At 38.3% G+C, this 576,716-nt stretch overlaps 8 protein-coding genes across 18 annotated transcripts; 7 read left to right on the top strand and 1 right to left on the bottom strand.

The window, feature by feature from the left end:
* Positions 1-7,322: 7,322 nt before the first annotated feature.
* ASB15 (ankyrin repeat and SOCS box containing 15) lies at positions 7,323-16,421 on the bottom strand. The gene is given in 10 exon segments (XM_030960833.1): positions 7,323-7,418; positions 7,420-7,483; positions 8,063-8,231; positions 8,234-8,272; positions 8,275-8,627; positions 8,996-9,169; positions 9,762-10,069; positions 10,503-10,612; positions 10,767-10,804; positions 16,252-16,421. Coding segments are annotated over 10 exon segments (1,521 nt in total).
* On the top strand, positions 16,348-20,672 carry NDUFA5 (NADH:ubiquinone oxidoreductase subunit A5). The gene is made up of 5 exons (XM_030960187.1): positions 16,348-16,440; positions 17,429-17,473; positions 18,971-19,087; positions 19,809-19,874; positions 20,449-20,672. Exons 1-5 carry the CDS (start codon positions 16,420-16,422, stop codon positions 20,548-20,550), a joined length of 351 nt encoding a protein of 116 aa, XP_030816047.1. The 5' UTR covers positions 16,348-16,419; the 3' UTR covers positions 20,551-20,672.
* A 4,382-nt stretch (positions 20,673-25,054) lies between these two features.
* Positions 25,055-44,521, top strand: IQUB (IQ motif and ubiquitin domain containing). The gene is made up of 12 exons (XM_030960514.1): positions 25,055-25,087; positions 25,682-25,944; positions 26,798-26,929; positions 27,036-27,211; positions 27,455-27,610; positions 29,965-30,175; positions 33,630-33,805; positions 38,126-38,296; positions 39,690-39,866; positions 41,236-41,484; positions 41,905-42,090; positions 44,306-44,521. The coding sequence occupies exons 2-12, from the start codon at positions 25,716-25,718 to the stop codon at positions 44,465-44,467; spliced, it is 2,025 nt and encodes a 674-aa protein (XP_030816374.1). The 5' UTR covers positions 25,055-25,087; positions 25,682-25,715; the 3' UTR covers positions 44,468-44,521.
* Positions 44,522-48,729: 4,208 nt separating this feature from the next.
* On the top strand, positions 48,730-98,845 carry ATP6AP1 (ATPase H+ transporting accessory protein 1). The gene is made up of 10 exons (XM_030960262.1): positions 48,730-48,917; positions 55,107-55,233; positions 55,337-55,405; positions 62,174-62,367; positions 63,411-63,454; positions 67,039-67,124; positions 86,426-86,667; positions 87,256-87,309; positions 93,079-93,319; positions 98,139-98,845. Exons 1-10 carry the CDS (start codon positions 48,805-48,807, stop codon positions 98,346-98,348), a joined length of 1,380 nt encoding a protein of 459 aa, XP_030816122.1. The 5' UTR covers positions 48,730-48,804; the 3' UTR covers positions 98,349-98,845.
* Positions 98,846-125,093: 26,248 nt separating this feature from the next.
* Positions 125,094-147,326, top strand: SLC13A1 (solute carrier family 13 member 1). Its single transcript, XM_030960201.1, has 15 exons — positions 125,094-125,198; positions 126,993-127,121; positions 127,867-128,003; positions 131,692-131,879; positions 132,471-132,528; positions 132,618-132,684; positions 133,206-133,369; positions 134,923-135,042; positions 136,240-136,338; positions 136,428-136,529; positions 142,187-142,290; positions 143,844-143,953; positions 144,576-144,737; positions 146,945-147,082; positions 147,183-147,326. The coding sequence occupies exons 1-15, from the start codon at positions 125,100-125,102 to the stop codon at positions 147,324-147,326; spliced, it is 1,821 nt and encodes a 606-aa protein (XP_030816061.1). The 5' UTR covers positions 125,094-125,099.
* Positions 147,327-225,276: 77,950 nt separating this feature from the next.
* Positions 225,277-506,193, top strand: CADPS2 (calcium dependent secretion activator 2). 8 transcript variants are annotated; one of them, XM_030960019.1, is made up of 32 exons: positions 225,277-225,700; positions 282,111-282,224; positions 318,109-318,441; positions 340,317-340,397; positions 341,920-342,156; positions 346,288-346,409; positions 363,140-363,251; positions 373,135-373,274; positions 400,015-400,081; positions 402,972-403,080; positions 404,221-404,424; positions 409,515-409,523; positions 412,006-412,142; positions 415,812-415,999; positions 426,993-427,094; positions 431,161-431,224; positions 433,296-433,419; positions 435,880-435,900; positions 446,675-446,778; positions 448,344-448,352; positions 450,376-450,532; positions 457,643-457,784; positions 457,914-458,033; positions 465,949-466,104; positions 467,802-467,949; positions 468,975-468,989; positions 471,525-471,599; positions 474,970-475,053; positions 475,168-475,200; positions 484,714-484,821; positions 501,373-501,477; positions 505,231-506,193. In XM_030960019.1, exons 1-32 carry the CDS (start codon positions 225,377-225,379, stop codon positions 505,399-505,401), a joined length of 3,915 nt encoding a protein of 1,304 aa, XP_030815879.1. In that variant the 5' UTR covers positions 225,277-225,376; the 3' UTR covers positions 505,402-506,193. The 8 variants fall into 8 exon arrangements, with proteins under 8 accessions (XP_030815879.1, XP_030815880.1, XP_030815874.1 ...); XM_030960020.1 differs by lacking the exon at positions 409,515-409,523; XM_030960014.1 differs by lacking the exon at positions 457,914-458,033.
* A 9,142-nt stretch (positions 506,194-515,335) lies between these two features.
* FEZF1 (FEZ family zinc finger 1) lies at positions 515,336-518,096 on the top strand. The gene is made up of 4 exons (XM_030960831.1): positions 515,336-516,460; positions 516,650-516,784; positions 517,065-517,197; positions 517,792-518,096. The coding sequence occupies exons 1-4, from the start codon at positions 515,663-515,665 to the stop codon at positions 518,094-518,096; spliced, it is 1,371 nt and encodes a 456-aa protein (XP_030816691.1). The 5' UTR covers positions 515,336-515,662.
* Positions 518,097-543,863: 25,767 nt separating this feature from the next.
* AASS (aminoadipate-semialdehyde synthase) lies at positions 543,864-571,853 on the top strand. 4 transcript variants are annotated; one of them, XM_030960350.1, is made up of 24 exons: positions 543,864-544,021; positions 546,061-546,281; positions 547,364-547,540; positions 548,175-548,259; positions 549,004-549,071; positions 549,183-549,329; positions 550,306-550,384; positions 550,466-550,593; positions 550,760-550,908; positions 552,078-552,200; positions 552,347-552,458; positions 552,985-553,044; positions 553,138-553,205; positions 556,811-556,932; positions 559,158-559,287; positions 560,145-560,255; positions 561,523-561,631; positions 561,998-562,138; positions 563,999-564,166; positions 566,277-566,372; positions 568,001-568,116; positions 568,296-568,384; positions 568,709-568,885; positions 569,331-571,853. In XM_030960350.1, exons 2-24 carry the CDS (start codon positions 546,069-546,071, stop codon positions 569,447-569,449), a joined length of 2,787 nt encoding a protein of 928 aa, XP_030816210.1. In that variant the 5' UTR covers positions 543,864-544,021; positions 546,061-546,068; the 3' UTR covers positions 569,450-571,853. The 4 variants fall into 4 exon arrangements, with proteins under 4 accessions (XP_030816210.1, XP_030816212.1, XP_030816213.1 ...); XM_030960352.1 differs by lacking the exon at positions 543,864-544,021 and adding an exon at positions 544,205-544,255; XM_030960353.1 differs by lacking the exon at positions 543,864-544,021 and adding an exon at positions 544,207-544,275.
* Positions 571,854-576,716: the final 4,863 nt, after the last annotated feature.

Genomic DNA, 576,716 nt, shown 5'->3' with positions numbered 1-576,716 from the left:
GGATTCAGTTCCTGTGGGCATCAGCCATGGCTAAGCTTCCCACCCTTACAACACTTTGGATCACAGGTTCCAACTTCCAAGAGGAACTCAGAACAAAGACAGGAGTAATTGTGTTCTCCTGTTATTAGCATTCTTACCTGAGACATTTTGTTCCTGTTTCACAGTCTCCTTTCTCGGGCACTATACATGTTCTGATTTCTAAAAAAACCAAGCAAAAGACCCAGAGGTCTGAGCAAACTATTTCCCCAGCTTTGTTCTCAATCACACCATTAGAAACAGTTTAGGAAGAGTCCATTGTGTGCTAGTGAGGTGGCACAGGGAATTTCATTCCATCACAGGAGGCAGTGAGTAGAACATGAGCCATTTGTAGGAGAGGAAGGCAGATTTATAGTGGCTACACTGGCTGGTGTTTAGGATGAATCCTCCAATTAGACATTAGGAAAAATCTCTTCATGAAAGGGGTTGTCAAAGGGGTTGCTATTGGAACAGGTGTCCATAGCTGAGTCACCATCCCTGCATGAATTGAAAATAAATGTAGATGTGGCACTTCTGAACACAGTTTAGTTGTGGTCTTAGCAGTGTTAGCCTAACATTTGAACTTGATGACCTAAAAGATCTTTGTGATGATTTGATGAAGTGCTTTGTCAACTCCTAACAGAAAACCCAAACTCACCTCCCTAATGCCCTCCTGAAATCCTGTATGCAGGGAATTAACCATTTCACCAATAGGTCATGAAAATTCATCTCTCATTCGACAGAATTATTGAAAGGTTTGTTCACTTCAGAACCTGAGCTGAGAGAAAAGGAGAACTGGAAGCACCCATTTTATAGGAGGATTATTCACTCTATCATTGTAGACCTTGGCACCCAGGGTTCCTGGCTTTCAGCAGCCAGATTTCAGACAAGACTTTCCATCTTCCCTAACCTGGTGGAAAGATCATTTATTGTCTTGGTTTTACAAGAGGAAACCCTTCCAAGTGTCCATTTTGCCTTTCCAAGAAATTATTTCAATCAGCAGCCAAGGGAACTCTGTTCTGCTTCTCACATTTCTACACTTGGGGCACATTGGCTCAATTGCTTAAAGGCCCAAGCAACATGTAGCAGGTGGTGCTCACCTGTCAGCAGGAAAAAGCCCACAGTTAAATGCATATTTCCACTCAGATGAGTGCAGGGAAAACTACAGGCAGGCAAAGAGAGGGCTGCACAACCTTGTCCTCAGGCGCAGGACAGTGGCTATTTCAGTCCCGGCTCGGGAGGACAGCCTGTCAGCCAGATGCGTTGGCTCATACTGAGCTCAGTCCCACACTGCAGGAACTGCTCCAGTTGCCATAGAGCACACTAAAAACAATGCATCACAGCACACTGGGCTTTCCCCAGGTCTCCTGCTGCCTGTCTGCAGTGCTGCTTGCTCCTGCCTCCCACCACCACTTTGGCAACCCTCAGTCCCGAACAAACTCCTTCCCTCGTGCTGTCCACTCAAGGCACCAGCCCCTGAGCTCTCTCTTCATGCCTTATTGCTGCTATGCTGCCTTCTCCATCCCTGGTCCTGCAAGCCCCCCGCTCCTGCTTTCCCTGCAAGTCCCTCACTGTTCTCAGCCACCTCCACAGCCTGTTTGCTGACCTCTCCTTCTCCTCCTTGCACGTCTCCTGTGTCCTGCCCTCGTGTTCCTAACTGCCTGCTCTCCCTCTCCCACTATAGCAATATATATATATATATACATATTTATCTCTATATATGTCTCAGGTTTTGTATGCTGCGTGTACAGGCCCAGGTTGAATGCAGAATTCAAACCATCCTGGAGAGACACAGGGTCAAGCAGCCTGGCAAGTACACAAGACCATGAGGCAGACTGATGGGACAAGCTGCAGCTCTTTCCCTCGGGAGACTCACATAACTTGTGAAAATTGTGTGCACGATACTGTGCCTGAAAAGGATGTGTCATCACCTACATTTAACAGTGGTGTCAGCAGAGCAAATGGGATGAAGCATGCACTGAAGGCATTTGAAGAAACAATTTTTCAGCTGCTTTTCTCAATGCCAGATGATTCTGTTGTTCACTCCATCTCTCCGGGTGATGGCTGTAAACAGGGAGTCACACAGAAGAAAAAGATGTTTTCTGTCATACATGCTGGGGGAACACAAAGTGGGGTAAGTGCAAACATGACCCTGATTCAAAACCAGTCTTTGCTTGGGAATCAGATTCAGCATTCTAGCTCAAAGACAGATTTTTCCCACAGATTCCCTGCAACACACCCCAGGCTACCAGGAGGGCAGATTCTAGGTCCAGGCTGTAGTTTAACAACTCAGACCATCACAAACAGTAATCAGCTTTCACTCAAAAACATGTGCATGTGGGCTGCCTTATTGCTCAGATCAGTTTTGAAAACAGCTTTCTCAACAGTTGCTGGGGACATAATTATGCACATATACCAACGAGGCACAGGGCAACCACTAATCTGATGTATTTCACCCCCACACGGTGGGGGTGTTTGTGTTGCCTTACTTATAGAAGACAGGAGAGTAAGAGGGAGTGAAGAAGTGAATGGGCTCTGATAATGCTGCTGATGGGAAGATAGTATGGATGCATCCTGGAAGGGGAGTCAAGGGGAGTCAGGTAAATCTGACTGCAGGGAAGGACTGGGGGCAAAAATACATCTGAGTGCAAATAAGAACATTTCTGAACTAACAAATTTCTCAACCTTTAATGAAAAGAAAGAATGCTCACCTTTGTGCATGGATCCTGGTGGTCTATTTTATTATACAGAGAAGATGCCACTGGGTGCCAAAGGTGCAGCAGATTTTGGATTTATTGCTCCTTCTGCCTACCTGAATCACACTAAAATAAGGAAGACATTGGGGGAAAATAAATCTTATTGAATAAATGTCATTCCAGTCCCAGTTTTCTTTTCTTCCTACACAGCCAATACTTTTTAATCATCTCGTGTCAGTACAGTGTCATGTTCTGTATTAACAGCATGAGAAGAACCTGCTTATCTTTGACAGCACAAACTACTCCTGCCAGGGTTTTGCCCAAAGCAAGTGCTTCTTCACATCTCAGCAGACTGGCCATTTCCTCATTTCTGCCACACCAAATAGATAAACTGCTTTGTACACAAGGACAGGCTTAATGCTCTTGCTTTCTCAGAGCTGCTCTTATTCCTCAGGAAGAATCTCAGTCTGCTTTACAAACATTGCCAACAGATTTACAAACTATATATAGAAATCGTTTCACTTGCTACTGATGTACAGACATAGGGTGACCACAGCAGCTGTTTGGAATTACATCGCAATATTGCTCAACAGGTTTGGAAAGGAAGTAGAGGCCACTGTATTGCAAAGAAAGTAACAGAGGAACTGCTGTATGCACAAAAATGTGGGGTTTGGAAGGATAATTTCAGTGGGATGCAGTTAGCCTACTACTTTTTTAAAAATGAAGCATAAGAAAATAGGTTAAAATTACCAATGTAAGAACTGTATTATTTATGGTGGTATTTGTAAATACACTGCAATATGCATGTCCATATCAGGTAGTTATTAAATTATAAGTGATTACGAAAACTGCATGGATTTCATCCTTTGTTAATACCTGACAGACAATTCTCCCATGTAACTTAGCCAAACCTACAGTTTGTCATTCTGTTTAAAAAATTACTCTATTTCTTTATGCACAAGAGAGCAAAAGGTAGTTACTATATTTAGCATTTCCTTTGTCACTTATTTTTAACAGTGTGTGTTTATGAAGATTTTTTTAAAAAGGTGATGCCAGCAACATAAACAAGTTATATACTTCATAGAGAATTAAATACAAGCAGCAGTACTAACCAGGTAAATTCTCTATTGTCTTTAATTATGTCGGGGGTTTGTTTTGTTTTTATTTTTTGTTAGTCCATATTAATGACAACAGAATTTCTGTGAATATCTACTATGCACAGCAAATGTGGACAAATGGCAATGGGTTTGCCCAATTAGATGTAGAGATTTCTACTGAAAATGTGAATTTTGAAAATTAAATTAAATGAAAATACATTGAACATGTCACCAGAGCTACACTGTTATAATTCTTATGACTACTAACCATTCACTAATATATTTTTGTATCTTTTCAGGAGAACCCCAGCTCTCTCAGCCATTCTTCATAAGACTTATATTCCAGACCCTGGAAGTGATGGAAAAACAAAAGAGATAAAACCTGTTCTACAGAGATAAGTCAAAACAAATTTATGTCCATGCAAGCCATAGCCAATCCATGGATATTTTAGTAGGGTTTTTTTTTTTTCTGCCCCAAGTAAGGGTCACAAAAAATCCCTTTACCTTACCCCAAGGTAGACACAAAAGAGCCTGTGACTTCGTGACTGTGTTTTTCCATGTGTGACTCGTGTACTGATGGCAATAGTCTGAGAAAAGGCAGCTCAGGCACTTGGAGCCCATGCCAGAACACAGACTGCTGCAGTAAAATTGCTGCTCACCTCCCACCTCAGCCTCACCCCGGCCTTGATACCCAGAACAAGCTCTGCCATGCCAGCTCCCAAAATTAGATGGTAGTCAGTGCACGGAGCTTTATGGATGACCCACACACAACATTATGGCTTCTACAGGGAACAGCTTGTCATACACAGGACTCGTGGCTATGGTTTTCTTCCTCCTGCACTGAGCTCTGAAAACACTCACAGCTACAAACTCCATCCCATGGGTGCTGAAAAGGCTAAAGGCTGATGTAACCAATGTTGAATGTCTGGCTCCTTGGAGAGTTCACAGCCTGGTGCAGCTGCTTGTGTCAGATTTTATGAGAAATAGAAACCAAATTATACCTCTGATTTCAAACATTGTCCCTAAATCGATAGGAGGCCCTATCCCACAGCATGCCTGATTCAGTGCCAGGGCACTTAATTACTTGTAGACAACATTGCCTGGGGGTGGGCATGCCATGGAATTGGGTTGCGGTGGAACAGCCTGTGGGACACACCCAAATAGCCAAGAAAATTAAATGCTAGTGTTGCAAGGGTTCAATCACAGTCCAAGTAGGGAAAATAAAAAGGTTTTTTTCCGACCAATTTATTCTTCCATCTGGGAATGAAGCCTTTGTGTCTTTTCACACAACCACCAGCTCTGGCCCAGTTACATTTCCTGGTTCTACCACCACATAGTCAAGTCCATAAAAAGTAGCATCAAATGGTCTGGCTGCAAAATATGGGAGTCAAAAGAGTTGTATTTAATTTCTAGCTGTGCCATAAACCTGACACGGGGAAATCAGCTCCACGACTATCTCACCTCATATTTCATTTAAAATAAAGTTTGGCTTTTCCCTCCATCCAGTTCACAGATGCCTTGAAAATACAAAAGACACTTTCTCATAATGCTGTACTTGCTTTAGAGTTGAGGAGGATGGGGGTGGGAAGGAAGGGAAGCAAGGGTGGGCAGAAGTCTCTAACAAATAAACAACTTCAATGGTGAAGGACAGAAAAGCTTTATATCAGTATCACTCCCCCTCCTATAACAGGCAACCAAACAAAAAGAGGGCCTGGCTGTACTGATTAAAAGATAAACACAATCAGTACCATGTCTTTTTAGCTTACCTAGTGAAATTCAAAGGACTACTTCATGATATTTTAAACACTTGGGGCAATGCTCAGTGCTACATCTGAATGCTTTGATGCTGCAGGCAATGTAACTACTGCCTGATGCTTGTATGAAGTCCTAAATATAAACCTTTGCCCGTGAACTAAAATTACTAATGGAATTTGGCTCTAGCCACAGAAAGGATTTAAAATCTCCTGTCTAAAGCCTTATTTGATCATGTTTCCTTTGCTGGTTGCAGTATACTGTATCAGATATGTGATTACCCAGATTCTTGTGTTGTGGTCACTGTATTAATTAAAATTACCACAATTTAAGATTTATCATGATTAGGCCCATATTTCTGATTAAGAATTCCCACAAAGAAGCATCAGTTTATAGGTTAGGAAGCATACATGTACTTATCCTGTTATGTCCAGGAGGTATTGGCCAGTGGAGCCTTGACTTGCAGTCAGCTGTGTTGGGTTCACTGGGCACTCTGTGCCCAGGCCATGCCTGCAGTCACCAGGGGCATCCTTCTGTCAGGGGCCTGGCTCAGATGCCAAATACCTAGAAATTTTTCAAAAGTGACTAAATCATTATTTTTTATCCTGGTCAATATTTCTGGCAAAAACCCCAGAAGTTATGTCTCAGAAATCTACATGAATAGTAGCCTTACTGAGAGCAGAAGGAGGAATTAAGCCTTCTGTTAAACCTTCTTCATGTCCCAGACCAGTAATTTTGACCTCTTCCATTTGCTCCAGTGAATCTGTCATGAAGAAGGACACACAAAGGACCAATCTAGCTACCGTGGGAATTGGAATTTACATCTCTGACTCAGAAGTTAGGTCTTACATGACAATGACATTCAGCAATTAAGGAGAAATTCTGAAGAACATGGAAAGTGAGTTTAGGGGGCAGGGCAGAAGCATACTGGAGCTGAGTTTTGGTTTCTGTGAATATGTGTGTGTGTGTGATAACCAGCATATCTCCCAAATAACAGGATGCCCAGAGTTGTGGCTGCCCCATCCCTGGCAATGTTCAAGGCCAAGTTGCAGATGGCTTTGAGAAACTTGCTCTAATGGAAAGCGTCCCTACCCATGGTAGGGGGGTTGGAACTAAATGATCTTTAAGGTCCTTTCCAACACACTCATTTGATAATTGTGGGTTTATCTAGATGGATTATGCCCTATGTAATCCCAACTGAAATATCTTCTTAGTTGGGAGGGTCTACATTTTTTTCTTTCCTCAAGATGGAAGAGATGGTAGAAAAACAAAGGGAGTAAATGCAAATAATTTTTAATTAAATATCTTTAAATTTATTCTGTCAGATTTTTTTTTCTCTAAATGTGCAGAAACTTACTGTGGAGTGCATGACAGCATGATTGAGGGTGAGTCTATTCAAGAACTGATCTGCCAAAACTCTGAAGGAATGAAAATTAAAGTTACAATATTTCTCAACCAAGGGGATATGCTGCTTGATTTCCTGGTTTGCCCATCAAAATCTACTCTTTGTTTAAAAGAGCCTACCTAAAGTCCCTTAAATTTTGCCAAGCCTTGAAACATGTACACACCAAAGCTGTACCTGGGACCAAACACTTTGCAAAAATACCTAAAAATAATCATTTAGATGTTTGAAGAATTTTACATGGGACCATGACCTTTAATGTACAAAGTATGCCACAACACTTTGGATGAATGTGACCTGACATAAGCAATTAAAATTTCCTATAATAAATCTTAACATTATTAACTGGAAGTTAGATATTTATCCAGTCTGTGGTATCTCTGCTAATTTTTTCTGTGTTTCTATGAAAAACTGAATTCTTGTACTTAGAGGCACATAATCTGTGTAATCTATAAAAAACACAAGCCACTTTTCCAACTAAATGTCTCAACTACAGAACTGCAATAAACTCACAGAACTGAAACAGAGAACACATCAAGCCATAATTTAAAAATCTGTGCAGAGAAACGCCAAAGAACACATTTTAAACTAATTACAGAAGATAATTTAAACAAACTCCTGGCAATGGCCTTCAACAGTCAAATTGATACCTAGGTAGGTTACTTTAAAATTCATTTTCTTCCATATTTAGCCTTTGTGAACCCTTAATTTATGCAAACAGGCTTGAAGGCAAAAAAAAAAATCCTGTAATCTGTGGCACTGTTTTGTTCAACAGAAATATTTCTTTGGAAACATATTGCTCCACTAGTTAGGAAAGGAACAGAAATTCCAGAATCCTTCCTCATGATTTCTTAAAATTTCCTTTCTAAATCTCTAATATATTAATGCAAATAAATAATAAAACCACATCACCACCATATGTACATCATTTTCTCTACCTCAGAGTGGAAAATGAGAAACAGCTATTTTATTTTTAGAGTGTTTTCAAAAATTATTTTGATGGTATGTTAACCTTAATTCAACACTATAAACCAGTGTTTCAATCTGGCTAATGAAAATAGCCAAGTGAAGAGAAGCAAGGAAGGTATGTATTTATTAGTTTATTATTTATTGAAGAAGTAGTCCAACTGTGAATAGGCTAGAGCTCTGGAGCTGGCCACACAAAAGAATTTCCAAAGATACCCTGACACATAAAGTCCAAACACATCTCCACATTATATCCGTGACTGAGCAACAGCCTCAGCATCATGTCACCATTCAAAGAATACCAAATGCACTGGGAAAATGCGTATCATTAAGCAACAAAATTAGCAGTTGACATCTGCTCCATAAGATAGGAGTAGCTTTACAATTCCATGGCTGTCAGCTCTCACTGCTCCGAGAACACAGTTTAAAGGATCCTTGTTTGGATTTGCTCCTGCTTTGAGCAATATATTGGTGCAAAGAATCTCATTATTAGAAACAGCACGACAAAGTGCAGTCTCTCTTCTGTCATCATAAGTATTTGAAGTTATGTGTTCAGACAAGAGAGTGTTGACATCCAAACCATTTTCAATGACAAGCTCTACACACTGGTTCTGGCTGTCTACAGCAGAATGAACAGTGCTTGACCCACTTTCCTGGATTAAAGTTTGGGATGTGACTGCAATGAGATACTTCCTGCCCCTAAAAAACAGTCAAAAAAACTAGGCAGGTGTAACTTCCTTACAGGAAGAAAATAACCCATATCCATCTTCTTAGTTACCACCTAGACATCTTACAAAGAATCAAAACATAGAAACACTCGTTTTGAGCACTGTCAAATAAGATGTGTTTAAGTTGTTTCAGTGGTTTTCACTTAATTCTAAGGAACATTTTGCATTTTGCTTTGTTTATGCTAAAAATAAAAGTTAATTAAATCTAATCGAAAAGAGGTACTTCTGAAATAGAAATGCACATAAATATACATTTGCAAGTTTACAACAAACGTCTTTGATGTAACCTTGTGCCACATTGTCTCTTAGTAAAAATCTAAAGTCCAAGCTCATACTCACAGGTGATGTTCCTCATAAGCCACTTTGTGTATGGGAAGCAGTCCTGCCCCACCAGGCACAGTGCCACTTCCTCCATCTTTCAAAAGCAGAGCTATGCAGCCTAGACTACATCCTCGAGCTGCTGGAAGCAATACTGCTACACGATCATCCGCTAAGGCCTTGACATGTCCACCTCAAAGGAGGATACAGAACTTATATTTATATCTAAAGTGATTTACAGAGCATCATAAAAACAAACCCAGAGTACTTCCCTCCTTATTTTCAGATATATTTAAGTTAAAACTTTACTAAAGCACGGAATATTTTTTGTGACAAATACAAAACCCAAAATCAAAATAAGAGGTCTACAGACACAAGTTCAAGTGCTCACCTGAGCGGGCTCTGCTTTGACTGTAAGCATTACAAATGAGGACTTTCAAACTGACATATTTCAAATATACTTCATTAATTAATACCAATATAATTCCATATGTGGAAGGAAAGGTAGGAGGGAGGGAGGGATGGAGTGGAATAAAGAGAAACACAGAAGGGCAAGAAAAGCAAATATAGCAATCTCTCCTTGACTGAAAGGGATTGCTTTCAACTCTGCTACTCCTCTCACACGCATTACAGAAACTTGTAAGCATCACTCCAGTCCAGCAGAAACACTCATGTATGCTTCCTTTCCTTCCAGCTAATTTCCTCTTTTTTTCCTGAAAGATCTCAGCACTCAGGCAAGATGTATGCCAGTGCAGAAGTGAATTTCTCTTTTCTTGAATACCTATCATTATGATTAAGATGCTCCAGCACATCACAGTGACCACATTCAGCAGTAACCCCTAATGGTGTTACTCAATATTTGTCCTTAATGTTCACATTTCCATCATTCTTCAGAATATCAACAATGTCTTTGCATCTCTTGTTTTGCAGCTTCTTGCATTGTTGACCAATAAGTTTCTCCTTGTAATTTATGGTACTGGGACAAACATCCTTTTCCAGGATCATTTGCACATTTTCCACAAAGCCAGTGTTGCTGCCAAAGTTAGTGCTGTTTTCCATTGCATGATTTTTATTGCCATGTTGATTCATAAGATGCTAGAGGTAAGAAAGTGAAAAAAGATAAAATAAAATAAAGCACAACGCTGTTAATACATACACATATATCAGAAATCCCTAAATGCTAAGTTTTTATTAAAAGTATTTGTAATTATGTTCACCCAACCAGTACTGCCAAACACACTGAATAGTGAATAGTAATTCCTGCTTTGTCTATAAGCTTCTGAACAAAATGTTAAAAATGGTCCAATTTATTTGCTGGTGTAAACTGATGCAAGTTCTTCAAAATCAGAAAATTTGTTGGAACATTTAAACAACATAAGCAAGATGCTTCATAGAGGACTTGGTCGTACTTCTTTTAGTTAACAGTTCTAGCCTGTTGGTGTCTTCATTATTCTATGTTTCTTTGTTGCTCCCCTTATCTTATGGGATATTTTTAACCTTTCCTGCCATCTAAAGTGCCTTCAAATACATGTAGAATTGGCTGAAGTGCAATCTCAAGCAGAGGAAACCACTCTCATTGATCAGTTTCCTTCAAAGCATATGTCAGGTTCACAAGTTCTTGAAGCCCAGATACTTGACCTTACAAACTTGAACAGATAAACGTGATGCAGTTGAAAAACAATGTCAAAAGCTCAGATTTGCAAAGGGACTAATAATTTAATTTTAGGGTGTCATTTTTGTTTTGTTGTTTGTTTGTTTGTTTTGTTCTGTTCTGTTTTTACCCCAAGGACACCTTGCTTCATGGATGTTACAATTTTCCTGTTGTTCTCACTAGGTGATACAATAAAATGGTCTCACCTCATGTCATTAATTATCTCTTCCAATAGTCCTTAATGTGTTAATGCCCCCCAAAACAAACTCCAAACACTCACAAATATTGTTTTATCTTTATACTGCCAAAGCACAGTCTATTAAAGAAGAAAAAGGTCTTTGGACTCCCCGCACTATTTCTGCAGTCGTGAAGTTTAATGGACATTCACATGAGTTTGGTACACAAGGTCAGGCCATGGCCAAGCCATGCCAGCTATTATTTTCAAGGTGTGAGAGTCACTGAAGTGCTCAGTGGATTAGTAACAGAGTATGTCAAACCTTTTAACTATAGTCATCAACTAAATTCAGCCTGTTCATATCACCAAGTGTAACTGTGGCTTATGTTCACTATGCTTTTTCCTCATGATATCACATCAACTAACCATATTACTAGTAAATTCTCATTATAACTGGAAGGTCAGGAATTTTGCTCTTTACAACATCATCCAGGTTTTTGAACTATAAAATGCAGTCTTTATATGTCATAAAACACACAGAAAGAAAAACATTTTAAGTTAAGTTATGCTGTACCTACCTAGGTTTTTCCAAATAAGTTTTGGGTTTTGATAGTTTCTCTGTTTGATTCAATCTCAGTGGCTTAACCCATTTGTCCTGTTGAATCTTTTTATTTATTTTTAAACTACTGCTTCCACAGTTTGTGCCATCATGTACTCTTTCTACTACACTGAACACTTATCATCCTCAAAATGTTGCACAAATATTACACAAGTATACTAAGTCCCTGTTGTATGTTTGTCACAGCTCATGGTTCTAGTCATCCTGCAAATAGAGAAGGAACATTGGAAATGCTATTTGGAAGAAATCTTCTGAAACTTATTTTCAAGGGGAAGTGTTAATCAACTTTCTCTTCAGACTAGTTTCTGCATTGCTCTTGTAAGCAGTAAGTCACTCAAAGTACCATAGCCAATATAATAATCCCATCCACAAATACCTTTCTAGTTAGTATATTATGATAAAGCCTGCAAACCAAAATTAAATTAATAAGGGCTTACATTTAGATTGACTCAGAAACTAACTGACTAAAGGTCTCTTTGATTCAGACTCCCACATAATACAATTTCTCACCTCTTTCAATGTGTACTGGAATCATGGCCTGGGTTTTCAACTGCAAGGAAACAAATTTGAAGGAAGATGTTAAAAATCTCTACGTCAATCCCATTTTCTCTGATGGAGAAAATATACAACTTGGGTCTTGAGTGCCATCTCTGAACACAAAAAAAAGAGGTCCAAGAATAATAAAAGAATATTTACGAACACATTTTCATTTGGGGCTTAGAAAAACAGACCTTCATGTTGTTCATAAAGGACAAGCTTTTCTGAAGGTTCTCTTCTCTGTCCCTTCCTATTGTGTCCATAGTCAAAGTTTCAGCATAACAGGCCAAAAGAAGATTTAACAGAGAAATTATTGTGACACACTGCTCATCACAGTGTGGACACACACACCACTCTCCCTCATCTCTTGTGGGCAATACACTCCATTGGCAGGCAGAAGAATTCTGAGGCAAGGTTCTTTTATGCATTCTTCCTCTCATTTTCATTAATATTTCTCAAATTCTGATGGCACCTTAAAGCTTCCATGACTTAACTCACAAATACACTCTTGTTATGAACACTCACAAACCTTCCAGAGAGCAAAGATAAAATCTCTCCTGGACTAGCAGTTTCAGAAATATGCATCAATGAACACACCTGCAACCTCAACCTGCCATCAGCTAAAAGGAAAGTACATTTTAGAGCACATGAATATCTCCTTGGCAGCTAACAGGTGCTCCTAATAAAACAGTTAATTTACATAAGATAATTTATTAAGGAAAAATATGTAACATTCATAAACTTATTTCCTCCATAACTGCTTTAAGAAAAAAGTTACCTTCCCCCTTTTCACACCTTTCATTTTGAAAACCCTCAATTTGAAGATTTCGTACCATTGATAAAACTTTTTTTTCATGAATCAAGATCACCCTATTGGATCCACATGGAGGGACCTTCATGCCCTGCTAGATTTATTGAAGGTGCTGTCCTTAGGAAAGTTGAGAATTACTATATTCCAGACCATTATAATATATTTACCCCAGAGCCTGAACCAAAAAGGCTCTTGAAGAATTACACAGGCCTTAGATCAGACCCTCACACTGCAAACTCTCTGAAAAAAAGTCAGTTTAGTGTATAAAAAAGACATTTTAGCAATGTTCACATATTGTCTACTCCTGCCAGATGATCAATACACTCCCAACATCAGTGTTTCCAGGAAGACTTAAGAACACTTAAGTGACGATAGTTTTTTTAGTAATAAAATCCTTTTATTTTCATTAGAATGTGTTTCCTTTCTATGACTCCTTTCTCTCCAAAAGATCAGAGGAATAAACCAGTTTAGAGGCCCCACAGAAAATTTTCTCTGGTTACGCAGTGTCCATAACCAAAAGTTTCTCCTGAGTCGCTATACTCCCCTGAGGGATTTCACCAGCGGCATCATAAAGCTCTTGAACACAAACTTAACCAGAAAGGTCTTAGATGAGCAGTGTTTCAGAATTGCTGTGTGTACTATTTTCAAATTATCTTATCCCACAAAAATCCATGTATTGTAAAATGAGAAAGTTGGCTAGTAGCAAGTAACTGTGACAGGGTAGAGTCAGTGTAAGGCAAAGAGCTCCCCAGAGCAGGACACGCTGCCAAGGGTCTACAGGCGCTCTGAGAGCCTGATTTGCTGCATCATTGCTGGTAATACGCTGTGCTGGGTGACAGGGGCTGACAAAAGCATGGATGTTCCAAAAGGATCACAGGGAACAGCATGGCTGATACACTGAGCAGCAACAGAAACATCGCTGCTCCATTACGTGATGTGGCAGTGAAAAGGCTAAAAAGCTCAGCAGGAAAATCTTCTTCCATTCACCCTTGGCAGTCTCTCAACTGCCAGACCCACACACTACATCACTGGAAACAATTGCAAACCCTTACTCTAAATGAGTTGTAGTTTTTTATATTACAAAGAAGATTTTCCTGAAACAACATTTTGAGTAGCCTGATATTTTTCTGATATTTTTTATATTCATACCTGAAACACCAGACATTACTCCTTGATGTTCTATTTAGAAAAATTGTTTTTCTCTCTAAATTACTGTTTTCTCATTAGAAAAAATATGAACTGCTTGCTAATCATGGAAGTTAGTGTATCAAGCATTTGGATGCTTGGAAAGAAGTGTATCAAGCATTTATTGCTTTTAAACACATAAAGTTACGTGAGAGTTAATGCTATTCTAATTTCTTATCCTTAAAATAAACTAGACAATCTTAGCTTTACTTTATAAATAGAAGGCCCTTAGGCATGCACAGAGGTTATTCATAGCAATAAAAGCATTACTTGCAATCTAAATTTGGACTCAGTCTCTGAAGTATTACGTTTTTAAACTATTTCTCTGTTAGTTTAATTGGCCAGCATAGCACAGTCTCACCATTTCAACCCATTATCTTGCCAGTACTACTCTGGGGCCTGAATTTTGAGCAGCCAGGAACAGCGCCCTGCAAGCTGAGGTGTCCTGTGATACTTCTAAAATTAAATACGCAGTTGCTAGATAAATTAAGGTCTGACCTTGTACAACTGTAACATAAGCAGACTCGACCCTCAGGAAAGTATTACACATGACTTCTCTAAAATCTCATCAAATGTAACACAAGGTCTGGGGATATAAGATTATCTGTGTCCCTATTGGTTAAACAACTCCCATTAAGAAAATTAAGTATTTGCCAATTATACTCAAGCACTACATTAACAACATATGGGAGCATATTTACATAAATGACAACAAATTTGAGAAGGTTTAGCTTTCAACTAGTTATAGATCCCACCATATTACATCACTGAACACTAATCTCTCTCTCTGAGGCTGACATGATGCAAAGCTTTATCAATTCAATGACAGACAATTATAGTACTTATTTAACTAGTTTAGTAACTTGAAGCTGGACAAAGAAGCAGGAAGCATGGCACCACAGACAGCAGTGATGGAAATACAGAATAACTCCAGAGTAAGATCAAGAACAGCAGTACCCAGCAAGCTAAACCCAGGAATGGGATGAGGAAGAAGCTGGAAATATCACTGATTCAAAACCTGTCTTGTTCTGGTTTTAACCAATTAGTTATCATTTTTACCATAATGAACAGACCAATAAGGGTACACAACAAACTGAAAAAGCCCCAAACTTCCATCGTGTCTTCAGTTGTTCTAATGAAATTAAATTTTACAATTAACTCCTCCGTGACATTTGACTCACTTGCATTTATAGAACCATAAAAGTGTAAGCTTAACTAAGGCACTACATGCATTTCAATCTTTGAACATGACATCAACAAAAACATTTAATGTTGATAAACAATATTCACTGCAACTTCTTTGGCCAATGCAACCTAACTAAAGGTGGCACACCCCTAAAAACCCAGTATAACAGAAGCAGACAGAAGCAATGCTGAGATCTTGTTCTGCTGCTGGCTATGAGAGGATATGAAGAGACATATATTCTTATCTAGTTAAAAAATTAAAAACACATATTTATAATAAAGAACAAAAATGTTGCAATTATTTACTTTGAGTTCTTTTAGATAACCAGGACATCATCAGAATTAGCACACATCCACATTACACACATGGAATTGTTTTGATTTTCAGATATTTTGAATAACATTATGCATTGTGCATGAAGTGCCTGATTCCACTCATACATAATTACTAGATATAAATCCATCGTTTTGTGCAGAATAAATAAGTTGTTGTTGTATATACACCACATCACTTGGCAATTTGAGATATCATGCAATAAACTCATTGGTGAGACAAACACGAGATGGAGAGCTATAGCAAGGCCTTCTTAGGTTACCTACATACTGAATATTAATACATAGGATACTCGTCCTAACAGAATCCCTAGTGTAAAACAAATAATAACTGTGAAATGCTATGCGGGAGGTTTGGGCTTTTTTGCTTGTTTGTCTTCAAAGTCAGTGTTGACTGTACACTGATAAAACTTTGTAGGTTTCAGCTTTGTTATATTTTAAAATAAATCATGTATTGAAATGGGATTTGACCAGTTTGGAGAATTTCCCACAGTACCACTTTGAGATGGATTTCCAGAATAAGATACAAACTAACAATGTGATTATTATAAAGTATTGCTGCGGAAAACTCACACTTTAAGTTAGCAACTAAGCATAAGACTTAATAGAGGGACAACTGGATCTTCAAATGAACATCATGTTCACCTCAACCAATAATTTAAACTGTCTTTTCATAGCTCTTTTGTCCCACTGTCTCTATCTCAAGGTCCTTAATTAAGTTCCCTGTTGTCTGTTTTCTGCCTAGTTCTGTTTTAGGGCGGTTTTTGCTTTTCTAAGCGACCCCATGACGGGACTCGCACCGCTCCGAGCAGAGCTGTCCCACCGCAGCCGGCCCCCACGGCGGCCCCGCGCACGCGCACTGCCACCGCCCCGCCGGCCGGGGCCGCTGCGGCGCGTGCGCAGCCCTGCGCCCTCCGCTGCGTCCTCTGCGGGCGCCGCGAGCGCGGCCATGGCGGGGGCGCTGAGGAAGGTGAGGCGCTGCCGAGGGCCGGGAGCCGCGTCCTGCTCCTGCGGCGGGCCGGCAGTTCTGGGGGAGGGCAAGGAATGCCGCAGCCGTGCGGTGACAGCGGGCGGCCGCCCTGTGAGGGAAAGGCCGAGGGCAGCGCAGGGCCTGGGTGACCTCCCTGGCAGCCGGGGGCGGCGGGCCCGCGGTGCGGGGCGGCTGGAGCCGGGGGAACCAGAGCTGTGCCGGCAGCTGCTCGGTGCGCATCAGGCACAGCATCGGCAGGATGGCAAGGAGGGGATTGGCCCGCTCTGCTCTGCACTGAGGCGGCCTCACCTTGAGTGTTTGATCGCCGCGGTCTGAGAAAGATACTAAGCTATTAGAGACCATCCAGAGGAGGGTAACGATGATGTTAAAGGGGTTGTAATGGAAGCCCTGTGAGGAGCGGCTGAGGTCATTGGTCTGCTCAGCCTGGAGAAGAGGAGGCTGAGGGGAGACCTTATTGCAGTTACAGTTTTCTCATGAGGGGAAGAAGAGGGGCAGACACTGATCTCTGTGGTGACCAGTGACAGAACCCGAGGGAATGGCCTGAAGTTGTGTCAGGGGAGGTTCAGGTTGGATATTAGAAAAAGGTTCTTCACCCAGGGGGTGTTTGGGCACTGAACAGGCTCCCCAGGGCAGTGGCCACAGCACCAGCCTGACAGAATTCAGGAAGTGTTTGGATGATGCTCTCAGCGTATGGTGTGACTCCTGGGAATGATGCTGTGCAGGGCAGGAGTTGGACTGGATGACCCTTATGGGTCCCTTCCAGCTCAGGATATTTTATGTTTCTGATTCTGATAAGGTGAGCTGCTCCCTCTTGGAGCACTGGACCTCTGGGATAATGGGCATATGGCAGGAGGTAAGGCCGGTGTCATGGGATGGTCCCTGTCCAGTGTATATTGAGTCAAAACAAAATAATTAGTGTGGAAATGGATGCTTAGGTGTGTTAAGTATGCTTATGCTCTCTCTGCAGACCACTGGTCTTGTAGGATTGGCTGTAGTTGAGAACCCTCATGAGGTATGTAACACATCTCGTTTTATAGTAATTGAAACTCTCAGTGAACTCTTAAGGTTTTTGTGATGGGTTTGCGTGTGTAGGTATGCAGTACATCTCAGTCTGGTGCCAGCTTAATGAAATAGTTGAAATTGTCCACTGTGATAAAGGTTTAAAGCATGTCATTATAAGTTATTTTACACATGTACTTTTTGTGGCATGCACTGATTTCAAAACTTCTCTAGTGTAAGTATCTTTATGAACCAATATTTGACTTCTTTCATCAGTAATGCCAAAACAAAGAACTCTTTAAATTCAGTTCTTCATAAATACAATTCCTGCTTCTCAGGCAAAAAGATTTTTGCTACTTTGCTGTGTATGCAGGTATTGAAATAACTTACACTAAAGGGCTGGCCTAGTCTTAGATGACAGAGACTAGCGCATGTGCAAAGCCACACCAAGGCCCTGGGATGGCAAGCAGTGCTGAGATTGGAACACTTCAGTGGTACTCAGAAACTGCATTAGGTGGTTCTCGTAGCAGTATGTGACTTTCTTTTTACCTCCTCAGGCTCAGTAGTGTAAGTATGTTTGTCACATCGTGCTTATTCAGGAGGCATTAGCTTTGAAAGAACTTCAGTAATTTTTTTTAAGTTCTTCACCTTGAAATTTATTATTATACAGCAATTCTATTTCAAAAATGCCTTTGACTCCAATACTTAAAAATGCTGTAAAAAGAACCCTTGAAAAAATCACTACTGTTTGGTTGAAATTATTCTAGCTCTAGAGCCTTGTCAGATGCCTTCTGGGTGAGCTTAGTACATTTTAGTAAAGTACTGGACAAGGGTTTAGTTGAAGTTCAGATTCTTTGCCAATCTTCTTTTTGTTTCCTGTTTTTTCTTCATTGTACTTCTTTTAGTATTCTGCTTCTATTTCTTATTGTTCCTATGGTGCATCCATTCCTTGTCAGGTAGATACAATTACCCAGTACAAAAGTGTGAATTTATTCACCACAATGTGTCCTTTATCCCTGCATTTAAATCCAGCAATAAAAGTTTCAGGTTTAATTTAAATCTGTTTGTTACCCAGAACTTTGCACCAGCATGAGGAAAAGTGACAAAAAACCCTCCATTATAATCTCTTTGTATCTACTCAGATAAATTTTCAGTATCTGATGGGTTAGATATGAATTTGCCTCTTTTTTCTTTTTTTTTTTAAGAGCACTTTATGGCCTTTACTGTTTTTTATTTTTCATTTAGCATCAAGTCTGTTCAGATTGAAACTTTGGTTTTTTTTATTTTTTTTTCCCTTTGAGGAATGTGACAGCAGGAATTTTTCAGTCCTGGTAAATCCCTGCTTTACCCAAGATGGAGTTCAGTGGCTCAGACTTAATTATTAGTTGATCTTACACTTCTGGATTGAATACCATGTTTTGTGTATAAATAGTAGCTTAGCCGGTTTGGTAGGACAAGAAGTTAAATAATTGCAGTTGTGTATTTTAACCATGTCTTGTGATCACTTCAGCGCCTGCGAATACTGTACACAAAAATCCTTGGTGTCCTGGAAAACATTCCCAAAGATGCAGCTTACAGGAAATACACTGAGCAGATTGTAAATGAGCGATTTGATTTGGTGAAAAAGGTAAGTACAGTGCTAATTCATTAATGCTGCACATTAAAAAGTTCCTAGGATGAGAAAAGTGATTTTTGGAGTGCCTGGCTGTTTCTTAGGTGCATGTGTAACTTTCAGGTATCAGTTCAGAAACAATTGAAGTATCAAGGTTTGTTTTTGTTACTGACTGGGATATTTGGATGGCATATGAAAAGGAATTGTTAATTTCCTGTTGATGTTTTGTGAAAATTAGAAGCAAACATTTTTTTTTGAAAGATAGAAAAGTGGTAATTTTCACATACTTTCACAAAAAAAAGTTTGTACTCTTGCCAGTGTGGTATCTTAGCACAATCCTTACCTTCAATATTTAAGACAACTTTTTGTTACATTAAACTCTGCAATACTATTATTGTATATTTAAGGTGGTAATTGAAAGCTTGCATATAATTCTATAAAAATCTAAGAACAAGACTTTTTTTAAAGATAAAAACTAAAGCCGTTATGTGCTAATACTTCTTTGGATTCAGTAAATAGCATTCATTCTTTGTATTTATCATTGAGGGTTTGATGTTTGCTTCTCAGTAACAAATGAGTGTGAGATTTCTTTAATAATGTAAAATCATATAAGCCAGCTGATTTGATAGTAGTTCTGAGAAAGATTGGAGTGTAATCTGTTTAAATTATTGTTTTCATACTTCTCATGGGCTTTCTACTCACTAAAACATTTTATTGTATGTGTTTGAACACACAGGAGTCTGATGTGCAAAAACTACAGGACAAACTGAACTGTGGTCAGATAGAAGAAGTCATTGTACAGGTAAAGAGGGGAAATTTGAGATGAAGTGCAAATGTAGCTGCGTTTTTTAATGCTCCTTGGGCCGAACTTTTGTTCAGAAAATTGGAAGTTTTGTTTATCTTCCTTTGCTGCAATACAGTCAAACAGAAGAAAAACCCCTGATAACAAATTGTCATGTAGTGATGGGATGGCCTCACTAAAACCTAAGAAATTAACAACTGTTTCTTGCATTATGCTTACTGATATGCATGTATACCTTCATTGCTTCTTACAGAGTCTAAATCAGTGAAAAGGGCAGGAGAGGATTGAATAATACTGGGGGTAGTCCAAACCAAGTGGAAAATATCATGAAGTTGTCATTGGGAATGTCTCTCTGAACAGAATGTCTCTTTGGGTATTTAGGGATGATGGGATTTTTTTTAAAAAACAATCCCCAAAGGCATACAGTTCCTTCGATATTTATAGGTCAAATTTGTGGTAGTCTGTGATCATAATAGATAGTGACATCACTGAGGTAATTAACTGACATAGAGGTAATTTAATATTTTGGCAATTGTATAATATTTAAGACTTTGTGTATGGTGTTTATTAACAGGCTGAAAATGAGCTGTCCCTGGCAAGAAGAATGATACAGTGGAAACCATGGGAGCCTCTAGTTGAAGAACCTCCTTCTAATCAGTGGAGATGGCCAATATAATTTTCAAAATGATGTAACCTCTTAAAAGTAAAAAGAAAAAATGAATTATTAACCTATTGTTACTGACAGTTGTCTTTAAATTAAAGATAATCACTTCATTAAAATATATTTTCTCCACTTAATTTAGCAATCTAAAGGCTGCTGCCAATTTCTTGGAAAAATGGTTTTAAGAAAATTCTTTCTGGCATTCCTACAACCTTTTGTTTATTTAATTTTTTGCATTTTATATTAACAGGGTACTTGTGTCTTATGCTGAGTTGATTTTATAATCTGTTTTTCTATGTTAAAAATACAGATATTATAGGCCACTTGAAATCAAAATCCAAATTGTAGAAAAGTATGATGATTTTGTCCACCTTTGGCTGTGTATTTTTGCTACCCCCTGACAAGGTCTTAATGGCCATGCAGATACTGCAGTGAGGGATCTAATGCTTCCCAAAAGGAACAGGATTTAGGTTTCAGCTGAATCCCTGTCCTGAACTGGCTGACCCTACTGCCCACATAACTAAACACTATTTCTGGCTTGCGGGAGGTACTGGGAAGATGGGAGAGGTGAGGGGGAGAAAGAAGACGGCTACTCAGATTGATGGCTGCAGCAGGTTTCTTGTTAACAGGTAGGTTACCATACTTGGCATAACACCTGTGGCACAAACCTTGGCATTGGCATCTTAAGGAGCTATTCTGTAGACTTGTATTGGTCTATTGTTGATTCACATCTTGAGTGTTACATGTTGCAGGAAATGGGGTGACATCAGGCTGGCTACCAGTCACCAGCTGGGTCCCACAGGGCTCCATCTGAGACCCCATACTCTTCAGTATGTTCATTAACAACTTAGATGCAGGACAGGAAGGGATTCTCAGTAAATTTGCTGATGACAGTACTTAGGGAGGAGCTGTTGGCTCCCTTGAAGGAAGAGAGGCCAGGTGGAGAGACCTCAACAGATTACAGAGATCTCAACAGATTACAGAGATGGGCCATCAGCATAGGAAGTTAAAGAGACAAGTGCTGGATTCTGCACCTGGGATGGGGCAACCCTGGAGGTAGCAAAAGACTGAGATACTGGAAAGCAACATTCCTGAGATACAGGAATGATATACTGGAAAGTAATGCCACAGAAAGAGACTTTGGGCCCTGGTCAATGGCCAGTTGAATGTGAGCCAGCAGTGCCCTGGCAACCCGGAGGGCCAGTCCTGTCCTGGGGTGCATCAGGCACAGCATCGCCAGCTGGGCAAGGGATGGGATTGTCCCACTCTGCTCTGCATTGCTCTGCTCTGCTCTGCTCTGCTCTGCTCTAGGGCAGCCTCAGCTCGAGTGCTGGGGCAGTTTTGGGCACCACAAGAAAGATAAAGAGCTTTTGGAGAGTGTCCAAAGGAGGGCAGGGAAGCTGGTGAAGGGCCTTGAGGGGCAGCCATATGAGGAGTGGCTGAGGTCAGTGGACAGGCTGTCACCTGTTCAGCCTGGAGCAGAGGAGACTGAGGGGAGACCTCACTGTGGTCTTCAGCATTCTCACAAGGGGAAGTGGAAGAGCAGGGACTCATCTCTGGTGACCAGTGACAGAACCCAAGGGAACAGCATGAAGCTGTATCACAAGGGGTCTAAGTTTGCTGTTAGGAAATGTTTTTCAGCCACAGGGTGGTTAAGCACTGAGATTAGCTCAGCACCAGGGTGTGGGTTCAGTCCCTGGATGGGCCATTCCTTTAAGAGTTGGACTTGATGGTCCCTTGCAGGTCCCTTCCAACTCAGAATATTCTGTGATCTGGGAACTCAAGATATTCTGTGATTCTTTTGAAAGCTTATGTTTAGAGATTTAATATTTTATTATTATTTTATTATTTAATATATTATTTAATAATTTATTTTTATAATTTATTATTTAATAATAATTATATTATTTAATAATAATTTTATTATTTAATCTATTATCCTGAATAAAATATCCAAACTAGATCTAAGGGTCCTGTGCAAGTTTGCCTTTACTGATGTTTTTTTCAAGACCACTAGCAACATTCCTGCAAGTTTAAAGACAGGAATGTAGCTATATCACAAAAATCTGCAGTTTAATGAGCATTTGTATATGCATTACTTACATTACACAGCATACTTGGTCGTAGCTGTTTTTTCATAGTTTTTAGGCTTGTAAGTTTATTTGTGACATGATTATTATAAATGGATTAATTACAAATTTATATTTTATACAATGGCATTTGGGGGTAGGTCAGTAGAAGAGAAAACCAGTATTCCCAAGGTATTCACTCCAGAAACTATTTTCACTGCATTCTTTAGCATTGGATTTCCCCCCCCTCAACTATTATTACTATAATTACATTAATATTTTAAATTTTGAAAAATTAAGAAGTGAAAAATACTTTTATTATTTGGTTTTGAAGGATTTTTTAGTCTTGACCAAGACAGAAGCTGGTCTTCCTAAGTAAAACCACTAGATGGCATTCCAGAAGAGCACTTTGCTAAAGTTAACAAACACAATTTTCACATGAGAAATAATAAGGGATTACAGACTTGAATGAGGGCCAATGCTGTCACATGAGTAATGAAAATTAATGAATTTCGGTAATAAGTATTGAGCTGACCTGAGAGGAATCAAAATAAATTAACAAAAATCCCCACAATAAACAAAGTCTAATATAAATGATAGAGACATGAAATACTAGAGGTGGGGGGGAGAAAGGAAAGTTTCCAGAATATGGTAGCAACTATTGGAATTCTTTCTACTCTTCTGTACCTGAGACATTTGCTGAACTCTCTTCTTGTTCAATTATTTTCTCTACTTCTAAAGATGTATTTGTCATGTGATTTAAAACAGCTCTCCTATAAGCTCATTAATTGTCCTCTGGGGAGAGGAAGTTTTTTTCATGGCCCACTGCTGCTGAAATTTGATATATAGCCTTTTAAAACTGAGTTTCACAAATAAAAACATACTCCCATCTCCCTTTCACAAATGCACATCTGTGTCCTTCTTACACATCCTAATTTATTCTGAGAGGACTATGCTAGCAAGGTATAATTTGAAGGCTAACTAATGATGTTGCTTGATTTTTCTCCTTTAATTGTTGGACATACATGATGATGCAAAGAATTTTGTAATCTGTCATTATCTAATTTTATAATCTGTAGTAAGGTAAATCGCTGCAAACTGCAGAGTTAACAAAGTCTAGATCTTTAAAACACTTTGAGATCATCTGATTGAAGTCATGTCAATAAAAAAGTGGTTTATCTGCAAGGATGGGACCTAGCAGAGACAGAGCCTTTTACACGAGAAAAACAATTTTCCCATCATGAGAGTAGAGCAAGTACTGAAGTTTTTGTAATTCCTAACCTGCCATCTGTGCTGCTTAACCTATCCCAAGTGGCTGTGTTCTGAACCTGAAACCAAAAGCAATAGGAGATGAGTGAAAGCTGCTTTTTATTATTTTAATATTCAAAGCTTATATGCTATTTCATTAGCAAAAAAATGAAAAATCATTGCAACTTGAAAATGAGTTTGAATGTTTAATCAACTATATAACACTGACAAAGTGACACAAATGACAGTATCTTTCTACAGGATTAATGGTGATCCTATTCTGGGAGTTCAAAGAAGGTTTTAGAAAAAACAGCATTAGTAGTAGCAATGGGAAATTTCTATCCTTTAGATGCAGTGCAGGCCCACGTTCAAGTGCCAAACAATGTCTGGGAAACATGGTAACAGTGATCATAGCATACAATTATTGAGTATCCGTTTAAATTCAACGCCTGCTGAAAGGCTTTTTTTCAGGATTCTCTTGGAATTGCAACACAGAACTGTGTATTTCACATCTGAAAGTTCTGTGATGTGACTGTCCATTCAGTTTTCTTCTAGCATGCTGAAAACATTTGCAGGAGTTTTGTCAGAAATGGCACCTCAAACACCAGGAAATGCAATTTCATATGGTTTTCATTCTGATTTGCAAGTTTTTAATTTCCAGCCTCAGTTAACAGCCTCAGTCCTCACGCCAGGGACCCTCCAGGGAGAGCAGCACGATTAGGCACAAGCCGTGTCACGGGTAGGCACTGCCGCACAGCTCGGAACGGACGGCGTGTGGCAACGAAGACTGCCAACACTCACACACAACACCCTTTCTCGATATCCAAGATTTCTGGGGGTTTAGTACAACTTCTACTATTATCCACAGCAGAAGGATATAAGGAAAAACAGTGTTTTCATACATTGCTGCCGCAGTGGGCTGGTACGAGCTCTCATCGCCCTGCTCAGGGTCATAGCGCGGGCACGGCCCCTGCGGGTGCGCCCGCACTGGGGCCGTTCCAGGCCAGCACGGGTTTGTGCAGGCTGGAGAGAACCAGAGCACTTGCCCGTCCTTTCGCACCGCTTCCCTTCCCTCTCTTCCTGACCCGTCTGGTCCCAGGGGTGTTCTCAGTCCCCCCGGCCCGGCCCCGCTCCCCAGTGCGCATGCTCCTGCTCCCTGGGGCCCGGCCCGGTTGCCGTGGCTACCGCGCTGCCGCCGGGCCGAGCAGCGCCTGCCCGGAGCGCCGGGCCGGGAGGTGCCGGGACAGGGGCAGGGGAGGGGCAGGGGCAGGGGCAGGGGCAGGAGGGTGGGTGGGTGCGGGGGTCCCAGCCGTGTGCCGGGCGGCGGCCGCACCCCCGGCCCCGGTGCGCACTGTGCCAGGGGCCCGCCCGCCCGAGCGGTTTGGCATCCCCGGGCTCCCGCCGGGAGCTGCTGCGTCCCGGATCCTGCGGGTTTGGTTGTGGTTCTATGTTGAGTAATATGGGCTTAGGACTCTTCCAGCCCGTATCATTTCGGTGGCAACTCGGAAAACCGTAAAGGTGCGCTCGGAAAACCGTGAAGATAGGCTGTCTCTGGGTAATGACCGTTTGGACCATCTTGTTCTGTAGGCAGAGAACGAGAGGTAAAAAGAACTACAAGGTGCCGGCTACCTGCCTTGGAGTGTTACATTCGGTAAACACCAGCCACAAGTGCTTTCTGTTTGGTGGAAGCAAAGATTTCGTGCTGTTCTCAATAGGCCTTTTGGAATTAGATACAGGAAAGCTTTTCAGGACAGTAAATTACCCATAATTCTGGTAGTAGAAATGTGCCAGTATACAATTTATAATAGATCCTGTGATTATTGTTGCAGGAAGGTTAAAAGCATGCAACTGATGCTTTAAGAAATGGAAGGTGCATCAGATGGCTTTGAAGTTGTTACATCAGAAGGATCAGGTGGAGAGCAATCACCTGCATCCTCACAAGGAAAAGCAGTCGGAGAGGCTGGGGACCCAGCAGAGAAGCCTCTGCTTCCAGAACCTGCAGGCACTGCACAGTCAGAGAGGGGCTGGAACCAGCAGTCTCCTTCTCAAAATTCAGTACTACCAGAGAGTACAGAAAAGGGGACAATGACAGGTAAAGAAGTAGCTAAAATGTTGGGTATTAATGGTTTAAAGAGATTTTTTCTTCAACTTGGTTATAGCTTCTTGCACTCCCACACACCCTCATTCTGTTTATGCTTGCCGAGATTTGGTCCTGCAGTAACTTTTTAAATTCTCATTTGAAACATACTCCAAAGGTAACGAATGTATTCTTTATCTCAAACTGTAGTAGTCATTTCTACATGGCATTTTATAGAATGATCCTTATTTCCAGAAATATGTATGCGTATGTATACATATTTTGTATATGCATTTAAATTACCAGTCTAGCCAACATTATAGAAATCACCTTACTATTTTACCTTTCTTAGATTCCCCTGTAACTTGCCTGCCACCTTTCTTTATCCATGTCTTTCTCCTGCAGTCTCCCAAATACTCCATCATTTCCTACACCTGTTCTTCAGTGTTCTGGATGTCTTCAGTCACTTCCTAGTACAGGACCCCATTTTCTTGGTTCTTCAGAGCAGAACACAGCATATCCTGTTCAGCAGCTGAGCACAGTGAATAACAATTCCTCGTATGGACTTGCTGACTACTTTCCTCTTGGCTAAATTGCATTCATCTGCTCTCATTCTGAGAAGCTGGCTAGGAATATCTTTATGTGGTGGCAGTATTACATTAGATACCACCTTTAAGATTGTATGATAATACTATTTCAGCTTTCAAATAGACTGTCTTTTAGCTGAAAAAACGATAGTTATGCTGTGTTGCAGTGTTACAATAAAATCATCCTGGGGTAAAGTGGAAAGAGTTATTTGTTTGTTTTGAGAAGCTTCTCAGGAAGCTTCTCAAAACAAAATTCTCAGGAATTTTGGTTTTATTTTTAGTAAGCATGATTAAGGATAATGGAACACCTAGGAAGACTTGGCCTAATTTTGAGAATCAGGAATATTTCCCTGGAGAAGTCATTCAACAGGATTACCACATGCCTGATGTCATAACTGTCAGAGTAGAAACAGGTAAATGCTGCTTTTGCACATTTGTTAATACATATATAAATATGGTCTAATCAGATGTGTTGCTGAAATAAGCAATATTTATATTTTGGAACTTCCATTTTAACAGGTTCAAATTCATTTCAAGAAGTAGTTGTAAAAGTTGAAAGACCTACCTATAATAAACCTTTTCTGGGTGGATTTAGGAACGTGTCAACAGGAGTGGAATTTCATAATGCAGGATCACAAACAAAACCCAAAAAACGACCTGACAAAGGAATTCAGTTATTTTCTAGGGGAACACAGGTAAAGGCTTTGTAATGTCCTTTTAGAATGTTGTTTTTGCCAAATTGAATAGAATGCTGGCACTATTTCTGATAAGAAAGAGGAAGTAAATCTGAGATAAATGTGCAAATGAAAGTTTTTGATAGATAAATATCATTATTCTTGTGATTTTTATTGCAAATAGCTAATTTTGCCACTTACTGTAATGAGGAAAAAAAGATCTCTGTGTATTTGCTTCTAATCTGACATGCATTTTTTCCCCAGACGGCCGTGGAAAAAAATACGCGACAACAAACAAGAAATACAACATCGACACAGATGACTAAAACTGGCCTTTATGTATCAAACATGACTGACAAACTAATAACTCCTGGAAAGTATTTTACAGCAGAGGAATACCATAAACGTAGAGTTGAAGCAGTAAGTCCTTACCTGTTTGAAACTATCTGTAAAATAATGAATAGTGAAGGTTATCTGAATATTTAATGAGTGTTCAGAGTGTTCAAAGACAGAATTTAAAAGTGAACTGTAAAATGTCTTCTTATGCTCATCTTTTGTAATCTTTCAGATACAGGGGAAGTGCATGTTTGCTCTGGGGTTTTAGTGACAGTTGATACCTTGCGATCTCTTAAATATTAAGAATTCTGAAATTATTGTTTTCTGTCTCGCAGTGACAGTTAAGTTTCCTTGTAGAGCATTAAGGATTAAAACAGGCTTGTTCTTACAACATTCTCATAATCTCTTTGGAGTAACCTAAGATACATGCTTAATATATGGCCTGAAATAAATGCAGTATTGGGTTAGGATTTAGGAGATCTGCATTTGAGTTTTGAGAACAATCTATTGTTTGAGAGCAATCTATTTTTCTTTGTCTGTTTGGTTGGGTTTTTTTTATCAGACTTAGTAGGTTACCTTGGGCAAGCTGATCCATTTTGGATTCTGTTCAAGCTCCCTGGTTTGACACTAAAGTTAAAATGGGCTGTTCAAACACAGGCAGTGGGTCTGTGGGGTTTTCTGGTGCACTGAGTTGCCTCATGAAGGCAAGTCACATTACAGATTCTGCATAGTCATTGTGCAGAGGATGCCATTTAGGCCTTCCAGTCTGCTTTTTGGAAACCATGTGTTCTGTGCACATCTAACTCAGGTCTGCCCTAAATTGTGTTAGATGAGGCCCTGCTTTGTAAACGCTCTAGTTATTAATTTGATTGCTGAAAATAGACAGTCTGAATCCAACTGAATGGAGAAACAGTTGATTCCCCAAATGTCTAAGTAGAATAATTGTATTGGTAATTGTATTGACATGGTCGGCAAGATCTTTGAAGTTTTCTGGGCAGAAGTTTTCTTGTAAATGTGGCTGTGTTCGCAGGGGTCCCAGGACGAGAGAAAAGAGAATCTTGACTCCATGTTTCAGAAGGCTGATTTATTATTTTATGATATATATTATATTAAAAGAAAATGATATATTAAAACTACACTAAAGAATAGAAGAAAATATTTAATCAGAAGGCTTGATAGGAATAGAAAGGAATGGATGATAATAAAATCTTGTGACTGACCAGAGAGTCTGAGACACCTGGACTGTGATTGGCCATTAATTAAAAACAACCACATGAGACCAATCAAAGAGGCATCTGTTGCATTCCACAGCAGCAGATAATTATTGTTTACATTTCGTTTCTGAGGCCTCTCAGCTTCTCAGGAGAAAGGATCCTAACGAAAGGATTTTTCATAAAATATGTCTGTGAGAGTAAGAACTTCTTAAATTGGTCAGCTTTAGCTGATGGCAATGTGCATCTTGTAGAAGTGGAACCCAAGTAGGGAGTAATTTCCTCAGGACTACCAATATGTTTTACTGTGATCTTTAGTGACCCTTATGGAAATCTGTAATGTGTCTGTAGGTAATTGATTATGCACAGTAGAGAGATGTCAGCTTGGTGTTGGTTCACCTTGATGGATTTGCCCGGTGCAGTATAGGTTCATATTGAAATACTGTTTGAAGACATATTCAAGAGAAGTTTTAGATTAAGATATTACCAGAGACAGTGTGACTGTATTAGTGTGATTTTGTGCTTGATAGCTTTTGATGCTGAACAATGCTTGGTACCTCATGGCATTGATCTGACTGAACTGTTTTGTGCAAGTGCTAACTCAGCCAGCTGAAGGTGAGGCTTGTGCAGTATCCTCCCTTACCTTCTCGTAGACATTTCCTGAGTCCTCAATAGCCACAGCTTGGGAAGGTCGATGATTTAATTTTCTTTTGTCATTTCTGTCATAACAGCATTAGTAATTTCACTTTCATTATTTTTCACAAATAAAATGCAGTTGATATTGGGTCTATGTGTTGATTTTTGTAACTAGAAATTTAAAAGAAATTTTGCAAATGTGTCCACATTTCCACTCTGTAAATTGGCAGTAAGATAAGGAAAAGAATAAAAACAGTGCGTGGCAAAATACACTTTTAAGGGGAGACTTGAAAAAGAAAAATGGATATTTAAATGTAGTTTATATTTTGATTTGATTATTTGAACCTATTTTATCCACTGTACTCACTGGTTAAATTCCTGCAGTTACCTAACTGAGTAATCATACTAGTGCTTAAACTAATAGTACATGACTGATTTTGTAACATTTAAGTTAGTTTCGGTACAAGAAAAATATTAGAAAATGTGGTTAGGGAGCTGGAGAAAAGAAGAGTTAAGAAATAATACTACATTTCAAAATACTATGTTGTTTTATTTTAAATTCACGATTCTTTGGTATTGTATCACATATAGGTAATAGTAATACAGAAGTATTTCCGTCGTTGGCATGCTGCATATTTAGTACAAAATATGAAGGAACAAAGGAGGTTAAGGCTGGCACGGGAGGCACAAGAAGAATTACAGAAAAAATGGGAGAAAGAAGAAAAATTGAGGAGGGAGTATAAGAAAAAACTGAACCCTAAAACAAGAGAAGACTTTGAGTTACTGTACCATGACTTGGAATGTAAGTTTTCTTAAAGGGATATCCTTAAAGCAACAAAACAGTACAGTTTGTTTAAAACAAACTTAGGGTTTTTACATGTTTTTATAGATTTTTTTTCTGCTTGACAGTGGAGTCTTTTTCATTGTAAAATAATTATTTTACTTTCATGTATTACTAGAAACAGGAAGAAGGCCTTGATGCTCTGTAAGCACTGCTCAGCAATAACTAACCATCCCTGTGTTATCAACATCCAGTGCCTTACAAGCTGCTGTGACTAAAAATTAACTCTACTGCTGCCAAAACCAATACACCTTTTTTTTAGAAATAACTGGCTTATGGAATAGTGCTCTTTGGCAGTTTTATTAACATTTTTTATTTATGTCTAAAGTTAAGGTCAGCTAGAAGAACAAAAGGGTGTTTTTTTTAGATCAGAGTTGCTTTTATCTTTCACTCTACATTTAAGATGCTGAAGAATTTTTGTACAGAATTTTACAACATATGACAGAAGTTGTTCCTTTTGTCTTAGTTGTCCTCTACTGATGCTTTTTCTCCTTCCCAGTTCATTCCATGTTTCATAAAACTGTGTTGTCAACATTTTAAAAATTTCCTGGGAGTTCTGCAGGATATTCTGAAAGTCATACATTTTCTGTTCTTGGAGTAGATGATGTTTAATACAGGCAAGCACCTCTAAACTTCTTCAGAAAAATAATGTGAATACTGCAGATAATTGACATAAAACCTTACAAGAATGTAATGGTGCAAATAGAACAAAAAACTTAAAGCATTTCCTTTGGGAAAACAAAAACAGTCAAAGCTGTGCACTTGCAGTTTCATTATATGCTGCTACAAGACAAATTTTGGTTTTTTACAATGTCTCTTTTAAAGCCAGAGATTTGTACTGTGACTTGTAACAATTCTTATGTTATGTCAGCTACAGTGCTTTATGGTCTAGCTCTTTGCCAGTTTGAGTATTGTCCCTGTAGCAGAGCTGACCTAAGAGATGACCTACTTCATTGCAAGGCCACCTGCCCTACCTTAAATCATCTCAGCTCTTTCTTCAGTGGTAAACTGAGCATAAATTTGTGGCATGTGTTATTCATAGAGCTTAGGATCACGATTCAAAAATTCCCAAGTTATACACTAATCTTTTAGTGCTGTCATACTTTGTGTGGCTTTGTCTGAAGTAATAAATGATTTATAAATATCACTGTTCGTGACAAATGTAAAAATTATTGTTTGTCTTGAGCTTTGCAGTTATTGGAATGGTATCTTCATGAGATTTGTGGCTTGTTTGAGGTTGTCTGCCCCTCCCCTTTTTCTGTATAAATGTTTTGCTTTTCACTTCCCGAGAATCAAGCCCTTTTCAAGTTGTATCTGACTAAGTAATCAAAAGCCAAGGTACTCAAATAGGACTTTTTTCCTTGCCACTTATGAGAAGTCTTACTATTTCACATCTGATTTTTTTTTAAGCGTGAAAAGTCTTACTTGCAGTAGAAGCAACTAAGTTCTGTTGAAGTTATGGAAGAGTGCTGATCTTCATGATATTTTTAGATTTGAAACTTATGGTTATGCAAGTGTCTCTTGCTTAATTGAATGACTTTGGATTCACAAATAATAAAAGTTTCAGCCAAGCATGTTCAGGAATTTCATATCTAGTCAACCTGAAAAAAACATGTGCAACTTCAGAACTGAACAAATTCCAGTATTTGAAATGGGTTTTTTTTACTATTTTATTAAAAATAATGGTCTGGTATCAATCTCACTGTTTAGTTTTTGTTAACTGGTATTGACTAGTGCTTCTCTACATGGAGGTTTGCAGTCATGCTCTTCATTTTAATAGAGCTTAATGATTTTAGGAACTTGGGGTTTTTTTCCTACCTGCATCTGCAACAATTTTGCATTCTGATAGTGCCAACAATTTACACAAGCTAAATCATTGTCACAGTAATAGAATGAGACTATTGTCCTCCAGGGATCTGTGAAGGTTATTGCTGCAATCACAGCAGGGTTACTATTACAGGGTCAGCCAGTACAAGCAATTCCTGGTGGTAGAAGAACTTGCCTGTTGACTATATAGTGCAAATGAGGTCTATCTATATATTCAGCATGTCTGCATAGGCATTTATTATTTATTTGAGAAGTATGAACTATTTTACTTTATAAACAGTGGAGTAAAAATTGCAATGAGTAAAATCTCTGCAGATAGATAATCTGCAGAACAGATAATCTAAGAGGAGTGTTTTAACTTGGTTGCAGGTAAATGGGGAATCAAGAGGTGAGTATCAATGGTGAGTGACAGCTTCTTCATTTCTGAAAGTATAAAATTGCATACTGTGTTTATTAGCTCCACCTTAGAAGTTGCTGCCCCCTTAAGGCATAATAAAACTTCATGTAAATAATTCTATATAATGCTGTTGTTTGGTGAATTGGCTGTATTTAAAATATTTATCTTTGGGTTCTCAGAACTTGGCAGACAGCTGTCATATTACAGCTTGGAGAGCCTTAAGGAAATGAATTGAAATATTTAAAAATGGAAAGCATAAGGTGTTGTAGATAACAAGCCACAGGCAGAAAATAAGCCTTCCTCCTTTCCCTCCTCCTGCCTCTAATCTTACCTGATCCAGGATGTTACAGGCTTTTTCAGTGCATCACATATTGAATGGTTTTCTTTTATGCTGGGTTTTGCTTTTGTGTAACTGTTCTGGGATGATAACACTTTGAGGTATTCTTCAGGAATGTTGAAGTTTTGGATCTTACAAAATTCCCTACAAAACTCTAGAGGTATTTGAACTAGATCAGACTCTTCAGAGAAGCCAGGAATTGTTATGGGATATGTACTGATCCATGAGCAGCTGTCATCACCATCCTGTGGCTTCTTCTGTGGCCACTTTCACCCACATTGGAGGGTTGTGTTATAGAAAAGGAAAGGGAGAGTAAAGCAATCGAGTTATTGATGTGTTCTCATCTGCCTTGGTGGCAAAAGGTGATGCCACTGCAATACCCAGTGTAAAACCTGAAGTGCTAAATGTGACTGTCAGTCAAGTTTTATCTCAGTTTTGGAGGACTTCAAGTTTCTTTAGATTTTACACATTTATGCAGGGAGAAGCAGTAATATTCTCAGCACTGAGTACTAGTGGTACCACAGTAAGATGCAGCCATTTCATCATACATTTCCACAGGAGCTAAATTCTTTTTCTCACATACAGATTCTTTTTCTCCTACTCATGTTTGAGTTTGGAGTGCACATTGGCAGTCTGGAATTGATGTACACACACATACTCTCACAGAACATCTGTATAATTTACATTCATTTCTAGGCCATCTTGCATGTATTGAAAATAGCTATAACATCAATTCCCTAAAATGCCAACTGGGTTTTAGTAAATATTGAAAGAAAAGTCAATTATGTTGTTTCTTAAATATGAAAGCAGAAGTTTTGCTGGAAAGCATCTTGTAAAAATATTTGTATCTGCAGTATGGATGCAGGAGGAGACTGAGCGAATTAACAGAACTCTTACTGGAGGTAAAAGAAAGGCAGCACTGTGTGCACTTCTGGAAGAGGAGACAGAGCTCATTGCTTGCATTGGGATGCACAAACTAAGTGCCAATCTGGAGAACCAACAAAAAGCAATTCTGCACTTTCTGGGTAAGGTCAGTAATTACTCTGATCATAAAGAATATCAAAGTACAGGAACAGAAAATACGCCTGCAAAGTACAAAAAGTACCTTTTGTAGTTTTTAACAGTTAATCATGTGAATGCAAATATTATAAATATCCAAATTATATGGTTGTTCATGACAATACAATTCAGTAAATTTCTTTTTTCCAAGCTGAGAATTTCATAGCTGCCAGACCAATTGAAGGCTGAACAGTGGATCATTAACCCTGTTAACTATAAAAATATAAACAATACATATAATTAATTATAATAATATAAATATTTGTCCTTCAGGAAGTAAATTTGTCATTAATTTCCCAAATGAGTATAGGCCTCTGGTCAACATATATCTGTCTTTAAAGAAAGCATTTATTCTGTTTCCCTGTAAAGAAGAGTTTGAATCTGATGTTGAATTCAGTTATTAAATCACTGACTTTAGTTCCATTACAACTTTACTTGAGATTTCATTCTTGTATAATCTTGGGGATGATATTTAAGGGAAGTGTTCTTCAATCTTTATTTTAAAAAAATTCTTTCATTCACAAAGATGATTTAAAATGGCATTAAATTCAGTGGTATCTTAATGTAAAATACAAAAAACCCTTGCCCTTTTAGGTAGATGTCCAGCCACTGGAAAAAAGTAATAGGTTATTTTCAAAGTATATAACATGATTATGAAAAGAAGTACTGCAACAGAAATTATTTTTAGCTATCTAATTTTTTTATTTTTATTATTTTAAAATTTTGATTATTGAGTGTTCAAAAGTAAAAATGGTGGGTTTGTCCAAAAGAGACGTTTTTTCATTCTTTTTATTACTGATCCTGGGGAACTGTACTCTAAATGTGATTTGATAAAATGTATTAAATTTCTCATTATGAACAAGTTGCTTATCTGACATGTTGGTGGAACTATTACCACATTAATGCTGTGGTATGACTGTTTTCTGTCTTACTGCTTTTTAAGAATGGAAAAAAAACAGAAAACCAAATAATTAGGATTATTTTCAGAGCCTCGAATCATTTCTATGTTTAATGTTTGCTTCTTCTACTTACAATCTGTTCTGTTACCTTCTTAGAAAAAGAAGCCTGGAACAGTCAAAGCAAATATATTTCTCTTTTAACTGACTCTGTTGTAACTTTTCCATAAGGACTGATTTCCAGTGTCCTACCTGTACAGATTGCTTCCAGCACATATTCTGACAAGCTGTACAGTTTTTTTACATCTAGAATCAGAAGCAAAACATTCTTCAGCACAAGAACTCTTAGTGACAGTTGATGTTTGGAGAATCAGGAGTCACATCAGAGACAACCGATATTTTGTCTTTCCAAACAGTGGAAAGACAAGTGGAAGGACTGCTTTTCCTGAAGCAGTTAAATAATTTATTTATTCCTACTTTAAATGTATAAATTATGTTTTTCATGAAAGGGACTGTAATCTTTATAGTTTTAAAATTTATTGAGCTTCTGAACTAGTGCAATGTTTCATGTTTTTTATCATGTCAGCTGTAGGATTTTGAGTGTTGCTCTAAACTGTTGTTAGCTAGTTCTAACTCAGAGGGAGAAAAAGTAACACTTTTTGCATTTTAAAAAAAGATAAACATAATTTTGTAAATCTCAAAATTAGATAGATGGTTTGCTATGACTGTAACAGTGCAATTTAAGCACTTTAAATTACAGTATGAAATTTATTTTTGAGTGCTTGATTAGGGATTATTTGTTTTTTTCTTGAACTTCGAGCTGGTAATGTTGATCTGGACACTTGCCAGTTAAAGCTGCAATAATGTCTTTCACATCTGAAGACTGCAAGCTGCAATAGCCAATGTGGCATGAAAGTTGCTTCTCCATGGAAACCTTTGTTCCCTTCTTTGCTACTTTAAGCATGTACCTCCACAGGCATGTGTGCCCTTATGAAGGTTGCTACTGGTTGTGTGTGCCCTATGTTCTAGGGGGTTCTTTATGCTGAACTCCTTCTTCTTCAGCATTTGTACTGTGGAGAAGAAGTATTTGATTAAGCTTTTGTACAGCAATCATATTGACTTAAAGAAATTTGTGTAGCTATTAACTGTCGCTCAGTTCATACCTTTCATGCTTTGTACTATTTCTGCACACATCCTATGGATTTTTTTTATTATACTTACCTTTTTCTCTCTCTCTGTGGTGGTGTGTTTCTCTCCTCAGGCGCTTCTTCTGCTTTCATACATTGGCAGCAGAGTGTAGTTGTAGTAATACAGGTAACAGGATTATTGTAAATTCCACGGCACTGCCAGCAGACTAAAAGGCAAGAGAAAGCTGGCAGAAGATCTCAAAGTTTTGGTTTTTCTCCTGTCAGTCTGGAGTACAGAAAAATAATCCTGAAACCAGAGAACTTGTGATTCTTTCTTTTTTCAGTAAAAGGCTGCATATTTTTTTTTACATTTAAATTTTTTTATGTAATACCCAGATATGATAAGGTAGTAAGAAAAAATAAAGAAGTTACAGATTTATTTTTGAAGAAATAATTGTAATAACAGAATTGGTCTGTATTAAGGGTCATTTGAAGAGTGGGTTACCAAGTCTACTTGCACATATTGGGTTTGCAAATTACCAGAAAAATCTAATTTTAGTGATTATTTCTTAGGGTCTACTCTGGCCATTGATTCTTTCTAGCATTAGCAAATGACCTTTCTCTGTTATTGTGATTTCCTTGAAGAGGATCAAATGTAGGTACTGAATTAACTACTATGTGGAAAAGAGTGATTTGTCCCAGTCTAACATACAAAGGATTGTCAGCATGATAGACCTTCTAAGCTGGTCTGAATTTCATTGTTTGCAAAGTGTGGAGTTTTGGTTTTGTTTTAGGGTTTTTTTAAGAATTTCTAGTATTGTACAAAGATAGTGAAACAAAATAAACATACAATAGAATGCTCCCTATATATGACAGAGAAAAAATTGCCTTGCTCTAGTTTTGCAGAAATTCAAAGATTTCACCAAGTAATTAAGAGTTGGTTGGTTGTTTCGGTTTTTTTTTAGCTAATGTCTGGTTTTGCTATTGCATTTCTTAGTTTGGCTGTGAAATGTGATCCCTGGTTAACAATATTTCCTTTGAATTAGATTTCTACCCCCACTGATAATGTAATTAGGTGTCATTAATTTGATGTTAAATCCTTTCTAAAATTATTTTTTCTTTCTTTTCCTTACCTAACTATTTATTTAAAAGTGAGGATAAGTTTTGATTGTGGTGATAGCTAATCATATCTCTTCTAGCTATCTAATATTCTTGATATTTTTATTACTTATCACCATATCAAGTCTATTTTATCAAAATAATGATTGTGTCAATGCTGGGGTCATGTCCAGAAAACTACTAGGCATGTGAATACTGCATAAAGTGTTCCTGTTGCTAGGTCACACTGAGACTGCAAGGTGAACTTTGTGAGTGTTAGTGAGTACTTAAGTTCCAAATATAGTGAAAGAGAATAATTGAAACAGAAAGAGGTTTCAAGTACCTCTCCCCATTAAGAAAAGGAAATGGAGTTAGTAATGATGGGAGAGGCTTTTGAAAACTCTTTTTCTATCAGAATTCTACACCTGTCTCTTTATGTAACAGTGTTATTTGTAACCAAAACTCATCTTCTGGAAAGAAGAAAATGAAGAAAATGGTTGTACTTTTCAGACCTTGTGGGGCAGGTGGCATCATGGAACTTCTTACTGTCTATAAAAGTTAAAGATGTGCAAAGAGATAATTGAAGCATAAGGCATATGGCATGTGGTTATGTTAGCAAACAAGAAGCTAGGTGAAATGTCTGGTAAACTGTAAACACATACCTTGCCCTAGCTCTAACAAACTGTATTCCTTCTATCCTTCTCTGCAACTAGTATAAATAGAACAGTTCCCTGGAGATATTTTTTACAGCAGTAGACTTTAAGGTCTTAAATTTTCAATCTTTACACAGTCAACAGACCCATTGATTTTTACTGATAGTTTGATGGGATTTATGACTGCAAAGTGAAATACAGAACAAATATATTCTAACACTACTGTCAGTAAATTCACTTTAAAGAAGTAGAGCATATCCCTGTAGGAGAATATTATTTGCTTTTAATATCCTGTAAGTTGAAATTGTCATGACCTGCTGCTTTAAATGAAGTGTGCAATTGAATGCTTGCTTTGGTGGAAGAGGTGCTGTATCAATATCAGCAATAGAATTAGCTTTTTACAATAGTTAAGCATTAAGTCCCTCTTTGCTCTGATAAAACTTGATGTAACAAAATGCGATTGTTCAGCTGGTGGTCAGATTTTAATAGCTCAGAGTTCTACAAATTGTTTCTGAAGTGTGCACAACCTAGGAGGTGGAAAGCATTTGATGGAAAAATCACTGAAATGGATACACAGAACTCGCTCCGTGGCAAAGAACTACTTGAAATCTACCGCAGCATTAGCACAAAGGACATCCCAAAAGATGAGAGAATATCTGTGCTGTTAACACTCAAATGGACGGTGAAGGTAAGGTTTAGTTTTCTGTTTATGTTTAGCTTGAAGCTGTACTTTCCAAAGGTGCTGTCACTTAATTATGTTGACACATTAGCAGTGCTGCTGCTGGCAGACAAGTGCCACGATGATGAGCTAGAGACCCTCATGTACTGCCTGGTGTGTGAGTGTAATTTAAATTCCAGATACACTCTAAATTCATATTTCACTTTATCATGTGCATATTTATCTTCAGGTTGTGTTAGAATTTTAACCCCATGGTTTTAGACTTCTTGTATATTAATACATAATACAATTTTAGTACAAAGTTTTGTTTCCTACTTATTATCAACCTTATGAGAACCGTGGCAGTGATATATGTGGCAACTACCATTTATTTTTTCTCAGTTCTTTGAAATATCTGTTTAGAACCTTATCTATCTATTGGTTTGGATTACCAATTTTATGGGTAGCAAATACCGATTTTTTTCTTCTTCTCTTTGCCCCCCACTCCCTGCTGCCACTGTTGCTGCTAGTGTTCCCAATGAATTAGAAGCTGATTGCATTTCTTTTTAGTCTTTCATATTGGTTTTATTTATTTATTCATGTACAAAAAGAATGAGTTTCAAGGTCCTTTCAGGATGATGCTGTTGACATCAGCCTAGAATAGAATGCTGCTTCCTGGTCTTATTAAAACAAACAAGCATCTTGCTGTTTGTTTTAGTAGTGCCAGTATTTGATTTAAAGTCACTATGGCATTGAGAACACTTCTGGTTTATGAACTCTTGCCCATCTTAACACAAGTCAATATTGCTGTGGTGAACAAGTGAATTTCTGTAAATTAGCACTCTCTTTTACCTGAGAAATCCCTGAACTCATTCACCTCTTATGTCTCTCTCTGGAGAATCTCCTGCCAAGCACTGGAAATATTGAAGTGACTAATTTTCAGGCAAAGTTCCCCATGCCTCTTGTGTGGTGGATTTTTTGGGTTTTCTTGTGGCATTTTTTTTAAACCCATCCATATTACACCTCCAATCTCACAGCTGAAGGAAGCTTCTTAGGGAAATATTTCTTTGGACTTTTGAAGACTTAAAATTTTGCACTTGTTGAGTACCTCTGCTAAGCATATTTTAGTGCTTCCAGGCTTACAGATCCTCAGAACTTTGGTATACATATACAGGCTCTTTAAAACAGAATCTGTAAGCGTTCTCACTTTTGTAGTTCTACAGTTGTTTCCCTGGAGATTTTTTTTCCCTGAGAGACTAACGAGTTCTTCTGTGAACATGTTCTTATGTGAACTTACAGAGGTATGAATGGTAATGTCCATAGATTCCATAGGTTGCTTTCATGTCTTGTTGAATGATTTTGTTTGTTTGCTTCTTTACTGTTGTGCAGTTTATTTTCCTTTTTCTCTCTTTTTTTTTCCCAGGAACATGAATGTAAATTAACCGAGGAAATAGTGGCATTAATTGACAGGGAAATTGATCTTATGTCAAGAGAGGTGAAAGAATGCAACTTGGAAGGACTGAGGAAAAGAATTTGTACATTATTTCTCCAGTATATCAAAACTCCAGAGTTTAACCCTCAAGTTGCTGGGTTAATTAAGGTATTATTCTTATTTTGCAGCCTCACATAGTGGCCATTGAACTAAAGACAAGGGGGATGGAAATTATTGAAAGCTTTTTTATTTTTTATTTTGCTGTAGAATTCGTGGGGGAGTTCCTCAGGAAGTAAAATGTAGCAAGTACATAGGTTTCACACAAATAAATTTATATTGTCCTATTAGGAAGCATGGAGCATAGACATGGTCATAAGCCCCTGATAAGTGGCTGGCAGCACTGAGAGCCCAGGAACTCTTGTGTCTGAAATAAAACATCTGAAAGCTGTAAATGGTAGATCTCATGGGATGGTATCAGCAAGATGTAATAGCAAAGCAGTATCAATAAGAGAGGAAGTTGTGTTTTTTCTACTGGTCAAGAGGCAGCATGCTGGGCATCCAGAAAGGAACAGCATAGCCCATGTCAATGTCTAGTGAGCTTGCACCTGAGCAAAAACTGTTCCAGGCTTCTGTTGCAGAATCAGTTGCTACTGTGTGTGAAGAAGATGTAGTTAGTTTTGTGTGAGTGTTTTCCTTTTCTGACTATATATTACAAATAAAAATATTATTCACTATCATATGTTGCTGCTCTAAGTAGCAATGTCTGTTTTGCATCTATCAGAAGAGCATTGCTCATACAGTGGTCAATGTTATCTCAGGAGTAGAGGATCTGTCAGATGTAGGTGCAGATGTTAGATTTAGAACCAACTAGCAGTTAATGTTACGCTAGGTTTATTAGAAGAGACTGAAGATTATCAGACTGCTCAAGCTATCCAGTTACTGACTCGGTCTGTCTGCACAGACCACATTGCATTCTTTCCAGAACCCATGAAGGAATGTGGGGATGAGGAGGTCACCATCAAGTTTAGTCTATTGTCTTCCCTTGTTTTTTTTCTGGACATGTGGGTCTGATGATTTTGTATTCTTATGCCAAAATATTAATATGCCCATAATCTCAGGGTTTTATCTTTACTATAAAGGGCAGATTCTACATGAAAAATCAAATGTGGAGAATTTAGTTTCTGTTTTCTCTGTGTTGTCATCTCTCCAGAATAATTGACAATCTGCATACATAAAAGCACCAGGAAGAGCACTGGAACATAAATTTTAGGATCTTCATATAGCTTAAAAATGAATTGACTGATTTATATAACTGGTTTTAGCAAATGCAGTAAGAAGATACAGTTACTCTTGGTATCCTATCCAAGAACAATCACAACACTTTATTGGGTATTTTTAAGTAAATACTTCTAGTTTTTACATATTAAAATACTTGCACGAAGATATGGAAGACTTATCCTGACGGTGTTTGAGTAACATACAAGTAATACAAAGATACCCTGTAGTAAATTAACTTTTTTGTTTTTTTAAATTTTAGGTTCCACAAGATCCCTTAACACTTTATAAAAACGTTTACTTCTGTCATAGCTGTGAAAAGTACTTACCACCTTCTGAGTTTCCCATTCCTGCAAGTTCCCACACCATTGGCAGATGTCGCTCGTGTTACCAGCTTGATAATGAGGCTCGGAAACGAGAAGCATATTTCAAGTACAGACTTATACTGGAAGATCTCAGGAAGTCTGAAGTTGATTATCAGGATGATAGTAAAATTGTTTTCTTAGTTCAGGTACTGTTGGAAAGAGCACTGCAACTCACAGTAAGCAGTGGCTTTGACTATATGTCCTCTATTTTGTGTATGTTGTGGACAGGTTGAGAAATGGCCTAAAAGCTGCAGCTTCTTCCTGTGATATGTGATGTTCCACACCATAAAGAAGCAGCCCTTAAGCTCTTGAAGCATAGGTGTGCTTTAAAAGGTGGTTTGCAAGCTATACACTAAAAGAAGTCTAGCTGACAGGTCAAAGAATCAGATGTTCCAACAACTGTGCAAAAAGTATTTATGTATATCAAGATGCTCTTTAACCAAGTGATCATATGAAATGTGCATAGAATTTTTTTAACCCAAAGATTTATTTGTATTTTTACATGGGTTCAATAATTGTAGGATGAAACGTGCTTCTTTCCTTTTTAACCCTCTTTTCTATTTCAGCTTCCAGATATGCAGTACCTAATTGAGAACATATGGAACTGCCGGTCAGCTCTCAGTGCCTGCAGTGACCTGTATGAGTTGGTTATGGTCAGGTGGGATAAACAACATGAGTGGTCTCCATGGAACACTATTCTCCTCACTAAAGAAGAGGCAGATGCACATCTTAAGCTGTGTAACCTTCAGAAGGTAAATTTCAATGGGCTTTATTTTTTACCATATTTATGTTATGTTTTAGTAGAATCCTGTGACTAATTATATTGGGCCAAATTTAGTCATTACACTTGTCCATGTTTAAATTGGCTCATTGTGACTATTTAAATGATTGCAGTACTATTAAGCAGAATGGACAGTAATCCAGAAGGCATCTGGCATGTACATCTCATTCCATGTACCTGAACTCTTGCCCCAATTCTCCCTCCTGAAAAGCAAGAAGCTGAGCGGCCTCACCCATGCTGCCTGCTGAGAACAGTGCCATGCATGCTCTCTTCCTTCAGATCAGATCAGACAAGAACCAGGCTGGATGAAAAGCATTCTAAAGACTAACCATAAATTCTGTGACCATTGTGTGCCTGTGCTCTTGCACATGCTCTGGCCTCATTAGTTTCTGGTCTTCTAAATTTCTCATCAAAAAGAAGAATGGTTCCATGTCTATAACTTGTCCATTTGTCATCATAAAATTTGTCACTACTTTCTTACATAAATATCAGCTAAGTATCCCTTACAATGTAACCTTATAGTTTGCATTTAAGCAATAGAGGCATAATTTCTCTTCTGAATTAAAACCACTTAGAACTGCATTAAACTCATAATCAAAACTGGATATTTACACAAATCCTCCCAAATTCTATATCTAAACATGGTAGTCTATGAAATACCTCTCCACTGAGGTATTTAGTTTTGTAAGGCACAGGAGAATCCTGTGAGTTGTGTTTGTCCTGCACTTAATAATGGTTTATTAAGCCTTTCAGTTCCAGGTTATTGATTTATATAAGTAGTGATCTGCAGTCATTGTTTCCTAGTGTTCTTTTGTTTTGGGTGTTCTTAATTTAATTTTTAACATAATATATGTGCATCAAAAATGCAGCTTCAGCTGTTATGTATTGCTCTTCTTTCTGGAAGTCTTAAGAGCAAACTAAACAGAGCAAATTAATTGCTCTCTTTAAAGTTTTGCTTTATTGATGAAATATACCAGGGAATTCTAAAGACAAAAGGAATTCTGCAATCCATTATATTGTGTGAGTGCCCAGTTTTTGTCTTCAAGCAGACACGTTTATGTGAGCTTTAGCTTTAGAAGATAAAATCAGTTTCAAGTTGGGAATCCCTTTATTGGCTCCTCTCATTCGCTGTGAGTCAAGAAGGCTATTCAGACAATCTGAATCTAGTGATGCTCCTCAGCACCCATAAATTTGTTGCTAGCATTATGGTGGGCAAAGATCCTGATTGAGCACTTCTCTGGTTTGATGCCATGAGTCTGGATGTCATAGTCAAAGAAATGCCATGAATTTGATCAGGTCTAGGGCTTCAGTGGGTGGGGGAGTTAGGTCAGAACAGGTAAGCTACACAAGCCTATGAAAAAACCTTGAGGTACTTTCATTAGCTCTTGCAACAAATGTGGATGTGAATCAGTTGTAGTGAGGACTCAACTTTCTTCTTCAAAAAAAAAAAAGAAATGAAGAGTGTAAAATAAGGAAAATGAAGCGAAGATAGAATGTTGTAAGTTGAATCATTGTTTTTCATTCACTGAAACAAAAAAAGCCTCCTAAGCCATTTGTTTAATAGCAGTTATTCATAGTGATTTTATTTAATAGCAATTATTCAAAGTGATGACTACAGCAATAGCAAAAGGTTTTTTCAATTAAATATTCTGGTTATTTATTCCGTCATCCAAACTACTAATAATAACTAGGAATTTGGGAAAATGTCACCACTGCATGCAAATGCTGACTGAAAAGCTGCAAAATACTTGCTGCCATGATTAGTTGAAAATAACGACTCTGATTCTTATCAAGGAATGCCCCTACAGTCTTCTCCTTGAAAATGTTGCTATCTAAGTGTTGCTTTATTTAATTTTCAAGTGTAAGTACAAATGTTCTCACATGAAATAAATAAATAAATAAATACGCTTTATCTTGAATGGATGAAAAAAGTTAGTCTGGTTTTAAAACACGACTAATATTTTGCAAGGAAAAATTTTCACTACTGGGCCATAAGATAATACTATAGAACTACAAAGTATTTCATTATGTATACATACAAATAAATGATTTGCCTTAGTTTATTAAAAGGTCACTATTTATAATGTCTAAAATATGTCAAAATGTTTATAATGTCTAAAATATGAAGCAACACATATATTTTTAGATATCTTAATTGTATTTATGGTATTTGAATTTTTTTTCAGACTTACGAAGCTCCATTTATTTACAGAATAGAACAAAAGCATATCCGGGCAAAAAACTACTTTGCTCGGATTCCTGCGATGGCATCATTTTTGCATAGAAGTAACAATCAGTCTAATGCAAATTCCTACCAAAAAAATAGTTCCTCGAATGTAAAGAAGTGAACTAAATTCCTAGATTTTAAAGATATATACTTTTTCATCAATACTCTAATTGTATTAAACAGATCAAAATAAACTTCTAAGGATAAAATAATTTGGTCCCAATCAGTTAATTTAACTGCGTTTTAAGTTTTGTAACTTCATTTTAAAAAAATAAAATGTTGTTAAAGAGCTTTGTAAATTCTCAGTTTTTAGAGCAATGATTATTTTTCTGTGTATTCCTGCATTGCTTGGAACATTCTGTCTGTAGCGTAATATTCCTGTTGGGCAAATTCTGTTAATTCTTTGTCACCCTTTAATTAGAAAATTTATACTATAGCACTGTATTAAATTTCTTTTTCTTCTCTTAAGCATATAAGGCAGAAACCCTCTCAAGCCCTGGATTCTTACAGAACAATAGAATATATGTACCTTTCCAGATATAGCCACTTTGCCCTGCAAACATTTGTGCAACAGAACAACTTTACATTTTGTCGCTCATATAGAAGGTCATAGAAGAACTGCCAGCATGTAATTGTGTCCAAGATGTTGAAATTATTGTAATTATTGTAATTTGAGTATTATAATTTAAATATCATAATTTGAAATACACATTTCGCACTGTTTGAAATATGTTTAGTTTTGAGGAGTTTGTATTTTTTGAAGAAGTAAATTCTCCCCATAATTAAAAATGTTTATGTTTGATCATAGTTACAGAGAAAAACATATGGTGTAAATCCAAAAATCCAACAGAAAGTTGCAAGGTTCTTCTTGAAACCTCTATAATAAGATGTGGATTTGACCCAGCCTTTTGTTCTAACAGATGAAACTACCTAGGAAAAAGCAGTAGCATTTACAAAGAGAAATAAGCACATATTTGGCAGCAAACAGCTGAAAACTGAATTGACTCCCTCAACAGGACATGAATTGTAGAACCAGTATCTGGCTGACAAGTACATTTTAACACCATTGGAACCTTTCCACTGGTATTAGCATTAAATTCAGAATTTTAGTTTGTTTAAGTTCTGGATTGTAGTTTGGTACTGAACTAATTGTAGAATTGCAGCACATGAGCATTCCAGCTGGCTTATGTGCTTTCTGACATCTGAGCCTTAAGATAAGAATGGCTGCTAAGTCTGAATTTCCCCCAGAGTGATAAAAGGAGTTTTGAAGTAAATTATGGGTTGAATGGCAATGAGTCACATATATAGGAATCTGCCTCTTTATGAATTTTTTTCCTTCCTTCTTAAGCATATTTTTAAAAAGGTAATTTACAACTCCAGAAGGATGCTTTCAAAAAAAAGTAAGGAAATAGTTCAAACAAATGTGAAAAGCCAGTAGTCCATTGATTTCAATGCAATGTGGTGTTGGAGGTTTCTGGAATCCTGGAATCATTTAGGTTGGAAGGACCTTTAAGATCGAGTCCAACCATTAACCTGACACTGCCAACTCCACCCTTAAACTGTGTCTCTAAGTTCTACACCTACATGGCTTTTAAATACCTCCAGGTGTGGTGACTCCACCACTCCCCTGGGCATCTTCTTCCAAAGCTTGACCACCCTTTCTGTGAAGAATTTTTTCCTATTATCCGACATGAATCTCTTCTGGTGCAAATTGAGGCCATCTTCTCTTGTCTCTCTCAACTCTTCACTAGCTTCACTGCCCTTCTCTGGACATGCTCCCCCACATCATTCTCTTTTGTCATCCTGAGGCAACAGATCCCCCCCTCCAGGTCATTGGTAAAGACATTAATCAGGATTGGCCCCAGTAGTGAGCCCTGGGGAACACCACTGGTGGCTGTGTGCCAGATCAGTGTGAACTCCATTCACCACCACCAGTAGCTCTTTCCTGGCAGTGCCATTTAGTCACGCTGTGAAAACTTTTGTGTAAATAGTTAAAAATTTGTGCTGGAAGTACAGTCAGTTGGATGCTTGACTAATATTTGGAACATGCTTTTCCACAAAATAAGCGTCTTGTAACTGTCATCCTTCAAATCAGTGTCCAAAAACCCACTATTTTTAGGAGTGAAGAAAAAGGAGAAAATATATGCAGATATATTTGTGAGCTAAATTTACTTAGTGAAGCAAATTAAAATCCCACTCAATAGGCTCTTCTTGTTCCTTTTTTTCAAAGCTTTTTTCACTTCAGTTGTTCCCAAACTGTGGTTCGTGCGGAAATATTAAAAAGGAAAAGTCAGTTTGTTTTCAGTTAAAAGTTTGTTCATAAGTGATATGGTAATCTGAGAGAAAACACTCTGGTTATGTTTCAAGAAGATTTAAGATTGTTTCTGTAAGGCAGAATACAGAGTATACCCCCCAGCTGTGCATCTCACTGGTGTGTGTTGAAAGCACACAGCACTGAAGAGATGGCAGAGCTCAGGATGTGACGGAACCCAGGCGGAGTCCTGTGGTTTGTGTTGCCGCAGCCGTGGGGAGGAACGGGAAGTGAGGGTAGAAACCATGTGGCTGTGTTCCATTTGATGCCCAGAAATGTTTTGTACAAACCAAGTATACCTCCTACCAGCAAATATTCCATACAATGCAGAGAGTGGAAGGTTTGACCACAGTCCCACCAACAGTGCTTTGCACAATAGTGGTTATTAAGGTATAAAATGTACCTTAATTTTGTACCTCAGTGAGGGATGAGAATTTGACATAAAATTTTAAGGGACAGATTGACAGGCTTGTCTTTCTCACTCTCCACAAAAAGGATGCCTTTTGGTAAGTCTTGGGTCATCAGTTATGCTGAGTATTGACACAGGAAATTAAACTTGTGATTGCAGTCATATTGTTAATGCAATGTATTCTGCAGCAGCTGCTTTTGTCACCAGCAATCCCAAAGAAGCTACATTCAATAAACCATGGATTTGTGAACCCAGCTGGCTCTTCTGAATGTGATCAGATCTGCAGACTATTTGTGCATCTGATGTAGGGCTTAGGGTGATGTTTTTGTAACAGTTTGTGATTTGGTTACTGTGTCAAATATTGTCCTGCAAAATTGAGTTTTGTTGGAAATCCTGCAATTCCTTTATTCTGTCTAGGTGCTTCTGTTTCTACCTCTGTCTTTGAGGTCTGGTTTGCTGTCTGTACAGGTAAGACAAACACACATACTGGCTTGTTAAAGGGAACAGATGGGATTTCTAATATATCTCTGAGGTTAAGAGGAAAAAGTACCGTTAAATTCTGCATTATGTAAAGGTAACATGGAGAAGAAAAGAAACATGACAATGTTTTATTGCTACCCTTAAAATGATTTTTTTTCTGTGAAATCAGATTTCAGATTGAGTTGATGAACAAATTGTCTTATATTAGGCAACCACACTATAACAATATACTGTGATTCAAGACAAGTAGATTTAACTGATCTGGCTATATGTGCTCAGATTTAGTCATGCATGTCTTCTGACCTCTCCGTCATCTTGTACAGTTTTCACTGTGCTTCCTTTTTTTTTCCCTTAACACAACTCATTTTAACATAGCTCATAACTTCTTTTATGTATGATCTCTAACATCCTGTTCTCATGGTGAGGAGGCATTTGTGCCCAGAGCCAAACATGTGCCCAGGCTGCTGCTGCCTAATGTAGTCACAAGGTGTAGAAACTGCTCAGTGTTTGGCAGCCACAAAAAAAGCGTCCCAGAGCAATTTGCTTCCGGGCATGAAGGAATTCTCTAAGACTATTTTGTTCTCACATGAGTTGTGAAATACTGAAGTCCTGTCACATTCTGGAGTGATTATAATTTGCCCCTGACTTAAAATATTTTTGATTTCTGGGGCAGCATTGCTCCGTGCAAGATAGCTTAACAATTCTGTGTTTCAGTGGCTCTGAACGTGCCATTTTCTCTCACTTCCTTCTTGCTGGAATCTGCAGTTTGTTGCAGATTTCAAACCTGTCAACACCCAAATGTGTGACGCCAGATCTCAATACATGTGAAAAAACTAAGCTGAGGGACATGATAATATGTAGCAGGGGAAGAAGATAGAAGTTCTGCAGAATATATTTTGTGCAGTACAGAAAACTTTTCTGTAAACTCCATTTTGAAGTTACATAAGTGTTATCAGCCTGCTTAGGACAGGAGTTTGGACTTCATGACTCTCCCTTGCACTTGAAGGTTAGAGGAAACTGACAATGCTTTCACTGCTTTTTACGAGCTGTTTCAATCACAAACCTGAAAGTATTAAAAACAGGAGTAACTCCCAAGTTCGGGCGAAGGAAGTCGGTGTTGTGAAGTCCCCCTGCTGTCGGGGAGCAGCGTCAGCCCTCGGCGCGGCTGGGTCCGGCTGCAGAGCCCGAGCGGGAAGTGCGGCTGTGCGCACGGCCGGGCTCTGCCTGTGCCCGGCTCTCCCTGGGCGCTCCCCGAGCCATGGCACGGCCGTGCCCCGCCGCTCCAGCCCTGCTCCTGGCCTCCCTTGCCCCGCTGCTCCACGCGTCCCTGGCCGGGCATCATGTGCCGATGCTGCTTTGGTCAACTCGGAGGTAAGAGATCGAATCGAAGTGTATCCCTGTTTTGCTTCTGCTCTGTGTGTCTGCACAGAATAGAGTGTGCCACCGAATGTGGTAAATCAGCTCTGGGCAGTAAATTAACCTATAAATAAGTTTGCACCTTGGCCATCAAACAAGCCAACAGATGATTTTACCCATTTTTATTTATAATTTTAGTGTTCTAAGCTGAGCAAGAAGAAAGTGAATTCTGTAAGCTAATCTGAAGTAGATGTGCTTTATTCACCCTAAAGCATCTTTGAACTCTACTGTTAGAGATGTTATGGCTTAAATCCACAACATAAGGCAGTGGCACAAAAACTGTGAGCTGACCAAAAGCTCTATTGTAGGTTTTTAAGCCTTAGATTTCCTAACTTCTGAACCCTGACTTTTCACTTTAATGTTCATTTAAATACAGGTTCTTAAGTACATTGCTGTATGTATATGCATCAGATGTTAGAAACAACTGCAGTCTTGACAGATCCAGAGACACATGAAATTCAGGGGTTTGCATATACTTATAAAATAGGACTCTCAAGCTTTTTTGAAAGAACCAGGAATAGTCCTCTTTCTTTCCAACCAGGAATTTTATTCATGATCACTTTAAAGATTTGTACCTTTACTTGGGATTTCCAGAAATATGGCAGCTTGGGCAATGCCGTAGTTTCAGGTGGATACTGAATATATAAAGTTGTCAGAAAAATTAATTACCACTTATTAACCACCTTTGCTATATGTTTACTCATCTTTTGTGGATTTCCAAAACCTGAAACTCTGCATATGGAAATCTGCATGTTTTGAAAAAGTTTGATTTTATAGCTTTCACTTTTTTTCTCCCCCTAAAAGAAAAAAAAAGTTTCAACATCAAGGCAATTTTATATTCAAAATACATAGTGATTCACCACTGTATAAGACAGGACTCATATGGGTGTATTACCCCTGTGTAATACCCCTGTATTTAAAAGCAAAGTAAATGTTGGAAGGCATTGTTCTTAGGTTAAAAGTGATTCTAAGCATCTAAGATCAGTGCTTCCTTTGTCCTACTTCCTGGTTTATATAAAAAACATACCTGCTGTATATATAAACAAGATCTTATCACTTAGTCCCATGTGGTCATAAAAGCAGACTTTCCATCAAGATGCAATTAGCAGCTTGTTCTACTGCAGATTTTTCTGGTTTATACAAATCCAGAGCAGAAAATCAGGATACTGGACTGGGTAAACAGTTTCATGTCTCCAGGAATACAACATTTTGTGGAGTAAGTATTCCTCCAACCATGATATTTGCATTCTGAAAGCTGAAGTTCTTGTGGGGCCAAAATTAGTTCTGGCGAAGGTCTATGAAGGAACTGAAAAGAAGTTTTTCGTTATTTTGTAAGACAAAGTAACACTAACAACAATTTCCTGTTGCTAACCCCTAAGTCTGTGCTTTACATTTGGTACTTCCCAGTGATGCGAGGTTTGCAGTGTGTCATCCACAGGCCTATGAAATTTGGAAATTACTATTAAGAGTCTTAGAAAAGTTAACTAGAGAATCACAGTTAATTATGGATATCTGTGGATATCTCTTCACTCTGTAGGAACATGTCCCACCAGTATAAAAGTTCAGCAATTCATTAATCAACAGAAGTTGTGATTCACTGATCTATTCCATCACTCTTTCCCAGGTTATCTGTTAGGATTTGATATTGAATAATTGAAGGATACTACATTTTGTTCTAATTTAGAACTAGCCAGTGTTTGCCAAGCCATGTCTCAGGACAGCTGTATTAGAGAATGTGACAGTCTCTTTTATGCATTATTACTATACTGTATTCATGCTATTAAAGATTATGTTAGATGCCAGACAGAGGTGAAACCCACAGCTGACAAACACATGCAGTGCACAAAGCAATGGGAAGTGTGATACCAGTTCTCACAGAGACATTAGTAAATCAAATACCTCTTTCCTCTAGAAAGTAAAATGCAGATCCCTACTTCGAGAAAAGTGTTTTTTTAAAAAACAACATTCTTTCTCAATTCAACTCTGGACTAACTCAGTATGTCACACTGTCCTGCTTTTCACAAAAGAATATGTCACTGGATGTTCTTCAAATAACTTTGGTGTGGAAAATTTGACCTTTATTTTAAATCAGCCTTTAAACTAATATTCCCTGGTTAGGTTTTTGAAGGAGGGAAGGTTGAAAGGCTCTTCTTGCATATGATACACAGAAAAAAATTGATTTATCCATTTTGAACTAATATTCAGAAGAATTTCCTTCCACAGATAAAGAGAAGGGGTTTGAGAAAATAAATTCATTAAAATTAGCTTTTGTAATTGCCCCTTCATGTGTTTGTTTTAGGAATGATTTTTGCCTACAGTCTTTTAAAATATATTACTTCCTTTTTTATGCTATGCTTATACAGGGAAGATAATACTTTTCTGGCATACCCAGGTTATAAGTGACTTTGAGAAAGTCTTAATGCCAGTTAGTACATTTGTACTGTTTCCTAAACTACAGGGACTTTACTGATAAATCTACTGAAAGAAGGTGTAACACAGAAAGGAATTTTTTTTTTTTTTGCTTGATTTTATTGGATGCCTATGGAGACACTGTGTGCCAGCATGAAAGCTATTTTGCTTCTCCTGAGCAGGGGAAAACATGATTTCTTACATGGTAATCACAAGGTGGCTGATAGAGACAACTGACAAGAGTAACTTGTAGGAAAGAGTTCTGAGGCCAGCTACAAAGCAAAAATGTAATCATGAGTTAGACCTCTAGAAGCCTTGTTGTCTTCCCATCTGCCCTTCTAGTGGGTCCAGATACAGGAAATCTTGAAATCTTTGCTTCCATCAACCCAATCGCTCAAATTCCAGAAAGAATACAGTTCAGGAAAGAGCATAATGTTGTCATGTCAGAACAGTGAGGTATAAGAAAGGAGCAAAATATCAAGCTAAACTTGCTTTCCTCACTTTCTTTAGGGCACTGTTTGACTGCTGGAGGAAAGAGAGAGCAGTTGAGTTTTAAGTTTCCTCAAATTTAAAGCTTCCTTAGGATTCCTTAAAGCTGTGTACTTCTGCACACATCCATTAGCAGAGATGCTTGTCATTTGGAGCCCCGCTGGTGCCGTGGCAGGGAGCCCACTTGGCCCATGGATGGCTGTAGGAGGCTGTGTGTCTCTGGGCACAAGAGTCTGTGTGAGCAGTCAACAAGAGCAATCAATATGTGTGTTGGCATGCTGCCGGTTCCACACCATTCATCCATCACTGAGGTGAGCAGTTCAGTGGGATGAGCTGCTTGGCTGCGTTCAGGGAAGCTCCTCCTCGCTGTATCCAGGAGCCCCTGGCACTCAAAGATCTCCCTTTCACCCTGCAGCTCCCAGTAAAGCACCCAGTGCTGACCAGGCAAGGAAGCTGGTTGGGGTTGGGGCACAAGCCTTGTGAGGAGTGGCTGAGGGACCTGGGGATGTTAAGCCTGGAGAAAAGGGGATGAGGGGAGACCTTATCACTCTCTACAACTCTCCAAAAGCAGGCTCTAGCCGGGTGGGGGTTGGTCTCTTCTCCCAACTAGCAAGTGATTGGATAAAAGGAAACCTCAAGTTGCACCAGGGGAAGTTTGGGTTGGATATTAGGAAAAAATTCTTCACTGCAAGTGTGGTCAGGCATTGGAACAGGGAAGTGGTTGAGTCAGCTGGAAATGTTCTAAAAACAGGTGGATGTTGCACTTAGGCACATGTTTTAGTGGTGGACATGGCAGTGCTGGATTGACAGTCGGACTTGATGATTTTAGAGGTCTCTTCCAGCCTAAATGTTTCTGTGGTTCTATTTCCTGTCTGAGCCAGGCTGAGAATGTTGTTGCACCAAGCAGACAGCAACAGCTCCCTCAGTGAAGGATGTAGCCTTCCCTACTGCCATGCATAGTGCTCAGCAAACTGTTAAAAAGCAGCAAAATAAATGTATGCATAATGTTGTGAATACAAGTATTAGACAAATGCTGCATTTTAATAGAATTACTAATCAACTGATGTAGATTTTTTTTTTGATGATGAAGTTACTAAAGTTGACTGCTTGAAAGTTAAGAAGTGTCACAAAAGGTGTTTTCAAGGTTAGATAGCTAACAAGGACTGCTTCAAGGAACAGGGAATTTCTTAGAAGCAAGTATGTTTTGAAAGAGGATCATTAAACTTCTGAGGTTTAGGGTTCACAGCAAAAGCCTTTATCATTGTGCTGCTGCAGATAATTTCGTTTTGTTTGATGTGCTTTTGTTACTTTTTAGTCTTAATTGCAAGTCCCCAAAGCTCTCAAAAGCTTCATTTTTCTAAGATTAGGTATGAAATAGATTTATTTAGGTTTCTTTTTTTAATAAATATACCAAGATATTCAGTGTCATTTTCTTTCACACAAGCCATTTTTTATCATCTTTTAATTTGTTCTATCTGCTTTTTCTTTAATATCATTAGTATTTTGATGTGGCCATGCAAGGCACAAAGTCAGTATCGCAGTCAGTTCCTGAAGAGTCGTTCAGAATCTTTGGGACTTCCTGTGTTTTCAAATATATTCATTTAAAAGATTATACTTAATTTTTTTAAATTGTGATGTTTGTCTTCTCTGAAAAGTTGAGGCATGCCTGTTGCAATTTCTCAGTTGTTTATGTTCATAAATATAAGTTAATGTGGATTTCCAAGCACAAATTAACAAAGCAAAGATGCTGAGTAAAACTAAAAAAAATCAGATAATTCCAACCAATAAAAAACCATTTCCTTCATCTCAGAAAGATTTATTTCTAAAGCTTGTAAAGTGGCAGGCAAAAGTTCTACTAGAATTTAATTTTCACATCTCCAGCACGTTGTCCTGAAGGAGTCTTCCATATACAGAGTTTGCTCTCATGCTTTTCCAAAGCCCGAAGTCCAAAGTGAGGTGGGGATCACCTGGTGCTGCTGGACTGTGCTGGTTTGACCTCTGCCATGAGTGCAATTTGACACCTTTGATTCACTTTCAGCAATCTTCATTGGAATTACAGGGAGGACTTGGAGTGCAATTTAGATTTTCTTTATCAAAAAAACCTCATTGAATCCCACGTATGTGTTCATTAACGCTGTTCTTCCTCCATTTTAAAGGACTGCAAAGGTTGTTCTCATTCATAAAAGCTTGCTGTGCAATGGTCATTTGCAAATTGCTTTGGGTTAGAAAATTTAGCTTTTATCTCAACTTGATCAAATTGCAATCAATAATAAATGATGTTAGAGCACACAACAATTGCCTACATTCAACTCATTGTAATTAGAAGCAGTTAGAGTGTCATCAATTGCTAAAACCTGTTTTCTCAGGTTTTAGCAATTGATGTGTACCTGGGCAAAGATGGAAGATTATGCATCAAGTTCAATTTGTTTTTCCAAAGACAATTTTTATTAGTCAAAACACTTAGGATAGAAATGTTCATAAAAAGTTTCATCCCTATAGACCCATGTTGCATACTGTTAAAATCCCAATGAGGTGTTGAAAGAATAATGCCACCTCTTGTTTTGCCTGTTTCCTGTAGCAGCAGGACTAAATAGATGAGTTATTTCTCTGTCCAGTCCTCATAGTGACAAGTTGGCAAAAGAGTTGTGGCAAGGTTGGCAAAAGGCTGGGTGCTTTGAGTCATTCCATTCAGGAGAGCTCCTGCTGCTGGAAAGGTGGCTTTTCTGAGTGGCTTCTGTAGAATGGTTCCTTCATCATGAAAACCTTAGGAGACAACCTGTGTACAATGGCACTGTAAGACACTTCTACTAACAAAAGTTCTATTAAAAAAAAGTTTAAGACAACTTGTGATCTAGTCTGAGTTCTACTCCTCCTGACCTCCATGTGTCAGCACTGCAAAGTGTTTTGGGAGTTGGGATGCCATCTGGGAATTCTCTCTGAATGTTTTCAACATATTCTTCTTCAATGCACTTAGTAAGTAACTTTTTATGGAAAGATGCAACTCTGCTGTTGTACACAAACAAGAAAATAGAGAGAGACATTAGTCTTATTCATTCTTACTGTAATACAGTCAATTTGATACAGGCATAAACAAGGAAAATCTTATTCTCTTGAGTAGAATGAAAGTAAACTGAACTGCAAAGTTGATCTTAAACATGATGATTTCATTAGCTGCTGCTGCATATTTAAAGAAAGGTGTCATCATTGGCAGAAAATTCTACAGAAAAAGGAATTATTCCTTTGTAGATCACAGTGGAATCCAGACACTGCAGTGCATGAAGGAAAAGTTGTCTCAGAACAGGAGCTGACAGCACTCTTGCAACCTCTTCTTACCCAGAACTCCAGAAATCTCGTCTTGTTCCTGCAAGATAGGGTATGTAAACCATTTTTTTTCCCTCACCAATACTGAGCACAAGTCTGTACCCAAATGAGATGCCATGGCTCCTTCTCACCAACCTACTCTCTTTGTTTTTCAGCTTAGCATAGATGACTTCACATACTTCAGTGAATCCTATGGCAACAAGAATCCGTTTCAAAATGTTCAGGCAAGCATTTATCTCATTTATTTCTTTATGTGCAGTATTTAGAAAGACAAAGAAAGATGTAAGAAAGACACATAGAGAAAATAACTGGGAAAAGGGCACTGAGTTGCAGAAGACTTCCCGTTTAAATTATTGAGATTATTCCAGTTTAAGCAGATGTGTTAAAGGAAATAAACTGAGTTTGCAGATACATGCTTTGTAGCTATTATGTTTTTAAAGACTGAGTTTTCACAATTCATCATAACTGATAAAATTGTTCTTAAATATGCTGCAATTTTCTATTGTAAAAAACAATATAAACTTCCAGGCCAACACCCCAAAATTCTGTTTTGAAGCCATAGGAAGAAAAGAACTTATGGGAACCAATAATTTTTTCTTATTTTCAGAATTTAATATCTATTTTGTTTTTACAGAAATTGAAGCTCATTCTGGGAGTTAACTGTTTTATATTTGTGTTAAGTTAAAATATTACTTAATATATAGATGCTATATTGCCCTAATCTTCATGAAAAATATAATGGTAGTTGATTAACTTGAAATAAACCCTAGGCACAGAATTTAAGATGGAATCATCCTGAGCCAACAGTTTCAAATTTTGTCCTCACTGAGAAGATTTATGGATTTTGTGCAGAGCATCTATGGTTGTACTTACATAACAGTTTATTGAAATGTAATTAGACAAAATGTTCACTTGTGGAAGTCATAAAGACATTCCTGGAGGCAGTGCAAGATGAACAGAGCTATTAGTAATGTAAATGGTATCAGAGCACACAAGGAAATGTAAATTCCCAAGCACCACACAGCAAGCACTATATGTAATTAAATACATAAATATTCACATAAGACCTGTCTCTACATCTAAGAACCTCACATCTTCCTTCTATAAGTGGAACTGGTGATATTAATCTCTTTGTCATATAAGAGCATTTTAACACTGATGCTGGAAGAGAAACAATTATTCAGAGTATCTACATGGGTTTTCTGAGGAATGAATGGGAGTGATAATCATCTGTACTGTGAGGATCAGTGGCTGTGCCTGCAGGCAGATGTGCTGGTTCTTCTCTGCTATGTCTTACCTCATCAGGGTTTAACATCTCTGCAAGGCTGTGTCAAGAGCAAATTTTTGTTGCTGTCTGACTACAAAAGTGGTTAAATTTCAGCTCTTTGACATGCATTGCAATGCATGACATTGCAAGTTCCTAATAATGTGGTGGTCTTATTGAAGTAGGCCCTCCATGTTTAAGAGGCATATCAAAGTACCTAAAACATTCTTCTTTGCCTTGTAATCGGGACTCCATCAGCACTGTAGATAGAGATTAAAGGCTTTAAACTCTAGAGATAAGGCCAGAGACTGATGGGTTTAGAAATCAGGTGGTGTACAAGAGGATTGGGACCTAGTGAGGCTGGGAAGGAGGTCCTCGGTTCTCAGCTAAACACAAGGTCATGTTTAAGTAAATCCTTTTCTGTCAAACACTTACACCCAAGTATTTAACAATCTGAATAAATGTCACCAACTAGGTTTTTTCTGCCTTTGTCTCTGTTCCCTCTCTGTCTTGGAGCTGAAAAATTTTTTCTGTACTATGGCCTCTTTAAAACTGGGAAGTTTCTGGGAAGTTTATTTTTACAAATTGCTCACCTTAACTCCAGCACTTCCTACATTTGTTCTGTTGGATTTGGCAATCTTAATGCTTTTCCAGTGTAGTTTGATGGAGGTGAGGTGAGTGAGTTTATAAATCTCATTTGCTTTCATGTGAGTGAAAGCAAATGAGATGTATAAACTGCATACTTCCTTTTCACCTGGGTGCCCACAGAGAGAGTTTTGTCAATATCTATTGCATAGGGTTTAGTTCTCAGGGCCAGAAAAGGAACTTTATAGTCATCCATGTTGGGCATAACAGAGTCTACAAAAATTTGCTGGGTTGCTATTGTATTATCTGAACTCCACTTGAGATACTTTGGGTAAGAAATCAATTCTTAATCATGCTATGAAAGATTGCAATAATACTCACACAACACAGGACAAAATGAAGGTCGGGTCTGAATTTTCTCACTGGGGAAATTAGAATCCTTGATGCTGCATAATCAGAAGTTTTTTACCTACACAGTCTATATTATACAAGTGATGAGTGAAGCTATAATAAATGTTCCATTGCTCTCAAGCATCCTCCTTTATGAACCTCAGAAATGCAAACTTATTCATAAACCTAAGCTGGAGATTTCATTTAGAATGTATAAGAGCATGGAACAGCGTGTGTTCTACAAGAAGAAAGTGTTATTTGAAAAAGAGTTATAGACTTGTAAACCCCAGAAACATTTGCAGATACTTGATTTGTTCAGCTGCATTAGCAGCTGTTCTGAGATTTTGGTATCAATGGGCTTGCATGCAATAAAATAATCTTATTCCAGTTCATACAAATGGAATCTTATAGGTAGATAATTTATCTTGAACTTTCAAACAACTTCTAAATTAAATAATAAAATACAGAGATTAGCATTTGGGGAACTTCTTTCTCAAGAAATCACCTACCCTACAGACTATTTTTATTTCATATTAGCTTTGGCTTTCCCTAGACAATGCTCAGCTCCTTAGAACTGCAGTGTATATTAACACACTCCAATTAGTGGCCAGCTGTGCATCTACATAATTATGACTGTAAGTCATTGCCACTTGTAGTGTGATAACTCCATCCTATCCTCACTCAGTGGTCATAGACTGAGCAGTACTATTTATTCACATGTGATACACAGGTTCTAACAAAATTTTAACTGTCTTTATTTTCTTTCTTCTAGTCTTATTATATTATATTATTTTTGACAAGGGAACCTCCACAGAACTGCATAATAATCAAGATAAAAGTTCATCATAGATTTATTCAGTGACATGATGATGTTTTGTTCTCTATCTTTTTCTAAAATACTATTAATATTTTATTTTTTACCATCCTGATCACTATCAGCCTCTGAATTACCATTTTCAAAGAGCTGCTGTAAGTCTCAAGATTTCATTACTGAAGGGTAACTCAGTTCTGAGTCTAATACCTATTATTGTGCATGTAAAATTAGGTTTGTTTTTCTGTCACCCTGTACTGTGCTAAAATCAATTTACATTGAATCTTACCAGTTACTCAGTTGACCAAGAGGCTGTGCCAGAAGCTGCTTTTGTAGTTCATCAGTCAGCCACTGCCTTTACTAACCTGGAAAAGTCATCATAATGAGCAAGTTTCATTAGCTCAATTTTTATCAGATAGTTTAGGTACATATGGAACAGAACAGACCCTAGTGCAGTAACAGATATTTTTTTATACCTCTTACTTGCTAAATCTTTATCTATTCTTTATCTACCTTCTTGTATAGACTGCCTCTCTCTCCAAAGCAGCTCAGTTTCTTTAGTTGTCCTTGCTTCAAGACTCTGCCAAATGCCTTGTGCGGGTCCAAGCAGACTGTACCATCTAGAACTTCCTAGATGCCCATTCACTCCTTCAGATATCCTCAGCAGAACTGTTAGGCAAAACTTTTTTGGGAAGGCCACATCAACCTTTTCCCTGGGACAGTCCTTTGTTATTGTTATAGTCTGTATTTTATTCTTTGGAATGCTTCCTCCCATTCTTGGACTTCAGGTTTTCTTCTTGACAGTCCCTTGGATCTGTCTATAACCCTCAGAAAAAAAAATTAAAATGGTGTCATGTTTCCCACTATGCATTACAGCATGGGGGTTTTTTCAACAATACTTCCTGTATTGTAGCTGCAACACACTTCATCACATAAAGTACATCAGATCAATTTTCATTAAAATTGTAACTTAGAGGTTTATGTATACATTTGAAGGGCATGGATACAGCGCAAAAATTTGTGGGATAGATAATAATTGGAAAGTTAAAATTAAACCTTCCCCTTTTCCTTCTTTTCCCCTTCCTCTCTCTCCTTGTCCCTCTCCTGTTCCTAGCTACTATGTGGTTTTCTTTAGCAGAATACAAAATCGGGTGTTTCTCAATATCCTCTTCATTCTCCACTCCCTTTTGGAGTTTTCATGTTTTGAACAAGCATGGCAGCTGAAATCCTAAAATGTGCAAAGCAACATATGGGTATTGTAAGGAAAAGTGCACGATTGCCAAATGGCAAGAAGGACAAAGAGGCATAGGATCAGATTGCCTACCTGAGGCTGCTGAGCTGATATCCAGCTGTGTCTCCCTTTCAGATGAAAAGCAGCTGAATACCAGTGGCTGGAAGCTGAGACAGATGGCAGTGCAGCGCTGGTTAGGAGCAGAGGCACAATTAAGATGGTAGTCAGTAATGATACATTTTGTATCTTATTCTACATTAAATGCGTAATCTGCTTAATATCCTTGGATGAAATGGCTGTTGCCATTCTGGCTCCTGATATGGGACAAGGGATTAAAATATTGAAAATAAAACAAAATCATTGACTTGCTCAGAATTTGAGGTCTAAATTCAAATCTGTAAACAAATCAAAATGAAATGTTTTATCTTTTTTTTCCAGGAGGTGCTAAAAGCACTACTCAAAGACCAAACACTGAAACACTCACAGACAGACTCAAACACGACACAAGATGAGTGCTTTCTGCTCTATTTTAATTTCTGCAGTTACTTTTCTCTTAGTCTAGTAAATCAGATAATCCTACCTTATGAGCATCTATAGAAATATGAAAGTACCTATAGCCTTTGCCTAGGAAGGAAAATGTGAGCAATTAGAAAGGATTACAGAGCAGGTCAGAAAAGCAGTCAAAGAACGGACAAAAAGGAACAAATGAATAGTAGGAGAAAAGTGTTAGGAGCACCACAACACTCGCATGGGAGGGAGAGAGAGAGTCTGTAACAGCTTGAAGATCTCAGTGTTGGATCAAGTGAAAGATTTAATCTGGACTTAAATGTAGAAAACACAAAAGCAAAGTTAACAAGGTGTAAACTAGGACTCGATGAAAAATTATCTTCTAGTATTCATATTTGTATTGGGTTTCTGTGGTAAGACTTTGGTAGTGGGTGGGCTGCAGGGGTGGCTTTTTTGAGAAGCTGCCAGAAGCTTCCCCCATGTCCAAAAGTGTCAGTGCTCCAAGAGGGACCCACCACTGGCCAGGGCCGAGCCCATCAGAGACAGCGGCAGCATATTTGAAAAGGTGAAGAAGTTACTGCACAGAAGCAGCTGTGTTTTGAGAAGAGAGTGAGAATTTATGAGAAACCAGTACCAAGGTCAGCACAGGAAGGGGTGGGAGGAGGTGCTCCAGGCAGCAGAGCAGGCAGAGATTCGCCTGCAGCCCGTGGTGCAGCCCGTGGTGTGACAGCTCTGCCTCTGTAGCCCAGGGAGGAACACAGGGGAGCAGAGATCCACCTGCAGCCCATGGAGCACCCAGTGCCAGGAGAGCTGGGGGCCTGAAGGAAGCTGTGACCCTGTGGGAAGGCTCCTGGCAGGACCTGTGGAGAGAGGAGCCCAGGCTGGAGCAGTCTGTTTCTGATGGACTGCACCCCATGGGAGGGACCCACAGTGGAACAGTTCATGAAGAACTGCAGCCTGTGGGAAGGGCTTTCCTTGGAGAAGTCCATGGAGGACTGATTCCCGTGGGAGGGACCCCATGTGGGAGCAAGGGAAGAGTATGAGGAGTCCTCCCCCCAAGGAGGAAGAGGCGTAGAGACAATGTGTGATGAACTGATCACAGACCCCATTCTCTGTCCCCTTCTCCACTGCAGGGCAGGAGGTAGACAGTCATGGGTAATGTTGTGCCTGGAAGAAGAGAGGAGTGGGTAGAAGGTGTTTTTTGTTTTATTTCTATTATCATACTCTGATTTGATTGTTAATAAGTTTAATTAATTTTCCCAAGTCAAGACTGTTTTTCTTGTGTAATTGGTTAGTGAATTCTCCCCGGCCCATGAGCCTTTTATTTTCTCTCCTTTGCATAGTTGAAGAGGGAAATGATAGAGCAGCTTTGGTTGGTACCTGCATCAGGCCAGGGTCAACCCACAACAACATTAAATATGGGGTACATTAATTTTGATAATTTTCAAATCTTCGTCTTGCATTTTGTTTCCCCAAATATTTCAGGTTGATTTTATTATCAAGAAAAAATCTAGGACAGATGTTTTTTGGCTATGCAGGTTCCAAATTTAAAGAATGAGAATGTTTTTCAATTAACTTTATTCAAGTATCCATATCAGGAACTCACCCATCAGATTTGTAAATAAAGTGAATGATACCCTGCTGCTTTATCTGAACCAATTCAGCCTGAGCTTTGTGATTTGTACTTTGAGTAAAAAGGTGGAAAGTATGACATGAATTTTGTTTGTATGTGTCTGGAGTCTGTGTAGATCCTGAAATCTGCAGCTTTTAAAAATTATTAATTACAAATTAGACATTTTTCTGTACCATGTGCTGTACCACCAGGATGTACACAAATGCAGGGTGTTTTTTATGCAAAGTATGACTCAACTGAATGGAGCCGCTGGAACCGGAGGTGTCTGACACTGATCTTTCTCACGTCCAAGGGCATTTAGTTAGAGTCGTCTGAGCTTTGCTTCTGGCAGTGCTCATAACAACTACACTCTTAGCTTGAGCACTTCTACATCATCCAGCTCTCCTCTTCCATACATGTGGAAAAGACAGAAAAAATTTGGTGTTACTGAGTGCTTTAACCTTGCTGCAAGAAAGCCACCGTCAGTCAAGCTTGAATGTTAAATTAAGGATACATTATAAAAAAGGTTGTGTTAATTGTTAAGCAACTGACTATTAAACAGGTAAATAAACGTCTCACTAATTTTTTACAGGAAATTCTTCAGTCTTCTCCTTCATCTTTAGTTTTGCCTGCTGTTGACTGCAAGGCTACCAAGCATCTCCTGAATGTTCTTCAAGAATCAGGAAATTGGAAGTTAACAAATGTAACCAATCTCAATGTCTCTCAGCTGGAAGTGAATGAATCTAACCCAAACTTACTGGTGGTTCAGCTACCACCACTTGCCAGGTAGGGGCTTATCACAAGCAGAGCTGACCCAAGTGTGCATGACTTTTAGAGCTTTTGAAAATGTCAGTTGTATTGAGGAAACTAAAAAAAAAACAACAGAGTGGAAGCTTGTAGGGCTATCAAAATTGTTTCTCTTACAAGGATAAATTCAGTGTTTCTCAAAGTCCCCTGATAAGCTTATTACCAGGTGTAATAGATGAATTATGTTGAGAAAGGCAGTCAGGCATTCCTATTTTGTCTGCCTCATTATATGAGAACAAAGGGGCAGCTAATAAAACTAAATGGCAACACACTTTTTAGCAGAAAGTCTCAATTATTTTACTTGACACATGATTTACCTGCAGAATTAATTGCTAGAGGCATTCCAGGGGTCAAAAATTCTGGCAGGATAAATAAGCAAGCAAATAAACATACAGACAAACCTGAAGCTAATAAACAGCCTCCTTTTCCATTGTTATGGAAGGAAGGGGAGGGTTATAATTCTTCATGTTTCCAGCTCCATGAGGGCTGTGATCTAACAGAGAAAGGGAGACTGTTCCTTCAGGTGAATGTATATTTAGAAAATATAAGGCATGGTTGCTGAGCTCCTTCTGCTTACTCTTCTTCCCAGCTTGTTACTTAGGCATTTGTACATGTTGGTGTAAGGTGCAGATATCAATGTGTCCTAAACAAATGCAATTCCAGCTGTCACATCACTACACAGAAAGAGGCATGATAACAATTTTAAAGAGCTCCTGAACAAATGTTAAACAAGGGACCAACACCAAATGAGAAAAAGCTTCTCAGAGGCTGACCAAAATACAGTCAGTAGTATGGCTTCTCTGCTGCCTAGGAAATCTGAGGGCTTTAAGAATCAGCTGAAGATGTGGTCCTACATTTTTAATGGCTTTGCAGAAGAAAAGGGTCATTAGGAGGAGATGAAAGAAAAACAGAGGGACTGACAGTAATCCTTTTATCAATCAGTATCTTCATACATTTCAGATTCATATCATTCTTGCCTAGGAAAGATTTTTAATTATTTCCTCTTCCCTCTTTTTCTCTAGTGATTTAAAAGAAATTTCCACCCTGGAAGCAATTGCGGAAAATGGTAAGTAATAGTACCTAGACATAACTAACATTTCACCATTTGTGGTTTCACCTGAGCAGGTAGTATTCTCTAGTTCCCAGGCTTTGCTTTGCTACTACCATTTAAAGGCTTTTATCCCACTCCCCTTCTACAGTATTTATAAGCTCTGGCTGTCTTAGTTTTAATCAGACTCTAAGTGTCTGTGACATGAAATGTGAGCTTGATAAATTCACATCTGCTTCAGGCATGGGCCTTTGCTCACTCTCTGAGCAAGCCCTGCATGTCTGTGCAGCTTGAGCTGCCTCCTTCGATCTCACCTTGCTCACTGGCAGCTGGAGGTGCCAGGCTCATCTGGCAATTCCAAGGCCTTGGTCTCAGCAAAGCGTGTCTGCATGAATAGGAAATGTTTTTCTAACCTTTATAAAACAGTACTGATAGCCTGCTTTGCCTTTGATATCAGTCTTTTATTGGTTTTGCAGTGTATTAAACACTACTTGTTAAAGATGAATGTCTCAATATAATACTATAAAAAAAGTTTCTTGCCTAGCATCTGGCTGATGCCTCTTGAAAAAGAGGTGCCATACATGAAAATGGCACTGAGAAGCATCTCATTGCAGAGCTTTCACTTACTGCTCTAAATTAGAAATCAAATTATAAAGTGTGCAAATCACTGAAGTGGTAGTTTTGGAGGTTTACAGTGTAGTGGGCTGATAATTAAACAGTGTTCTTAGTGGCTATGACTGTTTCTGCTCAGAACTGGGGCTGTAAAATCAGCAGCAGATTTGAAAAACAGGGGAAAATACCTTAGTTGTGCATCCTTTTCTGTTTGTTTTTGTTCTAGTCCAAAATGAGTGGGTTTTATACTAAAACAAGCAGTTGGGTTTTCATCTCTGAATTGCAGAGGAGTTATTTTGCTCTATTTTCTTGTCCCCAGAGCACACTGGGTAGCTGAGCCTTGGCTTAACATTGGTCTTGGCTAAATAGTGGCTTTATCTTTATGGGACATTTCTTTCATCAGCTGCATGGATTCAAGAATAAGCTTCCCCAGCCCTAGAATCATAGTATTATAGAATATGCTGAGTTGGAAGGGACCAACTGGGATCACTGAGTCCATCCTAGCCCTGCACAGGACACCCCAAAAATCACATCATGTGCCTGACACTGCTCTCCAAATGCTTCTTGAGCTCTGTCAGGTTTGGCTCTCTGCCACTTCTCTAGGGTGCTCTATTGCAGTGCTCTGGGTAGAAAACCTTTTCCTGATATCCAGCCTAAACCTCCACTGATGCAGTTTCATGCCCTTTCCTTGAGTCCTGTCACTGGTCACAAGGGGTGAGATCAGCAGTGTCTGCCCCTTCTCTTCCCCTCATGAGGAAGTTGTAGCTGCAATGAGGTTTTGCAATGATGTTTCCCCTCAGTCTCCTCTTCTCCAGGCTGAACACCCCAAGTGACCTCAGCCACTCCTCATAGGGCTCCCTTCCCCCTTTTGACCCTTCACCATCCCCGTTGCCCTCCTTTGAACACTCTCTTAGCTTTATATCCTTCTTATATCGTGGCACCCAGAACTGCCCCAGCACTGGAGGTGAGGCTGCCCCAGCCCCGAGCAGAGCAGGACAATCCCCTCCCTTGCCTGGCTGGTGATGCTGTGCCTGATGCCCCCCAGGACAAGGCTGGCCCTCCTGGCTGCCAGGGCACACAGCTGCTGTCCCAGGCCACTTTGTTTTGGGAAAACAGAGTTACGAGGTGATCTATGGGAGGATGGAAGAAAAGGCTACGCCAGCTCTTTGGTTGGTATCAACTAGATTTTAATCAGGAAGAAGGTGTGTGGATTAGGGAACGTGCCACTTTGCTGGGCAAACAGAATCTGCACTATTGTTCCCAAGCAGGCACCTCATTTAGGTGCTCTAAAACATGGTGGACAGTCAGAGCTCTATTCTTTGGAGAATTTTAAACTACTTCATAAGAAAGGTATAGTTCTGATCACAGGCAAGCAAGAGATCTGTATGAACCCTCTTGTCATAAGGATGTTCACAGAAGCTTCTCTGGATGAAGGAGTTACCTCTAGAATCTTCCTGAAGGCAGGAGTTATAGATGTTACTGGTAACTATAGTTACACGTATCTCCCTTCTGAAGGGAAATGCAAATAACATGTTATTTCAGAAAGCTATTGGTTGCTTTAATGAAAGAAAACCCAAAGTCAATCTCTGCATTTATGCACATATTACTTTTTTTTTGTTCTGCAAATTTTTGCTAAGGCTGAAGAGAAATTCCTATGAATCCAGATTACAAAATCTATGTTATATAATGCCTTGGATCTCCACAACCAGTGTAATAATGGCAGTAGTTTTTAGGCAGTTGTTTTTCTGAGTAAGTACATTTCTCATAGTAGATTCTCTTAGCAATAATTTTGAGAAGGAAAATTCACATAGCTATGATTCTTGACTGATATGAGGAAATCAGTCCAGCTGAAACCCTACAGAAAAAAGCAATACTTGAATTCTTACAAAAGCCAAATATTTTACTCAGCCAGGACACCATAATTACAGTAAATAGAAGTGGTTAAGGAGGATAATAATATAAACTCTTAATTTCAGCAATGCAAATAAAACACAATTCCTCTAAAGTACAACCTCAAAATCTAAGAAGTTTGTATGTCCAGGTTACAAAATCTTCATCCACCAGACTGGTACATGAAGGAGAAGTGGGAAGGCACTAAAACAGTAAATGTGAGCCTGCTTGCTTGCTTCTCAAGCAGTCCCAATAACAACACTAATAATGGCTCATGAGTCACAACTATTGTGCTCCTTATAAGCAGATGTTCATGTTTCTGCACAAATATTGAAAACATTTATCAGTTGAAAGCATTCATTGCAGCTGCCTGTGGTTTCAGAACTAGAAGAGGGTCTTTTGTAGAGGCATATTTGGACCTTTTTGAAAGGCCCTCTCTTCCTTATTTGCTTCTTCTTCCCTTTTCAGAAATACTCCACCATATTTCTCCTTTGACCCCCAATGTAATAGGGGAAATTTTTCTGTGTCCTGTTGGGGGTGCAGAAGCAGGCTTTAAATCCACAGAAGGGAAAAGAATTATTGCTACCAGTATTATACATATCATGCCCCACAGTAAACACCATGCTTTGAGTGTTGTTTCTCAGTGGTAGTTACGTGTATTTTGTAATTCACAGAACAATACTGATTACATTTTATTATTTATTTACTAACTGATCACTTGACTAACAGTATATGCATCCTGCATGTACTCTTTTAAAGAAAGAAAGGAAACCTCTGAAGTGATTTCTCCTGCTCATGCTTTTAATTGCCCAAAGTTCAAACTTTTGGGTATATTTTCCATGGTTTTACTTTTCAGTTTCAGAATCACCCCTTTTTCTGAGCAGTTGTATTTTCTTTTTAAATCATCTCACTGAAATTGTGCATTTTTCAAGACACTGAGAGTTTCTTGTCCCATTTGTACCTAAATAGAATGAGCACTTAAGTTGTTTAAACAAACTGAATAAGCTTAAAAATCTAGCTCATTACTTCTCCAACTGCTGTAGGATTTTAGCTTTTTCAACTTACTGAGTTTGTTGAATTATACATGTTTCTGTTTACAGACAAAATAATTGGAAGAGTGACCATGGATCTGCAGGAACGAGGGATTCATTTTTCAGTCATTTATACTGCAGTGAGACCTTCAAGGGTGAGTAATCGTCAGTGCCTACAACTGTCAGATTTTTATCATCCAGTAGCTTAATGTTTACATAAGAAGTCTGCAGATGATTTTCAAGATTATACAGACAAGCAATCTATATTATATGAGGTTTTGACCAGAAATTATTTGCATGAATTTTCATATATAATAGCAATATCACATAACTATTGAAGTTTTACTGTTCTAGGAGACTATAAATTTGCCTTTGTCCATAGAACTTAGTACTGTTTTTAAGAACGGTAAGTTAATTTTTTTTTTCAGTTTAACTCTAGTGGTTTTGTAGTGAGTTCTATGTGGAATGTTATCAAACTTCCTAGTGTGGCTGGTTAGTATAGACAGAGTGCTATTTATTAACTGAAGGCTACTAAAGTATCCATTTTAAAATTAATTGGTTTAATTTCTTTTAAGCAACCCTTGGTATTTACAGCTGCAAAGTTAAGTTTTCACCCTTGCTGATAGTCAGAATATAATTTGTAGATCACATCATATCACAGTAAGTAACAATGCAGGATAGTTATTTATGTAGAGTTATCTTTTTCTATGACATACAGGTTGCAATAAAAAATATTAAACGTTTAATTTTAATGTGAATAAATAGGAGAAAGTCTTGCCTTGAGGAAAAAAAAGAATTCCCATTAAGAACAGAAACATTTGAAGGATGGGCTGAATCCTAAAAACTGCAACTTTGAAAGAAACATGTCTATCTGTTTCAGAGGTAACACAATCTGAGCTCCTAATATGATAATGGTCTCATAGAATCATTAAGATTGGAAAAGACCTCCAAGATCATTGAATCCAACCTTTGACTGATCACCATCAGGTCAACTAAAGCAGAGCACTAAGTGCCACATCCAGTAATTTCTTGAGCACTGCCAGGGATGGTGACTCCACCACCTTCCTGGACAGTCTGTTTCAATGCTTGACAGCCCTTTCAGGGAAGAAATTAATCCTGATGTCCCACCTGAACCTCCTCCCCTGGTGCAGCTTGAGGCCATTTCCTCTTGTCCTCTTGCTGGCTGCTTGGAAGAAGAGGCTGACCCCACCTGGCCACAACCTCCTTTCAGGCACTTGGAAAATGATGATGAGGTCCTCTGAGCCTCCTCCTGTCCTGGCTGAACACCCCATCTCCCTCAGCCCCTCCTCATGTGCCTTGCTCCTTAGACCCTTCCCCAGCTCCTTTTCCCTCTCTGGACACACTCCAGCCCCTCAATGTCTGTCTTTTTGTTGTGAGGGGCCCAGAGCGGCACAGAGCCCTTGAGGTGTGACCTCACCAGTGCTGAGAACAGGAGAACAATCCCTGCCCTGGCCCTTCTTGGCCACCTGGGCACACCCTGGATCATGTTCAGCAGCTGTCAGCCAGCACAGCTGGGTCCTTTGTACTCACACAGGCTTGTGAGAGTCCGGGTGGCACAGTGGGTCACTAGTTGCTTCCTCTTGGATTGCAGGGCTCCTATTCTGCTCCCAGACCTTGTCTAACAGCTCAGCATGTTGCTCTGTGGATAACCAGCCTTGCTGCTAAAGACTGAGGCAAAGAAAGTACAAGTACCTCAGCCTTTTCCTGGTGCTTGGTTACAAAATTCCCCCTTTCCCCACATCCAAGGAGAGAATTTACTTAGCTCTCCTTCCTTTTGTTGTTAATTTATTTATAAAAACCCTTTTTATTATCTCTCACAGCAGTTGCCAGATTGAGTTCTAGCGGAGTTTTCAACTTTCTAACTCTCTACATGGCCTAACACCACCCTTCTGCTCTACCTGAGTTGCCTGCCCCTTCTTGGAAAGGTCACCAACTCTTTTTTTTTTTCCCTCTGATTTCCAGTGAGAGCTCCCTGTTCAGCCAGGCAGGTCTTCTTCCTTCATCAGCTTGTCTTCTGGCACATGAGGATGGCTTGCTTCTGTGCTTTTAAGATTTGTTTCTTAAAGCGTGTCTAGCTCTCCTGGACTCGTTTGTTATTAAGGACTGTCCAAGGTAGAGGTTTTGTTGACCCCCTTCCTCACAAGAACTGTGAACTCTCTCATTTTGGGGTCGCTATGCCCAAGGCAGCCTCTGAGCACCACATCTCCCACCAGCCCTTCTCTGTTCATAAACAGCAGGTCCAGCAGGGCACTGTCCCTGTAGGCTCACTCACCAGGTGTGTCAGGAATTTATCTGCCTCACGCTCCAGGAGCCTCCTAGACTGCCTCTTCACTGTGTTGAATTTCCAGCAGACATCTGGCAAGTTCAAGCGTCCCACAAGAACAAGGGCTAGCGATCATGAAACATCAGCCAGTTGCTTATAGAATATTTCACCTGCCTTTCCTTGGTTTAGGCAACATGAAAGACATTTGTGTGATTGTCTAGATCTAGCATGAGAAGTGCCAACAGGATCTTGAGAGGCTGGAACGTTTTCAGGAGGTACACAATGAAAAATGCTCTGCTATTCTTATTACAAGAATAAAACCTAGAAAACCTGTGTTCAGTGCAGAGGGAAGTCGCTTTTCTTATCCAAGAGAAGAGTAAGAGGCCACTTAAATGGACTTCATAAATGTTCTTTAAGTGGATGAGCCCCTCAAAGGTGTTCTGTGTTCTTCTGAAAATAGTATGGGGTTTTGCATGGAGGCAGGATCTTGAACCTCCGACTAATCCAACAAGGTGATCACAATACTCCAGGCCCTGAGGCAAAGGCAAATTCTACTGACAAAAAGAAAGGACTTTCTTCAAAAATTCACCCTGGAAAATTAACTTCCAGAGACTGGATTTTGGAGATCAAACTTAGAAAAAACCCAGTAGCATGAGGAAGCAAGCTCACATTGCTATTCTGTGTACTGTGTGTTTTTTGTGGCAAAGGAGAGAATATTGTGATCTGAACTTGTGATCTGCCTTTTCTTCTATTTCTTTTTTTAACAAAGACCCAAAATAGAAATAAAATTTATTTTGTTATTGTGGCTCTTTATGGTTTGAAATCAAAGGCACATGAGCATTCTTAGCTGAAAATTGCATTTAGAACAATTTGAATGAAAAATCGTTTTAATTAATGAAAAATTGGAATTAAAAGAAGGAATTTTTTGATAAAATTTAAAAATATTTTAAACGTATGCATATTTCAACAGGCTTTCCAAATTAAAGTAACTAAATTTGAGCAGCTGAAGCACTTTTAAATAATTAAAACTATGTATTTTAAGATGTTCTACATTTTTAAAACAAAAGCAATTTAAACTTTTCTTAGTTTTATAAATTTAATACTTCATAAAACCATTTTAAGCATTTTTGTCCCCTCACAATAACTTTAAGTTATTTCAGTGCGTGCAAGGTTATCAGCTTCTGCACAGAGCTAGAAAGCCAAAGCAGAATGTACTTTTGAGGATTCATCACTCTGTGTATTTGCATATAACCTCTCCTTGGTATGTGTTGCATATCTTTGGCTGCGCTTGAACTGCAGAAGGTATGAACTCTTTGGTAACTGTAAATTAAAATACTGACTCCCTTTGCTTAAACTATAAAGACTATAGTTCATGATGTAGAAGTTACAGGATCACTCCCCAGTGATAGCCAAGATCAATATAAGAAGTAAAAAATCAATATATATAAGAAGTTTAATAACAATGAGAGTGATTTTCAAAAGCACTATGTAAACTGTATAGCTGTCATTCACTATGGAAGATTTTGCATTCACTCGTGGCCTTATTTTCAGTGATGAAGGAAATTAGCTTTAGGTATTACACTTTTTTAAAAAAGTAATCTGCTTCTAGTTAGGTAAATTAATTTTTTACAATAAAGCTCCCAAAAAATGATGGTTTTGTGATGCTTCTCTTCTGAAAGCTCTACCTCCTTGCTCTTGGGCTGTTTATACCTTAATAACACTGCTATGTCATATTCGTTTGTTCTTCCACTGCCTCAAGCAGAAAAAAAATAGATGTGAGAAATTCATATATTAGAAAAGGTTCCAGATTGGTATTGGCTTCACAGAAAGTGAATTAATGAGCAGAACTCACCTATGGTTGAGCATCTTTTCTGATTTGATGAGCAAGAGCTATCTGGTTTAGCCGGTGCAGACACAGATGCCTTCAGGCTATTATAATTATCAGTTTGTTACCCCAGTGCAGGATGGAGATTTGCTCAGACTGGTTCTTGTTCTGTTCCAGTTTCAGCATGATTGGAGGGCTAGAGCACCTCTTCTACGAGGAAAGGCTAAGGGAATAAGGATTGCTCAGCCTGGGGAAGAGGGAGCTTCAAGGTGAACTAATTGCTGGCCTCCCAGTACCTGAAGGGAACCCACAGGAAAGCTGGAGAGAGGCTTTCTTACAAGAGGGTGTAGTTATAGGAAAAAGGGGAATGGTTTTAAACTGAAAGAGAGTAGGTTTAGATTTGATATTAGGAAGAAATTCTTTAATTGTGAGCGTGCTGAGGCCCTGAAACAGGCCAATGCCCCATCCCTGGAAGTGTTCAAGGCCAGGCTGGATGAGACCCTTAGCAACCTGCTCTAGAGGAAGGTGCCCCTGCAAGGGGCTTGGAACTAGATGATCTTTAATGTGCCTTTTAAGTCAAGGTGATGGTTCTGTGATTTGAAGCTCGAAGACAGAATTAAGACTCTGAAAGAGATATCACTATACATCACTTGGTGACCGATTTGAAATGGTTTCACTAACCAGCTGATGATTCCTCCCACCATCTCATAAAGGAGCTGCCTTCCTCCAACAAGGCAACTGCTGAGTCCTGTGTCTCTTGTTTTGAAATGCTTTGCCTTGTCAGTCTGGCTGAGTTGGGATGAGTTGGGATCTCTTTGGCTGAGTGATTTGTATCACCTAATTCTGGGCAAGTAAGTCTATATGTCTATATCTGAAGTCATCCACCAGGGTTCTCTTTACAATCCAGGATTTTTAGGTTATGGTCCTTCGGACTGTTTTGTAGAAGACAGCTGCAGGATGAGATAAAACTCACCCTTAAAGGCAGTCATCATGCTTATGTTAGATCTTGACATGTACATATAGTCAGACAACTCTCACTCAATATTTCTCATATTTTTTCCATTAAAAACCAGAAACTTATCTCAAGATATGAGGAGTGTCTGGCCAAGACTTTCCTTCTCTTTGAAAATCATTTGATATCTTATTTTTCTTCATGAGAACCAAACCCCTCTGCAGTCCTTGTTTTACTCTTTCATCAGGAGTTCTCATGCATATATGAATTTCTGTGTTCTTGAGGAGTTTGATCATGGTCCCCTCTCTTGCTTTCTTCTGGTTAGCTTTTTGGCTTATGGTTGTAATGCATAATTTTACTGTGCTGTTGTAATTGGAAAGGTTAAAAAGGATGCAATGATTTAAAGACAGATATGCTTCAAATCATAAATCTTATCAAGTTCCCCATCCTTCTGATACTCATAGTTGTCCCTGTAACATTTTACTAGATTTCTTCTGAAGCTGCAAGACAGTTTTATAGTTGTTATCTTTTCTCAGTGAGATTGAATGCTGAGGGACCACATACTGCTAAAAGGAGATTTATGGCTACATTCCAGCTGGTACTCATTTTGTTGACTCCACTTTTTACAGATGCATTGTGAAATGCTGTTTAAATTTTCTGTACTGCCTCCACATTTTCAGAGTGCTTGAGTTACCATCAGCTTTGGACTCCATTCTACAAGCTGTCTGCTCTAGTTGGTGTTTCTGTGTGTTGAGTCTTTGATACCACTCAGAGCTAACCAAGAGCTACAGAAACATTTTACAGTCAGAAGTAACATTGGAATCTGTCACACAAGTGGTTACTTTTGACATTTAAAAAGTGTCTCTTGGAGATATCTTCAGGTGCTATTGTTGTGCACTGCAGCTGAAAGGAATAAGAAAAGTTTTCATCTGCTTTGACAAGTGCGTGTGGTTATGTTTTCTTTGTTTCTGCCTTCCATCTAACACACGTTTTAAAATGCATCATATTTTGCTCTGCTGCATCTTCCACTTACATCCAGCTCCCGTTGTTTTGTTGACTATTCAGTTAACCACTCCAAGGAGACTAAATGCTGCAACAGCCACCCCACTGAGTTCACAGCTTCTGGCTAATGGAATGCTTTTGACCATTTAATATACTCAAAATTTACATAACATGAGCTTTCCCGTGAATAAACATTAGGAAAATGCTTATAATGCCATTTGAGGAGCTGGGGTGTAGATTAAATATCCTCACATATCCTTGAATACAGGAATTGCCTTATTCATTTAGTCTTCTATTTTTACAGTTGAAGGAGCAGCTGTAGTTTGGCACAGTACAATAAAGCATTGGTGTTTCCAGCCTAAAAAAAAAAACAAAACAAGGAATTCCTCATCCTTTGGTCCTCTCCTCTCCCCACTTAATGAATGCCATTATAATAAAACATAAACTTGTAGATGAAGAATGTACATTTGATTATTTTCTAGCAAACAGTTTTGAGAATTTTTTTCTGACAGAGGTAGAGTATTTTTTAATAACTACAAAAGAACTGCTTGAGGCAGGTTGAAGCCAGTTAGTTGTCACTCTAGAGGAACAAACATTTAGCCAAATTAGTTTCAAAATTGAGTGATGAAAATGTGAGAGATTCTTGTTAGCAATTCTGTATGATTCATTCAATGTGTTAGTGGGGAATTCAGAGAAGTAACTAGTGTTTTGCCTTTAACTCTAGACTTTGCACCAGAGCAAGTTGATTCACTTACTTTAAACATTTTTACAACTTTAGCTAACATTTTATATTTATATATATATATGTTTATGCATTTCACTGCTCAATGAAGGGTAGCATGGAGCTAAACTATTATTGTTATCTGATCAGAACAGCTTTGTTATTTTCAGGTGCTAAGTTTTTAAAGCATAGATGAACCCATAGATGTACAGATGTTCCATATGGATCAAATCAGAAAGTTGTATTTATTTTGCTTTTAAAACTAAGGACTAAGAAAACTGGGGTGGAGGAGGTATGGAGGGAGAAGGACACAGGTAAGAATGAATCATGTCTTAGGAATAAAATTTACCATAAATTGGTAAAATGCAGGCATAAAAGTTGCAATGAGTATTCTAAAAGGTACAGTCATATATAAGCAGAAGTCATAAAAGTAAATAATGCAGAATGAAATTAAGGTATAAGGGTAAAATAGGATAGATTAACTGGAATGTGTAACTGTAAACAAGCATATTTATATGACATGTTGCTAGGCATACTAAACACTTTCTGGAAGGAGAATGCCTAGGTAAAAAACGTATTGGAGTGACAGAATAGAGCTGTAAAGGACTGATGTTGTGTCTTAAAGTAATTTTGGATTCCAGGGGACAAAGATAAACATTCTGAGAATCCTGTATACCTATTCTAAGAACAGTCTTTGAAGACTAAGGTTGAATGCAATATCCAAGTGATATCTCTCAAACCTAAAGATTAAAAATAAACCCTCTATCTGTGATTTGATAAATTGCCCAATAATCTCCTCTGATTATGTTGATTGACACTGCTTATATCTGGAATACAAACTGCTTCAACACAACATACTAAAAGGTCAAATAATATGTCAACAAAGCATTTTTCCCCTAACTCCCCTCCCATGTAGGGACGTGGGTTAGGGGAAAAATGCTTTGTTGACATATTATTTGACCTTTTAATCTGTCATAATCAACAGAGTGAAAGAGGTGAGTCTATTAAAAGTAATAGTCACACTTCAAAAAGTATAGGCCTGTATGATACAGAAAATTAAAAAAAATTCCTGCAAATTTAGTGCAGCATCATATGGCAGACCTAAAGAGATTCAGAGGAATAATGTGCACAAGACCCAAAAACTACTCATAAAAACACATTAGATAGGAATTCTTTCAGAGAGTAACGGATCTAATAAAAAAGAGGAGTGCAGAAAAATGAGTAACAATGCAAAGCCAAATGGCCTTTGTGTTGATCATTGCTGTGGTAGAACATAAAGAAGTTCTCACTTCAAACACTCTTTCAATAGTCATTGAGCCTCAAAACCTTTTGCTGCTACTCCGTCAGCAATGGAAGAGATTTCAGAATAAATAAATAAAATTAATTGTGTCATATCAAGGTCATTTATTATTCACCTAACTTTAAACTAAAATAATAAAATGCCAAACTGTCACCATGATTTCTAATTTACAATTTTTGAATTACAATTTCTATAATGTATATGAAAACTAAAAAATAGTTTAGTCTTCACCGCAAGTGCGACATGGTGCTTGAAAAGAGGCTCCATATGTCTGGAGAAATACTTCCAGGAAACGTACCTTCCATACTGACAATAAATGGTTGAAACTGTGGTCATAAATATGTGGATCTATGAAGAAAATACAATGTGGTTTCAGTGTTCTCTAAGAGGCATAGGATGTGCAAGTAAAAGTGACTGTGTTGCTAAAGTAAAAAGGGTAAAAAAGTAAAGTCCTTAGAGATTAGCAGAAGTAAAATCTTTAAAGGTAGGAAACAAAGGATAAAAATTAAGGATTCATGTTCTCAGTGGGGAGTATTTGCCAGTGGAACTCTGTGGGATTGATGTTGCTGCGTGTGCTGTTCAGCAGAGTCATTAGTATGGAAAGGGGGCTGAAATCCAAAGTGCCAAAGTTTGCTCGTGTACTGACAGGTTGGAGAAACCACTCACAGCACTGCAGTACTGAGTGATGAAAAGACAGATACAATCCATCCTGAAGAAAAGTAACATGTAGGAAACCCTTAAATATGCATATTGCACTGTAGTGAGTGGCTGCTATTTCTCAGAAGAGGAATTGCAGTACGTGGGTAGATCTCTTGGAACATCCCAGCAGTCAGCAGTAGGATGAATAGCAAGCAGAGTGTTGGAAAGGAGGAGGGCAAAGCAGCATCTATTCACTAAGCCCTTACTGAGTACAAGTCTGCCAGGGGAATAGCGCATGTGGCTCTGGCCACCCCATCGCCAAAGGGTACACTAAAACCACAAGATTAAAATATTTCAGCTAGGAAAAGTGAGGGCAATTCAAGAGGGAAATAATAAATAAAACTGCCAATTGCATGGACAGGCTGAACAGGAAATATTACTTTCTTCTGAAAAGTATTCATGACAATCATCACTCAGATCATAACATGGAATTCAGGGGCATCCAAGCCCTTTAAAGAAAAAAAGTGAACTATTTTTGGATGACAAAAGCACACAGATTTCAGTGATTACATAAACTAACGGAAGAAAGGTAGGAAGGATGGGTGGAAAGAGGTCCTATTTACATGTGTTCGTTCAAATGCAATCCTCAGCCCTGAAGGTTTCTAACCCAAAGATTACAGAACTCAAAGAGGGCATCCTAGGACAAGTATTGTTTGTATTTACCCTTTCCTTATCTCAGCTGCCAGTTACTATTAGGAGCTCTGGCTGTGAGCTAGGTGGACCTTTGCCCTTACACAGTTTAGCTGGTCTCATGTCTTGGCAGTGGAAGCTTGGGGTATTGACATAGCACTTCTCTGGAACAGGAGTGTGAAAAGTAATATGTAACTTATTTAACTAAAGGCCAAGAGCCAGAAGAGGCAGCCAACAGAATAAGCAAAGCTCCACTATAAGAAGCTCACGGACTTTCCTCCTCATGCTCGCCTATTAGGTTGTTGTAGAACTGACACTTCTGGAAATGAAAATAATTGCCACATCATAAAAAAAAAAGCCTACTGCATGCACATCATTGTTCTGCTGTCAACCAGGAAACCCATAAGGAAAAGTGACTGTGCCAGATGAAAATCGGGTAGGTGGCAGCTCAAGCTTGGTGCAGTCTTCCCTACTTTCAGTACAGTGAAACAAGCTGGATTCTCAAGATCCTTGTGATTAAGCATCTGCAAATTGCCTCTGGGAGCTCTAAACCTTTTCCCTGTTGATTGCTACTGGTGAGCACAGAGACTTGTGTCTTCAGTGCATTCTCCTGCCACCAAAGCTCATTGGCATGATCTTTTTCACAGGGAGATACACGTTCCCATTTTAGGGAAGCACAGGGTTAGAAGTGGGAAACGATTACATCTACCCAGAGGATGATCGTGTGTGTGAATCCCCCCCGGGAGATACCTGGGGCTGAAAAGCCAGGAGCTGGGAGATGTGTGGCTGTATGGTTGGGTGGCTTCTCCGTGTGATCAGAGCAAGCCTTACCCTAAATATCTACCTGCAGTATTTCTTGTCTTCCTTCCCTCCATAGGAAATTAAACTAAAGCTTGTAAATAAAAAGCTGGTGCAATCACAGGGATGCCCCATGCACTGAAAAAAACATTTGTATCCTGTATAATTTGTTTTGTACTACAGCCTCTGTTGTCTATGCTAGAGAAATAGCTGTTAGAGGAACAAAGACACATTTTACTATCAAGGACATAAAAATTTGCTCTTAATCAGGAAAATGCAGATCATGTATTCTGGGAAATGTGAGATCTGATGGCAGAATAACAAAGCCCTAAGTTTTAATGCATCCAGTCTGTAATACAGTTAGAACTAGTTAGAAGAATCCTGGATTGTTTAATTTTAGTTTCAAGTGAAATTTCTTATTCTTTCTTTTCACTTTATAAAAATTTCTGAAAAAAAATATTTTCTATATGTAGTGCCACAGAAAGTTTTGATTTTGGAAGTCAGTGTTTTGTAGTAGGAAGACATTTTGCTGTGAAGTTATAGATCTGCTATATTTATGCATGTAGCAGCTGTGTTTTTCTCTAATTTTGAACTCTTACCCTGAATGTGATTCCCTGAAGTATTAGACTGTCCAAAGCCATCAACTAATGATTTTCTGCCATTTGGAAAGGTAAAGAGGGGCCATCATTATTCATACATAGTCACTGTGTATACAAAAAAATAGAATCATTAAGGTTGGAAAAGACCTCTAAGATCACTGAGTCCAACTGCCAAACTATGCAGCCATTTAAACTCCTAAGTGCAGCATGCCTGCCTCTAAAGTTAGGATAAAGAATGATAATATCTTAATGGAATTTTCAAACATACTTATGATTTTAGCAGAGGAATATATCTTTCCTTTAGGGATGGGTATTGAAATGTTCTCTCTAAAAGTTACTTTTATTAAAGTTTAAGTAACTTTAAAAAGTTACTTTCATTAAATAATGAAAGGCTTTTCCATAAAAATCTCAAACCTGGAATTGCATGCAAGTCTCTTTTCAAAGTTTGTACATTAGAGCACTAAGCATACAATGCTAAGGAATAGCCAGGGTGTTAATAAAAGGTTAACAGAATGTCAATGTAGTATTTTGGTATTGAAACACAGAGCTTACTTCTTTCTGAGGACTCTATTACCCATTCCTGCTAGATGACAACTTTAAATTGAAACCTATTTCAGTCTACTACTAATACATTATATATTTCTTTTTAGAAAGTTGTCTAACTAGAAAATAGACTGATCAAAGAAAGCTGTGGTACTAACATCATTTTAGGAAATAGTCCTGTATGGTCAGACCCCTGTACAGTCATCTGTGCTAGCAGCATTGACAGTACAGCAGAGCCAGAGGCAGTGTTGGGAGAGCCCTGGGACTTGCCAGTGTCCCCCTGGACTGTTTACTGGGGAAGGGAAGAGGCAAATTTGCCCTGCATGAGGTTGACAAGTCATTTTTTCTTTTGAGATCCCACCTAGTATGTTCTGACCCACGCAGGCCTGCAACTCCCTCCAGTCTCACACAGGAGAATCTGGTATTGAGTTGCTTCATTAGTGTCGCTGGTAGACCAGAAAAAAGGCAAGAAACTTATCCCTTTCCTGACAAAATGTCACAGACATATTTTTGAATTTGTTGAAGGAAGAATTACTTTGAAAGCTGTACATAAAGTGATGCCTGACATCAAATTTGATATTACATGGCATATTTTGTTCTTGTTCTGTCTTTTCTGTTTTATGAAAACCTCAATGTTTACAATTTTATTGAAACACTGCAACTATTATTCTGTGATTTGATTTTTTATTTAGACTAAGTGATTGATTTCCTAGATTGATATTTAATGAGTCAGAAGAAGCACATTCTACTTTTTAGTGCACTATAGTATGAAGGCTAAACCTCAGTTATTTTAACAGCTAGATTTCTCTTCTTCTGGGACTTTCAGCCAAATCACTTGGAATCAGCCAAATCACTTGGAAAATTCTGCAACAGAACAGAGTGTTTCTTGCCTTATGTTGAGCAGAACTATTGGAAGGTCAATGTCAGATTCTGCTGTGCTTTATTGCTGTTAAAAACTCCTTCCTTCTCCCCAGTTGGGGAATTTTTAGGTTCATTTCCTTATGAGCCTAAAAATATTCCTTGGTCCTGATCCTCAGTTCTCAGGATCTGAACTTTAAGCAAGAGTTACTGCTTAAAGTAAGTTACTGTGGTTGAACAAAATTCCCAGCCAGGCTTGCCATTACCTGGCATTGAATCCTGGATATGGTGTAAGAGCAGCAATAGGCATCAAGCTGCAAAAGCAATCCCACAAGAATGGTGGAAGGAAGTTGGTGTTTGTTTTCTAACAAGCCTCACCTTATAAATTTCCATTTTCCAAAGTTTCATATAAAAGCATCCTGACAAGGATCCATAACTAGCAGACACAGAGGTGGTAGTTCCACCTAACTGCTGGGAAAGATTGCATGCTTTGGTCTCATTTTGGTTTATTTGATGGGCTCAAGACTGGTGGGAGATAAAGGAAATTATGAAATTGTGGTTGATGACATTGGCTGGAATATTTAACTAGGTTTTGGTGGAAACACGTCTGTTTTGAGGAAACTTGGAAGAGGAAGAAAGGTTTGTCAAGAGAAAAGCATGGAAATCTTAAAAAAAAGCATGGATATTATTTCTAAGATCAGTTTTTTCTAGACTTTCTGATGTGGATTCCATTTATATATATACACCTTCTAGCTTCCATATCCTACTGTCAGAAGAATTATATGCATATTAAGTGCAAGAAAGCAGAGTAGAAATTAAAAACCTTTCAATAGATTTTCTGTGAAAAAAATGCTTGTTTTAATTTCCCTATCAAAAGATACAATTTGCTAGATTTATTGGCCAGTTTTGCAGATTAGTCCTCCAAAGTCGTGCAGGATCCAAATATTGAGTAGAGAAAGGGAAAATTTTAAGGGTCTTCAGATTTTTAATTTCCCTGTGACTAGCCTACATCTGGGACAAACAGTGCTGGCAAGTCTCCCAGCACTGTGAGTAACACACTTTGGCTCCTGTCTGCATTTTTCAATTAAGTGACCCATCAGACCCCTGTGTAACCTCTGTCCAACTCTCGCTGCATATCTGTTCCATTTTATTGTAGCAGACACTCCTCCATCCTTTTTCACATCTCCCATAGCAACTTGAATTTTGCATATGGACATAAGAAAGGGGGGGAAAGCAACCAGTTGGAAGTGGGTATTCCCCTAGCAGTCTAAAAATTATGCAAAATCTGTAGCTTCTTTTATCTCTGTGGCAGAATTGCCTGAAACAGGGCCCAAAATCTAATGCTCAGCCTGGGGACATTGGCATCAGCAAATAGCTCTTGAATGATACATCTGGTAGATTCCTTTCAGGAATAATTTTGTTTTACAAGGCAAGTTCTTAATATATTTTTTCTCTCTTTTGTATATTGCTTGCAAAATCTGATTTACTTAAAAGGGGTAAGTAAGTACTAACACTTTTGAAGATGACCAATACATTGTTTTCATTGAAGTAGTTGTGTTTGGGTTATTTGTCCTAACTGAGATTTAAGGTGGTGAATTAAGTGTAGTAACTCCTTCCAGCTGCTATTCCAGCTTATGTTCTGTTTTACTTTCTAAAATCAGGATATTTTTGTAGAAAAATACTGCTCTTTCTTAGGGTAGATGAAAAAGTTTGGTATAAAAATACATTGAAAATTGTAGCAAGAAAATAACAGGAAAGATACATTTCTTCAGAAGATGGGGACTGCATTTACAGATGTTCTAATGTATGTACCATACATTATCTGATTTTAAAGCCTTTCAAGTGGAATTGAATTGAAGTTTTCACAAGTGCTGCATCCCAGCACCTTGCTCTGCTCTGGGTTCTGTAGCTTGCATGGTCCCTGCTAACTCCTGTCTCTGCACAGTGTTGGTGGCACAGAGTAGCTCCATTCTCTGTAAATGACAGCCAAGAGATCTTTCATCCATCCCTGTGCTGCTACAGGACAGGCCTGTGAAGAAGCAGATCTAGACATGAATGTGTGAGCCGATCCTGCAGATCATGTTTATGCATGGATGGGTTTGGCCACTGAACTGAGCAGTGTAGTAAATACTGTGATTTTGTTGTCTCTTCTAGCAGAAGGTCTTGAAGTGCTTGCTCATGACTTGGTAATCTCCACAAGTACAGCAGTTCTATCAATTATAAAAGAGAACATTATGGTTTACAGTGAGATCATTATCTCTTGCTGTAAGACATTCATTTTGACTTTAACATTCATGTCCCAGCCTTGTTTTTGGGAAAAGCTCTGAGTGATGCAGAACACCAGGCACAAGCTGTGTCAGTTGCCAAGCCATTTGGCATGCTGCTAGAAGTGTGCATGGTTCAAGAGGGAAGCCATCAGATACTAATGTGAGACATTAAGGTTGGTTATATATGCAAGGCACTACGATGATCATAATCACTGTTAATAAATGAATGCACATTTCTGTGCATTCTTTTTTACCTGCTTCATCAGAGTAATAATAGAGATGCGAAATAGAGGTCAAGGATTCTTCTGGGAAAAATATTAATATGCTATTGAAATTTATTCTGGTGTCCTGTTTAGGCTTACAGTTGCAGTACAAATACATAAAATAGGGTTGGAAAGGATGCTAAAGATCATCCAGTTCCAATCTCCAAGCCATGAGCACAGGCACCTTCAAGTAGACCAGGTTGCTCTAAGCCCTGTTCAACCTGGCCTTAAACACTTCCAGGTCTGAGGCAACCACAAGTCAGCCTAGAGGGGAATTAAAAAACAAAATCTCAAAATGTTAGAAATAATAAAAATGTAGACAGTTAAAATTTTCAGAAATAGAGATAATTGGTAATGTGTGATTTTGTAAACTTGACACCATAAAGAACATTTTTTCAGTTATGCCAAATTCTAATGCTTGCCTTTGAAATTGCTGACCTTTAGCGGTGAGATTGCCTGCATCACAGATTCGTGATACACTATCCTTCAAGAAAATTATGTATTAGCAGAAGTGGTTGTGATGCTATCCATTGTGAGACCATGAGGCCATATCAAATAGAAAGTATGGAGGAAAACTGATCTGTTTGCGTGGGAAGGAATATTGAAATGATAATTTAAAAAAAGGATTTGAAATGTGCTGATACTTGGCTGGGATGTGAATGCTGAGCGGCTTCTGATATGCCACAGCCAAACCCCAGAAAGAAGCATGATCTACCATTTTGCAGTACCCCTCTACTGAGCACATGGCAGCTTCCTAAGGTCATTTTTTTAAAGGACATCTTGCAAAAAAAAAAAAAAATTTTTTTGGTCCCTGTTAAAGCAAATTAAGAAAATGCAAGCATACTATTCTTTCAGTATCTTGTGAAAAGAATTACAGTTGGTACATGATATGTAGGTGCAGTTTCATCTACCAAGCCCCAAATCCAGTTCAGATAAAAGGTATTTCTCTTTGTGGTGTTATTTTAGCAGTTGCAGCACCTGCCCTCCCTTCCTTGGACCTTGTGCTTCATGATTTAGGGCATCATACGAGATCCAAAAAGATTCTTTGTCCTTATTTTTACAGTGTATGTTGAACTTGTCTCTACATGCATTCCCTAAATATTTTCAGGTTCTTTTCTTCATTTGTGCTATGCTGTGCAATGCTAATAAGCAATATCTGGCTCTAATACTTCACTTTTTTTTTTTAGTAGAAGTTAGGATTCTTATGTAGTTTTGCAATACTAACAACTGGATTAATCAGGTTATGACTAAAATTGGAAAAATTGCCATTTATCATCCAAGTCAGGTATATACAGAAAACACATTGTAGCGCACAAAGTAGTATGGATGTATGGACTAAACTAAGATACAGCCTAACAAGAGAAAGGGAATGGACCCTTCTGCCTACTCACCTCCCTCCTTGAAAGTACAGAAATATCCTTTCAACAAGAGCAGCAATCCCACAGAGAGGATGTGCTCATAAATCTATGCTGTTAGAAATGAAAAGGAGCAGCAAGCACCACCAGGACAGTTTTCTTATTCTTGATGTGCACACTTTAATGCGGCAATAAGAAGTCAAAAAACAAAAGATTGAAACAGAAGACACGAGCATCTGTTGAACTGATATCCAAAAATCCCATGTTGTCACCTGTGTAAATTGTCTGTTTCTGTTGTTCATTACCATTCATCAGTTCAGCAAATGAAAATTTCATTTTCACAGTATTTTGTGTGGTTTTCATATGTGTTTACAACTGTTTGATTTATATTTGTTTTCAAGTGTAATTTCAAATGGATAAAATGGCCCCAAATCTTTTTTCTTGTCTCTAGCCACTCTGTGTTGGAAGAGCCAACAGAATTGTGGCAACAACAAAACAAGTAATTTTGGATGTAAGGTCTGTTTGCTTTGAAAAAGATTTGTATGTTGGTGTATCAAAATGTTCCCAGATCTGCTTCCTTTCTTGTTTTCAAGAGAAATGATTCTGTATTGGGAGGCTTGAAAAACAGATCAAAAGGAAGAAGTCTTTCAGGCTACCTCTACTGCAGGTTCAGTTAGTAAATACAATATTCCATTGTGGTCTAGGAAAATGTAAGTTCTTTGTTTTTCTTTTCTGCGCGTTATTTAATCAGGTCTGGCTGTTGTTCACTGCATGACTGAGATCAAAAATGCCATTGAGAAATTCAGAGAATAAGACCATGATTCACACATCCCTCAGTTCAGGTTAGCTGAGGGAGAAGAGCACACTGAACGACAGAATTAAATACGGTGTAATGACTGGCAACAATTGCACAATGTATTGTTCCTAAATAATCTAATTTGATTTACAGTAACTCGGTGTAAATATAATCCATTTGTCAAGGAAGTGTCTTGTAATTTATAGTTTAGCATGAAATATATGACATCTGAGAATGATTTTGATTTGTTAAGCTCATGTTTGTGCAGCAACAAAAGAAAATGTTCTCTAAACAGAGAAACAGGGACATAGTGGGGAAGCTCTCAGCTTCCCACTGCAGTTACCTGGAAGGACCAATTGCTGTCCTCAGGTCTCCAGTGGGCCCCAGGCTGGGCTGTTTCAGAGATCCTCCTTCCAGCCTGAAGACTAAATTTTAAAATATCTCTCTCTGATTTCAAGCATGCTTAATTCACAGAATCACAGAATATCTGAGTTGGAAGCAGGTTGAGGGATCCCGTTAATGCTCATTTCCCCAAGTTTTGGCACACCATCTCATTGCTCATCATTGGACAGCCTGGTTTTGTTCCTTTCCCCCTTCCAAGTTCATTTAAAGCTTTGTCATCAAGCCCCAGTGGCTCCTGGGCTAGAGCTCTTCTTCCCCTCTGAGACAGGTACATTCTGTCAGGTATCACTGGACCACATGTTGAGTAAATTATCCTATGGTCAACAAACGCAATATTTTTCCACTGACACCGACCTTGGAGCCATGCATTGACCTGATGGATCTGCCTATTCCTATCAAACTAGTGAATTTCTTTTCCTCTGAAAGCCCTTCTTTCCGGGTTTGCACTCTTTGGTTCATATGCTTTCTGAGAGAGACAAGGGAATCTGTATTTAAGAATCTCATGGCAAAGGACTGCTCAGAGAGCAATAGAAATAAAGCCGTAGTCTTATGATTATATTTTAATAGCTTTCCTTTTATTTTAAGATACTTCAACTTAATCCCCAAAGTGATCCCAGTCACAGTATCCAATGTAGCATTGTTTTCAGCTCTTAGCAGGTGGTTTTTAAAGACCTCTTTAGATGATACATGGGGCCCACATAGTAAAGTCAATAGTTAGACAGGATATAATTTAGACTTCAGCTTTTCCTCTCAGTTTGAAATAAAATGATTACATATCAGGAAAGTCTAAGGAAAGATTTAAAGTTTTATATCAAAAGTTGAATATTTTCTTTTGTTGTACCCTCTTCTTTTAAAGAACATGGTATTCATTTAAAATAATGCTTGTTCTTATGTATTTGAAAAGGCACTACACTGAATTAAAAAGAAATTCATAAAGTATGCATGTCTGGGAGGGGAAGACTATATTCTTCACCGGAGCATTTAGTCATAGGGTTTTAACGCAGCCCATTCTGCATAACTGATAGAATGAGGTACCTGCAAAGACAAGCTGTAAATAACAGATGGCCAATAGTGTTTACAGAGCAGCCGTTCAGGTGACAAAATCTTCTGGGGCTCCTCTCCACAGGCAGGTGATAAAGTGAAATTATAGTCTCTGTTTCAGACTGGAAAATGACTGACTGTCATTAAACCTGTAGTTTTACACTGGTTACAACATTGACTGACTTTAAACCCATGAAAAGGAGTTCCAGCAATAGCTCCACATAATTACAGTAATCCTTGTAATCTTTGTGATGCCTTTCATTTCTTGTACCCTAAAGTTATACAAGGGTAGAGGCCACTTGTAGCATACAAGGTTGTAAAGCTGACATGGGAATCAAAAATAGGCGGAATATTCTAGATATGAATAGAGTAAGAAGTGAGGAGTAAGATAAAAAGAGAATAAATTTGTTGTGTGGTAAAGTTGCTTTAACTGTTGATACCTGTGGGGCTGCTTTACCAAGGATGCCCTGGGCACATTTTTTAAAAGCATTACTTACTAAGTAGAATTCCTGGAAATATCCTAAATATTCATGCAAATATCCTAAATTCCTGGAAATATCCTAAAAGCAGATGTGTCTCTTGTAGGCTGATGTTCACTACATCACCCAAATGAGTGAAGGTATTCTTTTCCAGAAACCATCAGAAGAGTCTAAAAATAAGCTTGCTGTGGCTTAGTAGACTGCTCTCATGCTTGTTAAAATGAAGACTGCAAAAACAGTTACTGTTCCTTAAGGGGAGAGTGTCCCTGAACTAGCAAGTTGTACTTTTCTCATGATGTTATTGCAGAAAAAAAAAGCTGATTTCTTTCAGTATTTTCTTCTGGGAATAAAATTCTTCTATCTGTTAGCACAAATGAACACTACTATCTTAAGGCAACACTACCAACATTGTTTTATGTTCATTTGCCTAGTATCAGTGGTGCTTATTTTCACATGTTGACAGCTGGCCTTGGGAGCTTCATTAGCCTCCACACCACCAGTTAAATAGACAGACAGTAACAACTATTGAGGTCGATTGAGGATTTAAGAAGAACAGGTGCTCATGGTACAGAATGGTGAAGTCTGTTTTCAACTGAAATTACTCTTAGAAATGGATGAATTGTTAATGTGTTGTTATTCCAGATTTCTAGAAGAACTGATGTGGTGGCAGAATTAAGACGACAATTAATGGCTGCTGAGGAAGAAGAAAGTTCATCATATCCACCTCTGAATGTAACCATTGGAAATGATACATGCATCCTTTTTTATGCTAGTAATTTCAGCCTCAAAGCCAACAATTCAGTTCTAATAGATTTGACAAACGCAACATTTTTAGCACAGAATGTGGATATTTCTGCCTCTGAGTGCTCAGACAGCAACACAACGTGAGTAGCATAAGAAATTTAATATCATAATACATGTAAATCTGAAAAATTTCAAAAATATTATGTCAAATCAGTGCTATTTTAATTGTTTTCTTCTAAAGGATCCAAAACTTAAAAAAAATGTATTCTTAGAAGAAAGAAGTTAAATCAAGACCACAAAAACTGTTCACATGACGTCTGTTGTTTCCACAATTTTTTTCCTCTTATGTTCCCCACTTCCTTGTTTGTTTGTATTTGGTCCAAAGAGGTTTCCCTGTGCCTGATCTCACAATCACAAAAATCTCCACTGGCGTTAATGAGACTATAATTTCATCCCCTCAAAGGGGAGCATTGCCAGTTATGAGGTAGTAACTCAGCTAGAAGTACATTAATGAAACATGATCTCTGTTTTCTTTTACTTTGAAGCACCTGCTCTTGGGTAAATAAAACCCTAGAAATATTTAGTCATATTTTTCTATGTACTGAACCTTTGCTATATGACTTTTGTAATTGCCTACTGATTTACAATATATCCCTCAAATTGAAATGTCACAATGATCTAATTAAAGCTGACTACTCTAACATTAAAAATCTGTTTCTTATTCTTAGACTGTCATTAAAATACACAAGACCAGTGAATGGAATCAGCAGCCTAGAGATAAGGTAACTTAGGATTTATTTTAAATAGATCTTTTGTGGTTTACAATGCCTGTTAATGAACTAGGAACAAAAAAAGGGGAGAAGTTAAATGAAAATATTTTTTAATTAATTATTTGCTTTCTCTTCTGAGGAGTCACAATGCAGGAAAACAACAGTACAGTCTTTATACAGGAAATATATTATTACTCTCAGGTAAAGTTCTGAAAAAATATTGTAGGCAAACATCCACACTATAAGGTACTGGTATATGCAGCTTCCTGATTTACTAATAGGATTATTCCATAGTCCTCTCATGTAAATCTAACTGTGATTTGTAAAAACTTTGAGGGGTTGAAGTCTACCTGCATGGCCAGGGCTGTATTGAGTCCTAATGTGGGTTGCCAGTGCACTCTGTTAGTGCTAGCTTGTGGTTAATGAGAGGTGAAAAAAGTTTTAAAGTTTTTACACCATGGATGGCGACAAGACCATATTTCTCCTACCATGGCAAGAGAGACATCCTGTGTTAAGGTAAAAGGATTCCAAAAGAACTTGTCTTGAGGAGAGTCAGTGATGTGTTTGGAGTGGTGTTCAGAGCGCATAGAGACACTCATATTCAGTATTAGAGATCATGACAGGTGGCAAATAACCAGACATGTATCTCCCTTCTCCCTCAACCAGCTAGAGCTTTGTAGGAGAACATACTGTACAGATAAGATTGCTGTTAGTGCAGTATTTTTACTATTTTTAACTATTGAAGTTAGCTGTGTATAGGATCCCTGGGACTTGTCCTTGGTGATGGTGTCAAGCATGCCCTGGTCTGTCATGTAAATTATCAAAGAGACAAGTACTTCCCTAAACACCATGGGGAATTAAGAAAGTATTTTCCTTGGATCCCATTTAAAAGATACTGATCTCAAACCAAGACTCTACACAAGTTGTGTTTTTCCTTTTACTACAAGTCCCAAAATATCACTTTCTCTGGTGCTGCTCCAATGCTCTTCTGTCTGCTCTTTTGTGCTCCTCTCCCACTCTGATAGAGAGAGGCCCTCCAAAACACTGCTCTGATTCTCTGATTCTCTTCTTCATCTTTGCACATCCTAGCACAAGTCTTAGCTGGTCTGCTGTAATCTCTTTCTGTGTGAATGAGTGTGGTTGTTTCCTACATCTGTCCTGAATATGGCTAGCCTCAGCATATCATCTTTTCTAGTAAAATTACAGTTCCAAAAAAATAGTACAAATCACAAAGCATCCTATGGAGCATGACACTGTACTTCAAAACCAGTTCACAGCTAGATCTTAAAGGTGTTGTTTCCTTTAGTAGTCAACAGGCTTCACTTAACTGTACAATGGCAAATTGCAAACCTTGAGACAGTACTATAGAAACAAAATCCTTTGGCAGTTGAAACATTTCTCTTAGATTTTGTTTTCTGCAGCTGGCAGAAGATCAAATGTGATGTTAGTGCACACATGATTTGGTGAAGATTATTTAGAATTATGTTTAGTAATCTGTTTGTTAAAAACTTTTCATTTTAATTAATTATTGGATGAAAAATTTAATGCAGTCATGAATCTGAGTTGCATCTGGAGAGAAGAAGTTTGGAGCAGCTCTGCAGACAAACTGTAATTTAAACGAAAATGCCAGTACAAAAGGTGAATGGTTCATGTTTTCTTTCTTTTTCAGGAAAAAAAATTCTATCCTTTGAGCCTGTTACAGTAGAGGCAGAAATATTCACAAAGTCTTTCTTGACCTGTGCCTCTGCTTGAACACATTATAGCTAAATACCAAAATGCATAAACAGCCCTTGGAGCTGGAATAAGAAACTCAGGCTCTACAATAGGTGAGGACTTGAAAAGAGAGCTCAGGTAAGGCCCTGGATGTTTTCATGCCAAGTAAATAAGAGTAGCACAGGCTGGCTGCGTTTCGTAGGAGAATTTGATTTATTCCATTGGGCCATGTGTGATCCAGGGTTTTAATAGACCTTCAGAGCAAATACACACAAATATGTCTAAATTGATCAATTTTTATTTATGTCACAGGTGCTTAGAAATATAAAATGGAATAGTGGAAGAATGTAGGGAGTAGCTTCCAGGGTAACCTTTTCTTGGACCTTCACTATGCCTTGGCCTGTATGTGGGAGATAGAGACTGACTGTCTACTGCTTTCTTCCCCTCTCCCCTTAACTTATTAAGCTGTCTTCATCTTGACTCACAAGTTTCCTCATTTTGCTCTTTCTATTCTCCCTCCTGTCCTGTTGAACATGGGGAGTGAGCAAACAGCTGAATGTGTGCTTGGCTGCTGGCTGGTATCAACCCATAACACCTCAGAGCCTTTATAAATTAACAATAGTTCTAATGACTCACTTGTTTTTTTTTAGTTTTCTGTTGGATTGTCACTTGATAGGACAATGCTGTCATTTTAGGCCTCTGTTAGCTACCATAATATAGCAGTGCATGCTATATAATGCAAATAACAAGATACATGGAACAGAACCAGAACAAGCCATTGACTTTTTTCATGATTTGCTAACACTTTATTCACCTTGTTTATCTCAGCATGTCTCTTGTCAGAGCTTCTAAAATCCATACAGATATGTTGCAACCTGTTTTCCCCTCTGGTTCTTTTTTATTTGATTTCTTTTTCAAGATTACACCTTGCTAATATCATGGTCTGCCTTAACAAACAGGATACAAGCAGGGCAGAGAGGTGGAAGGAAAAGAGATGAGGGCCATGACTACATTTTTTGCCTCTGTAAAGGCCTTTTACTAAGTGTAGGATAGCATTTCTTGAAAGTGACTCCAGAGAGGACCATGTTCAAGTAACTCAGTTTATTCTTCAGTAAAGTAGGTTCTAACTTCAGCAGCATGAGCAGGATCCAGAGGCTGCCCCCCTTATCAACACCAGTCTATGCCCACATGCAGAGCAGCTGGTCACATCCCACCTCCACTGACAGCTGCACTGCTGCTTCATCCTGCGCACACACACACAGCTGGCACCTCCCTCTCGCTCTCTCTAGCAAGAGCCACAGTCTCACTCATCCTGGTGCACTTGCACTGGGAGATGGGCTGTAAGGGAGTGCCTGTAGAGTGTTGCTGTGATAGCGTCAGGAAAGTAAACTACTGCTGCAGCAGGAGTGGGAGCAGTGGGCAGTATTCCTTTGCTGGAAGAAGCAAGATCTCAGTTCTATCATAAACTGATCCAACTGTTCAAGCACTTGTCTGTCATTTTCTCTGGGAAAGTGTCAAAGTGAATGGGAGTGCACAACATTAGTATTCCAAACTTACATTGATACATACTTGACTGCTGTTGTTGCTCCATGTATAGAACACAACAGAGCTGACCCAAAAAACATGTTTTAAAGTCTTTTGCTTAACAGTTGTATTTCTCTTTGAATATTTGAAACAGTAATTCTAGCTACCTTCCTCTTCAGAAATACTTCTGCTTGTAATGATTAGCCACATGAGACACAATCAGTGGTGGTGGCATTCAGAGTTCATTCAGTGATCTGGCACAAAGGGAGCCTGGCCTATGACCAGGAATTTTTTTGTGCCATCATACATAAAGTACATAATGTCTCTAATGTACATAATTGTCTCTAATGTTTAACACGAATGTAACATTTCCTTAAGAAGCCAAGGTACTTTCAGTTCTGCAGATAAAACCTTTGTTCTCTCTCTGCTCTGTATGATTAATTTACTATAATGTACTCTATTTGCTATCTACTCATTTGAGAAAATGTTAAACTAAGTAATTCTATAGATTTTTGTTGTTTGAATGCCTTTTTATCTTGTAGTTTAATGAATTATATTTACATCCATTATCAAGTGTGTGCTTGTTGGAGGCTATTCACTGTTAGTTGTTTGGGAAAATGCTAAGGATAACAGCCTTCATTACCAAGTTAACTGTGATCAACTAGTTAACCAGTTAGAATGTTAATTCTCATAAGTCTTCAAGTAACACAACATTTTAGTCTTTGGTGTAATATGAAGAGACAGCATTCCCTTCAAAATCATTTTAGACTGTACTCACATACATTGCCTTATAAAACTTTTTGTTCATGAGGTCAGTTTAAAAGGAATTTCCTTCTTTACCACTTTTCTCATCCTATCAGCAAAAGTACAGACCACACCCAGCCTCTGTGGCTGTCATAAACATTTAAGTAATCTTCTCTGTGTTTATAACTGGCTTTCAGCTAGTTATAAACACAGTATAGTGCTAATATAGTGCCTATAGCATTGCTACTGGGGCACCATGGAAATTCTGTTCAGATTGTACTGTACATCAGGAAAAGGTTCCTTTCTTCTAGCAATAATTTAATTTTGTAACTGTATAAGAATAAAACATTTTCTATATATATCTGTAAATGTGGACTGGATGTAATTCTTTTATTTTTTTTCTTTTTCACTGATGCTTGCAGAATGCCATAAGACAAAACATCCTTTTCTTACTTCAATGATACTGTGTTCTGGAATTCCTTCTGAGGATTTTGAAACTCTTGACGTTTCTGAACTTACCTGAATCAAAAGCCACTGATTATTAATAAATATTTTTTAAAAGCATCATTTGTGGTTAGATTCTATGCTGTGTGTATGACACAATATTGAAAGTAACTAATTTGAACAAATAAACAATACTCTACAGAGACAATATTTTCTCTATATACATGTACCCTACAGAACATAAATAGTTTATATTGTGCCTCATTTAAGATGACTATACTTTTTTTCAAACCAATCATAATTGCATCTAAGTTATTACTTCAAATTTTAAAGTGAACATACAGTGTCACTCATTGTGGATAAACATATTAGAATATTTCATTTTGCAGCAAGTCTTATTTATTGATAAATAGATTTCTCTTCTAAATCTTTTGTGGTTACCAATAATCAAAAGAAATCATCAGCAAACTATGTAGAGATACACATGCATAGACCGAGAAGGGTTAAAGTATCAAACAATGTACAGTGAGGTTAAAGGCTTATAATTTCCTTGTGAAATAGCTTGAATGACTAAAAGTAACTGTGTAAAAACTGGTAAAGAGTAGCACATAGTCCTGATCTGTAAAGGATCAGAATGTACTTCTGGATGTCTGGATGCTCTCAGTTATGTCTGCTGGGAGCTGTTCAGACTGCATTGGTAGTAACATAAATTCCATGATTATAAACTGCTGCAATCCTACACATACACAGATGCTTTCAAAATTATAAAATTGTTTTTTGTGCCTAGCCTACTTCAAATGGTGGAACTAGAGCTGACAATCCCTCCTGACCCACCAGTGAAAGAAAACTCTGTCTTCTATGCCAAATTCAGACCTTTGCAAAGGAAATGGCCATTTAGGCATTTGAGCTAAGAAAGAATTGCAATGATAAATTAGAATGGCTATCATGCCTATACCTATCAGAAAAGCAATTTTCCAAAATTCCCATAAAATGTTTATTCAGAGCCACTGCAGTCCTACTGACACTTTCTCAGCTTCGCTTCCATTTATTATAAACTGTTGGTAACTGATGAAATCCAGCACTGGCAGAGGCCCTTGAAGAATGAAACTGCATTTGCTTCTTGCCTGTCACAGTTATAGAAAGCTGTGCTTGTGAGGTGAAACTGTAAGTAGTAAACACATTCACAGAACCTCTTCACTTGAAACAATCTTAGTGACATGGGAGCCCATGTCTTCATCAACTACGATGTTTTCAGCCAGCAATAGTGAGCCTTTATCTGTTACTTTATCAAAAGTATATTAATTTTTTCCTTCTAACCTGTTAACTTTCTCTTTTTGTCCTCTGTTGTATTCCTAGGTTTTTAATGACCAACAAGTTCTATGAAGTCTCAGCTAGAAGATGGTCCACTTTAGATTCAGTTGAGATTGTACAAGATGGAGACAAGTTAGCTAAATTTATTGTTTCTGGCATCTCTGCCCCTGCAGAGTATTCATTTCATTGTCAGCTGGTGGGAACAAGCAATCTCTATCCTGCAAGGCTGGATAGAGATCCATCCAACGAGGCCAAAAATTGGGATGTTTTCATTTCCAATTTGCAAGTGAGTATGCTTTGCCATTTCAGAGATAACTCCAAGCACTATTACTTGCTATTGTAGGTGGTGAATGACACACATTCATAATGCCCTTACTTTCATTCCAGCCAGAGGGAAAACATAAAAGAAAAGCTGTTCCCCTAGGTGAGCTATTCAGTAGAGGGGTAAACAAGACGCCAGTTGCTGAACAAGAAAAACATGAAAGTACAGCTTTGAAAAACAAAATTATGAAGTTGTCCACAGAAAGAAAACCCAATTAAACCAAATGCGCCTAATCAGGCAAAGAATGGCTAAGTCCTCATGCCTGTTTAATGAATTGGGCTGCTCTTGGAAACAGGGGCCTCTTAGGTGGGTGGCTTTATGCTGCTTACTTTGTTTTTATTTGATTTCTTGGTGCTTTGTTTACCTAGGAAAGTACAGCTTAGTGTGGCTCCTGTTTTTGGAGACATGGACTGTCTGTACTCCTGCAGAGAGAAACAAAGCCCAGTGCAAGTAGATTTAATGGGAGGTTTGCCATGGACTTCGATCAGGAATGGTACTAGTTCCTGCATGGCCCAGAAGGAAAGCAGATGGCTTTTTTTTTTACACATAGCTTTTCTCTTAGTAGTATTAATACTTAAGTACTACTATTAATTACTACTACTATTAATACTCAACTACTCAACTACTACTATTTAGTAGTAGTTAAGACTACATATGTGAGGTGTAGATGATTACATCTTTACTATGACTTTGAGCTTTGCTCTTGACTTAAGAGAAGCATAACAACATTTATATCTTAAAACAGTATTGCACTAAGGGATCTCTTTGATGAAAGATATAATGAAAATAATAGGAATAATTGCAAACTGTACTCCATTTGTCAAACAGGAGCTAACCCCACAATAACTGGATACAAATGCTGATATAATTGTATTTATAATTTTGATAAAAAACCAAATCTCAATAATCTGACTCCAGACTTGACACTTCTGCTTAAGCAATGGAAATCTCACAGAAAGAGCATTGGTGCTTACATTTATTTTCCACAAGTTCCAATATCATGTCTCACCATTTTTTGAGAAACAATATTGCATCAAATACCAATGTTGTGAAGGTTCTTTATGATGTTATTTTTTGTAAAGGTCTGTAAACACCATAGTTCATGCAACTGTACTTTTCCTAGTAAACTCTTTGGAGTTAGGCTTTCACATCACTAAGATATGAAAGGACATGACTTATGAAATTACAAAGCGTATGCTTACCACCTATCTTTCCTGTCAGTTTCTATATGCACTGATATTACTGCCTTCTTAAAGCTTAAATAGGCCTTGCTCCAACCTTAGTAGGCATCCTTTCATTGTGGTCTTAACCAAGAGTAGAAGTAGTGGTTTCCCACCTTCCTTATTGATTTGGAACAGCAGCTGCTTCCACTGTTCAGATAATAGAAACTCCAGTTCCTCTTGAGAAAGGGCTTTTTCTCTGATCAAATCCTAAACATAGAACACAACCCAAAAACTCCCAGTATGATATTCTTCTGTGATGTGAGAAAACAGAAGGTCACCATCCTGGGCTCATTTCCAGGTTCTCTCTGACCTAGATCATACTTTTCCAGGTATATTCCACTGATACATACTGAAAGGTGATGTTTTTATCAGTCTTATTGCATAAGGTTTAGAAACCCCCAAACTCTATTGCATGGTGAAAAAAGCATGTAGGATGTGCTCAGTAGTTGCAGCCAGCACAAAATCTTGTGCCTGAAACTGAGAAACATGATTTTCATGTCAATGTTATGCAATGAGTTAGAAACCAGGATCCAATGCCAACCAAACTGGCACAATTGCACTTTGCAATGCTGGGTCCTGGAAGCTGAATCACAGCAACAGAGGGACAACGACAGCTGCACAGGGAAGCCTTGCATAGCTTGTTCCTGGGCAAGGTTGAACAGGTGTAGCTTTTAACTTCAGTTCTGGAGCTGCCTCACTCACTACCATCTAAAAGAAGCTCTGTGGGATGCTGGTTAGGCATGGTCACAGCCCAGGGTGTCACCAGACCTCTGCAGAGCACCTAAACTGCTCTGGGTTTGGTGGGGGTTTGGTTGGTTGTTGCTGCTACAGGAATGGTTGTTCTACCATGATACCTTTTGTGTTTTTGAGGATCTCATATTTGTCAAGGAAGTTAAAGAGGACGCTGCCAGCAAAAGCACTGCTTTTCTTTAGTATGTGGGTTTCAGAAGTACTTTGAAACACATGAAAAACTGCCAAAAACTTCAAAGTCAAGAATATTTTGATTCTTTGTAGCTAAAATATCTCAAAGTTTAAAAATTAGACGTTTGCTGTGCACTTAAGAGCCATAAACCCAGCATATTTTACTTGAAGCTTTTGTCATAGGCCATAGGATGAGAAATCTACATTCAAAATATTTAAAAATTAACAGTAAATACAGACTTGTATAATCAAGACAAATGACTGGTCTAAACACCAAAATCAAAACTTCCACTGGAAAAAGACCTGTACACAAAAGACTTTTGTATTCATAAATATTGGAGAACTACATCTAAGTACTTTTAACTTTTCTATATATGCTGCTGAGATTTTCATTTTTTGCCTGGTATCTAACACCCCCACAGAAAGGATAAATCTTCAAAAAAACAATAAAATAACCCAGCATATTTTTTATCTCCTCCCTAAAAGTAGATATAGCATTTTAGGAATGTACAATTGAATCTTTCACCTACATGGTTCAATGGTTCAATAAGCATCATGCTGTTTCAAAAAATATATAAGACCACTAGAATTGAAATAATACATTTCAGTATTTCTGGCTCTAAATCAGGAGTGGCAAAGCCCTTCTGAACTGAATATACCTGTTAAATACTTAGGAGAGGCCTTATAAATGTGGTATGAAATATGTATTGTTTTCCAGAATTTCAATCCATTTTTTTGAACACAAATGACATAAATCATCACCCTCTGTCTGTTTTTATTATCAATAAGTCTTTCAGACTACATTTCACAACTCCTATTCACATTCTCACTTGTGGTCAAAGCAGTGGCTTAACAAGCAAAGGCTTTTGCAGTCATGTATTCTCCAAAGCTGCGCAAATAGTTGTCCAGCCCTGCAGCTTGCGTTCACTAATCCTGCTTTAATCAGAAGTCTGAGTACCTTTGGTGAAAGCAGAGAGTCTTTGTGAGTTAGCTACCATGATTTGACTTGGAAAGATTCTTCTAAAAGGTTAAATTGCTAAAATTGTTTTCACCTCCACATTATCTAAAGAGCCTTTAGTTCCTCACATGGTATCAGTTTTATTAATCACCATTCTGGAAGGTACAGACATTGCTCATAACACACATTTACATGAACATTAGGGACATGAGCCATGGCTGAATACAAACCCAGAGTGTTTACTGGTGTAAACACGGGTTTGTTGCCTGATAGATTTGTTTGGTTTGTACCAACACCTTTCCTAGGAAGTACAAACTCTTTTATTACCACACATAAACTCAGGCTTTCCATTTATTTTATTGTAAATCATAGAATAATCATGGTGTAAGAACACATAAAAGTAGAAATCCATGATCTTCTGCTTTCTTGCTTATTGCTGGGTGAGAGAAGTGATTTAAATAAAATAATCCTTTTAAAAATTATTTGATAATATTTTATGGAAGATAGTAATTTTTAACATGTTGTTTCTTTGCCAGTGGGTTTTTGACATTTGCTGCTTTCCTTACACACCCATTTCAAAGATTCTACAAATGTATAAGAATTCCATTCATAATTTTTCTTTATAAAATTATTTAAGAATGAATCAAAATTAATCAGATTAATTCTTTCCTTCCTCTTCTTCCATCAGTTTTGTTCCCTTCCTTCTAAAGGAATCAGTGCCTCTGCCATTATGTGCATGTTTGTAGGAGGGGGATTGTCTTCGCTTTCTTCATAGTTTTCTAATCCTTTGATTGGTTTGAACAAAATTTCTACGAAGTCATTGGTCTCAAAGGCATTCAGTTTTTTTGTATTTTTATACAATTGGGATCTAGACAGAGAATATATCTCCAAATTGGTTGATTTTCTGAGGAAAATAATGTGGTCGGAGGACAGTCAGTGGTAGACATTGTGAATTCAGCCAAATCAGAGATATTACAAACTTTATTAACTGCTGGAAAAGTTTATATAGGTTTTATAAGTTAATAGACAACACATATCCCATACCACAGTAAAGCAAGCCTTTTCTTCTGTTTTGAGCCTTTGAATTCCAAGGAGGGAGGAAGAAAAATTTTGCAACTTTTTCCTCCTTGAACTCTCACTAAAACTCAGCCAAAAAAAGTCATCTTTATTAGATGTGTTTTAAAGTAGGTTCTAGGAATTTTGTCTGTCAAGGAGCTATTAGCTAAAACTCTCAGACTATTTCAACAAATCTCGTGATCTGAGAAGCCTTAACTCTTATGCCTTTGAGTGCTTTGAGTTTCCTGGTTCTGAAGTGGTCATAGAGCTGATGATCAGTAAATACTGATAATACTGATTATGTGAATACAGAATACTGATCAGAATACAGTGAATGCAGAAAACTGACCACACATCCGCTCTGGGACTTCACTTCTATAAGTAATACAAATTTCTGAAGTAGAGAACCTACTGCTTACCAAAGAAATGGATTCTACATCTTTAATTGCCTGGGTGAAAAGGAGATATGGAAAATTGATTAGCAGAAAATTTTGTTCTCTTTTTTTAATGAGCAGAGAGTATGATTTATAGTTAAAAGCTGTGGGATTTTGTCATTACCAAATATATCCTGAAAGTAAGGACTATGCTTAATTGCACTCTTCTATCTGCCTTTTCTCTTTTTCAGATTCAAGGCTTCAACATTATAAACAACCAGTTTTCCTACGCAAGTGACTGTACTGGTTTCTTCACTCCTGGAATTTGGATGGGCTTGGTGACATCTATAATTTTACTGTGGATCCTGACCTATGGCATCCATATGATCATGCAGCTCACAACAAACAACAGATTTGATGATCCCAAAGGTCCAGCTCTATCAGTTCCTCAGACAGAATAGCCATGGGTTGACTTAATGCCACTGTGGCTTTTCCCAGCCTGGTGTTTATGATTTTTATAACCTTTTTACTTCAAAATATGTTTAACTTAAGAAGATAAATAGGAAAACCAGATAATGAAACTACATATAAAAATGGTCCTTGTGCTTAGCAATGATAAAAATTGTATCTGTTATAATAATCATTTGTTAACAGCTTTTTGTGTTAAGGTTCTGAAGTGAGACTGTAGATTACTCTCTCTGGCTATTAGAAAGACCATTAAAAACTTTCTTCAGACTAGCTTCTATTGGCAAAGAAAACATACCAAAACACAGATAATGGGGAAGGACAAAATATTTTGTGAGAAATTATATATTAAAAATACTGGTCTCTCTAAAGGCTCTTTAGCATCAGGATGATGCTACATCTTAAGAAATTTTAACTGTGTTTTGAAATTTTTTCTCTTGAGTAAAACATCCACAAATGTACAGAACTAATAAAGTATAAGTCACTATATAAATGGTCCTGAGGAGTCTTTTCAAAATATATCACTTTGTTCAGATGTGGTATCACAAAGGAAAGTGGGTAGATTAAGGTTTAGCTTCCATCTACTGCTACTTTACACTTATGAGAATTGTGTTGAGTAATGCTGACTTGTGTTTGCTTTAGCAATGGACAGCTGATGGGAGGTCATTCAGTGGCAGACAGGTCCTTGTCCAAACTGATCACAAAATTAGATTTGGTGTCATGGCAATGAATGCAAATTTTCAAGTTGAGAACCTATTATGATTCCACGTGCTGGTTCAGACAGCATCTTAACAGAGGTAAGGTAGTTTTCTTAGCCTCCTCCATTTTCCAGGCATCTTTGGAAATGTTTTGAAGTTCACAATAAAAAAAAGGAAAAGTAATATTATATAATATCATTAGAAGCACTGTGTCAATGTACTGTTTAAGTCTGAGCATTTTATGGTCATTTCAGTGATTCTAAAAGCCTGAAAACATTCACAGTGTTCTTTATTCTTCTGCAATTAATAGAAACACTGTATCTTCTAATTGGGTAATCTGATTATGGAGAGAATTACTGAATTTTATGTAGAACTAGGAAATAGTAAAAGAGCAATGGTAAAATGGTAAAAAATGGTAAAAATCAGAATTTTATTCTTTCCTCTGGAATATTTTTATGACTGTGCATGTTCAATTGGTAGCTAAAACCCTCAAAAATATCATTTTGACAAAATTACATTTGTGAAATGAGAAAAATTCTAACTTTTCTGATCTTGATCCTTGTCATACTACAAGGATACAGAGGAAAGATAGAATCTACTATTTAACTAGACAGACAGTAGTTTCTATCCATCATTTCTGGGTGTCACACTTTTATTATGCGGCCCAAAGTATAGATTAAATATTGTCTGAAGGTATTCCTTCTGAATCATTCAATCCTGACCTGTAAAACAAAAGGAAAGTGTCATATAACTAGTAGAGGTGTCTCCTGTGCTGTAATATTTTTCCTAAATGCTTTTCAGAACCTCAAAAAATGCATTTGATCTACACAGAACCTGTGTGTTAGAAAGGCATATTTCCTTTGCACAAATTAGTTGCCAGGAGACAACTGGACTTGGTCTATTAATTCTCCCTTTGAAGCAAGATGTATGAATCTGATGATGGAAAATTGACATAATTGTCATGTAACTATTGCTAGAAGAGGGAAAGGCTATGCAAAGGACTTGATTCATAGAAAACAGCTTTCTTAGGACTTTTATCTAGCTTCAGTAAAATTTGGAAAAGATTTTGTTGGAAAGCTCTCCTTTTGCTGAAGGAGGGCTTTACCAGGCCACCTAGCTTAGGATTCTATCTCCAGCAGTGGTATGAGTATGGAGAGCATCTCTTAGTGCTTCCTGCTGATGTTCTCCATTCCCTACCATTTAGCTCAGGCGCTTCCACAACCAGAAGTGTTGCCTTCATATTTAATCACTCTGGGTATAGCTATAGCGCATAAATTTGTCCAGCCTGCTCTGAAGCCTCTGGGCTCTCATACAGCTCACCGTGTCCTGATTATGGTATGGCATGGGAATGCTTATATCCTCTCTTGCTTTCCTAGGATGGACTGTGCAGAAGAGGGCAAGGAAATACTCTCATATTGACTGTACCATGAGGAAAAGATAAGTCTCTTTCAGAAGAGCTGTTTGATGTGTTCGGTATTACACATTCCTAGGTGAAGGTGAAAGCATTTTTAATGGGGAAATGCTTTTTCTTCCTACCTTCTCTCACAGCAAGGATACTGTGCTTTGGCAAGTAGGGCCTGTGGGGCGTATAGTCTGTTTGTACAGCCACTCGGGATGGCTTTATAATGGAAAGATGGAACCACAGGCTTATCCTTGTGATGTATGTGCTGGAAAACACATCAGGAAAAGAAAGGAGCTGTCTACAGCTCTAGCTGTCCTGTGGGCCAGGTGGACTGGGCTCTGGGGACAATGGCCTGTCTGTCATGGAAAGGAGCTGCTCTCTGCCCATGTGGAATGGGTTCACCTTGGCTGGTTGGCAAATGCCCACCCTGCTGCTCGGGCCTCTTCTCACGGGGGCCACCCCTGCTGACAACACCTGGACGCAGACATCCAGAGCCCCACCTCAGAGGACCATGCAGGCTGCTGCAGCTCCCATGCCCTCTGAAACCCCTGTAGCTGCTCATCACACTCCCTGTGGCTGGAGACAATGACAACTGGTCACTGTTCAGCGGGGCTAGCTTCCTTCTTTGTAAATAGGACTGTGCCTCAGGAAATTCTAGGAGGATTTTGCACCTGTCTGTGTTGTTTCCCTTTCTGAATAAAGCTGAAACTCTGTCAGGAGCCTTCCAGTTCTATGTACTTCTGATTTCACAATTCAGCTTAATCATAAATGTACTTGTTAAAACATGCCTGTTTTGGGAGCTGTTCCAGACAGAATATTAGCTCTGTCTGGAAAAGTGTGAGCCTTTAGGACTTCTACCAGACTTTGCTGAATTTATCAGAAGTACTGACTTCTCTGTGTGCTAGCTCATTTCTCTACCAATTTAAAAAATATACAGTAAAGATGAAGGGTATGATGGACAAGAGTATGAGTTAGAAAAGTAAAAGCTTTTTTTCTCATTTACATATATATAAATTATATTTTATGGAAAGAATCAGGAACTTTATAAAACTACGGCAAAACTAAAAAAAAAAATCAATTTAACTCTGAAGAATCAAGAGTTAAACCAGAGAAACCCCAAAACGAAACACAGAAGTCCTGAAGAACCAAGGTGTTTCATCACAAAATGCAACAATAATCATTAGTTGAAAGGGATAGCTGAGATGGAACTAGAATCTGAACCTCCTGATTTGTGTCCTGGTCTTTTGGTTTCTCTGCCTGTAAAATTACTCATTTCACAAATCCTACAGAAACCTATCAATGACTTATAATGACAAAGAATTATAAAAGAAATAGTCCAAGAATACTATTTTCATGGAGACAATAAAGGAAGACAGGTTATTCCATCTGCAGGGAAAACTCAATGAAGTAATTAGCTCCACCTTTCTTTCTGTGTGACTAATAAATTATACACAAATCTAAATCAGCTGAATTATTAGGCAGTGCCCAGGCATTAAAGAGTTCTGTAATTATTTCAGCATAAACTGAGGTCAAACAGGAGAAGCTATAGAGGCTGAAAACAAGGAATGACCTTGATAAGCTAATTCCTAAGATAATCAGAGACCCAAGAAGAAGTCTGAATGTTGGATGCTGGTCACTGCTGGCAAAAAACATAGGCACGAAAAAAGTGGTGGTGATGATTTTCAGGGCAGATAGTGACAATCTTATTGTTACACTGACCCAGAGGAAGAGACAACGCACACAAGGGGGGCAGGGGACTCCTTTTCCTGAAGGCTGTGTTTTAATCTTGCATTCTCTGATGGGTTAACCTTGCTTGGCTGCCAGATGCCCACTTGGCTACTCTCTCCCTCCTCAACAGGACAAAGGAAGAAAATAAGACAGAGAATCTTGAGGGGCAAGATAAAGATGGTGATACCATTTAGCAGTTACCACTATGGGCTGAAAAGATTTATGGAACATTAACTTATTGCCAATTAAAATAGATTGGGAAGTAAGAAACCAAAGCAACACTAAAGCAATGCCTTCAGTCTGCACAAACACCAAAAAATCCCATGGTGTCTAATACCTTCAGTAAAAACCCCTGATCTTCAGGTTGCTAATGAAGGTTCTGTTCTCAGGTTAGTTCATTACCTACTAAAAATAAAATAAAGGAGAAAAAAACAGTTTCTTCAGAACTCAGATTTCTAAAGGCTTAAAAATGTTTGAAGTACAGGGGGGTGGGGCCAGGGAAAAGAAAGAGATCTTACCAAGGGGTGGTTCCTTAAACAAGTAGTCTCTCCTCACCAGAATGCGGGCCAGTGTCTTTCTTAATCTTCTTGCTTGTGTAGGTGGAAAGGAGACTGACAGCAGTGACTGAGCCCAAGAGCAAATCAGCTGCTATTGATGTCCCACAAATGAAGTGCCTTCCTTCTCTCCACCACAACTTTTTGTTTACCTCCTGTGGAAACACAGGTTCCCTGCTCCAAATTATCTGGATTTCTGTACAACCCCTGGAGCTGGTATGTTCTTGAATTATTATAGTTGGGCTTCATTTTAGACTGTCTTTTATTTTATTTATTATTGCCATAATAGAAGATTGTTTACTGATGTATGCTTTCTGCTTTGCAGAGAGAAATATAAGTGTCCACTGGAAGAGTGAGAAACCCATTTTTAGTCTTCCTTAGTATTTCTTTAGCTAGTTGTGTAAAAGTAACATAAACAAATGAATGGTGTACGGTCAGCATGACATCATATGCAACTAACTTTTGTTAATGAAAACTGCAAAAATAATGTTTGTAATGTAAAAAAGAACCCTAACAAATGCTTTCATAAAAGTAATTTAGGAAGGTGGATAAGTTAAGGACTTTCTCATGTAATGTTTGAATTATAATTTTGTCTATCCTATTTACTTTGGGTAAATATGAATGCATATGGATAGCAGAGTGATCAATTTAGTTATTTAGAAGATATCTTTCACTGAAGTGTACTGGCATGATTAAAGATATTGCTGTCCCTACCTATCCTGCCTTTCACTCATGTGTATCTGTGCCTCAGCTGCCTGATAAGACCACACTGCTGTGCTCTCTTGTTGCACCGATGGTGTAATGTGTCAGATTGTACACTAGAGTAGCAGAGATGCAGGTCTGGGTCTGCTGTTCCTGCTGCTGAGTAATAAAATCCTGGCAGAGGAGCAAAGCAGATAGCTGCAAACACTGATGTGTAGCAATACTGAGGAAAGATCTTTACTATAGTTGTCAAAAGGGGAAATATAAAGGATGTCAATAGCCAAGTGCCTTGGCAGGACCAACATTACTGACAGCCTGAGAGGCAGGACCAGCTCCAGTTCAGGGAATGTGTTTTCTGTTTCCACATGCCTCAACACACTTCAGCTAATAACTGTGTCAGGGTAAGGTCTGGAGTGCTCTGTGTCCTGCTGTGGAGACCACTAAAGGCTGTCTATGGCAGAAGATAGTTAGAGAGCATCTAGATCCAGCTGTGGACAGCTTCTCTCATTCTGTATCTTCAGACTGCAACTGAACAGGGATGGCCCAGGCCCCCAACAAGTCTCAACTCTTCTCATTAGTGAAAAAGAAGAAAAACAAGTGTGGAAGGGGAAGGGCAGAAGAGATCTCTTCCTCCACAGTGAGAATCCTTGCCCTTCTGGGTGGTTTCCTGAGTCCTTGTCCCTGGAAAAGCAAGACTGAAAACAAAGGACCCAGCCACTTTCAGTAGAAGTATGCACACCTGTGTGATGCTGGGCTGTCTTGGAACGTTGTTCAAATCTTCTGCTTTCTCTCCCATAGCCACTCTTTAGAGCTGTCTGCAAACTAAGGCAGAAGTCACTGCTTTGGCTGCCCTCCAGAAATTCTGAGGTAGCTAAAAGGGAGTGTAAGAAGGGTACTGTGCAGCTATATCACATTTATCTTACCACCTGCATGAAACTTCAGCATTAGACCCCAGAGTGCTTGAAATAGAAAGCTGACTTCTGAGTAGAAAAATCTGAGGTTTCATCTATCTTTTTACAACTTATTAATATTACAATACCAAAATAGACAGTCTGCTTTTGCTTGTAGAGCTTTCTTGGATATGCACTTATATCGCAAGAATGGACTGGTTCCATCAGTTTTTATTGATTTAGATTTTCACAGGAGTTTTTGCCAGTGTACTCATTTGTTTTGACATCAGAATTTACACCTTAATTTCTTACTGCTACCAATTTCTGTGGTCTAACAGTGATTAATAGATACCTAAATGGAGATAAATTAGTATGGTGGGGTTTTCATCAGGGTTTTGTTTTGGTTTGGTTTTTTTTTATTTTTTTCCTTAAATTGCACAAAAAATTATTTACTGGATATATCAAGGAATTTATAGTCCACTCATGTTTTGACATAATTTGAACCCATTTCTTCTATAATTGCTTTTATAGCAATTATGAAGTTCAAGGGGGTAGAAAGAGTTTATTGGGCTAAGCATGCTTCTGGCAATGGGTAAAGGTTAATGATGAGCTAAAGGTTAATGATGACTTTTCTGAATGTAATATCTGAAACTCTATAAAACTAGTGTCTAAGAATTAAGAAAGATACAGATTTTTTCCTAATGAATTACTATCTTCTGTTTGTTATGAAACTTTTGGTTAACACTTGATCTGGTTACTTTTACCAGATTTATCAGAAAGGTGAAGGCCTCTTTCAGCAGAGTCACTGTTTTCATCTGGCTAGCTGGTGGTTTCACTTCAAAGGCTCAGAAAGGTGGCATGTTACTCATGAAGTAAATCTGCCCATTGCCTAATCAGGAGTGCATGACTCTTCTGCAAATCCAGGGTCGGATTCAGGCACTCTGCAATGGGACTCTCACTCCAGAAGCTCTTTATGTTGTATCAGGAAGTTGCATAGTGATCAAAATTATAGCTCTGACAGTGTAATAGATATAACCTCCTGCCTCAAAGAGTCAGCACAGTTTAACTGCAATAGAATCTGTGCTCTAGCATGTTGCACCCTGAAGGGCACTTGCAACAGGGGAGATAATGCCTGCCATTTGTGTTCTAAGTGAAATAATTTCATTATTGTCACTATACATTATTGTTTTACTGTATTTGGGAGGAGGATGATCTTTCCCCTTTAAACACTAAGGCCAATGTTAAACAATTTTATATTGGATACTTCTTTTAAGGAACCTTGGATCTTCACTCTACTGGTGGTGCAGTGGTGGTAGACATTTCATACCACATAATAATACAAGCTTCTGATACAGAAAGGGTCTCCAAATCTTGATGTATTAATGGAAATCAGTTCATGTATACATTAAAACTGAAGCTTTTTGTCAGAATACAGCGTCTTTTTTCTGGCATGCGACTGTGTATTGCCATATATAAGCATGAATAAGCTACAGCTAATATCTGGGATAGTCTGGTTGTGTAGGCCATGTGGTTTGTCCAGGACCATAAAATTAGCAGTTCTCCCCCAAAACCTGAGGGATTAATGTGAAGATTATACAGATTTACCTCTTCCTCCTCTGCAGCATGGTGGTCCCTCCCTGTCTTCTCCAAACAGACAAAGTATTATCACTCTCCCATCACACAGGAAAAAGTGGTTTGGCACTTGAATATTGCACCTGCTTCTACTTCATCATTTTTGTTCATGGGACTATGCCATTCATCTGGACTTCGGTCTTTAAGCTTGGCCTGAGTTGAAACTTACATTGTTTCTCCTCTTCTCAATGTTTGCAATGAGCCTTCTTAGCCAGTAAGCAGCAGAAGTGAGGGTTAACCTGATCTGATTTGGAAATACTGTCAGGTGTGAAACCTGACGTCCCTTCTGCCCACACAAGGCAACAGCTTCTAGCTGGTCCTTCCTGTTAGGTGACCTGCTTGCTTAGAGCTGACCTCTGTGCTTAGATGCGTTTGACAAGTGCAATGCACACCTGAGAGTAGCACAAGGCCCACTTACAGCCCTCTGCAGAAGGAAGCTGCTTATTTGTTTTGAAAATAGAGGCTATTGCTTAACTAACAGTACTTCAGTCACTTCCATGGCAACAGGCTCTGAGAAACAAAGCAGGTCTTCATCAGAACACACAGCAGCTTGAAAAGAGAATGGAGATAATTTTACATAGCAGCGATACGAAGTTTCCATTAATTTTTGAATTTTACGTGTTAGTTAGCAAATTATTTAATCAGTGAAGTAATGGCTATTCTGCTAACCATTTATGAGCAAATTGGCATTGATTTCTTTCAGTTGTCAGGCATCCCTTGTTTTTGTAATGACTGGGGATCTGCCAGCACAGTGTGGTGCCCCCTTCCCTCCTCTGCCCACACAATCTGCCAGGTGCCTTGCAATGATAATTGTATTTAAGGGGGAGCAACATTTGGAAATTATGGCCTAGTTCAATGATACTGGAACTTTTATATGAAGAAGTCAAGAAGTCAAAGGAATCTGTAGCAAGTTACATCCATGTTTGTGATTGAATATGAAAGTAGTTGGAAGGGAGGAAACACAGTTGATGCATGGTCTTTTTGTTGTCCTCTCCCCCAGGTTTTTTAACTGGTTCTTGAGAAACAGAACAAGCCTTGATAGATCTTCACAAATTTATAGTTCTTTCTGCTCTTGCTCATGAGTGTTTGAGTCCAGTATTCCTAAAAAGCATCTGGGAAGGACAAGTGTCTTGATATTCAAATTATGGGCAAATACTGAAATTTTATCATCTTATCATTGCATCCTATTTTGTCTAATGATTGCATCAAGATGGTAAGAACATAAAGTACCAAATTCATAATCTCCTGTTGTTCATGCTTTCAGATGATGTGGTATTTTTTAATGCAGGTAATATTGAGAGCTAAAAAGGAATCCAGTTTTAGAGCAGAAACCCTACAATACTGTTGTAGTCCTATTAAGAACTACTTAGCCATAAGGTAGCTGTATAAAATCCTTGATTTTGGACTGAAAAAAAGGTCTCCTTGAAAACTGCTTCCCCAATTATATTCTTGCAGTTAAATATGTAGGCAATGTAACAGAAAATTTTGGCAAATAAAAGGCTGTTATGGAGGCCACCAGCTCAGCAAACAACAGGAAATATTCTAGCTAGCTATCCATCTTTGCATCTATATATCTCACAGAATCACAGAATGGCTCAGGTGGAAGGGACCCCAGTGGGTATCTGGTCCAACCTCCCTGCTCAAGCAGGGTCATCCCAGAGCACACAGCACAGAACTGCATGCAGATCATTCTTGAATATCTCCAGAAGGGAGACTCCACAGGCTTTCTGCACAACCTGTTCCAGTGCTCGGTCACTGCAGAGTAAAGAAGTTCTTCCTCCTGTTCAGGTGGAGCTTCCACCCACACACCTTGTTGCTGCTCAGACAGAGAAACAGCATCTCTGCTTTGCCATTGCTGCACCTACACACACAGAGGCACAGCAAAAGCTCCTGGAGTCATCATCACTTGTAAGGAGTTTTATCACCTCTTAGTCTGTCCTCAGACCTTGCTTCCATGTAGCACTCCCATGAACTTCCTGAATATCTGCTCTAGTATCTCATTAGTTTTGGTGTTAGGAACAATTTTCATAATTCCACGCATTCAGAACATTTTATTTTCTTCAATTCTTACACTGGGGTTTTCTTGGCTGTAAGAAAATCAGATCCTTACATGCCTAATACATATTTTTTCCCTTATACCATTTGCTGAGATGAAAAATTCTAACTGTTTTATTGTATATGAACTGAAAAAAATCAGGAGAATCTCTGTAAACAGTCCTGTATTCAAAGTAGTTTTTTGAATGTTCAAAGTGGGAAAGGTCACACATATTTAATCCCTTGCTTTTCCTGCAGAAGTTAGTCCTTCTCCTTCACCCTTTAAACAAGTAGTCCCTCAAGCCTGGTCAACATTAGAATCTCAGGACCACAATATTAATTGTTATATTTCATTATCTGAAGAATAAATGAACGTTATTAGCATTTTTGTCGCTAGATTTGAGACAAATGACAGAGCATTCAACTTTTGTGAAGCCTGGATATTTTCAACAAGTTGGTGAAAGCAGAGTCCTTTGAAAAGCCAGCGTTGAAAGCCTTTCAATTTCTCCTGAAGTAATACTCTTTGCCTGAATGTGACAAAATTCTCACTGTGGTTAAATGAATTGTGAGGATTCTTTCCTGTTAAGCAGGGAAAGGAACCATTTTTAATTAAATTTTTTTTGTAGTTTAGTCTGCCAGAACTTTTCTGTAGTTTAGCCTGCCAGCAAGTCCACTGAGGAGCAGAGAAAAGAAAGAGAGCAGAGAGAGAGAAATGACAGGGCATACTGAAAATGAGATGAAAAAAGAAACACTGGAATAACTAATTCTTCCTGAGAAAAAGTTGCTTCTGGTACTGCAAAAAAAGGCTCAGCTCCACTGTCCAGAGACAGGAAAGCTGAATATATGTAATAATTACAGCTGGATGAATACCATGAATAGTCATTCACATTCTATTTTGATTGTATTTATGTCATCTTTTTTGTTTGGTTTTGGTAGATATTCTAGTGAGCTTGTGGTAAAAAGTGGCTAAGAGTTGATTAATGTAAACTCTTTGCATATACATATGAGTTTAACAATATAGTATGAATAATTCAGAATCTTTAGCAAAAGAGATGTAAACAAACATAAAGTACTTCCCCTGCCCACCATTTCCCCCCCCCAAAAAACAAATCCTTCTTCAATCTTTCCTTTGGGGTGTGATAAAACACACAAAAATATATGTTAGTGAGGATCACTGAGAATTTTTAACAAAGAAATCTTTCCTTTTATGTACTAACAGTGCACTGTGCAGCCCCTAAATAATCCTAGGAAATCCCCCCTAAGTGAGCTCCTATACTTATAAAGGTTTGAAAGTTTACTGCCTTTAGAATTCTACTGACCAGAATAATAAAAATAGTGCTCTTGCTGCTTTGTTGTAAGTTTGAATTTGGCACACACGTTATGAATACTGCATGTGTTTCTATAAAATACAGTTCTACTGCAATGTATTAATAGCCTGTTTTCTGTGAGTAATTTCTGTCAAATCATACTACAGCAAACCATGGAGAACCACTGCAAAAAGAAACCTTGCGAAAAATAATGTAAATGCATAGTTAGTTAGAATTAAGTGAATTAGTAGGAAATTAGGGAATCTTGTATACAGACTTCTAAAACTCAGAAGAAGAGAGCAATGTGTGTTTTGGGTTATACTCAGCTATAACTCACCCCACTGCCAGAATTTGACATAGGCACAGTTCGCACCACATCAGTCACTAGCTGTAAACCAAGTGTGTTCGGCTATAGAGATTAGTCAATGTTAAATTGCATTAGGTAAGGAGTTTCCTCACTAATTGTTATATTTATAGTCCCATTGCCCACAGTATTGATAACAGTGGGCATGGACTTAACAAGAATGTTGTTTTGCAGCTTAGTAGTCTGTTCAGATTGTGAATTTTAATTGGGTTGTTGTTTTGGTGTTTTGTTTTGTTGTTGTTGTTTTTTTGTGGTTTTTTTTGTTTGTTTGTTTGGGTTTTTTTTTTTTTTTTTTTAATAAGAGATGGGCCTTAATTGCAATGGCCCTTTCTACAATACCTCTGACTTCCTGCGCAAGTGTGCATGTGCCTCTCTCAAAGTTTGCTGATGCCACTCAGATTCAGGGGATACCAGCAGCTCTTTTGCAGTCTGTTTTCAGACACAGGGCTGACAGGAGTCACCTGTATCTTGGAGGAGACAGCCAGGGCGCAAAGCAGACTGCTGAGGAGACCCAAATGTGGCAGCAACAGCAGAGCCCTGGTGACACTGCCACATCTTTTTGTGCAAGTGTCTGAGTTTGCTGAATTTGCTGTGTGGTCTGTCAGGAGACAAGACAGGTAAGGGAGATATTAACAGAGTTAATGGCTTTTAATAAGGCTGAGGGCAGCACAGTTCCCTTTGTCTCCAAGGCTGAGCAGCAGGGCCTAACTAATCTTAACCTAGTGCTGGCCACCAAAAAGCCAGTTGGTCTACACAACTGAGAAATTCTGAGCCAGGCAGTTTTAACACTTGATTTGTTGCTACAGATGTACTCATGCTGATCACTTAAATAGAAACTTAATTGGCTCAGCCATCTGGAAAGAAGGCAGGATGAGGGAACTTGCTCTTGAGGGAGAGTGCTGAGGGACTGGGCAGGTTCAAGAGCTGTCAGGGAGAGGTAGCAAAGGGTCAGGGCACAGAGATGGGGACTGCTGCAAGGAGCACAGAGCAGCTGGCCAGCCCTGACAGGTACAGAGGGAAAACAGTCCACGTCAGAGGGCTGTGCAGAATGTGCTCCCATCAGGAAGCCACAAAACTAGCTAAACCAGCATCAGAATAAAGGACTGATTTGGAGATGGAGCGGTCTGTGTAAAAAAGGGTAATATTTATTTATTTATTTATTTAATTTTCCTAGCATATCAAATAGTTGATTATTTTATATTTAAAATGTTAGCTGATTCACTTTATATTATGATAAAGCCTATTTATTTTAGAGAGTTGTTTGTTTGTTTGTTTGTTTTTAAATCTTTCAAGCCCCTCAGTTGCCTTTGAGTAGACCTATAGGAAAATGGATTACAGAGGCCACTCAAACACTGTGGGAAGCTTGCAGTCTCATCACCCAGCTGTGATCAGCTATTCCCTGGCCCCACCAATACAAACTTGAGCCTGGTTGAAGACCAAATTGTTATAATACAGATTATTTGCCTCCTTGGTTGCTCTGCAACCAGCAACAGCAGGTTTCCTGTCGTTAGATCACCCTGACACTCTGCAAAGGAATGTGGAGGCATTGAACCTTGTGACAGAGGAATTTGCAGGCTGCTTGAGTAGCCAGGAGAGTTTTCAGAATCTGACAGAAACTCCCATTAACCTCCCAATGTCATTGTTCAGAATACCTGGGGAAAGTGGTGTTTATCTGCATAGCCACCCAACATATTTATCTTTTAAAAGACATCATGACCACCCTGCATGCTTGGCTGCAGTGGGTTCACAGCACTTACTGTCTGCACATAGCTAGTGCACAAGGACCCAAAGTGAAATGGGAGCCCCTTGATGGGCTGTTAACACAGCAGAAATCTCTATTCCAAACTGTCTTGACCTCAGCAGCCAGAAGAGACTGGTTTTGAAGGTCAGGCTATCAGGCCTGCTCTGGACCAGGGCTGCAGAGCTGGCCTCTGCTCCCCACTGGCACCTCTGGGCAGGCAGGAGGAATGTGCCTGCTTGCCAGTGATTGCTGTTAGCCAGCAGCTGCCTCTTCTCAGGGAAAGGCAACGAGCCTGGTGAGGCTATCCCTTAGGAAAAGCTGATTGGGATGAGCCAGCATTGAGTTGTGCCTGTCTTGTTACTGCAGACAGGAAAAGGGAGTTGTATTGCCCTCATCAGGGGTTAAAACAGAGAAAGCCCAAGCAGTTGGTCCTGTACCAATTTGGCCCTGGGTACCATAACTGGGAATGTAAGTTGTTTTCAATAAGTATTTCCTTTGTATTGATAAAAAATTGTGTTTTACAGAGATCTTAAACTGCTAAATCCAGTAGAAAACAGTTTTCATAGCATAAGGGAAGTTGACCAAGAGTGTTATGGTTGTTTTTTTGACATGAAAGTTACTCAGTCACACATCAGGAAAGTAGAGGAAAGGATAATTTTGTCGAAATGCAGGCAATTTGTTTAAAGTGTATCCAAGAGTTGGCTGAGAAGCTAATTTGAGCTACTGCTGTTCAGTTTGCTCTGCTAAGAATCCAGCCCTTGGGAGCCCAGTGTTGCTGTGCCCTGCTACCCAGCAGTACACAAAAACATCTCTTACCCTTAACTATATTCTTCTGTCTTCCTCATAAGTAAAGTTATAATCATGCAGGATGTGTTTTAGGAAAAAAGTGACCTTGTTCTGAAAAAGTCAGATTAAGAGACAAATTTGTTGTGGTATTTTTAGGTACTGTTCCACTATTGTTGGATGAATTTAATTTTATTTTGGGGAAGAGGGGTGGTGGGGAAGAGAACATATACTCTTGAAGTTGATTTGGAAGAGCCCTTAAGACAGGAAGCTTGCCAGGATATCTGAAACTCATTCCTACCATTTGAACCTGTAAATCTTTTACAGAGACATATATATGTAAATTGGCTAATTGTTAATCTTTGCAAAGGTTAAGAATAGAGGTAGTGACCTGAAGCTAGGTTAGAGGGGACAGTGATTGATGTCTCTCCATAACTAATTCCAGTAGGGAATTCCAGATTGCCATACTTTACATATTTGTGCTGTGTATCTCTCTCCTCCTTGTCCTTAATGTTTTTCTGGGACTTGGAAATATACAGCTAATGAAGCCTTTCATATAATTTTAAAAAAATACTGTTAGTTTGTAAGACAAAAAAGATATTTCAGGTTTTTTGACCCATAAAGTATGCTCTTGCCACTTTCTTCTTGATTTACACCCAGTGGATCTGGAGATTTGACTTCCCAGATCTAAGCAGATCCTTTAGGCAAGTGGGTCAGTAGGGCTGGCAAAGGCTGTGTGTTTCCAGGCCACAGGAGCTGTTAATATACAAACTAGATAGTTTAATCTAGTTTCAGATCAAAACTAGATTAAAAGCAAAAAAAACCTTTTGCATATTAGAACATTAAGAGGGGGAACACTTATTTCAAAGGCATGAGGTGCTTCCAAAATTAGGTTGTTCAGCTGATATTGGCTTTGGGAGCAGCTGCTGGGAATGTAGCCTGGCCATCTGAACATGTTTCTATGCATTGCTCTCACTGATATGAAATAATCTATGGTCATTTATTCCTGCTTCATATCTGCCACACGAGGCTAATAGCTGACATGTTGCAAATCCATCTCCTGAATTTCTCTTGGAAGCCCTCGTTGAAGAGGCCTTGCCCACCACTGATGTAAACCTGCGCGAGCCCATTACCCCTGGAGGCTGGGGCTCAGCCTCACGTGGCTGAGCTGGCTGGCTTGGAACCAGGCTGCTCCAGGGATATGCAGGAGGCTCAGAATTACATCTAATAATAAAGTAATAGCATCTTTATGCATTTTTTAATATATCCTATTAAGTTCAATTAAGAAATCTGATGCTTTCCACAGAAATGGCAGGACCATACAATATTAATTTAGAGCTTTCTTTGAACCTGAAAAAGGTAATTATTTCAGAATAAAGGAGAAGGGGATAGTGCAAGTCAAACCTCATGATTAGTGCTCCCTGATCTTTCATGCTGTTAGAATTTAATACTGAATCAAATTCAAATTAAACAAATTAGAAGAGCCCTAAAATATGGTTCAGTGCAACTCTGGACCTGATCCCTGAGCTTGATCTATTTTAAAATAAAGTATTAATGGTTAAGAAATTGCTGATTAATATTTTGCTCTTCTGTATTACTTTAATAAACACATATGGAAATCAAAGTGGGATTTTTTAGTGTGCTTTCACATCTGAATTTTAATCTTTATTCACTGAAATATGTTTTCCTTGAAATACATATTTTCCTTTACTGTTTATTAAATGACAGATACAAAAACGCTCTCTTAGGAGGCTGATCTTGCATCTCAGAAGAAATCAACTTTTTGTAAGGAAAAAACCAATTGCAACATGGCATATAAGTCTCATGTTGCCTAAATCATGAGACATTAAGGGGACTGCTCCCCAGCTCAATGAAACCTCCTTATCCAAATTAAGAAGGATGCATACTAATTCCTGAAGATTAATTCTGGAGATATGAGAGAATTTGCACTTGGTCAGCTTTCATCTCATGACCTTTTCAAAAATAATTTTTCAGGTGATTTTTTTCCTGCCTCTCCAGTACTCCCTCAGAGAATTCCTGTGAAAAGAAGTAATCTATGGAAACACATTATCATCAAGCAGAATTTACTCTTCAGTGCTGAGCTTTCTTTAACACGACAGCAGTAGGCTTTTGGCATGGGCAATGTAAACAGTGGGACAATGCAGATGCAGAGAGAAACATCCCAGCACTGCTTCTGTATTTTAAACTTAAGCCATGCTACTAATTACATAGCTACCCTAATATTCTATGGTTAATTTCTGTAGGTAGTAAAACACATGCACATGGATATAGGCATGAAGAGGAGAGCAGAGACTGTCTACACCACTTCTACTCTGCTCTGGTGGAGGTTATTTGGCTGCAGACTCCTCTCATTGATGCAGTTTCAGCCTGAAATTTAACTTTGTTAACAGGAAATTTCCTCAGCCATTCTGAATGGGGCTGGAGATGTGAAATGTGTACCAGTACCTTATCTTCTTATTCCAGCAGAAGCTTGAGCCTGGCCCATTTTCCTTGTACTGCCTGGCTTGGGGCATGTTAGGAGCTTCACTCTCTGCCAGAAGTGCTGGGTGTCCTGGCACTGTAGGAGACACTCTGCCAACCCAAGCTTGGAGAGTGTTTGCTAGGTCTTGACAGAATGAGGAAAAAGAGGAATATGTACAGTTAACTCCAAGGCTTCACAAGTCAGTTTTATTGCAATTTGAGTTTGTTTGCAGCAGCAAAGGGCAATGGGAGTACTTGTGTGGTTTGTTTTGATGGTAGACATCATGGACATGTTTTATGAGAAAGTTAAGATTACAAAGAATCCCTGAGTAAATACATTTGTGCCTTTATTGTCCTAAATTAGTGTAAGATTAGGAAATAATGTTTTGAATGAGACATTAGCTCAGCTTTGATCTGGCTATGAACTATTCTCAGGACCTTACAGAAATAAATTACTGAAACAATTTTATTGTTGATGATAAATTGATCACTGAAAGTTCCAAGAGAGACAAAGAATGACTGAAAATTTAAGAAAGGAACAAGGAAAACAGAACTGAAGGGTGGCTAAATATATTACTGTCAATGAGAAAAATGTGAATGTGGTCATCTAGCAGTTTGATAAACTTCATGGAAAAAAAAGAGTACATAAGAAGACTGACAGAAGAGATTTCCCCCTGAACTCAAAAGTACTATGACGTCAAACATTTACACATTATAAGATGCATTTATTCATGTGGGGTTTTTTTATATGTGGACGTTTATGACAAATAGATATTATTCAGAAGAACAAAGTTTTAATGTGAAGTTTTGGGTTAATAAAGAATTCTAATAAAAAATTCTAAAAGTCTCCAAAAGATAAAATAAAATTATGCAGAAACCTGATTAACAAAATATCACCTGGGGGAAGAATGTGAGGACTTACAAAGTGTATTAATAAAATGGAAATAGCAATGTCTTTTACTGAAAGGAAGCAAACTGTTAAAATCATTAGTAATTGAAAAAAAAGAAAAAGTAAGATTAAATCTAGGAATGATCTGTTTAGAATAATTATGCCACTGAAAAATTTCACATAGTTACATCTATAAATTAAAAGTTCCTGCATAATTTTGACAAACTACCTTTATTCAATTTTGTGTTGCACCAGAATAAATTTATCCAAGGAAATGAATTTGAACTTTGCTCTAAGTCAAGCGTAATAGTTAATGGTTTTGGCTGATTAACATCTTTCTTCAACAATAACACAACCGATCAAACATCTTAGATAAAAGCCAGCATGGTTGATGACATTAGCATGTCATCATCACACAGACAACATCAATTATGAGAAGCATAACTCTAGCACTTCCCACTATCTGTCATCACCTGGAATAGTTAAAAATGAAAAAGCTGGAAAATGATTGGGGAAAGGATTTAGATCTTTTTCTTTCTCATGTTGCATCTCAACAGACATCATTACGGTACTACTGACTCACATTTTATTTGATAAAAGCCCCCATAAAAGATTTTGCTGTCATGAAGGGAAATCCCATGCAAACAAAGACACCTTTTATAGTGCCACTGTAGGCAGAAGTTTTTCCTGCTGCTTTTGCATTCTGTATAAAAAAAGTTTGGGTTGGAAAGGACCTTTAAAGAACATCAAGTTTATCTCCTGCTGTGGGCAGGGACATCTTTTACTAGACCAGGTTGTTCAAAGTTCATCCAATCTGGCCCTGAATGTATTGACTTATGAAAATTAAAACTCTTACCTGGGAGTTATATCATGCAACTCATTTTAAAACAAAATTCCTCCTCCAAAATGATAAAAATCAAAAGTATAGGATGGTGTTTTATCAGAGCACACCTAGTTTATTTTCAGCTCAGATCATTTGCTGACAATTGTGGACTATTTTCAGACACATATTTTGGAATTAATCACCAAGACAGTATTTTGTATGTTTGAGGAATATTATTAATACTTTATGAAATGAAGTCTTACAAATCTGTGTTAACTCTACCGCAATCTCTATCCTTTCATGAGGAATCTGCACATTTCAGTGGGAAGAGGTCTGAAAACTCTGTGCTGTTAGAGAATTAGATCATGGTGCAAGACCAAGAGTTCTGCCTTTATAGCTGCTCCAATGTGCACATGAACTCTCCCAGGCTGTGAGAGTGTCTCCTCTAGTAAGGCCTGTCCATGCAGATCCACTGCAGGCTAGACTTTGGGTTCACACAGCACCAACTACACATCATTCAAAAAGAATAAACATGGAGCTGTATTTTAAGGAGGCAAAAAAAATTGTTAAATGATAAATTAGGCCTATAAATACTTTGAGATTTGTGTTCTGATTTTGTACCGGGGGCACACAACAGCAGCCCAGAGGACACGTCTCTTACAGAATGGTATTATTGCCTGTTCAGTTGATGAGCAGAATACGCAGGAATATGAAAAGCTTATGAAGGCTTCAGGGTTTTCCCAGCCCACACTGGTTATTGGCAAGGGAAGTTTGCCAGAATATGAGGTGTCAGTTTTCAAAAGGCATGTGTCTGTTGTCCTTAAAAGGAGCACACTGGATACCATGTACAGGAGTCTGAGGCATTCAGTGAAACCTCTGGAATGAGGGTGGAGAAAATTATTGAGCAAACTGGAAGCATGGCAGATCCTTCATCAAGAGGACTGTACTTACAGAGAGGTCCTGGCCAAGAAAATAACATGCTGTGGAAGCTGAGGTACAGGCTTGCCTGACAAGTATCCAGGATGGGTTCTGAGTCTGTGGAATTTGACTCACCTGGTTAATGTCATGCTCCAGCCAGGAAAAACTCTCAGCAGAACTCGTTTGCTGTAGGTACAATATCTCATTGATGAAGCTAAATTTCTTTCAGTTCTGAGGTCAAACTTCTCACAGCTGCTTCTGAGGTGAAGAGAAGCATTGTCAAGGAGCTGTTTGAAAGAAGCAGATTGATGTAGAGACAGTTTGTATAATGAATCTCAAATAGCTGAGACTTCTTAAGCTCTCAAGGTGTGCTTCAAATAAAGGAGACGCATATATAGACCCTTTATTGTTTTAAAATCCCATTATTTCTTTGTCTTTTACTTTTTTTTCATCAACAGGAAGTTTACATGTAGTTTATGTCTTGGAAAGTCCCCTTTGTGTCACTGGGCAGTGATTCCAGTGGGAAGTATCGCAGTAATGGAGTACCCAGAATAAATGAGAATATTGGAGAACCTCTGTGCAATCTAGCATCATTGGAAGAGTAATTTGTTTCAGAAACTTGGAAGAATATATGGTGATTTCTGTATATAGAATATATAGAATATATAGAGTATATAGTGAAGCACTTGAACTGAAGCACTTGAACTTAGAGCCAAAGAAAAGGGCTCTAAGTACAGGTCATCTTGAAAAATCACCACCCTAAAGTACTTTAGGTACAGTGGGTTTCTATTCAAAGCGAGAAGGGACATGTTTACAATGAATCGTGAACTTCTTGCCCATTAAAATTTTCGGTGTCGAGTAATTGGATTTTGTTTCTTTTCAGTTTGTTTGCTTTTATGCAGAAAGGAGTGTGAAAGTGTATTCAATGTGTGAGATTCTTTCCATTCAGAAATACAGACTGAATGTAGGTATAAAATGTGTTTCTCCTCTCATAATGTGATGGCAATTGATTTAATCTGGTTTTTGTGAACTGCTTCTCCAAAAAGTGTCAATGACCTCTTTCAAAGAGAACTTCCTCAGTTGTTCTGTAGTATACAAAAAGAAATGCAAGGAATATTATGAAAATAAATGGGGTTTAGTGTTCTTTTACTGTTGCTGTTTAGTATGTCAGGCCAAAATTATAGGAATACAACACCCAAATTATTTCAGAAGTCTCCAAAGTCTCCATCTTCAATCTGCAGATAAATATCACATATTATTCAGAATTTCATGCTATTTAAATTCCCAAAAGGTACTTTTGTTTTGATTCTTTACCTCTTTTTCCATACAAATCTCATTGTCCCTGATAGCATTCTGCTAAGCTTAGAAAAGTCTGTTCCTTAGGAGATTCTTTGAAAAAAGAAAACACGCAGTTTAAAATACAATTACAGTTCCATAAAGATTTCCTAACCTAGTTATTAGAAAATTTAGAGTTGTTGGAGCAGTTGTCTGTTATCATTTTGAATATGTACTTAGAAATTGGAAAACTTCAGGATGGGACAAGCGACCACACATCCAATTCCACCACTGTGGAACTGCACTCAGTGCAGCTCTGCTTTCACTTCTGTAATAAGAAAAAGGGAAAGAGAAGGAGTGTTTAATTCCTTCTATATGCTGTTTGGGAATATTAATAGAATTTTCAGTTCAAAAGCTTTTGTGTTTTTGAAGAAAAATAATGAGCAGCAACAATGGGAAACAGCCAGGCAAAATTTCCTGTGCCTGTTAAAAGCTTTGCAGAACCTGCAAGTTCTTGGGGAATTAGTGCTTTTGACTTAATTTTCATACTTTCTATTTTGTGAAAATTTATTCTCAATGGCATCTTTCTAAAGGTGGAGATCAGTATTGGGTACAAAAGACATTTAATTTTTCCCTGGCAATAATGAAGCCCTCTGATCCTAGCCACTGGCAAATTAACACACAAATAAAATTAGAGATGGTTTCCAATTTTTTTCAATGATAAGGAGTGAAAGCTAATTATTCAACAAAAATAATAATGTTTAAAATACTGATAAAATCTTGTTTTATGATGGGTACATGCTATATCAATTTACTTAAACCCTAAGACCAAAGGAAAGGAGACTTTTGCTTTGTTCAGTGCTCCAGGTCTTTTGTAGCTGTTCTTGACTCCAGAGAGCTTCTTAAGATTTTTTCCCAAACAAACAGAGGCTAAAACATGTCTGTCCTACCACAGACATCTAAAAGTTAGATGTCTTGAATGAGGTTTTGTAGTCAGTGAAGAGAAACATCCCGTAATTCACCTCAGCCTGGTTAAGGCACTTCAGTTGAGCAGGGTGGGAGTATGTCCATCTATCTGTAGATTGTGAGACAGAGGTTATAGTGACCAATTTAGATATAGAAATGTAAAATCAGAAGTTAATCCCACAACAGTGCTTACCCAGGCCCGTTCTGGAGCTTTCTTCTCTTTCCCCTACAGAGTAGAACTTAGTAACTTCAGAATTCAAGTTTTTCTACATAAAAATATTAACATTTTTGGTAATGCTTCTCATTTTTGTTATCAATAATTTTGAAAATCATTAATATAATTTTGAAGAAGCATAGAACCTTCAAATTTCTGTGAGAAGATCCTTTTATTACATTCCTTTGCCCTGTTTTCCACAGATTTCTTCCTGTTGAGTAATACCTTATTCATCTTACAGTTCTTGTTGTGATATGTGGCACTTCTGTTACTATAATTAGTCATATATTGGTGTAAAAAAACTTTCCTTCTTGACTGGCTGCTCTAATAAAGTACTTATCCTATAAACCTGTCCTGAATGATCAACCTTTGACAAGGAAATATTGATTTTTCTTTTCCCCCTTCACATTTCTATGGATCCTGCCTTGCTGCACGTTGTACTAGATTCTGCATGCTTTGAAATTTCCAAAAGTATTGCTTAACTGAGAAGTTTTTCTTGGTCTGGTAATATTACCATACTGTCTGCGATGATTGAAAGGTTTTTAAGTTCATGTTAAGACGAAGAGTGGTACTGTAGCTTACAAGGCCATTGACAAGGTGTGGTGGGTCGACTCGGTTCACCAGCCAAGCACCACTCAGCTGTTCTGACTCCAGCAGGACAAGGGGGACAATAGGAAGGGCAAAGATGAGAAAACCTGTGGGTTAAAAACATTTAATAAGCAAAATAAAGAGGAATAATAAAATGGAATAAAAAATTAATACAAAAGTAAAAACTGACCACCTCCTGCAAATAGGTCAATGCCCAGCCAGACTCTGAGCAATGTCTCTCATCCCAAAATACTTGCCCTCCCCCCCAGTTTTTATTGCAAAACCTGCTTTTGTGTGGCAGAAAATATCCTGTTTAATCACTTTGTGTCAGTTACCTTTATTGTGTCCCCTCCTAACTTCTTGCACACCTTCAGCCTACTCACTGGGAGGCAGAGTGGCAATATCTGGATGCCATGGAAGGACTTCTCAGCAATAACCAAAACCCAGGCGTGTTATCTGCATTTTCAAAACATCACGTGGTCCAAAACAGCGCCATGACAGACTGCTATGAACAAAATCCATCCATCCCAGCTCAATCTCTAGCCCTTAGTCCATACAATGGATGCCACACTCAAGTCTTATGCTACGCAATACAACCTTACCAAGCACCACTCTCTTTCCTGTCACGTGATACATATATATACAGACAGGATTCTCATAGTCTGTGGGTCACCCCTGTAAAACATCCATAAAATGTCCACTGAGTTGTGTGATGCATGACTTGGCCTTGGTGTGTTGTGGTGGCTGCTCAGGACAGGAGAGATTGTGTTAAATTGTTTCCTCACGTTGGGTTATTGCAGCTCTTGCCTGTCTTCTGGCAAGACTCGTTCTCCATTGTTTCAGGTAATTCTTGACAAAGTACTTCCTATAACATGGAAATCAAACCACATTTTACTTACCCCCAGGGTTTAATGTCCTTGGGACACACAACAGATATCCCCATTCTGCCACATTACCCATGAGCTGTATCCAGGTCTTTGAGCAAATTGCCCTGTAGCCCTGGCACTTCTGACCTTGGGTGTCTGCAGGTGCCTTGTGCCAGAGACTCCAATGGAGTGGTGCATCCTGGCAGCAGCATAGAGGGCATTTCTCTCATCTGGTCCTGCCTGGAGTGCCCATGGGGACTGCATGAACTATATGCTGCTTGATCTGTGCAGCAGTTTGTTGCTCAGGGTTTCAGTCAGAACAGTTCTCTTGGCTCACTCAAGAGAAAGAACTCACAATCGGACTGTGAGTCGTGGAATATGCATTCTACAGAAAATCATAGTGCCTAGGAAAGTTTATATTTTTGTCTGCTAACCAGTGGGGACATGATTTCTGTCTCATTGTATCTGTTGGGATATAATGATGCCCCTCTTGCCATCTCATTCCCCATAACTGGATCTCTTATTTCATTTTATTGAAAAATCAGCTTTTGGAACAATGAGAATTTTTCTTTCTTCTTTTTCAAACACTTCTTCTTCTTTGCTGTCCCACACAACTATGTTTTGGAACATACAAAGCCTTCTTCAAGTATTAAAGAGAAATAGCTGTCCTCACCCAAGCTGCAAATACAGCTATCTACACAAAACTTCAGCATAAAAGGACCGTTCCTACAGGCTTTTCTGAGGTCTAAAAAATGAACCAGAAAATTCAACTACTGAGAAAACACACAAGGGATGTCCACAGTTAACTGAAGACATAACAAAAATAAATTAAACTTTCCAAGAAGGCTAGGGATTAAGAGATCAATGTTGACCCAGATCAGCTAACACTAGGTAGCACAACTAGAAATATTCTTTATCCTTAGCAACTCTGCCTCTTTGAAACATTTTTCCCAGTGTTGTCAATATGTCCTTATTTATTTTTCAAATTGAATTTTTTTTTCACAATCATTCAGTAACACCTCAAATCACATTAAGACCACTTTTGTCTTCACATGCAGAGCTGTGTGTTTAAAGTTCTTAAGCAGGATTGCATATCCTCTCTTGTTCCTTCTTCCTGCCTGTAAGGAAAGTTTTGTCCCAAATTCAATTCTTTCAGAAAGCCTCCAGCTCTCCACCATTAAACTTACTCCACTGCACATTCATTCTCTCTCTAACCATCTGTCTGTGTTTCTATACTCAGGTTACCTGTAGAAGCTTGACTGTCCAGAAACATCTCAGTATAGTTTGGAAGGAAACCTCCCCCTGTCCTGCTGGAGTCAGAACCTTGTTCTCCCCTGACCATCTCTGATAGGTGACCAAGGACCTGAAGACAGGTTTGAGTATTTCAATGTTAATTATGCAGGACAATTTCTACTCTTCATCAGCAATATTTTATTTGAATCAGTATTGGAAGTGTCTTTTCTCCTTTGTTCCAGACTTCTATCTCCACACTGCATTTAGCTACAGCAGTGATTACCTAAGAATGCTGAAAAAGCAGATTTTATGGTTTAGTATCAGCTGGAAGGTCTTATCTTTGTCCTGCTGATTACAAGTTTATGATTCAAAAAAATTAACAAAAATATGGGCTAGAAAACTAAGCAGAATAGACCTCTTAAGGATGCCATTCGAAATATCTTCGAAGTATGAATGTATAACAATTGCAACTGCTCTACAAGAAGAAATTTTAAAAAATAGTTTGTACACACAGGCATAATTTCCCCTAAAGCATTTCTTCTATGCTTGCCTCTGACTTGCTCTTGGTTTATCTAAAAAGTTCATAGAAATAAAATAAAATGCATATAATTTACATCTTTGGTCACTAAGTGAATTGCTCAAAGAAAATAGAAAATTAAATTGAGTTCATGTGACATCTTTTATTTCCATTTCTGTCTGATCAGTCTTCTAGAAATTTGTAATACTCCAAAGTTTTTCAAGTATTTGGCATAACAAAATATATTCAAACGTATTCTAAAATAGTTCTCAGATTACTGTATGAATTATCACCCATGAATTCTGTGTGAATTTTCTATGGAACTGTTGACTTGAATACATATATTAAATATAAATATTCACTACTCCCACCATCACTGTCCCCACAGTGTGTTCCAGTTTTCATATTAAAATTAATTTGACTTCTATTTACCTTTGTAAAGACTCAAGCAAAGAAAATGTTGAATACTCCAGCACTGTCTGCAGTTTGTCTCCCCTTATGCTTACTAAATTACTCTCCTGTAATTTTCTTTTAGTTCTGGTACTTTAATAGAAATTTTCTGTGATTTCTCCAACTAAATATATTTCATATCACAATCCTTCTGAATTTATCAGTCTAAATGCTTGTTATTCCTTTATAGCACAGATTTTTTCCAGGTCTCATACAATTCTCTTTGGATTTTTGGATATTTGAAGATTTCTTAATCCTGTCTCTGAATTCTTTAAACAAGTTTGTCTTTATATATTTGGAACAGCCCCTTTCAAAAGTTCACAGTTTGCTTGAACATCCTTAATCCCTTACATCATCTTCCCATGATGTCTCAGTCTCACCTCCCTAGGTTTTGTCAAAGATGTTTTCCCAATTCCCCAGTAGCAAGGCTGTTATTTCATTTTACTTTTTCCAGTTTGTTTCCCACCTTTGGGTTTTCAGTCAATTGCTTTCTGACAGTTAGATATGAGATACTGCTTTCCCATAGCCAAAGTCCTACCTTCCTGAAACCAGAAGTGTGTACTCCACACCGACAATTTAATCCCTTGCTTTGCCTGCACCTTGACACATGGGATTCTTATAATCAAAAGGTTATATGGATAGCAAAAAGCTACCTTTATTACCTGTCCTTTGGATGGTTCTGATGGCTGCTCAACGCTTCGTCTCTTTCCCCTTCTGATTTTCTGCTTCATGTAAGTTTCTGAGCACAAAACAATGTGTTCTTCCCCCTTTTAATCTTCACCCACAGATAGTGTACAAGCTTCTTTCCTATCTTTTCCTGTTCCTTATGTGATGCTATTTTGTTGTATTACAAAGCCAGTACCAAATGTTCTTTTTATTGAAAAAAGGGAAATTTCAGGCAAAGGGATTTCTTTATTTTTGACTTTTATCTCAAAAAATCTCCTACTCTTAGACTTCCTCAAAACTTTATATGATGTACATAAAAAAGAACTTATCCTTTTTCTGCATGAGAAGAGAAAATAAGCTATTCCCTGCCTGGCAAGACAGAAAAATAAGGCCTTGTTTTTCTCATATACTTTACATTCTATACAGATAAATGCAAATAGGCTGAAGCTGGAAGGGACTTCTGCAAGTCATTTAGTCCAACCTTTTACTCAAAGCAGAACAAAGTTCAGGTCAGGTTGCTCAGGAACTTATCTGCAAGTTTTGAATATCTCCACAGACGGAGAAGACAATGAAGAATTTTTAATTTTGTTCAATAAAATTATCTTGCTTATGATTTCACATAAATGCACCAACTGGTTTTGAGCATATATTTCGTGTATGTTATATGTTTTGACTTCCTACGGAAGTCAGCAGTGACTGGGAGAGCACTGGAAGGTTTTATTTTTCTGACTGTCAAGAACCTGTTGTAATTACATAAACTTGTTATGAGGAAGAGCAGAGAGAGAAAGTCCTGAGAGGGCTGACATCTAGCCTTGGTTTAAGGCGGACGCTTATCTTATCAACCTACTGTTAATAAACTTGCTAAAACAGTAAAGAGCCAGATTTAATTTTAACTTGCTTTACTGGCCTGCTTTAGCAATGGCTAAAGGTGATAGCTTGGAAAAATATTAATCAGAGTCAGCTATTTAAAGTCAGACATGTTTTTTGGCAGTTTCTTCAGGAAAGTTCATCTAACAGCCATCAACCATGAAGATTCTTAGCTACCTCCTGGTTTACCGAAGGTTCCTGCTCATTGTCCTCACCCCACTGCTTTTACTTCCACTTCCACTTATCATCAAAACAGAAGTAAGTGACCTGCTTAGAGAGATAATTATTTTGCACCTGTATGTAAAGATTGAGATTCCTAGACCTTTTCAGATTAACAGAATCACAAATAGTTTGAGTTGGAAGGGACCTTGAATGAATAATGATATTTGCATTGTGATTATTTTTTTGTCAATTTAGTGTATTTTCACAGAAATTTAGAGAAGACAGCTTCAACATAAAATTCTGTACTGGATGCATGAAGCTCAGAATCACATATTTGTTTTCTAACATCTGGACTACATTGGTAATATTGTTACCATTATTATTTTTTAGACTCTTTTAAACAGCTCCATATGATTGACAATGGAGATGAATTGTCAGGAAAAGAGCTGCAATTACTTATTGTTTAATAAAGGATTTTAAGTTCATCACATTTTATGTTGTCTGATAGGACATGACTGTATTCAGTGATCTGACAAATTCCCTCTGGTTCCTAAATAGAGCAAAATCTATGGTTTTATTTTACTTGAAATAAATTCTGGCATTCACTAACTCTTGGGACAACTCCAAGCTGATGAAACAGCTATCTAACAATATCATTAGTGACTCTATTTGGTACAGCTCTGATGCCAGCAGATCGAAATGGAATTCTGTGATGTGTTATAATGTGTGTGTTATACATACCATGAATGAAAATACATGAAAATTTGGTTCAGAAGTCTTTGCATCACAGTTAGATGGTGGGTACAGAGCAATGTGCTTCACACACTCACATCACATTCCAATATTTCAGTTTCCTTTCTGAGAGGAAACTCGTGGGAAATTCTTAATATCATAGGACTTAAGTGAGATGAGCATTTGCTAGGTGAATGGATATTTTCAAATTGTTTCATACATAACAAAAATTTCTTTCCCAAAATAAATGATAGACACAGCTGACTGACTTAGGTTTAATATTGTTGTTTTCCAGGCAAAGGTCCAAGAGCTACATCATTAAGCTACTCCTTTCCCAGTACAAAACATTTCTGCTGTTGTTGAGTAATTTCATACCCTAACCAGGGGCACTAAGAGTTCCAAACCATTTTCCTTAAAAGCAGGAATATAAGTTAAAAACTACACAAAAGAGATTTCTAATACTCTGGAAGAAACTAGATTTAATTCACCTCATTATATTTGTCTGGGGCTGCATTTTACAGACAGCATTGAAAATTATTCTCCTGGGAGGGAAAAAAAAAGATAAAAAAAGGAAAAGAAAAATCTCCTCATTTTAAGGAGTTGAAGCAAAAGACACTCGCTAAATTTACAAGCCTGAAAAACAACAGCAATGTTTCTTGTCAGAATTGCATGATACCTTTTTTGTTAGATTATATCCTTGCCTTATTGCTACTGATGACAAAACTTCAGGAGAGAAAACATTTGACCAATTATTGACTGCGAGTACTCCTGGAGTCTTAAAGGTTTGCTTACAGAGGCAAAATGCTTTTGATTTATAGGAATTCATGGCCTGAGAATGCTTCAGAATGACCTCGAAGGTGATTAATTGTCTTTGAAGGAACAAGAAGCTGACTTTTTTCCCACTGTTCCTGAGTGATAGAATTGAAATAATTTTACTATCTCTTAGAGAAATTTCTCTACACCTATTTTACTGAGTGTGTTTCATATCTCAGCAGGATTGTCAGTAGCACAAAATAACTACCCTAAACACAGGTCCTTTGACTCATACTTTTCCAGCTGTGGGGAATCTCTCTACTGATGGAGCTGCGCTTTTTGAATTGTGGTTTTTCCCCCCTGGATGATCAGCTCATGTTGTTATTGATGCCTTTTGTATTCTAGGAAGCAGAATGTGCATACACGTTGTTTGTAGTTGCCATCTTTTGGCTCACAGAAGCTTTGCCACTGGCTGTTTCAGCTTTGCTCCCTGCCTTTATGTTCCCCTTGTTTGGTATAATGGGATCCAAGCAGGTAACCTTTATTTTTCTCTGTTTTATACTGTACATATCAGAAATCAAAACTCCAAAGAATGAAACACATAATGTTGAAACCTGTCAGGCAAATGCATGGATTTGCTGAGTGCCAATCACAACAGTTCTGCCTCAACTTGCTTGCATGCTTTGTCTTCAGGACTTGTTCACATTTTTTTAATAATTTCTTTAATAATTTCTCCTAGATAGTGGCTCAGTGTTTAGATGTCAGTTGATGGGAAAATGCTAGGTAGTTATGAAATATGCTTAATATTACAGAGGCAAAATGTCACAATAATGACATCATGTGCAAGCTGCTGACTATACACCTTCATGCCAAAGAGATGAAATCACAGCTAATCATAATCTAAGTCTATGCTTGAAGTTGTTATTTTACCTGTTGAATAGATAAAAAAGTAACAAGAACAACATATAATTGCTGATTTAGTATGCATGTGAGATGTGACTGACAATTTTGGATTGTTCTATCTGAAGCTTTAATTTTTACTTTGTTTTAACCATATGAATTCCAGTGCATTCGTCCTTGAATCATTTGGTTAAATGTATTTAATAGTTCCAATGACCTATTTTTAAGAAAAGAGTCTCTTTATTTATTTCATAATATAATCTTACTGATTTTTTTCATTAAATTGGTATTACCAAAGGCTAAAAAAAAATTCACCATTTAATTTAAAAAATTGGTTTATTTTCCTTTTTGGTTTTGGGGTTTTTTTATTTTGTTTCAGGTAGCATCTGCTTATTTTAAAGACTTTCATCTGCTGCTGATTGGAGTAATTTGTTTGGCAACATCAATAGAAAAATGGAATCTTCACAAAAGAGTGGCTTTAAAAATGGTGATGCTGGTGGGTGTCAACCCTGCATGGTATGTGCTAAACAGTGTCTTGAAGGATAATAATACTTGTGGAAAGCTATGTATTCCAGAAATAATTGCCTACTGCTCTTTCTACAGTAGAAATCCAGCCTTTCTTTTTTACTCAAACAAAGCAGATATTTAAATTGATGTGAAAGGTTTGTAGATGACACTTTAATATTTTGCTGAAATCCTAACTGAAAGTTCCCTGCAGGGCTTCTATTCCTAATGAGGATCCTTCTGAACAAAAAGTAGGATTAGATTGTAAATAATATAGGGGTCCCATTTCTTGATGGTCGTTGGAACATTCCCACCCAATGCCTACAACATAAAAGTTGTTCTATGCTGATTTTTTTTAATTTCAATAGTGTTTTCAAAATCCTGGACATTTCCAAAAATACAAAAATAGCTCAAATACACAGTGAGGGGGAAAAACCAAACATACAACTAAGCAGGTGGTGGGGAAGGAAAAACACATTGTAATGTCTTTACTTAAGGTGTCTTCCTTGTCTGCATTTAAAAAAAAAAAAAAAACAACAAAGGATAGGCACTTCCTCAGCTGGAAGAGGGGATAAGGTAAAAGAAATCACACTCTCTGCTTACTCACTATCAACATATATTTTTGGAAGTGAAAATTTTTTCAAAGTTGTGCTTTCTTTACAAACTTGCAGAAAGGTTTTAGGCTGACAGAGGTATCTGTCAGCATTCAAGCAAAGCTGCTCATAAGATCTAGGGAGCAAGTTTAGCTTCCCAGAATACATCATGCTCATGACACCTTGCCAGGAAGCAGAAAGGAAGCAAATTATCAAAAAACCAGAAACCCCAGGCCTAAAAAATTAGATGCCTCCTAAGTGATTTAAATAATGACACTTGATAAGAATGCTGGATTATTTCTATTCATCAGTAATTTGACTGATCTAATTTTAAATATCTCATATATTTTGATTTCGTTGTACCTCTTTTGATAGCTGGTAGCTTTCTGTTTGGAAAAAATTCGCCTAACATTCTTGTTCTTCTGCCTCCCAATATCTTAAGCTGTATTCTTGTGCTATGCAGGTTTAGTTATTTTGACTTCTCTTTTGAACACTTCTAAATTCTCATCTTTTAGCTGAAATGTTGAAAGGGAGATGACAAGTGGATGGTGTGCTGTGCTAAGCTGAACATTGCTGGGAGCGTGCTGTGAACAGTCAAACCTGAAGCCAGCATCTGAGGATACCTAAAGCAAGTCCAGAGCTGTAACCCTGAGGAAACATCCTTCATACCTATCACATTTCCTGCTCATGACAAAGGGGTGATAAGATTATGATGATCTGTGAAGGATTAAATGATCTGTGAAGGTAGATCTGTGATCTACCCACCTCTCAGCATCTGCTGCTCACTAGCAGTGCCCACGGCAGGCACAGCGCAGCCTGTGCACACTGCAGCCTCATCCAGCCAAGGCAGAGATATCACTGCATGAGAGCTCTGCATCACAGGTCAGAAAGGGTGCAGCAGTGAAAGTAAAATAGCAGGAGACTTCTGGATTTTCCATTATATATTTTTCTAGACAAACTGATGTGTATCAGAAATATGTGGCCAGCAGGATCAAGACATGGATGGTCTCCCAGTACTCAACACCAGTGAGGCTGTAGCTCAAATTCTGTGCTCAGTTCTGGACCCTTCACTACAAGAAAGACATTGAGGTGCTGGTGCAAGCCCGGAGAAGGACAATGAAGCTGGTGAAGGGTCTGAAGCACAAGTCTTATGAGGAGCAGCTGAAAGAGCTGGGGTTGTTCAGTCTGGAGAAAAAGCTTCTCAGGGGAGATGTTATCACTGTCTACAACTCCCTTGAAAGGAGGCTGTAGCCAAGGGAAGGTCAGCCTCTTCTCTCAGGTGAAAAGTGAAAAGACAAGAGGAAACAGCTTCAAGTTGGGCCAGAGAAGGATTAGATTGGATAATAGCAAAAATTTATTCAGTGTATTGTTGGTCAGGCATTGGAACTGGATGTCAAGGGAAGTGATTGAGTCATCATCCCTGGAGGTATTTGAAGACATTTAGATGTGGCACTTCTGAACATAGTTTAGTGGTGGACTTGGCAGTGTTACGTTTATGGTTGGACTTGATGATCGTAAGGGGTTTTCACAGCCCAGATTTTTCATGCTTAGTATTTTTTAACAATGCCACAGAGAAAATAATGCAGAAAAACTAGAGCTGAACAGAATAGGATATATTTTATTATTTTGCAATCATTTTTACAGTCCCTCAGTAGAGCCCACCACATTGTACCAAATGGTCACCTGACCATCCATTATACCTGACGATCAATCCATCTAATGCTGGAAATTTATGATGAATAATTTTAGAATACATTAGTGAATGTCTTAATTTTCTTTTAGTTTTAAATACTCTTGCAAGTTCTACTAAAATGGCATTTTCTTACAGTGTGAAAATTCATATTCAGTGTGCTTATTCTGAGCTGTATTTTCTGCATAAGAAACAATTCTTCCTCAACTTCTGTCTGAGGACCTAATCCAAAACTGCCTAAATTAATGGGTTTTACACTACTGATGACAATTTGTGTTGAATCAGGTCTGTGACTTGCTGGTCTACAGATCATTTCATCAATGCAGTTAAAAGTGCACCGGGAAAGACAAGGTTCCCCTACTGAGAAAAAATCCAGTTTGAAATGTTGTTGCCATTAGCTGAAATGAAAGGCTATAAGAGATATTTTGATGGTATTTTCAATCATCAAATAATGTGTACATGATTTTTATATAATATCTATATTGGTTTCATGTACTAAGTAAAACTGACTTTTTTGTGAAGCTTCTGATCAAGGCTGCATAAAGAATTTTACAAATTGCACAGAAGTCTTCTGATGGAAAGGTGCAAAACCACCATCCCTCCACTATGTTCTCTTGCTGTGATGATGTATGGCAGGTGTTTCATGTCAATAATAGCACCTTGGAACAGCGATTTAGGAGGACTGTTCACATTTCCAGCTCCAATAAATGCATTAAAAACAACATTGTGACCTATATTCTAAATTTACAATCCAGCTTCACCAGATATGACATGGAATGTTTTATTTTTCAGTCATTGATGCAATTCAGTGTATTGCATTACTATTTGTAGTAAACTTACAAAAAGTTGAGCCAAGATCAGATTAAGGAGTTGTAATGACCCTTCCCTTTCCCATTTAATATTGAAGATGACATTTATTGAAGCCCAAATAATGCCTATACTTGTCTTGGTGCTCTGAGTAAGACTAAGTTTTGTACCTCTTTCTGAATTTTTAATATTTCTTCCTGTAACAACCGAACTGGTATATCTAGAGAACTTAACTAAGTGAGAACTCCAGGGTTTTGACCTAGACTGTACAATATGAGATTAATAGCATCAGCAGCGTAGCCATTTTAACTCTCATTTGGATTTGTTACATGTATGATGCTCTTTCTTCAAAGTTGGTTCATGTACAGTATAATTCTGTAAATAAATTTTATGGCTTCTGCTTCACTTTAAAGCATATTTAGACCTCTAAAATATGATAATTTCAGCATCTTAGAGCAAGACAATTTTAATTCAAAAATGTTCTCAGAATTACAAGCTTAAAATTTTCAGTGTTTCAGCTTTTCTGTTGACAAAGTTCTCATTTATATTAAATAGTCTGATGATAGGAGGTGTTACTGTAGCAGTCACAGACTCTTCTCTCCTATTCCAGGCTTATGCTGGGTTTCATGGTTAGCTGTGCTTTCTTGTCAATGTGGCTCAGCAACACCTCTGCTGCTGCCATGGTGATGCCAATCGTAGAAGCTGTAGCTCAGCAGATCATCAGAGCTGAAGCAGAAGCTGATGAGCTGGAGATGTCCTGCTCTAATGGCTCCATCAACCCAGCCCTGGAGCTGGACGGTAGGCATGCTGCAGTTGTGGCTTTGCCACCCTCACTGGGCAGGAAAGAGCACAGCAAGTAGGCTGAAATGCCAGAGGAGTACTGGCATCTTCTCGTGCTTCACTGTGAGACTTCTCTCCGATCACTGTGTGTGAGCTCTCTCATGATCACAAAGATTAATTAAAACTGAACAGGGGCAGAAGGTTGCAGCTGGATGAGAGGAGGGGAGACAGGAAGGGGCTGGCTTATCAACCTCTCTTATCAGCCTTATGAGATGGCTGGAAGGAAATATGCCTCCAGGCTATAGATACTCTAAGGCTTAAATGTTAGCACAGGAAAAGAGCTCTTTAAACTATAGGGTAATGTTGGAAGAACAACTGAATCTAAACTGATTACCTTCACAGTTAGATTGCAAATTAGGAATATTTCTCCTCCTGAGAAGATTCAGATTCTGAGGAACAGGAGTCATGAAGGAGTAGGGCACAAATCAACTGTTTCTGAGATTGGTGCTTGCAAATGTCTTGATGGGATGATGTGAAGCAAATGCATGGGATGAGACATTGATGGAGCCTTTCCAGTTTTGCTCCCTTAAATGCTTTTTTGTCTTACAGAAAATATAGGAGAACATGAAAACCCAGATTGGAAAGAGAAAGAAAAACCAGTAAATGGGTAATTGTTAATGATTTAGTAAATTCTGTTCTAAGAATTCATCTAAATAGAATATCTGTTTGCTACAATACATGCCTTTGTTTTTCCAGATATAACAACAATGTGGGTAGTACTGTATGCACAGTTGAAAAGGAAAATGAAAAAGGAAATGAACAGGTACTTAAAGTATTTTTATTATGCAGTGAATCTTAGTTTTAACCTAAATTGCACTTCTATGTCTCACCTAAAATGGCACAGGTTATAATGAAGCTGGTTACATGTGAATAAAAAATATACCTGTAGTCAGACACATGTACACACTTTGCTTGTATAGCTATTTCATTACTGGTTTTGTCCTCCCATTTCACACAAGTTAAAGCAACCTCACCTATATTGGCTTCATGTACTAAGTAAAACTGACTTTTTTTACTAACCAGAGTACAAACTCTGTATCAGGTGTGTGTATATGTATCAGTCTATACAGAGGCAGTTCTGTAAAGACTAATATCAGGGAAGGGACTTCAGGATTTGACTCTGCCTCCTTTTCCTTTACATGGATAATTGCATTACCAGTGTAACACTGCAGACAACTATATTGCCAGTAAATTGTCTGGCTCTTCTGAGATATCCTCAAATTCTATTTTTGTGCCTGATGATGAGCCCTTCTTATACATTAATTAGTGTATATATTTTCTAAGCAGAACCTACCACCTGCTGAAGCAGAGAGAAAAAGCAGAAAGGACAAATACAGTGGGATTTTCAAAGTGATGTGTTTATGTGTGGCTTATTCTGCTACCATTGGAGGACTGACCACAATCACAGGAACATCGACTAATCTGATTTTTACTGAGCACTTCAATTCGTAAGAGACTATATTACATTATTTGTACTCTTCTTAGTCCAGAAGTTTAACTTTCTTTCTTGAGCTCTCACATGTCTCCCCTAAAATGCATTAGAAACCTTGCCCTTTGATTTGATACTATTTGATTCTGTTGCTTTTCCTAATTTTTTTTTCTGAGATAAAATGAAATTGCAGGTTTGTATTTGCCTTACACGGGGAAAGTCTGTAAGTGACCTGCCAACACATGCAACGAGATGACCATTGTTTGGTTAAGTAGTACTTTACAATTTCAGTAGCTGCATGGAAAAAGATAGATTTTTCTGAGAAGGAAAGCAATACTTGGCATGAACAGAACAATCACTATCTAAAGATCTGTTATTAATTTTTAAGTACAGCAGGAAATAAGTTCAGACTGCTTAGCAAAGAGCATCAGGAGACTTTCAAGAGGCTAAGCACTGTTGAAATGAAAATTCTGGGTCCATTAATCAACAAAAAAAGCAGATAATTTCAAGGCAGTCTGAAACTTTGCATTCAATGGAGCAATGTTTTAAGTTTTCCAAAGCATTTTCTAATATTCATTTTCTTTTTTAAGTAGAACTACTTTGAAAAGAAAATTGGCAAATTTCATTCTAAACCCTTTGGAATCCAATAGTTCTTGCTGATCATTTTTTTCCTTCTGCAAACTACGATTGTCAGTAATAGTCCTACTTGAATTCTGAAATAAAACAAAATAAAGCAAAATCCTTTTTTGTCCTACATCATCTGTTTTGTATTGCACATGACAAAATTGTTGAATACCAGTTGATACCATTTGTAGAGTTTGCCTGCGAAGAGTTTACTGTCATTGTAGAAAGAGGATTGTTAAAATCAGTCACACTTGTACATTCTCCAGAGGAAATAGGTCTAGAAAATAAATCAGTGTGTCCTGCCCATCCTTGCTTCAGGCAAGACCTGCAGTAGATAATCCAACAATAACAGATAATCCAACCAGAACTATGTAATAGATTATTTTTAAAAAACATTTAAACCGATCATCCATTCTACCTGAGGGATGTTTGCTCTGGAGATGAAGAATACCTAACATCAATTTTCAGATTACTAGAAATACTTACACAAATATTCATCCCTGTACAAAACTAAACAATAGAAGTTTCAGTGTTTCTTCCACTGTTGTCTTCTACATCCATTGGAGCTTTTTCATTTGAGTATATTTTCTCATGCTAAATTCTCATCTCAAAAAATTCCGTTCTGTTTCTTTATAGTCCTAACAGCCCTTAGGCTGTGCATGGCCCTCCCTCGCTTACTGAACCCACTTGAGACACACCTCAGTCCGTGTCAGATCCCCAGACCTGTTGCTGATCCATTGCCCAAATAACTGGCACAGCCGGTTCCTGTAGTGGTCATGATGACCAGGAAGAGGATGGGAGGGTGAGGCAAGAGGATACCACAGACCACCTCATGCTGAAGTCTGCTGCCAGCCAGAAATATTCTCCCACAGAAGTGCTTTCTGATAATTCTCACAAGTCTTCATTCCTTTGCAAAGGCGAACTAAATATTTTTTTGCTTTCATCCAGACGTTACCCAGGTTGCCAGTGCATCAATTTTGGATCCTGGTTTATCCTTTCCATCCCAATTGCAGTTACTATTCTGCTACTCTCCTGGCTCTGGCTCCAGTGGCTTTTCCTTGGCTTTGAGTAAGTGAACAGTATTATCAATAGAACTAAAGGTTATTGATATAAATTGTTGTTTTTACCAGGAATAAATATTGCATCTTAGTTTAATAAATATTGAGGCTTTTCCTTAGGCTCAATAGGAAGAAAATTCAGCAACAGTGGTTTTGTGCCCTTGATTATTATGGCTCAGTCTCCAGATGGACAAGAATTTTCTAAAATAAGAATCCTGGACTATTCAGCCCAGTGTGAAAAGTCCATACCACAAATGGACTCACTCCTGTATAATATACACGCATAGTCTTTAGTCAGTGCACATGTGCAAGACAAAAGAATACTGAAATCATATACATTTTTTTTACTGGAAGAGTCATAGGAATACATCCTTTATTGGAGTGAGGCATTGGTTTGAATATTTGAACAATGTCTGTTATAAACCAGATGACTGTATTTGTAAATGTGAAGTAAGAAACTTCTGCTTTTCCTAAATCTATATGTGGTGGTATGGTAGGGTTTCCATTTCTCCACACTGATTGGGCTTTTATGGTTTTGGAGAGGACAATACATCTTTTGGGATGGTTCTTCAAAGCCTTTTTCTCCATGAGTTCACTGGAGAGATAGGTGGGACACCGAACTTCCAAAATTACATGGCTACTTGTGGTGCAAGACATGAAAAGTGAGACTAGTTTTAAGCAGACAGAATCATCCCATGCTTACCACTCTATTTGTGAACATTTATAGTTTCATTTTTCTTTATTGTTTTGATAATGTTCTTTTTAACTTTGTATAAGAGACTTATCCAAGAATGAAAACCTGGCTTGTAGCAAATACCCTGCTGATCAATATGCAAGCTATTAGTGTAAGAAAAACTTTTTCATTCAAAAACAAAGTAAAGCAAAGCCATAGACTTAAGGAGACTCTCATTAAAGAGAGTTATATATTTGATTCTTTCAATTAGTTCACATGGTTAAAGTTTCATCCATCCTGGCCAAATGAGTTGGTCAATAACAGAACACATTTTGTGGCTGCCTCTGTCACTTTCCCACTGGGCATTGTCAATGAACCCCAATATGCTTGGTGTGTGATAGCTAAATGGGAGATACTGCATTGTAAAGTGACAAATAGACATTTGTCAAGTGCTATTGGTAACTGGAAAGGTTGGACAGTTTTTTCTGTATACACTAATATCCCATCATTCAATATTGCTGCTTTACATTCCAGTTTAAAAAACATGTTCAAGTGTGGCAAGAAGAAAACAGCTAGAGAAGAGGCCTCATCACAGGTGATTCAGGAGGAGTACAAGAAACTTGGACCAATTAGGTATTTCAAACTATAAATCTGCAAACAAGAGCAGGTAAATCTAAATGTCAATTCAGGAAAATTTATAATTCATTCTACTTCTGCTATAGCTACCCAGAAACTGTTACACTTGTCCTGTTCATTGTAATGACCCTCCTGTGGTTCACCAGAGATCCTGGCTTCATCCCAGGATGGTCTTCACTTTTCCCAAAGTAAGTGGTCTCTTTTAATAAGCCAAAAAGGACTGTACTGTGCCTTAACTATATACCTTCTTTCCTTACCAATTTTCAAAAATTAAAATACTTTCAATATTTCGGGAATGTGCCAGGCCAAACTTGTTGCAAACCTTTGTAGTGTATATAGAAGATAAACTCCAGCAACTTCACATATATATGTGAGCAATAGCTGAAATGTGTAAAACCTGTTATAGGATAACATAAAATGCTTCCTAAGATGGATTGTTGCTAGATTTTTGGGTTAATATGGCACACTTATATGCATACAGGCCAACATCCCCTGCTTTGACAGCTGAAATTAATGATATAAATTATTGCCCATTCATACGTAACTCCCTTAAAGTCATAGTTTTACTTGACACCATAAAATCAAGAACTATTGTAGGGGTTTTTTGCCTTCTGCTGCAACTTTTCCAGGATTATCTGGATTTCTTTCCTTAAGTAATCAGTCAGTCTTACAGGAACTTATATTACCATGATATCTCATTTTCTCTTGCTGCAATTACTGTAATTTCAGTTCTGTTTTTCTGTGATAAAGTTTCAAGTTTTTCTCTGGAGTGGTGGGAAGTAGTTGCAGGATTGGGAGAACTGGGACTTAATGCTGTTTAGATCCTTATGGGCTTAACATTTATTACTGGCTATCCCAAAGGCCAGTTCTAGACTAGAAGGGTAATTTTCCATTTTGTTTTCCTGTGTGTTTGTGATAAATGACACGTGAACACACATACCTCATGCCTTCTATCTTTAAGTACATTTCCACCACTTACACACCTTCCCAGTGCTCTTCCAGAAAGTCTGGGAGGGAATGTCACAAGGAATAATTGTAGCACTTTGAAGATTTAAAGTGGAACACAAAATTATTTTGCACAAAAAATACCATTAAAAAGTGTATTAAAAACTAAGATTATTTTAAAATTATTTACTTTTGATCATCAGGAAAAAATTGAAAAGGAACACTAGTTTTTCTCTTATAGCAACAGCAGAGCTGATGATTACTGTCTCATATGAAACACTACACACTTGAAAGGGTTTTGGAGTGGTGACCTAATTAAATGATCAGCTAGCTAAGCAATCAGGCTGGGTTGCCTTCTCTTCCTGCTTCCTATTAACACCCAGTGCTCACCCAGCATTGTTTAAAGAGCTACATATTAAACTGAAATACAAGGCACTGTAAAAAACCTTTCAAATACGTGACTTAGGGTTCAAATGCCTTTTTTTCATCCAGAGAGCTACATATTTCCATTTGAAGCTGGTTATCATTGTTTGAGAATTTTGTTCATTGTTTGAGAAAAACAGAACATTCACAAAAATGAGCAGGGTTATAGGTTCTGCACAGGGATGTTACCTTGTGGATGCCCTCTAATGTTGCCCTTGGAAGGAACTGCAAGCATGTATCACAGCACATTAGGTTGAATTATGTTGTAATTTGGGTGAGCTAACCTGAAGAGAAACAAAGCTTTTCTTATGACCTTTAAGAGAAAAGAAAGCATTTCTTACTATTCATACCCTGCCTATTTCTAGATAGCTTTAATTTATCAATCAATTATATTAACAGGCACAAAACCAGTAAATTATATTAATACTTTCTGAGCAACAAAACTTCTCAGGGAAAGTAAAGGAGTGGGGCATAGGGTCGGCACAGGTACAGCTGTGAGCAAGGCATATTCTTAAAAGTAAAACCCAAACCAAACAGGAGCAACAACAAAGAAATCTGAGGGAAAAACCCCTCAGATCTTAGGAACTGTATTTCTGACACGGTGGTGTCCAAGAGGCTTGTAGCAGTGCACTGAACTGTAGATTACATCTCTTACACCCTTGTTCCCTAAGGCCTCTGCATAAAAAATTGCTCAGTGCTTTGGACTTAAGTACACAGATAGGGGTGTGTATAACTTCTTTATGTTACAGGAAACACCTATAAGGAAATATTCTCCACCCTTACAGAAATTTGATAGCACTTGTTTTCCACAGGGTTTTATCCCACATTCTCAAGAAGACCTAAGGGAAGTTCTGCCACCTGAAAAGAGCTTTTACCTTATGAAAAGCCACAATGTTGCTCTGAGACTAGTGAGTGCATCCTATTAGGTGGGAATTGCACCACCCTCAGGGTGTTAAACCAGAAAGGTCTGTCTGATCCTTTATTCTAGCATGCTGAAGATCAAAAGAGTTACACTGTTCTGTGTGTTAAACCTAGTAGGAATTTACTTTATCAGAACCTGAATTTCCAGAAAGAAACCAGGCTTGATGTTAGGGTGGCAAAGTCCAGGTTCCTCAGATTTTGGAATTTGCTAATTTCCTTGATAGTCATGTCTGTTGTCAAATTTAAAAGACAAACTAACATACTGCTTTCTGTTGGAATATGCTTCCAGATATCTATTTGTTTCTTTCTCTGTTGGATTAAAAAAATCTTCTGTGCTTTAAAAGTATATGTATCTTGTGATTATATCACCTTATAAGTTTTGCTTGATGAACTAAATTAAATGCTTAAATCTTTGTTTCAAAGAAAATTTCCCATCACTGTCACCATCCACGTTCATGTTATCAGACCCTTGTGTGCATCATCATGTTACTGAGTACCCCTTTAATATGCAAACACTGATACCTTTGAAATCCCAGCAGAAATACCACTATTTATTTATGCTACTTTCATGCTTCTTAAGAGCTGTTTTTTGTACTGTCAGCAAGTTCTTAATCCACATTTCTGCTGCAGCAGTATTGAGTAGAGCCCATTATTTCCAGCTTTATCAGATGCCTTTCAAAAATACATTACCTCTACCAGTTTATTTTTCTTTAGAAAAAAAATGTATATCTATTAAAGTCTAATCCTTCCTTTGCTGTCCTGCCCTGCACCCATTACCTCCTTCTGTGAGCAGACGGCAGGATGTTTTAATAAATATTGTATAACACTACAGAGAGCAGCACAGGGCAAAAATGCCTGTTTCCTCCCCATCTGTTGACAGCACATGATCACACATCATTTCTGCTACAGCAGTTTCCTTCTTTGTCCTGGTCTGATTCCAGGCTGCCGAGTATTAGCTTCAATTAGAGCAGTTTCAGGTTGGACTTTGGCCTTTGGGTTTATGAGCCTCATAAGAAACAGAAAGTTCAACACTGAGCTGCAGCTGATTACAGCTGATGTAGGCAAGGTAGGCTTCCCTCACTCTTCCACAGATTATTGCCTGGATGTACTGTATTTTTTTCTTCATGACTTATTGCTTTCTTTACTTCTAATTCAAGATCACTATGTATTTTTGTCCACAGCCATGTTCTCCACTATAATCTCAGTTGGAGTGAGATCTCTTGAATCAACAGGTTTTTTGCTTCCTTATAGCACAATCAGATTTGCAGTCTTATAAGCAGGTAGATGTGTATATGCAGTTGTATTACAACTTGGATAAATAGGCTTTAAAAAATGTTTATCTCAAAATTTAATAGTGATTGAAAAGCTTCTGTTTGGAATGACATCATGCGTGTGTCCTCAAAATAGTTTGACTGGTGGTAGGACGTGTGTGTCCCAAGAAGGTTTTTTGAGAATGGTGGTTTGCATCAGGAATACTGAGTTTGTGAGCAAAACGTTGCACTCCCTAGTTCAACTAGAGTAAGTGCAGAGTCCTGCACCTGGGGAGGAACAATCCCTGCAGCAAGGGGATTGACACCTTGACAACATTTAAAACTACATGAGAGAGAGCAAAGAGGAAAGAGTCAGGCTCTTCTTAGTGAGGCTCAGTGACAGAATGAGAGACAATGTGCACAAAATTAAATTTACAGGTTGCCTCCTGAACATCAGGAGATGTTTTTCACCTGTGATAGTGACCCAGAGAGGTTTTTGATTTTCCATCCTTGGAGATATTAAAAAACTGTCTGAACACAGTTCTGGGCAGTGGCTCTGAGTGACCCTGCCTGAGCAGAGGGGGTTGGACCAGACAACCTCCTGAGGCCCCTTTCTAACTCAACCATTATATGAAAATGGAGCTGCCTAGAGGAAAGTGACAGCATGGATTGTTTCTGTATCTAGATCTCACTTTCCTTCAGAACTTCTAGCAAGCCTTAAAAGAATGTAGGATAGGATCCAAGAGGAAGAGATTTTATATCTCTAGACCTGATGCATCTGGTCCTAGGCTAAAGATGATACACAGGCAGAACCTCCTGCCTTAGGAAACCAGAAAAATATAGTAACTTTATTTTTCAAAATGTATTTTCTATGGAGGCAGAGACTAGGAAGCAGGAGACAGAAAATATTCGAGAATCACTTCAACTTCTAGGGCATCTTCATTTTGTGACAGTGTTAGCTAAAATTATGCTGGTTTTGGTGTAAGTCAGGTATACATATTAAGGTTTTGTTTGAATTTCACCTAACAAAGCAAAGGACTAGATATTTGTAGCATATAACTGAGAGAACTGTTTTTTGCTTTCAGTGAGAAGCTCTGGTTCAGTACAAAACATCAAGCTGCTGGGAAGATCTGATGGGAAGTTATTATTGGACCTACTGTAGCTGAGTATTTAGAAAGCATATGGTCTGAGGCTGAGAGAACAAATATATTGGTGTGTTGCTTCAGAAAATCTTACAGAAGAACTTGCAGAAAATAGAAAAAAATAACAAGGTTTAAAAATGTTTGCTTAGCTTTCTTCAGTAAAATTTCTATTCATTTTAATGGCCATTTTGACTGAAATAAGACAGACTGGGATATGTCATCAGCTAACATTGATTAACAGGCTTGTATGTGTTAAAATGGCCTTACAGCTCAGCTTGGCACCCTGCCTGATCTTGGGGCTACTCTTTACAAGTCAGAAGGATATTGAAGCAGTTTAAGACACAGTAGTGCAAACAGTTCTTAGGTACTGGAAATGACCAAAACAAACATGTCCCTCATGTCTGTGACCCAAGTAATAACAGCCTTTGGAGGACGATAATAAAGTTCTGCTGCCTTTCCTCAGCTAGAAAATGCCGTTTGTGGGTATGAACTGTGTTCTTTAAGGCCTCTTAAACTGAATCTATTGCAGAGCATATTAAAATTATTAAATTTATCATTAAACTGTGAAAACTAGTTATCTAAGCATCAGCTACTTCTGAATATCCCCCTCCACCAGCTTATTTCTGTATGGCAAAATAACACATGCTGACTCAAGATGTTTATTTATGAATTTATAGGGCCTGCACCAAAAATTTCTATAGATCTGAGGAGCTGACTTTGATTGTCTGCCAGTACCCACCCAGCAACTTTGTCACTGCCTCTCCTCAACAGGACCGGGGAGAAAATAAGGTCAAAAAGCTTTTGGGTCAGGATAAAGACAGGGATAAATGATTGCTTATCAGTTACCATTATGGGCAGACTTGATATGGGAAAAAATAATTTAACAGCAAATTAAAAATAGAGTTGGATGGTGAGAAACAAAGACAGAAACTAAAAAACTTTCCCCACATCCTCTTTTTTCCAGGCTCAACCTGACTTGATTCCTGACTCCTCTACCTCTTTCCACCACACCTAATGGTGCAAGGGATGAGGAATAGAGGGTTATGGTCAGTCCACAGCAGACTGTGGCCTTTCCGGCTACTCTATCCTCTTCCTCTCTCCTCCCCTCCTTCTCCTGACTATATATGTATTTATGTGTTTTTTTTCTTGTTGACTTCTCCATAGATATAAAAGCTATATTACGGATTCAACAGCTGCCTTAGTGATAGGCCTCCTCTTCTTTATTATTCCAGCAAAAACATTGCCTAGGACATCGAATGGAGAAAACAGTTGAGTATATTTTGATGTCAATTTTACTACAATAAGGTATCTAAGATGCTACTGTAAATGTAACTTATTGCGCCGGTTAGAGGAATGTAGTTATATACTAATGCTGAAGTCTTAACAGAGGGTATAAAGCACTGGGGTGTAAAGCACCCCTGTCCTGGAAGTCAGTACCAACAATTATACACTGTGAGCAGCAGGAGCCAGTGCTGTGCAGGAAGCTGCTACCTGCAGCCCATGGACACCAATGGAAACCACCTGCCCATTCACTGCAGTGGGCTTTGAAATGGGCTGCATGGGGCAGGGCTAGGCTCATGTTTTGAAAATGTTACTGCTTGATTAGGGTGCCCTATAAAACCCAAAATTGTACATTAATTTATTATCATGTAAGTTTTCCTCTTCAAAATAGATTTTTTGTTTAAAGTACTCCTCTGGCTCATCCTCTTTATGCATTTAGTTGTGCTGCTGAAAACAATGGGATCTAGGGGTTCACAGAGAATGGAAGGTGTCTTGGTTTGGAAAGACAGGTGTGTACTATTGAAGGCAGGAGCCTCCCCTGAAATTGAAAATGTAAACCCCCTCCCTCCGAATTGTTGTAAATTTGAAATTAAGCGGGGCTCTCAGGCAAACATATGGGAGCAGGAATAACAGTTCTTTATTAGGGAAGAAAATTTTTAAAAGTGCAGAAAATAAACAATGCAGTAAACTAAAACCACACTGAAAGAGTCAGAACACAACCTGACACCCTGTTGGTCAGGATGTTGGTAGCAGTCCAATTGGAATTGTGGCTGCAGTCCTCCTGGAGTGTCAGGTGTGTCACTGTTGGAGCAGTGATCCTGTAAAAAAGTGTAGTCTTCCTCTGAAGATCCAGTGGAAGAGGCAGCTGTTCCTCTGGGAAATCCAGTGGAGAAAGCCATGCTGGTGTTCCAGGACCTCAAGATTATATCCTAGTAGGAATGCTTGGCTCCTCCCTCTGGGCAGAGCATCTCACAATGGGATGCCATAGTTCTTATCAGACATGCAGTGATATTCAGTAGCCTATTATCAGCAGATGTCTCCCCAGAGGGAGGAGTGGTTGTGGAAGAGATAAGGAAAACTGCCCACTTAACAGAAGACCACTGCCATACAGATGGCAAATAGAACACAATTTGCTTGGCAATCCAGGACAGAAGGTCAGAACCTAAATGAGTCTAAGTGAAACAGCATTGGCTCAGCAATCTGCCTGAATAGTGCAGTTTTACTGAGTAAATAAAACCCACTGGTATCCTACAGCTGTCTTCCACATAGGGAAGGAGGGGAAAGGGACCAGTGCTCCACTGGTGGTAATCACAGCTCTAATGTCTCCAAGCTATGACAGTTTTCCCGAGTTAAAGATCTGTACCAGGAAGTGCAGGTTGTTTCTGTCAGAGACCTTGTTCATGTTACAATGATGAGCTTTTTGTCTTTGATTTTTTTCCCAAGTACTTTCTCAGGGAGATTATTTCAAGAGCTTGTCAATATGTTTTTAAGTGTTGGTTGGGGGGTTATATATATATATTTTTTTTTTTCCTTTCTCTAGCTGTTTCTGGTTACATTCCACTGATTACTTGGAAGGAATTTCAGTCATGCATGCCCTGGGAAATAGCTATTCTTGTTGGTGGCGGGTTTGCACTGGCAGACGGCTGCGAGGTAATGCAATTTATAGAAGATACTGAACAAATAACGTGACCCAATCAAGAGCAATTCAGACATGCAGTGAATTCACAGTTATTCTCTTGTTTTAGCAAGTTATTCTGTAGCAATATTGAACGGGATAAATGTGATGAATATTCAAGATGTTCAGAACGCAGGTTTAGATAAAAAGAAGTTTCCTATATCTTCCAAGACCATGCACAGTGATGACTACTGTTTCTTATTTAATGTAGATCTGATGGGGGCAGGCATTGTGACAACACACTGTTTCCAAAGCCTTAATGTCACTGAGATAACTCCCATGTGGAGCCTGATGGCGACTCCAGTAAATCAAACAGCTTTGGGCCAAGACTCCGGTTATGAAGCCTAATATACTCGTATTACCATTTTCTGATTAAGACTCCTCTAACCATCTCAGAGATGCAAATATAAATAAAAGCAATATAATTTGCATGGGCTCCTATAGAGCATTATTGAATTAGAAAAAAGGTCTTAAAAACATGTGGCAGAAATATGGATACTTCACTATTAGCAGATAAGTTCTGTTTATATACCATTTAAACAATTTCCTTTTCAGTGACTTGCTAAACATAATCATGTTCTCACGTTCCTTATGCAGGTTTCAAAACTTTCTGAGTGGGTAGCAAGTAAATTGACACCTCTAGGATCATTACCCTTGTGGCTGATTATCCTGATATCCTGCCTTATTGTCACTTCAGTAACTGAAGTAGCCAGCAATCCAGCTACCATTACGATCTTTTTGCCCATACTATCTCCTTTGGTGAGTATAACAAGCTTATTTTTTAATTAGAATCTACTCTATCACCTATGTAATAATGTAGCTGCTCAAATGAAGTGGTTTTAAAAAGGCTCAATAAAATACTTCATGCAGATTTTTTGCTGTCCTGTATTGTGCATTGTATATTTGGTTGCTTTAGGTGTTTTTAACAGGAGATGCTGAAAAATTAGTAAAATTAGATAAAAGTTCATTTTATGGATTAAACCCAGATGGCAATCAAGCCATAGACAGCTGCTCACTCTATCCCACACCAGAGGGGTCCTGGACAGAATTAGAAGGGGAAAAACTAGAAAACTTATGGGTTCAGATGAAGACAATTTAACAGGGAGAGCAAAAGCCCCATGTGTAAACAAAGCAAAACAAGTAATTAATTCACTGCTTCCCCTGGGCAGGCTGCTGCTCAGCCATCTCCAGGAGAGCAGGGCCCCATCACACATGACAGTAACTTGGGGTAAGAAATGCCACCACACCAAACTCCCCCTGCCTTATATACTGAGCACGATGCCATATGGTATGGAATATCCCTTGGTCAGCTGGGGTCAGCTGTCCTCACTATGTCTCCTGCCAATTCCACCCCAGCCTCTCATTACTGTGGCAGTGAGAAAAATAGGAAAGGCCTTTGCTCTGTGTAAATACTGCTCAGCCAGGAGAAAACAACCCTTTATTGTCAACACTGTATTCAGCACAAATCCAAAACATACAAGCCACTGTGAAGAAAATTACCTCAGAAAACTCCAGTACAGTTGAACATGTGAAAATTGATGCTGTCATTACTATTTGTGAATATTTGAAGCTCTTAAAAGGACAGTTCTCTTAGGGTTTCTTCCAGACTGCATCTTCAGCAAAAACAGTTAACGCTCCAGGTTGTCACAAAGAGAGGGCTAATAGATGTGCTCTGTAGTTCACATTTCTTCTGTCCTTAGATCAATTATGTTCTTTCTTCTCATCATCTTTATCAAAACATCTGATTCTTTCTTCAAAACTTCTTGTCTTCTCATCTGTAGCTTTTCCTGCTGGCCAGCCTTGACACATACTAACGCCTTTTGTCTTTCAAAGACATGTTACTCCTCTTTTCACAGAATTACAGAATCAATTAGGTTGGAAAAGATTTGTGAGATCATCATGTCCAATTTTTGACTGATGACCACTTTGCCAAATAACCATGACACTAAGTGGTCCATCCAATAGTTTTTTGGACACTTCCACAGATGATGACTCCACCGCCTCCATGGGGAGTCCATTCCAATGTTTAACAGCCCTTTCACTAAAGAAATTCTTCCTGATGTTCAACCTGAACCTCCCTTGGTGCAGTTTGAGGCCATTTCCTCTTGTCCTATTGCTAGTTGTCTGGAAGAAGAGACTGACACCCACCACCCTCCTTTCAGGGAGTTGTAGAGAGTGATAAGGTCTTTCCTGAGATGCCTTTCCCCAGGCTGACCACCCTTCAGCTGCTCTTTATAAGGACTTGTGCTCCCAACCCTTCCCCAGCTCCATTGCCTTCCTCTGGACACACTCCAGCCCCTCAATGTCTTTCTTGTAGTGAGAGGTCCAGAGCTGGACACAGCACCCAAAGTGTGGCCACAACAGTGCTGAGTACAGGGGGACAAACACTGCCTGGTTCTGCTGGCCACACTATTGCTGATAGAGGCCAGGATGGCAATGGCCTTCTTGGCCACCTGGACACACCCTGGATCATGTTCATGTCCCGTCAACCAACTGAGCCAGCTCCTTTTCCACCAGGCACCTTTGCAGCCTGTCTGCCCCCAGCCTGTGGCACTGCCTGCAATTGTTGTGACCATAGGGCAGGACCTAGCATTTAGTCTTGTTAAACCTTATCAATCCAGCCTGTCCAGATCCCTCTGCAGAGCCTTCCTACTCTCCAGAAGATCAACACCCCCCAATGTAGTGTCATTCATACCTTTACTGAGGGTACATGCAATCCCTTTGTCCGGATCATCAGTAATGTATTATATACAAATTCAGCTTTATCATCTTTCTTGCAGTGTTTTTGCTTTTCGTGCCTGTGCAATGTTCTTAAAAACTGATTTACCAAAAAAAGTGTTTTCTCATTGTTTAAATTGGCAGTTCCATTCACATTTCACTTGTGTTAATATAGGAAGTTTGTATTTCTGTATTTAATTTGGCAAATGCATCCCTTGACAGCTGTACTCTGTTTCATTTTTTGGTAGGCTGAAGCCATTCATGTGAACCCACTTTTCATTTTGATACCTGCTACTTTGTGTACTTCCTTTGCATTCCTGCTTCCTGTAGCAAACCCAGCCAATGCCATCGTGTTTTCATATGGTCATTTAACTATTATGGACATGGTGAGTTTTAAGCAAAAGTCCTAAAGGGCATTTTTGGCATTCAAAAATTTTGCTTCATTGTCTTGATGCATGTTTCTCTTTTCCTTTTCCTCTTCTTTAGGTGAAAGCTGGCTTGGGCATTAACATCATTGGAGTTGCTGTAGTTATGCTTGGGATCATGACATGGATAGTTCCTATATTTGATCTCTATACTTACCCAAGTTGGGCACCCAACATCCCATCTACAAATGGCACCGGGCTGTAAAAAAAAGTTTCCTTTTATTTTCTCACATGTGGTGAGTCACTTAAAATGCTTTCAGCCACCACAATTATAAGGATCGACATTACTATAAATGTTGTATTTCACAGTCCTAGAGACTGATGATCCAGTCTGAGAGTCTAATCAGGAAGAGTGCTAGACTTTCTAAAGATCATAGTTAGATCAGGTTTCTAATCTAGTTCAGCTAGTCTGAATTTTTATATCTTCATGTTATGAAGGAAAAAATAAATGTGCATAGTCATTATCACGGGCAATTTGCCCCCATTCTCAGGGTAGCAGAATAATGAAATTTAGAATTTATTATTTCAAATAAAGGTCCTTGTTATTACTTTTTTGGGGGTTGTCAGAGAGCATGTTGGTTTTCTGTTTTCTAGATTCAAGCTTTGTTTGAAACAGTGTTGATCACAAACAAAAGATCAGGGAGGGGACTGTCTTGAACCCGTAGTTTACAGACCAGTCAAAAATGCACAAAAAATGGAGAAGAGCAGTATGACCTCTTACACAGCACTTTATCTACTAAGCACCTTGTAACCTGGAAGGAAAATGCATACTTAAGCATATGCTTATGCTACATCCTTCCAGGACCTCACTAAAATACATTGTTGCTTTTGTAAAGAAAAAAAAAACATATTTCTCTGGATAGACATATGTTGATTGATCTGAGTTGATCTGCACAAATTATCATCATACCTCTGCCAAAAGTAGATATATCTCCTTGAGGAATGAAACCATAAGACAGTGCTGAAGATTTAACAGTCAATCTGTCAACCAAGTGAATCTTCACCAGGAGGCTCATGATATCTGCAGGACAGGTGGAAGTTCAAGGTTACTCGACTGTGTTAATATTGTAATGTCCTAAACAAAATAGTGTAATATGGTCAGAATGTAAGTTGGAGTTCAAAGATATCCCCAAATAATGATGTTCTTGGTTGTTACATATTTTTCACCATAAAGACTATAGCTTTACTTGTGAAGACCTGTAATAATTTGTAAAGAGCATGTAGTGTGAATGTAGTCTGAATGAAAGCTGCATGTATTTAGATTGGATCATGCCTTGGGGCATCCATATGATAGCTGTAAACATCAATCTGTCTTTTAAAGATAGTGTCCATTTTTCCTAACAACAACAACCAAAAAATGCTGTTGGTTTTTGATTATGGGTTTACATTTGTTTTTGGTACTGCATATTTAAAGATGTTAGTCATGACTTCTGTAATCCCAGAATGCAGTGTATAATGTATATGTAGCTTGTTACCTGCAGCTATTAGTTGCAGGTTTAGCTGCAGCGAATTATTAAAGAAGCACTTTTTTCTTAATGAATGATTCTGTGTAAGTATTGAAGTAAGTATTGGAATATTTATATTAAAAGCATGACATCATGCTTTTAAGCCCAATTGAGACTGCTATCACAATTTTTTTATGCAGTAGCAAAATAGGGCTATGACTATCACTGGGGCAACCAGGAGCTGCCACTATACAAATAAAGCTTATTGATCCCCTGTAGTAATGATCATCAGTACAGAAATACAATGCTTGGCTAAATGAAGGCAGGTACCCAAGGGAAATGATGATACAAGTAACTAATGCAAGATACAAACCCTGGAATATATCATATGGTATTTTCTCATAAGCATATGCAGTGCAGGAGCTCATGGCTTGTTCAGACCTTTGGTCCTGAAAGCATAGGGAGGAAGACCAGCAAGGAGTGCTCTTACCTACGTTAGGGTATCACTTTCCAATTTTTGTCAGTAATTTCCTAATTATTCAAGAGCAGTGGAAACAGTGAATCACAGTATTTCAAGTGGAAGGGATCTCAGAAGCATCCCGTCTTGCCCAAAGCAAGGTTATTACTCTGTTCAGACCAGGCTGCTCAGGTATTTGTCTAGTCATCTTGAAACTCTCCAACATGAAACCCAACATGCACAATTTCCCTGACTAATGTTCTCCAGTGCTTTACTGGCTTTGTGGTGAAATATTTTACCTTTAAACAAATGAGCAAACATATTAATTTCAGGTTAACAGACTCATTATTCTCCCTTTTATTTGGGATAGATATTTTCTGTTAGTAAAACTGGTTTTTTTTTATTTTTTAATGAACCATGAAATGGGGAAGACAGTCCTCTTTGTGGCTTTTTGTTCACCACTCCCACTGGATGTTGTATTTTTAATCTCCACGGGTCTGATCTGCAAAGCCTTACAATGTTGTGGCAACCACTGTTTAGCCAAGGGAAATCTGTTAACTGCTTCTGAGCTGCCCCGACTTTTATTAACTTTCCCAAAACAGAATTGGCTACAATTGGTTATAACCTTAGCCTTGAATATAAAAATGAGGTCTACAGGTCCATGAATGCACTTCTTTAAATCAGGCTTTGACATCAGTATTCTCTCTTCAAGTTGCATATCTTCATGGAAGAAAATAACCATTTTGCACCAGTTAAGAGAACTCTTGAGAAGCTATCAACCATAACAAGTGATACAGTTTTCAGTAAAGCTGAAGCTCTTTGTGCTGGTTGATTTTCAGCTGTTCATTTTCTTTACTTTCTGGTTTACTCATAAAATCAGTATGGCAACAAAGGCCTGTCATGTCTGAACCCTCATAATTCAGACTACAGAATTTCCCTAAATTATTTTTTAGGGAAGAAATTATGGTTAAGTATCTTAGTAAACAAGCAAAGATAGTAAAATTGTTTAATGAAGGACGCATTTTTAAAAACTATTTTCACTAAAATTGGTGTGTGCAGAGGATAATTTACAAAGAGACAAGGGAGAGATTTGTAAAGCTGTTCATCTCTTGGACCTCATGTTTTTGTAATTTGTTGAAATGAAACACAGAATTATATATATCAACTGACTTTCACCAACTAGCATCTTAATTGTATCGTCATGTACTAAGTTAAGGACGAAAGTAAATGATTAAGCATCATGTTTTTGGAGACTTTATCTTGCAAGTAAGGCAGTTATGAACAATCATAAATAGTACTGGGAAAGTAGGTTCTCAGCAGGATTATTGACTTGTTTTGGCAGAAGTTTAGGGAATGGGTCAGACTCAATGTTTTTTTGTTTGGTTTTTTTGGTTTTTTTTTTTTTTTTGTTTGGTTGGTTGGTTGGTTGGTTTTTTGTTATTATTTTTAAAGCTTTTAGGAGTATTTTAAGTAAAAATTAACAACCCTGCAGTGCAGGGATTAATAATGATATTATATTCCCCATCTGAGAGCATTGAAATAGAAGAAAAAGAAATTCAGAATGTGGTGATCTGGGTGCCCAAGGAGTGGATTTAGCTTGGACTGCAGGCATAGATCACTATGCTGATCACCAGCAGAAACACACTCTTCATATGTTGCCATTATATTCCTTGCTTTGACCAGAATTCGTAATAGGGCAAATGGTGGGAATGCACCTATAATTATTTTAAGAGTTGATTATTATATGATGACATTAACCATTTGTAAATTGCTTTGATCGTAATTTCCATATAAAAGGTGAGGTTTTTTTCTTTGAATCGGATAAGTCTAATCAGTTTACTGTAATAGTACATAAGTAATATTTGTGACTTACTATTTATTTGTGATCCCATTCCTGATGAATCAGAAGGAGCTTTTGCTATGTACTTCACTGGGGATATGTGCCCAGTCTTTGTTCTCCTTTTCTATGGTTATGCTATATTTAGTGTATTTTTCACTTTATTTTGGAAGATGTGCATTTACATTAGCAGAAACCACAAACCATGTGTACCCTGGAAATATATTCTTGACTTTTCTCTTTTACAATCAGGTGATCAGATCAATCTTGCAGCATAAATCCCTTTATGTACTTTTAAAATGAAACGACTGTGTTTGTTTACTGCCAGGGTCTAGCTTGTTTAAAATCAACCAGCCTTTAGCTCAAGGGCTCACTGAAGAGCAGTGCAGCACAGCAGCTCAGGAAGAGAGTAGCAAAAAAATTCCTGGATCTTAACAACTCTTTGATTGGGTGTGGATACTAAACTACCTTGCATGTGAGTAACAACTACAAAAATACTCTTGCATGTTATGTGCAGCTGCTGGCAGGACTGGAAGGCTTCTAGTGAGCCCTTAGATGTCCAGAAGTTTAGTCCTGTCCTCTCTCCTGCCCTGCCCTTGGCAGCCCACAGCAGGATGCCACTTTCTCTGATGGTGACACCCTGCTGCCCCAGAGCACCTGACATCCCCCAGTGGTCAGGCCTGCACATACATCAGATCACTTTGCAGCTATTAGTCAGAAATTATAACTTCAGTTATCAGCTTAGTTCTTTGTCTCTGCAAACTTCATTTGATGGTTTATGGTTTTAACAATCACTTGAACTGAATTCTTGTCAGTGCTATTCCCTAATACTTTTGCCTTTTGTGTTTGGAAGTTTATGTATGTTATTTTACCTGCACAATGTTCAATTTCTGCACAATTTTCCTTTACAATACAAATGTAGTATTTTTAAAATAATTATTTTCTGAATGCTGCTCAGTTCAACATGTTTATCACTAACAAGAGCTAAAGTTGTGATCTACAAAGAAAAGTTATTTGTCAATAAAAGTGCCTGAGATCTCTTAAACCTTTTTTATTGTTATAGCCCAACTCTTCATATACATGGCAGAGGAAAATAATTGCTGAGAATATTTTAAATTTGCTGGATATTGAAAAAGTCCACTTTTAAAATAATTTTTAAAAGAGAAAGATCTTTCAGCTTTGAAAAGCCGTTGTAAAAAAATCTGCTCTCTGCCACGTTCCTCTACAAACACAGGATAAATATAACACAGTCTCAAACAGTTTTGGGATTAATTAGAAATTAGAAGGTCGGAAAGCAAGGCATATACCTATGAAAAATAGCTCTTTAGCACCCGGTTTCTGATTCAGGAATAACCATTTTAGGTCAGGATGCTGAAGCAGACCCACAAGGATAGCTGGAAGAGTCACTTCCAAGCATTTCATTTGGTCATCTTTCAGTGGAGGGCCTCAGATTCTGCCGTCTTCAGTTGTAGCAAATGTGGAAACTTGGCTGAAAATTTCAGATTGCTGACCTAAGTTTGCAAAATGTCTGTACAAAATGTAGGATAAAAGGTACACAAGAAGTCTAAAGAACCAGCAAACTGATGCACCAAAAGTACCCAAAATAAAATTCTAGTTAAAAGCATGGTCCTGAAACTCTTGTCCTCACGCATCAATCCAAGAATGCTGCAGGACATTTTTGTGCATCTTGCCTCCTTCCCATAGAGATTTCCATTTTCATCCTCCAACATCCTTTAATAACACAGGAAGCATGAAAACTTTTTGTGACCCTTCCTCAAATGTTGACTAATTTGAACCCACATTTTTTACATCTCAAGAGAGACCAGTGTTAGCAGGATCAGCCTTTTTCTGACAGACCTTAGAGCCAGCAGAGAAAAATCCTGATCCCCAAAAATAGAGCTTTAAGTAAATAGCCTGGGCAATGAGCTGTGAGGGAAAGCTCTGGGTCTAGTGGCTGGGACCACAGTCACACCTCTCACACTGGTGCCCCCTCCAAGGCACAGGAGAGACTCTCACCCTGGGAGGCTGAGGATAGGAATGTTTTGCTGTAGCTGGATTCTGGTCTCACACCCCACAGAGAGATACAGGCACAGTGACATTCATAGATGTCTAAATTAGGAATAATTTGAAAAATCTAAGAGAGTAGTCTAATATTTCCAGGACTGAGCAGGCAGGCAGATTCACAGATTTTTCTTTGAATATAACTCTTTAGGTAAGTAATCATGCAAAAAAAAGTTTCAAAGCCTAAAATAAAGACAGCTGGCTTTCCAGGCCAGGCGTTTACTTTAAAAATGAAAGTATTTTTATTATAAGTGGGATCTTCAACAATATAATTCAACAGGCTAAGAGACAAGACCTTTGTGGTATACAGAGCATCACTGAGGTAAGGTTTTCTTCATCCTGAACATTTTAATTTATGCTACACTATATGATGTCCATCTTCACCTGGGCTTATCATGAGCGCAGACTGCAAAGCAAGCATATGTACTAAAGCTAAAAAACATTAGCATCTTAGGCTAAGTAATTCTGGAATAACTAAGCCATAAGGATTTGATAGTTTTTACTACTTGTCTCAGCAGAAGTAAGCAACATTTAAATCTCTTGTACTTTGTAGCACTTGCTTGAATACATAACAAATGGAAAAAGCATTTTCTGCTCTCCTAGATAATTTCTCTGAACAATTTCCCCCTTAAGTTATCTTGAAAAGAAATAAAAGGAAGAGATGAAGAAAAGAAAATAAATGAGAAGAGCATGGGAGCAAAGAATATGAAGAGGAAGGAAGAGAGAGGCGGGAAGAGAGAGAGAGAAGCTAACCTACAATCGGCAGTTCTGAGTCCTACCTTTCAAAGCTGGTAATGATCCATGTACAAGACTGACAACTTCTCCTGACATTCTTCATGGATTTGAAAAGTTCAGTTTGCATAATTAGAAAACCTTGTGGTGGCTAGTTCTTTCTTTAGATGTTATTATAATGCATCAGAGGAGAAGGAAATGGATGGCATAGATAGTACTGTAATTTTTCCTGTTCTCACTGTGAAAGCAGATGGAGTTTTGCACCCATTAAGAACAATTCTTCAATTTTAATAAGCCTTTAACTCTTTTCTTTGTTACACTGCATATTTTCAGTGTAGCAACTATTGAATAAATCCCTTAGGCAGAACCTCATGGGTGATATTTCTGAACTCCACTCTTGAAATTCTTAGGTGTGGAATCCTCTTTATGTGATAGTGAAGTAAGATTAAAGCCTTATAACTAAAGCTGAACTGCCAGTGCCCTCTTGCAGCCACCTATCTCCTTACTCTCAAGGTGTATTGCAGTTACAGTATGATTTTACAGAACACAAAGAGAAGATAGGTTGTGTTATACATAATGTTGACAAGGTCAATGAAGGTTATTATATGAAGCTGCCAGGAGCTTAGGAGTTTTCTGCTTCACCGCTGTGATTGGAGTAAATCACAGGAAATCTAAATCTCCTCCTAGCTAATCCAAGGTGGCAACTTCCATCTCCTCTTATTCCCCTTCAAAGGTGGAAAAGTACGGTAGTAAACAGCCGAACTTGGTCCAGCCAAACAGGTTTTGTTTCTATAATACTCCCTCAGCAAACTGTGTCACAACCAAAGGCAGCTAAATGTTAGTTGGACTCTAATCCAACCTCTTCCCATGGATTTTACCTTGCACTGTCAACTGGGAGCACAGTTCCTGGGATTGTTCTCAAGGTTCTCTTCTGACAGTAGATACCCATACAAGAAGCTTAAAGTCCAAGGAGGCATCCTCAACTTGGTTCAGTTTCTACAACTGTAGAATGCATATCCCCTCAGCACATCTTGGGTCTTCTTCCTTGTCCACATCTGGGAAATGTGAAGCTATCTCTGATATGAAGCCATTGAGCTGTTTTCCTGAAAAATAAGTAGTGTTAGCAGAAAAGCAAAAAAATACTAAAAGAAAACAATAGTACTAATTACAGCTAGCTACTGTATTGTGTAGGGCCCTAGCAAAATTATGAGTGTTCTTTTAGGCTAACAAAGCAGATGAAAGCAAAAAACATTTTCAGAGACTGGTGACAGACAACATTAATGAAAGGTTTGAGCTATGTAGATCAGAACTGTAGAAAATCCCACTCATTTTACTTTTAAGAATAGCTGTAAACCCTTACAGTGTGATTACCCAAGGCTGTGAGCCACATCCTGCTGAAATCCATTTGTAAATAAAATTCATACATAAATAAAATCACATCACTTGATTATGGTTGCAAATTAAATAGGACTGTTTCCCAAGATACGCGCTCCCCTAGGATAAAATAATGACTTTCAGCAGGACCAAGCAATAAATTGCTAGCATTATATTGCTTTCTATCTTAATTGTGAAAGTAACTAAATATCAGTTGGAATATGAAACTGGTTTGGGTATTTCTCCATATTTCCCTGTATCTACTAATACCTCAAAGCATAGCAATAGCAAAATGTTTTTGTAGGTACTTATTAATACAATAAATAGTCTTTGCAATTTTGATCATAGCCAAGATACTTGTATTGTTAATACAAGTAATGAACTTTTATTAACAATACTTGTAAATGCAAAAAGCATGGCAAAATAATTGAACATTTTCAATTTGGTTAACATGTTAGTATTCGCAGGTGATAATGTTGCTATTAACTTCAGGAGGTACTGCTCCAGCTGGAAAAAATAAAAAAAAAGGTAGTGAGAAAAGAGAATTGAGATGAATGCCAAGTTCATCTACTTGGGTTTCAAGAAAAAAGACTCTGGTACCACAGGAAGTTGTATAATACAGATTCCAATCCATGACATATCATTTAATTTTTTCTCACATCAATTAGCCATGTCTCACCACGTGCTCTGGTTCCTCTCACTAACCAGAGGACGTGGTGACCAATTGATCAATTCTCCCTGTAATGGTTTGTTTTGTGTCTGTGTTTAACACTTTAGCTGCCATTCTGTCCCTTACTCAAACTTCATCTCTCTAGACTGAAAGAACTAAGATGTTTCTGTAAGTTCCTGAGCATGATGCCAGTGGCCAGTCACAGGTAGATCAGCACAGAGACAAGTTATACTTTACCTGGTAGATGAGTCTGACAAGTGCTACTGCCATGTAATTATCTATATATAGAAGCAGCATTTCCTTCGTGAAGCTCAGTATCCTAACTTCCCAGATGCCCAGAAATATTAACAAAATCAGGTATGGAAAAGTCTTATGTTCAAAAAGTTATGTATGTTTTAAGCAAATGTAAGTATTTATCTATAGGCAGAGGAAAGTTTTCAGTGGGATATCTGCCTCGTGGGTTCTTCATCATTCAACAGTTTTCAATTTCTAAATCACTTGACTACTTTATAATAATTATTTTTTTTAAATTTTGTTCATTCATTTATGCTTTTCTGGACAGTTTGCACTATATTCACATCTCTTCTAAACCCAGGTGCCACAGAGGCCTTTTAGGGTTCAATCATATATAGGCAGGCATTACTGATAAACCTAGATAAAGCCCCATCAGCTCTGAGATCGGTAATCCACACTCCTTTTCTACATCCCAAAATGCAGTTTATGCCATTTTTGAATTCCTTTTGGAGAGGCATATTTCTCTGCTTATGAACCACTGCAGGCCCTGGACTTTTTCAATCCTACTTCTGTCCAGGTAAGAAGTCCTTAACTTCCTTAAGTTAATTTCATTGGAATCCTTCATGAGGAGCCTTCAGGAAATCTTTATCCTCACCAAGTTCAACAAGGCCAAGAACAAGGTGCTGCACCTGGATTGGAGCAAATCCCAGAATCAATACAAACTGGGGGATGAATGGATTTAGAGCAACCTCACTGACAAAGGGCAATGATGGAGGGGAGACTTACATTGGATATAAGGAAGAAAGTCTTTATGGAGAGGGTGGTGGGGCACTGAAACCAGTTGCCCAGAGAAGCTGTGGATGTCTCATCCCTGAAAATTTTCAAGACCAGGTTGGTTGGGGCTTTGATTGTATTTCAAAATGTTTACTCAATTTAGCTACACAGTTTTGAATTCTAAATCTGTCTCCAAAGAGTCCACAACCCACAAAACATTTCTGTTACCTGTAGGTTTTATTATATCAGTCCCTTACGTGTTATCTAAATCACAGACTAAACTAATGCTACAGGAACCCAGAACCAAAATTTTCTCTAAGATATATATCTACTAGATATATGCCTCCACTCTTTTTGGCAAATGACCCTTGTTTTATAAGCACAGATTTTGAACACACTATATATGTGTTATATCTACACTATATAACTTTCTTGTAGGTCCTATCACTCTAAATTACTTAGGAGAAGGCAGTGAAACAAAACCCTTACTAAACTTAAGATAAATTACTTTTATTGCTTCTTAATTTACCAGACTAGTCTTGCTGCATAGTCAGAGAAGACATTGCTTTTTCTGGCATGACTGACTTTTGACAAACTAGTGTTGGCTGTTTCTTACCAAGTTATCATCATCTAAATATTTCACATTGGTTATTTGATGGCTAAAATAGCATTCTGTGTATCCAAGTGAGACTGACACATTTGGTTGCTCATTATTTACTCATGTCAGACCTTGCTGTGTACTATCTTCTCACAAAGAAGTGACTATTCAGAAATTGTTTCATGTAAATTCCTGAAATATTCAAGAGCATAATTCAATAAATTATCCCTGGTCTGAGTACATCATACCTGTTCAAATGTCCTTCACCTGTTCTTTTTCTATTCTGGATTGCTTCCCATACCCTTTATAATTCCCATTTATTGAGCATTGGTTACAACTGACTTTTGTATGAAAATAGAAGCAGAAGTAAAAGGTCAGAAGTTTTTCTCTTCTTGGTGACATACTGACTACACCCCTTACCCCGTAAACCATGGCCTTGACTTTATACTCCTTCAAATTTGTTTGTTAAACAATATTCTGTTGTATCTTTTATGTTCTTAGCTGCTAGAAACACATTTTGAATACTAGCTGTGGGAAAGACAAGAACCAATAAGCAGCTACCAGTAAGCAGTCCTAGTTCATGGCTCCTGCTCAGCTTGGTGTCCCTGTGCGTGCCAGGCAGCAGAAGTGTGCACATTATCACACAACTAAACATTGGCATGCTGTAATTGCAAAAGTCATGGGAGCTCAGATATTGTACCTTTTATGAGTCTGTTCCACAAAGGTGCACAGAAGTGGAATGGATGTGATTTGTTGTCGCAGACATCTCTTTGTGAAAAATCTTTCTTTAGGATTTTTCCTTCTGGGAAGCTGAGGCCCCAGAAACAAAAGGTAAACAATAATTATCTGCTGCTGTGGAATGCAACAGGGTGATCCGTGATTGGTCTTGTGGGGATGTTTTGGTTCAGTGACCAGTCACAGCAGAGCTGGCTCTCGCTCTCTGTTGGGGCCAGCTCGTTTGCTATCATTCTTTCTTTCCTATTCTTAGCTAGCAGCTTCTGGAAACCTTCCTTTCTTTTTCTTTTTAGTACAGTTATAGTATGTGTGTATATCTTAAAATAATAAATCAAGCCTTCTAATTAAGGAGCCAGATCTACATCTCCTTCCCTCATCCTGAAAACCCTTGTGACCACCGTCACAATTTGTCACTAATTTTTTAAGGCAGACAGAAGATCCTTACAATCAATTCAGCTGAGAAAATAAAAATTATTCTCCAGATTACATAATGTTTAATGCTTTACATTAAGTTCAATGCTTTTGTTTTTACTTCAAATATGGCAGCCACATGGTATAAGCTATGGCTTTTCTTTACTTGATGTCTTTATTATTGGGCCACCCATGACAAGGAAATCTTGCTAAAATGGAAATAGAAGAAACCTTCTGAGTGTGAAGAGACACATAAATGGGCTTTCTGGCACTTCACGTGTTTTTGCTGCAGGATGTACAACATTATGGAACTAAATATTCAGGAGCATGTTGGAAGTTCTTTAAGCATCTGAGCATAAAATTAAAGGCATTTATGTAGGATATAATGCAGTAGCAGTTTTATCTTTTATTTCTGAGGAGCATCTGTATGTATCCAGGTTTTTCTGACTTCATGGAACCTTGTTGAAGTGCCTCCAAGAAGCAAACAATGGCATCTAAAATATTTAAGGAAACAATCATAGCACCATAATGAATACTAACCTGTCCCAAGGATAAAGGTCACTAAATCTATTAGGGTCATTGAGATTTGCCTGCTGATATTTCCAATTCCTCTTAACTGACTTCCTTATTAGTTTTAAGATAGGTAACATAATTTGGCCTTGAATTTATTAATGGCCTATGCCACTAATTAGACTACAGGCAGCAGTTAGAAAAACACAAGATAGATAATACTAAATAATCATAAAAAGTCTTTCTGCAGTTTCAGTTTTAATTGGCATTGCCTCAGCTAATTACAGCTAAGTGAAGCTAATATACAGCATTACATATTCAGCTACAAATATATTTGTATCAGAGGCTTTCCACAGATCTATGAAAAAATAATAACTGATATTCATGTAGCAACATAAGAATCACCACTCAGGTCTCACTAGGAAAGAGTTTGTGTACAGAATTTCAGTGTAGTGTCTAAGAGAGGACCATGAGATACGGGCCATGGGCTTCTCTTCACTGTTTTTCTGCTGCTTCATTCTAACCAGTAGCTCAACTTTCATGTTGGAGATATGGAATAAAAACACCCTCACAATCTTCTAGGAGATTGCTGACATTCAAAATAAGTTGCTCAATATTATCCAAGACAGAAAGAATAGTTTTATTGGAACAAGGTGAAAAAACAGAGAAAATGTGCTGAAATTTTCACCATATTTTTTTGTTAAAACTATTCATACTCAAGTTGAAGATGATGTCATAATACCATCTATTTCACAGTGTACCAATAGCAAAATCACATAAGGTTAATTTTTCCCAGATTGAGAAATAGCTGTAGGTGAAGGAACCTCTTCCTGAGACAGTAGAGCGCAGTGAAAATGAACATGATCCCTAGACCTCATGGTTTAAAGCTAAAGAAGTTGAAGAAAACCTGAAACAGTTACAGAAAACATCAAATCCTTTTTAGCATCTAAAGCAAGGAATCCTGTAAGTTTCCCTCATGGGTGGATTTCTTCCCTTGCTCATTCAGTTTCCAGCTACTTTTTACAAAAACAATCTTCTCCTGTTTTGTCACTCTCCTTTTATCCAGAAGGAAAAGTTTGAGCACATGCACAAAGAGGTGGCAATTGTCTGGAGGGCCCTCAGGAGACCAGATTAGGTTTTGGTTGACCTTGCACAGATGTCCACAAAACAATACGAATGTTCTATTGTACCAAATCGCCCCTATTAATAAATCCCGAATTTCCAATAACCCTAATAACTGCTTGGTCAATGTTGCTTTTCCTTTTCCAGCTGGCATCAGGGTAAATCCCATCCCCCTGCCCCCCATCCTCCCCAGGAGTGCTAGCATGCAGAGATGGAAAGAAAGAGTTATGACTTTTTTAAGACCCTCTCTTCTTGAAAGATATAGCACTGAGAGAACCTGGCCATTGTAAAAATAAGCATCTAATAGGGTCACATGCAGCAAACTAAGACAGATGTCTGTAAATAAATACAGTTTATTCACAGAATATAGTTTCATTTAATAGTCCTTTTTTTTTGACAAATCAGTGTCTTTTTACCAAAGGAGGAATTACTGCTCCCTGGCAATTTAAGACTGCTATTTGCTAGTCATTAAATACAAGAACTATTAATGTGACTTATAGAACTTAAAGCCTAATAGTGACTTCAACAATCTGATACAACAATCTGTCGTGTTGGCCCTTAATGATTCTAGGCATATGAATTTGCCCTTTAATACATTTAACACCAATAACTCTTACCATCCATGGGCTGCATGCTGGTTGGAAAGATCACGGCTCTTTCATTGTCCTCTGTTCACCCAAGGGGAGATATTCTAAAATGTGAGTTTTGCTGGGAAGGAATTAAAATGTTGTGGAAGGGTGCATTCGTGTTGTTATCCTAGTTGTTTGGGTTGAAGCTGGATGGGAAAAGTATCTTTTCACTTCATAAAAGGTAAGGGAAAAAATAGTAGTTGCTGGCATTTATGGTAAGCAAATGACGGATGTGAAAATCTAATAATGTGTTCCTAACAAGATGGAAGAACTAAAGATATATTCACAGACAGCATCTCCAGGAATCCTACTCTGTAAAATTATGACAATGAAAAATTGCCATAACAGACGCACATTAGCACTCCCTTTTGTTCTCTTTATCAAATACATATTCAGAAGTGAATTATTATTTAGCTAGCTGTTCGACTGCAGAGAGCACAACAATTTTGCAATTCATTTAGCACTGAAAAAATGGCAAAAAATGTATAATCTATGTGTATCTTCAATACATATTGGTAAAATAATATGTTGGAATCAACTGCATACAGGTGTCTTTGAGAAGCAGCAGGATAGTATTGTCAAACTGCTTATCACTGTCTTGTTCCACTATGCTGCTGGATATTCTGGCTTGAAACCAGAACACCCTGTCCTTAAAATTACCAATGTGTAAGTGCTTTGCTGGGTAGTGGCCAATGATACCAGGCAAGATAAAGTCCATTGAGCTTTTAATATTGCATTTGTATAGATAAAATTTACAGATAACATCTGTTGGATATACCCAAGAGTATCTTAATTTGTTCATCATATTTAGGAACCTACCCGAGTGTTTTTCTTTCTCTCTGTCATAAATAGATTTACTCTGAACACCATGATATTTATTTATTTAAATTCCACCTGTCCTGTAGGGGATCCAACTGCCTGACAGGAGCAGGGCTTTAAAAATTACAAGTCTAAGTATCTGTAAAAACATATATTCTCTTTCAGTAGTAGTGATGATATTTTTATGCTCCAAGATCATCTAACTTAGGGGGTTTTGGGGTTGTTTTCTGCTGTTCTTCATGATAATAGAGAGTGTAGTTACATAAATGACAGGAAAAATGAGGTAATACTTTTTCAAAACTTATCTTAGAACTGTAAAATTATGCCAGAGGCAATTATTCTCCTGCTTTCCTTTTTCTTTGACTCTTATCCCTCATGTGTCTTTAGATTTTTGGGTTTTTTTGGCTTGGCCAACCTCTGAGCTGCTTACATGCTTCATGCAAACAATTCATGAAACCAAAATTAGTCTGAACTGATATTTAAATATTTAATGACCTGGATCCAGAGGCACACATGAATTTCTGCTACATAACCCCCAAAACAATACATTGCATGGTAGGGAGCTTGAGAGATAAATTTTAAAGAAACAGGGAAGTCTGTGTAATATCATGGAATATCCTTGAAAATGATGCTGTGGCAGAGCCAAACTGGGGGTAAGGATGATACCAGAATTGCAACAGAAATCAATAGCTCTTGTACACTTAATTTAAATTTTATAAATTTAAAAGTGAAGATTGCTTTTCCATTAGAAAAGTCCAAAAGACCATTAATGTTTGCCAAGGAGTATTTTCCTTACAATTGTATTAATACCTGTGATATGCCTTAGAGAAAAAAAATAACACACACAGGCAACTGGGAAATCTTCTCCAAGTTCTGCTGAATGTCCATCAGCAGGGATGCATTTGGTGGGACAGCCTTCCTGCTCCCAGGCTTCCCCAGACTCCTAACGTGGCCTTGGAGAGATCCCTCAGCTTTTGCATGGGCAGGAGGAAATAGTCTCCATGGGCTGCTCCCAAGTAAACATAATAAAAAACCAGATATGTGAGTACATGTTTAGACCATTGCAGTGACCACACTCTAATGTTAGAGGTCCACCTGAGCTTTCTGTCACAAATAAATTAATCAAGAACAGCACATCTGCATAAAAATGTTATCCCTGCTGTGCAGCCAGGAGCCATGCTGTCTGCAATATAGTGATCAGTCAAATCAGTTCTGTTGAAAATTAAAACTGCCTGAAGGCAGCTTTATTTCATCTAAATAACTTTTTCACATATTCATATAAAATGATAGAGAGAGACTCTAGGCATGCCACTGGTTTTAACTGAGTTTATTCAAAGCAGATTTGTAGCATCATTTGGACATTGGCCCCTTCTTTACATACGCAAAGTAAATAATTCATTTTTAAATCCAGAGTTGCTGCTCAAACTAAATTAAAATCTGAGTTTCAAGCTACCAAGTTAAAGTACAGGCTTAAGTAGGAGCCGAGACATTTAAAATCCTGGTATTGAGAGATACTTTTCTTTGCATGAAAGTCTTTGCCCTACATTGTAGCCAGCTACAGTAGAGGTCTTTCAATTAATCCTCTTTTCTGGAGCTCCTTTCTAGTTGCAAGGGAGAGAGAGAGATGCCCCTAGAAGAAGATTCATTTGACTTAGCAGCCATCCTACAAAGCAGAGCTTCTGCCCTCTGAAATGACTTCTAGAGGCAAGGGAGAGACACCCACTCAAGGATGCTTTGGACAAGATGTTTAACGGTAAAATAGCTAAAAGTTTAGCCTACTCCAAACTATTGCCTCAGGATATTTATCAAAAACATTCAAAAAACAGCAGGTGCAGAGGATGTCTGTGCAGTGCAGATCCCGACCCTTCAATACTATCAGATAAGGCTGCGGTCTAGGAGCAAAATTAGTAGCTGTACACCTACTGGTTATTGTCTTCTCCATTTTATTGGAGAAGACAATAAAAGTTGCTAGGTACTGAATTGCTCTAAGTACTCTGCTTGGAATGCCACAGTGATACAGAGCTTATTTTGGGTCTTTATTAATCCCTTTTGGCAATTCCTTAAGTGCAATTTCTACCTTAAGATAGGTAGAAGAAGCAACTGACAGTCAGTAAACTATGGCAATTTTCAGGAAGTCTGACTCCTGAAGTGATCATTGTCAGTTGGTTTAAATTACAGAAATCTTTAGGCTATACTGCCAGTATTTGGATTTCTCAGGTTATGAGAAAAAAGAAATCATGGCTATTTTCTCCTCTGCTCAGCAAAAGAAAAATTTATCCCTGTAGGTTAGGTTAAGACAAAAAAAAGAAAAGCAATAAAACAAAACCAAATTTCTCATTAATTTTGTTCATATGAGAAAGACGTCAAAATCATAATTAATGATGTTAGAATCTTTTAGATATGGTCTCCAGGGCTGCGGAGAAACAGAGATGTGTATGGCATCATACTACTCACACCAAGGTCTCAGCCTGCTCCAAACACTATCCTATCAACCCTGATTCACAAAGGCAGTACAACTGAAGGAATCCTAAAGTCATTACTGGTTGTTCAGTGTTTCATCTCAAGTTACATTCTCTGAGAAATAAGTTTTAAAGCCATAGCAGGGCTATAACATTACTGGCACCATGAACACATGCTGGGATGACTCCTGTGACTGTTGTGTTGGAATGGAAGGATCTAGCTTTTTTAGGAAGGACAGGTGGGGGTAATGAGTGGATGGAGCTGCCTTCTATATCAATGAGCAGCTGGAGGACCTTGAGCTCCACATGGGAATGGAAGAGATGACTGAGAGTTTGTGAGTGAGGATTAAAGGGAGAGCAGGGACAAGTATATTGTAGGTGAGTCTGCTACAGGCTATAAACTGCCTGACCAGGAAGGCTGAGTGGATGAGGACCTCCATGGACAGGAAGGAGTGGCCCCACATTCACAAGCCCTGGTCAATAGTTCTTTTACAATAGTTAAACTTCAACAATAGTTCTTGAAGGGATAACTCAGTGAGACATAACCAATCCTTTTCCAAGTGCTAGAGGAGCCTACAAGGAGAGGTGCTATGCTGGACCTTTTTCTCACCAGCATGGAGGGAGGGGCTGGTGGAGAATGTGAAGATCAAGGGCAGCCTGGGCTGCAGAGACTGAAACAGCAGAAGTCCATCCTAAGATACTCAGGAGAGCAGGGAGTTTGCCCAGCAAGCTCCCTACCCTGGATGGAGCATGGGTGCTCCATCCAGGGTAGCATTTGTGGCAAGAGCAACAAGAAAAGCTTCTACAGGCACGTTGGTGATTAAGTGAAGACTAGGGAAAATAAAGGTCCTGTCCAGAAGGAAATGGGAAACTGATTTACCTGGGATACAGAAAAGGCTGAAGTACTCAAGTCAGTCTTTGCTGACAAATGCTCCAACCATGCAGCCTAAGCCACAGAAGGTAAAAGCAGGGACTGGGAAAATGAAGAACTTTCTACTGTGTAAGATCTAAGGAATCTGAAGGCATGCAAGTCCATGAGACCTGGGGAGATGTATCCATGAGTTCTGAGGGAACAGGCAGAGAAGGTGGCTAAGGTACCACCCATCATACTTGAGAAGTTGTGGCATTTCAGTATAGAAAGAGGGTTTATGTGAAAGATGGAGAGAAATGTTTTACCAAGGTGTGTAGTGACAGGATAAGGGGCAACAGTTTTATCTGAAGGAGGTAGATTTGGATTGAACATAAGGAAGATACTGTTCACTGTGGGGTGATGAGACACTGCACCAGGCTGCCAGGAGAAGTTGTGCATGTCCCATCCCTGGAAGCATTCAAAACCAGTTTGGATGGGGACCAGGCCAACCTGATCTAGTGGGTGGCATCCCTGCCCACAGCAGGGGGATTGGAACTACATGACCTTTAATTTGCCTTCCAATTCAAACCATTCTAGGATTCTACTATAATGAGCCCATCAAATGACATTTATAAAAATTAAAAATAAATGTTTGAAATATTTTTTGATTCTGTCATCTGACTTAATTGTATTCTGTAATATTCTTCCAGCAATTAATTTAGCTGTAAGCATAAACTATGAACCTGCTCACTGAAGAGCTCTTAATAAGTGCAAGTGACAGAAAGATAGAAAGACTGAGATTAGCTGACCAGTTCTTTTCTCTGCAGAACACATAATTCTAATTTAAAGTCATAAGTGGTTTGTTTTTCCTTTACAATTTATTTTTAATCCCATCTCTTTCAGCTTGATCTGTACAGATATAAAACAAGGCAGATGCATGAGCTTCCTCCTTATTATTCCTTAGCATTCCATTTGAATATTTACTAGTAGAGAAAGTAAGAGCCAACAATGAAATTTCAATGCAGGATTTCACAGCACTCCTTTGGAAAGATGATTAATAATGGTTGTCAAAAGTACAAGATATGAATCAGCCTCTGTGTCCTAATGATTGGCTCTGTGAGAAAAAGAAAATATCACCATACCAGGGGGAAAAAGGTATTTATAAAGTGATTTAAAGCAATCTACTTGCTGATTTACTTAGCTAGGTAATCACTACAGCTTTGGTCTAGGGAAAAAAAGTTTCTGGCCCAGTTTAAAAATATGAATTAGTATCTCAGAACACAATTTCTGAACAGGAAAAAAAAAGATTTTGTCTTTGATTTATCTTAGATCAATAGTGAATCTCTAACGAAACACTGCAAAATAGGTATTACTGTGCATACCGTGATACAGCAATTTGTGCTTGCTTTTCCTTTGGCAATAGGTCTTATCTAGAAAAAAGTAGGGATGAACATATTCAATTAGCTTTCTATAATACAGTGTCGTTATTTAATTCTCCTACCTTTTTATCCATGGACGTTTTCCCAGTCATTTTTAGTTACTGCCTCCTGTGGGCTTGTGTAGCAGACATGCTGACTCCTTAATTAAAATTGCATGCCAGGAAGTAAGTAACTGCCAGCTGAATGCTTGCCTCCTACTGCTGCATTCTGTCAGCTCAGGGATGGTTTTCTTTCTCCTCCCTTATTATTTTTTTAAGGAAATGCCAGTTTCTGTTTCTGAAAGTAAATTCGGGGAAGTCTTTGAAATGCATTTAACCTGGTGTTCAAATCTAGAAAATGTTGTTATTTTTTGTATAGAAGAAAAACACAAGCACATTAGAAGGATGAAGTCAGTTTGATAAGTCTGACTAACCCAAAGACTGTGCAATTACTACTGGTTTAAAAACATTGATGGACAAATCAGAGTGGCTTATGCTGTTCCCATCTGAGGACATACCTGCTGAACACTCCTGGGATTAAGCAATAGCTTTCCTCAGACATGTCTCTGTTTCCCTGGAGGTAAAGTCCCATTCATGGAGGAATGAGAACACTGGACACCTGCCTGAAGCTCCCCAGGCTTTGAGAAGAGATGCAGGACAGCAGTTGGTCTTCAAGAGCACACAGGTGGGGCATGCACATTTCTGCAAAGCAAAGAGGCTCCCACACGATGCTGCTGCTGCCCAGGGCCAAAGGGCTGCGGCCAGCACTGTTCTGGAGACTGGCGCTGCTTCTCTGTGCTTGTGCACTGAGCTCTTCTGGAACCTTCCCCTCTGGAGACCAATCACACTACCTTTCCTCTCAGCCAAGTCAGAGCAGGGAGTTGAAGGCCAATTCCAGGGTTGAAATGTTGAAGTCAGAATCATTAGGGCCCACACCATTTGTTGATTTTCACCATTGCTTCCCATGACATCAGCCTCAGGTAGTTTCTGATTTTGCTCCTATGAGATTACATACAGAGGCCTTCTCCTAAAGAGGGGGAAATATAAAAACTTTGGCAAAAGCTCCTCCTATCCTTCTAGTTGTACCTTTTGTACATTCCTCACCCTGTCAAAATAAACTCACAGTTCCAAAGCTTTCCACATATCTGCAGAGAGCTGAAACAGGCTGGTTTGTTTGCCCTGATAACTGGAATCCACTTTTATGTTGGCTGCCAGAGACCTCCAGGTAACTTCTGCTCTACCAGCTCCCAAGAATGGAGCCCCTGAGCAGCCAGAGGCCTCAGCAGTTTCAGTTCACATGCATGCTCTGCCTCACAGCTCCCAGGGAGAAAAAAGAGCTTAGAAGCTGTGATAGCTAGCTGCTTTAGCATTTCATATCTTCAGGCTATGATTTTTAGGGTTTTTTACAATTGTCTTTGTTTTTTCACTTACAGAGTAAATTTTGACCCTAGAAAACTCAATAGGAAAGTTCCCCTTGATTTTAGCTAAGCTAAGATGTCAACTTAATATGACAAAATGAGGGAGCAAAGCAAAGCTTTTAGAGACAAGTAACGTATTTTATTGCAGTAACTGACATAGTTGGAAAAAAACAGGTAAGCCTTTGGGCTTACAGGCTTTATATTCATGTTACACTGGCTTAAATATTCATTTGAAGTTAAAATGTACATGAATATAATCTAAATACAGCAGGGCTTTTATTTTAACCAGTACTCAAATTATTCACACTTTTCAGAACTAAATTTAGGCTTCCTTTTTTGGGTTGAAACTGATAAAGCACAAAGCACCACCACAACCAAAACACTGAAAAGGAAAATAAATTTTAAAAGCCCCCAAAGTGCAAATTGGAAGCCAGCTAAGGTCCTCATGCAGATTGGAGAGAAATGGCTCTCTTGCTCTGGCTTGCATTTCAGTTCTCGTTTTTCATGTTTATTGCAGGCAGGTAGGAGCAAAGATCACGAGTCCAGATGTCTTGCTGCATTTAAACCTTCTTGAGTTTGAGTTACAGGGAAGAGAAAAGGAGCAGACAAAAACATGCATAAATACAAGATAAATTTTGAAGGAAAACTTCTAAAAACCAATCACGGTTGCTAAGTAACAAAAGCATACTTAACCTTTGCTAATGATTAACAAACCACAAAATTGGCACAAGCCAGGAAACAAGTAGCAAAGGAGTTTCACTTTGGGAGTTTTATAGGTTTTTTAGAGTTTTTGCTCTTCTAAAATTTGCAAGGCGATAAGAGGGAGGAAATTACTAAATTACTGAGCTACAGAAGACTTAGTTCCCCTGTGAAATACTAGCAAGAGATGTTTGTGTTCAGAAGATTTTTCCCTAAATGATAGTCACCCTGAAATGAGATCTGAGCCTGAATGTACCAAGCTCACTTTTGGGTAGGTGCCCGGTTTCCCAAGATTTATATCCCTTATCACTCCAAGGACATGGGGCATGACCTTCACTTTGACAGTTCAGAGTCAATTATGACTGTTTGACTGTTCAGAGTCTTCACAGAATATTTTCCCTGTCATGTCTTGATCCTTTTTCTCCCAGCATGGGTGATCACAGATACTGTTTAACAAATATAATTTCAGTCCTTGAAAATCTTATTGCATCAGGTAAAGTTAAATCCAGTCCATCTAATCTACATATCTCTAAATTTGTTTATAAAGCCTTTATCACTATTTTTGCTAAACTTCTTACAAACTTCCCCCAGAGTAGTACATAAGGGATCAAATTTATTTCTCTTTAAGGGTTGGGCTGCTAGATAACTGAAGGTTGTACAGTGAGGTACAAGAGTTAGGCCATGAAAATGCATTCTAGATCCATGAGACCACAATTTAGTCCATAGCTACCAATGCTATGAGCGCAAGTTACTGCCCAAGCAGCTTTTGTTTATAAAAATCCTGGGAAAACCAAGACTTCAAGAACATATGTCCCCTTGTACATATAATTAAACCAAGCTGAATTTGTTTAGATTTATCATTTATGTATGACTCCTCCAAGTCTCTTTTACGTATCTGCTTGTTTGATTATGGGAGAAGCAATAACCTGTAGTTATGAAAGCAAAATTTTCTGTCTATATGAGTGTAAGATCCTTGATCTCTGCACATTTCTGCCGTGGTGATTCCATTTCTGCATCCAGTGAAAACTTTTACTGTTGCTGTTCTCTTGCCTATTTTTCCTTTCTGCTCTCATTACCAGGCAGTACATCCTCACAAGGTACATTATGTCACAAAAATAGATGATGTCTGTTCCTGTCAAACAGCCTTTGTTTGGAATGTCAAAGACAGGGCAGTAGGACAGAGCTTTCTTATTATTCCCAGCTCAGAAATGGATGTCACACACCTGTGTACTGGAAAACAAGATATGCAGTGAAACTGGCTGGGTATTTTGGGAATTATGTCCTTTATTCTCCAAAAAATAACAATTTATTGAAATTGAAACATAGAAAAGGAACAGTATTGACCCTTTTGGATCCAATTTCTTATATAAATCAGAAATTACAGTTTCCCAGTTTGAAATTATATTTAGCATCATAATTTAAGATAACAAGACAGATGTTAAAGATTATCTAATACATAAAACCATTCAAAGTCAATTGGAACAGTATATCTTGATTGATGCAGACAAACTAACAAATACAAATACAATCATTATTATGCCAAAAACATTCAAAAAGACAAATGTTTACTCTAAGCTTGGAAAAGAAATTATTTTAATTGCATAAAAACATTATTGGATGAAAAAGCTTCCTTCTCAGAAAATGTGCAAGAAAATCCTGGCAGTACTTTTTCTCAAAAACAAGACAAAGGACAAACAGACTAGGAATAGGAATGCCAGACAAAGCACGAATGCCTTTACAATTTAAGACTTCATTGGTTCTAAATTTAAAAGCATAAACTCTGGTAGATGGTGATTTAAAGCATCCATAGACTAAGATGCTAAAGGGGAATTTCCTCACTTGTCTTCAGAAGACCTTTAGAAGATCTAGATTTGGAGGATGTACTGTATATCAGAGACCTAGATGGAAAAAGCAGTTTCCATAAATCTGTTCAATAGGGATAAATTTTATTTCATTTATTTGTGACATGTCTATATTAGATGCCTAGGCCTTTACCAATGTTGTGCTCGGTTTCTAATTAAGGGATTAAAAGACACACATCCTGTTGATGATTTTTCAAATTTATGCTAGAGATGTATCTCAGAATACACTGGATTGCCCTGGTTGCATGTTTGTCATGCAGATTATTAAGGCAGGGTAGGATATCCAGTTTAGAATTAGAAGTCTAACGTTTGGTCACCTAAGTAAAACCAGACAATTTCTCAAGTGTGCTTGTTTTATTCTGAGAATAGATACAACCAAGATGACAGTATCTGTCTCCAGTTGTTATGATGGTTCAAAGAGTCCCTCTGATGTACTTGCTTAACCCATGGTGCTGGTTAAACACAGCTGTGTATACTACTTATTCATCTCTGCAGAAATTATTAGATCTTCGCGTAGCTCTAGGTATGATTATTCACAAATGAAAGAGTTTTATTACAACTTCCAATGTACTAAAAGGCTTCCAATATAAGCAAAATGAAATTGCCCCTGGATTATGGATGCTGTCATAATAGCTCTGAAGACATTGCCTTGCTTCATAATATTGTTCTTTTTGAAAGCAATCCTGCTCTTTTTAAGAGCACTAAACATCAAATTGATTCTAAATGCCAAGATCTGAAATCAAGAGGAGAGTTATAACAGATTAACTTTACATAGGGGCTCAAAAATTTCAGAGCAAAACTGAACCAACTAAATACACTCTCCTTAATCCTATTTACAGTTAAGAGGAGGAAACAGGAAAGAGAAGAAAAAAATGGCCACATCCTGATGGGGTTAATAAAGTTGGCAGGATTAACAAGGCTGATGAAATTAGGTAAGAGAGTCTGCGACAAACAATAAAAGCATTTTTAATGGGTTTTCCTTTTACTGGGAAATATTGTGTGAAACTAGCCAATGCACTGTAAAATGAAAGCACTGGTGGACTGGAGGAAGCATGATGCATCAGATACTGAAGAATCCAGACATAATACTATGTATGTTTGCAAAGTACAAGGAGACGCAACTGAACAGAAATTTCAAGCATCTGAAAATTCATGCGAAGTAAGTCATCAGGCCAAAAGATTTTGTGCAGAAATTTTCTGTAGAAAATACTCAGTGCCATAGCTGAGATTAATCCTATAAACTTCTAAATAAAACATGGCTTTTTGTAGATGTTGATCTTCAGGATGTTAACCTACAAGAACTGTGTGGAAATGCTTACTGATCTATACTTTAACACAGATCTTTTTCAAATACCCCTCATACTTAAACTGTAGTTCCTCATATTTCTGACAGATATATACCAAGTACACAGAGGTGATGGGAGGCATGACACTGGAAGCCTACTTGAGCTTCCCTGAGCTCTTTCCCTGGCACAGTAAAAATTTTGGTATTTTATATCTTTTATACTAGAAGCCTTAAATTTTTTATCTAGTTTAAGATTTTTTGTGTGTGTGCTTGCTCTTAGTAAGATGAAGTAAGAAAGATGGGGGAGAGTCAGACTCATTAGTACATTTAGCCCCCTCCAGACCTACATTTCTGAGTGTGAAATACACCTCATTTCCCCCTTTCTGCCTGCCTCCTACACATACACACTGACACACACGCGTCTTGTTGCTGATCATTTCTAAACTCATAGCAACTATCTTAAACTAATTTACATTTTCAAGGGGCAGTTACTCTTATTATTGAAAGACACTTAATTTTTCAAGCAAGTTCCGTCTTTACCCTTGAAGCATCTCCACAGGAAGGGGAACTCCCTCCTCTGGCACAATTCAAAGTCCAGTTCGGTAGTTAGGCTCAGAATTTAAATTGTCTTACATGACATTCCCTAGGTGAAACTCATTCATATTCTTATGAAAAGATTATTTTTTGGATATTCTGTTTGAAATTTGGCATCAACTACCTATGTTCCTCATAAAAAATAAAGAATACGTTTTCAAGAACTGCTGCCAAAACTCTGAGCATTATGCAAAAGCAAGGAAGGTCTCTTAGAAAGCAGTAGAAAAGGTTCAGTATCTTGAGCAAATAATATCACCTGTGAGCCAAGATGCTGGGTCAGAGTGGACATCTGATGTACACTGGGAAATAAATATTCACAGACCTGATAAAGAAAAGACAGAGTGATACTTTCATGCCTGAAAGAAAATAAACAACATTTACAGAAGTTTAACTCTTTTATCACAAAAGAATTAATGAGCCTCTTTGCTACATGCAGTACTCAGAACAAATTCTTTTTGCTATGTAAAGATTCATGTGTATTTCTGTACAAGGGAAAACTCCCCCAAGACCAGATGTCTCCTCCAAAATCATATTTCATTGCCAAAGCATCATGGCTACTGGACAGCTCAAACAGAGGCTGAAGAGGGATAGACAGATTTGATCATTTGTCTATCAGCATAGAAAATGAATTCTCAGTTCTCTTGCCATTAGAATTTCAAAGAGAGTGTAATAGGCATATGCAGTTTTAAAAAAATAATAAATCTAGTTCTTCCCAGATGCAGAATCCAGCTGTTTGAAGCTAGGACCAAAACAACCCAGAGTGTACTACATATAATCCAAATGGCCTGACACCTCTGTTCTCTACTGAAAGACTGGATATGAAAAAAATGTTTGAAATTTATTTGGCACTTTAGCTATTATTCATTTCAATAACTATAACATCTCAAGATAATCTGAAAGAGCAGTTACAAAACTACAGAGGTTAAGTATGAGATAAAAACCCCACACCTCTGCAGGACAGTGCTTAAAAAGTCCATAAAGCACAATCCAGTGCTTAAGATCAAATGATCTAAAGTGAGCTGCTACTGAATCTAGAATTCACTATAACCTCCTCTTTTGGCTCTGAGAGTTCTCCTGCCTTTGGCACCTGACGCTTATCTCAGGGAGTGCTGGCACAGGGTCACTCTGCTGAGGGACTCTGAGGCACCCACCTGCAGTCAGGAGAGGTCTGCTGCCTTCCCAGAGCTAAGGTCTGAGAGGGTGCCTCGACTTGTCAGGAGCACAAATCACTATCCACTGTTAGTCTTTCAAGCAGGCGTGACTCCAACAGAAAAAGGTCTCCCTCTTAACCTCAATGCACAAAAAATTAGTTCCTTCACTAACTAAAAGGCTACTTACTGTAGGATTTAAGCTTGTTGTTTACTTCTGTAATTGCCACATCATTAACTGCTATCACACCCTATGTCATATCTGTGGATTCTTGGTGAGCACACTTAATATTCACGCATATACACATATTCTTTCCTCTTGGAAGGAGGGCTGTTGACTGTCTTACATTGAACAACATTTTCTTTCACAGAAATAATTTCTTACACAGCCTAAGTGCACTTACTATGGGTTTAGAAAGAAAATGCCTTTGCACTGCTGGCATTTTCAGAAACTGGATATAGATCAAATTCCTGGCAAATAAATTCCAAGCAACACATTTGTGTTCCATTTTTTTTTTTTTTTTTGCAATTGCAGTATATTATCTCCAGTGTTCACTAAGGCTGACATCTATTTTTTCATGTTGGTGAGACTTTTGCAAGACTGGCCAACTTTCTACAAATCTCCCCTTCTTGCTCAGACTAACTCAGTGTGTTCTTGTTATCTTGACACCTTTCTACTGAAAAATTTTTTCCTCTTTTATACCAAAAGGTCCCCAAGTAAACAGACTTTATTATTTTTATGGGAGAGCAGAATATTATCCTAAATCTTCAGGGAGTATTTAGGAGTTACCCAAAATACTGTTGGAAAGTTGCATGTTTGAATTTTATTGCATGTCTTTTTTCTGTTATGGACAGAGAGAAAGATTCGAGCTATATCTCCATGCTGTTTGCGGTATGACTGAAGCAGGCTAGAGACATCAAACTTGCCCAAATATATCTATATAGGTGGAATATAACAATCAAAAAAGTCACAGAAGTAGAAAGTGAAGCCTTTAGCTTAGGCAAGAAATCAGAGCAGTTGCCCAGAGTTTGGCAGGTAGCCAAACTGGTAGAGCTGGTAGTTCAGAGGCGAATAACACATCTCCAATTGCACACACATAGCCAAAAAGCAAGGCTGAGTATATTGTCTTTCTGGCAGGTAATCATGTCACATCTCAAAAAAATTTTACCTCAAAAAGCTGATTGCAAGTGCTTCAGGTATTTCTATTAATTCATCCCTGATTAACCTGAGAAGAGATGGGATTTACTCTTATTTCTGCATTATGACTTCAGGGAACTGATCTTTGCTTCTCTGGTTATGCCTTTCCTGTTCTGTAAAGTGGAATAATAAGACTTATATAAGGCATTCCAAAACCGAAGAGGGAAGGAAGTACAGAAAGAAAAATACTGTTATTTCTTCACCTTACCTACACCATATCTCTTCCTCCAAACAGCATTTTGTTCTAAACAAAAGAAATTCATCAGAAGTTCAACATCATCCTTGGCCCATCATGTTTCTATGGTTACAGAGTCAGTGTTTTTCATCTGTAGAAACCAGCAAGAATTTTCCATTTTACAAGACTGTTGTGCTCTATCTCTCTGACCCTCCCTTATCAAGGACAGGTTATTCTCATCTTGCCAGCCTTGTCAAGCCCTGCACTGAAAGTATCTCCCAGACTCTACCACAAAGCTTTTAAATACACAGTAGGCCTTATTTGCAAGAAATACCAAAAAATAGCATCACTAAGAAATGGAAATGTAAAAACGAATGCTAAGCTTTATCCCTGAAGGCTTATCCAGCCTCTATTTTTCCACAGATCAGACAGGCCTTGGCGTGACGGCAGGGACATAATCCTCTTCCTGCCAATACTACGTGTCTCTGTCAAGCCTGTTGCATGGCTTGCTGGAGTTGCTCCCCGAAAATCCCAGCTGGTGGGGCAGCACTGGACCAGCAGTCCTCAGGGGCAGTGGGCTGCAGCGGCAAGCAATGGCTCCGGGATGGAGACAGGCTTGGCAAGCTCACTGCCTAAGGTCGCGACCCCCCACAGCTATGGTGGGAGGCTTCGCACCTTGACCCTTGGAGGGGAAGATTCAGGCCGTCCAGGGAAGCTGACAGGTGGAGAAAGAGGCAGCAGACGCTCTCTGCAGAGAACATTGCATGTCTATTCCAACAAACAGTTATAACAACTCAGGGGGACAGAAAGAGTCTGCCCAAGAAGTGCTGGGCGCAGCCAGCTTAAATAACAACAGGGTGGAGCAAAGGGGTACAGCTTAGATTGGGCAGAAGGAATGACGGGCAGAGCATGGGACCAAAGGGAACTCCCGGTGGGAGGGAGGAAGGTGTGGTCGGGCACAGGGACCAATCACTACCCAGCCAGAGAAGAACCCTCTGGAACCTGGGCAGGACTGGGGGGAAGACAGACAGTCCATGAGGGGAGGAGAACAATACAACTGACAACGCAACTTGAACTATGATTGGTTAGAACTGGGGAGAGAGGGAGATTGGCAGTGATGCCTTGGGCGCCCAGGGAGGGACCAACTGAGGACAGAACCATTTAAAAAACGAAACGGGGGGGTGGAACATACTAACTGAACTTACATAAAACTGAACCCGCACAATAAACCAATATAAAAAACGCGCGCGCACCGCAACAATGGCTCATGTCAGAGACAAGCCACCAGGCTTCACCTCAGATCCAGTCCAGCTTGGATATTTCCTCATGGCATTTGATTCTGTATATCAAGTGCAATACAATGCGTACACAGGCATATGTATCTCTATATATGCAAATGCTGTCACAGCAGATAAGCAATATATGTAAATATACAAAAACACACACACCTCTACTGCACAAACTATCATGAGGCAGCACAGATCCCTTTTATCACCCCAATTTTCTACAGTAATAGCACATGCTTACAGATTAAGCTTAAGCTTCCCTTAAGCACAAGTGTACAATTCCCTACCATTCCCTTAACATCCTCTTGAAATACTAATTTTTTTCTCTTCTCTATGCCTCTATGAAGAAAAACAACCCTCCCTTCTCAGAAAAGGAGCAAAGCCCACCCCTTCTCAGAATAACACCAGAATATGGCTGATTCTGAGTCAGCTTCCTCTTTATTCCCTTGTCCCAACCAGTGTATTCCTCATTTGCATTCCTCTCCTTCAGTCGTGTGGGATTTTATCTGTTGCTGTAACATTAGTGAAAATTACCACATAAAACTTCAAAGTTAGTTTGGTACATGACTTCTTGTAAAAACACCCTTTAACAGAATACTGTTTCCCAGTCTTCTTCCTTATTTTTCTCTGGACTCTTTCTAACTCCACGGGGAACGGCCAGGGCTTGAGGAACCTGCAAGAATTCCTGAAAGAAAATGCTTAGGAAAAAGTATATAGCAGAATTTCCTGCCAAATTTCATGAGAGAGAATGGAAATTTTCTCTAGTTCGTTAAAGTTCATTAAAGGCAGCATCCCAAAGTCTAATAACTCTTCCTGTGCTTTTCTACCATGAACCAGCACACACTCATTTGGAACCCTTTTCAAACATGCACAATATTCCAGAGTAAGAAGTTCTGGTCTAGTTATTTATGGCATGAAACACCCTGTACTTTTGTTTGACCTCATACCTAGCTCTATCACACAATTTCTGAGTGCATAGTGTTTGGACTATATGTTCAGTGCTACCATGTGTGAATTCACAGTGAAAAAAAGAGAAATATTAAATCACAGCCAGCGTGCAGCTCCAAATGATTGGCACAAACGTTCAACTGAGCAGAGGCTGGCACAACCAAGATGTCATTAATTTAAGTGATAGATCAACTAAAATTCACAGAGGATTAAAGTGTTAATCATGTTTTTCTTCTAGACTACAGAGTTTAGAAATAGGATAAATATTTGGTTGTGACAGAAGGTTTACCAGGGTGACATATGCCAGAAAGGAGGTAAGAGGTTGACAGCAGGAGTTCCTTGGAGAGGAACCTGTCATGGCCCGTCTCTCAAAAGCTGCTGACTCAGCACAATAACTAAACCCAGGTCTTCCACTCTAGATCTAGTTATGGTTAAGGTTTATTTTTGTGCCTCATCAAAAGCTTAACTGCAGTTTTAATTTAAAAAAAGTTTGATAATTAAGTGGCTGCCAATTTCTTCTTAATTATTACATTCACCAAACACTAGAGCTAACTTGCCAGCATTTTGAATTTTCTAAGTGGAAAGAAGTAGAGAAAATAGATAAGATGTCAATTACAGTGAATTGCAATTAAGGTTATTGGCAGACAAAGACCCTCGGGGATCTGGAGTCCCACATAGCAATAAGCTTGATAATCAGATGGTCTAACCTTGCACTGAAAAAGAGAATGTGTCATGTTATGCAAGACAAATTAATAATTTAAAATCAAAATTTAAAAGAAAAAATGGATAGAGAAATACACGCTCAAAATCCTCTGTTTTCCTTGTCTTTGAAGTGACAATCACTCATCTGATCCCAGGCTTCTTGACTACATCCAGAGCAGAGAGCCCAGGAGCTCCTGGCACACACCAACCATGCCCCAGCTCTGTGACAGAGTGAAACCCCCGGGTGCTCTTGCCTGAAAAACAGGCTCAGGCTTCCCTACTGGATGTTTTTCAGGCTCCTCAGTTTAGCTGAAGAGGATTTGCTGGGCAGCCCTGTGGGGCTGCTGACAGGATTTGCGTGTCAAGAGACACCACAGCACGTCCCCTGCCAAAAACAGATGCTGCTTTTTCCTTCTGTCATTAAACCACAGCAAAAGCAGGTAGCTGATCTAATATGTAGATTATCATAACAAAAGACATATCTAGGTAATGATCCTGAAGGTGATATCAGAAGGTAGTGAAGCTCCCAGGATTGCTAACTTCTGTGGCAAATCAATTCAGAAATTACTGATGACAGAGAATGAGAGAGACAAAAACCCTGCCCTCTGATATTAGAGATAAGAACTGTCATTTAAAGACAATGACAATCTTTCCACCAGCCAGACCTTTGCTGCAGTGGAACAGCATTCATGTCAAGTTAGAAGCATGAAAACAAGATTTCCTCTGTTCTCATTTCTTCCCACCACATCTCTCCAACAATAATGAGACTGAGGCGAAAGGAATGCACTGTAGTTTTACCAGCTGTAAAACATTCACACCAGCAGATACCATGAGGTTAGACTAGATATGCCAGTCCTGGAAACAGGATTTCTGTCCTTAACTCTGTAACCACCACCGAGGCTTTGTCATGGTTATGCTGAACTGCCTTTGCATTTCTTATTCTGAAGGGGGTGAAAAAAAGAGAGCTGTGCCCATTTTCCTCCCTATTAGCACTGCCTAAGGGGCAATATAGGTCACAAATTCTCATAAGATCACCACATTCTCCCTTCCCTTTAACATGGAGCTCTATCAAGCAGTGCTGTAATACCCTCCTATTCCTCCTTTAAATCTAAATAATTAATTCCTTTCAGTATTCAGAGTCCCATCTGCTTACTCAGGGGACAGGAGAAAGCTGACATTCTTTAGACAGCAATAAACCAGCAGCACATTTCAGAGACTATCCGTAAGGTTTTATTGGGACTTCTGAATTATACTATACTATAGTTCCCAATAGTAAAAGAAATTCTGCCCTCAATTTTTTTTCTGCTGACAACATTGTGTGACGGGGACCATACAAGCAAATATCTTTTATAGACAGCCTGATAGACGACATAGATAAAATAGGAGAGATGTAAGTTCACTTTGGCTTATGCATCAGTAAAATTCACCACTGGATTCAAATAGCAAAAAATGTATTTTGAGTGAAACAAAGTGGAAACAATAGATCTTGAGATCCAGAACTAAGATTCACTGCACATAGAAAGTGATGTTTTGGTTCACAAAGACATTGCCCCTGTGTCATTGCTTCAGTGGTTATTTGAAAGAATAGGGAGTTTAGCACCCTCAGAATAGAAGGAATGAGAAAACTTGGCAATTATATCTGATAATCTTCAAGGATGACAGCTGCTTTGGCATACCTGGCACATTGTGACTTCCAGCATCAGCTGCAGATAAGGTATTGTGGAGGTGACATCTGCATCCCAGTGGCTGGTCCTGGGCCACCTGCTTAGGGGTATCTGGGAGCCACGGTGTCTCAGCTGTAGCTAGTTCTTACCCTGTACTGTCATACTCTGCTGAAAAACCCCAGCCCACCAGTGCAGGGGACACCCTTCCTCATCCCAGGTGCCGCGGTGGGATGCTGCCCAGGGCCAGTGCAAAACGGGAGAGCAGGCTCCAAGCTCATGCAGCTGCAGTCAACATCTACTACTTTGAATGAGTCTTTAACATTCAAAGACTTGTTATAGGTTTATACAGCTAATTAATGTTGTCCCCAAACTATCAAGTAACTTCTTCTTTAATTTTTTTTACTGAAACTTATGACACTACTCTGCCTTGGGAACTGATATGACTGCCAGACTTATGCTGGTGGTCTCTTAAATAATACAGTGTAAGACTGACAGGTTCACTTAAATAGTATTAGAATTAACTAGAACAGCAATGGTTGGGAATTGGTTGGAATTATACACTATATAAGTGCAGTTATTTAAGTAAACAATTTTGGAAATAAAGCATATGCAATTACCTGAAAGCAAATGCAAGTTTTCCCAGTAATCATTAAATTATACTTTCAGAGGGACAAGACACATTCCATTTTGAAAATCGCTGTGGTAAGAAAGAAGCAATGCAGCCCATGAAGTTGCTGTAGTGGATTTTACATTTACATTTACATTTGATCTCTTTACATTAGAATTATCATTTAAAAAGAGACACTGTAGCTTAAAGAGAAAAAAACTGATTAAGTTCCAAAATTACTTGCTGAATTTTTAAATTTTTATATGCTCTAGAAAGTCAAGTGGTTAAATTACTTGGTCACCATGTCTCTCTAAAATTGAAAATCTATAAATTGCCAACCAAGCTTAGTGATGTTAGTGATATACATAGACTACAGACAAAAGGGTTGCAAATCATTAAGGCAATCATTTCACTAATAATAAATTCTACTTTGAATATACTTTGATATTGAAGTTCAGATCTCATCTTTCCATTAAATAATAATATAGGAACTTAGAAAATAGAAAACAATTTATTTTGGCGAAGGCAAAGTGGACAAAATAATGCATACAAGAGAAAATTAAGTTATGGTATGGTAATATTTAAAGATTTTACTCATTTTAGTTCTGATCAAAAGATTTTAAGTCCTAAACTGCATAATGCTCCCAGTTATTTTTCATATACCTCCTATTGTGCACAGGATGTGAATAAAAACATGCCTGTAAACTTTAAATCACAAGCATCAAAAGGGATACTGTGGTTGAAAGTTTGCTCCATAAGTATTCATAAAATTTTTTATTCATCCAGAAGTCATGGAGTCACCAGGGTAGAGCAATTACAGAACCAACTTAGACTTAGGAATTTACAGCCTTATTTAGAGAACTGCATTATTTTCTGGAGTTCTCTGCTGTTTTCTCTTAGTGAGACACCTAGACTACCAACTTCTAATTTAGATCCCCAAATGGAGTTTTGTATTCCTATCATGTTGAGAAGATGAAAAAAATGCCTTTTGAAGGAGACTTGAGAAAGAAGTGGGGAGAGGAAGATTAAAGAAGTTTTGAGGCAGGCCAGGAAAGAGATTTTCTGCAGTTTTTCAGACAAGTAGGATCCAGTTTTTTACTTAACCTCAAAGAGGGAAAAAAGCAAATTTTGAAGACTATAGATATGTTTGAATGGAGCTGTAGAGGACTTGATTGCAAAATACCTTTAAAAGGCATGTATGTGTATATATACATATATATGCAATTATTTATCTAACAATCTAACAAAATCTCAGGAATGTGTATGGAATGCAGATAGCCTCTCCAAAGTTAACACTGAATATAGAATATTATTATTCAGTACCAGAATATCCTTCTGGTATTGAATACAGCTTTCAACTTCAGCCCTTTTCTTCAAAATTCTATCAAAAGAGAGAAAATATCATGCAATTTACATAAAATAGCTGATCTCAGACTACCCAGGTTTTAAAAAGTTTTTAAAATAAATATGATTAAGTATTTCTGCTTACTTTAAAAAAAAACATTTTGAACTTTGTTTTATATTTTGCAGAAAATTACAGTATGAAATGGCATGATAGTGGTCTAGCTAGCTGAATAGAATCCAAAGTGAACTATACATTTTTCTGAAATTGTATGATAAATATCTTCTTGGAAATGATATTAGGAAAGTAGGGACCTATGGGATCCAAACTGAGAGCTAGTTATTACACTGAAAGCAGCTCAAAGTCAAAGCCATCTTTTGGTTGTAATGAATAGTAGTTGATGACTTCAACACAGGAACCAGACATCCAATCACACCTGGCTTACCTTCTTTGGTCACCCTAAAAAAGTCCAAAGTAGGTAGACATGTACCTGTTCACATGTTCTCCTCTAAAACAGGATGGACATTGTCCTCTCAGTGATCTGCGGAGGTCCAGACAGTGAGCAGCACAAAAGCTGCAGGCACAGTATATGACCCTTGGTATTACCTCCTTCAATTTCTCAAAAATTGAGTTTTTTCCTTTGCCACCAGCTATCCCCCCTGAAAGTTCCTTCATCTGGGAATTCAACTCTCTCTTCGGTTCCTCAAGATACATTTGTCCAACTAAGAGCTAGACAGTTTCTAAAACATCCTTGTGTCTCCTTCTGACCAGTGAGAGAGAAGAGCACCCTCCTTATCATGCAGTGCCTTTTTGCTAGTCCTTGCTCGCCCGCTTTGACCAGATATGCCAACAAAAAATACCACTACTCCTTCTTGTATCAGTCCAATTAAGCCTTCTGACTCTCTGAGGCAAGAAGACAATCTCTTCTCCGTGGCTGGAGAGACAGAAACCAGAAACCATGTGTGGCAGGTTCCCCCCGTGTGTTTATCCCACATGCAAGGGCAGGCTGTGGGACTGGCAACATCCCCTGTGCTTTTTCTTCAATGGCTGCCACCTCCAAACAGCTCCTGAGACTTGTGCTGAGAGCTTTCGCTGCCCCAGGACTCGACCAAGACTTTCCACAGGGTTGCCAAGGTTTTCAAACCGCCATGACTCACAGTCACAATGGTAGAAAGCCAGATTTCGTGCTGAATGCAGTTTGGACACAGCCTCTAGAGCTGCTGTTGAATTGCTCTCTTCTATGGAGTGTACTCCATTCACATCCTTATCTCAATGGACTTCAGAGAAAATTAAACTCTCAAACTAACTCTTTCCATCCCTCTCTCTCCATGTTCATGCTTTCTTCATTGGTTGTTCTTGTCAGATCTGCATAAAGTGGATAGTCACAGTTTATAGTCTACAGCATGCTTTTTTCTTCCACCCCCTGCCCTACCCCCAAAAAATGCAATGACCCCTTAATTGGTCTGTCTTATGTATGTAGCTGTGTATTATACAGCTGTACAATTTTATTCACAGTTGAATTTGTTGTCTTGCATCTGCCATTAAAGTGTTATGCAATTCTGTTACTTCAAACATAAATATAAAAGAATTTATTTGAGTAGTTATGCACTATTTAGTACATGTCCTAGAAATCATTTGTTTACATTTGAACAATAATGAAACCACATAGCAGATATTATCTTGAGAAAAGGGATAAACATGTACTTAAATTATAATAATTTTAAGACAGCAGTTATTAATAAATTAAATCATCTGATTATAATAAATACCTTAGAGATACTTCAATAACAGTTACTCATAATCATTACACAATTAAAGGCTTTTGTTGTTTGTGCCTATACTTATATATTCATCAGTGACCACTGGGTTTAAATGACTTCACTGCTAATTACATTCACCATTCATGCAACTTTGTCTTCCTTTTTCTACCATTATTTATGCAGTATATACTTGCTATCATTTATGAAATTTCCACAACACTTCTCAGCTACTTCTCTGCACTTTTCAAAAATTCTTCATTTGATTCTCTCTAGGTCAGATGTTGAAAGACCTCATCCAGAAAACTAAAGCCAAGCTGAATATAATTAATTGACCCAAAAAAAGGCCAGCAGAATCCCATTCACATAAAAATTATTTCCTTCTAGCTCCTGTTCAAATCTTGGTATTTCTGAAAATCATGCACAAGTACAGAAAGGGGAGACACAGAGAGGGGCAATACAGAGAATGGTTTTGCAAAAGCCCCACCCACTGGCACAACCTGTGGGTGTAGCTGGTGGAGGAAAGCAGGGCTGGTAAAATGCCGTGCTGGAAAGGGCTGGTGTGACCTGCTACTGCTGGGAGGCAACCATCAGGCTTTCATAAAAGCCACACATCTGCTTAAGACACCCTCACCACCACTGGAGAAGCAGGGCTTAATTCAATCCTTATCTACCCTCAGTAATGCAACTGGAAATGTTGCTTTTCCTCATGATTTCCCTCTGACATTTAGCACTATGATTTATGTTTGGCCTTCAGCTTGTATCATCTCTTTTCAGCAAATCCATCCTCTCCTTTGCTTTCTCTTTTTTTATTTTTTAACCTTTTCACTTCAAATCCTAGTAGTTAAACAGAAACCATACTTAGCAATTCCTCCTTGGCTTCTTCTTTCAAGGAGGACTTGCAAAGCCCCGTGCTTGGCAGCAAGTGCTTATGCCACCCCAACAAAGTCCCTCCTGAGCAGCACTGCTTACTGGTGACAGCACTGTCCTTGTATGAATCAGAGACATGTGGAAAGATGCAGAGTGCTAGGATTTGTATGAATATTCAGCTTAAATATATGTCTGAAGCCCTCATTTCTATAATTAGAAAGACTTCCAAATATCATAATAAAAAATAAAGGTATGTGTGTGGTTTTCTGTGAATTGTTTGGCAACCTCACTTCAAGTACTTACACTTGGCGATGTTGTTGCTGCTGACTGTAGCAGATGGCTGGGTTAAATCTTTTGCCCTTTGCACAGGAATGTTTTTGCTATAGTTGTTTGATGAAATAACTGGCTTTCAAAAGCAATTTTAATTTAACTAATGTACTCTTTGGGAGACAGGTGAAATTTATAAAAGTTTGTTGAAGTGTCTGGTCACAGACACACATATTTAAAATGAGGGACATGTACGAGGCAATTTGGGTAGGATGTTCAGAACAATGGCTTGAAAAAAGCTGCTGTTTATAAGTTGCTATTTACATAATCTGCCATTTCTGTTATCTGCAACATTCTGCACAACAAAATTACTGCAAGCAAATGAAATTTAAATGTCACTAGATGAACTAATCTTAGCTAAAGCATAAGAAATTTAAATTAGCCCATCGTTAAAGCAGCTTGCATGACACCCTTAGAGGATGAAGTAATCTTTTCAGCTGGACAAGGATGGTGGCTCAGCCCTTATTTTTTGCTAGACTGGTAATTTGGCTGTAATCTGAAGATGAGAAGTATCATTCTTGGAAGGTATCACTGTCCTGCCAAAATGACACACTTCTCACGTGGGTGATCCACCTGCAGGTCACCTTGTGTTTCAGTTTGAACTATTGAACAACAAGGCTGTTCTTGTTTAACTGTGCAATACTTGATCTTGGCACATCTGGGAGAGCTAACCAGGAATGGAAAAACATTGGATATTATGGGTTCAGTCCCTACAAGCGTCTTTTGACCCTGATTCAGCAAAACATTTAAAGCTAAGTTAAATGGGAACCGTGTGAATAGACTGACAGAAACTCAAGAGTACTTTGTGCTCTTCAAAATAAGCACATGCTTACAGTGTTTGGTGGATTAAGGTAAGAATGTGCACAAGTTTGTGGGAATGAGCCTTTGGTTTGCCCTGTTAATAACAAGACCCTTGTTCATCGCTTTGGGTCCCAGGATGCTTTCTGAATGAGCTCACACAGTACCTGTACCAGTAACAGCAGTGTTTGGGCACCTGGAATAGACAAGGCAACTCCTAGTAAGGTATGTGCTCTGATTAGCCATCAGCAGTCTTTGCAGTAGAAGTGATTTTTACTGAAACATGGTGAGAAGTCCTCTCATGAATAAATGATAGCACACGCCCATCTGTGAAGGTTGTGTGGGGCAGAAAGAAATAGGATGATGCTGGGTTGTTCTCCCCACCTTATCAATGCACATGTTCTTGCTGCCAAGGGCGCTTAACTGCATCAACTGATCTCCCTAGCACAATATGTGCATGCCTCAAGATCTCCTCTTCCTGTCTTTCTTCATCTCCAGTACCATGAGCCACAAGAAGACCCTGTGAAACATTGCTCCCGCACCACTCCAGAGGTGTGCACTTGCCCACAAATCCATGAGGTTGCTGTAGCTAATAAAGTCTCTTCCTTGCACTAACTGTGGCCTTATTGCTGAGGAAGTAGAGAGGCAGATCTGGCTCTTAGGCTACAGCATCTGCTTGTGTACACTCAGCTCTCATTGCAGAAGCACACGGACCACAGGAGGCTCAAGGACAGCCCTTCTCTCAAAGATCTCACACAGATCAGCACAGACCAGAAGATGGGTTCAGCTGCAGCCAAGAATCCCACCTGTGTGTGTGTGCCCCCACCTCTGTATCTTTGCACCCACACTGCAGTGCAATTAGCCCAAATCCAGCTCAATCCAGGTGACCCAGTGTAACTTCACATTAGGACAGGGGAAACGCACAAGAGAGAAGGTCTTTCCATTTCCCAGGTCCACCAAGTATGAGCTCTATTTGCGCAGATGTTGACCACAGTTCTTTTTGCCTCCTATACAGGTGCTTCAATATGCATGTGTTATATCATCCCATACATGTCTTTTTGTCATGGGATCCATATATGACCATGATAAGTGTGGAGATAAAGAGGATACAAAAGATTACACAGAAAACTACCACTGTAAAGAGATGCAGAGACACCTTATGGTCTAGGATGAGAAAAATGGCAGAAGAAATTCAGTGTAGGTAAATTAAGAGATGTGATGAAAATAAACACTCCTTACTTTATATAGCTAAAAAATATGAGCTTCAAAAACACTACTTCCAAGGAACAAAATTTGGTTTTATACTAGATAGCTCTGTGATCTCTCTGTCTTTAGAGGACCACCTCCCTAGGGAGGAAAAATGTTTTTATTATTACATGTAGTTTTAAGGGGCACATTCTAAAACAACTTGTTTTAAGAGCATTACAATTACATTTAAGAGATTTGTATTTAAATTTATATAATGAGATAAAACAGATGAAAATATTTTTACTGGATTATTTCCTGCCATTTTTTACTTCTTGTCAGGTTGTTTGTAAAGATGATGGAAAATTCCTGAGAGTACCATAATTGTGTTTCATAATATAATAATTAAATGTGCATGACTTTAAAAATGGATAAATCTTTGGAGATATCTTCCTTTTATAGACTATTCTGCTATCACAAAAACCAACAGTTATGTAGAAAATGAAATAATTAAATGTCAGAAATTGCTCCTGCTTTTAATTTCTTCCACTAACCATGTCACCATGATTTGTCGGTACATATTTTTACAACACAGAGCATATAGAGAAAATATACTTACAAATTATCAGTATTTTAGACTAAAATTACAGAAATCATTCCTTTTAGACAAAAACTTCTAAATATTTATCTTTTTATTATTTTCTTTTATTGACTCAGGCAGTGGTACTAAAGCAGCATAACTGAATTGTGCTTTGTTTTTCTGCAACTGTACTGTAGGACTAGATGACCTCCCAAATCCCTGCCAAGCTGAATTACTCAATGGCTCTGTGATCATTGCCCAAGACCAAGGCTGTGGCTAATTTTAAGCTGCTCTGTCACTATTCCCCAAGTGGTTAAATACACACTTTTCAAGAGAGAATAAAAGGACTTGGCCAATATTTTAAGTCCAGCCCCAGCACTATAACAGAAACCTGAAACCAGGCTTTAGTTCCTTTAGTTGAACTATAGCACAAACCCAAAATAATACAGCTATTAGCCAGCTAAATGATCAAAGACTCTATTTATGTGTAATGTTTATAAGGCTTTAGTGTGACAAAACTCAGTCAACACAGTTTGTCCTACTTAACATAAAGTTAGGAAATACTTCTCCACATCCTGATTCATCTGACCTGCTTGACCATGGTAAATGGAGACCTGTGCCTGTCCATATGTAATGCATCTCTGCAGCAAATGTCTTCATACAATGAAAATTTTCAATAATGAGTGCACTAAAAAGTATTAAAACTAAGGGGGGAAAGAAGTCTTAGAAGAATATATGGGGACTGTTACAGACTCACGCTAGAGTAGCAAGTCTCAACATGTGAGCCCATACAAGCATAAGGAATTAGAATGCATAAAATACGTGTGTCTTGAAATACCATATTAATGGCCAAGTAAAGCCTAAACATTTAATTCCAGCAAAGTGAATGAAAGGATAGCAGAAGATAAAGCTCTGTCTCTTCAAGAAGAACCTGATTCACTAAGAAAGGAAATGTGAGCTAAATAGAAAGCCCTCTAAAAAAGAAGGGAACGGGCATCCATTTACCAGACTATTAAAAAAAATTAGAAACTGATGACTAATTCCTTTCTTCACTTTTGTCTGAGCAAACTAAAAGAAATGCCCTAAATTTCAGTGGAGCTGGTCCAAACTTCTAGCATTTTTAATGATGTCTGGCCTTTGTCAGAAAGATCAATCTTTTTCCTAAACCCTGAGTGCTATTGTCCGCTTTTCAATGCTGTAGGAGTTTTTAATAAGATTAGTATTTTATCTCTTGATGTTCTTTTTAATATTCCAGGCAACTAGATAGTTTCTGTAATGTTCTGTGTGGCTGCCTCCATAAACTGTCTTTATTCTGAATTCACTGAACAGGTGTTTCTTTTATATACCTGCAGATGGTAAGGCTACCAGAAAGGACATCACAGCAAAGCTAATAGCATGTCTGACAATATAATGCCAATTCCTCATCCAGCATGCATCTATCATGAGTAACTTCAAAATGAGCAAGCTCCAAATACCAAAGTGGACTTAGATGGAGTAGTAGAGATACAGAGTTCTAAGGGGTAGTCTAGAAGTCTCACACTTTCTACAGAAAGACACAATTTTGCTTTATACACAGGAAGGAATACTACCAGACCCTCACAAAAAAAAACCCCAAAACAAAACAAAACACACCAAAAAAAAAAAAAAAAAAAAAAAACAAAACCACAAAAAAACCTAAAAATAACCCCACAAAACCACCAAACACTTCTCCAAAAAATACTCTCATAAAAAAAGCTGGTTTTAATTTTGGTAAAAGGGCTTATTGGGGATTTCCTGGATTATTTCATTGCTGTATTTTGTGTATATTGAGTAATATTGTAATATTAAATAAGAAATTTTTTTAATGTGGTTTTACAAGAGACAAGACAAGGCTGTGACTTAAGAAGAAAAGGACTTTTTTGTTATTTTGGTGTATTGTCTGTCTGTTCTGGTTCCCATCAAGCATCTGATACCAGTTTTCATTACCCAATATCTTAACTGCTGGCCCTCATAAACTGTTTCACAGGGTGATCCCAATCCAAAAGCTGCTATGGCATAATCTCATTCCCTTGGTCTTGTGCATTTTTGCATCAAGAGGGATGACAATGTTTGTAGTGTCTTAGAGATGTGGCCTTTGCCTCCTCCCCACCACAGTTCTGCTGTTAGAGACACCTGAGTTCAGGCTGGTTACCTGCACTACAGAAAACTGAAAACAACAGTATCTAAACCTTTACTGACAGCTTTCATGGACTAAGATTCTAAATGTGATGAAGAACAGGACACAGAGATTATGGCTTTCACAACAAAATACAATAAAACTATGTCAATCTGAAGCAAACCAAATTGCAGTGCTATTGCATGTAAAACCACAAGAATTGCACTTTGGACTTAGGAATTTTTAACAATACCAACAGCACAGGGTAATCATTTTGAACTAAACTTTACTAGTAGCCTCCATGACTCTAGTTTCTACTTGATATCTACCAAAAAAAGCAGACAGGTATTAACAAAGCCTTAAAACATCTAAGCAAATGAAATTATAAAAATCTAATATAAAAACCTTAAAGGCAAGATATACAGAAGATCAACACCTACTGATTTAATTTCTTAGGTTCAAGAGCCAAGAAACTTAGACATTTTTATTTTTAGAATATGCCGCCAACAGATCAGGCCTATACTTAATAAAGGTGCATGCTGCATTTTTTATAGACCAATATGTCCTCATTCTTAACCATAGGAAAAAATGTCACTGTTTTAATGAAACAAGAAGCACCTTTCTGTTCCAAAATAAAACTACAGCGGGATTGCATAACCCTGTTTCTCTCATGCTCTTTGGCACAAGCTGATAGTTTGTCATCAACACAGCTGATAGGCATGATTTGCCCTAATGGCAACACTTTGCATCAGAGATCAATCCCTCTATCTACAGCTGAGTTTTAAGATACAGCATGTTTTAGTACAAATGAACATCTACATGGCTGTTCAGGAATAAAGCACACAAATAATAAAGTCATAGCCACTGAGACTGCAGGAAGACTTTGGGGAGAGAATAAATGTATTTAGTCAAGTTTGGATTAATCAGGATACATAATAAAGATCTTCATTACTGTTGTTTTTTTAAAGAGATGTAAATAACACTACTTAATTTCTCAGCTTAGCCCCATTATCAGCCTTAGATCCAAACGTATTTCTATTCATTAACTGATAATGATATTTGCTATGAGTTTTCTACTAACACAGGCCATAAATCTTTTATTCAGCATTCTAAGGCTGTAAGAAAATTGAGAAGAATCATAAAGGGCAGCCTGGCCATTCACAGCTGGTACAGTTTGTCATGAAAATACCAGTTAGGAAATCTAAATTGATTGTCAGTTACATTAAAAATTTATTAACTAAAAGGTCCCAGGAAAAAGAGGAGAGAGGAATAACCTCTTGATTTACAAAGGTACTGAGTTTCCAGTATAATGCACTAGAAATCTGAAAGAAATAGATTCTAAGGATTCCAACCAAATATTGTTAGTAATAAAAGTATGAGGAAAATGAACATTCCTCATTACTTGATAATAAACACTATACAAAAAAGAAACCTAGCTTAATTCTGATTAGACTCTTAGGTCCTGAAAACTGATACCTTATTCATCAAGTCCAGTTAGAACCTACTCTGGATCAGTACACAGACTTCAGCATACAAGGCAGGCTGTGCAAGTACTTACATTCAAGACAAATTTGTATTTATGAGCAAGTCCTGAGTATGCATATGTAGGGGGATAGAAAATAAAAATAAAGATAGTGTAGAAAGTAATCTTACCCCTAAGGAGTTGCAGCTGAGCCAATTATCAAAGATTAGGAACAGGCCTGACTTTAACAGGCCACAGCTGTAACCAATGAGAAGCAGAGTGCTATAAAAGAATGGGTTGGCCCCTTGAGAAGGGAGCTGGAGTCAGTTGGCTGTTTTGTGAAGAAGAAGGAGTCAGTGCTTTGAGGAGCTGCCTGCAAGACACACCAAGAAGGTATGAAGCTTTTGTGATAAGGAGACAACAGAATGGAACCCGTGCAATAAGATGACAACATGCATAGATATGAAAAAGGGAGTTCTCTGTTTGTGTACTTATTTAATTAACACACAAATGCAATACCAGCTACATTCAGCAAGAAGGTGTATTATATAATAACAACTTTATTAGGCAGGAAAAAGAGCTTGTATAGGGAAAGGAAGTATTAGTATCCCAGTTTTACAGAGCATGAAATAATGAACAAAGATCTTAGTGGCTTATCTTGAGTTACATGGGAAGTCTGAGGCACAGGCAGGAAATGAAACCAGGACTGCCTGCTTTTCCCCTGATTCTTAGCAAAAGAGCAATCCTCACCTTTAAGTCTACATATCTGGGATCAAAGGCATACAGATGCTTTCAGACTAAATCAGAGAAGGTTTGTACAGCACTGTTCTTGTAAGCAGCAAACCTTCAGCTTAATCTATAATTGAAGAGGCAGCTTTTCCAGGAGGCAAGCCCACAACAGGGCCCTGGTTCAGTACAGAATATGGCTACTCATGAAATTTTTAGTACTTTTCCTCAATCAAGTCTGTGGTCCTTAAATTTTTCCATTTGAATTTACTGTATCTAGTAAGATCATGACCATAAATAACACAGCAGCAAGAAAACAAATCAATAAAGTATATCACAGGTATAGTCTAAGAGACCACTTGCTTTTACAGAGCAGAGCAAGAAGCACTATCTAATTAGACTGATGGCCACAGGTTTGTGAGAGGAAAGGATACTGGTAGGTTACTGGTGAATTCAATCTCTTGCTGGCCAGTTGAGCTCTCCACACAGGTCCTTGTTACACAGGTACCTAGAGGATAAGATTGAAGGAGCCTCTGGAGAGCTCTGACTGGTCACTCCCATTCCTTTCCAAAGAAACCAGAGTGCCCTGGAGAGTGATGTGGATGAGGTTTGCCCTATATAAAATGTGCAGGTGGCCGGAGTAGGCATGGCTACCACACTACAGCCTTACAGTAACACATGGCTGCACAGCCTCAGATCACCATAGGTCCTGACTTGATTATTCTTGGCCCATCTCAGAACTAAGAATGTATTTAATTTCTTTGTGTTACTAAATCTTTGCAAGAAATACTTTCACCATCTGCAAAAGAACATACTGGAAGAAAATAACTATCTGCCTGAAAATATAGTTTTTGAATTTTTTCCCCTCCATGTAAGGCACCCAAGGTGAAATAAATGAACTTCTGATTGAATGCAAAACATAATTATGAATGTAACATATTTGTATTGTTATGGCTAAGAACAATTATGTGAAAAAACTGTTCCAAAAGATACTTTGAGAGCACACAATGTAAAGGATTACAAAACAAACATTACTGAGTTAAAGAGTGTGAGTGTTTTATGAATGGTGAATCCACACAGGCAGATTCCACTAATATTAGTGGCTTATCTGCACCTTTCTTTACTTGTTTTTCTGAATGAAATTATAGTCCCTGCTAAAAAGAATAGATTCCTCACCTCAAAATGAGCAACAAAAAGCTAAGAACAAGATACATACACTCTGCATGTAATTATATGTTGCTTGATAGATATTGAGTTGCACTCGCTGGTGATTTGGTCCCTTATAAGACCAGGACTGCATAATCTCAGATATAATTCTCTGATATAATATCACAGAATATTAAGAATTGGAAGGCCCCCCAAGCATCATCAAGTCTGACTCCTGGCTCTGCACAGCACCATCCCCAAGAGTCACACTACCTGCCTGAGAGCATTGTCCAAATGCTTCTTGAGCTCTGGCAGGTTTGGTGCTGTGGCCAGTGCCCTGGGGACCCTGTTCTAGTGCCCAACCACCCTCTGGGGGAAGAACCTTTTCCTAATATCTGAACCTCCCTGACAGGACTTCAGGCCACTCGCTTGGGCCCTCTCACAGGTTACCACAGAGAATAGATCAGTGCCTGCCTCACCTCTTCCCCTCATGAGGAAGTTTTAAACTGTGATGGGGTTTCCCCTCAGTCTTCTCCAGGCCAAACAGACCAAGTGACCTCAGCTGTTCCTCATAGGGCTTCCCCTCAAGGCCCTTCACCGTCTTTGTTGTCCTCATTGGGATGCTCTCTAATAATTTAATGTCTTTCTTATGTTGTGACACCCAAACCAGCCCCCAGCACTGGAGGTGAGGCTGCCCCAGAGCAGAGCAGGACAATTCCCTCCCTTTCCTGTTGGCAATGCTGTGCCTGATGCCCCCCAGGACACTCTTGGCCTTCCTGGCTGCCAGGGCCCTGCTGACTCATGTTCAACTTGCCATTGACCAGAACCTGAGGTCCCTTTCCATGGCACTGTTTCCAGTATCTCATTCCCTAGTCTGTCTGTCCTTCCAGGGTTGCCCCATCCCGGGTGCAGAATCTGGCACTTTCCAATGTTGAACTTCATATGGCTGGTGACTGCCCTGTTCTCTCATTTGTTGAGGTCTCTCTGCAGGGCCTCCTGCCTTTGAGGGAGTCAACAGCTCCTCCCAGTTCTGTTTTTGCAAATTTGCTCAGTATCCCTTCCTGTCCTGCATCTTCATTTATGAAGATGTTGAAGAGCACAAGGCCAAGGATGCAGCCCTGCAGAACCCCATTAGTAGTGAGTCACCAGTCTGATGTCACCCTACTCGCTCTAACTCTTTGTCTCCAAATTAGCTGGATAAATAGATGTGTAGAACTGTCCCACTCATGGCTTTGATTACTACTTCCTCAGCTGCAATGGAAGCCACACATCTGCTGTTCTCAGGGACTGACCCCCTCATGACCAGATTCTTCTCCATCACCCACATCAACTCAGTGCCACTGCCTGTCCTGGACTTACCAGCTTTTTCTACCTCTCTATGACTTTAAATCTGTGAGCCTGACTTCCCATCAGTTCTCATTCCCTGCTGCTCTGCCTGCCCTTTAATTTGCTTGTGTGCAGTTGCTCCTGTCTGTGTTTGTCTCCTGCACCTTTGGTCATGACCATGGAAACTGCCTTCATCCAGCCTGTCAGTCAAGTCTGCAGCACAGCTGGCACTTTGGCAACAACTCCAAATCATCAAGAGTTTTTCTAAATAATATTTCTAAATTATGATATTTCTCACTATCTTACAGCTAAATATTTGTCCAGATTTTTATGATTTATCATGTGATTGCTATTACTTTTTTTTTTTTTTGTTTCTGACATGTGTCTTCTTGCCCAGTTGTGCCTATCAAAATTTTTTTTCAAGGAGCACTTTCTTGGTTTGTGGCTATAGCAGTTCTGTCTGCCTCTCCATAGCCTCTCCCTTTTTTGGTCTCCAGCTACACACTGTGTGTTTTGGGTTCCTCACAGCCTCTGTGTATCCCCCCTGATTATTTAGTGTCCAGAGTTACCCCACAGCTCCCATTCCCATAATACTACCTTCTACTCTGTACTTTCTAATTTCAAGGATGCCTTTGGCTTGCCTCCCCACAAGACTAGCTGTCATCGGACATCTCCAGCAGTGGCACTCAGTATTGCCCTACCTTGGGTCAATTCTGCTGTTTCTTATGTAATGTTTGCTGGGATAAGCAAGTCTGAACCAAGGCTTCAGGCTTCTGGGCACCATGATGATGGAAGCAATATAAACGCTTCTGGATCTGAGTCCTAACTCCATTGCTGCTGAACTTGCTGGTCCCAGTGGACTCTCTCAACTTAAACCAGACGAAAGGAGAGCAGAAATCACTTTGTGCATTGTAGATTTTGTATTAATCTCTATAGAGGGTTCCAATCTGAATTTTCTTTTGCAGCATGCAAAGGCCATTTATTTCCTACCATGTCCATCTCTAATTGACAAAACAGTGAAGTGTTGCCACTTACTCACAGGGCCCCTTCCTTACTAAAATTATATATAAAATTTTGTTATGATGTGTTGCACCTTCCAAAATTAAAAATCAGTATCTCTTCTCATGACAACATGAGTGATTCCAGCTTTTGGGCATTCTCAAAGAAACTTCTACTCCATCCTTTTATAGTTGCCAATTATGTTCACTTAGTGCTCTATACTTCCCTAAGCAATGTATTCCTGATTTCTAGGATACTAGAACAGGATACTATTATAGTACTAGGATAATAAATTGTTCTGTAGGGGACTGCTTACTAAATGAATGTAATTTACCCATTAAGGTGAAAAAAAATTATATTTTATATAAGCTCATAGGAGCAGATCTAGTTGGCAGGTGGCAGGGCCACAATGATACTTGATTATAACTCAAATCACCTATTTAAAACTGTGAACTATTTTTCAGCTCTATTTCCTTTGTGTTCAGGGTATTCCACAAACAGTGGGGAAAAAAAATGTTAGTCCTAAACAACCTCAGTGCTGCTGATATAGGAGCAGTTTAGGAAAAGTCCTCCCTAAAGCCAAGTCATAACAGCAATGAAGTGACCTGTTGGAGAAGTGCAGCCCACACGTGGGCAGGTCACAGCAGGGCACTGAGAGTCACCACCTGGCAGACGACTAGATGGCACTGTTCTGCTCGGCACAGCTGTAAACAGAAACTTGTTGGCTTGGCTTGAAACACCCAAAGGCCTGACTGATGTACCTTTTGTAATCAGTATGAACAGAAAAGAAAGAAAAGGCAATCTTAGTGTCTTTTTGTATGAGGGAAATATTTTTATTCTTTTCTTCTTATTTATTGTGAGGATACTTAAAAAACCCTAAGCGTTAAAAATACATAATCAGGCACTTCATGTTACGTTACTCTGGTAATTTCTGACATGGTCTCATTAGCTAAATGCTTTAATCATTGTAGACCCCAAGCTAAAATCAAACTGCAGTGAGCAATGACAGTCATATTAAAAACATATTTTTCATGTGAGTTTCAATGGTTTTAAGGCGAGCTAATTTTAGTATAACTGATGGTCTAAGAGGAAAGCAATATTCAATGTCATTTGAGGAGATTCAAGAACAATTATATATATGGGAAGTAATTGCATGTGTGAAAGAGAGGAACTCAAGGGACAGACCCAAAGGGCGAAACTGCTAACAGTTAAATGATGATTTTTTTTTCAATATATTATCTTAACCAAGATAACAATCTCTGATTAATAAAATCAGGGTTTTATTCTGATTTTCTAATGACCTAGGGTGAATCTGTGAACTGTACTTCAAGGCTCAGAGCTGACCTGCCCCTGCAGAGCCAGCTGGAACCTCAGGCCTGCACAGATGCACCAGCTGGAGCTGAGATGTTTTTCAGCTCCAGTGGAACAAGAGGTGAATTTTTCATCTTCCAATTCAGGCAAAATCAGGCAAATTTACTCAAATCACCTCTTTAAATGCTCCAAAGAGAATGCTTCTGTGGTCCCATCTGTTCAGAAGAAGAGCTTGGGAAGCCAGTATCCCCAGAAGAAAGGTTCCAAGAAACACCTCCAGGTTAAGAACTTCTTAAATCATTGCAGCTTTTTGCAAAGTTAAGGTCTGTGCTTGACATCTTTATTCCTTTATAGAGTTTATCTGCCCAAGGGCTGGAGAAGACCTAATTTAATTTAGATTGCAAAGGGGAAGTACTGAAGATCTTGATAAGTAGCACATCCTTTCCTAATTTGCTTCTGTTACTCCATGAAATAATCTCGTATATCTCTCACCTCAAAGGCTCAGCCTTTCTTTACTGCCAAGCTGTGATGAAGTCTTTGCAGAGATCTTTATGTATTTATGTTTGGCAAAGGGATAATCTGCCACATGCCAAACAGAAAAGTTTTATGCAATCATTCCAACACTTCAATCTTTTAATCTGGAATAGAAAAGCCAAAACTGTGGGAGAGGGTTTCATATCTTGTATTTACCCAGATGTCTGAAGGTTTTTTTCTACTACATGAAAGAATGCTGCAGACTGCTAAGTGACAAAGGATTTGTCTAGTTCACCAAATCTTTTGCTTTGGGACTTCTTTTGCCTGCAGCATTTACAATAAGGCACCTTCAATTTCTAGTAGCTACATTGTTCTTTGACAAACCTTTGCCCTAATATTGCTATAGGCCTAATGTAAACCATTCAGCTGTGCTCACGATCAACCACAGAATGAATTGCCTTACAGAAAAGAGAGAGAAATTATGTCTCAAAGACCTTTAAAATAAATTCAATAAAGTTGATAGAACCCTTCCAGCACTTTGCCTGAGAGCAAAGCATTTCTCAGCAGGCCCATCCAGTCTGGCACGGGTAAAGCAGGCAACCCACTCCCACTGCCTCCCGGCTGCTGCACACACAATCTGTGCACAGCAACCTCTTTTTCAATCTCTGATCCCACATGTCAGACCCAGTTAGATGATGGGTCGCTCCTGGGTGTTCCAAGGGACATTCAGTTATTGATTTTTTTTTCTTTCATTGCAAGTCTGTTACACATAGCTTCAGTTAAGACAAGTCATTATTGTTCTCACTGTTTAAGAAGTTTGTGAGGATGATTTTTAAAATCCATACGGTTTCTGGAACTATTCAACAGTTTAAAATTAATTTATCTTCTTTTTAATTATGATTTTTTGTCTCTCTTTTTTCTCCCCAAATGTGATATGTTCTAACCCACTTCAGATGTTAAATCCTTTGTTGTACAGCCAACAGGAGGTTGACTTAGTACAAGGGAACTAATGATGTGAGGATAAGAAGCAGCAGGCATGGGAAACAGTGTAAGGATAGCTTTGGCAATGAAAATATTATATATTTTCATGGATATTTAGAAAAACTTTATATGGTGGAAAAACACAGCCTTTGACTTAACTCAGTGCAGAGAGTCTGTTGCCCAGGGTCCCCCTGAAGCACAGGATGATCAGGTGTTTCACTCCTGGCAGAGGTGGGGGTTCTAAGGTCAGAAGTACAACTGCCACAATGGGGTGAGGTCTGTGGAGCTGTGTCTCATCATAAGGGTACTGCTGTGGAATGCTCCATTTCTGCCCAGGTATTCAAAGATTGCAAGCCAAACATCAAGAATGTGAGAGTATTTGAAAGAGCAACATAGGAAGGCATTCACAATCTTACCATGTACACATGGGATATATTTCAAATATATTTTTCTATCTCGAATCTCCTTAATTAAATTTAAACCTATTTTTCTTAGTAGCCTAGAAAATCAGGAGGCAATAAAAGTTCCACTACCAGAAGCTTTAGGTTAAAATTCTGTATACTGGCAATGCTGACTGTATGAGATTCTACCTCTTCAATTATCAATTCATTTTGTGTTATTTTTCCTGCTTTATTTCTGAGTAAATCCATCTTGCTGCCTTACCAGCCCCACTCTGCTTTGCTCATGAGCTCTAACAAGATCACAGCATGAGGTAGCATGATTGCCATCAATAGACAGAACAGGGTTGTGATCATGGTGATTTGCTGAGACATCTAGGCCTGTAATTGCTTAATAATAACCATATCTGGTCTTTTTTTTTTTGCACAGCAATCCTGTGTTAAAGTTGTCTCTGACTCTTAGCTAACTCAAAGTCGTGGTGCAAAAAGTACAGCTACTTGCAAATGGTGTGACAAATATAGAAACCATCAGAAATGTAAAATGCTGCAATACAGGAGTAAGAGCAGCTAGCAGAAAAATCCCTGCTTGAGAAGGGAAAAATCAGGCTTGAGAAGCCCATGGTTTCCTGAAATAAAACAGTACGCAGTCATACTTAGGAAATACATCTCTGTATCTCAAATTATAGTTCTATAGGACACCCTGTGTGCTTGTGGTCACTTTTCAGTTTTTTATAACTGTTTTTCTGATCTGCCAGTGAATGTTCATTCCTGAACATGATTACTTTATTCCCTCAAAGCTACTCCTTAAGGAAAACCATTTGGGTGAGGGTTAGAAAACAATCTTGGATGAAAGACTTTTTGTTAAATGCCTCCTATATGAAACTATTTTAAGAACCACGATTGATTGGCATGATTTCTCTAGGCCATCGAGTATTAACATTGATCTTTGCAAGAGCAAGTCCTGAGGATATTCAGGTGGCAGGGTTTTTTTAATACAGAAGGAAATTAATGTCTGGGACAAGTTGTCAAGTAGCAGTTGTACCTGACAGCATCACTTTGTGTCTGTGTAATACATGAATTGTATCACAAATGTATAGAATAAAATGACAGTCCAGATGAGAAAGTTAGACAGAAGGATATACAGCCTCAGATAAGACACCTGTCTGCCTTTTCTGATTAAATTTTACCATTTTGAGTAACATCCCTAGGTAATAAGCATGGGAATTCTATGAATGAAAATGCAGTCTATCTATTTTATTTGCTGTTTTTCAATATTTGAATGATGAGTTTCTCCATATATGCTTTTTATCAGCACTGAGGAGTATCATTACAGTGCAATGCTACTGAGGAGAAACAAAGAAGAATAAAGAGTAGAGCAGCAGCAATCAATACAAGGGGATAGGAAGCCTGGTAAAAACGAAACAATTTAGTTAAAAGTCATGACATAGGTTTATATAACTAGTCAAAACTTATAAATCAAATGTCCTGACAGCCCACCACTTGAATCAGTTTGTTGCTCAAAGGTACTTGAGGAAAAAAAGAAGTTTGCATCAAAACTGAGTGAGTTCAATACCTGATTGCAGAGAGAGAAGATTATGCTCTTTACATGTAAATCAAAATAGTTATGTTCTATATACTATGGCATAAACATGAAATATAGAACGCCTCTGTTCTGGTAATGATAGGATGATATGAACAGTGGCTGGAATCACAAGATTTTGGGACAGATTGAGTAGATGCTGAAGCAAAGGGCTGGACCATGCAGAAAGCAGGTTATACTTGGCAGAAGATTTTCCAAGTACTTTTCTGCCTCTGTGATGATACAAGCTGTGCAAAATGATGATGTGCTTAAATCAAGGTGTTCTATTAACTTATACTTTTGCCCATGGTATGTTGCTATGTACTTAAATAACTGCAAGGTTGGGTGTTAACAAAAATCCAGAGACTCACAGGTAGAGGAGAGAAAGGAGAAATAAATCAAGCCAAACTAGCTGGCTTGACAGTGCACATAGCTGCTAGACTTCATGGTGTTCTCAAACAGACTTTCAAGCTGTAAATTTCTCAGTCTGCTTAACCCTATTATATTTTACAAACTTGCTACTAGATTAGTCTAAGGAAAACAGTCATAAATCTGTAGCATTCAATTTAATTCATCTGAGAAAGCTTTCTGACTCTCAGTCTAGTCTTTAATGATTTTCTGGCAATTGTAACATAAAAAAAATCCTCCCAAAAATTTCAAGTAGGAGCACAAAAAGTAATTGCTCGTTTGATCAGTCTTACACTTCATGAACTTTCCACACGTAATTTTTACCCATCAGATCAAAAGACAGATTTCTTCTAGGTTGCACTGAACTTCTTTAAATTCTTGCAAATTAAAAAAGCAGTAATATCACAGAAGAGCCATTTTGTTAATATCTGAATAGATTTTCTGACTCATCTAATTACATTTTAAAAAATTTAAAATATGGATTCCCCATGTAGAGCAAAAAAATTATCAACTCTTTAGACGTTTTACCTATAGAAAAGCATCTTCTGCATTTAAAACTGTAAAATCTAAATTTTAAATTGTATGTAAATAAAATTGATTCCTATCTTTTTTTAAACTGAAAGTATGTTCATGTTGGAAACTCTAAGGATCCTGCAGTTCTAAAGGCACACCACATTTCAAGGAGTTTGCAAACATAATTAAAGGGCAGACTCAAATTGTTAAAGGGATTACTGGGCCTTCCAAGTCTAGGTGTCTAATATTGGTTCAGTTGATGGACTCCAGAGGGAATAAATCCAAGGCCATGACTCTGGAAAATATACACACTTAAACATCTTTTTCTGCAAATGCCAAGACACAGACACATATATCTCCTCAGGGCAGTGTCTTTTAACTAGATAGACCTTTCTCAGTTGTCTTTCCTAGGAATATTTTCCCAAATCAAACCCTAAAATAATATACCTGCTGCAGAATGTGTAAGCGTATCTGGTGGGGGTAGAGGATGTTCTTGTGTCCTTTGGCTCCTGGTATTTTGCTACATGATCAAACTGCCACAGATGATATTTTCAAGGACAGGTAATCACACTGCACTTAAGCAAACAATAATATTCAGCTGCACAGTGTCAGAAACTCCAAGGCTGTGGAAACAACATTACACTTTAAAGGAACATCCTAAAAATTTGAAAATACAACCACACTGGCAAAATTTAGGGTATTAAAAGTTAGAGGCCCTGGCAATTTCTGACCCAAATACCTCTCACACACAAACATATATTAAAAGAACAAGCAAAACCCAAAAATCTAAACCCAAAAATGGCTGCATATAAGTTATTATTGTGTGGCAGAGCATGTTCTTATCTTTGCAATATACATAATGAAATACAATCACTCACCAGTTCATCATTCAAAAAGCTAAATCTGATTTTACAGTGAAAATGCAATTTTGTCTCATCAGGTTCCATAGTGCTGAAATGCTAAACTTAACAATAGAAACTGATGTGATATGCTTGAAATTAAATTGAATCACTGCAAACAATGGGTTTCTTCAGGGGCCAGCCTTGATTGAATATGTTTTTCCACTTCATTTTGCAAAGAAATCATCAAGTGTAATGGCTTCAAGCAATCTAAGTGACATGTAGGTTGAGAAAACAGAAAAGCATCACTGAAAAAATGCCACACACAAAGAAGGAGAAATTATCACACATGGCACTGAAGGCCTTATCACTTCCACATTTCATCGGAAGTCCTTTTAAGCAAAGCACGGAGCCCAGCCTTAAACCAGTGAAGTCAGTAAAAAAGATTCAGACTTCTTCAATCCCTGAATAAGACCAATGCCTGAAGGCCACTGTGCAAACCCAACATGTGATGGTAAAAGGTGGATAGTAGAAGACAGAGGAATGAGTTTGTATTGTTTATCAAATGCCAGATTTGTCCAGAACCATCAATGGGAAGACAGAAGAACAAGTTCTCAGCCCACGGACAACACACCTCAGAGCCAGCCTGATGAGCCAGTGGCCAAGGCCAGCTGCCCCAATGGACAGTACAGGCCATGGGCTGAGTGGAGACGCTGCTCCACATGGCTGCTTGCTCCACACAGAAAAACTGGGACATTGCCTCTAGAAGAGGAGAATCTTACAGTGATTTTCATCCACTTTCCTGGGAAGAAAGGGACAGTACAGGCCTGAGAGCACATCACAGATATATAACAGAAAGAGGCTTGTTTAGCTCACAAACAATCATTTAAAAAATTACGAATAAACCGGGATGGATCTCAGCCTGAATTTAGTCTTCTCATGGTCATTTATGTTCTTGAAATACTGTCCTAGGGTGACGTTATGATGCTTGTATTCCCATTCATTGTTCTGTTTATGCTGGATATTATGTTCTGTGCCTTCAAGACTGGCTCTGAAGAGCAAAGTTTTGTTTTATTTTGTTTTGTTATCAGCCTGCTCCCCCACAGCTGGCGAGACACACAGACAGGGCAGTACATAGGGCAGCTTTGGCTTTTTGCTTGGCTTTTTGCTTTGCTCTTGCTCCTGCTTTGCTCTTGCTTTTTGCTTCTGCTCATTAGTTAGTTTAGCTAAGCAGTCCAAATTTTTTCCTGGACTGTTTCTCCTTTCCCTTTTTTGGAACCACTTGAACCTGCTCTGGACTGGGACCTGGGAACACCAAGAGTTTGCACCCTGTGGCTGTAGCAGCCATCCCCAGGGCTGGAGGGACTGATAACAGAGCGACCACTTCCAGGGGAGACTTTCTGAATTTGTCATCTTTTTCAGAGCAGTGAAAGAGTGTTGTCATCTGGTATTGTTCATTTTGTGTCCTGGGGGATGTTTTGCCTGGTAAATAAACAGGTTCTTTCCACTTCTCTCCAAGGAATCCTTCCTGAACTGGTTGGGGGAGAGGAGCCCATGTGGGTTTGCTTTCTGGAGGGGCCCCCTTTGGAGATTTTCTCCCAAATCTGCCCTAAACCAGGACAAATACTCTGAGATACACATTTCTTCAAAATAGCCACCATATACTAATTTTTTTTTTCTCTGTCTGCAAATAAAAACTAAAAGGTTAGGGAGAAATACTCAGTGTTGTTCGTTTCTTTCAGAGCTGAACTACCAGCCAATTCCTCCTTTAAGAGCCAGATGGCTGTTAGGTAATTCCAGTATCAACTGTCCAATTCCTAGATGCCTGTTTAACAATATTGTTCACTTTATTTGTTTACTTTAAGGATAGATCTGCAGGGAGGTTTACAGTCTCTATTCTTACTTAGGGGAAAGCCTATATGAATAAAGAAGGGGTTAGGAAAACAAAACCTGTGAGGTTTCCTGGGGAAGACTTTTTCCTAATCCTTCCAGGAAAATAATGAGCTGAATGATTTATTGAAAGAAAAAGCACTCAGTTGAATACTGCTCCAGTCCCTAGAAAATATGGATATTTGAGCCTTCCCTGCAGGACAGCAAATGTGTCCATAGCAGTGTTTTCTTTTCAGAACTGAGCTCCACTGCCTTCTGTTACCTTCCAAAGCCCTCTTGCTCAGTGACATCCTTCTGAGGGCTTACCTCAGAAGCTACAGAGACTTTGGGAGAATTTCTAGGGAAAATATGTAAATTCACAGAAACCAGCTCAGTATCTCACATGGAAAGCCTGCAACACACTCATTGTGTTAATGCCATGGCTGCAGCTGGTACAATAGGAATCCAGAATTTACTTAAAACAACAGTTTCCAAGTTCACCTTTTCAAAGAACAGAGGCTGTGAAAGCTCTATCTTCCCTCTATGGCTCACAGCTACTGTTTGGCTCATAACTTAACAGATATATCAAAACAGTAGTAGTAGTAGTAGTAGTAATAATAATAATAATAAAAATAAAAATAAATTTGTCTTTCTTCTTCTACATTCGTGTTCTTCCTCTGGCTAAGTTATACAACTGAGGTGAAAAAATGCTGACCTGCATTAATTAATTAATTAATATCTACCAGTGGAAAATTTGACAGATGATATATCAAGAATACCATATGTGTCAAACTAAGACATTTTTACATTTACAAATATAAAGAAACTTTAACAAATAAAAATATTCACCATTTCCTTCCTGTATTATTAAAATTTAAACTAGGTATTATTTTTCTTTCCATGCGTAAAACTTTTGAAAAGTTGGCAAAACTTTTGTTAGACCTGGAAGCACTAACTCTTTTTTTTATATTATTGTCTTAATAGCAGAGTCTACTGAAGTTATGATGACATAGTTTTCATGATAGCTTTTTTATTCCAAGGAAATGAAAGAAGTCTAATGCAGTCTGTAAGAATCCAATCGAATCAAATGGGTAAAGTCAGATCAAATGAATAAAGATTAGGTATGGAAAGCTGACATGGCTAACTATGTTTTTATACATCATTTTATGCTGGTGAAAATAATTTTGCAATATGATAGAATCTCAGAATCTTCTACATTATATATTCTTTTACAGACTGCCCCTGGAAAATCAAGAGTAAACTGGGAATTACACCATGATCCCTTTTATTTCTTCCAGCCATTTTTCTTGGTGGCAATGTTTCTGCAGGTCAGATTCTGCTTTATTTATACCTGTGCAGCTGCAGTGTTTTAGGAGAGTGTCAGGAACAGAAAAGACAACAGATAACTGACAGCATAAGCAAAAGCTTTGGCTACCTTAGGACAAAATTTGTGTAGGGGTCCAAAGGAAAGGTTCAGCTTTGTATAATAAGAGAAAGTACAGTAATTTGGGAATTATGTGACTAGAGAAACTGATGATAAAGATTAATTTTGGAGCACCCTTTTGGTCATGGTGATGTGGACAGACAGAGCAAGGGTGAACAGCTAAGTTGCCTTGGGCAGGAATTTTAATGGTGAAGGAGAGAAGAATTTGGGATGTGAATCAGGAAAAAGAAATTTGAAAGCACATTGAATATTGGGGAAGTGGAGACAGTCATTGGGGAATATGACCCCAATTAAATATATTACCTTAAGAATATTTGTACTTAACTCAGACATTACATTTTGAATGTGTGACTCTTTGTCAGCCCTCCACTGGGCTAGACAAATACTCTCTGGAAGTTAACCTGATAAATCCTCTTTTTTTTTTTTTTTTCTCATGGCAAAGACCCTCTGAAGGCTGATGAGCAGAAGTAATTGGCTTTCACAAAGTACCAGGGTTTCATCTTGATTTGATAGAGGATTCATTTAAACTTGAGTGTTCCATGCCTTCTCTCTTAAAATGATACAAATATATACATTTCCTCCATTCTTATGCTCATGTAATTTAATTAAGAAAGGTAACAGCATTAAGCTTTTCTTAGAAGTTGATAAATGTGAGCTTAATGAGCAGTGGAAGGAGCAATTTGAACCAGCCACACTACTTGGTTTTAAATTGACTTTAGCCACTCAGAAAATGGACTTAGGTATCATCAAATCTCTGATCTCTCTGTGAAAGTAGTTAAGAAGCAAACAAATTGCCAGAATTTAAAAGGAGCAGATGGGAAAGTAATAGCAAAAGTATAATAGTGCCATTCTCTAAACTGTCAGAATGGTGCATATGGCTCTAGACTCTCCATCCCCACAAAATACAATGTAGAAAAATAAGAGCTCAGAGATAGATGAAGAGTATAATTTAGATGAAGAGAATACTTAAATACAGGAAAGAGAGAATGGTACTATTTTCAGAGAATAATTGGAACAGATATGCACAAGACTGAATGAAAAATCTCCTAATTTTTTTTTAAGTTGTCCCTCTTTCTAAAGCATTTGTACTTGGTTGCAAACTGTCCTGATGGCGTCAGTACTACACATATTACAGATAAGTCTTATCTAATTTCTAAGTGGTAACAGTAGTATGAAGAACTCCATATTAAAGACTTTCTTGAAGCCAGTCCTGTGAACATCTTCCTATTTAATCTGTCTCCTGCATTTTGCTGTGACCTGTTTCCTATCGCCAGTGAGGCCTATTGATGCAGTTGGAAATGATGCTTCCTGAGGATGCAATTCAGCTCCCCCATGCTAGCAGCAGGTGAGCGATGGCACTGCTATGCAGATAATGCATAACTCTGGCTGTCCTTCAAAACATTTGATCATGTCAGTGTCAGTAAATTGCCTCATCCTCAGGTGTTGTCTCTCCCACATAAGGACCAGGAGGTTGGCTCTGAGTCCAGGTAAGGGAGGACAGTGTTAGCAGGTAGATGAAATTACTCTGAAGGATTTTCTGTGCAGTCATCTGTGGTTAGAGGTACATATTCATTACAGCCAATTGAGCCTGTTGCTAAGGCCTGCTCTCTCATCTCTCCATGCCACTAAACTCTCACAGCCAGCATCTCCAAACGGTTTCAGTTGCCTGGGAGACCCCGCTCCATCCTGGCGAGCAGCAGCTGCCTCCCTTTTGCACACCTTCCCAGGGTCTCTGCTGAGCTGCAGCGACCTGCCCAGCACAAGGCACTCAGTGAGCAGCAGAAAGTGCCCTTGCCCATCCCTCCAACAGCCTGGGGTTCTGTGGAACACCACTGCATACACGTGCAGCACAGATTTCCCACAGAGTACCATTCAGGTACACAGGCGCTAAGCTGTTCCTAAAGGTGCCCCATGGTACAGGCCAAAACCAGCTGGAAAATTCAGGATGAATATCACAGTTTCTACATCAGGAACAAAATTATTTTATTTCTAAATTATTACAGAGAACTCTGATTTTTCAGGCATATGAAAATGTGATATGAATTTGCATAGGCAGTAAGCTCAGCTGCAAACTTCACCCTCTTGCTTCAACTTCAAAGAAAACAGCTTCAAATTTACTTTCTTTTAAAATAAAAACAGCTAACATAATAAAAATTAAATAAAAAAATATGTACTCTTAGACAAGAAGTCCATCAAAGCCAAGTACTACCCTTCACACAATTCTCCTCCTTCGAGAACAGATGAAGAGAATGAACCACATATAATTTTGACCATTTGGTCATTTAAAGAATTACTGCCAAAATAACTGGGAGAGCTTGGCTGTGACTCACATTTTTCTGCTAAAATCCCATAATGAAAAAACACACTTTTGTGACAGACCTTGGCTCCTAAGCAACAGCACATCACATAATTGCTTGAATCTTTTTGCCTTGTTTATTTCTAAACCAAATTTCCTCACCTCACAGCTTTCCAGGAAGATTATGACTATATTTTTGAAGAACCTAATTTGCACGAGTTTTTTCAAGAAAAAAAGCAAACCCCCCAAAAAATATACAAAGAATATCTCCTCTTGCTATCACAAGTAAAAATCTTCAAATAGCCTAGGTCACTGTTCTTTACATGCCCAATACAGTTATCAGATATACTGTGGAGCATTTTGAAACTTGTTTAGTACTGTTGAACATTAGATATGTAAGACACAGAAATTAAATATTGGTTTATTTATACCTCCACCTCATCAAAATTTATTGAAATATAGTTAAGTTTTTAAATTAACCATACAAATAGATTTCCTTCAAAGGAGCATGTTTTTTAAATTGGCCCTTTAAACCCTAATTGTTATCAGGCTTCAGACAAAATTTCCAGATGGTAGTTTCATTCCAGACAATCTGCTCTTTCGAGTGCCTCTCTCTGTTAAGCCCAATGAGCATCAAGTGCATTTATCACATTCTGATGCAGTTCCTGGCACAAGATAAATTTACTTTTCATCTAATAGCATATCAAATATTTTACATTGTCATAATTGATGCAGCGATTGCAAAATTGCTGTTCAGCAGTGGAAAAAAATGCCATTACAGAACTCAGCCAAGCACCCTGACAGTCTGATGTGAACCCTAATGAATTAGCTGCCAAACGAGCCCAGTAAGTTCTGCTCAAGTATGCTCTCTAAGCAGCAATCCACAAAATCTGCTTTTCACTGTATTTTTCCCTTGTAAGGCTAAAATCCATGCAAATTAGTTCTCATCTGGGGTCATCATATTAAAAATATTGAAAACATTTGAAGAGAAGCTTCCAGACTTGTCCCCAGCCCAGTGCCATCCTCAACACTTCCTTTCTGCACACTAAACCCCTCTGAGCCTCTCAGCACTAGCCATGCTTTAACACTTATTGGCTGTGACATTGAAACAGATGGAACAAGAACATTTTGACCACTGCCCAAACCAGAATTTTCTCCTTGGAGATGTGTCTCCCTTAGCCTGTTGTACTCTTGCCTCAGAAGAGTCCTTCTGTAGCATCCCAGGCCCACAGTGAATCTCACAGAACCTTCACAGCACTGAATCTGCAAAAGAGATTTTGAGATTCTGTACTGCAATCGTAGTGCAAAGCCTGCCTATCAGTGTTCTGTAAATCTTGTTCTGGCAGATTTTGATTTAGAAATAGGATATAGGCCTTATCTCAGTTGAAGATTGCATAGAATCATTTAGGCTGGAAAAAGCCTTTAAAATCTGAAGACCTCACATAACAATGGACATAAATACAATGTATTTTAGCGACAGATTCATCTCCTCTGCTGTTGGTTGGGAATAACAAGAACTTCTCCAGTCTGAGCAGCCCTGACTGATAAGGTTACAGGGACAAACAGATCAGCAGCCACCTCTGCTGGATGGCCTTAACTCAGAGTGGAAGGACTTTATCTCAAAGCTGCACTCACATTTGTAGGTGCCGCTCAGTTACCATTTGAAAAGTAAATTCCATCCTCAACCTCCCTATCTAGCCACCTGACAAACACACCAGGAACACTCAGGCATGAAAGCGTGAGGGAAAGGAGAGAAGGCTCAGGGCTGCTCATCCTGTTGCTTGCCCAGAGGGCTCCTTGGAGATTACAGTGACAGAGACTTTCCATCCAAATGGAAAAAGTGCCTTTTAGAAAGCAGGTTCGGGAAACTGGACCACAAATGTCACATAGGGGTCCAACAATGACCTTGCAGGGAAAGCACTGCAATTGGTGTGATGGTAGGGACAGATAAAAAAAAAGTGGAGAAGGCCCATGGTCAGACCACGAACAGCAATTCTCCACTGCAGAGGAAACAAATGTACCTCTGAAATGACCTGTCCCAGAAGGACTGCAACAGAGTACTCACATATATGTGCATGGAAGGAATGCTGTAAAGGATGTCCCAACATCCACTTCCAGAGAGAATGGGAGTCCAAGAATATGAATCTTTAGCAGCTCCAAGACTCTGCTTTCTACAAGCAGCCTGTTAAGGAGGCCAAACAGGGAGCAGCAGGCACCAAACCACTGGGGCCTACTGAAGGCATAGTTGTACAAACTTGACCAGTAAGCCAGGACCATAATGAGTAACAAATGTGAACCAGGAACCTGGAGGGAAAAAGAAGTAATGGTCTGTGACAGGTGTGCTGTGTACCTGCAGACACACTGCGTGCACCTCAGTTCTGAGACTGTCTCACCTCTCCCAGGCACCTGCTCTGTCAGCTGCTCAGGGCACCCATCAGAACTGCAGTCTGGCCAAGGAGTGCAGAGCCACAGCAATGAACCTGCAGGAATGGAGCTTGCTCCATCCTTGTCCCACAGGCAGAGGCAGTCTCTCATTAGGGCAGGGCCAGGCATAGACACACCACTGCAGTCCAGGTGGGGAATGGTGCAAATGAGGGAACCTCATGGAAACTCTTGAGAGGTGTCTTCCAGCTGTGGTCACAGTGGATAGCCAAGGATTTACAGAGGCACTGTAAGTGTGTAAAATAGATGCAGGCTGTACTCCAGCCTGGGATGCCCTCAAGAATCCCTACATCCTGAGTAGGGGACGGCATTTAAGTATTCTTAATGGTATGGAACCTGGTTCCTTGATTCTTTACCTCCCTTTTATGTTCTGTCACAGAACCAGAGTTCAGAGAAGTGATTTGTTTGTGCTGTTGCTGTTTCATGGGACTTAGTCTCTCAGGAGGTACCTTTGCTCAAGGAACTTATTCCTCATGAGGCACTCTGATGGCTTTACCTGTCACAAAGACTGTTAACTGCAAGCATCTATAGCTTTTATGACTTATATTAGAATTTATTTTAGAAGTTACTTTTTTTTTTTTATGTCACTTATATACCTACTGAAAACACAGTATTTAGTCATCAGATCTCCTGGAGATAGCTGCTTTATAAATCCATAAAACAAGAACATTTCAGAAACATCTCACTTTTTTTCATTTTCTTATTTTGATGATAATATATATACAAAATAAACCCAGAATTCTGTTATGTCAAGATTATAATGGATGAGTTCATGAGTTCATATTTTTTTAAACAGGTCTTCTTGGTCTTGAATTATCTTACAAGTTTCATAAAGTGAAAAAGACAAAGCCAAGGGGCATTTTAGCACTGCTTCATCTATAGCTTTTACCCTGTATTCATGCTTGCCACTGAAACATTCCATCTTTTTAGAAATGATGTGAGCACTTTGCTTTGTTGATGTGGTGTGCTACCTAATGTATCAAACGAATGAGGTATCAGGTGGCATTATAATAACACAGCACATCAGCAGAGTTAGCTGTCTCTGTGATCAGGTCTTGCATCATTACACCAGAAAGCAATCAAAAAGCTGCTTGAAACATGGCACTGTAGAAAGGAAGAAAAACATTCTGAAGCATCTTTAACAAGAATTCGCAGAATTAAATTAAACCAGAATATACTGACAAGTTCTAGCCTTACATTGTCATGTAATCTTTTGCAACCAATCCTAAAGCATCCTATGAATAATTGGGCATACACTACATTTGCCTTATATATGTATATTTTTAGACTCTGGTTTATATTAGCTACATTAAAGAAGCTTCTGCTTCCCTCTTTTCTTTCCTCTGAACTGGTTCAAGAACCAATTTACCTGCAGAGAGGTGTTATCATAAGATCATATACTATTAAGAGTGATATTTCAGGTTTTGATCAACAGCTAAATAACAAGGAGAAAAAGCTGAAAAAATATCTTTCAAGTTTTTATTGTACCTTTCACCAAAATATTGATATCTTTTAAGTCTAGGGACTATGTCAGGAGTATAAGAACACAGGTTTTTCTCCATAACATTTACATGTGAATTAAATTCATTACCCATCTGAAAAAAACTTTCTAACCTTCCTTACTTAGTCCTTCTTACCTTCATTATTTATGAGGTAATTGGACTTTCACCAGATCTGGAATCAAAAGGGTGACAGGTTTATCTAAAAAGGCAAAGGAAGATGCAGTCTGCTGATATTATCATTCAAATCCTTCTAAAACAGAGGGAAGAAGCTATGAGTGTCTTATTGGCATATTTCATCTCCTAGACCATACTAGATCAGCTAAGGTACGCTCCTGAAACTAAGTGCTCTCTGTCTTGACCACTAAAAAAATCATTCACCATTTCCTTTTTTTCCTTACTACCCACAGCATTATGCTGCACTGAACCTTCTTTCCTTCTTCCTCTACGTCTGTGTTAGATATTTTTTATGTCGTTTCTTCCCTGATTCTTGTTTTCATAGAGAAAAACTGACTCAGACTATGTACAAGTAACTCCAGAAGTAAATGAGTAACTGAAAGACACTGTACAGAAAAACAGAGATTTATCAACTGATCAGTTGCTCTTGTCATTGCACCCCTTCAGAGAAATGAACAGGGAGAAAAATGGACGGGCACACCTGGATGACTCCAGAAGGTAAAATTCCCAGTGCAATGAGGTCACTGAAGTATAGTAGCGTCCTACCTGAACCACACATGGAATTGCATGGACCTGGGAGATGTGACAGCCTATTCCCTCTCTGACAACCTCTCTTCCCTCCTCCTGTCAGCAGTATGGCTGGCCTGGCAGCTCAGGCCTGGCTCTGCACTGCTGCAGCCACAAGATGTGGTGAAAGGCTATTACTGGGCTATGATCCACTGCCCAGGCTCCAGGGGCATAATGCTGTAACTGGCTGCTCTCCAGCCAGTCCTCCAATTGACACCATTTTTATCACCAAAATCCCACAAAACTATGTGTTGGCTGCACATCAAATCTCTGCTCTTGGGTAGCTGTAATGTCTCAGATTATTTTCTCCCACAGTCTCTTCATCTGCTGGACAGATTTGGTCATTATCTTTAATAGCCAACTTACCCCTTTAAGTAGACACCCCATTGCACTGGTTTTTTCCTTGGGTTTTTTTTCGCCATTAAAGTAATGTCTAGAGGAGTTCTTGCACCATCACTTGCCTTTAGCAAAAAAGGAGGGGGTGAAGCTCAGCTGTGAAAGCAAGGTACTGACCGCTCATAGCCTGAGCATGACTGAAAAACCTTTCAGCTGGTTTTACACTTTTCAGGCTTGAACAAAAATGCTGTGACTAATATTTCAATACATGTAAATTAACATATTGGAATGACTGGAAACTAACATTTGCAATATGTTTGCCAAAGAAATTGTTACCAATACAGCTTACAACAAGAGCTCTAAGCTACAATTGCAGCATAATTTTTATTTTTCAATGCAAATTACTCTGGTCAGATTTAAGATACAGCACCATCTTATGGATATTTCTTTATAGATTAATAAGTGCAGCTGGTTATCTGCTGGCAGAAATATTTCTTTGCAAACAAAATGTAGCAGGGCAGAACTATCCATTGCTGCACATTTTGTATGTGGGAAAAGCCAGAATGAGCTCTGGAAATCAGAAAGGATATTGTTCTGACATACTTTCACAAACCTTCCTTTCAACTACCACATCTGTGCTCAGGATGCCAAGTATTCCACTACTGTAGTATCACAGATTTCAACAAGTACTAAAATTCCATGTAAGAGATATCAAAATACTCGCTGGTAATTTTTTAAGCATGTTAATGATGCATACATTTAAATTTCATTTAATTTGTCTCTTTGTTTCAGGGCCATTCATATGAAGTAGGATCAAATTTTCAAGATTTTTTACCTCAATTTTAAATAATAACTATCTCAGTAAGTTTTCTTTCCATGAAAGTTTAAATTCATTCCTATTTTGATGATTCCAGAAACTCCAGGAAAAAACCCAACAGAAAAAAACCAAAGCACATTCAAATAGCAAGAACCAGCAATTCTGTTTTCCAATTTAACAGCCCACTATTTAAGAGATCATTTAATTAAAGGAGGTGTAAATGTTCACTGTCATTTCATGCATTCTTAGTCATAAATGTCAAATAGAATCTTTTGTTAAAGTAAAAGCCAGACCTTAATTTTTTTTCCTTTCATCAGCATTGTAGAAAAAAAAAATTAAACTAATTAATTGCATTTTTGCCATTTGTCACTTAGCAAGAAAAGCATTAGCTGAGTTTATTGCTTTGGTTTTTAAAGTATTCAATTAAGCATTGAACCATTGAATGCTTCAACTCATTAGCAGTGACTGACTACACAAACCCTGATTCTCTCAACTAATTCAGATCTGATTATAAGAAAAAAAACATATTATCACTTAAAAAAGAACAACCTTCAATAAAACTCCACCTTTTTGGGAGCCCGTGTAAATATGTGCTTAACCATAAATACAGGTTTTAGTCTCATCAAACTCAACAGTCTTAAAGTTTTGTAGGCACTTCCTTGACTAGTGTTAAGTTTGCAGGTAAAATGAAGCACCTTCCTGAATGGTGGAAAAAATGTCTGTAGGATTGATGGATGGATAGATGTGTGTGTATTGTACACAAATATTTTAAATTACATGGCTGTTATCTAAAATACAGTCTAAAATTTTAGGTACCCTGCAACAATATAGTGCATACAGTGAAATCCTAGGGGCTTTGAAACATTATTTGATTTCTTTAATAACTTCTGTCTGGGAATTCGTTTCTCAAGGAAGCAGAGGTTTCAAAAATCCCATCAGACTGCAACCTTCCTGAAATATCACCACTGAGGAGTGAAGGAGAAAGGTTTTCTTTGTCTTAGGTCATTAAGAGTATGTTGCTGCCTTCTCCCACACTGTCCTATCCAAGGCCTTTTATAGTTCTCTGATTTACAATAAATGCTTTAACTCCTCTAGAAACCAAGCGACAGGCAGTACAATATCCTGATAACAGTGTTAAGGCCTCACATTGAAGCAGCATGATCACATCTTCACCTATATGATCTTTGCAATCAAAAGATCAGGCAGATGCTGGAGATCAAAAACCCTGTTGCAAAACTCAGTAGCAATGAGTGGCAGATGAATTTGGCATAACTTCTGCCATTCATTTTGTTAACTTTCTCTTTAACACTAATCTCATGCCATTATTCAGCAACCATTCCCCAAAGGTTGTATTCCAAAGAACTGATTGCAAGATGCAGGACAGCAAATAGAAATTATATTTGCATTTGATGTTTGCCTTTGGAATGAGCTTAGCACAAATATTTAAACACATTCTGTATGAAGAAAGTATTACTTTCTACTTGGATATCTATTGTGGGGACAAATATGTTTCAATAAACTTGCATTGAAGCACATGTTTTCATCTAGGACTCTACTGTCTGCAAATAATTTTTTGTGAAAAAAAATAGAATTAAACAAAAGAAAAAACAGAATTAATTTTAAAAAATGTATTTTAGTAAAATGTACTTAGTAAAATTACTTGAAATACCTATTAGATACATGAAAAGTTGGAAAAGAATAAATATTAGTGTTGCCCATGGGGTGTCCTGTGCAGGGCCAGGAGTTGGACTTGATGATCCTGACAGGTCCCTTCCAACTCAGCATACTCTATGATTCTATAAATATGTTCCTGCTTTAGAAGCAAATGCAGGAATTACTTATCTGGCAAAAATTTCCAGCATTCCTGTCAGCTTACTGCCAGGCAGAAATTTGGTAATTTCAGAAAAATCATGTCAGGGCTTCATTCAAATCAAATCAAAGTCTTACCTGTCTTGATTTTTTAATGATTTTATGACAGCCTCCCTGAAAGGGTCACCATATGACAGAAGATGATAAAAGGCTGAAGAGCCAATGTGACATTATAAAAATATGCATACAGCCAAAGGCAGTAGTACCTGCTCAAGTTCTTGGGAGTCCAGGAACCCAAATGGTAATACTGCCTTTGAAGTCACCAGATCTGGGCAAAGCCCGACCCACATGGCGATCTTTTTAACTATGAGAAGGCACTGGAGCACAACCACTTCAACTTCCCTCCACAGGCAGAAGGACAGGGGGTTTGGGGAGGGGCTGGGGAAAATGAAAGCTGAATTCTCAATATACTAACTACAGGTGATGAATTTAAAGATGCTGTTAAGATTGTAGCAAATTACATGAACAATTCTACTTCATGTTTTAACCAAAAATTTCCTGGAAAAACATCATAAGGTCACCTGTGAGAGGAATGAACTGAACTGTATTAAAAATTCACTGAAACTGTACTAAAACAACCATATTGAAATCACTTCTTCAGCTAACCCAAGGCATTCTGTTAGAAGACAAAGAGACTGAGAGCATGAGAAAGCAGAAAATTTTCAAACGATGACGGAGAGAAAAGAGTGCCCTGTCACTTCCACTTATTGGTTGAAATTATTTTGCTGGTTCAAAATAATGAAATATTTTATCCAAGTCTAGCCACAGAATAGTAATTTTTTTTAAAAAAAGTGAGTAGAAATGTTTCCAGCTTGCTAGGTCTTAAGATATTCCCCTTCAGAAAGGCTATAAGAAGGTCTTCTAAAGGATAAATCCAGATGCTAACAAGACTTCTCTTATCCCTGGATTAAAAATAATTCTATTCTGGCATATCCAACAAGCAACTTCCTTAAAGTTCAAAGGTAGGGCAGAATTTAGGAGCCTTTGGAAAACAAATGGCTAAAGTTCACTGAAGAGGAAAAAGGGGCTATTTCTGTCAGCAGTGGACTTTGAATCAAGTCCTAACTTGTCAAGATTGACATTCAAAACATGGACAATTGGTATGATCAGAAGACTTTTCCAAGAGGCATAATCACAGTGACAAGATTTTTGCCCTTTCCAGAGCACAGCCCTTGGGTATGCTTGGTACAGCCGCCTTTATCTGCATTCTCTGCAACATTTTTCTGTGCAATAAAGTATATAAGTTGTTTGCAAGGATTTCTTCTGGGAGATATATCAAATTCAAACTCATACATGGCCATGTGAGCAGATTATGACTGTCTGAGTATTCAAAATGCAGATTTCAACCCTGAGAAGAGGGATTCTTTTTGTTTTGATCATGTGCTGTGAAAGGTCTGACAATGCATTTGAACACCCTCTCCATCATCAGACAGAAAATGTCCACATCTATCACTCCCTAAGGGTTTGAATCAAGATGGTTTCCTAACAGGCAGTGGAAAGATGTGGTCAGATCACAAGGTTCCCTTGATATAATTTCAAGCTCTTGAAGAAATTTCCATACAGTCTCATCATCATTTTAGAATGGTTTGATTAAACAGTTAATCTTGCTTTGCCATCTAGAAGTATTTTTTTTTTACATGAATCACTGAGTTAATGATTCTCTGTACCATTTATTTCACTATCCACAATCTGACAAAACAAACATTGACTCTGACTGTTGTTCTAAACATTGCGGCATGATTGTTTAAAGTTAATCTATTTTCTTTTCCAGAAGGATGATTCTTAACTGGTCGGCCAGGGCAGGGCAGAATAGGGCCCTGTTAGATGACAGGTCATTTCCATAACAAATGGAATGGAAGATAGGGAAAGGACATTGTCAGTCCATCTGAATTCTGATACCCACCTTAAAGGAAGACGAATTCATTTTAAGTAACTAGACTGAGACTGAATTCCAGAGTTCAGAACAAACAAGAAATAATTCTCCTGAACAACGCAGGCAGTCACCCATCATGATATTCAGTTATAGGCCCAGTTCCTGGTAAGAGTCCCAACAAACTGCATTTTTGGATAATTTTGATTAATTATGTGCACTGCCAGGGACCTGAGCTCTCCCAGGAAAAAAAAACAAAACAAAACAACAGGATAATAATACCCTCAAACTAATAATACCCTCAAAATATTTTTAAGTAGATGATATGCAAAACTGCAGACTTGCATACTGAGAGCAGAAAGAATTAGAAAGGCTGAGCCCCTTCTGCATCCCTATTATCCCTCTCCCCTCCTCATCCCTACTCCTTTCACAATCACAGAGCTGTTCTCCCTGGCAATATCACTGCACCAAACCCCTGCTTTGGCTGGAGTGGGACCACATTTCTAACAGAATGACATTGGTGGCTGCTCAGTTCACAGTGTTAGGAAAATGAGGCACTTCTGCCATTGGAAATATTAAAGGGACAATCATATGCAATCTCATGAATTCTATCTGTTCAACATGATGTGGTAAAACTGGCTTTACTGTGGTAAAACTGACAGTGCCAATTTGGGCAAAGTGTACTTTGAATGTATCCATTGCCTGTGCAGGAAGAATAAGGGATCATTTAGCCCACAGAAAGCTAAGCAGGAGGAAGATAATTCCTTTTATTAAAAAAACCTTTTTATAAATAGGGAAAGAATACACAGTTTTCCATGTTTGCTGCAGACAGGTGAGACTAATATGTTTAAATTGCTCATGGAAATGGTGTAGATTTTAGTGCCTCTGAGCTCATTACTGGCAAAAGGTTAAAAACTCCTGCTCTTGCTTTTGCTCACAGTATCTCCCCGTCATTGCCCTCTCTTGTTTCTGTTGTCCCCTTTGCAGGAATGAAGCTCGAAGGCAGTGCTGAAGGGAGAAGAAAAATGAGGTACTTGCTTTCCTCCGCTCAGGCCCAAAAAGTGCCCCAAGCTCTCAGCAGGATCATGCTCTGCAGTGCTTCCTGGAAAGGTGATGGAGCCTGGTTGACTTGCCTCCCTGAAAATCCACCCTATGCTTCCTTCTCCTTGCCCAGGTATCAAGTGGAGAACCAGGTCATGACCCCTTTGATAATACCCGTTCCCTTCAGCATAAAAAGATGGACACCCTTGTATTTTCTCAGATGAGCCCACTTTGCACCTGACAGGTTCCTCTCAGGGTCTTTCCCTCCCACACAGGGAGGGCTCTTAAGGTCCACCCTTGTCTTGACTGAGCAGAACAGCTCCAATAGGAAAGGGAGTGGAGCCAAAGTGTTTTTGTCCTCCAGCATGCCCAGGAATTGAGCAAACGCAGTGCAGGGTGAGGAGGGACAGAGGATGGGATCTTCAGAAAATCAATAATACAGGCTAGGCTGCATGGCACAACTTTTGAAAATTGGAGGCTTGGGGTAACATTAAGACAAGCTCTCTGAATTGAAGAAGCTCAATCTGGAACTATTTGCCTAGCAAGATTAAACACTAGAAGGTACTAAGAAAAGGTTACACAAGCATCAGTCAAAAATTACTTAGGTGTAGCACATCTTATTTTGGAGAAGAAATACAATCCCAGTAACTTCTTAAGTTCCTTTCCAAGTCTACATTCTATTATTGCTCTTAGAACTGAATGGGGCTTAAGCAAGCACACTCCTCTGGAGATTCCAGAGGATTCCATGGAACAGGATTCCATGGAACTCATTCGCTGTGTCTGGCAGCATCACGTGCAGCATGTCCTATAAAGGATACCACATTCCACTGTACTGCCGGAAAGACTCCACACCACTCACAACAGTGAGTCCTGTGTCATCTGGGCTTGCTAAGAAGCCAGGTATTTTAGAAAGTAGTAACAGTCCCTGCTCATGCTAGCTGTGTGTTAATGATAACAGCCACATGAAAGTATTAATGAATTATGGCTATGCCATAATACATTATGCCAGCATTCCTTGATGTTGCTAATTCAGAAGTTTACTAATCTATAACAAGACTAATTTAAAGAATTTCACTGGCATTATTAAGCCAGCAGGACAATAGACTCCGTGGTGTACATGGTCCTAACATCCTTGCCAATAAAGACAGGTTGTGAGGTAGAGAGGTTTCTTGTGGATAGAAGCATTCCTTTAAAAAAATGAATTTGGATATTTCTTTAGGATTTTAAAGGAAATATTTGTGTCACTTTTTCAAACCCACATGTGAAAATCAAATTGCCTTAAGTATTTGAGCTTAAAGTGTAGAGAACACTACCTATCAGACACAAGGCTACCCTGAAACAAATGAAATTAAAAAATCTCCATTTTATAGCTTTTAGTACTAAGTCATATAGCTTTTAGTACAAAGTCATGATGTGACACAAATTTTAATATGTCCTCTTAGTGATGACCTACCCTTTACATAGCTGCTGCACAGCTTGTGAGTAATGCAGTGCAGCCAAAATGTCAGAGCAGGGCATATGATTAGCACTTTTCTCATATGTTTCTGTATATTTACATAAATATACATGAACTAAACATGAGCTACAAAACTGGGACCTAACCGTAGAAATGATTGGATCAAACCTAGGTTTTTCTCTTTATATGAATCAGCTCCTGCCATCACTTACACTGGTCAGCTGCCCCTGAGGACTCAACTGTGGAGTTTTGGGTTAGATAGTAAAAAAAATTCTTCACATGGAAGGTTGTTGGACGCTGGGATGGGTTCCCCAGGGCAGTGGTCACAGCACCAGCCGGACAGAAATCAGGAAACCTTTGGACAATGCTCTCAGGCACTTGGTGTAACTCTTGGGAGTGGTGCTGTGCAGGTCCAGGAGCTGGATGATCCTTGTGGGTCCCATCCAACTGAGCATATTCTGTGATCCTGTGATCTGAAAAGACAATGGGAATTTCTCTTAAGGGCTAGGAAAGCTAGTCAGGAATCAAACATGTGGATGCTCTTTGATCCTCCCTATGCTCTTGTCTGAGACTTATCTAACTCGTGAACACTGGCATCAAGTTCTGGCTTGCCAAAAAGAGCTATCAGGACATAAAAGCCATTTTGTTTAATGATTACTCATAGGGAGTCAGATCAAATGGAATTGTTTGGGAGGAATGCTGTCCCAAACTCTGCAATTCTGTATACATCAGTGCAGCAAAGGTGTTTACGTAGGAGAAGAAGAATGTATTACACATTGTCTGCGAATGCAAGTAGTGATGAACAAGAAAGACTTTGAAGCAGAGGAACAGTGTGATGCTGGCTGCAAGGGTGCAACCTCTCCATCTTTTAAGCCTGTGAATGCTCTGCCACTTGCTTGTCTGGTTGAGAGGACCAAAGAAATGAGTCCCATCTTTTCAAGCAGAGAGAAAACAGAAAGAAGCTGTCTAAAAATTTATGCAGAGTCCCACAACCTGTGTTGTGTTATACTGAGACCCACTATGAAGTAAATTGGTGGCAAGCCTGGTTTTCAAGGAAAGCTCTATTTTGTCAACACAAGCTGAAGAGTTCTGTTCATTGCAAGTCAGTTATTACTACTACCCATTTTATGTGAAGTCAACACCATAATGTCTAGCGATTTCTTTTTACAAATTCCCATCCAAATAATTGAATCTGCGCAGAACACCTGAAAGGAATAAAGAGGTACCATCTGACATGCCTCTGGGAGAAATGCATTCCTGAAATGAAATGAATTTATATTGTTTTCCAGAAATTAAACTGGCAGAAATTTTAGCCACCTCCTGCAAACTCTTCAGAAAGGATTAAATTAATCTTCTATGGAAAAGCTGGGGGACTGGAAAATGTATTAGCTATGCACAAACTTCTCATACCATAGAGGTGAGCACTACAGTGGTAGTAGTACACGAATGCTGATAAATAAGTTTTTCTGAAGACCTGTTGTACCAGGAAATCATCAGGAAATGAATTTTAGCTCTTTTGAACTTTCAAACTTATATTCTTCCAAGCAGATTATAAATATACATTAACAATACCATAGGCCCCTAGAGCATCTTTATTAAGTGTTTTTGCCTAGGCAAAAGCTCATACATACAAATGGACAACAGTGTTAACAAATGCCTTGAGAAGCAGTAAGCAAGACCACAAAAACAATACATACTCAACCATCTTATTATTAAAAAAAAGAAATCCCCTAAATATTAAAAATATGTTTTTCTACTTTACTTTTAGGTTTTGTACTTTTGAGGAAGTGTTCTGTCATGCTTTCCAGTTTTTCTCCCCAAGTTCATGGTATACAAACAAAGGAGGTCACAGTGGGTAAGGATGAAGCAGTACTTCACCCACCACTAAGTGCTGCCTGGTGTGGTATAGTCTCATGAAAAACCAATTACAAAGCACCCTGGAAACATCACTGTCATATCTGGCTTTGGCTATGACCTATTTACAAATAACATAAGGTGAGATTCATGCTTAATCACATGGTTCCATAATCTAAAACATTAGAGAAAAATAGTACAAGTGTCTAAAATGACAGTGCTATGCATGAAGCTAAAACTCATTACTGAGCCTCAAAATAATAATGAACTTTATGACCAAAAGACAGTTACAGGTGAATTACAAGACACTGATTCTCTACTAGGAAATCTTTTACTGAGAATAAATATGTTCTTATATACCTTAATTTTAGCCACATATTTTCTCAAATTAAGGATTTGAAAACATAGCTGCAATTTTTATATCTTGGGAAAAAATTTTAAACCAGTTCAAAACTGATCTTTTCACCAGTAGCTATTTTATTGTTTCTTTTATCCCCTAAAAAGCAAACTTTAACAATAATATCCTCATTTCATTGCCATATAAAAAATAACAGTCCAGTTAACATCATTTTGTTTAGACATATATATTCTACAAATTAAGTAAGGCAGAATATAATACATAGGCAGAAAAAAATGCAGTTCAATGAGTGCAATTGTATATAAATCTGTGCTGAGGTTGGACAAATTGAAGAGTAAATATAAATAAAATGGTTTTAGTTAAATTTTCTTAAAGAGAATGAATTACTGACTTTTCATTGCTGTGGTTGGATTTTTTTAAGCTTATAAATATTTGAATATAAATATTATGCATTGACATTTGTGCACTTAACTGGCTGAGCATTTGAACATAAGCATGTGAGGAATGCAGGGACAAGTTCTGACTGATTCCTATAGGACTGATACCGCCATTGTTTGATGGTGGCATTATCAGGGAAGTACAAAAAGGGCTCCAGAAAGGTAGCTTTTGTGCTCTGCAGAAACATCAGAGTAGCTTTACAGAACGGAAATACACAAGATCAAATAAAAGGTTGTGATACAAGTAGCTGCAGAAGGTAAGGGTGCTCATCCTAAGCTGTTAGATATGCTGATCATTACTGTCAATTCATTTTACCAATGTACCCAATTCCAAACTGAGAACATTCTATTTTGAGCCTGATCTGATGGAAAACAAATTCTAAATTGTTCCTAAAATTCATCTTTTCTCCAATAAAGGAGAGATGGGGGAAAAAAGCTGAGGCCTGAAAGCAATGCATGAGACTTTTGCTAACTTGCTAGAGATCCTTTGCATGCAGCTCTAGGGAAGACATGGGTGTTTTAAGTAGTGGAAGAAAGCAAATAGCACTCCTATCTTCAGTAAAGACTAGAAGAAAAGAATAAAGAATAAAAGAACTACAAACTAGTCAGCATCACTTTGATTTCTGGGAAAATGATCGAGCAAATAACTCTGGAAACTGTTTCCCAATATATACAAAGCAGAAAACTGATGGGATAGCATGGGTCTATGGAGGAGAAATTATGCTTGAGCAGCCTGATAGGCTTCCATGACTGAGCAATTCACTTGGTGGATGAGCAGAGAGCAGTGGATGTTGTTTATCTTGACTTCAACCAGGCTTTCAACACTGCCTCTCTCCCACAGCAGTCTCACAGACAAACTGATGAAGGGCAGGCTGGCTAGGTGGGAACACTAAGCTGCCTGGCCTAAAGGTTTGTGATCACTGACACAAAGATCACCTGACAACCCATCAGTAGTGCTGTACCCAGGGATTGATACTGTGAGCAATGCCATTTAACATCTCTGTTAACGACCTGGATGATGGGACAGAGCACAGCCTCTGACACTGAGCAGACACCATGAACTTGGGAGGAGTAGTTGATACACCACATGATTGTGTGACTGTTGTGTGACTCAACCAGCTGGAGAAAATAACAAACAGGAATCTTAAGAAGCTCAACAAAGGGAATTGTGAAGTTCTGCACCTAAAAGATGAAAACTTCCATGCATCAGTGCAGGCTAGGAGCTGGCTTCTGAAAGCAGCTTTTCAGAAAGATTTAAGTTTTGCTGGACACCACGCTGAACACAAGCCAGCAATGCACCCTTGCAGCAATGAAGGCCAACAGCATCCTGGACTGCATTAGAATAGTGCCACCAGCAGATCTTTCTCCTCTCCTCAGCACTGGAGAAGCCACATCAAGAGTGCTGGTCTCCATGATAAAAGAGGAATGTGGATATGCTGAAGCAAGAAAAAGGTCAGGAAGGTGATCAATGATTTGGAGTGTGGGACCTGTGTGGAGAGGCTGAGAAAGCTAAGATAGTTCAAACTGGAAAAGAGGAGGCTCATGGGAATCGTATCAATTTATAAATACCTGAGGGAGGGAAATAAAGAACACAGAGCCAGATGCTTCTCAGTTATGCCCTAGGAAGGATAAGTAATGGGCACAAAATGAAATAAATTAAGGAAGGAAATTAATTCTGTTTAGACAAAGGACAAGGCTTTTTTTATTGTGAGAGTGCCAAACATGGGCATGAATTGCCCAGGGAGATTGTGGAGTCTTATCCTTGCAGACGTTCAAAACTTGACTGGACGTAGTTCTGGGAAATCTGCTTGAGGGGACCCTACTCCGCTGTTGGACTAGATGAGCTAAGAAAGTTCCTGTCCACCTTAACAATTCTGGTTCTCATATAAAGTGTGAGAGAAAGTAAGAGGGACATCTCACCTCCATAAGGGTTCAGGCAGACAGTGGAGCAACCATAATCTTTTCTAAAAAGAAGAGTCATGTAATCTTATGTATGATAACATGATTATCCTGCCCTTAATGCAGCAGTAGTTCAGAGATGACACTGCTGGATTGAGCCATTACATTTAAAATTGTTTGGGACCTGACTGCTTTAAAGTTTCACAGAATTCACGCGCTTTGCATATCTTTAGTGGAAAGATTTTTGTAGCTCTACTTTATTTTTATTTGCTAGTAGAATGATAACAACTTTTTGCAAAAGGCATCCACAAATCTGGAAATTGTATTCCTCTTAGTGAAAAAGTCATTTACAGCAACCATATTTTTTATGAAACTATCCCTTGTCTACTATGGGACTAACACTACTTGCCATGGAGACACAAACACTGGCATGTGATTGATGATGGTGGTCCCACAAAAACTGGCTTTGCCAATTACTGCACTGAGGAAATGTGACCAGAGATGTTCAATAGGTTGACATTTATGTTTTTCCCTGACTACCTTTCTGCATTTCACAGACTTTGCTTACTACTATTAGTTAATGGTAAGGACAGAAGCCACCCATAAAAATAGCCCACCTATTTCTGTTTGACTGCTACATTTTGCACCCAAAGTGTGAAGAAAGCCAGAGTGTTTGCTAGCACAACTCTCCCTCAGTATTCCTCATTCCCCTGGTACAGATCCAGAGGCAGAAGAACCAAGACTCTTAATGCTTAATGCTGCCATCTAGCTAATAGTTGCTGCTCACAGCAGGAGGAATTCCACCTTCCGAGAGCTGGTTCAGTAGAGAGATAACTGACATCTCTAAAGATCCTTTCCTAAATTTGCAGTACCAGGCACTTCAAAATATTGATAACGGACTAGAGTCCTTCAGCACTCTAAACTCAGCTCTGTTCATACAGTGAGAATCAGGTTGGTTGCCTGAGTTTGTTGAATTTTCATACAGGGCTTTGAAAACTTGCCACTGCTAACAAGCAGGGCCTGGAGCAATGTGGACACAGCCCCAGCTGCCATAGTTTTAGAGCTGCATTGCCTTTCTGTGTGCCAGTCCATCCCTCCAGCCTTTGTCCTCCTAGCCCCTAATACTTCCTTGCTCAGCGGTTCCCTTGTCTTCCCTGGTACCAGCACCATCACCTGTGGGTATGTAGGGAGGGAGAGAAGGACTTGATCCACACAAAATCTAATGTCCCTTCCCTCCCCCAGCCTGCCTTCCCAGGAGGCCCTGATCAGACTCCAGAAATTTGGCTCTCACATGGTGAAACATTTTTTGTTTAATTTTATTGAATGCTTTTTTATGTTTTTCACAGCCTTAACTGTGACAACAACCACTGAGACTATGCATTTATCTGGATCTAGACAGTCTAAAAAAAAACTATTTCAGACAGATGTGAACCACCTATTTGTGGCTGCAAGCTGTCAGCAGAAGCAACCTGCGAGAGCAATGCACACTTCGGCATCAGCCCACACGCCACCTCAGAAATGCACGGTTTCGGCGACATCCTATTCTGGGGCCATTTGAGATGCCTCTCACTCCCCCACCAACACTTGGCAGAGGATGCCAGCGAGGCTCGGGGTCGACGGCGAGCACAGCGTCCGTTCTGTCCGTCCAGCACGGACTCCCGCCGTGTGTCCGAGCCGGCTGGCGAGCGGCGGGCGCGCTTCCCACGCTGCCCGGGACGCGGGGCAAGGCAGGGCCCGAGCGGAGGAGCTGCTGCGGGCTCCCTGCCCCTTGTCTTTGGGAATAGGGCAACGGAACCGAGCCGTGCACTAGGCTGCGTTGGCAGGCGCGGTGTCACGGCAGTGCCAGCCCAGCACGCTCAGCCCCGTCCCGGACCCTCGCGGGGCGCTGCGTTCGCCGCGGCGGGCGGAGATGGTAGCCCGGCCCCGGTCCCGCCTCTGCCTCCGCCGGGAGCCGCTCGGAGCAATTCCCACGGCAACCCAGGCTCGACCCCCTTCCCAAACCCCGCCTCTGCTCCCCGCCCCGCCGCTCCCGCCCGGCGGCCGCCGCGGGTCGGAAACAGTCCGTGTGTAAACTCGACGTGTCCGGAAAGGTGCGCGCCGCTCCCCGCCTCGCTCCGTGCCCGGCCGCGGGGCGCGCCCGCCGAGAGCGATGCTGGACCCTTCCTCCAGCGAGGAGGAGTCCGATGAGCTGCTGGAAGAGGAGCGGCGGGACGTGCTGGTGGCTGCGGGCGGTGGCTCGCCGCGCTCGCTGCCGCAGCCGCCCCGGGACTCGCGGGGCAGGGAGGCCGGGGCGGCACGGGCAGCCAGCCCCAGCCCTTCGGTGCTGAGCGAGGGCCGGGATGAGCAGGAGCGCCTGCAGCGAGAGGAGCGGGAGAAGCGGCTCCGGCTGCAGCTCTACGTGTTCATCGCGAGGTGCATCGCGCACCCCTTCAACGCCAAGCAGCCCACGGACATGGCCCGCCGGCAGCAGAAGGTGAGCCCCCGCCTCCCCGCTCCCCTGCCCCGCCGTGTGCGCTCGTCCCCCGCGGGCCGTCCCGCGCCGTCCGTCCCGCCCGCCGGTGCCGCCGCCGCGGCGCTCCGGCCCGCAACAGGTTGAGCGGGGCCGCGGCTCCGGCCGGGCACGGCGCGGGGAGCGCCCGCGGCGCTGTTGCTGCAGGGCTGGATGTCAGCGCGCCTTGCCCCAAACACACCCTCTGCTTAGAAACCCGGCAGTCAGCGGGGGTGAAGTCGTTTAAGTTTTTAGAGTTGCGCTCGAAGTCGCCGTGCGAAGGGCACAGGAGCGCAGGGAGCGGGCGCGCTGGGGCCGGTCTGCGCTGGAGGATTTTTTCCTGCTTCTCGGCGGTGCCTGATGGGTGGAATTAAACCTTCCAGAGGTGCCTCCTGCCAGTCGCGTTCTGACCGCCTGTTCCCAACTCGAGCAAATTAAGCCATGAAACACAGGTGAACGAGAGAACTATTTTGTTTCATGAATTACTGAGTGTACTCTCTGTACAGAGTAGCAATCAACATTCGTGTTTGTGATGAGAATGACCTGCTAATGAAGGTTGACCTAAGTTGTTCTCTGTGTCTTGTACGTGAAAGACAAGCTTTTGAGAACTGGCAGGTGTGTGTAGGTATTTATGCTTATTCTCTCTTATTCTGAGCTATTGAATAAGTAGAATACTTAAAGTTTTGGACTAAGGCATTACATTTCCAGATAACAACTTAAAAGCTCCATTCTTGAAATGCTTGGTCTAAAAAATTGGGTTTTTACTTTCAGTTCTATAAACAAACAAACTAATCCAAAACAAAGGAAACAAACAAAAACCCCATTCTACATCACTTTCTAGAAGGATAGTGATAGGTCACAAAAATTATTTAATTCTACCTGGCTTTGATGCTTCCGTATGTCTAAGGGTTTGTAAAATCCAGTGCTAAATGTTTCGGGGCATCCGAAGTATGCCTTCTGCAGGTAATCGTGTTTAGTGAATTCTCAGACAAGTTAATGTGGCAACATGGTAGTAATAATAAGATTGTTTCTGGAAGACTGTTTTGTTTTTATTAAGTGTTAGGTACTTAAACTCTAGAGCCCAAATAGAGATATTTTGTAAACAGAAAGCCAAAGAACATCTGAAATAATAATTTTCAACTCACTCTAAATTCCCTAGCCAAACACGGAATCATCATAGAAATTATATTTTTAAGAGATATCTGGATCCCTCTAAGTGTGACTTCCCACTGGACAAAACCAAAGCAGACTGGATGTAGTGTTAATATCAGTCTAGGTTTAAGCAGGAGGCTCAGAAGCTTCCAGGGATGAGATCTCACAACCTGTCTGTGTGACCTGTTCTACTGCTCCATTGCCCTCTCTTGGTTAAATTTTCCTAATCAGCTTCCAAGTTGCAGCTTGTGGCCATCAACTGCAGAAGATACTGAGCATTTAGAAGTTCTCATCGATCTAAGTCACTAAGTATAGGAGCTGTTTTAAAAATAACTACTGTATTAATTAGTTTTATTAATAAAATGTATGAAAAGAGATTACTGATGTGCAGCAAATGCAGAAACAAAACTGTTGTGGATTTAACTATGAGCAGTAAACAGACAGATTGACAAAATTGACTTGATACCTACAATTAAATATTTCTCTTACTAATTACTATTTTTAAGTGAACTCTGGATTTTGCATTAATTGCTGTATGTACAAAGCTACTTTTGTCATATTTAGGAATTTAGCTGCAGAGCAAGGATGACTTGTCTTTTCCTGGTCAGGAAATAGTGTATTTAAATAAGACATAACACAAAAAATAAGTCTTCTGAGGAGCTGCACTTCTCCGTAGACCTAGTGAAATGCACATAACCATCCTTCCTCTTATTTGACAATTTTGTATATATTACCCAGTAAATTATTGCATGTAGGGTAATAGAAGTGGTCATGAGTTTTGAGAGTTCAGAGAACCTGCTTTGATAGTTTGGTGTTGCCAAGAGATGTCTGAAGGAGCCCTCTTTCATGTCTAACTTCTGTTCTCTGCACTGCACCGTGGCCTCCTGTCAGCCTTGGGAATGAGAGTACAACCACCTGTCCTAAACTATGTCCTGAAGGAAGACACTTTGGGAGGTGTGACAGGTGGTCTGGAGATGACTGAGAGGGGACCTTGCCAATGTATGTAAGTATCTGAAGGGAGGATGTCAAGAGGATGCTCTTCTTCATGGTGCAAAGTAGTAAGACAAGAAACAGCAGGCAGAAACTGATGCACAGAAGTTGCATCTGAATATGAGAAAGAACTTCTTTACTGGAGTATGAGGAAGAACTGCTTTACTGGGCAGATGATTGCACACAGGAACAGGTTGCCCAGAGAGGCTGTGGAGTCTCCCTGACTGGAGATACTCAAGAACCATCTGGATGCAATCCTGTGCCATGTGCTCTGGGATGACCCTGCCTTAACAGTGAGGTTGGACCCCATGACCCACTATTTTCCCTTCCAACCTTACCCATTATGTGACTCATATTCTCTGGGATAAAAGTCTGTCTTATTTCCTGAATTAATTTTCTATCTGCTAAGATAGGATATGGATATGGACTTGATCTCTCGCTCTTTTGCTTCAGTTCTGACTTGTGTGACAGCATGTGCGTGGCTGTCCACTGTGAGCTGGCCTGAGGTTCCTTCCCTACGTTGTGTCACTGGAGCTGTTGGCTGCAGCATGCCCTGTCCATCATGGGTTATCCAAGGTACAGTTTGGAATGAGAGCTGTGATGCTGTGTCATTTCAGCTCATGAACTCCTTGTAGTGCTTTTGCACCAGCAGTCTTTCAAGGGCCTAATAATAGTATCCACCCTGCTTAAGAGCAGAAGTAATTTGTTCTTTCTGCCAGTTCATTTGGCATATTGCTGAGCAAATATTGAGGAATGCAGTTTGCTTCCTTTTTAATGTGGAACATATTATCCAGTAAGGGAATGAGATGGCATTCATATATCAAGTATCTTCAACTGCGTTGTAATATCAGTAAGGAAATGGGTTACAGTATGGCTGGCTTCTTATGTTCTTGCTTTAGTATCAAATTAAAATGTACTATATGATATCTTTAAACCACCATACTTAACGACTCTGTTATACTAATTAAAGAATTTTGAATGCAGGCAGTGTTTCACTCCTCTGTTGTCCTTTCTTCCTTCTTTCTTCTTGCTAAGTAAAATTAGCTCTGCTGTATTGTGATAGATAAGGTTATCTAAAAAAGAAAATCAAACTTTAAGGAAAAACAAGAACTAGCATAATTTGCCAGAGTCCATCAATTCCTCTATCTTGCTTTTAATGATAAATTGAACATAATTTAGCCCAGGGTTTGCTGAATCACATACTTTTATAATATGGCTCTTTGGTTTTTTTTTTCCTTAGTATCTAGGATGCATATGTGATAGAAATATTCTTTTGTATATGTTCAGAGTTAGTTGATGACCTGCTATTACATCCTACCTTACTTTGGTTGCTGGTAGATTTTTGCTAGAGAAGGGGGAATAATCAGATATTGGAGCTGTGGAACTGAAGCATACTGTTATTTTTCGAGGTGAGGTAGCATATCCTGTTGAAGATAGAGTTAACTCTACAGAGAAGGGCTAGTATGTATTTAGTAACATATTTTGAATAGGTATTTGTGAACATTTAGTTGTGTATTTTCCACCTTGCAGAGAAATATTGATGCATCATTACATATTGTTCTTTTAAAAAGCAAATTTTGTCTGTCCCTGGTTTAAAGAGCTGTCACTTTTTTGTAGCTACCACTTTTTTATGAGTCCCCTCAAACATATTTAACCAATTTTTCTTATGCCTCTTCATTCCTCCTTGTTCCTAGTCCCAACAAAGAGAAGACAATCATTAACTAAGCCCATTCCTCTTTCTTCTATTCTCCTACCCCAGCCAAACCAAATCTCAAACCACCAAGTTGAATTTGTCCATAGAATGACATTTAGTGAAAAAAATTCACTTGTTGCTGTCTTCCATCAAGGGAAAGGGGTGTATGTGAATATATATTATATATATGACTGTACTGAGTCAGTGATTAGATGATGACCCTGGTAACTGCTGTCCATACTAATCAGTTGTACACCCACTTGTACTCAGTGAGTCTATAGAAGCAAAGGCAGGTTCTGTATCTGGGAGGTGAATCAGAGTTAAAGTTCCTGGGGAAGGAAGGGACAGCAAAGTGCTACAATTAACTCACCAAAAAAAAAAAAGGTGTGTTTTCTGTTTTTCCTGTGTTTTTCTTTCTCAGCATTTTAAAATTTCCTCTAGTAATCAAGTAGCCACACAGAAATCTAAAACTAAGGAAGAAGTAGCACTCCTAGGTTAAAAAAGATTTTTTAATGTATGAAAAGCTTAGTGCATCAAAGCTGATAATTCAAGTCTTGCTTTCATAGGTGATAGGTATTAGAAGTAATTGATCTGGCCATGTAGAATTCATAACTGAGTTTACTTCTTGAATACTTGATGACCTTTTTTCCTTCCATTCCTTCTCTCCCATCCGGCTACTAAATCATGAGTAGATCAAAAGCATTGACTTCTAACTAATTCTCGAAAGTAGGAGCAGTAATCAGTAATTCATTTTCATCTGAATTTTGTGCATTCATTCTTTCTTCTTTCTTGGACTTTATCTGTAAAGGAGAGGTTTATAATGATACTGCACAACACTGTCAGGAAATACTGGTTGTGGGGATAGACTTCATTCTCTGGACTGCAGTTTTATTCCCAATGTTTGCCTTTCTTCTGTCTCAAGCCCTGTATCCACTTGCTTTTGAGCTAGTGGTATGTATGTACTTATTCATTGGGTATGCATGTTTTGGGAAAGAAAAATTGTCTCTTGGCCTCTGAACATGCTTCATTAGTTGCTTTCTGCACTGCTAAGATAGCAAGGAGAATACATCCAAAACCATTGTTTTCAGAAACTCTAGACACATTTCAGAGAAAAAAACATAGCTATAACACTTGTTCATCTGGTCAAAATTCTGCTAAAGATCTTTCTAGGAACATCTTTTCCAATTCTACCTTCATTGCTTCCTTTACAAATTTCATTTCTTTTTGTGGTGTTATAGAAAGTCATTTTAAATCAAGTTTATTTCCTTATTTTTCCCCATAACACCTTGTCATCATGCTCTAAGCTGTGTATAGTTTTCATTTTTAGTCAACTGAGTATAGAGAGTTCTGGTAAATCCTGTCAAAACCCATAATATGATAGCCTACAGACCTGTCTACATGTTGAGACAAGGTTATTCACAAATAGATCTTTCTACCCCTGTGAGAACCAGCTGTTTGGGGAAGAAGTTGGTTTTGCCTGCAGCAGGAAAGTTGCTCACCATGGGCAACTGAATCAGCCATGGCTGAAGAAGTACTGCAGGGTGATGAGAGAAGCAAAACCTCCTAGTAACCAGTACTGCATCAGAAATGACAACCCATCAGAGTTCTGTTTTAATCTTAAATTCTTCTTCTGGCCTACCAGCTCAGCATTGATCAGTGTGGCTTAGCCAGAAGCTGGCGGTGTGCTGGGAAAACCACGTGTTGGTAAACAGCTGTGTAATGAAGTGAGCACGTTTGGACAGTCTGCAAACCTCTCAGGGTCTACTATGATGAAAAATTTATTACTCTCTTCTTTTGCCTGCTTTTTTTTTCTTGTTTTCAATGCCTATTTTACCCATACTTGCCTTTGAAATTTGAGTAGTTATTATTATTGGATGGGACAATTTTTTTTTTGTTTTCTGAATGCATGACCACGTGTTCTTTTTTTCTGTCGCCCACACGGTTTAACAAATGTGTTAACTCTGTTGGCAAATACCCCATTTGAAATGCCTGTGGAAGACTAATTATTAGGGTTATTTCCTACAGGGGAGCTGACAGGAGGAAGGTTTGAAGGATCAGTTGATTGCCACCCTCTCTTCAGGGACTGTACAGGGGAATTGTCTGGCTGGGCTGCCTTGCATTTCTAAGCCCTTTGCAGTTGTTATTCTCCCGTTGCATTTTGTGTATCTGAACTGGTGTAAGTGGTGATTGAGAGGCAGAAATACCAAATCAACTCATCTTGTCTTTAATACTTTCTCAGATATCATCTGTGAAATATACTCACTGATGCTGTGGAATAACAAAGCTGGGGAAAACACTTTTTTCCCCTCTGAACCACACTGCTTTACCTGCCTGAGGTGCAATATATCAAAATATCAATTAGTACATGCTGTCTTTAACTGTACACTATTGCCAGAACAGAAAATACTGTTTGGTTGCTAGTTTAGTATTTATTGAGCAGTGTATTTCTGTCATAGCAAATTTTTCGTTTTTCCGCCTTGTTGCCTTTCCGGTTTCATGCTGGTTATTAGAGTCGGTTTTTCTCTTTCTGGCTTTGTACCATTTCTTTTTAATACTGGTGAATATCATCCTGAAGTTGCTTTCAGTATGTATTGGTTTGCTTTTTTAATGTGCCTTTGTATTTGTATTCTACTGTCCCATTATCCTTGTTTTTACCTTGTGTGTAAATGTCCCTTTCTTTACTAGCTTAACATTTCTCTGCCTCCTGCTGCTTCCCTTGCTGCAAGTGGAGAGCTGATAGCTCAGGGACAAGACTTGCCTTATTGACCCAAGAGGTATCGCTGGAGGAGATGGGATGGTGTGTTTGTGGTCTGCTAGGAAAGTGCTTGGCTCTCCACCTCACCTCTGCTCATTGAGGGGTGTGTTTTGGGGTGTTTGTCTTTATGCCTTGACTCTGCTTCTCTGTTGGGTTGTACTGAGCCCCAGTTAGTATGTTACTCTCTCTGAACCAGGTGCTCTAAGACTTTTATACTTAGAGACTGTTCTAAGGCTTTTAAATGTTTAATCCTGAAGTCAGTTTTCATATAGGGGTTTTTTTTGCACATTAGCTGCAAACATGCCTCCTATATTTCTTTCCAAGTTACTCCCCTTGCTGCCAGCTGATGGCAGTGGCACGCACAGGTCTGGCACTCAGACTGTCCTGGACTTCTGGCTCTTGCCATTCAGGATGGGAGGCAGGGTGAGGAACAGAGCTGCTGAAGTCCTCCTCATTTGCCTAGTGCCTGTCTCCAGTGCCCATTTCTGCCTAGAAGTGCTGGCACTGAATTGAAAGCAGCCCAGTTCTTGTGCATTGCAGCTGATTCCCCCAGGTTTCAGAATAGCAGCTGTGAAAAGGCAGTTTTCAGTTTGTTGCTGTATGTGGGAAACTCTGAGCAGCAGGAGAGATAGTGTTTGCATGTTGGTACCAGGCTGCATCGGCTTAAGCTTACATTTTAAAGGTTATTTTCTCAGCCATAAGCATTGAAGGCTTTTCATTTTGTATTTAAAACTCCCTAGAAGTTGATGGTACTTGCTCAATAGAATTTATTTCTAGTTCTTATTTGTTTTGCAGTGAGGAGATAAAGCATATGCTTCTCTACGAGTGTGACTGCTTGTATGCATGAGTTCAAGAATGTTCTTGAGTGTTTTTCCTGTCAGGAAGGGGAAAAGCATTAATTAATAGCATTGTAAAGAATGAACAGAGCTACAGTGAGTACTTCTTTAAATATGTGACCTGGTGAATCAAAATTAGAAAAAGAGAAGGTGATTATACAAGAATTTTTCTGCAACTTTGTTTCCATTTTTTTCTCAACCATTAATTATTCATTTATGTTCAATTGTGTTGTCTGTAGGGTTTTAGAAATAGAGGCTGGCAGCTTCTGTGTAATGAAAGTGCTGGAGGGATACTCTGAGTGATAGACACAAAAAGAATCCTTAGGATAATACTTTGAGTAGACTTGTTTGGGCTGTAGACAAGGATGTGGAAGGAAGGACAAATAGGAAGGGCATAAATGAGACTTCTGAAGAGATGGTGTACATCTCCAACGATTAGAGGAGAAATAGCCACCAGTGATGGAGAGTTTCATGGACTAAGTTGAAGGTGTTGAGAAAGTGTATGGAACCAAATTAATTTTGGAGTAGAGTTAACTGTCCAGCATGGACAATGACAAAGTTAAAGAGGAATGAATTTGTAGCAGAAAAGTCTATTGGTCATGAGAGTTATGCTTTTCAGTATTAAACAGAAATGAAGGAGGAATATCTTGGGGAGTGAGTTTGCAGGAAAGAGATTGGTCTAGAAAAAAGGATAATAATTAAACTGGTAAATAAGGGAATAGTCTCAAAATCCATGCTAGTGTAATACAGAATCGCTAGGGCAAAGAACTGGTGAGGAAAATGGAATGCAGAAGTTGGACTGCATGAAAATCAAAGCAGTAGCATATAGTGCACTGGGGAAAATATTTTTTTTTCTGGAGAAAGTTGAAGTTGTTTTATATGTTTAGGTTTTTCTGATGGTGAATTCATGCATTTTCTTTTTCTAAGAAAAAATTCACCTTCAGGCAGTCTACACCAAATGTTTATCTTGCTGGCTTTTGCTGGGAAACATCCTGGATTTGTGCCTATTGCTCATAAATTCCTTGATTTATTTGTAAATTATATATTCTGAGGCCTTGCAGCAAGGTTATTTCTTATTCAGAAGTGTTCCACAAATATTTCTCCACTCCAGCTATTTAATACACCACATACATATTATTGCTAAAATATTAATATTGACGATTTAATTTTTTTTATTATTTTGACCTCCTTATGGGTGGGGCATAGGCAAAAAGAAGAAATAAAAAATAAGTAAGCGATTGTTTGGTATAGATCTGATATTCAATCATAGAAATCAGTTCCCCTTTCTCTTCCTTCCTACAGTGCCATTAATAGGCAGAGGATTTTCCACTCTTTTACCAGTGGGGATTTAAGAGTAAATAGTGATATTATGTTGAGATGGACGTTAACAAACTCCGTTAGAATTTTTCTTTTTGTATTAATATTCAGCTAGCTGTTGGAGTATTCCCCTGAATGGACACTTAGATTCTGCTTGCAGTGACTTAACTCCAAATGCAGTATCATTCTCATAGCCACACATGTGCTATACACAGTAGAGATACTGATCATACTGGCACATGGTTATGAAGTAGCTAGATGTGTTTTAGCTTAAATATTCTGTGATACAGGTTCTGAAAATCTTGTTTATATGACTTCGGGTTCTTTTCATCATACTTTGTCTCCCAAATTAATTTACTTTAAAAACACTACTTGAGATTAAGGACAGCTTTTAAAATTGTCTTTCTCTGCCATCCAAAGCTTTTAGGTACTTAATAACTTCATGTTCTCAGGGCTTTTTCTGTGATAATAAATGTTATAAAACTATATAAATGGTATATAAAGCTATTATAAGACTAGCTATGTTTTGTGAATATAAGCCTTCTGTTTTATCACCTGGAATATGAAAACCCAAATATCCTACAGTGGAAAGCTGAAAATTACAGGATCCAGCTGTGTGTGCATATATATTGATGTGTTTTGCTCATGTCTTGCTGAAAAGGAAGTGTTGTTCTTAGCTGTGTAATGTAAAGCTAATCTGTTTGTTCTGCAGATCACAGACCCACTGATACCAGACTGTGCCAGTATTTTTGTGTGTGGCTCTCTCACTCACACACACCCTGAGTGTGGGATGCCCCTTACAGGACTTCTGTTGGAGCCAGATGAAAGTTTTTTTGTCTCCTCTTTGCCCCCACTACCCACAGCCTGGGGTGGGGAATTTTTAAAACCTCTTTCCTTGCTGAATTGCCCGCAAGGTCAGTGGCATGCTGTGACCAGAGCTGCTGGTGTCTTTGCTTGACTCTTCCTCAAACTTTAATTGGAGCAACTGAATTACACCAGTCTTTCTGCTGCTTTAGTACACCTTACTCTCTGTAGATGAAAAAACCTGTGTAAGAAAGAGAAGTATTATTATTTTTTTAATAATAAAATTATTCAGATTATTACTAAACCTTTAGCTGTTTTATGTATTCTGGATGTTTAAACTCTAATGATTTATTAACCCATTGACTGCTAACAACATTTGGTCAGCACTCAGTCCAGAATGGCCTTCAAGAGGCCACAGAGGCATGATAAAATCAGCGAACTGGGTAAAGCCTTCGTACATGACCCCCTTGCTGTATTACAGGCTGTGTCTGTTACAAGTGCACTTAACTACAGAAAGCAGCACAAAAGGGTAGGAGACTGTATGGGCTGGTAGTTTCTGTTTCACTGTACAGATGCACTTTTCTGGTGTCACTCTGCTTGCAAGTGTAGATGTGACTTCAGAGAGTCAGAGAGATTTAATATACAGCAATTAATACTAAGTCAAGAAAGAGAGATGGAACCTAAATGAGATAAATAGCACAACAGGGACACAAGAGTCTCCTTTCTGAGCCATTAAAGCAGGACAGCATATGCAATGCAAACATAAAAACAGCTGAAATAACAAAGTAATAAGAGTCTTGCTATGTCTGAAGTTAATTAAGGGCAACAAACTGCCCCTAATTACTGAAAGTGTGGGCTTTTCAGCAAAGCTGCCTGGGATACTAATTAAAAGAACTGATTATAAGAAATAGAATGAATAATTAATGACTAAGAAATGGTTTTCAAGAGTATCTTCAGAGAGCAAATAATGTGCCCTTGGAAAATATTGTGACACCCAGAGCCATCCACTGAATCTAATCCTGCAGATAGACCTGAACTGACTTGCAAGTTTGCTGTGCTTATGCTTTCTAATGCTGAGGCAGGGACTAATAGCAGCAGAATGACAGGTAAAATAGGAATAGTATTTCCATTTCAATATCAAATGCTCTCTTCAATTATTTTTTTAATGTATGACTTCAGCAGAACCTGCTTGTGAAACACGCTGACATAGTGCATTCTGTTTCAATGGTTGGCTTTGCAATAGTTCCCTGCTCCTAGAGCTGAGAGAGGTCTCTGGTGCTTGCAGGGGCCCTCTGGGGAGCATCCTCTGTGTTGATCAGTAGCGTGTGTGTCTGTAGCAACTGTTGGCTGTCAAGTGTATGGGCCACCAAATGGACTGTGATTTTTCAATGTTCTTGAAAAGACAGCAATATGGATATTACAGCTGACAGAATAAAAATTGAAGGTTTAAAGATTTATCTTCTTCTCAAGCTCAATTAATAAGGCTTTTTTATCCTAAGCAGTTCTTAAAGGGGCTAATCAGGGATAAACTTTAATCCAGGCATCCGTTTGGGTATTCCCACCTAACTGGCACTCCTTAATTTATTAATTTGAACTGTTTTTAATAGCCTTAATCCTCAATTACATTGACACATATATAGAAATTTAGATTCGGAATAAATAAAAATAACTACTTGGAAGCATTAAACCCTAGGAGCAATTTCTTATACTGGTTCTAAGTCTCTGCTGGAGGCTGAGGTGGGAGGCTGAAGGTACCCTAGAGTCCTGGGGTCTTGAAGTCTGGACAATCAACCCACTGCTGTGTGATGTCCATCTAAGACAGGCGTGACATTTAATTCTCAGTGATGGGTCTGTGATCATTGTAGTGAGCCCCTCTTTATGTGGGATTCATGTTCACAGAGGGACCAAACCCAGAACCAAAATACCCAAGTCCTTTGCAGTGTCTTTTAGTTGTTCTGAGCTTCAGTAGATCCATCAGGATGTCCTTGGTCCCATGAGGTTGTGTGCTGCAATGAATTATTAGTATCTGTTTGGTCCCATGAGGTTTTATGCCCCAATGAATTGATTAATATCTGTTTGGTCCCATGAGGTTGTATGCTGTAGCTCTGAATGTATTCACATCCTGGAAGAAGGATGTCTGCACAATTGACTCCTGTGTGCTCCAAGTGAGACCATGATCCATGGCAGAGGCAAGCAGGGAAGAGAGCCGCAGGTACCATGGAAGGGGATTAGAATGAGTGCTGCACTGCACGTTTATGATCTCACTGGTTTTAAAGTTATGATTAAGCATAAAATACTGAAAGAGAAGTTACTTAATACTGCTGCTTTTTCAGAAATATCTTATTTGTTCTGTTTATTGTAGTAGAACTCGTAAATTGCCTTTTAATTTCTTTTAAAACAAACATCACACACTCCCAACCCCCCAAACCAAGCCACATCCCAAACTCTGCAGATCTGTATTTCTGCCTTGGCTTTTGTTGCTTTTTCAAAGACACAACTCCTAAACCTTGTAGTAAGGAAGCAAGGATGTTTCATATGAATTGTGTTAAAATAAAGATTTTATTTTTTTATTAATATTGAGCTTTTAGAATTGATCTGATTCCTTAGGGCTAGGTCAGAGTTCATTCTGTTGAAATGAATACACTGAATTTCTAGTATTCTGTTTCTACTCTTTAAGTTTTACAGGCATAAGACTTAAATATGTACTTGATTTTATATTTGGATGGATTTGTATCTTGGCTGCAGGCATTTGCTTTGGAAGCCTACCTGTTCTCAGTGTGAAGGATAATTTGTTTTCCTAATTTGATTGATTTTGTGTGTTTTTTCCTATAGTGGAAAAATAATGAGTTGAACAGGAAAACAACTATCTCAATTATGTGGTTTAAAAAAACAGTAAGAAAAAATTCTCTTCCTGCACTGCACAACTGTAGAGATAGTGCTTACCTTTTACACAGTCTGACTTTAGTGAGGCTACAGAGCAGCCACCACAACCATCATAAGTCACTTTTTAGGGAAAAAAAAAAGAAATTGATCTATTTTATTTTTAGTAGTGATGTGGTTAGGCTGGAACAGCTGCTTCATATTGGTGGTCAGACTAACACTGCCTCAGTAGGTGCTAATAAGATAAATGGGGTAATGCCTATTGGCTATAATAGCTGGAGTAATGTGTCTGTTCAGAGATTGAGTGAAGAGGTGTGAGGAGCTGCAGCTCTGAGCAATACAGATGGTCAGCGATGCAAATCCATTTCAGTCTATAGTTCTGGAGAGCCTGGAAAATGGACAGAACTGCATAATAACATCAGAATAAGATGGGTAGCCTCTAACCTTTACTTTCTGAAAGGCTGAAGGATTCAGGGAGAAAATCAGTCATTTTGTCACTGGAGTGAACCCATCCTTGGAAAGGATGTGCATTTGTGCACATTTGTGTCTAAGGCAGGTGTCAGATAGCATGTACTCACCACAGCCATTCATATGAATAAGTAAGAAAAAACAGTACTTAAGGTACCAAAATTGAAAACCGTCTCAAATACTTGTAAGTTGCTTTCTAATTTTGGGCCCAATAATTTTAAGCCAAATAAAGCATTGAAATAATATGTTGTTTTGGGTTTGTTTTTTTTTCTGTTGCATGTGCAATCAGTGCAGAAGAGTGAGAAAGATCAAGATGGACTAAAAGAATCATGTTTTCAGGAGGATTTGATTGTCTGAGTTAGGGACACCATTTCTGATGCAGTAGCTTCTAAACAGTTTAATGTCTGTATTTGAAAATTGTGTTCATACAACTTAGGAAGCCAAAATAAGGGCTTTTTTTGAAAGGTGGCACAAATAGGAGAGCTGTAGATTTTCCCTCAATATATTGTGTGAAAACAAGTATTTTATCCCCCTGCCAGTTCACAGAATTCTTTTTGAATCACCAGATAGTTACCAGGGGACACATCTGCTGCCAGACAGCTCAGCTGCTGTATTTGTGCCTTTGACAGAACATGTAATAAATCAGGCTAACAAAGCTGCTGTGCCTCAGGTACACCAAGTAAACATGCTGGCAAATATCGTGGCTGAATGAAATTTTGGATTTGCCGTGGGATGGAAAGATTGTATTGCAAAATTTTTGCAAAGCTAATGAATGTGTTCAACACAAAGACAAGTTACTGTGTATCATACTTGAACTGCAAATGGAAGGGACCTCCTGGGTTGAGTCAGTCTCATGTCCAAAAATCTTGTCTCTTTTAGAAGCAGATGAACTTTCACTTAGTAGGTATGGCTACTGTTTTTCCTTACTCTAATAGTTGTGAGACTTTTGTTTCCCAGACAAATGCATTTGCAGGTTTGGTTTATACCCACTTCCTGCTCTGTCAGCTCTGCCCTTCAGCTGTAACAACAGCTTTTCCTTCCTGAAGGATTTAGTGGCGGTGTCTCATTCTGTTATATGAAACAATCCAAGGTCTGAACCATCCCTCAGGCAGTAGTCTCTCTTCTTCTCTGACTATCCTAAGTGCCTTTATCTGTAGGTTTTGCAGCTGGAATTAATGCCCCCTTGTTCTCATGCCACATGAACATGATGCCTGGAGTGTGCTAAGGCAGTGAGTCTGAGCCTTCAGCTCAGAGCAGCCAAGGAGAACAAAAATATTGCAGAAATTGTTGTGAGTCCTGGCCTGAATTTTGGGATGCTGGATTTCACCCCATTTCTGTTACCACAGCTCATGTGGTGGCTGTTTTCCAGTATGTTTTTTCATCCAATGCGTTTTTTTAATCCACTCTGTGTGCTAGTGCATCCCAGCCCTGAATGCCAATATCAGTCTTCAGATTCAGAATATTTGTAGTCATGTTCTGTTCTCTGTGTCATAAGAACATGGAAACACTGTATTTATAGTCAGTTTTCAGCTACCTTTCCTTCTATTTCTCCTTTAACAGTTACCTTTGCATTTTTTGGAGTCTTTTTCCCCTTTGTGGCAGTATCTCCACTGTATAACTGTTGTTAAGATCAGTGGCTTTTTAATCCTTCCTATTCTGAGTTAGCTATTACTCCATTACCCTTACCCTGATTCTAACCTTATTTTTTATATCTTTGTCCTGTGGAGTCTGTGCTTCTCTGCATATAGAGACCTGCTACCATCTTTTGGGAAGGAGGATACTTTGGTCGATGCTGGACAGCTTTGAGACTCTTTAGAAGAGTTTGCACACTGCCTCATTCAGGTCTCTCAACTCTTCAGACGACTGAATTGATTAACTCTTCTTAATTCCTTGACATAGAGAATAAATTACCATTTCTCAGTTTCCAGGCTAAAGAGATCTTCCTGACAAACTACTGAGACCAGATTTGTGTTCAATAACCATGCCTATCTGCAAGCTCTCAAAATAATTAAATGCTGTGGTGATAAAGAACAAAACGTGTTCAGTGGCACAATTTGTGTGAATTCACTTGCAGTGTTGCTGTGTTCTAATTTGTTTTTAGCCCAACTGCCATCAATAGTCTTGAGTTCCTGGTTGTCCAGTAAGGTTCTAAAAAGGCTGTTCCTGGCATTCTGCCCTGGCCACATTTGGCACACTGCAGAGCAGAGTTTACAAAACATCTGTTAGGTCAAGTGTTTTGTTGGCCACAGGAGGTTAAATGGTTAGGACATACCGATTTCTCTATAGAATCTGTCCAGACTTCTGAATTTTCACTATACTTTTGCATATGATTTGAATGCTTGTAGCAGTCACGTATAGCATGAATAACATGTATAACAGCAGCATTTGGAGTTGATCCTTCCCTCTAAAATGTTGAGCCAGTGTCTTTGTTTTGCAACCCATTGGCATGTATATACATGAGTTTTCTGTGCAACAGAAAACAGACTGGTGCTTCCTTCCTGTATGCTTGGCTTTTCAGAAATATTAAAATGAATATTATATGTGTTGTGTTAGAAAGTAATGCTGTATTAATTCTCTTAAGTACTGTGTTAAATACAGTTTTAGGTTATAAAAAATGTTAAAATAGAAACTATGCTATGTAAGATGCTTTGTTTAAAAGAAAGGACATGCAGCGAGATAGCAGCCACAGGACACCTAAATCTTTCAGAGAAAAGAATTTATTGCCTTCTTATCAGAAGAAACAAACTTCTTTCCTCCTCTCAGACGCTGCTAGGATTAGAGGGAAGAATTTGATGAAGACCAGACAGAATCCTGTGTTTGAATGGAATTTATGCATCATGTATGAAGTGTATGAATATGCAACAGGCTATTGTTCTTAAGGGTTAATCCTTTGTTAGCGGGTGTCCTTTTTCGGGCTCGTGATGCCCAGAAAAAGGTACCCGGATGTCCGTAACTCTTTGTCTTTTATTGTCTCATATTGTCCTAATTCAAATTGTCCAAAATGATTATTACTCTAATTGTATTACTATTTTTATAGCCATTTTATTACTATTAAACTTTTAAAATCTTGAAAACAAGATTTTAAAGTGTTTTTCACACTTATTAACTTTCCTTACTTTGACACCACAACTTCGTGGTTGAATAAAGCGCAAGAGTGAGTTACTTATGGCCCTGTGTCATCTTTTATTCTGCCTGTAGTGTGGTAATTCAAGCGTCTCCCGGCATTGGAAGGTTGCAAAAACCTTGGCTTGTCTGCCTTACTCCTACTCAGCATGGCTAAGTATTAATTTTAGGAAAAGCTTTTACAAAGTATATACTGTGCATTTTTCTGAAGGTCAGTCATTTTCTCTGTGCTTCTTGAGAATGGTACGTGTGCTTGTGCTGGGGACACAAAGTGAATCACTTTGAAAATCTTGTTCCTCTGGGGTTTAACTGCAGAATGTTACGCAAACCTCATTCACCACAGCTCTTCCACTTCTCACAGTCCTCAGCTGTACTGGATTTTATGGAATGGCATATATGTCTTTTGGTTTGGGCTTGAGTTGTCTGGTCCTTTGCACCAAGAGGAAGAAAAGCTTTAGAAAGGTGAAAAGAGGCATCCTGTCAAATTAAGTTGGTAGTCTTGGTAGAAGAGTGGACAACTGGGAGTTAGAGGAAGGAACAAGCTCTCTCTCTGGAAGCTCTGATTTTTGTATGCTTCAATCCTTCATCATTATGCCTTCTGTGCAGAACAGGAAGAATATCAAAGTATTGCTCCTCTACTGTAACTTTGAAAATAATAGAAATACTGAAAGTTGGGTTCTGTCTGAAGTTTGGAAAGGAAATTACGTCTCTGGAGTATCAGACTACCCCCTAGCTGACAGTGCAATAGCTATGTAGTAAGTGTCAGCTCAGTTCCTCTGACGCATACGTACTGTGCCATTTTTTTTGTGACAGTGAGAGAGATGGAGATCAGGAATCCTCTTCTGTTGTCTTTTGGTTAGATACATAAACTACCAGTCCAGTGTATACCAAAGTTTTTTTAGGCAACTTTTGCAGGACTGAAGATAAGAATTTATTCCTGGCTTAAACTGGGAAAGCTGGGAGGCTTTCAGTCAACTTCCTTTCATTGTTTCTTTCAAACATCTGATGTTATCTGGTCAGCCGTCATGTTGTTAAATGTGTGTGCTGTCCTGGAGCCACTTAACCTTTTCCCCTTTGCCCGTGTCCTATGCCCTGCTCAGATCCTGGCCTTCAGGGGACTTGAGCAGGGAAACTTTCGTGGTGCAGTGGGATTTTGCACAAGTAGATGCTCTGTGAATATATTGTGAAGTTGTAACTAAGCATTTATGGAGAGTAATAGCTTTAAGATTATTTTATCCTTTTCTTTTTTCTTTTTTTTTTCTTTTTTATCTTTAAGAAGGGAACAAAAAAATGGTCACACTGCTGAGCTCTAATTAGAGTAACTTTAGAGAGTACCTGCTTGATTTGCCTTTTGAGCTCTGTGCTCTGTCAGGTAGGTTTTGATCAAATGCTTTCCTGCCAGCATTCAGTTGTTAGCATTCAGTGTAAGTTAGTCACCAGTGAATTATGGTCTGTGATATGGTCCAGGTCCCATTGCTCGAGTTCTTTTCTCTTTATTGATTTCCATTCTCATTTTCATTATTGTCCTGGTCTCTCACTGTGTGCTTCCTAGTGCTTTTATTCTGTAGCTTTTCAGAATGAATGTCCATGAGTCATGATTTGAAATAAAATGCTAATAATGACATTATGCAACACTTTGAAATAAACATTTCTGAGATTGTTCCTTTTGTGGTAGACTTAGAGAAAAATCATACCACTCTGCAATGATAGGGCAGTAGGAATTAGAAAAAAGAACAGACTGGTAAACTTTAACATTTTAGTTTAAATACCTCCTTCTTGAATAGGTTTGCCAGCATCAGGAAGAGTGAGAAAATTTTCTTGGCCATTTCCTCTAAGCAGAAATCAAGAAATTAAATCATAATTGGTGCAGAATTAAAAATATGTAATTATATGTTTTTTTCCTAATATACACAGATCTGAATAATGGCTAAATAGTGTTGCATCCCCTTTCACTGTGGGTTTCTGTCTTTAGAAGTGTGCAAATGTTAAATGCTAGCTTCACCAAGTTGTCCAGAGGGACATAACATGGTATGGCCGTGGAACCAAACATTGTATTCAAACAGGTAAATTTGAGCATGGAGTATTGTGATATGAAAACTTGCCAATATTTTACTGCTTCTAGTCAGCTGTTGGGTCTATAGTTCTGGGTTTGTTTCTAAACTGGGAGATTTCCACATTCCCCTTTATTTCAGTGGTTTCCTGCTCCTTGGAAGTACTGCTTTTTAGAGACCTACTGAAGAATGTGGGAAACACTTCCGATAGAAGTTTGTGTCCCTTGACTTTTCTTATCTTTACAACTCTCTTTACAGTTCTCTTGGAAGTGAGACCACAGAATGCAGTTGCAGCTGAAGAAGTTTCATGATACGCTTTGCAGAAGTACAGCTCCCATCCTCACTGCTGTTTTTTAATGAGATCATGTAATCTGAATACTGTAATTTTTATAGCTATTTTTCAGGAGTCTTAAGTATTGGCAGAGGAGTCAATACATGGCATAAGGATATGCAGATGAGAGGGGGAATAATTTGTTTTAGGGAGGCAATCTGGATTTTCCCTTCCTGATTGTGATGAGCACCCTTGCTTGAATGTTTTGACTTCGGAGAAAACTTTAGAAGCATTAACAAAGAAAAACTCTTATTTGGCAAAATTTTCCAGAACTAAGCATACTTTTAGTTTGGGTAGTATAGTGTTTCCTACTAATTGGTATTTTTTCCAAAATTAATTTATATGGTTTTACCTGTTTTGACAACGGTGCTGACAAAGGTCAGATGTCAGTAAGAGGAACCCCTCAAACTCTTCACTCTTTTAGCTCTTCTGCTTTCAAGATACTAATTTAGTAAAATGAATAGGAATTACAAAACTATTGGTGGTTGGGAGCCTGCTGTAAAAATAAAATCTGTTGTAGAGAAGAGACAAGCATCTAAAAGACTTGAGTTTATACAGTGGTATCAAACATTAGTTGTCTGAGGCAAATCTGCTGTTATTTAACTTTAAAATGCCTGTTGAGCTAATAAGCAGCTCAGCTTAGCAATTCCTAATTGGCCTGTAACTTAGGAGCACCTGGAAGTGATGAAAGGACTTCAGTATTATTTGAGTGAAGTCATACCAATATGAATGGGTTCTGCTGCACTGAACATTAGGTGTGTGACAATAGCAGCCCACAGCCAGATTGTAAAGTATCTTCTTTTTTTGATATTTCTTTCAGCCTCCTGTTCAGAAAGGGATGTGTTTGTGAATCTGCCTTAGAAGGAATTGTGGATTTTTGATAGCTGTGTTCATTTTGAAGGAAAAATAATGTACTATTCTTATGTTTATACAGGATTTCTGGATGGAGGAGAAGAATACTTGGCTTTAAACCAGATGGCTCATGAAGAATGTGAATTTATTCTTTAACATGTGGCTCTGGGATTTCACTGTATATAACCAACACAGTCATGAATGGTTTTTTTAATTTATTTTAGATAACTCTGTAGCAGTTGTTTGTAGGAGCAACATGGTTTGTGTAAATATGCCTGAAAGTCCTTGTTGTTAGAAGTTAGAAATTGAGGCTGAATTTGCATGGCTCTAGAATTTAGCAGAAATGGAGATCAAATCCTGGAGGCAAGTACCTTGTCAAAAGATGAGGCAATGTTTACAAAAGGCTCACAGAATACTGATTTATTTGCCTTATTTTTCTGCTGTGGATACTATTTATGATTAAATAATTCATTATCTATTATTACTAAAAAGGGGTTTGGGTTTTTTTTGCTTACACAGAACCTTATTTTCTTAAATAAGAGAAGAATTGTTCCTTAAGCATTAGCCCCCTTTAAGTGTGGATTTCCCACAAATTCTGGATTATTGTTGTGAGCATGCTGCTGTCTTGTCATGATGCCAGAAACATCTGTTATTTTTGGGTAATAAAATGTTTCACTTTCAGAATATTTTTTAACCTGTGATGCTGTATCAGGATGGAAACTGAGAGATGTAAAGTTTTGTGTCAACTTCTTTAGTGATTGTACAGTTTTTGTCCTACATGCAGTAAATGAGTCTGCATGCTTTACTCTTATCATGCACTGTAACCACTCTTCATATATTTTACAAATAAAAGAGTGGAAAATTTGCAGGGAATGTAATATTTATTGTAAATTAAAAAATCTTCCACATAGTAGGATTATTTCCCTTACTTCATACACAAAGAGGCTTTATTCTCAAATGCTGTAACGTCAAAGTGGCAGTATTGTTGTGGATGCAGTCAGTGACTCCGAAATGAGTTAGCTAATTTTCAGTTCTGTATTTAACTGAAGAGATGAGTTTGCACATGCAAGTAGACAAGTTGGGAAGGCAGTATGTAAATTTGGGCACTCTTATCTGGACTCCTATTTAGTCAGGGGTTATTTGGTCAGCAGAGACAGCTGTGCATCAGTTCATTCATTAGGACCTCCACTCATATGGGATAATTATAAGGTGCGTTCTGTAGTGACAAGTGACTTCCTTGGCTGGGTTCGTTGACTGCATGGGTAAGATCTCCACTGAGCACATGGAGGAATTTGAGCATCCTCAACAGTGAAGACTCTGACTTTTCTGAATATCTGTTCAGGGGTTTGACCACTGTTACAAGGGTAAAAAAATTTCTGTAGGTCTAGAGAAGAATTCCCCCTGAGTTGAGTTCTCCAGCTGCACGCAGTCTAGGTGGGACACAGCTGCCTGGGTCTCTGGCTAGGGGAAAGTGCTGACCTGGGATGTCACTCAATTTGTGGTAAGGAATATTTGTGTGACTCTCTTATAAGGAAATATGTCCTGCATCCTGAAGTGTTGCCAAACAGTTTACAATATAGACTATATCTAGAGTTGAATGTGGGTGTTGCATTTGTTTTCCTGCTGTGCTGCATTGTTACCATGTCATGTTTTGCATGGAGTCACTTCCTTCAGACCAGAATTCATCAAAATGAGTAGGACTCAAGCAACAATATTTTGCTTGCATGTGCTGTTTCAGCTTTGGCATTAGGTATTGGACTGTCTAGTTCCTAACTTTATGAAGTTAGGTCTCAGGAGATGATAGCACTTGTTCTACCTATGGTAATTTGAAAAATAGAATCTTATGCTTTATACAATTTGTTTGCTTTCTTCTTTCTCAAGAGTATTAATCTTATTTTCAGTCTTTCTCTGCAAAGACCTTTTGAGGTAGCTTGCTCCATCTGAAGCCTTTCATAGTAACTTCATGCTTCACTACATGCTATCTTAGGTTTGTCTTTAAAAAAAGAACAGAAATTCTACCTCCTTTTTGCTGTTTCTAAAAGCAAACTTTCTTGGCATATGGGCTTTCAAAATTTAAACCTTCAAGTTTCAAGGTTTTTTCAAAGGAAAAATTAGTGCCTTTATGAGACTGCTTTGCTTCCTTGCAAGCTTTGACTTCTTTTAGATCAGAGACAGTGCCTTGGGGAATCAGTGTTCCGTTCGAAGTAACAGACACGCAGATGGCGGTGAATTCTAATATCATGAAAGATCATGAAATGGGATTTCCGTATGTTAGTAACTTTAGAGCAGAGTTGTTGTTAAAGACTTACCCATTTTGGGTGGTTTTTGCTTCCTTTTGTTTTCACCTGGCTAGCTCGTAAAACCAGACTGGAATACCAAGAAGTTTCAAACTGTTGAGAGCAGCACGTCTGTAAGTTATTTAATGAATGTGGCTTAAGGTGCATAAGAAATATCTAAGCAACATGAAAATTAAAATACAAAGTTAAGTAATGTGCTGCCTTTAGAGGTCAGGAACTAAATTTGCAAGATCAAAAAAATAATGGCATATACATTCAGTATCCTTCATGCTTCTGATAACTTCTTCAATGGCCACTTGTCTCTTATCTTTGTGTTGCCATGGAGTTGACAATCTCTCTTTTCCCTGGGAACTGCGCTCACTTGTATCACCCATGGGGCACTGTAATAGCTTTGCACCATTCTGGTGCTGAAATTTCTGGTCAGAAAGGCTCTGGAAAGTTTCAGTATTGAGTTCTTGACTAACTTCTTCCTATGTTGATAGAAGACTGTAGGATCTAAGTGTACCTGAGATAATGGAGCTTTTATAATTTATATTACACAGGTAGGTTTTTTTGTTGGGTTGGTTGTTTGTTTTTTTTTTTAATCCCTGTGTGTTTCTTTTTCTACCACTGTTGTTGCAAGTTGATCAGCTTGATGAGCTTATTTTGGAGCCTAAGTATAAAGCTTTTCTTTAAAAAACAGAACATAAATGTCAGAACTTTAAGCCTACATTTGTGTAGTCTTAAACCATATTCATGGGTCATCATGTGGCTTTTTGTGTAAAAACCAAAACAAAACCCTGATGTTATCCACAGATCTTTTTGGGCAAAAGCTAGTTTTGCTTAGTATTTTATCCTAAATTGTCTTGACTATGAGGGAAATCAATTTTGGTTTTAGGATTAAAAACTCTTCCTGCTTGGTTTCTTTGGATCCTTTTGTTGGCTTCTGTTTAGCTGGAATAGCTGAACTTCAGCACAGAGATGCAGTTACTTAGAGAAGATTCTTACAAGTGTGAACAAGAGTGCCGTCGGCATAATGTAGCATTTGTATTGATTTCTCTTTTTGTTTACTGCGATTCGGTGTTCAAGTGTAACATCCTTCTAAGACCTGGCACTTGGGAATGCGTAAGAGCTCCTTCTCCCTTCCGTGTAGCTGCTTGTTTCTGCAGGGTAGAGATGCTTTCAGCAAGCTGCCTAGTAGTCTGCTCTGCAAACTCTTTGCTATCAGAGTTCACTTTGATAGGGAATGAGAAGAATTAACTGTTTCAGAGGGATAAACAAAAGTATTGTTGAGATGTAGTCTTTCAAGTAATTACTTCTTGTAATACAGTGGTCTAAAGCACTTCAGATGTTGTAGAAAACTTGGTGGAAGAAGAACTAAATGTTTCTTGAAGTCCAGGCTTGTATCAGGACTGAATGCCAGTGAAAAAGCAGATGAGAAACTTTAGGAAGGGTTGCAGCTAAGAAGAAGACGTTTCTGGCAGACGTGGCTGGTGGCCTCCATGCAGTGCCATGCCATGCAGGAGCCCTGTGTGCCGTGTGCTGCACTGGGGGAAGCATCAGCCAGGCTGCCGTGCTCTGAGGCTGCGGAGGGGATTGAACAGTAGTAAGAGCACTGTGCAAAACGTCCTACCTGCCTACATGCCTGGGAGGGAGGAATTTGCTGCCAGTGAGGATGGGCTGGGATTTGACTTTGGTTTAGCCATGGCAGACAGTCTTGCTGTTTTTCCTGGAAATGTTGAAGGATATGCCATAGGGCAGGCATCACTCAGACAGCAATCCTACTTATTTCACCAGATTGACTTGTGAGGACATTTCCACCCAGTTCTTGCTCATTTTCCTAACCAATTTTTCTTTTCTACCAAAAATCATCCTCTAATGGAGCTCTCCTGTAAGTCCTGTCTCCTTGTGCTGGCCTTCTTCCGTTTCCCTTTGCTACCTCCAGATCTTGTCCCAGCCTTGTACAGCCTGACCCAGCTCTGGTTTCCTGTTTTCCCCAGTTTTTATCTTCTGGCTGTTCACCACCCTCTCACTCTCTTTCACCGTTCATCAAATCACCTTCTGTTTTACCATCTTTGCATATCCAGTGTCCAATACCTAAAGGATGCTTACAGGAAGGCTGGAGAGGGACTTCTTACGAGGACATTTACAAGGGGGTGTGACCTTAAGCTGAAGGAGGGTAGATTTGCATTAGACATTAGGAAGAAATTCTACGCTGTGAGGTTTATGAGGCACTTGAACAGATTGTCCAGAGAAGTTTTGGATTTCCCATCTCTGGAGGTGTTCAAGGCCAGGTTGGCAGGGGCTTAGAGAAACCTGGTTTAGTGGAAAGTTTGCTGCCTATGGCAGGGGGTTGGAACTAGATGATCTTTAAGGTCACTTCCAACCCAAACTGTTCTACTCTTCTGTGACACCCCCTGAGCTGGATAGGTTGGTCTCATTGATTTGGAGGGAAACACACAGCATGACTACATTGGCAAAGGCAGCATGGCTGTCTGTAGTTTTCTTTTGTAACCTCTGTTTGCTTGTTAGCTGTGTCAGAGGGCAGACCAGCACCTTGTGGGGTTTTGGCTGCAGAGGGAGGTTTTAGCTTCTGGAGGTTTTTCAGAGTGCACAGCTGCAGAGGACTTGATTGACTAGACAGAAATTAGTTTTATAGCTCTGCTGGGTTGACCTTGGCCAGCTGCCAAACATACAACCAGCTGCTCTCTCATTCCCTTTCTTAATAGGACAGGAGAAGAAAATATGATGGAAAAGTTTGTGCGTTGAGGTAGACAGGGACATCTCTTAACAGTTGCCATCACAGGCGAAACAGACTTGACGTGGGGAGAATTAATTTAATTTATGATCATTCTCAAGAGTTGGCTGGTGAGAAACAGTGGTCAAAACTAAGATGTTTTCCACTCCCATTGCACCTCATCTTTTTCCCAGGCTTGTTACCACTTCTTTATTTCCAGCTCATTTACCTCGTCTCCCCCCACCCTGAGTGGCACAGTGGGAAGGGTAATGGGGGCTGTGATAAGTACAGGACGGCTTCTCCCTGCTGCTCTTTCCTCCTCACACTTTTCCCTGGTCCAAGCATGGGTCTTCCCCAGGCTCTGCAGTCCTTCAGAAAATACCACATGCTCCAGAGGGGTCTCTGTGGGCTGCTGGGGCACAGCCTGCTGCACCATGGTCTCTCTGCTTGGGGCCTGAAGCACCTCCTCCACTTCTCTCACCTGAGTGTCGCAGGACTCGTTCTCACACTTTTTTCCTCCCTCCTTGCTGCTGGGCAACATTTTGCCCTTTCTCAAGTGTGTTTTGCCAGAGGTGCTGTCACCGTGCCCGAGGGGTTCAGCTGTGCCCTGAGGAGGGTGGGCTGGAGCTGTGACACTGGCTGTGTCCATCCCAGGGCAGCCCTGGCCTCCCCTCAGAGAGGCCAGCTCACACCCTCTCATGGTCAATGCCTGGGCAAGGACACCCCATGCAGTAACTTGTCTAAAACAAGAGGTTGTTTCTATGTAGATGGCAAAATACCTTTTCTGGACACAGGGAACGTTCTTTTGTATGCTTTTGGATCCGCGGCCTGCAGAGGTGTTTCCAGGACCTTTTTCAAGTTACGCCCCTGTACTGGTCAGCATGGTCATTGCCTGGGATAGTGGGGCAGTGGGGTGGCCTGTGGTGAAAGGAGAGGTCACTGCAGGCGCATAAGCACAAAGTTACAGCCTCAAACTGAAATGTGTGCTATGTCATCCAATTAAGGGGTTTCCAGTTGAGTGCTGTCAATCTTGCTTACCCAAGCAAAGCATCTATCTAAGTATGTTAAATCATGCATAGGATGAACAAGATTTATTTAGAAGTGATCTGTGTGTTTGCACAACACAGTGATTGCTTCTTTATTTGTGGCGTTTGTTCTTTATGCATTTGGGATATTTTCTAGTAGAATAATCATCTTGATTACTTTCTTCTGGTAACATTTAAATCCGCCTTCCATGCCCCTTTACTTTTGAAAAATATTTAATTGATTTGTTTTTTGGTTTTTTTTAGGTCTAGGTGGGTTGGATATTATGCTCTTTTTATCTGCCATAGCAGCCAAAGAAGGAATAGTCTTGAATCAAGAGCTGCACAGTCCATTGTCATAGTGCTCCTTTTTATTTAAAACAAAACAATTGGTTTAAGTAATGCAGGAGGAAAATTCGACTTTACAAATACTTAATTTCTGTTCTCTCTAGTAATAAAAGGACATGTGGGAGTCACTTAAATCCCCTTGTATTAAATGTTACTGGTTCATAGTGATTATTGCTATTCCCTGCAATTCGTCTTTACAAAGCAAGAGGGAAGGCAAATCAAGCTTGGCCTCCCTATGTGTGAGGGTGGACTCTCAGAGGTGCTAAGCAGCTTCTACTTTGCACACCAGTGGCATTGGTGAGTTTTTTTAATGTTGCAGTATTTTTGCCACATGTATTCAGCCCCAAACTGGATGTAATTTTAAGTCTAGAACATGAAAGAGCTGTTTTAGTTGGAAGTGTCTTGGGAGGCTTATTTATTTTCTCTTTTTGTCTCTCTCAGGTTTTATCTATTACTTGAAGGAGACAAAGAAAACATGAATATAGAGGTTTCTGTCCATTGTGGCTTTGATCTTTTCCAGGAAGGAAATAAGAGCTGTGTTGATGCACTCTGTCTCTAAAGGTGACCCTCTACCACTGTTGAAGATCAGAGATTGACTTTCATCCCTCCTAGCTTTTAATGTGCTAGGGAAGGAAGAACAGGGGACCACCAGGCTTCTCTGCAAAAGCTTTTGCATTTTATTGCACAGAAGAAATTCTTGCTTTTACTGTTCTTTCCACTCCCACCTGATGCACTGAAGAAATGTTTAGTTTTAAGCTGGTATTGAGAATTAATAGATAAGATGGTGTGAAGACTGGCTGTTTGGACTGCAGCAGGTAGGGGAGAGCTCAGCACTTGAGATGTGTGGGAATCAGGGAAAGATGGAGAGCTAACCTCAGAGTTACTTTCACAAGGTTATAGGCAGCAGGGAGACCTACATCTCATCACTATCATTGGGTATATTGGCAACTAGGGTATATTTCTGGGTTTCAAGACGCTTTTTTATTGTTCAGAATAGCAGAGAAGAAAATCTAGGTGTATCCAATAGTTTGTTGTTCAGACACACAGAAGTATTTGCATGTGAGTGTAATTCTGTTCACATTTACAAATATTCTTATCCTTTCCTTCACAAAAGAGGAATTAAATTCCTTTGATGAAAATCATGCTGAAATGCTGACAAGGAATGGATGCGATAAGTGTTTTACACTGTTATTTGAATAGTCCAGTTGACTTTGAGACTGTTGATATGCTAGAAAGAAAAGCTATACTGACGTACATGTAATTTTGCTCTAAAGTCAGTTTCATTGTCTCTTAATAGCTCACTTTTTAGCGCTGAGAGATCTTGTTCTGAAACAATACAAATCTTAAGAATTATTGTAACTTAACTTCATATTATTGAGTCCTAATGGTTTAGGTTTGTAGAATAAAACCTCAAATCCTACAAATGCCAAAATCTTTTGGCAATTTAAACTGTAATTACTTTATGTATGTGCCTAGTAGAGAGGACTTAAGAATTCATGTGATGTGGAAGCCCAGGACTTAATATTTTCCAGCAATAACCCCTTCTATTAACCCTTACTCAGAAGCTCTTGGGCTTTAACTGTGCTAGTGAATGTGTAGGTGCATGAACTGAGTTTATATAGTTCTTCTTGCTGGAGAAGTCACATTGACTTTTCTAGTGTAGGTGATCACTTGAAATACAAAAAAAACCTGGAAGAATTATCTGTGAGAAGCCTCTTTAAGACAAGGTAAAACTTCTTCAGGAAAATTCAGGAAACCAAAGAAATGCAGTTAGAAACACACTAGTAGCCTACAGCCAAAAGCTGAGTAGCATCCAGTTTCATACAGTAGTTCAACTTGATGTTAAGTTAAAATTGTTGATGTATTTTAACAAAAAATACCCTGTTAAATTAGGTTTGTCTTTCTAAATCAGGAGTTGAATCATATTTCTATTATTGCTTACTGATGCAAATGATATCAGATTCCTTTTTGAACGCACTAATTTCAGTTGTACCTTTTTTAAATGTATTGGTAAAAGTGCTCTTTATAGTTTGGATAAGACTTTATTTGATACTTACAGTATGGCCATTTTTAATGGCCTCATTAAGTGAAATAGTTTTAAATTAGTTTCTGATATTTTGTGAGCAGGAGGATTTTTTTAACTAGAAATTATGTTTGCTTCTTTTCATTTTTAAGTTCTAGTAGTTATGGCAAGGATAAGGGAACTCGACCCTATATTTTAGAACAAGTAGAATTCATCACAGAGCCACAGAATCACAGAATGGCTCAGGTTGGAAGGGACCACAGTGCATCATCAGGGCCACCCTCCCTGGTAAAGCAGGGCCATCCCAGAGCACATGGCACAGGGTTGTGTCCAGACAATTCCAGTGAGGGAGACTCCACAGCCTGTCTGGGCAGCCTGTTCCAGTGCTTGGTCACCAGCACAGTGAAGAAGTTCTTCCTCATATTCAGGTGGAACTTCTTGTGCATCAGGTCCTGCCCATTGGAGAAGAGCCTGGCTAGTGGAAGTTTCTGGCTGTGTCTCACAGGTCACTGTGCATTGTCAGCAGAGGCAAGGCAGGCATTCCAGGCTGCAGGGTCCCATCTCCAGGTATTTGCATTAGAATGATGGATCAGCTGCCAGCTTAAATATATATTTTATATGTATATATGTATTCAAAGACATCTCATGTTAGGATACAAAGCAGAAGGAACCTGCCACTATTCAATGCTGACAAGACCAGAGTCTTTTGGACTTTTTGTTGTGGAAGCTTAGGCCACATTCACTGAAAAAAGTATTGTGTTAATAATGATTCTTGTGCTCCTAATTTGTCATAAAATGTTTTTGTCAATGCATTTGCCCCGTTGCAATTTTTTTTCTACAATGCTTGTAAAAGTATACAAAATCTTTCTGCAATCTAAAAAAGACTAATAACACATTTAAACTCACCAGTTCAAGCGCTTGTTACTGTCTCCTTTTCCTATCAATGACTTGCCTTATTTTGCTTTACTTGAGTGGGTCAGAGACTTTCTACTTGTGAATTTAGCTGAGTTCCTTTATTTGTTCAGTTCAACATCAATATATTATATTTTTGTCCTACCTTTCTAGTTCAAATTAAAAGGCTGAGCCTAGAAAATTTGTACAATGTCGGATGTGTTTGAATCCCTGAAAGCTCTTCCAGAACTTTATAAACTCAGAAATCTGTGTCTTGACATAACATATGCTCTTGAATCTGTGGAAGGAAATTGTCACTGGAAATTGTCTTTGAGCTTTAAGATTTCTGTCACAGGGATTTTATTGCCAGACAAGTTGCTGTGTAATTAACTGATGACTTTCAATCACAAGTTCTTGTCAAAAAGTGGAATACTGCATAATTCTGAATTGAGATCTGTTTGTTTGAAAACAAAGTTAATTATCCTATGCTTCTTAATACTTAAACTTCTTTTGTGGTTCTCTTTCTTTAGAAAATGGTTTTTCTTAAAAATTCTGAGTATTTGGCTTATCTTCATTAATTTGCATTTAAATTATGACTTTAGTCTTTTCTGCAGCTAGAATATAAAGAAATGCTGATAAAGACATAATTAGGTAGCATTTTCCTTTAAGGGTTTATAACTGCTTACTACTGACATATGTGAGGGGAAAGGAAAAGAAATTGATAGTGTTGTGCTGATTCTCTGATACACTTTTCTTCCATAATGCATCCATTGCATACCCTGAAGTTCAAACCAGAATCTCTTCTACTGGCATGCAAGAGTTTTATGGGATAATTAACCTTCATCCTCTCTGGTCTGTAAAACAGAGAACAGAGGTCTGTGGGATTGTGAATATGTACATACAGAATGCATAGAGAATGTATTTTTAAGCAAGATAGCATTTAGCAGATTGCTGGGTTTTCCCTTCCTCTGTTTCCTTTGCTTTTCCATTATGTTAACACTTGGATTAGAGCTAAGCTAGATGGTCACCCCTCAAGTGCAGGTTGTAAGAATAAGCACAGGAGTAGGGAAATGACTGTTGTATTCGCTTACATGCACTTGTGGAGTCACCTCAGCAATGTAAATAGGTTTGGCACACACAGTAAACGTGTATCTGTATATGTATGAATTAAATGGCAAAGAATGTAGCTCTGAATAGTTAAAATAGTGTACATGTTAATAAAATATTTTATTACTATACACTACAGGAACTCTGCTATGAAGCATGTGGTTTTACAAGAGATGTAAGGGGGTAAAAGAGGAGACAAAATAGAAGTGTAAGAAGAGAAGATAATCACACACTGTCCTCTGTCTCTGGGGAATCATCTGCATACTGGGTGATCATGAGTTTCTCATGTTGTTGCTAGTGTTTCAATTCAGGCAATTCAGAAATATGAAAGAAATAATAAATTGCTACCTTAGAATATCTTCTCATTCTCCCTGCCGCAAAGATTCTAACTTCAGTTTTAATTTTTGCTCATAAAAAATCATAGGCATCCGTGAGAAACTTTGAATGTCTAGTCAAAGCAGAATACAGAAAAAAAAAGTTATTTTATCTGCTCAAAACAAACAGCTCATTCAAACATTGTAGCTATACTTTTTGGGTCTTAGACGCTTTCAGAACTGTTAAAGATTTTTTTTTGTGTTATTATCTTGTGGGATGCAGCTGTTAGTCACCCATTTTACAGTTGAAAGTTGTAAGTTTACACATGGCTTCAAGCTGAGTTCTGAATAGAATTCAAAAATACATGTCTCTGTTGCTTACAGTGATTATCCCACGTAGGAAGTGAGGCAACTTCTGCACACCTTTCTGCACATCAAATGAAAACTGGTGGCAGACTCAAAATTTATGATTCATATTTGGATTTAATAGTCACCAGTCAGTCTTTACCTAAAGATGACAAACAGCTTTGGCTGTTGCAGTACTTCACATTAACATTTTTCTGCCTGTTAGCATTTTTTTGCTTTGGTTTTTATTAATTATTTCCTATCTGAACTAGGACAGACACTAGCAGTGTTACCCTGCTTTCCTTTTTTTTTTTTAAGGTCCTGAAGAATTTGTGAAAACTGAATTTTAATTTTTTTTTGTATTTTAAGGTTGCGCACATTTAAATGTGGTGCAAGTAGGATTTATCACCTTTCAAGAGAAGAATAGAAGATTACTATAAGTCCTCTGACCTAAACAGACAATTTTCCCAAGCTTGCTGGATCTTTTCTTGGCTGATGTTTTTGAGCACTTTCTGTGCTAATGGCTCAGAGTTTTCTGCTTAGCCTTCTTGGAAAGGATGTGTATAAAGTTTAACATTGTATATGGTAATACACAAATTCTGGCTAATTGGCTAATATTTTTTAAATGTGCCATGCCTTTTTAGTTATTATCTTTTTTAATATCTGTGGTCTTTTGGACTGAAGGTATGATAGTGCATTTGCTCTAGACTGAATTCATGCTAGAAGCCCTTGGCTGTATTAGGTGCCTGTGCATGGTAGCCCATTTTGCTGTTTAATATTGTAGCAGGAGATCATACCTGTATTATGACTGTAATGGGATATTTTATAGTTGGATATATTGCCTGCCATCTTTAGACTGCACTCGTGTTCCTGGATCCATGTACAAACATCTCTTATCCTGAATATTCTGCTGCTGTCACAAAGTTAGTGGTTTCCTGGTGGAGCATATGTTGCCCATATGGGCTGCTCTACATGCTGCTTCCCCTCCAGTCATTCCTATCAGCTGTGTTGTGGATCTGAGAGCTTTAGGTTCCAACACTGGATGACCTACATATGGCTGAAAAGTAGCCTTTATTTCTTTAGCCACTATAATTATTTTCGTTCAGCTGTTGAAAGTGTTTTGAATAAGTTGTATTTGAAATAAATGTATCCCACTTGGCATTGTGCTAAACATTAGCATGGTGAGCCTTGGTTTGGTGGTGTTTGTTTTCCCAGAGCAGGGAGGTTTGCTCTGTGCTCTTGGCAGCTGACAGAAGGGCTGGAAGAGCTGCCAGGTGTCTCTGTGAGGAGCAAAGGAAGGTCTCACACCAGCACTCCCTCCTGCACCCTGTGTGCGTGAGCCCCGCGCTGCGCCATGAGCTGGGGTGGCACTGGAGCCTGTGAGCAAAGGAACAGCCAGGCTGGCTCCTGTCCCACAGCCCGGGGCTGGCACGGAGTCTGTCACCAGGGCTGGCCCAAGGAACGGACTGCCAGGGCATGGGCTGAAATGGGAGCTCAGCTGGATGCTGAATCCACCCAGGGCAACTAAAGGATGGGAAACAAGGAAAATGAACTGATGGAAAGAAGGATATGTGTTGAAAACCCTGAGTTGGGATTGATGCAAAGACAGTGATAGCAGTGGGGAATAACAAAGAGGTTTCTTCAGTAATAACAAAACATAAACTAAATTAATAACTGCCTGAGCAGTTTGTACTACAAGACTGAGATAATTCACTAACATAATAAAATCAATGACATGCTGGAGTTCTGTAGCCAAACATTTCTTGGACAAACAAACTAGTAAAACACAGCACCAAAGGGCCATCTGCTAACATGAGACACTATATTAAAACCTTTCATATGACCATGAGCACATGTGCATGCATGTAAAATGGGGTCCTGTAAATCTGTAAAAAGGAAAATAAAAAGAGTAATAGTATTTGTATCTAGTGTAAAAGCTATTAAAATAATTCAAATAATTTTTGCATAATTCAAATAATAATTCAAATTTTTTTTGCAATCCCCTTGTTGATACATATATTCCTGATTGCGTGGGATATTTTTAAGTGAGAGAATCCTTTTTCAGAAAGGTAGAAATCATCAGTGTAAAGGATTCTTGAGAAAAGATTTAGCACTAGGCTCTGCTATTATTATAATGTTCAGTAATATGCTAACTTTTAGTCTGTGTTAGCAATGTAAGGGAAAAACCCCATTTCTGAGAGCCCACTCTGCATATCTTTGTGAAAAAAAAACAAAATTGTAAATGGAAAAGTGTGACACTGACCAGGAAAATCATAGTTTTTATGTACTGGGCTACTCTGACTGAACTCATGGAAATTGTGTAAGGTTCTTCCCTACTTCCTCTGAAGTGGCAAGACAATTATGCACTGTGTGTATTACCTCTGCTTCATTGTCTTCCTTTTTTCAGTTTCATTGTTTCTGTTATACTGATAGGAATTTATTATTAATCTCAAATCAAATCATTAATCATACAAGCCTTTTATTTTGGCTGTGGTTGCACTGTAACTTGCCAGCCTTTGTACTGTTAACAAAGAAATAAACCTGAGATTTTTGACACTCGGTTGGTGGAGTCTGGATTTTCACCAGTTCCTAACTGTGGTCTGTTCCTGCTGCATCCTGGAGCTGGATGATCATTGTTGAGTTCACTCTATTGCAGTGAAGAAAGAGCCTATCACTTTTTGTTCTCTGTGTTTTGGTTCTACATCTTGTCTGGGAAATTATGCAGCTTCTCATCTGTTGTCTTCTAGAAGAAAGATGCTTTTGGAAAGAAGCTTTTTCCACTACAACAGATCTATTAAAACTCATTTCTCCATCTCAGGAAAATGGCTCTTCAGTGACTAAGGAGTCTGAATTTTCCCCAGGAGCTGTAGTATTTTGATCAGCATCCTAAATTGCTAGAGAAAGTCTCTCTTCACTGAGCACTTTTTAGGATCTTTCATAGTAATACTACCCTGCTGTAGGAATAAAATGAGGGGTAGAACTGAAATAGAGACTAGTCCTTCTAAGCACTGTGTTAATAAGATGAGAGAAGATGGCAAATCTTAAATTTGGGTTCAGTGAATCTTTCCTGTGCAAAGGTGAATAAAACTGAGAATTACTTGTGCTGATGATGACACTAAGACTTAAAAATTATGAAGCTATTTTTTTGTTTCCTCCTCACTATGTTTCAAAGCTTTTCATCCCTAGGCAAATCTAAACAGCAGATGCCCCAACTCTGTCAATAAATAAAAAATAATTGATTGAATCCTGGTCTGTGTCCCCATGTGGAACAGGGAGAAGTGACCCATATTTATATCATTCATGTTTGTTACATGTATGGATGTGTGTTCTGTAGCTACACCTTTTGATTTTAGCTCTCAGTTTTGTCTTCTTTCAAAGCGCGGCTGATTGTTTCACCTCTTTCACCTGCACGTACAACTTGTGTGGTTTCTGTAGCTTTCTTCCTGCCTTTTCCTTCACCACATCTCTGCCCTAAATGCTTCTATGAAATCTTAAAAGGAAGATAGAAACTGAGATTTTCCAAGAAAGCCTGGTGAAAATATTAGGGAACTTACAATTTGATTACAATTGCTGGTATATGTTGGATTTTGGGGGCTTTTGGAAAGTTTGTATTGGCTCAATAGCTGAAGTCCCAAATCTAACAGTTTCATTTGATTTAACTGTAAGATAAAACTTTTTTCCCAACATTTTTGTTTTTTTCTTTTGGGGAGACAGGGGTGGAAGAAATGGTGTAGGAAGGACTGTTTCCTTAAGCACTTCCAAATTTTAATTAATAAATATGATCAGCTGATTTGTCACAATTTTTAAGTGTCTAAGGAAGAAGGGGATGGTGAAGGGGACCTGTTTATGTTAGCTTGTAAAATAGGCAATTCTGTGTTTGTTTACCATGTTGTACAGTAAAGGTTATGAAAGCACCAAGCTGCCAAATCCCATTATTCCAGTGCATTTGACAAATTAGGACAGTGGAAAGACAGTGTCTTGGGACTCACCTGTGATGGTAAATACTGGTTCCGTTTGATTATTTCAGGAGACCTTTAAATATCATAGAAGAGGTAAAGTTGGAAGGGAGCACTGGAGACAACCTAGTGCAGCCTCCCTGCTCAAGCAGGATGCTCTGCAGCACATCACTCAGAATTGTGTCCAGATGGCTTTTGAGTATCTCCAGAGAAGGAGAATCCACAACCCCTCTGGGAAATGCAGTCTAAGATTACTCATAGTTTCATTTCTTTTGATAACTTTGGAGTAATTTGTGGATTTTTTTTAACTTTTCTTATACCAGTTCATCAACATGGTACTTAAAAATGAAGGATTTCTATCCTTGATAACCATATCCCTGTTAGTGCTCGAGGCAGCTTGATTTATATGAAATTAGCTCTGTTCTGATTCTGGGTTTACACTAAATGACTTCCAGGCTTCCCTGCCAACCTTAAATTCTCTATGATTATGTTGGAACAACGGATGGTTACATGATTAGATTCAACTGATATTTCAAATGTCAAGTTCCAGGACTGCCAACATGACTGATTGCATGTGTGATTGCAGATTAGGTAATTGGTTTGTTAAAATCTGTTTGGAATTCATGCTTCATATATAGGTTTAGAAAAGACAATTTGACTACTTTAAAACAAAGGCAATTTTTTCCACTTGTTAACATCTGCTGCTGTTTTAAATCTGAACTCTAAACCAAATTTCTAAGATTTAGAATTTGTCACCTGGGTTGATTTCTTGTTCCCTATGGAGTGTTGTAGGGAGTTTGTTAACTTGTTCTGCTTTTTTCAACACTAATATGTATCCTTTAGAGTCAATGTGCTTGACCAAATTTATTAACCATCATCCTTTCCTTTCATTAATTAGAATACTAATTATCCTATTTCCCCCCTGAATTTCCTGCCAAGAAATCTGTGAAGCAGTCTTGCATAATAGATTTAATTGAAGTGTTTTGGTTAATAAGACAGATCTGAACATACTTGGTTCAACTTCTTGGTCCAGTTCTTTTCCATGATTGCTTATTTTTTAAACTTTTCTCTTGAGATTCACCTTCATCTGTGTAAATGAGATCACCCTGTAGCAGCAAAGAGTGAATTTTGGGTTTCCATGAGTTATTTAGGTGCCTGGTTTTATAGCAACAAGTGGTATACAATGAGCATTCTGAACCTCATCCTCACTGAGGTAATAGGATTTGGGGACTGTCAGCCCACTGTCTCAACAAGTGCTCTGTCTGTAGAACTAGAGTTGTGTCTATTGATTGGATTTTCCCTGACCTAATTAAACTATCTGCTACTTTCATACTAATTTGTTCAGCTTTTAATCAAGCAGTTTAATTGTCTACAGTCAACAGCTGAATTTTTCACTGGGGCAGTGGGGTACCTCAGGATGGAAACTGTCTTTTGGAGGGTTACCTGACATGCAGGGAGGACAAATGTGCATGCATCTGTGTTTATAAAAATGAATGTCATATGAGAAAAATATTTTGTGATGATTTTTGTGACATCAGACAGTCTGACACTAATGTGTATAGGTATGTGGGAGGCAAGTTAAGGTAGGAACTTTAGCTCTGGTTTCTTTTGAGTTCTTGGTTTTTGCAAATTGAATGGGTAGTTTAAGCACAACTTATACAGTATACAGTTCATTATCTTTTAACTAATAAGTGCATGTTCCATTGTCACTCCATTTTAAACCTTGGAACAAGAATTCATGTTCTTGAGAAAATGTTATGAACTTCCTGCAGATGTCTGTTAGTACAGGAGAGATGGGCTAGCAGTGATATTAATATATTGACTGTACTTGTCAATACAGTCAAGCCTCTGTGCAGTCAAACCTCTTGATACAGACACTTTTTTTGCTTTTAACATGGGAAACCAGGAGACTCTAAGATAGATAGATAGATCTGTGAATCTAAACAAAGCTGCAGGGACAGCACAAAATACATCTGGGGTGTTGATTTAACCTCAAGGATTTACTGCAAATGAGGTCAAGATTTAGAGCTTCTATTGGATACTGCATGCATCTTATCTAAGAGGACCAAATTTTAGGCGGTGAAAATTACAGATCATTACCAGCTTCTTTACTTATTTGTAGGAGTAGCAAATATTTACTGAAATGAGACAAAGCTAAATTGGATATGTTATTTTTTGAAAAGAGCTAAATCCTGGAATCCTGACAGCTTAGAATCTAGCTAGTGGGCATCAAGGTTTTTTCCCCCAAACGGAGAGTGTTTAAAATAGTTGTAATTCAGCTTTATTGGAGAGCATTTTGGCTAAAAATCATAAAAATACTCAATCACTTGATCTAGTGCAATGCGGGTTTTTTTTCCTTTCCTTTCCAGTGAAAAATATCAGATGCTGAGGAGAAAAACAGAAAAGAGGGGGAAAATAGCACAAAAGCTCTTAAGAAAACCAACACACCAAACTAAAACCCTGTGTATGCACTTCCAGATAATGGTACCTCTTTGTCTAGCTTCTCTCTCCAAGCCAAAGTTAAGCAATCTCCTGAACTTTGAGACTTATTTTCCTCATTGGTATTCAAATTGTTGCTTTTGGGGTTGATGTTGGTGTGGAAGTGGTAGTTACTGATAAACACCTTTCAATTGGTTTGTGGCTGTAGTATCTTGCTGGCGCTTTTGCTTTTTGTCTTTCTTCCTTTCTGCAAGCTTGTTATGAATTGGGTGTTTTGTGCTCACTTGCATTGCTGAGCTCAGAGGGCCTTTCAGAGAAAGTATTGGTGCCTCTGCCACTTGTTTTCTCTCTGGCAAGGCAGAAGCCAGTGCTGTCAGCTGGTCACCTTCTGGACACACTGCTGTTGTGCTCATAGAACTTAAGTAGCTGAGACAGTGTTTTAGAATACAAAAATATACCATTTTGTATGAGAGCTATTTCTGCTCTCCATATCACTGCAGTCTTCTTACTACTCACCTATCTTTGTTCTTCTGTTGAAATTAGTATCCATTGTGCTGGCACAGACCTGGCTGGACTTCTGTGAGGAAACACTTTCTTCTTTCTCATCTTTCATGGATAAATTCGGCCGGTGTTGACATATTTGGGATATACGGTTCTGTTGTGGGTGCTGGAAAGTCTTGTTCCCAATGGATAGATGGATGTTTGACCTTTGAAGTCAGGGAGAAACTCAATAGGAGTGCAGTGGAACAGAATAAAGACAAATGTCATGAGGCAGAACTCTGATAGGGACTGGAAGGAGTGGGAAGGATCATTTTAGGGTGGAAAGTCATTTCAAGGGGACTAGAAGATTCTCATCAGTACTCTTTTAATATCTTCTTCAGCACAGCTGGAAGATCCAATTGCTTCATAAGAAGCTTGCCTGCTGTCCTGTTGTACTCAGCCTCTGAGTTAAAACTCACTTGGACCATACCATTCAAGAATTCATAGTCCTCCTTCCTACACTTTCTTGCAGAACAAATGGAGAAGGTGATAAGGAGTTACATATTGATAAACCAGAAAAAAAAATCAGTATACAGAGTCTTGGCAGACATTTCTTACCATAGTTATAGCTTACTGTGCCGCAGATGTATGACTAAAAGTAATTTGTGGTTGTGAACATACTCAGTTTCTCCGGTCAGGATGATACATTTCAGTTGTGTTTACACAGTATCAACTAAACCATGCTCTGTTGTCAGTGAAAGAGTCCATATGAAGATTTTTAAGGAAACTGATGCTCACAAATACTGTAAAAAATATATCTACCTGTTTATCTGCCCATAGAAGCAGAATATGAAACTTAAATTCTTCAAAAATAAGTAAAAATTGAACACTTAATGACATCATGTCTAGTGATAGAAACATATTATGTAAGGCAGGGTCTTTACACTCATCTTAATCATCAGGGAGTCTTTCCTTCAGTTCCTTTTCTGTTTGCGTGTCATTAATTAGGAATAAGACAATAAATAATAATACTAATAAAAATAAGAAATTAATAAAATTACTAAAATAAATAGGAATATTCTAGAGTCACTGAAACCTGGAAATTCCGTATATATCAATCAACTCAGTTAAGTCATCTATAGATGCATCTGTATGCATCTGTGCTGCAGATCAGGCAATTACTGGTGTTTTCAGACACGGTTTGATCTTTGCTCCCTGGATCTGACTCCAGCAGATAAAGGAGATTCATCATGTTTTGTGGATTTTTTTCTTCTCTGGGTTATTCTGAAGGAATAACTAGCTGTGTTTAAATACCTTGCATATACTTTTTGCTTTTAGGCTTAAGTTTGGATTTCAGCTTAATTAACTCTGAATTTGGGCTATTTCTAAGGCACAGTTCTGGAGGGTGGCTGCAGTCTATAAACTAAAGACTTTGTTCTGGCACATATAATTTCAATGTACTGTGACTCTTTCGAGTTTCAGAAATCTCACTGAACTACTTTGCACAGAGAAGAAGCACAGTATCAGAATTCATTTTCTGGTACAGGCAGGAAAGATGAGATTGCAGAATCAATGTGTGCACTTTCAAGGACCTTAGCGCAGGATCTTCTGTCTGTGATGCCTTGAATGTGACTTCCACATTTTCTGCTATTAGCAGCATAGTCTGGAGATGAGGGAACCTTTAAAGAATGCAGAGATGTTTGCAAGGTAAATTACCCAGAGCAATGTGCAATATCTCTCTCAGACAACGAAGTACTTAAGGGTGGTGCCTTGTTTTTTTTTTTATTAGGCAAGTGTTCCTGTTTTTACCAATCATGAGCAGAGGACACATCTAGCTATTGCCTTGTGTGTCTTCCTCTTTTCTGACAGATATCTTCCAGTGGTAATATTTTTTATGAGTAACTTTGCCATTGATATATAGAGAAATAATAAAAAATGGCCTCAAAAGCAGTTTCCTGGCAGCTTTTGAAGAGGTGGGGTCAGTGGAATAGAAGAACTGGAGATTCTTCTGAGAGATGGACAGCAAAAGGCTAAGATGCAGAAGTTGTGAATTGTAACAAAGGAAACTCCAGCTGGATATCAGGAAATTTAGTTCTGATGGTGAATGTGGTTAAACACTGGAAGAAGTTGCTCAGAGATTTTGCAGAATTTGTGTTACTGCAGGTGGGCAGGCCTGGGCTGGCCAAGGCCCTGAGCATTGTAATAGTTTCAATATAGCAACTTTGATTGCTGGCTGTGCTTTGAATAGGAGTTTGGACTGTATGTTCTCTATGTATCCCAGCCATCCTACATTTTTCTTTGATTTTTTGTGCATGAGAAGTGCTCAAATTATGTGTGCTTTCATAGCATGCTTGATTCTTCCAAGAAATTTTGGATTGATTTATTTGGACATATGTGTACCAGCTGTATGGTGTATACAGACATGTCTCAAAAGCATGGGACACACTGAGCTTTGGTGACATTACCCAAAAATAAGAAACTGTTAGGAAAATCATAGAAAGAACTGTGCTTAGGGATGATTGGGGAAGCTTACTTGGTGACATGATTTAGAGGTGTGAGGTGACTGTAGCAATGTCACACACCAGTGTGCTGGAACATACGGGCTCTTGGCACAGCTGGAGTTGTAAACGTGCTGCTAATACTGTAAATGGTGTTGGAAATAATCCTGTACTGTGAGAGCTACTCATCTCGTGGTGGTAGAGTTGACTTTTGGTAATGTCAGACTACCCTCCCTAGTTAATCCCTGCCTGTTTCCTTGTCTGTTAATCCATTAAATTCACTGGGTGCAATTTAAACTAATTACTATATATTTTCATTGAAATATACTGTATTTGCTTCATGTGAAGTAATTGTAACCGTATGGGAAACTACATGGGTTTTGGGCATTCTTTTAGAAAATATTCTGAAAAGATAAAGAGTGAAAGCTGTGCCTCTGGAAGAGCTGAGATAGATCATGGTTTATTTGTGATCTTTAATAAGCCCTTGAAGGCTTAAATCTTTGCTTAATAGCTTAGTATTTTGGAGGCAAAAACAGTGTTTAGTTTAACCAGCAGTTTTAGCTGTTCATAGTCAACTATGCAATTTCAGTATTTCTTTGCTTGCTTGTTTTCTCTCTCTGCTCTTTTAACTAGAGAGAAAACAGTTAAAATTGTTATTTCATTCTTCCCCCTCCTACTCCCCTTTGTCGAGGGGAAAAGTACTCCTTGTGAAGGTGGCAAAATAGGAAGATTTGTAGAAGATTAGAGCAATAAAACGTTTATGGAATCCCCTTTTCAGTCTTTGTGATCAAGTGTTTGGACTTTTAAGAATAAAGAGATATGTGCTGTATGATATGTGCTTTCTTACTTATCTCCCTATATTACTTGGGCACCTAATTTTTCTATGTTAGGACAGTAGCAACTTGAGGGAGTGGAAGACCTCTTGGAACCTTAACTTGTGAAATGTTAATCAAACATACCATACTGCAAGTACTTGCCGGTGTAGAAGAAAAGGTGAATTGAGAAAAGTTCACTGTGTTTTCTATACTTTATAATTTGGGAATTGATTTCAAGAAGAAAATATGAAAGTGTTCCCAGTAGATTTTTAGTGCACATTCAGTAATAAATGATAGGAAACCTCATCTCCACTCACTTATCTGCAGCCCTTCTCACTCTGAGGTCCACTCGCTGGTTGTTCTTGTACTCAGGGCTTTTTCATACAGCTCTTTGCTCCCTCTTTTCTTCTTTATTGCACACCTTTAATAAAGTCTGGCGCAGGACATTGCCTCTTAGTGCTTGTGTCACACTGAACTTTGTCCTTGAATTGCAGCTGGCCAGTTCCAATCCCTGAAACCCTGGAGAATCTTATAATTCAGACTTGGGCTGTTCACTCGTGGCTAACCAATTTTATTTTTGTATGTCTCTTTTCCCATTTCTTAACATTATAACATAAATTGTTCTAGTGTAAGGAGAAACTAAGCACAACATCTGATAAAGGAGTTATATTATCTTGTGTTAGGATGTCAGTAATGCAGAGGTTTTGTGAAGTGTAAAAACTGTTTGACAGACTCCATCCTCTCATTCATATCCTCAGACCAAGTTTTAAAACCAGTTCTTCCTTTGAAGTTGTTTACTGTGTACCTAAAATCCAAACAGTTTATTATCCAAGTAGTTACCAAACTCTTTTTATGGTATTAATTTTCTAGACTCTATTCCCTTGAATTGTGTTTTCTAAATAAAAGTTTGTTGAATTCTAATATTGTTTCTTACCAGTAGATTCCCTGTAACTGTGTGGTGCATTTCCCTGTCTATTTTTTTTAGCTAGATCCTAATCAGAATTGTAAGAGTTCTACAATATTTTTTGAATCTTGATCTATTTTTTTTACACTGCACTGAGTTTAACAAATGCATGTATCCCAAAATACTATATCAATCCAGTTCCCTTTCAAACCTTAATGAACAATCTGTGACGAGTTAATTAGGAATATTTATAATAATTCCAGACTTAGTGATATACTTATCTGAAAAAAGTTATTAGATGCTGTGTTGTCCTCTGAACATAGAAATGATCTTGTTTGGGTTAAAATTTGGAGGTGGTAAAAATGGAATTTATCTATTCCTGTGTCCTGCAATTCTAGGAAGAACCTTGGCACTGGTTTCAGTCATTTAATCTCTAGCAAATATTTGAAGGGAGGAAAGGAACATGATCACTTTTTGCCTGGTTTCCTGGGTTTGCTGGGGTGGAGCAAAATATTCTTACTATACCATGATTTCCACTTTTGAGTTACTTTATCAAGTCGAAGGACCATTTTTTCTTCTATTGGAATGCTAGTGACAAACTACTGAACTTGTCTCAAACTTGGCTCCCTCACTTAGATCTCTGGCCATCTGTCCCTGCTCCACCCAGGCTGCATCTGATGCTGCTGCCTTTTCCTTCTGATCTCTTGTGTTTTATCAAACCTGATTCCACAATGTGCCCTGGAAGTTATTGAAGTCTATATCAATGGTATAAAACTGTCAAATTTTCTGCCACCCTTCTCTTTCCAGCTGCATTCCCACAGTGTACTACACTTTTATTTCCTATCAGGGAAGCATGGACTCTTGATTTAAGAAAGGAATAGTGAGGTTTCACTGGCATGGGCTGTTTTGGCAAAAACCTGTAAACCATACCATGAGTGTAAAAAGGAATGTCTTTATAAAAAATTGATCATAGGTAAATCTTCAGATTCGCATGTTTTTGTAATGGAAGAATTTTGTTTGAAATAACTTCTTGCGTAATGTGACTATTTGGATTGATAACTGGAGAATGTCTTGAAGCCATTGTTCCCCATTATTTGACTTATGGAGGCTCTAAAAAAAGAGGAGAGAAATAATACATATTATTATGTATTAATAATAATTAATGTGCAGAGTAAGAGTGAAGATCTTAAAGGTAGCATTACCGTTGGATTTTCTTTGTTACTTTGCAAATAAAAAAAACTCCAAAAGTTTCCTGTAGAATGAGTTTTAGTAACAACCTTTATTTAGTGTTGAGTTGAATATGCATGTGTAGAGTAAACAAATCTGTATTATACTGTACAACTTTATTGTTTGTTGTGATTCATTTGGTTTATTCATTGAAGAGGGAGCAAGTTATCAATACATCAGGCATGATCCAGAGTCACGTTTCAGCTGGCAGACACTCAGCTTTTGTTTTCAATGTTCTGTCCTGATTAGTATTCAGAGTATGGAGGAGAATGTGATGCAAGGGAATTGGTTTCTGTTTTACTCACTGACTCAGCCATTTAACTCTGCTCCCTCAAGGCATCAAAGACTACAATAAAAGAAATACATTTTGCCAATAACTTCCTATGGAAATAAGTGCAGCTTAATAACTTTTTTAATTAGTGCTAACATTATTTATTGCAGAGTGAAAAACTCCTTAATTAACCTTGTCTTCCTTTTTTTTTAGGTTTCCTGTTGAGACTGTATTACTGATGCTGAAATCTTATGTTAATCTAACCTCTGATTTATAATTGAAGATGAGATTTTGTTTTTCTTTTAATTGAAATTTCAATTGGAAAGTGGTTTCTTCCAGTACTATTCCTTGTGGGAAGCAGAATTTTCTATGATTTTATTCCTCCTTATTTTTAAGTAGGATAAGTGATAAGGTTGAGGCCAGACTTCTCCAGACTTTTATGCTCTATTTTTACAGAATTAAATTTATCTCAGTGCTCTATTGTGCATTGCAATGGGTCTGATGGTTCCTGATGCTTGCATTGAAGGGCTGATGAGAAATGAGGTACTGGGATACAACTCTAAAGGACAGAAAGTCTTTAGTTAAACACTCTATTGAACACTTAATTTTAAAAAATCTAAGTATATTAGAAACCAAAACCCCAAAATTTCTCTATTAACTGATTTAGAAAAATGCATCTGTGTAAAACTAGTGGCATAACTGAATTATAGCTTAACTGTCTGCCTTCTTTTCATGGCAAAGAAAGGAGCAGATATTTGCAGTGGTGAATAATGATGTCTTTGGAAGATAGTGATACTGGGCTTAGGTAGAAATTGAGAAAATAGCTCAAGCATAAGCAGCTTGTGTTGAAGGTAGGAAAATTTGGATCACAGAGATTATGTAGGGAGAAGCAAAACTTCTGCCTGGAAGGAGGCCTGAGCTGAAGATGATTTCCATTTCTAGTCCTGATCGAGAATTCCAGTGTCTCTCCATCAGCAGTGAGAGAAGGAAGGAGAGGAGTCAAACATGGACAACACTGTGAATATCTGAGGAGGGGCACTGGACCCAGGTTGACACCTGGGCACCCTGGGGGAGATACCAACATGACACCTGTCCCTTTTTCCAAGTTAAACCTGAGATGAGGGAAGAAGCAAAGAGACCTGTGGGTGGTCTGCTTAGGTAAGCCTGCTGAATGAGATCCACTTATGCATGTGAGCTGCAATGAATACAAAGATTGAATCTTTGGGATTCTCTCTGAAGCATCTGTGAGGAAAGAAGATACAAAAAGAGACAATTTATGAAACCTGAAAGACTGCAAAAGTTTGAAAACCTTAGAGAAATGGGGAAGACAAAGATGCAACATAGTTTGCATTTGAAAGTAAATTATTGTAAATCTTGATGAAAGCTATTCTGGTAACATCAGGGAATAGCTTATACAATTTATGCAGTGTGGATGTGTAGATGTACATGGAGATGTCATGAATTATGTTGTTTCTGCTTCTATTTGAGTAATCTGTGTTCAAATGTTAAAAGTACATTTTTATTAATGGGGTTGAGGGTTGGTTATTTTTAAGGATGTTGTTCTGCCTTTCTGCTGGAGCATACCTGACAGGAGCAGGAGGAGAGGGAACATAGGAAGCATGCTAGAAGCTCTGTGATCACTGATGGAGGCCGAAGGAAGGAAGGAGGGGAGAGAAGATGTGAAAACCCAGGGCTATTGCTAGGAAAGGGATGATATTGAGGGTAATAAATAGAAATGAAGAGGGCATCAGAGAGCAGTAAGGGCAGATTGACCCCTAAGGAGACCAAGCTGGGATGCTGATGGGGGCCAGAGCCATGGTCATGTCTGAAGACACTGGTCAAGGTCAGCCTCTGTCCAGTGGTCTTCTGTGAAGGTGATGAGGCTGTTGAAGACCAAGCCAGGGAAACTGGCTTGTGGGTCAGTGGGTGATGTTCAGGCTGAGGGTCAGGGAGGTGGGAGATGAGGTGCTGATGCATGCCTTGTAGCCACCACAGGGGCCAGAGAAAGGCAACTCTCAAGGTAAGAGGCTCAGGACCTGTCTGCTGCCCTTCATCACAATTCTGCAGTGATGGGGCTGATCTCTACCTCAGCCAGCACATTATACAGCAGAGGGGATAAACACAGTTCTTTTACTCAGAAATGTTAAAATACTGATATTGTCCATCATTCAAGTTCTCTCTTGTGCAAACACATCTGTGCTGCAGACCAAATTAAAGCTTATCAGTTATGAAAATTGTGGTGGCTTGAATTGTGCATATCAGGTTGCAGAAAGACTTTGTGAGAACCAAGGAGCGTTTTCAGAAAGGAAGACAGAAACAACACTAGGAATGAAATTTGTAGGTTATAATTAGTAGGAGGTGTGATAGCAAATACTGTGGGTTCATTTCAAATGGTTAGGAAGAGGGAACTATTTAATTAAGTAGAAAAGGAAAATGAATCCAGAATCTTGATTATGAAAGAAAAAAAGGCAGCAAATGGTTTCTTTTTAAAATATGAAACTACTTCTTCCCTCTGAGAAAACCCCACAGGAACAAGGATGAGATGGGAAAAAATGTTCTGATAAACAGAAATAAATTCTGAAATGTTTGGAAGATATGAATACATACCATGCAGAGGAAATCACTTATCATAACAAAAGGCAGCACTTGAAATAGGGTTAAAAGGCATCAAAAAAGGAGAAGGTTCTGAATCACTATCAGAAAAGCCTGAAAATAAAATCTGTTAGCTACTGTTATAAGTTCCTGTTTAACCATCGAGGATCCCATTGCTTGAAATCTCTGAAACATAAGGTTTTTGTGATACTCAGGGTGGGAGGGTGTTTGTGCATTTCTCCTTTTAGCGGAATTTTAATATGGTGTCTTCTTGCGGCACTTAAATGCATAAAGATTGCCTGGCAAAATATAGCTTTGGATGGCATTATTGTACCAGTCTCTTGTGTGAAGTCTGACAGATTTATTTTGAGTGTGAAAACTGTACATTTAGATTTATGTACTGTGTTTTCCTTCTACACTTAAGTGTTATAGCATACAGTTCTGAGACGAGCTCATTTTTCCACAGAGCTGAGTGATTTTGTAAGAATTAATGAATTTACCTATTATGAAATCTGCTGTGGAAAAATATTTACAGATGTTTGAGTGCTGCTTTAAACTTTTCATAGACTAAAATTACACTTTGATGGAAGGGGACAGTGTAGTCATGGATGGTATATGTACATACAACCAAAATGAAATGGTCTGTGGAATGCTCCATCTTGTGTTTCAAATACATGGGTCAGTACAATTAAATATGTAATTTGGATAGTATGTCTATGTATTTTGATATGGAAAGGATGTCTAGTGCACCCAGACATCTGAGAAAACATTTGATTGTAGTGCTAAAAGATTGAATGCTACCTCTGCATCCCTTTTGGAAAGTTTTGGGTTTTTTCAGCTTGATAATTCGAAACTAATCTTAGTTTGAGAATTCAAAATTAAGTGGAGTACTGCTTAAAGCTGCAATCAAGTTGCAAGATCTGTATTGCTCTCCCCAGTAGTTTCAGCTGTCACAGACATGTTTTATTAAAAAGCCTTTCCTTAGGATTTTTTCTCCTGAGAAGCTGAGAGGCCTCAGGAACAAAACGTAAACAATAATTATCTGCTGCTGTGGAATGCAAAAAACAGGTGCATCTTTTATTGGTCCATATTGGTTGTTTCTAATTAATGGCCAATCACAGTCCAGCTGTCTCGGACTGTCTCGGTCAGTCACAAGATTTTATTATCATTCCATTCTTCCCTTTGGTTTCAAGCCTTCTGATGAAATCCTTTCTTCTATTATTTTAGTATAGTTTTAATATAATATATATCATAAAATAATAAACCAGCCTTCTGAAACATGGAGTCAACATTCTCATCTCTTCCCTGTTCCTGGGACCCCTGTGAACACCACCACATTCAGCCATGTAATTTAAGCCTTGAGAACTTTCTGCAAACTGACCAGGAGGACTTTGATGATCTAGTATGGCTTCCTAATTGTGTGCATGTAAATAAATCCTTTTGTTCGTTTTTTCAAATCCTTTCAGCTAGAATATTTGGTTCAGGGAGATGTTCCTTTATACTTAAGTCTTCGAATGGTGGAGAATCTCCTACATATCCTGATGAGCAAGCCTAGTGGTGTATTAAGAATTTCCATTTGAGTGTATTAGATTGACTGCCAGTGTTGAATAATCCTGTAGCAATCATGGCTCTTTGATTAAAGAAGAACAAGATTTGTGTGGAAAAATAAATGCCTTCTATTAGATTGGTCTTTATGACTAGGGGAGGTGGGGAAACAAAAGGGAGTTTTTGGTATGTGAGATATTAAAATCTTTTTGCCATTAAAAGCAAAAAGTTTCAGAGTTACTTATATTAGAGAATAGTTAGTTTGTGGAAGGTGTACATAGTATTGGCAGGGGACATGATAAAACTTTTGCTTACTTATTGGACATTTCTCTGGTGGAATCTTATAATGCAACACAAAACTAAACTTTCATAGGTTAATGAGTACTGCAATCCTCTAGGTTAATGAAAAGTAGTTTCCAGAGAGAGTTCTGGGAGATGGGGCTGAGAAGTCAGAGAGGGAGGAGCACTTTCATAGCAAGTGCTCTTTGTAGTGAAGGAACTTTTAAGTGCAGATTGGTTGCCGTGTGCAGTTGCTTAGTTTCATCCCTGTAGTCTTCATGAGATTATCTGCTGTGCTGGTTCTAATTCATATTGCATGCTGAGAAATAAATGTATTCAGGGACTTGGATGTGTCTCTCATGGAGGATGTTTATTGTGATGGCTATGCAGATGTTTGTATTTACTGTTCAGATAGTTTCTAGATTTTGTTTGCTGTAAATGTATTCCTGAGGCTCCTAGAAAAGTAGGAGATGTGAGTGTTGGAAGGCTCGTCTTGTGAGGCTGGGGAAGGATTTCAAAGTAGAAATTTTTCCCGCTGCAGGTTTCCAAGGTAGAAGAGTATATTACAAATAGAAGTGTACAAGATGAGATGATACCTGGATAGCTCCTTCAGAGCTCAAGTCCTCTTTCACAAGTAGGGGTATCCTTGCCTGACAAAACTGAAGGTCACTTGGCTTAGCACAGTATTTACTTTTTTCATGTAGTCTCTAATATTAAGAATCTCTGAGCATCCTGGTTCTACCATACCATAGTGAAATTGGGTTGTATATTGACATGTGTAAAGTATATATACGATAGATATATATATATATAGATATATATATATCCATACAATGTGCTTACTTAACTGATGATGACCTTACAGGCCAGACTTTACCTCTGTTTCTTTAATTTCTTCTGTTTGTTAATCGATCAGAAAACCAGTCCATCTACCCAACCAGCGGTCTAGTGGAAGGTTTGCTTCCCACAGTGCAGGGATTGGGACTGAGTGATCCTGGAGGTCTCTTCCAGGCCCGACTTCTGTGAAAGGCACTGATAGCTGAGGTTCCCACTGTGGCCACGTATCACTGTGTATTCCTACTGGGCATGGTTTTCATGGTCACTGCATGAGTCATCACCAGTTTTCTTGGCTGGAAGCTTTGCTTGCATAGCTCTCAGGCATGACTGCTCTCCTTGTAACTCTGGCAATCTCAAGGAAGTAAAGCTGCAGTGCCCCTGTGTACCCTGCATGGGACATGGCCTCAAGGAGGCTGTCACAAGGGACACCAGAGCATAGCTGCCCTAGCTGTAGAGTTTTGGCAGCCACTCCAGACTAAGAGGAGATCAGTGAAGCACAGCACAGAGGAAACAAGTAGACTATTATAAATCTAGCTGATTGTCAGCTAAATTCTACAGCAAATCTCAGGTAGTAGGAATAGGTACAAAGAAAATGATTGCAACTGTACTGACAACCTCATCTCAGTGGAGATAGGTTTTATTGGGGTGTGTTATTTACTGCCTTTAGGAAAAACACATAGCAGATTCTTTCTTTTCTAGCATGGCATAGTCTGTAAAAGTTTGACTTTTTTTCAACAAGAAAGAAACCTATCATTGCTATGAGTATGTTCTAAGCAGTTAAATTATCCTGTATTTATTTATTTATTTTTACTCTTCTGCCAAAAAACTAGGAAAATCTGATTTTTATTTCTTCTTTTCCCCAAAAAATACTTGTTCCTCTTCATTACCAAAATACCTGTTTTTCTTTTCCTCTCAGGTGCCAATCTGACCTTGCTGGAACCTGTCTCCAGTTCTATATTTTGGTGGTCAGTGAGATACACTTGAATGCCTTCACGTAAATCAGGCTTTTCTTTGCTCACTGCCTGGGATTTTTGTGCCATCACCTCTACTCCCTGAAGAAAACTAACCCCCAAACCCTCTGGTGCTTGTGAAATATTTTACAATTCTGCCAAAGAATCTTGAATATGCTCCTCTGGACAATGAAAGTATTTTAAAATTCAGACTTAATGATGAATAAAATATTTGTAACTAAAACACCCTGTAAGTGGAATTGACTGACCATTATGGTAATGGTAATATTCTGGTTTTTAAACAAGGCCAGTGAAAGGTAAATGCAATGTTGTGCTTGTTAGATTATAAAGAATGATAAATGTGTTTGGTGAATGAATTGGCTGATTTTGGTAAGCTAATATTTGATGCTACAAGGCACTGGATTGTTACACTAGGATTATGTACTCAGTGTAGTGTACATGGAGTGACAGCAAACAGAATCCTTACAGACACTGTTTTACTTGGAATAACTTCAACTTTAAGAAAATCAAAGAACAGCTGAGGTTGCTAAGTGACAGCAAAATATTTATCCTTTTTTTAGAAAATCAAACCGGTTTATGCAATGAGGAGTAGGGGACAGCATATATTGTGTGCCACCCACATGCTGTATAGGACCATTATTGCACATAATTAGGACCTGCATAATTCAGCACAGTAACCACAGCTATCACCTCTGTCTTAGTACTGATATTTTCTAATACTGTTTATTTAGTCTTCTTCCTCAGAAGAAAATAATCCATTATAAATGAATACTCTCTATCTCTGCTGCGAAATACAAGTATTATCCTTTTGTAGACAGATACTGGAAGAGGAGGCAAGATGGGAGAGAGAGAGAAAACAGAGCAAGAATCATTGTTTACAACAGGCCATTTGCTTTGCAGGCTTATTCTCATCACCAGTGTGAGATGAAGCTCACTAAGAGGCAATGATGTGGCACAAGTGTTATGTTTTTCTGGATAGAGAGGATAATGATGGGTTCAGCCTAAGGCTCCATGCCTTGTTCTTGTCTCTCACAGAGGAGCTGTGTGTGGCTTTCCAGTCTGGCCCTGTGGATAAAGCCCTCCTCACCACCACGGAGGGTGGTGGAAAGCTCTAATTACAGCAGGGTGGTGAAGCCTGGGGTGGCTCTTGAGTCTCACTCAGCAGCAGAGTGAGAGTTTTTTCAGGTGTCCTTAGATCCACTCCTACCATTCAAATGCTAGGGTTGATTTGGGAGGAGGAGAGCTACTGTGATGGGCTGAGCATCAATATTGCCTCCCAGCTGCATTGGGAGACCCTGCAGAGAAGACACAGGGAGGGAGTCACTGAGCTCAACATCCTTGAGCATGCTGCTGTGGCAGTGGGATGAGCTAGTCCTTGACAGAATTTCATCTTATTTTTTGAGGTTTTTTTTTTTTTTTCCCTTGACAAAGAGGTTGTCAGGGCAAGAAACAAAGTTATGTTCAAAGATATGTGTGAGAAGTTGACTGGTAGATTTATTTGTACCTTCAGTTCTCTTAAATTGCCAGACAAAAATTTATCTCCTGTCTGAATTGGAAGAGAGGGACAGCTGTTTGAGGGAGCCCTCATCAGGCTCTTTTTCCACTCTGCCCTCAAAAATTACAACTTTGACTAAAGTTTTTCAAAAACAACTGCTGCAATGAAAGACATTATACAAAATGGCATAATTTTGAAATTAAAAAGCTTCTTATTTCCTGGAAGCGTTAGAGGACTTAGGTTTGGTGCTACAGACAATACACACTGCAGCACTGAGGCTTCAGCAGGTGGCTCTTTGGCTGGCTCCTCCCTACCCCTGTGCTTTTGCAGTCTGTGTAAGAAATATTTTATCTTGCTCTGTCTGTAGTTGCAGCCATCACCTCCTGCTATTTCCCTCAAATACCCCTATGGTCTGAGGAGGGTAGTTGCACTCTACAGTGTGGGAGGGAGCAGAGAACAAGCAGGGTTGGGGATGCTCCGGAAATGCTGTCCTGGAGCAGGCAGAGCCGCAGAGCCGCAGCCCGCTGTGTCCTGCGCCTGCCGAAAGATGGTGATGGCTCCAAGTGTCCCCGCCATGGCTCTGAGTGTTGGCTCCAAGTGTCACCACCATGGCTCCGAGTGTCACCACCATGACTCCGAGTGTCTCTGCCATGGCTCCCGAGTGTCACCACCATGGCTCCGAGTGTCACCACCATGACTCCGAGTGTCACCACCATGACTCCGTGTCTCTGCCATGGCTCCCGAGTGTCACCACCATGGCTCCGAGTGTCACCACCATGACTCCGAGTGTCTCTGCCATGGCTGCCGAAAGTGTCACCACCATGGCTCCGAGTGTCACCACCATGACTCCGAGTGTCACCACCATGACTCCGTGTCTCTGCCATGGCTCCCGAGTGTCACCACCATGGCTCCGAGTGTCACCACCATGACTCCGAGTGTCTCTGCCATGGCTGCCGAGTGTCACCACCATGGCTCCGAGTGTCACCACGATGGCTCCGAGTGTCCCTGCAATGGCTCCCGAGAGTCACCACCATGGCTGCAAGTGCCACCGCGGTGGCTCCCAGTGTCACTGCCCAGCACTGTGCCCAGCCCACTGCTCTGCAGGGACAGCGGCAGTGCCAGCCTGGCCTGGGCCCACGCACCACTAACCAACTGTTTAACATGTTCTAAACATTTCTAAAGTTTTCCAGGGGCAGTGGTCCTGTGAGTTATGTCTCTGCCAGCTGCTGTTGGCTGCATGTGATCAGGGCAGTAGTGAGTGTGTGACAGTGTTCACAGGGGTTTTCAGGATGAGGGAAGAGACGAGGATCTGACTCCATATTTCAGAAGGCTTGATTTATTATTCTATGATATGTATATATTACATTATAACTACACTAAAAAGAATAGAAGGAAAAGGTTTCATCTCAGAAGGCTAGCTAAGCTAAGAATAGAATAGAAAAGAAGAATGATAACAAAAGGAGCTGTCTCGGACTCTGTCCAAGATAGCTCAGCCTTGATTGGCCATTAATTCTAAACATCCAAGATGGGCCAATCAAAAATCCACCTGATGCATTCCACAGCAGCAGATAACCATTGTTTACATTTTGTTCCTGGAGCATCTCAGCTTCTCAGGAAGAAAAAATCCTAAAGAAGGATTTTAATGAAAAGATGTCTGTGGCATGAGTGCTCTGTGTACTTAGGCAGCAAGAAGCAGATGAAGACGCTCCTAATGAAGCATCAAGCACAGTGAAGCTACAGTTTTATTTTTTTCCTTCTGTCTTTCAAAGAGAAATAAGCAGTATTACTCTTAAAAATCGTTTTTTACGATTGTCGTACATATACGTTATGAAATATCGAAAAGAGTATACGAAAATCGTGTTATTCTTAAAAATGCTTTGTTTTTCCTTCATTGGAGTTTATTATTTAAGGAAGCAAAACTTGTGACATTGGAATAATTCCCTAAACTTCAACATCTATTTGAAATGTGACTTCTTATAAAAACACGATTTTAAATTCTGTGTTAAAACCATTTAATGAAATTGTTTAAAGCTAAGCCAGAAGTGCCTCTAGGTTTTCATACCCAAGTTTCACTTTAGAAGGGAAAAGCAAATCTTTAAGTTAGTGCTCAAAGAGGAATATATCTGGATATATGACTTCTTTGAAATGTTAAATGCAAGGTGAGAAAGTTTTTTAGTCGTTAAATGCTTAAGGCTCTTTTATGCTTTTATTTTACTCTGGTTAAGTTGCTACTGCAACTTGAAAAGGTTATTCTTACTTTAATTAAATAGCTCTTTGAAAAGTTCACTCAAATATTTTCATTGTTTGATAGCTTACTAAGGCTAGCAAATGTAAAGCGAAAAAAAAATGTTACCTTTTTTGAAAGACACAGGTATGGAAGGGAAGAAAACTTTTTATCTGTTGTGTGACTGCAATAAAGAAAAACAAATCTGAGGGCAGTTAATCTTGTTTTCCCTTAAATTTGTCTTTACTTATCTTCAGTCATTTTGCAGAATGCAATCAGATCTGATATTCTGAGTCACTGGAATTTAGTTACAGTATACATTCTCCCATGAAGCAGCAGTAGTTGCTCATGAAGTATCACACAGAGTTATGACAATAGATTCTATAGCACTGAGAATGTGAAATCCAAAGAAGCAATACAAAACTGAGGCAGATTAATGGAAAGCAGCAGAATCAATGAGGCTTTGCTGTGAACTTCTGGTGGTATTCCCAGTTTAGTTTACATTTGGAGGTATATATAGTAATGCATTTCTTTAATTTTAAATTTCCTGTTTGTGGTTCTTCCTACTAAAATTAAAATGTGGAAACAGAGGCACTGGCAGTGAGGGTGAGAGCTGACTGAAAGCCAAGGTCTGATCTGTATGGAGTTGCACAGAGCAGAGGAAAGGCTTGTGCCGTTGAAAGGAAGTGCTGCTGTGAAGGATTTGAGCTCCATTATGGGAGCTTGTTCCATGTTGACCAACTTCTAAGCTGGCTCAGGCTTTGACAGGTTGAGCTGCTTGGCAGTATCCAAGAGCCAATGTCCTGTACAAACACCTGTTTCTCTGCTTTTGCTACTACAGCATTCCAAGGCAATTAGTCTTTCTTTTTCTCTCCACATTTCCAAACTATTACTTTTACTCTTAGCTTTGTTTCATTTTTAAGTGCTTCAAATTGAAGAGTGTTAATGAATTCATTAAAAATGACCAACATAACAAAAGAGATGAGAGAAAATTCACTGTACACTCAATATTCTGACAAATAAAAAAACCCAGAGGAGCTGTATGCTGCAGTAGACTACTATAAATTATTCTGTATCTTGACAGTTAACTGCATTTCTATATATGACAGTACTTGGGATGTGTTAAATAGACTTCAGATCATCCTTAGTAGAAGTTGTAGCTTTTCATCTTTTCCATTGGAAATACTATTATTTTTTAGCTTTGCAGGAGAATTTATTCTGTACATCCAGATTTTGCATGGAAATAAAAGTAATTTAAGAAATATATAGTAATCCTAAAATGCCACTCAAACCTTAGAAATTCTTACTACCTAAAATAGTGAATATGGAAGCCATATATGAAATGTTTTAAAGGCATTTCAGTTTGCTGAACTATGATGGTTAGAAATGAGAAAGTCAGAATTAAATTTATATTTCATTGCCTTATTCATAGGGTTTTTGTTTGGTGTGGGGGTAATAGAGAAGCAAATCACCTAAAGAATGAAGTCTGCAAGCATGAAAACACATTTTCATAATTGCCTTGGCAGGAAGCCTGCATGCTCTCATGGCAGAGCTGTGAATATTCCAGGGGATGAAGAAGCTGCTCGTCTCTAAGTCCCCAAAAAGAACATGTGTATGCTGGAAAAAAACCCTCAAAACATCCATAAATATTTGCATTTCTGGTATCTCAACTTGTCCAAAATATTTAGAAAATGAGAGAAGAATAAGACGAATCAAATCAGTGCAATAAAGTTTGATTTCTGTTAGAAACAGCTATCAAGTCTTTGCAAGGAGTGGATTTTTGGCAGGCAGGTGGATAGGTGCTGTTTTGGGTGGATGTGCAGACACAATATGAATAATTCTCCCATTGATTTTTAATTAGCAGTGGTACAGGATGGGGTGTCAGTGTCAGGCTGCTGCTCTCAGGAGTTCATCCAGGAAATTTGTCCAAGTCACAGCAACCTCTGTTGAAGTTTGCTTGCCTCTACAGGAAGCCTTTTTTTCCATAGGGGTCTCCTGGGGCTTGTTCTGTATCGTTAATTGTTCTGTTAAATGAGGAACAGAATTATCATGTATTTATGAATTTTTTTTCAGAGGCATAGTTTTTTGGCTTTGCATCACTACTGCCTACATTTCTTGTTTTTTATTTAGAGGATTTCTGATACCCAGTATATAGATGGCTTCTATGCTGTTGTTTCCTGTCAAAATAAAACAGTATTCAGGTTTGTAATCAATTTGGAGAGTTTTGCAGTAAATTGTAAGATTTTTCAAAGAATGACATGACTTTGCAAACTTAGCAAACTTTGTGTGGAATGAAAATCTTCCTGTGATATTGAGAAAACAGAAGTTGTCCCCAGTAGACCCATTATCAGGATAGCAGAGTTTTGCTAATTTGCTAACAGTGTTAGAATTTGCTAATTTGTTAACAGTGTTGTAGCTTAAATGACTTATGTGTTGACATAAGAGACCTGAAAGCCTAAGGCTACCATATTTACTGTAGATGCTAAAAACATCTTCAATAAGAAATTATTATGCCATTGGGGGCAGTCTTATTTGCTGCAGGTTAGTCATTAAAAATATCACTTTCTTCCCTCTGGAAAAAATATTTACATTTTCTGGCTACACTTTGTTTGTTTGTTTGTTTTACTTAAGCAAAATACAGGAGGGATGGAAAACCTTTCTGTCAGTTGTGTTTGAAATTTTTTTAGTGTTAAAGTTAAGAACATGATGTGATATTCAAATGTCTCAGATTTGATAAGGAGAAATATCCTACTAAATAATTCAAGAGTGGATAGAAACCTTGGCAAAAAAACCTGTGTCTGAATCCCTGGAGAGCTTCCGAACTTTGCTTTTTCCCTTAAAATTAAACTTTGATAAAAATGGGTTGATTGCAAGGTTTAATTGTGTAATGTGCTTTTCTAGGAGTTTGTTTTCAAAATGTACTCAGCTTTGATATAAAGTTCACCAAATGTTACTGGGTGTCAGTCTTGGAGCCATTGTCTGCTCTTCCCTAAGATCCAGTTGTTTCATGTCATTCGTAATGTTGTAGCATCAGTGGCTAGAACTCCATTTTCTTCACAGTGCACTTGCTTGTTGAAACACTATAATGGTAGTGCTTAGTTTACTCCAAGAAATGGGGACATCTCAGTTGTTTATGTTCAGTTATTTGAAGGTTGAAAAGAAAATTATGTATCTGAAGACGAGCTAAGAGCTGTTTTATTAGCTGCTGCTGCTACCATGGAGGAGATCAACCATTATATTCAGCATATGCATATGAAACACTGCACAGAAGTATCCATGCAGACCTACCTCTGGCATCCCAAGGACACCAGGGGAAGCGCAGAAGTTTCCTTGCATGCTGCCTGTGTGCGTGTCTGGCTGCCACAGTGTGGCTTGTCCAGCTTGGATTCTGAAGAGCTCCACTCTCCAGGGAGCCAGGTGGCCAGGGAGCTCCTGTCTTCTTTTCCTGTTCACAGGTTCTAAGTGTGTGCAGTGCTGTGTATTTTTACCTGGAGATTAACTGCATTTATTTTGTTCTCTCCCCTCTCCTTGTTTTTCTCTTTCACAGCTCAACAAGCAGCAGCTGCAGGTACTGAAGGAACGTTTCCAGGCCTTTTTGAACGGGGAGACGCAAATCGTAGCAGATGAAGCATTTTGCAATGCTGTGAGGAGCTACTACGAGGTGAGCTGTGTGCTTTGTGCTCTCTGTTATGTTCATAGTATGCCTTTTAATGCAGGTGCAAGGAAAGTAATTTTAAGTTTCAAAGGCTGTGAACTTCCAAACCTTCTAGAAACTATTTCCTCCTAAGCCAGCTTTTCTGTTTTAGAAGTTGAAATCTACTGCCTGAGCACAAGAGAGAAACTGAAATGGAAAATATCCACCCTTTTTTAAGAAGGGGAAAAAAATTTATAGGAGAAGATAAAATGAAAAACCCCTGGTGCTAAAAATATTCCTGGCAGCACTTGATACAACTAGGCACTGCTATCTTTATCTCCATATGTCCAAGGTAGCTCTTTTAATCGCACTTTTTAAGTTACCATCCTGAGAAATATGTCTTCAGATTTTTAGTTGCCATGCAGAAGGTTTTGGTGAAGACCTGCCTGTTGCCTTCCAAAAGAACAGAAGGTTTCCATGCAGACAGGCCAGCTCTCACAATCTGCTGTGACCTCCCAGGCATGTTCAGTGCCTGCAACCCCAGTGCAGATCTGTAGGAGAAGTTTTAATTGCCTAAGGGCCAGGTCCAGTTCCAAACTAGAGGACAGTTCCCTGTCCATCAGCAGCATAGGGCCAGTGAATTAACTTGTTACTCTTAGTAGATGTTACTGTGTTTCCATTTTGCTTCCTCTAACTTCTGACCTGCTCAATGAATCAAAAAAGGCTGCATGTAAAACTTCTATGCCTTTTGAGAAATCTTCCCTCATATTTTCAGCCTACCACATTTTTTTTTCAAAATTTACCTTTATTTTTGGTATATTATTTGTTCATTTTTCCTGTCAGCTATTCTTTGCTGGTGAATAACTTTTTCCTCAAGCAGAAAAAGATGTGATTTATGTCCTAGATTGGTTTTATCTACAATAAATTATATTGCACAAGAAAAAAGAGAGAGATGGGCGAGTGATTTTCCTTTTGTGCTGAAGTCATGTACTCAGTGTGTAGAAATAGAAATCTGTATAGAAACCATAAAACTCAGTGTGAGTTTTCCCATATTATGGCCTGATCAGTGCTGTGGCATTTGAAATAAAGGAATTCTCACAAAAACACTTGTGAAAAGATGGGGATAGGTCTGCAGGTGTAACTAGAATATGAACATTCTCAAGGTACTATTTTAGATGTGTGACAAGATGACAGAAGTGGTTAGAAAGTAATCCATTTTTCTGTATAGCCAATGAAGAAGTTACGGCTGGGAGGAAGGACAGTTTGGAAGATGGTGCTGGGCGAGGCTGAGCTAGTAAGTGGCCCAGCAATAGGTTTCAGAGTAGGGGAATGTCTCAAGACCCTGAACAGAGGGTAGAAGTGAAAAGGACTTAAAGGTTCATTCTTTAGCACACTGTGTAAAAAGCTTGATGTGTTAGAGGAAGTCTGCTCATAGGAAAGGATGTGATTTTGAATAAAAATTATTTGAAAATAAATGTCTAAACAGTAACTGTTCTGTTAAGATTTACTTCATGCCTTTTTTTAATGGAATTTTTTTAGACACGTTGAGAACTGGGTTTTAGCATATCTGCTCGTGCAGTGAAAGGCTGTGCATAATAATCTAAGATAGCCTTGTAAAATGAAAGGCTCAAATTTTCCAGCTATTTTCAGACATTCACATTTTGAATTAAGTGTTTTGGGTGCCCAGTTTCAAACAGAGAATTCCAAAGCATTACTGTCAAGGATATAATGACACCAAAGGCTTCATCCTGTGTTAATATACCATGAGCTGATATACCAGCTGTAATTTCAGTCTTTTTTTATTTGTTTATCTCAGCCTCACAATTCCATTTTGCATTCTTTCCAGAGACTTCCTTTCAGACTTGCACAACCCTTTCCAGTTGTGCAGTTGGAGTCAGCATTTGCTAGTGATTTTTAATTTCTTTTCAGGGTTGTAGTAGATAGTTACCAGTATATTTTATGCAGTGGTGGAATCCAGCTGGCGACTTAGTTCAAATTACTGATCCTCTTTAATGCATTTTAATAAAATTTTATGCATCTGATCACATATTGTTATCTTTACTTGTGTGTGTCTCTTGTGCCTTTTTCCTTATATTTGCTACCCATTGGTTGAAAATATTAGTCTCTATTACTTCTTTGTGTGTTCTGTTGATGCTGGGCTTTGGTGCTTTCTCCACTCTATGTCTACCACATATGGTCCGTCACATCTTTCATGAGGTGATGTTTGTTAGTACTTTGAATTATGGGCATCTTCCCTGTTTCTGTCATGTGGCATCTTACAAACTTTCTTGTTAATTTCCTTATACTTCAGTTGCTCACCTACAGTTTAATTTTATGTGATAAGGCAGGAAAGAAAGATGTGGTCTGCCCAGTAATTATTTTATTCTGAAAATTATTAACTTGCCTTTAATCCTATGCAGTAGGCATGGTTTGAGAGTTATTATAATATTATTTGCAAATCCAGAGTATATTCATTAGTGTAGTTGATTTTCTACTTTAACTTTGAATGTGAAAGAGAAGGTCTGCTTTGGGGATGTGACATAAATTCTGTAGTTGCAGGTGTTTTCATGTAATCAGTAATTAATGAGTTTGTTCAGACTGTGTCCCCTTAAGAATCTTAAGAAAAAGCTCCAAGTATTTAGGAACTTATTATTGCTAAGTCTTTGATTTACTTTTTTATAAATATTTGCAGAAAGAGCAATTTGTTTGCTAAATAAATAAATATGAATTTCAGCATTAATTTCACTAGGCTGTAAGTCATGCTCCTGTGTCAGAATCACTTGGGAAGTTTACACCACTCAAGTTTTTTGCCTTATTTCCTCCACTATTTCTTTTCCAATGCTGCTGTTGTTTTTAAGATAATGTATGAATAATCTGGCATCAGTTTTCACTTATCATAAAAATGTAGTAGAAAAAAAATTCATATTCATAGGAAAAGTTACATAAATTCCTTAACTCTCCCAAAAAGGTTATTTTCATGTTCTGTGTAATCTCCCTCTAGAAGCCCAACACATTTTCTGAAAGTCTCACTGAAATTTAGCATGTTTCTTTTTTGTATACATTGAAGTATGATTATCTTGTTTTTCTCTTCAGTCTCAGTTTAAAGAAGGTATGGAAATGTTTACTCTTTCTGAATTCCTTCTCTCAGAATTAACATAGGATTTTATTTTTCTGTGTGTGGAAAATTCCATTACAGACATTGAGCCAGATTCTAATCAGCAGAACATCAGATGCTAGTGCTGCTTTTCAGATAAAGAGAAAAATTCAATCATATGGCAATTTTTTATGAGTAATTATATTGGACACACTGCTAAGTATAAAATTAAGTGAGAAAGTGACTTATGAAATGAAATCCTTTTTTTGCTTAATTCAACCCTGTATTTTAAAAACTTGTTTGTGAAATAGTAGATAAATCTTCTATTCATCAATTCTTGCATGCTCTTTCACTGAGGTTGGAAAATGCTGTTGGACACAGCTCTGAGAGGTTTATTCACTACCTTTAATATATTTACCTCTAATAGGTATGCATATACCTTGGGCTAAACTTACAGTGCTAATCCTTTATTCTTGAATGTATGCAGTATTAGGTATCGGTAAAATGGGTGCAAAGAACTGTAATGTGTCGCAGACATCTCTTTGTGAAAAATCCTTTCTTTAGGATTTTTCCTTCTGAGAAGCTGTGGCCTCAGAAACAGAATGTAAACTATAATTATCTGCTGCTGTGGAATGCAACAGGTCCGTCTGGATTGGGCCATCTTGGATGTTTATAGTTAATGGCCAATCAAGGACTGAGGTCTCTTGGACAGAATCCGGGAGAGCTGCTTTGTTATCATTTTCTTTTCTATTCTGTTCTTAGCTTAGCCAGCCTCTGGAAATCTTTCCTTCTTTTTCTTTTTAGTATAGTTATAGTATATGTATATATCATAAAATAATAAATCAGGCCTTCTGATAGTGGAGTCAACGTTCTCGTCTCTTCCTTCACCCAAGAACCCTTGTGACCGCTGTCATAGTAATGAATATTTGAAATACTCTGAAAACTTTTTCAATGTTGTAATGATTGCAAGTTCTCAAGTTTTTAACTGCTTAAAGCAATGTGGAGCTGCAAGAAGTACTCCATACTGGTGTTTTTCCTGTTTTTCTTGCTGTTCCATTTTAAATATATGGTTCTAAGCCATGATTACTTCATGCTGCTTAAATCTGAATGTTAAATGCAGGATCTGTAACGCTTAGTACTGTGGGGTGTTTGAGAATTTAAAATCAGACTTTGTTCAACTATACCAGTTTGCCTGTGATACAAAGGTCATATTTAACATACTTTCTGTTTAAATTGAGGGGATTTGTGTGCACAAACCTAGGTGTTAGTTTGGCACTGCCAGGCCACCAATAATGAACTGAAAGTAGAAAACAAATTAAATTAAAAAAATAAGAAAAATAAGAGGATCCATATAATAGAATCATAGAATGATTTGGGTGGGAAGAGACTCTAAAGATCATGTATTCCAATCTGCCTGCCACAGGCAGGGACATCTTTCACTAGATCAGTTGCTCAAAATCCCATCCAATCTGACTTTGAGGGCTTCCAGCAATGCGGCATCTAAAAATTCTCTGGACAATCTCTCCTTGTATTTAACCACCCTTATCATAAAAATTTCTTCTTACATCCAACCCAAATCTACCCTTAACAGCTTTCTAAATGGTAAAAGAAAGCCTTTCCCTTCCTTCATACCAGTGTGCATAGGTGTCATCTTTTCATCTTCTGCAGGAAGTGAGCCAAGTGTCCTACAATTACCAAGCTCCTTTGGTACCAAATCCTGAACTGCTAATGCGAGTCCTTGCACTTATCCTTAGAAAAGGTTGAATTGTGTTCATGAGAGCCTTTTTATATGAAGACCTTAAATGATTTGTTACTTTGTAAAAAAGCTGAGGTATTTCTGTAGAGAAGGGAGTGAAACGATGCTATTTCTACCTGTGATTATGGAAAGCTTGGTCTGAAAATTTTTTGCATGGTTGTGAGGGCAGAAGGATCTCACTGATGAAATGAGGAAAAGAAACTAGCTTTCTGGACTAAATGGTGCTTTGGTTGCTTTTACAATTTTATTTTTACTATCAGCTATTTTAGGCACACCATTTTTATTCAAGGCAACAAAAGGCATAGTTGATCCTGATGAATGTTTCAGAGATGAAGATGACACCTAAAGGAAACAGAAAGCATTCATTAGAATCAAAACATAGTACACACAAAATAAATAGTAATTAAATGTTGGAACATTCAGTTTTTATATTATTGAGATAAAAGAATGGAATCAGTAGATTAACCATTTATTTAAACACATTAAGCTAATAAGTGTAGAAGATAACAGTTTCAGAATGTGAATTCACTGGTGTCTGCTTTCATTTTTTTAAAAAGTCATAATTGGCAGACATGTATTTAAGGATACGGGCTTTTTGCTCTGTTCAGGTTCTCTTCAAAAATCTGAATACTACACCAGCATGGAATTTATGATTGGTACAGTCTCATTTGGAGAAGCTGTTTCAAAAGGATGTTTTTTTATATTAACTTTAGGATAATCTTATAGTTTGCCTTGTGAGGATGCCTTTCAACACCAGATACATTTGTAGTTGCAGCCTATTAGCACTTCCACAGTTTTCTTCCAGTTGCTTGAAAACATGGTCAGACTTGAGGTCAGTGTAATATTCTGTGGGTTCTGTTATTTTAGCTGTTAGAACTGGTGTAGGCCAGTTCTTTGAAAAGCTTCTTAGAAATTTTAGGGCGCCCCCGGGAAAGATGCGTCACACAGGTTTATTTAGGTCATCTGCTTTGTTAAAGAAGCTCTAATGCCTTCAGTGTTTTGGATCACCAACCATAATTTGGCGTGCAGTGGAGATTGTCTCACTGTTAGCAGTCTAATTATTTTCCTGAAAGAAGTGAGGGGGAGACAAGATACAACAAATTAAAAATGCTTTGCGTGGTCTGGACCCCTTCCACACTAAGGAGAGACCTGACAGAGTGGAACTGCAGGGTTTGTGATGTGCAGCTTTCTCTTGAGAGTGCTGTTGTATTGCTGCTGCATTAAAAGTGTATCAGTGCTGAAATCCACAAAGTCCCTTGCTTTACACATAACTGTGTGTAACTATTCTTTGTGTTTCCAGACTGGAACTCCCCTTTTCACTCTCACCTGTATGGTGTCAGAGAGGCTGTACATCTGCCCAGAAACACACAGCTACCATTGAAACTGTGCTTGTCCAGTCTCTCTGCACACTGATATTTGTGGATGATCACTATTCATATTCATTTGAGGATGCCATAAGGTTTCCATATTAGCATGGTTGTAAAAGACCTGTATTTCAAACTTTTAAATTAGGTAGGTGGCAAAGAAGGATGCCTTCTAGGTCTGACACTACAGAGGTAATTAGTGTTGGGTAGTGAGGTATGTCTACTGAAGTAAGCATTATGTGATGTTAGCTACTTGTTTATTAGATAAATTCTGAATGTCTATTAATCTGAACAAACCAATTAGAAGACCAGCAATGGCCCACACTGTTACACAACAGTGAATTTGGTCTGCTTTGCTTAATTGTTTTTTCCCTAATCTCAGTTCTGTTTTACTCAGTCTCAGAGGAAAATAAAACTTATCTGAACCTAGGTTTTGCAATTAACAGCATGTTGCACTGAGACATACACTATGCATGTTTTTGTTGATGCTGTCTTCTGGGCAACTAAAGGCAGTGGGGATTTTTTCAGCTAGCCTGATATTGGGAAAAAATGTGACAGTTTAACATCCCATCTGCCAAAATCTTGCAGGAGATAGCAGGAGATACTAACATTTTATTCTGTGGGGTTTTTTTAAATTTGAAAATTATTATGTGGAAGAATTTCTCTTTCATTTCATCATGAAAGGGTGATAACTCTTGATATTTTTAAGTTATCCTTCCTGCTACCTTTTCCAGGTCTCAGCACAGAGCCCTTAAAGTCCTCTGGATGTGGAAATAATATCACAAAATATTTCATTGGAGTTATGTTAATGCCAATGAATTTTATTTTGTGCCTTTATATCGTGACATCTGTGTGTCACAATTCCATTCAGAAATATCTCAGGGAATTTCCAAATCATTGTGGAACAACAGGACACTTTTTTCCTCCTTTTAGCAGTTAAACAGAAGTTCAGCCATGACTGAATTTCTATCTCTCTCTGTGACCAGAGAGAGGTGTGTAATTTCACCTTAACAGTACACTTGAAGTATCTCAATACAATTGAAAGTTCTTATAAGATGCTTATGGACTCCATTTAAGCCAAAGTTAGTCCAATCAGGGTCTCTCTGTCTCATGACTCTTTAGGTTCTAGAATTTTCACATGTAATTTCTTTAGGCTTCAAGTTTTGATTAGCAATCCTCCGCACAAAATTGCTATATTCATCTAACTGATAATTTCACTGAATTACTATCTAAGTGATTCCTAGATCTTAAACACACAAAAAAACCCCCAAAATCCACACAAAAAAACCCAAGCCAAACCAATTAACCAACCAAACACCCAAAACCGAACCCATTCAACAAATAAGCAGTAAAGGAGAAAACCTCTTGTTTTCCTGCACCATCAGACTGAATTTTTAGGACTGGTATTTACTCTGTATATTGTTTTGCTTGCTCTTGGATTTCTAGATGGTGAGATAAATGTTTTGTTTGCATGTTTTAATTGAACCTCTCTGTCACTATTTTACTTTGTGTTAGAAAGCTTTACTCATCAAATCCTTAGAGCTGCGTGATTTCTCAAAATCTTTCAAACATAAAAGTAATATCTTGAAAAAATGCTGTTAATGGTGAATTCTTAATCTCTATGTAAACTAAGCTAGAGAAGGCATGGAAGTAAGGGCTAAAAAAGTCAGCAAATGTATGGCTGAAATCCAGAAATCAGTAAATGAGAAGTGAGGCTTTAAATTCTCACTGATCTCTCTCAACTCCATTTCAAATCTGTTCTGATACTAATTTCAAAAGCCAACAAAAAATTCTTACATCCTGAGAAATGTAAAGTCAGAACACAGACAGCGATGAGGTAAATATTTTCTGAATGATTTTTTTTCATGTATTGCTTGATTTACAATTCCCACCATGGGGTATTTCTGAAGAGCTATATTGGAAAACAAGATTCTTGTCAAGCTTTTATTTCCTTAAATGTTAGAGATGCTTTTTCTATTTCATGTTGCCTTAAAAAGCTATCCTCACTGAGCAAGCAAGAGATTTCTTCAAAGTTAAATGCAGGCATGAAGTTTCTATCCACCCAAGATTCTCAACAAGAAACAACATTATCTTAAACAGAGCATACTAGGAGAAACAGATTACCGAGCCTGTTCCAGTTACTGAATGCCTTCTTCAAGCATTGCTAGTGAACGATAACTACCTCATTAAGGAAACTTTTTTTCCACTCGGCCTTGCCGTTAAACCATTTCTCCTAATTTCCTCATTCAGATTTTCCTATTAACTTAAAGTCATTGCATTAATTTAAGGTCATTGTTTAGCTTGCTTTGTTTTAAATGTGAAGTGTACAATCCCTTCTTTTACTGAATTATCATTTTATATAAATGTGTCTGTCTTATGCCTCCTTAGAAAAACAAAAATACTGAGAAAATGACATATTCTTAATCTGTAGTATATAATTTTATATCAGGCATTTATTATGGTCCCTCTTTGGACCTTTCACTTTCTTATTTCTCAGGGCTGCAAACACAGCCCCAAATCCTGGTGTGGTTCTGATACTTTGTACTGCTTTATATTTTACTCTGCAGTTCCTCTCACCCAGGTAGTGATGGTCCTTACAGAAGTGAGTGATCAGAAGGGATTAGAATTTTAAGAATAATTTAAAGGCAGAAGAATGTGTCTGCAGGTGTTTTGAGCACGTGTTTAGGGCAGCTGGTCCCTGAGCTACCCTGTCTGTACCTCAGTTAGCTTGTCAGAGCTGGCTGCTGTCTGTCTGCTTGCCAGCATGTGATCACAGAGATGTGCTCCAGCATTCAGAGCAGAGTCCCACACAGCCTGCCTGCTTGCACAATTGCCAGTGACTGGCAAGATGATTAAAGACTATGCTGCTGGTTGTTTGATTGGGGTTTTTTTTTCCCCCCTTATGAAATAGTCCAAAGATGCAGTTCTGCATCTGTACTTAGATCCATATGGTCCTAGATGTGCATATGACTTGATTTCTCTGGACATCTTTGTGCTTCCTGTTACCTGAAGAACTGATGCCAGAGTAACTGTTAAGATGTTCACCATGCTACTGGTGCAGCACTGCCCCGCCGGAAAGCTGCAACTGGGTGCTTGGAACTTATGAGCATCACATTACTTTCAGCATTTCCCCTCAGTTTGAATGCCAGCATGCTGGTTGGCAGCCCAGCACAAGAAAATGAATAGTCTCCTGGGGATGAGACCTTGATATTTTTGTTTTATTTAAGTTTTCTGTTCTCGGTGTACTTTTCGTAAACTAGGAAGTTTCTCCTTTGAGAGCAGCAGGCATCCTTTGTTTCCATGTGTTTGTTTCTCTGTAATTTTCTGTGATAAATATGCTTCATGAATAATATGTTATTCTACTCTTTGGATGTGGGTACTCCTGCAGCAGAGCCTTCCAAGTCTAAGAGTAAAAAGTATATTAATCAGAGATGAATTTTGAATTTCAAGGAAATCCAAACTTTTCTCAGATCTTTATTCGTGATCAGCATAAGATTAGTCACAAACACTTATCTCCCTTTTTTGAGTCTATTCACTTGCAAGTCTTCTGTAATCTTTCTTTGAACATTAACAATAAAAGGAGTACACCTTTGTCAGTTTATCTGTTAGATTACAGCTTGTTTATTTCTTTCTCTTTTGGTTTATTTGTTCTCCTTGGTTTGTTTATGTCCAGAGAGTCTGGAATGCTGTGGTAGAAATCTGTGCACAAATTACAAGAGTCAGTATCCAAATACTACCCCTTCACTGTTTTACTGGTTGTCTCTGAATGCAATTCAGTTTTTAATGCTTTCAAGAGTGTTTCCTTTATAAGTAGTTAAATTACATGGAAGCAAAAAGAAACAAAGTGTCTAGTTCTGTACTGTTTTTTGCAGTGTTGTAATGAGCTGTGACACATGCAATGTAATCAGTAGTACTGAAATGCCCACTGAAACCTCTTTGGCTTTACTCTCTTGTCATGTCTTGTACCTTCCTCCAGGGCAGTAGTGCAGAAGTCTTTCATTTGAGATAAATCTGCCAATTAGAAAATATCCTTAATTTTTGTCTTCAGATGAGTAATTTTGTAATTTTAATCTTTCATAATGGAAAGCAAGTTACCTTTTCACCTTTTTTTGATCATTTTTAGCTCAAAAAGACTTATCAGAAAGCTCTGAAAAAAAGGCCAAAACAAAACAGCCAAATCATTTAAAAAACTTGATTTTAAAAAAAGGCAATGAGCGAGTTTTCCCAAACTTAGTAACATTCAAGCGCAATATTGTGTCAGATCAAAATTCAAGATACTCAGAATCCTTTGCCAGATAGTGCTAAATCAAAGGAGATTCCTGATGAAAAAATACCAGGGCAGGGGAGGCTCGTGCAAGGATTTCCAGGAGTGTCTTCTTCAATTCTAGTCATCAGGGCTCAGGGAGATCTTTGGCCTGTCCACATTTCCATCACTGGTAACCGCATGAGGCCGGGTCTTCAGTTTTGTCTTTCAACAACGGGAAGAGCGTGTGGTTACTGTATTTGTATTCCTTGCAGGCACTTCTGTGTCTGAAAGATGAGCCTTGCATCAGTTGTTAAAATGTTACCTTTTCTCATTTCTCAGAAATTTGTTTTTGAGAAGACATAACGGTGATGTTTTAGAAGCCCCATTTTTTTGACAGTGGCATACTGTCCTAAAAATTCTACAGATGTTCAGTTGTGGAAAGACAAGTAAGCTGATCCTTGGGACTCCAGTAACTGATATAAGTTGTGTAATTGGAGAAAAAAATGCTTTTGAAACTCCAGTTCTGACCTGAGACTTACAGCAGTAATCAGTGATTAATTGTAAATGATCTCTGTTGCCTGATTCCAGCTCTCAGCTTTCTGACTGTGCTTCAGATATGCTGCAAATACAATTGAGAAAATGAAACAAGGGAACAAAAGGAAGTGATGCATTCCATTTATCTTCCTCTGTTTCACTGCATGCTTTGAACTGATGAGTCTTCTGTGCCTTAATTCTGGCAAGGGGCTCAGAGGGGCAGAACAAGGAGTGTGTCTCAAAGTGTGCTGGGAATCCACAGCCTCACCATGGCAGTGCAGCTCACTGTGATGCTTTTAGCTCTTTTTCCCCCTTGTACTACTGAGCACAACCATCAAGGCTCACTGGGAAGTAAGCTAAGGCTTTCATCCTTCTACATGAGAGAGATTTACCACTTTTCTAATTCAACTAGCAATGAGTACTGCTTCAGAAAGTCAATTTCTGCTGATGGTGAGCTGATCAGAAAGGAAGAGGTAAAATGTCCTTCTTCCCTGCTTGGGTTCTCCTGATGCTGCCATTATGCTACTCTAAAATGTACTTACAGTTCATTGTGTTCAGCACTGGTGTTGAACTTAAAAGCTAAGGTTGAAAGGAAGGATAGATCCAAGTCCACACCAATCACAGGCCCTGAAGAGAAGATGAAAAAAAGGCCAGGAGAAATAAAAGACCATAACCCTTATGTGAGTAACAAATTTCTCCCTGTTTGAGGAATGAGCTTTAAACACACAGGACTCATGGTAGTGACCATGGGCCTAGATATGTATGGATGCCAAAGTCCTTTTTTGGATGCCTCTGAAGCAAAAGTTGAGATGTCACCCCATGATCTACTTGAAAAGTATTCTCCTGGAAATATGCCTTGTTTCTGATATTGAGCAAGAAAGCTCTTCTGTGTAGGGGGATACAATATAAGAAAATAAGGCAGTATAGAAAGTAATCTTACCCTCTAAAGAGTTGCAGCTGAGCCAATTATTAGAGATTGGGAACAGGCCTGATGTTAACAGGCCACACCTGTAGCCAATAAGAAGAAGAGTGTTATAGAAGAGTAGATTGGTTGGTTGAGGGGGAATTGCAGTCTGTTGGCTGCTGTGAGGACAAGGAAGAGTCAGTGCCTAGAGGAGTTGCCTACAAGAAACATCAAGGCAGTACAAAACTCTAGCAATATGGAACCCTTGCAATGTAATGACAGTAGAACTCTTGTACTATAATGACAACACTTCTACATTTGAGAATGAACCCAGACTGAGTATACAGCTTTTGTTTCCTTGGCACTTTTACAGAGATGGGCCTGAGAACTGCGGGTGGGCTGCATCCCTCCAGTGTGCCAGTTGATCATCATGACCCAGCAGGTGTGCAGTTTGCATCTGACTGCATTCTGTAGGCCCATGGAGACTGAATTGTCTGCCAGCATTATAAGACAGTTTGATGATGCAGAGGTCAGACTTCTACAACCAAAAATGGCAGAAAGAAAAGCAAAATTTACATGTGAGAGATGCTATAACTATTTTGAGACTGCCTGTGGAACAAAGATAAGGCCTCCTTGAACAGGAGTTACTGAAAAATTTCCAAGCAGTTGGAGGGGAAGAGGATTTAGCTTGTGAAATGCAGATTTCTGTTCTACCATTAGCTCTGAGAATAACTGTGTGTATGGTCTGAATGGAAAGGGGAGTTTTAAACAAGTTTTTGTCTTTGCACAGGCCTCTGGCAGTAGACAATAACTTTACTGAGGCAGCCAGCACCCCAAAAACCGCTCTTGTTGCAAGTTCTTAATAATGGTGAACTAGATCTATTACAAAATGAATTATTTATTTGATACACAAATTTAAGAGACATAAGACTTTAACAGATGAGTTACTGCACCGGACAAACACACACTGCTAGTACATAAACAATACAGAGTGATTGAGGTACTTGCATTACAGCTAGCAAAGAACTTGTATAGATTAGGATTCTGTGTATCTTACCATCCACTTGCTGATGTGAGATACAGATGATCCTTCCTCTCAGTTTCCAGAAAACTATCCAGGGACCTGCATCCAAACTTTGTGGGAAAAAGCCCTGCACATTTCCAGGGAGAGTGTAGGAGGGTGCTGTCTCTGATAATTTGTGCAGCTTTTATATTGTAAAGCAGTGACTTTCAGTCAATGATACTTAAATTTTCTTTCTGTCTACATCTGCTCTCCAGACCAAGCTATTTGTTCTCACCTAGGAGTCCCAGAGATAACCCCCTGTCAGGTTATCTCATCCATATACAACAGGTGAATACTTTGGTAGAGAAGGGGGGAGGAATGTCCTGCCACAGTGCATCACTTCAGAATCAGAGAATCACATTGATCACTGTGGATGTCTTCAGGCTTAGCATTGTTTTATGGCACTTGATCTGAATGTGCATAGTAATTTCTCCTTAAGTATGAAGACTTGCAAGAGCTGTAGACTTCACGGTAATTATTTCTTTAAGCCCGATTTTGTCTACTGAAAGGAAAGGTGCCTCTGTCTTTTCCTAAAGTGAGACAGGAGGCAAATGCTGCTTCCAAAATGTTAGTGTTTAATCATAACAAAGTTGAATAAGTTATCCTGAAGGACCGAAAAAAATGTGTAGGTAAGTAGCATGTGGTACAGGGACTAGAATAACTGAACTAGTCAAGGAATGACACTTTTTTTTAGAAGTAGGTAAGCCCTGTGTGTGTCTGTGAACCCAGACCTGATTCTTTGAAAAAACAAAAGTGAATACTGGTGGCAGGGGAGTTTGCAAAGCACGACCAGGCACAGACTGAAAGCTGTGTGCATTGTAAGCAGTAATAAGATGTCCTTCTTATTACTGTTTGTTTAGAGAGGGGGAGCAACCTTTTTTACTGAAAGCTCTGAAAAGTACTGAGGTTAACAATGTAGAAAACGTTCCTTATTATAGTCTGCAAGTTTAATTTTTGGCGATGGTCTTAATTTGCTTGCTAGCCTAAGTTAGAAGAGATGTTAATGAATGTTAAGTTCATGCTGTTGAACTGTCAGAAAAAGTTATGGTAAAACAGCAGTGTGAACGTGTTAGCAGCTTTTGTTAAAGACTGTTCCCTTTCCCCTAAGCTGACTTTGACACAGGAGTTGGTGATTTGAAAAGGTGGTCTACTTTCCCTGTCCAAGTATTGTTACTGCTAGTCTAATGACAGTCTCTGAGTTGGAGTTTGTTACCTTCAGCACCAAAAGACCCTTGATACTCTGTGCTAAAGCGACCTTGCTACATCTTTATCTCCTTGTTCTCTGCATAGAGCAGGGTAGCAGAAAGGTCTCCTGCACCAGCTGCATGTTCAAGTCCATTGCTTTATGTGAGGAAATGACGAGGAGTTCAGTGTCCAGAATTCTTTTGCTGGATACCAGTGCAAACACTGAATAGTATTTATTAGACTATTTGAACTAATGGAAGCATTTAGCTCATTCTTCATCGATTCTTTAAAACATTTATTTGTTTACCTTTAAAACACATTTCTAAATTTTGAAAATCTCTGATAATGGAACAGTTGCTGTTCTGGTTGAAATCAGCTGGAGACATAAGCCTGCTGCAGGTCAGAGATTCAGAATGAGTACAAAATAGCTAACCTAAGTAACTATGGTAAGGGGTGAGAGTGTGTGTGTGCAGAGGTGTGTTGGATTTTTGGGGTGGGTTTCTCTTTACTTTGTTCATTAACTGAGAAAGCTTTGTGGTGAAAGAAGGTGTAATGGGTCTGGAATATACAGAAGCTTAAAATGGAATTCAGAAAAGTCACAAAATGACACTTCTAAAGGTGATTTCTGTAAAATGTTCTTGGTGCTTGTAATTCACACGTTGCTGCGTGAGGAGATCCCGCTGGTACATGTCAGCCTGATCGTGGGTCAGACAGATGTCCTAAGCATGACCCATTAGTGAAATAAAATGCAGTCCTGAAAAACAACTACAAAGAAGGCTGTTTACATTTAAAATTCAGCACACATTTAGCTAATTAATAGAGCTTCAGCAAGGGACTCATCATATTACAGCCTTCAGAAATTTATTTAATCTGGACTAGAGCAGCATATCAGGCTACATTTTGTAGAAATGCTATGGTTCTGGTGCTCACATTTGGATTGACAAGTCTGCTTTTAAATTAGAAATCCTCCTCAATTTGTTACATCTGTGCCAGGTTTCAACATGTCCAGTCCAAGCCCAAGAATCAGCTTTCTGCCTTACATTGAAGTTGGTTGAAATTTGTTTGGAAAAATAAGGAGACATGGTGTTTTAAAAAGCAGGATTTAAACCAGGTTTTTCCAGTGATTATCCATTCAGATGAAGGGTGAATAATGGACCAAAACTTGGTGGGAATTCTATGTGCGTAAAATATCCTGAGTTGGACAGGACCCACAAGGATCATCCTGTCCAACTCCTGCCCTGCACAGCACCCTTCCCAGGGGTCACACCATGTGCTGAGAGCATTGTCCAAATGCTTCCTGAGCTCTGTCAGGCTGGTGCTGTGACCACTGCCCTGAGGAGCCTGTTCAGTGCCCAAACACCCTCTGGGTGAAGAACCTTTTTCTAATATCCAACCTAAACCTCCCTGACAAAGCTTCAGGCCATTCCCTTGGGTCCTGTCACTGGTCACTACAGGGAAGAGATCACTGCCTGCCCCTCCTCTTCCCCTCCTGAAGAAGTTAAAACTGCAGTGAGGCCTCCGCTCATTCTCTTCTTCTCCAGACTGAACAGACCAAGTGACCTCAGCTGTTTCTCATAAGGTTTCCCCTCAAGGCCCTTCACCATCTTCATTGCTGTCCTTTGGATGCTCTCCAATAGCTGGTATCTTTCTAATACCACCCAAAACTGCACACTGTTATTTACAGTTCCAGCATATAAGTCTGTAGTTAAAAAATAAATGCTGGTGCTGCCTTGCTTTCTATGGGGGCCGGGCTTGATAATCAAATTCATCATCTGCAATACAGACCCAGTGAACTTGGATGGCAACAAGCAAAAGGTTGCCATAAGCAGAGCTGAATGTTTGTTTTTCAAATTTGCATAACTAATTGACAGCTTATTAGGAAAGCTGAAAGCTAAAGGCAAGAAAACAAATTGGTTACAGCAGAGGAAAATTATTGTTACAGCATTTGGGTACTGGGGACACTTAAGCCACATTAGAAAATTATCTTTCGGGGGGCAGATGGAGCAGTCTGTCAGGAGGCCTCAGAAATAAGTTTCAGCTGAGTTTGTTGGTATTGCCACTTGTTTCATTCCATGGCTGTGCTTCTGCAGCACACTGCCTGACTGCTACAGCCATGGGCAGTGCAAGAATAAATCATGTTCCTCATTCTGGTTTTCATCTCTGGGAGCTCCAGTTGTCCTGTTTCTGCATCTCCATACCATGCTGGGTGGCTGTGCTATTCACCTGCATGGTGCCTGATGGTCAGGAGTGCTGACCATGTGGGTGCTGCTGGCTGGGCTGTGAGCTCCAGAGCTGCTCTGAGACTGCAGCCATGGGCAAGGCACCCAGTGCTGCTTCCCAGGGCTCCTCTGTCTGCCAGCAGCACCCTGAGCCACATTCTGTGAGAGAAACTTTGGTGAGGGCAGTGTGGACTGCATTGCACCCACTGACAAACAGGATAGCCAAGTGTAGAGAAGGAAAGGATGTATCCAGCCTCAAAGAAAACACGTAAAAAGCAAACAGCCTTGCCTGCCAAAACATCTAGCTCAAATACCCTAAAATAAAAAAAGTGTTAATTATGTTAAAATAGTTCTAATCATATATGTCTTGTGGCCGTGATGAAAGCAACACTATTAAAGATAAGAAATACAGAAGAATTAGCTTCAGAGGTAGAAGAGAAGTCATGCTGTCTGCTGATTTATGTTTGAGAGTGGGAGAAACTTTTTTCTTAATTTCTGTTGTAAGGATGGGAAAGTTAAGGAAAAATTATTTTTAGGTGGCTTTGACTGGAGATTTCATGTAGCTGGTTGTAAAATACCGTCAGATCTTTTTAGGGCTTCTTGCAATGATTTTTCATATAGGACTTCTAAGGAATATCTTTTGGGTCATGTAAAAATAGGACTTAAAGAGTAGAATTTCCATGGCAGCATTCTAAAGCTCATCCTGCCTCTTTAGCTGGCCCTGTGCCTTGTGCTGGGAGCATTTCAGTATGTTCTTGAGGAAAATGTTGTGAGGAGGAGGAGGTTTGTTAAGAACTAGCTAAAGTTTAGACAGCCAGAGGGCTGTATGAAAAAGATGGGCATTATCTAAGCCAGAAACGGACTAGGCTGATGGAAATTGGAAAAAGATTGGACCAGACTTTTAAAAACCAACTATAGGAGAAAGCAAAACCTTCAAAATAATGCATTGTTTGTAAATGAAATCATAACATCCTATCTTAGAGAAAATAGGAAAAAAGTCTGTAAGAACCCCAATAAATAGGAAAAAGCAATTTAAAGAAATGTCAGTTAAGCAGAGCATGTATATTAAAAGCTGAAAATAGTTTCCAGTAATCCAAGTGAGTAGTTGTACAAATGGTTCTCATTTGAAGGGGGCAGATATCTTCAGGTGCAGCATATTTTCAGATGGCAGGAACGACAAGTATGATCTGTAGAGAGCAAGTGATCACTGTGCAGAAGGAAGACAACTCAAGAAAGAAAACAAACCCATAATTATTCTGCATGTATCACGGAACAGGTGGGGTTGGAAGGGACCTCTGGAGATCACCTAGTCCAAACCTCCGGCCAAGGTTGTCCCTTATAGCAGGTGACAGAGGAGCCTGTACAGTGGATTTTGGATGTCTCCAGACAGGGAGACTCTATGACCTTCCTGAGCAGCCTGTTCCAGTGCTCTGCTATCCATGGTGTGAAGTCTTATGTTGAGGTGGAACTTGTGTTTTAGTTTATGGCCTTTGCTCCTCGTGTCACTGGGCACTGCTGAAAAGACTAAACAAGCCCTGCTCCCACAAGTCTTTCCTCACAAGAGAGATGCTCCAGTCCCGAAATCACCTTTGTGGCCTCTGCAGGACCTGCTCTGGTAGTTCCCTGTCTCTCCTGTTCTGAGAGTCCCAGAACTGGACCCAGCCCTCCAGGTGTGGCCTCACTGGGGCTGAGTAGAGGGGCAGGATCACCTCCAGCCTGCTGGCCACACTCTTCCCAGTGCGCTCCAGCATATCAAACTGTAATGATTTGTAATGACTTTAATTGCTGTCTATTGCTACATTTGTTCCATCTCCAGAAAGGGATATAGCAGAAGTAAAAAAGCCATAGAAAAGAGCATTGTGTGTGTATTTGTATATTTATGTGTATATATTTTTATTTATTTGTAAACCAGAGTGCAGATTATAAAGACTCTTCAGCAAGGCTGCTGGAGTAAATGCAACTGCTCTCACGGTTTCTGAAGCACAGAAAAATTGCTAAAGTTCCTGAGGCTTAAGAAACTGTTAAGATTCACTGGGTGGGAGGGGGAGAATGGATGTGGAAAATTAGGAGCAGTTTAATAAGAGTTAATTGCCTACAAACTGTAGTTGCAAATGTGTTGGATAAAAGCAACCACATCCACAAGGAAGGAGAGCCTGCAATTAAACTGAGTGTAAAACATCTGTAACTGGTAACAATCAGTGTAACAGAGAATATATTAAATGTAGGAGATTGATAAGAGGAACATTCTAGGGGGCAGCAGAGAAGACAAATTCTGTAGTTCCCAAGACCAAGATGCATACTCTCTGCCTCTGATTCAGCTCTTCTTGTAGTCCATTAAAGAAAAAAGAGTTATATACATTAAAAGGACAAGGGTCTTACTCAGCATCTTTTCTAACTTATACCTACAACTTCTAATAAACTAGTTTCAGTCTGGCAAAAGGAGACACAATTTTAGCTATGTCTTGTTATCACAAGGAAATAATACTATTCCAGTAATTAATATGACAGCCATTACCTCTTTGGGTAGACCTTCATATGAGATGGTTGCTTGGAACCTTTAAGATCAGGATAGCTACAGCCTTGATATATTAGTTAGATATAAGCTAAATTTCCCTTATCAGACTTCACGTGAAATATGGTAACTGAGTCAGATTCCTTGTTCAGAAGGTTAAATATTTGTTTTCTAAAGATGTAAACAAGGTCATGTTAAGCTTGTGAGCAGTTTCTGACTTTAGGAATTACAACAGAAATAGCTTCTCCAGATCTTTTATCTATTTTTCTGTCTACTCTGTTGGCATTTTATCTTCTTTGAGGCTTCTCTCCAGTGATTTGTTCAAGCTTGTGTTTATGTATTTTAAATTAATTTGTTGCTGGTTAAAGCAGATTACTGTGCCTTAGAGGAGGAACTAAGAATAAAGACTGCTTCCTCCCAGGTGAATGTTGTAATTAACATGAATCCAGAGAGCCAACTTCCTATGTCTCAGGTGTATTAGGAAGATGGAGAAGGCTACTTGACTGAGGAAAGTCAGTCTCCTCATGGATGGAGAATTTGTTCTTTAGAGAACAGGAGATGTAGTTTTCATTCTCCCAACCTCTATCACCTCACACTGTGAAGGAAGTGGCTTCTTGCCTGTGTCTCAGATAAATTATTTGACCATTTCTTTAGATACCATCCCTTTTGTCTGTGTTTAGACATCTGTGAGCCCTGTAATGTTATGCCAAACCTTCTGGTGCAATGCTTTTAGCATGTGGAGGCACCTAGGCCTGGAATTTCCACTGCATGGTAAATTCCTACCAGCAGAGCTGCAGGGTCCTTCTGAGGTCTGTCCCTGAGTTTTCCCAGCTCCTTGCATCATAAAGGGCTCCTGATGTCTGTATGCCCCAACTACTTAAATAATTGATGGTTTAAATAAATTGAAAGACTGAAATGGTTTTTCAGATGTGTATGTACATGCTTTCAAATACAGTAGTTTAAGAATTCATTTAAGGAGACCATAGTGAAAACTGCCCGTGGGAGGTTTTCTTTCCCCCCATCTCACTGTCCCCACTGCATAACCAAGCTGTGAGACAGGTTTGTAAACTCAGAGATAGAGCAGGTTGTTTCAGTTATCCATTTTTTGTTAATTTTCAGCTGGATCAGCTCCTTGATTTAAATGACTTGAGTCATGGAATTGAGATAATCAGCAGATTTGAGTCAGGTGCCAGATAGCCACTGAACACTTGATGAGAAATTTGGGCGGGAGGTGTTGGCTGCCTTTGGGTGGCTGCCAGTCTCTGATTGTCATAAGCATTTTTGCTCAAAACTACTTCTTTTTCCTAGCATTTTAATAATTTGCGTGGGAAATTCAATGATAATATTATTGACCTTGTTAGATGTCATTATTTAGGTGACAGAGCTGGTGTTAATGCACACACAATAATTCAAATTTCATCAGTGAAAGAACTTTAATGTTAATAAGGAAAATAATTTGACAATGCTTCTTCATCTTTTTTCCAGTATTCTGTAGTGGATTAAAACTTTGTCCACAGATAGCAATTTTCTTTTTTGATATAAGATGATGACCCCCTCCAAGCTCTCTCCATACTTTTTCACTTTTAGATATGGATAATCACGATTCTGTTGTGACACATGAAGACACTTTAATAGTATTTTCTTCATGTAGTGTGTGGCTCATAATTGTTACATAAAAACATAAAGTGAAGTGCACCCAATTAAACACCTGCAGGAGTAAAATAGGATAAATCAGGAGAGAAGCCACCTCTGTGTTGTTGGGGTACAGATTTGTGGTACATTTCATTTCTAGTCCTATTTCACAAATTAGAAAACGTAACTTTTTTCTGACACTGTTCCCAGAGGTCTCAAGTAGATAAAATGAGAAAAACTGAACTATTGTCTTCTGATCCCAACTGAAATATCAGAAGATGTTGCCTAAAAAGATGAGGAAGTCAATAATAGTTTCACTGGATTTTAGATTGATAACACTGATCTCTATGACTGTGTTGGAGTCAGAAGTTCATATTGCTTATGTAGCATTTATGTAAAGTCTCTAGGGTATTATAGATTGTTTTGAAGCTGTCTCCAATCCTTCAGTTTTTTCTTCTCTAAATAAAGCTGCAGAATAGAAGTCCAGCCTCAAGTTTACTCTAAAACAAAAACCAACCAACCAAAAACCACTAAATGAAGTGTAGCATAATATCCAGAAAGTGATAGCAAATTAAGGTTCCTAAGTTATTTCTGGACTGGAACCATGCCATATATATGTATATGTGTGTATGTAGCAAAACTGCCTTTTTTTCCCTCACATTATGACAACTTTGCCCGTTAACTCAATGGGCATAATGTTGAAAAATGGGTGCTGTTCATAAACAGTCTTTCTGATGAAGAAAACAGTGCATGGAGGGTTCTTTTGATGAAGAAAACAGTGCATCCAGTTTAACACCTTTGCTCAATTTAGTGTTAGTTCTGAGTATGTCTGGGTAGCCATGAGAAAGGGGCCTGGGCCTTGTTTCACTGGCTGCTGCTGCACATGGAGTCAGGGGAAACCTTGGATGAGTAGAAGATGAACCTTCTTGGACATGTCCTAGGAATATTCCAGCAGGGACCATTCCCAGTCTTACAGGCTATAGAGAGGAAAATTAAGGGTTAAAAAGGTAGCATCTTGCTTTTAATTAAGTACTGAGAAATACTGCTAGCTAGCATGAACCTTTATTTGAAGTAAAGCTAAAATCTGGTTGAATTTCAGTGTAAATCTGTTTCTGTTGCTGGTATTGAGACATAACTGCCTTTTCTGAAGTTTTAATTTAGGCTTTTTCAAATCTAGAAGTGGCTGCTTAGCTTGGCATTTTTTCATTCTTGATGTCAGTCATTCTTTGCATCCCAAAAGATCAAAGCTTGTGCATGACAGTGAAGTCTTCCTGCCTTTTGACAGTGTGTTTATGAACCTGCCTCTATGATGATTCCACCGCCAGTTTCTTACTTGGTGACATTGCATCTCTAATTGCTTCTGGATTGTACGGCTGAAGCTGAACTTTGCTGTGTGCCTGGAAGCTCCAGAGTTTTTGGTATAATATAATGCAGGCAGATTACAAATGCAGCCTGCCAAAACATATAACAACTTGAGATGTTGAGCTTGTCTCTGTCAGCATGTGAAGCAGTGCCTGCCAAACCAATGGGATGTGCTGGGCGTGAGCGAGGGCAGCTCCAGGTGATGCCAAGGCAGCATTCTGGTGTTTGCTGTAGCTTCCGTACGTCTCGTAGGTGTGAGCATCTTCCTAGCTGTGGCTGCTCCACGAGCACGTGCTCTGGGATGTGGCAGAGCTGCTGCACAGCTTTGCTCCACTGTGCCAGGCTTTGTGGTTCGAATCTGACAGTTCTTTAAAAACCCTTTTTTCCTTGGCTTGAAAATAGAGTTCACTTTTTTGGTCTTCTTGGGCAGATGCATACTGACTTTGTGGCTGCAGCAAGTATTAGATTTAGTGTGTTTCTTGTTAGAGTTTTTTTCCTTTTCTTAATCTTTACCCTTTACATGTTCAAATTCTCTAGCTTTTTGCCTGTTTCATGTTTTATGGGCTAAATTCTTAGTGTGAGGGTGAAATAATCTGAATTTCACTGAATAGGGCCATGAATTCTGAAATGAACCACAAAACAAACTCTAAGTACATGCTTACTGCTTCTATTGTAACAGATTTTTTTCAGTATTTAAATAGTGATCATGATAAATATGCAAATTCTACAGTAAATTAACCTGTCAGTAATAATAAGTATGTTGAAAGGTGCAATCATTTGTAGAAGTAGCCATGGTAAGGAGGTTATTTCTGGCTGTCATAAAATTTATGATTAAAATAAAAAACCTTTAAGGATTATTCTGGGCCCTTCGGACCATCAAATTAGAAAAACTGTGTTAGAAGATGACAGAAGGCTCTTGGTATGAGTAATATGTTTCAGAAGTTGGCAGATGAATAGTGCAAATGTTTCCAAATAGCCTGATGCAAAATTGAGTTACTTTTTTATAAAAACTACTTAGATCAGTGTAAGTCTGCTGCTTAGATAAGTGGGAAATATGTTTTGAGAATAGTCCAAAAGAAGCTGTAATAGAAATGAAAAATCTTATGCATTAGTGGAATTATGACTAGAAATTGAGTGGAACGATAGTACAAAGACTAAAATTAGAAGAATTTGCGATCAGACTTTGGCTTTACAGTGTTGAGGTTTTGGCCCTGTGGGTGACCAGAGATGTGTGGTCTTCTCTCTGGGCATTAGAAGTGCATTATGATGTTGACTAATAGGCTAGTCACAATAACCAAATAACTTAAGCTTTATCTTGGTGTAAGTAAAGCTGGTTTTCCAGCAGGAGGGTAATGTTTGTTTGCTTATTACATTTGACTTGCAAACCATTTTGCTTTTGCCAAAGCTCTTGTCTGGCTTAACTTGAAAACATTTTGGAATATAGATGCTACTGTCATTTAAGAGACAAAGCTTAAAAATAATATACTTTCTTGTACATTTCTGGTTTATTGGAGAAAAGAGAAAGAGGTGAAGTCTTGTTGGGGTGAATTTGAAACAGACTGGCCACACACTGGAGAAGGAGAACTTTTCAACATCATGGTGGTATTGTTTTTTTTAATTATTTTTCCATCCTCAGCTCTCCACACTGTACTTGTTACTGGGAGCTTTGAAGCAAAAAAGTTCAGGACTTTGGGGCATTTTTTGGGAGGGGCCCTAGATTGTAAGAGGTCTGTGAAGAATTTTTTTTCTGGCTTCTATGTGTAACTGTGCAACAAAACTCTGTAGGATCTTGAATTACACTGGGTAGATAACTGGGGTTTGTCCCTTGGTACACAACCATAATTATCTCTAGGCGAGAGGTTCCTCTGACTGTAATAATTTCAGACTGCCCCGTTAATTGCAAACAAAGTTTCATAGGTTGTTCTGCTATTATCAGCACCTCCCCTGGAAGCCCAGGAAAGAAAGGCATGGTTGTGGAAACGCTGAGGGAGGAGGATAAAGGCATATGGACAATGTCTTCCCCATCGTCTCAGGCTAGATGCAAATTTTCTTACCTCATCTTACCATTCTTTTGGACTTCAGGCATTACCTGAGCAGTATGGACACCATGGAGGTCAGGGGCACCAGAACTTGGCTGGCAGCAGTTGTTCCTGTTGGAGGTAGAGGCAATAACTGGCTGGTGTGGCTGTAGAGAAGTAGAGAAGAACTTACTTTTTGTGTCTTAAGTTAAATTTAAGACACAAAATAAAATAGAGTTAAATCTTTGCCATAGAATACTACTAGCAAGGCAAAATAGTTGATGATTGTGTAAAATTATTTATAAATAAATAAAGAAGAAATTGAAGGTGTTTCTCATGTGAGATGATATCTTGAAAGATAATCTTTAAAATGGTCTAGAGAATGTTGAAGAAGAGTAAATTAATATTTTCTAAAATTTAAATACTCTAAAGAGAGAGTAAACTATGACTAAGAAACCTCAAAGTTACCATTTAAGCTATTTGGACCTTGATATATAATCGGAATGCATAAAAATAGTCCAACTTGTAAAAGTTTGCATGCTGCATGCTAAAATCTAGAGGGATTAAACAGCAGACCAACTGTTCATTAATCTTCCCATTGAAGCATTGCTTTCTGAAGTGCAGCCAGCTGGGTGATTATTAAATCTAAGGAAGGATTTAAGATTTAGAATGTGTTTTGAAGCTCTTCTTGTGTATTATAACTTTCCTGCCAACACCATGAATTGATCAGCCTTGTGAAAAATTAATCAAGGAAAATGTATTGTTGTTTTTTGACACACAGAAATTACACTTAATAAAGATGGAGAGAGAGAATGTATTTATGATAAAGGCTGTTTTTTAAAAAAAGTTGTATTGGAATAAACATATCTGTAAGACAACAGTTAACAGCTAAATCTGACATGCCAATGGCTTAGTGTCTGCCAGCCCTGAATATCCTTTATAACTTTCTGAAATAGAAATGCATTCTAATGAGTGATGAGATGGTGTTGCTGTTGAGAAATGTCCACACAAATAGTAATGCATTCTAAGTGCAAAGACATAAAAAACAATTCCCCAAGCACTCCCATTTTCATGATGCACTGTCCCTGCCTGCATTTGCACTTCTATTCCATTGTTCTTATCTTCCTCTTAGAACAGAAACACTTTGAAGCACAGATTGTCCTATGGGAGAAGCAAGGAAGCACTTTTTGTAACACCAAATACATTCTCATCACAAAACTAGTATTATCTATCACATCAGCTTGCAGTTAAACTCAACTGTGTTGTTCCATCCTGTTTCTCCCCAAATGATTCAAAGTCTTCTGCTGTGATTGTTTAGAACTTCTGGAAGGCACTTGCACCACTTGCCTTGGGATGTTGTGTAGAACAGTCTGGACAATGAATCTTTGCATGCTTCTCTGTCCTCGCTGTGGCAAGAGAGGTTCCTCTAGGGAGTGCTTCAAAGCAGAGCCTGCATGAGGAGCTCTACGTTGTCCTCTGGAGCAGTGTGCTCTTGCCCAGAATTTGGAAAGGGGTCTAAAATGGGTGAATTGCATAGGTAAACATGGGTAGTAGGACAGTTAGTACTCCTTTCATCTTCCAGATTGCATCTCTTTATCTACTTGACTCCAGTGGGCAGTTCCAGATACCTGTGGCAGTTGTCACCTTCTTTTCTCCTCTTCAACCTTTGTTCTTACTTCCCATATTTTAGTAATGATGGAATTATTTTTTAAGCAGTTGTAGTAAACTGTCCTAGCAGGTATTGGCTCATACAGGAGGTGAAGGGTGCAAGCAGCCTTTTCTATTTGGCTTTGGGATGCAAAGTACACAGCTGTGGTTTTTTCTCATAGATCTTTTGCTCTGCCATTTCTGTACACTACATCTCATTCTCAAGAATACTGTTAAAACGATGTCACCTTTCATGGGGTGCAAAAGAAGTTTTTTCTTAGATGGCAAGTGGCTGCATTTTCCCATGTGTCTATTTCCCCTAAATCCTGGGGATCACAGTAGGAGAAAGGTGCCATGTTGGTAGATAGGACATCATGAGTAAGCCTTCAAAGGCTTTAGAGGGTCTACTCATGTCCTTGTTTTCCAGTGAGTACCCAAGTTTTGCAGTATTCACAATGTGTCAGTTCTTTCCCAGTTTCCTTAGGCCGCAGAGTGAAGTCAGTGCTTTAACCTTTCTCCCCACCCCACAGTGCCCTTTATACTCCAATGAAAAAATAAGCCGCTAAAACGGATTAGTACCGGGAAAGAAAGTGGCAGGTTATTTGCTTAAGTTGTCAGTTTGCTGGCACTTTTTCAGTTGCTAAAGCAGAAAAAAAACCAATAATGTTATGAGACACCATTTCAGGTGGTTTTGGCCTAATTTCTATTTGTTCATGTCCCTTTTGAGCTGCAGAATATATGAACTGGAAGTGAAACAGTGGCACTGATCAGTAAAAATACATGTTTTGAAACAGAGTCCTCACATTGCATGGAAGTATTTAGGGTGGTGGTGGGTGATAGGGACTGAAAGGATCTCAGCAGACCTGGTCTGACTATAGAGTGCCTGGTATTATATTCAAAAATAGAGATATAGTAGTATGCTCATTTGAACTAAAAGCTATTAATGTATACTCATGTGAAAATGGTTAATGCAGAAGCATATTAATGGTAATAGGGAAGTGAAATTGCCAATTCTTTTCATCTCTGACAAAATGAACCCAGTGCAATACCAATGATGAAAACTGTCACTTACATAACTTCCACTTTTAGTCAAGTGGAATAAAAACTAGAACCACAAGTGACTGCAGAAGAAAATTTAGAGAAGTGAAAGACTATTTTCCCTTCTTTATTGTGCTTGGCCAGTTACTTCAATTTTTCTCACAGTTAATGCAAGAAATTGGATTTTATATTTAGAAATATTGTATCCTAAGAGGTAGGACTATCATAAGAGATAAAGTGCTGGGGCTTCTTGTGTTTTTTACAGCACTCAGTAAACACCAAAAAGAGAATTGGGGAGTTCCTTAGCAAGGCAAATGAAAATATGAGTTGCAGATTTTAAGGAGGTGTGTGTTTTTCTCAAGTTTGAACACACCAGAGGTAGTTTTGTATAAACTAGTCATCATCTGTTAATTGTGAAATAGATAAATATGCTAAGTAAATGTTTTTTTCCTAATCCTTTTTAGCAAGACTCTGTTTGCTACTCATTATTTCTGTGTAAATATGCTTTCTGTTTGATGTCTTTTTTTTCAATCTTTGGTTTCTTTTTGCTTTTTTTTTCCCACCTTTTGTTGTCCTTTGTATTCCTCCCTTATAGTCAGGGTTGGACACCTTCCTTATGGAATTTGCTGGTTAAAATAGGGACCAGTGGTGAGGTGAGAGCAAGCCTTTTAACAGGTGCATCACCAAGGCATGATGCGTTACACATTCAATTTAACAGCCTTTGTCAGTCTTATGGTATCTAAAATAGAGCCTTTGAAATTCTCATAACCTGGAACTTTCCAGTGGTCACCAAAGGGAGGAGTTGTGGTCAGGCAGAATCAGGATACTGGAGAGAAAGCTGTTAGCTCTCTTGTAGCATGCTTCAGCCTGAGCAATGGGGCTTGGTCAAAGGGGAAGCTGCTGTTAAAGGGAAGATCACAATGCCTGTTCCAAGTGGAGGCTTAGCAAAAGTGATCCACACCCATGCTCACACAGGCAGCAGTCTATATTGTGTGCCTCACTGCGGTGCAAAAACCATTGCTGCTGTTACCAGCCGTGAAAGGAGGACAAATATGCTTGTTTCAAAAGGGTACCTGGTTAACTTGAATAAATTGACCCAGGAGAAAACACTGCTTCTGGGTGAAACAGTTTTGTGGATTTTTTATGGTGATTGTCACTTTACCTCTGTTTGTTCTTATGCCCAAGGCACGAACATTGCAGCACGTGACTCTGTGAAATGTGTTGCCATCAGGAACAGCAATTTGGGTAGACATTGGCAATTGCTGGTGCATTTAGAAAAAGCTGGAAAAGAAAAAAATCCCAGTGCACAGTGCTGTGTAGTGTGCTTACAAGCATGTACCCCTGGAGCTGTAGCAGATATTTTAATTTTCAAGAGCTTGAGTTTTGGTGGTTTTTTTACAGATAGCTGGTTGCTAAGCTGTGGTAAATGTGCAGTGTACAGCTGTTGTGTCTAAAAGAGCTGAAGAAAGCAAAGTACATCACCTGAATATTTCAGCTTGTGATGGTTTCTGAACCATTAATCTCAATAAGAAGAAATGTGCTCAGAAGGGCAGTAGGTATATTTTGAAAAAAAAAAAAGGAACATTTGGAATGATTATGCCTCTTTGGATGATGATGGTTTACTACTTTAAATTTTGCTTTCTTTTTTCACCTTAATGTAATTTGCTACTTTAAAGAGGTTTTAAAAACAAACAAAAACCTCACTGTTAGCCAAAATTAAAGTTTTTTTTTTAGATTTCTCACCCCCTCAAAATTAAGGAAAACTGTACAATGTAGTATACTTCTAAGAGATGAAACCTTTTATTAACAAAATAATAATTAAAATTCTGAAGTAGATTAATCAGAGTTTATAGGTGTGATTTCTTAAAATATTTTGCTTTTACCTGAAGGTGAGGACTCTGTTCTGATGACTTACATAGATTTGAAAATAGGATCCTTTAACTCTGATCATTTCATTGTGAAAAAAATCAAAATAGTGCCTGGAGGATATTTCTAGGGTATGAAAGAGAACAGGGGAGGTATAAGTCCTGCAAGCAATGCCTAATTTATTTTTTTTTCTAAAAATGTGAAAAGTGCTTCTGATTTCAAAGTACTGAGCAAATCTCATTAACTACCTCAATTTCTACTCATGTTCAGCAGCCAAGAGTTATTAGAAGTAGCTATTAACATGCATTGATAACTACTAATGTCTTCTTCGATATAAGTGCTATTTCAGTAGCCAGTGCAGAAATTTTTTCAAGGAGTATAAAAATAATTATATTACTCTTGGATGTATGATGCTACTACATTAACTTTTTATTTTTGACCCAAAATGATCTTGTTGTTCTAATGTGCTTAGTTGAACTAGTCTAAATATCAGCTTAATAATTTTTGGTGTGAAGAAAATAATTTTTTTCTTCCTTCCAAGACTGTTGTAAGTGCTGTGAGAGTATCATATCTTCTGCAGCTCCAAGGTATAGCAGCAGACAGTGCTGGACATTATACATGTTAATTGCTACTAGGAATAAACCTTTATTCTTAAAGTGTATGGCTGTGGAGGCTGTTCTCCAAATTGTCAGAAGTTTTTGCACCTTCATCAAACAAGCCCCAGCTCTTGATGTGATGCATTGTGCAGTTTCAGTCTAGAGTGGAGCTACTGAGCTGGTCCCAGAGAACATTGATCACATTAATGACTGAAATTGGAATAATTTTTATTCCTGTGGAACAGGAAGGACTTTAGGTTAGTGAGATCTCTTGACAGTGACTTTGAAGAGCTGCTGCAGTAGCTGCATTTGGGCTATTTAATATTACACAGTAAATGTCTTATGCTTTGTTTTGCCTCAAGTAATGCTTCTAGCACGACATGATGATGCATGTCACATCCAGTTTTTAAATAAAAAACTTGTTTCAATTCCTTTTAGTTTGCAGAACAAGAATTATTGTCTTTTGGAGAAAATTTAGCGCTCAATTTAGCCCTGAAAATTGCTGTCTTTTTAAAAAAATTATTCTGTAAGTCATAAACTCAAGATGGTAATTGTGCAAAGCATAGCAGGAGCTTGAGTACAAAACACATCAGAAAAGTATATCAGAAACCTAAAAAGCTTTCATAGACTTGAATATTCCTTGGACTTCCATCAAAGTCCTTTTTGCCCTTCTTCAGTCTTTATTAAAGAGGTACTTCTGTTCATTTTATTTTTTAATTGACAATTTCTGATATGACATAATTCTCATTAACCTTAATATAGTTCCAGCTTTGCTTCTGGTAAGCTTAAAGGAGAAGAAAATTCCTTTAAAACAAGGACACATCTGTAAGAACAAAATGTTTCTCTCCGTAGCTGTGTATCTGTGCCTGGGTGATAGTGTACCTCTGAAAAAAATCTCTAAAGAGAAATGTCTTTAGGCCTTACATGACAGTCCTTTTTCTAAGTTATATGAAAAGATTCTGTTTTAACAGTAGCATGTTTTAAGGATACCCCAAAGGTCAATTGCAGTACATTGTCCTGAATAAACACACTGGAGATCCAGGTGGTTACCTCTCTGGTTCATCAGTCATTGTGCTGCTGTAGCAGGGCAGTGCTTGGCCCTTGTGCAGCAGTACCTTTACAGTTGTGCCAGCCTCCGGTGGAGTCTTTGGAAGAAGGTCGCCATTAAAGAATGTGTTTGCATTGCTGGTGCTGGCCCAGTGGCCACGCTGTAGTTCTTGCATCTCCTTAGCAAGCTTCTGGAGGCCAACAGAGACCTGAATAGTCCTAATTAGAAGGACATTTATGTTTTTTCACAGGTAAAATAATGTGCAGCATCAGTTGGAGTAGTTGATGCAATCACTTACGAATGCATGTGTAGGTAATGAAGCATTTCCTATGGTCTGCATCAGTGCAGAGATTCCTGTTACAGCTTTGGTTGGTAGTCTAGAAGAAAGGATTGTTTTATGCTTAATTCGAAACGGCATACAAGTAATCATAGTAATAGAAGGAGGAAGATATCAGAACTCCTGGGTGACCTATTATTTAGAGGCCCTGCGTGCAATGGCTGTTGTTTTTATTCTTCCTTGTCACGAATGAATGATTTAGTTTTCTTAAAGAAGCCCTGTGAAAGGTTTTATAAAGATATTAGCAAAAGCATTTTGAATATGATGTTGTGAAAGTGTGATTTAACAAGGTTTAATGTCAACATTCACTTTGTTACTCTGCAGCAGAGTTGTTTAAACAGTGATTCAAAAGTACAAAGGCATAAGTAAAGCTACCAAGGCACAAGTCAAAGTTGTCATACTAAAGGTTACACACAATATCAATTGCTTACCAAAGATCTGTATTGTAAAGGGTCTCAGCCTTGAAAGGCTCAAGGGAAGATCACAGCTATGCAGCCACGCTGTTTAGCTGGGAGAGCTCAAAGAAAACTCACTTCATCTGTCATATACAGGGAACACAGTTCCATGTATAGGATATGTATGTTGGCTTTTAGTGAAATTGCGTGCGGTGGGAGGGGTATTTGTGAGATTTCTTGTACCCACAGCCTTCTTTGTTCCTCGATAAATGGGTCTTGGAAAAGCCGCCTGCTGTTCATGCATGAGTCACCTGATCAGCGTTCCAAGGTCACCAGTGCTCGCTTGGGTCCCTCTGCTCCTTTGTGGGTTTTCAGAGAACATATGGGAGCGAGAGGATTTCTTGGCCAAGCTATGGCCCAGGCCATGGCCTCCACTGGAGCCTGTACCAAACTGCTGCTGGTTTGGTCGTGTGGCTGAGTGCATCTGTCACACACCCCTAACTGTGCTGGAGTATGCATGGAGCCCAAGGGTTTGCATCCAGAATTTAGCAGAAGTGCAAAAATCTGTTATGCAGCTTGAAAGAGGTATTGGAAGAAAGGTAATAAGCTGATTCAGGTGGTGTTTAGTGTGTCTAGCAGTTTGCTGTCCCAGAGATGTGCATTTTGAGCTGCCACAGTATTTTTCGTGAATAATGATGCATTGAGCTCTGACTGTTAAGAAATAGGACATGTCTAAAGGGTAAATGTGATCTCCTCAAAGCTACAGGAACAGAAGTGACCATCAAAAATGAAGAAAAATCTCTAATGGCTCTTGTGGAAGATGGTAAATGAAGCTCCAAGTGCTGCATTTTTTAAAGAGGAGGAGAATGTTGGTGCTTTTGCACTGCTAGAAGGTGTACAGAGGCCAGATGAGCAAAAAGTTGTCAGAGGTTGAGAAGTCATTCTTGTGGTCCACCTATCCTACTGCCTTTGCTTGAATTTTCTTTTTCCTTAGCTTTACAGTAGAGAATAAGATAAGCATATTTGTGTTGCCTAATTGTATAATTAGTCAAATTTGGTATGATGTCTAATAAACAGAAAAGTTATTTAAGGCGTATGTTCTAGAAGTGAAAATCAGTTATTTGCATAATATTTCTAATATTTTCTTAAGTTGTAGACACTGCTAAATAATGCTTTTTCATCTTTAAACAAAAATATACTTTAAGGTAATTATCTAGTGCTAAAGACTATTTTGAATTGAGGTTTTTTACTAGCATTTGCAGTAGATGAAATTGCATATGTGTGATGATTGGAAAACAGTGGATTTAAACAGTTCTTCAGTAGATTACAATTGTTATTGGGGTTTTTTAAAAACACATTATCTCACCTTTGAATGAGTTGAACTTTATCCATCAGAAACTGAAGGTGCGGCTCAGTCCAAAATTATTTAGGAGGACTCTAAATAACAGGAATTGAAAAAGTTCCCCAAAGTGGATATATATGGCCCATTGGAACCTGTATTTGAATGATCTGTTTTCTCCAGAATGCATTTGATTTGTTAGTAGAGCATTCCTTTCTAGTGTTTGATACTTTGTTAGCAGTGGGTAGCATGGACAGTTGATGCTGATTTGTGGATTCAATAAACTAGTAATGATCCTAGACATTCAGATGTTGACTGACAACAGTATCAATCCAGGATGTCTTTGAGGAAGTCTGAAAAACATTGATAGTAACAAGAAATGCTTAATTAAAAACTTTGACTCTTTCAAATTATTTCTGAATAATGTCTGGATTTCCAAAAGATTGTGGCTGATCTGCCAAATCTGGTTCCATGCAGAATTAAATTTCTTTGTGCCCACAATAACTTTTTCTGATGTTTTATATTTCACACTCAAACCTCTTAATATTTTTCATCTCCAGTTCCCCCCTAGTGCTGAGAGACTTGAGATAACATTTTACATTGTAAGTTTTTGAATAATTATTTAATTAGAACTAAAGTCTAATGATCAGTTGAAATACGGGAATGAAGGCAGTACGAACCAGAGATTTAGTGAATGTACTTAATTAGCATTTTGCTTTAAAGATAAATATCAATAAAAATATTTTCCCTCATGGGGATGATTGTGCTGCTTGTATAATCTTTGAAAGCTCTGAAACCAAGCAGATGAATCTCAGAAGTGTAACTGAAGCAAAGGATTTTACATTCAACATGAAGTGTACCATATGTCTTTCAGGAACAGGATTAATGAGACACTTAATAGCTTTTTAATGCATCTTAGTGTTTTAAATTTGTCACACATTTGATACAATCCTAATAGAATTTCTATTCTCTTATGGTTTTCTGCTGCAAAGAAATCCTTGACTATGAAATAGTTTTGCTAAAATGTTATTATTGCTTTTTAATTATCTTAAATGCAAGTACTTCATTTTAAAGATGTTACTTTTTTTTTTTCCCCTCAGGAAAAATGGTAAATTTCCACAAATAAGAGTAATACTTTAAGAGCTTTAGGTCCAGTGGATTCCTTTGCAGAGCAAACCATGCTTTTCATACCCTGTTACTCACATCTTGAGTTTATATCTTGAGTAATTTCCTTCTACATCCATTGTATCTTGAAAAATAATTACCTTGGAATAATTTTTGAAAATTTAATAAAAATACAGTTTGTGACCCAAAACACATCAGAAGGGAATATTTTAGAGTCAAGGGCACATGCATATTGTACCTTCTTTTTGCACATACCTGTTGCTTTGACCAACACAAACATGCCATTATTGTGTGATTATTGTGTGCACCAAGTGTTGCAATAATGCTTCCTTTCCATGGTTAAGTGGTCAAAAAAATTGAATGAGTTTTTACTGGAAAAAATTCTCTTGGAAAATCAACTTCAGAATCACAAATAAATTTTGAATTAGTATCGCTTATAAATCAAGGAAAGTGCTTGCAGCTTTAAAGCCCTTTCATTCAGGATTAATAATTTTGAATAATAACACAGAAAGAAGGTAATGCAAGGTGAATGATATGCTGATGTTGTTACGGTGTGTATTTTGTAGGTTTGGAGTTGGGGTTTTTTGGTTTTGGGAGTATTTTTTTGTTTTTGTGGGGATTTTGGGGGTTTTTTGGTGGTTTTTGGTGGAGTGGTTTTTTGGGCTTTTTTTTTTGTTTGGTTTCGTTTAGGTTGTTTTGGTTTGTTTTTACAAGACTGGTCCAGTTATAATAGCAATACATCAGTTTGTGTAATCTTGCATGAATATGAGATTTTGGGTGGGAAGTGTTTATAAGTATTCCTAATTTCTCACTGTCTTCTGCATCTACTTTCTCATGTCAGTATGCAGGCTAATGTGATGGAAGATTAAATATTTTTCATGAACAGTACAAAGTAGCTGAAATAAGTTTGAAGTAATCTTTTTTTACCAGTGAACCTGTTAGAGGAATGAATCATTTGTAATTGCAGACTGTTAAGACAAGACTTAATATCCTTGTACCTGTTTGTGTGAATACATTTTATTGCTGAATGGAATTTCTGACTATTAGTTGTTTTGAAATGAGATTCAATATTTGTGTAGTCTTTTGAGGAAATTAATGTAAGCATTAATTGACAGTAACTACGTCAGGTCCCATTATGGGTAAGAATTTAACCTTAGATGCTCATGTTTACATAAAAGAAAATGTATTGTAGTACAGATAGAGCATAACATGTGATTAGCATATATTGGTGATGAGGTTTTTAAAATAATCTCCTTGGGCAAATACTTTCAGGTTTAATCTGCAGCATTCCTGTGCAATATTGATTAGGATATCTGTTGAAAAATACATTTTATAAGTAACCACATTTTAAAATATGCTACAAGAGAATGTGCATTGACAAGCACTAAAATTTTAGAATTAATTTTTTTTTATCTGCTTACATCTGTGTACTCATCTGCTCAGCTTTTCAGCTCCTCTCCTACTCCATTTTTCTGTATTTTGAAAGTGAAGCACAGTAGGTTGGTTTAGGTTGGTTGTTAAGTACACCATCTTCTAACATGACCTGGAGTCAGAGCTCTGCTGTGCTGTCATTTCTATTCACAAAATCATACATGGTTTCATATCCCTTGGTGACTGTAATGACTATCTGAAAATGCATGCTTAATTCCCAGCTCATACATCTGACTGAAGAGAGCAGACAGTCAGAAAGAAGGTGATGGTTCTGTTTCAGCTTTGTGGTTTCTCATCTGTTCCTTGCATTTCAGCTGTGCTTGGGATGTTGGTGTGGCACCCAAGCTGCTGAACCATGCAGAGTGGAGAGTCTTGATTCATCTCCCTCTTCTGCAGAATCCAGTGGTTTTCCCTGAGTTATCCTTTCAATGGCATGATGTAGTTTAATCCCTGTCCAAGGCGCACATCCATTGTTTACACAGGTGATTGTGCTGCATTGTCAGCTTTTTGTTGGTTGTATCTTGTAGAGAAACAGTATCATGAGACTTGGTACTATAAGTGAGCTATGTGCAGGCTACATACAGTATCTGGAAAGGTTGACCTTGCCAAGGCCCTTCTAAAAGAGATGAAAACAACTGTTCTTGAACGCTGAAAAGTTTTTACAGAATGTGGAGCTGATTTAATTGGTTTGTTGTTTTAATTTGACTTGTCATATCTTAGAGTATGAGTAGTTGGGAAGGGCGTTTTTATGTTGATCATTGGTGATTTTACATGGAGAATCCCGTACTGTATCTCCAGTATTGTATCTACAGTAGAAGAAAGAACTCTATGTCTTTGAGTCTATCTTCTCAATTATTAATATTGATTGTGGTGTTTTTTTAGTTTTTGGGGTGTTTTTTTTTTGTTGGTGGGGGTCTTTTTTCCTTTTTTCCTCCTGGATTTCTGTCTCATTATGGGCAAATTTTAAATTAGCTGCTATTAATTCAAAGTTCGTCTAGTCTAGCTATTCTAAATTTATGCATAAATACTTGTAAAAAAATAACAAACAGAACAAACTGTATAACTCTCTCATATAAAGCCATCTTGTGTAGGAGCAAAATACTATCTTGTATTCCCTTACACAGGGATTGTTTTGTATTTGTGTCCATGCCTAACTGGTTTTGTTTCTTTTTTTCTTCTTCTCTTCTTTTACTTTAAAAGGTATTTCTCAAGAGTGACCGAGTTGCAAGAATGGTCCACAGTGGAGGATGTTCTGCAAGTGACTTTAGAGATGTTTTTAAGAAAAACATAGAGAAGAGAGTCCGAAGTTTGCCGGAAATCGATGGATTAAGCAAAGAGACAGTGTTAAGCTCTTGGCTAGCCAAATACGATGCCATATACAGGGGAGAAGAGGACTTTTGCAAACAGCCGAATAGAATGGCCTTAAGTGCTGTATCAGAGCTGATTCTGAGCAAGGAACAGCTTTATGAAATGTTTCAGCAGATTCTAGGGATCAAAAAATTGGAACACCAGTTGATTTATAATGCCTGCCAGGTAAGTATTGGTGTCATTTGGTTTTGTTGCGTCCAGAATATCTCCCCTCTGCCAAATGGTCCAGTGCTTGCTCTCTGTGTGTAGAATTGTTCAATTTTAGGTACATTTCTGCAGTCCAAGGAGATGAGACTGCTCAGCAAGGAATCTTTGCATGATCTGATTGCTGCTGAGCACTGGGATAAAGGCTGTGCCGAGAATGTGGTACTTATGCTACAGGGGTCTCCTTTTACAGTGTCACAGCTCACATGATTTGAGTGATTCTGAGGAATGTGCCATGGTCTGTACATCTGCATACCCTCTGGTAAATTACATATGCATGCACATACATTTCTAAGCCTGTGTAGGTTAATCTTTAAAAGAAATTTGCTGCCATAAATAGATGACAGGTGATCCAGGCTCCTGTTGGACATCCAATGTCTAGGTTTGCGTGTTAGAACTAAATGTGCTTCCACTCATGCATCCTCTACAAAGCTACTTTTCACATTTCTGCATTGTTGTTTTGTTGGATAAATGATTTTTCCTGTAAATTACTGAGACCAAGACAGTCCATTTAACAGTTGTATTTAGATTTATGTGTATAATCTCTTGCTAATCAGTAATATATTTGGTATGTAAAATATTTTATTAACCAGTGTTCACAGTGATAGAAGTGTAAATTAACATTTACTTAAGGAGGAAAAACCTGAAGAAAAAAAGGTATTTTTGCTACTCTCACAACCAAACAGCATAGATGAAGCATGTAAACTGAGATCAGACAGCTTCTTACACTGTCTATGAAATAGTCAACCAGATTACAGCGAAAGTGTTTTTCATATATTATGCTGAAGGCTAGTTTGTAGTTACAGACCATCTTAATATAGGAACAAATTCTATGTGTTAGTGTGGCATGAAATCATCTATCTATTATATGATTGAAACATCTGCAGTATGTGACAATTCTGCTGCATCAAATTATGAGCTGTGTTTTGAATTAAAAGAAATAGGAAGTATTCCTTCTTTTTTTTCCTATTGGTCTCGTCTTTTTTCCTTTTGCCTCTAAATTTTCAGGTAAATCACTAAATCTGTGGGATATGTGGGTTGGTAATAAGATGTAGAAGCATTGAAATCTAGGGGAATAATTCTGCTTTATTTTGGGAGGGTTTTATATACAATAGAACATAGAGGCATGGGAGGCAGTTTGGATAAGTCCTGCAGAGGTCATTCAGTCCAGCTTCCTGCTCAGAGCAGGGTCAGCTGTGAGGACAGACTAGGTTACTGAGGGCTTCACCCAGGCAGGTCTTAAAACTTCTAAGAGTGGAGACAGATTGTGCAAACCTTATGGGCAACCTTTTCCATCATCTGAAAACATGACAAAACCACTATTTTTTGCCAAGTAGATAACTTGTTACTTACAGCAAAAACTCAGAATGGATTCCTCTCTCCTCTGCTGTCTGGGGATTGCTAAGTCTTGCTTCTTACATTGCTGTGGGTGGTCAAAATCTGCTGTTAGTCTGCATTAGGCTAGAGGAACAGAAAAAAGTGTGACCTGCAGAACATGGAACAATTCAATAAGAAAGTTGTTCCCTTAGTCTAGTAGTGATTTTGATGATACATCCACTAGGTTACTGTATCTGTATACTTGAAGGCCTCTTTGTTTTGGTTCATATCTGTATAAAATGTGATGGACCAAAACTGTTTGTCAGATATTAATAATTTTCTGTATAATTCTTGGTCCATAACCCATAGAGTCTCACTGAAACATCCCAGTGGCTAATTTCTGTCTTCTAACATGGTAGAATTGTGCACATGGAATGGTTGTCTTTTTTTTAATTTTTTACTTGCAAATTAAAGAGAAAATAACCTTGTTGTGGGTAAGAAGGGGGAAAGATTGACCCCTCTGACGCGTGCAAAGATGACCCAATGGGATTAAGAGAAGGCACTTTTCTTGCTCTTCCTGCTTTTAAGGTCTGAAGTCTGTAAAATCTCCCGTGCAGGTCTCTGAGGTACACAGTGTTTACCCTGGATTCGTGTAAGTATTGGAGGATGGGAAGTAATGAAAATCTACTTCTTCAGGAGCAGATATATGAGCAGCTATGTACCTAAAGCTGGAAAAGAATGGAGAGAGAAAGGCTTCAAGACTATGCCCTTGTTTGGGGTTCTAGCTTTCTGCAGATTTTAGTTTTCTGAGGCAAGGATGAGGTTACTTTACTAAAGCAAAAACTTCCATTATGTACTCCAACAGAGTTGCTACCGACAACATTTTTCATATCCTGTTCCTGTGGTCCAGTCAAGCACATAATAGACCAAAGTTATAAGGAGAAATCTGTTGCAAAGAAAAAGACAACAATCATTCCTAACCTTGCTAAGAAGTGCAGCGTAGACAGCAACCAGTCTCTGATAATGTAATACCTTTTCTTCTTTGGTGAAATCCCTTATTTCTCATTATAGTTTTAATAATATTTTAGTTTAGGCTGTATCTTATTCCTTTCTATTGACAGTGTATTTATAGAAGTTGAGATGAAGTTAGGCTCTGTTTTCAGTCAGCACCAGCAGTTTTCATTCTGCCCTAGAAGCCTCTATCTGTCTTTGTATGGAAATGCTCACTTTCATTTCCCTTTGCTGCTGCTGTTTAGAATACTAGAGACATGCAGATAATGATAATCAGTAGTGTCTGGGAGCAGTGAGATAAGTCCAAACCCAAATAGATGTTAAAATTGTATTTTTGATAGAGGTTTGATTAGTTTGGCTTCTAGCCTGTGCTTCTAGCAGAGAATCAGATATATGAAATTCTGTATATTTTCCAGCTCTGAGAAACAGCTGCTCTTAAAAGCAAATCTGTACAGTTATAATTTGTGCAGAAAACTTTTTTCTTTCCCCCATTTTTTATGCCTTCCAGCCATTTGGAAATAGGAAACAGAAAAACGTCTTACAGTGTTGATGATAAGAGTAAATTATCCTGCTCCTACAGGGCTGCTAAGCAGACAAGGGTGCTCTGTATAACCATAGGAGGTATTCTCTGCCAGCCTCCTCCTTGTGACTTCCTCAGCATTTAGAACTTTTTATTGGATTTCTATGGCTTCGGCTCCCCAGCCTGTTCTAAATGGATTAATAAATTCCTAAATAATTTATAAATAAATTCCCTTCAACTCCTAGCCCATTGGTATCTTTGTTATCTCAGCCCAGCAGACTGTTCTGCTGGGTGTGGGTTCTTGCCCATCCACACTGGCTGTGGTTCTCCATCCCTCGTGTGATAGCAGTGAGAACCAGTGTTCATTTAACCAGCAGAAAAACCTAATAAGAAATAAAGTGAGTACTGATAGATCAACTCTCTGACACTGTCAGAGTTCACCTAGCTATGAGAATTTTATGCATTTTCTTCAAATAAGAACTTTTTTTTCACACTCTTCTAGCATACACTAAATGTCTGAGCTTGTGTTTAGGGAGTGAACATTAACAAGATGTTCACATGAGGATGTTGAAGATGTCCGTGATCTTGTTTTTGACCTCACAATTTAGTGAATGACCAGCAATTGCTGTTAACCACCCACATCTCTTTGTGATTAAAAGGTTCAATTTTGTAAATGATAAGACTTTCACCTGATTTTTATTTACATTGTGTTGCCTCAAGCTGTGTTATATGAGAAAGAAATGATTTCTAGTTAGCTGGGACTTATTGAGCTCCTTGACTTGCATTTGAGATGCTTGGCCAAACTGTTTCAATTTCTTTGATTTACAGAGATCAGACATGATACTTTTTTCCTTTTTTTAAAATTTTACTTATTCACTGATGTAGAAGATAATTTTGCAGTAAGTCAAACCGAAAGTCAACTCAAACTGATTTGTGATCATACACTATTATTACACCACTTCATCAGAACCAGAATTTCTTTGTCAGGTAAATTGTAATTCCACACAGGAGTTTATTTTATTTTGAAAATGCCTTTATAGGGTTGCCTTTTTTGGGTGATCTAAATTCTCTTCTTGGGTGCCCAGAGGAGAGAACAATACTTTTCATAATAAAAGAATGCAAATCGCATTCTATTTTCTAACAAGCAATAAATAACTTTCAGTATAATGTAACAGTTTTTAAGAAGAATTATTTGCTAAGTGTTTAATCTTGACAGTTTTGGTAATCAACCACAAACTAGTTCTTTTGGAAATAGCTTTAGATGGTGCTTTGCTACAAGATATAATTATCTGCTTTAAATCCTTGTATTATGTCTGATTCTTTATTATCTTTAGCTTTTGCAAGATACTACTTTTTGTAAAAGTGTCTAATATTGAGAACAATGGATTATATTGTATCTTCCATAATAAATATTCTTTATTTTTAATTTTAAGAGTAGTTTCTATCAGGAATTTATTCTGACTGAAATCTGCTTATGGTGCTCAGTACAATTGCAGTCTTTAGCCCTGCACTTTTCTGAAGTCCAGTTAGTTATGTAGTTTTGGAAATAAGTCAGATTGAGGGCAGTTTAATTTGCAACAAGGCCTTTGTGACTTTTGTGTGTGTTTAGTTCTGATCCTTTCCTTGGTAAAATGATGAGAAATAGTAGAATTATTTCACAGATCACAGAATTTCTCATACTTCTGGATATTTTCTGTAGAAACTTTCATACCCTATATAAGTTATGAAGACAAGTATGAGTTTATGAAGCACAAAGAAGAATGATATCTTTGTACAGAAATTTTCAGTGTAGTGTTGGTTTTCTTATTCTTGGAGTAATTAAACAAGTACTAGGATTCAGTTTAGGTTTTAGACCAAAATTTAAACAGATTCATTAATTCTTTAAGTTGAGACCTGGCACAGGGAAAACAAATTGGTTTGGGCTGTATATTCTAGAACACATAAACATATATATCTGCAGGTTTTTTAGTCACAAGAGAAGACACTGACATCTGGGAGATGATACAGCAGACCAGGGCTTCTGTTAAACCACTGTATTTTGATGGTCACCAATGACTGTCATTCCTTACTTCATGCCCAATTATACCTTGCACAACAAAGTAACCTGTGAAAAATATTAGCGAGGTCCATTGCTGTATTTTCAAGGTAACATCAAGTGTTAGCTAAGACATCCACTGATGTCTTAAACATCCCATAGAGCTCAAAATGTCCTTTCACCTTGCCCAAGATATTCCTATTGCCCTCTGAAAAAAAAATCCCACACCACAGTCTTGTTCTCATCGCCTGCTTTATACAGGAGATCTGCTACTTTCTGGCCTTACCTGCTAAGAGTTTACTGCTGGGTAGCCAATGCACAGCCCCAGCATGGGGCAGAGTTTTTTGCTCTCTAGATAATAAAGACATTTTTGCAGACACTGCAGAGTGGATGCAGACAGGGCAGGAGTGAGGGTAGAAGCTGTCAGGCCTCTCACTGGGTAGAAAGGACTGCAGTGGTGTGAGAGATGTCTGGGGAGAAGAAAAACAGTGGTTTTGGGGGACTGTGGGAGGCTGGTGTAGAGTTATAGTTAGTATTCAAGTGTTGACTGGATTTTTATATGCTAAATGTGAGTCTAGAAAGTTTCTGCACATTGTCATGGGATAATAGTGATGTCCTTCCTTACAGAACAAGTCAGTCCTTTAAAATTGTCCTATGTGTCTGTCAACCTGAAAAGGGTTTCATGCCTTTTATAGCAGAAAATTTAAATAACCACATTTCAGGCTTATTCACACATGCTTTTACTTTCTAGTACCTGTAAATATATCTTAGGATATATCTTCCTTCATGGTGTCCTCCCAAAAAATAAAAGTTTGCTTTCTGATTGATTTTACCCTCTTCATGGGAAAGAAAGATCTGCCACTGTCTGTTCTTGAGCAGAATAATTCAAGCCAAATATTTCAATGAAGAAATAAATTGTATTTTCCTACAGGATTTTGGATGAGATGTCATTCTTGATTACATGCACATAGGATTTTAATATGAAATTATTTCAGTAATTATATTTTCTTAATGATGTTCTTCATTGGTATTTTACCTCCATTCAAAAGATTTGGAAAGGTCTCGCTCAAGACAAAAAATTTCAATACTTTGGGAAATAGTGGTGCAACCTCAACTCTTCCTCCCAAGATTACTTCTGTAATCCTCTTGTGAGAAATTCAGAGCTAAAATGAATAGTGTTTGTCAGGACAGTTTGGATTTTCAACTTAATAGCATGAGTTCTGAAGAAAAGGGAAGTCTTGTAACCCCAGGTGCTTCAGTTCTGTTAGCATGCAGTGATGGTATTAAATAATCTGGAGAGAGAGTGTTTTACCTCCTGTAAACAAATGTTTTTTTTCTATAATGGCACAGTTCACTTTGGGAAAAAAGTCTCTGGCCCAAAGGTTGTTGATTTGTTTTCATTTACTCTAATGATAGAAGAGTGATGGAAAGAATATTAAAGCATCCTCAGAAAAGCAAGTTACCTTTTTACCATGCTTAAGTATCTGACTCTGAACAATGTTTAGAAGCCATGCAAGCTACATCATTAAATACTTTGAATTATTTTTGTTTGTAGCTAAAGCAGTACTGAGAAAATACCAGGGAGAAATGGTATGTTGGCAGCATTAATACATTTTTCAGTACTTGAGGTATTGCAGTATCCTTATGCAGCTACGGCACAGGGAAAATTGGCTTTGACATACACATTTAAAAGAAAAACAAGTGGATCTCCTGAAAACAATGAAACTATTCAAAGCTTTATTTTTCTAGTATAAGCAATAGGAAAAAACTCTGAAGGATAGTTTTGCACTTTTAAATTTAAGATGAAATTTACATGTTGATTTTTCTATCTTAGAGCTCTTTATGCATATGTGGCTTCTGTTTTGCATTTGCATGAGGTAATTGGACATTTAGGGTCTCTAGTAGACTGAGACAGTATCAACACTCATAGACTGGTGGATTTACTTGTTTTCTGAGTTGGCATCCTCTTAGGTCTGTTCTGTGCATCACCTCTGTTGTCATGAGAGGCCTGACAGGGAATCAGCAGAGAGAAGCTGAGAATCAATCACCCATGTACCCTGCTCTGTCTTATGCCTCCTCTGAGGATGGAAATCATGGACACTGGGATTTTGGCTGCAGATCTTTCTTTCAAGCTGCTTTGTTTTCTGAGACTGTCTTTGGCATTCAGTGAGTGAAGGAACAGCAGTAGAATGGCTGTGTTAGCACAAAGGAATAAGGAAGTTGTTCTGAGCATTATAAAAGGAGATTCTCTAAGCTTTTAATTTTACCTTGCCTGTGTTTCTTCCCCTAAATACTCTTTTGGAGCTTTAATGAAGTAATTAATGGTGTTTTGACAGTCGCTTGAGTTGTAGATCCAAGGGAGTTAAGCTTGCCTGAACACTCAAAGCCAAATATATCCAGCATTTAACTTGCACTTATATTAAAATCACCTGTGCATTTGACTCATCATGTTTTATATTACCAGATGAGAATAAAATTTGTCTACTTTAGAAATAAGGAATAAAAATAAATCTTTTCTGCCAAAGGCTGTTCTATTATTAATTTATTTTTTAATCTTTTTTAAGGAGAGATTCTATGTCTTTGGGTAGGTGAATACAAAACAAATCATTTTTACAGCCACATTTCTGGACTGATGATTAAGTTTATTAATGTGTCTGACTGCTAGCTTATATGTGCATTTGAATGAATCCTGTGAGCAAGCTGAGTAAGTTAATGACCCTTAGCATGAGTTTGTTACTGTTCTTAGGGCATGGTAGTGTTTTATATTTTGTCTTTATCAATTTGAAGTAAAGAAGTTTTGCTTAGACAATCGCTTGTTTCTCTGCAGCATTTTTCATCCTGAGGTGTCTTCAGCAGCCACTGTGAGACTACTCCTGTGGAAAAGCCACAGGAGAAGAATGACCCTGTTTCTATATCTCTCTGGCTCACTGGTAGTGAATTTTTTGTTCTGAAGCTCAGCTGCTTTTTTCCTCCATTTTTTGAGATTTTGAGAGAGAACCTTCTTAGCTCTTCCTTTTTCAGAGGAAGTTTCTTTATAAATAGCTTCCAGGACAAGATCCTTAGGGGTTCCTGCACCCCAGTAGCTCCAGAGGTAAAGATGCAGGAATGTGGAGACGAGCTGTCTCCTTCTATCTCTCTCTTCCTCTCTATATTGTATATATATTTCTCTATGACAGATACATATTTTGGCTGTAAACTCATTATCAGGAAGAACTAGAAGAGGCTGTTCAGGGAGGTCCCATCTGGACACATTAGGTTTGACCCTGCCTTGGCAGGGCGGCTGGACTAGATGTTTTCCAGAGGTCCCCTCCAACCCCTCCTATTCTGTGATTCTGTGATATTTTAAATATAAATGTAATAGCACCTCCATAATGCAGGATGGACTGCCCTGTGCCGGAGTAATTTTTTATGTAAAATGGCTGAGAAATCTACAGCTCTCTTGGAATGAGCGATAATTTATGTTTATTTTTTTGTCCTCTAGGAGGGTATTGCTGTGCCTGTCCTAAAAATGAGAGAGCTCTCAGGACACCTTTTCAGCTGTCTCCTCTGCTGAGGCTGTCCTGATCTCTAGGATCTAATCTCTCAATCTCTGAGCTTTCAGGCTGTCCATCCCAGATACCTTCTCACCTTGAAGCAGATTGATTCTCACCATCATGCAGGGAGGTGCTGCTTGTCCTTTCATTTATTCCCATACTTTGTATTACAAGCCTCAAGGATAGTTGTTCGGATTCAGTCTGGTGTCTGTGCCAAAACTGTCTGATTTGTGATTAGATGTTCATCATTTCCAACTTCTGAAATGTTTACAAGGATACGCCTGTTTTTCTCTCTAGGTCTTCTATACGTAGGTGAATTATCCTCATTTTAGTGCTGTATTCATTATATAAAAATTCTCAGGCCAACTAGAATAACCTTGGTCAGTAACATGAGTAGATACTGAAAAAAAAGGTAACCCTCAGACTAAAAGTTTACAACCTACTGAGAAAAAGTAAGAGAAGAGTAAAAATAGGATTCATCTGTACTTTTTCCTTATAGGAATCTGTTTCTTGAGATAATGAATAAATAAATTGACTTCCAGACATTTTAGCTACAAACAGGAAAATTCTGTAATAATATTGAGGCTATGTATTTAGTAGAAATGTCACCTTCTAGCTGATGTTAGAAGGAGATGTTGTATGGTAAGCACTCTGGGGCTATGGCAGGAGAAACATCCCTTGCAAATGATGTAAGGGAAGAGTCACTCCTGGTATCATCTCGGAATAACCTGTCTTCCTAACAGGTCATGCAGTGCCAAGGGTTTTTTTAATGTGGGAACACTAAACTTCCTGTAAATGAGGGAAGATAGTACTGAACTATGCCTGAGAGAGCCTCCAAGGCAAACACAATTTCTGGAGAAGCTTTATTTTATTCTTAGGAGCGCTGTAAACTTTGTAAACTCATGTTCCAGTCAATCTGGCACATCTTCTCCCTGTAATGTGTCTTTTCTCAGGGGGCTGGAGACAGTAGAATCTTGCCTGAAACACCTGTGGCTCCTTTGGGAACTTTTCTGAGTGATATTCCATGTTTACCCTACTGGAGTAACTGCTTTGCCTTAAAGATGGATAGCAGACTTTCTGTGAAAACTGGTGTTTTTACATATGTTTGATGTTAGCAATCTCCATGTTTCCAGGAGAATAGAAGCTGGAAGTTTATATCTTCTAGCAGCAGAAGAAACTCTCCTTGTCTCTCTGCAGTTGTTCTGGAAAACTGGTTCAGGACCCTGGCTGCAGAAGTGGATGAGTGAGTTCTGCAGTGGAAAGAGGACATGTTGGACTCTTCATGTCATGGGGGTGGGATCAGAAGAAAGACGAAGCAAAGTGTTACTGATTGAGTTCACCGTGTCCTGGACAAAGGTTCCCATCTGCTGGCCAAACCTTTATACTTGCTTCTAGCCTGCATCTGTGAGGGTACAAAGATTCCTGAGGCCCTTTTAGCCTTCCAGCAACTGCCCCTTAATCTGTGTGAGCAGTGGTGACATGACCCTGATGTCAAAGGTGACTGTAAGAATGACAGCAACGATGGCCCAGATGCCATCCAGCGTGGCAAGAAAGCCAAGACATGATTGTGGACAGGATTGCTAACCTAACACAGAGGATTTTAAACTAGATTTTTAGATTGATGAGCCCTAAACTGTTGTCTTTTGGGCCTCACTCCACTGATAAGAACTTTCACAGATAGCAAAGTCAAATTCTCATGGGCAACACAAATTTGAAGTTTGCCTTCTTATACATTGACCTCTGGATTAAATCTATTCTTCAGTCCTTACTCAACTGTTTGGGATTTTTTTTGTGGATAGGTATCTATACATCACACCAGCACTGACCCCGAGAAATAGGTGGAAAAACAAAACATTCTCCAGCTTATGCTATAGAATGGAACAGAAAGTGGGGAAATTGGATTCCATTTCTGCTATCATCTAGCTTCTCCACATCATATTTACAAAAAGTTGTCAGCCTGAAGTCTGTCTAATAAAGTCAACAATATTTAATTATTTGGAAAAAATATTGACATGACATTCAAGGTGTTTTTCCTTACTTAATGCAATTCTCATTAACATTTATTGCCTTAATTGCGTATATTCCCTTTGGTTTCAACACCCCAAAGAAATTCTTACCAGTGATTAGTAAGGCAAGAAAACATTTTGCATGATATTTTTGGAGAGTGAGTAGGGTAAGCAGAAGGAGAGGGGATTTCCTTATGAAGCAAGGATGACTTCAGGAAAATAGAAAACACTGTGAGCCACTTTAGGACATAAATATGCATATACCAACAAGGTTTGCATGCTAATCTTTCAGTTGTCTTGCATATGGTAATCTCTGTGCAGGTGGTGGGAGAGGAGGAGGGTGGAAGACTTTTCCTAAGGAGGATCAGGACATGAGTCATAACTCATTTAAGGCCCATCACTTCCTGAGGAGGGTGGGTGTAGGAGGGTATTCCCTAGGCAGAACCTGGAACTCAGTTGTATTTAAGGTGACAGCCAGTATCTATTTCAGCAGGGTCTGGGGGAAGGTGAGAGAGAGAATAAAAACACCCATTTCTTTGATCCTCTTACTCACCAGAGATTACCAGTGCAGCTGGGACTTCCACAATATCCATGGTAGGCGTACAGATAACTGCTTAAGCACTTTAAATAATTCTGGGGGCTTTTGCATCTCTCCATTGATTACCTAGGGACCCTACAGTTCTGACTTAAAAGGTACTTTATTTATATGGTTCAGTAGACTCTCTAAATAGCTCTGAACCTTTTTGCCCTGCTTAGGTGTAGGAAGAACACTCATACAAATAAGAAGACTAAGACTTGAGTGAAAAAAAAATAAGTAAAAGTTAAGCTATTTTGTGTATGGATATTTGTAATTTTTGTAGCAAAGTTGGAGTGGAAGGCATTTTCACAGTTCGCAACAACTGAAAAGTTTGACCTTTACAGTATGGAAGACAGCACTGTGATGAGTGTGAAAAGTCTGTCTTAAAGGTATTCCTGAACTCCAATAAGCAGATGTGAAAACCAAAACATAGTTAGATTAAAATGTTTATACGGTATGGCACATTAGACACTTATATTTTCATTTCTATTAATAAAAAAATTATGCTTTGCATCGATGTCTTGGATTTATCTGAAGGATGTATTCTTAGTATTTACTGTGACTAAATCTGTAAATAGTAAGAGCTTGTCATTATTATTCTTCCTTCTGTCACAGCATAATGTGCTTTCTTTGTGTTTTCATCCTGTCTAGCAGTGGTGGCCAAACATTGTAGTTTCAACCAGTAAGAAGGGCAAACCTGGGTTTTATCAACTGCTCTGTTGCATTGCAAATGCCAAGAGAAAGAGGGAGGCAGAAAATTCAATTGTTTTCAGTGGCCCTTCTGACCTGTGCTGACATATTTTTTCTCCTCTGTAATCCCTTACTGATTCAGTAATTTGAATCCTAATGTGATTCTAATCACATCTAATTGTGCAGTTTAATATTTATGTTTGTTATATAAAAACACTGCTGCTCTAGACACCGAGTGGTCTGACTCCTCATCACCCCATGACACTTTTTTCTGAATGACAGGCTCTGTGGTAAATGTCTAAGTAGCAGTCTTCTTATGGTACAGTCTTGATGTTTTCAAAGGAGGTTTTGGATAAAGGTTTCTTATGTTTTCCTTTTGATTGGTTCCTAAGGAGTTTTAAGTGTTTTTTCTATCTGGTTCACTCTGTTGAGGAGAATTGTTGCATGTTTATTCAATATATTGTGGCCTGGAAAAGGCAGTGTAAGAGAAATCTCTGACTTTACAGATGAGATGAAAATGTTTTGTCTACTCTAATGTTGCTTGAGCTGCAGGAAACTCCAGGAGGATCTCACAAAACTGCATGGGCAGAAGTGTGACAAGATGTGATTTCATGTAGCTCTAATGTAGCTAAGCTAAGGTGCTGCCCCAGAGGAGAAATAAGCCAGTGCATGTCCAGAAGATGCTGAACTGAGCATGGGCAATTACAACTCAGAAAGACACTTTGGTTTCCCTGTGGTGAAATTATTAGTTCTTTATACAACAGTGGCATCATTTTCCTGCTGTATATAACCTTCTTATGCCTTTACATTCAGTATTGTGTGCAGCTTTTTTCTCCCTCTCTGAAGGATATAGGAGAGATCAGTGAGGACTAGAGGGTGGCACTGAAAATCGTGGAACAGCAGCATTTTGCAGGGAGACTGAAAGGGCTAAAACTCTTCAGTCTGCAGCTGAGAAGTTTCACGGGGGAAGGTATGGTTTACAAAGTTTACAAAGTTATGAAGATAGTGGGTAAGGTGAGTGTGTACCTTCACTCAATAAATGCCACACCACCAGAAACTGGGACACTCAAGGAAATTTGTAGGAGATTGAAAATGGAAGCAGTGCTTCCGTATACAACTTTTGGAGAACTTCCCAAACCTTTCGTCTTGGGGAGTGATGAGGGCAGAGGTTCGCAAAGGTATGGACAAGTTGCTGGAGAGCAGGTCCATAATTTGACATAAATAGGATTTTGTCTGGGTGTAACTTATAGCATGCCACACATTTCCTGAGGCTCCACAACTATCATTAGAGATGTTTGCTTTGGAGAGCAGCCAGGCCTCAGCATTTTACCCAAATAATCTCTTCTGCTGTCCCTTTCACACCCACAATTCTGGTCTATATGGACCAAATTCTGGGAGAGTTTAATGTTGTCATTTTCTTTTTCAAATTTGTTTTTTTATTTGGGCTTTTTTCCCCCTTTCAGTATCTGCTGGTAGTAATGTCCAAGTATTATAATGATTCCAAGGCTAAGTAAAGAAAGAGTCTGTAATACTTACAGACACACTAGCTAAAGACCATTAGATGTCTGAGTACATGCTGTCTCATTTTTCTCTCCTTGTTGCCTAAACAGACCGCTGTGAATAAATAAATATTTTAAATATCTGTATCTAGGTCAGAGTATCTTTATCACTGGATGCTCACATTGCATAATGAACAGCTTCTGTGAACCAAATAAAGCATCAGCTTTTATCTTTGCATCAAGTCAGAGTTAAAACTAGTAGCAGACTCAGTACGGAGGTAGTAATTTTCTTTGTAAATATGAGGTCTTGGCAGACTTTCTTCAAATGGTGTTATCCCAATATCTAGGCAAAATAGTGATACGTGTGTATTATTGAATTATCTTCATTTGTTTACATCCCTCTTGCCATGATTTTTTCAAGACGAGAAACCGATCTCAGCTCTTGGAATTTAGATTATCAGAATACCAACATTCCTATACAATATATGGTTTTTTGGGCAATCAATGCAGAGCAATTAAATGACTCTGTTGTGGAAAGGACCATGCCTATAAATTTGTGAAAATTGGGGCTCTAGTTTCTTTTCAACTCTCATTAACAAAAATTGTGCTGGAGTTCTGTCCAAATCCAAATAGACCAACAAAAAACCTCATTCTTAACTGTGCAAGGACAATTGCATTACTTTTCCGAGTGTCCTGTTCACAGAATATCACTTCAACTCTGTAGATCAAAATATGCAATAAAATATTGAAGACTACATTTTAATTTGGTCTAGAATTAAATTTTGAACTGTTAATTTATTTTTTAGTCTTCTTCAGTAATGGTAATGTTAAGTAGAAGATGCTTGTCACATGACATTTGGGACATACAATAAAGGCCAGGGTTGTCTGGCGAGGTTAATCAAGTTCACTGTTAATAAAAGGTTTTCCACTACTTACAGTTTCTCTGAAAGGTTAATAGCAGTCAAGTAGGAAAGAGGATTGATAGGGAAGCAGTCATTGACTGAAGTTGCATTGTAAAGCTGCACATCACTGTATTAAACTTTTTCTTGATAGAGATTTCCTCATTAATACATGGTGTGTATTTATTTCTTCAAATGCCTTACCATTTACAGAATTGGCAATGTACAGTGAAAGTTTGACCTCTCTACATGTGCTGAGTGGAATGGATTTATGTTAGCTCTTCCCATTGTGTACATTGTGATTAGCTTGAATATTGTATGTACTTCCTGTCCTGTTCATTTTCAAGTCTTATTGTAGGTTCTACTTGGGATTTTGGTATTGGAAGTCCCTAAATAAAATGAATAATGAGAGACATTTTAACCAGTGCTTAAAACTCAAAACTACATATACTTTATTTTCCAAACTTGAATGTAAGGACAGGCCATATTAAATTCTCAGCTTTGATTATTTTGGGAATTTCCTAAGGGTCCATCCACTAGTTGATTAAAAAAAAAAAATAAAATTTTATCGTTTTAAGGGTTGTTTTTTGCAAGTTTGAATTATTTTTAAAATTAATTTGATTAATAATATAATAATGACTCTGGATTCTGGGTTGGTTTTAATATTTTTATGATAACCATGTTTTTTAAATCAGTATTTAGTAAGTTTAATAATGAGTACAAGCAATTAGTATAAGTGGTATCTTACAAATCGATATTGGAATCAAATAAACAGGTTCAGGACTTTATGAAAATATTTCAGAGAACAAAGTATCTCACTATCTGACATGGTACATGATTTTTTAGAGCTTTTTAGGTAGTACAAAGTTTGTAAAAAGAATTTTTCGTGAGGTCCTATACACATTGAACATATGTACACATTGAAGATGCTCAGACAGTTTTTGAAAACATTGATTTGATTGGATTTTATTTTTTTTTATTCAGCTGAAGCTAGTGTACAGTATTTGACTGTTGATTTGCCTTGCTCTTTACCTGCATTATTACTTGTTTTTAACAATATTGCCACACTACAGAGAGTGATATGCTAATTTCAATATTTATATGATTATAAAACTGCTGCTTACCATCCCCCCAAAAAAACTGTTAAAAAAATTAGCAGTCAGTAAGACTTCTAAATAAAACTAATTTTAGCAGATGTTTGAGCTTTTTGTGGGCACTGTGTTGCCAGAAAACTGAGTGATCATCTTGGCCAGTTGTCTGAGAGGTAATCTTGTGCTCTGCTAGAGCAAAATCAATACAAAAAGCCTAAGAGGCCTGATGGTGCATTGGGAGAAGTTTTTTGAACACCTAATCTGGCTTTTGGACCTGTGCAGCTTTTATAAGTCTACTTACTGCAGACATATTGAAAGCAAAAATTATTTCAGTGGTAGCTGAGTTTTGTCATAAATTTTTTTGAAAATGTCTGCTGCATTCAACAGGAGAAATAATTTCAAAAGTAGATGCCTTTTCTTCCTCTGTATTTTAACTATTGAGATTTTCTCTCTCTTGACATCCTTTCCCTTATGTTTCACTAGTTTTTTTGTTGTACATATTCTAAACCAAATTCTCCATATATTTGCCAAAACTAGTGATTTTTGAGGGATTTGTATAAGTTGACTGGGAAAAGGACTGAGCTGGGAAGAGCAAGATACAGGAAATGAGTTTTTAAAATTTGTGGTGTGCAGAGTTCTGTGAGAAATCCAAAGGATTTCACTAGCACAGTCTGGGTCATCTATCAGCATAGGCATTTGCATGATTCATGATTGGGATTTTACAGCATGCAGAGAATATGAGAGTTTTAAAATATCATTTTATTGATCTCTTTTATGAATCTTAATTAATCCTCTGTGTAATCTATGGACAAGAAAGAGAAATCAAAACTAAAGCCAAATGGCACAGCCACCACTGAAATAAAGGAGTGATGACATTTTCTTTACTTTCACAGCTGTGTCTTCCTTGCTGTGAAACAGGAGACAGGAGGTTTATCAAAAGGTCCAGCAGTAGCTTAAGAAAGCACCACACATCCTGCCCTTTAAATCTGGTTTTTACCTCCTGTATGATGTGGAAGCAATTTACTTCCATCATAGTCTTATCCTTCAGAAGTTAAGTCCTGTTGAATTCATGTCCAAAAGTGATTTCAGTCATGAACTGGGTATGGCTCTTCTGTTTTGGCCTGAATTGAAATTTGTTGATTCTTCCACTTTCCCATATTTAGTTACTAATCTTGGTTCACAAACTTGGGAAACTTTGGGAATCTCTGCAGGCTGTTTGTGTTCAGTGTACACAGTGACTCCTTAGCAGTGCAGACACTTTTATTCTTTTCCCAGTCTGCTCCTTTTAAGCAACTCTGCCTGTGTAAAGATAAGCACGGGAACAAATCCTGCAGGCCTGAGAGGCACCAGGTGTGTCTGGAGCAAAAATCCTTTTTTTAAAGTCAGAGATAAGAGTAGCAAGGACAGTGATTTGAAAAGTGCCAGTATTTGCATCTACTACACCCATTACCTGCCTGCTGCTTTCTTGATTGACACCCAAAGTTGAGTGCTAGGACTTCCCTGTCCTCTTCCAGCCTTGATCCTGGATGCCATTAGTTGCTTCCAGAAAACCATTTTTTCATTACTGTAATGTCTCAACAATTTAGATCCAAGTCCTTTATTCCATTTGGTTTATGTTGAAAGTTTTACCTTGGCTGTCTGGCAGTAGTCAGGGATGGACCCTGCAGGTTATCTCACAGGGGCATCTGCAAACAACCTTTCAGCTCAGCAGGCTCAGACTTGGTTATTGTGACAAAAGGTAGCTGTAAAGGAAAAACAAGCATTGCTGTCACACAGAATGAAAAAATACTTTGGATTTCATGTTGCAGAAAGAAGAGCAATTATTTAGATATGTGTAGCATCATTTTAGTCATTACATGTAGAGAAGTTTATAATGCTATGGACATATGGGCATATATGTAGTTTCCTGTTGATGTTACTGTGAATTAGAAAGCTGCAGGGAAGCTAACACAACAATAATAAAATAGTCATGTGGAGGAACTATTGGTTTGAGCATTGAAGGCAAAGAACAATAACTTGCAGCAGTTTTGTATTCATCTATATACAAGCTGATCTCATTTTTTGGGCATAGGGTATCTGACTTTGTGTGTAGAGTAGTGTAAGTGTGTGCTGGGGGCTTTAGCACAGGACCTCCTGGCAGCATTTGTACCTTTTTTATCTTAAGTTGCACATTAACCAGATTTTTTTCTAGTGTACATTTTTTTTTTTTGGACCAAAATACACTGCTACATTACAGCCTTGTAAGTAATTCTTAAAGAGAAAAAAATATTTGAGTAGGAATCACAAAGTATGCTTTTTTTCCAACCTGTTAAAATATAGAAACATTCATTTATTCAGATGTATTTATAACAGATGTATTTCTGTTCTGTGCTGTTCAGGCATATAAATTAAGCAACAGTTTGTCAAGTAAGATAGCATGATGTTTCTGCATAGTAATTTTTAACTCTGATAAGTTTACAGTCTTACTTATATGAGCAGATAAATTGAGGAGCATTGACTTTGTGCAGATTCAAGACAGAGGGCAGCACAACCTGAAGATGTGTCTGAATGCAGTTTGATTTAGCCTCTGGTAGTGGCTGTTTGGGGCTTGACTACTGCAAAAGTGATTTTTCAAATGTTTGTAATGTGATCAGAATTGAGCTGATTTTCACAGCTTGGATCCTGCTAAATGTCAGATCCTTACTTCAAAGGAAGGTGCTGCTTGAACTCTTTCACAAGATGGTCACCACTTCTCTAATAGTGGATAAAGCAGTGTATTGTCTATTGTCTAGCATGGTCTCTTCAGAAGCAAGGGAGTGTTTTGGCTGAAATCCTTAAAGTAGAAATTTGGAGTCAAAAACTTCAGTCTGTCTTTCAGAAGCGGACACTTACATAAGCAACTGAAATCCTCTTAATAAGAATTGTTGGGCAACTTGCATTTTGAGGATGCTCCCACTCTATCTCCAAAAAGATGATTGTCCTTTCCAGAGTGGGAAAAAATAAAGGCAACTTCAAGCATTAAGGAATAAAAATATTTTTGAATTAATAGCTTGATGTCTCATGGTGGTGAGTTTATTTTAGAAAGTTGTTTTAATGTAATACCATTGGAGAAAAAAAAGAGATTATGATCTCTCTTTTTTTTCAAAGTAACTTTTTATGCACCCAACTGTAGTCACTCATAAGTACTGATTTTTCTGATGAAGCTTTAAAAATCACAGTCATCTTTGGAGAAAGAAAACCTATCTTACTCATGCTTTTGCTTAGTTGGGAATGTTCCAACTGAATTAACTAGCCCTCAAAAGAGGAGTCAATGTCTTTGCCTTGGTTTTACAAGTTTTCAATGCCCTATTTGTGTGTGTAGCATTTAGGGGAAACATTGGTTTGTTTGGCCAGGACTTCTAATGTACCTGATTTACTGAAAACTGGTCTCTGGTGTCTGTAGAGGGTTCTGTAGTCTGAGGTCCCCTGCTGCTAAAATACAAACTGGTTATGTGAGGTTTAAGTGACATGGGAAGCATCTCTAGTGTCGATGAAATCAGTGAAGAGCTAGGGTATGGTACAATTACTGTTGCAGCAAGCTGAAAAGTTTTTTGTTAAATGAGAGTTCTGTATACCCTCTTTTTCAATAATCTCTAATGCTGCAATTTTTAAAAAACGTGACTTTATATTTAAGAGTGGGAAGCATTATGTGTGATGCCCATGTAAATGTGAATTATTCTTAAAAAAAAAACAACAAACCAAACCTTTTTTACAAAGCCTCTATTATAAATCTATTCAGATCAGTGGTTTCTTTTAACCAAATATCAATTGCAATACTGAGAAGAATCTGAGTAGCGTTCTGCACAGTTGCATTTATATTAATTTCTATGCAGTGTCATGCTTTTCTAGCTTTTTATTTAACAGTTTGAAAATTACTCCAATGGTTGTCATAGCTTGATATCCACAGATGTCTTGGGTATGGATCTGATTCTCAAATACAGAATTAAGGAAAAGGGTACACTTGATGTTAATGGTTGTCACTTCTCCCACTCATGTGATGGGTCCTATCAAGTGTTTCCCTGTGTAAAAAAGTGGACGCAACTCAGAAATTCCAAATTCTTACATTTGCAGAATTTTCTCAATCTTACTGCCATTTTCACTTCATATTCAGTAGATAAATAAGTTATGATTGAGTACACATTCATAATCACTCTAGTGCATTGCCTGTAAAGTGTTTTTTTAATGTAGTTTTTTGCATTCAGAATAAAAACAGGTAAAATGATCTTGCATGGAATGAGATATCAAGGTTACTGTTTTTCTGATTATCACTTCATTTTGCATACTGCAAAAATAATAATATCAACAGCTTTACTTCTTACTGGGACAGATGTGAACGACCTACCAGTCATTATTACCTTGGCTCTTCTCTGCAAGTAAAGCAACCTTCTTTGCTTTTCACCTCTTCAGCTTCTTTCCATACTTTACAAAACATCATTAGATACAAACAGCGAACTCAGTAGAATTTATAAGTATTTTGGAAGAAGACTGAAGTTTTAAAGTAAGTAAGTAGGGAAATCACATTTTTAAGTACTCAAGTATAAAGAGATGATGAAAAGCAATGCAGAGGTAAGGAAAAAAATGCTAAGATTTTCAAGATTAGCTTACATATTCATTAACTTGAATGATCATTTTTTTTAAATGGAAAAATGGCTAAATATCAATCTTTAAGTAAAATCTATTACTTCTTCAAATGAATCAATAATGGAAGCAGTCGTTTAAGTTGTGTCTTGACACAGGAAAAGGTTTTAGTTTTGTTCCATTCTCCTACAGTCTTCTTTTTGGAGAAATCAAAATTCAGTCATTGAAATTACTTTCAAGCGGATACTTTCAAGCACTTACCTGTCATGGCATATATTATTGAAATAATTTTGACCTTCGCTTAGCCAAAAAAAGAAAAACAAAATAATTTTTCTTATTGGACAGGCTTTCATAGTGAGAAAACAAAAATAATTACAAAATTATGTGGTTATAATACAAAGGAAAATAGAAATATTCTCAGTGACAAGTTCAATAAGTCTCTTCTTCTGCAAAATGGAAGAATACAAACTTGGGAATTTTTTTGGAATGCCATAACTGTATTCTGAAAACTTAAAACATTTTCTTTCATGAGGAACAGTTTTGCTGTTTATTCTCACAGTCAGGTTAGGAGGAGATTTATTGACAGGCTAAGTGGGAGAACCCTTCCAGTCTGGGACGTGATCCATCTTCTGCTCTCTGGTATAAACTTGAGCCTCTTTTGGGGATGCCATCAGCTTTTGTTATCTTTCTTTCTGGTAGAAAATTTGGCTGAGTTTCTGCAAGGATTTTGTAAGACACCAGATTATACAGGTGACAGATTCCATGTTTCCTTATCACTTCTGTATTAGGAAAACACTTTTCATCCTATTTCTAAATATGGTCAGATTTGCATTAAGCACATGGACCTGTAAGCGCTAGATAGTACATTTTTAATTGTTATTTTTCTTCTTTTTTTTTTTTAATTGGAATCCTAATTTTCATGAATGCTTTGGTTTAAGGAGCATTGAATTTAACTGAGGAGCATTGTAAAGGAGGTGGTGTTACAAATTTGGCATGATACACTCAGAGTAGCAGTCTTAGTGAGAAAAACACTGAAAGACCTTAGTTTAATGTAATAAATAATTTGCCAAACTAACTGTATGTTCATTAACTGGAGTTCTGATTTAATTAAAGGACCAGTTTATGCCAATTTGCATCACTAATCATTTTAAGTTTTCGTCAAGAGCAATTCAGGTATCCTCAAACCTTAGCTATATCCTAAATGCACCAGGGTTGTTTCAGCATGTCACATGTCTGTGTTTAGCCCTAGGGACAGAGAGAGCCCCTATAACAACTTTGTCCTTGTTTGGCAATTATTCAGGTGAGATGCCAAGATGTGTCACTCTTTTTTCTCTTAACCAGCTGTGCAGGTCCATGCATTGAGCTGGAGCCCCACTTCACCTCCTCTCCACTGCCCTTAAAAAGTAAACAGGTGAAAAATGGGTTGGGCAGTCTCATTACTGGTGAGACTCAGCTGTTCTGTTGAGGTGAAGAGATGTGTCCTTCCCCTTTGCCTCCCTGATAGAAGTCAGATATTTCATCCTGACTATTCTGTAGGTATGAAAGTATTGGAAGTTCACAAATTGGATATGCCTTGGTGTGAGCAGTTAGACAATACTGGGAGAAAGGAGCTTTGTGAGTGAAATAATACCATTCTTAGGAGGCATAGTCACACAGTTTTATTCCATATATCTATATATGTCTATACAGGAACTCATGGCACCAAAGGGGTAATTTCCTTGCAAACATTTTCTAAGCCAATCTGTCATTCCAGTTTTCTGATTCATGGAGAAATTATTTTAGCTGCTATTTTTATAAAGAAATAATACCTCTTCTGTATAGCCTGAATATTAAAAATGCAAGAGAGCACTGGTTACCCTTCAGAAACCCTGACTGCTCTGACTATACAGTGGCCATTATGTTTCTTTCATCTTGGTGAGCCTCAAAGCTGTGTATTTGCTTAGCGTTTCACTGATTTTTAGATAAAAATTAATTTCTCTTGTTTTTTAGCTACATGGCTTGCTATAAATTTAAAATACAGTGCATTTCTCACAGTTGGATTTATTTTTGTTCTCTTTCCAAGCTGGATAATGGAGATGAGCAAGCAGCCCAGATAAGACGTGAACTAGATGGACGACTGCAACTGGCAGAACAAATGGCAAGGGTAAGTGATTGCTTTCCTGTACCAAAAGCATATCTCCAGACGAGATGGAGTGGGATGATCCATAAAGTGTGTTTCCTGTTTCTTATTCTAAAATTAAGCAGAAGATTGTTTGAAAACAGTCTTGCAGATGCATTTCTTTCTGCTCTGAAGAATGTCTGACAACTGGGGTAGAGAGAAAGCAAAACCTGGTTTTGGAAAGGCATATCCTGTGTGACCCGCCATTTCCTTCAACAGCAAGTCCAATTTTCCTCCAACAGCAAGTCCAATTTTCCTCATTTTTGTATTTTGGATGGGAAAAGCATCTTAGCGAGAGGATAGATCTTTTAAGAACACAGTAACAGTCTGTTTTATTTGTCTTCTCTGTGGGCATATTATTATCTGAATGATCCTCACAGGATAGAGTACAGTTTTAAAAAACGCTGCTAAGGGTTTGGAGTTTTTTGCTAGACAACCCTGAGCCTTGGCCTGTGTTTTTAGTCTCTAACTGTGAATTACTTGTTTTTATTTTTAGGGTTTTTTTAATATGTCATTTACTGGCTCTGTCATGGTGTGGTGAGCCGGTCCACACGACTTGCTGCAGGACTTCTTGGTCACAGTCGACTTGCTTGGTCTTTGTTATTGAAACGAAAAAAAGTAAAGGTTTTAATATAAAAAATTTTATGATGGGCCTTATAACATAAAACAATAAAAATTGTCCAGTTTAGGAGCAAGGTGCCTGTCTTTGCAGACAGTATGTTGGGATTAGTGTTTGTTTCTCATTACTCTCCTAAGATTCCAGTATTCAATATTTGGAGAAACTGTGCATAAAATTAGCTGTGTATGAGTTCATATATGCACTACACATGTACATATGGTTTTTTGTGATTATTGTTATAAACACAATATTTAAATACTATTGTCTAACTTCTACAGAGGAAAAACTTTATCATTGTTATCTCTAATGTTTAAGAGAGAGATTATTATTTAAAATAAACCAGTGCATTGTGAGTAAATGTTACTTTCAAAATGAATGACCCATTATTAAAAATAAAGGTAAACAATGATAGGAATTTCTTGTCATCGTTGTAGTTTATTAGCTTTACATTAGAAGCGTGAATGTGATTGACTTATTATTGGTAGCATGGGAAATAGATGAAGTAAAAAAACTGCTAGTGGACAGATCCTTTTATAAGTGTCAGTTTATAAAATATTGGAGGTAGCATTAAAGGCATTTTATTAATTACTATGCTTAAAACACCTGTAAGTGGAAGTACCTAATGTGTGGTTCTTCAGCTGGGATTTATGGTTAAATGATTCAGGGAGATGTGCAAGGATCCATTTTTATTTTATTTCTTCTTTTGAAAATTACCTGTACTGTATTTATGGGACAGGTTTCTCCTTTCCATCACTATTTTGAAGACACTGAAATTATGACTTATATTCTTATTTATTGTCTCTTAACAGAAAGCAAGTTGGTAAATTAATATGATCTATAATGTGGGAAATTTCTTTTTACCCTAACTTTTAACATTTATTTTCCAAGGAAAGAAAATTCCCAAAATTTGTAACAAGGGAAATGGAGAACATGTACATAGAAGAGTTGCGGTCTTCAGTGAATTTGCTGATGGCAAATTTGGAAAGTCTGCCAGTGTCTAAAGGTGGGCCAGAATTCAAACTGCAGAAGTTAAAACGGTCACAGAATTCTGCATTCTTGGACATAGGAGATGAAAATGAAGTTCAGCTCTCAAAGTCTGATGTGGTTCTCTCCTTCACATTAGAGGTAATCACAAATTTCACAGGAAACTTGTTGATGCTTTAAATTGCTAGAATATCTGTCGTGATACTCTTTTTTTATTAGTCCTTCCTTGGTAATTTTAGAATGTTATGTTAAAGAAGTTAATTATGCTCTATATCTTTGGTAATTAGGATTCAGAATACAGCTGGATGATGCATTTTCCTCTTGCAGTGGTAGTTGCATTTGGGCCCACACAGTAGTGTGGGAAGTTGAATCTCCCACCGAAATGTAACTTTAAATGAATTCCAGCTTATTAAATAGCCAAGTATAATTTTAAATGTTAAAATGAAACACTGGTATTATCAGGAATGCCTTCCTGGAATTTTATAAATGAATAGAGTTTTCTCACTAGAAGCATTTAGATAAAACACAGTGGTTTTTCTTTACTGGTGATCATAGCAGTTTTTTATAAGTTTCTGCATTTTCCTCAAAAAAATGTTTTTTTCTGAGATTATGCAGGAAGTCTGGCCTGTAGGAATGCAGTCCTAATCTGTATAGATTTCAATTTACTTCAAGAGGAAGCCACAAATACATTTGGTGATTAAACAATTCTGATGACAGAATAGAATCATAGCATGGTTTGGGTTAGAAGGGACCTTAAAGATCATCTAGTTCCAATGCCCCTGCCATAGTCACCTTCCACTAGATGTGATGGATTAAAGCCCCCTTCAGCCCGGCCTCATAACTCAGGTCCAATTCTGCAAATGTGCATACTAAGAAATGTTTGTTTTGCTTTCAATATGAGTAGAATCAAAACATTACCACAGTGTGCATTGTGTATTTGATGGTCAGAAGGTGCCATACTTGATGCACTTGAAGTGCCTCTATTTTGTTCAAGACAGCAGGAAAGGTTACACAATAAATATTTTGATTCTTAAAGAGTTCAAAAGAAATTAAAATAGTTTATCTTTTAAATATTTATTTTCTCAAGTGAAACGAGCATCTGGTTTTTTTCATGTATTGAAAAGTCAGACAATTTTTTCCATGTCATCATTAAAGATATAGAATAAAAAACATCAAATATGGACAATGAAGTTTCAGTTATTTGTATAAAAGAGAAATTACTTATCCCACTATATGCAATTTTAATATTGCTAACTAATAATGTAAAAGCCCAACTATCAGCTTTCAGAGAATAGTAAGATCCATCATTCTATATGCCTAAAAGTTTTAGTTCATCAAGCGTGTAAAACTGGAGTGCAGTCTTTAGTGTTGAAGGATATGAGAAGATGAAGTATTTATAACTCCTGTGCTGAATCCTGTGTGCCTCCATCACATGTGCCATGTCTGCCTCAAGGGGAATACCAAGCCTGGAATGGTCCATAAATAGCATTTACAAGAGTAGTTCTGAATAATCTAAAAAGTACCATAAAAAGTTTGGCAATAATATTTCTGGTCTTCAAGAAAGTGTGCTTGGTGATAGATGTAAGAGGAAGAAAATCCTTCTCTGTCCCTCTAGAGAGAACTGTTATGTCCTAGAAATGATGTGGTATTTAGGGCAAAAGCACCATAAAAGTTTGAAACAATCATGAAATGAGAAATTACAGGAGATATAACTTCTGGTAAATTTATATCAGCTTTGCTTTGTGTATAGCCCCTCTGCTCTTCCACCAGATATGTAGACTATTAGGTCTGGTGAAGTAAGTATTTTTTCCTTTTTCCCCATTAGCAATGAAGAGATTTGCTGCAAGATAACTAATCTACAGTTCATCCCATGCAAGGCAAAGAATTAAAGTATTACTTTACATGAGATAGTTTTTAGTAGGGCAGATTTTCATTTTAGACACAACAGTAACCACATGAGTTGACTCTCTTGCCAAACAGTGTGTGCATCTTTTGCTCTTGAGAAGCAAAATCTCAGAAGGTATAAGGGCAAAAGGAAACAGTTGAATTGATATTAATGAAGACTGAAATATGAAAGATGTGATCTTTTTCTATGCAAATGGCCAAATAAGAAATGCTGATCGCATTTCCTAGAAGACAGAGTACTTCCTTCTTTGAAAATGTGAGCTCAAATGTACACAATTTCACATCTTTTGAATAGCACATAAACATATCTGTGTCACACCTTTTGTTGGGACTCAGTTGTAGGGCAGCCAGCAGAATCCCCATTGAGGGCTGCTGAACTAGCACATGAATGAATAGGAAATCTACATCATGTAGGACAGAGTGGAAGAACCCCAAAATTTCTAGATGCTGAGTAAAGTGGGTGGAGTTCTTGCTGTCACTGTGCATTGTTATTATAAATAGTAGAACTTGTTAGTAATATTAACAGTGTTCTAGTGGGAGTAGACCTTACTGACTAAGGTCATAGACATTCCTGAGCATGACTGCGAGCAACAGCCACTGTTTTTACTATTTGAATATTTCCTTAAATATCCTGTTTGTAAAAATTTAGAACAAAATGAAAAAAAAAACCATAGTAGTAGGAGACTTATTTATATTCTTCAGCTGTTAGACAGTTTCAAAAGTAGACAGGCATTTAGGAAGTTGTTTATCAGCTAATGAGCTAATACATCCACTAGTGATAGTTTCCTTTGGAAGGAATGAAATGCAACTTTTTTTCAGTGCTGGAATCCAGAATTGTTACCAAAGAAAAGTGTACTGTGCAGTTATGTTGGAAACTCAGGAAAAGAATTATCAACATAAAAATGAATAAACATGGAGTCAGTATTCAGCAAGGACATATATTTGCTATGTGGAAAGACCACATAGGCAGTATTACCTAGAAGGATCTTTAGAGCCGTCTAACTGCTTAAATTCCTGAACAATAGATAGAAAAGAGGGATGACTTGATCATCCTCCCTGGATTGCTGTTATTATTTATGAACCATAATAGGCAGTATTGACTATTTATGGGTAGTATAAAAATGGTCTAAATGATCAATGACTGTTGTCTCACTAATATTTACAAACTGGCAATTTTGCAAGACATGTACCTATTACTAACATTCTGGGATATTTAAAGAAAAAAGAATTTTATAGCTGGGGGGCTGGGGGTAAAGTCTGGTTTAATTTACTGGAATTGGAACAAAATGGCACACGTGCAAAGAACTTTAGTAGCAACATATTTTAGTAGTTGCTTGCTGACCTAAGAAGCCTATTGCCTATAATGAGACCAAAAGTGGTCATTACTTCTGGCACCTTTAAAACAAATTAAACAAATGTTGGTTTACATTTAAGGTTCAGTTTGAGGGCAGTTTCTGCTGATAGAGTACATTTTTCCAAGTTTCTTTTCATGGGCCCAAAGGGAACTGTCAAGAAAAGCAGCTTTTCCAAAGAAACCAGGGGAACCTGACTGTGTTTTCAAATCTTCTGAATTAGAAACATCTGAAATGCAAAAATTCCAACAATTTCACACTATGACAAGACTTATAAAAGGCAGAGAGCATTTAAAGTAGAGCTGCGTTTGGCTTTTCTGAGCTGGTATAGAGTAGTCTAGAGGAGGTGAAAATCTACAGGATCTGCCAAGCTGAAAATTTCCCTGGTGAGGAAAACTTGCAGGGCACAGCTGGTAGTGGTGGCTTTTTCTGTTTCTCTTCTCCCTCTTCCCCATATGCATAGTGAACCTGACTGCAAGTACTGCACTGGGAGAAGGAAAGGATGTGCGTAGTGGGGAAAATCTTACAGGAACTGATACCAGTACTCTGACCTGCCTCTTGCTCAGCACAACACTAAATCCCTTCTGAGGTTCAAGGGTTGCAACCTCCAGAGACACCGCACCATAATTTACCTGTCTAGATATGATCAATGTAGTTACTTGTTTACCATCAGACTGTTTAAAAGATACAGTTTCTCACGTATAAAGATTTAGAATTATGTTCAGTCTTGAGTCTCAAATTGTGCTATTGGCATTTAAATTATGATTGGAGTAAGTTTTTGGTCACTGCCCAAGTACAAACAGAACAAAAATTACAATTCCTTTTAGATGAAGTGGAAAAAGAAGATAAAATCAAAACTCTCCTCTGTCTTAAGATTTGAGTGAGTCGACTTTGGGATTTTGGGGATATTTTTTCTATTTTTTTTTTTTTTTTTAATCTTCACAGAGCTTAGTACTGCGGTAATTGTGCTGTGTAGTTTTTCTGAAGGATAAACTATTTGCTCTCTTTTCCTCAGATTGTTATAATGGAAGTACAAGGTTTAAAGTCAGTTGCTCCCAATCGGATTGTCTACTGCACCATGGAAGTGGAAGGGGGAGAAAAGCTTCAGACAGACCAAGCAGAAGCTTCCAGGCCACAGTAAGCCACTCTGCTGTTGCTGCATCAATAGCTCTTTCCTGTCATGGGAGAACTTGTCTGGTTTTCTTTACAATTTTTACAATTAGCTTAGTGCTAGGTTATGGGATTTTTTTCCTGAGTAGTTATCTTGAATTCTTTCTGAGAACTCAAAATACAAATAATACTTATTTAGGGTGAAGCAAGTTCAAAGTGTGGATGCTGTCCAAATGAAAGCCATTGAATGTACAGGTGAGGAAAAGAACTAGAGACTGCATCCTCCAAAAATACAAACCTCTTGATAGATGTTAGCCTGAGGTGATTTTATGTATTCTAGGTTAATGTGCAGGTGGCCTTGTGGAGTGTAACTTGTACAATTGGAGGGAAATCAATACTCAGTAATCAATCTTGACAAAGCTTGCTCACCTGCTGAGCCTATTTCATTTTAAATTATAGGATCCAGTTCTTTCAATTAATTTTTGATGGAGCGGGTCAGCAAACTGACTTGGAGGGGGATAACATCATGCCATCTGTAGTTGAACCAGTTAGTGTAGCAGGGAGTAAGAAATTAAATTGGTTGATTTGTTTGACCTACACGCTGTCTTCAGGCACTTTTCACTCTGTTAAAATGTCACTTAGAATCTTTTGTAGATAACTTTCCAGACAGTATGTTGGGGTTTTCCTGGCACCATAGTGTGCTATGTGAAAGACAATTTAAAAATTGCAGTTGTTACAGTATCTGATAAAACATCTTCTGCAGAATTGGGATGGTAGTTTCTATTCCATTTGGACCACAAAGACAGAATTTTTTTGACAAAATTAGAAACCCAGTTTTATCTGTCTCTTCTAGAGTTGGGAGTAGAAGGAGATCTAATTTGTTGGACTTTATTCTAGCTGTGGCAACTTTCCTTGGCAAATAAGCCAGCAGCATATTCAAACAGCTTTGCAGAGCACTAAGTATGTGGGACAAGATGTAAAATTCGTTTGTCACAGTCCCTGGCTGTGTTCCTTCTCCAGGGTATTGGAATGCTTATTCTTATCATTTCCATGTACTGCGAGGGCCTTCTAAAGGGTGCAAAAATAAAAAAGACACACAGATGTACACATTGAAGCAAGGTCTTAAGTGGGTATTCAACATCATCTGCTAATTTTTTGACCTTTTGGAGTGTTTTCTGGTGGTTCAGGGTCCCATGAGACCCACTAGGATTTTTTATGGAGGGCACATCTCCAAACTGTCCTTTTTCTTGCAGTTGCTCTCAAATGGTTCCCTGCAGCATGTGCCCACAGTCTTTGCCTGCTGGCACAGCCAAGGTTCTTGTTTCTTCTCATGGTGTATTGCTCTTTTTCCTAACCATTGAACTAGTTCAGGTCTGTTTTAAATGCTTGGTTAACCTCTGATGTCATTGGTATGAGTCTTTAAATCACCTAGAATACACAAGCTTTTGAATTTTGGACATGTTTATCTTCCTTTCAGAAAACAGTCTGAGGAGGTTAAGGGTTTTGTTTTCTCTAGCTATTTCCAGATATGGTGAACAGGACATGATAGGGATGGCTCACAATGACTTCATGCCTTACTTATTTCATGCTGCAGGTTAAGGTAAAGTTTGTAAAATCAATCAGAGGTATATAGATTCATCAAGTAAAAATTACCAAGAGGTTAATTGATTTTCCTGCTTATGAATGTGGAAGCTTTATAAAAAGGAAGTTCCAGAAAAGATGGAGTTAATACAAGAACTGATGTGTTTCGAGGAGAAGGTGTAATGTTAGAACCTGCTCCAGGCTTGTAAACTGATTTAATGAACTTCAGGCTCAAAAGGTATGAGTTGATTGAATATGGGAGAGAGACAGATTATGGGCTATTCCATCTAAGTGATATCATACAAACCAAAGTCATATGGATTTGTTTGCCAAAAATTATGCATTTTTAGAAGATGAATTTTTGAGAAATTCCCTGAACTGTAGTTTGGAAGCACAGAAATGGGAGTTAGTGGTGCTGTTGACCTGCTAACCTGTAAAATAGTGTAACTTAAAGGGGCAAGGATTATAGAGCTCTGAAAAGTATCTAGTTCTTGTGCTGCTCTGAGTTGTCTTCTTATCCATTTCTGGCAAGAGTGATTAGGAGACATTGGCATGCAGTATGATTATGAGTATTTAGAGACTTAGCTTTTGAGCACAGATAGAGACCTCGTTTGAGGCAATGGGGGAGGATATTAAATTAGACAAGCATGAAATTAGCAAATTACGAGCAAACATTAAGAAGATGGAGGAAGCTGCCTATGTAAAGGGACATGCTTTCTTCCATAGTTTAGTTTTTCTGTTAGAGCCAAATCAGGTTTTTTTGGCAGTAGCAATATTGCTTTTATTGATTGGTGGTGGAGGCAGCCAAGAGGGTTTAGCAGAGTTTAATCAGAAATTACACTGGTGGAAGAGCACTGGTGGGCAAGCACAGCCAGACCTTCTCTTCCCTGATACAGAAAAAACAGCTGTCAGGTGCCTGAGGCTACTGCCTGCATGCTCTGCCTGCTGCTGGAGCTGGCTTTTACTGGTATAATTTTTGGTATTGTCTTTCTGATATGAAGGAGAAGTATCAGTGAGGCTGGAGGAGATCGTAACTTCAGATTTTAAGTAGGATGTGCAGCTAGAAAAGGGGACCAAAACTCTCATACTAAGCATAGAATGAGACAGTGATGAAAAGTGAATGATTACCACCAGCCTGCTATGGGGACTGCTGGCAGGAGATAACTTTCTGTAGTCAGTTTGTCATTTTGAACTGGTAGCTACACTTGTGGAAAGAAAAAAAAACAGTATAAAGAATTATCTATGCCTATTTTTTTCACCTTTGAAACATCTCTATATGCAGCGCAATGCTACTACTCACAACTCAAAGCTTTTACAGTGAAAAGGAGAAAATAAGATACTCAGATGAATGTTTCAAAATGCCACTGGAAGCCAGTGTGATCTTAGAGGAGAGATAAATGGAAACATGAGTCAAGTGCACACTTAATTCACAGTTTATCCACAATTCCAAATGCTGAATATTTTCTCAAGTATTTTTATACATATATATAAGTATTCCTCTAAATCCCTGAGTGCCATTTTAAGAGTAATACAAAAACAAGAAACAACATTCATTCATAAAGGGAAGATGCCTAATTACAGTACCTGGAAGGGGCTTTCAGTTTTCATCAGTAGTAAATATTTTCTGGTTCTTTAATGTGTTTAACTCCTGCTTTCTCTCCTTGAATAATAACTTTGTAAGTTTATGTTTAAGTGCTTCATTTTCTTCTTTAGCAACCTAAATGAAGTACTGCTTGTATGTATCTTACTGAGTAACTAATGGCCATTCTAAAATGCAAATGCATTCTAAATTGCAAATGCAAATGATGTCGTTTTACTGAGCTTATGTCTTGGACAGCTTTACAAGCAGATCAGTTACACAGCTTCAGATGCAAACCCAATAAAATTTTTATAACTGCCTGTGAAATATTTCTTCATTCCTTCCGACTGTTTCCTGCCTTTTAGCCCTGCTGAAAATCCCTCCAACATAGCCTGTGACCTTTTCTACCAGAGATCAGTCAGCAGAGCCCTCAGAGGGCCCTTTTAGTTGTGTGAAGCTTTGCGTAACTTTGTTGTGATGCCACAGGGGGTCATCTGCAGAAATCCAGTGCTAATTTCATTTTTCAAATGTTACTGAAGTTGTCTTGTTTTTAGTCTTGTGGAGTCTGGTATCCAAATTTCTTTCTTATCCTTGATTTTTATTCATTCTGAATATTAAATAATGTGATTCTTCTTGAAAGTGTCATGTGTTAGGCATGTAAAATCATGCCTAAAAATAAAAAAAAAGGGAACATACTGTCATTTAGTACTACACGTGACATTTTCTTGTCACATGCTTATGCAATCAGAAAAGATCATATCTTGATGGTGAGAAAACTTGAATAGAGACAGCATATTTATTCTTCATGTGAACAAAACCAATAAGATGATCATGTTTTACTGCCAGTCATTGTAGAATCTTATTAAAAGGGCTATTATATGTTAGAAGTATGTGAAGAATGCATGATTAAATCTGACTAGAGGGGGAAGGGAACCTCAGTCAGTACTGCACAAATAAAGTAAATGCTGCTCACAAAGTTTTTATGCCATATTCTACCATCATTAATTCCATAAAGTATTTGAAGTATGAGAACTTGTGCATACATTAGCTAAAGATTGCATAGAAAGCCTTCCATAGAGCAGTTAAAAAAATGGAGAAAAATACCTAATTTATAAAATTTCAGACTTTCTTAAATGACATGCTCACTCATAAAAAATAGTACTTTTTTTAATATGATGTTTTGAGAATGTGGCCTAAGATGACATTTCTGAAGGGAGAAAGGATAAACAACATTTATAATGTTAGATAGTCTTGTTCCAAACATCAGGAAGTTTTCTTTCTTCATCTTCATCGTAGTCCCTGCATCTTTATAGTTTTTTATTTTTGATTAAGGGAAACAAGGGGACAGTAACACTTAAAACTGTCACCTAGCTTGTGGTTGACAACACAGATATACAGTGTGTAAAGAAAGAGAAAGCACACCTACTCCTCTTTTCCCACATGCTCCTGCTCTCTGTCTGATACAAGTGCATAAATTAAGTTTGTTTCATTCAGTAATACTTTAATTATACTGTTTGTTTTCTGCAGTCATTCCTCATATTGTTTTCATGTGTAGGAATTCATGTTCCTGCTTTTGCACAAGAGAAAAGGTAAAATGAAGAAGTTTTACTTGCCTCATACTGCTTGGATTCTTAAATAGAAAATGGGAGAATATACATAGGAAGAAAGGTGGGACAGAAACACAAGTTTTGGCTGATCAGAGAGGCAGTAATCAAACTCTTCTGTTGCTGGCAAGCTGACTAATTCTCCTTAGAGTGTTTACAGGGTTTTCTGTTCTTTGTTTGGGTGCTTTCTTTATTGAAATGGGTATATTTGAGCATGGGATTTTTTATGTGGGACTACTAAGACTGCATTTACATAGTACGTGATACAACTGTGCTTAGCTTTCTGTTCATATGCTTCTGTTCATATGCTTCCTCTTGTATCTTCTGAGGATAAATTTTCTTTAGGGTTTAGCTTCTTGATCAGGGTTTTTTACTTTCACCTGTTCTTCTGACTGTTTATTACCTCTCAAAGATTTCTACTTGCAGCTAGGTGCTGCAAAATCCAGTGTTGATCTCACAGATCACCTACAAAGTAGCTCATCCTAATTTTAGCATAGAGAGTTATTTTCTTTAAGTCGTAAATACATTTAAGGCAACATTTACAAAAGCAAGATTATTTGTTAGAGAACATCTGTGTATTTTTAGTAATATCACTTCACAGGCTTAAGTTTGGGAGACATAATTGTGCTGATGTATGCAATGCTGAAAACTTGGTGAAGATGAGATGATCCTTTAATAGTATTTTGGAATTTTAAGGGGAATAGTGGGAATCATGGCAGGAAACAAAGTGTGTCTGCTTTCATAAGCTAGGCTTGACTGAGTTGTGTAAGGGTTGTTATAATTTTCTCTAAAATTCACCTTTATATCTCTAAAGTAAAAATTCCATCGTTGTGTTCATCTTGTCACGTATCAGTATGCGTTTCTTTTTGGAGCAATTCACAGAATACAGTGAAGAAACAATCTTTCAAAAAATTGGGTGCATTGATTAAATACCGTATATGTTTGTTATCCAGCTGTTAAGAGGGGAAAAAAGAAATTAACAGTAGAAAAGTATCTGATGTTTCCTTGGTTCTGCAAAGGAAATTATGGAGAAGAAAAAGAATACACATTTATCCCAGTGCATCTTCTGGATTAATGCTAGAAAGGTTTCACATAAAAGAGTTTCACCAAGTTTCACTTGGGGCCTTGGTTTTGTGATCTGCCATTGATTACTGTTTTATATTGTAGAAGAAATTTTTCCTCTCTCTTATTGCAGAGAAATGTGAATTATATAAGGACATTTAATATTAAAATACATTTGAAACTCCACTGGATAATAACCTGGGCAACCTAATTTTAACTGTTCTTGCTCTGCACAGGGTTTGAACTAGGTGACCTCCAGAGGTTCCTTTCAGCCTAAATTCTATGGTGATTCTATGATTAACTCCCAAAATAGTCTAAGTCTGTTCTGTTGGAGGGATTTGTGAAAGCCACTTTTGTTAGAAGGGAATATTCCGTTTTCAGATAAAGAAGCATAGCATGGAAGAAATTGGGATGAAAGGAGATAATTAAGGTTGGTTGTATTCTCTGCTCTATCTGGATAGTTAACTATAAACATAATTCTTATGTCACCAAGGCATATATTAGGGTATATAATATATATACCCTATATATAACATATAGCATATAGAGAGAGTATTAACCCTTCCCATCCAGAGGCACTGCCAGAAAGAACAGTTATTTATCTTTCTTCTTTTAAAATGTAGTATTATGTTACATATCTCTTGCAAGACTGATACCAGTTTTATTTCACAGTGCATTTTGGAAGTCTTTGGGTTTGAAGATGCATGTCCCACCCATGCCTTTCACTATAACAATCAGAGCTTGGAGGAAGACTGTTTACACACTGCTTAATGCACAAGTTGTATCTGTTTCCATTCTCATTCCCACCTGACCAACAACAAATGCAACTAATATCTTGCAGACAGGTATAAGCTTTCTATAACATCGTGCTAAAGCAAATGCAGATGTGTGATCCTGCTTAAACCTGGAAGGTCTTTGGCTATAAATAGCATGGTGAAGCCAAAGCTAATTAAATCTTGCTTATAAGCAAAATGGTTTTGATCAGGATAAGCCTTATTCTAATATATCTACTTCGTCTCTGGCTGGGTCAAGCTGAAGGCAAGGGCAGCCTGTAAAGTATCTCCTAGAGGGATGTGGTCTGTCAAAGAAATAGGTGTGGGATAAGGATTACCTCAAATTTTACCTCCCTTCCCCTCCTGGAATACTTCAGTAGAGTGAATTTGAAATTTGTGTTTCAGAGTGGTCTGCACCTGTCTTATCTTGGAAAAGTTCAGTTGTTGTTTGTGGGCAATAGTTGACATGAAAACAATTCCTTTGGATTCTTCTTAAATTTTGGTATGACCTGAATGTCCGATTTTACATTTTAAAAATATCCTATTCTTTTACCTTGATTTGGAGAGACCTTTCAAAAATTTGCTTATATGTCTTGTAAGTATGACACAGGTACATTCAAATTAATTAGAAAATATTTTATTAGATCTAGAGTTTTAATTGGAACACATCTTACAGCCTAGTTTAGTTTAGGGTTTTTGTTTTGGGTAAAGAGAAATCTTGAGAAAAAGGATTTGAAACAAAGAAGTTTCTGCTTTTGGATCCTGTTCAGGCTAAGAATACTTTATACATCTCACATACTCATGACATTCGGAAAACTGTTTTTCACCCCACAATGGGCAGACTCTTCTTTGCTGTCACTGTGTTAGTATGTGCATTGATCCTCAGAGGTGTTGAGACGTCCAGTACCTCTGGAATACAGAATAGCCCACTGAACAGATGAAGAAAATATATTTATAGATCCTGAAATTTCTTAATAAATACATAATTTAAGGTGTGAGTCTACAGGTTAATGTGCCTATTTGAAAGCAATACCAGTGGATTGAGAGTAGGAGGACAGCAAAAACAAAGGCAGGGTAGTGTGGACAGCTGATAAGAGCAGTATGAGTCAGAAAGAGCAATAAAAGGGGTTTCACAATAAAACACACTAATTGGTCTCATGCCAGCTGGAATACTGACATTTTCTGATTTTATTCCTGGCTCCTTCCTGGTAGACTCTGCAGGCCCAGGTAGGTCAGCCTAGTTTGGTGATTTATTTTCCTACATCTTTAGACTGACATGACAGCATCTACCTGCTTCATCAAAGTACTGTGAGTTTATCAATGTTTGACAAGATTTTGAAGGTTTAAAGTGTCACAGAAATAAAAAGTAACATGAAGTAAATAAGAGTTGCAACTTTTAACAGTATTGTGATGGATTCATAATTATCTCTTTCAAGGAAAAAGTGAAATAAATATGCATATAGAAATTTCGAGAGCATAAATCACCACGCCTTGCCCTTTTGCCCATCATCAGTCTCTAGGTGGGTTTGAGCCTTGGTGGGAAACAGGAGGTAATGCCTCTCATGCATTGTTCACTCAATATGTACCAGTGCTTGCCAGTGCCTGGCAGTGTCAGTCTAGGTACATACCCATGAAAATTTCCACCCTGGCTTGTGTCTTGGTTATCTGTATTGAAAGTGAGATGGGAAAGCAAGACTAATAATTTATTCATACTGTTTTATGTTTGTAATGACAATACTTGTCATAATAGCATTCTGTACTGTTAGAGTGCACTTTTCTTCTTTTCAGTGTAGGAAGCCTAAATGAGTGTTTTTACTTGTGTGCTTATTATGCACGGGACCCCTATTCTGGTTTGCTTTTCTGCTTTCTATTAGATACTTTTTTGTTTGAAAAAAAACTAGACTCAGTTTTCTTGTGATTTTTACAAGTAATTTTTTCATATATTAATAATTATTTATGCTTAAAAATAAATACATGATTGTGCATAGATCATTATTAGCTCTCAGATAAACAGTAATTTTGAGGTCTCTTAATTCTTTTATTTAAAACAGTTGTTATTTTACCAAAAGCAGATCCTGAAAAAAAATCTGCATACTGACAGATTATTCTTTTTTTCCTTTCATATTAGTCTAGTTGTATAAAGGAGCATTACAGTATAGCATATCCATCAAAACACTGTATCCTTACTGTTGCTGAAATTACGTTTTGGAGCTTTCTGTTCCTTGGAAAAAAAGTTCCAGGAAGGGATTCCCAGTGTTTTGAAACAATCACCCTAAAAGCCTTTAATTTTGCTGCTGAATCCACAGAAAAAGAAAAAGTTACCCAAACATTTACTTTTTTTTGAGTGACTACACTAGACAGTAGCTCAGCAATGCATTGACAAGTTAAGCAATGGGCTGCTTGGTGTGTGCAGTTGCAGGTGCTGGACACAGATTTTCTGGAAGGAAAGTGCTGAAGAGATGGTTTGTTAGTCTGCATTTCAAACTATTAGTATGCAGGGTCAAAGTTCCCATATAGACAGAAATAAATGATAAAGGGTAAAAGACAGGAGTGTAGACTCAGCTTAGGTGGAATCAAAGGTGACATTTAAAAGTAATTGTGTGACTTTCCATGCTTATACCAGGACTTCCCTTTTCACAGTACTTTCCCTTTCTCCTGTCATTCACCTCTGTAGAGCAATTTATTTTTCTCCTATCTACATTTTGTAGCTTTAGGAACACTTTGATTGGAACCTCAGGGTTAAAACCATTGCCATTGTCATTCTCCTTCAATAGCTGACAGTCCACAAGATAGTAGCTAAATAGAGAAAGCATTTATGCAGAGTATCAGTGTTTCTTCAATAGGGATTGTAAAACAATGAATCTGTAGTTCTCCTCAAGATTTGTGCTTAAAATAGTGGAATCTTAGTAACACAGGGAAGAACAGAGTCACAGAAGATTAGGTGAGATAGTAATGAAAGGCCAGACGCGTGGCTACCTCATGGTTCAGTTGCCTGAGTGTGGAACTTGTCTGTGCTTCTACTGTGAAAAGTTTTTATTATTTGTTTCAAACTTTCTTTATGCCTTGATTTCAGCTGCAGTTTAATGTGCTTGTTCTGAGTGAGCAAATTATGCTCCTTGTTGTTCCATTAAAAAAAATGAGTAATTTTGAAATAGAGAAACAAAAAATATTTTCCAGGGAAAGCGTTTACAATGTAAATCCCATTCTAAGCATTATAGAAATACAAGCTCTTTCCCTTGAGGTTCCAAGCATTAATTCCAGATCTCACTATGTACTGGAGAAGGCATACCTAAATAACTAAATAACTAAATAAATAAAAATAGTGGTTGTAGTGTTGCATATAAGGAATGGTCTTTTCCCTGCTGAATTCTTAGTGGTGCACAATAAATTTCTGTTGCATGTGCAGCACCTTTCAATATCCTTTTTCAAAGGGAGAAGCTTCAGTGTTCATATTATTTTGTATGGTAGTCATAACAAAAAAATAAACATGCTTTTGGGCTGTGTGAGACAGCTGTTAGAGTTAAATCTATGATTTCTAGTGTAGCATCCTGGTGTCAATCATTAACAAATGGATGAGTAATTTTGTGCTCAGAAGAGAAAATTAAATGCTTGTGATATTTTTCCAAGTATCAGCGGGGAAGAACAAGTAGCAATTAGCACCAGCTAATACTCTCTTTAGGAGTCTCAGTAAAAACACCAAAATCAGATAAGTATGGATTTAACTCTATTTTTATTTGTGTGAGTGGAGCCTACTTGTCAAATTATAGATTTATTGCCGCATTGCTGTGGAGTGACTTGCGCTGCTGGTACAGCGCCTGGCTTGTGGTCTCACATTTTCTCTTTCTCTGTCTGTGCAGTTGGACATAGTAATATGCATCACTTCATAAATTCCACACTCACACAATCCTTCACTAACAACAGAGGGTTTTTCAGACCTGCATTTAAAGTGCTTCAATGTGTCAGTGTACTTGGATGTGTCAGGGGGTGCTGAGCCTCCTCTGTACTTTAGTTTCCTGGTATTTCGTACAACTTGCACTGAGAGTGTGATTTCTAACCTGAGGGTTAAGATACCTGGTTTTATACAGTTAAAGTTTGTTTTTAAACAAAGTAGAAATAGCAAAGTTTGTATAGGTTCTTGACATGGTTGAAACACAAAGGTATTGCAGAGACCTCAGCATACTATTTTCAGTCCAGCTCCAAGACGTGCAAAGATGAAGGGCTGGTAAATCTCTTACTCCTGTGGAGCAGTAAGATGCTTAACAAAATGGCTTGGGTGGGTCTTCCTGCTCATTCCAGCTCTGTCCACATCCCTGTTTGGATAGCAAATAAGAAAACTCTTTGATAGGCCTCTTAAGGTAATTTAATTAATAGTCAAGAAACACGTTTGAGGTTATGTAGAAGACTTAAACCCAAAATCAAACCCAGAAAGATGCAAAAGATGGCACCAAGGAGACTAATACACTCTGATACTGATTTTAAAAATGAAATTTCCATATTGCTGAGGACAAAAAATGGTGTAAAAATTCTGTAGGGTTGGTATTTTATCAGAAATGAAGAATTCCAATAAATAGGGCTAAAATGAAATTTCTAGATCTTTGCTTAGAATAATAAATTTTATTACATTCACGTCCATGATCTCATAAAAAAAGTTTTGACTAACAGAGACCATGAGTTTAAATGGAAAACCTGAGAGAGAAATTTGCTGCTGTTTCCAGTGTATGAAATGCATTCCAAACTGAAGTAGAAGAATAAATTCCCTTAGAGGGGTTTCTGTGACACAGTGATAAATCTTCAGCTGAAATAAACATTCGCCTTCTTGCTGGCAGTAGGTACTTTTGCAGTGAAGGGAAGTAAACTTTGGCAATATATTTTGTCTCTAATTATTATATCAACCCACGTACCTCTGACAGCAGCAGAGAAATATGGTGAAAAGACTGTGTCTTATGGTTAAAGATGAACAAACATCAAATCACTGCAGTTTCTATAGTAAGGAGAATGAGTAGGTAAAAGAAGAAAAATTATTTAAACAGAGGAAAATTATGTGGTGAAATGAGAGCCTAAAGAGGCAGAATTAGGGGCTTTTTTTAGACTTAAAGTTAGTCATCTTAGAGGTATCCAATATGCTACATGGGCTGCAGCTAAAAGTGCTGTGAGCTCACTACAGCAGTTAGTGTTGAAATTATTGTTACTTTCAACAGTTTATCTAGAAAAATTTAAACAAACAAAAAAACAACCATACTATAATGGTAGTTATTTAATATAAATATTGCATGAGATACATACTTGTTTTATCTAAAATTTTGCACTTCCCATCTGAACACTTTCAGCACCAAAATTGTTCACATTATTGGACCAGTACTCAAAAATCAATGGCTCCTCCAAAGGTGTGGAGGTGGTTGGTTGTTTTTTTTTTCCATCATTTGCATACATTTGCTAGTTAAAGCATATGCTGCTACAAACACGAAGCATTGCATTTTTCTTTGTAGTTAAGGTTTGCTAAAGGTGCACTGTTTGCAAATAACAATTTTATAAGATAGATGAATTAATTTCCTTGATCTTTCATCCTTTCTTCCATCCTTCCTTCAGGAGCTCCATAGCAGAGCAAGCTGTAAGTAAATTACCTGCAATATACTTTGACTCAAACAAGATCAAAATGGCACAAAGGAATTGCTTCTCTTTTCACAGAAAGCCAGGTTTCAACCTACAGGTTCACTGTATGAAAAGTAAAAGTCAGCTGTAAGATTTATTTTCATGCAGAAAACATTTCAGTTATTGATGTTGAAAGTTAAAATATAAAGAAAATCAGCTTTTTTTTAATTTGGCATTCAGATTCTGGAGACCACATTGTTAGTTCCTATTTAAAACAGAAAGTAGTTCAGTTAAACAATTTAAAAATTTTTTGTCTTGCGAATAATGTGAACAGTCTTTTGTATGGTGGTTGACTTCAATGTCTGTGGTTCAGAAAAAAAAATATTTTCTGGGAAGTACTGTATTTTCTTCAGGAAAAATATCAGGTGCAAACCCAAACTTGGTATTGATTTGTCTGACCTATACATAGCAGCTTAGCTTTTAAATTTAAAGGAGATGTTCTCTCCCAGGAGATTAAGAAATGCAAGAACCAGAAATATTAATGCTTTAATAGGTGTCAAAAAATGCATTTTACAGGCAACAAATTTGTTTTGGAAGAAAAGAATTAAATTTTTGAGAAACGAAGTGGATGTAATTATACTAGCACCTAAAATCTAATAGGTGAAACAAGAAATCACAGTAATAGTGATCAAGATTTTCATCATTATAATTACTATTCAGGTATTGATTTCATTAATTATTAGGTATTCTCCTGACCTATTTTCACCATTAAACTCACCAGCTCCTTGAACAGATATATAGATCTAGAATAAAAATCCAAAATTATGGAGAAAATTGATGGAATATTACAGTGGAAATAACAAGTAATTCAGTAAAATCTTATTTATTGTCTAGGAATACTGTATTTACAATCTTGGCACTATAGGGAAGATTGATGCAATTTAATTACACAGTTCTGAGTCACAGCTGGTGATAGGACAGTACCTTATTCAAAGTTATTGTTTGCATGTATGTTGTAATGAATTTTAAATTGATCTGTATGCTGAAAATCTGTTATCATTTTTTATGCTCTAAGATATAGAAGCTGAAAGTGTGGTATCCATTTAAATAGAATTCGGTTAAAATGAAGTGTTATTCATAAACAGGAAGAGTAAACAAATTGTTGATTTGTTGACTGGAGTCTGGCCAGCTGTCATAAAAGAAATAGCCCGGGGAGAAAATAAAGTTGAAATCTGACAGATTTTGAACACCTATATAATTTCAGAACAGTAAAGAGTATTTCAAAATAGGCTAGCTTACATACACCTGCATGCTTTACTCAGTCTTTCCTTTATTTTGATTCATCCTTAATAAATACTGAGTTCCTGGTATCTTGTTATATTCATGGCACAATCTTTACAGATCAGAATTTTATTTCTAACAGAACTGGAGTTTATTGGGAGATATTGACAGTGCAAACTACAACCAGAAAGGCCATTCTTATTGCTACACCTCATTTCATACCGACAAAACAAAAGAAATGCAAAAAAAATTTTTATTAACATAAACATTCATACAAATTAGATTACAAGTTGGAGTTTGGATTAGGCTGTCTTTTCTGACTTCTGCTTCAGTTGTAGCCTGATGCATAATAACATAATAATGTGCTTTTAAATGTACAGCATATAGATGAACTCTATCTAGATAAAGTCATTTTGCATGGAGTATTGGGTCTCTTATGTTCTTTCTTGGAAGGAGAAAACTAAAATCAACATGATACTACTCTTTTGGCTGCTGATTTCAAATTGTATGAACTCATACCTCTGCAAAAACATGAAGCTTCAAAGAAACAAGACTTATGTTCTAGTAATTCACAAGGAACAAAAGGATGATCTATGTGTACTTTACTGTTATATTGGCAACTGATGGGAACATCAGGTGCCCACAAAGTAAGTGTGTTAGTAAGGGATGCAATCTTGGATTTGCCTTTTCTAACTGAACATGATTTCTCATGATCTCTTTCATGAGGCATGATGTTAAGACCTAGTCAGTAAATTCTGTGATCATCAGCTCTGACAGAATAAACAAATGTTCCTGAGAAGCTATGGGAGTCAGCTGAAGTCCTGATCATCCAGGAGCATGCAGATCAGTGCATGGAATATTTCTACCATGAACATTAAGCCTTAGGAATTGATTCAGATCATTCTTTTTCAGCCCAAGATTTTCACTTACTGCTGCAGATGGAATAAGGGATGAAAGATGTCAGTCAAGGCTGGTGATCAGATTCAATGTTAAAGGTGATTTCTGATACTACATAAGTGCCAACAACATGTGGATGACCCCACGTTACTCCCATTCTCATCAGTCTCTACCTGTGCCTCTAAATTGGAGAAGGAACTCTCTTAGCTCCCTGGGCAAGGCTCATGTGTGTCCCATCCTTTGGGGCTGTGTCCTGCAGAGATAGAGCCTGGGTCTCCAAAGAAAGCTGCACCACTTTCCAGGAAGTTCTTTGAACTTGATGCTAGTGTGCTCAGACCCCAGCAGATGCTGAAGCACACACTGCGGCTCAACTTGCAGCAACTGAGTTGCTGCAGGTGGTGTCATTGAGTGGGTGGGTCTGTTCCCTTCAGTCAGCGTGACTTCTCTTCTCTTCTCTTCTCTTCTCTTCTCTTCTCTTCTCTTCTCTTCTCTTCTCTTCTCTTCTCTTCTCTTCTCTTCTCTTCTCTTCTCTTCTCTTCTCTTCTCTTCTCTTCTCTTCTCTTCTCTGAATTGATGCTGGCACTAGACTTTTGTAGAGAGGGTTTGGGTTTGTTTTGTTATTTTAATGGGAGTCTCTCTTGGGTTTTTTGTGTGGTGCTGTCCAATATGGCATGCACAGTTTAATGCCTCTGGAAGCTCAGGGACAAACAAACCTGACAGCTGAGAGAGAAGGTGCAGCTATCAAAGTGCACCTTTAGATTGCGTTTCCAAATTGAAGGCAGCATGCTTCCTGAATACTGGGATCTAGAGGCTAAACTAAAAATACAACTATCTCATCTTTTCTAAAGGTACTTTCTCCTTGGAAATTTCATTTCTGTATTTTGACAAAAACTACCCCTGGCACCACCACTGGGAGAAGCAGTAGTGCTAGGCATTGTCTTATTCTGAATTTGCAGCATCTATCATCAGATCATAAACAGGTTTTCTCTCACTCAGGAAGGTAATTTGTCAGAGTTCCTATTTCTATTACCACTTTGCTGAGGCTAAAGCTATGCACACCACAGACAGATTAAGCATCTATCTAACAGAGAGAATTTAGAGCAAGATTCGATTAATTTGTGGTGAACCTCCCTTTCAGAGTCAGGCATGTTCAGCCACCTGTAGGATTGGTTTATACAGAACTGCTGCTTCCTTAAAGCTTTTTGATTTTGATTGCATATTACTTTCTAGACTTGGTCTTGAAGTCTGTAACTCATGCTAATTAAAGGATTTTCTTTTGCCTAATAGATCCCTTTGCTGGAAAATTGCTATTCTATGTTCACATTGCAGTACTGGAGAGATTGTGTATTCTTGAATGTATATGAAAATTGTTGCTTTTCCTAAATGATGGCCTAAGATTTTGGCTTGTGTAATATATCCTTTTATAGAGCATAATCTTAAGGTCGCCATTTTCTTTATTTTATTAGTTTCTGATAATTGTAACATCTCACACAGTGGACAAAATCAGGAGAAACTGGAGCTGCGCTTACTTTTTGCATTTTGTTTGTACCTACTAGCATAATCACAGTCGGTTTAATCAGTTAATGCAATGAGCTCCATGTGGTTTTCCAGGATAATGCAATAGATCATTGAAGGAAATTGCAACCTAATTTGTATAACTTTTGTTTTTTGTACCACTGACACACAGGGAGGAGGTGGGGAAGGCTGGCAAACCAAGTGTCTTAACTGAGATAAGAGATTAATGACTAGAAGTCTGTCTGCCTAATTAAGGTTCTCTAAAAGCACAGAGCCTTGTGGCAGTAATTATTTTGCAGAGCTATAGGCACTCTGATAATATTTTTTCCTGTTATTTGCATTTGTGTTTATGTTTTTCCTACATTCTAAGTTGTAAAATATAGAATATAAAATATAAGATTTTCTGTGCCTAAGTCTCCTAATTTATTCATGCTGTGGTTGCCTGAAGTGAATTGCGACATGGTTCTTTGCTAAATTAATTTGACTGGTGGGCAGAAGATAGTGAATATGTTTCATAGAAAATAGATCTCTCTTTATATGCCTTCTTTCTTGGTTCTTTTTTTCTCTATGAAGATATAATTTCTGTTCTTTGAGTTTTGCCATTAATAATTTTTGGATTGATATTTTATGACAAAAGTCATACAGAAAAGCCCTGATTTGTTTTATCTCAGAGAAAAGCCATTTTTCCTATGTAGATATTTGATCTTGGATGTTCAAAAATGTACCTCCCTTTTCTTTCCCACCCTCCTCCTCCTAAAGCTTGAAAATTAAGTTCCAAGATTGCATTGATAAATATTCTACAAAAAGATTAAAAGTCCTATTACTCTCAGGCCTGTACTCAGCCCCAGTTAAATTTTGTTGTTTTTTTTGTTGCAGATGGGGAACCCAAGGGGATTTCACCACTACTCACCCTCGGCCTGTTGTCAAAGTAAAACTCTTTACAGAAAGCACCGGGGTGCTGGCACTTGAAGATAAAGAACTGGGAAGAGTGAGTATTATGTGCAGAGAAGAGAAATATGTGAGAAATTATGGGTAGAAGTGTGAATATTGATAAAATGTGCCACAAAATGGTATATGGCCTTCATTACCAGCCTGTTCTGCTGTGGCTCTATCAAACAGTGTTTTTTTATATAAGGGTGGCTTTTACCAGTGTTCAAAACGTGGTAGGTTGACTTTAATTACATTTCAGAAACTTACATCCGGCATCCACGGTGGTTCTCTTTGTCTTATTTAAAGCATTAATTTCTACGTAACATATCAATACTTTTAACAATTCAAATTAGAAGTGAAAGGGAGAGAGGTAAGACTTGGCATTAAACAAATGTAGCAAACAATGGGGATAAGGAAAGGGAGGACTTAAGTGGTAGAAGGATGGAGCAGAATGGGAGAGGAGTGTGGGATAATATGTGAGAGTAAAGTAAGAGCTTATTCTTGTGCTTCATGAGCTTTTCCTCTGTTTCTGTGTTTCCCTATCTTGGCAGGATAATCTGATATTGGCTCAGTTAGTCAGAGGACAGTGCTAATAATGCCAAGGTCGTGGGTTCAATCACCATATGGGCCATCCACTTAATAGCTGGCTTCAGTCATCCTTCTGGGTCCCTTCCAACTCAGACTGTTCTGCAAATTCTGTAAATTTATCCTTCTTAAGCCAAAATCAAGAGCTAGAGAGTGCAATGTATCATAGAAAGAAGACGGTAGGGTGAATGAGGCATAGAGGCTCTGCAAATCTCCCCCTCTTCTCCTGTTGAAATTTTCCCCTCTGACATGTAGCATGGAAGATAGCTCACATTTTAATGCTTAGTTCTACAGAGACCTGGCTGTTTCTCATTGAATCAAGCAAGCTCTTTGGAAGGAGCAGGGCTCTTCTGCACTTTGTGTCCTCTGAGCACAGGTGGTTACACTCAGACACGTTGTCTCATGCATTGTGTCACTTGTTAAGGCCAGGACTGTATCTTCAGGATTACTTCTTGCCTCATCTCATATCCTTCTAAGGGGCTTCCAAGGTCACTTGGTCAAGGTGTAGGTGGGATCTGCATGGGGAAGATTCCCACAGAGGTAACGCCCTGGCAAGAGCCAGTCAGGCAGTGTGACAGGCACAGAGGTGCCGCAGTGTGCAACTGAGCAAACCAGAGTCACCAATATCTGGATTCAGAACAATAAAAGAGTCACTGAAAGGGTGAAATTGCATGGTGTTACTAACCACAGAGAAGTTTTGTCTCTGTCCCTCCTTGCACAGTCCTTTCAAAGAAGCAGAAGGAAAGTCATGTGCCAAGGTGAAGGACAGTGGAGGAGGGACTATGTGGCCATTGTGAGCAGAAGCCAGCATACTCATTGCCAAGGAGTCAGAGAAGAAAAGAAGCATTATCAATAAAAAGAGGCAAAAAGTATCACAGGTTTTAGCAAGATCCTCTGTTTCTGCAACCTCAAATAGCCAAAGTTCAGATACCAGCCTTGGTCTGCTTTCTTATGCTGCAGCTTGTCTAAGTTTCTAGGACAGGAAGTTAAAAAGATTTAAAATTTAATTTTAAAGAATAAATACATTTTAAATGTAAAATATTGAATATAGCTTTTTCCTTACTTGTGTCCTGTGGCCACACAGGATTGGTTTGTAGGTTTTTTACTCTTTTTACCCTGCACATTCCTGTTTGCCTTCTGACACATCTGTGTTTGTCAGCTGGTCCAAACAGTTTAAAGTGTCTTGGTTGGGAGGGGTGAGGGGAAAGAGAAAAAAACCAGGTAATTGAGAGGGGATAGTGACCTCAGTGCCCTGTTGTTGGAGTCTGACCCAGCTTTCCCAGAGCCAAAACAAGATCTCTAGAAGATGAGGTAAGGAATAGCAATCTTCTGTTTCTGATTCTCACTTTCCTGGTATTCTCTGGGAGAGTGTCTGCTTGCTTTTATCAGATGCCCTGAGATTTGGCACTTTGTACCAGAATAAGCCTATTAAAATAATTTCTTTTTTGCTGTTCCCCTGTGAAAAAGTATAAAGGCCATCACCTTTTTTCCCCTTGCATTAAAGCTTGTGCTGAGATTGGGAATAGCAAACAGGAGTCTCCAAGACATGCCTGGATACTGCTTTTCCATTGTATAATACACTCCTGATTTACCAAAAATATCCACAGCCTTGCCAAAGAATACCTTCTGAGAAAGGTAAGTCAGTAAAAGATAAACCTCCCACAATGACCCTATGTACATGCACATGGTCCTTAGCAGTGAAAAAGAACACAAAAAGGGCATGTTGGCTGTGCAGTAGTCCGTTTGGGTGTCTGTCTTTCTGCACCTCCCAGGTCTGCTAAAACCTGTGGTTGCTGACAGACGACTTGCAGCTCATGGGATTAGATCCTTAATTCAGGAGAAAAATACAAAATATTTTACAAAATAATTTGCAGTACTGTGTACTCTTGTGGTACACGCTTTAGCTTTCAAGCTCTTCTTTTGTTGGTGATGTCTTTGTTTTCAGGTCTGAGAGATTTAAATTCAGGTGTCATTTGAAAATATGTGGGATCCTACTGGATAAGCTTAATTTTTATAAAGTTTGGCAACTTTATGCATGGTCATTATAATGCAGTGACTTGCAGGAGTCAATCTGATTCAACTAGGTTTCTTATCCTTGGAAAAGGTCTGAAGATCCTTCCTACTGGTATTTTTCCTGTACTTAATAATTCAACTCAAACCTACCCCTTCTGAGGTAGGCTTACTGTGGACATTAATTTTCATCTGTCAAATACTTTCTTAAAAGTGTGTGTCTTGACCTGATACCACTTTTCTACATTACTGAAGCTTGCATTTCCAATACCTTGCAGTTATCCTGAAGGTTTTGTTCTGTTTAATCTATAATTAGAAATAGAAAGGCAGCATCAAGTTACATGATTTGAATTTTGAACTTCCATCACATACCAAAAGGTTTCTTCTGCCACCAAGGGGTCAGTTTTTTAGGAAAAGAGATCTAAGGTATGAAATATGGATCCAGCAAAGGTGTCCCCAGTGCTCTAGAGGAGAAGGTATTTCCATTGAACCCATCAGTGGATGGTGATGTCTCTAACTTATGGACTTAAGATGTAGACCCTGATATCAGCAGGCCCCTCATTTGTGGAGAAGACGCTGCTTATTTCCAGAAGTAATTAGCTCACTGGGGAGCAGAGGAGATGCAGGCCAGTGCTTTCAGTAGGGAGGACAGATCATACTCGCAGCTTTTTATACTCCATATTTGAAAACTCATGCTGGGGCCTCACAACCTCTGCTGTGGAAGCCACCAGGGCAGCACCAAGTGAAAGAAGGGCTGATGTCTGTACTTAACATCTTTTCCCTTGAAAGCATTTAAGACGTGGTTAACTGAAATGAAGTAATACTTGCTATGTCCCTTGTCTGATATGGCTGTTTTCTTCCAAAAATACCAATAAATCCAGTTGAGAATCCCAAGAGAATTGCTTGCTGCAGGATATTCTTCTGGTTTCCCACTGACCACTTTCAAACAAAAATAAATCTTAGTAGTTATTCTCTGTTCTACACAAACTGGAGAACAGTTGTACAAATTCCGTTTTTCACTGAAATTAAAAACAGAGATGTGTGCTGCACAAAAGGGGAAAGGATGTTCCTTGGATTTGGGTTCTGCAGAACATGAGCTTTTGGAGTGGTGTGTGTCTGTTTGTGCAGACCTTTACATACAGTGCATTGAACCCCTGACTAACTTCTAGAAAGGGAAGCGGGCTGCATCTTTGAAGCTAAACTTATTCTAATGAGGAAATGAAAAGAACTTACTTTACTCAAAGATCTTTGAAATTTGTGGTACAGATTTTATGTGACTGATACTGATCCGGCCACTTGAATAATTTTTGTATGTGCATGCAGAAGGCAGAATTGATGTTTCATTTGTACGTGCAACAGCTGAGAAAGTGTGAAGAAGCCTTCAGATTTTGGTGTAACTACTTCTAAAAAAAATCAGCCTGGTGGTTTCTGAAACACAGGGATCTGACACCACTTTTGCTTGTTCAGTACTTTGTGTATAAAGATGTTCAGACCTAGTAAGTAATTCAAAGTGACAGCCCTTGTGCGTGCTTAGCACACATGTGGATACAATGTGAGAGCAGCAGGTGGTGTTTGATCTCTGGTACTTTTTGAATATAAGAATATTTCAGCCTTGTTGCTCTGACTATTCAATTAAAAGAGAACTATTGTCTCACAGCCTGTGTGTCACAGTCAGCTGCAACCAGCAATAATTAGCTGTGCAGCTATGCTTTTTGGTTTTTTTTTTTCTTTTAGTGCTGTTATTCTGTGTTTGATTTAAAATTATAACATAGCAGTACTGGCTAGGTACCTATACTCACAGGATTGATGGGTTTCTGAATGTCGACTGCACTGGGCAGTTGTTGTTTATCTTCTGTGCCACATTCAAAGAGCCCCTGAGCAGAGACAGTTTCATTCTGTGACCGTTAATTTAAAATCTGCCATCCTGGGGATTGTGTTTCTCCATCGCACTTTGAAATTACTGCGGTTTCTCAGGCCTGAGATCTTCTGTCTTTCTTTTTTAAGTCTGGAAAATTATAAGAGATTGCTTCCACTCCTGCTTTGTCTCTTGCTCCCCAAGTAGTTTGCCTGTCAGCACTCTGTGATGTCTGAGTGTTATAGTTTCTATTCTAACAGGGAGGTTCTCAGTAGCTTCTTTGAGAGTGCCTCTCATTGAAAATGCTTGAGATACTTTGCATTCAGGCCTTGTCTCTCTTAGATGTGGGGGAGAGGCTCTTTGGGAAGGACTCAAAGACTACTTTCATCAATTGCTAAGGCCTGTTAGGGTTAGTGTTCAGGCAGCACCATCAACAGAGGTTGATTGTATAAATTGTGAAGTGTTCCCAGTTCTTTTCATCAACAGTATTCTAGATAGCTCTCTCACCGTGGGCCTATGCAATTTCTCTTTTGTTTTTTGTTTCTTTTTAACCACCTGTTACCCAAAGCCTTGTCTTGGTGTTTCAGCCATAGCCAATCAGAGCCAAAAAGCAAGAGATCACTCAATAGGTGAGATGATGGAGCTTGCATAAAAAACTCATAAACTCCCTCGGTGATAGAGCTCTTACTAACCCATTCTTTAGGGGTTCCCAAGATGATAACTTTTGTAAGGGAATTATTCTCAAGAGAGACATCTCCTTTTCCCCTTTCTACCTCCAATTTTGAGTCTCTTCTTTAGCTTATTTTTCTTCATCCTCCTGGCAGCAGGGTGTCATGACTTAATGCTCAGGGAAAGTGAGTGCAGTGCTGTGCTTGGCAGGCTGCTGCTGGGGCATTCAGCTGAGCTTCTTGTCACACTGGCAGCAGCTTCTGCCTTTCTGACATCAGCCAGTCTTTGGGAAGGGGCTGACAACACAGAACAGCTCCAAACTTTCAAGTTAGGATAGAAGATATCTTGAGAAGAGTCAGTAGACATTTCTTTCAAAACCAGATGTTCCATAAGTGAGGTTGGGGCTGTTTGTATTCTGAAAGAGCACATCAGGCATGAGAACTTTTGTCTCAGAATATTTTCTAGCTTTGTCTCCTGTTGGAGACTATAGAGTTTGAAGAAAGGATAGGAAGCTCGATGCCAGAAGCAGGAGCAACTCCCTGGGGTATCAGGGCACAGGACAGGTTTGGGAGACACCGGGGCAGCCCCATGCATCAGTAGCATCCCTGGGGATGGGGCTAGGCTGAGGTTTGGTTTGCTTTCTGAAGATGACCCAGGCTGCATTATGAAGAGGAGACTGTGGAAAGGCTGCATCTTTCTTTTTTTTACAGATCTGTTGGTACTGAAGGCAAGATAATGCTTTTCTGCAATAGCATGCTATACATCACCTGCCTCTTCAGCTGTGGCATTAAGATGCAGATCTTCTTCACTTTCATCTCTTTTGCTTGTGACAATGAGCCAAAACTCATCATAGTTGGGTCAGAATTACCATGATTACCAATGCCTGGTGCCCAGAGTCTAAGATCTCAAAATGTGTCTTAGATCATCCCTACTTGAAAAATCTTTCTCATCTCAAATACTTGGGTCAGAAGTGTGGGTAACTCCATCACTTGGGTTCAACTGTTGAATATCGTGGGGTTTGGTGGAAGTAGGGGACTGGGGAGCATCCAGAACATAAGGACATAAGTTGGCTGACAGAGCCACAAGTGTCAGGTGGGGGAAAATGTAGAGAATATCTTGACTCTTGATTTTTCTCAAGGTCTTGCTAGTCTGTTTACCTCTTGCCTTCATGAGTCCCTTTTGAAGGCTGCATATTTTTTTGACAACAGGACAACTGCAGCCTGGAATGGTTAGCTTGATAGCTTTATCTCAACATGGGAGTACCAGTAGGAGATACTTCAGCACAGCACTTTTGACTCTGAATCTTTGGCTCAGTTATCTTCTCTGAGAAAGCAAGAATGCCCCCAGTTTTCTTTGTTCAAGCTTTTAGAGTACTTTGGACAACTCAACCTTTCTTTTATACCTTTAAAAGAAGATATAATCAATATGCCAAAAACAGAATTAATAGTTGCTTGTCTGGATTGATTGTTTGGCTCAGGTGTACTTAAATTAATTTCTTTTATTGTGATCCAGCTGGGAACCTACATAAGTAATGGAATCACAAAAATGGTGGTTAGTTTAGTTGTCAAGTGATATTAGCTTCATTGTCTTTCTGCCTGTCAGCTTTTAAGGTCAAGAGAGAAACATTTTCGGTCATTTACAGCTAAGAAACAATATTTTGAGAACATTACAAATGCCTACAAGTTATGATCTATAATATTTAAAATTTTTGTGTTTATTTTTCATCCAGATGAGGAGGGGCACAAAGTGAACTTGACACTTTTTCAGTTACTGTGTGGTCTGAGGAAATGTAATGCAGGATATGATTGGAACACGTGGTCAAGTATTTTTTAATGATTATGAGATGATTAAATTTACTGAATTATCTCAACCCACGCTGTTCTGATACTATTAATTTGCCTTAAATGAGTTGAAGCAATGCAATGCACAGCAGCTATGTTTGCTGTGTAGCTTTCTAGTCATTAATAGTTCATTATACTTTTTAATGTTGATTACCTGTTAGTATAATTATGGTAAACACTTTTCTATACTAAAAACTCATAATGCTCTGTGCTGCTGCTGAATAAACAACCATGGTGATATCCAGAGGTATATGAACAATAAAATAAATCAAAATAAAATAAAAAAAAACTTCAGAAATATACGATGTAGTACAGAAATATATGATTCAGTAGGAATTCTATTAAATCTATAAAAGTTTTAAGCACAGTGAGGGTATCCTCTAGGTGACTCTTACATCTGCCAGAGAAGACATTTGAGTTGGTACCATTTCATTTTTTAAAGTAAATTATGAAACAACCAGAAGATTTAAATCCTTAAGGAAATATGAGACAGAATAACCTTATAAAGTTTCTCCATGGACAGTGGCAATGACCTCACACTGCAGTGTTCCATAGTGGAGAGAATGCTTATAATAGAAATTTCAGCAATTTTTTACTTTCCTTATCAAGGAGAAGTTGCCAAGTGTTTTGGTTTCAGTGATTTTGTGGGAGCTTGCAGCTTGCAGCCACCTGATGCTGTGGTTCACAGTAGCTGTCAATGCCCTTAAGGGCAGTATTAGTATGAAGGTTTTTGCAAAGATAATTCATGCTTGTCAAATGCTTTGTGTGTGTTTTTTGTGTAACAACAAGTTTGATTACAAAGTTCTTTCAAGCTCTCGTCGTTTAAAGCTGGAAGGCATGACAAAATGTAATACAAACCCAGCACAGTGCATACTCAAATAGTCTGACAGATACTTATTCTTTGTGAGAGCTTTGAAATTGAAGCTCCGTAATACTCCTTTTAAAATTCAGAAAAGGAATTGTCACTACCACAGATATAAATTAATCATACTCTTGTCTACTTTTATTTTCATCAGCATTCTAAAAACTCAGGAAGTTGACAGAAGAAAGTTGTCACTTGAGATGCATGAGCTGTAATAAGCAGTTGTAGGACAACAGGAACTGCGGATTGTAGAAAAGGAAAAATTCTTAGCATCACCTGCAGTCGTGTGTGAATGCCTAGTGATTAAATGCAAGGAATGTATAATAATTCTGCTTATATAATCTTGCAGTTAAAGGGATAAATAAACAAAAAATAATTTCCCCCTTGATACATCAGAACGCAAAGGTTTCCATGCTCATAATGTTTTTAAATGTTATTTAAGGAATGCATTTTACTCAGAATGAAAACCAGAAAGAAGGAGTAACTCTGTTATAAGTAGTGGTTTCTGTGCATTTGCAAAAAGAAAAAATGTAACGAGGTTTGCTAAAATCAGAATGTACTGATTCTTCTGCTATTGCTTTAAAAGGTACTGAATGTACTCAATAGATCTGACAGGTTAATTCTTCCACTGGTCTTACAAATGTTGCATATTTGATTAGGAGTGATGCATCATATTCCTCTGCTTGACTGGAGCTCCTGATATTAACAGAATGTGCTTCTGCAAAATATTGAGATGAGGAACTGAAGGCCTTCTACTTACACCATCTTTCAGATGATTAGATCTGAATGACACTGTTGTAATATTTTTGACTAATAACATCTGTTAGATTTATATTTGCATGGACAGTTTTGCTCAAATCCTTAACTTATCCTTTGTAGTAACACAGAGGACAATATATTGAGTTTTATATGTATGACACAAGTACTATGGGTAGGAAAATAACTTGATGGTTAACATAATGATTCATTTTATTTTTCAAGAAATGAAAGATGTGAAAAATGATGCTTTTTAGAGTGTCGTTGCTTTCGAAATGATAACGGTAATTCATGGTAGTTGTAATTCAGAACTCACTGAATGTTATGAAAATCTCCCAAGTAGTACGTTTAGAATACTTTAGAGTCTAAATTCTAATATTTTAGAATACTTCAGAGTCCAGATTCAAAAGTAGCACTTAGAATAAAAATGAAAGGAAATTATGTTTCAGCAGCATTTAACTGCTGAACATGTCACTTTGGGTAAGGGTTTGATGAAGCAGTAACTTTTAATTGTACTGACTATAAATGGATACACTTTTTGGATGGTAAATAAATATTTAACAATACTAACAATTAAAAACAATTAACAATATTAATAACAATAATATTTTATTTATTGTGAGTTACACTAATCTAAATTTACATGTTAATAAAAGTTGCAAGAAATTTATATGTTTTAAAAATTAAATATTTAAAATTCAATGGTTTGGGGGTTTTTATGTCTTTTACTGTGGATTACACAAAAGGTTTGTGTCATATCACGTGTGAATTGGACATAGTGTCTTACACCTATTACATTCCATTTGCAGCAAAGGTGCTTTGGAATTCATCTACAATTTCTGTGTTTTTTTACTAAAATTGACTTTTATTAATGCTCTTGATCAAAAATTTGAGACAGTAACAAGAAATACACTTTGGTTATCTTCTCTCAAGCAATGCCACTACTGAGGGCTGATCCGTTGCATAATGCTCAAGCAATGGCTTCAAAAGGTGTTTCCAGCAGAGCACTGAATAATGTAAAAGTTTAAGTTCCTATTTAATTGTACATGACCCTTTTGAAATGCCAACTGTTCCTTTAAAAAAAAAAAGAAAGTTAATTCAAAAGATATTAACAGGAGGAAATTTTATTAACTCATAATATGAAAATTCCCATTTGTAAGAGAAGGAAGGAGTTAATTTTTGAAATTGGTCTGTTACAATGAGATTGAGTCAGCTGGTTTATTAGATTTAGGAAATCTATTTTAGTCATCTTTTGTATTGGAGGAGATGCAACAAGAATCTTCACTGCTTAGATGTTTCCATTAAAGACTACAAGCAGTTTTTTTAATCAGCTTGCTGAAGTTTTTCTTTTCATGACTTGCAGGTTGTGTTATATCCAACATCCAATAGTCCAAAGTCTCCTGATCTGCATAAAATGATAGTTCCCAAAAACAGCCAGGACAGTGACCTGAAAATTAAACTGGCGGTGAGAATGGATAAACCACCTCACATGAAGCACTGTGGGTAAGTGTCCATTTCCTGGCTGTCTCTATTTTACTATTTTGTCTCACTGTGCCTGTGTTTTAACAAAGTATCTAAAAAGTATTTAACAAAGTATCTAAAATCATAACGTTTGTAAAACATTTTAAATGCCTAAAACATTTCCTATCCTATGGTATTGTGTTATATCTTCATTTTATACAAAAAGTTTGGACTAGTCAGGAATAAGATTCATTTCAGATGTTCAGTGATTTGTAAATACAGATGATGAGCTACATCTGAAATGCAGAACTAAGAGTACAGTCTCATTTAGATACTGGTTTTGAATGTTACAATTTATGGCACTTTGTTAAAAAATATTTAGGAGAAACATATTTTTCCATTAAAATAGGATTAATTATATACCTGAATAAAGTGGTATTTGCCACATAGTCTCCCCTTCCTTTCTCTATCTGCTGTATGGTCTTTCTCTTGAAAAAAATGTATGTATGAATGCTAGTTTAAGGATGTCTTTCTGTCTAACACTGAAACTATGTGGAATAGATTGTTCATAAAGAGAGCTCCTTTAATCAACTGCTGCCGCTATTCCTCAGCCCACCTGCAAAAACAGGTCGTGTTGCTGACAGTAAGCAAGTTTGTATCTTTTTTTATAAAGCAATCAAAAAGAATCAATGTACTGTCCGTGCTATATAGGTTTCTTTTTAGTCTCCTTCTGTTTGTATTCTGCCCATTGTACACAGGCAATAATTGCCAAAATTATCTATGTATTATGCTTTCTTTAAAAAAGCAACCAAACTGACTTAAGTTTTTTCAAAGTGTTAATCAGTTGGACTCAAATTTCCCAGTTATCAATTGTATCTCTCATTTTGGATTTGTGAAACTTAGACACAAATGGCTGGGACTGTAACAATGGGATTGGTGCATGGAGACCTGTGGCTGGTGACCAGGAACTGTGAGGAGAGGGAGGGAAACCAGTCATGGAGTCAATGGGGAACGGGAGCTACTGTGCTTGGAGACTGGAACTGAGATGAGAAAACTTCCAAGCAGGGCAGCAAATACCTAAGGGAAATGGGATAATGTAGCAGGAGAAAGCAGGAAGACTCAGGTGACATGGATAAGTTGGAGTAGAGAGCAGAGATAAGTGTTTGTACTAAAGCATGACGCTCTCCTGTGAGTCCCACCTTCTGCCCCATGCATTTGCACTCACCAAACACCTGTGAAATGGCTTGGTGATGGTGGCACATCTTTGTCCAGATCCAGCCCACTAGTGTGGGTTCAGTTTCCAGCTGCTGGAGGGTGTTGAGCTGCTGTAGTAGTGCAGGGTGCTGGGGGCACGGTGCTTGCTGCCCGCCCTCTTCAGCAGCCTTGTCAAAAGGCAGCCATGGAGGCAGGCTGACTTGAGCACATCAGCAAAAGATGATGTCCAACAGATTCATCTGCACATGACCTGGTTCAATTGCAAACTTCCACTCTAAACACATCAGGGGTGTTGTGCTGCCATGCACCTATCCCAAGCAATGACTAGGGGAAGTTCCCATTTTTGATCAGGTCACTGATAATGTTGGGGTCATGCTGTCTGCAACCCCAGTTAGAGTATAACTTGCAGCTGGATCCAGCAACAAGGAGAAAGCTCCAGTTTCCTCTCATCATGCTCCTGTGCTTCCCCAGAGGCTGTCTTGGCAAGGAGCTGTTCTTCTGGTGTCTTCAGAGGGTCTTCCTAACCTCCCCAATTCAGTTTTCCATACTGGTTTATATCAGTATCTTGTCTGACCATTAAAGAACCCAATCAAATATTGTTGTCAATAATTTAGTTCAACCATTATCCCTTTCGTCTGCTGCTGATGGTTGCTTCCTCAGATTGATTGATTGAAAACTCATCTCCTGGCCATGTGATTTACTTCTACATTTTACTTCAAGGTCATTGCTGTGACTGTTCTTCCAGCAGATACTGTAGTTCTTCCCACCAAAAATGCTCTAGGTCAGTCATCATTTCCTTTTCTTCATAGCTATTAGCTATAATGATTATTACCTAGACACTTGTTAGGGAAAGTTGGGGCACCAATGGATGTGTGGACTTCTCCACCATTAACATATGTGAAATGAAATAAAAACTTAATAATTCCGTCAATAACCATTGAAGAGATTGATGAGGTACTGTAGGAAACACTGGAGCTGCAGTGAGAGGAAGGAAAAGGTTATTTATTTGTAGGGAAAAGAACACCTGCAAGCAGAATTGTTAGTGTGTACAGTCAGGAACTATTAATGTTATGAAGAGCCATCATCCAGGCACTCCCTGCAGCCTTCTCTTGACTTCCTGGGTAAGTGTAAGTATTAAGTGGTCATTTGCTGTTTTTTCAAGAGGGATTCCCATCTGCTTCAATACACATTAAAGCTGCTCTGGGTCTGAAGTGATGCTGTGTTATCAGGGAAATCTGCATTTGTGAAGAGACTGGAAACATGTGATGGATGATGGGCAGTATCATCAGAAAGGCAAAGGAATATTTCGCAGTTAAAATAGTTGAGGGTTGATTAAAAGGAACTGACTTTTATCCCCATTTGTGCTGCACAGAAGGACTTCCTTGTAAGAGACTGAAATGTTTCCACCTATAGTAACTGATGGTATCTTATTTGTTTCCTGTGTCCAGTTTCATAAACTGGAATCTGATTTCATAGAGGCGCACGCCACTAACAGCTATTAGCTGAAGTCAGTGGAAATGGGGCTTTAAATATTCATTGTGCTCTTCAAGTCCAAATATCCTAAAAATTAATCTCTGAAGCCTAAAACTTCTGGTATTTCAATTGTCCTGTTTTCAGGAGGGTACTATTTTCAAGGGAAAATAGTACCACCTCCCAGGATCATACGCATATGAAGGTGAATCTAGGGAAGCATCTGGTAGAAAAGGTTCCCACACTCTGGAGGAGCTGTGGGAGTGGAGGCACTGTCACTTTGCTCAGCCAAAGGCTTGTGCTCTGCTGAGCAGGGTTATAACAGTGGCAGAATCTGCAATTCCCTAGAAAACCTGCACAATATGGAAATTCAAGTCTTTCTGTAAAGCAGGCTTTGCACAAAACATAATGAAGGAGGCCATAGGATAAAATCAACTGCTGAAGAGCTCAAAGGCAGTTGCTGCTATCCTAAATACTGAAAATGACAGGGAGATCTTTGTCTATGTTTATTTTATTTTATTTATTCTATTTTATTTTATTTTATTTTATTTTATTTTATTTTATTTTATTTTATTTTATTTTATTTTATTTTATTTTATTTTATTTTATTTTATTATTAGAATGTTGTCATATATATCCAGGGTCATAGGGTACACGAAAGGAACAGATACAAAAGAATGTGATCATCCTTTCTCCTGGAATTTCATCATGTCAGCAAGTTGAATTTTACAACCTTTGTAATCGACTTCTAGTGTAGTTAGTGTGTTCAACCCAGCTAAGTTCTAATTCTTCATTGTATTTCTCAGAGGCATCCCATGCCTTATCCTTAAGCAGTGTTTGAACTAGACGACTTACATTTTCTGTGTGTCAGAGTTAACAAACTAACATATGAGATTCATTGTCTCTCATAGGAAAAAAAGGCAATCTGTTGGCATTACATAATGTTTTTCAGATGAGAGTCTCAAAATTTATTGAGAGTTGAATTCAAATTTTATCCTGCAGCCAAATGTAGAAAGATGGGTTTTAGTAGATTAATACTCTATCTAAGATAATTACAGTGAGACAGTTTTTTTAGATATGGGAACTGTGCCCAAATATTTCAGGTTCTGCAGGGTTGGCAAAACCCACAGGCCAAATCTAGTGGTGGTTTTCAATTTTATCTCTTGAGAAAAATTTCTCCTTTTTAAGGCTGACTTTACTAACTAAAACAAGGGATATGTTGGAAGACTTCAAAACTTGTCTTGCACTTATGTTTCAAGAATATTCAATCCTCCAAATTATACTGTCTTGCACTAAAGTCACAAATACTATTCTGGACTGCAGCACCTTCAAGTCATGTTCTCGCTTTGATTTCCACAGTCATAACCAAAAATTATATTTTAAATTAGATTATAAAGTTGGGATTTTAAATTATGAATTGTAACCTTTCTAAGAGCAAGAAATAAAAATCTTTATGACTCAACACTACTGAGAATCTCAATTGCAGTTCATTTGTACTTTTCCAAAAAAGAGGTTTATATTTATGTTGGCACATTCATACAGTCAATCTAGTGTTACTCCACTTGACTTTAAAAAAACATTATTAAAGAAACAATTCATGTTTTTTTGATGTATTCTGTTACATGCTTTAAAAAATGAAACACTATTATACATCTTACAGAAAACATAATCTTATTACTTATTTTACATTTTTTTTTTTGTTTTTGCATGAAAGGCTCTCAAAGTGGGAATTAACTTGACTAATAGATAATTATCCTTTTGTATCTGAATCCTGCCAATACATTACAAGGCAAAGCATTCACAGCTAGTCTGAGCAGTGACAAGGTAAATATTGCTCATTAATGGGGATTTGTAGAACAGTTCCAATTATTGACAATTCATTATATTCCAGATTTCTTTCTCATAATTTGTATTCTATTTACTTTCTCACAGGATGTGGTAACCTTTCCCTTATCTATAATTATGAGCACATACCAGATACTTTTAGAATCTTCTTTACTTAGTAAGCAAACATCCATATAAAAGATTTTTTAACATTTCTATTTTTTTTTCTGTTGCAATCTTGAATCTAAAGCAAATCATCAGAGGAAAGAAGTAAAATTTGAGCTAAAAACTTCCTCTATAAAATTTTAAAAGCCTGTTTATTTCTGTTGAGTTACAACAGCAGTATTAGGTAGGTACTGTTTGCTTCAGGAAGGCTCAGTTGGATCTCCTTAATTCATAATTATATTTGGGTTTAAAACCCCAGCAGGACAGGTTAATTGACTCAAGATATGTGGGTTACTCTAAATATCTTCTCTAATGCATGGGGGTTTTTTGATGTGCCTTTGCACATCTGCGTGCATTTAAATTGTGCATTATTTTAAAAAGTAGATTGAGTTGTATCTTAGCATAGCCTAGTGGTTACTAAAAGGTATTATTCTGTTGCTTCCAATCTAGAAATAAAAAAGGAATGAGAGATGTTTTTTTAAAACTTGCTTTAAAAGGATTAGTAATGCTCAGTGGTCTTACCACAAAAAAAAAAAAGGAAAATAAATAATAACGTAAAATGAAATTCTTACTAATTAAACAGCCTGAACAGGACAATATTACTAAGCGGTAGTATTTGGGTTTGACTTCCAAAGTAAAACATTTCAGCCTTGCTCTTGCTCTAAACTTTTGCCAAGATTTGAAGGGCAAAATTCATTCTTCATATTCTGTTCTGCTTTCTGCTATGACACGTTGCATATGGAACTGATATACATTTAATTTCTTAAACTTTTGCATTTGGAATAAACAATCTACAAGCACTTAGAATTTTCTCTCTGTCTCTCATTTATAAAGAAAACATTTTGGTGACTTCTTTAAAATTGTAGTCTCTGTAATAATAAAGAATCTGTGCAAGATTATTTTTCTGTCACAACTTGTTGATGTTTTGGGTTTTGGTTTGTGGTTTTTTTGTTTATAATTGTATTTTGAGAATATAAAGATCACCATTAATCTGCTAACGTTTTAGTTTTTTTTCTTTTTGCACTTGAAATTGGCCGAGATGTTCTTAGGAGACTATTTATAAATAGTAAATATAGGTACTGATTCCTGAATGTGGCTTAAGAATCACATTTCTCCTGCTGCTGTAGTTTCAGAACTAAAGGAAATCTGTGAGACGAATGCTCTGGTTAGCAGTCTTCTTAGATGTAGAATTAGAGAAGAAGTAATTTTTTCCTCTCTTTCATATGACACTTGTCACACATCCTTAGAGAGGAGGACGAGTATAATCTGGTTTGCAGCTGAGTGAAATGAAACATAGGAATAAACAGAGATCACCCAAGGTGATGGGCAATTTGGTGACAAAGCTGAGGATGGCACTGGGATCTGCTGGCTTCTCAGTGGTAGGGCTGTTGTGTGTGCCTGTCACCTGGATAAACCACATTCATTGCTGCTACTGAGCTCATAACTCAGCTGAGAAGAGCCACGGGGGCACTGAAGTCAGCCAGAATGAGGGTGGTGCCAGCTCTTACACACTGTTTGTCCGTGGTCACCTGGCAAAGAAGGGCAGGATGAGAAACAGAATTACCTTTGCAACTTAAAGATGAGTAATCTGGGTTTCATCTGAAAATGAGATCTGCTCCCACTTTCATTATTTCAGAAAAATATGCAAGGTGAATACATTGAAATTACTCTATTGCAACTCTGGATTACTTGTACAGATAAAGTAAGATGTCAGGAATACAATCACACTTCTCTTAGCAACTGCTGCAAGATCCCTGTCACAGATAAGCCTTCATAATTTGAAATGCATCAGTCCTTAGTCTCTGGGCCAAAACATACATATACATCAGAATAACTAAAAAAATTGTTCTACCAATAGTAAAAGGATGAAATAGAAGGAACTTTTTGCTAAATTATAACTTCAAGTTTAATTATTCTTAAATGAATAGGTGTAGAATTGCTTCAAAGTGAAGGAAAGTGTTAAAAACCTAATAATACTTAAGATGTTTCCAGCATCTTAGAAAATCCTTACTAATGCTTGGTATTATATGGCAATATGAAGCATAGACTCCTTCAATTAGTACTATGTTCTGTGAGATAAAACTTTGTATATTACTTTTCAACAGTTACTGAAAATATGTTTCACCTTAATGTTTTTCTTTTAAAAGCAAGAGCAGATTATCCGAGAGATTTGTTTCGCTTTTTCATTTCTTATCAATATAACCTAATTTCCTGAACCAAATGTTAAAGTACTCAAATACTTACCTAATACTCAAATACTTACCTAATTAATTTCTTCATCTACATATGTAAACTCTTCTGGATCTATTTGATTCATTTTTCCAAGTTTGTGTGCTGCATATGTGGTTGTAATCATAAAGTCAGCATAGTAGCACCACCTAGCTTTCTGTTTGCTGCTGCTGCATTTCTTCTTAGAAAAGGGTAGCAGAGCAAAGACTTCAGCTACTGCCTCAAAGAGCAAAGCTCTCCCTTGTCCTTTGGTAGAATGCTTACTTTTTGGTTTGTGAATTTAAAGACCGGGAAGCATAGGTTTTGTTTGAATTTTGCAAGATTTATATAACATCAGATAGTTTGTAATTCTTCTCTGATCATTTAATCATATGGCCTCACTATAGCAGCCAAAAACTTTAGGTGTTTAGGCTAATGTAAGCATTCTCTGAATTTTCTCAAAGCAGCTATTAGGTAGGGTGGGGTACCTTGACACACTGGTTTATCAGTGCTAAGACACTGGCAATTGAAAAACAGAAAAGGTGCACTGGAGGTAGTAAGATAAACTTTATATATATTGCACTTAGAACAGTAGTTAGTATTTTGTCATTTCTACTGCAATTTCTCCTAATTAGTCTCAAATAAATTTAGAAGGTAAGTCTTTCTAAAAATGCTTGAGAGATTGCCCACTGCTAGCATCAGGTCTTCCAGGCTTTTTTGAGATAACCAGCAATCCATATACAAATGGGAGATTTTTCAACTAGCTTTGTGCCATTTGAAACTCCTCTGTGACAAGATGATCCTCAGCCAGTCTTCCTCATGTATAGGAAAGGGATGATTACCCCAAAGTAAAGATGTGCTCTTGATTCACTAACCAAATAACAAAAATATTTCTGATTCCTATTGTCACAGGTGTTGCCTTGTGAAATCTTGCTACATGTTGAAGCACTGTGGGATGCAGCAGTCTGCTGCAAGATGATCCCATCACGGAAATTATGTGTATTCATCTCAGCTGGGTCTAAGTAAAACTTAGGCGCTCCCTCTCACGATTATTTTATATTGTGTTCAGTTTTTCTTGACTGTCCTGTTACTGGCAAATGGGATGCAATAATATTTGCTCAGTCTAGCTGGCCTCTAGTGCCCAGCTTGTCCAAAGAACCTCTTTCTCATCTACTCACACTGAGGAGCTCTTTTCCAAAGAGTACCTTATAAGCTAATGGGTATGTTTGGAATACAGAAAATGAACAAAAGTGTATATTTCCAAAGGGAATTGCCTCATAGAGAAACTTATTTATGAAGCAAAAGGGAGGTAGAGATTTCTTTTACTCTAATTGAAGAGGTCATGGGACTTGGTAGCAGAGGTATGGAGACATAATAGTTGGCCAAAACGCAACACAAAACCCAAGCACTGACACAGTGATGCCAGTACCTGCACTACAGAACTGTTGGGGTTACTGACATGTTCACAACACTTTTGAATTAGAGTTGGCTCATGTTCAGGCTCAATGGATGGACAATGTGACCGTGTATTTACTTACCATATACTTTTGAGACACTGGGCAAAAGATTTCATTGTAATTTCTGACAGGAAGGCATAAAGAAGTATTAGAGTTTCAGCTGAGCTTATTTGACTTCAAAGACAAAAGAGGTGTGAACTAAAAAGTTTCATTTCCCATTCCATGTTCAGTCTAGACCTAGCATGATAATCTCAGGTTTGATCAAGACAAGCACTGTAGCTGTAGGTGGCTCTGTAGTGCTGAAGCAAACTGTATCAATGCAAGGTTTTTACTATTATTGAGGATATGTTGTGTGGCTGATGAAATAGGCTTTGTTTGAATTTCAAACACAGTGGACTGTTGAAGAAAAAATATGGGGTTGGTAAAAAATGCAATCAGTGCCTGAAGTGTGCAGCACAGCAAATACCACTGCTTATTCAGGAATGCCTGCTCCTTACTTTACATCAAGGTGTGCCAAAGTGTCATCTAACATCCAGCACCACAAATCTATGTGTTGAGCATATTTTCTTTACTCAGTGAAAAAACCTGAAGGACGATGTGTCACAAACTGCTATGAAAATATCCTGGCTGCAAACTTCAGAATACTTCATGGAATAATACTTCATCTGCTGGAAAAGACTGGCATGGTTGATCTGTAAGTTAACTACAGCAGGAAGTTAACATGATTCCTTTGAAACTGTAAGAGCTTTTCTTGAAAAACTTATGAAGAGGGGATAATCTTTCTTTTCAAGAGTAAATCACAGACAGTTGCTGACTCTGAAGATCCAAGACACTGAGACCCTGAAGACAAGCAAATGAGTATCCCTTTCTGCAAGATAAAACTCATGAATCCCAGCACAGAGTATTTCAAGGACTTCCAACATTTGGAATGAGACTACTGAGAAAGTAACAGAAAATTTAAAAACTAAGCCAGTGGATTTATATTTCTGCAGAAATATTAGTCAAATTTTGGCTCATAATTAATAAACAATTAAACTGGGTTCAAAAGCAATGGTGTATATTTTTTGTTTATTTTGTCAGAGGGTCAAAAATGTCCTTTATGTAGGTGTAACTGTCTTATCCTGCTAAATTCTGGCAAACCTGTCCTCATTTTAACATTCATAAACGAACATGCATACATCAAGGTCAACATTTCCTATGTATGTTGTAAGCTGCACTTTTAGTGCTGTATGAAGGTGTTACTATTATTATATCAAGATGTCTCATGTGAGTATTTTCTGTTATGCTACTTTGTACTTAATGCTGGTATTTCATTGTGCTAAATGAATGTTAGCATCTTGCCATGGAGAGAAGTGCTAATGTGATAACTGTCTTCATTTAAATGATTTTACTATTACACACTTTTGCAAAATCAATTTACTATAATCAGTTACTTTTTAAAAATTAAATTGAACTTCATGAAAAATGACACATTAAAATTACATTAATGATTGATTGGATAATGATAATGGGCTAATGCAAAATTACTATGGAAGGAAGAAGCAAAAGTGTTTATCCTGCTGCTAGATCCTTAGAGAACAGATTATAGCTATGAGCCTGATTTTCAGTGCTTCACACAGTAATTGCTTCTGAGGAGGCACAGGGAATGTGAAGATCTTAATGATATGCCACTGCCACTTTAATTGCTGAAAGAAGCCAAGAGAATCCTAATTGCCAAGGGAAGCATTACTAATTAAGGTGTCATTCTTCATTTATTCCATAGAAATTCATCTGAAATATTTGTAAAAGCTGAGATGTAAATTTAGATCCAAACTCACTTAGCTTAATCACAACAGACTTCATATGAAAAATATCTGTGGGTTAGGCAAGGTTGATCATAAAACTTAAAATATTTATTTTCCTGTGAAAAAATTTTGGTTTGCTTTTGCTCATAACTTCTTTTAGAAGTAAAAGTAAAGTGAAGTAAAATAATTGAGAATAGATTAAATAATCTGGTTTTATTAATATGTAATTTATATTTAAATTGTGATTCCACCCTCATATTAAAAAATTGTTACAACTGTTTACACACATCAGTACTGCATGTGTGTCAAATCCTTCTTTGGCTCACTTTTGCTAAAGTCCTTGTTGAACCTCACAAAAGAAGCAGTTGGGGTGAGTGGTCATGCTGGTGGTACATGTCCATTTCCTGCATACTGGGTTTTGTACCTTGTTCTCTTCTCAGCCTTCTTTAATGCAGTTATTCACATTCTTACTGTGTACTAAACTCTTCTTTTGCCATGGATTATCTCTTATGGTTGCCGTAATGGTGCCTTGCATTCATATAGATAAATGCAAATTCTTTTACCTCTTCTTATGTAATATCTCAGAATCTATGACCAAACGTCTCAGTGACCCATAGAATGTCTAGGTAGACTTCTCTAGTTTATACTATCCATTTTTAGTTTGCAATTCCTAACTTTAAAGCTCTTCCCATCTCAACTTCTTGGTCTGTGTGCATGTGTTAGGAAAAAAATTAGTGAGAAAACCTTTGGCAGCAATTCTGAACTCATCACAAAAGAGAAGAGACCAGTTCCAGGCCATAAAGATGATGATGAGTTGTGCTGCAGCATCACTTAGGACTTGTCATCATAGTTTATGGGACTGACTCCAAATTCATGTCTTCTCCATATGGGCAAATTTGAATGCAGAATCACTGCTGAGAGAACCTGGTCAGCTGAGTACCTTCTAGCAGCAGCCACTTGTTGCAACAGTGGGATGAGATTCAGCCCTGCACCAAGAAGGCTAATTGCATGTGAAAAACCATGGAGAGAGAAGAATTTGTAACTTGGATTTTTTTTCTAAAATACTAAGTAATAACTTCAAAATTTCATTTACATGTGTTTTTTCTACCAAGTAAGTAGACTAGATGGGCTGACCAGTCAGTGCTATGTGGATTGAAGGTAGTATTAAAAAACTAATTGTTGTCATGCTGTAGCAAAAAATGCATGCCTTATTAGGTCCTCACAGGGAAGATCATGATATGAGTAATTTCATGGATGTGAGGTGAAATATAGGCAGGACATTTTTTTTTTTTTACTATGCATCATTGATCTTACTAAAGTGAAAGCATAGAGGAGGCGGCTTATTTTAATACAATAAATGATGAAGAAATTTATATCAGAAGTGTTCTACAATTTGCAGTAATAAGTTCAAATATCGGGAACTTCACAGTAACTCTACAGCGTATTTGGGGAATCTCTGCTTTGACTGCAGGGTTCAAGCTGCCTTCTGCTGAAATTTCTTCATGCTATTGTTACACAGTTCTCATAGCTTTGGAAAAGCATCATTCGGAGCAAAATCTGACTTTTAGTTTTGCTTGAATTTGCAGCTCTGTAAATGCACCCAAAATATGCTGACAGTATCATTAGAATGAAATCACGTGCAGGTATTCCTGGTTCATAACTCATTCCAGAATTTTATATGGTAGACTCTATGTGTTACTTTGTATTATATTTTTTATTTATGTCAGATTAAAGTTTTTAACTTTTTGCCATGTAAGTTTCTTTTGAAACTTGTCTAGAAACTTCTCTTACACGCATGAGTCTGTAGTAATGGAGATGTAACTGATTATGGTATTCATAACATTATGCTGTACATAGTCATCTAAGCAATATTCTTATTTTCCCAGACTGCAGGACCAATCATCATTTAAATACTTGTTTCAGATTTTGTTTATAGTGCTTTATTCTGCTGCAAATAAGCATATCAAAAATATCATGCAGGTGAAAGATGCAGTTTATTTATTAGCCTTTATCATCAGGTGATCTGAGCTGTTCCTTGATACTACGCCTTCATCTGTGACATCAAATTTAAGAGAGAGTTATTTTTACCTGATGTACATTGACACTGCATATGGTCTGGCCTGGCCTGGCATTATTTCTATATTGAAAGTGCCAGTCCTATTAACTGCAAGGATGGGGGCATGCCACCTACCTCTTATGTCCTTCTGTCACATACTGCCCATCTGTTACTTCTAGGAAGGTAAAATTCAAAAGACAATTTTTGTCTTTTGGAATATAAGCCTTTACAAAATCTGAGGTACTTATAGCAGCAAAATTGTTTTCAGAAACTAAAAGTATGTGACCAGTCTAATCCACCCTCTGTGTCAGAATGCTGCCTCAGAAACTGTAGGGTCACTTGTGGTATCATGGGTCTGAAGGTGGATTTCAATTCATAATACCCTATTCTTTATGGGCAAAAATAATTCTAACACAATACTGAATGTAAAGGCAGAGGTAACTTTTTATAAATTCAATTAAGTGGTTTGTTGGTTTTGTTTTTTTCTCCATAGTAGTATAATTTCAATTATTAAAGTATTGCATTTATTTGTCACATAATAGCAAAGCCCCATGGTCCTGTACCACTCTTGTTCAAATAGTTTGTTTGTCATAGCTAGCTCCCTTTAAATAGTCCATGTCCTGTTACACAATTGTGTTGGCAGATCAATACTGTACTGTTTTGTCAGGGGCCTGAGTATGTCTCATCCCCAAATAGGCATCACCTTGCCAGGCTGACAGTTTCTGTCATGTCATCAGTGTAGTTAATGATGCTTTCATACAGAGTTATGCACTGTTAGCTCACTCGGTCTTTTTATTTAAATAAAAACTGTAAACAGCAACTTCTCCCACACTACAAATGGTCTTTTTTGTGTGCTTACCATTACAAACCTGTTTCAATTTAATCCCATATTAAATTAACTTTGTGCCTGCTCAGCAATGTTGCTCAAAGTCCAATCTAATCTGGCCTTAAACACTTCTAGGGATGGGGCATCCACAGCTTCTCTGGGCAATCTTTTCCAGTGTCTCACCACCCTCACGGGAAAGAATTTCTTCTTACTATCTAATCTAAAACTACCTTCCTTTAGCCTCAAGCCATTCCCTCTTGTCCTATCACTACATGTCCTTGAGAAAAGTCCCTCTCCTCTTTTCTTGTAGGTTCCCTTTAGGTTCTGGAAAGCTGCTCTAAGGTCTCCTCAAGCCCTTCTCTTCTCCAGGCTGAAAAACCCCAAATGTCTCAGCCTTTCTTCATAGGAGAGGTGCTCCATACCTCTGAGCATCTTTGTGACCCTCCTCTGGACTCACTCCAGCAGGTCCTTGTCCTTATGTTGGTGGCCCAGGGACTGGACTCAGTGCTCTGGGTGGGGTCTCAAGATAAATGCGTGTATGTTAATTCCTGCACATGTACGTTAAATCCTGTGCATGGTTTGCCTTTGGAGCAATGGACAGCAAAGACCTCTAAGACTGCCTTTCATGCTGCTGCTTGTATGGACTAATCTGGGGACAAATTGGCAGGGGAAGTGTTCTGGTGGGAGTAGGTTTGAGTTCCACTGCTAAGTCTCCATTGGGGTCAGACCAGCTTCCCTTTTCTTCCACAGGGAGAGCTTGTCTGATAATGTTGGAAGATTGCCAGCCCAGAACTGTCATCTTCTTTTCTTCATAGTTTTTTCCAAAGATGGAAATCAATATGGTTGTGATGAGAGAAGTGTACCTTCTCCTAAATACACTACTAGTTGCCCTTGCTCAGTAAATCAGTGGCTTACAAGTTAGCATTTTTATCATGGATTATTACATTTGTGATTTTTAACTCCTGATTTAAAATCTGAGATTATTTTAGGTTCTTGAGTAGAATGCACTATGTCATAGACCAGATGAAAGAAAGTAAGAAACTTGGCTCAGTACAAGTGTACCTAAAAATATACTCCCCTCATAGCTGGATAGCTGACAGCAGTTCTCTTTTCTAAAGCTGAATGTTTGTAGATCTCTAACCTTTTTCATCTGGTTTAAAGTCTTAGTTTTGAAGGGCAAGGTGAGATCTGAAGCAAAGGTCTAAAGATTTAAGGGTATGGAATGATTCTTTTTAGATTAAGGGCAGTAGGCTGGGCATGGGATGTCATTTTACAGATCTTTTAGTCAAGCCATTTAGAAACACATTCTGAGTAATGAAGATATCCAAATAAAACTGGATTTATGCAAGCAACACATCTGGGACAGGTATTAAATATTACAAATATTGCCAGTAGCTGAGAACACTTGCTAGGCTAAGATCTCTACAGATAGTACATGCATTACAATTGGGGTTTTTTATTCATTACTGATGAAAACAAAAAAAAGCTTCAGAGAAGGGAAAGCAAAAATTTCTGTAAATGCAGCTTTAGTGTTGTTTTGTATATTGAGAACAATAGATCCATTTTCAAACAGAAAATAGCTGTGGTCCTTAGATTAGAATTGGATGATTAAGTTAATAAAGTAACCATGTAATGTGAAATTTTATTATCATTATAGAATGTGAGTGTTCAATTTAATCACAAATGTTACATTCATTTTTAATTGAGCTGTATATAGTCTCCTTAATGGAAGGCTTGTTTTTTTTCCTTGCACACTCAATATATTTTAATTGAACACCTGATTCTTGCCATCAACACATTAACATCTGGACACTGTTTTATGCATATAGATATACTGATTAAAACTCAGCAGAGAAGCAGATAATGGGAAAATAAAATGACAACATTATAGAACACTTTCAGCCATATTTTTTTATTATATATTGAGAAGCTTTTAATTACCTTATTTCATTTAATTAGTCCCACTGCTTAGGTGGTTTGTTTTTTATTGATATGGCATGTCAGCAACTTTGCTAATTGGCACAAAATGGCATATGACTAAACTGTCTTGTCTAGTTTGGTCCAAAGGAATTTCTTACATTTTTTCCACATTCCTGAGACTTCTTATTTACTTTACAGTCTTTTCAACAATATAAAAAATATTTTGACAGAGCAGCTTGATTTAAAATTTAACATTTCACTTTTCATTTTTGTTTCTGAGTTAAGATTTTTTGTAAGTGATTACTTCCTAATGTATTTTAGCTTCAGAAAATACAATACATTCTGCAGCTTTTAAAAATTTCAGTCTTTCTTCAGAGAGAAAATTAATTTAAAGCATTTTTTATGATTTAGACTTCAGACACAGTCTGTCAGCATTTACAAATTTAGTCTGGAAGAAAAGCAACAGTCCTGTGCCACCCCAGCAGTTGTACTCTAAGGTTTTAGCGATCTGTTTTGCACTGTTCTGTTTTAAGCCAGTGATTTAACAAATCTGACAACTCTTGAGTATTGATGAGCTTGTTATATAAGCATTTTAGTGCATAATATTAATCTCCTATTGATTATTAACACACCTTATAACAGAGATTTTATGTAAATGTAATTGATAAAGAAAGGATTTTTTTGCCTGTGAGAATTTCATTGAATAATTGATAATAGACCTTCTAATTTTAGATTCTTCTGTTCCAAACCATCTTTTATATTTTTCTATGAAGATGTAACATATTTTTTACTTAATAATTTCTAAAGATGTGTGTAGTATCTCTGTACCAGGCAAAAAAGATTACAGTTTAACTAATTAGCATTTTTGGTTTACCAAATACTGATACTTTTGCAAATTTTTTCTATACTTTTTGAGTTGCTGGATAATCTTTATAATGTATGTGTTCAACTGTGTTGGCACTTCAGCAGATGAAGTAACTCATCACTATGCAATGAATGTTCTCCCCCTAATTTGAGAATAAATGTATTATTAATATGTATGACACTGTGCTCCCACAGATTCATGATTTGTGGAACAATAAGAAATTCTACTAATTTAAAATACTCATTTCAAAACTATTTGAAATATAAGTTTCACACTCCTTGCCCTGAAGTTTAATTCAACCACTTTTTGTGATTACGCAGTAGCATTTTCTTTCCTCTTCAAGTCTGTCACAAACAGGTAACAGGGATCGATTTAAATGAGTTTTTTAGTCTGGGCCATGGCATTTTACATGTCCTGACATCCACAGGAGGGCAGCATGGTTAAATCAAGGGAGAAGATGTGAGTATGATCATAATGCAGCTAAATGAATCTCACTTTTGATTGTTTATATCGTCTTGTGAAAGTGTTTGTAATTGAAAAAAGTGCATGTTTTCCTGGCCAGGACAGGTAAAGGAGCTGCATGTTAATTTTAGAAGTTTCAAAGTGTAGCTTCTCAGTACCTATAAACATTAAGTTTTTCTGTTTATATACATGATCCATTTTGGAAGAAGGTCTAAAAATATTTAATGTGGGAGTTATTAAAGCCTAGTTGAAAATTTAATTCTGTAAATTCCAATAAATTCTGTTACAATATTGTGGTAAATAAAATATTTGAAGACTGGAGACAGCTATTCTTATATGTTTACAGGACACAGTAACTGCCCTATCCTCTAATACTTGACTGAGCTATAGCAGAAAATTAGTCCTTTTATATACATGTCTAAATATATATATATACACACACACATGTAAAATTCTGTTTGGGGAAAGACATTAAAAAAATCTAAATCTCAGATTTGAACAAAAATTATGAGTAGCACTAAAAATATTCATTGTATTTTTTTTTAATTGATCACCCAAACTCCCATAGAAGACATGTTATTCATTTGGGTTTGAATATTTGAATAGCAAATAAATGCTATTTTTCAAAAAGTACTTCTAAAACATGAAGTGAGAAGAAGCTTTACTTCTTACCTCTGCTCACATCCAATTCATCGGCACCACAGCTTCTATTTTCTCTGAGATTTTATGGATTTTAAAAGGAAATTATTTAATGGCAATTTTGTAGGTGAATATCAGTGTAGCATTGACGTTTTGGGAAGACAGTTGTCAGACAAGTCTGTGCAGCAGCAATGGACTGACCCCAGTAGATGGCTCTGATGCTCCCTCACAGGCAGTATTCTGTATTCCTAAACTCCTACAGCTCCAGTCACGAATCAGTTCCAGTTTAGCAACTCCAGTGGGAGAACAGTATTTGAATGTTTTGTTTTCTACATATTTGTTATGATAAAGAACTTCTGACAAAGAGATAATTCGTGCTGTTTTTATAGGCTTATATCTTTCTTGCATAGCTTTTTTTTTCCCTAACCAACACCCAAACTAAAACCATCATAGGATTTTTTTTCATAATTATATCAATCAATTTTTAAAATCCTAAATACATGAAGAAATGCATAAGGAACTTTTTCAACGGGCATATATTTTTCAGTGATGCATTTCTGTTGTTTTCTGGTATAAGTCCTGCAGAAATCAGTTTGCTTGTGTATGGCATTTCCAAGGATAAAAATCCAATTTTTTTAATGATTCTAAAACAAATTCCTGTACACTGAAGTCCCCTCCAGTGCCACAAGACAATTGCTGAATAGTACTAGTGGGTGCCAGTTTCAGTATGAACCCTACAAGCTGCTTTCAGGCACAGCTGGTTGAGATGTGGAACTGTGCTACTAGGTGTAGATTTTAAACATTTTAAATGGTTGAGAAAATCATTACAGAAATTAATTTAAGCAAAAACCCATTCAAAAGTTTCAAACACAGAGACCCCATTTCTATATGAAGAAGCTTCTAGGGACAGTATCAGCATGAATATATGAGGAATCTGTGGGAATATATACCTGCATGCTTCCTTCCATGTCCTGTTGAGAATGAGGCATGGGCCTGAAAGTGCTTCAGAGTGTCCGCTGCTGTGTTCTTTTGGAGAAGTTTCTTCCAAAGTGACATGGAGTCAGAAGTCTATTTGTTTCTCTGGCAGCTTTAAAATTCTAAATGTATTCTATATAGGGAAGTTTTTAAAAAATTGATGTTTTCAGAGAACTGGGCCATACTATGAAAGCCTTCTTCCTTGTTTTTGCCCTTGTATTATCATCAAGAGATGACCGGGAGTGTAAAAGTACTGTTTTGAATCTAGTTTTTGATGAAAGGATCACCTACAGGTGTCATTCTGCACCAGTAGGTTTTTTGAGGCAGAATGACTCTATTAGAATATTAGATTAGCCTTACTGTCTTGGACCAAATGTTCATCTAACCTGTCTTCCACTATGGCCAGCATCAGATGAGTTGGAAAATTTTTATAAGAATAATTTTAGTATTCTTTCATTCTCCACTCATCTGCAGATGAAGAACTTTCTGAGCCAGATATGACTCTTTGCATATGCAAACATTCATTGCAATTAAATTTCTCTTTTGCAGCCTGTTCAGGAATGCCTAAAATGCACAATGAAATGTAACTGATTTGGCTTCATGGAAACAAGCCTCAGTGGTGGCACTGCTGTGTAAGAGTGGAAATTAATGTCCGGCACTGTTCCTACATTCCTTAGAGGTGCTCAAGACACGAAGGAGACAGTCCATACCACTGATACACAACAGCGTTGTGTTGTCTTGCTGTTGTGTGCTGGGTAGACAGAAAAGTGGTACTCATTGGATCCAATGTTTACATGAAGTCTGCTAAGTTAAATGGGAGTTTTTCAGTGTATGAGAACATGAAAAGTCAAAATTTCAATCCAGAAGAAAATCATATAGTTGCCAATAAAAAGCTTTTCATTTCTGCAGCATGGGGAGAGACTGCTATTTAAAAGATTGTGCATGAATTCCAAAAAGGTTAACTGCATTTTTGCCACTGCTGCTTAAATTGTCCTGTAGTGCTTTTCATTCTGGATCGTTCTGTAGTTGCACAAATAAGAAGATTTGTTTTCTGCCAAGTGTGACAAACATTTTGAAATCTCCATAGTCAATGTCATCTCTACTCATTATTATCTGAGTTCAGCCATTGCATCCACAGAAGTTTTACCTCATAGAATTGGCTGAAAAGGGCAAACAGGTTTATTTTTCTGAATTGTGCTTCAAAATGAATAATTCTGTCAGGCAGCAAATAACAAACATTTTCCATGAATGCCACATGGTTGACTTTTCATGATTCCTACATACAGAAAACCTCCTTCATATCATCTCTTTTCATGCAACTAATTACAACAGCTAAGTTAAGAGTCTGCACTGTAGAGATCTGAGAGAGCTCAGGGAGACAGAAGGATGCTTCCAAAGGGTAATCTGCAAAGTTCTGAAGAGGAAATATACCCCAAGCACTTTACACTGGATCCCTACAAAATACAAAGGAAACGTGATTACTGAAAGTGGCTGAGGGGAGTTGCAAAGACAAATGCATTTAATTTGCTAATTTGCTGTTTCCCTTATAACATTTTCTTTTCTCTCTTTTTTTTTTTAATCATAAGTGTGTTGCATGTTTTGACACACAGTTAAAAGGCTGAACAGCTTTACAAGCTTCTGAAATGCATTTTCCAACTTCTGGAAGATAAGGGCTATTGTAAGGCTTTCCTGAGTGTTTCTTCTGGTGCACTAGGACTTCAAGTTTTGAACAGTCTTGCTCTTTTCCACTTCGGTTTCTCTCCCAACAGAAATTAATGTGGAAATACTAACCTCCTGCACTGGACATGTTGTGAGGAGTAATTGCTTGGTTTATAAAGCACTTGACTAAGTGTCAAGTAATGCTCCCATTAAGAGAATAATGCTAAGTAAGTGAGAACTTGCTAAACTGATTTGTTTCAAAGCTTTGGTGGTGTTTTTAAGTGGTGGTTTTAATTGAATTCCTTTAGGGTTTTTTTTTTTAATCCAGCTATCAAGAATTTTTAAAAATTGTTTGAAAACAATCATCTCATTCTGAATAAGCATCTTCTGTGTGCACAAATTAAAGTGCTAGACTTATTCATTATCATAATTTCTGTCCTTCCTTTCAAATCACAAATAGGATACCAAGTATCCTATTTGTGATCCTTCTCATGCCTTTGCTAGCTTAGATATACCACTTTATGCTAATTCATAAGTACTTTAAAATACTTACTCATGATAATGACAAGAAATGTTATGAAAATACTTAGAATTTACTGTCTTTAGAATGAAAATATATGTATCTCATTCTTCTAACATGTTTTATTTAAAAAATAACTCTGCTGAGGTCTGTATTCTTTATGAAGTATAAATTATATTAATACAAAAATGGCAGTGAAAAGGAGTACATAACTGGTCAGAGATAATCAAAGCCAAGTATCATTCCTGAAGGAGCTCTCTGCTCTTACTATCTCCTACCACCAAAGTTTTCAACACCTTTTGACTGTTTCCATCAGTGGATGTGTATGACCTAGAAACAAAAGTAAATTTTTCGTGCAAACAAGCTCTCAGCAATTTAGGCTTTCTAGATCACATGGAGAGGTGTTTAGGCTGGGCACCCAGCTGCTTCTGGGCGCTCAAGATGCTTGCAAGTTCTTTAAGGTCTGTCAGCGTTAAGAATCGTTTCCACAGCCAAAGTGAAAGCTTAGGGGAGAGCAGTGCAATTGACATTTTTTCTACTACTTCAACATCAGAATTTAAATTTAGGTTTTCCCTTTGAAAAGCAGTTTCTTTGCTCCTGCTTTCTGTGCTTTTGTGGTCACAGGCTATTATTTTTTTAGATGAAATTAAACCAAGAGATCACCTTCAGGGATGTACCCATATATTCTGCAAAACACTGGTAGCTGTTTTGTCCATGGGTTCAGTTCAGAGCTAGTCCAAAGTAAAGTGCCTCAAAAAGCACAGAGGGTGGATGTCAGCTCCTCAGCACCAGCTATTTTGCAGCAGTGCTGCATTACCTGTTTACATTGCAATTAGATTATATTAGAATCAGAGTGCTTTCTACATTTATGTTGCATCTGAAGGATTTCATTCTTTTATTGCTTGGAATTCTTTCAAGGCTAAAGAATGTTTCTCTGTCTTGACGAACACTCACATTTACATGCCAGATAGGTTTCATGATATGATGTAAATTAGATTAATAATTCTCAAGTTGCCATTGTAGTTACCTCTCAGGTTCCATAAGTACTGGCATGCATATTCACAAATGGTGAAGCGCTCTAGAGTGCAGTAAGATACCACTGATAAAGAATCTAGGGATAGCAGGTCGTCCAGCAGTCATAAAACCATTTAGACTGTAAGTGAAAAGTGTTTAGCAGGGAAAAAAGCCGCACATTTTCCTGTTCATGCCATGCGTATCTTGCTTATTGGAGTAAATGGAACTGTTTTCTGTGGCTGTGATGTTTTTATTACTTGACATTCTTCAACGTTTCTTTATTCTTAGCAAGCATAATTACAGTAGTTTAGGCTGATTGTTTTTCATTTCATCTGTTGAAAGCTTACTTAGTTCTCTTTTTCAAGAGCACAGAAAGGACTAAAATGAATTTGAAAATGTTTACAGCTAGGTTTCTTATGACCCAGGTCATATTGTTGTCTTGAATCAGTTTTCTCCTTGTCCTCAACTGAAAACAAAAAAATTTCTTAATCTTGCAGGGTTAAATAAAAGGAGGAATGCAGTGCAAGGAAGATTCCTTTTATGCAAGACGCGGGGATGACTGAAAGTGCCTGTGGGCATTTGGTCCCCATTGGCTCTCTCAGCGAATGCAATGATGCCCATGGATAGCCTGTATTGTTGTCAGTTAAATGGGATCATGAGTGTCTGAAAGGTGTTTGAGAATGAACTGAAAATCATTTTCACAAGTGGATGATTACTTCTGCCACATGTTAACCGAACTCTATCAGAGTGGCCCAGATTTTTGAGACTGCATTAATTGCTCTTTCAACCTTGACTGAGGTTTCTGTTTAAGAAAGGCCTTTGCTGGACTAAACTGCTACACGTATTGATTTTTCTTTCTATATTTTTTTCATTGTTTGTGATAAATGAAGCCTTTTACAAGTAGAGAATTTATCATTCAAAATGTAGATAGATTGCTTCATTCCTTAGAATAAAAAGGCTGGTCTAAAAATGATCTCTGTAGAAGGAGTAAGTCCATTCTGATTTCTCCCTCAGTGAATAGCTCTGGTATTCCACACACAATTATGCTTTTTCAGCTATTCATTAGTGCTGATTTTTTTCATCAAAAAGTGGAACCCTGCACTCTCGCAGTGAGGTGAGGACTTAAAGCAAATAAGCTGCCATCTTATGTCTGTCATCATGTAACTGAAACTGAACTATAATATTTAGCAACACGGTTTTGCATTTTGGTAGCACAAGGAAATGCACTTTGAGAGATGTACAAACTTTGTGTAATTACAACATGGTTATGCCCAGACTTCTACAAGAAAATGTTTGCTCATTTTATTTGTTCTGTTTCTGGAGAAGAAAATCATACTGACTGAGATGAGATGATATATAAAACATTTTTATCCGGGTGTTTCTGTGCTTTGTAGTGGAAATGTAATTTCTTGTAATTTTATTTATTTCCCAGGAAAACTAAATATTAAAAGGGGGGGGGGGGTTGTACCATGTTGTAAGAATTGTGAAGTATAATCATGTAATTCTGTGACTTCATACAAATCCATTTTTTATTTTTTCATTTGGGAGTGAGTGAAGAGGAAAAAAAAGCAATATTAAATAATATTGAAGAAAAGAAGATTGCAAAAGATTGTTTTTAAAAGAAAAAGTCTCAGAAAAGTGATTGCATGGTTTGTACATTTGGTTGGATTTTCATGTTACTACAAAACATGTTAGAAAATCTTATTGGGGTGACATTTAACGACTTATCATATTTTCTGTTTGATTAGTACAAGCAGGTATATTAGTCCTAAGTTACTGGAAATTATGTGAGTAATATAAGAAAACTGAAGAAGGCAACCACACATGCATAGTAACTATGAATATACTTTCTAATGTGAGTTAGAACAGACATAGATGTTATGTGTAAGTATCTCATTTATTATATACTTTTACAGAATAGAACTCTGTCATCTATATATGTTTCAATGTACATGAAAAGACCAATCCTTTCTCCTTGTCGGAATATTTATTAAGCATTCCAAAACATGATCTTAAGGAGAACTCAAAACAAATCTAAGCAGTTACTATTATGGTGTTCAGATACAGGGGAAGTATTTCAGTGTCTTCTTTCCATGTATATGGCTGAACTTTAATAATTCAAGGATTATTTTAGATTATCCCAACTTTGGAACCCAAATGAGAGCAAGAAAAATTGAAGCAAATGGTGGTTTTAGTGTTTAGAGATATGGAACTGGCACTTCTGAATATCAGTTTCTCGTTTGTATTGCACTAAATCTTTTGCCTAAAGGTACAGTGTTTGAGTGGCTGTTCTGTGTTTCTTGTTGCTGCTGAGGATGTTTAAAATAGTCTGAGCAACTGATGCTGTGCATTTTGTGTACATGATTTTGGATGGAGAGAGGGACTGTGTCTTCTGGGTGAGTGCAGATACACTGATGGGTAGAGAAACAGCAGGCAGCGGCTCTGTGAGTTCATGACTGAGATTCTGTTCTGTCTTTCAGTACTGGCCTTTACCTGAGACTCATGGAAAGTTGCACATTTGTCCATCTTAAAAATAGAACATTCTTCAACTTAGCTCTAAGGCTTAGCTCACTTCTGAATCTGTTAACCTATTAATTTTCTGCTCCAGTTGTGAAGCCGAAGTGTCATTTAATTGTGAAAACTGGCTATTGAAGATTTTTTCTGTTCTAGACCTCAACTGCAGTTTCTACAGATCCTAGATGTTGCTGTCTAAATATAGGAAGGTTCTTGAAGATTCTTAGGTCCTTTGCTCCCTTTTTTTTTTCTTTTTTTTTTTTTTTTTCTCCAAATACAAAATGAATGAGAAAGAAAGACTCAAAGAAGACTTTAGAAGCCTAGACAGGTCCTTCCACCTAAAAATGTTAGACTCTTGACTAACAATTAATCTCTTTATCTTTCAGGAGCAAACACACTTAGGATGAGCACAGCATATATTCCTTGTAAATGGCTGAAACTTAAGGAAAAAACTGGTACCATTAGAGATGTCACTGGAAGAGGGATTAATAACATAACTGTGTGTTTATAGTGATTTGTAAAACCAGACAGCATAAGTCTTTGCATTTCTATACTAAATCCCAGCTTTGTGTCGTGAATTTTATTTTCTTTGTAACCTGATGTTATGTACGATCTGTGAATTTTAAAGTTAGGTAGTTAATGTTCCACTCCTTTGTTTCCCAAGGAAGCTCTTATTTAGAGCCTTAGAAGTGATTTATAGGAGGAATAAAAGTGCACATTGCTATTTAATTTCTCTTTGTGTGCTTTATTTTTTTATACTTTTGAATTTACTGTATATTATTTCTCCCTGTACTGCAGAACTGTAGGTGGTATGTCTTACATGAAGAGCAATTTAAAAGGCAGCCAAGTAATATAAAAACATCTTCTTTTCTCTGATTAAAAATGTTCTTTTAAGAACTCATTTTAAAAGCACATTTCTGGAGCAGGATCAGTTAATAATGAGAAAGAATTAGCATAGAGTTTCTAAGGTTGGGTTACTTGTTTTCTGATGTGCAAGAGGCAAGAAGTCTTTGTTAATCTGTGGTTTCTTTACAGTCGTTTAAGACATGCCAAGAGGGTGGGAACATGGTCAGGATGTCTTTGTACTGTGCTGATGGTCAGGATATCTTTGTACTGTAGTGATGGTCAGAATATCTTGGTACTGTACTGATGGTCAGGATATCTTTGTGCTGTAGCTTTGAAGGACTGTGTATTTTCAATGGGATTTTCAAAATGCAGTTTCAAAATGGGGCAGTTACCTTCTCACATATATAAAAAAATCCTTCATGATACTCCAGGGGATGCAGGGGGATGCAGTGGATGAATCGCCATGAAGAACAAGGCAGTCTTAGGACTGAGAGAGACCAAAGACCACCCAAGGACTTTTTTACTTTTCTCCCTCAGGTCATTAAGCTTCAAGGTTATGTGAAATTCATAATTTATTTCCCCTCCACCCTCTGACAATAGTAAAGAGATTAGCAAGGCAAGAGCAATGTTGTGTGCTTTGGGGAAAGGTAATGCTCTAAAACATATATGAAAAGAAAAACAGTTTGTATTTTGTGGGAGAATGTGTGACCATAGGTCTGTGAGGTAAATGCTTCCTTAGTTGCAAAAAAATATAAATTTTAAAATAAACCCTAGTAGGTCCTTTTTTTTGTACCATTTCTGACATAACCCTTACTCCTTTATTTTCATTGAATTTACAATAGCCACAGAATTAAGTTTAAAAGACTGGAAAGATCTGGAATATTGAAAAAAGGCCACATCAACTGGTAATTGTGTACACAAAGCCAATTTTTTTTTCCTTCTCATACAAATAAAAAGCAGAGTAACCAAGTAAGGTAGACCTTCAATACAGGTGTAGCAGAAGTCAGAGAACTTCTGTTCTTCTGTTTTCATAATAATAATGGAGCCACTACATAATCTAAAAACAACATTTGTAACCAGTACGCTGAACTTTTATTTTAGACATAAATTTGTCCTTTGTGGTGCTTAATGTGGGAGAAAATGTTCTTGAGAGTACACCCAGGACAGGTATAAAAAAGTTTTTGCCTTTATCTTGCTTACTCATTTCATATAAGATGTTGGTTCATTGCTCTGTTTTTTGACTTTGGTGCAAACTACCAGGCAGCAAAGCCACAGAAGTGAGTGGAGGGCAGCAGACCATAGTCTCTTACCAGAGAGGCCCCTGTTCATCTAACCAACTATCTCCCATCCTAGCTATTACAGCTACTTCATAATGTGTGTACTGGCATCCTCTGGAGAGCTCCCTGTGAAGCCAGGATTCATTGGTCTGAACAATCTTTGTTCTGCCTGTGACCACCCTGGCTGTACCCGAGGTCCTTGACAGAAGCTGGCCAGCCAGAAGGGGCATCTCCTATGTCATGTTTTGCTCTCCTGTCAGGTTTTAAGCAGCAGATTGTTACCACTCATGGGCTCTTGCTTACAATCTCACAGCTCATCCTTTTCTTCTTGCTGTCTTTGTTATCAACAGTGCAACATGACCACAGTGACAGAAAAAGTGTCACTATTATGCCAGAAAATTCGCTCCAAATTCTTGGGTAATGAGGTGCTCTCTCTACCACCCAATAGTATCAATATCTATGGTTTTCTCTTCTCACTGGTTGATACTCCTGATTATGTCCTGTGATTCAAAGCCTGGAAATTGCTAAAGTGACAAGGAGTTTTTGTAATCTAAGAGCCTTTATAGTGAAGTACTTCTGTTTGGGAAATTAGATTCTACTTTACTCTGAAAAAAAATTTAATCTTGTGTGTCTGCTAACATTGTGTTATGTGAGCATTTTATCACACTGTCTCTGGGACTGACTTCTCACAGACTAAATAAACACTAGCAAATCTGTGGAAACCAAATGGAATAAAAACTGTGGGGAACATCAACTTGTATAACATTAAGTATTTCTGTGTATCTACTTTAAGCTACTTTTTCCATTTTTCAAATAAAATTGATGAAATAAAATATGATAAGCAGGTTAATCTTTGCAAACATGATCATTTGTTTCTGATTTTTGTCTTGTTTTGAGGGAAAAGGAATGTCTCTTTTGCATTTTTATGATATGAGTAAATAGAAGAAAAATTACTTCTTACACATGACAACACTGAAGAAGCAGCTCAGTAGACAGAGTAAATTAATACACAGATTTTTGTTTGGTCCTTCTAACGTCATGCTTCTTATTAATGGAAAACCACTCCCTTTATTATTTCCTTTGCAGGTACTTGTATGCTCTAGGACAGAAGGTTTGGAAGCGGTGGAAAAAACGTTACTTTGTCCTTGTTCAGGTTAGTAGCCAGCCATGAAATTTCAATAAAATAATTCTTGAACTATGAATTATGTATGATTTCTGGAATAAATCAGTATGTAAATCAGTATCTTCAGGCAACACATGCAGTACTACTCCAAGCTTCTTACAGCACAGAGACATCCAGCTTTTTTTTTTTTTAATTTGTATACCTAGTAAACAGAAATGTTACCAAGTTTTACACAGATATATATAAATGGGTCCATACACTGAGCAATGTTTCAACTGAAACCCGTAAATTTCTGGATGAAATTTTTGTGACCTTGTAATAGTCTGGTGACAGCTTCACAGCACTCAATTTTAAATTTGACAGCTTTGACCAGCACTCAATTTGAAATAAAATCATATATTACAAAATGGATTGTACTTACTGTTTAATTTATTCTATCTCAGTAAATATTTCCTGCCTTTGAAATTAAAGCAACAATACCTATATTAAGAACTTTTTCTGATTTTTTAAAATAATGCTATTTTTTTCCTTTCTTGTAACATTAAATTGGGTAAAATTATATAATTGTTACATAAAATTTGGTGCAATAGTTGTTCTTTGCCACAAAAATGTGCTGTGCTCATATTTTATAACTTTTTGTCCAAACCTGAACTGTTAGTATTTTCACATGCTAGTGAATGGTGATATTGACTTGAGATAAATAGAAAAGTAGATTTTGAGTGGCCAAAACAGAAGAATTAATGATTTTAGTAAGTCTTTGGAAAAAAGTCATTGTTTTCTGTTGGTGTTTGTCTTCAGATTATATTTGAAATTCTTCACAGTAAGTCCGGAGATTACTGTTCTGTCTCCTTTGTTTTATTGACAGAAAACTCTTAAAGTCTCAGTCTCCATAAGTATCATACAAAGATTGAAGCCTGTTAATGAGGCTTTTTAAAGAACAAAAACTTCTAAAACTGCTTTACAGAAAGTCTGATTTCTTTATCGCTCCATCAGTCACACTCACCTGGTCTCCTCGTACTCCTAAATGATTAAAATCCTAAGGTTGTTAAAAAAAAAGAACTGAACAAGTTCTTTATTAATGTTAAAAGCCAAGAATATTTGAAGGAAATTCTGTAAAGTCTACAGAATTCATCTGGTTTTTGATTTTACCAAGGACCTGTGTGAAGTGATGAGGACATTTTGTGACTCTTAATATTTGTTGGGAAGATCTCTGTATAGGATAGCTGTCAAGGCATGGTTGTGAACAGAAAATAATTTCAAGTTGCAAAGAAAAACAGTAATACTACATGCTCCCTTGTCCTTCGTGCTTTTCTTCAACACTTACCCTACTTGTCACTCCTTTCACAGAAAGAATGAATTTGTTCTTTTCCTCTAAGCCACAGGTGTCATCTGATTTTTAAATTGTACATCTAAGAGACACGCAGTCTTCATGTGTGTGTAATATGGAACCATCATCTGGGAGACTGGTTTATTCCAGTCAAGTTAATTTTAACTATTTTCTCCTCTCTATGCTGAAATTGAAATACTGGAGGAGAATATTACAGGAATTTTCCTACTGTGATGGGATTTAGTCATCTATTTCATTTTAAAACAGCTATCAATTCAATAAAGCTATATAAAAAATACAATGTTAAATCAATATTTACTGTCCAGACAGCTCTGGCTCATTGATATAGTCCTGCTGTGATACATTCACTGGCAATAAGCTGAAGTCAATACATGTGAAATAAGCATTCAGTAATGGACCAGTCTGTTGTATTGATATATTATTGACATATTGACAAGTCTTCCTCTATGTATTAACTTCTAGCATACAGTAGTAAAACATCAAGGACTTGAAATTCAGTGCTAGAACAGAGGCTGCTAGTATGGTTTACACACACTTTGAAAATTTAACTCAGTTGTGTCAGTAGATGAATAATGTTGACTTTTTCCAAGTCTGTTGGCCAGGTATCCTACAGTCCTTGGAGATGAGAGTTTCAGAGGCGCATATACATTCAGTTCCCTTTAGTTTCAAGTGTTCACAGATTGATGTGCTCTTTCTTCTGGTCATCCTCTATAATCCTCCCAGGTCTTCATGTAAAACTGCGAGCGGAGCACCTTGGTTTTATTTCAGTGTTTGCTTTTCTCCTCACAGATATCACATTTCTTTCTTTATCATTCTTTATCTTTTCAGTCAGCTTTTCCTCACCTATCCTTATAATTTTCTATTCTGTCTACAGAGTCAAAAACCACCTCGTGACAGGTTCTCTTCTTATTGCTTCATAAGCTTTTTGATAATTGTACTTGATCACAGGTAACTGGTGTTGTCCATGTCAGCTGCAGGCAGCTTGGCCTACATGGTACATTATCTAGTGAGCCAAGCAGCGCAGGGCTGGGTGAGAACACAGATGCAAAAGGCACAGAAATTAGACTATAAAATCAAACTGAAGGTTCTGATACTTGCCATCATTAGCTAGAATTGGGCAGATTATACCAGTTTTGTGGTAATTGTGCCACTCATTCTGCAAACAGTACTTTTATGCATAAAAGTTCTTGTTTTCTCAGTTTCTTGGAATATAATTCTTTTTTTCCTCTTACAGTATACTGAGTAATTTGGTCAGTACCACAATACTAAGTATTTTCACTACCAGAATCTAGATGGTTTCTCTTCATTTTTTCATAAAGCACCAGCCCAAAATGTATTTCGGGAAAGTGCAGAGAGATGTGTTTGTGGGTTATTTGTTTTAGAGCTTTTTTTCCTTCATTTTGGCAGAAAGAGGAAAGGAGGAAAAATTCTACACTGTAAATGCTTCAGGGAAAGGGACAAAAAAAGTGGATTTATTTCTTCAGTGCAAATGAAAGCTATTTTAAACCATGGTACCTTTGTTATACAGTTCTGAAATGCAATTCATTAATTAAGAAGTCCTTTCTTATTCAGGTTAGCCAATACACATTTGCAATGTGCAGTTACAGAGAAAAGAAGTCTGAGCCTCAAGAACTGATGCAACTGGAAGGATACACTGTGGATTACACAGCTCCTCACGCAGGTACTTTCATTATTTTGAAGTAGCACAATATATTTGTGTAAAATAGCTGTTTCAATTTGCTCCTTTTGATCTAGCAGCAAAAACTCCCAAGGTTCTTTGGCAGAAAAAAATCCCAAGATTCTTTGGCAATTATTCCACTAGGACATTCTGATGTGAAAAATCATGCTTTTAGAAATAAGTTTGTTGCAAGACTAATGAAAAATAAACTAAATTTTCCTGAAACATTGTAAGATCACATATAATACAAGGAGAAAATTGTCAGTCCTAGTTAGTCTTCCCCTTTTCTCTTTTTGATGGTGGTGGCCTGTGGCAGTATACTGTGAAGTATATTCATAAATAATTTAGAAAAGAAGACAAATTATGACAATGCCTGTAAAAGACAAGTTACTCATAGTAATCAAAAATCAGTTTGGAGATACCAGAAGAATCTCCACAAGTTAATATTAAAATGGAAGAGGGAAATCACATGCAGAGAAAAACCAATTCTGCCTATGCAGTGGAGGGTTACAAAATTAGGAGACTTCTGAGACATTAAAGATTTCACTTTGAAAGTGTTGTGTCAATGTTCAGAATAATTGAGAAGGCAAACAATACTCAGGAGGCATTTGGAAAACTGAAATAATTCTGTCATAAAGAAATCCCAGCACAGCCATGTTGGCTGTTGTGTCCTGTTCTCCTTACATGCTCTCAGAAAAAAAACACTGAAATGAGAGAAAGGACTAAGGAAGAGCAGCACTGATAAAGGATATGCAGCTGTCTCTGTTCAATAAGAGATAAAGTTGACAGGGATTTCCAGCTAGTAAAATAATACCAGAAGGAGAATATGTTTAAAAAAAAGCAAAATAGCATATGGCAGAAAGATGAATAAGTAAGTTGGAGCTGAATTTAAAGTGGAGTCACTAAATATTTTCTCCTGTGATTTCCACATTTATTCTACTTATGTCACTTCTATATATTACCATTTCATCCTTATAGCTCTAGATTTATCTTATTTCTAGGTCATAAATACCTATAAATTTTTTTAACACACTCCTCCACACACACACATACTCTGAGTAAAACCAGTGATGTAGTAAACATTGATGGTGATTGAGAAGTAACTTGTATTTATCAAGGTTACCTTCTTATTTACTGCTTCAGGTCTCCAGGGTGGTCGGATGTTTTTCAACGCTGTCAAAGAGGGCGATACTGTGATATTTGCTAGTGACGATGAGCAGGATAGAATACTCTGGGTTCAAGCCATGTACAGAGCCACAGGTCAATCCTACAAGCCTGTTCCTGCAAGTCAAGCTCAGAAGATGAATCTTAAGGGAGGCAATGCCAACACAGATATATCTCCACTTTGTAAGTTGGCTTTTCTTTTCTTTTGTGGCTTTGGTTTTGGTTTTTTGCTGGTAAAATATGTAGCAGTTCCCTCAATGAAGTTTAATTAAGCAGAACTTATTCACTAGGCAAATGTGTCTAGCAGTTCATTGTTAGCCAGAAGCTCTTTAACTCAGATTATTATTAACAACAAGGGAAATCCTGACTTGCGGGTCATCATTTTTATTATAATCCATGAAAATACAGCAATTAGCTTCATATTCCTTACAATTGACCCATATATTACCATGGAGACGGTATTTCGTTTGCATTATATTTTTCATTAGCCGGCCAGTGTAGTGTTGAATAGAAAAGTGTCAATCTATTCTCACAATTTTTATGGATTTCGGTCAGCTTTATCATACATTGTACATATTAGTTACCAAAAAATTGCTATGTAGGCCTTGCAGTACATTGTGAGTTGAAAGACAATAGATGGGCTCCTGGATTTTTTGGCAAATACTGTAATATTAAATTACATATTAAAAATTCTTTAAATTATTCAGGTTTAAAGTTTCATCACCTTTCTTTGAGGAAAGTATGGTTTCAGAGAAATTGAGGCAGATAGCATATATTAAACATATTTTAAATCTTCATATTATGTCTTTGAAAGTATACTGTCATGTAGATATCTGTGCAAAGGAAGCTTTTTTTTTATGTTGTTTCAGAGGCTGAGTGCAATATAATGACCTTTTATAGTAGCCATCAAATTTCTGGAACATCATATGATTATTATACAGTAATACTTCTTCATTATCATATAACCTTACATGCATAGTGATAGAAGGGAGACATATGTTTTAGACTAAACTTGGTTTAGTGTCTGAAGTCTGTAGCAGGTTGATCCAAACCCATTATCTTCCCTCAGTCCTGCTGTCACTCACTCTCACGACCTTCTATTCATCCTCTAATCTTATATCAGTTTGCTTTTAGAAAACTGATTTAGTAAAATGTTTTAGAAAACATTTTAATAAAATGTGCTTGTTAAACTTAGTAATATTTATCTAAAATCTTGAGGAGCTCTCAATGTCATTGAGCTTTTCAATGTCAAGATCATTGAAAAAAGTTTAATCTCAGAAAAGCAATGAAATCTGTTTTTCATCGGAAACATTTTGGAAGGCCATTAATCTGAAACACTTTGTGAAGTAAATCTTTCATTATGGAGCCGTTAAGGTGAAGTAGGATGGAAGTAACATTGCAAAAGCAAAGGTGGGGCAACAGCCAAGAAATGCTTCTGCTCACCTCCTCCCAGTTCCCTGGATTTGTGCTCAGTGGTGGGAGTTCACTGTGTTCCTGCCTAATGTCCCTACTTCATGGGCATCAATTCGAAAGTATAAGAGAAGTGACCACTGACAGCAGTAGCCAAGGACTTGTTCCTGGTTTTGGACACAGTGTTCACCTGGAAGTGAAAGCAAGTAGAAAACTGACCACGAGGCAATGAAAATTATAGAAAGAAAGAAGTACAGAAAACAGTCACAAGTTTGGATATACTGAAACTGTGTTTGCATAGATAAAATTACTAATAGTGTTAAATAATTAAACAGCAATATTGTTATGTCTTGATATTATTGTAGACATTATTTTAGAGGTACTACAGTTGTCAGGTGGAAACCACAGAAAAAGTAAGGATTATTTTAAAGATGTTTTAAGGCAAGTTCAAAGACCTAAAATATCATGTATTTTTCTGTCATGCTTATGTATCTACTTACACAAACTCATATGACTGAACTGTATATAAAGCAAAATTCCATGTTTAAATTATTATTTTCTTTTGGGTTTAATACACTTCAATGTCGATATTTTGTAATAATTCAGAAAATAATTCATAACTTTTAATAATTCATAAATTTCTTTACAATAGAGTAACTCATGGAATTTAATTTAATGTGGTATTTAGAACCATTGTTTGATTGATTTCTGTAATACCCCAGTTCTCTCTACATGAGGAAATTTTTTATTTCATCTCTTACACTTGAGGTAGAAATGGGCATAATCAAATTAACCACTTTTTAAGAAACTTCAGGAACTGGGCTTTTCAGATATAACCTTAAATAATTTTCTCAGAGTCCTACTTCCTTTAAATATATGCTGTGCTGAATTTCTTGAGGCATAGTTTTACTCCTAAGAAGACTTTATAACTAAACTTTTGTCACAATTAAATAGATTCAGTTTCACAAGAAGTTCATTTTCTTTTCCCCTAGAAAAATGTTTACATGAAGCTAGGTGTCTTTTATTTTTAATCAAGATATAACAGCACGTACTTGAGAGCTGGCATATGTATTAAATGAAATTAGTTTCCATTTTTTCTTCGTTACTATGGTACATTTTTAGTATTAAGAAAAAGTGCAGTTTTGAACAGATAATTTGTCAGTCACTGTTTTTATGATTTTTAGTTTCCTATTGATGCACAATTTAAGCATTTCCAGCCAATAGGAGATCACATTGTTTTAGTTTCTACAGTATATCATGCAATGACATCTCCATGTACAGAAAGCAGAAAACCAGATTGGGCCTTGTGAAACAAATGTCAGTTAATGGCATTCAAACCTCAAAAGTCTGTTCCCATTTTCTTTATCCTCTAAGATGAAAAACCAACTCACCCTGACAAAATGTTCCAAAATAATTTTCAATAACTTGGAGAAAGTTGAATATCTTTAAACTGCAGATGTAAAGAAAATTCAACTTGAGGAGAAATGTTTCAATATTTTTCTGTATTGTGCTTAAAAAATATCTTCTTTCATCCTGAAATTTTCTTGATAGTTATGAAAAACATCTGAAACTGGTATTTAACAGAATCAAACTACTGTTGTACTTGTCCAGCTTCTAAAATGTATACTAGTCGATTTTTTCATCTCTAAGTAACTTGGTATTGCAGTGTTGTGGTATTTGGTGACTCCAAAACAAAAGTGAAGATAGGCTAATGTCAGCAATGATCAAGAAAAGGAGACTGACCTTCAGATCCACTGTTCTGCATAAGCATGTTGAATGAAAGAATAGAATCTTTAAGGATGCATGACTATAGAATAGCCAGAAGTTTCCCAAGGACATTAATGTTTCAGGGAAAGCACCAATGAAAAACAGATTAATTTGAATCACATAAAGGTTCAGGAAGTGATCCCTTTTTAATAAGCAGTGTATTAGGAGATACATTCATACAGCTGAAAAGGCTGCTGGAGTGCTTAGCACTGCTAATAACTTGTTCATAACCCAGGACTTAAAAGCAGCACATGAGGGAATTGTCATGTCTTAATGAAGAAATACAAAGCCAAACATCATTCTGAACCTACACCTCATGAGTTCAGAGGGGTGAAGAATTGGAAGAGACAATCTCTTGCAATTCATTACATTTTTAGAAACAAACAAGGTTTTTTTTTGTTTGACATAGTTTTCTTGGCAGATATTGCAGCTTTATGTCCACCATACCCTTTTAGTAACTCCATCCTCCCTGCATGTTTCCCCATTCCCCTTATGTCCATTTCCTGCTTGCCTCCAACCATCCCTGTCTCCCTTTTAGAAAGAAAATGTTTACACCAGCCTCCACCACCTTAGGCAGCCAGTAAGTCACCTGTGTGCTCTCTTCTGTACTAGTCAGGAGCATGTAAAAACTATCCACAATCCTCTTCGGATCTGCCCTTCTACAAAATACTGGCAAGCAGTCAGTGTGGTATCCCCAGCCCGACAGTCAGACCATATGGGCCAGCTGCTTTCTCATTCTCTGCCACTTTCTCTGCAGAAGTAATTTCATGACATGATACCTAAATTATAAAGTTCTGGGGTCATAGATTGTCTCTTTGGCCTGTGTAGTACTTTGGAGTCCTGGTCAATGATCAGGAGTCAAAATGTTCCCAGTGTAAGCTGTCACCATCTGTCTGGAGTGGCACTTGAAGGAATGTAATGCATGTCTTACCACTGTCTTTTCCAACCACTTCCAGCCCCTTCTGGAAGAGAGTCATAGTTCTTACCCTACCAGTCTTAGTCTTTAAATCTTTTTAATCCCTACAATACTAGATTGCTTGCCTCTACCTTCTCTTCTTTCCTGCTTGACTGAGCTAGTTCAAATTGCTTTTACAATGCTTAAAATCAAGCAAAGATGTTACTGAGAGGCACAAAAAGGATGGGTCACCACTCAGCAAGTCCAGTACCTGTAGTTCACCCTAGCACAGAGTAGATGATGCAAGAAATGTATTTGCTTCTAGGCTGGAACAGGGCAGAGATGTTGTGTAGGGATGCTAGAACCACTTGAGTGTGCCAAAACCATGAAAATCTTGGTAGTGTTAGTTCAGTCGACTCTGTATGAGCTGAGTCACTGAGGATGTGATGATTTTAAAGCCTTTGCAGCTGGACTAAAATTTGAAGTTTCTTGCAAAGATAGCAAAAGGCATACTTAGAATGCTGTTCTGCCCTATTGAATATCTTTGTCTAAAAGAGCACTCAAAGAATGTGCTAAAACTTCTGTAATAGCTTTTGTTAGTGTTTAACATTGCTTGAAAATATATTTATTTGTCCTAAAAAGGATAGTTTCCAAAGGATGAAATATACAACCTGAAACAGGCAGTGCAACACAGAAATAGCGGCCAATGATTTTGAGTTAAAGGCAACATGGAAAGCATGGCAACAAATTTGATTAAGAACAGAAGAAAAACTAATTGTGAAAAAGCAAGAAAAATATTAATGCTTCAGTGCTCTCCCCAAATATCTTCCCAATATTTTCCAAGATTGAGAAAGTGTAATGAAAAATGAATTTGTATTTTTTTCTTCATGACAATATAGTTCCTTATATACCTTTTGCATTTGCATGCTGTTTGAACAGGACCTCTGTGGCTCATTTATGTAAGAATTTGAAAAAAGCAATCACTAACATTTTTTAAAGTAGAGTCTTGAGTAATTTTTTAGTCACAGTCTTATACCATTTATGAATTCCTCATAATCCTTGCTCAAATTCTTAAATTTGTTTTAATTCCTTTTTGTTTCAAAATATTTGCCAGTTATCTTGTTTGTACATCATAGCAATAAACAAAAATGTAATGTATTACTCTAGATCTATTTTTCTATTATTTCCTGCTTGCCTACAGCTGGCAAAGGTAAGTTTCTAGTTGTTTTTCTGTTGCTTAAATATGTTTGATAACAGATCTATGACTGTTTGACAATGTTATTTGTACTACTTTATTCACTCAAGATGATCAGTCATGGATCTTTCTTTTAGAATTAAATCTAGCAAATATTTATACTTTTAAATCAATACTTTTGCTTATTTTGCCCAAATTATGTAATAGCAAATTCTGCTTTCACGAGCTGTATTGTGTTCAATAGGTCTCTTTACTCATTATGATCATCTGGATACTGTATCAGTTTGCTGGATCTGTTTCATTTGCCACATCCAATCTTCTGATTTCAAAATACTTAGATTACTTGTCAGTACTTACACCTTCTCTCTTAAAAAGGGGGAATTTTTTTTATATATTGATGTGGTTAACCAGAGAAAAAAACCAAAAGGTTATTTTAAGAATGATTCAGCTCTGTATAATTTTCTAAATGATGGCAAAAAGAAATATTAGTATAACTTCTTTTTTGTCATATGTCTTACTATGAAAAATGTTTATAGTATATGATAAACTGATACAAGAAGGAAAATTTATAAGAAATGCTGAAATCAGTCACAATAAATACAATGGATTTGAAAAGAGTTTTATCCGGGTTTGAACATTTTGGAAGCTACAGATAACTTCATATATTGTTCAGTACTTTTGGTAATGTAGTTGTGTTGATGTCAGTTGTTTATCTTTGAATTAATGTGTTTAAATGCAGTTAAATTGCACTAATTAAGAGAGAGCATTTGTTGTACCTATGTCAAAAATATGAGCTAGATTTGTCATTAATGATAGGCTAGTCTAATGCTCATTGAAATATTGGTAATCTATGTAATCACATATGCTACAGATATTTCAAGCATTTAAAATACATGCTGCTGCTTCTCTGGGGTGATGGTCTCATACCTTACACCATCGACATATTGTCATACTGTTTATTTGCTACATCCACCTTGGTGAAATCTGTCACATGGATGTGACTCTTGCTTTGACAATGCAAAGCCAAGTGATATGAATTAGTTTCTGCATCTTTCTAGGATTTGATGTTGCAGATCCTTCAGCTTGAATTAAATAATTCTCCCATCCACAAATACAGCTGAAAGTTGGACTTGACATGGATCAATATGATCTGGGGCTAAATTTCTAAATGTGACTGATTATGTTAGCATCATGCCCACAGATCAATATTGAGTTTTATTATGAACCTGACTCTATAATTGGGTTTAATCAATAAACTTTTGTCTCCTTTCTTTAGAAATTTTAGATTTCTACTATGCAGGTTTTCAAAATTGCATTTAGGATACACTTAGATCTATACTTTTCTGGTAACGAATATAAAAAGACCTAGGTTTGAATTTAAAGGAACAAAGAGCTAAGACCCTATTGAAAGGGGAAGTCAATTTTTAAGTTGATAGGACTGTTCACCCCAGTACAGTCTATAGAATGCAAGACAGCTAATGTGCTAATACGTAACTAGTCCTTTTGGGCACTGTAAGGCTTTTTCTGTCCATACTAGATAGATAATTCACATTGAAGACTTTGACAAAACATAACATTAATGAAAGCAATCACTAGAGCTTCTCTTTTGATAAACCCGCGGGGTTTAAAGGCGTTGAAAAATGCAATCTGTGAAGAACAATAAATTTGGGCCTTTGATTGAAGTGCCATTTGGGATGGTATGCTTTCTCAATGTATTTACACAAAAATGCTGCTCCCTTTTTCAGTACACTTTGCTGGAAGGTTGAAGGAGCTCTTTGCCATTACTACATTAAGGTTCGTCTCATTAAAAGCTGAGTACAAAAAGAAGGCTGGAAATGACCTAGCTCAAGCCAGTGTGTTCATTTCTGCTCCAGTTTGCCATTTGAGAAGTAGGCTTCAAGCCATGATGAATATTTCTATTAAGTGGTACTTTGAACTGCAGTAAAGATGCTCTTTCTTTTCTGAAGAAATAAATGCATAAACCTGTTTGGGGTTCTTTTCATTTTTTTCTCGTTCTTTTCCTTTTTTTTAATATTTTGTGGTTATTTTGCTAAAAATAGAAGGAGAGCCATACCAAACCAGGAAATTACAGAATATTTTTCATTTCTACTTATAACATTGTTTTTAAATTTAAACATTTTCAGAGCCCACTAGAAAACAATGCTTTAATACTTTTTTCATGTACTATGTTGTGTTTTCTGGCAGCCTTTCTAAATTTTGATTTATCTGTCAGTGGGTAGCAATTTTTTTTTCACTGCTACACTCCATAAATTGATATGATTGATAGAAAAATAATTCAGTAATGATATTTTCAGATTAAAATATCAAGATTCTATAATAATTCACCTGCAAGCATTCCTCTATATAAGTTATTTCTTTGAGATACTTTCAAGAAAGCTTAGATATTGAGACTCATATGTCATGCATACAGTGGTGTTTGTAAGTCTGAGCACACACTCACATGTGTTGTTCTGCACACTTTTCCTTTGTATAACAGATACAGACCGTGGCCAGAAACATGGCATGGATGAGTTTATTTCTGCTAATCCCTGCAAATTTGACCATGCTTCCCTCTTTAGACTGCTTCAGAGACAGACCTTGGATCACAGATTGAATGACTCCTATTCTTGTTTGGTGAGTACTGACTGAAAGATAGATATAAAGAAGTGAGAAATAGTTGTTACAAAGTAGTCCTTTCTTCCTCGTTCATTCAACAACTGCAGTTGTAGGTGGAATAAAGGGTCCAATCGATTGGTTATAAATTTGAAAATTACATACTTGCAAGCGGCTGCTGTGCCACTCAATAGAAAGCAAAGAGACACGCACTATCTTCAATTTCATCAGCTGAAATTTATCATGTCCTCTGGGGAGGTTTGAATAAAAACAGAAAGTTCTGACAATAGCAAGAACTCCTGTGGTAGAATTTACTGACACCTGTACAGGCATTTTAAGGTCCAGATGTAGTTGCCTCAGCTCAGACACATTTTTGTGTATTTGGAAAAGGGAAATTAAGACATTTTCACCTGTCTTATAATTCTTCATTCCACTCCGGTGTGAAGGCAAAACACCAAAGAAGGGAGGCAAACCCATAAGCAATATATGGCCATATATGCATTACCTGAACTGCAAGTAGCAAAGGGAGGGTAGTCATTAGACAAAAGCAAATAGAATGTGATCTCTGTATAAAAATGAATGTTTTCCACATTGAAATACCATCATTACTATCATAAAAGGCAAGATGTTTTTCCTGCAGTTTCCTTTTTGTACAATCATTATCTGTTCTGTGCTTTGCAAACTAGTTGAAGATGGGGCTGCTTCAGGTTTTGTTTTCATTAGGGAAGAAAACCAGCAGCAGTCTCATGGAAGTTCATCAGATTACACACACTTGTTAAACAGGTTTGTATGGGGCAGACCTCGTAACTTCCTGAGGCTTTATTTTTCGCCTGATATTACGCCTGAAATAGTGATCTCTCACTAAGAATCTAAAACGCCTCACAGCACATAATTTTTTTTTCACTTCAATGTCCCAACAGCAACAAAAAAAAAAGATAATGGGGATTTTTACTTATTTTTTCCATTGTTCTGACTAGTCTTGTAATGCAAAGATAATAATTGGAATTTTTAGGATTGTTCTGACTAGTCTTGTAATGCAAAGATAATAATTGTAATTTTTAGGATTGTTTGCAGTTGTTAAAAAGGGGGAAAAATATTATTTGATGACAGTTGCCTCCCTTTTAAAATACTGCCAGATACATATGTATAGAAAAGTTAAAGATTCATTTTCTGTCTGTGGGTTGTACACTGTATCAAAGAGGCCTGAAGGTACATCTGTACAAAGTAATTGGCACTCAAAGAGAAAATGGTTAGCTTTCTACCAGTGCATTGGGGTCAAACTCTTTTTTTACAATAATAATATAGTAAGACACTTAATATAACCTTGAAATCAGGAACTTTTAGAAGAGGTTAGGTGAAATGCACAGTGCTATAGCAACCATAAAGCAGATGTATTTCTTACCGTTCTTTTTTAAATTCAGCTTTAAATAAATGGAATGGGTGATTTTTTTAATTGCATATTTAACTACCTTTTTTTTATTTAAAAAAAATTGGGGATGTCAAGGTAATAATAGAATACATGGACATGTAAGTGTGATTTTTCTTTTCGCTTTATAGCTCATTTCCTATAATCTTTTAGAAACAAGTCATCCCTTATTTCAACAAATACCATGTAACCGCACATATGACTTGTAAAAAACATTTTAAACCATAGGAATTAATATTATGCAAAGTTCTGCTATTTAAAAATAATCTGTTAATTATTATGTAACCTAAATTTCTTCAATTCTACATTCTTCTTGGAATAGGGAGAGTATTGAGGGGGTGGGGATTTTGGGTTTGAGGGTTTTTTTCAATTATAAAATAAAAAAATATGTAGTTATCTAATACCAGGACTTTGTAGGACATATTTATGTGTTTGAGAGACTTGTGCATGATGTGGGATTGAACAAGGGCAAGGAAAGCACACATTTATATGAAAAACAACCACTCAAACAGATATTTTAAGAGAGACTGAAGTTAAATTAATGAGTTCTTTACAATTTTGTACTCTTGTCACAATTATATCTTATGAAAATGAGCAGAAATTTTAATAGTTTGCTTTTGTACTGCTAGGCAATGATATGCATCATTTTGTTATGTTTTCCGTAAAAACATAGGGAGAGATCAGTGACAATGACAACATATTGGGAGAATATCAATCACAATAACCACTGTTAATTATATCTAGGGCTAACATACATATTATTGCAAAAATACAGTTAAAATCTGTTTTCTTTCTTCTTGCAATAGAATACCATATTTTGTATCAAACACTGTGTAAGCTACATGAAGCATTGCAACATGATTGGATTAACATGCTGAGTACTGTTCTGAGTTCTAAAGCTAAGTGTTCTCTAGAAATAGATGAAGCTCCTTAAAGGCAGTGGAACACTGATTTCAAAGAAATTAATTAGTGGCAAAAATTACTAAATATTAAATACCATTAAGGTATTCTTGTTTGCAGATAGTATGTTAAATTGAAGAGTTTGGGGAAAATATAAAGCTCAAATTCTTGTCTCAAACAAATATTTTTGTGAAGTAAAAAAACCACAGATTTTAAAAACTGATGTGAATATATTTTTAAGTTTTGTTCAGTAGTATTTCTGCTGATATTTTGTACAAATATTAGCCATCAGATCTTGTGGAAGTATTTACAAGCATTAGGGAAGTATTGGTCTTCAGCTGCTATATTGATGTTATAAATTCTTTATTTTGCAAAATAATTTTGCTTATCCAAGTTATTTGTATATTTGAGTTCAGGTATTCCTCAATCTCTCTTAACCATTTGATGAGATGGAATGACGAGAGATGATGAGAGGGAAATATCACCATAATAAAAACAAGAACAAAGAAAAATGCTTACGTAGAACAGCTGTGCAGTATTTGTAGTTTTCCAAGGTTTATGTTTTTCTCCATGCTGCTTTTTGGAAGCTCACTCTGCTACTTCTTATCATATTTCTGCATCAAGGCTCAGTTATATTTTTACACTCTGGACTCACTCAAGAACTGTTTTTATCATGTGAAGGAGTGTGTACTTTGCTCATGTCTGTGTTGGAGTTAAGCTGTTCTCATCAAGACTCTGACCAAGAAATCTCTCAGTAAGCTTGAGAATATCTAATAATTATTTAAGGTCAAATCTTACTCATGTGGCTTTTAAGAAGCTATCTAGCTTTGTGTCTCTTTACTAGTAAAAGTTATTTTAAAGTTGTTAGAAGTGCATGCATGTTACATGGGTAAAGGGGTTGAATTGTGGTAAGAATATTAAAGATGCAGCCACAGAGAACTGACCATCTAGAAACTGTGCTTTAATGTCCATGTTACTGTCCCTAAGCATTTCCCAAATTTTATTTTTCATCTTATAATTGATTGCGAAAGCAAAATAAATTATTTTAAAGTGTTATTTTAGGTTTTGATATATAACTTGATCTGTACCAGACTTTGGATGTATTAGCAAGTCTTTTGTAAACAAGGTATTTCATAGGAGTGATATCTATAACTGCACATAGTTTCCTGACATTTAATCCTTTCAGTAAGAGGGCTATTGTAGGGTCTAGCTTTCAGTGCCGTCAGCATTAGTCAGATGGAAATCGTTCTAATATAAAAAGTTTATGTAATGGGCATAAAAATCTATGTTTCTATTCTTTGTCTGATTTAAAGCTGAGAATGGGAAAATAAATCTAAAATGTTGTGTGGTTTTTTGCCTTTCAGGGCTGGTTTAGCCCAGGTCAGGTGTTCGTGTTGGATGAGTACTGCGCTCGCTACGGGGTGCGAGGCTGCCACCGCCATCTCTGCTATCTCGATGAACTGATTGAATACTCAGAAAATGGTTCTGTCATTGATCCAACCTTGCTCCACTACAGCTTTGCATTTTGTGCTTCTCATGTTCATGGTAACAGGTAATTTAATGATACCTTTTTTAATCCATAGTATTTAAATGAGTAGTCTGAATAAAAGTATTTATAGGCTCTTGCATTCACCAGGCAGGGAACTGCACACAACACAAATCAGTTCATGAAAGTTTCTTCAGGGGTACTGGAGGTTCCATGCAGATTACTGTTAAAAGAAATCTCCTTTTAGCATGGACTGTCTTAATGCAATATGTTTTCAAGATAAAAAACTGTTAAAAGGGTAATCTTCTTCATTCTGCATTTATATTGTGGTACTAAATGGTGTTTCCAGTAAACATTTTGAACAATTAAGCAGTTTAAGGGAAATTTTGACTCTTTCTGCAGTCTGTAGCTTGGCAACTAATCATATTATACTGTGTTCTTCTTTCTGTACTGTTACAGAGAGAAATAACATATATTGGGAATTAGCTGTAAGCCCCAGCCAGGAAGAGCTAGGACACTTCTGGAGTCCTTTCCACTAGACAGGTAGACTACCTCAGGAGGTTTTAGCTACAGTGATTGTCTTGGGATGATATCTTCATTCCACTTGCAAGTGAAAGACTTAGAACAAAATAAGTTGTTGCTTTGCCATATTTGCACATTCTTTAAAAGAAGCACTGCTTCATCTATCTCTTATTCCAGATTGTGAGAGGACAAGCTCTGCTGCTGGAGAGCACCAATTGCAGATCAGTAGCTCAAGTCAGGACGGACCACAGGGGATCTCTAGGCAAACCTCCTGCATGAAGCAGGGTCAGTTATGAGGTCACACCAGGTTGCTCAGGGCTTTTTCCAGTCAGAACTTTACCCTGTTTGAACCTGTCTAATTTCAGTGTAGTTGTATCTATTGCCTGTTGTCTACCCCAGAGGGCTGTCATTCAGTCCACCTCAACACCTCCCATTCTCCAGGCTGAGCAAGCCCAACTCCCTCAGCCTCACATCAGAGCACGTGCTCTGGTGTCTGACCATCACAGTGGCAACTCAATAAACTTGCTCCCTGTCTCCCTCATATTTGAGTGGGAAGTGGGGCAGGCAATCTATCAAACTATAGGAGAACATGCATTTACGTGTATTTTGTGCACTAGAGTTGTAGACTGCTGTATGGAAATGTTTAAGAAGTCCAAAAATAGGAAGAAGAAACCCAATAGATCCTCCAACTGATCCAATCCTGCCACTTGGGGAAAACATCACAATCCCAAAAGGAAATCACTCTCAGGAAGTCCCCAGACTGAATCTTGATTAGGATTGGAAGAGAGATTTTCTGTCCAAGATCCACGCTTATGTTGCTTTGCTACCAGTCAGCCACAGAGGCTGTTTTACTTGTCCTCAAGCTGAAGAAGAAGAGCTAATCCTTAGGAAGGATATTGTTTCCTTCCCTGGCTCAGACAAAGCCTCATCTGGAGCTGGGGATTTGTGACCTGAGTGATTTCATAGTGGTAGACTAACAATATATAATACATGATAATAATATCCAAAATTGAAATGTTTTTGAATGTGCTTGAAACGCTGTCAAGAATCTTAACATTCATACCAGTAAGTTAGGAGATTTCTGGCTTTTATTTGGTAACCTATTCTCTGTAAAAGCCTGCTTCTTCGTCGGATCCTCAAGAACCTGACACATTCGTATTTCCTATTGAGTCCAAGTCTTTGTTGTTTCTCACCTTTTTATTATTGGATTCAACCTAAGCAGACAAACATATGTGATAATTGCTCAAACTTATTTCAAGAATTCAAAAGAAAGGTAGATACATTTCTTTTTATTTCATAATTTGAGTGAAGGACAACCATGCACACAGTGCATGAAAATATCTCAGAGAGCACATCATTTATACAGTGGTAAGCACTCTGTATTCTGTCTATTCCTACAGTACAGATATTCACTGAATAGCATTATGAGTGTTTTAGGAATAAAAGAAGTGTTGAACAGAGAGGGTCTGACTAGAACTGAGATATTGTAAAAAGGAAGAAAAAAGAAACATGAAGAAAGAAAAAAAGTAAGTCAAGGACAGAGGCAGACACACTCACTCAGAATGACAGACACAGATATACGGGCACATAATATACCCACTCATTCATTTACTGCAGCACTAAGAGATAGTAAAAGGTAAAAGAGAATTTCACAGACAAAGCACGACAGGCCAAAGTTCTAGGCTGGTCCCTGGCGTTACACATTTTTGTTTTGTAAGTCAGTCTGGGAATCAGAAAGACCACAGAACAAAGGGCTTTATACTCTGGCCATGATGTATTTAATTTATATGTTACCTTTGCTTCACAGAGGGATCTTAGACCCTCCTCAAGCCTGAGAAAGATCATCAAAATTGATCTTGAAGTCAGGTGGCACAGGGGCATGTAGAAATGCAGCTGTATTTGTAGTTCATATTGTCCATTTCTTTTATGTATGAATTTTAAAATAACAGGCAATCTAGTGACATCAGTCAAACAATCAGATACAAATTTCTCTCACCTTTGTTTCTGGTGAGGAGAACCTAAATCTGAATCAGCTTTGGCTCTTTCCACCCTTCATATGTTTTCAAAATTCTTCCAACATGTTTTTGAACCTTCAGGTGTCCCCTGTGCTGTTTTGCTGTGCCACAGGACATGAAACGTTTCATGCTGCAGGCTGTAATCTTGCAGATTTTAACACAGTACCGTGGGTTTATTTCCAGACACCTGGAATAAACATGCAGAAGTTTTGTTGTTGTAGAGCTCCAGGGACACTTGGAGCACAGAAGAGACCTGAGCTCCAGAGTAGGCTGTGTGCAGCAGACCTTGTCTCCTGATCTCAGGACTAGAGAACAGTCCCCAGCTCCTTTTTATTCTTTCCTGAGATGAAGAGGTAGACAACTTCTGCTAGATTTATCAAGCATACTTGTACTTTGTGTGTCTTATGCCAGTGTTGTTGGTTTAGAAACAGAAATGTTTACTCATGGTCAAAAACAATGTGCTGAGTCCTAGACTGAGAAATTTAGAGCTTATTTGTTCTTTTCCTTTCCTGTTTATTAGTCCATTACAGCTGGGCTAACAGACTGCTTGTGTAGAAAAGGTATTTCTGCTTTTGTAGATGATAGTCTTAAGGCATTCTCTTCCTAAATAGCCAACAAGGAAAATACTTCACTAAAAAAATAGCTGTGCTGTGTTTAAACAAATATACATCTTTGGGTTTAAGTCAACTATTTTATTTTCTTCTGTAAATAAAATTATCTTTCATTGTCTGTACTTCTGGTGCTATGTGAATTTACTGTACCATCTCCTTTGGCTTCTCATCACCATGATTTTCTTTTAAAATATTCCATGATCGTTCATATGAAATATTCTATATAGTCCTCATCGATATAGTTAGTTCACAAGTAAACTTTTTGCTTTGCACTTATGCATAAATTTATTGCTGGTGAAAGTGAAATGGGCAGAACAGGGAACTATAGGACATTCCTGAATGATGACATTTCAGTCTAAACAGTCCAGGTAGGAGCTGTTGTTTTCTTCCCCATCATGTTCACTCTTGTCTACTTTTCATGCTGTGACTTCTATTTAGTCCCTCTTGTCTGAAATGAATGCTGGTGGGAATCACATGAAGTGTGAAGTGACTTCTTTCCACCTGCTGAGTTACAGACTGAATTGAAAAATTCAAAATTCAAACATATTCCCTTGTTATAACTTTTCTTATTCAGAAAGGTATCTGATGAAATGGAAGTTCAGATATGAGAAGTGAATGTGAAAGTAAGGCTACAAAAATCAGTATGTAACTGAAGATTAATAGGTTGGGAGTTTTTGTCTTTATTGCAAAAGCTTCAGCACAGGTGTGTTTCCACAGAAGAACAGTCATATTGAGTCAGGATTCTTCTAAGCCAGTCAGTCATCTGTCTCCAGCATTGACCTGCTTGGAGTAAAAGAAGAGCAAACATGTGCAATATTTCCTCTTTCTGACTCCCAACTCCTTGCAGCTCAGAATATGCCCTGTTTGGTGACCTGGAGTGAGTCTTTATTTCAGATACTTGTCCATTGCACCCCTGAACCCTTTTCACCCTCAACACCTCTGGCAGCAAGTTCCACAACTCTGCCTCCTCTTGCTTGAAGAACTGTTGCTTTGAACTTGACTCCTACACATCTCGTTTCATGCTCTGCTGCTATTGGAGAGGTAAAGGAGAAAAAAGAAAAATCCTGGTTTGTCTCTTTGCTATTTAAGATTCGAGAATTGGAAGTGAACAATACAGTGATTGCATTGGACAGAAGTTGTCTGCTAGTTGCTTATCCTTTTCTGGTGTTTCCCAGTGTTGATTCGCTCCTTTGACTGCTACTGAACAGGGACAATTTAATGGAATTATCATAAAACCAGGACCTCAGTTCTGAATAACAACTGTTTTCCTTTCATTTGTCTGTGTTTGTCATTTCTTTCTGTTGTATTGCTGCCTGATTTCATGGAGTTTTTCTGGAATTCCACACTATGCTACATAGCTATCATTAAAATTACACTTTCTGTCACCTCAGTTCTCAGCTGTTAGGTAGGTAATTTATAAATACTGTAAAATAGCTCAAGTCTCAGCACAAATCTCTGCAGAACTTTACTGATAACATACCTTCACAGCAGGTACTCACCTCTCTAATTTTAAATGTAAATGTAGGAACTTTTACTCAGACACTGTTTAATTGCCTTCAAAGCCTTTGATTAGGGACTGTCAAAAGAGCTTTGGAAATCCAGGTATTTCATATGAGTCAGGTCAAACTCTTCCACCCGTTTCCAATCCTTTTAGAGAACTCCAGGGTTAGAAGGTAAGATTTCTGTCTTATGGCTTCAAAGCCATACAGACTTGACAATAACTAATATTTACCCAAATTTCCTTACTTTTATCCCTAAATATCCTTATATTATAGTTCCTTCTGACATTCTGGGATGCATGTAATACTTACTGGCCTGTATTTCCCTTGGCTCTCTGGAGACTTTTTCTGATATTTATCCTTCTATTCTGATTCTGATCTCCCATTCCCCAGAAGTTCTTGAGGAGAACTTTCACATACCGTCAGGTAATTCAGGTTGCCAGGTGGTCCTGGCAATTTACTGCTGTCTGTTTTTTCTCATTTGTTCCATAAAGGGGTTTTTTAAGCTGCTCTCATTTTTAAAACATATTATGCTGAAAATAAAGAGTCCTTTTGCTATGGACAAAGAAGGGTTCCAGCATAGAAGTCTTCTTCGTAAAAATTTGCTTCATAATAATACACCAGTACAAAAAAATCATGTTCTATTTCTGTAGTAGCCTTGCCCTCTCCGAAAACTACTTTTAGGTCCTTGCCATCATTTGGCAGTGTAGATTTTCTCTCTGATAGGCTTCTTCCTTTGGTTATGCTTGGAGGAAATAGAGTAGAATTAAGGGTTTCACTTCACAAAAGAAGTGAAAGTATGGAAACTTTGGAGAGTGCTATGCATTCAGATATTTCTTTTCATTTTTTTGTGTTTTGTGGTAAGAAATGTTATTGCAATTTTACACTTTGTGTCAAGTCATAAAAGAACATTCAGAGAAATCATCCCTTTTAAATCTGGAACAAGGAAATTCATTAAAATAAGGAAAATAGTATCATTACATTGCTCTGTCTCCTCTTATTTTTCTTCTGGAACTTCTGAATAGGTATTTTATTCTCTGACTAACCTTTAAAGTAAGATTGTCTATATCTTGATAAGTTCTCCTTCATTTTGTGTCAGTCATAAACAATATGGAATACAGCTTAAAATAAGATTCCAGAACTTTAGTCAGTGGTTTCACCATTTATCTGCACGTGGTCACCATCTGAGATGGAAGGTTTTTGTCTAGTTGATCTCTTCCCAGGTGTGTTATATTTTCACATGCACAGCTTTATATATAAAATATTTGAATATCACGTAGACTTTTTCTTAGATGGTTTTCCCCAAAAAAATGTTGCTAACAGGATTTTGTGGAACATTTTGGTTTAAGGACTTGAAAATGCTTCCTCTTTCTGCTTTGTTTCTTTTTCACTCTCAATCCTACATGTTCTGTCTGTGTTGTAATTACAGCAGGTGCAAGGTCTACTTCTACTGGTTTTTATTGGCAGTTGGACCTTCTGCTTTAATCCTAGATCTGTTCCAAGGCTGTCCAGCAGCTGGAGGAAGGAGCCTGAGTTCCCTTACAGTGTGGATCTTTAGGGAAGTGTGTAACATCAGTCTGCTAGTCTCTCTCATGTTTGGTACAGTATCTAGAGATGTAACAAGAGTCTATTGTTTTTGTAGTTTGTCTCATTTTTTCTATCAGTCATTTATTATGAAAATGGTGAGAGTGGATTTCTCATCCTTAAACCCATGTTTTTGTTCAGAAGTCATTTGGTATCAGTCACTATTTGCCCAGAACAATGGAATGAGAAAATGACCTTAAAGGATTGATATGCTATGTGAGTTTGTGCTGCTAAATGAGAAGCAGTATTCTCTCAATAAAAAACTATCTCTCTTCTTCCAAGTGAATATAATCTTTCCTTTTTTCTGAGACTTGTTGGGCAATGTTGAGAATAAAAAATTTTCACTAGGCCCAGTGTCCAGCATCTTGCATCATCCAGTACATCCTTCTTTTTTGGAAGCTGATCATGTCCAAGGTATATGAAACACAGAGGAAGGCTTACCATCGCTAATTATACAATGTTTTGTTACTAATTTCAACTAATTACTGCCTTTACGTAATCCTATATAAACCTTATATAAATGACATTATATTAATACATGCTTTGCCTTTCGGTAGAAAATATAATTGCATAAAAGATTATTAAAATCAACCCAATGTATGATTTTAATCTGTTTTAGTGACCTTCAGAATTGGTCTTTTTCATTCCGTTGTGAAAAAAGGGCATGACTTGTAAGCAGATGTCAGAGCAGCCTGAGAACTGCATGCAGCAGAAGGCTCTATTGTGCCAGTTTTGTGTCAGAAATATTCAAAGAACAGTTAATATAAACAAGAAAATGCTCAGTCTTGAAGTGTCTGCTGGTTAAAGCTGTGTTTGAATGCCATGAAGTAATGCACTGTCTTCATCTTCTGTGATAAAAAGTACATCTGCTCTGTGCTCTTATAAGCTGATAGTGGAAATCAACATTCTTACATTTCTGTAACATAAACCATAGACTATACAAAAGCCTTAGTACAGTTGCATTTTAAAGGAAAATTTGTGTATTTAAGTTCTTGAATCTAAAGTCCTATAAACAGATAAAAAAAATTCTAAATCAAATTCTAAAAAATTTAATCTTTGGTTTTCTATGAAACAAGCAATCAGAAAAGCAGTTTATCTTGCTAATTTGAAATTTGTCACTTTTCTTTCATTTGATTGTATATCCTGCTGGATATAAAAGCAAGTGCTTTCAGAAAGCACAGAACTCTTCTAAAACAATTTGTTTCTAGAAGAAAGATGCCTTTAAGTTTGGTTTTGTTTTTTCTATGTCCTTAAAATGAAGTTTATTACAGAAATGTCTTAAAGACCTTAGCTAAAGTAGTTTGGTTTTTGTTTTTTGTTTAGTTTTGTTTTTCATAATGATTTTCTATCTTGGTCTAGCAAGATGGCAAATTCTTTTGGTCAGCCTTACTGTTCATACCTGTGTGTATGTTAGAATATCAATCTGTACATTAGTCTCCTCATACTCCTTTTTTTTCATGACACACCAATGTGATGGTCTGTGTTTTTAATGAAGAAAGCACATTGAAAATACTTTCATAATTATTGAAAAACTGGTTCAAAACTGGTGCAAAAAAAGCACCAGTATCAATGATGTTCTAGTGGAAGAAAGTCAGGCATGTTCAGTTAGTATTTCCAAGGCTGTCTTAACAAAGCAGCATTGCTTAAGGTAACAGTTCTCTCTCTGAGAGGCCACTAGGAGAAGCTGTTTTCAAAGTTGAGGGCTGGAAACAATCCACAGCCAACCCAGTGTCTGTATCTAATTCCTGTTGTAACAAGAATACAGTTTTATCTTACCTGTTGTAGGTCTTCACAATAATTTCGTCCTACAATTCATCAAGTGACCTCTGCAAATTTTTGCAGTTTTTAAGACCTCTAGAGATCAAAATAATTCTGGATGATGCTCCAAGCCTTATACAATTATATAATGTGAGGAAAAACAGTCCATTGCAATAGGAAAACCAAAATCCACTGCCTAATCAGTCAGCTTCTCTAGAGTAACTGCTGTCGGGACAACAATCTTGCAAGATTTTTGCAGTAAAAAATAAGTTTTGAAATTCTTATCAGTCATTACTTTTGGTTCATTATTTAAGTGGTTCATGGTTAAACAGCTGCTTTCCACTTGAATTTACTAGCTCTAGTTCATGAGATATTTATTTCAAATCTCTTCTGATATTTAAGTCTGAGTGAATGAAACAATTTCACTTGTGACCAGAGACAACATTACATCTGTGCCAGTTAGACTGTGAGCTAAGCAGGTGAGACAAGCCAATCCAAATCCAATTGACGGAGTCCTCAAAAAATGGTAAGCTAATATAAGTGAGAGAGAGAAGGCTACTCAGGTTTTGAGTGTTCACTCTTTCACCTAGTTCTCTAATTCTAAAAAATGTTGTGAACAATAAGGAGGAAAAAGAGTTTGGAGGAAAGGAAAATTCACTCTCCATTACCTTCTTGAGAAGATGATGTTAAAATGAAAACTCTTCTTAAGACAGTCCGTCACTTTTCTGGCTGAATTCTTGTAAGAGACTTCCCAGGCTGCAATATCAAGGCTTAGTACTAGTTTCGAATTGAAAAAAATCAAGTCCATGACATTTGAGACAGCAGGAAAGACACATTTGTTATTGCTTTTAATTACAGAATAGTTCTGGCATAGTTTATGGATGGCCTAAACCTTTGAAAACTGAATGACTGTATGAGTCTGATTTTCCTTGCAGGCACAGTAATCATAAATAAAAGTAACCATATCAAAACAATGCTATTTATTTTATTCAGTCTTCAAAGTAAATAAAGAAAAAATATCCATAAGATTAAATGAGTGGAAGTATTGAAATATTTATTTATTTTTAATATTTCAGCTTATCTCAGAAACAGTTTCTTTTTTTCCATTGATTCTTTTCTAATCAGTAATAGGTATATATTCCCTAAAGTAGAAGAATTATCACCAGCATGATATGTCTCAGGACTCTGTTGCAAAAATGCATTTTTATATTATTGTTGCAATGAAGTTTGCAAGAAGAAGAGACCAAATTGTGGTTCAGACTTTGTGCTATTTTCTCGAAGCATGTTTTCAAGAGATGAATTTTTCAGTGCTATAGGTGGTCATTTTCCAAAACCTTTCTGTGTACTCCTCTTTCTGGGACATCTGCTTCTATGCAAACATATATTTAGCAGTTCTGAAAATTTTAGTTGTTGTCTACAAGGTTCCTTATGACAACAAACTCCGTGAAGTGACAGGTCCCTGGTACATAGTGATCCCAGCCTTAGTGCAGGATGACAGATATGACATCCTACTGGCTCACCTTTTTCACTTACTGTTATCTGCACCCCTAGGTCTTTCCTGACACATATATGACATGCCTCAGTGAGGCTTAATATGACAGAACTATTTACTTTATCAGTCCAGAGCACAATCCCTCCTGACAATGAAAACAGACAGTGCAATTTACTTAAATTTGAGCTCATTCTGTTTGTCAGAAGGCTGAGGTAAAGTATCCTGGCATCCATCAAAAGAGAGAAGATAAGTTTTTTGCTCTTTCACATCAAATTTATACAACGGTGCATTGACGTGCCTCACTACTCCCATCCCCACCATATCTGATTTTTTATTGTTGTCTTCACAATAATTTAAGGAAATCAGGCATTCTTTCCACCTTGACTTGACAGGTCACAAATATAAGTGATTTAAATGGTGAGAGAATTGTTCCAGTCATGACCAGGTAGCAACTTATCCCTTCCAGGTTTAAGTACAGTGCAGAAAGTCAAAGTACCAATTTTGGAAAAAGATGCTCATAGAATCCTAGAATGATTCTTGGAACATTCAGAATGTTCCAATAAAGAATGTTGTCTTTCTTTATGTCATTTTACTACAATTTTCTCAGTCCTAGAAACACTGAGATAGTTTTGGAGGCTCTGGAGAAGATAAAGGGCAGAGCTACACATAGTGTCAGGTTCAGAAACTCAGGTGAGAAGCAGTAGCTTACTTGTTACCTTGGAGCCAGAAGTTAAGAAAGTAACAGGAACATTTCAGATACTTCTTTTTAAAGTATACTGTATGTGGGGAAGTTGTGACTGCATGGCAAATATAATATTTGGGAACTGTATATTTTATTTTTTACTTTTGTCATAATTTAAATAGAAATATATTAGTAAAGCCTTTAGGCTAAGACTTTAGAGGAAGTGTATGTTTAACATACTAAATATATGCTTATTTTTAATTATTGTGACTTAAATTTGATGTTTAAAAAATGCCAGTGCTTTTGGTTTTTAAAGACTTTTTAGTTGCATCTTCAATGCTGCATCTGTATGGAAGTCTTGATTACATGATGCTATTTGTCAATGCAGGATGGGGAATCAAGCTCTGTACTCACTATGCAGGATTCCTAGGTGCTGCCTGCTGTGGCTTTTCTCACTGTAGTTTCCCTCCCACCTTTTCTTTAAAATCACTTTTAGCTATATTGTGACTCTAGGAAAATAAACAGAAGATTCAAGGAGATGAAATTTAACAAGATTTCAGTAGACCTCTCTACTCTAACAATAGTACTAATTTTTTTGAGAAAAGATACTGTCTTTTGAAAGGATTTGGGAGAATTATATGCTGTGTTCATATTGAGATGATGTAGAAACTCAGAAACAGGACTTGAATTCAAAAGTTCAACTCAAAAGTGATTTTTTTTGTCCAGCCTGTTCTTTAGCTATATTCACAAGTAACTGTTTCTCCTTGGAGGCAATGAGAAAGAGGAAAGGGGAGTTAACACTTACATTAAATGAAAACTTGGGAAATAAAGATCATTGTCCAAAGACAAATCAGCATGAAGGGATATCAATGGTTATTAAACATTTAATATTACAGGCCAGATGGAATTGGAACAGTATCTGTGGAAGAGAAAGAAAGGTTTGAGGAAATTAAGGACAGACTTTCCTCACTTTTGGAAAACCAAATAAGCCATTTCAGGTGAGTGTATAATTTATTCAATGGATACTACATTTTTTCTGGAAGAGTTTTCTCATGGTGTTTAATTTTGGTCTTGAACAAGTGGAGTGAAAATAAAATGGTCTGCTTGCAAAGGAATAGCTTAAATATGGAATAATTTATTTACACAAGTGATTTTACTTGAAATTTGTTTGTGTAATATGTGAGGTTATAGATATGATAGAAAAGATTATGCAATAATACAGGTCTTGATTTTGTGGATTTTTTCAAAGTTCAAGCTTTGTGTAACTCTAACCAAGAAAATTGTCTGAATGAAAGTGACTGGGCCATAACTATTTCTGAATTACTGTGGATCAAGAAAATCATAGGAGTAGAGAACATCTTTAGTAGACGGCAGCTAAAACTTTTCTTGATGTCTAGTGTGATCTTCTTACTTTCATGATATGCTTGTCTTTCTTAAGTTAAGGTTCATCATGCTCAATAAAGAGTTTGTGATATTAAGGACTGTCAGTAGCAGCAGAAGATTTTTAGAGAAGGAGTATGAGAAACAGAGGAAACATGGGATTTCCTTCTGTTTTGCAGCAATTGAAACTTAGTATAAAAATTGCAGATAGACCACCAAACCTGTTACTTTGTCACACTAAGCCAACCTATCTGCCACTATTCTGTCAATCTAATTCTTTTAGACTGTATGTATAGATCTTTTCTTGTCTCTGTATCACAACGTAACAACCAGTTCCACAGTTTAAATAGTTCTTTGTGAAACAGAACTTTCGTTTGGCAGGGTTGACTATGAGTTTGATGAGGGAAATATCTGGTATTCAGTGTCATCATAGGTCATTGGGGATTTTTTTGAGCATAGAGGACATAGCAGCCTTCACTTGGGACTTCATATCCATATTAAACTAAAAAGAGCTAGAGCTCTCCTTGGAGAGTATTCCTTTCAGGGAAAAACAACAGTCTTTCTTTTCCTCTTTCCTCCCTTCCAAGGGAACAAAGAGCTCTTGCAGGAGAAATGATACATACAGACTGCTCCCTACCTTCAGACCTTTACATGCATGAGACTAATTAGGAAATGTATAATAAAGTCTAAATGATCTTTTGAGTTGGAACAAATAAAAATCCCCATCATGTGTGCTAACCTACACATTAGAGTTACATTGATGAGCTTGGACTGCAACAGTGACCATAGAACCTTTCTGCCTCAGTCTTGGTGGATTTTGAGCAAATTTAAACAGCATTAGAAATTCCTCCTTGAGAGCAATTAATTGTGTCATTCAAATATGAATGACTTCATCCTTCAGAGGATTCTAAGGTTTGCCTTAAAATCCTATTTAATCAATACAGACAAACTGTGCTCTGCCAGGTGAGGAGTAATTACTGTTTCTTACTGTGAACAAATATTAAAAATAAAATAATAGGTGAAATGTCTGGATTTAAGTGAGGATACTGGCATAATACTGAAAGAAAGAAAAAAGATAGTGCCTTAGAATCTGAATTTATAAAGCATATAAAGTCACAATATAGGATATCCTGACAAAGCATTGGAAGTAATATTTTAAATAAATCCTTGACTCAAGGCATGTATAAGGATTCCCACTGTCAATTAACAAAGAATAACCTTGGCTGTCAGATTGCTTTCTTAGGAAAATGTGGTATTCAAACAACTCCATATTTCAGTCCTTCAAAATTGTTATGATAACTGTGAATGCAGAATATTTGGAAAAATACATTGAACAGTGAGGATTTATGCAGAGTATACACTGAATTTCTCTCTTTGGCCTTACTGTCCTTGAATGCCCTTTATTCCGTGTCGTCAGGTAGCCCCACCATCTCCCAGACTGGTTTCTTGCTTCCACTGTCCTTTCTGCTGTCAGTGTGGGCATCCATGCTGTTTATTTGTTACATTTCCTAGAATGTTTCAGAGATTTTCATGCCCTCCATGTTCAGATAAGTTTTATTATTTTTAAATGCCAGATTCTCTATGATAACCTCTTTATCTTCCTCATGGAATCACAGAGAGGGTGTCAGATTGCTTGTTACCACTTTGGTTTCTTAATTGTGGCATGCATTTGGCTCCTACTTTTTTGAATTTTACCTCAGGCTGCTTGTAGGTTTCTTGCTTTTTTTGATTGTATCTTTTGCTTTTTTTTTTTCAAATTCTTAATTTTTTTCATAGATCCCATTCTTGAAATTGTATATACATGTACTAAGTGTACATGTACTTAATTTTCTGGCCTGTTCTCTTTTGCTACATTATTAAATTGTATTGTCTTGTGATTATTACTACAGAGCACCTCTTCTGTTCTGCACCTCTCAAACTATGTTCTCTTCACATTTGAGACTGAATCCAGAACAAGATTTTTTTTTGTGGGCTAGATTAGCTGTTCAAGAAAGCAATTCAAACCTGTGTCCCAAAATATTGTCATTATACCTTGTCCTAATGAGATATCAGTCAAGTGTTTATGTCTAGAGTTGAAATTTTGAATTTGCAGCTCCTCTAATCTCACTTAACATTTTGTAATCACACTAATCATTATAACTAGGGGATGAGTGGCACAGACTTTCAAGGATCATCAGCATTTGTTTTCCTCTGGAATATATGTTGATACTTATTCTAAGCTTTGCCCTCTCTTCATTGCTTAATGCTGTGTGCACTGGTCAGCTGTCATGGACAGTTTAATTGAAGAGTGCATGCCTCTTCCTGCCTTTTCAGAGCAGCTCTGAACATTTGCTGTGTCCATTTAAGTGACTAGGTCACACCCATCTGGAAAAGATGCTCTCCCTTGCCTGCCAACTGACCTGCACCTCCCAGTTTTAATACCTCCCCATGACCTTTTTAATTTTCATTTTCACTACTATCAGCCTGGTTCCATTTGATTTACATGTAGTCAGCCCATCCTGTGCTAGTGGCTGTCATCTAAAGTAGTTCTTAAGGTACTTACACCTTTCCTCTCTGTCACCTTCTCTACTCACTGAGACTTCTGATCTCTGCCAGCCTCTCAGGCATCAAATGTGGAAGAGACAATATTTCTGAGAAAGCTATCATGAGGGTCTCGGACTTTAACCTCTTGCCTGGCTGTGTGAAGTTTATCTCTGGAGTCTTTACAGAGCTAAAAGTAAATACTGGAATTCTCGCTGCAGGAAATCCTGTTTTGACCTCATTTATAGGGCTTTATTTTGGCTGACCAAAATGTAGATATAAAATTCACTGGTCTGAATCCTTTTATCATTAGAAAAGATTTGACTAGTGGAAAACATTAGAATAGGAGGCTGCTATTCTCAGTGAGTAATAATAAGAAAAAAACTAATCTCAGCAGAGCAAAAAATCCTTTTTCCAATTGGGGATATCCCAGTAAGATTTTATAGACAGGATTAAGGGAGGTTACAGTTGCCTGAGTATTGTATTCTCATTGACCTGCTATATTGCATCATTCAGCAGACAAAAATAAAAAATGAAGCAGTGAATGCAATCACTTTTTAATTTACATGATTTTAGGAGTGGATATGGTTTAAGTTGTAGCTGATAAAATTTAAGACAAATGCTTTTCCAAGGTATTTTTAATATAAAATAGAAAAAACACAGAATATCTGCGAGCATTGATATCTCTAGAAATTAAAAAAGTTGACATTTTACCCTTGTCTTAATCTAATTTTAAAATAAAATGCAATATACAGAATGCTACTTCAGAGGTCCAGTAGCAGTCATGGCTACATGAGAAATAGTGCCTCTTTCCAGGAAAATGACAATTAAACTCATCAGAGACCTTTAAATATCCTCATAGCTGATAATTTGGAAGTGATGCTTTCTGCCTTTTAGGGTTTTTTCTGCACTTAGGCCTAAAATGAAATGCTGGTGGGCTGATACTGCTGTTATATGTATGTACTCCATGGTAGACTACTGAAGAGGCTTTCTGCTTTTATTAGTACTTCAGGTATGGGAGTCTTCTGCTAACATAATACAAGTTGTATGTAGATCCATCTTAAAGTAAATTCACAGAGCAGCTTTTATAATTCTGATAATTTTATGTTCCTCTTATTTTTTCTTTCTCCTTTTTTTCTTTTTTTTTTTTTTTTAATTTTTAAGATACTGTTTCCCTTTTGGACGTCCTGAAGGAGCTCTAAAAGCCACACTTTCATTACTTGAAAGGGTAAGTTTGAGAACATATTTTAAGTTCTGCTGAACCTGCATTTTTCTTTTGCATACAGCTTGCTTAAAGCAGACTCATTATTTTACTGCTGGTTTTAACTGCTTACTGTAATGATGGTTGGTATTGTTTTTCTCTCATTGTCTTCCACAGAGGCAAACAGCTGTTTTCTGCAGGACTTATTTACTGGACTTTCACTTCAAGCCACTGAATTGTAGTCAGTGACTCTGGTCCTTTTTTATTTAACACTTACTCAGCATTACCCCTAAAGTGGTACAAGTCTGCTTTAGAGCCCCCCACTTCCTGCTGTTTATGCCTCTGCGCTGCTGATATTGTCTATACTCATATGTAATATTAAAAACCTTCTCTATAATTTAAATAATATTCAATAAATGCATCATCTGAGTCAATTTAAGAAGCAAAAGCTATACACAGCAAATCTGTCATGGGCAACTATAAATGTAAACTCCTGCCCAGCAAATCCTCTTGCATTGACTGGAAAGGAGAATACCTCATAGTGATAAAAGCATCTCAGTTATCTCTGTGGAAAAAGGACTTTAAATTCCAGCAGAGATTCCAAAGGAATTGTATCAGCGGGAGTCTGATGAAGTTATGAATTCGAAAAATGCTTAGGTCCCAGGCCGTGTTGTTTTGCCAAAATTTGAGAGGTTTGATCCTGGCAAATATTAGTTATTCTGCAGTGCAGAACAATCCATGGATAGAGATTCTCTCTTAGAAAACCTCTGCCTTGTTCAGAAAACACATAGGGAGTCTGGGTATATGTGTTCCATTTCATTTACCATCTCAGTGATTTTAGTGCTGTGTAGGTTCTTTTGTGCTTTTTGAAACATCCCATTTCCTCTCCTTTCCTGCTATTGCAAATAGTAATGGGGCTCTAACTGGTGCTCAAGCAGCACCACTGTCAGTCTTGACTGGGAATAAATGTGCTTTCCTACATTTGTGAATGCACAATAGATTAGAACCTTCTTATTTTACTTGTCTTTGAAAAATTTGAAAAAACATCAGACCGAGAACGAAAGGTTTTGAATACTGTAAATTCACTTTTTGATAACTCAGAAGTTATTAATTGAAAAAACAAGTAAACACAGATAGAGAAGTCATATTTGTGTGCAGGTATTCTGGAAGTCTGCTTCGCAGCAAAGTCTTCCTAATAGCATCTCTGTTGCTGAACCTGTTTCTTTTCTACCATGTCCTTCCCTAGACTGCATTTCTTGCTCCCCTCTTTTAACAGTAACTTTTAGATATATAAGGGTGTAGCTTGTCCAGGGATCCACTTGGGAAACATTTTTTACGGTTGTGAGTTATTGAAAATTTTATTATTTACATGAAAATGTGATAAAAACACATGTGTTGAGTTTTGTTTACACTTACCTCTTGAAAGTTAATGGAGTACAGAATTCAATTAAAAATGCAAGTGAATTATCAACATTTTTTTAACATAGTAATCCGGACTATATTATGCTGCATTCATATAAAGAGGTATGGATTCTTGGTTCACCTCACTTGCAATAGGTGAGGTAACAACTCACATGTTTTGAAAACATTTATATGGACTGTTCTTCTACTTGTCCATAATAAAATATTCTGCTGGAAGTTCAATGTTTTCCCTGCCCACTATATAGATGACATTTTTTTCACAGCGAGGATGTGTTGAAATTGAATAACCTTACCCTGTTGAAGAGTCCATGGTACTGCAATGGTGGAAGTTTTTCCACAGCTGAGAACCAAGCCAGCTTCCACAATCACATCTTTAGTGGTAACCACGATCCAGCCCATCCACGGAATTCTTGTGTTCTACTGGTCGGTCTCAATGTCACCCAAAGACTGACTGGCATGCTGCAGGATGTCAAACAGGAGGGATGAATACTGTGTAGGCAGTCAAATCAGGGCTGAACAGAAACCTTCAAAGATGAAGGCCCACCAAGCTGAAATAGTTCCTTTTTGACTTCTGCCTTTAATCATTATCAGATCTGTAGTAACTTTAGGATACTTTTATTCTTTTCCTGTGGGGTTTGGTAATTGTAATGAAGTGGTATAATTGTCTCTGACACAGGTTTTAATGAAAGACATTGCCACTCCTATACCAGCAGAAGAGGTGAAGAAAGTGGTTAGAAAATGTCTGGAGAAGGCTGCCTTGATCAATTACACGCGACTTACAGAATATGCCAAAATAGAAGGTTAGTACAGCAATCAACTGCCGAGGTGGCTGTAAAAGCCAACAATGCCCATTAACTGCATATTCAGTGAGCAGCCTTTTCCCTTTCCAGAACAAACCCCTTCCACAGCAAGGGGAAATGTCTCATTAAAATCTCAGCTGGTGAACTGTGGAGCTTTTTCCTATTCATTGCTTTAATATGCCTCCTGGGACCCTGTTTGAATAAAAGACTAGGACTTCCTAATTTAAGTTGCCCTTTGTTCTTACTTTTGAGTTCTTCATAAATTTAAGAGGTTGTTTATGGGTTATTTTTTATTTCTCTAGCTATTTCTAGTGATTAAACTACTGACAGGATCCTTAACAGCAGTGTCGCTGCCTTGAAATTTGAAAACTGTGTATAGATTCTTTTCTGAAGTATTTATAAGGCAGACAAATAGATAAATGCTATTTATTTTTGCTACCGTGTGATCAGATGTATAATAATAATCTGATCATGAAAACCCTAATTACATACTGATTTAATGAATTAAGAGGACAAAATACTAAGTTTGAAGGTAATCAGGAGTTTTTCTGAAAGTTTGGTATATTCTATAAAGTATATTATGAAATTAAGTAAAATTCTGCTTTAAAAAATGGCCAGGATGCACAATGTCATTTTACTATTTGTAAACCTTATGTAGAACAAAAAGGAAGTCATAATAGTCAAATGCCTTGTCAAGACAGACTTTTATTCTCCATAAAGTACAAAAAGCTAGAGATACTCCTGTCCAAATGTATTCAAGAACTGAAAGCTGTATGCACTGGATTTTTGGAGCTAGAATTATTCTCAAGAAAATATTGTAGGATTAATTCTGTTTTTTTAAAAATACAAATTTTATGCATATTAATTTTTTAATAGCATGTATTTCTAGCAATACAGCAGAAGAAACAGAGCTAGCTTAGGAGCAAATTGAAGAAACCTCAAATATTTAGCAATATTATAAAGCCAACTTTTTTCCCATTTTTATCTCTGCTCAAATTCTCTGAAAAACATGAGTTAACCGATCTCACAAGTGATTAACAAAAGATCCATCTCATCACTATAGCAACCAGTATTATATCATGGAAGTAACAACATGAAACCATCCTAGTAACCAGTTTATCATAATTAATTATGATATCATGTTGTGTTAAAGAAAAAAAGGATGAATATTAAATCTTTTCTGGAAAATGAAAAGGAAAAAATAATTTTTTCCTTAGTTTTTATATTTCAAAGGGAAATGTTAATGTTCAGTATTTAAGTCATGTATCAAACCTGTTGAAACAATGAGTATAAAAATTAGAAACATTTTTATAATTTCAAAAAAGCTTGCGAAAGATACCTGAACACATGGACAATAAAATGGATTGGAAAGTTTTTTGTCATGATGTACATAAATCTTTTCCCAAGATTTTTTACTGTATCCTAGAGAATTGTGGGACCTCCCCTCAAGTAGCAAAGTTTGCACTTTAAGATATTCACACTGTTAACACCGGATAAGCTGGAACAGAACATGAAACTGACTCCCACATTTCGACTTGTAATTGCGATTTTATTTTTTGGATTTATTGCCTTTTGGTTGGAACCCAACTAGATTTATTTAAGTAGTTTTACACTCATGTAGTTGTAAACTCAAAGCACAACACATAATTGCATATATAAAGAGAAATAGGTGAAGTACTTTTCTGAGAATAAAGTACTGTTGAAAGTGAAGGACTCCAGCATCGTAACGTCAGAAAATTCAATGCACTGGATTTCAATGGCAATGAGACCTGTATTGATGTCTTTTGATACTCTGGTCATTACAAACATCCTACTTTTGTACCAATATAAATGTAACATTTTTCAGCAAAAGGTTTCATTCTGCTCCTTTAGGTTTATAGGAGCATTGTTGTATCTGTGTACTGAAGTTACATTCTTCTCTTGAAAGTAATTTATGTTAGTGTTTGCATGCTTACTCAAACTGCATACAGAAAGCATAGGGTCCTTATCTTTATAATATTACTGATGTCCTCAAATGTGGCTGGCACATCTGTTGGAGATTTTTGTCCTTTGACTATTTCTTTAATGAACAACATCATATTAGTCAGTCAAAATGTAAATATTACAAGATGATATCAGCTATAGACCAATAGCAGATACCTAAAAAGTAAAGATACAAAGAAGGTTCTAATACAAATAATATTCTCATATATGTTCTGAATTCCCATGCACAATATGGATGCAAGCTCAGTGCCTGAGCTTGAAATAAAGACTATATATATATTGATATGGCTAGTAAATGCAAATATATTACTCAGAAATATGCACCATTTCTCCCTCACATGAAAAATCCCATCACTTGTGTGATGTACTCAAGATGTTAAGAAGGTATTAACTCCTTATGTGGTATTTATTCTTCTCTAATTATATGAGTTTTATTTCTGTAATAATGTTTTTCTTTCCCTATTTTTTCTTATTTAGCAACAGCGGAAAAGGACTCAGGTGATTACTATTTGTGTGCATGTCTGCATGTAGTACAGATGTAGTGTGTTGTGTCTGTTATTATTTTTCTTGATTTGAACAATACCAAGATACTGACCGGAACATTTGTAAATATTAAAATTAATTTTGGTGTAGTTTAGTCCATGTATTTACACTTAATACTTAATTATCAACTTACACTTGATACTTAATTATGATGTGCCTATTTATTAGCAGTTTAGCTTTCTGTTTTGGAATATGACTAAGTTGTATTTTCTGTGAAAGGGGCATAACTAAATGATGCAGAAAAGTTTAATTTTGTTAAATTCAAAAACAGTTTGTGTATTTAGAGAAATATAATTTCATAGTCCTCTGCAAAAATTGTATGTTTCGAAACAGAATTGCTCAATTTATTATTGAAGATATTGTTAGGAAAACTAATTTTGTAAAACTGGTTTTACATTTCTCTGATATGGCTTTGTTTAGAGATACATTTCATTTTCTAGGTATAGCTGAGGGTTACATGGAAGGTAGTTCTTTGTGTTCCTAATTGCATGATGATATGGTGTATATTCTCCAATCATACAGGGAGGGGGTTTTGAGTTCCTACATCCCCATATTTAAAAATCATCATACAAAGAGCACAGCTGAAGTAGTATTTGCAGCTGAGTAAAACTGGTTGCATAGAAATATGAGGGATTGTGCATATCTGGACTGTGAAATAGAGCTATGCACTGCTTTGTCTTACCTGACATACATACCCAAAGAAAGATTGATTGTGGTGCTTTTTGGGGTTTCACCAACAATGTCAAACACAGTTATGGGAAGGGGCATTGAGCTGGTAGTACTCTCGTGATGAACTAATTTTCCATCTGGAAAGAAAGACTGGTGTGATAATAACAAAGTTGCATGAAGGTCGTTCAAAGAGAAGCTACTTGCTGATGAGGGGCTTGAAAATTACTAGGAAATTATTAAGACTACTTTTTTAACAACTGTCAAGTAAAATGAAATATAACTGAAGTAAAAAAAATTCCACTGATTTCCAAGACTTCCACTCTTTTTTGTTTAAAAGCTTTAAATGCTCTGTAAATAGGAGATCTTCTGGAATTTTTGAAGAAGAGAGCAGGCAGTGCACTGGTGGAATGGATATTCATGCCGCCGTCAGTTAGGGTGGGTTGGGGGGAGCCCACATTGCTCAGATGATCTGCTGACCCCTCCCATCAACAGGAGAGGTTCCTTAGGCAGGGGACTCGGAGTGCTCTGAAGGTCCTTCAGCTTCTCTGTGCAAGGACAATCTCACAGCATCAAATGCAGAACACCCTGAAAAACCTTTCCCTTCTGTTAAGTACCTAAAGCTAGATAGCACAAATATTCCGTTTAATATTTTTATGCCTGTCGGTGTTAAAGAAAATATCTCTTGAAATTAGAAATTCAGAAACAATTAAATGAAGTTAATTGAAAATCATTTGGCTAATTGTAGACATTTTTTTCCTTCCCCGTTTGCACTCCAAAACCTCGCCTGTGCACTTTTATACAATGTATACACTTTTATGCAATGCATACACTTTTATACAATGTGTATCACCTGAAGTACAAATCTTCCTTGTGCCACACACTTGCTAATCTCAGTTTTTCTCAGGCTCTTTATGTAGGAAGCCCAAAACCATTAAGCATCGATGACATAGTTACAGGCACATAAAAAATAAATAAATGAATTGCTGTACCTGATTTTAAATATTTTACATTAGGTTTCTCCATGCTTTGAAAGAAACCATAGCCCTTCTTAATACAGAATAGTGAAGTTGTCCCTTAAGTGACCTGGCAAATAACTAGATTAGAGAATGGATGAGAGGAAAGCCTATTACATATAGTGAATAAATTCACTGTCTGAGTTAGCTGAAGCTAGAGGTTTATAGGCTGCATTTATAATTTAGTTGCTTAATTAAATACCAGTTCTGACTAAAAATGCAAATGAAAATTAATCAAAAACTCAGAAAAAAATCATTTTATTGAAAGGAGTAGATAGACTGTATCTACTGGAATGTGTGAAGCACTGGACATATTTATCTGATGCAAAACACAAAGCCACTGAGATGAATCCCAACATGATGACATTTTAGGGCCAAATCCTGCTCCTGTTGCTGTCTCTACCTGGACTCCTACAGATTTCATCATGAACTTGTTGTACAATATGCTTAGCCCTAATACCATATATTGTACTTTTGTGGAAAATGAGAAAAACTGTCTAGATAACTGTTATTTACCTTTTAACTTGTGCACTATATACTGATAATGAAGCTTGAATTTCAGGAGTGTCCTTGTTAGGTAATACAGAGGTGAATATGCAAATTCTTCTTGTTGTGAGAGCCCTTTCTTGGCAGTGTGGTTGCCAGGTTCCCAGGTCTATTCCCCAAGTGCTCTGATTTTCACAGTCTCAGCTGAACAAGTCTCTGAATGTTTTCCCAAAGACAGTGGTTACTTTCTTAATGGCAAACATGGTGGCATAAGCAGCACTTCCATCAAAAATATTTGTTTACAGTCAGGATGACGTTTTACTGAGCATCCCTCATCATTGTACTGTTACGAATATAGAATAGACTTTTTTAACAAAAATTACATTTGCCATGAAAATTTTACAGGGTTCAGCATGTCATTCTTTATTATATGTACAGCTGAATTTCTCATGGAGTAGCTAATCTGCTCAGTCAGTGTAATTACCATTATGAAGAGAAGAGCAGGAAACCTACTATTATAATATTGAACTATATCTAAGAACTCTCAAATAATGTCCTGGTAGTTTGCAGCAAGGGTTTATAATTTGTCAAGGATACGAATCACAGCATCAATACATGAAAATCTCTTTTTAAGTGTGACCCATTTTCATTTCAGCATATACTGCCTTTGAGATTTCACTACCTGAAAGTACTTTTTAAATTGTTTTGTGTATGGCATGTATTCCTGTCTTATTCAGTATTTAACTTATATTAACTCTTCCTATAGATAATGTTGAACATAAATGGACCTGCCAGATTCTGAGGCCAGAGACAAACAGCATTCTTCATATGCATTTTGCACACTTCCTGTGAAGAGCCTATAGAAATTTGCATGGCTCCATCACCTGTTTTCTCTCCCTCAAAAAAGATGGCCTTCCTTACACAGACTTCTTATTTTTTACTTATATTTAATACACATCCATACACACAGAGTAATAAAACACATTATTTATTCCTTCTCATAAATTAATGTTTTTCCCTCTTAAATTTATTAGAAATCTGAATGGCTGAGGACTAATTAATTCTGCTATTGCTGCTGTTATTGCCTGAGAAAAGACAGAAACTTACACATAAGTACATTTTTCAGCACAGGGGCATTACTTTGCTGTGCAGCTATGAAAGGGATTAAAGTGGTAAATGTCTGTAAAGTAAACAGGGCAGTGTTCATCGTTGTCCATGCATATTAATTTCTGAAGCAATAGACAGATTGTAAGCATTTGAATTATAAGTTCAGTTGTCTTTTAACTCACTATTTTTTAAATTCTGTAGTAACTTAGTATACTGGTCTCCTTCTGCCAAACAGTTTGAATAAAAGGAATAAGTTTCATTAAAATTGGAGCAAATAGTTACTCTGAAGTGTACAATTGTTTGAAGACAGATCAGTTGTCATGCCAAAATTTGTTTCTATCAGAAAAACTGCCAAAGGCAGAATAAATGTTAACTCAATACAAGAGAAGGTCAGGAGAAACTCAGAAGTTTGCTGGGGTTTAAGACCTCAATCATTAACATACTCATTACATGCAAGTTTCTAAGGGAAGGGTAGTATGTAAATGCCCTCAAGGCTCAGAAGGATCTGTCTGGCTTAAAAGAGAATAACACTACAAACATTATTGAAGCTGAGAAGGCAAGTGGAGAGAGTCATTGTACGTGGAGAGGACTTGATTTAAGCTCTCCATGGATGTTCATTTCACTGAACAGAAGTGGGTTGCACAGCAGCATAGCACCTTCTTGGTCTCTGTTGTGCAACTAAATGGAAATGAGGATATGGGCAAACATGCCTGATTTCAGTTTTAGACCTGTAAAATAATTCCCAGACTGCATCCTGATACTCCTTTGTAAACATACCCATATCCTCCTTTAACAGTAGGGCTGTCAGCCTTTGTCACTGTGCTTCCCCTTTTCAGTCCCCTGCTGCACCCACAGGAAGGTCATTTCAAGCCCTGTGTGCTGTACAGGTGTATCATCACCTTACAGTTAAATTAGTTCCCAAACTTAAGCATGACAACTTCATCCTGTATCCCAAATGAGGGAGGGATAGTTTCATCCCTCATTAGCATTTCAGCATCTCCAGTTCCTCCATGCCCTATGATGCATTTTTAGACAAGAGTTTAGTACTCATGCAACCTAGGCTTTCATCAGCTTGTCTCAGAGTAGCTGCCTGTTCTTCATTTCTATCATTTCAGGAGTCTTTCTCTATTAAAGTTTGAATTCCATCTTCTTGAACATTGGTGACAAGAATTGTGCGAAGTCACCCCCATTAGATGCCTTGCACTGTGTTAGCAGTGCTGTTGTAGCAGAAACATTTTATCTGATATAGGAAAGGTCTGATGTCTGTATCATGCTTGTGTCACACAACCCTTCTGTGAAAAGTTAATTCAACCCAGTCTTAGAGTTTTGATCATTTTGAGCTGACATGTTCCCAGTTTATAGGAAATGTTGATGGCTGTTCATGTGTCAAAATGTATTGTCCCTTCTTTAACTCTTGAAGGTATTTTGATACATCTCTCTCTCCCATTCTCTGGAATTATCAAATTCTTGTTACTACATCTTTCTATTTCCCACGTTTTACACACTGTCATTGTGCTTCTAATATTTATTCTAAAGTCCCTGGTGAAAATATTAAGGAAGGTAAGATGAATCTTCAAGAAATCTCTCAATAATCATTTTTTTGCACTTTCTCAGCGCTGCTTATTCCCTTTCACTTGAGGCATCTTCTTTATACCCCATACAGTTTCTTTTTTAATCCTCACTTTCTTCAGCTTAACTGGTAGTTTTCCCATGAGGCACAGTATCAAATGCTTCATTAAAGTCAGAATAAATAAGATCTACTGAATTTCTTTTATACAAAAATATCCTATCTAAAATTGCACCAGTCTAGTTCAACACTTTGCAAATCTGTGGTTTATTTTCTTTTATTTTCTGTTCATTTTATGTCCTCAATTAGTAATTTCTTCAAATTTTGTTTCAGTTAATAATTTTCAACATCTCTTTTCCCTTCACCTTGCCTGCCAGCATTAGATTTTTTGTTTTCATTTTTCAGTAAGGCTCCAAAATTTAGAATCTTAAAATATTCTGGTTTTTTAAAAATACTTTTTACTAAGTCTGTATTTTTAAGTGCCAGTTTTCTCTCCATCTGATAGGTGAGTTATTATTCTGTCCAGTTCTCTTTATTCATGAAGCCTTGCAGTTTGGCATGTTTGTTATCTCTGAGTTTTATTCTACAGTATCAGGAAGTGCTGAGAATATTAGTTCTTTCCCCCTTTGAAGTGAAATTAGAAGTGAGAAAAAGAAGGAAAATACCAACTGCTTGTATCTGTGTTGCCAAAATCAGAATACAAAAACATCTTATATTAAATGCTTTGATGATCAGCTGGCAAAAAATGAGATTTTTCTTCTGCTTTTACCTTTTTGATTTTGTTATTTTTATGCTTTTTGATGAGCCAAGATTCCCTTTAGAAAACAAAACGAAACAAAACAAAAACATGTGATTGCCTCATGAAGGTAATTCCATTGAATACTATGATAAATTTTAAAAAACAGAAAAAATTGGAGCATGACACACTTAAGAAATGGTAGGTCATGGAGTAGGAGATGTGAACTTGAACTTTTTATAAATCTCACAATCTTTCTGTATTTAGCTAATAAGGGTAATTACTTTTAATTTTTCTGCTAGAATTTAAAATGCTATTGAAATAGTAGAAAGCAATTATGGAAAGACTGGTTTCAGCTTCATAATTAAAGCTAAATTCCACTATTTGTATAAGGCTGGATTTTTTTTTTTTATATAAAAAATACAAAATGTCCTTCCAGATCTACCTCCTTACTTTTTCATGCAGAATTAATTCTTTGACAAATTGCACAAAAATTCAGCGCAGTGAAATCTAAATTATCTGTGGGTCAATTATACCAGTTTTGGGTTAACACTTCAGAGTCAGTTCAGGTTTAGTGACATACTAGCTTCAAGCAATCTTGCAGGTTTCCCATGTTAAAAAGACCAAATGAATGGGCCCTGCTGGAGCAGAGTTGGCTCCATAAAGCTCAAATGAGGCTGTGTCTGTATTATCAATTACATTGTGTCCTGCTTTACTGTAAGCCCACTGAGGCTGTGATTTTGGAGCTTCTCAGCATACTTGCCTTTTTTTCAATACCTGTGCCTGGAGATGGGTTGGCTTTCCTGAGACACTGGTTCTGGACATGCTTTTTGGAAGAAAAGGGGAAGGATGAAATATGAGGCAGGGAAGACCAGTAAGGGATATGTGCTGTGTCACTGAGGGGGAGACTGGCAGGCCAGAGTCAGGAGTCTCCTTGCTGCATTTTATTCGTAACCAAGAAAAAAAATGCCACTCTAATGAGCAGATTCCTGTGTGCAGCAAATGTCAATGAGAAATTAATCACACATGTTTAACAGCTTACATGCTGGGGAGAAAATGAGAGAGGTGAATTGTGCATTTGTCTTCAAGGATGTCTTCAACTCTCTTGTGGGAAGAAAGCTTAAGGTAGGTTTTAGACACACTGTTGTTAGGTTTTAGACATCTTGATTTTCTCAAAAAGGAGGACTGGGGAGAAGTTCCCTGACCTGTGTGTTGCAGGAGGTGAGACTGGATGATCTGACAGTCCCTTGTGGCCCGAGGCTCCGTTGGTTCATGAAGCAGTCACTTTTTCATTTCAGCAGTGCTTCACTCAGTTAACTTAGCTCATTTAACAATATTGCTTGGTACCTGTGTGACTCACTGGTAATGCATACTTGAGAAAACATCAATTATTTGCAAAGCCTGGTTTGCTTTTTCATTTTGGCAGGATGTGAAGCTGGAAACAGATGATTGATGGCTTTTTCTGTTTATTTTCTAAAAGATGTCAAGCAGCATATTTACTGACTTGACTCCTGCTGCAACTTGTTAGTTTGAACAGTGTAAACACATCTTAACAACCTTTAGTAATTGTGGGAAGAAAGACATCATGAATATAATGAAAACTGACAGCACTGATTTCCATTTCTGTAATGCCTTTATGCTTACAAAGACAAGCACAGTATTTGGCTCAGGTGTTTTGAAGGGTCTAAAATTTCCAAATAAGAATTTATTGCTACTCATATTTCATATACACTAATATACACTATATTTCATATACACTTGGCTAAAAAAAATTCTTTCTTTATTTCTCAAATTACTTCATAGCCCCTTATGTATATACACATGTAACTGGTGGATATCCATAAGATATATTCCCTAGAATTTGAAAGGTGTTTAGTTACACAGAAAAATGGCTAGGTGGTGTGGTAACTTATATATGGAAAAGGAGGCTTTACATGAAGCTTAAGTGAAATGTAGGGAAGTCTATATCATGCCAAAGAAATAGCATGTACTGATTTATACTGTGAATAAGTAAACAAAAAAATTAAGAGAGATTTGTCCAAGGATACAGACTGAGTACAATTCTCTGCCACCTTTTCTTAAGAACAGATCTTCTAAGAAAATAATGACTTTTAAAATATTGTGAAAAGCTAGAAAAATTAAGGGTAATTTGCAAATATTTAGCTTGTAATAAATAGTTTCAGTGTAAACTAGTAAATAGCATGGTGAGTTTTATGGAAACATGAAATTGGAATTGATTCACTCTAGTATAGCCCACATTTTTAGTCATTCCTGCCATGAAACGTCAATTGGAAACCTGCCATACTCAATTCAAAAGTGTATTTACATTTTCATACTCTTTTTCCTCCTAAACATGCTAATCCTATTGAAAAAAACTGGTCCTGAACATTAGTCCCACAATGACTGAAAACTTTAAAATGTCTAGTTTAAATCATTTGTCATGACTGATCTATTCTTCTGCCAGCATCATCCCTGATCAAAGGTAGGTCCTGTGCTTCCACTTCGGGAACACTGAATTCCTACATTGCCTGTGTGTGAACATTTCTGAACCTCACTTTCATCCTTCATTTTATTAGGCTTATGATGCCTTTCAGACAAACACAAAAAAAAAAACAACTCCTTTTCTTTTCTGATCAAAATCCATCACTTCAGCACAGATGACCAGAACTGTATTTCCTTAATGCCTTGTTCAATGTAATTGGTACTTGCCTGAGACCATATTTCTCTTCACTGTGATCTTATCACAGTGGTGAAGCAAGATAATCTCACAGTTAGGTGGTAAATCTTTTTTCTCCTGCTCTCCCCAGTGATAATGATATCTGTTCAACAGCCATTTTTAGGCCATCTTTAGCTAATTTTAAGTGTGGAATAAGTGAATTTATTCCAGAGCAAAAATGCAACAGGAGATTCAAGATAATTATGAGAATTACTTTCTTAATAATGTAGAGGAGCCCTTATAGGATAGGATTTCTGAATATTTTACCGTTTATTTAGTTTCATTAGGAATGTATGCAATTATGCATGCAATTATTTTGTTTACTTGGTAAGTGGTGAGGTAATGAAGATCAGGCTGAGTTTGCAATAAAATGAGTTGTTTATGCTGAAATCAGATGTTCCAGTCATGCTCTCTGTTAATATCACTGGTTTATTCCTAAGACTCATTAACATCAGTGACACTGCTAGTGATGTATATTATCTGTATGAATTGTACTTGCTATATGTTCAGGGGGGGGAGGACACTGACCACCAGGAGAAAGAGCAATTTCAGTCCAGGATAAGTGTAGAAACCACTGGTTTAGTCTGAATCCAACAGTAGTCTTTATAATATAAAACCTAAATAATAGGCACTTGGCTGATCCTTGCTAATCTCTCTTGATTCAATATGTTTGTTGTTAAATTCATGTCATCATTGTACAGTATAGGAATCTTGAAGGCAATACAGTACAGTCTTAAAAACAGTGATCCTGGCATTATGAATGTATTTTTTTGCCTTGTGTGTGCTTTGTGCTTGACCCATGTTCCTACACTAACTCTTTCTTGAACTAAATTCTGGTTTTAGAAAAAAAAAGTGTTTTAACATATCTGGTTATGTGGTCTCTTCTAATAAGTTTTGAAAAAATTCTTTGTAGTTGCTTCAATAACTAGTTTTCCTGCTTAGTTTTTGCATGAAAACAATGTGGGGTATTAGTCACTTTGAAGTAGGTGTTTGCTGGAGATTTTAATCCAGTGTTTCTTCAAAATTGCATCAAAGCTCTATATTTCATTGCTGTAATATGCATTAATGTGTTAGTGCTGGAGAACTGGACAGGGTCACCTGCCTTTAAAATGTCTGCATGTTGCTTTGACTTGCTAGAAATGTCAAGTGTTGAAAATACTTATTGCATGCATATTGATATTCTTACTAAGACCAAGGAGATTTTGTGAATTGTTTCATTAATCTGCTAATGATCTATGTAATGATGAATGCAAAGTGGGAAGGAAATGTCACAGAATTTTCTGCATATGAAGATGTGTATTCACATGATTTGCTATCCATGTGATCCATAAATTTGCACAAAAAATGAGAAAATAGAATTCCTGAAACCCTCACTGGCCTTGTTATCAGCTTTATAAGTTCTCTGCAAATCTGGTTAATGTGACCATACATTTATGCTTAGCAACAAGAGCGTTTTAAGTAAACAAGCTCTAATAGCGAATGCTGAAGATATCCCTAATGATGCAGATTATGTAGTTGGACAAGTTACTTTTACTGATTAAAATGTTTGTAAAAAAATTCTGTTGGACTCTTCCCTTATCTCCTGTGATTCTTCCTGAAATCTAGTGCTATGATTTTTAATTGCAGGCTAATTGTTTAATTTCCCATAAGTATTTTAGTTACATTTGGTTTACCTTTGTTGTTTCCTTTCTTTTTGAAGTCCTCTGAGTAGAGTAAGTGAACCTCATGTAATTTGTAACTTTTGCATTTGTACTTCTTTTAGTTGGAATTTTTAGTAGGCTTGTGTTAATTCTGTTACAAGATCCTTATTTCATAATGCTACTTTTCACTGTGGTACTGAAAAGAATTCAGATTCACCTTTACTGATGAACAGAAAATTAGTTATTTGAAGAATTAGTTACTAGAAATTAGTTGTATGAATTATTTTGGTTTGCATTTTTCTTATTTTTAAATATGCCTAAAATGGAATGTCTTCTTTTAAATAAACATTTGTAATTTTTGGCTGCTGCAAAAGGTATGAATTTTGCTGATGACAGTAATGAGTCAGCTGGTGAGAAGACATTGTACTGATAATAACTAAAAAGGTCTCCACTATCTGCTGTCTTTGTATATATGGTCTTGAAGAGAAAAAGAACTTCCTTATTGCAAAAGTTGAGCATCCAATACACTGATACACCTGTTATTTCTCACATCTTAAATCAGATAGTGTTTACAGTGACCACTGATGCTCTTGTGAATTATTTTCTCTTTTTAGTAATCTGGACATTCAGCTCTGTTTATGTGTTTTAAATCATTATCCTTAACACTTGAAATTTCTTTTACTTTAGAAATTTGTCAGTTTGCAGCATTCCCATTAGTTTCTGACATAATTTTCTCTTACTGTAAATAATATTTGTAACTAAAACAATTTTGGTTTACATTTTATATTCATATAGAGACTATGAATCAAGCAACACCCGCAAGAAAACTGGAGGAGGTTCTTCACCTTGCAGAACTCTGTATCGAAGTATTGCAGCAAAACGAAGAGCATCATTCAGAGGTGAGGCTGTAATTGCATTTGCTGCAGAGAATGGTTTGTTCCTGGATTTACGCTCCTCTGATGCGAAGCAAGTCTGTCAAGAAACATTTTAGTTTTCCTTTCTGACATATGTTTAAGGCAGTTCACATTTACAGAGGAATCAGAGACTTGAAGCTTATGTGAAGTGAAGTGAAATAAAACTCTACTTCAATTCACTTGAATGAACTGTAGGTTTAGAAGTTAAAATTAAAGAGCATAAAAAAGAGAAAGCATCTTTGTGCTGGAGGTGCTGAAATGGTATGGAAAACATTCATAGCCTTATACAGTTTTTCCTTCCAACTTTTCACCTGATGGTCAAAATAGAAAGAAAATATAACTGAATGCTGGTTTTCATCACGCTATATAAATCTAGATTATGTATAAGAAAATAATGATAGGTATAATAATCTCATTGCTATTGCTCTTCTGTTGATTTAAAAAGTATGCTCTTAAGCTTGTGCTTTTAAAAATGGCATTGTAAGGTAGAAGAAATAAAATAAAACAATTTTATGTTTCTTACTTTCACATCTTTTGCTTCATGATATAGAAACCACAACAGCTAGAATTCTAGCACCTCTTATGTCAAGGAATTACAAAACTTAACTTGCCAAGAAACACGTGTATATATTATTGAAATTTAATTAATAAATACAGTTTTCTAAGGTTCAGGAAATTGTTTTTAAAATTTTCTCAAAAAACTCAATAAATATTTTTTTAAAATATGCGAATGGATAAACATTATCTAGAATATATAGTTATAAAATATGATCATTCAAAACATCTGGTTTTATATCACACTATGGAATCTGGTTTTTAGCTTACATCTGTCATGTGTGAACTTGTTATAGATGTTTTATCATATACTGAAGAAACATCTGTTTTGATGACTTGAAATTAATTCCCTGGAGGTCCTGTTCTACACTACTGCTGCCACTGTGTTACAGTGTAATGATTTCTTAATAAAATGTATATATTGTTGTCTTTGTCTTTTGAGGACCTGCATGACTGTAAGAAAATTGGACTTCTGTGCAAAAGAACACAGAAACAAAAGCCAGATCAAATCATGCATATATGATTAAGCATCTCTGTTCAAAGATTGCATTCTATACTACTTATTTGCAGTCAGAGATGTGGTGTTTTTCAGAAGGATAAGTATATTGCATGTGCCTTCAGAAAAATTTATTCAGCAAAAGTTTGCAATCTAATCTAAGGTACCTTGAAAAGAAAAAAGCTAATGCTAAGGTTATTTTCCCCTTCCTTCATTCATGTAATACATGTTCAATTTCACTGAAATTTTTAGGGCATAAAGAATTTCAGTATTAAATTATATCTGAGAAAGATTGCCAAATTATACATTCCCTACTCAAAGCTGAATATTAAGTAAGGAGACTTCACATCATAATGTTACGCAAATGTTCAGTGTTTTATGCTACAGTTAACAAATAGTATCAGTAATCTGCAAAATAATATATCACATTTTTTAATACTAGATTTTTTTTTCTTTTTTTTTAATTCATAACATTTACAAATTTCGGGGATTCCCAAAGGGAAGAGAGGTACGTGATTCCTGATGAACTTAGCATTGTTTTGCTCTGCTCATAGCATGGAACTGTGCATTGAACATGTAGCATAAAATGTTTTGATGATTTCTGGTGTTGCATAGCCACATTTATGTGCCTTCTAGAATCTAAGAACTCCATTCTTCCTTTAATGCAGGCAATGTTTCTGTTCTCCTAGAATGTGTGCCACCAATTGCAAATTGCTTTTAGCCTATTATTATCCATAGCAACTGTGCTGTTACATTTACCTTTAACTTTTTTTTTCTATTCTTCTCTCTTGCTGCCCAAGTAATGATGCATAGCTCTTGAGAGAGAATCAGAAGAATTTCTGTCTGGGTTCGAAATGTCATTTACAACAAAGAAGAAAATGGAGAGAAAATGTGCTCATTTTCGAGTTTTGGTTTTGTTTTGTTTTGAAATTTTGGCAATATTTTCTGAAAAGAGTTTTGTTTGCTTAGAAGGGTCCCCTGCCGGTGCCAATATACTTTTTTTTTTTTGTGTAGTTATTTTCTAGAGTAAGGAAAGGAGCTGTTCCTTTAATTAACTCCTACTTAAACAGGTTCATTAAGGAATTTCTTCCAATTTAATGAAACTGAGAGACTCCATTTCAAACTCTTGCCAAAGTTTTTGAAGCCTCACCTCTCCTCCTCACTATGGTGTCAGTTGTCATCCTTCAGTCCTACCACTGGAACACACAAAGTACTTTTCAGTAATAGGAGGAGATGCTCAGCATTTCTTTAAAACTTTTGCCAATTCATCATTTCTCCATTTGCCCCGTGCCAGAAAGAACTATGGGCAGTCATCAGAAATCCATGATGCAAAAACACATTTGTAGACCACTTTACAGAGGTTGTCTTTTATTTGATGCCTTTCAGACCTGACTACATTAAGTCTACACCACCCAGGGCTTGCATTTTGTAAATGCAAGTGAAAATTTCTCTGAATTTATTTGAAGCTGGGGGGGCTAGCTCTTGTGTAGATCAAGCTACCTATGTTCCATGCTGGCAACTCAAAAATATTCAAAATTATATATTCAAAAAGAGTGGCATAAGTTTGACAGCAATGACATCTTCCTGTGTTGCACGTGTAGGCATTTCTCACTGTGATATGTTCCTAGAAACCCTGAGCAAAACACTCAGCAGGATTCAATGTTCATCCTGTTTCATAAACTCCCTCCACTCCCTCCATCCTTAACTCCAGGATCACAGAGCTCCCCCTGATCAATGCTCAGCTCCAATACTGGCATTTTAAAGCCTAGGTTTATGTGCTGGTAAAAAGGTACAATAGTTATATGTCTTTAATGAAGAGCTGGGTTTATTGCTGATGATATTTTTCACAGATTCCTTGTCTTCTTTAAGGATTGCCTAAGAATATAAATTTTTGACAGAGAAAACAGTTCCAACATGTTAAGTTACTGATAATGAGTATAGACATTAATGAACTTCTACAGATTTATAGCATTTGCTCAAGGAAAATTGATGTCTTCCTCAGAAGAAGCTGACATCTTTAAGGCAAAAATAGGAATTAAAATCACTCTCTAGCTGTTAAAAAAATCCCTCAGACTTCAAGGAATAAAATTTTACAATAAACCATCCTTTTTGATTACCAAATGAATGTAAAATATATTCCAAAATATTTATTTTAAAAATAAATTCATCTGCTCTAGAATTTAATGAAATCAAAGGAAACATATACAGTCATTTTTTCCAGAGTAAGGCCTTCATGCTTTTCTTTGCTCTCTGGGAAAAAAAGGCATTTATATTCTCTTTTTTTTTTTTTTTTTTGGTGTTATATTTTTATTCTGATCATATCACTTTTCCCACAATAATCTGTTTGATTTCTTCCTTTTTTTTTTGATGCAAAATTTTATAAAATATTTTCACATTTTTCACTTGGCCCATTCTTCCTCCCCATATGAGACAGGACGTGACGTGACGTACTCAGGTGTGTTCTGCCACAGACAGAGCACATCTCTTGGCTTTGGCTCGTGTTTAGTAATTTTATTTTGTCATGTTTGCAGGCATTCGCTTGGTGGCCAGAACTGTTGGCTGAGCATGCAGAGAAGTTTTTGTCTCTGTATTCTGTTGACATGGATTCAGCACTTGAGGCACAGCCACAAGACTCCTGGGACAGCTTCCCACTTTTCCAGCTGCTGAATAATGCCCTCAGAAATGACAGTAAGATCCTAATTTTTTTATTATATACTGTTTTTGTAAGATTTTTCAATGTACCCACACCTTAGAAATGTGTTTCCAAACAGGATAATGCTCAAAATAAAAGTGACAGTGCCTGTTTTACATGTCCTGGTGTTCCATTTCCTGCAAGCTGAGCAGTTTCTCTCTATCCTTGCACCATTTCACTCCTTATTCTGGCACTGCATTAACCACTTGGTATTCACAAATTACTCAATTTTCAATCAATTATGTGCAAGTAGTATAAGAGGTATTGCTAGTTTGCATTTAATCTATATCACTTAAATAAAGTTGTCATTTATATTTACTTCTAAGCCTTCTAAACTACTTTCACATTAGTTATGTCTGTAAAGGTATAGTAGTGTTAGCATGGATAGAATAAAATACACACAACAAATGTTCTGTTTGGATCCTTTGTTGGGCAAACTGCAACTTCAGAAACTTATTAAAATCACCATGATGGTAATTGAGAAGGTTGCTGAAAAGGGTGCAGGAATTTTTCAATCTTGCTGCAGATCTCAGAAGAGCTGGGCTCCTGAAAGGTGGATTGTGCACTACTTTAAGTGGTGTCCCATCATCTAAAATCCAGATTAAAAACCTGAAGCCTGTATTCAGATGGGATATTCAGCCTGTTTTCCTACCATCGTACATTTTCAGTTAAGGAAGCACATCTCTAGTTGTGATGTTACAATTCTTTGGTAAGAATTCTTTGGTGTCTAAAACAATTCTTTGGTTTCTGAAAACTGTGTAGGTATTTTGAAGCAGTCTTAGAAGAAGGATTTGTGACACCAGTTTTAACTTTATTGTTGTGTCATTTGTGTTCCTTTGAACTTTCGTTCCAACCTGAGAGAAGTGTTAGGAACAAACGAGGGTTGTCCTCCCATGCAAGAGATTGCTAATAGGCTGCTGTTTTTTCTTTCCTTAAAAGATTAAATTGATAATAATGCCAAATTACTAGAATAGGCTTAATTTAGAAAGACATTTTATGAAAACTTCCATGTTAAAGCAACTCTTACAAATATTGTAAAACTGTAACTGAAGGACATGAAACAACTGTTGTATGAAATATCACACCTGTATACCAATTTCAGTAATTCCCTAATGGTAATAGATATATTAAATGACAGTTTCTGGCAGGTGAAAACCATCTGGAAAAATACACACTTTTTCTTTTTCCAGAACTACTGGAAAGAAACCATGGAAATTAGTCACCTGTTAATCAGTGGACATGTTAGCAAGTGGCAAGTGACCGTTCTACCAAGAAGTGATTCCCAAGTGGAACATTCCTCAGTGCTTATTCTTTAATTAACAGCCTTTTCACCTTTTAACTGCATTAAAAACATTAGCAAGAGCTTCCCATGCTTATATAATAAATGTTACAGTCTTCCAAGGTAAAATAAATAATTCTGACTTTAACCCTAAGTGAAAATCTTTTCCTGAAAACTATCACCTTCATAAAGATATATTTAGGAAAAAAAATCTAAAAAGGGAAAAACTGGAATGTGGTCTCATGAGGATAAAAAGGCTAGTGTTAATAATTAACAAGGAGAGTGAAGTGGAGTAAATTAGCCATAATAGAGCCCACAGTGACTGGCAAAGTCACCTCTCATTATCAAAAAACTCATTAGGAAATGAAGAGGTGGAAATCCCACTGGGTTATTCTCACTCTCTGGCTATATCAGAGATTACTTTTCAGACTTCTTTCAAATGAAGAACAGTTAGGTCACCATATTGCATATTAGGTTAATCTTCACTGAAATTTGGAGGACTGACTCCTGCATGTCATTCTATCTTCAGAGCATTAAATGAGCTCTAAATCTTTGGTGCATGAATCAGTTTTCACATAAACCTGACATGAGAGAACTCCTAACAATAAAGAAACAATCTTACATTTTACAGCATTAAAGAAAACTTGCATGTAAAACTATTTTTACAACTACATAACTGAAGTATAATAAAAAAACCTGTGAGATAATGAAAATTCATATTCAAATAATACTGAAGGTGCTATTTTACACAGTGTAAAAAACATTGTGCAAGATTCAAGGCAAATACTTTAAAGTCAGCATTCAATTAACAATGAGAAAAAATGCATTTTCCAGTATGGTGTATTATCTTTTATGGAGAGAGGGGAGGATGGGGAAGTCCTGACTGAAGCTTCTCATTTTTTTCATGAAAGAGTCCATTTTTAAGACTCTCCTTTTTTTCTGCTCTTATTCCACAAGAAGTGTACGTCAGTGATTGCATTCCCATTTGGTCTAACTGAAAAACTTTAAAAAATAGAGGGAGGGAGGAGGATGATCTTCCCATCTTGTAAAATATTTCAGCTGTTCTGTTGAGAGAACAGCACTCGTGAGAACATCTAACTGCTAACATCTAACATCTCTCTGCTAACTACAAAAAGTGAATTAAAAATTATATTCACTGTGGAGATGAATAATAGATTGAAGATAAATTTCTTGTGTTTTTTCAAATTGTAAATATTTGAAAAAAATATTATAACTGCTTTTATAGTATACTTGGTAATGATCTCCAGAGTTGTTATTGTGCACAATGGTGCCTGACTCTGTAAAGCTTTGCAGACTGTACACCAATAGAGTACTCAACATCTCTCTAGGACAGCAAAATTATTTTTTACAAAATTAGATATTCATAAAGGGAAGAAGAACATAGTTGTCCCAGGATTGTGTCTTATTTTCTGTAATGACCATGTTACTTTTTTTCCACAGAGCCTATAAGTTATGTTTGAAGGGGCCTACTTTAGAGGGCAATTTACATCCTGTAGTTGTTTAATTATTCAGATTAAACTTGTTTTTAGTCCCCAAAAGAGAGATGTATTAATTCCTCTTCATTTAACATGGTGTGAGAGATATTTTTAAGTGGCATATGCCTAGTTAGATGAAGTGTCTACATATTTTGCTTGTTATAGAGGTTTTCCAACTCTATATTCAGTATTCTGATGATTTTCTTACCAAGTTTTCCCTGCAAGTGTCACTAACTGACACTTTGTCCTCAGCATTATTGCATTGCTACCTTGGCATGAACCGTTCAAAACCAGGAGTATTATAAAGGTGACTCATAATCTTCATTCTCCTTCAAGTGTTACTCAGTGGAATGTCTGTGCACCTGCTCTAACTCTGCCACAGTCTGCTCTAAAGGGCAGAGTCTGATGAAGCTGATATAGAAAAAGCAGCATATTGAGCCTTAGCCTTTTGAAAGCCGTTGCCATAATTATGGTTATTGACTTCAAACAGGAATTCTCTGATACACTTTTTTCCACTATTGTTGCTAGTAGCAGAGTGGCAAGCACCAAACACAGAATCATCACCTTCCTGCTTTGTTACAGACTGTGTACCACTCTTGGACTAGAATTTATGTAAAACATTGTACCCTATCTTAAACTAGAGGGTAGAGTTAGAAAACAACTTGGATTTAAGGTAATCAGAGCAAACTGTATACCCACCCCAATACCTCAAACCTTATACTTCTCATTCATTGTAGAGGCTATCTTTTCTCAGATCAGGGACTCAGTCCTATTAGAAACTGCTTTGAAATCATAACCTGCCTTCAGATAACAGCTACACGTCTTGGTTTCTGATACCGAGAGTTAACTCAAGCTGCATTATTCCTTTCCAGAATATCCAATAATAATTTTTCCTAATGGGACTTTTAATTGTGTAAATAGTAAATTGTGCTATAACCTGTTTATGTCACTCTATCTTGTAAATATCAAATAAATTTTAACCTTGCTTTCACAAAGCAAACTTTTAAATTTCACTTTTAAAATATTTTTTATATGTAAGAATACAAGATAATTTCCATATAATTGGGACACTTGCAATTTTTGCTGCAATTTAACTAGCTGATTAAGAAATTCTCTGTGGAGGCAGAATATAAACAGCAAATGAACAGGAATATAAACTTTCTTTTCACATGTCATTGGTTGAGTTTCAAATGCTAGAAATATTATCTAGATCCTCAAGGATATTTCCTTCTTGAAATATACTCTTTCTTATTTTGGATTTTAAAATATTCCAGAAAATTCAGGTTATCTTTTCAGTAGAATCTGATTAAGCACAGGATAATTACAGACTCTCTGACAAAGTAATAGTTTTGTCAAGGGAAAGGAGACTCATGTTAATCTGTGTCATGCTTGCCTGCCTTGGCTTCTGCAGAAGCTCTTGAGGACAGCATGACATGCTGACTCCAGGAAAGCTCCTGAGATGTGCCTGTATTAGTAAAAGCCATAGAAGCCTCTCTGCTTCTGTGGTACACAGGCACAGCAGATTCATTTCCTACTGTCAGAGATGAAACCTCATTCCAGTACTGAATGACTAGACTTTAGAATAATCTCTGATATTTTCTTGTAAGATTTTAATATATTTCAGCTAATTTATTTCCTAATATGGAAAAAATATAATAATTTTCTTCTTCAACTTCAATATTTCAAGAATATCTAGTTCAGGGTTCTGTTTCTATTCCCATAATGTGCTTTCCTTTAATATTGCCTACGCATTACCTTGCTCTGGCATAGGCTTTCATCTTATTGTTGCTTGTGTGAATGTGCATGGCTCATATGATGGCTCATTTGAAGAGGCTGTGAGGTGTCTATATTTAAAAGACAATGGAGAATTAAGCTACGTAGCTTTGAAGACAAGTGGTAGTTGAGGGATCTGAAGCATGGCATTTCCTCAAGGATCTCTTGTTTCCCATCTGCTTTGATGCCTTTTGGCAAGATCAATTTTAGTCATAGGATAGAGTGCCATGAGTCTGATGATGATACTCAGCTATATCACTTATCTCTGTGCTCTGAGTTCTTTCCCTGCCCTGCATTAATCCTTGATGGAGATCTCCAGATGGGTTAATCAGAGCTGCCAAGTCCTGAACCCTGGGAAAGCAGAATGCTCATGGAGCTGTTGATCCAAGACAGTTCTCTTGTGGCTGTGTACCCACATACAGAGGGAGTTCCGTGGAGGTGAAGTGACAATAAGTCTTGGCATAATTTTGGAAAATTTCACTTCCCTGTAAAGACTGGTGTCATGATGTTAGGCAAATGATTCAGCTTTTGAAGTGGAACACCTTTATTGACTGTGACTTCTTAAAATTTCATGCTGGCTTCAAAATAACAAGTCACCTTCCTGCCCATGAGGCTTCATTACTGTAATTCCCAGAGCAGTGCTTGTAGCAGAGCATTTCTGCAGTGTGCTCAGAAAACACTAAACTACAAGCTTATCCCTTCAAGTAACTGTGATTGCCTGATTAATTACAGTTCTTCAGTGGTTCACTATAAAGCAGCAAGTTGATTTAATTGGCACAGTTGTATTCTTGCTGTTATTTTTCAGCTCAAAATTGCCTTGAAAACTCAGTCTAATATGCAAATGGATACCAGCAACCTTTTGTTTCTCAAAGGCAGTGCTCATCAGCTATTTACTGTGCAACCTTTGTAATATCCAAATCCTCCTCAGTCATTTCTGTTGCTGGTGAAAGTTGCTGTCGTTTTAAGATATATAAGACAATTATAAATAGAGAAAAATAACACTGTTTTGAATTCCTGATATATAAATAATAAGCCAGAACTAACTAGTTAACAATTATTTTGAGGAGCAGTGTAAATAATGGATCATGTTTGTAATGGACTCACAGGTACTCTCAAGGGTGGATTCTCAGGTGTTTAATAAAGAGATGATCCTACACCTCTGCCTTTTTCTCAGTGGAAACCCTAATAATCTCTGCCTGCTAGCTAGCTGCCTGTTTTTATAAAACTTCATGTATCTGGTACCTCCACCCCTGTGTCTAAAGTGATTGGAAATTAGCTGAAAGTTTCAAAATTCTTAGCAAGATAGGCAATTACACAAAACCAGATAGCTGATCACATAATATTGTTTCCTCAGGTAAAGGTGATTGATACAATATTTCCTATTACTCTACAAGGATGTTGTCAAGAAAATAATTTTTTGCTTTCAGGTCATTTTATTGAAGGAAAAAAGTAAAATGGTGTCCAGACATTCAGCAACAAGGGCACTCCTTGCAGTTCAAGTAGCAACAGGGGCCAGAAACTTGACGCCACATTTGCCCCAGAGTCTCCATCTCTCCCAAGTTCAGTTTGGACTGGACATCATTCAGGAATGGAAGGCAAAGTAGTTTCTGGAAGTTATAGAAATTATTCTGACATGTTAGACATGGAGTGGCATTGGTAGTAGAACAAAAGGGATTGTAATTTTAAAGGATTGTGTCCACGGTGAGCTCTGTGATCCAGGCTTTTCTTCTTAGGAAGAGGAGGAAGCCTCCTCAAAATGTGGTTTTGGTGCCCATCCAATTATACAAGAAGACTGTATGCTGGAATAGGTGGGAGGAGAAACCCACAAAAGAATTTAAAACAACAGAACACGGACAAGAGAAAACAAAGGTTGGCAAGGTCATGAAAATTTTTCTCTGTGTCTGAGCTTCTATGATTTCCTTATGCACATGGGAATACTCTCATAGGTTCTTATAACAGTGCTAGATTAAAGAGTGAACACAGACACATTCAAAACATGAAACATATTCTCTTGGTGGGACAGGACATTAGTGTGCTAAGAGTTAGCATTTGCTGAGAGAGCACTTCAGCAAATACAGAGACAAGCAGGGGTGATGGCAAAATAATTTTCAGATTTTGAGCATGTTCAGTTTGCATGTGTATGCAGTTTTTCCTGTGGTAAGTCCCATCTGTGAAGTAGGTACTATTCTACTGCTTATTAATGGCATTCAAATGCCTTTTTTTCCTTTGTTCAGGTATTTTTGTCCTGTCTTGGTGTAGAAGTCATGAACAAAATTGCAAATCTTTAGATTCAGCAAAGCATATTATTAATTTTAAGGAGATGCAAAAGGGTTCTGGTTCAGTAAAGAATTTCTGTATATACCTACTTTTCATTACACTGACAATTTGAAATGTACTACACTGTCCTTATGGAACACTTCATTTATCTTTCCTGAACTGTATTTCCTACAAAGCTAGATCTTATTCTTATAATGCCTTTGTGTACTAAAAGATTTGAAGGTACACTTCTTCCTGTAACAAAAGGTCTGACATTTTTGTCTCTTGTTTGCTTTTTAAAGCACTTTTGTGCAATGGAAAGTTTCACAAGCACTTGCAAGAAGTTTTTGTTCCCATGGTCGTCCGCTACATTGATCTCATGGAATCATCAATTGCTCAGTCCATTCACAGAGGTCTGGAACAAGAGTCATGGCAACCTGTCAAGTAAGTGCTTTTTACAAAATCTGAACAAAGCACCTGCTTATAGCTTTCTGTCTAATAAGGGGTTCTCCCCTGTTGTCTTCTAAATATTCTGTTTTTTATTGTATTCCTACATTGTTTATTTCTTCACAGGAGCATCACCAACAGTCTTCCTAATGTAGCTCTTCCAAAAGTTCCAAGTTTGCCTGTTAATCTTCCACAAATACCTAGCTTTACTACACCAACCTGGATGACTTCTTTGTATGACTCCACGTGTGTATTCTTCAATAACTTTCTGACTGTATGTCAGCTCTGCATGGCCTTGCTAGTGTTCTGTGCAGCTGTATTTGGATTGCATGGTGTTTATCTTCTCTTAGTTGGAAATTGTTGTTTCTTGGGAGTGAGCCCAGCATGGACTGTTAGTGAGTTGCACTTTCTAGTGCATTAAAATGTAGCAGTCTTAAACCCAGTAACTCAGAAAATCAACTTTGCAAAGGTCTGTCATAGCAGGAATGATGTTTAATGCTCCAAACATCCTAATAACTCTTTCGAATTAATAAGCAGTGGGGAACCTTTTGGATGATTGATTTTAGATTGTGGTTTTGTAAAATGAGGCAGCCCATTATATTTTTTGCATGGGTTTGATTAACTCATTTTATATTGGCTCGGAAAGTCATTGATTGTAAATATTGTCATCAGATTAAATATCCACATTACAGGAAAATAGTAAAATGTTAATAGGTACCAAGGGGAGAAGTACATCCCGTTCTTTGTCTGCTTGAAAAAAAAAATTTCTTTTTGATTTTTCCCCAACATTTCAGTGCTCTGTGGAAATATTCCCATAGTTATAGGTCTGATTTCTGTGTGAGGACACATCAATATATGTCAGAGAAAGGCTCATGAACCTTATTTTAGCAAAAGTTATATTAGGAAAGCATGAATGTGAAAAACTTTAAAAAACATACATTCAAAATATATACGTTAATAATATCATTTCAAGACAAGTGTTGTCTTTTCAAGTTTCATGACAGACTCCTAAATAGCATTAGATCTATTTCTGTAAGAGTTAATGCAATCATAGAATACCATGTTAAAAGGGACCTCAAGGATCATCTCATCAACTTTTCTTGGCAAAACCATGGTCTAGGATGGCCTAGTGCCCTGTCCAGATGAATTTTAAAATGTGCAGTGTTGGGGAATCCACCATTTCCTCTGGAGGGATTATTCCAATGGCTGATTGTCTTCATTGTGAAAAATTTCCTCTACTTTCTAATCAGAAACTCCCCAGAAGTAGCTTGAACCCATTATCCCTTGTCTTTTTCATGTGACTCCTTGTAAAAAAAGGGAGTATTATCATTGTTGTTCTGCTGTTAATTCCCCTAAAAAGTGACAGAATTCCTCTTAATCCTTGGCTTTGGTACCTTTTGTGTTTACTATAGTAATGCTAGGTTTCTCCTGATGTGCTTATGCAAGTCATTTCAGTTTTGAATACAAACTAATTGGCCTTCTGGAACTCAAATTCCTTTCTGTTATCCCCAGGTTTTCAAAGGTCACTTTTTTTAAAAAGAATAGCTTTCAGAGTTAAGAGTTGCTAGTCTTGGATATGCTCTTGTAGTCTGCTCTCTAGCAGCCCTATCCAGTAAAAATAAATTGTATAGATGAAATGTCATATATTTTGAATACTGAATTTATAATGAATACAGATTTTGGTTGGAGGATTATAGTGGTAGATCTGTCCTAAATGAAGGGGTTTGTGCAGCAATATATTTGGACTCTGTTGTCAAAACATGTACAAGCATAGTAAAATTCAGCCATGGGCTCATCCCCCTTGCATATGTTCTTGTATTTAGTTTCATGCTATTATATGACACAGTGTGCATAAAATCCTAAACCAACCAGTGATGTTTTCATAGCCTTTGGTGAGCAGTGAGTTTAACATGTTGTAAACACTTGCCAGAAGTAGCTACCATTCTGCTGCTTTTTGAGTGAAGTGGGGGTGAGCAATGTCTCTTACTGGGGTTGTGACCTTTGTAAGGCCACCATCCCCTCTCAGCCACCCCGCACTGCATCCTAGAAGAGATCTGCCATGGTGCTGGCTCTGATGGAGGCACCTCTTCATGTTCTTTCCCCAAAACATAGAGCTTTGAGGTTATGTTTATAAAATGTGAATGAATTGACAGTCTCGATTGCAGGCAGCATTAAGTTACCTTTGCAGTACTTTGGTATTCAGGCAGTATTTTAAGAATCAGCCTATCTTAATTCTACTGAAGAGCCAAGTAAATTCTCAGAATGGTCATGTACTTGGGTAAAAAAAAAAAACGCAAAAGCACTGCAAGTCACTTGTCCCTCCTCCCATGCTAAGGAGTTTCCTTTTTCCTCCTGGTAATGGTGGCTCAGTTTCTGGCAGAGAAAGTGGGTCCCTTTCACTATTATGTAATAGAAAGGGGGAGGGTTTTGTTTTCTCCCTCTTCTCCCATCCCATCTTTTTCAGGAAGAACACACTAGTTGAGTTCTTCAACAAACAGTAACCCAATACCTTTGCTCCAATACCTGCTAAGCACAGCCCAGAGCTTCCTTTCAATGTGATGATCACCCCAGCTCAGGTGGACTAGAGGGGTACACTGAATTATACATACAGTCAGCAGAGTCATCTAATTCAGGAATGCAAGTGGACTCCTTCTCCCCACTGCCTCCCCCAAGTCTTTCTTTCCCAGTTCACTCTGCTCCCTCCTCCTGGTCACAAAACTGATAATTTGGCAAGAAGATAACTATGAATATCACAGAGTTCTGCAGGACTTTCCTCTTTAACCAAAAAGTGATGATCTTGGCTAGGTAATCATTATCAATTTGGATTGCATAATGAAGAATCTAGAGTCAAAAAGAATGAGAATGAGTAGTCTGTGTGCCAGCTGTGTTAAAGGTTTGCTGAGGTCTTGTGTCTCTTTTATCTGCAATAGAAAGAGATTTATTATTCTCCAAACTTTACTAATGTTTGTGTCCATGCTCTCAAGCTCATGTTTAAGTATATTCATATCCAATAGAGCTATTATGTGCCTACCTAAGAATTTTGCTGAAGAGAAAGAAGTGAAAATATATTCACAGTTGGACATCCATTTGTGTGCTTTATTGATGAAAATAGGTTTTCCCCATTTTCACTTTAAAGTTGCTACAATTCTCTTGAACATTACTAGCAAAGAGTGTTTATATATTTTAATTAATTGTTTCCTTTTTTGTCCTTGATCATTTGTTTTGGAGCAATAAATATATGGTACTTATAACCACATTTAGAAAGATCATTACCTTTTTTCCACTTCTTTTTGGGCATTGGAAAGTGAGATATGAAGAGGGGAAATTGTTATGAGTAGCAGTCTGATTTTCTTGATTGGTCTCTGGAGAAGATAACTCAGAGGACGCATTGGCTAGACATGCAGAGCACTGTGAATTACTCTTCCATTTGGCTGAAGATAATCTTAAAGAGCAAAAATGTTTGAATATTCTGTAAAAGCTTTCAATCAGCCACAATGAGGAGTTTTTCCTTACTTATTCATTCATTCAAATATACTATTTTAAATGGCTCTTCATATTTTAATTTTTTGTGTGTGTGTCTACTGGACCTGGGTTTTAAGTTAGATATGTGAGTGATTTTAATTGTTTATGGTTTAATTTATAGATTATTCTTTTCAGTGCAGACATAACATAGTGTCACTAACCAGAAATATTGTAGATACACACCTGAGGTTGTTGCTATCTGGTGCCAGTCTAAAACATCATCTTCAGGAAAATTCAGGGCTGGGGAAACCTGGAATAAGATACATGCTTATAGGAGAATAGTCCTGTCTTGTTTTCCACCCAGAAGAAGCAACATGAAAGGAAATGTGTCATCTGTATTCTTCCTGCTAAGGCTCGGCTATAATGAGTGATGAGAGAGACAAGGCTGGGGCAGTCACAGTGCCCCAATAGTGATGTAGAGGGAGCTGTTCTGAATGTGTCTGAGCTCCTGTGCTGGAGCTCTCTGTGTGTTTGTGAGTGTTTGTGAGTGCTGAGGGAGTCAGAAGGACACCTTTCATGTCTGTTCTGAGGGGTTGTGGCTGCAGTGCCACGTAGATTCCTGTCATGGAGCTTACCTCCAGCAAAGTGCTAGGAGGCCATGGCCTGCATTCCCAAGGATGGGTATTTAGAAGTGTAGCCCTAGGACTGATGGCATGGGGAAATCTGGCTGATCTACTCTCTGTGGAATAAGGAGTTTTGAATAGCTAGGTCCTATTGAGCATTCTGGAAGACAAATTTATGTTGTGGGGCAAATTTCTTTCCTTCCAAAAATATTAATATGCAGTAAGAAAGAAGACTTAAGGAACTTGTTTTGGTTGCTTGATCCTTAGGTTGCCTCAGCCTTGAGCTGAGAAGTCATGAGGTAGCTCTGTCCCCAGTGTCTTTGAGGGGCTTTACACTAACTGATACTTGCAAAGGTTCTGCTCCATCCTTCTGCCTCATCTGCTGGTGAAAAGTAGAGAGATGGGGCTGAGTGCAACTGACATTGAAATTATTGAAATTCTCAATTGACTTTCTGAGCCCTGAACATGTATTTTGAGGCAGTATAAAGAATGAAAAGCTGGAGTTCACAAACTGGGGACTCACAATGGATGCAGTGCTTGTGCCATGTTTTCAAGATGGTCCTCACAAAATGCTAGTGGGTAGTATCTCAGTAGTAACCTCAAAAAAATTGCAGTAATTTGTAAAATGACCATCCCTGTCCTTAGTAGATTATAGCAGAAATGAAACCAGCTGCTTTTGAATCTTTGGGTTTATTGATAATATTCTTAGTTATTTAATACTCACATTTTCATATCCCAAGCCACCCTATGGAGTTTCATATGTAGCAAGAAATTATTCATTCTACATCTACTCTGAAGTCATGTGTGGGAGTATCTTGCAACCTGTGTACTTTATTAGTGTACTGTTTGACTAATTGCTACTGCTTAGGTACCTGGCAAGCCCAGTGGGAAGCTGCCTCTTTCAGCTGTCAGTGGATAAGTGAATTAAGGCTGCATGCAATTCCTACATTTGATATGCTGCAGGTTCTTGGAGAAACATTATGTCTGGGATCTTATTTTTGTGCTGTGTTCAGTATGATGCAAGGCATAAAGCCATAAAATAATTTAAAAGGGACCTCTGGAGATACCTGGTTCGCTCTCCCAGTCAAAGTGTCACCAACTGCAAAGTTCAATTTCCATTAAAATAAATTTGAATATAACAGGATGTGCATAATATTTACCTCTTTTAATCCCTGGTAATCTTCTCTTACTGCCATGAGCTGATTAATAAGAATGGACAACTAGACAGTGCCTGAAAGGTTAAGTTTTGGACAGCAAAGCAGTAGAGTTTATGCTTAATTTTAAAACTATGGATAACTATTATAATTTTGAAGAAAGAATGTCAGTTCAGTTTCCTGGTAGAGCAATATAATTCCTTTCTTTAGACAGAAGTAGCTTTACCATGCACATTCAAATAAAAACTTTTCAATAGTCAAGAATGTGTCCTGTCCCTTCACAAAAAAAAAGGTTCTCAAATTATGGATACAGATTCAGTCTTGAATTGATGCAGGAATTACTCCTGTCCCAGGAAGATGTAAAATCTGAGTTTAGCTCTTCTTTTGAAGCATTTAGCAAACAAATTTGACATTTGTGTTAGGACGTGTGAACCAGGAACAAACAAAGTTCTTCTGTTGTAGCACTTTATTTTCTTTCTTCATCTTATTAGTACAATATGTTAGTCAAATTCAAAGCTCATTGGACAATGCTGAATAAAAGTTGAGGGATGAAAACTCAAAATTATTTGGAAAGAAAACAAATGACTTAGTGTTTCTCACAGAATTAAATCTTCCATGAACCTGTGCCTGTTATTACATTTATTATAATTGTGAAATTTTATTTGGTAGTCTAATTAAACAAAATTAAGTGGCTACTACAATGTAGTAGTAAACAAAGTAGTAAATTTGCATAAGGATACATTTATGTTGTTATGAATTCATTAGTCCTCCTGAGTCCTAAAGAATTTCCTTTGGAATTCCATCAGGTAAAAAAGAAACAACTATGGGAGAGTAAAAAATGGTTAATTTTATGATCTGATGATGGAAATCATTATTTTTGTTTCTTGAGAAAGTTTGGTTTGTTTTCTAGAAAATATGTGTTTTTATCAACAGTTATATAAACACTGAGATTATCCCATTTCTGTCCCCATATGATTTGTCATATTCTTTTACCCCAATCATCTCTTTACTTGATTTAGTCACTTTTGAATCAGATAAGGTCTAAACAGAGCATCTACAGCTTCACTCACTGCCAGTGTACACAGCAGATGCAATGGTATCTTCAACATTTGCTTGTCATATAACTTTAAAAAAACAGTCTAACAGGATTATAAATTTTCCAGAAGCTTTGGTTGTTTTTTCTTTCTGTTCCTTAATTAAACTTAGTGGTGTATGAAAGTGGTCCCTCAGCAGGTAGAGCCCCTGTGCAAGTTGTAACCTTAGCAGTCTCACGGGCCTTTTTCCTATTTTTGCTGTTTTCTTTCAGGACCACAATACAATGCAAAATTAACAGTTACTGTGTAACACAAGTGGGGAAAATATGCGTAATACTGAAAAAGCCTACACTAAAAAGTGTGTTGGGGCTGTGGAATAACCTGCTGTGCACCATGGTGGAATCAAAACCTGCACCATTAAAGCCAGAGCCAGAGCTGGTTGCTCAGAGGCAGCGTTTCCATTAGGCAGGAGCCCCTGCTGGCAGCTTGTCACTGCCTGCCTGTCCCCCTGCTGGCAGCTTGTCACTGCCTGGCTGTCCCCTCGCTTGTCACTGCCCGGAGCTGCCCTGCCCGGAGCTGCGCTGGGCACTGAGGCACCATTGCCTCAGGTGACAGGGCTGGCTGTGGTAGCAGGGGAGCAAGGGGCACGTGGGTGTGACTGGCAGGTGATGGATGCAGGCGTGAGACTGATGCAGCTCCTGCTGCATCCCTGCTGCACTTCAGGGTCCTGAAGGTGAGCTGGGCTGTGATTCACATCCTTGCCACTGCCCCTGAAGGTGAGCTGGCTGGGATTCACATCCCTGCCACTGCCCCTGAAGGTGAGCTGGGCTGTGATTCACATCCCTGCCCACTGCCCCCGTGGGACCCTGTGGGGTGCCACTGGCTGAGGGGTGCCTTAGGTGGGCAGATATTAGAGGTCGTTCCTACTTGTTTCATTCTGAATCTGACCCTGCTCTGTCCTGAGCAGAGGCAGAAGAAACAAAATGGTAGTAGAGACTATCATGAAACTGTTTGGATCTGAATTTGGATTGTCAGGCTGAGTTTTGGTTGCTTGTGTCACTCACATCCTGGAATTCAATGTTGCATAGTATACTCTAATCTTAAATGGTAACTCAGGCATGGCAATACAACACATGATGAAAATGTAATTAATCTCTATTGACAGTGGAAGTGTAAATGAACTTACTGCTTAGTTTAAGTTGTTGCATTTTATCACAAGTGATTGTATTTAAATTTAGCAATCAAATCAGGGTGGAAGAACTTTAAAACATTATGGGCAATCTGAGATGGCATAGAGCCATATTAATCTGCTGGTTTTGTTTGTACACAAATTTTCTTGAATAGTATCTCTTCTCTTTTTTTTCCCACCCTGATCTGATGCTATTCCCTCAGTTAGAGTTCATGAGCATTTATCAAGGGGCTATTTTTCTGGTTATCTCTTTTACAATATTACAACTAGCATCCTCATTCCTTTGGTAGACTTATCTACCAGAGTTGTGAAGGCAAGAAAATATATGCACAAAATCTTCACTATATTGAAAATATCCATACTATTCCTATACCTGATATTTTTCCTATCTTGATCTGAAACTTGAGCTATTTCATTTTCCATGCTCCCCAACATCCCATCTACCTCCCTATTTGGCCATATTTCTCAGCTAACAAATGAGAAATCATTCACTTTTTTCACCCTAAAGGGATACATTTTAAGCTTCCCACTACCATTTTCACATTTTTTAAATAAAAGCTACTGTGATTAAAGATACAGGGAAATGAAGGAAGAAGGTGGTGTGATAAGGAAATCTTATTACCTTAATTATGTGGCAACTGGGATAGACATCCATACATTTATCTTCTCTTTCTTGGGGGCTTGTTTTGTTTCTTATAGCAATGGATCAGCTACATCAGAAGATCTTTTCTGGAAACTGGATGCTCTGCAGATGTTTGTTTTTGATCTTCACTGGCCAGAACCAGAATTTGCCCACCATTTAGAGCAGAGACTTAAACTCATGGCCACTGACATGATAGAAGCCTGCGTTAAAAGGTACAGTTGAAATGATCACTTAAATTTGGGAGAGATTTGAAAATTAAGGAGGGTTCATGCTGGCTTGCAGAGGTATATCTATACCAGAATCCTTTCACTGGAATCAGGGCAGTTCTAAAGAGATCATGACTTCTGTTTATTTCCAGTATCTGGCAATCAGCAATTTGGCAACATCTAGGAAATACCAAGGAGAATTTCTCTATCTGTTGTGAATAGACCCTAAGTGCTTCAGAAAGCTTAATCTGGACAGATAAAAATGCAGATTTAAAAAAAAAATAATACAATGGGGGGAAAATAAATTTTGTATATAATTTGTGTTAATCATAAAATGTACAATATTGATAAGAAAGGCTAAACAAGCCTTTCAATGTTTACAGATGACATAGTGTTGCATTATTTTCTCTACACACAGTAAGGAAAATGTAGAACTTCAGCCTAAGAATATGAGCCTGTTCCTAGAGCTAGAGTGATGAAATCATGGTTAAAAAACCAGAAACATTTAAAAGAACTTTTCTATTTTATTATGAAAGGGCAATGATACAGGGAATTGAATAAAAGTTAAAGCTCTAATAAAGAAAGGTAAAAAACATTACAATTAAAGTAATCCATCTGTTCTAAAAAATTTGGCATAGAAGCTCAGTCAGTTACAGTTATCTAAGAAATCTTAGAAAAACAGTGAAATCTTAAAGGACTACAAGACCATTAGTATAATTGTAGTCTAAAAAAACATAGAGTAGCAAAGAGACTCAGTGCTACTAATACATGGATTATCTTGACTTTGAGCTGGAAAAAGGAAAAAAACCTCTACTGTCTTATAAACAGGACTTTAAAATATATTATTATTTTAGACTTAATATATAACATACCAGTCTTAATACACTAGTCATGTTTTTGTGTGATCAAAGATACTGTATGTCAGGTAATAAAGATTAGAGTAGCAACGCAGAAAAAAAAGATGGAATTCTTCTATTAGAACTCTACTTGTGATATTAATATGATCTTAAAAATTTTTAAATGGGAATAGGATTCTTCTGTTCCCATCTTCTAAAGATATTGTGTGAATTTCTGACACCCACATATAAAAATAAGGGTGAAAATAAAACATTTTATCTTTAGGTATGTTGATTCACAGTTCATTTCAGTGCCATTGCTCCTTATTTACACTGTTTTGAGAAGAAAATAGAGATTTTATACTATGCATCTCCTAAAATGTCATAATTTTCAATGTAAATATTTTCAATATAAGTATTTTCTGAATATTGAACTCATTTTCTTTATTAAAATTCTCTTTCTGTGAAAGCTAGAAGAGGAATTTCTCATTATATTTCTTAGAAGCAAGTATTTTATACAATAAACAGCATTTTAGCATAGAAAAGCTGGAAAATAAGGGGAAAAGCTGGAAAATTGTCATTGCTTTATATTAAACACAAGGAAACATACTGTTATCTAAAAAGCAAGAAGATAATACTTTTAGTGTTCAACTGAATTCACTAAAGAAAAACAGAACCTTGAGATTACCATCAGTGCAATTGTTTATTGAAAGTTTGATATTCCAAATTTACAGAATTTTAATTCTAAAGTGTTCTCATGCATATGTATATTTTTAAGCCAACATGTTCAGTAAGATTTTTATGTTTACTGTGGTTGTTCAGAATTATCCGAGATACTCATATTACAAATTGTGTTTTAATAAACAGAACAAGAATTGCATTTGAGCTGAAGCTGCAAAAGACAAACAAATCAACAGACCTGCGTATACCTTCTTACCTGTGCACAATGTTTAACGTCTTAGTTGACGCCAAGAAACAGACAGCTAAACTCTGCATACTGGATGGGGGGCAAGAGGTAGGTGGAATTTTGTATGTTTAATTTCTATGTTTGGTTGATCTGAAACATCTCATACTGCAGACTGTCCTGAGATTAATTTCAGACTAACTGAGATGCATCACATAGCTCTGTTGGTACAGAAGTGTGCATCAGCTGATCCCTAGCAGCATCATGCAAAGACACAACCCCTCATCTTCCACCAGAGAGCACACAGAGTGCTTCTGTAATTTGTTTGCTTTGACCTGTGAGTGTGTTGAACATTCAGAGGATTTCTTGACTCACAGCCCCTCCAGGAATTTCTCTCGGGCTGCAACAGAAAAAGAGCCCACTTCAGGACTCCTTTGTAATTGTAAAATGGAGCCAAAATATTGTGCTTTGCAGACAGGTTTTAATTTAATAAGGTTTGGTTTTAAATGGATTTAACATGAAACCCAGCATTCATGCCTAGGAATATGCTGAAAATAGCAGAAAGAAATAATCAGGCAGTTTAATGGGGCTTTTTAATGTGGTCTCCAAGGACAGGGACCGTTTTGGCAGTAGTCTGCTGCCAGGACTGTAGGTACTCCACAGTGGAGCACTGATGTGCTTTTGAAGGAAATGTAAACTTCACTGACTTTCATCACTCCTGTGTTGTCACTCTCAGCAGCATTAATCTGTGAAATGAAAAGAGTATGTTATATAGGTTGGTGAGACCACCAACAAAAATTAACTGTTCTTGCTATGCTAATGTATTAGCATGTAATTTGGTTTGTAATTTGTTTAATTTGGTTTTGAAGAGACAGTAAAAACATTTTTCAGAATTTGGCAACAAAAAAATGTAGGTCTGCTTTAGGCACCTTCACAATTACACTGTTTGGACATATTTTTTTCAGTTGATTTTTGCATTTCTGTACTGTGTTCTTCATTTCATTGACTGATCTTTTCAAGTGAGCATATTCGATGTAATTGTCTTTTTTTTTCCTAATTCAATGAGACATTCATCATTTTCCTGTTCCACCCTGTCGTCTTTATTTTTCCTTTTGGTTTTCCGTGACACGAATCAGTTTACTAGTCAATGGGTAAGTGTCTTTTCATTGTTTTCTAATTTGCATTTTTTTCATTGAATATTAACAGCCACTTTTTATTTTAAATGGTAATGATGCTTTTCATGTTAATTTGTTAGCCAGGCCCTCAGAATTCCTTCACAGTCTGAATGTGCAACACACTGAACATCAGCTTCTCGGTTCTTTCCTTGTTCATCCTTCAGGGCATTCCAGATGAAGCCTTCACTTTTCTGCTTTTCAGACTCGGTGTCCTGTCTTACAGGTCACAAAGTTTTGGATTCTTTCATCTTTCAGTGAGGCTCATCAGAAATAAACCACAGCTGTCAGCTCTTGCTCTGAGCTGATGCTGCCATTTCACCCTTCACGTGTGTGTAACCTGCAAACGCCCACGAGCACACACTGCTTTGGGGACAGGCAATGCCAGTCCCTCTGTACTGCCCTGCAGACAGACAGAATGACCCCCTTCTCCAGGATGTGCCATTCCTCTTGCCTGCTCTGGGTCATGCCTCCTGCACTGTCAGCCAGTCTGCTAGGAGCCAAAGTTCAGCCACCTTCGTAAAGCCCAGAGTCTAATCATCTTCCACAAGGATCTGAAGTTTTGTTTTGCTGAGGGTGACTGTTTTAGTGGAGGTCAGCACTGGAGAGGAGTGGGTTAGAGTATTTATGATCTCATGGTTTTCAAAGTAAATAATGAAAAAAAAATCAGATTAATATAATTTTAAAATTATTTCTAAAGAAATGTCATGGCTTTGGAGCCTTGTGGTTTTATAAAAGCTTGATTCAATTTTTTTTTTGCCTTGTTCAGAAGTGAAGTTACTGTTTATATGCCATTTCTACAAAATTATATTTGCTTTGTGGTGAGAAAAAAAGAATAAGAAAAAAGGAAAGAAAGAAAAAAAAATACAAAAAAAAAACTCGCCAAAAAAAATAGGAACTTATCTTACATATATAAATCCATTAATTTAATGTACTGTGGAGATAAACTTGCAGACACTTTCTGGGAGGGACAACTGATTTTTTATGGATCACAGGAGAATAAATAGTTTTGACATTCATCAGTGGGAGAATAATTGTTTATGGTTTCCAGAGAGTAAGAAAGCATTGCCTTCTGAAGGCTTGTAAGCAACAGACATTACACACTGTTTGGGGTGATTAGACCCCTTAGCAGATCAGGACATTTTATTGGTCAAGGCATTAATATGGTTGGAATGTAATCAATATGAAAATGTAGAAAGTTCTTTGATGTAGTTCTAATATGCTCTTTTACTGTTCCAGTGTGACCTCAGCTGTTTGTCTGAGTTGTGTATTTACATTTTTCAAGTGTTCTTAATCATGAAAAGAAATTAGAAGCAAAAATTGACGTTTGGTGTTAGTACCTGTAGCAGACACATGTATGTGGGCAAACACATCTCATAGTTTTATTTTTTCTTAATTTAACACAAGTTCAATGTCTGTGCTTTTTAGAAAATCATCCTAAAAATATTCAGCAGATCGGAATTAATGTTTTGATCTGTATGACGCCTCTGAAACAGATGAAAAATGCCTTTAAAAACTTAGAACTCTGAAAACTATTCAGCTGGCAGCTGCTAAGTTAGGCTGATGTTTACACTGACCTCAGTACTTTTACTCCAAGCATTATGCTGTTAGCTGTTCCAAGTAGCCTTGAACTAGGAAGATAGGGTTAGTCTTTACAAGTCACATTTTCTGTGAAGTGGCTATTGGGGACAATCTTTGCTGTCAGATAAATGTTTCTAAAGGAAGAATTACTGTTTAAATTGATGTGCCTCCTTGACAGAATGGGATCCCTAGTTCTCGTTAATTTCAGAAGGGAGATCGGTAGGATTATCTAAAAAGTCTTTTGGATTTATTTTAAAAGCATTTACTTAAAGGCACCTTCTTTATAAAAAATCAAAAGAAAAAGTCTATGGAGAATGAAGTCTGTTTTATTATGCCTTCTATGGCCTATTAATTTGTTACCATCTATTCTGCTTTGTTGATGAAATTTTAATTTTGCCCTTGCTTGAGCATATTGTAAGATTTGTATAAACTGAAGCTCACTGTGGTAACAGAAAGGCTCTTTCAGGATGAACAATTGGAGCTCATTTTATTTCTAGAGGACATTTAAAATAACTTATGAATGAGAGTTGTCAGACATGAAATGCTGTATTAATTAAATCTCATTCTAGTCTTTTCGCTTTTCCAGCTAAACCAACTCTTTAGAAAAAAATACATGGCCACCTTAATTATTTAGGAGAAGACAAAAACTATCCTTCACATTCCTTTGCCTGAATAAGTATAAGAACTCAATTCATCTAAATAATAACCCATTAGCTGCTTAACTCAACAGTGTACATGGGAAAATTTTCAACACAGAATGTAAGAAACTGTTGATTGGGTGGATCATTTTCAAGGGTTTGTTCTTCTGATGTTCAAAATGATAATTTTAAGTAAATCTGATCTGGCAGAGTTATCAGCTTTGCGCCATTTATGACTTATGACAAAAGTGTGTGTTCATATACATGCTAATGATTTTTATCTTTTGAATTACAGCAACAATACCATTCAAAAATAGATGACTTGATTGAAGAAACTGTTAAAGAAATTATTGCACTTCTTGTTTCAAAGGTAAAACTATTTACATTTTAATTTATAGTATAGCAGAAAATGGTTGAACTTTGGAGATGTATTCAAATATCACACAGTTTCTCTATATGCAGGAAAATTTTAGGGGACAACGTGATTTGTAAATACTATTTGTGCAACTAATACTGAATTTGCAAAATTAAATTTTATAACAATTGAGTAAACAATTTCTGTGCAGCCTGCTATTGAAATAAGTTTGTCTTCTGTGTTTCTGCTGTAGATAGGAATTGCTAGAAGCTAGTAGAACTGGTAGGACTAAATTTTGTCAGTATTGTCTTACATAATGCCATGTGTTATTTTTTGTTGAATTTCTTACATGAGAACTTTCATCCTACCATTTAGTATTTAAATTTTGTGTTTGGAGGTGGACAATAGCCAGAGTTTCAATTTAATTTTTTATGAGGTTTTGGTCCACAAAGCATTTAATTAAAAATATTTTATAAGTTGTTGTTTCTTGAAATTGATTTTTTGGATTTTATATTTAAAAGTAAAATGTGTTTTGACATGATATAAGGACTGGAGAATAAGTGAATAAAACTTAAACAATGTCTTGTCTTTCTGAAGCACCTCTATTCCAGTAAAAGTTTTAAGTGATTGATATAAAAAAAACTTTCCATCCTGAATAGTTTGAAGGAAACAGCAAATAATGACAGAAAAGAAAGATTTTATATGAAGTTTTGTTATCTGTACATTGCAAACTATCCAGAAATATCTGATTTTCAAAGTAGGATAAATAAGCCATATATTCACAATTTGTAAGTTAGTGACAAAAAGTGAGGCTCTGGTCACATTGTCATCATGCTTTTATTTTTGCTTGTCACAGCTTGCTGAGGGGGGATGGAGGGTGGGAATCTGCTTTTTGGACTGACACCTACTTGAAGAGGAAGGCTTTGTAGAATCGTTATGGAAGTTTAAAATAAATGTGTCCACTTATTGATAACTGTGTAGAAGCCACACATTTTTGGTCTAAAGTGAAGGTTTGATATAAACATAATTATGAGCAGTTCAATTTAACAGTTTCAAGTTTTACATGTTGCCTATCATAGCTGCCAAGTAACCTTCCAGCTTGTGGTTTTAGTGTTATTGAAAAGGAAGAGGAAGAAAGGGGAATTTGATCAGAAAAAAATCGTGCTATTAAAGGTTAAACTTTCTGATTTTTTTTCCTTAATATCTGAGATTATAAAAAAGGAGGAATATAGTCATATTCCTTCTGGATGTATGTGCAAGAAATTCCAGGGACAACTGCTGTCAATAGAGAGGGATTTGCATTATTGGTTACCACAGTAGTACTAGAGGCTGAAATCTCAAAACAGGAAGCAAATATTCTGTGTCATTGGCTGATCCCTGGAAGCTTAACCAGTGTCTCCTCACTTAAGATGTGAAATACCAGGGACATGCTGATTGCTCCTGTTTCAAGTCAGAAAGCTTCTGAGGGTACAAAGGAAGGCTGAGGTTTAGCTCTTGGGTTATCGTACGTGATAACCCATATGCATTCATCTTTTGCATCTAATATATTTTCACTATTTCCCAGCCTCTACCTCTTTATTACCTCCTTTGTGTCTCAGTGGAATAAGTGTTTCAATCATTGTTTTTAGCTGCAAGTCACTTATGAAACTGAGAATAATACTTTTCCTTCAGTGAGGCTTTACTTGTTAAGAACTGTACTGGGCAGTTTTTACACAAGACACATCAGTCTAAAGTATTCAGGAATTCACAGGAATAGCACAAAACAGTGAAGCAATGCACAGTGTGTCTCAGGGTAACCAATTCATAGAATGTGAGGCATGTGCAGAAATGCTTTTACAGTTTCACAAGTCCGTACACTGACATTTCAGAAAACAAGTTTCCAGCTACATAACTGAGCCTTTTGTTTAAACAGATATCCTGGATGCTGAAATGTTTTGCTCTCTGTTATTTTGTGTCCCACTTGTATTGGATTTGTATGCTGGCGCTGTGGACACCACGTTCTTTATGAAAGCAGCCTTTTCCTAGCCAATCTTTGCACAATAATAATCTTCTCTGCAAAAAGAATCCTTTTCAATCATATAGAATTAGTTAAAGTATGAACAGCAGCTTCTCACAGGCATGCAACTGCAAAGCAGAAAGCTGGTATTTGGTCTAATAAAGCGGGTGAGGAAACAACTGCCAGTTTCTCCTGTGATGGGGATTTATTCTTTGATTGGCACCTATGTACCGGTGTCTTAATTAATCACTGTAAATATGACAGGTTAGATTGATAAATGACAAATGTAGGTTTGCACTTGCTCCTGCTCCTTGAACTGTTAAGAGCAGGGCTTATTGTAAAGTGATGATCTCAGTTCCTCTGGAGGTGACACTGTTGTGACACTGTTACAGGGCCCATTAACAGCATGCCAGATGGAATTTTGTTCTGTCCTCACACTCATAAAATGATACTCTTGGTTGTGGGAATGACTGTTTTGGGAGCAAGGGATGACTTTTAAAACAATCTTTTTATAAACTGGAAAGCAATTTATATGTGTAAAATAAATGGGCATGAATACAGTGGCTGACAGTATTTTATGTTATATACTGTGAATTACTTGAGCAGCATAACATCACAGAGGGACATGAAAAGGGAATTTGTTTGCTTTAAGGTAAATTTTGGGAAGTTTAAACATTAAAGCTGTCATTAATACAATTAATAAGATTTTTTTTTTTGTCAGAACAAAAATTTTGTCCAAAACACCTATTCATACCTCTTACTGAGGAGTCATGCTACTCAGACAGTAACAGGTGAAAGTCCAGGGAAAAGAAACCACATCATACCAGAGACTTTGGGCATACATTTTCTTGCCGCCTTCTTGGCCATGGAATAGCAGCTCAACAGCTCATGCTGCTGACAGAAAACCAGTGCTATTACACTTTCAGCTGAAATCAGAGCTGGTTTTCTGTTTAATAGCAAAAATAAAAGAAACACGGCATCAGAATCACCACCTTTAGCAATTGTGCTCCATCATCTTCGAAACTGTGGTCCTAGAAAGTAACATGTGATTTCTACCCAAAATACATGCTGGGTACACACTGCTTATTCAACCACGTTCTAGAGGCAGCAGTGTTGTGTCAAAGCAGGCCTGCCTCAGGAGACACTTTGGGTTGGGTTTCTATTTCTGTAGTGGTTCAGCAGTTTCCATCTGTTTGATCAATAAGTGAGCTGAAGAAAGAAGGTTATCCTTGATTTCAGCACTTTGTGAGGTGGAGAAGGTGATCAGATTTACAGTTCATGTTGCCCTGCTGATCAAGACAAATATGAGGAAGAAAAATTCACATTCTCACTGCAAATATTTAATTTTCCCACTGTTCATTTAGATTTTTCTCTGTGCTTTTCCTCCAGGTTGTTTCAGTATTAGAAGGTGTGCTGTCTAAATTGTCAAGATATGATGAAGGTACTTTCTTCTCATCATTAGTTTCATTCACTGTAAGTGTTTGGATTCTCAAAGGTTCTGTTATTCTTTCTGTGCATAATTCTGAAATTGTGTGCAATTTGTAGTAATAAGTACTTACTGTGTGTTTTATGCTTAATTTCCTAAAGGTAAAAGCAGCTGCCAAATATGTTGATGTTCCGGTAAGTGTAACCCTTTTAGATTTATTTATTCTATTGCTCATACTAATTCAGAAATTAGCGGGGCTTTAGCTCACATTTTTTATTGTTGACATTTTGCTTTCCTGCAGAGATTCATTACAGCTTTATATAGAGTATTTAAACAGCCACTCCAACCCTGAGAGGACGTTTCATTTCCCTTGTGCAATAAGTAACTCTCAAAGCAAACTGTGGAAAGGTTATTCTCAATGCACTTTTCCAGTTGTGGAAGAGTGAGGATTGTAACTTAGATACTCTTTTGTGGTGATAAATTGTTCAAATATGTAGTATAAGCAACAAGTAAAAGCATCATACTTGAATATCCATTATTTCTTGATTTCTTACTTCAGAACTCAGGTCTGCTTGTTTAACCCCTTGCTTGCTCAATCCCTATTTGACTTACCATTGGTTGTGCAATAAGTAAAAAAATAAAGGGGAAATTGTTGGAGGTCTTTTATACATAAAGGCAAAATTCAGCTGTTAAAATATTTTTATTAGAGTATGAGAGTAGAATATCTTTTCTTTAAATAAGCAAAGTTACGTAATATTGTCATTTTCACTCTCAATGTCGCTTGTTCTCTCATAAGTCTGCATTCTCATCCCTTTTTAATGCAGTTCTAAAAAAATCTTGTTTTCCAAGCACAGCAAAAAAAACCCTACAATTATTACATAAGTGAAAATTATTTTTAAATGAAAAATACTAAATTAAAATATAGATAAATGCCAAGTATGCTAACCTGTGTGGTGGCCAGTAAAACCTTCAGCAGTTCTCTCCTGAAAAATGCAAGCTTAAATAATTATTTTTTTGACTGAATTATTTTTCAGTCCGTGAATGTTAAATAAAAGGAAAAATCTCTGTTTCTGGAATTTGTTATTTCGCTGTCTTTGTATTTGTTTTATTCATAAGATAAATTGCAACATTTCTGTTGTTTTCAGATAATGTTTTCAGACTTTTTTTTTATTTTTTGCCTAGGTTTTTTTTACCTTTGTAAGTGCTCTTTTGTTTTATAAAAAAGATAAAAGTAGGCTGTCTTTCATTCAAATGAGTGACCTCATATCAAATACAGTTAGTTTAGTTTACCTTTTGTTAATATATTGTGCTGTGGTGTAGCTGCCACAGAAGGTCCTTGTTGAGTAACCTAAGACCCAAAGGCCTAAAGAAAAAATTAGTGTACAGACTGGACATGTATTGGCTTCTTTCAAGTAATATGGAAAACTCTCCAAATTACATATCTATGAGGAGGAGACATCAAAGTCTTTTACCATTGGCCTGGTTATACTGATGTTGAAGTTCACAAAAAAAATGAGACTGAAAAATACCTTTCCCACAAGGTGTGGGGAATACTACAAATCAGTCCCACAGGGATGCACCCACTGTTCCAGAGGAAGAGGGAAGTGAGCAGGGAGAGGTTGCTGGAGCCCCACTGCCCTTCTCACATTCACTGAATGGTGGTGCTTGGCTTGAAGAAAGCACCAGATTATTGACCGGCTGTCAAGATCCTTGTATTGTTACAATATCTCCGCTTCCCAGCTTTCTCACACACCTTTCCCCAAGCATTTCAACTGTACTGTAGTTCCACAGCTGTAAACTGCAAATGTAAACCGTGCTTCAGGGAAGCTGTGGATCTGACCAGGCAAAGATTTTCAAATTCTGGAGGTCTTTTTACCTGGACTGAAAGGTTTTCATAGGCTGGGGGTTATTTTTGCTTCTTCACATTCTTTTGTTGTGAAGATGCTGTTGAGGCCAAAAGCCCTTACTGACAGCAGCTGTCCAGTCTGAATAAGGCCTAAAATCTCCAGATGTCAAAGCAAAAAATTCCAGCTGTAAGAGGAGGCTGAAAGTCGTCACATCACAAGGTCATCACCTGGGCTCACAGCTGAAGTGAAAAGTGGAGTGAGGGGCAGCCACAGGGAGGAATGTACATTGAGCTCTTGGTGGTGTGACAGTGACCTAGCAACCCTGCACTGAAGCTAATTAAATGCCTCATGGTTTTATTTTGACCTAATATATTGTAAAATTTCTTCTCATCTTCTTTCTTCTTCTTCTTTCTTACCATATAGCTGGATGTGTGAAAGTTACTTAAATTGACCACAGTCAGCCCTTTCTTTTGCTGTAGTTGCAAATATGTGCAGACTTGCACATGTTAGACAATGGCATTCTGCCCCTGTGCCCCACCTCCATCTGAGTGAGACCACTTGGTGCATCTAGGGGAGAAGGCAGGGGGGCTGGGGGGGACAAGGCTTTGGGGGGGTTGTTTGAGTGTGTGGATTTGACAGAGTTTTTCATCTTTGACTACCAGGATTTGGCAAAGAGTAATATGAGGAAAGAGTAATAAGGAAAATATGCTGGTTTGTGCTGAAATAAAAAGAAGCTAACTAGGCAAAAAAGATGTTAGAAGAAAATGAAGATAGTACCGAGCAAAATGTTTTAGAGGGAGGATAAGAGGCAAATGGGATAAAAAAGTTAAATAAAAGTAAATAAAAATAGTAAATTATTCAAAAGGAAGAAAGAAGTTCCTGGATGATTTTTAGTCATTTTGAGGAACATGTTAATTCTATTAATGTTGAGAGAGGGTTTTGACAGTAAATAGTTGGACACAAAGGTGTACACTCTCGAGACAGCATCTGTCAATTTCTCAGGACCAGAGTGGGATAGACACAGACTTGTGGTTCATTTGGCAGATAGGTTAGTAAAAATGCTACCTACCCTTGCTCTCTACCCCTCTATTCATTATTCTTGCTAGAGAATTATGGTTAATTACAACCAAGTGAAGACCAAAAAAAGTGGTTTTGTGGGGTTTTTTAACTGTTTAAGAAAACATGGAATGTAAGCCTCAATTTTTCAGAATGCCCTTCAAGAAGTGGGACATATGCAGGGCCAAGGAGCTCTCATTGCTTTGCCCAGCTCTGCATAGAGGGCTGTATGGACACTACATATATTTTGGTAATTGAAACCCCAACAGAAATAATAGCAACAGTGCAAAATTACCCAGACTAGGAAGAATAACAATGATGTCCTGTGATTTCCTAAAAATAATAATGAAAAAATCTAGTCGCTGTTACACTCACCGTATTGGTAATTGTCGCAGTGCGCAAGGCTCTGCAGATGAAAAAAAAGTGGCTGCTGTGCAGGTGGAAGAAACCAAGTGTTTGGAGGAAAATAACACAAATGTTACAAGTAGTGCACAAGGGATGACATTGGTTCTCTTTGTCATGCTATGTTTTGATAACTGGGAATGCAGAAGCTGATTTGGATAGACAACTCATCTAAATCCACTATAATCCTTTGTTAGTTTCTCTTAAAGTCCAAGCAATCCATAGGAGATATAGAAGTACAACCTAATATATTTCCTTTTTTTTTAATATTCTGTTCACAAAGCCAGTTAATTAATGAGAATAGGGAAGGAATGCAGTAAAATTGAGGTTAAAAAAAAGTATGTTGTTAATCTCAAATGATTATTATTCCTTAATCACGTAGATAATTTCATTGTGTTCAATTTCTCATCATGTAAGTCAGTTTTGCATACAAATAATTGTGTCTTTGGCTGGTCATTTCTACACACATTTGCTGCATTGACAAATACAACCAGAGCAATTACTCATACAAATTGAGCATCCAGTTACATGCTCATGTATGTACTGCTTTTTGTTCCGAAAGGTATGTTTAAATCCCTTTGTAGGAGCCAGTAATCTATGCCAGTTTCTTAGAGGGCACAGAAGGAACCTAATCCTCCCTCTCTTCCTATGGGCCACCTGTCATAGCAAGTGCAGAGAGGCCATTTGAGGGAGCCAGGGCTGACAGCAGTGCACAGCTCGCACAATGCCAGCCCTCTCGCTCCGCTCCTGCCTTTATGTGGGGATCAAAGGTATGAAAAGGGGCCTCACACATGTGCCAGCATTTGACTTATGGGGTCTTGGAGAGGCCAAAGAAGGAACTCTGCCTCCTACCAGGCAGAGACACATGGGGACCTTCCAGATACCGTCTTTTTCAGATATCACACTTCTACTGCATGGCCTCATTTAGCTGATTTTAAGAAGCAAAACTCTTTTTGAGAGAAATAAGTGTTTATTTAGGTGTGGCCATGTGATGCTAGTCAATTTTAAGCTGGATTTTCTTTTAGAACTCCATTTTTAAAAAAAAGACTACAGAAGGGGTATTATCCTTACACTTAGGGCTTCTCCTGGCTTCCTCCCCCTCTGTATACCCAGGCCTGAGAACTGGGTCTTCTGTTTTCCAATCTGTGAAAACAAGCTATTGTAGAATTGGAGGGAAAGCCCTGCAGCATCTGTTTTAAGTCAGCAGTACTTTTGAGATGCCTTTTAAATGGCAATCAGAAGGATGACTACTAATATATTTTAATAACAAATTTTGGCATAGGGGCTTTAGTGGCTTTTTCACTAAGAATCAAAATCCTGGTGCAAACACTTGCATGCCTGTGTTTCCCCATGAATGCAATGAAACTATATGTACACGAAAAGGTGTTTGTGTAAATGCTTGCAGAATCAGTTTAAATTTTCCATGAGACTTCTCAAAATACACATATCTCCTCTTTGTCAAAGTTCCTGTTTCTTTTAAAGAAGATGTTTCTAAGGGAGAGAAAATGCATTTTTTTCATTTAAACAAAACAATTTCTTTATAACCATGTGAAATTAAAATGTTACCTTTATAGTAGGCTGATTATGCAAGTGGTGCACCTTCCTCCCTGGCTTATGTATTTAATTTTCCAAGAAATTATGGGGATGATGATCTAGCCATGGATACAAGTAGTTTTTATTCCAGAAGTATTTTAATGATATTTTAATTTTGTAATTCCATAGGCCAGTGATGAGCCTTGCAGTATTTAGAGAACAACTTTCAGGCAGAAATTTTCCAACATGCTCTTTCATTTTGTGGTGGACACTGAATAAGGAGCTCCTGTGTTCCTCACAATAGCCCCCTCCAGCTCATCTCTCCTTTTCATTGCATTGTTACAACCATGCTGTAGTTAAAATGACTCCCTCCAGGATGCAAGGGAGGGGAAAGAGGTGGAAAGGAGAGCAAACAGAAAGCTGGATGGATTTTGTTATTGTATAGTTAGTCTCTAGCATCTGTTCTCATCTTTGAAACATTAATGCCTGAGCAGGAGAGCAACTCAATAAAACTAGTGTAGTGGGTTGGGGCTGGTTTCTTGGTTTTGGTAATATAAGTTCATTTAATAGTCTCTAATGCTAAGAAATGTTCTGTGATAAAAGCCAAAGTGAGAATAAACATAACTCAAGTATTACAAATGTACATGATTTTCACTGAGATTTATGCCAAACTGTTGCATTGCAAAATGCTGCTCAGAAGCTTAGGTGTTCCTTGCCTGTAGGAAAATGCCTAATATTAGTGGCAGCATTAAACCCACTGCAATCTTTCAGCAGCAAAATATTTGAATGCCTGGAAATTAAGGCAATGCAGCATTACTTTTCACTAAGTGCTTCAGGCAAATATTGCCAGTGGGAGCCATGCATGTCATTCATAAAACAGCTTCTACAACATACTGGAAACAAATAATGTATTTTAACATTTGCCTCCATGTTAAATAGACACTATGATACTGTTTTCCTGTTCAAATGGAGAAAATAAGGCTGTTTCTTCTTTATCTGAATTTATTGCTATGAAAAAGCCTGGCAGTAGGACCCACCTACCAGTGAATAGTAAGGGACAACCTGCACCTGTGGGATTAGGTGCAGCAGCAGGAAGTAAGAGCACTTGCAGTATATAATTAACAAGGATTTTAAATTTTTTTTTTCCCCAAACAGCATGTTCATCTTGCCAGGTTAACTAGTGATTAACCCTAAAAAAGAATGTGCTGAAGCCTACACCCTTGTTTAAACTCATTCACTCGCCAGTGTATTCAGTTACTTGTGTAACCAGTGACAAAGTAACCCTATTTACAACTCTTAATTTCCTGGTATTTTATTTGATGTCTTTGTGTTTCCAGTTTCTCTATTCATCTCTTTGTCTGGTTCTCTTTCATTTTCAGATAGGCAAAACAGCTTGTCTGCTGTTCTGAATAAAACAAACTTATAATAACTTTCTATCTATCATAAAAAACCCACCTTTTTTCCTGGGGAAATTTTCACACAATATTTTTTTTATACTTACCTGGATAACATACCAGGTTACATTTTTCTCCCAAATAACTCTCATTAACTTCAGCAGATGTTCTGCCAGGGATTCCAAGAAGATTTTTTTTTTTTATTGAGTATGGCTGTGGAGACTGGAATGCTTTAGTCTTTTCAATTAAATGCCCACTGTGACAGTTATTTAAAATATATCTCCGTTTCTATTTTTTTGTTTTCTACGGCACATGAAACTTCTTCTTGTTGTTTGTTTGTTTAATTCTGTGTTAACTTGGGTTTTTTCTGATGCTTAATAATTTAAATCAGATCAATAAAGAATAATGTTATCAAAGGTTACCAAATATTACATAATTTCTATTAAAAAAAGTTAAAACATTAAATATACAGCATTAAAGCTATTTTGATTATTATAGTAGTTTTCTTTTCTTTTTCCCCATGTTTGGAGAAAGCAAATAAATTCAATTCATGCAATATGAAAAGATAATTAAGAATTTGATGTTCTGTTGGTTCATTCAGTGTTTAATGTGTACTTTGCCCACCATGAGCAAAGATGATTAACCTTCAGTGATTTTGGTGAGGTGTAAAACAGACATACTTCAGAGTATTGATAATCTGCCTTACCCAGACTTACTTCTACTGAAGTCAGACACTGTTTAAAGGAAAATTAATTTTTTTTTCCACAGCAATTTCAAAGATAATTATCCTGCACACATTAAGAAGGATGAAGTGTTTAAAAGAACTGTAATTCTAATTGGTAAATGTCACCAGCTGTTGCAGTTACTCTTACTTGTATATATTCTTTTAATGATTACACTCCTGTGCGACAAGCTACATGAAAATATATTCACTAGGTGTGAAATTCCCATATGTCACAGCTTCAAGACTAGGTAAACATCTCAAAGATAAGGGAGTTAATTCTGATGGGAAATGTTACTTTTTTTGCTTTGGCTGTCTGCAAGATGAACATTTTTTATTGAACTTAGAAAATATTGTATTAATTGCAGAACCACTAAGTTTTAGAATTCAGTAGAAGATTCATTAATACACTTGAATGTATATCTTCAAGAACTATAGAGAACCTTTCATTTACTAGATTATCTCCTTTATCCATCTCTGGAGATTTCAAAACATTTAAATATTTTAAAAATATTTCAATATATTTTTCCATTATTCCTCCAAGTTAACTCTAGTCTAATTCCTATAAATTCTGTATCAGGTTTTAGAAAGTTCATAAGGTTTCAACACTGATTGTATTCTCTTGTGCCATCACAAATGAGTATGCTAAGGTAAAATATGGAGTTTTCTGTTTTAAATCTGCTTCACCTTTTGATTTATCTTAAACATTTCTGTCACATTTTAGCGCAGGTACTTTTTTATGAAGGAGATTTATTAATTTGTGCAAATCAGGTTTTCTAACAGAAAATGTTTTGTCTATTGAAGTCTTAGATTTTTTATTCTATGCTTAGGATTTAAGTGTGTAATGCAGATATAAATATCAATGGTCCTGCTTTCCTCTTAAGAGTTTTATCTAAGCATATATAGATGGGGTAAGTTTTTGCAATGAGCTTTCATTGCCTCTGGAATGACCAGTCCAAATGTAGGAGATATTTCAGTTTTTCACTCTGAGTTTTGGAAATGGTACAAGCATGAAAGCTGGCCATCATTCCACATTTAATGGTTACTTTTAAAAAATGAAACTGCCATATATGCACATGTATAAATGAAAAAGAAAATCTTTTTATTTTGGAACATATTTTTTTATACGTCAGTGGTAGATTCAGGATAAAAAGAGTTGAACCTCATAAGCCAGGAGGTTTCACTCACTGCAGCTGTGAGGAAAGAATGCTGTCATCCTGTTACTGTAATAGGATGACAGCAGTTTCTGGACAAGTTTTAGTATGGACATGTTGCACCTTTCTTTCCCTCTTGTGCTCAGACCTGTTCACATAAATTATATACAAGATAATGAGAAATAAGAAAAAAAATAAAGTTGAATACTCACTTGCAAACTTGAAAGGAAGACTAAATATAAAATAATATATTAATATTTTAACTATATCAGCATGTTCGTGCATACAGGCTTTTAAAATATGCTAAATATTTTGAACTGTGTTGTTCATATCCTATTTTCAGACAATAACAGTTTCTGAGAAATAGACATGTCTTATGCTTGGGAATTCAGGGGTTGGGTATAACTGCTTTTGTCCTTCTTCCTTAAAACTATTAATTATTCTGTCTTAGCAAAATCTGGATCTTCTACAAATGTTAAAGCCCATGTTAAAACTATAATGCTATATACTATAATATTATAAAACTAATACTTTAAAGTATTATGAAACTTAGCATTCTTTTGCATGCCAGGAACATTATAAACTATTGTTTGGGAGTAAGTAATACTTCAACAAGCTCGTTCATATAGAGGGCATTTGCAGAAGACTTCCCAAAGGACCTGCGTACATTCTTGGTTCCTGTTAGAAAAAAGTGAACTCCTTAGCAACTCTGCATACACTGCCAGTAAAGGGCAGGTTGCAGGCTGTTAGGAGTGTTATTATGGAACAACTTTTCATGACTACAGAGATCCAGAAATCACAGCTGGATTCTGGAGAGATTCAGGGGAGAGAGCAGTTTCAGCCACCACTGTGCCTGCACAGCTGTAGTACCACATGCACACACCATGTCCTAGGGGGCGTGGTATAAAAATTATGCCTGCTCTGCTATTCATACAGAACTTATATTGGTTCAGGAAGGGAAAAATTTTGGTCCTTGCTCCTCCCCTAGCCATCCTCTGGGCTGACTGCACCAGTGGAACAGTTTACAAAATACAGGCATACAGGACTACACTCAAAACAGCCTTTCATGCCATTGCTCTCAGGGATGTGCTTGAGCTTTGTTTGAATTGCAGTTAGTTGAAGCTAACGTCAAACACAAAATTTAGCTGTACACTGGAAGTAAATTAGAAGAAATCTTAGGCAGTGAAAAAGGAACTGAATGCTTTTTTAAGTATTTTCTGAATGTGGTAGCAGGATTTGGATCTCCACACTTGGGCTGGAGTGGCTATCTATGAAAGCCTCATATCAAAAACAGGGGAAGATGTCCGAGTTTGGCACTGATGTTGCCAGAGCCAAGACTTGATTCAACTGTATATGGCAATGTAGATTTATGATTCAGAGCTTCCATAAATTAAAACATGTAGAACTGCGTTGATAGTGAAAGCTCATGAACATGTTAACTAACCCAGAATTCACAGCAAGTATTACTTTTAATACAGTTTGTACATGTATGAACATTGTAACATTTTTTTCGTTATGCTTAACTTCTTTTAAGTCTCAGTTTCTGAGGGGTTTGTCATTCCGTTCCCATTACTTTCTCCCCTCACTTTTTTTCTTCCAGAAACCAGGAATGGATCTAGCAGACACCTACATTATGTTTGTCCGGCAAAACCAGGATATCCTTCGAGAAAAGGTCAACGAGGAAATGTACATAGAGAAGTTATTTGATGTAAGTAACTAGCCTTGCAAGGTGTGCTGGTATCACTACCACATCAGGAGGGATAAGCTGGACTTTGATGGTGTTCAGCAAGCTGTTTAAATATTCTTCTCTGTTGATAATTTTTTTGCTCATATTTTCTGTGTGAAACTTAAGTGCTAGAAGACAAATAAAATTGGTAAAATATTATTATTTGGAACAGTAATTATTCCACTGTGAGTAGTCCAATTATATTCCATCTTTTGATTTTAATTTGTTAATTGAGAGGATTGGATTGGTGTGCTTTGTGGATTCCATTGCAGACAAAATTTTGCTAAATTAAGAACTTTTACATATCCCTGCCTGCCGGTATATAGAAAGAGTACGCAGATGCCAGGTACATCTCTGGGTTTGGCTGGTATTTCTGCGGAATGACTTTTAGAATTTTGTTTTATGGATTTCCAGTTTAAGACTTCTGGTTTCTAAAAGTTGACATTTATAAACATTGATTGAATTTTCAAACTCATTTTCAAATTTCTAATCTGACTTCTGCAAGTTCAGAGTAATCCTCATCCTCAAGGTGCACGCAATAATTTTCTTCAGCTTTGATAATTTCTGCAGCCTTCTTTCATTCATTCCTTTGCCCTGATTCCTCATCTTTTTGTTAGAAATGATCACATTTCAGTTCATTCAAGTTCTGACTACTAATTTATGTCTAGTATGTCCTTTTCTTAATTGGTTGAAGGGGAAGCTGTAGGCAGCTGAAACAGTACCTTCTGTATAAATTTAAAGCGCGACACATGTAAAATATATGTAAAATAAAAGCTATTTAACTATAAGCTGGGCTCAGTTTACGTGACAATTATCTCAGTCACAATTACATAGGAATTTGAAGAGGAAAAGAAGTCATCTCTAGCACTGTGAAATGGAATTTATTACAAAACTAATTCTGGAATGTAATATAGACTTTGAAGTGTATTTATTTGTGTCATCTCCTAAGTATTTTAGGAAGCTTTGCTGGCAGTTTAATTTAATTATGCAAGTTACAGCAAATGTTTTCATAACAGCAATTCACAGCCTTTACTGTGACACTACAGTTGTGGCAGTCACAGAAGGTCCCATAACATAGACTCTCAGCCATGGTATGTCATGTCAGTGTTTGTTGTTTGTTAGGCTGGGTGCTCAAAATAAGACTTAACTTTCAGATTTTATATTTCCAGACACTCCCAGGCATCTTTACAAAACAAAAAAAAAAAAGTATCATCTGTTTTAATAAGCAAAGTGCTAATATGTGTGAAAAGAATGATTTTATAAAAGCTTTGATGCCCTGCAGGGGTAGAAAAATTATCATCCATCCAGCTGGCACCTTCACAAAGTACTAAAGCCGTATTAGCAACTTCTGCTTCAGTTTGCTTTTGCAATGAATCTGCAAGCATATGTTTCATTTTCAAGTTTCTATTTTTTTGTTTTTCTTTGGGGTTATTTTTGCTTATGTTGTCATTTCCTGCATGTTAATAAAATTATCTGCCTAAGGCCAAATCTAACTCTCACTGGAGAGACCACATTGACTTTTTTGATGTAGTGGGACGAGACTGATTTTTAGACGGTGTCAATGTGGGGCACTGGCCAAGGCCTGGGCACAGGTCCGGGAACTGTCAAGGGATCCAGCACAATTCCTGGCATGATTTTGGCTTAGCACTAGCACACAGACAGGGCTTCAGTAGGGCTGGGTTAACATGGGTTCAGAACCTCTTCTGAATTTCATTTCAGCAATTGAGCTTTTCAGCACAAGAAAACATCTCCTGTATGGACACAAGTTCTGATACAGCACTTGCCTTTGAGTTTGCAAATCCTTTTCTATCCCCTTTTACTCTGTAGTATACATTGTATGCTGCTGTGACCAATACTACTATCTGTAAGAAAAGAAAAAATATATACATCATGTGTATTTTTTGTATTTGTGTCTTTATTTTTCTTTCTACATGCTGGTATCACATTTCTGTGTAACATCCCACTGGGAGATATTGATTGGACAGATGCAGCATTAAAAAAGCATTAACAAATATGAAAGCTCATAGCATGTGGAAATGTAAAACAAAGTCATCTCACTCTGTTAATTCACCTTTCCTGATATTAATTCAGATTTAGAACATTATGACTGAGCAAGATTTTGCAAATTATTTTTGAATAGTTTTTTTAAATTATTGTTATTAGCATTTAAGAAAACCTAGGTACTCTTTTTATAAATTGAAATCTATTAAGTTATCTTTCAATAGAAAGAATAAAATATATTCACTTTTTCATGTAAATGTACTTGAAGCCATTGGACTGGGTAGAGCTGTAGATCACAGTTGTTTTCCTCTTAAAACACATAGAATTAGTATCAGCTAAGTAATCATCAGCATATTGAAAGAGGAAAAGTACACTTTCCTGTGCTTCAGCCAGGGAAATACCTCATCCAGAATAACAAAAAACCCAACTTCTCTGTGTGCTAGGAGTCTTAGTTATAAATATAGAGAAGATCAGGCCTGAGACACTATTTTAACCCCAGAAAAATGTATAATTGCAAACTATTTATGTCCAGATATCACTGACTTGATCCAGGGCTGCTATATGCTGCTAACAGCTATTAGTGTAACTAAGTGAACAGCGTGTCTATCACACAAGTTATGTGCATAACAAAGATCATTTAAATTTAAGAATAATATTGATACAAGTACAAATGCCTGACAGTGAGTCACAATATGTTAAGCTAGGAGTTGTAACATTTTTAATCTACCTGAGTGGTTTGAAACTGGAGAGAAGACAAGAAAATATGTGGTGTTTTATGGCAGTGTTTGGTAAGCCTATAAAAGCAGTGCCCTGCTATACAAAATATGAAAATCAGGAGAATGGAACTTCAGCTTGTGATATGAACCCTTAAATATGAAAGAGGTTCAAATCTACGGTGATTTTGAAAAAAGACTGGGCTGGTAGTTTTTTTCAGGACCATTTTTAAACCATTTAAAACTTGTGCTTCAGTACATCTGCTGATCATGCAGCAGAACCAATGTGGATTTTTTTTCCTTCATTTCCACTGAAAAACTCAGCTTCTGGATACATTTCATTATTTCCTCCTCCAGAAAGACTACAGACAGCAGGCAGAGTAATATGTCCAGGTAGCATTGGTCTCTCTCAGGTCGGTGTGCTGCCTTCCTCTTCTCAAAACTAGTCACCAGGTTTGAAGTCACAAAGATTTTTCACTTGGTCAGTTTATCAAAGACATGGGAATTTTTGCCTTCCTTTGCAGTATGGGACATGGTCTTCTTCCTAAAATCAGCTGAGAATTTTGCTTGTCAAATTCCTTCTGTCACAGGGATTCAGGACATTTATCTCCTACTCTCATGCAGTAACAGCTTATAGTTCAGGGCACAAGGGCTATGGAGAGTAGTGTTTATTTGTTTTTAACATCACAATTCTTAAAGAGCACTTGAAATGTTTATAATCTATTGCATATGATTAAGCTCTGCAGTAGGTCTGGGCTAATGTTTTAGAAACAGTATATTACATTTGTGGGGTTTTTTTGTAAATAATTTTTTAAATATTTGTTTTCAGAAAAAGCAGTAAATCAAGTTGGTGAATGGAGAAATTAAATATTTAGAATATAATTGTACAAAACTAGAATAAATAGAGAATATTACTAATTATTATTAATGCCTCTCTTATTTATAAAGACAATCCGTTTCATGGATAATGTAAGAGCATCTGTGCAGCCTACCAAAAAACAGTGCTGTGTATCTGATCACAAAATTGTCAGATTTTAAAAATACCCAACTATGAAATTCCCATGGGATCTGGTTCTACCTTTTCAAAATCAATAGGGGTTTTACCATTAACTTTAATAAATGCAGTGCTGTGTCCATAAACATGCCAGGTTATTTCCATTGGCTAGACTTAGATTCACGTTGCTACTAGAATTTGTAGGATGGGACTAATAAATCTTGTACTCTTGAGGATTTTAATATATATCAGACTTGTAAATTAAAAACTATTTCCTTTAAACAAAATTGGATTTTGTTGACAAACCTCTTGGAAAAGCATTTTTTAAATTTTGCGTACAGCTCTGTTAAAACATCTGTGCAATACTTACTTTCTGTAGTAATGTCTAGTTCCTAAGTGCCGCCTGGGTAGATTCTCACTTTCTTGTACCTGTGATTTGCATGTGAAGTATGGATATTCAAAAAGAGTCATTCTGGACATTTTTGCTTCAGATTCCTTCTTGGTGTGTTTGCTATTGAGAGCATTATCTAACAGGTTATTTTGTGTCTGTTGTGGAAAACTGATGGTGTAACAGATTTATGATTACAGTTTTATTAAGTCTGTATGGACAATGAAATCTTTATGCAATAAGTGATTGCTGCTCTGAGAAATAAAGAATGGTTTCAGAGAACAGCTTTAATGCATCAATGTTCAGCCATTGATACAACTGAAAGGGCTTCCAATTTTTTTTTAGGCCATAATTTCTGGGAAACCTCTTCCCAAGTGTACCATAAACACATAAAATAGTTGGAGTGCACATCCTGGAAAGGTGAGCACTGGCAAAGTGATGCCCATAGTTAACTTGTACCAGATGGAACCTGTGAGCAGATGTTGTCCATCTCCTCTGGGTGCTAAACTGGTGTGGTGGGATGCAGTATTCCTGCTGACTTTGCAGGGACTGCCCATGTGGGAGGACTTCCTGGAGGGTGTGTCCTCATGCATGGTAGCAATTCAACAAGCTGAACAAGAGTTGTCTATGGCAGGGAACTCATACAACTGTCTTTGGAGTGCAGAAAGACTGAGCATCTTCATAACCCATTTAAAAGCTTAAGCACTCCATATTTACATTGCTGGTTTTGGCTTTTGTATTTCGAAAGTTCAGATGTAATGGGATATTCCTTTTCTGTTGAAAAACTACTTGTATTTTGCCTGGAATGTTTATTAAATGCTAGTGGTGTTCCCATAGTCCAACCATTATTTTCATTTTCCATTAGTAGCAGGGATGGAACAATTCAAGTTCAATGATGTACTTGAGATTATTTGAGGTCTTAATTATTCTTCAAAGGTTATTATGATATGTGCTCTGCTCAGTGGCTAAATGGAGACATGAAATACTCATCAGACTAATTTCTGTTTGCCATTCATTCTATTTGCCAAATGCTTTATTCAATTGCCAAATTTCTATAGATTTTCTGACCTATTACAAAAAAAGTGTTTAAAAATGTGCAAATTGTGGTGTTACACAGCTAAGAAGAACACTTAATTTAAATTGAGTTTTCAGTAGTAGCAACTCCTTGTGCTGCTTTTGTCTACCTCAAAAGCACTATTTTTGTAGTATTTAGTAGTCAACAATGTTTTTCTAGGAAATTTCAATTGTGGAATTTTTTTTCCTTATTCTCAAATTACTTCCTGCCACGCTAATTTTAATAAGTAATCTTCACTTCTGTTGTTATGTAATTATTTGCAAGTGTGTGATTTGACAAAAGGTCTACTTGGTTAAAGGCCACATTTGAATCAAAAGCTGTGTTTGTATTAACCTCTGCGAAACATGAGAGGACCGTGCCTAATTACTTAAAAAAATACTCAACAAAAATGGATTGTAGCTTGTTGATCTTCTTATTTCTTTGATAACTCAGAGTAATCTTCAAGAAATATGTGGGCTTCTTTCTCAGATTCTTGAAATTTGATCACAGTGCAAAATTGTCCTTTGGCACAATTCCAGAAATACGCATCTTTGCATGACGCACCTGGACATATGTGGCAGGTCTGGTAGAATCAGCTAATTAACAACACAGGCTTAAACAGGCACCTCATCTGGCAGTGTAGTTAGTTGCCTGATGGTGCTCAGCAGGATTTGGTAGTGCTTTTTATTTTTCTATCCTAATGGTCTGCTGCCCACCTAATTTTGCCTTATTGTCAGCCACTACTTACCGCAGCTTGAGGCCCTCCCAGGAGGCTAAATTATTATCAAAGGATTAGGGAGATGTAGCCTTGCAGCTCTGACATTTCTGATTACTTGTCTATGCCAGAACAGTAATTAGCTGTGACTAATTAAGAAAAATGTTCCTGCCATAGAAAACCATTTAAAAGAACCGAGAAGTAGAAAAGCAATTGAAAAGCTGAGCAGTGCTCAGATTTGCCGATGCTCTTTAGATTTTCACCAAAGTCTTAACTCATCTTTAATTACGTCTCTTACTTTATAGGGGAAATAGAAAGCTCGTGATATGAAAACCACTCTGTAGTTGTCTCGTGATCTAACAGAATTTTTTGTCATTTTGAAACAGTTGTTTCTCTTTTGGTAAAAGAATTTTAAAGAAAACTGTAGGCAGTGTCACTGAAAAAGTAAGTTATATTGACATGCTCAAATACAGGAAACTCTTCTGCAGGATGGAAGCAACATCTTGCAAACTTACTGTTCAAAGTCTTTTTAAAGTTTGCTAAATTATTCCTGATGTTTTCAAATAGACTCACCTCATTTCTCAAGGTAGCAATCTCTATAAAAGAAAAAAAAGCTCATTTGAAATCTGAAAAATGTAACCTCCCTCTGTTTTCATTTAGTGTAGAAGTTTTCTTTGATTTTTTTTCTGGATTATGCTGAGAAAAAGAGTGCCCACACTTAGAGGGTGCTGATTATGCTGCTATGACTGCAGCAAAGCTCAGTACTGTTGAAATCAGTACAACCACAACACACTTAAAGTAAAGCATGTGCTTCAGAGTTTCCTGCTTCAGGATCAGAATATTCAGCACTTTGTAAGCTGTTTTATATTGCAGCTGATAGTGTTTTCTCTAGAGAAACACAATGACATAATATGACTGTCTTTTATATGGCTTTGATATTATACACTTTCACGTCTTCATTCTTTATGCCATTCTTCATTCCTGAATTTCCATTTTGTTGTGTACCACACAATCCAAAAAGATACAAAAATTATTTTCCCAAAACATTAAATATCCCATAGTCCATTCTGCATTTAGTATTCATGGAATGGATGTCTGACACCTTTTTCACACCAATTCGATCATATTAAATTTTTCCAGCTGGGAAGTAAGAAACTATGAAATAGATATTTTGATGTCGTGCTAAAAGTGCTCTCTGGGTATGAAAGGAAAATAGAAGATTATTTTTAAGGCACTAAAACTCATAGCCTTACATTCAGAATTTCTTATACTGCACTATCCCCTAAGTCCCCTGACTTGTGTGAGAAGCTCACTTTTTTAGACAGGAAATAAAGAACAATGTATAAATTACCCTTAAAAAGCAGTTTTAAGTGCATGTTACAAGTCACAACAGGAAAAATGAGGAGAAAAAAAATCCTAAACTTAATATTCTAAAACCCATCTGATTTTTTTTTCCCTGAAGGAAGTTTTTCAATCAAATAGAACCACAAGGAGGTTTTGCTTGTTTGTTTGGGGAGGTTCTATAATACTGGGAGCTTCCAGTACAGTTTCTTCATACGCATTTCTGGTATATACTGTTCATTCATTTATTAACTTAGTTATATGGATCTATCCATCACTCACAATACCCATTCACTAAAAACAATAACAATTCTATCTAATAAAGGAGAGCTCCTTCCAACATCCAGGCCCAATTTAGTCCTTTAACCTTTTTATCCCACTTAGGCATAAAGTAGCAGCATCTCATTCCAGGCACTACACTTTTTCTTCTTACCTAGATGGCTTGAAATGTGTCTAGCAACTTAATAGAATCAATTGAGCATGGGCAACTATAAAAATATAAAATAGCACTGAAACTTCAGATGAGGCTGTCAGTAAGTGTTAACTGTGGCTGCAGCTTTCACATTCTACACAGTCAAGAGAAATCAATAAGGATTGTACCATTTGTATTGTCTTACCTAATGTTTGTTCACCATGAAGTGCCAGGCACAAGCACCATCTAGGGAATATTGATTTCTTGATGTACTGTAATTCACACACGTATAAACAGCAGGAGAACCTTGTGGCTTCTCAAACGTTACTTGCAGGTTTGATGTTTATACTTGTATTTCATTTGGGTCAAGCTTAGTTGAAAAAGGAAAGTAAAACAAAACTCTTCATAAGTGTTCACAAATAGGCACACAACCACATTGTTGATCACATTACAAGGAAAATAGTGCCAGAAACCATAAGAATAATCTGGTTTTACTATAACAAGTCAGGTATAACACAAAGAGGTTGCTATGTTACAAATCAGAATAGATAAGGATGCTGCAGAGTGCTCTGACACAGATTTGTCAGTGGAAAGAGCTTCTTCACCTCTTCAATCATGGGAAACCAAAGCTTTAGTGGTGATTTAAATGTGCAGAAGTGTTGAACTGTACAGATATGATTTTCTTTAAATAATTTTCAGGTGTTTCAAGGTATATTTTCTTAATTTACATTGCAGTGACTGTCTTTTGCATTATACTGCACTTAAAGAGCAAGGAAAAAAAGTAAAAATAATGCAGAGAAAAATCAGCTCAAAAAACCACCCCAACACAGCTGTAAAATTTACATAGCTGAAAGAGTGTTCATGGGCAACAGGGTCTGGGATGGAAAGGAGCAAACCAGGCGCCTGCCCAGTCCAAGGACATTTCATCCTTAGAGAAAGGGGAGGAAAGAGGCAAGAGGGATGTAGGAGGCTGGACCTCTGCTCCACATTAGGGCAGCCCAGTGTAGTGCCCAGTTGCTGTGGTGTAAGAGCTGCAGCAGTGTGCATCTCCCTCTCAGCTTCACAGCTACATCCAGCTCTGTCACACAGCACTGCAATAACATAAAGAGTAAATGGAGGAGTCAAGATTGATGAGGTGGAAATAAATGAGCTGCCTGTAAATACTCACTCAGAAGAACTCAGGGTGATTTAAATACTGTAATAAAAAATATGTACTTGACCTCACTCCACAGGGAGCAGGGAGTCTTAAGTAGGAGATTCTAGGGTAAAATGTACTAAAGTGAGTGTAAAAGTTACAGCACAGATTCCGACCCAGTTTCAGCCTATCTCACTTTTGGTACTGAGATGAAGAATATTCTTACTTTCAGGGAGAAGCTAACAGGAGGTCTCCTGTGGTCCCTTTGATGATATCTCACTCCAGCCAGTGAGAAGTCCCCAGGGAGTTCTGGATGAGTGGGCTAAAGGAGAGATGGGTGTCTTGATTGCGTACCTTACAGGCAGAGTGAACCCAGACCTTTAGCCTTACTGAGGACCCCAAAGATGATCCATGGGCTGGGGCATCTCTCCTGTGAAGACGGGCTGGGAGAGCTGGGGTTGTTCAGGCTGGGGAAGAGAAAGCTCCAGGGAGACCTTAGAGCAGCCTTCCAGTACAATAAGGAGGCTTATAAAAAGGAGGAAGAGAGACTTTTTATAGGGGTGTGTAGTGACAAAACAAGGGACAGTGGTTTTAAACTGAAAGAGTGTAGGTTTAGATTAGGTGTTAGAAAGAAAGTACTTATTCAGAGGGTAGTGAGGCATTGGAACAAGATACCCAGAGAGGCTGGAGATGCCCCATCCCTGAAAGCGTTGAAGGTAAGGTTGGATGGGATCTTGAGCAACTTGGTCTGGTGGATTGGCAGGAGGATTGGAACTAAATTATCTTTAATGCCCCTTCCAACTCAAATCATTCTATGATTCTATAATGTTAGGCATTCACTGAGGAAGACTGCTTAGCATTTGTACAGCTAAATACATTTGTAGGGGTTTTGAAACTAGAGCCTGATAGCAAGAGGCAAGTGTTATAATGAGTAAAACTTGGTCATTTTGCATTATGTTAATTTGTTTATTTTGAGGATCCAAGCTGGCTTTCGTTTCAGGGTCACTCAAGTGATGTTCTCAGTTCTGTGCCTTGGAGGATGTTTGTGGATATACCCAAATTGCAACACAACACAGTGTAGCAAGACTGACACTGTTTGCTCTACAGGGTTTAGCACCAGAATAACCTATGGAAGTTTTGTTCACAGATGCAGTGCGTATCCAGAGTGGAGCTGTTTATACTGTTAGTCTCTCACAGCCAGGAGCATCATGCTAGTACCTACTGTTTAAAATCATATGTCCAGATATGGAAGGAAGTTACGTGTGTCTAATTTTGCAAACTTCCAGTTTTTCAGCTTGTCTGCCATATGTGAAGAAGCCAGGAAAAAAAAGAAGGTCACAAACATTATAAAGTAGCATAAATACTGTAAATTGCTGTTTAATAACCAATATGAAATACAAGCAAATATGAGTACTGTATATTTTGCATTAAAAGTGTATATTTATTTGTGAATTGGCAGCAGTTCTATAGCAACTAGCCATCTTCTAATTAGAAGCCAAAAATACAAAAAAATTACCTTCCTTCTAAAAGATAAGCTTTTCATACCTTAGATATTCTTTGGTTTTTCAGAACTATATATCCTTTTTGATCATTAATTTCAAAGATACTTAATATGCTTTTAAATGAGCCACGGTTTTTCTTTTCTTCTCGTTATTGATTTCTGAAAATTAATTTTGTTTCCTTTTATCATCAAAATATCCCATCCGACAACTGTTCACTTGTTTGTTGTCAAAAGTCTTTCTCAACAAGGTCTTTCCATCAAGGTTTGAGTCCCTTTTTCTATTGAGCTCCTTTCCTTTTCCCTGATTTCTTTGGGAGTGGCAGTGGGAGTCCTTCATTCAAATAGGCAGAAAAGAGACTGGCTAGAGACTACAGTATTTGTTCTTAAGAAAAACAAAATGCTTTCTGAGCTTCCTGGGAGGCTGGAGTAATGGCAGAAAAAAAGGAAAGGCAAAAGAAAGCAAAAGGAAGCATCCCACTGGAAGAAAGAAAAGCTTTCTTCCTTGGTCAAGTAGTGTGCAAGAAGCAAGTTCTTAAATCTACTAGAATCAGATTTTAAAAAAAAAAAAAAAGGAGGGTTGGAAGGGGTAAGGGGAAAAAACTAAAAGTGGGGGAGAGGGGGGCGAGTACCCAAAAAGAGTTTTTAATTTCAAATCACTAAACTTAGGAAATCTTGTATCAGAAGTTTGAGTATTGAAGCAGACTGTGGTGTCTCACCTCTCCTTTCCTGATACACATACCTATAATTTAGGCTGTCAACGTTTTTGCACATTCCTAAAACAAAGTTCAAAACATGACTTAGCATTCCAGGCCCAGAGGAGGAAGCAAAACATGGAAGCTGGATGAAAGCCTGAGATATTTCCAGGAAGGTTCCTGGATAAATGGTGCCAAGCATTCGGAGGGTAAGACACTGGTGTGGTGACAGAGGAATGTGTCAGAGGTTCAGGGAACACAGCAGCATTGCAGTAGAAATAAGTGACACAGCAATGGGAGGACTTCTGGACAAGTCCTTGAATGAAAAAGTCAGAAGGGACTCTAGCAAAATGGGGAATAGAGATAGAGTTTTTGCATTTGACACAATATTGATTTCGTCTTTGGCATTTTCCAGATCAAGGGCTTTTAAATATCTGATTTTTTTTGCCTAGGAAAAAGCTTCATTTGTTTCCAACAAAGCCAACTCCATGGGTTTTCTACTCATACTTAGTTTAATTTTAATTTTTTTCAGTTTATCTTAAATAGAAGTTCCTAGGGGAAAAAAAAAGATGCAAAAGGAATAAATGTGGTGGCATCATGATGACCCCCCATGACTTGGGGGGTGCTTTCAGAGTTACCAAGCCTTCCCAGCTTTCAGAAGAGTGTTTGAACTCATCATTGCTGAGATAAAAATCTTCATTTAAGTGGATGATATCTATCTAACTTGAAAAACCTGCCTAACTTGAAAATAAAGCTATAACTTGTAAACCTCTGAGTATTTTCAAAAACACTACAAATGACATTCGTGTCCCTCATTATCTTTAACATTCAACAAAGGCAATCAGTATGACTACTCATATTTTACAAAAAGGGAAATTAATTATGAAACTTAAATCGGGGGCTTTTTTTTCAGCTTTTACTGTTTGCATTTTTAAGAAATAATTCATTTATTTTTTAAAATGTCCTAAAAGTTCCATGGCCTACTTGTAGTGCTGTCATACACTTGAAGCAATATAATAGCATTGACCTTTAATAAAAACTAGGCATTTTAGCACTTAAATTTTAACATGCTCATGTTTTGTCTTATATTAGCTCATTATTATTTTCACACTTTAGCTTATGCTGCATTTAGTGTACAGTGTCTTTAGTGAGAAGTGTACTTTTTGTTACTGTTTCTGGTAGGGCAAGTAAGCTGAAGAAAGTAGAAACATCCTGTTGTGGTCTGAGCGACTAAATTCCTGATCAATAGTGCGATAAAGGCTTCCCCAGGAGCATAAAATGCAGTTCCTAGGAAAGCTGTTCCCCTGCCATACTCAGTGGAGAAAGCATTATGACAATGCTCATTTATCAAGAGCAGTCAAGGTATAGAAACTCAACGGGGTCTTGTGGCTTAGGCGTTAGGGATACCAGCCCTAGAAGGACTGAGCCATTGTGTATTGCTATGTATTGAGCCTCCTTCCAGGTGGCAAACAGCTGCACCTTTTTATAAATCTTCAAAAATAAATTTGAAGTGCTTGCTTTCAGCCAATAAGTGTTATATTTAATTGAACCATTCTGCGAATGTTATAGCTCAGGCACCCAGAAAGGTGGTGAATATTTATTATATTTGTTTTGTGTTTCCACTGGTCAGCAGAATAATGAAATTCCTTAACTACTTCTCTTTAACTTGCCTGAAGAAAGCACGGTATGTTGCTAAATCGCTTTTCACTAGCCCTGCCGAGAAACAACTTTAATCCTTGTTAGAAAATTGCAGAGTCTGGGCCTGACAAAGAGCTCATGCCTGGCGCATTGTGAGCGCTGGGAGCGGGGCGAGGGGAGCCCTTTACAGCTGCGTGCCTCCAGCCCGTCTGAGCTGGACTATTTAGGCCAGGAGGTTTGTCAATTCCTCCTGACAATGGAACGAGTTTTTCAGTGCCTGTAGCTGCGCCGAGCCCCGTTGGGGATCAATGCTGGCCATTCAAGCTGCACCCTCTTTCATTGCTTTGGTTTGTTAATTTAAGACTAAAGGTCTGCTGAGGGGGTTTAGGGTGTTTAAGAAAGCTGATGAACTGTTTAAGAAATCTGATGAACTGAGAGCGTTTATAGCCCTGGTGTGGCAACTATTGGCACTGAGGGAGCTGTGTCCTTGTTGACCCTCTTGTTATTAAAAATGCACAAGTGCTGCGCTTCTCAATATTTCAACACTCTTTCATTGTCAATACCACCTTCTGAGCCCTTCAGCTTGTTGCTTGCTCTAAAGATCTTCTTAGATTGGGTTTGAAAACTTCACCTTAAACACTAGATTAGACTGATGTTCTGTTTTCCGTGCTCCTGTTGATTTGTTGAACCTTCCCAGGGCTGGAAAGCAAGTAGCAGCTTGATGGGGAGACGGGCTGCTAATATGATTTACCAGTGTACAGTCATGCACAATAAGTGTGAATAAATACAGGGGTCTCACAGAGTCAACCCCAGCCTTTCCTTTTCTCTTATTTTTTACTTTGAAAGAGGTATCTCAGGAAAATGAAGTGAGTAATGCATGCCCTTACAGGAGCTGGATGGGCTGTGAATAAGGAGAGAGGAGGAAATAGTGAGGCAAACATTTTTGTTAAAGTGGTTGGCTGCTGTTATCTGCTGATTTGGAAAAAATGTATAATAAACACTTACTGCTTTACTGTTGCATAGACAACAGCAAAGAATGTGGCAGTAGTTCCAAATAATGAGATCTGCAAGAGATGCATTGTCCTTTCACTGCTATTGTTACTAATGGGAAAGTTACTTTTTCTTAAAACTGGTTAAAAGCGATTGTTGTTGTTGTTGTTGTTGTCACTGTTGTTTTAACTGGGTAATCTCAGGACAATTATCCAATCACTGAAGTTTTGGGGTTTGCAGTAGGTTCCCATCAGTCACAAGAGATCTATCCCTGCCTCTCTAACCTGCTCATGTTTGTCAAAATGTGTGGCCTTGAATTCTCCGAGAGGAATTTGCAGTGCTGTGCTTTCTAACAGACTCAAAAAGAAGTTACAGGGAAATATTTATTTTCTTGTTATGGAGTCCAGCAGATTTAAGTTTATGCGGCTTCAGCCTATACTAAGTCCTCAAAACTAGTGGATACAAGATCAATCATTAACAACAATCCTACCCACAAGTACCTCTGGGAGAGTTCTACAAGTATACTGGATGTGATTTTTATTAAAAATACTGTTAAAGAAATAAAAATACTTTTTTTTCTAATAAAACAGCAGTCATATTTTTTCTGAACAAGGGATGTTGACAGAAGAGCAAGTATTGTAGTATTATTTCACAATCACCAAATTAAACATTTGTACTGAAAGTTTAATGCGTCAAAGCTAGTCAGGACAACGTATTATATTGCTTTCATTCATAAAGTTGAGTAGAGAATTCATTTCCTCCAATGTCTTAGCTTTGCTTTCAGTGCATGTAAGAATATCACAGGTATGTAGAGTCAAAGTTTTATTGCATCCATCTTAAATAAGTTTCCTGGTTGGGCTTTAAAACATTTTGCCAGAAAACTGGAACAGTCTATTGTCAGTAATCTGTCACTGTTCAGTATTGTTGCATGGGAAAATCAGTCTCAGAATTTTCTATTCTGTCTGTATGTTGCTTGTCTGAGCAAGTTTGAGCCCGTTCTGCGTTCTACTTGATACAAACAAAATACATAACGGATGCTGGATTACTGGAGAATATCAGTTTTCAAAAAGCTCCCCTACCAAAATAGTTCTCTTTACCAGAATTGTGTTTAAAATTAAAAAGAGTAGGGTCTGAGTGAGAATGTAATTTCTTGGTTTATCTTGCTGCATTTGGGTAGAATGTTTCATGTAGGAATTTTTGTGTTTATTTAGATCAGCAGAGTTCCCCAATTAATAAGCACAATTGCATTTAATTTTCTAGACATCTGTATACATACAACACCTGTCATATAATTTACCACTTAGCAACAAATCTGTCACATTAAAAATATTTTGCAGGTACTTACAAAGAAAATCAATACCAGCATGCATGTTAGGGATGAAATAATGTGAATAGGATAAGAATGTCATTCCATGATCTAAAAACAGAATTTTATAGATATCTAATCAGTTCCACAATTTAGTGAATAAATCAAACTACTCTTACGAAATTTGAGGCTGTCCGCCTTTTTTGTGGTGCATTTTTCCCTTCTGTAAAATAGTAAATTAATAGGAGAAACTCTAAAAAGTAATTTCTTTTCAGTGATTTACAACTAAAATATAATTTAACACATAGAAAAAAATAAACAGAAGAATTATTCTATGAATATCTAATTTCAAACTTCTCTTAAAACTGATAGTTATAATGTGATGAGACTGTTCCCTGTAAGGAAAAGACATTTGTAGTTATTTACTGCATGTATTCTGAGCTTTTTACAGAGAGCTACATTTGATGGAAGAATTCTATTTCTTTCTTTTGTTACATCCAGTAGCAAGTAATTTGTATTCATATTTTCAGTATATATTTTATTTTATTTTTTCATGTGGAGGTGGATAATAAGACATGTTAGATACTTCCTTTGAAGTACTCTCACAAAATATACCTTGCCTAACATGCTGCATTTTTAAATATGCACAGTTTCCTCTCTTTGCATATCTCTGTATTTTGCAAAGACACAGGAAATTATATTAGAAAAGAATTTAAGCCTCTTTCCTGTGGGAAAAGAGACTAGAAACACAGCTATGACACAAACTATTTTAATCTCTCACTGTTTAAATGAAAAAAAAATCCCTTCTTTTTTACAGTTTGACTAAATGACATCTGGTTGTGATTTTACAGGAGGGAGAAAAAATGCTACAACTATATTTAGTAAAATCTCTTCTAATCCAGTTAATGTGAAAGAACTATTACAGTAGCTATTTGGAACTGAGCATTTTTTTACAGTAACACAGACTCCAACAGCAGAGGGCTTATTCTTAACCCATCCATTTGTGAAGTGTTGAGTGAAAACATACCCATGCCTAAGACATAAAAAGGAAATGAGGTAGGCTGTAATTATAATTAGTAATTAATGTAAATCAAAACCTTAATATGGTTATTTTGAGAAGGGTGGAGTGGTGGTTTGATAATATTAAAAAACAGTTTCCAGGGATTTTTGATATTTTTTATTTAATGATGAAGTAATTAAAAAAAGAAAGAAAATAAAAAGTTTCTTATTATCTGGTACTGTTTTCTTGTCTGGATTGAAAAATCTGGTTATTGTAAATTCTTTCTCAATATAGCCTACCTGCTTCTATCCTGGCTGTTTCAGCTGTCAGTTCTCTCCTGTAATTGTATCTTTAATATCCATTCTCACTGACAGATAACAAAGTGCATAACACTATTTTGCTTGAATATGTTGTAACTAAAAGATAAAATGGCAGGTGCTAATTCCTGTAAAGAATGGTTTAGATCAAGTTATTTGATTTCCCACTGACCCATGCAATTCTCATAACAGGAAATTATATCGTTGTTGATTTCAAGTGCTGATCTGTGATCATTTCAAAGTGTTTCATTACCTCTCATTACCAAATCTGTTAAATGAATACTGCAGGGTTATTTGGTGGTGTTTGTTGTTGGTTTTTTTTATCCTTCTTTTCAGCAATGGTATAGCAACTCCATGAAAGTCATATGCATGTGGTTGGCTGACAGATTAGATGTTCAGCTTCACATCTACCAACTGAAGACTCTCATCAAGATTGTGAAGGTAAATAAAATATGTTTGCATTAGACTGCATAATACAGAGAGAAAAGTAATAAAGTAAGAACAGGGATGATCAACCCAAAACTTAAAAAATGTGTGGGTTTAGGTTGGGATTTTTTCCCCCCACAGTTGTAGCAAATTCCAGGAGTAAAATAACTTACTGAAACCCTTAACGCTAATTATATGTGCACTTGGATTTGTTATATATTCTAGATTTGGGAAAATTAATATAGTTCCAAGGAATTTTGCAGATAGCTGTACAGCATTGCTGTATTATTCTTACTAAATTATTATTTGTCTTGTTACTGATTTTTTGTTTTACCTGAATAATTTCAATAGTGTTCCTTCTCCATTTTCCCCCTTCTCCTAAAAATAGGAACTATTTTGTTTTTTGTGCACATGTAATCACTGGGCTTAATGGAAAACAGTATTCAATGTATTAAATAACATTTTCTAATCTTTCATACTCAGGGATAAGTATCAATAGAAATACCAATCCCTTCTCTTCAGTACTCAGCCATTTACATTGGCCAATGTCAAAAGCTTCCAAGCAGAGTGCAACATGCCTTGCAATAGGCAATTATGGGTTAGCCTACCATAAAAGAAAGTTTGCTCCTAACTCCCTTTCAGATCTTAGTTGATACCCTTAGGCAAGAGACAGAAAACCATTTCAGATTTTCTTCCTTTTAATTCTATCTTGTTTAACTTCGGATATTTTTGTTATCTGTACAAATGTGGAATAAGAAATACCTGTTGTCAGTAGTGACCTTGATTTCTTAAAAAAAATAATTCTCATTAAATTCATGCAAGACTATAAAGTCAGAAGCATTTTAATTCCTGGTCACTGGAATTGCAACTGCAGCTTTCAGGATTCACTAGCAAAAAGGAATAGAACAGAGAGAAATGCAAGAAAACAGTCATAATAATGATGGCTCCCTGAAACACCCAAGGTTAGCTTTGCTGGTTTTGACCTTAACTGATTTCTCTGGGAGCAGGATTTGGCTCTTCACTTGATTGTGTGCCCAAAAGGCAAAAGCAGTTTGCTGTTCCTTGTTAAAATGAATGGCTCTTGGGAAAAGTTTAAAGCTATTCTCAGATGAATCACAGAACCATAAAATGGTTTGGGTTGGAAGGTCCTTAAATATTATCTAGTTCCAATCCCTCTGCCATGGGCAGGGAACCTCTCACTAGACCAGGCTGCTCAAAGTTCCATCCAGCCTGGTCTTGAAGACTTCCAGGGATGGGGCATCTGCAACTTACCTGGGCAACCTGTTCCAGTGCCTCACCACCCTCACAGTAAGGACTTTTACAAATGTCTAATCTAAACCTACTCTCAGTTTGAATCCATTCCCTCTTGTTCTCACTCCATGCCCTTGAAAAAGTCCCTTTCCAAGGTAGCTATCATCCTCTGAGGAAGAAGATAGGTGTTAGAGGATCTAAAACCTGTGCCCCATGAGATCTGAGAATGAGCAGGCTAAATTGTACAAGAGAAATATCACCAAGCAGGTTAAATGAAACTCTTACAAAGCTGAATTTCAGGTGAATGAGCAGCACTGCCAACCTACCTTCCCTCTGCCACCTGGCACACTGGTTTGAACACACCTTGTTCAAAAGGGGGAGGCTCCTGCTGGAGGTGGGAACACTGCTGCTGGCAGTGGCCTTTCTGTGCCATACATATACCTGGTTTGCTCTGCATGTAAATTCCAACTGTGTTGTTCCGTGGCACCTTCTGTGGATATTAAAGACTGAAGAAGATGATGTCAATCATACTGGTTCTGGAAAACAGAAAATTTTGGTGGGTGAAGATAGAACTGGTAAAACAGGAACTCAGCAGACAGGAGTCTGCTGGGAAATACAAAACAATGGCTCAAGAAGAGTATCATAAGAAACTTTTCCTGCTGTAGCCCAGCTGCAGAGAGATGTGGGGAAGCACAGTTCCTCCAAAATAGAGTGAATGAAGGCATTTTTGTGTTTGCTTTAGAAAAAGAATAAACAAACAAATGAAACCAAGGAAACAAAAACCACAAAAAAACCCATAGGAAGCTATATTGCTCCTATCACCTCTTAAAAATATTAAAAAAAAATAATAAAAAACACCAATAAAACCCCAAATAAGTAGGAGGTCATTTTTGAAGGACACAGGATGACTAAGAGAAATATAATTATTTCAGATCCGGATGCAACAAGAGTAGTGGCCTCATAAAGAAAGCCTAGAAGAAGAAACATTGTTCCCTTTATTCTCTTTAAAGGCTTATGATGACATAAAGGTTTCATTAGATGTCTGAGACACGTGCAGAGGGATGTGACTAAAGAAGGGTCAAGGACTAAGAAAGTTAGGGAGAAATGAAAAATTAAGCTTGGAAGTGAACATTATTATCCTGCAAAACTATGTCAAGAGAAGAGCAATGTCTGAACCCCAGAGTGCTGGTCTGAGAATGGGAAGAATACAATGTAAAAGTGAAGGAAATTGCTGTAGGACCTGTTAACAGCATCAAAGCAAATTGAATGCACAGTGTTATAAAAAGGGAATGCAATGGTGACACTTGAAAAAGACCAGGCAGGGTACTCGCAGGAGTGTGTGAGCAAAACATAAGCTGCATCCATTGACTCTGATATTGACCTGTGAAAGTCAAATAAATCTGTCACAGTGATTCAAACAAGGTTTAAATAATCATCATAGTAACAGAAAAAAAATCTCCCAACTGAAACGTTACCAATTTAAGAGTGGTCTTTTGCAGTTCTCTGAAGTTTTGAGTGAAATCTTTTCTTTCCCTAAGAGTTGTACGTGGTCTCCTCCTCAGGCAAAGGAATGGGCCTGATAGCCCTTAATTATCTTCCATTTTCTTTTCCCCATATTCTCTTCCAAAACATTGAGAATTTGTAGTGATAGCATACACAAAATAAGAAACTGCCTAGATCAACTTGTCCTTCTTAAGCCTTTAAGGGTAACATCAGGAAAGATTATTTCAAATGTGTTACAAATTAAGAATGAAGTACATAGTTGATTTTTCCATGTGGTTACTTGAACATAGCATTGATGAATAAAACAATTCCACACAGAATTCTTACATGATGGAAAAACAAAGAAAGAAAGGATGAATACCAGGAAAACAAAATCTTCTGAAATGAAAAAAAAGAGTAGATGCAAATCAAGATGTAGAGACTTAGAATGTAAATTAACTAGGTAGTCACCTCAGAAATTCTGACACTGTATAGTATAGATCATAATCTGTATTCATTATTAGAGTCTATATTATATTATAATGTAATATATAATCATTATTTTTTCCACATTTGGCATATAAATGTGTAGAGAAATATAAATAAAATTACACTACTGGGGAAAAGGTCAGGCATTTACATTTTCTGTGAAATGACAGAACTGAACTGCCTGTAGCCAGATACACATTTCAATAGGTGTTTAGAAAAAAATCTCAGCTGGTGTCTTATTGAATAAGTGAAAGAAATGGAAGTTACTGAGAAATCAGCAGTTAGAGTATGCTGCAGCACAAAATACAATCTCTTAAAGGAATAACCATCAAATTAGAATCTCTAGAGTTTGTAGAAATCTCACGCAGCCCAAAAGCTAAGATCGCAAAATCGTTATCAAGGTGATAGGTGCTTAACCTGCAGGAGGAATAAACCTGTGCCACTGGCATGCTAGAAATGGCCAGTGTTTAGTGAAAGAGTACTGAGAGAGTACTTGCTGAAGAGACTTGCTGGAGCCCAATTGAGGATGTTTTACTTTTGCCACAGAAAACCTACCGAGACTTCAGGCTGCAAGGCGTGATGGAGGGGACGCTGAACAGCAAAACCTACGACACCGTGCACAGCCGGCTGACTGTGGAGGAAGCCACGGTCTCGGTCACGGATGCAGGAGGACTTCAGGGCATTACAATGAAAGACAGTGATGAGGAGGAGGGATGATTTTATTTCACAAAGCATTCAGAGCTGGGGGGTGATGGTCTGAGGGTGGGGTTTATCTTTGCCTTGGGGTTTTTTGGCAACTTGTCCTTGTAATTGCTTTTATAGTTTTGCCTTATGATATTGGTGCAGAAATGTAATTTGCTCCATTAAAAAAAGAAAGTAAGATTATCAGAGGAAAAGTGCCAAGGACTTTTTGAGACTAATGGTTGTAGCATATTTTTATGTATAGCTTTGCTTAGGGCTGCAAGAACACTGGCATGTAGTTTGAGTTCCACTTGTGATTACATTTCTTTCCCTTATGTTTGCTACCATTCATTCTTGTATCTCCATCTGATATTGATGTCCTGTGCAGAAACAAGGTGTGTGTCTTACTTAAAACATAACTATACAGGAAATCATCCTTGGAATGAGTCAATGCCCTAGGTAAAAAAAAAAATAGTGTATTTCCAGGATTACAATTTGTTCACCTTTTTTTGTGCTTAATTTTACATCATTATGTGATGTGCATTAAAAATTTTAATCTTGGTTCTTTGTATATTGAGGTTGGTATATAAGCAGAAGAGCTTCAAGGACAGTCAAACACATACAAACTGCTTAGGAGTGTCGTGTCTATTCATTTTGCAAGTTTAAAGATATCTCATCCTGTTGGATGTCAGTAAGCTTGCCATCTATGTTTGTATTTCTGTGAAAATTTTCAGGCAATAAGAACACATTTTGTTGTGGCCATTTATGTATCTACCCAAGTTTGTATAGAATTCTACAATTAAAAGATGTTTTCAGTATTTCAAACAATTTGAACCATTGTATGATTCCTCGTGAGAATGAGGGTTTTGAATTATGTCATTTACATAGTGATTTATAGCAAATATAATATAGCAAATTCTTTTATAGAGCAGATATATATAGCAAACAAGTACCCAAGGACACAATGCCTTGATAAAGGAAAAAAGCAAACAAAAATCTCTCAGTAGCAGATGAACAGACAGGGCCCACTGCCTGCTTTTTCATGCCCTCAGGATGAATTAGGAAGAATTCAAATTTTTATCAGTCAAAACTCACACAGCTTACAAAAAACACAGGAGCCTTTTTTTGATGTTGTTGTTTGTTTTGTGGGAGCATGACTAATTCCTGAGTTTATGTACACAAAACCAGAAAGAACACAGATGACACCCAGAGAAGTAATAATAGGTTGCTGAGGTCCTTGTTGAGCCATAGCATTATACCTGAGGGACTGGTGTGGGTTTACAAGGTTGATGTGAGGTTTCTGTGCAAGAACAGTCTGTAGGATTTCAGGGGCCTATGGCAAACATGCAGGGCTGCAGGAACTGAGAATGAGAGCTGCAGGGAAAAGTGGCTTTCAGCACGCTTGGAAGCTCAGCCAAGCAGGGAAGGGCAAGTTACACTTCTCCTAGGTGTCTGCAGAGAAAGCCTAAGTGGTAACTTTTCTCTATGGCAAACCAGCCTAATCATCCCATGGAGCTGAGGTGAATTCAGCTACAAGGAAGAGCTGGGAGCTGGTAAGGTAGACCATTCTACTCAGCTTTTCATCACCGTCTCTGCTGGGCTGAAGGAGGCACAGGGAGCCCAAGCATTATTTTTCCCTATTGCCAGGCTGCTAGATGGTTGATTCAGGTTTTGATAGCAGTAGAATAATTGCATATTCCTTTCCTGTCATTTGTCCTAGTTGTGCTGGTGTGTGGAAGCTGAAGATGCTTGAAGGACCATTTGGGGCTCTGGCTGAGAGCCAGCCTTGGTAAGGAATAACCTGCCTGGGCAGGAGCTGCAGCCTCAGCCCCAGCCTGGCTGTGGCAAACAGCAGGGTGCAGAGGAAGCCAGGCTGTCCAATGTAACACCCATGTCCTAAACCCAATGAAGCACAGAGATCACGTAAATCAGGCTCAGAGGAAGTTTTGTCTCTGCAAAAGTCTCCCTGCTTCCCCTCTCCCCATCCTGACATTTAGACCCTGCAGAGGTACCTGTAGAGAAGCCAGGTGTAAAGAGGTAAAGGCAGGTATCGCTTCAGAGGCCCTGCAGTGCTTGCCAAGGCCTCCTACTGCAGACTTGTGTCAAGTCTGTGCAGGGCTTTCACCAGAAGGCATTAGATTTTTGAAGTTCTGAGGTAACACAAGAGTAGGAAGCAGTATCCAAATTGAACACTATCCTTAGCAAGCCACTAAGAGAAGCACCAGGACAAGAGTGACCTGGCACTAGCCTCTCTGCCCAGCCCTGCTATCCAAAAGCCCTGGGGAAAGAGTGATTTGCACTTTACTCCCCTTGGGGCTTTTCCTCTGTCCCAAGCTGCCCCCATGCCAAGAAGGATTTCCTGATGAGGCAAACAACTCTCCCTGTCAATTTGGATGATTGCAGAGTAGGTTGTATAAATTTCACCTGTCAGATCCCCAAGAGACTGTAGGCTGTCATGGTCCTGATGAGCCTCACCTGGGACCCCTAGCCACAGCCTCTGTCCAGGGACTCAATCTCTGCTCTGTTCAGGGCTGCTAGCTTCTGCCCCAGCGATGGAAGAGGAGTGCTGGATTCTCACCTCAGCTACAGCACCACATGTGCTTGTTTATGGGCCCTGTTTGTGTAGAACCTGATCCAGAGATTGACTTCAGAGCTTTCTGACCATCACAAACATGTTAATGATCTGGTCTCTGAGTTGCCACCACCTCTTCCCCTGTGCTGCTCCCTGGCTGGGTGTGGTGGGACTGGCCCTGACTGGTGGGGCCTTGTCCAGGCAGCCAGGGGAGTCCCCCCGGCTCCCTATGCCTTAGGGAGCAGTTAATCTTGTCTACATCCTGACATAATTTTTTTTTTTAATAAGGAAAAACCCACCTGAACAAGACAAGACTATGACATTTTGTGGCTTGAAGTGGGCCCGAGTTACTCAAATTTCGCCAAGTATTATACCCAGACACCCCATATGTCAAGCACTTTGCTATGCAATTTCTTCTGCTTGCAGTACTTGCAAGATACATTTGTCAGAAAGATAGAGATGAGTAAGGAAATCCTAAACAAGCAAACAAAAAACTCAAACCAAAGATGATGAGAATTAAAAAAAAAAAAAAAACCCAAAACACAGATTATGTAACCATGAAGAAGTTTCAAGATGTTTGGGAAAGAAATTAACTCAGTCACAAAGTATAGGATTGTTAAAGACACAGCACAGCAGACATCAATGGATGACAAGTACAGAAAAGACAGTGCTTCGGATGTCCTTTAATTCCTTCCAAATGCAAATATTTTTTTTAGTACCTAGATTTGTGAAACCGTGAACCAACATGATGCTTGAGAGTACCAGTGAGTACCAGCGTGACAGCTCCAGCGTTAGGCACCGCCGCCTCCAGCAGCCGGGGCAGTGCCCGGTGAGGGAGGGCGCAGGGGCCGCCTCTACGTGTTAACTTCGGCTGTGTTTAAGCGAGGCTGTGTGCCCGTCCCGAGCGGGCAGCATCACCGCTCGCTGTGAGCCTTCGAGCGAGGCAAACAGCGCCGCGCCCGCCGCGCTCTCCCGGGGCTCCGGGGGCTCCGCGGGGACCTCCACTCTTCCTACGCGGGCGCGGAGTGCAAGGAGCTCTTCAGAAAGGGGCAGGAGCGGTCTCGTTTAATTCCTTTCCCCTGAGTCTTAGTGGTATAAACGGGGCTTTAGCAGCCGAATCAGAAGCCACGACCAGGTGCGCGCCGCCGCTGCGAGCGATGCTCGGGGCCGGGGCCGGGAAGCGACGCTCGCAGCTCTCCCGCCGCCGGGCAAAGGGCGCTGGAGCCGAGAGCTCGCTGCCCTCGGCTGTCGCTTACCCCACACAAGGAGGCGATAGGCAAGGCAGCGGCTGGGGGAGCACAGCGGCGGCAGGGCGACGCTGGGGCCCTGAGCCTCCCACCTCCAGATGGGCACGGCCGCCGGCTCGGGCCGCGTCCTTTGAGCCCGCACCGGCGGGTCCGGCCGCCGAGACCGGCGCTCGTAGAGCGGCCCCTCCCTTTAAACCCGACCCGGAGCAGAGGGCAGCCCCCGGCGCAGGCACCGGCGCCGCTTTGGAGGAGCAGCCAGAGTGAGAGGGCGAGTGGCTCCCGGGGCACCGCTGTTCATCGAAGGCGCCCAGCGGAGCGGCCCCCCTCCCTCCTTGGCCTGTGGACATGGCACCCACAAGAACACTTCCTGGGCTCCCGGGGCATGTTGGATCAGGTGCCGGATGTTTCCAGGTTTTGGGAAACTCCTCCTGAGACCCGCCAGACCCCCGGCGCAGAGGGCGGGAGGGGCACCAGTGTCAACTTCGGAGTGGGCAGCAAGTGCGGCTCCACGAGGGACGTGGCGATGAGCGCGGGGGGCCGGGGAGCGAGTGTAAGGCTGTGGGGCGGGCTCCTGCCCAGAGAATGCCCCTTAGGCCCCTACCGAGGGGGGCTGAGTCAGATGTTTGACTGTCAGCAGAGGAGAGCGGAGCAGACGGCGGGAGCCGCACGGCAGCGGCGGGGCAGTCGGGGAGCGGGGCGGGAGCGGGGCTTCCTCTGTGCCATAGGGACGGAACCCGGGACGCCTCTGGGAGCCGCAGAGACACCACGGCCGGCCTCCCTCCGGCACGGCCGGACTTCGCTTTGACAGAGACAGGGGGGAAAATGCACCTAAACAAACAAAAAAATCAATCACACACAAACAAAAAGTTTGTTTTCGGCCTTAGCAGGTGTATTGTCGTGTCGCGCCCATCTCTTCCTCCTCCCCCTTCAGTTCCGAGGGTGGCTCCGTTGTCCCCTGAGTCTGTTCCCGGGTAGGGGCGCCCAGCTCCGTCCGGTGCGACAGAGCACGACTGCTACTTTCGTTCTTATCTTCGCGTTTCTCACTTGGCTTTCCCCCCTCTCTCAGCAGCGGCATATCGAAATGGGTCCCGCCATAAACGAGCGGGGTTTTGTCCCGCTCCGTGTCCGGCGGACACCTTCCTGTCGCCATGGCGAGCCCGGCGTATCCCGGTGCCGGGAATACAGCACACAGGGGCCCACACAGCGACCGGCTCTTCGCTTTGCTCCAGGTTACCTCCCAATACACCGGCAGAAAATGGAAACAAAAAATAAGTTAATTGCTCCTGATCCTATTCAGGAATCTTAAAAATAAATAGCTTCCCCCAGCCAAAGAGCGCAAGACGTTCATTTAGCAGTAACGGGACTAAACATTTGTTGAACTGGGAAAGGAACAAATGAGAAAGTGTCATTCATGGCTCCAGCTGCCGCTGGCCTCTCCCAGCCACTTCCACCAAGGGCCCTTTGGAGTTGATGACACCGCCGGGTCCCCTCACAGGCGGACTGATTAGATTAGACGTGATAGCTGCAGTCCACGTTCGGAGCTGGCACACTTAGTCAAATCGCTCGCATGAATTACGGGAGGGCCGGAAGCGCTGCTTTAGAGGGTCACTTGTAATTTCGTTTATATGTGATTGAAGGCTTTATACATGAAAAGGCTTAATTTGCACCGGTTTGGTTTTCCATTTAGGGGGGTCTGTACGAAATGTACTGTACTGCCAAACTTTGTTTTACCTCCGGGAGCACTTGTATTTTGCGGGTCAGCGTTAAATGTTTTTCTTTTGTGATGGATTCGGTTACAAATAGCAATACTTTATTATTTTGCTTGCGGTGGAACTGCTGCAGAAGGACGGCAACACGCCCTCATTGTATGGGAAAATTACACATAGTGTCGGAAGGTATATACACACACGCACGCACATATTTATATTATTTTCTTCCACTGGAAAAATTATCAATGGAGAAAACGCCGAAGTGTTACAACTTAAGAGCTGGGAAAGGCCAAGCGGCTTCTCCCCCGCTCCAGAACCTGAGAGCCCGAGGTTGCTGCGAGGTGTACTCGGGCTCTGGGCCGACCTCCGCCGAGCAGAACGGGAGCCGCGGCCGGGGCCGGGGCCGGGGCCGGGTGGGCCAGGGAGCCGCGTCCACCACCCCAGCAGCCGGGCGGGGGGCGGTAGCAGCAGATTCCCACCATAAAGGATGCGGTCGGGATCTCCCCCAGCGCCGGGTGATAAACTGTGAGGGCGGCTGGTCCACTTCCCCCCGCTGTAACTCTCGCGTTCATATTTTATACTTCCCTTCAAAATACAATAAAGGACAGATTCTGAGTAGGAATGAACAGCCCTCCAGCACCGCAGCAGCCAGGGGCTGGTTCCGAACTGTAACAAGCCAGGGCCAACGCGTTCCGCGTTCTGGGGTCTGCGGGCGGGCGGCGCTGCGGCTGGGGGAGCACGGCGTCCCTTGTGTCGGGGTAAATCACCTCTTCAAAAATCCGGCGGCTCGGGAGGGAACGTCTTGGACTGATGCGAAGGGGGAACAAACCCGAGCTTTAGCAGCGGATCCCGACAGTGTCACTATTAATGACGACTATTACAACAGTAATAATAGTTATCAGGGTCTGTCCAGCCGCCGTCGGGTCCGCTGATGTCGTGGCCAGAAGGATGTTTTGTAACCTCCCTGGTTCCCTCCACGCTCGGGTTGCCCAGAGGCGTCCCGGAACCAGGGGGGATGTTGCCGTCCCCACCCGTCCCCGGTCGTGGGGAGCCGGCTCCGGGCGCACGGAGGGAGCAGCTCCCTCGGGCAGGAGGGTTGCGGTAAAACACTCCCAGGAAAATATTAATACAAGCAACAGAAGGTTAGCGGAGTTATTATCCTTTTCAATTCATTTTTTACTTAAAAACGCAATGGAATTATTCATTTTATTAAGGAGGAAGAAATTAAAGATTAGGCTCTAAGGCGGTATTTTACCTCCCTCTAATCGCCTCTGGGATCGGATTGAAGTAATCCTGACGACGAGATGAATTCGCCGGTGACTCGGATTTTGAGTGCATGTAGAGATACGTTATGATAATAATGCAAGTGAGCAATATCAAGAACATACCTTAGGAACGAATGAAACACAAAGCCGATTACGGGGAAAAAGAGAACAGCAGCTTTCCCGGACAGAGCACGAAATCAACTCGAGGCAAAACTTTTGCCCGTAATTTCTGCGATGGTTTGTAACTGCGGGAGACCGGCGGGCAGGCTCTTTTCCCCGCCAGCCCCTTCTACTGGGACTCGGTACTGCTGCCAGCCTGGAGGGAGCCCGAGCCCGCCGTGCTCCCCCAGTAGAAACCGGCCGAGAGGTTCCTTATTGCCCCTTTCAGAGGCTGTAAATCTCTCTGCCTCGGGAAAAGCGCCAGCACAAGTGCAGGATATTTGCGGCTCGGCAGATATGTCAAACGTAAAAAAAAGATGGGGTCCGAGAGAAAAGCAAAGCTCAGGACAGGACTAAAAGGATACGTCGAGGGTGATTTTAGTGACTTTATCTATATTGCCGGCAACACCAACACCTAGCAAGGCTCCATTTCTGAGATAGAAGAGGATGACGTCCCCCCGCTCCCAAAAAATTTTGCTTTTACATCGCTACGGAAAATTAGGCACTTACATAAATTATCGTGAGAAGAACCGAAAGAAAGGGGGATGTATTCGTAAGGAAGTACTGAATAATAAAGCTATCGCTTCTTCAAAAGTGTATCTCAATATTGAGTAGACCAGTATAATTGCAATGGCAGGGCTGTAATTGCTGCTTTGGGATATTTACCCTGCTCAAATAACACTACATATTTTACTTTCAAACACTTGTCAAAAAGTCAATCCCAAAAAGACCAGTTAAGAACAAGCTGTTAACATATTAAGTATATGAGATTTGAAGCCTCTAAAACCCACTCAACAATAATTCCCTTCTTCAGCACCAATCAAGAGGAAATTTGCTTAGATTGAATTAAATGTAAATTGCTCTGAAGGAGGAAATTCTCCTCTGGCAGACACAAAGTAGGAGAGAGACACCGACAGTGCAGAGAAGCGGGCAGCCCGAGACAGCTGCTCTGGGGGGGCCGCCTGCATCCCCCCGCCAGTCCACGATCCTTCCTTCCTCCAGGTAGAAGGCGGGCGACTGCAGCAACCCGATCCGGGACAGCAATTACGGTTTTAGCGCCCCGACCGTCCCATCTGCCGTGGGGAATTGCGGGGGAGAAGAACGTGAGCGGTGCAGCCCCGGTCAGCGGCCCCCCGGCCAGGGGAAAGCAGGGAGCAGGGCCGGAGAGGCATCGCGGATCCCGTCCTTCCTCCGCCTCACGCTTGCCCGCACGGCTCTGTCCATCCCGAGGCCAGCCCCGGCTCCTCTCGCCCGCCTGAGCTCCGGGACACGGGAGGGACGGGGCAGACGCGGAGGTCGCAGGTAGAGGTGCCCGGGCCACTGCCCGTCGTTCGACGTCTGTCCTGGGGACCGCAGGACATTCTCTTCCTCCGTGCCCCGCATGGAGCTCCCGGCTCCGGAGGTACCGTCGTGGAACAGCCGCTGCCTTGCTCTCTTCAAAAGCAGCTGCGATGGCTTGAGGCCGCAACCGCCAGGTCACAGCTCCGGGGGCAAGGATACCTCCCTCCATCCCTCCTTCCATGTCCCCATCTCTCTCTCCCTTTCTCCCCGGGTCCCCAGCCCTTCCTCCCTGCTCTCACTTCCTCGCAGGACGGCTGTCCCGGGCCGGCGGCTGCGGGGGGAGACACTGCCATTTGCCTGTGCCTGGGCTGGAACCCGAGCAGTGGGGGTCGGGCCTCCCTGCCTCGCTGGAGGCTTCTCTCCATCAGCAAACTCCTGCCTCTCTCCCCCTGCCCCTGAGAAGGGCAGTGCTGCACCTCTGATACGGAAACTGCTGCATGGGTCCCTCCGCTGAGGGACGCGGCCTGGCTGCTCGCCGCCGGGGGTGGCAGGGACTGGGGAACCCTCGGTGTCTCCTGGCTGTTATTTCGGTAGCGGCCTCTCAGCCACCAGTCGAGTGAACCCCAGGCCGGCGGGAGGAATGGGACCTTGTCCGGAGCCCGAACTGTCGGATGGTGGGGTGGGCGGGAACACAGAGAGCCCCGTACCCACTGCTGCCCCACTCATCTCCCCAGCCACCTGCTTCGCTGACAGGATGAACACCCGCTGGCGCTGCCCGCCCCGAACAGGGCCGTCAAGCTTCTATTAAATACACGGGGATTGCATCTGTTTAGGTGCGTATGTATCTATAAACAGTGTGTGAGCTGTATATTTCTTCGTGTATCTGTGCCAGCCCTGAGTTTTCGGTATTTGTGTTGTGAGTGTATTCTGCAAGGACACAGAAGCTATATTTAGAACATATGCAGGCTACATATGTATATATACAAAAATATAGAAATATATCAATAATGCTTCGGATTTAAAAGGCACTCCTTCTTCCTACCTCCTTTTTCTTCTCTTCCCCCGCCCCAGGTTTTGAATCATCCTTTTGCTCCCAAGCACTCGTTCCATTTGGCCCGGGAGGTTCCTGCATCCCCACGCGCTGGTCTCGCCGTCTGCTTGTTGCAAGTCCTCCGCTTATTTGTCTACCGTGTTTTCCAAAAGCTCACCGCCACCTGACCTTGTTCTTTAAAGCAGTGAGCAGTCCCAGGAGCAGTCCCAGGAGCAGAGCAGCCATCTCCCTCCCTCCCTCAGACACACACACGTACGCACGCACAAAGAGAGCTCGGGCTGGAAAGTGGCAAGGAAACAAACAGCTTCCCCTGCAGCCGCTTCTTCTGCAGCACCTTGTTTGACAAACACCCTGGTGCTTGCCCTTGAATTGGGTTTCACATCCCTATTTAGCACTTGGACAATGATTTTAGATGATGTCATTTAAAGCCAAACAAGAAAATTGATCTCGGATTTGCTTGGCCTCTAAAGCCTGGTTAAGCAGATTGCAAATAATAATAATAAAAAGAGAGAGGGAGGGAGGCAGAGGGGAGAGAGGCGAGAAGGAGGGAGGGCCACCTCCTTCCCTGGGCGGGGGAGGCGCGGGCGCCAATGAAAAGTAGCCGCTTGCTGGGGGGGAAAAACTTTTCCTGTTGACTGTTGGAAGCGAATTGAGCAATTATCTAGTTTACCTTCTCCTCTTGGAAGTTAACGATTGGCGAGATCTTGGCTGCGTTATTGACACAACACTTTCTATTGATAGAAATAAGTAGCGATTGTCCCGAGTCATTGGTGCGCCAAAGTAAACTGTGATGGGCTGGCATGAGTCCACTGGACTGAGAAGGCTGGTTCCGCCGGCGGAGGCTGTGGTGATGGTGGCGGCGGCAGTGCTGGTCTCCCTCCTCGCAGATCAGTAACAAGAAAAGGGGCAGAGAAAGTGAAAGAGAGAGAGAGGGGAGAAGGAAAAAAGGAAAAAAAAAAAAAAGAGGCGTCTACCAGAGCGGCTCAAACCGGGAGAACAAATGCAGTTCAGCCATGGACAATAGTGGCAACCACACGGCGACCAAAATCCTAGCGACTCCTCCGTCCAGAGAAAGCCTGTCTGCCAGGAGCAACATGATCAGCACGCCCAAGCCACTCGCCTTCTCCATTGAGCGCATCATGGCGCGGACTCCAGAGCCCCGCTCCATCCCCGTCCCGCAGCTCCTCCATGGCTCTGTGGCCAAAGGCGACCCCAAGCATCCGCTGCACCTCAACTCCCCCATCCCCTGCATGATCCCCTTTGTCCCGGTGGCGTACGATACCCTGCCCAAAGCAGCGGTGGCTGGAGCGGAACCCAGGAAGGCTCACTTAGATTCCTCTTCCTCGCCCTCCTTTAGCTGCGGCGATCTCTTGAACTGTGCCCTGAGCTTGAAAGGAGATTTCCCCCGCGATGCCCTGCCCTTGCAGCAGTACAAACTGGTAAGACCCCGAGTGGTCAATCACTCCTCCTTCCACGCCATGGGAGCCCTGTGCTATTTCAACCGAGGCGACAGCCCCTGTCACCCGTCCTCCAGTGTCAACATCCACCCGGTGGCTTCTTATTTCCTCAGCTCTCCCTTGCACCCGCAGCCCAAGGCTTACCTGGCGGAGCGGAACAAGCTGGTGCTACCGACCGTGGACAAGTACCCGGCGGGGGTGGCCTTCAAGGACTTATCGCAGGCTCAGTTGCAGCACTACATGAAAGAAAGTGCTCAGATCCTCTCGGAAAAAATCGCCTATAAGACGTCGGAGTTCAGCCGCGGCTCCCCGAGCAGCAAGCCCAAAGTTTTCACGTGTGAAGTTTGTGGAAAGGCAAGTAGCACCGTAGCCCGCTTCCCTTCCCCAGCCTCCTGTCCCTGTCTGTCTTCCCGCCGGCTGTCTGTCGCTTGCTTGCTTGATTTTTAAACGACGGGTCCCCCTTGGCACTCTCGCCTTCTAATCGCAATTTTATTTTATTTTATTTTATTTTATGTTATTTTATTGTCTCCTTTCTCTTTCAAGGTATTTAATGCACATTATAACTTAACGCGCCATATGCCGGTGCACACGGGAGCCAGACCCTTTGTTTGCAAAGTTTGCGGGAAGGGCTTCAGACAGGCGAGCACGCTCTGCCGGCACAAGATCATCCACACACAGGTGAGCCCATCCTCTGTCCCTTCCTCCCTGCCCAAGTTTCCGCTCACGTTTTTCGGGGAGCTCCGAAACAGCGGCGCGGGGGGCGGCCAATTCGCAGCCGCGGGCACTTTTTGTTTGTCCCGAGCGCGGTGGGTACGGCGGGGTGCCCGCACCGGCACCGGCGAGCCGTCAGCTGAACACACAGAACTCCACAAATCAGCTCATAAAATCCCGCTAAAAAGAACACAGACCCCTCAGGACAGCCAACAAGCCGTGACTTGGTGTTTTTGTTTCCTTCCAGGAAAAGCCACATAAGTGCAACCAGTGCGGCAAAGCTTTTAACCGGAGCTCAACCCTGAACACGCACACGCGAATACACGCCGGCTACAAACCATTTGTCTGTGAATTTTGTGGCAAAGGATTTCACCAGAAAGGTACCAGTCTCCAGCACTCTCTCTCTTCCCCGGCTTCCCCCTCCCCAAGCCAGATCAAGTGTCGGGACAATTTGTGACAGGGAGGGTGGTGGGGAGTTAATTTTGCGTTCAAGTTTTAGTATTAGATATTTAGGCTAATATTAAGTTTGGCTAGCCCCGACACATGTCCTGCCCCACGACGCGGGGCAGAGGTCTCTGTCCGGGGGAACGACGGGGCAGTCGTTCCGCTGGAAGTGTCTGTTCTCCCTTCACCGCAACATGCAGCTTCCAGCGCGGTTCGGCAAACGAATTCCCCTCTTATTTCCCCCTCCAAATACAAGAATTTAGCTACTTTTTCTTCCCGGGTTGCTGTGAAGTCTAAGCCCCGGGGTTTTATTTCCGCAATTGTCGTGATTTTTGTTTATTCGATCCTTTCTTTGTCGTCTGTTAAGTGTAACAGCCGCGGGGAGAATGGAGAGAAGGCGGGAGGTTTCATGCTGAAGCCGAACTCTGGTGATAGGACAGAGTTTGTGTGGGTTTTTTAATATTTTTCTCGTCTTTTCAATGTCGGTCTTTCAAATCCAGGTCCATTTGCCTTTCTTTTCTCATTCCCAGGCAATTACAAAAACCACAAGCTGACTCACAGCGGGGAGAAGCAATTCAAGTGCAATATCTGCAACAAGGCTTTTCACCAGGTGTACAATCTGACCTTCCACATGCACACCCACAACGACAAGAAGCCCTTCACCTGCCCCACCTGCGGCAAAGGCTTCTGCAGGAACTTTGACCTCAAGAAGCACGTCCGTAAGCTGCATGACAGCGCCCTGGGACTGCCCCGGGCCCCCGCCGAGCTGGGGGGGCCGGACCCGCCGCCCCCGCCCGGGGCGCTGCTGCAGGGCCCGCCGCCGCTGCAGCCGTGAGGGGCGGCCGCCGGCCCCGCCGTGCGAGCCCCAGCGCCTCTTTGCATGCACCTGTTAAGCGGTTTTGTGTATTATGCTCTATATCACCACTAACGTTAATGGGACTGATTGTTTCCTATTTTTTTTTTTTTTTTCCTTTGTTCTTTACAGACTACTTTTTTTTGTTGTCGTTGCATCTCAGGTGGAGAGATGGTTAAAAAAAAACAAAACAAAAAACAAAAAGCGCCAAGCCAATTTCTGCTGTATTTATTTGGGAAACTGTATTACTCGAGCCGTGAATGCTGCACCACTTTAATTATTTCGATGTATATATATATTCCCCTTGTGTTGATCCTGCCCTGCCTCCGCTGTCTGCTGGTTATCCCACCCTTCTTGGTTCCCTCCTCTCCCTCTCCCCCTGAATATCGTATCTATATGGACACAACTGTTCTCTATGTACGGATTTGAATTTCGCATTGATTCTTGCACGTGGAGAGAAAAAAAAAAAAAAAGAATTCGTTGACCTGATGGAAATAAACCTTTGCCAAGGAGTGACTGCGGCGGCGGGGGCTGCGGCGCGGACGGGCGGGCGGGGAGCGCGGCTTTGGCGCTGCCGCACGGCAAAGCTCTCCTTGTCCTTGCCAAAACACTGAAGCAACCGCTAAAGACTTTAATTAAGAGGGGTAATTAGTTCGAATTGATCAAAGCAGGGTTGTTATGTTATTAGCTGCTCAGCAGACTCTGCCAAGCCGAGCCTTGAAAGCGAAGCCCGCCCGTCGGTGGGGGCCTGAGGAGCGGCGGGAGGGGGGTCTGGGATTATACCGCTCCCGGGGTAACCGGACCGGGCACGGAAGATGGGTGCTACCCCCCGAGCAGGGCAGGCAGGCCCGCTCAGCTCCCTTTGCCCCCTCAGGGCTGTGCCCACAGCCCCACTTCAGGCTCGGGGGCTCTTTTCGGACAGGGGCCGGGCCGTGCTCCATTCGGGGGTCGGGCCCGAGGACGGCCAGGCGGGGCGGTCCGGGGAGAAGCGGAGGGTGTCCCACGGCTGCTGGGGATTTGCCCCGCTCGGGGCACCTGTCAGGAGCGCCTGCGGATCTGCCCCAGGGTGAGCCCTGCAAGAACGGGAGATGTGACATCTCAGGTCTCGCCCAGATCTTGTACACCTGGAGCTCTCCCACGGTTTCGGCTTTGGGCGAGGGGCGAGGCGCCGTGGTGACAATCGTAGCTAACGCGTTACACCCGAGAGAGGGATATCGCCTTACGGGCGGCGCTCCCGCCGCCCCTCCTGGGACGCCTCCCCGGGCTGCCCGCATCCAGCAGGTGTGGTCCTCGGGCTGGGGCCGGCGGCTCTGCCAGCGCCGTGCGCCTTTGAAAGCGGCTGAGAGGGGAAGCGCATCCCTCTCCTTCCACACGTGTCAGATTACCGCGGTAATCTCCCGAGCAGGCGGCTCTGCGTGTAAAAAGCAAAGCAACAGGTCAGAGCCACAGCGCGGGCAGACCTGCGGCACCCCGGAAGGGCTCAGCCCCTCGGGGAGCCGCTTTTCCCCCGCTCCAGGAGAGAAGCGACCCATGATTTGGGGGGAGGGTCCTTGGTACAGCCGCAACAAGCGCTGACTGCAGCGGCGTGGGCCTCCCTCTGCGCGTCTCCCCTTCGGAGACCTTGGGGAAAACTTCGGAGAAATTGGGGAACCCCCAGTTTTCCCAGGGGACTGCGGCAGCAGGGGCAGGAAGAAGGAGAGTTGAGACAGCTTTCAAGTGACCCCGGGTAAACTAGAAGTCGGGATGAAGCAGGGGGGGAGGAGAGGCTCCTGCAGAGAGAGCAAGTGTCCTTTGAGGATCTGGCCCTATGGACAGTTCTCTTCAGCTCTCCTTGGATCCCAGGACTACAAGAGTGTCATTCTGGCTTCCACACAGATAAATTTCTCCCAAATCAGGTGGCTGCAGTGTGTTTCTAGTTCAAAGGAACACTTTTGTGACATGTAATGAAAGGCAGGGAGTCCAAAAGATCCCACTGATTTGACGCTGGTGTGCCATTCCTCTGAGGCTCTGCTTGAAGGAAATATTTCAAAGCAGAAGCTCAGCTGCTTTCTTATTTAAGCAGAAGTCCAACTTGCTTCTCTTATTGCTGAGCAAGTGTGATAGTCCAAGGTACTGAAACTATACTTGGCCTTGCTAAATACCATAATTTCACAAATATTTAAACCAGTTCAAAACTATTCAGGCACCATAGAAATATTGGATCAGTCCTAAAAGTATTTTATATCATGACAAAGGGATATGAATGTAAATATATAGTGAAAAAAAAGTAGAATATAATCTATCCACCTTGTGATGAGCACATAACATCAGCTTCAAACCAAACACATACATGAGGCCTGAAGATACTACTGGAGGTTATAAGCATTGGTTACTCAGATGTCTGTGCTCAATTTTGTTTCTTCAGATTATTTTCCAAATGCCAGGAGAAATGAGGGCTCAGTCCTCCCCATGCAGAAGCTGTAATTTCTCCCTTTTTTATCAGTAGAGGAGAGAGAATTTCCAGGGTTGCTTTACCACAAACCATTTGCATGTTTATAGAAAAGAATTGGATTTGTTTGCCTTTTCTCCTGTAAAAGATCTTCAGTCGCTGCATTATCTGGATTCTTCTATGTCTTCCTGGTGAAGAACAAGGAAGGAACTTGCTAAGGAACACGCGTGCAGGGGTGACCATGTTTTTATATGGAGTGGAAATGAGACACTCTAGCTTTATTCCAAGGTGAAGCAGAGAAAGCCAGTGATGAGCATAGATAAGCATTTCTCTTCCTAGATATCTCAGAGTAAACACTACAGACATGGGACTTCACAGGGAGATGAGGATAGCTCATTTGTTATTTCACTGTATAAAACATTGTTTGTGTCAAAGACTGGTATTAATTCATGTCTTGGAAGGCCTGCACAGAATTACCTTTCATTTCCTCTCTTTCAAGATTAATCTCAGGTCAAGTGAATTTCTAGTTTATGGTCAGAGGCAATTCAAAGCTGGTGAAATCATCATGAGGCAAAAGCTATAATTTTATGTATATTCAAAGTGTAGAACTATTAACAGCTCTCCTTACTACAGACAAGATTTTAATTTTTTCTTTAAATGTGAATAATTTTGACAGTAGAAATGGAGCCATCTGTACCTAAAGGAAAGTTTATATGTTCCCATTTCTGCGTGCCAATCAGCATCATTGCCATATGATCTATATTCTGTGTGACAACTGGTCAGCCTCATTCTACCAGTCCCTCATGGATGCTGGGAGAAGAGCCTTGGTGTGTCTGGATCTGCTCAAACCTAGGCTGCAGAGCTGAGCATCCTGACACCAGTGTAGCCCACCTCCCACCAACCACAGCAGCTTCACTGCAGTGCTGAATGAAAGGCAGGCAAGTCCGGTCCCTATGGGACCCTGGAGCAGAAAGCCCTTGAGGAGGAGGAGCTGTTGCCCTCTACCCTCCTCCCCCCACCCAGGATTTCTCAGATGGGACTGAATTTCTAATGTTCTTGTCAGATACTACAGTTTCACTAGCATGTGCCAATACTGAAAGTGTTATGCATCTGAAAGAGCTACCAGAATTGCCAAAGCTGTTGTATATTTCTGTAGAAATAAAATACAGCACAGCAGGATCTTCTCACAGCATCAAAGTTCCTTCTGAAGCTGAAATGGTATTGACTTTGTTTTGCTAGTGCTTTATTCAAGATCAGACATTTCTCAACAGCAGAAAAAAAATTCTCCCCCCCCCCAAAAAGGAAAAAAAGGACAAAGATATGAGTAATAATGTTTGTGGGTTTTTCTTGTTGGGGTGCGGGTTAGGGAGGTGTGACTGTGTGTTTTGTTTTTTACAAAAAATCCATGCATGCCAAAATTTAAACTAAATCCACAGCTTTTAAATAACTTCCAAAATCACTCTCTGTTTCATGGGAAATTATATAGAAATCCAGCATATCTCAAAGTACCCAAAATGAATGCTGGACAGTATTTAATCAAGGAAGTATTTTTAAAATAATTTTTATGATTTTTAATCACTTTTTGCTCCCAGTCTTTACAAATACAGTAGTGAAAATGGAGATTAAAAAAAATCCAACAAATTCATCCAGAGCCATCTCAAATGAAGGCATGTTGAACACAGATTAGTACCAGAACAGTTTATTTGGATGGTGCTTGACAACTAGCAATTAGAAAATGCTCCTAGCTCTGTACCTCCTCTGCCATACTTAGAATGGGACAGTCACCATTTTGTTCTTTGGAGCTTGGTACAGGAAAAAAGGACCTAATTTGCTCCTGGGGTTTTAACATGTTAATACCAGATAGTTATAACTCTTTAATTATGTAAATCTTTCCACCCACACTTTGTTTAGCTGCCAGTTTGCTCAGGTACAATCCTTATGGAGGGAGAATTGTGATGTACCCTGCTGGGAACTGTAGTAGTAAGTAATTAATGGTAACTCCCATATCTTCCATGAAAACAGTGCTAGCTGCAGCTCCACTCCATGCTGGGTCCCCCTTCTCTTCCTGGCCCAAGGGTACAGGCTGCATGACTTTTAGATGATCACTTAGGGGCTGCACAGCACACTGTGACCCTCTGCAACACATGGCTAATAATTTTCCATTTCCAAAGGGCTTTCCAAGTTGTCAGGAACACCATATCCAAATTGATCTGGATGTTCCCAAGTATCTTATAGCTTTTACTCTATTACTCTTTCTAAAAATCTGTTGACACACTGCAGTATTCAGTGTTATTGCAAAATGAATTATTCAGAATGAGCAGCAGAAAACCTTCACAATCTAGATACAGATTTTTAGTCCTGTGAGTTTGCAGAAAGTCCTTTTGCTTCAGTAATCTGCAACTCTTGAAACAATACAAAAGTCCTCTTTTTAAAACTTCTCATTGTATTATGAAGTACAAGCTGTGTCTATCTTTTGTCCTCCTTTGAAACTTCCATGGAAGTTATTTAATGGCTTCACTGTTCAGTCACTGTTGTAGTCAAATCCTTGCCTATTTGATTAGGCACGGTATTAAATCCAATAACCATGCCCATGGAAATACAAAAAAACTCCTCCCTTTTTGTGTTTGAGATGGTTAGTATTTCACCACCATTATTACGTGAATTCTAAAAAAACATCCTCAGTTACCAATGAATTAAAATACATAGAGAAGTTGCTTTTCTGATTTTTTAAAATAATTATATGACAAATTTACACACAGTATGTTTTATTTTGTGTGGCAAATGGAAGAGCGATACGTTGCAAATGTAAGCCTGAGCAACTTATCTACAACAATACAGGTAAGTTTTTATTTTCAGGGATGGGACTATAAGATTTAGTTGCAGACTACCACAACATGAAAGAGAAACTTCGATTCACAGTACTTTAGCTTATAGAGATTAAATACAACAGATGACACAAAAAGAAACCTTTTCAAAATATTTCTAAACTCCCTGTCAACCTCTTGATATTACCATGAAACATCTGAAGAGTGTATACCTCCACTTTAAAAACCTTGTCGAGCTCAGATTTTATAAAAATAACCTTAAACAAGAGCTTTCTTTCTAAACAAAAAATAATGAAAAACTCTTCGATGATAAATAAGTTCAAGAGAATTTTTTTTCTGAGCAAGCAAGAATTTGTAAAACAATGTCTGCTGAAGAAGTGAAACAAAATCTGAATCCCAATTTATTTAGAACAATATTTAGCTTTTTATAAGAAACACCTCAATAAATTGTGGTTTTTCCCTGTGTTCACCAGAAGATAAGAAAGAAATGGAAATCTTATTTTCTAACCTAGTGTATTTTAAAATGAACAAACAATATATTTTCTCTTAAAATGAGGAATTCAGGAATCACATAAGCATTTGTTCTTTTTTTTTTTTTGCCAGCAAATACATTAATCTGCATATCATAAACAAAAATATGTTTTTTAAAACCACTTTTGGCTGCTTTAACTGAATACTAAAAGATGAGGGCCAATGGTTTCTTATGTCCAGTAATGCTACTGCATGACATGAAGCAGTGCAAGAGAGAAAGTGAATTTAATTTAGATGACATTTTCAAATTCATGGCACATATTTCAAATTTATCCAGTTTGAAAAGATGCAGTAGCACTGGCTAGAACCTTTAGGTAAAGACCAAAACAAATTCTTAATTACTTTTGTGAGCAACGTGTAATTATTATGATTTCCTATAATTAAGTAATGGACTGTTTTGATCTGCAAGTTCTAAGAAGCAGAGACATCCTTTGCTACAAACTGTGTTTCTTCTGTTCTGTGGAGCGCGCTGATTCTCTCATACCTTTAGAAATGCAGCATACAGTTACATTTTCTTTTTAAAAATATGTAAGGATTATAACTAGAGCAGAAACTGAGTTACCCCAAAACAAAATTTCCACAAGACAGGCAGCTTGAGTCCTCATCAATGCAAAACTCATGTTTCTTGAAAAAGCAGTCAGCAATTGTTCTAAATCCTGCCTGATGCTGAATGCTGTTGCACTGCAGACTGACTTGTGAAAGATACAGTGTGCAAAGAGCTACTTTAATTTGTGCAAGCAAAGGAGTACAACACAGATAATTTGCATTTACTAAATTTAACTTACATCTCTATATTAATTACAGAGGGTGTTACTTTACAAGATTTTTAAAAATAATTTTTTGGAAAAATTTCTTTGACAAATCAGCGTTTATATATTGCTGTAGAAGTTTACAAGTAGATGATGACAAAACATAAATGCAAAAACTTTCTCTACTGGCAGGAATTTTCTTCAAATCAGAGATAACCTGCTTAAGGGCAAGGAAGAGACTACTGGGTTGGGTTCTTGTCTGTGGGGGGTTGTGCTCACGTCCAAATGCCCCTTCTGTTTCACATGCTTTCAAGCACTTCGGGAGGACCTGTCCTGTATTATTAAATCAGAGTATTTATCCCTGCTTTCCTTGGACTGCTTCTCTTTGCATGAATGTCAAAAAGTTGTAAGATCAGGGAGGGAGCTGGACATTGGATGGGGGTCCCAAATCTGGAGCAAGTGATTGGTTCTGTGACAGGTGTTCAGTATTTAGATTGCAAGATAAATGCCTTTTTAGAAGTGGCTTAATTAAAAATTATCTTACTATGCTTAAGCAACTCATAGGCAGGTATGAATAATTTAATTTAATTTAATGCAGGTGTCAAACATCTCAGGAGCCTTCCCCAGTCCCCAGGTTTTTGATATTCCTGATTCTGGGATTTAAGTGTCAGAAAAGGACTGTTGGTTACTCAGAGTGAGGCTGCAATACTTTTGAAAAAGCTTGGTTTCGCCCTAGTGCATAAATGAAGGTAATTTCTGAGATTATTTGCTAACCAGCAAATTCCTGCTTCCCCAGCTAGTTTTTTGGTCATGTTCTTTGTTCAAGCCATCTGCTTCTTTTAGACATCTCTCTGGCTTTTTTGTTTTCATTTTCTAAGGAGCATGCAGCACCAACTTGTAAAGTTTCCCACTGTCTTATCCAAGGTTTAGATACAGTTAACCCCTCACTGCTTTTTATAATCAAGTGGTTGCCTCATGCCACATGGAGTAATTAGGTTATGAATAATTTTGTTTTCCAGATTTTTTTTTCTTGTTAGCAAAGTTCAATTCAGAAAAATCTTGCTCAAGGTATGAGTCAAATCAGCCTGTCTACTTTGGGCAATGCTTATGACTTTGGGCATCTTAACAGCAAGTAAATGAACATAAATGTATTTTCTATACCATCAATGGAGAGACATAGGTGCCTCTAACAGCATGAAAAAGAGACTCAGTCCCTACTGTGTTAGATACTACCCTTAGTGCAGACAGTCTGCAGTTCTAGCAGCCTCCTGAAACAATCCAGTTGCTGAAGCATCATTCTCTATGATGTCTTCTGGGTGAACAAGATGAAATCCCAGCATATGGTGATAGTGACCACTTTTTGCACAGTAATTTGGTGGTAAGGTTACTTATCCACATAGCCAGAAGCTCTGCATGCCTGACTCACAGCACCAACACCTGCATTGTAGGAGACCATCCTGGTCCCTTGGCCATGGAGTATGTGGAGTGAAAGCAGTCTCCAAGCCTCTCAGTTTGCTCTGTAGCTGACATGAAAACTCTGATGTGGCTGGCAGAACAGTGAGCAAAAAGGACTCCTTCTCCTGCCCTCCTGGGCCAGGTAGTCAGAGGGAGCAGAGCTGCTGTTCTAGCTGAGTGCTGTGGAGCACACATACTGTTTTCAAGTAGCTTTGGAAGCAATGATGAAATCCCAGTCCTGCTGCCTATTGAGTATGTGGTGTAATCATTGGCAGCTCTGTGTCTTGCATTCCTGGCTGCACAGTATCTCATTTTAGAGAGAAGAAAAATACTGTCACGTAAAATATTGTGTGGTTTTCTTTGTTTTCAGCTTTTCCCTTGGATCTGCGTATAGCCCATCTTGTGTTGTTCAGATTAAGAACTTCTTCCTGCTGGATGAACTGTATTCTTACAATTGTTAGATTTCATTGCCAAATGCCATTTTTGCTTGCACCAGGTAGATTTTAAGAAACCTTGAGCTCCCATAAATGAAGGCTGGAATGACTTTTTCTGGAGCCCACGGTTGTGTTTGTATTCTACTGTGAAGACTTTCCAGCCTAGTAAAGTGCCCAGGCAGATAGGCTGTACCTGCTGCAGGTCATGTCAAAACAGTTGTTATTTCCAATAGCTAGCACAGCTGAGGGAACAGAAAAGTTCTGGATTCTTCAGTGCAGAAAATTTAAGTTCATAGGAAACTTCTCCCATCTCTTTAAAAAATATCTCAAAATTAATTTGATTTTATTGAATTGTTAAAACTTTACAACTGTTTGGGATAATCAGGAAACCTGTTATTGGTTTGCTTTCAAAAAGTATCCCCCTTGGAGAGGAATTTCTTTTGGATACCTTTATCTTTTCATCAAAAATTAGTATTTGAAAGTAACAGTACTGGAGTATAAGTACTGTTACCAGTGAAGGTACTTACCCAGTGAAGGCTAGCATAAGAAAATATAACTTTATAAACTTCCCCATCTTTCCCACTCAACATATGATACTTTGGATTTTATGAATTTGCATGAAGGGGAATGCTTCTTGCTTTATACGTGAAATATTTGCAACAAGTGCAGAGAGTCTTCTTCTCACTTGGCTACCTATCAATTTCTTCAAATATTTGAGAGCTACCATACTCTTATATCCACCCCTGGGAAGACAAGAGGAGTCTCACGGTGATCTCAAGACTGCTGGGGCTGATCAGATGTGAAGTTGAGAGCGAGATGAGATGGTGGTGATGACTGCAGACACACTCCTGCTTTCTTGTCTCTTGCCTGCACTGAGGAACCTGAATTAACTGGCAGCCCATGTGCCAGGATAAACTCACTGTAAGTCATCTGACACCTCCTCAATGTGGCAGCTGCACTTGTAGGCTGCGTGCTGCCCTTGCAATGAAGAGCTGTATTTGGAGACCCTTCATCTCAAGCACTGAGGCTTCTGCCAGGCTGTACTACTGAAAAGGCAATGTAAAATTATATTGTGCTGATCCCACTGAGGGTTTCTGGGGCTTGGGAAAGATGGTTTTTTTGTGCTGAAGATTGGCTTTTTTTTTCTCCCTGAGATTGGAATTTAAATCCTATTAAATGGAATGAAAAAAAAATCCCAACCCTTCTCTCCTAGCCCAACTAGTTGGATAAAACAATTTTGGAAGACAATTATCCTGTGTTATCAGGAATCTAAAAAAGTAAAAAAATGGTACCGCAGTTTGTAACTAATAATTTTCCATTTCTAAAGAGCTTTCCAAGTTGTCAGGAACACCATATCCAAATTGATCTGGATGTTCCCAAGTATCTTATAGCTTTTACTCTATTACTCTTTCTAAAAATCTGTTGACACACTGCAGTATTCAATGTTATTGCAAAATGAATTATTCAGAATGAGCAGTAGAAAACCTTCACAATTTAGATACAGATTTTTTAAATCCACTTCTTAAATTGTATATACTTGTATATGCAATTGTATTATATACAATTGTATATGATAATGAAAACTGCTGTGCATTTTTAAAATAAAATAACTTACTTTTATTAAAACTTCAGACAGAAGCTTCATGGAATTTACATTTTGCCACCAACTCCAGTTGAATCAATGTGAGACATGGATATTGGAAAGATGGTAATATGGATATGCTGAAATATTATCCACTTTGGTATGTAATAGTTTTGGGAAGATGTTATGTTAATATCCAAATATAAGCACTCTGAAGATAGAAAAAGAGAAAGATGTAAGTGTGTTTCAAAAATATAAATATTCTATTTGTATTGGTAAAAATCACAGAATAACTTGAGCTGGACAAAGAGCACCAGGTCTGGCTCTTAAATGAATGGCCCTTTTGATTGAACTCACAACCTTGGCACTGTTAGCACTGTGCTGTGACCAACTGAGCTAAAAGGGACATCAACAACTGTGGGTATAATAAGTAAGGGACAGTGTTTCCCACCCATAAAATGTTACCATGATATAGTCTATTTCAGAATGTGCTGCCAAACAAATATTTATGGGTAATCATTCATTTTCAAGGTTAGTAGTCTGACTTCTTCAATAGATATCTGGGCAGTGTCATTCCACTGCAGATGTACCATGCAATCAGCCTCATACTCACAGTGGGATACTGCTGCTAATTGCCACAATCGTAGCTCAGAATAAGGTAGCAGCTTCTTAGTGAAACAGAAACAAATTAAGACTGAATGAATCAATTGTAAAAAATATCCCAATTCCACAACTGTCTCTGGCTTTTATAGTTCATTAGCTATTAACACTAATAACACCGTAAAGGAATTGCTAATTTTCTTGGGGCATATTGTACATGTTATTATCCAGTAAAAGGGAGTGTTTGAAATGTGAGTTGATTCTTAGGAATCTGACTCAGGTAATCTTTGAGCTTTCTGCTGAAAGATTCCTCAGTATTCAAGTTTTTTGGTGTGCATGTGATCCCTGAGAGTGAGTATAACTTCCTTTTGTTTTGTTTCTTTGTTTTCCCAAGCCAGGAGATTTTCCTGGTCTTTGACATACAAAAATATACAAGAATTCAGTATCTATGAGTTGAGAAGCTACTTTATTATTGGTTTTTTCTGACCTGAACCTTCATCACACCAGTGACGGAACCTGTTGTCAAGGAAGACAGATGGAATTCAAAACTGTGCGTTGATTTTTAAATCCCATTCTGACCCCTAAGCTATCATTTTCTATTTGTCCATATTAAAGACAAAAGTGGGTCATAACAAGATATCCCTGAATGCTAGACTATCTTAATTAAGAGGAGCATGCTCCTCATGATGATGAGCTGGGGGACTAGAACACCTGTTCTAGCTATAAAACTGTAATACAAAACAGACCCCTCCCTGCTTTGGAGGAACAGTCTGTGTTAGGCTTTTGCACTGGAATTACATGGATCGTGTCTAAGGCTGTAGCTAAGCAGAAAGAAACTTGGCACGTAAGACTAGACACAGGAGAAAATCTTCATTGTTAAAGTTACTGACAGATCCTGTCATCTCTGTGAAATCCAATTGAACTAAACCTTTGCTTGTTGATTTAGATGTGAAGGGCAGAGATTTAAGCAATTGTTTTCCGGGGCTGGTAATTGAAAACAAACAGTGGAAATTTAGCAGGAGGTTTTTGGGAAAACCCAAGATGAAAATTTGTTTTTCTCATAATTTTCCTTTACGTAAGTAGGTAATTTTTACTCCCCACCCCCCTTCTCCCTCACACAAACATGTAGAGAAAAAAAGTATTTTGTGTATACTCATTCAAGTCTGTAACTATACAGCCATTTCTGGATGCTTGGTCTGGAGCTTTGTGCATTCCTGTAGAGACCTGTGTCCCTGCTTCTGTCAGGTACTCTGGCACATGAGCCCTCAGCTCTCCTTCTCCATGCAGCATCAGAACAGAAACTGTTCATAAACAACACTGTCATGCAGCCACAGATCTCCTTTAGCAAAAGAAAAACTCTGTACAGGTTGTGTACAGAACTGTGAATACTGGCAAACTCCAAAATCGTTGAATAGATCTGGGGGAACCCTCTTGGGCTCTGAAACTCAGTTGTTAGTCCAGTCGCTAGCACAAGGGCCAGACAAACAATTCCCAAACACAGTTAAGGATTAATACTTATCAGAGACCATCCCCACTGGGCAGGTTGGATGCAACTACTCTATTTTGGAGAGTAAGAAAATTTAATAATTTAAATACAGGTTGTTTTTTGTGGTTTTCTTGCAAGTTAGGTTAAGTGCTTGCAGAGAAGCTCAGTGCATTTTTATTCACTAATATAGAGGCAGCTAGTGTGCACATGTGTGCTTATGCGATTTAGGCGGTGTTTCTATGGAAGGGTTGGATGTATTGCACAACTGTAGGAAAAAAATCCTGTGCTGGGTGTACAGAGCATGCCCAACGCTGCAGTCCGCTCCCTATTTTTCTGAGGAGTGCTGAAGGGAAGACTGGGTGAAAATTTAAAGAAGTAGCAAGTAGTTTGGACATCTTCAACAATATGGTCCACTCAGACACAGGACCATGTTCTTGATGCTATCTGGTGTGATAACCCAGGCCTGAAGCAGCTTCTAGAAGATTGTTATATTTATTTTCAGTGTCTTCATTTCTCAGTATTTAGTGTCACATTTAGTTAATTCTATAAAAAGTGATGGGCCTGACTTAATATACTGTTCTGGGTAAAAGCACTTGCAGCAAGGGAAAATAACTTAGAAACATGTAAACTAAACAAGTGTTACAAGCAAGACTTCAAAATACATTAGGTTTTTGGGCTATTTTGTCTAACAGATACAGAAAATTATTTTGAAGCACTTCTTCTGGTGCTTTGTCTGACATTAATCTTTCCTAACAGAAACTGTTCACAGTTTAATTGTCCAGACTCCTCTTAAAGTCACTGAAAAGAAATAAGAAATAAACCTTTCCAGAGCATGATCCATGTCCTCTAAAACTGATTTCATGAACTTTGCTTTAGATGTGCTTCCTTTTTTGTAACTGTGTATAGAAGGAGTAGTGATAATCACTTGGGTTACGTGTCTGTAGTTGAAAGAACCCAGCGCTAAACTGGCTGAGTAACACCTTCCTGTGCCTTTGTGGTAGGCACAGGGTCACATGCACCAGTTACCCAATTCCACCCACATACTGCGCGTTCTTCAGAAAATAGATGACATTCAGAAATGTTATGACTAATTAATCTTGCTAATAACAGCAATACCTTCTCTTTTAATTTTTTTTTTCTTCCAGCTGAGAGATGTCCTTTAGCAGTAGGTGTTTTAGCAAACACATCAACCTTTGTGTGCTCTGTTTGCAAGCATGTCCTCCTGTATGGAAAACCAGACATTTCCTTTGGTAGAGTTTTCTTTCTGTGCCATCTGTGTTGTATACCCTCTTAATCAAACTTTACAAAATGTAATAATCTCATGGCATGAGCTAAACTTTATCTACCTTATTTCTCAACAGATGCATCTTATTTTCATTTCAACATCTATTTTAAATTTCTTTTTTTTTCCCCTTGATCTATTTAGAGATTTGCATATGCTTTACCACAAAGCACTGCCTAGTGCTTTTGGCCTGTTTTTCTCTTTGTCTGTGAGGGGTGCAAATGTAAAATGCTTTGCTTTGTGTTGCTTTGTACATAGCTTCCCTAATAGTATGTTTCTTTCCTGCATGATGTAACCCACATCTGGCAAAAAAATTTGCAATGTCTTTGCCTTTTCTACTTGCTTCTGTTTCTACATTAAAATGTCTGGTGCCATACAGCTGCATTTTGTGCCTGCATAATTATTTACAGGTACAACCTTTCTGTTTATACTATGAATTCAACCGGTGCTAGTATTTCTCTCTGCTCTTCTGAATAGCTTTTTACTGCTTTCCAACGATTAGTTTTTCTAATATGAAGTTGTCTTATGATAGTTATTTCTTTTGTATTTCTTTTGAGTGTCATCCTCCTGTAATCTTTATCATCACCATGTCACATTTATCAGTGAAAGAGATACTTGGTTTTAGTAGGTATAACTGGGTTACCCACTCACTAGCTGCCTCTGTGGGCTCCTGTTTCTCTCACACAACACATTTCTCTGTATGAAAGGCCCTTTTCTTGACAAAACAATAAGACTCAAATGGCATAAACAACCTATCTGATTTTTTCCCTCTCTGCTTCAGTGAGCTTGCCACTCGAGCCCGTTGCTCTGCCAGTATCTCTGTCTTTTTGCCCAACACTCTTCAGAAATGAGCAGCTTCCTGGATTGCAGACCACTTAGCTGCTTCAGATCCTGCACAGATTAACATCATTAACTCTTTCCACTTCACGTCTCTTCAGCTTCTGTTTTCTTAAGTCCTTGAAGAACACATTGCTGGCACTAGTTTGCACAAGACTCATGGTCAGTCAATTTTTTTTTACTGATGCTATGTAGACAGACTTGTAGACAGATACTCCAAAAGGCCTGTGAATAATCAGAAACTTCAATATCATATAAGGTAGGAAAGACCTGTAAGATCACTGAGTCCCACAGTTAAAAATATGTTTTCTTGGACCTGGGTTCATGCCTTGGTTCATAATCCAGCGCTTAAACTCCTACTGGAGCTCAAAGTCTCAGCTTATCCCTACTGCCCACATGTTGGGCATCTTCTACACTTGCCTTGGACAGGGGCAGCTAGCTTCCCATCTGGGAAAGGTAAAATATGAGGGTATCCTGGTCATTACTGAGCTGTTTCACTATAGTTAATATGGATGCAAAATGGCCCAGGCCATGTCTCCAAACTTAGCACCTAGATTTGAGTATGGTTACTAAAACAATATCAGAAATATCCTTTAACAAAAAGTGAGCAAAGCAGTGTCTTACACCAGAATAATACAGAATCTAAGCCGAGGCAGAATTTCTTAGTAACTTCATAACAACAATTAAACACAAAGTATGTGGGACAAAAAAAGAGGCTATGCATAGGATACTTGCAAAATTATTTTGCACTGGCATGCAAATTTTCTCTTTGCTCCACGACTCCATTTCTAATTTAAAATAATTTTTAGTAATAAAAATGACGTGATGCAGAATTTGTGTGGAGTAGAAGTGAATGATTGCTAAGACATGAGAGCTAAATTATGAATATGTTGTCAGGACACTACTCAGGCAAATGTAGTTGTTTGAATATGGGAGGCAAAAAATAATTTTGAGTTTGGTTTCTTTTTGTGAGATGTTAGTAACTTCTGGTTTAATTGTGAGTTAAGACTAACATGACCAACAAAGGCTGGTCCTAAAAAACAGGGGAAATGAAAGGTGTGAATGAGATTAATTAGCCCATGGAAAATGTGTTTGGCTGTCCTAGGGGTAGTTCATCTGTTAGTTAAACTCCACATAGTTCATCAGAATGGCAGCACTGGAGTGTGTGCTGGGTCCTTTGTGCCCTGCCAGGATCTCTGCTCCCAGAGAAGCTGCTTTGGGCTGGATGCTAGATAGCTGGAGTGGCTTGGAAAGGTGCTATGGTGCCAGGAGTTTTCTTCCTCTGTGGGAGGAAAAGAGAAATATTGCTCACAGCTGCTATTTTTCATCTCTAATAAAGCTCTTGCTTGTAATGATTGCTATTAGTATTTCCCAGAGACAGAAAAGAGGCTCATGCTCTTTTCACAGGCTCTTAGATTTCCTCACCAATTTTTTTCAGGTTCTAACAGAAAATGAAACATCAGAAATGTCATGTAGTAATCGAATACCAGTAATGCGCAGGGAAGAAAACACAGAAGAGCATAAAGTAAAATGAAAAAGTGAAAGGCTTGGGGTTTTTTTATAGTTAGTTGAAATGACTGATTTCTGTTATTAGAATGAAAAGAAGGAAAAGCAGACCATGACAAATATTTGTTTTAGAGACTGGGTTCAGTTCCTTGTCCAAGAACCCCAGTTACATGAAATATTTGTAATCTCAAAGAGAGAGGTTTTACCTCAAAAGCAGTTCTCAAATGGAGCTAAGATTGTGTGGAAATCTTAACATCCAGGACTGGGCAAGTGGCTTACTTTCTCACAGTAGAGAAAGAAATCTTGTGGAAATTAAAATTGAAAGACACTTCTGAAGAAGATAGGAAATCAGTCTCATTATAGATTTGTGAACTGGCAGTAGATGATCAAGTTTTATTGGATAATCTTTTAAATCTTACAGCTCAGAAGAGCGATTCAGAGGTCAACTCAGAGAAGTCTGAACCATGAAAGCAGGAAAAGAAAGCGGGCAGCAGAAGGGAAGGGAGATTTGTAGATGAAAGCAGCCTCTACCTAGGCTTTTACATAGAAGTACTCTTCCTTATAAATTGAGACCTTTGGATATCTGGCAGTCTGTTTGCGGCAGTGACAGTAGCTTCAATCATGCTGTGTGTCTGAACATCTAAGTGACAGTACATACTTGTGTATGCACAGAGAAGCTTTGTCACAGGCACTTGCTAAATGGGATGTATCTGGGAAGTGTCAGCCCTGCTTTACACACTAAGCAGTCAATTTGCACCTGAGCAATAAATACAGCACATCCTAAGGGCTCTTCTACTGCACATATACACAACGTCTGTGCAGAGCACACATTGCAGACTCTGCTCCTACAAGACCTAAAAATGCAGCCTTTGGAATTACCTTTACCTATACCCTAAATTTGGATGAGGACATGCACAAAGCTGTTCTGCCCCTGCTTCCCAATTCTCTCCCTAGAGAGAACTGTGCCCCTCATCCTTCCAAACCCCAATGTTGTAGCACATTCTCTGTTTTAAAGACAGAAATATTACAGATATAATTATATGTGGCTAAAATGCTTGTTTGCAGCTGTAGAACCTGAATGGATGGTTCTGTACATCATTCATGCCACTGTAGCACCTGGGAGGTTTAGTCATGAACCACATCATCCTCCCTTCCCCGTGCAGGTGTTGCACAGACAGAGGACTCAGCCCTGCCTCACCCATCTTACTGTTGCAAGAGGAGGCGAGAAACAAGAAATGGATGTTTGCTGTAATGTTATCCAATATACTGTCTATTGCTATCTGGTACATTGTACATGATTCTGACCATTGCCTGAAGATTGTGAAATCCCCAAGGACTGGACAACTATTGAAACAACATTTTTTGTTTATTTACACTCCTAATGCCTAAACAGAACAACAAAGCAGACTTTAAAAGTAGTTTTAAAGTATTTAAGGCTATTGGAGAATCACTAGTCAGAAATTAATAATAATTAGCAACAGGTAATTTAGGGTAAGAATTGAAGTTGGTATTTAGCCCTTGAAGAATTGCCTGTTATTTTGCTATGATCTGAATGGGTGCCTCTTTCTTAAAACAAGCAAATGCATAAAGAGCTTCCAGGATTGGACCAGAAACAAAATTTATCTCAAAATGCATTATTCATCCACATTCAGAAGCTGACTTATAACAATATGATAACATAACCTTTTCTTCACTGAAAGAAGATACTCTCTAAGCACTGGGGAAAAATGGGTAGTTTGAATGACTGTCATTGTCAAATAGAAGAGTCAAAGCCACTCTAAGAAATTCACTACAATTTTTATAAACAAGTCCAGATTTTAAGAAATGTGCTCAGAACAAAGCATAAAATATTTTTTTTCCAGATTATCTCCTCAGAATTCAAAATCTCATTAGAGAATTGTTTTCAGCTAAGGTTAAAAAAATTTTGGTGCCATCAAGTGGAAATATTCTGTATTGCTGAGAAGAGCTGGCAAAGCGGCAGCACATGGATTTTATTAGCTATACATACCAGCACTTTCAACTATTGCAATGGAAATGTTTTCCCCAACATACACACATTATATCCTGGTTGAAAACTGGCAAGAAATCCCATCTGTCAACATGTTTTGAGAACTAGCATCCTTCTCTCTTACACACGGAAAACATTTCTTGGTTTTTGACAAATCCTATTTATGGCTGCCACTAAAGACTATCTGTAATTACCTTGCTAGGAATGTAGCAGTGTGCTGCTGGCAAGAATTTTGCCTATTGCCAAATCCTCATTCCAGAGCACAGTGGTCCCTTTGAGGGAGCTCTTCACCAGAGCAAGCCAGCAGCCAATGTTATGTATTGAATTTGTTCCAATGCAGGGATTAAAAGACACATTCCTTTGTATTTCTAAATTTCTTAAGTAATACTTTTTTTTTCTTAAGGCAGGATAACCTGATAGAGTTGAAACTCACTCCAACAAGTTCTTTTGCAGTGGTCCTTTGTGTTTTACCACTTTTCTTGGAGTACTCTGCTTTCACACTGGAATTGGCAGAGCATAACATCCCTTGGTAATGCTTGACACTGCCACAGCTGCTGATTCACTGAAAGTCAATTAAATTCCTTGGCTTTATGTTAGGGAGGAATTGCATGGGATAAACTTCAGTTCAACATAGTCAGAGGTTTCCAAGACCTGTCACTTAAATAATACATTTTCTGTCCTCTGGAGACTACTTTTTCAATATTAAGACATCTGGATTAACCTGAATAACTCAGATTTGGTGTTATTTGGTGTTATTTTGGTGAGTTTTTCCATGGCTATCCCAGATTTTTTTAAAACTCAAAAATTTAGGTATTTATTACTCTAAAAACCTTGGCTTATAAAATGAAGTAATTTTATTTTGGAATGGTAATAATAATTCTAAATAAACAAAGAAGTTTAATTTTTTCTGAAGAGAGATTATTTCAAATTGAATTATCAAAATCTTTGAACTATTCTGTCGAGAAAATTGGAAAAAATTGGAAAACCCTTCACTTTGGTAATTTGTTTTTCCCCTTCTATTTCTGAACAGTTATTACACCAAATTTTTCTGTTCTATTGAGGAAGACCACTTTTGTCAGTTATCACACATAAAATATAATGTATTATCATGAACCTTTTTCGACCTAAATGATTCTTTGATTCTGTTATTAATTACCATGATTTCCTTCAGGAAAGCAAAATTGGTGGATTGTGTTACTTTAATAAAATTCAGAAGATGGACTCTCTGCATGCACACAGTGTACACATACACACATGCGCATGTATTTATAAAAAAATCTACTCTCCACAGTTTCTCAAGTCTGGCAAAGTACTCTCCTAAAGCATTACAATATTCAGTTGTAGACCAAAATATTATATTATACTTGGTTTTGAAACAAGCTCTAGTGTGTCATGCCCTGTTTTCATCCCTTCTGGTACATAGTGATAGGGTCCCACTGATGCTTGTCACCCACTGATGCTTGTCATCAGGTGTCACTGATGCTTTCTCACCATTAGGTTTGGCTCCTGCTTTCTTTTTTTCCCTCCATGATCATTATGGAGAAATGAACAAATTCTCCACGATCATTATGTACATGTATAAAGCACTCTGCATGAGGCCTGGAAACCAGAGCAGAGTTCTAGATCATCAGATGCCATGTAAGATCCTGTCATGCTCCTGTGCCACTTCCCACCTGCTGCTCTGTCTCCTTGCACAGGGCTTTGGGGAGAGGGATGCTCTGGAGCTCTATTGCAGTAGTGTATCAGGAAAAGAAACTCCTTAAACAAAGGTTATTTTTGGAGGGGCTGTTTCTATACATTTGAAGGGTTTTAGAAGCCCACTTCTAAAAGTTAAAAGGATGTTAAAAGTTAAAAGGATGCAGATATAACTGAGAATTGTGTCCCTTGGATCTCAAGGGAACAGTATGACTGTACTTGATACACTAATTTACTGAAGCATTTTTGAGTGTTGTATGCGGAGGAGATGCTAACTATATTATGTCTATAGGTATTTCAGGAAAAGGAGCAGATTGGACATGGTCAGATGCTTCAAAGAGCTCATATGAAGTATGTTTAACTCTGTATTTGTTATATATCCTCACCTTCAGTGTCTTACAGGTTGAAGTCTCCAGGGGTATTGCTGTAAGGGAAGCATGTAGAGTTTTTTTATGCATACAGTAACAAATATGTAAGGTGTAAGTCCTTACATCAGAAGAACAATGCACTCTTGTTAAAAAGGATTGTGAAGTTTGTTATTTAATTCTTTGGAAATGTGGTTTGGTTTCTAATATTTGAAAGAGAGAGAGAAAATGATTCCTGAGAATTTTTTACTTTGTTATTGCCAATTAACAAGTGGAGTTGCATTCTGCACCTTAGTTTTGATTGTTTAGTATAATCTCTTTTAGTGGCAAAAAGATTTCCTTGCAAGTCAGTAAATGTCATTCATGATGCTGTTTTCCCTGTTCATCTCCCTAACAAGTGAGTATTTTCTTCTATGTACCAAATAAAGTCAGACACATTAGTAATTTGAATTCTATATCTATGTTAAAACAGTATCCCAATCACTAAAAATTGCTGAGGTCACTCAAAGACAAAAAATATTTAACTTGTGAACTCAAAGACAGCCTTGATTCACTCTCATGTCCTTTTTTTAAATGATAAAATGATAAGCATTTACATTTTCTCATTAAAGAGCTACTCAGAAACAACCTATTTAAGTCATGCTACAACCTCAAGGGCTGGTGGGCTGGTATTTTTTTTGGCTTGGGTTTTTTAATGCTTTTTTAAAAAATTCATTGCTGTTGTTGTTTTTGTTTTCTGTTTTGTTTTGTTCTTTCTATTCAGGAATTGAAATGCAGGTAATGGTTTAATGGTAGACTAATGGTAGACTTTAATTGCTATGGTCCTATTTGTTATCTTATGATATGGGATGTACAAGGTCAGGACACAAAGATTTGATTTCATAAACACAATATAAAAGTTTTAATAATTTCATTCTTATTAAACAATCTAAGTGACACAGTAGATTTCAGTACATTTTTTATTGTCCAAATGTGTCCACTGGATGTAGTTTAAATGTTTTCCCAAAGAAAATGAAGACACTGAGCATGAGTATGTAAAACGCTTGTGGTTATATGTGCATATAAACATGTTCACATATAGTCATGTGGTGGGTCTATCATTTTCTCTATAGTGCTTTTAACCACAACAGATTAAAGATCTAAATATTGACAATTACACAGAAAGATGATGTACCTCAGTTAATGGTGTGTTTTATGATGTACTTTTTTCATACAAAAAGTAATTTTTAAAGGGTAACACAAAAGAAGTAATTTTTGTCTCAGGGTCCTGGGCAGATGGAATTGACTGCAAGGGAAAAGGAACTGGGCCATAAAATTCACATAGTAAAACAGGTGGATTAACAAGATAGGAAAATCTCCATGGCATTACATTAGTCTACTTTCTGTTAATGGTCCTCATATTCCCTCTGTGGAAAGCTGTTTTATATCTCCACTCTAACACATGGTGGAGTGAAAGGAATCTGTATAGATACATCGATGGGAAGGCAAGGCAAGCCTTGTCACACTTACAGGACTATTAGGGTTATCTCACCCTAATGTATATTAGTTTGCAGTTAACAATGGTGTCAGAACACTTACTGCAACACCCAGAAAGTTACCTAGATGTGATTTGAAAGCCAGCTGTCCCTTGGATATACTGTCACTCTGCTCACATGCAGGAGTACATTGAGGATCTATTTTGGGACATCTGGTTGTTGTTGGGTAAAATTTTTCTTACACCCTGTGTTTCAGGACCTGCTCCAACATGTACTTCTCAATGGATGTCAAAACCGACCATACTGAGACAGTAGTCTAGCACACATTTGTTTTAATCAGCAGTTGTGGCTTAAGCAGATATTTCCTTTTACTCTTCCCATCCCTACACACTTTGTTCTTGTGCCTGCACACACCTGGTGTTGTTTAAGTCTGCTGACTTGTACTGAAGAATGAGAAGTATCCTTATTAAAGAAATAGCTATTTTTTAAGGGCAGTTCAGTTGTTTTAGTTCATGCTTTAGAAATAGTTTTGGTGGTCTAGAACCTGTCACTATACATGTTACACATTTCCTACTATTTTCATGGTTGTGTTCAAATAATTTTTATATCTCTGATTTTAAAAGTCCATAAAGAAGCAAGAACTCTTGCCAAAAAAACTTCAGTGAAGAAGTCCTGAACATCTGGTCTGGCACTGGTCTGAATGTGAATTGTAGGCTGGACCATAATTTTGTGTCATTTTTATCAGCTTTAAAATGTAAACAATACACATGCTCCTACAACTGAATTGACAAAGACACTAATGGTACAAAAATGGAAAAAAAATTGAGTTTTATTGTGATCTTTTTTTCAGAAGAAGTTCAGCTCTCTCTGACAAAACTCACTTGCAGGAGCCAGGGCAGTGACAGCCATTGTTTGCTGAAGGAGCCTAAGAAGCAGGTTTGCACTTTTAATGCAGCTACGGCATAATTGCTTAAACGGACTCTTCAAGCAGTAACCCCTGATTCTCTCAAAATAAGGCCCCAGTTTTGATTTTATTCATTCCATGGATCCATAATTAATGGTAGATTGCTATTGACTTGAATGCCCTACTGGTGTGAGCATCAGTAAGTCTAATTAATAGATTGAATGAAGATTTTAATGAAAGTATGTCAGGGTATTTTAGCTGACCTGCTGTGGTTTCTTGCGGTGAACCTGGTACTTGTCTTCTAATCAGCCAATTCACTAATTTGCTGACTAATCTGACATCACAGGCTGTAATTTTTTCTGTGTTTAGCCATTTAAAAATACTTACATGGTGTCTCAAGGATTATGAGAATGGCTTAAAAAGCATCTCAATTTGATGCAGCCGTCTGAGTATGCACTGTGAATGCAAAACCCAAAGTTCTACAGTGAACAGGAATATAAATGATGCTCCTGTGAGTTCTAGTGTTTACAAATGAGAACACAAATATCCTACATCTTAGGTGTTACTAAAATTAGAAGGTCTTTGGGGATGCTGAGAAGGCAATTTTCCCCACTGGGCAATAGGAATGTAAATATACTCTCTACGTGATTGTAGAGAACACAACACTGTGCTGTTCAGTGATGTCTAGTACTCTGCTGGGAGGTCAGTATTCACAGTGGCAGTCAACAGCCACTGCAGGTAGTGGCTTTTGAATAAAGGTCATGTTTTTCAATAGCCTCATTCTGACTGAAAGACTGAAAGCTTCTTGGAACTTCTTGATCTCTGCAGTATAAAACCAGAATTAAAGGAGAAACAAGAGTGGATACACAGTCTGCAATAATGTCGTCAGGACACCAAATCCTTTTTTCACTTGAGACCTAGGGAGAAGCCCTATTCCAGCAGAAGTTGGTGTGAGCTTTTCATTGACTTCAACAGATTCAAGAATTATACGTGACAGTCTAAGAACAAAATCTATGAAGTCCACCTCTCTCTATGTGTTCTGGGAGTTTATTGTTACCATAATGGAAGTCAGCACTTCCCCCACAGTGCTGAGTAAAAAGCATTCCAGCTGAGTAAGAATTAGAACTTATAATCAGGGTTTTTCAGACAAATGGAATCACAATCCACACAGACTAGAAGGTATTTATTACAGAAAACAGCTCTAATTCCAAATTAACATGTTTTGTAAAGACAGAATTCCAGATTTTTTTTTTCCTTTTAAGCCATTCAGTCTTCCATATCTGGAACACAGTACAGCGCAGGTGGGATTCACCTTACCTGACTTTACATTGTCACAGCATTGTCAAAGCACACTTTTGGAGTGCCCATTATGCTTCAAATGTAAGACAATTCTCCTGGTCTAGTTTGGATGCAGGAAGAGATTCAAAGGGTGCTGATAAAATTCTCAATCTCCATTGAGGGGGATGACAAATCTGTGGCAGAAATCAACTCTCCAAACGGCACTTTGGCAGTATCTCAGTCACGTCCTTATTTGATCTGCTCTTCCTGCTTGCACATAGGGTTTTGCTGCTGGGTAAAGCCAGAGTCACCAAGCCTATCTCTATGACTAAAGAAGGGTGATCTTTCGTTTGCTGACTATTTTGGCCCAGACTGGAACTTCATTTCCTAGAAGAACATTCTAAAAGCATCAGTAAACTAAAATGTACAAACCTCAATTGTTGCAGTGTGTTTTTTAATTGTAATGCATTTCTAGCAGTCAGTCTTATAATCTTTCTTATTTTGTACTGTTATAGCACATTTTATTATTGAGGGATTGTTCTTTTCCCCCAGCTGTCCATATCTCCAAAGATCGGCCCCTCTGTTCCCTGTTCCTCCTCCTACTGAATGTCAATCCTTCCCCAAGCCTGCCTCTTTTTCTAGAAACTTCCCTATCAATTTTGTATCCTTCGAAACCCCATTGGTTTCTTTAAGTTATTCTCCTCCCCTGCAGTCCTCTATTGGTTTAAACATTCTATTCCCCGCCTTGTGTTCCACCCCCAATTTCTCCCGAGTGGTCAAAGATTGTATCCTCTCCTGGGACCTCCTCTCCCTTATAAGCTGATGTATGCTGCTGAGTTTGTGTTTTCTGTCTCTGAACCTCCGGGAGTAGCCTTCTTTGGAAACCATACAGAAGGCCTTTCCCAGCTCCTTGTCCCTACCCTCGGCACAGTCTGCAGTCCACCTGAGCCATAGAGCTGCCGTACCTGCAGCTGCACCCTGGATTGGACAGCTTTCTAGGGGCAGCCCACCTGTGCCATCCGTGCCGGGAGCTGCTCGGGCGGAAGAAATCCGGCACTGCGGCACTCAAATAATTTCAAATGACACAACATATACTGTGACCCCAAGCAAAGTAGTGTATATAGTGTTCTAGCTAAAAGTGAAGTCTTTTTTATATACACATGAAGGAATCTCTAAAGCTCTTGCGAAGAGAAATATGTTGAAAGTGAAATGGTTTGGTGGTAAAAAAAGTTTTTAGCTACTGTTCTGTAAAATACAGTTTTGCAGAGCTGAACAGAGCTACAGGCCTACATATATCCATGCATATTCTATAATTAGGAATCAACCTCTCCTTCTCATGTACAGGAGTCGACCCTATTGGTGTCTAGACTGTTATATAAATGATCAATCGAAAAGCCAAATTATCAAAAAAGCGAAAATATTTTCTTTATCTTTTTCCGCGACCAAAATACGGTCCTCAAAACCACCACAGCCAAAGAGACAGCGTTGAGCCCGGGATCGGCGCTGGGTCAACGCAGATCCGACCTCTATCGCATCGGACCTCAGTCTGTTTACAAATGCCGTTTCCAGCGAGGCTATTTTATACAGGTTTTTGTGCCTGAGGCAGAGGTGCCCCGCTTTCCTTTGTAACCCCGCATATGCATGAGAGTTTCTTTCACTGTGCTGGGCTGGACAATTGCTGTTTCCTGAGTAGTGTCAGGCGCTGATCACATCAGGGGAAGTCGCGTATTCAGATGTATCTTTCTGGCGACTTCGGTTATCTCGATCGATGGTATCAGTCGAGCGATGATTACTCGTGAGTGTCTCCTGATTAACCCGGAGTACGCGCTGGCCACATCTAGTCATAGGTAAACGGGGTATTGTTCTCTTGCTGCCTTCAGGAATTTCGACATTCCGAACTAGACATATGTCCCTGGGCTGCTTGTGGTCAGAGACTCATTTGGATTTTACAATCTTAAAAAATACATTCTCTCTTTAAGCATGAATTATTTCATAACATATATTACATAGACCATGTCCCGGGCCTCACAAAAGACAGCAGGAACTTCTAAAACGTTTTTAACCACCATCACAGCAGTTAGGGCATTCAGGAGTAGCTCGGATATGAGACCCTTCAGGTACAAGGAGCCGTATACAGAAAGTATCTTCCAATGTAAAAAGGTGAAGGAGGCTCGCCCTGGAAACCCGAGTTTGCTTGCGCTTATGCTTTCGACAGATGTTTTCAAGTCAGCGTTTCAAATTACACTGCGACTTCGAAAACAGCCCTCAACTTTCGAGCAGAGCGTTCTAAGCAGTTGGCTCGTGGCCAAAGCAGAACATGAAACAGGAGACGACATAGGGACACGTATGTTATCTCTGTAACATCTCCATTGGAAAGGCTCGTGGCCTGGTAAAGGCTCCAAACTCGCAAGGAATATTCGCAGCTGACAAAGACAGTCCCCTTCTCGCCGGTCAGCATTAGGTTCAGGCAAGTGCCTCCTCCTGGCCTGCCCCTTTGGGTTGCCGTGATGTTTTCTGCCCAGTTCCCATAACGGGCGCATTTCCCCGAAGCGGGGGGCGCGGGCGGCCATTGGCGGCCCGGGAGGTGTTTCCCGCCGCCGCCTCGCGGTTGGCTGCGGCGCGGGGCGGCGGCGCCGCCGGACCTCGGCCGGAGGAGGGGCCGGGGCCGCCCGGCCGTGCCGCCGCTGCCCCGGTGCCCGAGGTAGGTTCGCGCTGCCCGAGGTAGGTTCGCGCTGCCCGGCGCTCCGGGAGCCAGCGAGCGCTGCCCGCCGCCCTCCGCCCTGCCGCCCGCCCGCTCGCAGCGCTTCTCCCCCTGCCGCCGCCGCCCCTCTGCCTTGCCCTGCCGCTCCCCAGGGATTTTTTCCCGTCCGCGCGTCGCCCCTGCGGGCGGGAGGCCCCTCGCTGTGCTGCTGGGCACTGTCCCAGCCCCAGGGATGCTCGCGGGGATGTGACCCGCTCCCGGCAGGGACCAGCGCGGGGGCGGCCCCGCGGTCACTCGGCTGCTGGGGGGGCCGGGGAGGGTTCCCAGCGCTGCAGGCTCGGAATGCTGAAGATAGTTTCACTTTTACAACGGGATATGGATATCGCTGTGGCTGAACCTGAGCACACACAGGGAGGCATGCAGGCGAACTTGTGGCCTGCCAGAGGTCACCCGGCTGTTTGCTCTCTGCCCGGACACCGCGATCCCGGTGCACTCCCGCTGGAAGGCGTCGCTTCTCTCCTTGTGCAAGTCCTCTGTGTGAGGGAAATTTGCTGCCCTGCAGGCTTGGGTATGAGGTGCAGTGTTTTAGTACAAACTGCTCTCATCGTTAGGTTTTAGTGTGCAGAGACAGTGACATGGTGTGACAAGGCTTCCCGTTTTTTGAGAGGGATCATTATGTAATTTGAGAACCCTCTTAGCATGCTGAAGAGAAGCGTCAAAATACCTTCAAGTTCAGTACAGTAACCTTTGCTGGTGGACAAATGTAGTCGTGATAGGAAGACCGCACTTGGAGCTGTTGTAGATTACCGTGTGCTTCCCTTCGTGCTGTCCTGCGTGTGCTAGTCCCTCTGTTTCAGCAAGCCTGGAGTTAAACAGGACCTCTGAAGTCTTTAGGCATATAGAGATTTTACACGTTTGAGGCATGAGGACAAACAGGATTTTCCAGATGATTCAAATACAGAGATTCATTTATTATCAGTTAAAATTGCGTTGGAAACAAAGTTCACATTTTTGAAGCCTATCTCTCAGATTCACATCTTTTAATTGCCTATGTATCTGATGGCCTTAGGCTCCTGGATACTTGATGCTGGACCTGGCAGTGTCCCTGCAGAAATAAGCAGTGGCATGTAGGTTTCACTGGCAGTGAAGAGACCGAGATAGAAGACAAAGGGGTTTTTCTCTTCAGTGGGAATCTGTTCTAGTGAAGCCTTTCCATTTTGCAGAAAATTCATATTAGGGCAAAAACCTGTTGTTCCTGGTCACACGTATGCTCACTGCTACTCAGGAGTTAAGGTCTTGATCTTATCTTCCATTTTTGGCCTGTGTAAGCATTCGTTGTATACTTAGTGCTGGTCTTTTTTAATCAACTGCCTGCCATACAGCCTGTTTTCTGCTTACTTTTTGTGTGTTTGTTGGCTCTGACTGTTCTTAATGCAAGCTTTGATGGTCTTTGCCTGGTTTATCATGGCAAACGAATATAATTGGAAAATTTAAGTTTCCAGAATTCTTTTTAAGCCCTACAGTTAAAACTAGCTGCATAGAACACATTAAAACCCTTCCTTTAAGTAATCAAAACAATTACTGAAATTGAAAATTTGTCTCTAAAGACACCTCATCAGACCAAGATGCAACAAAATTCACTGAAATTGAATTAATGTCTCACAACAGCATGAAGAACTAGAGTATGAATAGTCTGGTTTGTGTTTTACAGCAGATGCTAAAGGAGACCAGAACTTTTGCACCAACAGTGTCTGAATCGTGTATGTACCTGTATTGTTTTATTACTTTGTCTTTGCTGCCATCAGGCTTTACCATGCTGCGAGCCTTTAGTCACACAAAGGGTAGGTGTGTGTTCCACCCCGCTAAGCGCTGGCATCACCGTAAGTCTGTGCTGGCCATCAGGAGGGAGGATGTCAATGCGTGGGAGAGAAGAGCACCTCTAGCACCAAAGCATGTTAAGGAGCTGACAAAGGTGGGATACAAGGTCTTGGTGCAGCCGTCAAACCGGAGAGCAATCCATGAAAAGGTAAGGTCCCATTTTGAGACAGAAGCAAAATCATAGTGCAGTTGTTAGCCATAGTGCAGGAAAAATAATATTCGAAGCCTATTCATGAGAAAACATATAAACCCCCCAGAAACTTGTAAATTTTGTTGCTAAATGAGGAGTTGTGCTAGTGGAAAGGAAAAGGAATAGTTTTTTTAGCCTTTTAATGTAATATTGGCACCATGGTGCGTTTTTGGAGTTTTTATTAATTCCGTGTCCTGTCATCACTCTCCCTAGAAGTTCTAGGTTCTCTTGAAGTACAAGCTTGGGAATTTCTTTAACATTGGTGTTTTTGTGTTCTGTTTGTGAGAAGGCAAGGACTCTAAAACACCCTGTATTTTTTAAAAGAGCAGGAAAGATGAATCTGGTGAATTCCACTCTTGCTTCAATCCTATTCCTCATGTGAAATGAGGAGAGAGTTTTTTTTCTTTACTGCTGTGAGCTTCAGGACAGAGAGCTTTTAGAATTTTTGTAGCAGCAGTAATACTCTGCTGTAAGATAACTGAGAAAACAGATGCAAATTGACACAAAAGTTGGGAATTAGTCATTACTTGCAGATACCACCTTTTAATTAAGACATGATGCTTTTTTCATCAAAGTGCAGATCATACTATTGCATTTCCTTAGAAATCTCTCATCAGCTTGGACTTGCACTTATACAGTTTTATAAAATTGCATGTCATCAGTCTTCATATTTTTGAATTTTTCATATTTCTCTAAACTTATTTCCGAGTATTTGAACATCTTACAAAGTGTTCATTGCTGCAATACTGGAGGATACTTCAAATTTAGTGAAAATTCCTTTTTTGTAATCTGTAAATGTAAGACTAAGTACTTTACTAACACATAATTATCATTTGGCCTCACTTAATAGGATAATAGCATGGTAATTCAATTTGATACTTGATACCTCTTTGTCAAAGAATTTTGTGAATGTATCACATGCAGTAACTTGTTTCTGCTTGGTCGAATTATTTATTTTTCCTCTGTTCTAGTTGCTAATATGCTGAGATCTGGATAAGAAAAAACACAGAAAAATCTCCTTTGATTTTTCTCTTTCATAGGAGTACGTCAAAGCAGGCGCCATTATTCAAGAAGATATTTCTGAGGCTTCACTGATAGTAGGTGTGAAGAGACCTCCAGAGGACAAATTAATCCCTAAAAAGAACTATGCCTTCTTCTCTCACACTATTAAAGCCCAAGAGGCAAACATGCCCCTTTTGGATGAGATTTTAAAACAGGTAAATTATGTCATATTGAAGATCATTGTCAATTAACATGGGATGGAAAATGAACTTAAGCCTTAAGTGTGATCAAGAGCTTGCTGCCTAGTACGGTTACTTCCAGCACACATGTGAACGAGGCTAATGAGGACAGTTTTCAGTATCCTTTCCTGAAACTGAGTATTTCTTGCTCAGAGAATCTTGTGTTTGCAGTGTCACTCTCTTCATGTGCATGAGGCAGGTAAGTTGTGAGCATTCTGTGCTCAAGGGAGGCTCTTTCTCTCTGAGCACGAAGAGTTGGGAAGTTACTGAGCTGGAGTGCACACTGGCCATTTCAGAGGAAGGCAGCCAGTTCATGCAGAAATGAGCAGCCTCTTGGCAGAGGATGTGAATGGGCCTGCAGCAGCTGGAGTGGCACATTGGGGAGCCCTGTGCAAAGAGGGCACGGGCAGTGCAGACACTTTCAAACAAGAATTCAGTGCTACTGTTATGTTTTTATTTTTATGCTTTATCTTGTTACCATATATAAACCTGTCAGGCTCTATCAACAAAGAATGACAAAGACATGTGAAAAGGTAGTTCCTGGGAGAGCAACCTGCCACTGACTGCATTCACTGAAAGTTTTAATACTCAGTTTGCTGTGTATTTTCAGGAAATTCGACTGTTTGACTATGAAAAAATGGTTGATCATAAAGGAATGCGAGTTGTGGCCTTTGGAAAGTGGGCTGGTGTAGCAGGTATAGTGTATAAAGTAAAGGCAGGCTTGCAACAAGTGACTTCCTGTAATACTTCTGGTTGTCTGTCCTTCCTGGAAGTTGAGGATTGCGATGTGTTTTTAACTGCATTTTGAATTCCTGCTTTTAACAGCTTTTTTCCATTCTGGTTTGTGCCTCCTACTTTCATGAGACGACATGTCAAGTAGTCATGTGGATTCCTGACAAATCTAATATTTTATGCTGTTGTCTTGAAGTCCTGTTTGTCCATTGAACTATCTGGAGCAGACTAAATATCAAGAGATCAACTGATTGGGCATTTGATAAAAAAAAGGCTGCTGTCATTCCCGAGAGCTTGAACCACATCTGTTTGTCACTGTTATGCATTTAATCTGATTCTTGTGTGGCATGGTTCTCATTTCTTTCTACTGAACTTTAACACTGTTTCTTCAGGAGACTCTTTTATTTCCTTCTTTTGGATCCGGTGATGTGGATACACCTCATAAAAGGATATCTGAATATTAAGTGTTGCCTAAATGCATAATGGGCCAAGAGCAAGTTTAAGGTCATGGACTGCTATTAATTTTCTCCTTCTCTGGTTTTATGTAGACTTTCTTTAGAAGTAAAGTATTAATATAAAAACATGGGGAAAATACCTGGGATGATTTGAGGCTTCAGTCAATCTCTGCAGTTTCTAACTGTGCATATTTGTAATTAAGACTGATGGACTGATGGACTAATTTTCCTTTTTTTTTTTTTTAACAACAGGAATGATCAACATTCTGCATGGATTGGGTTTGCGATTTTTAGCTCTGGGTCATCACACTCCCTTCATGGTAAGAGTATTTTTTATGTATTTTTCTTTAGCTAAATGAATTTTGGTGTCTGCTAGTTATCTGTATTTGAATATGGAGAATATCTTGATTGGTCTGTGCCTTTGATTTCAGCACATTGGGATGGCACATAACTACAGGAATAGCAGTCAGGCTGTGCAGGCAGTACGGGATGCCGGGTATGAAATCTCACTGGGACTGATGCCAAAGTCAGTGGGACCCTTAACATTTGTATTTACGGGCACTGGTAATGTTTCTAAGGTAAGAATTGTCTGCAAGATTAAATGCTGTATAATTGTTAATAGAAATTCTTGGCATTTGATCTCTATCTGGTTAAATGGGTTGATGGGTTCATTTTGTTTGCTTGAGCTTCACATTTTCTTTTGCCAGTAACAATTTTTAATACCGTGAACTAAGATGTTTAGTATGAGGTCATGCCTAACCAGGCTGGCATGCTAACTTCTTATCAATGAACACGGGTTAAATCTTACTGCTTTTCTCTCCTTTCCAACCTGCATGATTTCTCTCCCCCTCTCTCTCCACTGCTGGCTCTGTGCTCACAATGTAAATTAATGACTCCATTAAATATGGAGGAAAGAATTATTTTTTCCAACACCTGCTGAGTTTTTATGTCTGGATATCACTGACTTGGCTTACAAGTGCTTGACTTTAGGGCTGGTTTTTGTGACATAGGGAAAAGACTTAGCCCTGGTTTTGGCAACAATGATCAGTTAACAATGCTCCAGCTATAAAGCAAAATCGCTGCCTGCATAAATGTGTTTTTCTAGCCAAAAGATGATGTGTCTGAAAATCTTTCGGTTGTGATCACAGCTCGTTGGGGAAGTCATCTTGTAGTTCCTAGCCTTTTAAAACAGCCTGGTTGATGAGGAGTGGCTTCAGGAATTTTTCCTGAAGAGAAACTGCTCCTCAGAGTGGCAGCAAAACCATCTTGTGGCTGAGTTGAGGCTTCCCCACTCAGCCATTAGAAATAAGAACCAGGCACTGGATTGTGGTTTAGTAGTGGGAAATGATGTAAATTCCTTGCGCATAATGCCCAAGCTGCTTAGTTTTGGGTAAGCAGGAGTATGTGTGAAACAATGTGTACATCTCTGGAGCTGTTTTCTGGCAAGGCTGTCAAATTGTATGTGGCATTTTATATTTGTTTTCAAACACCAAGTGAGCAGTGTTACATTACATTTATGGTCTACTTATTCTAAATCCTACTTCGTGATTTCAGGGCGCTCAAGAAATGTTCAGTGCTCTCCCATGTGAGTTTGTGGAACCACATGAGTTAAAGGAAGTTTCCAGATCTGGAGGTATGCAGTGACAGTAGTGATTAAAAACACTGAAACCCTTTTTGTCCAAGTATAAGAGCTAATTTTTCTTTTTTACTTCAGACCTCAGGAAAGTCTATGGAACAGTGCTAAGTCGTCACCATCACCTTGTGAGGAAACATGATGGACTGTATGATCCAGTGGACTATGATAAACATCCAGAAAATTACATTTCTCGCTTTCACGTTGATGTGAGCATCTTTTCTGGTCTTTTATGAAGGGTTTTCTACAGAGTGCTTGTGCTTACTACACTTTTGCATATTCATTATTTGAGAGCATAAACCTAAAATTCTAGACCAGGTGCTTCTTCTTAAAGTACTAGGCGAAAACATCAGGCATCTGTAACTTTCTCTGCAGGTGGCACCCTACACAACTTGTTTAATTAATGGCATATACTGGGAACAAAATAGTCCTCGCTTGCTGAGCCGGCAGGACGCTCAGAAGCTGCTGGTGCCAGTTAAATCTGCTGCTGGTGCAGTGGATGGCTGTCCTGAATTACCACACAGGTAAGACACTCATTTCACTTGTAACAATTTTGCAACATGATGATTAACTTGTAAAGTTTGGTAGTGTCACCGCAGTAGGTAGTAAATTATTCTGCTTATTTTACATTTTTCCTGTGGCGTGTTTTACAGTGCCCCGTTGATTTCACTCTTGTTCTTTTGTGCTTTGCAGTCCTATTTTCACAGTTTGGAGTTTTTGAAAACATCACAGTAGAAATGATTAACAGGTATCAGTTGTCTTTTTGCAGAGGTAGTTCTGCCACTGATTTTCACACAGAATCCCATACAAACAGAAGTGTGGTATTTGGGAATGTACCTACAGCACCAGTATTGGTAGAAGTTTCTATGCCTGAGCAGAGTTCTAGGGAAAGTTCTTGCTACCCTGTCATTTGGCATGTACAAGTTCAATAACTGTTCCTTAGCACCTCTTATTTCTGCAGAAGGTACTGGAAATGTTTCACAGCCCTGAATAGCTTTAAGGATAGAATGTGGGGTGCTAATCAAGGGTTAGTCTCCTTTCAGTGGGGGTGGGAGCCACCCTTTCTCTAGTAGTCCTGTCATAGATTTGGGGAGGATGTGAAAATACATCCTAGTGAGGAGTCAGGTCTTTGTCTCTTCTCTGCCAGCTCTTGACACCTTTCTTTCTTTCACATGACAAATAAAGAGTTGAAGAGTTAACCTTCAGTGGAGCCAGAGGCTGTGCATTAGGCCAAGGAATGCTCCACCTGCACCTGCTATCAGTGAACTGGTAGAAGGCAGCTGCTTCTTTAGGCTTCCGTTTAGGATGGGAAATAAGTTTAATGCAGGACTGCACAGGCATGACCTGAGGGAATTGGTAGATGGGAAATGAATGGGAGGTGTTGGCTGCACATGGCATAGAGAGAAAATATAATGGGTGAATGGATTCTGCCAGTCTTTCCATGAAATTGGATGCTGTTGATAGGAATGCAAACCTGATGACTACAGCAGGGCCAAATTTCTATTATATTTCTGGATACCATTTTTTCTGTTTTGTTGACTTCTAAGTGGGTTGAGATGAAGAAGGCTACAAGTTGCATGGATCTTCTCGCATTTATCTCCTGTTCGCTTGTAACCTTTAATACCTGTGTTTCTTAGTAATTTGTATTATGCTCTCTTTGTATAATGCTGCCTTTTTATTTTAATTGCTTTAGACTTCTGGCCATATGTGACATTTCAGCGGATACTGGAGGATCTATAGAATTTATGACTGAATGTACAACAATTGACAGCCCATTTTGTATGTATGATGCTGACCAGCATATTACTCACGACAGGTAGGAGAGCCCTTTGTACTGTTTTCCATTGTAACTTGTGGAGTGAAACATTGTATTGAAAAAATCATGCAATTATAACCCTTCCGAAAGGTGATGCCTTTCAGGTACTAAGAGATAGTTTAGAAGAGCTGTTTTCTCTCTTTCAGTGTTGAAGGCTCGGGGATTCTGATGTGTTCCATTGACAATCTGCCAGCTCAGCTTCCTATAGAAGCAACAGAGTACTTTGGGGATATGCTTTTCCCTTATATTGAAGAGATGGTAAGAGCTTATGTGTCTTGACAAGAAGGTAAAAGGCTCAGATTTTGGTCTGCTTGCTTGTTGCTTTTGTGGTCTCCTGTATACATTTAAAAGGAATCTGCTGTAGAACATAACTGACTTTGTACTTCAAAAAAAGAAAAAAAGCTTTTGAAATCTTGAGGCAATCCTTTGAAAAGGAAGCATGTGAATGAGACATGAGTGACCTGGATGTCTTAGGGATTTGTCAAGAACACTTTCTGTAGGCAGAAAACAGGCTCTGGCAGGTAGTTAATTGCTTCTGGACCCTGCACCAGATGTAAACATCTGATTTTCTTGGGCTCTCAACAATCCCTTACAGTCAGACTGCTGTTTGAATTCTTGTATTTTCTTAAAAGTCAAGTGATGCTGATTGCAGCCAGAGGTATTTCAAATATACAAGATAATGGTATTTTTGCATGCATTTAAATGTTGCTCAAAATCTTAATGTTTTACTTTGAGAAATACTTTGTAATAAAATGACCTGATTTGAAATAACTTATCTCCACAGCTGGTATCAGAAGGCTCAGAACCTCTTGAAAAACAGAATTACTCGCCTGTTGTTCGAGGTGTAAGTTTTGCAATTTTGCACCCTTCTCGTCTTCCCCTGCTTTGAAATATACAGACACGTAAAGCCCTCAAAAACTGTTTCATATGTTTCCAGGCAGTGATTGCATCCAATGGCTCACTGACACCTAAGTATCAATATATCCAGAAACTGAGAGAGAGCAGGTAATGTAGGCTCTTAAAGTTTATTTGATTCAGGATTTAAAAATCCACCCTGTCTGCCTTCTGCCTCCCCTTTTACATTCATTTATTCTCATGTCTTGGTGGAATGCATCTATACTGCGCTGTATCTAAATGTCTTCTAGGTTGATGATCTTATTTCTTCATGCACATTGCCTAAATCATTAACATATGTTAGTAACTTATACTGAAGTTGAGAAAGTGGTCATTTTTCTCTGTCTTGCATTATGGAAACTATTTTACTGGAGGCAGAGAACAGCCACATGCTAGATTTACTCTATTACTCCTTGCCCTTTTGAAAAGGATGTAACATACAGTCATTTGAAAGGAATGGCTGAAAGCAAAAGGCTCTTGAATATTCCTTGAATCTAGTTACTTCTTGTATGGCTCAAGTGCTGTGCTGTGTAGCATTGTTCTGTGACTGGATGTATTGAGGAGACTCTGAGACTCTGAGACTTTTTGCTATATTCATCACCTACAGCTTCAGCTACCACTTCATCCCCACCCTGTCACAGCAGTTATGTGCCAGTGGTAGCCTAGAGTGAATTAAGCTAATAAAAGTATAAATAACCTGTCCATCCCTTCCATTCGCCTTGCCCCCTTACTATTAACGAATATCTATAGTTTGCACATGAAAAATGTTAATTTCACAGTAAGTGGGTTCATGTTCCTGGTCAGTGACAGCTACGCTGTACATCTTACAAAAATTTGAATTGGTCTGACCATAGGCACTGCATGCACCATGCGCTAAAAACAGTGTGTTGACTTTGACTTCTGCATCTCAAACCCCTCCAATTTTCTTTGGGACTTCTGGTTATGAACTTGTGCATGATGAATTATAGATGAATTTTTCACGCTAAGTAATGTGCTATTTGCCTCTCAGAGGCTTCAGCTCATAGTGATTTTTGTTATGTGCTCTTTGATGTTTGTGCCCTTCAAGAGGCTGTCTCAATAATAATTTTTTTTATTCCTCACACAGTGCAAGGGTATGGTATTTTTTTAGCTTCCTCCATAATCACTTGCATGATCTTTTGTGAACTACCATGTAGACTTCATTTCCAAGGGTGGTTTTTTTGGGTAGATTTTTGATATTTCTGCAGATCTGTGTGCTGCATGTGATGTTCCTTTGTTCAGTGGTGTTGTTCACTTAGCTGTCAGAAAAGCAGGACCTGCAAACAATACCATCCTTTATTTTGCAAACTTCAGAGGTGATGCAAGTGAAACAAGGGGTTTTACTGCTTAGGGTGTGATGGTTTAGATAGGCCCTATAGGAATTATGTGGCTTGTTTCTGCTCTAGAAAAGTATTATGCTACATCTAGTTTAGTTTCTCAGGGTTCTATTTAGACTAATTGCTGACAGTCCTTCAAGTCTGTGAACGTTTCAGATGTAGGACAGCCAGACTGTATGAGCTGAACTGTCTTGGGTGCCATTAGATTTACCAAACAAACTCATCTACATCTTTGCATCCTTACTTGCTTCTTAGCTCTTACTGGTTTCTTACCCACAGCTGTAAAGGCACATCACATTAACAATGTAGATGTTACTTGTAACTGAATTATTAAAACTCATTTATAGAGAGTAGGCGTAATCTGGGGCTGTGTAGATTCTGTTCTCATGCTTGATGGGTCATTTGGCAGCTCATGTTTTTGCCTGTCCTACAGTAAACATGCTGTATTTGATCCACTTCATTCTATACACTAGAAAATTTTCAGTAAAAATGATAAGTTGGATTGCAAAATCCAGCTTGCCCTCTTATAAGAACTTCTCCTTCATCAACACTCCAAGCTACCTACCACTTGAGTTCCCTAAAGCATATTCTTTGGGTCTGCAATATAAAAGGATATCATGGGCTTAGGAGAATTTCTGTTAATGTATTAAATAATGATTTAACATTTTTTTAGAAAAATCAAATCTGTAAAACTTTTATGAAGGTCAAAATTTACAGTAGTCTGTAGTAATAATTTAGGTAAGAGAGTTGATACGTTGGTACATACCATTCAGATTTAATTATCTGAAAAGAATGACTTTTAAAAAAGGCTCTGAAATAGGAGGAAAGGAGAATGGAGCATCTGAAATTTTGGAGAGTAATTCAAGCTTTACAGTACCAATACAGTAAGCTGGAATGTGCTTCAGACATATGATATAGATGTGTTTGGCATTGATTTAACTCTCTTCTCTCACAGTAGTTTTTCGATGGTATTATTTAAGGCCTTGTGCCCCTAAATATGGTTAGATACTTCCTGCCATGCTTTAGGTTGGGCAATAGTGCTCTGGTTTGTCTTGCTATTAGGTGTTGCTCTGGCAGACTTCTACATCATCTATCATTGTTATGGCCATTTTTGAAATTAAAAAACACAACCAAAATACTGACTTCTGGCTGTCATGAGAAGCCTCAAAAACATCTGAACCAAATATTATTTAGTAGACATATGGTTGGTCCTCTTCTAAGGTCAGCAGGTTTCAGCAGAGTGGACATTATCTTGTCAGCTACGGGTCAGGATTCTTTCTGAGGCATAATCTGCAGTGCTGGTATAAACTTAATGGACAAAGGGGAAACTGAGGATCTTGCTTATATGCTTATGAAGATTCCCATGAGACTGTATCTTTGGAAGTCTGACCTGTTGTTGAAATTTATTTTCAGGGTATGGGATAAGAAAAGCCAAACCTCAATCTCCAATAATTAGATTAAACAGTAGGGCAGTGAACAACTTTCTTCAAAAATAAGAAGTGCTTTAAGAATTTTTCTTTTGCTATGTAGTCATATGTTAGACAGTTTCACAATCCTGATTTTACAACTTAATGCAAATTTAACCTAAAAAGAAAACTAATTATAAACAGCCAAAATGTGTGCTCCTGCTATGATTTATGAGTTTCTGAGAGCACATTTAAACAACTTCTGAGTGCATTACTCTGTTGACAGAAAGAAATGCAAAATCTGATGTGAGTACATCATATATTGAAAGTCAACAGGAAATCTACTTAAGTTTATTTATGAGAGTAGTAGTAGTTAGGTTGAAACACTGTGATGGTTTCCAAATCTGAGTCCTTGTCTGCAATAATGATTTCTTGGTTGGGCATTAACTTTTATTTGACTTTTATTGACTATCATGTTCCTGTGATGGACTAATATGAACCTAGTATAATTTACACAAAACACTCTTTCACCAGCATGATTTTGTGTCCTTTAACAGTTACTGTGATGTAAAGGGAGCAAGGCAGAGCCTGGAATCCCTTTCTGACAGCCCAGCATGATGTTGGTGGCCGTCAGGTTATCAGGTTACAGTAATTTGGCCATGGGGAAAAATGCAACTGAGCAAAGTTTTGATGAACAGCTAGAAGAAATCAGAGAAGCAGTGGGAATGTTGATGGATTTGATCATGTTTATGTTAGAGGAATGGAACTAGAAGTTATGCAGCAGAAGAATGGGAGCAGCACTAGATAGTCCTGGATTGGGGAGCTAGGAACTTGACTCTTGGTCTGAATAGAGCTCGTGGTTTGTAGACTTACTGAAACATGCTTCTTCTGTTAACCTGGGCAGATTACAGTTTCCTTCTGTGTAATTTTTAATTTTGCCTGTAACACCTTCTAGGGAACAGGCTCAGTCACTGAAGATGAGTGGTGAGAAGAGAGTTTTATTGCTCGGATCTGGCTATGTTTCTGGCCCTGTGCTTGAATATCTCACTAGAGATTCCAACATTGGCATTACAGTTGGTATGTAAGAATTTTTTTTATTACAGTATTATGTCTTATTGAAGCATGTGGCAGAACCCTTCTCATAAATAATAAATGGATGTGGTTTTGGGAAGAGATAAAGGAAATCTTTGTTATTATGCACAGCAGAAAAGGATTTTGTAGCTTTGTGAGCATTTTGAATTTAAAGAATTGATTTGAAAATGACATAGCCATGTTAGAAGTTAACTGTTTGCATGTGTAACCTGTAGGGAAATTGGAAGTATTTTTCCTTCTAATCCACTTTGGGCTCAGGATTGGTTTTGTAGATAGTCAGTCACTTTGTTGGTCTTTGGCTGTGTTTTCAGCCTCACACAACAAGAATATGAAAATGTTTTTATAGACATCTGTATGAGTTATGTAACTGCTTTTCTTAAGACTAGTGTCTTGATGGTAAAACTTCAGACCCTGACTTTCCCATGAGCACCAAATGCCTACTTGTTTATTCCTCTGTTTTGGTTCTATAATATTAACATACAAAACATTGGTTTTATCATATTAGCATGTTCCAGGCTGGGCATCTCAATAATCCTTTTCTGTACCCTTAATGATGACTTTAGCCTGATTCTGGGACTTCAGATTTAAAAGTCAGGCTCTATTGCCTTATTGCCTGAAAGATACTTTGCTGGCAAGTGGTTTCCCTTAGAACTTACAGTTTTATTGCTGTTGATGGTTGTTGTTATTGCATTGATTTTTTTTTTGGTCATGCTATTTTCATACTTGGCTCTTGGCTGCTTTTTCTCCCCTTCATGGAGATAGCCATAGTACTTTTAACCCCTGGGAAAAGATTTACTGGGAGGAAGAGGGGAAATCTAGGAAAGCTGCACCCTTGTTATGAGCACTGCCTGAGGTGGTGAAGAGGGAAGGATTACAGCAATGTGCAGTGCCCATCCCCTTGTCACTAGAGGCTGCATCCACTCCCTGCAGTGCAGTAGCAGGAAGGGAAACCAGGTGAACTGGAAGATCTGTTTTGCCAGGCACTGAACAAACATAGCCTCTTATCTGGGTAGCTTAAAAACATGCAGTTTCTACAGCACACATGCACAAAAATAGCACAGAAGGAAAGGGGCATGAAGATATTATTGTTTAATATTTTGACAGCAGGCAAGTAGGTGCAGAAAACAAAATGCACATCCGAGTGCCATGTTTGGTTTCGTACTGTTAGGCTACACCACTGGGAAACCTTCATGTAATCAAATTTTTTTTAGTTTGAATTTGTGGATGATTTTGCCTAGCTCTTTTCCCTCAGCACAATTTGATTTGTAGGATATAGAGAAACACCTGGTAATGTTTATTTCCCACTGACTATGGAAAGGCCATAAGGGAATAAGGCCCTAACTCAGAGGCACAGATGTTTTTAATTCTCCATTACCTTGTGCCCTTCCTGCTGCCTTCTTTGGCCGTTCCTTTTTTCTGGCTGTATTCTCTGGTTTGTGGCTGGCAGCATGGTGAGCTGGGAAAGGAAATTAGTCGGATGTAGGAAATACTGGTTGTGTTACTGTCATTCTCTTTTTCAGTTCTGCTTTCCTTATAATGGTAAGTGCTGATGCCTTTTAATTCCCCAGGAGCTTGTGGCCCATGTGCTATCTTCTTTGGCCACTGCTTTTTTGTTCTCTCTGGCTTATGCTGGCAGCATGGTGAGCTGGATGGGAAACCAGTCAGAGGTGGCAAATACTGGTGGTGTTAGTGTGGATCTCTTTCAGTTCTGCTTTCTTTATTAAGTAGTTAAGTAGTTAAGTGAAGGCAGACAGAGACTGGGTTTATCCCATTTAGTTATAATATGGTATTTGGGATTGGGAGGACTAAGCCATACGTAAATATTAAAAGTAGTCAGTTTGAACCTTTTGCTCACACTTGACCTAAGCTGAAGCTTATTGTTTCTATCTTTGTCATTTTTAAAATTGTGATTGATGTGAATTAGTTTTTGCTTTAAGCTGTTAAACTGTTCTTGACTGTAAACAGGAATTCTGTTGAAGTGTGTTGAAAGAGTTTCAAAATATTTCTTTTTAAACATGTGGAATGAGGGATCGAGTAAGTTTTTCTGAACATGTTTGTTTACTAAATGTCTGATTTTTCTTCAACTGTTAGTGAAGGAAAACATGCATGCAAATGTTTCTCTTTGGGAAATATGGCACAATTATACATGGGTGTGCTTTAGACTTAGCTTCATCTATAGGTAATGTTTTATTGTTTTACTTTTAAAACAGTATCTGTCATGAAGGAGCAACTTGAACAACTGACAAAGAAGTACAGAAATGTTACTCCAGTTCATGTGGATGTCCTTAAGCATGAGGAAAAGCTGTCCTCTTTGGTGAAAAACCACAACCTTGTGATCAGGTTAGATTTCTGTGTAAAACATGAAAGACTCAACACTAAGTCATACTGCTTCTTTCCCCTAGTTGCTTGACCTAAATCAACACATAAACTTTTTTTTTAATGGCCAAGATTTGGGGTCATATTTGTGCATGTAAGTAGTTGTAACTGGCTGCTGCCTTCTGATGTAGCAGGGCATCAGAACTTTAAAAGGAGTTTTGATTTCTTCAGAAGTGTTCACCAGTTAGGGGGATTTCCTTGTTAATGTGAAGGCCAGTTGCATCCACAAGCTTATGTGTTTCTGGGATCAAATTTTCATGTTCACAAGAGGAGGCAAAATTCTGGCATCTTGGTAATTTCTTCTGAATATCCCATTAAAAAAGAACTCATTCCAGATATTGATACAGGGAAGGAACTTCATTGTCCTTGCCATTTTGTTTCTTTTGCCACAGCTGTCATGACTGTTGCTTCTGTTCCATGTAGAGTGTGCTTCTCACAAAGTAGTTCACCAAGATCTTTGTAATGCAAGCTTTCTCAAGGACAGTTTTGCATCTTCTAAACCTCCAGCATGCATGTTTAGAAGATGTCTTTGGACGGAGGTCAGTGGTTTGTGGTTCACAGAGAAGTGTGATGCTCTTTCAAGAATGACTTCCCTATTGTCCAATGCCCTGTTCTGAGTGCATACAACAATGCTGTCCTGATAGGGTACTGTTTCACCTTCATTGGTATGGAACTGCTCAGGGCAAGGCCGGTGTGACTGTTTTATTGAGCTATTACTTGAGCTCTTTCGTAGGCATTCAAAAAACATTTGAGTGTCTTTCCAGTGACAGGATAAGTAACTGGTTGAATTTTGATGTTGCATGATTCTCCTTCCTTTGTAGTTTGCTGCCTTATTCAGCACATCCTTTTGTTGCTAAGAAATGTATTGACAACAAAGTGAACTTGGTGACAGCCAGCTACTTAACACCAGCCATGAAAGAACTTCAGGAGAGGTAGGTGTGGAAGTAGCATCTCCTGGTGTTGGCTTCCTTCTTTAGTGCATTATCTGAATATTTTGCAGTCTGTTACACCTGCAACGCTTGTTGTGAATTACTGCTTTCTGAATTCTTTCTGCTTCTTTCTGCGATAGACAACCAAGTAACTTTCCAAAGGGTGCATGTTGCAATGAGTGCATACCCCAACCTGGTTAGACTAATGCTCTAAGTAATGGAATGTATTTTTCTGCCTGTATCATCCTATTTCATGTTAATGTGCCTTTTCCTCTTCCCTCAGACCTGTTAAGATGTTTGAGCTGGGCTGATATTCAAGCTGAGTAGCTGTGCTGTCATGTTCTACCAGCAAGCTTGTTCGTCATCCTTTGCCTTCCCGTAATAAAAACTCATTTCTTGGTTTATTTTATCTACAGTAATCTCTTCCTTCATGCTCTTCTTTTGGATACGCCCACTGTATAATTTTCAAACTGGTGACAACTCTAACTAATGACAACTGTTGTTGTCCTACTTAGTATATGCTTGGAAGTTGTTATGAGCATGAAGCTTAATCTAGGTGCTCCTCTGAGTCACAGTATTGGAAAATCTGAAGTGCATTCAAGTGAAGAATGCTGTACATGCTGTGTCTTTACAAAAGATAAAACAGGAAAAACTAGACTGGTAGAGAATCAGTGTTGCAGAAAGTGAGGGATATTTAGGGGCCTCTCCTACCATTCTTATTGAGAACATAGCATGTGCTCAGGAAAAAAAAAAAAGGCACTTCTTGTTTGTCAAAAGACAAACTGATTTTGAAAATAAAATAAATCCTCAGTTTCTGGTGATATGTGAACTCTGGGACTGTAGGCAACTATCAGGAAAAAAAACCCCAAATACTTGTAATTTTGGAAAGCAGGCATTTTAGTCTCTCTTCCTTGTAGGAGCTTCTTTAGGACAATTATGACTAGCTTTGTGTTGCTCTCTGCATTACTACCTTCCTGCATTATAGCACTGTCCAGGAGATTGTGGGATATGGAATAGCTGGTAGAAAATTCTTTTTCCACTAGCACCTAGATGCAGAGAAGTAAGAGAAAAAAAGGTTAGAAGACTCTTAGATGGTTGTCACTTTTCAGGATTTTATATCTGCTTTTGTTTCTTTATTCCCACAAGCTGCAGACAGAGCCCAGAATTTACTGTGTTGGGGAAGGTTTACTGGGCAGATTGGACAGATTTATGGAATAAAAGGCCAGTAATAGTGAATATTCTGATGGCTCTGTGTTTCTGTTATTTTTAGTGTAGAAGCTGCTGGTATTACAGTTGTCAGTGAAATGGGCTTGGATCCTGGTCTTGATCACATGCTGGCCATGGAATGTATTGACAAGGCGAAAGAAGTTGGTGCTACGGTAAGGTTAGCGGGGACTGCGTAGCTCTGCCAAGATTATATTTGTAAAGTTGTTCTTTTAACACCATGCAGGTTTTGAGCTTGTCACTTATGTGTAACAGACTCTGGACATTTTACTTTTTTTGATGCTTTGACTTTCATAGCTACTAATTCACATGGTGAGACTATCAGCTAAAATGGCCCGGCCCCAATGTATCTTTTCTTCTCCCTTGCAGGCAGTGCCTGCAGTTTTCCCCTCCCCACTGTAGATCCTTCTCATCTAACCCATTTGGGCAAAACCAGAAATTTTAAGAACTGATGGGTATATCTCTATGCATCCTGATCTATTTTCTTTTCACTGTTTCTTTCCTGTGGATAAATCTGACAGGTTATATCGTACACTTCTTTCTGCGGTGGCCTACCAGCTCCAGAGCACTCTGACAATCCTCTGAGGTACAAGTTCAGCTGGAGTCCACAAGGAGTGTTGCTGAATACAGTTCAGTCTGCTACGTATTTAAAAGATGGAGAGGTGAAGTAATGGGAAAAATTTCATTTAAAACCAGACAAAAACTGTGGTATTTGGCTAAGGAAGGAACTGGGACTTGTAAGGTGCTGTGCTTACTTTCAAGCCAGTTGCCTAAGCCAGTTGCATAAGTCACTTAGGACTATGTTTGGAGCATGATGATACCTAGCTGTTGCTAGCTTAATACTTACTATGTGGAAACTGGTTGCTAGGAAGGAATTTATTCTAAAGACAAAAGCAATGGATTGGAGTTGAGTTTTCTAGATTCAACTTCCATTCCTGTTGGATGTTGCTTTTGCTATTTAATTGCCCTGTCTTTGGTCCTGTGAAACAAAGGTGAGAATGCTTGTCTTGATAAATCAAATAGCTTCATTTTGTGCTTGCACAATGCATGGTAGAACGCTTGATTCCTTTCTCTTTTGGTGCAATGTGTAATACCAGTAACCCACTGAGTGGGTTTTGTGAAATACTTTTTGGTCTGTTTTATAGAAGCTCTGTTCTGCTGTTTGTGCAGGAGTCATTAGACTTAACCTTACAAATGTCACTGCTTCTGTTTTGTGTAAACATTGTAATTGATTTGTGCAAAGCTATTGCAAGCCATTATCACATTTCTGCTTTCCAGCACTATCTATTTCCACTGTCACTTGCTCAGAGTAGTTACTGCAATTGTCAAGGAGACTGCCTTGTATAACCACTGTAAAGTTTAGCTAGTTACCTAAAACTCTTTGATCTGCAAAACTTAGAAATATTTTGAAATATAATCTTTTATGTTTTATGACATTTTGGTGCTCTACTGTTTTTATGGAAGTAAGAAAGGAGAAATGCAGGGATTGTATGTTGGATCATTATTTAAAAAGCAATGAAGTATAAGTTTCAGATGAAAAGGGTTCTTGGAAAATGTTGAAATATTTCTATTTCTGATCTGGTTCACCCATTGCTAGGAAAAATTAGATCATGCATATGAATGAGTCATTATGCCAGCCCTAGATGAGCTTGTCAGTAAATTCTGCAATTTTCCTCCTTGCCTCTAAATACTTATGTTTTTGACAATTGTGTAGGATTCTTTCACACGCCTGTCTTGCCTGGCAAACACAACAGTATCTTTTGGCATTGCTGCAGGCTTCACTGCTTGAGTATTTCTTCTATAAGTAAACCTTGTCCCTTTGCTCAGAAGTCAGAAAACGAGTTTGTAGTGATGCTGCATAGCAGATCTGGGCTTTAGCTGCTTGAAGGAAACAGGATTCAGGGCTGTGGTTGGGAAGAGAGTGGTAAGAGAACTAGTCACCTGTTTTGGGGGTTTCTTTTTGTTTTCCTTGTGCTTTGTAGCTTCAAGTAAAGACACACATGGGCAGTAATTTTATATCCATGTGATATCACTTGATTTATTTTAATATTGAAAAAAAAGGAACAAACATCCATAATTTTGTTTATATCTGGTTTCTCTCCCATATAAAAAACACCAAACAAAACCTAAGGAAGATAATAAATTATTTGACTAAAAAGCAGAGAGCTCTTGGGTAGAATCTCCCATCACACGGGTGCAGTAAGAGACATGCTCCAAAATGGCATTAATGTAAGTGAAATGGGAACCTGCCATTTTAGTATAAGTGCAGCAGGAACTAACTATGTGTGTGAGAAGAACATGGCTTGTTTTAGCTCTTTGATGGCTGACACAATGCATGCTCTTCCTGCACCAGGTATGATTAAATGGCTTGGGCAACTGCTTTATTTAGATTGGGCCTTTGCTTGCACTTGAATGCCAAACTTGTTTTTCCTGCTTTTGAGCATACTTTATCTTTTCTGTTCTAAAATAAGTTGAATACAACTGCACAAAAATAATATTTGCTGTTCTTTCACAAACTTTAGATTATCAATATTCCACCTGGAGGAGCGTTACTGGATTCTGTTACTCCAATGGATTTTTTCCCAGGATTAAACCTTGAAGGTTTTCCTAACAGAGACAGTACAAAATATGCAGAGCCATATGGTATTCAGACAGCTCGTACTTTACTGAGAGGCACCTTAAGATACAAAGTAAGTTGTTGGTGTTATTATTAGTAATTATTGTTTTCCTCAAGAGATGAATGTTGTAATTTCATTAAAAATGCATATTTAAGCCTTTTATAGGTTTGCACTTGCTGTTTATGAGCTCCCCGTTATCTCAGTTGAGAGACAACTGAAAGCAGTTATCTTTTTTTTTTTAATGTAGCTTTCCCTGGTGTATTTAACAGGTATTTGTTGCAAAATGGAAAAATAGTTTTATTTGTTTTAGACAGTTGGTTAGTTGTCTTGCATAGTCTGTGTTTCCTCTTTTTATTCTGGCTCTGTATCTGGTGTCAGATCAATAGAAGATTTAAAGAAATTAAATGATTCCATTTTCTTATATTCCCATGAAAAACATAATGTAAAAATCTTACAGAAAATTATGATTTTCCATCAGTCTGAGAAGTTTTTCATTAAGTAACTGGAAATGTTAAATTTGAGAAGCTTTATAATTTTGGTCAGCTAAGAAAAATGTTGAGAGATAAATGTGTTTCCCTTCTAACTGATCTAGTATTTTCCTTTAGATGTCCAAAGCAGAATCAAAGTGTTTTGATGTTTTTCTGTCAGATTTTCTTTTTCTTTATTTTTTTCAGTCAATATACAGTAAGAAGGAATAAACCTAGAACCATATTGAAGGTTTGAAAAAGCTTTTATGGATGTTGTATTATGTCTGTTAAAGTTTATGCTAGGGTTTAAGTTCTTGTTATTTGTCCATAGCCTGAGGAAGTTGTATGTCCTTTTTGTCTTAATTCCCCTGTTGCAATACAACAGGATTTTTTCTGTATTTCTGGGAGGGAAGCTTGCTTAGCTAAAGGCATGGAAGAAGAAGGAAGGCCAATATGGAGGAAAAGGGTTATAAATTGCAATAGCCCTCTTTCTGTCAGTCTAGATACAATCTCTTTTTCAGAAGAGATTGTAAAAATATGTGGGAGGTGTCTATCTCATAATGGAATCCTAATATGACAATATCTATTCCATTTGGTGCTTGGTAAGACTTTCTTCTTTTGTATGGGCTAGCATAAGGAACTGCAAAGGTGTCAGGGTGACATGCCAGGTGGATGTCGGTGTGCTGCAAGAATGCTGTTCCTGTGGTTAGTGGTGTTCCCTTAACCCCCACAGCAGGGCCAGCACTTTGGGCTGGGGTGGTGTTGGTAGGGTTTGGGGAAGGGTTTCCATACCTCTGCCTGCACAGGGTGCTGAGCAGGACAGAAGTTAGTGTTGGCCCTTTGCACGTGCTGCTGTGCTGCAGAGCAGAAGCCAATCTGTTCACTGAGGAGCCAATCATCTCCTAAAAGTGCCTTTTAGAGGTTAACTTTAGATAGCTAATGGAGTCAGATTAAAAAGGTGTCACACAGAAGGATCTCACTGCAAGGCCATCTGAGCTGATAAACTGGTGCTCCTAATAAGTGACTCCTAATTTAATTAGTCTTCTTTCAGGGTGCTTTATTTCCTCCATTCTGCTTTTTTTGTGTTTCTAGTCACTTGCACGTAAGTGCTCTCAGGTATTCAGCAGCTGTGTGGGAATGTTAATGGGATACAAACAGAAGTAAGCAGAAATCAGTCCAGACTTCTTTTATTGTGCAGCCTACTGCAACCTTTGCAGTTCCTTTTAAACCATTCTACTGCTTTGTCTGTCTGATATTCCTGAAGATGAGAAATAAGCACACAGGATTCTTACCTTTAAAAGCAGCCTCAGTGATGTTCACAGAATCCCAGTGGTGTGAGCTGGGTGAGCAGAGTTCAGCATTGTGCTCCGTGTATTCAGCAGTTTATCAGCTGGCTGATACAACCCCTCAGTGATGGGCTGGGATTTCAACCAGTGCTGGCCAGCTGAGCCCTTTGATCTCAGTGACCAATGGTACTTGCCATTGAAGTATTGATGACAGAATAAGCCATTAAAAAAAGTATTGAAAAGTGGGGAAGGGTGGAGAGGGGCTGGGAAAGACACTGCTCTGTGGCAGTAACCTCACTGACAGCAGGTTATTGTGGCTGGCTTCCCAGGGAATATTTATGGTTATGTCTATCACTGCATTCAAACCAAGGAGAAATACCTCAGTTTCAAGCGATTAATATATTTAATGATGTTATTCTTTTATTTCAGGGATACTCCAGAGCCATGGGGGGCTTTGTAAAACTAGGATTAATTAACCCAGATCCTTATCCTTTGCTAAGCTCAACTACGCCACCTCTAACCTGGGTGAGTTACTCTGCTTCCTCTGCCTTCTTTCCTCTGGTTTATTGATGGTTTTCTTATTGCTAAACTTGGGTGTACTTAGCAATGTGAAACTTCTATTGCATCCTGATGTCTGGTTTTTTTTTTTTCTTGGAAATTAGGAAAACTTCCTTCAGCAGGAATGGAATAAGGTGCTGGAACAGGTTCCCTGATAGATTCTGGGGTGTCTGACATTGGAGGCTTTCAGGCCTCAGCGAGGCAAAGCCATGGCCATATTTTTATGAATTGTCTTATGTTTTTTGTTAGTCACAGTCTAGTCCTCAGTGCTCTGAGTTTTCAGTGTCCATTTTGTTACTGGCTCATGATTGTCAGTGTAAAAGTATTTTTCAGGGCGTCAAGAAGTAAGAGATTGCATAAACGGGTATATTAATTTTTTTTCTACTGAAATTCTGTACAAGCATTTTTTAGATCTTCTGTTATGCAGCTTTTCTGTCTTGATTTTGGGTGCCTTACTTCATCTTTATCTCAGCCAAGACATGACTGTGATGTGCTGCTGTTACATTTGACAGTCAGCATTTTTGTTGTCTCTGTAGAGACAGGGTATTTCCTATTTCAGTATGGGGTGGAAAGAGCAGAAGAATGTCTTGAGTGTTCTCAGAACCAAAAAAGCAGAAGGCAAAGAGGCCACAGTCTTGCTTGTCTCTGACTAACATATAGTATTGGGAAGATGAGCAACCTCCAGGAATTTTTGGGTGGCCATATGGGAATTACATTTTTTTTGTTTATTTTTTAAAATTATTTTCTTTAATTTTGTGAAAATTTTTAGAGATAATTTTAGAATTGATAGTTTCAAGTTTTCTTTGCAAAGATGGCTGGAATTTCCAGTTTTTCTAGCCTCAGTGAATAAGTATACAGCATTATGTAATCTGTAAAAATAACTATAAACTCATTATTCTCACTGCAAACATTTAGCTATGTTTTTACATCTTTATCTACTCTGTCAGGGAAGTAGAAGAGAAAGGCTAACATGAGCTTGTAGACTCTGCAGTTCTTCCTTATTTCATATCTTGCTCATAGTTCTTTTTATCATCCACATTGCTGTGAATGAAGCAAGCAATAATTAGCATCTAGGTGGCACAAAATGGCATTCAGATATGCGCAAGTATCATGAGAAATCTCTTCGGTAACACTCACAGGATTTTGCCAGAGCTTTGTTCATCTTATAGGTCTCTTTCCTTCCTTTTGAAAGGGACATTCTCCACTTCTACACCAACTGAAAAATATCCTATCTCTAAATTTTCACTCTGTCAGTCTCCAGGTGGCTTCTCTTTCATCCTAATATTCTCCTAGTTTTCTTTCTTTATGCAGGTTTTTATGTTCTTTCTTTGCTGCCAGAGGAAGGGATAAGACTGAAATATGGGGGGAAGCAGTGGAGAGGTGGGGTACAAAGACTTTTAGGAAAAGATAAACCTTATTTTCTCCTGTTGTTATTAAAATTCTCAAACTTTCTCACTTTCCCAGTTCACATAAGCTGACTTCTCTGAAGTCCTGGATTTTAACTGATCTTAGTAGAGTAATTGGTTCTCAAAACCTTCATTGAGATGGAGTGGGAACAGCTGTCAGACCTTCATGAACCTTTTGTTTTCAAACAGAAAGAGCTCATGTGCAAACTGGTTGGAATCAAGTCACCTGCTGAGCACCATGTTCTTAAAGAAGCTGTATTTAGCAAACTGGACAAGGACAAAAGTCAGCTGGAAGCAGTGGAATGGTAAAATGTTCCAATGATTTTGAAAGTTTAAAAATTAAAAAAAAGAAATGTTTGCAATTCTAGGCATTTTGGTTCATGTTAACACTGTTAAACTGGTATGCTGAACAACTGGAAATTAAAAAAATGAGATGAAACTGCTGATAGGCAATGATGTAAGACTTCCTCATTTCTTCTGCCAGGTTAGGTTTACTGGGAGATGAACTGGTTCCAGCAGCAGATTCCATTGTAGGGGCTCTTGCAAAGCACATGGAGATGAAGCTGCCCTTGGGTATGTGAAAACTTCTTTTTCATGGATTTGAATGGAACAAGGCAATATCTTTTATTAGCCTTAATTGGATTAGTTTGCTCACCTTCATTAATAAACCTTCATGATAGGGTTTTTAATGTATTGTGATGTTCCCTACCTCCCCAGTTTATCCTTTTCTTTTCCTGCTACACTTTTAGTTTGATATTAGTGTTCTGTCCTCCTCTGTTGCCTTCAGTCACTTCCCTGACATGCATGCTGTGTATGTGTAGTGCCTGGCTACTCAGGAACCTCATCTTGATGTGACTGAAATACAAGTAATGGATAGTTTGTGTGCTTTTCTCTTAGGCACTGGAGAGAGAGATATGATTGTTATGAGAAGTGAAATAGGTCTCAGGCATCCTTCTGGCCATTTGGAAGACAAGTTTATTGATCTGGTTGTCTATGGGGATAACAAAGGATATTCTGCAATGGCTAAAACAGTAGGATACCCCGCAGCTATAGCTGCTAAAATGGTTCTAGATGGTAAGTGCCTATTCCAACTTCAGTAACAGTATTTCAGTCCTCTTTATCTTCCTGCCTGTAGAAAGTAAATATACAGTGTCTCTTAAGTACATTTATGTGTATTTTTTTAAATTTGTCAGATGCTTCCTGTCTTCTTTACAGGGATTTTTAATCTGCATGTTTGGATATTCAGACATTCAGTGACAACTCCTAATTTACTGCTTAATCCACAAAGATTTTTAAGTAATTTAATATTAAATGTTACACTAGTATAGACAAAACCTTTAGCATGATAAATTATAATTGATTATGTGACAGGGCTGAATGACTCAGCAGCTCCCTGCACCTTGATCTGGCTGTGTCCAGCACAGCAACCCCCGCACAAACCCCTCTGTGAAGCTACCAAAGCTTTCTCAAATAAACCTGGTAGAGGACTAACACTGTTTTTTTAATGCCTTTATTTCAGGTGAAATAACTGCCAAAGGCATGGTCATACCTTTGACAAAGAACGTTTATGGGCCAATACTTGAACGCATTCAGGCAGAAGGCATTATGTACAGTACTCGCAGCATTATCAAACAGTAACTGAAAGCAGTGATTTAATCAGGTTTTGGCTTTTTTTGGTTCCCCCACCTCCCCTTTTAGAATCTCAGTTTGGACCAGCTAAAGGCAGCACTGGCCATAGGCAAATATCAGGCAAATATTGCCTTCTGTAAAACCTGCTAGCAGGCTTTATGTAGAAACTGTCAACACTCACAGTTTGTGATATTTTCCTCTTAAAATTGTTAAGCTTTCATGTACATGTTTCAGCATTAATCAGATCTTTCCTTATATCTTTTCTAAAATATCTCAGAAGGTTTTTGTTTTTTGTTATTAGAGTTTATCTTATAAGTTTATAGGGTTATTATTGCGACAAATTTAAGCTGAAAGAAAAATCTATTAGTGGATTATTTTGTAGTGAAAAAGTCTGGGTAATGAACTCCATTGATGAAATTTAATTATTCATGTGGTAAAAATTATTTTTCAGAAAAATGGAGATGGACATGATACTTAAGTTTTAAGTCTGGTTGTCCCTTTCACTTTAGCAGTATTCATGAATGTTTTCACAATAACAATATGCAAAAAATAGTTTAGAAATTCTGCACTACTAGCAAATAAGATCCTGCTAAATCTTGAAAATGTTCAGTTCTTAAATATTTGAAACCTAGATCTTAATATTTTTAATCACTTATAATGAATGTAAATTTAAATTAATTGGAGGAGGAAGAAAATTTAAAGCAGGCTTCCCCCCATACCCTTTCTTGTTACAGAGTGGAAGCTGGTTGCAATATATTGAAATACCTGCTGTTACGTGTTGCCTTGTGCTGTGGAGAGAGCACATTAACATTTAGCTCTGCAGCTACGAAGGGCAATCTGAAATACAACACACTTACTGTGCTTAGAAGATGCTCCAAATGACGTGTTTACTCTTCCCACTTACACCGTGTGCCTCATCCAAGTTCTGTTACAAAGGGAATACATTGTGTAGTATATGCAACTTTGAAATGCATTAGGTTTAGAGGTTTAAATCGCCACTTTTTGAGTTAGCTCCTGTTCTTCTGCTAGCCTGGTTTTGAAGTGTTCACTTGGGAACCTATGCCTCCTACTCAGTACTGTGTCACTTTAGCCTGATGGAGTTTGCCAGCTCATTTGCTGCTGAGAGCTGTGCTGTCACATGTGTCAGCTCTGCTCTAGCTGCAGTTTAGCCACATCAGTCCACAACTGAACTTTAGCCCAAGTGCAGCTTCTCCTTAACATAGTACCAGTTGCATCCTTTTGTTTCAGGCCTGCTTCTCTGGCTTTTGCTTGGGGATTTCTGCACCACCTTGCAACTCTAAGCATGGCTTAGACTTCACCAGTCAGGTCTGTGAGGTGTAATGCTGTGGGCAGGTTGTATTTGCACTGGTACCTGTGCACCTGCCTAGAGCTTCCCTTTTCTAAAGCTGAATACTGATGCAGGAAGCTGTCTGCTTTCAGCTTTGCTCACAAATGCACTTTGCTGATGAACGCCTTTTCCTTCCTGAGAACCAATGCTGTAATCACAGTTCCAAGAGGCTGGAATTCCAGGTGTTGTTTTGCATGGTAGGAAAAGCAGTCATAATAATAATTCAATTTTGAATCTTCAGGTTTTGCTGCTCAGGATTTGGATTTTCTCTGTGCAGATGCAATGAAGTAGCAGCTGCTAGGGAGTAAGGTGAAAGGAGCCAAAGGGAGGAGGGAGAATGAAAGGCAGGTGTTCCTGTGAAAGAGAAGGACTTTTTCTATGGAGCCAATGCTTTTTTAATGTAGTATCAAATTTGGATTCTGTTACAGTTCCATGCATATATCACACAAAATCCTGTCTCCACCAAGTTCTTTTGCTTCCCATTGACCTTACAGGCTGTTAGTCTGTTGTCTGGCTAGTGGATGCAGCCGGGGTAGGGATGGAGCCTGTAATGTTCTGCTCTCTGCTGCCTCCTCCTTCTCCAGGTAGATTAATGGCCTACAACTAAGGGTTAAGTTGTACTTGTACCTGCTGGTCCCTTCCAGTCCAGTACTTGGTGAGACCAGGATTTTACTTGAGAATTCTGTCCCCACCTTGGCCCACAAATACGCAACCACAGAGTTGTTCCTCTGTATATATGCATGCACCATACTTGCTTTTCTGCCTTGGAAATGCAGTATGGGATGAAAATCAGATTTTTTTACAAATATCTAATATTTTTGGAGCATTAAAGAATGAGAGCTGCAGTGTTTTCATCAAGAAACACTGCTACTATTTTTGAAACATTTTATATTGGAATATATTCCTAATTCTCAGTGCAATGTTGCATTTTGTTTTCTATGTTTAGACTCAAATGAATTTGTTGCTCATCTTTTTGTATGAAGATTATACTTCTCACTTCTCTTGGCATATTACTGGAAAGATAATTGTATCTTATACATGAGATTGCTTGAAAAATAAATCTGAACTCTGTTTTGTTGTCATGTCGTCTTTACAGTGTAATCATAGGATGTACCTGAGTGAGAGTTTGTTTCTCACATAGATGGTTACATTGAAAGGATGCCTACACGTGGACTTTTCTATGTGCATGAAATACCTCTGCATACTTTTTGCTAGACTCACAGGAGAAGACTGTTCAAGGATTGTTTAAACATGCCCATCTATATGTTTATATACATATACATATACACATATATACATACATATATATGTATAGGTATATCTGTATCTAGATAATTTTCAGCTATAATCCAAAGAGATCTTTTTTTCCCAGCACGTTTTGATCTTGGGCACAAGGACAACTACCAAAGTGTTAAGCTACAGAACAGTAGATGTGTGATATCTATCTCCCTGTGCCCCAGGAAAGCATGGAACACTGGTGTCTCACAGCCTGTCTCAGCTTGAGGACCTTGCTCAGCTGAACACATTGCTTCTGCTATCACTGTCTGTGCTGAAAGGCTTTTAAACTCTTTGTTCACATCAGGCTTCAAGGAACAGATTGCTTCACTGTGTGTCTCTCATTTTTTCATTTATGCTAATGCCAGATCTTCATGACATGTAAGTTCACAGTTTCTTTTTGAGATGGAGGTGTTTAAGCCCCATTACCCTTAGACTGGCTTCTTTTCCTCTGTGTTTCACACTCTCCCAGCCCCAGATTTTCCTACAGGTGAGAATTATATCTCTTGGAGGGACTGGAATACAAAAGTGACACTGCTGGAAAAGGGTGTAAGCTCATAGCAAAATAGCTGTTTATGGGAGGGGAAAAAATGGGCTCTAGTGGTTGTGATTAGGCTGGAAAACTAAGAAGACAGAGAGAAAGACAGAGAGAAAAATTTAGCTGTGTCTAGTAAAATTTATCAAGGCAAATCAGACCATCTCAAATATATTTCTACTAAACTACTGTGTACAGGTTGTGACTTTCCAGAAACAAAGAAACTAATTCCATAAGCCATAAGAATTCCATTCCATAAGAGGGTTTTTCTCCCCCCCGACTTGTTTTGGCTTCAAAAAGAAAGAATGCAATTTGAAATGGAGGGGAGTCAGACATGATGTGGCCAAATATTGTGAGAGACACTTCTCTTCCTTCTTGTCCCTTTGAAACCCCAATCCACCAAAGCACAAACCTGTGAGAAGTGGATGGCCAGACACAGGCCTTGCTGCAGGGAAGTAGTGAAAACTAAGGCTGTAACATATGATACCTCAGACCCAGGGTAGCAGTGGGGCCTTTGTTTCTGTTTTTAATCCCAACAAGACAATATTGCTCCTCTCCTCCCCAGCTGTGCTTTGTTTATGCTTCAGAATGAGAGAGAAAGGAGTTTTAACTTTGCTAAACTCATCTTGAAGTAAGCATTTACCACAGAGAATTTCAACCTGTCTGAAATTATTCACATTATCCTAGGACATAGCAAAGAATTGTAAAGCCAGGCAAAGCATTGTGATAAAACATTGCTAACGAGTTTTGTCAACTGATTTCTGAAGTCCAACAATTTTTTGAAGTCTTTATCTGATTTGTTGTTGTATTGATAGTGATGAGTTTTTATGACTTCCGTTCACCACTTACTGCTGATCCTTGTAAAGCTTTTCCATGGGTATTAAATCTCCACATCACAATCACTAAAAAGTTGGTGATAGTAAATGACTTGTTTTCTTTTTTTTTTAAACTCTCAACTCTTCTATGATTCTTAGGAGGAAGATCACTAATCAAGCTTTCCCTGTCACACATTGGACTTACAGCTTTGTAAAGAAAAAAGCTTAACCTGATGTTGTTTATTAATATCTTACTTTTTGCTAGAGATACATAACGTCTTCTCCACACTTGACCCAGTTTGAATAGGCAGGCTATATGTCTTTTGAGTCTGTGGCTTGGATTATAAGAAAAAAATTAATTAGAATATGGCCTTTGTCTGAGAGAGGAACTGACACGCATTTATTAAAATCTATAATCCATCACAGTTGAAGATTATAGAAGATTTTTTTATGATTCTTATTTTTTTCTAGATCAGAACCAATATGTGTGAGTAAAGAGATTATGTTAAGCACTTATGTTTTAAATAACTTGTCAGCATGCTAAGATGATGAATGTGATTACAAACATCTCTGAAAGAAACTTTGAATGACAGCTGATTCCTTGGATTACAATTTTAAAATGTCTGCAAAAAATTTAGGTTGAAAGGAACAGTTATGTCAAGATGGGATTTTAGAAAGGAGGATTCCTTTTTTGCTTTTGGTCCACAGATGCTTGAAAAAACATAACAAAATTAATTGGTCAAAAATTACTTTCAATATACAACTATATGAAACTGTAAATGCATTAGCAGAAGCTAACTTCATGCTTGTTATTTGATATGTGAGGCAACAAGCCGGTTTTCCAGAAGAAAAGGCTAAATAAGTAGCACACGAGATGCAAATGTGGTGAAGTGCAGAAGTAGAGTATCTGCTAATAAGGTTGGGAATATGGTTTGCAGTTGGCCATAAAATCACAATTAACCTTTCTGGTATGCGCACCCCTAGAGATTAGGATATCAAAAATTTTTTCTATAATTTTTGAATAAGAAGGGTACAAAATATTGCTGTCCTTGTTAGCCTAGATGTGCACATGGAGTCTGTCAGCAAATCTCAGTGCTTTAGAAGAAATAGTAAGAAACCCACAGGACACCTGAGAAAGAAAATAATCCACTTTGCAAAGCACAACCATTACACACCTTTGTATGCATCAAATTTGTGCCTGAACACTGTGAAAGGCATGTATGTGTAATTCTTTAAAAAAGTGCATCTTTTGGGGCAATGCACCCTCTATGCACATTTTGAACTCCTGTCAACCCCCAAACTCTGCAATTTAAAATAGTTCTAGATCCTGTTTGTTCACAGCACTCAACTCCACAAGGGATACACTGCATTTTTGCTTGCACTTAGGAGTCCTATCTCAGTCCAGTTCTTCCTGAACTTCAGAGTTACCAATTATGCAACCATGGCAAGAACCACAGGATAAAAAAAAAAAAAACAAAAAAGTGTAAAACCTGAATAAAGATATTTTAGCCCAGAAAAGTAGGTTCCCTCTGAATTATTTAATGAACTAATTATATCTTTGAACTGAAGAGATGAATACTTGTATCTGCAGGCACATAGCTGGCCCAAGGCTGAGCTACCTGCACAGAGCCTGAGAAACTTGCTGGAGAGCAGGAATGAGCAGCTGACAGGAGTTAGGAAGAGTGCCATCAGGGCTTGTGGTGCTACACAGGCGGTTCATGGGAAGTTGTGTGAGGGAAGGCCAAGCTCTGGTGGAGACCTTTTGGAAAGAAAAGCTTGTGAAGTAAGAAGTACCAGGGAAGTTGATAACACCATTGTGGCTGAGATGATCTAAGCAGCAGCATCTGAGGTTTCACATTTGGGTATGGGATAGCAAAGCTAAGACCCATGATAGTAATTAGGTAAGAACTTTTTTTACCTGCAAAGAGATAGACAAGGCTGGACAAACAGAGGCACTATGGAGAACAGGGAAGTAATAGGCACAGGAACAAGGAGAGAAGAGGGGTAAAAGGTGCTTGCATATGTGTGTGCTGGCTGCTGGCCAGTACCTTCACCCATTCATGCCCTGTGTCTGACCATGGCCCTCTGTCCTGCCCCCTTCTTAAATCCTATTCTCTGTGTCATGAATCCTATTTCTACCATCCTGTGTGTGTGTATGCACGTGTCTCTCCCTGTGTGGAACGTGTGCCCTGCACATTCCCTGGCTGGACCTGCACAGGGCCATTGGGCTGACAGGGGAATCATCCTGCATGCAGCTCTGATGGATGGGGAAAGGGAAACCACCAGGGTCCTGAGTCAAGTGGATTCAACACTCCATAACCTCTGGCACTGCTCTGCTGTGGCTATAAAGAGAAGTGGTCAAAGGTAAAAGAGAATTCAAGCACACTAATATTTTAACACAGTTTTATAAACCCCACTATGTTAGATGGTCTAGATGACCTTCAGTAGTCCCTTCCAACCTTGCACCATCCCTGTGATTTGGTGATACATTGTTTTGTCTCTGTGATTATTTTTCTTGTAAAAAAAAGGGTAAGAGCATAGAAATATCTCCTTCACTTCTAGCTATTTTGACATTCTGTGCCAGTCTGTCTCCTTGTCTAGTACCTTCATGCTCATTTCATGTATCAATAGTATGAGGATTCTTTAAAGATTCTGCTGTTTAGATTCCTCTAAATCTAAATTTATTTTGGCTTTGTTGCAGCTCCACCTATCCTCAACCCCACACTTCTGAGGGGGTCTAGATCTATCTGCTGACACAACTCCCTTACACATGCCTGCTCTAACTAACTAACTAACATCTCACATCAGGCCTGTCTTTTGCCATGCTTAGTTTTCATCTCAGCTAGGGTCCATTATTTTCTGTGCATTCTACTCCAGTACAGTATTTCTGCTTTCAATATTTCTATATATATATATATATACACTGTATAAAGTGAGAAAATAGTTGGTCTTACTGCCCACGCTAGTTTTAAATGAACATTTTACTCCAGATTCCTCCAGCCCCTTGGTACAATCAGTATCTTTCAGTACAACCAGTATCTTTTCTTGCCAGTTCTGAAGGTTACAGAAAATTACTGAGGTCAATTTGAAACATTTTGGTTTTGTTCTTGCACAGACTGCTTGCTTTATTGCTCCCAAAGTTTGGCTGTTGCCTTGCCAAAGGAGGCAGCAAAGGGCTCAGCAGCAGAATGAATGACCTGAAGCCAAGCCAGCACAGAGGAGTCTTGGGAGGGGCCAGCAGAGGAGATTGGGACACCTGGGACAGCCCATTTACAGACTGGGAGATGTGGGAGGAAATGCTAA

This window comes from Camarhynchus parvulus, chromosome 1A (assembly GCF_901933205.1).
Source record: "Camarhynchus parvulus chromosome 1A, STF_HiC, whole genome shotgun sequence".
Taxonomy (NCBI): Eukaryota; Metazoa; Chordata; class Aves; order Passeriformes; family Thraupidae; genus Camarhynchus; species Camarhynchus parvulus.
The sequence above is the reverse complement of the archived record's forward strand: the minus strand, read 5'-3'. Positions and strand labels throughout refer to the sequence as shown.

What these genes read in the sequence shown, in the direction of transcription:
- NDUFA5 (XM_030960187.1), top strand. Translation starts at nt 16,420, where the DNA reads ATGGCGGGGGCGCTGAGGAAG. An exon ending in TGGCGGGGGCGCTGAGGAAG is followed by an intron (nt 16,441 to 17,428) that starts GTGAGGCGCTGC and finishes CTCTCTCTGCAG; the next exon opens with ACCACTGGTCTTGTAGGATT. An exon ending in TAGAAGAAGTCATTGTACAG is followed by an intron (nt 19,875 to 20,448) that starts GTAAAGAGGGGA and finishes GTTTATTAACAG; the next exon opens with GCTGAAAATGAGCTGTCCCT.
- IQUB (XM_030960514.1), top strand. Translation starts at nt 25,716, where the DNA reads ATGGAAGGTGCATCAGATGGCTTTGAAGTTGTTACATCAGAAGGATCA. An exon ending in AAGTTGCTGGGTTAATTAAG is followed by an intron (nt 39,867 to 41,235) that starts GTATTATTCTTA and finishes TTTAAATTTTAG; the next exon opens with GTTCCACAAGATCCCTTAAC. An exon ending in AAATTGTTTTCTTAGTTCAG is followed by an intron (nt 41,485 to 41,904) that starts GTACTGTTGGAA and finishes TTTCTATTTCAG; the next exon opens with CTTCCAGATATGCAGTACCT.
- ATP6AP1 (XM_030960262.1), top strand. Translation starts at nt 48,805, where the DNA reads ATGGCACGGCCGTGCCCCGCCGCTCCAGCCCTGCTCCTGGCCTCCCTT. An exon ending in CTGCTTTGGTCAACTCGGAG is followed by an intron (nt 48,918 to 55,106) that starts GTAAGAGATCGA and finishes ATTCCTTTGTAG; the next exon opens with ATCACAGTGGAATCCAGACA. An exon ending in GGAAGCAATTGCGGAAAATG is followed by an intron (nt 63,455 to 67,038) that starts GTAAGTAATAGT and finishes TTCTGTTTACAG; the next exon opens with ACAAAATAATTGGAAGAGTG.
- SLC13A1 (XM_030960201.1), top strand. Translation starts at nt 125,100, where the DNA reads ATGAAGATTCTTAGCTACCTCCTGGTTTACCGAAGGTTCCTGCTCATT. An exon ending in GTATAATGGGATCCAAGCAG is followed by an intron (nt 127,122 to 127,866) that starts GTAACCTTTATT and finishes ATTTTGTTTCAG; the next exon opens with GTAGCATCTGCTTATTTTAA. An exon ending in CCCAGCCCTGGAGCTGGACG is followed by an intron (nt 131,880 to 132,470) that starts GTAGGCATGCTG and finishes TTTGTCTTACAG; the next exon opens with AAAATATAGGAGAACATGAA.
- CADPS2 (XM_030960019.1), top strand. Translation starts at nt 225,377, where the DNA reads ATGCTGGACCCTTCCTCCAGCGAGGAGGAGTCCGATGAGCTGCTGGAA. An exon ending in GAGTCATGGCAACCTGTCAA is followed by an intron (nt 457,785 to 457,913) that starts GTAAGTGCTTTT and finishes ATTTCTTCACAG; the next exon opens with GAGCATCACCAACAGTCTTC. An exon ending in ACATAGAGAAGTTATTTGAT is followed by an intron (nt 484,822 to 501,372) that starts GTAAGTAACTAG and finishes CCTTCTTTTCAG; the next exon opens with CAATGGTATAGCAACTCCAT.
- FEZF1 (XM_030960831.1), top strand. Translation starts at nt 515,663, where the DNA reads ATGGACAATAGTGGCAACCACACGGCGACCAAAATCCTAGCGACTCCT. An exon ending in CGTGTGAAGTTTGTGGAAAG is followed by an intron (nt 516,461 to 516,649) that starts GCAAGTAGCACC and finishes TTCTCTTTCAAG; the next exon opens with GTATTTAATGCACATTATAA. An exon ending in CAAAGGATTTCACCAGAAAG is followed by an intron (nt 517,198 to 517,791) that starts GTACCAGTCTCC and finishes TCTCATTCCCAG; the next exon opens with GCAATTACAAAAACCACAAG.
- AASS (XM_030960349.1), top strand. Translation starts at nt 545,940, where the DNA reads ATGAATAGTCTGGTTTGTGTTTTACAGCAGATGCTAAAGGAGACCAGA. An exon ending in GGAGAGCAATCCATGAAAAG is followed by an intron (nt 546,282 to 547,363) that starts GTAAGGTCCCAT and finishes TCTCTTTCATAG; the next exon opens with GAGTACGTCAAAGCAGGCGC. An exon ending in TTTCTCGCTTTCACGTTGAT is followed by an intron (nt 550,594 to 550,759) that starts GTGAGCATCTTT and finishes CTTTCTCTGCAG; the next exon opens with GTGGCACCCTACACAACTTG.